This window comes from Mustela nivalis, assembly GCF_964662115.1.
Source record: "Mustela nivalis genome assembly, chromosome: 9".
Lineage (NCBI taxonomy): Eukaryota > Metazoa > Chordata > Mammalia > Carnivora > Mustelidae > Mustela > Mustela nivalis.
This window is the reverse complement of record NC_139028.1, coordinates 104,201,178-104,684,832: the sequence shown is the minus strand read 5'-3', so window position 1 is coordinate 104,684,832 and position 483,655 is coordinate 104,201,178. Positions and strand designations below refer to the sequence as shown.

The 483,655-nt window shown below is 36.7% G+C and overlaps 17 protein-coding genes and 14 pseudogenes across 32 annotated transcripts; 1 reads left to right on the top strand and 30 right to left on the bottom strand.

Moving 5' to 3' along the window:
* Positions 1 to 12,835: 12,835 nt before the first annotated feature.
* LOC309840357 (uncharacterized protein) lies at positions 12,836 to 46,245 on the bottom strand (the record flags this gene model as incomplete). The annotated part of the gene is made up of 2 exons (XM_082682412.1): positions 12,836 to 14,461; positions 45,339 to 46,245. The coding sequence occupies 2 exons, from the start codon at positions 46,243 to 46,245 to the stop codon at positions 13,527 to 13,529; spliced, it is 1,842 nt and encodes a 613-aa protein (XP_082538538.1). The 3' UTR covers positions 12,836 to 13,526.
* Positions 20,729 to 21,650, bottom strand: LOC309872962 (olfactory receptor 4C15-like; annotated as a pseudogene). The gene has a single exon. The product of its transcript is annotated as an olfactory receptor 4C15-like (transcript).
* LOC309872985 (olfactory receptor 4C6-like) lies at positions 29,351 to 30,256 on the bottom strand (the record flags this gene model as incomplete). The annotated part of the gene is made up of 1 exon (XM_082747955.1): positions 29,351 to 30,256. The coding sequence occupies one exon, from the start codon at positions 30,254 to 30,256 to the stop codon at positions 29,351 to 29,353; it is 906 nt and encodes a 301-aa protein (XP_082604081.1).
* Positions 46,246 to 65,126: 18,881 nt separating the features above from the next.
* LOC309872955 (olfactory receptor 4A47-like) lies at positions 65,127 to 66,052 on the bottom strand (annotated as a pseudogene). The gene has a single exon. The product of its transcript is annotated as an olfactory receptor 4A47-like (transcript).
* Positions 66,053 to 77,785: 11,733 nt separating this feature from the next.
* Positions 77,786 to 78,703, bottom strand: LOC309872967 (olfactory receptor 4A15-like; the record flags this gene model as incomplete). The annotated part of the gene is made up of 1 exon (XM_082747933.1): positions 77,786 to 78,703. The coding sequence occupies one exon, from the start codon at positions 78,701 to 78,703 to the stop codon at positions 77,786 to 77,788; it is 918 nt and encodes a 305-aa protein (XP_082604059.1).
* Positions 78,704 to 103,269: 24,566 nt separating this feature from the next.
* LOC309840356 (olfactory receptor 4A47-like) lies at positions 103,270 to 104,164 on the bottom strand (annotated as a pseudogene). Its single transcript has one exon. The product of its transcript is annotated as an olfactory receptor 4A47-like (transcript).
* Positions 104,165 to 117,626: 13,462 nt separating this feature from the next.
* LOC309872953 (olfactory receptor 4A47-like) lies at positions 117,627 to 118,553 on the bottom strand (the record flags this gene model as incomplete). The annotated part of the gene is made up of 1 exon (XM_082747922.1): positions 117,627 to 118,553. The coding sequence occupies one exon, from the start codon at positions 118,551 to 118,553 to the stop codon at positions 117,627 to 117,629; it is 927 nt and encodes a 308-aa protein (XP_082604048.1).
* Positions 118,554 to 125,090: 6,537 nt separating this feature from the next.
* On the bottom strand, positions 125,091 to 126,018 carry LOC309872943 (olfactory receptor 4A47-like; annotated as a pseudogene). Its single transcript has one exon. The product of its transcript is annotated as an olfactory receptor 4A47-like (transcript).
* A 19,970-nt stretch (positions 126,019 to 145,988) lies between these two features.
* LOC309872974 (olfactory receptor 4A15-like) lies at positions 145,989 to 167,266 on the bottom strand (the record flags this gene model as incomplete). Of its 2 annotated transcripts, XM_082747941.1 has the most annotated exons (2): positions 145,989 to 146,795; positions 167,159 to 167,266. In XM_082747941.1, 2 exons carry the CDS (start codon positions 167,264 to 167,266, stop codon positions 145,989 to 145,991), a joined length of 915 nt encoding a protein of 304 aa, XP_082604067.1. The 2 variants fall into 2 exon arrangements, with proteins under 2 accessions (XP_082604067.1, XP_082604066.1); XM_082747940.1 differs by lacking the exon at positions 167,159 to 167,266 and having other exon boundaries at positions 145,989 to 146,903.
* An 11,113-nt stretch (positions 167,267 to 178,379) lies between these two features.
* Positions 178,380 to 244,073, bottom strand: LOC309840355 (olfactory receptor 4C15-like; annotated as a pseudogene). The gene is made up of 2 exons: positions 242,966 to 244,073; positions 178,380 to 178,626 (listed from the first exon to the last, which is right to left on the bottom strand). The product of its transcript is annotated as an olfactory receptor 4C15-like (transcript).
* LOC309872951 (olfactory receptor 4A47-like) lies at positions 190,864 to 191,790 on the bottom strand (the record flags this gene model as incomplete). Its single annotated transcript, XM_082747920.1, has 1 exon — positions 190,864 to 191,790. One exon carries the CDS (start codon positions 191,788 to 191,790, stop codon positions 190,864 to 190,866), a length of 927 nt encoding a protein of 308 aa, XP_082604046.1.
* Positions 199,110 to 201,393, bottom strand: LOC309841281 (POU domain, class 5, transcription factor 1 pseudogene; annotated as a pseudogene). Its single transcript has 2 exons — positions 201,384 to 201,393; positions 199,110 to 199,799 (listed from the first exon to the last, which is right to left on the bottom strand). The product of its transcript is annotated as a POU domain, class 5, transcription factor 1 pseudogene (transcript).
* LOC309872928 (olfactory receptor 4A47-like) lies at positions 201,408 to 202,337 on the bottom strand (the record flags this gene model as incomplete). Its single annotated transcript, XM_082747896.1, has 1 exon — positions 201,408 to 202,337. The coding sequence occupies one exon, from the start codon at positions 202,335 to 202,337 to the stop codon at positions 201,408 to 201,410; it is 930 nt and encodes a 309-aa protein (XP_082604022.1).
* LOC309872975 (olfactory receptor 4C11-like) lies at positions 234,366 to 235,280 on the bottom strand (the record flags this gene model as incomplete). Its single annotated transcript, XM_082747942.1, has 1 exon — positions 234,366 to 235,280. The coding sequence occupies one exon, from the start codon at positions 235,278 to 235,280 to the stop codon at positions 234,366 to 234,368; it is 915 nt and encodes a 304-aa protein (XP_082604068.1).
* A 7,591-nt stretch (positions 244,074 to 251,664) lies between the features above and the next one.
* Positions 251,665 to 399,188, bottom strand: LOC309840354 (olfactory receptor 4C6-like; the record flags this gene model as incomplete). The annotated part of the gene is made up of 4 exons (XM_082682411.1): positions 251,665 to 252,333; positions 390,178 to 390,479; positions 397,272 to 397,581; positions 399,150 to 399,188. The coding sequence occupies 4 exons, from the start codon at positions 399,186 to 399,188 to the stop codon at positions 251,665 to 251,667; spliced, it is 1,320 nt and encodes a 439-aa protein (XP_082538537.1).
* On the bottom strand, positions 263,623 to 264,528 carry LOC309872984 (olfactory receptor 4C3D-like; annotated as a pseudogene). Its single transcript has one exon. The product of its transcript is annotated as an olfactory receptor 4C3D-like (transcript).
* On the bottom strand, positions 278,125 to 279,057 carry LOC309872907 (olfactory receptor 4C46-like; the record flags this gene model as incomplete). Its single annotated transcript, XM_082747878.1, has 1 exon — positions 278,125 to 279,057. The coding sequence occupies one exon, from the start codon at positions 279,055 to 279,057 to the stop codon at positions 278,125 to 278,127; it is 933 nt and encodes a 310-aa protein (XP_082604004.1).
* On the bottom strand, positions 288,394 to 289,392 carry LOC309841280 (olfactory receptor 4A15-like; the record flags this gene model as incomplete). Its single annotated transcript, XM_082684177.1, has 1 exon — positions 288,394 to 289,392. The coding sequence occupies one exon, from the start codon at positions 289,390 to 289,392 to the stop codon at positions 288,394 to 288,396; it is 999 nt and encodes a 332-aa protein (XP_082540303.1).
* LOC309841279 (olfactory receptor 4A16-like) lies at positions 306,360 to 307,302 on the bottom strand (annotated as a pseudogene). The gene has a single exon. The product of its transcript is annotated as an olfactory receptor 4A16-like (transcript).
* Positions 321,846 to 322,763, bottom strand: LOC309872965 (olfactory receptor 4A15-like; the record flags this gene model as incomplete). The annotated part of the gene is made up of 1 exon (XM_082747931.1): positions 321,846 to 322,763. One exon carries the CDS (start codon positions 322,761 to 322,763, stop codon positions 321,846 to 321,848), a length of 918 nt encoding a protein of 305 aa, XP_082604057.1.
* Positions 328,411 to 330,944, top strand: LOC309841278 (protein SET pseudogene; annotated as a pseudogene). The gene is made up of 2 exons: positions 328,411 to 328,498; positions 330,388 to 330,944. The product of its transcript is annotated as a protein SET pseudogene (transcript).
* On the bottom strand, positions 333,762 to 334,599 carry LOC309841277 (olfactory receptor 4A47-like; annotated as a pseudogene). Its single transcript has one exon. The product of its transcript is annotated as an olfactory receptor 4A47-like (transcript).
* LOC309873018 (olfactory receptor 4A15-like) lies at positions 341,363 to 342,264 on the bottom strand (annotated as a pseudogene). The gene has a single exon. The product of its transcript is annotated as an olfactory receptor 4A15-like (transcript).
* On the bottom strand, positions 348,174 to 374,715 carry LOC309841275 (olfactory receptor 4A47-like; annotated as a pseudogene). The gene is made up of 2 exons: positions 374,478 to 374,715; positions 348,174 to 348,887 (listed from the first exon to the last, which is right to left on the bottom strand). The product of its transcript is annotated as an olfactory receptor 4A47-like (transcript).
* Positions 399,189 to 408,450: 9,262 nt separating the features above from the next.
* Positions 408,451 to 413,408, bottom strand: LOC309872976 (olfactory receptor 4C11-like). Its single transcript, XM_082747943.1, has 2 exons — positions 412,973 to 413,408; positions 408,451 to 410,090 (listed from the first exon to the last, which is right to left on the bottom strand). The coding sequence occupies exon 2, from the start codon at positions 410,060 to 410,062 to the stop codon at positions 409,148 to 409,150; it is 915 nt and encodes a 304-aa protein (XP_082604069.1). The 5' UTR covers positions 410,063 to 410,090; positions 412,973 to 413,408; the 3' UTR covers positions 408,451 to 409,147.
* Positions 413,409 to 418,084: 4,676 nt separating this feature from the next.
* Positions 418,085 to 419,178, bottom strand: LOC309840353 (olfactory receptor 4C15-like; annotated as a pseudogene). Its single transcript has one exon. The product of its transcript is annotated as an olfactory receptor 4C15-like (transcript).
* An 8,210-nt stretch (positions 419,179 to 427,388) lies between these two features.
* On the bottom strand, positions 427,389 to 428,442 carry LOC309872833 (olfactory receptor 4C6-like; the record flags this gene model as incomplete). The annotated part of the gene is made up of 1 exon (XM_082747805.1): positions 427,389 to 428,442. The coding sequence occupies one exon, from the start codon at positions 428,440 to 428,442 to the stop codon at positions 427,480 to 427,482; it is 963 nt and encodes a 320-aa protein (XP_082603931.1). The 3' UTR covers positions 427,389 to 427,479.
* An 11,116-nt stretch (positions 428,443 to 439,558) lies between these two features.
* On the bottom strand, positions 439,559 to 440,368 carry LOC309872992 (olfactory receptor 4C46-like; the record flags this gene model as incomplete). The annotated part of the gene is made up of 1 exon (XM_082747962.1): positions 439,559 to 440,368. The coding sequence occupies one exon, from the start codon at positions 440,366 to 440,368 to the stop codon at positions 439,559 to 439,561; it is 810 nt and encodes a 269-aa protein (XP_082604088.1).
* Positions 440,369 to 453,958: 13,590 nt separating this feature from the next.
* Positions 453,959 to 454,891, bottom strand: LOC309872909 (olfactory receptor 4C46-like; the record flags this gene model as incomplete). The annotated part of the gene is made up of 1 exon (XM_082747879.1): positions 453,959 to 454,891. One exon carries the CDS (start codon positions 454,889 to 454,891, stop codon positions 453,959 to 453,961), a length of 933 nt encoding a protein of 310 aa, XP_082604005.1.
* Positions 454,892 to 464,256: 9,365 nt separating this feature from the next.
* On the bottom strand, positions 464,257 to 465,255 carry LOC309840352 (olfactory receptor 4A15-like; the record flags this gene model as incomplete). Its single annotated transcript, XM_082682410.1, has 1 exon — positions 464,257 to 465,255. The coding sequence occupies one exon, from the start codon at positions 465,253 to 465,255 to the stop codon at positions 464,257 to 464,259; it is 999 nt and encodes a 332-aa protein (XP_082538536.1).
* Positions 465,256 to 482,308: 17,053 nt separating this feature from the next.
* LOC309840351 (olfactory receptor 4A16-like) lies at positions 482,309 to 483,216 on the bottom strand (annotated as a pseudogene). Its single transcript has one exon. The product of its transcript is annotated as an olfactory receptor 4A16-like (transcript).
* Positions 483,217 to 483,655: the final 439 nt, after the last annotated feature.

Here is a 483,655-nt window from a genome sequence, read left to right as displayed (position 1 = left end):
ACCATCTGCTTTAGAAGAGTACAAATTCCCAAAGGATAGATTGGTAGTAAAAAATTCATAATTATGTAAACTTTAACTGAAGAAGACAGGTTCTAAACCAGATTCCCTGAGATGCAGGTATTGTAAAGAAGAGCAGAGAGGTAGGTGGGCTCCTCTGTTAGCACCTAGTGCATGATGACTGAAGCTAGACAGCCTAGATTCATACCCCACCCAACTGTCCACTATGGTGCAACGTTTAACAAGTCCCTTGATATCTCTGTGTTTCGCTTTCTTCACCTGCAAACATTAAGAGTGAAATAACCTACTCTGTAGGGTTTCTGTGGAGGCTAAATAATTCAGTGTGCACAAAGCATGGGAGATGCAGGTCTGTACTCCCTGCAACTGAAATGGTTACTTGAACTATGATTATTCATATCAATTCTCCATTATGATTATTGATATTGACTTGCAAAGTTGTTAATCTACCTTGTTCATTTACCTGCAATAGAGCTGCACAACAGTTTTACACACAAATTTCCTTTGCTGGCTGGCTGAAATAATATCGTTACTGTTGATCATGCCAATTGGCTTATGGTGATAAGAACCTCATAATGATGTCTCCAAATGCCTTGAAGAAATTAAAAAAAAAAAAAAAAAAAACAGAGAAAAGGCATATAACAGCTTCATTATGTGGGGTCCATGATGAGAAGTAAGTAGAAATAAAATAGGCCCTTAGTTGTAAAGAGTTTGTGATCCAAAGGTATGATATGAAAAACAGAGGGAGAGAGTATTTGAGATGAAAAAAATCAAATCTAAGTATTAGTAGAGATGATAAGCCAAAGAGGTCAATATAAACCTCTAGACATATTCTAAAGTCATTGTGGAAGAACTTGGAAAATCAGGTTTTCCTCCAGCCAAAGGCCATGAAAGCCAGGTTATGAAGTTTGAATATACTTTTGAGGTTAAATATAAAATTTGGAGACATACAAATATGGGAGCTGATTTTATTAAGATTTATTCAGTACCTAAGAACAAAATTACTCATATTTTTTTCAAATATTTGATTTATTTATTTGACACACAGAGAAAGAGAGAGAGAGCTCAAGTAGAAGGAGCAACAGGCAGAAAGGAGGAAGTCCCACACAGGGCTGGATTCCAGGAACCTGAGTTTAAAACCCGACCAAAAGCCAGCCACTTAACCTCTTGAGTCACTCAAGTCCCCTGTAAAATCATTAAGTTGTTTAATAAAATTTAGTCAAGGTGCCTGGGTGGCTCAGTGGGTTAAAGCTTCTGCCTTCAGCTCAGGTCATGATCTCAGGATCCTGGGCTCCAGCCCCACATCTGGCTCTCTGCTCAGCAGGGAGCCTGCTTCCCCTCTGTCTCTGCCTGCTGCTCTGCCTACTTGTGATCTCTCTCTCTCTGTGTCAAATAAATAAATAAAATATTTTAAAAAAATAAAAGAAAATTTAGTCATCTTTTTTTTTTTGTCCTAAATGTAGTCCCATTGGACTTTGAGCTTATCTGTAATGAAGTACCTACATCCTTCAAGATATATGAGTTGCACTGAAGACATCCATCTTTGTATCCCCTGAACTGAGAAACTCAGGGGAAACCATATAAGTGCATTTGCTATATTCCCAACAAAATGAATCTGTGGTGGCTTCAGAATTGTCACATCCCCTCATAGTGAAGGATCAGAAATGCTTACTCTCAGCTGTCGCTGGGGCCGGATGGGTAGCAAACACCCACAGGAGCCCTCAGTGTTAATAAGACCATTCTGTTGTTGCTTTTTTCTTTTTTTATTGTTATTGCTGTCAAAACTCTTCTTTTTAAAGCAGTGTTAGATTCACTGCAAAGCCTAAGAAGGTACAGAGTCCTTATATAGTCCCTGCCCCCACACAGATATCACCCCCTGCCATTATCAGCATCTCCCACCAAAATGGCACATTTGTCACAACTGATCATTTAACCATGACACATCACCACCACCCAGAGGCCAGTGTTTACCCCAGGGATCACTCTTGGTGTGGTACATTCTGTGGAATTGGAAAAATGTTAGTGACATACATCCATCATTATAATATCATACAGAGTGTTTTCGCTGCCCTAAAAGCAGGGTCATCTCAGATTCCCAAAACACAGAAAATAATAATTATTTTCACACAATGTCTAGTATTTGTTAAATTCTAAATAAAATGTCTTACATTGTTTTGTGTAAGAAAAAAAAAAAAGAACACACTGAGAAATCTATGCGAGTTTTCATTGTGAGCAACATTAGATCATAAACACCACAAAAGCAGGTTGGTATTTCATAAACGTGAGTATTATAAATGGCCAATTCTAGAATTCATGAAGTGGGTTTTCTAAGTTTCTAAACAGAAAGAAAAGACACAATGTTAGATATTCCCTTTTCTCCTCCTTCTCTCCTCTCTCTCTCTTTTTACCTCCTTCCTATAGCTTGAAAAGGAAAAGTAATCATTTATAAAATATGATGGATCAAAAATATGATAAATAGCTTCTGTGATTTTCAATTGCAATGGCTAAAACATTCACCATGACTTCCGAGGCCCTCAAACACTGTGCCACCATCTTCCTTATCACTTTTCCTCCCAGTGCCTCTGGGCATGTATACTCCAGCCACACCTGAAACTTGTTGTCCCCTGTAAATATGCCCACACCATTTCATTCACCAAATTTTCAATATTTCTTAGTGCTTAAATGATCTCCTCTGAAACAACCTCCACTCTCCTTCGTTACACTGCGCAGAGTACCAGCTTCTGATACAGTCTCTTCATAAAGCTTTCCGTGTTTTCCCAAACCACTTTCTTACTAAGGACCTTCCACTGGTAAAATGTATGTGTGTGTGTATGTGTGTAATGAATCATGCAGCCCTTAATTATAGCCTTATTTCCTTTTGCTTTCATATAATTGTTCATTTGACTTTATATCTCGTAAGACAAGTTGACACTGCTCTATTTTGTGCAATTGAGGCTAAGCTGACAGGCAGTTTAGCAGAGAGCAGTAAAAAAAAAAAAACAAAAACAAAAAACAAAAAAACAAGTATCATATCTGTAGCTTTTGTGCTCCATGGCAACTCCATGGCAACTTATCCCTCTTATACACTCCACCCTCCAATGCCCTGCAAATCATCAGACTAAAACCATAATGGAGGAGTCAGTATAAAGGCAGAAACCATAAATAGGTAAGGAAGAAAACCATTGGAATGTCAAGTACATGTCTTGACTATCAAATGGATGGAAAATTCGGGATATGTCAAAAAAATAGACCATAATTTATATTTATATTTATATTTATATTTATATTTAAATATAAAGCCCCAGTGCAAGGCTGGGCAAAGAATCTTGCTAAGGAGTGCTTCTTCTTAGGACTTTGCTAGAGAGTTTGCTTCTCATTTGTCCTCTCCATATATCATTCTTTACTCCAAAACCAGAAAGAATATAATTCGTAGGTGACAGTGGGTTTGGGCAGTCAACAGTATCATTGATATCAGAACAACCAAGATCATTGTATCATAGACTCATGGTATCAACAGTATCTCTGCATGCCAAATGCATGTGGTCAGTATACCTTCAACATTGCAAATAAGAAATCCACCAACAGAGGAGACTATACCTCTGGCCCTTCAATGGACTCAATTCAATAAGAATCACTCCAGAGACAGTGCTACATCAAGCAGAGGCCACTGGAAGCTGGGAACCCTGACACATCATAATCTTCTCATCACTGAGAGAAATGTATTTCTGGAACTTCATGCTTTTCAGGAGACAGGACAAAATAATGGCAATGGCCAGAAATACCCAGTCCCTAATGAAAGGCAAGAAAAAAAACATACTTTAGTTGGGCTTGAAAACTTACCTTATTTCTTATTTCTTATACAGAAAGAGATGAGGTCTGTTGGAGAGCTCATAGTTTTTGCTCTTGCAATTCTGATTTATTTTGAAGATGAATCATGTGCAGTGTGTTTACAACATGTAAACTGTACCTCAAGTACATCTACTCAGCTTTCCACTGCAGGATCTTTGGGGAGAGAAGATACTTCACAGTAGCCAGTCTTTCCTAGAAGGCTTGAGTCAAACTTCTCTGAAGGGTCTGTAATATCAGCAGAAAGTTTGCTACTGCTACTTTTAGAACTTTATAGCATAAAAAGGAAATATCCCCACTATTCTATGATAGAAACATCTCTAAAGCCAACTATATTACCCCAGAACAATTTCCTGGCAGAACACATGGATGAAACATTTCTTCTTCCTCCATCAGATAGTTATAGAGACTTCAGAGAGGTTCACAAATACCCAGTCTCTGGAGGGATAAGGACTCTGTCCCTCCCACCCAACCCTAAAGGATTTGCTCTATAAACTACTTAGCTCAAGCAGTGCAGAATCACAGCGAACCGTGGTGCCAAGGAATCCTGGACAAACCTGTCAACAGGGAGATTATGTCCTCAGAGTCCTTTTCTCCTCTTAGTCTCCCAAAGGGACCCTGCTCATTTCAGTTACCAACTGTTCCACTCACGTCCATGCTCTGAGGGAAAAGAACACCTTTAAAATCACTCTGAAGTATAGACTATTAAAAGGTCCCAAAGACCATGCTCTTTATGTGCAGTCTTTTCTAAATAAACACAAAGCTCTTAGCCCTAGTATGTTTCAATGAAGGGGACAACATTCAATTCTAGTTTCATGATTTATGTCTCTGTGACTTTAGGCAAGTTTCTTAACTTCTCTCTGCTTCCTATTCTAGAAAATATTGCTGTAGATGTAATAATTATTATCCATCTTAATAGTACTATAAATATAAATTATTACAGTGGAAACTATATTCTAAAATATTCTGAAGTCATTAAGTCAGTAAGTAAGGAAAGAAGGTAAAGAAAGTGGAAATGGAAATTCTTTTACATTTTATTCTATTTTAAAATGAAGTTGTTATAGTTTAAGTACAATAAAATGCACCTTATTTTTTTATTGAACAATTGTATAGATTACTCAGTGCTTGCCATGACTGGTGTATTCTCAAACCTTTCACCTGTTTCACCCATTATCCACTTTGATGCCCTGCACCAAGTCTTATCTCTCTTCTGATCAATGTTATCCAGCGGTACCCCACTGTTGTTTTCATCAAAAATGAAGTCATTAAATGTAACCGACAAGGATCTGCATGATCTGGACTCACCAACCCCTCTCTGACCTCATCTAATATTCTTTGTTTTCCCATCTCACTGGATTCAAACCCTCCAACACATTTCTGCCATATATATCCACATGGGTGACATACTCCCCTTTTTCAACTATCTATTCAAATGTTATGTCCTCCATGAAGACTACTCTGACCACGTCTATAAAGCTGCAGACTGGAGAAAGAGTTAAGATGGTGGAGGAGTAGGGGACCCTAATTTCATCTAGTCCCTGGAAATAAACTAGATAGCTACCAAATCATTCTGAACACCTGCAAAATCACCCAGACACCCGAGAAAAGAACTGTTACAATTCTACAAATGAAAAAGTGACAGCGTGTTTCAGGGTAGGAGCTGCAGAGACATAAATCCAAGGCAATCTATGGGAAGATAACCCTGGGAAGAGGGAGCCTCAGGAAGCTGGGTGCTAGACAATGGTAAAAGCAACAGAGCACAAAATTAAAACCTTTAGAATTTTTTCCTGAAAGGTGCTCAGGGGATGAAGTGGGGCAGAATTCCAGGTGGGACACTGTGGTCTCAGGATCACCAGGGTCACAAAAAGAATGGGGAAGCTTTACTGTTGCAAAGTTCCCAGGTAGTGGCAAACAATTAATCCAGGCCCCAGCTTTCTGCTCAGTGTTGCCATAAACTGCAAACTGCAGCACATTCTGGTGTCCAGTCTCCTGTCAGGGGCCCAGCAAGTGGGAGAACCATGGAGAGATTTCCCCTCCCCCCTCCCTGGTAGCAACAGCACTGGTGCCTCCTGCAAAAGTCCATAATCTTTGGACACTAGAAATGGTGTTGTGTGCCTGAGATAGAAATTCTTGGTCACAGACTAGGTGAACACAGAATGTGGACTGAAACCAGGAAGACCAGAATTACTGAGTCCTCTTCTCTGAGGGCTATCTAAAGGGCGAAAAGCAAGAATTTTCCTCTCCAGAGAAGGAGATCAGGCTGATGCCATTTTCATTCTCATCTTCCATAGCAGTGGGGAAAGCTTTCATGGAACAAAACCCACATAGAGCAATCTGGTGTCACTTAAACTGAGCCAAACCCCCTGGCAAAGTCGGTGCAATTCCACCCTAGACAAAGACACCTGAGACTCAGCATAACATGACCTCCCCCCAGAAGACCAGCAGGAATATCCAGCTAACATCAAGTTTATTGTTCAACAAGAACTTAAAAAACCCTGTGCTATGGGAAAATGTATATGAGATTTGTGGAATTTTCTCATGATTCTTTATTCTTTTGATTTTTTTTTTCCTTTTCAACTAATTTCTTGTTTTATCAGAACTTTTTTTTTAAAGTATTTTCCAATGTTCCTTTCCTTAGGTACACTTTATCATTTCCTTGTATTTAATTTTATTTTTGTATATATGTAAATTTTTCTTTCTAGACAATTTGGGGATATAGTTTCTTCTAACAAACAAATGAAAATACACCCAGGATCTAGTGTATTGCTTTGTTCTGTTCAACTATTTAATTCTATTTTTTTCTCTTTTCCTCCTCTTTCTGTTTCTCTCTCTCTCTTTCATTTCCAATTTCTGTCTCTTCTGATTAGTTTAGTGTACATTTTTTTCTGAGGTTATGCTATGTTATAGCATAGGTTATGTTAGTAACCTATGGTTATTTAGTATTTTAGTATCTAGGTTATGTTAGTATTTTGTTCTTTGATTCAACAATTCTTCTCTGGACAGAATGACAAAATGGAAGAACTCACCCAAGAGAACAAGAGGGAATAATGACACAGTAACCAGATCAGTATGGACATAAGTAGGATGTTGGAAGTAGGGTTCAGAATAATGATTACAAATATACTAGCTGGGGGATTCCTGGGTGGCCCAGTCATTAAGTGTCTGCTTTTGGCTCAGGTCATGATCCTAGGGCCCTGGAATTGAGCCCCACATTGGGCTCCCTTCTCAGCAGGAAGCCTGCTTCTCCCTTTCCCACTCCCTCTGCTTGTATTCCCTCTCTCATTGCCTTTGTCTCTGTCAAATAAAAATAAAATCTTAAAAAAAGATATTAGCTGAGCTTAAAAAAAAAGAGAGAAGACACTAGATTATCCCTTTATGGAGAAAAAAAGAACTAAAGTCTAGTCAGGTCAAAATAAAAAAAGTCTATTAATGAGATGCAATTAAAAAATGGCATCTCTAGCTGCCAGTATAAATGAAGCAGAAGAGAGAATCAGTGATATAAAAGACAAAGTGATAATAAGAAACTGAGAAAAAGAGGGATAAACAACTACTGAATCATAAGGGAAATTTTCTAGAGAAAAGTGATGCCATAAAGCAAAACAATATTAGAATAGTTGGGATCCCAGAAGAAGAGGAAAGTAAAAGAGGGGCACTAGGTATTTAGGAGCATGGTATATGTTAGGACGTTCCTAATATGGGGAAGGAAACAAACATTCAAGTCCAGAAGAGAAAGAGAACCCCCTCAAAATCAATAAAAATAGGTCAACACCTCGCTATATAGAAGTAAAGTTTGCAAATTTCAGAGACAAATCAAAAGTCCTGAAATCAGCTCAGGACAGGAGTTCTTTACATGGGTAGAAACTTAATAGACTGGCAGCAGACCTATCCACAGATACCTGGCAGGCCAGAAAGGACTGGCATGATATATTCAGGGTGCTAAATGAAAATCTATGCAACAAATAATATTTTGTCCAACAAGGCTGTCATAGAAGGAGAAGAAAATAGAAGGAGAGATAAAGAGCTTTCAAGACAAACAGAAACTAAAAGAATTTGTGACACTAAACCAGCCCTTCAAGAAATATTAAAGGGGATCCTTTGTGTGAAGAAAGAGCCCAGAAGTAACATAGACTGGAAAGGAATAGAGACAATATACAGAAACAACAAGGGGCATGGAGCCTACTTAAGATTTTTCTCTATCTCTCTCCCTTTGCCCAACCCCACTACCTCTCTGAAAGGAAAAAAGAAGAAAAAACTTAAAAAAAAAAAAAAGTCAAGAAAGAATACAAAGATCAGGCATGCTAATAAGAATTTAATATTAAATAAGCATAAGGAAGGCCTCAATGAGGAGAGATTAGAATAATGTCATAAGTAGATGACACTATTGGACACACACCCATATATTAAGTAGGGGAAGTCTGCCTGATGTCCAAGAAATTGCAAGAAATGAAGCCAGTATGTCTGCAGCTAAGGGAACAAGTATGAAGTGCCAGAAGAAGCCAAAGGGGCAATAGAAGTTCAAATCATTGTAAGAATTTGGTCCTTTTTTCTGAGCAAAATTGAATCACTCAAGGATTTCAAGCAGATAAGTGAGCTGTGCTGAAAATAGACTTAACGGAGCAAGAGTGGAGGGAAGAACAATTCTGAGTTTGTGACTATGATTTAAGTGAATTAAGTGAGAGATTATGGCAGATCATAACAAGATAGAAGGAGACTTGGTGGTAAAAGTGATCATATTCTGATATATTTTGAAGGTAAACAAATGTTTTTCTAACATTTTTGGAGTGGACTGACATATTATCAATTTTTCTGGACTTCCATGTTTTTGGCCTGGGAAGCTAGAACGATGGAATTTTCTGGGGAAGGCCACAGGTGTTTGATTGCAACAACAATCAGTCACTGCTGGTCTCCCAGGCTGGGATGAGGCCAGTGGGGGTGCTCAGCCTGGTGGTGGTTCCTGAGGAGGGGTCCTGGAGACACCGGGAGTTTAGGACCTGGAAGGGAAATAAGGGGCCATCCCTGCACCTCTTCCCCTGTAACACCATGCCTACTACAAGTTTAGTACTATTCACAGATGGCATGGGCCTTATTTCCCAGTGAACTCCACTGTTGCTGGGATTCTGGCAGACATGATTTTTACCATTGTGATACCTCTAACAGACTGATTGTACAGAATATGCTGGAACCATCTCACAGCTCTTACATCCTCTGTGCTTCAAGCCCTGCTCAGGGAGGAGTCTACCTACCCCCTTTCTCTGCCCTTCCCCCTCTGCTTGTGCTCACTCTCCACCTCTCTCCCACATAAATAAATAAAACCTTAAAAAAAAAAGAAAAGAAAGAAAGAAAGAAAGAAAGAAAGAAAGAAAGAAAGAAAGAAAGAAAGGAAGGAAGGAAGGAGTGGGGGCACATGGATAGCTTAGTTAGTTAAGCATTTGCCTTTCATTCTGGTCATGAGTCCTGGGATTGAGCCCTGATTTAAGCTTCCTGATCAGCAGGGAGACTGCTTCTCCTTATTCCACTTCCCCTTTTTATGTGCTCTCTCTCCCTCAAATAAATAAATAAAATCTTAAAAAAAAAAAGAAAGAAAGAAGAGAAAAGAAAGGGAAAAAAGAAAAGAAAGCAAAAAGAAAAGAAAAGAAAGAAAAGAAAAGAAGTGGACTGATGAAGGCATGCTACAGCCATACGCAGATGTTGCCTATATTGCCTATGTTGGACACACATGGAGTGATGAGAGGATACTGTTGTCTGCTGCTCTTCAAAATTTAAAGAATCAACAATACACCACCTCTGAGCTCAAACTGATGTTCCTATGAACACCTGCTCCCAGGAAAGCTTTCCCAACATGACTGTCTCGTGAAGGAATTTCAACAGATTTGATAGCAAAACCCAGCAGTAATGAAATGTGAATTTTCACCATGAATGTAAATATGTAATTCACACAACACTAAAGAAAGGTAATTGCCCAGAGTGCCTGGGTGGCTCAGTCATTAAGCACCTGATTTCAGCTCAGATCATGATCCCAGGGTCCAGAATCGAGCCCCACATCAGGCTCCCTGCTCCACGGGAAGCCCATTTCTCCCTCTTCCACTCCCTCTTCTTGTGTTCCCTCACTTGCTGTGTCTCCCTCTGTCAAATAAATAAATAAAGTCTTGAAAGAAAAAAGAAAGAAAGAAAGAAAGAAAGAAAGAAAGAAAGAAAGAAAGAAAGAAACAAAGAAGAAAGAAAGAAAGAGAAAGAAAGATAGATAATTGCCCTGACACCTCAAAGCAACAAATAGTTGAAGTGGCTGAGTGGATACCACATCATGAGCCCAGCCAAGGGTCACAGCTTGCACTAAACCGCATCAGCCTAGTTTTCCTCAATTTGACCCAAGACGACTCAGTACAGTTACTCTGGAATTCATCATCTTTGCTGTCTTCTGAGTACACACACTACAGTATCAATTATGCCTTATAAGAAACTAAATGAAAATAATTAACATTTAAAAATTATCACTATTCTAGCATAACCACACTTCTTTATGTAAATGTGAAACAGCCTAGGCTCAGATGTTTCAGGAATCTTGTGTTTCAGGATTTTTTTTATTTTTTTTATTTTTTTACCAAGACTGCTTAATTATGCCCCAAAAGATCTTCCAGTTGAAGTCATGTACAGTTTAAGTGGACTGAATACTATGTCTTTATTTTAAAAAAATATTTATTTGAGAGAGATATAGTGAGAGAGATCATGAGAGGGGAGAAGGTCCAAGAGAGAAGTACACTCTCCATGGACTTGGGAGCCCGATGCGGAATTTAATTCCGGGACTCCAGGATCATGTCCGGAGCTGAAGGCAGTCACCCAACTAACTATTCAGGTACCTGAATACTAAGTGTTTTCAAACTGTTTTACAAGCCTATTCTGAGAATAAATTATTTAGTAAAGTTGCCTAGAAAGAATCAAAAAGAACATTTAACATGTATCAAAAAGAAAATTGTAATCTGACAGAAATACTTTAGGCTAATCATCTCTACTAGATTAAAAAAAAAATTAGATTTTAAACAGATCCACCTGGAGGGACTATATGTCTAGTTTATATAACTGTCCTTTCGAACAGTGCCTAATTATAAATTTAAAAAATATCTTATATTAAGTTGTGAATTTATACACACACAGGTTTCCAGTATATTAAACTTATTTTTAAATTTCTTTTCATTATTCCAGAGTTCATTCTTTATGCACAATAACTTATTATTTTTTAATTTTTATTTTTTTAATTTCTTTTCAGTGTTCCAGAATTCATTGTTTATGCACCACACCCAGTACTCCATGCATTATGTGCCCTCCATAATATCCACCACCTTTTGAAAGGGAAAAAAAGTCATTTATTAAATATAAAGATATCTTTAGATATATAAAGGAAAGTATCAAGCAAGTACTTGAGTGTACAAATCTGCCAATCAAGGATGAGGTCTGTAGTGTAAATGCAAATTAGTGAATCATCAGCATAGAGATAGTATTTAAAGTCACAAAACCCTGGATTTTATTTTACTTTTAATCTAACTTAGGAAATGAAATTTTTCCCCTGAGCTTTAGATTCCTAAATACATGCACTTTCAGAGAAATCTCAGCCAAACAGAACTTATAGAAAAAGAAAAAAAAAAAAAAAAAAAAACAAAAAAACAAAAGACAAAACAAAAAAACTTCCTGATCATCAATGATCTTCCACAAATACACACCTAATGGAAGTTCCTAAAACTAAAAATTGAAAAGCCTTCACTCCTTCATAATCTCACTTTCAAACTACTTCTCTTTTCTCCTCTTTTCTCCTCTTCCCATCTGTTTCTATAGCAATATCAAAATATAGCAATTAAGGGAAATAAGGGAAAGCTAAATTTGTGGCAAATGTGGTAAGGCAAGTAGCTTATTGATGCCTTATGTTACCAACCAAGAAATTCCTGCCTCATCATCTACAGGATTTGTACTTTTCTAAGATTTATTTATTTATTTGAGAGAAAGAGAGAGAGCGAGAGAGAGAGATCATGAGAGTAGGGGGAAGGGCAGAAGGAGAAAATCTTCAATCATGGAGCCCTGCAAGGGGCTAGCTCTCACAACCCCTGAGAAAATGACCTGAGCAGAAACCAAGAGTCAGATGCTTAACTAACTCAGGTATCTGGGTACCCCTATAGGATTTATACTTGGAGAGATTTTTCCAGTACAGGAGATGAACTGTAAATAAATCTTCCAAACCTTCATTGTCAGAGTTTGAAATCTGACCTTTATCCTCAAGGAGGCATACTCAACCAAAGCCTCTTAGAATGGATTTAGATGGGTTCATCTGCCACACTTCAAGCTCTAGTTACCAGATTTGTAGGAAAGTAGTCTTGATTATATTTATTCCCAGAGACAGAACCATTGCCCTGCCCACTCACACAGGGGATGACCATGGTTGTCCCGACTCATTCATTAACAGTACTTGAACTAGAATGTAAGTCTAATGACATACCTGAAAAATATGAATCAAAACACTAAAGTGCTTATTCTAGCCACTAGTCAGTATTTTTTTTTCTCCAGAGAGGAAAATCTCTATAGGAAGCCAAATTACCATGCAAAGTTTGCTTAGTAAAGGTAGAATTCAAGAAACCATGACCTGAAACATTTCTCTCATCCCAGAAATGTACACGCCATGGATAAGCAATCTTATCAACTAGTCATGAAACAACCCCTTGTATATTCCTTTTTTGGATGAAATATTGTAACATTAGTTCTATTTTCTCTGTCAGCCATTGCTTTTCTAATATGTATGATCTTATCAAGGAAGCATTGGTTTTTATAATATAACTCTCAGATTGGATACAGTTGTCCCCAATTCATGAACCAACAATTAGGGAAATGCCCATGGGCTTTTATGACAAATTAATATGACACTAAGAATATGAATAAATAATAGTAAACATGATGAACAAAGAAGAAAGATATTAAAGTACATAGAAACTTTGGATCAACACAATGAATTTATTTGATATAGCTAGAATTATACTATTTGAATAGGTCATGAGTTATATTCTTGGACATGCTCAAGAGACCAAAAAAAAAAAAAAAGGCCTGTTTTTACAGATGTTACAAAGGGAAGATAACCACCAAATAGAGGCTTAATTAGTTGATATTTATAGTCCTGTGGGATCATCAACTTCTTGTACTCACTTGGAGATATTCATCATTGAACCAGAAAGGATAAGATCCAGATCTAGTAGTGTCAAAACTGATTTGCCAACAAAGTAGGTCAGTCAAAATTAGGGACCAGTCTTTCAACCCAGGTCAGAACAATGGAAAAAAGAAACACAAACCAAATAATGTACAAAGTAGGGAGCTAAAGCGATAGATGCAATGAAAGCTGACTTGCAATCTGCTTTGCAGACAGCAGAAGAGTGAAGGGGACTTATCTCTCACAAATACTACTGTGTTTGATAGTGTGTCACTCTATGGTGCTGACTCAAAATGAAGTGGATCTGTGCTCTGTGGTCATTCTGCCTATGTCTACAAAAATCCTACTGGGGGAAGATTCAGATGTCCATTTTGGGATGATTTTTTTTTTCTTTTCCATCAGTCCAATTTTATTTAAGTTATTACAGAGTTAGAAATTGGAGTCCTCTGTTTCGTTTTGTTTTGTTCGTTTGTTTTTCTATTTCAAGTCAGAGTTTGTTGCACCATAACTTCCTCATGGCATTTTTCACTTCTGCATTTCTCAGAGTGTAAATCAGAGGGTTGAGCAAGGGTGTCCCAATAGTGTAAAATACAGCCACCATCTTGTCCACTGGAAATGTAGTTACAGGACGATTATAAGTGAATATACATGGGACAAAGAATAAGATGACAACGATAATGTGGGAGGTGCAGGTAGAGAGGGCTTTCTTTCTTCCTTCTGCACTCTGGTTACTCAGAGAATGTAAGATAAAAATATAAGAGGTAAGCAGGACTATGAAACTTACCATGCAGATAGCCCCACTATTAAAAACTACAAGTAAATTAATTAAATGAGTGTCCATGCATGCAAGTTTCAACAAAGGTGTCATATCACAGAAATAATTATCGATAACATTGGGTCCACAGAATGGTAGTTTCAAAGCCAAGAAAATCTGTGCAGAAGAATGGATAAAAGATACCACCCAGGCCAGATTCACCATTGTACCACAGACACGGTGGCTCATGATAGTTGTGTACCGCAGGGGTTTACAAATGGCCACATAGCGATCTAAGGACATGAGGACTAGCACCAAGATCTCCATGCACCCAAAGAAGTGAACTGAAAAAATCTGGGTCATGCACTCATTGTAGGAGATGACTTTCTTCTCAGATACAGAGTCTACTATCAACCTAGGAGCAGTGGTTGTTGAGAAACAGGCATCAGCAAAGGATAAGTAGAAAAGGAAGAAGTACATGGGGCTCCCAAGTGTCCGGCTGTATCTTATGGTCATCATAATCAGTAAATTTGCCATCAGAGTTGCAAGGTATAGAAACAAGAAGACCACAAACACGACTTTCTCCTTCAGAACATTCTGTGTTAGCCCAAACAGAATGAACTCATTCACACTGTTATTCAACTCCATGGTTACAGTGAAGGCAGAAACTGTTCATCTGCAGAGAAAATTGGGGAAATAGTGACCTGGCAATAGTGATGAAATTGGACTCAGAACTGCACTTTTACATTTCTAATTCCATCAACACATAAACGAATGGCTTTCAGTTTTTCATATATTGAAATCACTTGGGAAACTTGTTTTTTTGTTTTTGTTTTTCTTTATGTTTTAAAGCTGATGTCCATGCTTCACCCATGATCATTAACTGAAGGTCTTCTTATGTGGACCAAGAATTTCAGGGGTAACAAAGTTCTCACGTAATTGTTAGCTCTGCCAAGTTGCCAAGAACTAATGACTTTGCTGTATGATCTTGATCAGATTACTTTAATGTCTTGCAGTTTTTTCTTCATTTGACAATTAGACACCCTAATAGATACTTTATTAAGTATATACTTATGTGTATGATGTACATATAATGTATATGCACCTCAATTACTGAAAAAGAATAACCCTTATAGTTTTAAAATCTATACACTTGGAGACTCTCTCTTAAAAGACACATTTCTTGATTTGGGCACAAGTTTGCATCTATTATTCCTGACCTCTTGAGTATCTTGTTTGGATTATGCTTTAAGAAGAAATTACTTCTTAAATCAACTTCAGGGTGGCCATAATTTTACCTTCTATTACTTCAATTTAGGAAATTAGCACAATTTATTTTTATTCTGTCCACAATATTTCTGTACATTTAATATTGATGTCAAATAATCTAGAATTTATTTTAGTATGAGTTTCGAGAAATGCTTTCTGATAAATCAATAATCCTTCAATTAATCAATAACAAATCAAATCAGTTACTTATATATACTATATGCATACTTATATCTTCAATGTATATAATGGGGCATATAAATATGTCCTCACCCTCTTTACAACCAAGTCAGAAGGATAACACACCTTTAGATAAGATCATTAATTACATAAGAATTACTATAAAACTATATGTGATAATAGCAAGTGAAGTTCAGTTCCAAAAGAATTAAAGTACCTTGATTATCAATTGGCTGGGCAGTGAAGTTTCAAAAATGATAAAGAAGTGAAGTATTATCCTTAAGTATGCAAACTGGAGTTCCCAACACAGTTCTCTGAAATTCAAGTAAGCCATAAGTTTATTCTCACTTTCCCAAAATAAAATACAAATTTTAAGATTACTGAATTAAATTGCCCATTAACCCTTAATAAAATTACATACCTAAATAAAACTTAAAATTAATCTGTCATCTAGCTGAAATAATACTAGTGCAGTATGATGAACTAGAGATGTTATAACTATAGGCTGTGATTGGCAGGTCCAATGGTCTCTGGCATCATTAGAAAAGAAAAAAAAATGATTACATTGTTTTGAAACCTTAGATTCTTGGGGCACCTGGGTGACTCAGTTAGGTAAGTTCCTGACTCTTAGTTTTGGCTTAGGTCCTGACCTCACAGGTCTTGGGATCAAGCCCCACCTCTCAGGCTCCATGCTTAGCAGAAATCTGCTCATATATTCTCTCCCCCTGCCCCAGCCCCCATTCATTCTCTCTCTCACTCTCTGTCTCTCTCTCTCAGAAACAATAAATAAATAAATAATAAAATCTTAACATAAAATTTTTTTTTATTCCTAAAATGTGTTGGAACTGATGATAGGGAGGGCTTGGCTGTGAAGAGAGGAGGAATTAGGTGAGAGAATCAGTAAAATATCATAGAGGGAGAAACATGCATAGCTTCAGGTTAACATAGAGAAGATCTCCATAGAAACTATACTCTTGCTAAATTAAAAGGTTGTAATAGAGAAATTTAGGGGTAGATAATGGACAATCATAAAAGCCAAGTGAAATAGCTTTATCTTGTTTTATTTTAAATAAGTAAAAAGAAGGGATACCTGGATGCCTCAGTGGGTTAAAGCCTCTGCCTTCAGTTCAGGTCATCATCCAGGATTCTGGGATCCAGCCCTGCATCAGGATTTTTGCTTGTCTCCCCCCACTCTCTCTCTGCTGGCCTCTCTGCCTACTTGTGATCTCTATCAAATAAATAAATAAAATCTCTTAAAAAAAAGAAAAAAAAGATGATTTGGGGCATTAAGACAAGAAAGTAGCATTTATAAGATATGCACATTTTATGAGATCAACACAACCACTCATAGTTCTATCACTGAATTCAATCATCAGTTTTTCATAGTTACAGACTGCCTTATCTCTCAGATTTGGGGGGACTTCACAGTACTAGAGCATGGTTCTTCTTTTCCTTAATCTTAATTTTTACTTTTTACCTGTTGAAATTTTACATTTCAAATTGTATTGGTACCAATAGCAAACCTATGCTTTTCCAGGCTCATAGGCATCTGCCTCTATCTCTACTATTAATAAGTGCTTTATTAAATACATACATATATTTAATATACAGATTTAATAAATATATATTATACACACAATTGGAGAAGGCAATCCTAGATGATATATGGTTCTTGTTCTGTAATTTTCAAACATCATTGAAACAATATTCCTTTTTTATTAGTTATTTTGAACTACACATTTTCTTGCAAGATAGGTGTGGCCCCTTGCTTTATGTACAGTAAATTCTGTATGCAGAGTTTCACCTGTGATCCAGAAAGTGTCAGTGAGTATAGTACAGTCAGGCTAAAATAGGAATGTGATGCTACTAGATAGCTTTTTCTCTCTCTAACATTCACCCTCCACAGCATATAAAACATCAGATCCCTATCATCGTGCAGATTGCATGCAAGAGGAGGCAAATCCTGAAAGATCAGAAAAGGATGCCATCTGCCTTAACTTCCAGTTCTGTAAAAATCTGGTTCTGTAAACTGCATGGTGAGGAAAATGGAAAACTAGATATCCAAATGAATAATGGTGAAGAGGAAGATAAGGCAACGAGAGCATATAGTCAGAGCAGGAGAGAGGAGAATGAGAGTGAGGAGACACCAGGAAGAGAAGGGTTAGGGGAGAAGACAGAAAAGACATACAAAAGAGGGAAGTGAGCAAAAATATTGGAGAGTGTCATTTGACCCAAATTTTCATTGGAGAGTTTGGCTTCTTTCTTCCTGACCCACCACACAATCCTTCACCCCAAAGCCAGACAGAAGTTGCAGTTGTGAGTCATAAGCAGAGGATTAACAAGATCTTAAAAACCCAAATGCATAGAATGTGTACTCTTATCTTATACCCCAGCCCAGAAGCATCACCACTGACCTAAAACTTTTCAAATCAGGGGACTCCCCAAGATAGAAACTTTTCCCAAGATGGCCTCAATGCCATGCTGAAATTTCTTGCTCTACCCACCCCACATTAAACAAAGATGATTTGAAAGTAGGAAAGCCCTGCACTGAGGCCAGGATAGGTCTGGGAAGCCTTAACTGCCTCAGCCCCTCATGGGTGGAAATGGTGTCCAGGAACTAATTTGTTAGAAGACACTCTGAGTATAGATTCAATCAGATCAGTCTTGACAAAGCAATGTGAAGAAATGATCTCAGGCAAATTGAAAAACTTACCTCTTTGCTTATGAGGAAATAGATGACTTCCAATAGAGTAAATATTTTCGTATCTTCAACTTCAATTTACTTAGACGGTGAATCATATGAAGCTTGAGTAAAACATGCAAACTGTACTTCACTGATATTTGTCAATGTTTTTATGAGGTGATGGGATATAGAGAGTTTATACAGAAAAGGGACTCTGCCTGTGACCCTACATCACATTGTTCCTCCCCCAAAACACTAATTTAGACAGAAACAAGAAGGTTTAGATTGGAGTATGGGAGAGGTTCATGAAAAAGAGAAATTTCTTAATTCAGTTTCTCAAATCTTTGTGAAGGAACCTTATCCCTGCACTCTGAGAGATAAATTCCTCTGAAGCCACCTCTTTTCCCAGAGTTGCTCTTTTGGAAATCACATGAGGTAACTGATTCCTTCCACAGCACTGCATATTTATGGCAACTCTCACCCAAGTTTACAAATGCCTAAGGCAGGCGTCCAGCCTCAGGAACTCCAGGAAAACCATTACTTCCAACCCAGTCCCAAAGGATGGCCAATGTGTTACCTCGTTCAGATGGTCTGGTCCATGGGCAAACACATGCTTTGGGGCCAATTAGTTAGCTTCAACTCACTGTGAACTGCAGGAGAGGAAAGTCTGTTTACTTCTCCATAAGCTTTGCTTAAGCCCATGTCTTCTAGAAGTGTGAAAGTTGTTGAAGCAAGTTAAAGGCTTACATACATGAACTATCTCGGGTAAACAGACATGAGCCCTAGCCTCACCATTATCTCATTATCTCCTATGTGATGTTAAACAAGTTTCTCACCTTCTTTAATTTCCAATTTTCTCTTAGGAAAAGTCAACTGGTAACAAAAATTTCCCTTTCTTTCTTTCTATCTTTTTTCAATATATATTATATATATTTTATATATATATATGTGTGTGTATTAGAGAGAGAGAGAGAGCATAGGAGTTGTGGGAGGGAGGGCAAAGGGAGAGAAAGAATTTCAAGCAGGCTCCACAACAAGTGAAGAACCCTACATAGGGTTCAGTCTCATGACCATGAGATCATAACCTGACCTGAAATGAAGAATCAGACACTCAAATGACTGAGCCACCCATGAGCCCCAAATATATTTAATTTTTTTTAATTTTTTATTTTTTATAAACATGTAATATATTTTTATCCCCAGGGGTACAGGTCTGTGAATCGCCAGGTTTACATACTTCACAGCACTCACCATAGCACATACTCTCCCCGATGTCCATAACCCCACCCCCCTTCTCCCAACCCCCCACCCCCAGCAACCCTCAATTTGTTTTGTGAGATTAAGAGTTACTTATGGTTTGTCTCCCTCCCAATCCCATTTGTTTCATTTATTCTTCTCCTCCCCCCTTAACCCCCCATGTTGCATCACCACTTCCTTATATCAGGGAGATCATATGATAGTTGTCTTTCTCCACTTGACTTATTTTGCTAAGCATGATAACCTCTAATTCCATCCACATTGTGGCAAATAGCAAGTTGGAATACTATGCAGCCATCAAAAGAAATGAAATCTTGCCATTTAAATTTTTAATATTAATGTTCAAGTCTCTCTTTCCTAATCTTATCTATGTTTCTAAGTCAATGTAGAGAGGAAGACAGGAAAGAAGGAAAGGGTAGAATTTTTTAATACATGTCTTCTGTATTTTCTTTTTCTATTTATATATACATGCCATCTGTATAGGGTAATGGATGGCTCAATAAGTTAAGTCTCTGACTCTTGATTTGGGCTCAAGTCGTATATACATATAATTATATTTTATATAAAAGTATATAAAATATAATTATATATATATTATATAAAATTTTATATGTAGAAAGAGATATCATTGCCAAGATCTAATATCAGCAATAACTACATTCCTTTGCCAAACTTTACTTTGGTGTGTTAATGTTACAGATATACTTAAAGGTGCAATATGGGAAGATACCTCATTTATGCACTTATTAAACAGTTATTCACCAAACTCCTACATAAGGATGTCCTAGACTATTCTGATACATAATGAACCAAAAAAAAAGAAAAAAAAAATTCCCTGCCTCAACTAGAGCATACAGTCCATGAGAGGAAATGGACAAAAAAGTTAAAAATAAAATAAAATTATAGCAACATATCAGAAAGCAATAGCTTTTCTTGAAACATAAAAAAATTAAAATAAATAAGAGTAGATGAGAAATGGGGTCATGAAGTCCAAGGTATGAATTTTGCTTTTTCAGAACAAATCATATGATATAGGAACTCCTACTGTTCAGTTTCTGAGAATTCTTGATCTTTTCCACCCTAGAGTCCTGACTGTGTCTTCATGGATCACAGAGATCAATATCTTACATGTAACTTTCTTTTCACTTGAAATAGTTTAAGTTTTTGTTTCTATTGTCTCAGATGTATTTGTCATTCCTCCACAAAGATTTACCAAAGCATGATTTGAGTGGCAAGAGTTTTGATGGGTAATTTCTCTTCATAATCTTTCATTGAAACTTACATATTCAGTAAACATAACCCTCAATACTTTTTAATTTACTATGAATACTGAATTACCAAATCAGAATTGGTAAGTGATCTAAGTGTGAAAATATTTTTCCTGGCACCATATTACTGGCTTTTTGTCTTTTCATTTTTCTTGTTCTCTTTCTTTTCTTTTATTTTTTCAATATATAAGCTCCTATTAAAGAGGACAAAACACACAAAACTTTTGTCTCAAATATCTGACATTTATTCTTCAAAAATTTTTTTAAACTTCAATGTTTCATTTGCCACTACAAACCACCATCAGTCTATTCCATACTTTCTTTATGGCATTTTTCATTTCCCTATTCCTGAAAGTGTAAATCAAAGGATTGAGCAAAGGAGTTAGGATGGTGTAAAAGACAGCCACCATTTAGTCAAAGTTGAAAGCAGATGGAGGTCATACATACACAAATATTCAGGGGACAAAGAAGAAAACCGTAATAGCAACATGAGATATGCAGGTGGAAAGAGCTTTCCACTGCCTTTCAGAACTATGGGTTCTCAGAGAGAGCAAGATGACAACATAGGAGAAAAGCAACAAAGAGAATGTTATGATGCAGATAGACCCACTGTTGGCCAAAGATGTGTGTGTCAGTGTAGGGAAGCTCCAATAATGGGTACAAATCACACATGAAATGATGAATGACATTGGGACCACAGAAGGGCAGCTGGAAAGTAGAAAATTTGTACCATGAATACAGAAAAATCCCTGTTCAGCCTATACCTATCAGAATGCCACAGAGCCGCCAGTTCATGATGGTTGTGTAGTGTAGGGGCTTACAGATGGCCACATAGTGGTCATAGGCCATGGCTGTGAGAACAATTACCTCCACCCCAGCAAACAAGTGTTCGGAAAAGAGCTGGGTCAAGCAACCTCCAAAGGATTTGGTTTTCCTCTCATAGAGGGAGTCCACAATCATCTTGGGGACAATGACAATGGAGAAGCAGGCATCCAGGAAGGAGAGGAAAGTCAAGAAGAAGTACATGGGGAGCCGAGGAGTGCTGAGCTGCTACTGCTGCTGGTCACCACAATTAGCAAGTTGTCCCCGACAGTTGCAATGTATCCAAACAAAAATATAAATAATACTATTTTCTGAACATTAGGATTCTGTGAAAGCCCCAGGAGGCCAAACTCAAGTTATAAAGCTTTGGTTTTGCATGATTTCCAAGGGAAAGCTTAAAGCTGCCAGAAGAAACATGTAGAGACTACAATTATGATAAAGAAAAATGTGTTTCAGACCAGTTTTAAAAGATATATTAGTCATTAAGAAGTTGGTGTGTCCACATGAAAAGTTATCTTCTGTGTTTCTAGCTTCACTTCACCACAATATTCAAAATTTGTGGAAGGTGTAAGTGGGAGTTCAGGAAGAGTTGAGGAGGAGAAAAAGTATTATAAATACTTTCAAAATGCCAGATCTCCTGTAAGGGAGAAAGGAGGTATCCACCTATGGAGAAATAGTTTATCTCAATTACCAACTCTAGTTAGCAGTGGCTTCCTGGAGTGAACTGTTGAGAAAGATTCTAAGGAAAGGGGTATGACACTGGAGTTATCATATCCACCCATGTGCACAGAATAGGAGCAGAGGGCATTTGCATGCTATCCCTGTTTGCCTGATCTGCAAACAGAAGAATAACATTCATGTTAAGAGTCACTTGCAAATTATGGCTACTCTCCAAATATTTCATTAAACTTCTGAAATAAACTTGGCCTTTAAGATAAGTTCATTCATTCTTTACAAAAGAGAAAGATACATGGGAAAGCTCCATACAAACACAGAACAAGTATCCATGTGTTTAATTTTTTATTTTATTATTTGAAAATAGGAACAGAAGTTTAGAAGAAATAACCTATATCAGAGTGTTGTCATGTTAACTAAGTTAAATAATACAAAAAAAAAAAAATTGTTCTGGGACTAGTACCTAGGAAATGGTCCATGTTAGGTCTTGTCCTTATTACACTGGTAGGAAATTCGTGCATATAAAGATAAAGTTCAGAACAGATGGTAGGTCTGGGATGTTAACAGATGTTAACACCCAAGTCCTTCCCACATTGTCAACAGGAAAGAACAAGAAATTTCCATTCTTTTCAAGAATGTGGAGCAGATTCACCTTTCAATTCTCCATCCACCTGTAGAGGTTCAAGCCTTCTGATTCTCTTGTTCACGTGAGGCCCTTCAATGAAGGACACAAAACAAATAAATGTAGAATCAGAAGATAATGCCCAATTACTTACAGACACAATCTATCAACAATTTGGCATTATTTTTAAGCACTGTGTACACACACAGAGTGAGCTGAAAATTTTAATCCACCATAAGGTAAAATATGTGTTCTTTCAAATCATGTTTTTAAAAATATACTAATTCTAAAATTGTAGTGAAAGTGCTTCACTCATGCAATCATTTGGAAAATACCTTTGCATTATTTCCAGAATGACAAACATGTTCGTGTTCCTTATAGTAGCAACTCCCATCCTAAAGGTTATTTGAAAAGTGAAATAGGGTGGTAACTTTTATAATGGAAGATGATGTCATGTAATTTATGATAGTGAAAATTTAGAAATATCTAATGTGGTGAATAGGAGGATGCTTCTGTAATTCAGACTATGACAGATTGATAGCACCTGATGCTGACAGTGAAACACTAATTAATAGTGTGAGGACATGAATAGTGAAGCATTTTTATGACATATGAAAAGAGAAAAACAACAAATGTATAACTCTGCCCATTTACACAGATGTGTTAATATAATGTTAAAACCAAGATGTGAACATACAAAAGTAATCGACTTTTATTTTCAGTAAGTAACTGGACAGAACGGTATGAAATTTAAAATTAAAAATCAAGTTTACTTTTTTAAAGATGATTTATTTATTCTCAAGAGAGAGTATGAGCAGGAGGGGCAGAAGGAGTGGGAGAGAGAATTGGAAGCAGACTCCATGCTGAATGCAAAGTCGAAGGCAGAGCATGATCTCAAGACACTAGATCAACCACCTGAGTTGAAAGCAACAGTCAGATGCTTAAGCCAATGGACCACCCAAACACCCCTAAAAGTCTTCAAATCCACAACACCATCATTTTCCATAAACTTAGCAGTTCAAAAAAAAGGAGAGGGGGCTTGAGAATCATTTTATCAAGTGTCCAGTATAATTAGTGTAGGTGGAACTAGCATGATAACATAACATAGCTTCTTAAACTAAAAATGTTAAACAATTATAATCTTTTCATAAATAGGTGTATCATGTCCCAGACACTCCCAAATATTCAAAGGTCTATCCTTTCTCAATAGCGGTACTCTTTAATACACTGGAGGTGCACCAGAGATTGCTCAGGGACCCTCGTGGCTGTAAACGGAACTGTGAACCATCTCCTGGGCTGTGACCTGGGAAATTTCCCTCCCCATTCACCGCTTTGCCCACTATTTCCTTCCCATTCATTTTGGCACACAACTAATTCTAGCATCAATCATTCTGAAAATAATAGAAATTCCTGTTTTAACTTTCAAGTATATTTTTAAAATTATATGAGAATCCCAAGAATTCTGATTTTGGAACATTTAATGTCTTCATTAATCTCTCCAACCCTTTCTTCATGTGTTTCTAGATGCCTATTGCTTATTTCTGTTTTACTCAACTTACTTCCTTTCCATTAGTTTATCTTCTAGATCACTGATTCTCTTTCTGTTTCATTTACCCAAGCTGTTAGGTATCCAGTTTAGAATGCAACTAATTTTTTTTTTTGTTAAAGATTTTGTTTATTTATTTGACAGAGTGAGATCACAAGTAGAATGAGAGGCAGGCAGAGAGATGGGGGGGAAGCAGGCTCCCTGCTGAGCAGAGGGCACCCTGCTGAGCAGAGAGCCCCATACAGGGCTCGATCCCAGAACCCTGAGATCATGACCTGAGCCAAAGGCAGTGGCTTAACCCAGTGAGCCACCCACATGCCCTAGACTGCAACTCATTCATAGCATTTTATAATCCGTTTGGATCTCATTTCTGCCCTTAGAGATTCTATTGTCACTAATACTTTATTCAAGTCTAGCTCTTGACTTTATTATTTCTCTCCTGAATTATTTCTCTGACATCTTGCTTATATCCATATCCATTAGCTCTGTGGCAGAGACATTAAGGAAAACAAACAAACATTAAGGAAAAAAGAAACAAACAAGAAAAACTATATGAGGAATTAATAACATGGTCACCATTGTAAGTAATATTCTATAATCATATTTCAGGCTAAATTTAAGATTTTATGCACTTATTAGTACATATTAGCCACATATGAATGTCTTTTAAATATATATATATATATGTATATAGTTATTACTAATCAAAAGAATAGATTAAAACTCCATTCTTAATTATTCTCCCTAAAATCTACTGTATTTTTTATCATGATCATAATTTACTTTAACAATAAAAAGATTTATTCTTTGTCTAACTAAGCGTATTCTATTTGCTACAATCGGGAAAATACATGCTTCTTAGTTCACCTTTCTCTTTTTTCAATATTTCTCTGCTGATTCCCATAAATGTTTTATACTCTTACTAGTTCTGGAATTGAAAGAAAAACTAAAATAAAAAACTTTCTCTCTTTCCACCTGTGTCTTCCCTAAGCGATGCCTGAGCTTTCCTTTTTCCCTATTGTCTTAGTGATTTAGTTCACTTTAAGAGAGACAAACGCCAACAACCAGCACCAAATCAGTGCAAAGATTCAGCCATTTAAATATTCCTGAAATATTCTGAGACAGAAATCTAATTTTACTTTTGGCCTCAAATGAACTTAAAGAAGATTAAGTGGATATATTTAAAATCAGAAGCCTCTGCTTTGTGGCTTGAATAAGAAACTTGTTTACTCTTAAGGTCCTTTTCTGTCCCATTTTTTAGGCATTTGTTGTGGGACTATAGAATTATGTATTATATATAGTAACACTGTAAATAGCAAACAGCACTGAAATTGCCTTCTTGTACATCAGTATTCTTTTTTTTTTTAATATAATTTTTTATTTTTTATAAACATATATTTTTATCCCCAGGGGTACATGTCTGTGAATCACCAGGTTTACACACTTCACAGCACTCACCAAAACACATACCCTCCCCAATGTCCATAATCCCACCCCCTTCTCCCAAACCCCCTCCCCCCAGCAACCCTCAGTTTGTTTTGTGAGATTAAGAGTCACTTATGGTTTGTCTCCCTCCCAATCCCATCTTCTTTCATTTATTCTTCTCGTACCCACTTAAGCCCCCATGTTGCATCACCACTTCCTCATATCAGGGAGATCATATGATAGTTGTCTTTCTCCGCTTGACTTATTTCGCTAAGCATGATACGCTCTAGTTCCATCCATGTTGTCGCAAATGGCAAGATTTCATTTCTTTTGATGGCTGCATAGTATTCCATTGTGTATATATACCACATCTTCTTGATCCATTCATCTGTTGATGGACATCTAGGTTCTTTCCATAGTTTGGCTATTGTGGACATTGCTGCTATAAACATTCGAGTACACGTGCCCCTTTGGATCACTACGTTTGTATCTTTAGGGTAAATACCCAATAGTGCAATTGCTGGTAATGCATTCTACAAATAATGTGCAAAGAAGTATAGATTAAAGGAATTTTTCTCTTTTCTTTTCTTTTCTTTTTTTTTTAAGAGAAGGAATGGCAGGTCTGCTAACTCTGAATTTAGGTAGCCCTGGGATTGAAGCTTGAGGGAAACATAGACTTAGCTCAATGTCCCTTCAGAGAGGGTCCATACCCAGGGATCTCTTGTTCTACACACTTTTGTATCCTACCTATTTCTATGTCTATTCACATCTGACAAAAAGAAGCAGAATTGAAGTGATTGATCAGAAAAAATGAACTTGCAGAAGCACCTTCACCTGTGGAATTTTGGGACAAGTGTTATTCACCTGTGATATTAATGGACAAGTATTATTATCTTTTCACTGACATTTTAGAGAGATTTCATGAACAGAAGAACCATCTGACCAGGACCTTATTCCTAGAGAAGATGATCTTCTAAACACATAACTCAACAGCAGGACTCCAGCAATTAATCCTGGAACTCTGGACCCTACTTCAAACCACACTTGACATCTTCTACTTTATTTAACACCCTATTTTCTTCATCACTAATTATTTGATTTTGTTAGAGGAAATGAGAGCTGTAACACTGAAATAATAGTGTGAAGGTGGGAGAGACAGATAATATAACAACATGTTATTTGTGCAAATATTAGGTGAAGTTTCAAAAAACAGCCTTACAAATCAAAAATGAGAGAGGACAGAGACAGAAACAGGCACAAAGAAATGTATGAAATGGGGGTATCAAATAGAGGGAGATAAATAGCAATTTGCCTTTCTAGAATTGATCTAATAAACCATTCTACCCTCAGATTTAAAATCCCTCCTTCATCATTTATTAATTTACAAAATCTATACCAAGTTTCCAAAGATAGATGGCTTAATCCCGGGCCATTTCTTCCACTCTTTAAAGCTCTTTTTTAACAGGCCTATAACAAAATGTTTACAAAGCAAAGCTTTATGGTATATTCTGGTTTGTAGAAGATCCTGTCCCCTATCTCTATGGCCCTCACACTGGTTTTATTGCCAAGGATGTTCAAACATAGCTACATACACATACAAATTTTAGAATAAGTTTATCAGTTTTAATGAAAATACACTTTGTCATTCTGGTAGAGGAGTGTTATTAATTCATTATAGAAAATGGTGTCTCAAAATTAGGAATTACTGGGAAGAGCCAGCCAAATTTCCCAAAGGTCCACTGCCTAGGTAAATACCCAGGGTGAGATAGAGTAAATTATTGATGGAGTTCTAGAATTTCAGGGAAAGAGGAGGTACTTTTGTATTTGCTTATTGTCTGATTAGAACACAGAAAGATACTTCATTCTTCTGACTGGGATTAAAGATAGAGTCCATACAATAAAAAATGAGGAAAGACTACTCAATTTAGGGACGCAGATGTCACTGGTGACCTCGAAAAGAGCATTTTCAGTGTTACGTACTGACGTATCCCAGGAAAAGTTTAAAGAAGAATAGAAAGAATTCGGAAACAGGCATTTAAGAACCTCTTAAATTAAGCTACAATGAGGAGGCAATGGAATGGAGTAGTGGCTGATAAAGGAAATAAGACCAAGGGAAGATTTCATTTTAAAAATAAAAGAAATGACAGACTGCTTCTTTGCTGAAGCAAATGATCCATTAGTGAGGAAAATATAGGTGAAATAAAAGATGCCTTTATGTAAGTGATAAGGAGGTGAGGCTCAGAACACAGATTGTAAAGAGGTTGGTTGCCTTTGGATAGGAGCAAGGTTAACGTGTTTATTGGAGAAGGTAGAAAGGTGATATATATTTGAACAGATGCTGGTAGATTGATAGTCATGACTCTGTGGAAATGTTCTTCCGATGGCTTAAGTTTTCTCAGTGAAATAAGAAGCAAATTCATCTAATGTTTCTCCATTAATCTGATGCTTGCAAATGCTTTGTAAGAAGATATTCTTCTCCATGGGGCACCTGGGTGGCTCAGTGGGTTAAAACCTCTGCTCAGGTCGTAATCCCAGGATTGTGACCCCAGGGTCCTGGGATTGAGCCCCACATCAGGCTATCTGCTCAGCGGCGAGCCTGCTTTGCCTCACCCGTCTCTGCCTGTCTCTCTGCCTACTTGTGATCTCTGTCTGTCAAATAAACAAATAAATATTTTTAAAAAATATATTCTTTTCCAAACTAAGGCACTATTTTGATTTATTTTGCTCTGCCTTTGTATCATAGAATTGAATTGAATCATGTATTGAATTTTTCAGTACTAATATAGAGAAAATCATATGACTTATGAGCTAACATTAGTAAAAGCAAGTTCCTTTAAAAAGAGAGTAAGAATAAAATTTGTTTCAGATGTTACTGTTAAGAAGTCAGGCACTGAACTCTGAAATAATATGTTTAATGAGTAAAGATATGTAGTGTGAATTAATTTGGGGAACTGTACAAGAGATAAGAGAAGAAATTTGTATTCAAACTGACAGGAAGTAATTTCAACACAAATGATAAGAACAGGTCTTACCTATGTTATAGAAGATGGAGCTTTTGGACCTACTTTTGACTCTAGGAAAATTCTTAAATGGGGCACAAATATTTGAGGCTAAGACTATCATTAAGATCCTTCCAGTTCTATAATTCTATAATTAAAACAGAAACATTATAATCCTATTTTTTTAATAACAACAGTTATTTATGCTGCCATGGGCTTTTTCTTCTCTTTTGACATGAGTCAAGATGAGGACATGTAGAATGGATCCAGGAATGAAGAGGCAGAGAGTACGTAAGGGGAATGCCCAAGGAAAGACATCAGGAGACACTCGTTTAAAAAGATGGAAACTTTACCTTAAGGTGGTAAAAATTGAAAGAAAAAAAAATGAGATGGAGGCAACCAAGCAATTGCTCTGGGAAAGAGAAGTTTAGCAGCAAGCAGAGTAAGAACAAACAAAAGCTCTGAACCAGGACTGGAATTATTGAAAACCAGAATTGAATTATTTATTAAAAAAAAAAAAAAGAAAGAAAGAAAGAAAAGAAAAAGAAAGAAAGAAAAAAAAAAAAGAAAAGTAATAAAAAGAAAAAATAAAAATGGGTGCCCAGAGTCTTATAAGAAAAGGGATGGAGCAATTGTACTAGAGAGGTAGGAAACAACTTCATTATAGTATCTTAATCTGATTTACACACTTAAAGGATGTCATTGGCTGCAGGGTGCCCAATGATTTGGAATGAATGGGACTGGCAGGATCTCATTGTCTTTGTAAAAAAGATCTGTCCTTAGCCTGTAAGCCAATGACACCCAGTGTACCTCATTTCACTAGTTTCCTCATGACATTTTTTACCTCTGTGTTCCTCAGGGTGTAGATCAATGGATTTAACATGGGCGCAACAATGGTAAAGGACACAGCCATTGCCTTGTCTATGGGGTAAGTGGCCACACGCCGCACATACGGGAAAATGCATGGCACAAAGAACAAGATGACCACAGTGAGGTGGGAGCCACAGGTGGAGAGGGCTTTGCGCCACCCTTCAGAGCTGCAAGACCTCAGGGAGCAGAGGATGACCACATAGGAGGTGATGAGGATAAGGAAGATGGTCACACACATCACCCCACTGTTGAGGATGACTAAGAGACCCAGGGTGTGGGTGTCCATGCAGGCCAGTTTCAACAAGGGAAACAAATCACACATAAAGTGATCAATGACATTGGGACCACAGAAGGGTATTTGATACATGAAGAGAAGCTGTATTGCTGCGTGGAAAACTACCCCCAACCCGGCCCCTCCCAGCAGCAGACAGCACATGCGAGTGCTCATGATGGTTGTATAGTGCAGGGGCTTACAGATGGCCACATAGCGGTCATAGGCCATCACGATGAGAAGGATGATCCCCACACCACCAAGGAAATGCTCTGCAAAGAGCTGAGTCAGGCAGCCTTCTAATGAGATGATAGTGGTCTTGGAGAGAGAGTCCACAATTAACTTGGGGGCAATGACAGAAGAGTAGGTGGCATCCATGAAGGACAAGGAAGTAAGGAAGAAATACATAGGTGATCTCAGACTCTGACTTGTGATCACAGTTACCACAATGAGTAGGTTTCCCAACACTGTGGACACATACATGATTAGAAACACAGCAGAGAGTATTTTCCGCAGCTCCGGGTTCTCTGTAATGCCCAAAAGAATGAACTCAGTCACGTTGTTTGGATTCTTCATTTACTATGGGCTGATATAAGCACACCACTCTGAGATAGAAAAGCTACAAAAGAATATTGCTTTAAATTAGTAATCACTATGTGCTTGGACAATTTTACACTCTGTCTCATACCCTCTTGACCTGCTTTTTTCTTTAGCCTCTAATATGGTAACCAGCTGCTAACAGTATAATCTCATAACGGCTCCCTCTTAATTGATCCCAAATGATACAGTGAAAATACCGCTCAGTAGAAAACTTGCCTCTGGATACTTGAGCAAAGGTTGTCTGCCCTTTGGTGGGAACGCATAAGAGATCACTGCTTTAAATGGGAAAATAAAATAAGATCCTCTTAGGTTCCTCTAAAACCCAAAGACACGCTCTTCATATTATCCCTTTCATTAAACAAAGTGCACAACTTCCGGGACACTGTTTACAGTGTACAATATGGGCTAACCCCAATCTATAGCCCAAGAACTTCAATAATGCTTTCGTAGCTCTAATAAAGTAGAAGGAACATAGTCTCAGAATCAGGAGAGCTGTTTTTTGTTTTTGTTTTTGTTTTTGTTTTGTTTTTCTTTGTTTGTTTGTTTCTTTTCAAATTATTCCTCTAACTTCTAGAATGTTTTGTGACATTGTTCACCACTCTGGGCCTCCATTTCCTCATCTGGAGAAGAGGCATTTATGGTAGATTACTGGTATGTTAGCGGTTAAACAAAGCCAGCTAAGCGACTCTGTCCCTCTCAAAGACAGCAGTTCAGAGCTACCTGCATGAAATGCTCCCACTTCCAAATAAGATGTTCTTTGAGCCATCTTAGGACTTAAGATATTTTAAAGCATAATACACTAGAATAAATAGTAATGCTCATTGTCTTAAAATCTATAAATCCATCACAGTTCTTTTTTGGCCACTAATACATACCTCAGCCAGACATTCAAGACTTTGTCCATAGATATCAACCTCATTATTTTTGTATGCCTCCTCCCACAACCGTCAAGTCCATTTCTTACTACCAGGACACACACCTTGTTCTGTCTAGTACAGTGAGAGGCCATGGGTTCAGAGCAAGCAGACTTTGCACTCTGTCTCACTTACGATATTTACTGACTTAATATAAACTTCAATCCTTCAAAAATAAAACAGTGTAATAGTGGTTTAAGTTAGTAGGTATTGTGGAGTTATTATTTGTGGGTACCGTGCTAAGAGCTTCACGATTTCCTCTTTTAAGTCCCACAAAAGACTTATGAGACGTGGAATGGTATTATCTTGATTCTGTGATGTGATAGATAATGCTTGGAGAGCCTGTGCACTTTGGGTGAGTCTTTGAGCAAATTCATAACACAAGCTACTAACCATCATCTTCTGCAGCCTCTCTAAGAATTATTCACCCTGCCTCTTAATACTTTCATGAGCAGTACGAGCATGAGAATATTTGGGAAACACAAACCAAATTTTCATAATTATTTTCTATTCCTCTAAACTCCTGACTTCCTCCTCCCTCTGCCTATGCCACCTGTTGTCAAGAAATCCATTCTTCTCTCCTGCCTTACTTCCTCCCCACCACCATCCTGGATATGTGTTCCAATAAACATATGGGGTGCATATCAGCAATAATTCAATTGTCTTCCTAGGCTTTTTTTTTTATTTAATTGCTGGTTGTTTCTATATTCTTATATGGATGCTTAAGGATAGCTAATTTATTTTATTTTCACAAATTTCTAATGTTGTGCTGTGCATACATAGGTCATTTAATTTAATTTAATTTAAGTAAACCCACAAAACTGAATCATCCAAGGAAAGCAGAACTGAATCTTGGGTCCCAGGCAATGGTGGTACCAGTCCTGCCTTCAGAAATGAGAGATCACCATTGTCAGAGCCTGGCTGCTATTCCTCCAACACCCAGGCTCACATATCCACATATCCCATTTCTTGTCTTTCAGCTCTCTCTTTTCTACTAGACAGGCTTTAACCAAACCCAAAAGCAGAGCCACACCTTGGACTTCCAGTTCAGTGATGAATCACAGCCTTCAGATCATTCGGATATTATAAAAATGCCTCCTTTTTCCAGTGATCCTGTGAAATACCACTGCTAAAACAAACTGTTCACATAAAGTAAAGAATTACATTTGTTCAGTCTCTAATTATTACTTAGTGCATATTTCCATTCTATAGCATGTCCTAGAGAGTGGGAAATACAGAAAGTACCCTATCGTAAAGATGGAAGCAGAATAAGAACTCCTGAAACAATAAGTGTACAATTATCCATGTGGTCCATAGATCCAAAGAAGATGAAATGAGCTAAGCCTTGACATGAGAATAGAACAAATTCTAAAAGTATGATGTAGAAAGTAAACAAGAAGGGGAACAGCATGAGCAAGGCATGAAGAAAGTGAAAACATAATGTTCATAGCCAAAATATGTGGACTTTGACAACACACAAGCCTGCATTTCACACAAATCTCCTGTCAGGAAATACATTCTACATTTGTCTTCCAGGGATGTAATTAACTGGAAGTTACATATTCTCTTTAAATCTCAGTTGCTTTTTTCAGAATTGTTGTATTAAACATCATAAGCTCCTAGCGTTACAGTTTAGGTTTTGATATTTACATTTATAAACATTAAAATGTGACAATATATTAACATAAACTATAGTTCAAATGTGTATTGAATGTTTTATTTGTGGTATCTCCTAAAACTAAGTCACATATACCCCTACTCATCCTCGTTAAATGTGCTTTGAGTAAGTAAACCTAGCTGTCTGCAGTTCAACTGGGAACAGATAGTAAGGCTACAATCATAAAGATCTATACAAAACTCCTGATTTTCCACACTACACTCACTTCTCACTTCTGAGAACACAGAATAGGCCAGATAATCTGTCTGTGCCTCAGTTTCATTTTCTAAAAAATGGGAAGGTAACGTAAGGATTAAGTGATTTTATAAATGTAAAAGTCTTAGATCAGTATCTCTCCATCTCTTTTCCTAGAATGAGATTAAGGCTACTGACCACAAACTAGTTTTAAAACAGATCCTTTGCCTTGGCCTCATGTTTTTACATATGTTGTCTAGTAAATGCTTTTAGATTTTATTGTATGTATACATACGCTTCTCCTAAATGCTCACTTTAATTTTTATAAAATACAAGCAGGAGACCATATTCCCTTGGGAAATATTTTGTGTGGTAGATAGAGTGGTAGAAAATTTAAAGGGAAAGGACCACTCCCAACCATAAGCCCTATTGACCCTATACTGACAGTTTAGGGCATGCTCTTCAGATGTGCCTCTGGAAGTTTAGGTATACACTTTTTAAAGATTTTATTTATTTATTTGACAGACAGAGATCACAAGTAGGCAGAGAGGCAGGCAGAGAGAGAGGAAGGGAAGCAGGCTCCCCACTGAACAGAGAGCCCAACGCAGGGCTTGATCCCAGGACCTGGGATCATGACCTGAGCCGATAGCAGAGGCTTTAACCCACTGAGCCACCCAGGAACTCCAAGGAAGTTTAGGTATATTGAATGTATGCAATCACTTATGTGTTTTACTCTATATACAAGCACATAAAATATAGTAACATTCATGGAACTTCAAAAGTTTGTATGGAGATTATTTATCAGCAGTTACAGATTTTCCTACACCTTTAATTTCTACAGATTATTCTCCTTTATGGTTATACCACGATTCATTAAACCGGTACATTTTTGCTTGACATTTAAGCTATTTCTAGTATTCTCTCTTACATACAATGATACAATGCACATCACTTCACAGAAATTCTTACTGACTGGTTTGAATATTTCTGCCCTAGAAAATTCCTAGAAATAGCAACATCAAATCTAAAATATGTATATGTTGAACTTCCATGGGTTGTGTAACTTTGCTCTCCCCAAATCCTAAAACATCTTTCATTCTCAATAGTGTTTTAAAGTGTAGTTTTCCCCACAGCCATACTCACACTGGATAGTATCGATCTTGATTACAGTAACCAAGTAATAAGATAAAAAATCATATCTCATGCATTTAATCATTTATACATAGAATTTCATTAAGGACCTACACAATAAATATATTATTGGTTTCCAGATGAAGCTAAAGTAAACTGACTACATAAATTTATGCAATGTAATATTGATGTCGAGAGAATCTATACACAGATATCCTGTCAAAATAATAATCAAATTATTTAGTATGTGCTATGTCCTAGACATTTTGCTAGTACTTGTTCCACATTTTCTCATTTAATTCTCATGTCTGGCTACATTTAGACATATATGATGGCTGAGCAAAAGCAGAATAATTAACTTGCTTAAGAGTATACAGTTCATAAGTGATAGAACATGGATTTGAATCTAAGAAGCTGACTTTACAGCTAATTCATGTTCCTAATTTTCTTGTAGTGCCTAATAATTTCTTCAGTAAAATCCTGGACTGGAAGAAGTGTTAGCATTGTATTTCAGGATGCCCCTGGATGTCATTTTTACTGAGCAATCAATAGCTCTGTGTTTCTCAGAATATCTATATCCATATGCATCATTAATACAATGTGCCTCTAATTAATGGCTTTAAAAAGATTGTTTTTGTCAGTAAGTCTTCTTAATTCATTTTGTTTGTTTTTTTAACATACTGATTTTATTTTGTTTTTATCAGTGTTCCAAGGTTCATTGATTATGCACAACACCTGTTGCCTTCCTTGAGCAATGAGTGGAGCTGGAATTATTTTCAATAACACCTTTCTGGGTTGGAGATTCCTGTAACACTAAAGATACAAAACTTTATGTTCTCCTGGAATGTTTTGTGAGGAGGGGGTTGAATCACTGAACAACCTTTCCTGATTTCACGACCCCATCCCAGAGCAAATCATCACCATCACCTTCTGCACCAACAACAACACCCCCCTGTAGACAGAGATGCTCATAAATAAATATGTGTTTATATGAAGAAAACTATTTTTAAATCTAATTCAACTTTACATTACAAATGAAAGCCAAACATTTGAAATATCATTAATTAAAATAGAAATAAAGGCACATTTTTCAAAGTGATTAGTAGAAAAATCAAAGTTAAAGGAATGTGACACCAGAAGAAAGAAGAAATATATGTAATATATATCCATATACATATGTACACATGTGTGTGCATGGTATATACACACACACAAACAGAGTTGTACAAAAGAAAGAAAACATCAAAATTGCTCTAAAACCATCTTAGACATACCAGCTAGTTTTCAACTTCCTCTGCCTAAGAGACCATCCCTAAAATACAAACACACATTTATAGTTGTAAAGCTCATGACCTGCATTAGGCAGACACTTAAATTTTGATAATTTGCAAAGAGCGATTAAAGTAAATCCAGCCCATAAGTGTTCATAGCTTAAGCCTTTCCATCCTGAAGTCACAGTTTGTGAGTATAGATAAAACAGATGAACTACTTTTTGTGTGTGGTGTAAAGAAATGGTCCAATTTCATTTTTCTGCATGTGGCTGTCCAATTTTCCCAGCACCATTTATTGAAGACGCTGTCTTTTTTCCATTGGACATTCTTTCCTGCTTTGTCGAAGATTAGTTGACCATAGAGTTGAGGGTCTATTTCTGGGCTCTCTATTCTGTTCCATTGATCTATGTGTCTGTTTTTGTGCCAGTACCATGCTGTCTTGATGATGACAGCTTTGTAATAGAGCTTGAAGTCCGGAATTGTGATGCCACCAACGTTGGCTTTCTTTTTCAATATCCCTTTGGCTATTCGAGGTCTTTTCTGGTTCCATATAAATTTGAGCATTATTTGTTCCATTTCTTTGAAAAAGATGGATGGTACTTTGATAGGAATTGCATTAAATGTGTAGATTGCTTTAGGTAGCATAGACATTTTCACAATATTTATTCTTCCAATCCAGGAGCATGGAACATTTTTCCATTTCTTTGTGTCTTCCTCAATTTCTTTCATGAGTACTTTATAGTTTTCTGAGTATAGATTCTGTGTCTCTTTGGTTAGGTTTATTCCTAGGTACCTTATGGTTTTGGATGCAATTGTAAATGGGATTGACTCCTTAATATCTCTTTCTTCTGTCTTGCTGTTGGTGTAGAGAAATGCAACTGATTTCTGTGCATTGATTTTATATCCTGACACTTTACTGAATTACTGTACAAGTTCTAGCAGTTTTGGAGTGGAGTCTTTTGGGTTTTCCACATATAGTATCATATCATCTGCGAAGAGTGATAATTTGACTTCTTCTTTGCCGATTTGGATGCCTTTAATTTCCTTTTGTTGTCTGATTGCTGGGGCTAGGACCTCTAGTACTATGTTGAATAGCAGTGGTGATAATGGACATCCCTGCCGTGTTACTGACCTTAGCGGAAAAGCTTTTATTTTTTCTCCATTGAGAATGATATTTGCGGTGGGTTTTTCGTAGATGGCTTTGATGATATTGAGGTATGTGCCCTCTATCCCTACACTTTGAAGAGTTTTGATCAGGAAGGGATGCTGTACTTTGTCAAATGCTTTTTCAGCATCTATTGAGAGGATCATATGGTTCTTGTTCTTTCTTTTATTGATGTGTTGTATCACATTGACTGATTTGCGGATGTTGAACCAACCTTGCAGCCCTGGAATAAATCCCACTTGGTCGTGGTGAATAATCTTTTTAATGTACTGTTGAATCCTATTGGCTAGTATTTTGTTGAGTATTTTCGCATCTGTGTTTATCAAGGATATCGGACTATAGCTCTCTTTTTTGGTGGGATCCTTGTCTGGTTTTGGGATCAAGGTGATGCTGGCCTCATAAAATGAGTTTGGAAGTTTTCCTTCCATTTCTATTTTTTTGGAACAGTTTCAGGAGAAGAGGAATTAGTTCTTTTTTAAATGTTTGGTAGAATTCCCCTGGGAAGCCGTCTGCCCTGGGCTTTTATTTGTTTGGAGATTTTTGATGACTGTTTCAATCTCCTTATTTGATATGGGTCTGTTCAGGTTTTCTATTTCTTCCTGGTTCAGTTGTGGTAGTTTATATGCCTCTTGGAATGCATCCATTTCTTCCAGATTGTCAAACTTTTTAGCCTAGAGTTGCTCATAGTATGTTCTTATAAATGTTTGTATTTATTTGGTGTTAGTTGTGATCTCTCCTCTTTCATTCATGATTTTATTTAATTGGGTCCTTTCTCTTTTCTTTTTGATAAGTCTGGCCAGGGGTTTATCAATCTTATTAATTCTTTCAAAGAATCAGCTCCTATTTTCGTTGATTTGTTCTATTGTTTTTTTGTTTTCTATTTCATTGATTTCTGCTCTGATCTTTATGATTTCTCTTCTCCTGCTGGGTTTAGGGTTTCTTTCTTGTTCTTTCTCCAGCTCCTTTAGGTGTAGGGTTAGATTGTGTACCTGAGACCTTTCTTGTTTCTTGAGAAAGGCTTGTACCGCTATATATTTTCCTCTCAGGACTGCCTTTGTTGTGTCCCACAGATTTTGAACCATTGTATTTTCATTATCATTTGTTTCCATGATTTTTTTCAATTCTTCTTTAATTTCCCAGTTGACCCATTCATTCTTTAGAAGGATACTGTTTAGTCTCCATGTATTTGGGTTCTTGCCAAACTTCCTTTTGTGTTTGAGTTCTAGCTTTAGAGAATTGTGGTCTGAAAATATGCAGGGAATGATCCCAATCTTTTGATACTGGTTGAGTCCTGATTTAGGTCCAAGGATGTGATCTATTCTGGAGAATGTTCCATGTGCACTAGAGAAGAATGTATATTCTGTTGTTTTGGGATGAAATATTCTGAATATATCTGTGATGTCCATCTGGTCCAGTGTGTCGTTTAAGGCCTTTATTTCCTTGCTGATCTTTTGCTTGGATGACCTGTCCATTTCAGTGAGGGGAGTGTTAAAGTCCCCTACTATTATTGTATTATTGTTGATGTGTTTCTTTGATTTTGTTATTAATTGGTTTATATAGTTGGCTGCTCCCATGTTGGGGGCATAGATATTTAAAATTGTTAAATCTTCTTGTTGGACAGACCCTTTGAGTATGATATAGTGTCCTTCCTCATCTCTTATTATAGTCTTTGGCTTAAAATCTAATTGATCTGATATAAGGATTGCCACTCCTGCTTTCTTCTGATGTCCATTAGCATGGTAAATTCTTTTCCACCCCCTCACTTTAAATCTGGAGGTGTCTTCGGGCTTAAAATGAGTTTCTTGGAGGCAACATATAGATGGGTTTTGTTTTTTTATCCATTCTGATACCCTGTGTCTTTTGACAGGGGCATTTAAGCCATTCACATTCAGGGTAACTATTGAGAGATATGAATTTAGTGCCATTGTATTGCCTGTAAGGTGACTGTTACTGTATATGGTCTCTGTTCCTTTCTGATCTACCACTTGCAGGCTCTCTCTTTGCTTAGAGGACCCCTTTCAATATTTCCTGTAGAGCTGGTTTGGTATTTGCAAATTCTTTCAGTTTTTGTTTGTCCTGGAAGCTTTTAATCTCTCCTTCTATTTTCAATGATAGCCTAGCTGGATATAGTATTCTTGGCTGCATGATTTTCTCGTTTAGTGCTCTGAAAATATCATGCCAGCTCTTTCTGGCCTGCCAGGTCTCTGTGGAAAATCAGCTGCCAATCTAATATTTTCCGAGATCAGACGAGATCGGGCACGTTCACGGTGGTATGGCCGTAGACTCTAATATTTTTACCATTGTATGTTACAGACTTCTTTTCCCGGGCTGCTTTCAGGATTTTCTCTTTGTCACTGAGACTTGTAAATTTTGCTATTAGGTGACGGGGTGTGGGCCTATTCTTATTGATTTTGAGGGGCGCTCTCTGAACCTCCTGAATTTTGATGCTCGTTCCCTTTGCCATATTGGGGAAATTCTCCCCAATAATTCTCTCCAGTATACCTTCTGCTCCCCTCTCTCTTTCTTCTTCTTCTGGAATCCCAATTATTCTAATGTTTCGTCTTATGGTGTCACTTATCTCTCGAATTCTCCCCTTGTGGTCCAGTAGCTGTTTGTCCCTCTTTTGCTCAGCTTCTTTATTGTCTGTCATTTGGTCTTCTATATCACTAATTCTTTCTTCTGCCTCATTTATCTATCCTAGCAGTGAGAGCCTCCATTTTTGATTGCACCTCATTAATAGCTTTTTTGATTTCAACTTGGTTAGATTTTAGTTCTTTTATTTCTCCAGAAAGGGCTTTTATATCTCTCAAGAAGGTTTCTCTAATATCTTCCATGCCTTTTTCGAGCCCGGCTCGAACCTTGAGAATTGTCATTCTGCACTCTAGATCTGACATATTACCGATGTCTGTATTGATTAGGTCCCTAGCCTTCGGTACTGCCTCTTGTTCTTTTTTTTGTGTTGAATTTTTACGTCTTGTAATTTTGTCCAGATAAGAGTATATGAAGGGGCAAGTAAAATACTAAAAGGGTGGCAACAACCCCAGGAAAATATGCTTTAACCAAATTAGAAGAGATCCAAAATCATGAGTGGGGAGAAAGGGGATAAAAAGAGGTTCAAAGAGGAAGAAAGAAAAAAAGAAGAAAAAAGAAAAAAAAAGAAAAGAAAAGAAAAGAATTTTTAAAAAAAGAAAACACCTAAGAAAAATGTAAAAAAGTAAAAATATATATATTAGATAAACTAGTAAAAAATCGTTAAAAAAGAAAAAGGTAACAGTTAAAAAAAAAAATTTTACCCGAAGGCGAGAAGAAAAAAAACAAAAAACAAAAAATGAAAAAGAAAAAATTAAATTAACTGCAAGACTAAAAAAAAATCACAGGAAAAAAGCCATGAGTTCCGTGCTTGGCTTTCTCCTCTGGAATTCTGCTGCTCTCCTTGGTATTGAAACCGCACTCCTTGGTAGGTGAACTTGGTCTTGGCTGGATTTCTTGTTGATCTTCTGGGGGAGGGGCCTGTTGTAGTGATTCTCAAGTGTCTTTGCCCCAGGCGGAATTACACCGCCCTTACCCGGGGCTGGGGTGAGTAATCTGCTCGGGTTTGCTTTCAGGAGCTTTTGTTCCCTGAGCTCTTTCCGTAGAGTTCTGGAGGACGGGAATACAAATGGCGGCCTCCTGGTCTCTGGCCCGGAGGAGCCAAGAGCCCAGGGCCCCACTCCTCAGTGTGCCCTCAGAGAACAGCACCCAGTTACTCCCATCTGCCTGACCTCCGGCCGTGCTCCAAACTCACCGAGCCTGCGACCGGTTCAAGGTAACACCGAGCTGTGAGCTTACTGTTGGCTCTGTCTCTGTAGCCGGCTTTCCCGTTCCAATACCCGCAAGCTCTGCGACACTCAGACACCCCCGATCCTTCTGTGACCCTGCGGGACCTGAGGCCATGCTGACCCCGCGTGGGCTTCGCCCCGGTTTAGCCTCTGGAGCGATGTCCCTCAGCGGAACAGACTTTTAAAAGTCCTGATTTTCTGCGCGGTTGCTCCGCTGCTTGCCAGGAGCCTGCCCCTCCCCCGGGGGTCTATCTTCCCATAGCTTTGGATTCACTTCTCCGCCGGTCCTACCTTTCAGAAAGTGGTTGTTTTTCTGTTTCCAGAATTGCTGTTCTTCTTCTCTTCAATCTGCCGATGGATTTTCAGGTGTTTGCAATCTTTAGATAAGCTATCTAGCTGATCTCTTGCTAGCTGAAGTAGTCTCAGCTTGCTACTTCTCCGCCATCTTTGAATACATACCCTAAATATATATTTTTTTAATTCCACAAATTGTCTTTCCTTTTGGTGCAGAAGCAGTCTGGATTTAGAATTTGAGATCCTGAACTTCAAGACCATGTCAGGATGGGGTGAGACCTTACCTGGCCTAATCCCGTCTGTGTTCCCTCCAGAAACCCTGAACTTCCATTTTACAAGTCTCACATACTTACTGGAGAGATAGACTATATGGGGAAAGAGAAGAAGCCAAAATATCCCAACTTTCTCACCATTCCTGCAAAGGCACAGCTCACATGAGTAAAGTCATCTTAAACACTACCAAAAACCCCTTATCAGCTAAATACCAGAGAAGAACCTCAGTCCATGCTACAAGGAACAGAAGAATTGTTCAATCAAATGCTCAATAAATTCATATCACTCAGATACAGACCTGTGTATAAAAAAGCCCTGTGTGTAGATAAATACAGGCTTGTGTATGATCATATCAAATATACACATATATATATACACATATATAAGATATGTATTCCTATGGGTAGTCAAATACTCTCCCTTGGTTGTCAGATAAAGACCTCTGTATGTTCACATATACACACATATATGAAGTGGGATACAGACCTACAGATCATTGACTATGTACCTACATGTGGTTATACAGAGCTACATGAGGTCAGATACAGATCTCTGTGGTTGGGTACATACTTGTGTATTGTCGAGTGTAGGCTTATGAACATTTGTCTACAAACATATACCAATGCCTATGAAAAATGTGCTCTAACTCATGCCAGCAAAAGACTTGGAGCCCTTTCTAATTAGCTCATTGAAAATGTGAATCAAATGTAAATAAGACAAGCTTCTTCTTAAATAAGGAAACCAATAGGCAAGAGTTATACACTCTCTGGAAATGATTGCAATTTTTATTGAGACACTGATCAAGCCCTCACAATTTATGTCTCACTCTGGATGGGAAAACAAGATATGAAAACATGCCAGTTTCCCAAAAAATCAATGCGGAGTGTCATACAAAACTAAATATAGTTTTATGGGAGGATTTCAACATCACAAAATAATCCTAATGTTTCTCAGGAAAAAATAATATTTAGAAATTGCAAGAAACTTCAAAAGGCTGAATAATTAAAAGAGATTGTCCCTACCCGGTATAATACAGGTTAAAATCCTTGGCAACTGACATAGAATGTTAGTCATAGGGAAATACACCAAGAAAAAGAAAGAGGAGGAGGAGGTGAGGGAGAGACAGCAGAAGAGGAGAGGAAATGGCCCCATATCAAACATACTAATTGAATAAAATTTGACATGTTAAATAGAAAAATTTTAAATTATTACTGAAATTAATAACTTTGGCTGATTATTTTTCCTGTTAGGGGAAAACAAGCTTAGATATATCCTCATCACAAACAAAAAAAAAAAAATCCTAGATCATTTAAAAAGAAAACTTTGGGGGGCACCTGGGTGGCCCAGTGGGTTAAAGCCTCTGCCTTCAGTTCAGGTCATGATCTCAGGGTCCTGGGATCGAGCCCCACATTGGGCTCTCTGCTCAGTGGGGAGCCTGCTTCCCCCTCTCTCTGCCTGCCTCTCTGTCTACTTGTGATTTCTGTCTGTCAAATAAATAAATAAAATCTTAAAAAAAAAAAAGAAAACTTTGGGGGGAGTTATTTTTTAAAAAGATATTAAAATTTATAAGTTCACTGAATGACAGTAAATGACATTTTACAAGTGATGTTCTAGAAGAAATCAAAGTAAAAGAAATTAAAGTAAAAGAATATTAAAAATATTTTAAAAATAAAAATAAAAGAATATTAAAAGATGACATCTTTATATAAAACATCCATAATTATAGTAAAACAACATATTGTAGCAAATATCAAAGAAATATTTGTTGCAAATATATATAATGAAGATAAAACTCAAAATTCTCACTCCAGTAGTTCAAGAATTTGAGAATGCAATTAACTGACAAAGTTCATGGAATGGATTCTATGTGCCAGACATTGTGCAAATACAGATTACAAAGACAATTAAGTAACATTCTCTAGCTTAAAATAATTTACAGACTGATGAACATAGATAATTGACCAGGATTTTGTCTCAATACTTGAAATAACTATAAATTTGGAAATTAATAAATGTCTATCTAAGTCCATTTGGGTTGCTATTAGAAAATACCATAGACTGGCTTTAGCATCATTTATTTTTCATAGTTCTGTGGTCTGGGAAGTCCAAGATCAAGACACTTGCAGATACTACCATCTGGTGAGAGCCTGCTTCCTAGGTCATAGATTACTATCTTTTTTCTGTTTCCACATATGCCAAAAAAAAAAAAAAAAAAGCAAGTGAGGTCTGTGGTGTCTGTTTTTACTTATTTTTTAAAGATTTTACTTATTTGTTTGACAGAGAGAAAGAGAGAGAATAAGCAAAGACAACAGCAGGTAGACAGAGAAGGAGGCTCCCCTGCTGAGCTGGGAGCGGATGTGGGGCTCAAACCCAGCCTGGGATCATGGCCTTGGAACACAGTTGTTACACAGGTAACTTCTTTACGACTTTTATAGAGTTAATTGTTGTCAAATAAATGTAATTGACCTGGAAATCTTAAATTCATGTACATTGTTTTCCCTTTTTGAGTCTACTTAAATGTACGTTTTGAAGAATGAAATAATGCCTAGCAGTTTTTTGGGGGCTTGGGGGGGATTTAAAAAATATTGGTTATTTTAAATACACATGGCACTAAGAAAAAGACTCAGAATCCCCCTGAGCCATCCAGGCACCCCGGGTTATCTCTTTTTATCTTTTTTTTTTTTTTAAGATTTTATTTATTTATTAATGAGAGACAAAGAAAGGGGCAGAGAGAGAAGAGAAGTGAGTTCCATGAAGGACTCAGTCCCAGGACCCTGCAGTCAGGATCTGAGCTGAAGGCAGACCCTTAACAGACTGAACCACCCAGGCATTCCTGTGGTACCTCTTTTTAAAGACACACTAGACCCATTCATGAGAGCTCTGCCTTCATAACCTAATCACCTCCCAAACTCTCCACCTCTAAATACCATGTACTATATAGGATTTAACTCCTGAATTTTAGGGGGAATACATATATTGAGTCTACAGCAACAACCAAAAGATGATTTCATTATACAACTTCTGATAAAATAAAATGTTTACTATCATTTAAGGAATAATGTCATGTTTGGGAAGACTTTGACATGACATAAAGTATCTCTAGGTAATACTAACTGGGATTAAAAACTGGGATACAGAGTTTTTCATACACTGACTTACCAGTGAAAGACTCCATTCCCCATAGCCTGCATATCTCATGAATCCAGACTAAACAAGGGAGCCAAAGCCTGGAGTTTCATTGACTGAATGCTTCCTACACTTTTAGAGGCCTATAATATTTTCTTTCAAACCTCATTCAGAGAGAAGGATGCTTATGAAAGAGGTCTCCATTAAGGAAATCAATATATATTATGGCCTCTTTGTTGCCAAACAATCTGTATTCCATCCACAGCAGAGTTAAGAATGGCTTGCCAAGTGGTCAGAATCTTTCTTACCGATGATGTCATCCAAAATATCTGGTCACGTTCCATATTGCATATTTGAAGGTCATGAGTTATGCATTATGGTAATTCCACATATGAAAGGAAGGGCCTATATCCCTAAAAAATACTATGAATCACTATAAGAAAAGAAGAAATGGGGATACTAAAAAAATGACTGAGATATTATCAGATATTCTAAATGCTCAGGGAATGTTAACGGGCCAGCTCAATGAAAATATAGCCCAAACAATGCTTCTCCACATGAGGAGATAATAGGATTTCCTACTCAGAAGAATAAGTGAATTTAACTTATTATATCTATGTCTTTCATTTAGGTTTTTTTCTTCACGTAACTTCTTTATGATTAATATGATAACTTGGAAGCAGCATTCCTTTTCAATCTTATGTGCTATGCAATGAACAAAATTATACAATTAAATATCTTGCAAATAAAAAAATAAGACATATACCTCAAGTATTAATAGGAGTTGACTTTGTAAGGCAGGAGTGAAACAAGGGTTTATGTCCCATTTCTTAAAATGATTCTCAGAAATATGTAATGAGCACTATTAATTCTGAAAAAGAACGATTGGGCAAAAGACAAGCAAGTGAAAATTGTCCAGTAATGAAAATAAAGGTACAGTATTAACTATAGAATAACTAATCACATAGAACTGAAACCCATAGTTTCAAGAAAAACATCTTATGCCCAAAAGCTACAGAACTGTTTTCCTACCAATTTTTGAAAATCTTTGAAATCTATTTTGATCATTGAAAAGTATACACCTTAAATGATTTTGTCATATACAAGTTCATTAAACCTGAGGAGAAATTCATTACAAATAAATAATCCTTTCCTGGATGGAACAAGTCTTCATTGAAAAAAGGTGACAATTTCTCTTCAGCATCATTTTCTTCTTCTGGTCCACAGCTTTTTCATGGCATTTTTCATCTCTCCATTTCTCAGAGTATAGATCAGAGGATTCAACATAGGGGTGATGACTGTGTAAAACACAGTTAAGAACTTATCAATAGGCAAGGTGAAAGGACGTCTCACATACATAAAAATGCAAGGGACAAAGAAGAGGACCACCACGGTAATGTGAGAGCCACAAGTGGATAAGGCTTTGTGCCTCCCTTCCCGACTAAGAGTCTTCAGGGAGTACAGAATGACCCCATAGGAAATTAGTAAGATTGTAAATATGCCCACACTGATTGTCCCATCATTGGCAACTACAGTGAGGCCAATAATGTAGGTGTCAGTGCAGGCAAGTTTTAATAAGGGATACATGTCACAGATGAAGTGGTCGATGACATTGGGACCACAGAAGGGAAGGTTGTAAACCGAGAGAAGTTTAACAACAGCATGCAGAAAACCTCCAACCCAGGCCAACAGCAGCAATAGAACACACACCCTTTGATTCATGATTGTCAAATAATGCAAAGGTTTGCAGATGGCCACATAGCGGTCATAGGCCATGACCACCAGGAGCAAAATCTCAGCACCACCAAATAAGTGCCCTATAAAGAGCTGGGACATGCAAGCTTGGAAGGAAATGGTTTTCTTCTCATAGAGTAAGTCTATAATCATATTTGGTGTAATTGTAGTAGAATAAACAGCATCCATAAAAGATAAGTAACCAAGGAAGAAGTACATAGGGGCATCGAGGGATGGGCTGACCACCACAGTCACCGCAATGAGTAGGTTGCCCACCATCGTCCCTATGTAGGTGATCAAGAACACAACAAATAGTATTTTCTGACCTTGGAGGTTCTGGGTGAGCCCCAAGAGGACAAACTCAGTCACATTGTTCCTGTTTTCCATATGTTCTTTTGTATCTCCTTATTTCACAGTTCAAGACAAAATTAGCTATAAATGTAATGATTACTCATGACTTCCTGAAAATCTAACACAATCTGTTTATTCATTTGCATAAAAGGCATTATAGTTCCTTATATCCCAGTACTTTCAGAAATTACAAGAACACAAGGTGGATGAAAACATTCTCCCTAACCTCACCAGTCTTGCTGACTTGGGCAGAGATAAGTCACTAAAGACGTTGTGGGGAAAGGACACAGTAATAAATAAATGGAGGAGCACAATTAACTTTCTAACTGGAAGCTAGTAAAATTGTACATGTAGTGAATTTTTCATATAAAAATTTTTAAATGTGTTGTTTTAATGAAAAACTACAGCAGGATTTGTATCTACTTCCCAGCTAACACAAGAGATGACTTTCTAATTCTAGAATCCTCTTTACTCATAAATGAAATTGATACATTTTATGATATCAAAACATCTCAAGGACTTTGAAAAGATACCATGACATCAATAGATAAAAGTAGATGGGGGAAAAGACTTGAATTTTAGAGGACATACACAGAGTTATTATCAAAATAGACACAGACCTCTAAGCAAATAAAATATAGAAGACAAAGAAACCAATGGCAAATGGGTAAATCATATAAAGAAGCATTTATAGGAATAACCAACAGACATATGTTATGAGGGTGAAACTCAACGGTAAACAGAAACATGAGAACTGAGGTAAGGGCTTGATTATGAAAGTGTGACCTTAGATTCTTCAAGAGCCAAAAAGAGTATTACAGAACTGAGCTCATTCCCATATATTCTAATAACCATAAAGAATCCCTAATATAGCTGATTATCAGATTCACACAGAAGAACTTTTAAAAGACTAAATCCCAGCACCAAGATGTAAAATATAAAGTCTACTTTGGAAACTTACATCTAATTACACTTCCTGGGTTACCTGCATGCTGAAACATCTTTCAGTTCAAGGTTGCAGTCCCTTCTCCCTTCTCTTTTGTGCACTGATACCTTCTCTGTGCACACAGATCAAGAAAACACATGCATCATCACAGCACCTTGAACTCTTTCCATGTGAACAATGTTTTCTATGTTTGCAGAAAGTCTTACTCATTTCAGTCTTTCAGAAAAAGGTTACCTCTTAACTTTCTCGGATTTTCAAATGAGTATGCAGGCTCTATAATCTTAACAGGTCTGAACATTAGCTTGAACAAAGAGAACCAAAATTTTCATTATTAGCATAATTTGCTGTAATAACAATTGTTAAACCAACCTCTTGAGGCCCCTCAAAAACACGCAAAACAAACAAACAACAACAAAAAAAAAAAAACAGCAAAAAAAAAAACCCAAAAACACCTTTTCAGAGAGAAAGTTGTGGATTGTTTAAATAAAGATTGTGTGGCTTATTTGTCATGGCAATATAAGCAAAATAGGTAAATAGTCTTTATGACTGTCACTTCTCAATAATTTATACTGGTCTGTCTGCACAAAGCATAGTTAATGTTTGGATTCCCTGAATGATGGAGAATAATTTCACCTAGACACTTCACTAAGTTCTGAGTCCATCATTTGATTCCTGAAAAAGCCAGTCATATGAACATGGATCCAAATAATCTCTGAGTTCAAGATAAAGGTCTGTAAACACTTGATCTTCATTTCAACCACAACAAGTGCTATTGAGTCATTCCATTGGTGCATCTCCACAAGTCGTTCTTCACTAATTAAATTCATTGGGACTTTCATCATAATTTTGAGGGTAGACCTGCATCTCCAGAGATGCCACTAGGATAATTACCATGTACAACAGGACTTGAAGGAACATGTCTTCTGGGGACTGGAGGAGAAGGATGTAGAATCCACAAAGAACAACTTAAGATTGAATCACCAAAAGAGAAATGTCCAGTGCAGACAGAAATAAAATATGTAAAAGTTTTCTTTTTTCTAGCATGACTTTCAAAATAGGCAAAGCTATTAAGCTATGTCCTTGCAAATGGACACCTAGAACTGACTTCCAGAACATCATGAGAGCAAATTTCATACAACCCCTTCAAATATTATCTCAAATGAAGTAAAGCAAGTTTCTTCCCCAAAGGGAAGTATCTTGAGTTTGTCACATAGAGGCACACAGGCAAGTAGATAGAACCTCTGTTAGTATGGGAGTAGAGAAGGTGAAAACGCTGTGCGAAGGTTCCACTTACCTCAGAATGCTGACAGACACCACTTAGCTAAAAAAACGAAAACAAAAACAAAACAGAACAAAACAAAACAACAACAAAAAAAACACGTTGCAATGCATTTCAAAGGACTTAAATCATACAGAACATATATAATGGAATCCAACCCAAATATAACAGTGTTTCCCAATTATTTAAAGGAGTGTGTAGAATGGAATTAGTAGCTTTAACGGTAAGTATTAGGAAATGAGAGATATTATAAGAAATGAATTAACATTTCATCTCAAGAAGTTGAAAACAGGAAAGATCTTCCTTAGACCTAAGCCAGTGTCCTGTCTTGTGAGGCAGAACCTGCCCAGGTTGTCCGGCTGAAAGTCAGCCCACTGTGACTGACCCAGGGAGCACTGGGCAATCCTCCCTATGCAACCAGATAAATCACCACCCAGCCCCAAGCAGTTTCCTCAAATGCACATGCAAACACTGATCCCTACTCTGATAAACAATCTAGGAGAATCCTTGCATCTCTCCAGCATTGATCCTTTCCTTTTCCATCTCTCTCATTGTCTCTTACATAGTCTCACTAATATCCCATACTTTCTTTCAAGTTCCCTATCATATTCTATCTCTCTTATTCTCTCCCGTTTCTCCCTCCCCTTTCCTCTCTCTCTCTATCCCCCCTCTCCTCCCATTCCCTCCTTCTTCTTTCCTCTAACTCTCCCTTATTTCCCCTTCTCTCTCACTTCCTCCCTCTCCTTCCCACTCACTCTTTTCCATTCTCTGTCTCTGTCTCTGTCTCTGTCTCTGTCTATCTCTCTCTCGCACTCTGCCTTGGTAGCTCTATCCTCTCCAGAATGTCACCCTCTGAATTCTAGCTCCCTTGGTGCCTTGCTGTAGGACTCTCAGTTCCTTGTCCTCAACTCAAAGGGTCTGCAGGATTTCCTATCTGTGCCATAGTATGAAACCTTTTAAATGCAAACCTGGGGCAACCCTAGGACTCAACTTGTTTTTTTTTCATCTCTCAGTGATCACTCCTTCTCGTTCTGATGTCTAGCCTTGAAAACCGGTATTTTGTTATTTTCCAGCTTGTTTGATGTTTTAGGCAGAAGGGTAAATTTAGACCCTGTTACCCCTTATTATGCTGAATGAACCTTCCCAGTACAAAGATAATTATATATTTTTATATTTACCTATATCAGATGAAAATAGGTCAAGAAAAAAAAATGGTTGTATTTATAAGTTCTTCAACATAGTTAATTAATTCTATCTCACTTTCTAAAAATATGGTAGTTCATAGTATCTGCTAGATAATATTTAAAAAACCCATGCATCCCTGGATCAGACTAGTAGAAAAGCAAAGAATGTCCAGAGAAATGGGCCCGTTTTCAAGGGTTTTTGGGTTCTAAACACCCAGATCCTCATTGTGGCTCAATGCACTCATCCAGATTCATGCAGAGAGAAAATGCTTGACTTAGGAGAAGCACTTATCTTTGGAAGTCACATGCTCCAGGCACTCCCTACATGCATGTCCATCAGGAGCAAAGCTTGTTCTATTCACAAGATACTCCTAATAGCACTGGCTGGAGTATTACAGCTTCCCATTCCTTCCTTCCTTTCTTATTCCATAGTGGCATTGATAACAATCACAATAAAACTGAAAGCAGAGCTTGGCTTGGGACCTTTCACTACTGAACTGTCTGGTGACCAGGCCCTCTCCTTTCTCCTACTGAGGTGTCTGAAGCAATCTTATTTGCTGCTTCAGGGTTTGCTGGCCAAACCAGACAAAATGTATTGTTATATTATGAGCATAGATGGATTTTTCCTAATATATAATAAAAGTGTAAGTCTTAAATCCAAAATCAGTATCATGCTGAATAAAAAATCCTAAACCACCTTACTTATTTCAGGGTGATTTTAAAAGCAAAATTTTCCTCTTTATGTGATGCTTTAAGTCATAATAGAAATACAAACTACAGTGATAATATTCAAGGCTACCTCTGACCCTTGCCACCCACCCCCAAGACAGGTAGTGAAGAAGAGGCATGAATCCTAGACCAAAAAGCAGAAACAGGGGCACCATAATGTCTCAGTTGGTAGGGTGTTTGACTCTTGATTTCATCTCAGATAATGATCTCAAGGTCATGGGGTCAAGCATTGTCTCAAGTTCTGTGCTCAGTGTGGGATCTGCTTGGGATTCTCTCTCTCCCCCTCTCCTTCTGCCCCTCCCCACTCTTGCCATAATAAATATATTAATAAATAAAAATCTTTAAGTCAAAAAATCAAAATTATAAGGTGAATTCTTGCAACTGTCAGTATCACGTGACTGCTTTCACGGTGGTAGGTGAGGAAGAGGGTCATTATGAATTCTCACAGGACTCCTGTCTTTTCTCTGGCCAACATCTCTGCCAGATTTTCTAACACTTACAAGGTGCATGATAAACACACTGCCCATCCTGTTATTTTATTGTGATCAGGAGTGTATTTGAATTTTGGGGGGCAAATGTCAGTTGAAACTAGAGAAAGATAAAACCTTGGCTGTCCAAATATGAAAATCCCTTGACCCTTTACAAACTTCTCTTTCTGATTTTGGAATAATCAGGGGTGCATAAGTTTGAAATTATGCCAAATTTACTGATTTTAAATTTTTAAAATTATATATAATTTATAACTACAAGCACATTAAAATAAAGAAAGAAAAAGAAAAAAAAAAAAGAATCACCAGATACTATTTACTCAATTTATGCCAATAATGTCAAAAACCTGAATGAAATGGTAAGGAAACCTAATTTACCTGAACTAACAATGGCATAGAAAGAAATATCAATGGATTGATGTCTGTGAGAGAAATCTGTAAAGTGGTTAAAAAACTAAACATCTGTGGTGTTTCTAGGAAGAAGTTGCTACGGCTAAGTTTAAAGAGGTTGCTGCCTGTGTTCCCCTCAAGGACTTTGATGGATTCCAGTCTCACATTGAGGTCTTTCATCCATTTTGAGTCTATTTTTGTATGTGGTGCAAGGAAATGGTCCAGTTTCATTCTTCTGCATGTGACTGTCCAATTTTCTCAACACCATTTGTTGAAGAGACGGTCGTTTTTTTATTGGACATTCTTTCCTGCTTTGTTGAAGATAAGTTGACCATAGATTTGAGGGTCCATTTCTGGGCTCTCTATTCTATTCTATTGATATATGTGTCTGTTTTTTATGCCACTACCATACTGTGTTGATGATTACAGCTTTATAATACAGCTTGAAGTCTGGAATTTTGATGCCACCAATGTTGATTTTCTTTTGCAACATTCCTCTGGCTATTCAGGGTCTTTTCTGGTTCCATATAAATTTTAGGATTATTTGTTCCATTTCTATGAAAAAAAAATTGATGGCATTTACATAGAGATTGCATTAAATGTGTAGATTGCTTTAGGTAGCATAGACATCTTCACAATATTTGTTCTTCCAATCCATGAGCATGGAACATTTTTCCATTTCTTTGTGTGTTCCTCAATTTCTTTCATGACTATTTTATACTTTTCTGAGTACAGACTCTTTGCCCCTTTGGTTAGATTTTTCCTAGGTAACTTACGTTTTGGGTGAAATTGTAAACGGAATCAAATTCTTATTTCTCTTTCTTCTGTCCTACTGTTGGTGTATAGAAACACAACTAATTTCTGTGCATTAATTTTATATCCTGACATTTTACTGAATTCTTGTATGAGGTCTGGCAGTTTTGGAGTGGAGCCCTTTGGGTGTACTGCATAATGTATCATAACATCTGCAAAAAGTAAGAATTTGACTTCTTTTTTGCTGACTTGGATGCCTTTTATCACTTTTTTGTTGTCTGATTGCTGAAGCTAAGACTCCTAATACTATCTTGAATAGCAGTGGTGATAGTGGACAGCCCTGCCATGTTCCTGACCTTAGGGGAAACACTCTCCATTTTTCTCCATTGAGAATGATATTTGCCGTGGGTTTTTCATAGATGGCTTTGATGATACTGAGGTATGTACCCTCTATCCCTATACTGGGAAGAGTTTTGATTAAAAAAGGATGCTGCACTTTGTCAAATGCTTTTTCAGCATCTAATAAGAGTATCATATGGTTCTTCTTCTTTCTTTTATTAATGGATTGCATCACATTGATTGATTTGCAGATGCTGAACTAAAGGCAAGAGTAGTAAGGGCAAAATTGAGCTATTGGGACTTCATCAAGAGCAAAAGCTTTTGCACAGCAAAGGAAACAGTCAACAAAACTCAAAGACAACTGACAGAATGGGAGAAGATATTTGCAAATGACATATCAGATAAAGGGCTACTATACAAACTCTATAATGAATTTGTCAAACTCAACACCCAAAGAACAAATAATCTAATTAAGAAATGGGCAGAAGATATAAAAAGTCATTTGCTCAAAGAAGACATCCAAAAGGCCAACAGACACATGAAAAACATCTCAACATCACTTGGCATCAGGGAAATACAAATCAAAACCACAGTGAGATACCACCTCACCATTCAGGTTGGCTGAAATTAACAAGTCAGGAAATGACAGCTGTTGGTGAGGATGTGGAGAAAGGGGAGCCCTCCTATAATGTTGGTGGGAATGCAAGCTGGTGCAGCCACTCTGGAAAACAGCTGAAAACAAGCTCAAAAAGTTGAAAATAGAGCTACCCTACTACCCAGCAATCACATTACTGGGTATTTACCCTAAAGATATAAATGTAGTGGGGCGCCTGGGTGGCTCAGTGGGTTAAAGCCTCTGCCTTCAGCTCAGGTCAAGATCTCAAGGTCCTGGGATCAGGCCCCACATCAGGCTCTCTGCTCAGCGTGGAGCCTGCTTTCTCCTCTATCTCTCTGCCTGCCTCTCTGCCTACTTGTGATCTCTGTCAAATGAATAGATAAATTTTGGGGGAAAAAAAAAGATACAAATATAGTGATCTGAAGCGCATGTGCACCCAAATGTTAATAGTGGCAATGCCCACAATAGCCAAGCTATGGAAAGAACCTAGATGTCCATCAACAGATGAATGAATAAAGAAGATGTGGTATATATATATATATATATATATATATATATATATATACACAATGGAACACTATGGAGACATCAGAAAAAAATGAAATCTTGCCATTTGCAATGATGTGGATGTAACTAGAGAATATTACGCTAAGTGAAATAAGTCGATCAGAGAAAGACAATTATCATATGATCTCTCTGATATGAGGAATTTCAGAAGCAGGGCGAGGGTTCATGGTGGTAGGGAGGGAAAAATGAAACAAGATAAGATCAAGAGGGAGACAAACCAAAAGAGACTCAATCTCAGGAAATAAACTGAGGGTTTCTGGGATGGGGAGGTGGATAGAATGGTTGGGTTATGGATGTTGGGAAGGGCATTGCTATGGTGAGTGCTGTGAACTGTGTAAGACTGATGAAAGACCTGGACCCCTGAAGCAGATAATACATTACATGTTAATAAATAAATAATTAAAATCAGATAAGAAAAACTAACCATCAAGGAAACACCAACCTGAGATGCCTTTGTGGGAGAATTTCACCCAAAATGCTGCTGTACAGATGTGAGTAACACAGGCTTAAGTGTGGGAATTGATTTTGGCATTGACACTCTCTCAGGGTGGCGACCATGGGAAAGCTACTTAATCTCCACGAACCTCCACTGTACAACCATAAACTGGGTCCAACTATAGTATCAACCTCATAGTGTCTATGAGGAACAAAAGAATAAACATACATAATGTGTTAACAAAAATTCCAATAAAATAAAATAAACAATAAATGCTAGGGTAATTTTAGTCACAAATTTTCAAATAAAATATCACCCCAATGCTACTTAAACTAATTAAGAAAATGCATTATTTTTAAAAAAACAGATTCCTAATTCTCTCCATAAAGCATTTATTCAATTATTTACATTGTCAGGTCTAACATAACTGCTAAGGATCTAGCAATGAATGTACATTTTAGTGGGACATTAGGTAATGAAACAAAATTTCAAAAGTGAATTGGACAGCATATTAGCTGGTCAAAGTGCTACCTTAGGTGTAAAAGAAAACACTAAATCTAACAGAGAGATGAGAAATGGCTGGGGGTAGGGGTTGTTAAAGGGTGGTTTCATAAGTCTCCACTTACAAACTGATATCAAAACCTAGGCAGTTTTGCACAAAACCAGAACCCATAGGCTATTTTAATTTATGAATATCAAAGCATAAATTCTACAATAATCCCATGCAATAAAATCTTTCAATGTAGATAATCTCATCAATATATTTAAGAAAATAGAGGGGGGACAAGATGGCATGGTAGTAGGAGAAGGCTCCTTTACAACCTGTACCCCAAAGTGAGCTTATTACCTACCAAAGAACTCCGATCACCCATGAAATCAGCCTGAGATCAGAATTATACACATCTGGATCTCTACAGGGGCAGAAGACACCAGTGGGCAGGTAAACCGGGTTGGGAATGGCAGACTGATATTGGAAGATAAACAAAAGGGGGAGGGAGCCACCAGAGGCGATTGGTTGGTTGGAAAGTAATACCCCAATACTAGCAAGAGTGCCCTGCATCTGGGGACCAGCATTAACTTGGAGACTGGTTGAAATCACTTCAAAAAAGCAAAGGATATCGGGGGGAAATTGTGGGAATTGGGGCGGCTAGGGACAGGGGCTTAAGTCCCTGGTCCCAGGACAGCCTCCCTGGTGCTGAGGCAGAGAGAGTGCAGAGGAGAAACCAGCTCTTGGTCCCTAAGCCGCCAGCGTGCCCAAGAATATGTGGGTTCTAGTTCCTCTGAAGGGATGGGAGCCATGCAGGACCGCAGAACCCAGGAGCCCTACCACAAAGCTTGAGATATATGCACATGTCCCTCATGCTCCCCTGAGTTACAAAGGCCTGGCCGGTGCTCTTTGACCCATGCCATTGTTTCAAAGCCTAAGCTGTGGGCCCCAAACTCCCCTGACAGAGGTGCGCAAAAGCCAAGCCTGGTACTTAAGGATGAGCGCCCCATTCTCAGTGCCTGAGATGCCCACCACCTCTGAAAGAGGTGCCCACAAGCCGGGCAGTCCCAGACCAGGCCAGTTGCAAAATCTCAGTGTGTGATCTCTGGTGGTCAGGAGCTCCTGGAGAGCTGCCACTGCCTTGGCTTTGGGAAGAAGCAAAAGATCCTGCGCCCCCAGGGTCTGCAACTTGGAACCTGCTCTGCCAGCAGCCAAGGGGGAACTTATTTAGGATCTGCAGCCAGACTGAGGTTTCTCTCTGAGAGGGAGATCAGGGTGCGGTTTATTTTCCTCTAAAACTACAAAAATCATCAAAGGCGGTCAAGGTGAGAGAAAAAAAAAAGTGAACAAGCATAAAAACCGCCAGAGAACAAAAGCCTGAAAAAAAAAAACCAGTTTCCTGAGAGCCCACCCCCTTGAGGGGGGGCAGGAGGACTTAACTCAGGAAACATCATTGACTGACAACTCACGTGGCAGGCCCCTCCCCAAGAAAACAAACCAAGAAGGAAAAAAAAAAAAAAGAGAGAAAAAAAAGGACTACAAGAGAACAACCACTACTTCATAGGAAAACTTGTATTGTTCACTCGTTCCCACTATTCCGGTTCATTTTTTTTTTCATGGTATTTTCACCAAATTATTTATTTATTATTTATTATTTTTTAATTTTAATTTTTATTTTTTTTAATTTTTTATTTTTTATAAATATATATTTTTATCCCCAGGGGTACAGGTCTCTGAATCACCAGGTTTACACACTTCACAGCACTCACCAAAGCACATACCCTCCCTAATGTCCATAATCCCACCCCCTTCTCCCAAAACCCCTCCCCCCAGCAACCCTCAGTTTGTTTTGTGAGATTAAGAGTCACTTATGGTTTGTCTCCCTCCCAATCCCATCTTGTTTCATTTATTCTTCTCCTACCCACTTAAGCCCCCATGTTGCATCACCACTTCCTCATATCAGGGAGATCATATGATAGTTGTCTTTCTCTGCTTGACTTATTTCGCTAAGCATGATAAGGCGGTTCATTTTTTATTTTATTTTTTTTTTTTACACATAGGTAATTTTTTAAACTATTTACCATCACAGCGTGTTGTACAGTACACCAAATTCCATATACCTTTCTAACCTGAACTTCTTGATACATTCACCTCTGTTTTTCTTTTGCATTTTTATTTTTTGAATTCCTTTTTTAAATTTTAATTTAGTTTAGTCTAGTTCATTCATTTTTATTTTTTCCTCTAATATTCATATAGAGTTAAACTTCAAAGTAATTCCCTTTCCCCCAATCAATACTACCCCTATAGGTAAACCAATTTTTAATCCCCTTTATCTTAGGAAAGTAGAGTCCTTTAACAAAGATATCAAGATACATCAAGGAAGAATCAAAACAACCTTCCTCGCACACACTGAGAATTTATAAGAACTCTCCCATCTTCTCCCACCAGTGTTTCTGTGTTTCTTGTGTTTGTCCTGACAGCATATAAATTTTACACTTGAAGTTCTTTTTGATGAGGTTCTTTCTTTATTTGCATATATATATTTTTTTCTCTTGTCCTATACTTGTATCAGTCTTTTTATTTCTTTTTGTTTGTCTACTTCATAAATCTTACCTTGAGGCCAATCTGGGCTGAACCTTCTTTTTCATCTTCCCTTTCTTTCCTGTCTCTCTCTCTCATTTTTTCTTCTTTTCTTTTTTTCTTTTTCTTTCCTTTTGTCTCTTGTTTGGGTGGGGAATCCTGATTGTCAGAAGTGTTCCAGGGTGCACCTTGACTGCACCACAGTTGATACATCCAGCTACATCTGTTCAGTCATCTCCCACCAATATGAATAGGAGGAGGAATGCCCAACAGAAGAAAAATACAGAGGATGGATCTTCTGCAAGAGAGCTAACGGCTATCAACATAGACAATATGTCGGAAAGAGAATTCAGGCTAACAATTATCCAGGCAATAGCTAGGTTGGAGAAAGCCATGGATGACCAAAGAGATGTGATGAGGGCTGAACTGAAAGCGACAAGACAGGATGTTCACAATGCTAAGGCTGAGCTTAAAGCTACCAGGGAGGAGGTTCACAATTAGTTCCAATCTAATCTAAATTCTCTCAAAGCTAGGGTAACTGAGACAGAAGATAGAATTAGTGATCTGGAAGACAAACAGATAGAGAGAAAGGATCAGGAGGAAGCCTGGAAAAAACAGCTTAGAAACCACGAAAACAGAATCAGGGAAATAAATGATGCCATGAAGCGTTCCAACGACAGAATTCTTGGAATCCCTGAAGGGGCGGAGAAAGAAATAAGTCTAGAAGATAAAGTGGAACAAGTCCTTCATGAAAATTTTCCGTATCTCACGAATGGAACCAGCATTCATGTAGTAGAGGCTGAAAGGTCTCCACACAAGATTATACATTCCAAAAAAACATCACGACACCTGATAGATAAATTGAGGAATTATAATTGTAGGTATAATCTCTTGAAAGCTGCCAGGGCAAAGAGGCAGTTACTAACAGAGGGAAGCCCATCAGAATAACGTCAGACCTGTCCACAGAGACTGGCAAGCCAGAAGAGGCTGGAAAAATATATTCAGGGAACTAAATGAGAAGAACATGCAGCCAAGGATACTTTATCCAGCAAGACTGACATTCAAAATGGATGGAGAGATAAAGAGTTTTCAAGACCGGCGAGGCTTAAAAGACTATGCAACCACCAAGCTGACAATTTGGAAATAATAAGGGGGGTTCTATACAAGAGAAAAAATCCCAAGATAGCATTGAACAGAAATATAGAGACAGTCTACAGAAAGAAAGACTTCAAAGCTAACTCGACATCAATAAAAACGTATCTATCAACACTCACTCTCAATGTGAATGGCCTAAATGCACCCATAAAACGGCACAGGGTTGCAGATTGGATGAAACGACAGGACCCATCCATATGTTGTCTACAAGACACCCATTTTGAACCTAAAGATACAACCAGACTGAAAGTGAAGGGATGGAGAAGCATCTTTCATACCAATGGGCCTCAAAAGAAGGCTGGGGTAGCGATTCTCATATCAGATAAATTAGACTTCAAACTAAAGACTGTAGTCAGAGATACAGACAGACACTACATAATCCTTAAAGGGACTATCCACCAAGATGATCTAACAATTGTCAATATCTATGCTCCCAATATGGGAGCAGCCAATTACTTAAGAAAACCGTTAATCAAGGTAAAGAGTCATATTGATATGAATACACTAATCGTAGGAGTTCTTAACACGCCTCTCTCAGAATTAGACAGATCATCAAAGCAGAAAATCAATAAAGAAACAAGAGCATTGAATGACACATTGGACCAGATGGACCTCATAGATATATATAGAACAGTCCACCCTAAAACAATAGAATACTCAGTCTTCTCAAATGCACAGGGAACCTTCTCCAGAATAGACCACATACTGTGTCACAAATCAGGACTCAACCCATACCAAAAGACTGAGATTATTCCCTGCATATTCTCAGATCACAATGCTTTGAAACTGGAGCTCAATCAAGGAAAAAGTTCAGAAGGAACTCAAACACCTGGAATCTGAAGACCACCTTGCTTAAGAATGCTTGGATCAACCAGGAGATCAAAGAAGAACTGAAACAATTCATGGAAACCAATGAGAATGAAGACACTTCGGTCCAAAACCTATGGGATACAGCAAAGGCGGTCCTAAGGGGAAAATACATAGCCATCCAAGCCTCCCCCAAAGAAATTTGAAAAATCCAGAACACACCAGCTGTCTCTACACCTTAAAGAACTGGAGAATCAAAAATAAATCAAACCAACTGCACACATAAGAAGGGAAATCATTAAAAAAAAAAAAAAAGAAGGGAAATCATCAGGATTAGAGCTGACATCAATGAGGTAGAAACCAGAGATACAGTAGAACGTATCAATGAAACTAGAAGCTGGATTTTTGAAAGAATCAATAAGACCAATAAACCATTGGCCACACTAATCCAAAAGAAAAGAGAGGAAGCCCAAATTCATAAAATTATGAATGAAATGGGAGAGATTACAACTAACACCAAAGAAGTAGAAACAATCATCAAAAGTTATTATCAACAGTTATATGCCACTAAGCTTAGCAGCATAGATGAAATGGATTCATTCCTGGAAAAATACAAACTACCAAAATTGAACGAGGAAGAAATCGACGACCTGAATAGACCAATATCTAATAACGATATTGAAGCAGTGATCAAAAACCTCCCAAAAAACAAGAGCCCAGGACCTGATGGATTCCCTGGGGAATTCTACCAAACCTTCAAGGAAGAAATAACACCTATTTTCATGAAGCTGTTTCAAAAAATTGAAGCAGAAGGATAACTTCCAGACCCTTAGTATGAAGCCAGCATTACCCTGATCCCCAAACCAGGCAAAGACCCTACGAAAAAGGAGAATTTTAGACCAATATCACTGATGAATATGGATGCTAAGATTCTCAACAAGATCCTAGCCAACAGGATCCAACAGCACATTAAAAAGATTATCCACCATGTTCAGGTGGGATTCATCCCTGGGCTACAAGGATGGTTCAACATTCCAAATCAATCAATGTGATACAACAAATTAATGTGAGAAGAGAGAAGAACCACATGGTCCTCTCAATTGATGCAGAAAAAGCATTTGACAAAATCCATCATCCGTTCCTGATTAAAAAGCTTCAAAGTATAGGGAGAGAAGAAACATTCCTGAACCTCATCAAATCTATCTATGAAAGACCCACAGCAAATATCATTCTCAATGGGGAAAAGCTTGCAGCCTTCCCGTTGAGATCAGGAACAAGGATGCCCACTCTCACCACTCTTGTTCAACATAGTATTAGAAGTCCTAGCAACAGCAATCAGACAACAAAGAGAAATAAAAGGTATCCAAATTGGCAATGAAGAAGTCAACTCTCTTCGCAGATGACATGATTCTTTATATGGAAAACCCAAAAGACTCCACCCCCAAACTACTAGAACTTATACAGCAATTCAGCAATGTGGCAGGATACAAAGTCAATGTGCCCAAATCAGCGGCTTTCTTATACACTAACAATGAAAATAGAGAAAGGGAAATTAGAGAATCGATTCCATTTCCTACAGCACCAAGAACCATAAGATACCTGGGAATAAACCTAAACAAAGAGGTAAAGGATCTGTACTCAAGGAACTACACAACACTCATGAAATGAATTGAAGAAGACACAAATAGATGGAAGACCATTCCATGCTCTTGGATTGGAAGAATAAACATTGTTAAAATGTCTATACAGCCTAGAGCAATCTATACTTTTAATGCCATTCTGATCAAAACTCCACCAGTATTCTTCAAAGAGCTGGAGCAAATAATCCTAAAATTTGTATGGAATCAGAGGAGACCCCAAATCCCTAAGGAAATGTTGAAAAACAAAAATAAAGCTGGGGGCATCACGTTACCTGATTTCAAGATTTATTACAAAGCTGTGATCACCAAGACAGCATGGTACTGGCATGAAAACAGACACATAGACCAGTGGAACAGAATAGAGAGCCCAGATATGGACCCGCAACTCTATGGTCAACTAATCTTTGACAAAACAAGAAAAAATATACAGTGGAAAAAAGACAGTCTCTTCAATAAATTGTGCTGGGATAACTGGACAGCTATATGTAGAAGAATGAAACTCAACCATTCTCTTACACCATACACAAAGATAAACTCAAAATGGATAAGGGACCTCAACGTGAGACAGGAATCCATCAGAATCCTAGAGGAGAACATAGGCAGTAATCTCCCCGATATCAGCCACAGCAACTTCTTTCAAGATATGTCTCCAAAGGCAAAGGAAACAAAAACGAAAATAAACTTTTGGGACTTCATCAAAATCAAACGCTTCTGCACAGCAAAGGAAACAGTCAAAAACACAATGAGGCAACCCACGGAATGGCAGAAGATATTTGCAAATGACACTACAGACAAAAGGTTGATATCCAGGATCTATAATGAACTCCTCAAACTCAACACACAAGTAACAGGCAAACATATCAAAAAATGGGCAGAAGATATGAACAGACACTTCTCCAATCAAGACATACAAATGGCCATCAGACACATGAAAAAATGTTCATCATCATTAGCCCTCAGGGAGATTCAAATTAAAACCACATTGAGATATCACCATACACCAGTTAGAATGGCCAAAATCAACAAAACAGGAAACAACATGTGCTGGAGAGGATGTGGAGAAAGGGGAACCCTCTTACACTGTTGGTGGAAATACAAGTTGGTGCAGTCTCTTTGGAGAACAGTGTGGAGATTCCTCAAGAAATTAAAAATAGAGCATCCCTATGACCCTGAAATTGCACTCCTGGGTATTTACCACAAGGATACAGATGTCGTGAAAACAAGGGCCATCTGTACCCCAATGTTTATAGCAGCAATGGCCATGGTCAGCAAACTATGGAAAGAACCAAGATGCCCTCCAAGGGACGAATGGATAAGGAAGATGTGGTCCATATACACTATGGAGTATTATGCCTCCATCAGAAAGGACAAATACCCAACTTTTGTAGCAACATGGACGGTACTGGAAGAGATTATGCTGAGTGAATTAAGTCAAGCAGAGAGAGTCAATTATCATCTGGTTTCACTTATTTGTGGAGCATAACAAATATCATGGAGGACAAGGGGTATTGGAGAGTAGAAGGGAGTTGGGGTAAATTGAAAGGGGAGGTAAATCACGAGAGACTATGGACTCTGAAAAACAATCTGAGGGGTTTGAAGTGGTGGGAGGGTGGGAGGTTGGGGTACCAGGTGGTGGGTATTATGGAGGGCATGGATTGCATGGAGCACTGGGTGTGGTGAAAAAATAATGAATACTGGTTTTCTGAAAATAAATAAATTGAAAAAATTTAAATATATATATATATATATATTTTTTTTTTTTTAAATATAGTGTCAACAGCTCAATAACTGTTGGAAAAAGCACCATTCTTGGCTTTTTGAAATAGCACCAATAACTACAAACATCAACATTTAAATACATTTGATCCAAATATTTTACTTTTAAAAACTCATGCTTTAACAATTTCAAAAGAACTTTATTGTAGTTATTGGCCTTAACAAAGTAAAATTGGGGAAAATATGACAAGGACTAGAAACATGAATTTTGCTGTATCTTCAGAAAGAAGATTTAAGCACTTTGAGTAAGCTGAGAATGTTTTACATCTATATAGACTAGTATGGAAAGATCTTCTGGAGACTGAGTCGTAAATGCAAAAGTTATACATGTAGACAAAAACACACATATATTTTATTACCAAAGATTACTAACTGAATAATCTTAGAACAGAGACTCTGGTGTGGGATGGGTAAAAGTTTATTCTACAATGTTTCTCACTTTGTATGGATTCAATTTTTAATATTTACTACAACCTATTATAATTTCTTTATTTAAAAGCAAAATACACTAAGAATTCCATATATCATGCAAACAAAATAGAATAAAGAGAGTAGTCTACAACACATTCAGGATGTTAAGTAGTGCTGTAAATAGAACAAAAATAAAACAGGAGTCTAAAGGGCTAGTATCCAAAATATCTAAAGGACTTATAAAACCTAACACCCCACAAAACACAAAAGCCCAGTTTTAAAATAGGCAAACTACAGGAATGAACATTGATCTAAAAAAAATACAGATGTCCAGCATGAAAAGATGTTCATTATCACTTACCTTCAGGGCAATGCAAGTCAAAACTACACAACAAACTACACCTCACACCTGTTGGAGTGGCTAAAATAAAAAACACAATACACTGTGGAGATTGCTCAAGAAATCAAAAATAGAACTTCCCTATGACCCTGCAATTGCACTCCTGGGTATTTACCCCAAGATATAGATAGAGTGAAAAGAAGGGCCATCTGTACTTCAATGTTTATAGCAGCAATGGCCACAGTCGCCAAACTGTGGAAGGAACCAAGATGCCCTTCAAAGGACAAATGGATAAGGCAGATGTGGTCCATATACACTATGGAGTATTATGCCTCCATCAGAAAGGATGAATATCCAACTTTTATAGCAACATGGACGAGACTGGAAGAGATTATGCTAAGTGAAATCAGTCAAGCAGAGAGAGTCAATTATCATATGGTTTCACTTATTTGTGGAGCATAACAAATAGCATGGAGGACATGGGGAGTTAGAGAGGAGAAGGGAATTTGGGGAAATTGGAAAGGGAGATAAACCATGAGAGACTATGGACTCTGAAAAACAATCTGAGGGGTTTGAATTGGCGGTGGGTGAGAGGTTGGGGTACCAGGTGGTGGGTATTATAGAGGGCACGGATTACATGGAGCACTGGGTATGGTGCAAAAATAATGAATATTGTTAAGCTGAAAATAAATAAAAATTAAATTAAAAAAAACCAGACTTTAGGAGAGCCAGAAAAGAAATAATTCTAATAAAATGGAATATGATGGCAAAAGCCTGAGGCTGCCAAAAGCCAAGAACAAGGCAGTTAACTTGAGATTCTTTCAGAACAAGAAGCAGGGACCAGATTGCGTGGGCCTGGTTGGTAGGAAAGAGGTTTTAATTTCTTTCCTCATAAACCTTAGAAAGCGAAAATTAACCCTCAATAAATATTTGTGTGATAAAAAAAAAAAAAAAAACAAGAAACACACGTTGGCAAGGATGTGGAGAAATAGGAATACTCATGTACTGTTGCTGAGAAAGCAAACTGCTACAGCCTTTTAGGAAAGAGTATGGCAGTCCCTCAAAACAACCTAAAAATAGAATTAGGCAACAATCTAACAATAGCACTAGAAGGCATTTACCCAAAGAACACACACTAATTTAAAAAGGTAAATCTATCCCAACATTTGTACCAGCTTTTTTAAAAATAGCTAGATTATAGAAGCTTCCAAGTGTGTGTGTCTCTGTGTGTGTGTGTGTATTACTCGAATATAAAAAAAAAAAAAAGAAAAAAGTGAAATCTTGAAATTTGCAACAACATGGATGGAACTACTAAGTATAATTCCAAACAAAATAAGTCAGTCAGAGAAAGACAAATACCATATGACTTCACTCCTATGCAATTCAAGAAACTAAATGATGAGAAAAGGGAGGAGAGAAAGACATCAAGAAAAAGACTTTTAATTATTGAGAAGAAACTGATGGTTACCAGGGAATAAGGGGCGTGGGTTAAATAGATGATGGAGATAAAGAAGTGCACTTGTTGTTAGCACTTGGTGATGAATGGAACTGCTGAATTACAATATTGCACACATGAAGCTAATAAAGCACTCTATGTAAAAAAAAAAAAGGAACCCAAAGAAATATAAAAAATAATAATGAGTTTAATAATAATAATAAATATAATAATAATAAGTAAAAAATTAAATATAACAATTAATTAAAATTAAGGTAACTATAAAAATTCATCAATATCCAACACATAGGGAGAGTAAGAGTTTACTCATGATGACCACTATGTATAGAACTGTTAAAACATGCTATTCTGTATGTGACAATAGCAAAACACTGTATATTAATTTTACCAGAATGAAAAAATTAAAAATAACAATTCATGTAACTATAAAATTGCATTTCAAATTATTCAGTCAGACTATAAAGGCATTTAAAGCAAAATGGATCTTAACATTTGAGGTGATTGGCTCTAATGATAAACTACGATCTTGATGATGCATTTATTTGCGATTTGATATGACATTTCTCTTCCAGACTTCTTCATGGAATTTATCATCTCAGAATTTCTCAGAGTGTAGATCAGTGAGTTCAACATGGGGGTTATGACTGTATAAAACACAGTCAATGATTTGTCAGTAGGGAAGGTCTTAGCAGGGTTTGCATACATGAAAATACATGGGATGAAGAAGACCACAGTGATGTGGGAACCACAATGATGTGGGAGGGCTTTCCACCTCCCTTCTGAACTAAAGTTCTTTAGAGGGTGCAGGATGACACCATAGGAGATGAGCAAGAGCACAAACACAATACTGCAGATCAGTCCACCATTGGCCACCACTAACAGGCCAGCTGCACACATATCAGTATAGACCAGTTTCAATAAGGGGTACATGTCACAGAAAAAATGATCAATGACATTGGGGCCACAGAATGGGAGCCCATAAATAGTGCTAACATGAATTACTGAATGCAGAAAACCTCCCACCCAGGACACTGCCAGCAGCATAACACACACCCACTGCCTCGTGATCACCAGATAATGTAAGGGCTTGCAGATGGCCACGTAGTGGTCATAGGCCATCACTAGCAGAAGAAAGATGTCTGAGCCACCAAAAAGATGATCTATAAAGAGCTGGGTCATACAAGATTGAAAGGATATGGTTCTTTTCCCAAAGAAAATCTCTGAAATCAATCTGCGGGAAATACAAGAGGAATAACTGACATCCATAAAACTTAAGTTAGCAAGAAAAAAGTACATAGGTGAGTCCAGGGTCTTACTGACACTTACAGTTACCACAATGAGCAAATTGCCCATCACTGTGAAAATATAAAAGACTAAGAACATAACAAAAAGGATCTTCTGTTCCTTTGGATCCTGGGTAAGGTCCAAGAGGACAAAGTAAGTTACATTGTTTGGTGGTTCCATCTAGTCTGCATAGGAGCTGACTTCTCATGTTAGAAGCAGGCTGATCTACAAAACAAGAAAGAAAACTTTTTTTTTTTAATTTTTTATTTTTTTATAAACATGTATTTGTATCCCCAGGGGTACAGGTCTGTGAATTGCCAGGTTTACACACTTCACAGCACTCACCAAAGCACATACCCTCCCCAATGTCCATAACCCCACCCCCCCTTCTTCCAACCCCCCTCTCCCCAGCAACCCTCAGTTCGTTTTGTAAGATTAAGAGTCACTTATGGTTTGTCTCCCTCCCAATCCCATCTTGTTTCATTGATTCTTCTCCTACCCACTTAAGTCCCCATGTTGCATCACCACTTCCTCATATCAGAGAGATCATAGGATAGTTGTCTTTCTCTACTTGACTTATTTCGCTAAGAGAGAAAACTTTTAAATGTATTTTAAGATTAACACTGGGTGTTATATGAAATGATGAACCACTGAACTCTATCTCAGAAACTAAGAATGCACTATATGTTAATTAATTGAGTTCAAATAAGTAACAAAAATAAAAATTAAATTAAATAGAAAACATATCCCCAAGGCCTCTTCCTACCCAATTGAAGGGATGTTCTACTTTTCCCCAGCATCATCCCAGAAAATCGGACCATTTGACATGTTTGTGCAAGCAATGAGGGATGTCTATACACAGGAAAACTATCAAGGAAACATCTAGGGGATGAACAGAGCCTCCAACCTGGGCAGACATTTAAATTCTCAGCAATCTCTCAGGCCATTCTATCAGGAAAATAAACCTTCCAGTTATATGTGCAGACACAGGCTATGGCTTTCCACATCACTACTGATTTCACTGAAAGAGAATGTAAGGCCATTATAGATTAGCTTATTAGAATATTTGGAACAAATTCAAAAATTAAACTGTTCTGAACAGTATTCTCCCCTAGAACAAAGACTAGAGAAAAAAAGACTATGTTCTTGCCAAGAAAGAGTGGCAGACACCCAAATATGTGTCTTAGAACTCTTAGACCAAGTCACATTATTAAGGTCTAAAGGATGTAATATGAAGGGACAAATAGGTTTGGATCAATTATGAATTATTGCCAGTCAAGAATGAAATACCACCCAAAGCATTTTAGTTAAGTGACGATTGAATCATCATGTATTTCCCCACTTGCCATAACAAATTTTCCTTTTGTTTCATTTAACATTCATTTTATTATCGACCTTGAATTGTGAATAGATATATTAAATAATTATTTACCAATATAGATGTAATAATTATTCAATTATTAATTATTGTTTTATATTAGAGAACATATTTAATGCTAAGAACCATACAATGACTAAGGACACAACAGCTAAGAAAATGGGGGGGAAATCGCATGAGAGATCCTTCCCATATGGACCTTATTTTTCATAGAGTTACACAATAAATATAAGGACAATTGTACAAAGTAAGAATAGTTTCTTCAGATGACTATGTAAAAACGAGACTAATTCATAGAAATTAACTTGGCCAAGCCTATTATTTGCCCTACTTTTTTTTTTTTAATCTCAAATTAGTTATTTCAATGTATCTCTCCTTGGTCCATACAATTAGGCACCCAAAAACTCTTTTACTTATATCATTAGGATAGCATTCATGTCCCTGGACATTGTCCTAATTAGATAATTGCTGGAATTTAACTTCTGGGAAAATCAATGACTGAACAATCTCTCAAATAGTAGGAGAAATTTTTACCTGTTCAGTCATTCAAAAGTATCCCTAAGGCCACTTCTTCTCTAATAGAAGGCATGTTTCTACCTTTCCCCAGCTTCACTTCAGTGAATTGGGTCCCTACAGATGTTTGCACAAGCAATGAGGGATGTCTATACACAAGATAATATATGAAGGAAACATTTAGAGGGTTAAAAGAACTCCAGCCTGGGCAGACATTTGAATTTTCAGACATATCTTGGACCATTGAATCAGGAAAATAATCCTTTCATTTATATGTGCAGACACAGCCTATGGCTTTCTACATCATAACTGCTTTTCAATGAAAGAAATTACAAGACCATTCCAGATTAGATTAGAATATTTGGAATAGATTCAAATAAAGTATCCTTCTCTGTACAGTGTTCTCCCCTAGAACAATGACTAAAGAAAAAAAGACTAGTCTTTTGCCAAGAAAGAGTGGCAGAAACCCAAATATGTGAGAAATCTCTAATTTGAACAGAAAAAAAAAAGTTAAATTCTAAACTGGGTTTCTTATGGCAAAACAATTTAATTAAGGCGAATGACATTGAAGCCACCGTAAAAGGAAAACCAGTCTGTTTCACTTATCAATCATGTCCTCAGCCAAGGAAGTCCCATCTCTAGCTGTTAGCATTACTATAAAGAGTCCCTGAAGTTCAGAGGCAGAAGGTTTTAGGATGAGGGAAGTTACTGAGGTTGAATTTGCAATTCACAAAAAGATACATAGTCACAGTTCTGTAGTTCTGTGTTGGAATGGATGCAGTTGAAGGTAGGATATGCGGAGAGGTGAATCCAAGGTGATATTTAGGAAGATAGACTGCATTGGGGGAAGGAGCCTCTGTGAGCCAGCTGCCAGCAAGAGATGAAGCAATGGAGCACAAAATTGGAACTTTTACAAGTCTGCACCACTGATGTATGCCATTCTAGTGGCTAAGCATGGGATGGAATCCTCTCTGGGACAGTGTGGTCTCACAACCCTCAGGGTCACAGAACAACTGGGGGTTCCTGAGAGCGGCAGAGCTTCCAAGTTTTTGGAGCGCAGAAGCTGACTGCAAAGATGGAGCCTAGGAGTGGGTTCTCAGCTTGGGGCTGCCATACACCATGATGTACAGCACAGTTGGACCACTACTCTTTGAGCAGAGACCCAAACACCAGGCAACCCAGGGAGTCCCCCTTCCTCCCCCAGAGGAATGGCACAGAAGTGCACTGCAGGAATCTGCTGGGTTTGGAGACTCCAAATGGGATCATGTGCCAGAGATAGAAATGCTTGGTTATAGGCTATACAAGCACAGATTGCAGCTGGAGACCAGAGAGAAAGGAGGGATTAATTGCTTTTCTCTGCAGGCTAACTGAGGAGTAATGCACCCCAGATCTTGGTGCCTTCAGTGCCAGAGATTGGGAGGATGCCATTTTCATTTCTGTTACCCAAAGCTGTACAGAAAGCTTGCAGGGAACAATAGATACAGAGAGCAAATCTGAGGAGAAGAGAATACTTAGTGTGGTCCCTGGAAAGACTTGAGAATCACTGCAACAGGATGCTCATCCATAAGATTAGCAAGAACATCCAGCCAAGACCAACTTTACTGATCAATGAGAACTGCTAAACTCCAGCAATATGCTGTAAGGGAATACAGCACATGGAATTCATGACTTTTTTCTTATAATTTTTAAGCCTTTCAAAGTAGATTTTCTTAACTTTATTTTTTTGTTTCTTTTTTTTTTCTTTAATTTTCTTCTTTCCTATTTTAACCAACATCTTATCTTATCAATTCCTTTTTTAAAATCTTTTTTTAATTTTCATTTTTATACTCATATTCTATCCCTTCATTGTATTTAAACTTATGTTTTATATATAACTATATAAGCATAGATTTAGACTTATATTTATACAAAAACATAAATATAGAAGTATATATTTTTATATAAAAGTTTCTTTTTTTCTTTCTTTAAAATACAGTTTCTTCTAACAGACCAAAGTATACCCCAAATCTAGTGTACGGTTTTCTTCTAGTCTCCAACCTGATCATATTCTCTATTTTTTTTCTTTTTTCATTTGTTTTCCTTCTTTTTCAACAAACTTAACTCATCCATTCCTTCTTTAAAATCTTTTGTAAATTTTCATCTTTATAGTCATATTTGATCCCTTTATCATATTTACCCTTATTTTTGTACATACATACAAGGTTTATATCTTTAAAATTTTGGGAGGCAGTTATTTCTAGCAGACCCAGATACATCCAAAATCTAGTGTGTGGCTCTGTTCTATTCACCAGTCTGATCATATTTATTTTTTTCCTTTCTTTTTCCCACAATTACAGGGCTCTTCTGATTGGTGTACTGTATATTTTTGGGGGGGTCATTCTTACTCCTAGCATTTTTTTCTCTCACTCATCTATTCTTCTCTGGACAAAATGATGAAATGGAAAACTTCACCTAAAAAAAAAAAAAAAAAAAAAAAAAAAAAAACAAACAAACAAAAGAAAACAAGAGGCTGAGAAAAAGAGAGATAAACAACTACTGGTTCACTACAGGAGAATTCAAGAGAGAAGAAATACCATAAGACAAAACAATAATGGAATCATTGGGATCCCAGAATAAGAGAGACTGAGGCAGAAGGTATAATGGAGCAAATTACAACAGAGGACTTCCTTAATTTCAGGAAGAAAGTGGGCATCAAAATCCAGGAGGCACAGAGGACATTCCTCAAAATCAATAAAAATAGGTCAGCACATCTTCTAATAGTAAAACTTACAACTTTCAGTGACAAAGAGAAAATCCTGAAAACAGCTCAGGACAAGAGGTCTGTAAAATACAACAGTAGTAATACTAGATTGGCAGCAGATCCATCCACAGAGACCTGGCAGATCAGAAAGGACTGGTATGATATATTTAGAGCACCAAATAAGAAAAATTTGCAGCTGTCATTGAAATTAGATGGAGAGATAAAAAGCTTCCAAGACAAAAAATTAATAAAATAATTTGTAAACACCAAACCAGCCATACAGGAAATATAAAAGGGGTTCTCTAAGCAAAGGGACAGCCTAAAAGTAACATAGATCAGAAAGAACAGAGACAATATACAGTAACAGTCACCTTACTGGAAACACAATGACACTAAATTCATAAATTCATATCTTTCAATAGTTACTCTGTATGTAAAGGGACTAAACACCTCAATCAAAACCAAGATGCCCTTCAACAGATGAATGGATAAGGAAGATGTGGTCCATATACACTATGGAGTATTATGCCTCCATCAGAAAGGACGAATACCCAACTTTTGTAGCAACATGGATGGGACTGGAAGAGATTATGCTGAGTGAAATAAGTCAAGCAGAGAGAGTCAATTATCATATGGTTTCACTTATTTGTGGAGCATAACAAATAGCATGGAGGACATGGGGAGTTAGAGAGGAGACGGGAGTTGGGGGAAATTGGAAGGGGAGGTGAACCATGAGAGACTATGGACTCTGAAAAACAATCTGAGGGTTTTGAAGGAGCGGGGGTTGGGAGGTCGGGGTACCAGGTGGTGGGTATTATAGAGGGCACGGATTGCATGGAGCACTGGGTGTGGTGCAAAAATAATGAATACTGTTATGCTGAAAATAAATAAAAAATAAATTAAAAAAAAAGACACAGGGTATCAGAATGGATAAAAAAAAACAAAACAAACAAAAAAACAAACAAAATAAAACAAAACAAGCAAGACCTATTGATATGCTATCTGCAAGAAACTCATTTCAGACCCAAAGATACCTCCAGATTTTAAGTGAGGCAGTGGAAAACAATTTACCATGCTAATGGACATCAAAAGAAAGCTGAGGTGACAATCCTCATATCAGCTAAATTAGATTTTAAAGTAAAGACTACAATAAAATATGAGGAAGGACACTATATCATACTTAAAGCATCTGTACAACAAGAATACCTAAGAATTTTAAATATCTATGCTCCAATATGGGATCAGCCAATTATATAAACCAGCTAACAACCAAATCAAAGAAACAGATCAACAATAATACAATAAGAGTTGGGGACTTTAAAACACCCCTCACTGAAATGGACAGATCATCTAAAAAAAAAAAAAATCAACAAGGAAATAAAGGTTTTAAATGACACACTGGACCAGATAAACATATATATTCAGAACATCCCATCCCAAAGCAACAGAATACACATTCTTCTCTAGTGCACATTCTTTAGAATAGATCACATCCTGGGTCACAAATAAGGTTTTAACCAGTACCAAAGGATTGGAATCATTCCCTGCATATTTTCAGACCACAATGTTTTGAAACTAGTATTCAATCACAAGAGGAATGTTGGAAAAATCTCAAATATATGGAAGCTAAAGAGCATCCTATTAAGGAATGGGTTAACCAGGAAATTAAAGAAGAATTAAAAAAAATTCATGGAAACAAATGAAAATGAAAAACAACTGTTCAAAATCTTTGGGATGCAGCAAAGTTGGTCCTCAGAGAAAAATATATAGCAATACAAACCTTTCTCAAGAAACAAGAAAGGTCTCAAGTACACAACCTAGCCTTATACCTAAAGAGCTGGAGAAAGAACAGAAAAGAAAGCCTAAACCTAGCAGTAGAAGAGAAATAGGAAAGATCACAGCAGATCTCTGATCTCTGCGCATAATATGTTCTTACAACTGTATTTCTTAGGTGTTGGTTGTGATTACTCCTCTTTCATTTGTGGTTTTATTTATCAATCTTATTAATTCTTTCAAAGAACCAGCTCCTACTTCTGTTGATCTGTTCTACTGTTCTTTTGGTTTCTATTTCCCAGAAGGTTGCCCCAGAGCAGAAGGTTAGAGGGTTACCCTTTCTCCACATCCTTGTCAACATGTACTGGTCCCTGTCTAGTTAATTTTAGCCATTTTGACTGATGTTAGATGGTATCTCATTGTGGTTTTAATTTGCATTTCCCTTATGATTAGTAATGTTGTGCAACTTTCCATGATCTTCTTGGCCACTTGTATGTCTTCTTTGGAAAATGTCTATTTAGGCCCATTGCTCATTTTTTAATCAACTTTTGTTTTCATTTGCTATTTAGTTGTATAAATTTCTCATACATTTTGAATATTAACCCCTTATGAGGTATATGATTTGCAAATATTTTATCTCATTCCACAGGTTGCCTTTTCCTTTGGTGCCAAAGTAGTCTGGATTTAGAACTTGAAATCCTGAACTTCAAGATCATGTCATGATGGGATGAGATCTTCACTGGCCTAATTTCTTTTGTGTCATCCTTCTGGGAGCCCTGAACTGCCATTTTAAAAGTCTGAATTACTCATTGGAGAGATAGGTTACATGGAGAAGGAGCCAGAAGATTCCAACCTTCTAGCCATCTCTGCCAAGGCACAGCTCACATTAGTAAAGTCATCCTAAACACTCCCTAAAAGCCCCTAATCAGCTGAATAATAGAGTGGAACCTCAGTCCACGTCACATGGAACAGAATAACAGAATGGTTCAGTCAAGCCCTCCCAAAATTCGTATGTAGTTAGACAAAGATTTGTGTATGGCAAGATATAGTGCTGTATATAATCAGATACGCTGTGTGTGATCATATCAAATACTTATATATACACATAAGCATTCATATGGGGAGTCAGATACTTATCCATATGTTGTTGGTAACAGACTTCTCTATGTTCACATATAGACACATATATGACATTGGTTATATACCTACAGATCATTGAACAATGTACCTATATATAACTGTGATTATACAGAGCTACATGAGGTCAGATAGAGATCTCTGTGGTTGAATACCTACTTGTGTATTGTCAAATGTAAGCCTATGAAGTTTTACATGCAAACATACAAAGATGCCTTTGAGTATTGTGCTATAATTCATGCCAGCAAAAGACACTGAGCCCTTTCTGATCAGCTAATTGGAAATGTGGACAAGCTGAGGGTTATGGAAGGGAAGTTCAGTGGGGGGATGTGATAACTGGGTGATGGGTATTAAGGAGGGCATGTGATGTGAAGAGCACTGGGTATTATATGCAACTGATAAATACATCTGAAACTAATGATGTACAATATTTTCACTAATTAAATTTAAATTAAAAAAAGAAAATGTGAATCAAATGCAAATAATACATACTACTTTTTAATTAATAAAACCAAAATTCAAGATTTATGTACATTCTATGGAAATGATTACAAAATTTACTGAGACATTGATCAAGCCTTCACAATATATGTCTCATTCTGTATGGGAAAACAAGATATGAAACATGCCATTTTCCTCAAAATCAATGTGGAAGGTCATGAAATTCTAAGTATAGATTTACGAGAAGGTTTCAAACTTCACAAAATAATCTTAAGGTTTATCAGGAAAAATAAATATTTAGAAATTGCAAGAGACTTGAAAAGGCTGAGTAGTTAAGAGAGATTAGTCCTACAAGGTATAATACACCTTAAAATCCTTGACTACTGACATAGAATGTTAGTGGTAGGGTAGAATGTTAGTGGTAGGGAAATACACCAAAGGAAAAGAAGGAGGAGAAGGAGGAGGGAGCAGCACAGGAGGAGGGGAAATGGACCACAAATCCAATACACTAATTGTATAAAATTTAACATATTAAATAGAAAATTTTAAATTATTGCTAAAATTAATAACCTTGGAAGATTATTTTTTCCTATTTAAGGAAAACAGGCTTAGATTTGTCTTTATTACAAACAAAAGTAAATCCTTGATCATGTAAAAGGAAAACTTTTTTGAGAGTTATTTTTATTTTTTAAAAAGATGATGAAATTTATAAATTCACAAAAAAAAAAGTAAATGAAATTTTCCAAGAGTGATGGGATAGAAGAAATCAAAAGAATATGGGAAAAAAAAAAGAATATGGGAACATCATTATAGAAAAACACCCATAATTAAAATATAAATAAGTTAAATGTTTTGAGCAGATATCAAAGAAGACTATTGTAGCAAATGTACATATTTAATGTAGAAAGAGTTCATAAAAATTCATCAGTAAAAACTCTTCAAGAGATCAAGATTTCAAGAATGCAAGTAACTGACAAAGTTGATGGAGTGGATTCTATGTCACACATTATGCAAATACAGAGTATAAGGAAGGTTAAGTAACTTTTCATGGCTTAAAGGAACTTATAGAATAATTAACGCAAACAATTAATCAAGATTTTTATCTCATCACTTGAAATAATGGTACAGATTTGGAATTAACTAAATGTCTAAGTCCATTTGGGCCACTTTAACAGCATACCACAGACTGATTGGCTTCAACAAAAGTCATTTATTTCTCAGTTATGGGGTCTGGGAAGTCCAACATCAAGACACTTGCAGATTCCATATCTGGTGAGAGCTTGCATCCTAGTTCATAGATAACTGTCTTTGCTGTGTCCTTGTACTGCAGAAAAAGTAAATGGGGTCTGTGGTCTCCCTCTTTCTCTCTCTCTCTTTTAGGTAATTTATGTTGCTTTTGTTTAGAATAAGAATGTTTCATACAGTTCTTTAACAGTGAATTTGTTTATCATTCATAGTATATGCTTATGTTGAAATTACTATAGATTTTCTCTCTCCTTTTTTAAATTTTATTTCTTTTTAGTGTTCCAGAATTCATTGTTTATGCATTACACCCAGTGCTTCATGCAATATGTGTTCTCCATGGTACCCACCAGCAGGTTCACCTAACTCCCCATCCCCCTCCCCTCCAAAACCCTCAGTTTGTTTCACAGAGTCCACAGTCTCTCATTTTCGTCTCCCCCTCCAATTTCCCCCAACTCCCTTCTCCTCTCCTCCCAATGTTCTCCATCTTATTCCTTATGTTCCACAAGTAAGTGAAACCATATGATAATTGATTCTCTCTGCTCGATTTATTTCACTTGGCATAATCTCTTCCAGTCCTGTCCACGTTGATACAAAAGTTAGGTATTCATCCTTTCTGATGGAGGCATAATACTTCATTGTATATATGGACCATATCTTCTTTATCCATTCATCTGATGTCACAGTTTGGTGATTGTGACCATTAATACCTATGAACACTGGAGTACAGATGGCCCTTCTTTTCACTACATTTGTATCCTTGGGGTAAATATCCAGTAGTGCAATTGCAGAGTCAGAGGGTAGCTCTATTTTTAGTTTTTTTGAGGAATCTCCACACTGTTTTCCAAAGTGCTGTACCAACTTTCATTCCAACCAACAATGTAAGAAGGTTCCCCTTTCTCCACATCCTCTCCAACACTTGTTGTTTACTGCCTTGTAAACAACACATGCCTTGTTGCTTTGCTTTGTTGACTAGTGTCTCTTTTTTAAAGAGAGAGTAGTCACATTCAGAAGAGCTCTACCTTTATGACCAAATCAGCTCCCAAACACCCGACCTCCAAATATCATGTATTATAAAGAATTTAATGCATTTTGGAGGGAACACAAATATTCAGTCTATAGTAACATCCAAAAGTAGTTGACCTAATGATATAACTTCTGTTTACTATTATTTAATGATAATGTCTTATTTGGGAAGACTTTGAGATGACATAAGAAATTTCCATAATTATTTTCACAATAATTGATATAAGTTGGGATATAAAGTTTTTCATACACTGAGACTTACCAGTAAAAAGTCTCTATTCCCCATAGCCAGAGCACCCCATGAATCCAGACTAAATAAGGGAGACAGAAACATGAGTTTCTTTGATCACATCTTCCTATACTATTGGAGTCAAATAACATTTTCTTTCAAATTACATTCAGAGAGAAGGAGACTTATGAAAGAGATCTCTGTTGAAGAAATCAATATATATCGGGGCACCTGGGTGGCTCAGTGGGTTAAGCCTCTGCCTTCGGCTCAGGTCATGATCCCAGGGTCCTGGGTTCGAGCCCCACATTGGGCTCTTTGCTCCCCAGAGAGTGTTCTTTCTCCTCTCTCTCTGCCTGCCTCTCTGCCTACTTGTCTCTATCAGCTCTACAGAGCTCTATCTGTCAAATAAATAAATAAAGTCTTTAAACAAACAAACAAAGAAATCAATACATATCATGACCTCTTTATTAATATAATCTACATTCCTTTAAGAGGAGAGGTAAAAGTGGAATACCATATTGTCAACATCTTTCTTACAAATGATATCACCCAAAATATCTGGTGTCAGGTTGTGTATTGCATATTTGAAGCTCATGAAGTATGGATTATGTTAATTCCATATGCGAAATTAAGGTCTAAGGTCCCTAAAGAAGGCTATGAAACACTATAAACAACATAAGAGATGGAGATACTGAAAAATGGCAGATATATTATCAAATATCCTAAACTATAAGGGAAGATTAATGGACCATCTCAATAAAAATATAACACAAAATAAAGGTGCTCCCCATGAGGAAATAATAGAATTCCCCAATTAGAAAAATAAGTAAATCTTACTTATCATATCCAGTCTTTTGTTCAGATATTTTTCTTGCCTTAAATTCTTTATCATTAATATTATAACTTGGAAGTAGAATTCTTTTTCAATCCTATTAGCTAAGCAATATGAACAAAATTAAATACTTAAAATTATTGCAGTTACAAAAATAAGATATATTCAAGTATTAAGTATGAGTTGTCTTTGTATGGGAGAAGTGAACCAAGTGTTTATGCCCCATTTCTGAAAATCTTTTTCTGAAATATATAATGAGCACTATTAATTCTGAAAAAGAAAAATTGGGCAAAAGAGAAGCATGTGAAAATTTTCCAGTAATGAAAATAAAGGTAGAATATCTATTATAGCAAAACTCATCACATAGAACACAAACCTATAGTTTCAATAGAAACATTTTATGCCCAAAAGCTACAGACCTACTTTCCTAACAAATTATGAAAATCTTAGAAATCTTTTTTGATCATTATAATATTTACGATTTAAATGCTTTGATCATACCCAAGTTCATTAAACCTAAAGAGAAATTCATTACAAATAAATAATCCTTTCCTAAATGGAGTAACTCTTCATTGAAAAAAGGTGATAATTTCTCTTCAGCATCATTTTCTTCTTTGGGTCCACAGCTTTTTCATAGCATTTTTCATCTCTCCGTTTCTCAGAGTATAGATCAGAGGGTTTAACATAGGGGTGATAACTGTGTAAAATACAGCCAAGGATTTATCAATGGGTAAAGTAGAAGGAGGTCTCACATATGTAAAAATGCAAGGGACAAAGAAGAGGACCACCACTGTAATGTGAGAACCACAAGTGGATAAGGCTTTGCGCCTCCCTTCCTGACTAAGAGTTTTCAGAGAGTGCAGAATGACCCCATAGGAAATGACTAAGATTGTGAAGATGACCACACAGATTGCCCCATTATTGGCAACTACAGTGAGACCAATAAGATATGTGTCAGTGCAGGCAAGTTTTAATAATGGATACATGTCACAGATAAAGTGGTCGATGACATTGGGACCACAGAAGGGAAGGTTGTAAGCAAAGAGAAGTTGAACAATAGCATGCAGAAAACCTCCAACCCAGGCCAACAGCAGCAACAGAAAACACACTCGTTGATTCATGATTGTCAAATAATGCAAAGGTTTGCAGATGGCCACATAGCGATCGTAGGCCATGGCCACCAGGAGCAAAATCTCAGCACCACCAAATAAGTGCTCTATAAAAAGCTGGGACATGCAAGCTTGTAAGGAAATAGTTTTCTTCTCATAGAGTAAGTCTATAATCATATTTGGAGTAATTGTAGTAGAATAAACAGCATCCATAAAAGATAAGTAACCAAGGAAGAAGTACATAGGGGTATCCAGAGATGGGCTGACCACCACAGTCACCACAATGAGTAGGTTGTCCACCATCGTCACAATGTAGATGATCAAGAACACAACAAATAGTATTTTCTGACCTTGGAGGCTCTGGGTGAGCCCCAAGAGAACAAACTCAGTCACATTGTTCCTGTGTTCCATATGTTCTTTTGAATCTCCTTTTCTTACAGTTCAAGAGAAAATTAGCTATAAATATAATGATTATGGTGAATTCCTGAAATCTAACACAATCTGTTTATTCATTTACCTACTAGGCATTATAGTTTCTTATGTTCAGTACTTTCAGAAATTACAAGAATACAAGATGAATGAAAACATTCTCCCTAACCTCACTCAGACAGATATAAGTCACTAAAAACATAGTGGAGAAAGGACACAGTATAAATAAATGGAGGAGCACAACCAATTTTCCAACTGGAAGCTAGTAAAATTGTACATGTAGTGAATTCTTCATATACAAATTTTTTAAAGCATTGTTTTAATCAAAAACTACAGCAAGATTTGTATTTACTTCCCAGTTAACACAAGAGATGACTTTCTAACTTCTAGAATCCTCTTAACTCATAAATGAAATTGATACATTTTATGATATCAAAACATCTCAAGGACTTTGAAAAGATACCATGACATCAATGGATAAAAATAGATGGGGGGAAAAACTTGTATTTCAAAGGACATACACAATGTTAATATCAAAATACACAGAGCTTTAAGTAAAAAAAATACAGAAGAAAAAGAAACCAATGGCAAGTGGCTAAATCACATAGAGAAGCACTGATATGAATAGCTAACAGTCATATGGTATTATGATGAAACTCATCTGTAAACAGAAACATAGGAACTGAAGTAAGAGCTTGATTATGAAAGTGTGACCTTGGATTCTTCAAAATCACTCGTTCAAGTTTCTGGATGCTACAGCATCCTCTAAACTTCCACAGATCAGCAAACAATGCTCAGAAAACATATCAATTGAAACCATCTGTAGAATTAGAAATATCTTGCCCATTAAAATATCCCTAAGCGTGAAACTAGTTTCTAAAAATACTGTTAGAAAAGTACATTTATTCTGTATCTTTATAAATAAAAATCACCAAAAAGAGTATTACAGAACTGAGTCAATTCCCATATATTCTAATAGCTGTAAAGAATCCCTAATATAGCTGATTATCAGATTCACACAGCAGATCTTCTAAAAGACTGAATCCCAGAACCACCAAGATGTAAAATATAAAGTCTACTTTGGAATCCCACGTCTAACTACACATCCCAGGTGAAACAATTTTCAATTCAAGGTTGCATCCCTTCTCCCTTCTCTTTTGTGCACTGATACCATCTCTGTGCACACAGACCAAGAAAACACATGCATCATCACAGGATCTTGAACTGTTTCCATGTGAACAATGCTTTCTGTTTTTGCAGAAAGTCTTATTCATTTCAGTCTTCCAGAAAATGGTTACCTCAAATTTCTGTGATTTTCAAATGAACAGAAAGGCTCTATAACCTAAACAAGTCTAAATACTGGCAGTGAACATAGGTACCCAACATCTTCATTGATAGCAGATTTGTCTCAATAACAAAAGAATGTTAAACTAACATTTTGAGGTTAAAAAAAAAAAGAAGAAAAAGGTCGAATGGGCACCTGGGCAGCTCAGTCAGTTCTGTGTCTTCCTTCTGCTCAAGTCATTATCCCAAGGTCCTAGGATGAAGTCCCAAGTAGGGCTCCTGGTTCAGAGGAGAGGTTTTTTGTTTTTTGGTTTATTTTTTGTTTGTTTGTTTGTTTGTGTGTGTGTGTGTGTGTGTGTGTTTTCCTCCCTCTGCCTCTGCACCCCTCCTTGTGAGTTCTCTGTCTCACTCACCCACTAGCTCTCTCTCAAACAAATTTTTTTTAAAGATTTTATTTATTTATTTATTTGACTGATAGAGATCACATGTAGGCAAGGAGGCAGGCAGAGAGAAGAGGGGGAAAGCAGGATCTCTATTGAGCAGAAAGCCCAATGTGCGGCTCAATCAGAGGACCCTGGGATCATGACCTGAGCTGAAGGCAGAGGCTTTAACCCACTGAGCCACACAGTTGCCCCATCTCAAACAATTTTTTTTTAAAAATATATATATTAAAAAATAAAAAGTTTAACTTCACAGGGGAGAAAGTTGTGAATTGTTAGAAAAGTTTATGTGGTCATGTGGTCAGTTATACTGGTCTGTCTTCACAAAGCATAGTTAAACCTTGGATTCCCTGTATGGAGAATAATTTCATATACATACTTCATTATGCTTTGAGTCCTTCCTTTCAATTCCTGATAAAGCCGGTCATTGAACACTAATCCAAATACTCCTAGGTCGAGACAATGGTGTGTAAACAGTTTATCTGCATTTGAACTACAACACAGATTGTTGAGTCATTGGACTGGTACATTTCCAAGACTGATTCTTCCCTAATTAAATTCATTGGGATCTTCATCATAATTGTGAGGGTAGACCTGCATCTCCAGAGATGCCACGAGGATAATAACCATGTACAACAGAACTTAAACTTTTCCTCTTGGGGAGAAATCACAAAAGAACTTGAGATTGAATCACCAAAAGAGAAATGTCCAGTGTGGACAGAAATGAAATATGTAAAAACTCTATTCTTTCAAGCATGACTTTCAAAATAGGCATAGCTGTTCTGGTTACACTTAAGCTATGTCTTTTTACACAGACACCTAAACTGACTTCCAGGGCATCACAAAAGTAAATTGTGTATGACCCATTTTAAAGTTGTCTCAAATGTGGATAAAGCAAGATTCTCTTCAAAGGGAATAGTCTTGAATTTGTCACATAGGGCACACAAACAATTTGATAGAGCCTGTGTTAGTATGGGAGTGGGGAGGGAGAAAATACTGTGGGAGGTTTTCACTCAGAGTGCTCAGAGAATGTTCACCAAAATACACACTACACTTGGCCAAAAAACAAACTGCAATGCATTTTAAAGGGCTTAAATCATACAGGATATATATAATGAAATTCAACAGAAATATAACACTGTTTCCCAATTATTTACAAATTAAACAACATAAATTTAAATTACCATAAATTAAAGAAGAAATATCAGTGAATAGTTTTTATTTATTTTTATTTTTTAAGATTTTATTTATTTATTTGCCAGAGAGAGAGAGAGAGCATGCACAAGCAGAGGGAGCAGCAGGTAGAGGTCGAAGCAGAATCTCCACTGAACAAGGAGCCCAGTGAAGGACTAGATCCCAGGACCCTGAGATCATGACCTGAACCAAAGGCAGATGCTTAACTGACTGAGGCACCCTGACATCTCAGTGAATAGTTTTTAAAATAAAGTTTTAACAGAAAGATAATGAAAAGGGTGTGTGTGTATGTGTGTGTGTGTGTGTGTGTGTGTGTGTGTGTGTGTGTCTATAGGGTACAGTTAAAGAAGTGCTTAGAAAGAAATGGATAGCTGTAAATAGAAGTATTAGGAACCAAGAGACATTACATGAAATGAATTCAAGCCTCCATCTTAAGAATCTGAGCAAGGAAACCAAAATAGACCCAAAGAACATTGGGTAGAATGGAAATACTAAATAAAAGATAAAAACCATGGAGTGAGAAATTAATTGAATAAAAACTGGAATGCAACATAGAATAGAGAAAATATATAAATCCAGGAAATTGTTCTTTCGAAGATTCATAAAACTGATACATTCCTAGCAAAATGGATTAAAAAAAAACTAAGAGAAAGAACAAAGGATAAGAATCAAGAATGAAGAGAGCTATATCCGTCCATTCTATTGATCTGAAAAGGATAACAAAAGAGCATCATAAATGAATTTATGCCACCTAAGAAAGTTGAGCTCCATTATGAAAGTTACAACTTTCTAAAGAGACACAGAAAAATAATTAAAAACTGAAATAATCTGGGGTGCCTAGCTGGCTCATCAGTGGAGCATGTGACTCTTGATCTTGAACTCTTGAGTTCAAGCCTCATGTTGGGTATAGAGATTACTTAAAAAAAAATAATATTTTTTAAACTGAATAATCTAACACTGTTAAATTAATTAATCAATCAATTAATAAATTCTTTAAAATCCTTCCCCTCCTAAAACAAAAAATTTCACTCCCATACAAATTTATCAATTATCCTATATAAAAATTAATCAAACCATAGTACCAATCTTAAATAAATATGTTCAAGAATAAGGAGAAATTAAAATACTCCCTGACTCATCTTATTCATCCAACATAACCCTTACACTTGGAAACAAGAACATCACAAGAATAATAATCAGACCAATCGTCTAAAATTTCCCTATTCAAAGACAAAATAGTTTCATACCTAGAAAATCTCAAAGGATCTATAAAAAGAGTTACTAGAATTAATTAGTGAGTTTAGTAAGGCCATAAGATACACACATGATCCAAAAAAAATTAATCATGTATCTATAAACGAACAAAAAAACAACTTGAAATTGAAACTTTAAAATGTGCCATTTAAACTAACAATAAAAATCATGACCTCCTTAGGCATAAAATGCATAAATATATGCTGTAGAATACTTAAACTACAAAATATTAATGAAAAATGTCAAAGGAAAAGTAAGTACTTGGAGAGATATAACACAGTCAGGAATTGGAAGGCTCATTACTGCTAAAATCTCAGATCTCCTCAAAATGATATATTGATTCAATGCAACGCTCAAAAAAATCCCACTAATCTTTTATGTGTTATAAAAATAAGTTCATTCAAAAATTTATCTATAAAGGTAAAAATAAAAGGATTCTCATTTGGCTGGTTGGCTAAGCATCTGCTTTCAGCTCAGGTCATGATCCCAAGGTCCTAGAATCAAGTCCAGTTTCAGGTCCCTTCCTCAGGGAGGAAACTGCTTCTCCCTTTGCCTGATTCAGTTCCAAGGAAGATAAAATTGACATAGTGGTTAATTATGGCTAACTCTTAAGTCAAGGGAGTAATTAAAAACGATAACTCCAAAGAGACAAAAAGGTGGAAATACCATTCCATGCTCATGTATTGGAAAAATAAACATTGTTAAAATGTCTATACTGCCTAGAGCAATCTATATTTTCAATGCCATTCCAATCAAAATTCCACTGGCATTTTCAAAGAGTTAGAGCAAACAATCCTAACATTTGTATGGAATCAGAAGAGACCCTGAATTGCTAAGGAAATGTTAATAAAGAGAAACAGAACTGGGGGCATCACGTTGCCTGATTTCAAGCTTTACTACAAAGCTGTGATCACCAAGACATCATTTTACTGACAATTAACAGACACATAGACCAGTGGAACAGAGTAGAGAGCCCAGATATGGACCCTCAACTCTAGGCTCAAATGAATTTCGACAAAGTAGGGAAAAATATACAGTTGAAAAAAGATAGTCTCTTCAATAAATGGTGCTGGGAAAATTGGACAGCTATATGTAGAAGAATGAAACTCGACCATTCTCTTACACCATATACAAAGATAAACTCTAAATGAATAAAAGACCTCAACATGAGACAGGAATTCATCAGAATCCTAGAGGAGAACATAGCCAGTAACCTATTCAATATCAGCCACAACAACTTCTTTCAAGATATGTCTTGAAAGGCAAAGGAAACAAAAGAAAAAATGAATTTTGGGGACTTCATCAAGATCAAAAGCTTCTGCACAGCACAGGAAACAGTCAACAAAACAAAAAGGCAACCTACGGAATGGGAGAAGATATTCGCAAATGACAGTACAGACAAAAGGCTGATATCTAGGATCTATAAAGAACTTCTCAAACTCAACATGCACAAAACAGATACTCATGTCAAAAAATGGGCAGAAGACACGAACAGACACTTCTCTAATGAAGACATACAAATGGCTAACAGACACATGAAAAATGTTCATCATTCCTAGCCATTAGGGAGATTCAAATCAAAACCACATTGAGATACCACCTTACACCAGTTAGAATGGCCAAAATTAACAAGACAGTAAATAATGTGTGTTGGAGAAGATGTGGAAAAAGGGGAACCCTCTTTCACTGTTGGTGGGAATGCAAGTTGGTATAGCCACTTTGGAAAACAGTGCAGAGGTTCCTTAAGAAATTAAAAATAGAGCTTTCCTATGACCCTGCGATTGCAATACTGGGTATTTACCCCAAAGATAGAAATGTGGTGAAAAGAAGGGCCATCTGTACCCCAGTGCTCATAGCAGCAATGGCCACAGTCACCAAACTTGGAAAGAATCAAAATGCTCTTCAACAGACTAATGGATAAGGATGATGTGATCCATATACACTATGAAGTATTATGCCTCCATCAGAAAAGATGAATCCCCAACTTTTGTATCAACATGGACAGGACTGGATGAGATTATGCTGAGTGAAATAAATCTGGGAGAGAGAGTTAATTCTCATATGGATTCACTTATTTGTGAAGCATAAGAAATAACATGGAGGACATGAGCAGATGGAGAGGAGAAGGGAGTTGGGGGAAATTGGAGGAGGGGAAGAACCATGAGAGGCTGTGGATTGAAAAACAATCTGTTGGTTTTGATGGGTCAGGGGATAGGTATTATGGAAGGCATGTATTGCATGGAATGCTGGTGGTGTATATTATGGAGAGCACGTATTACATGGAACACTAGGTGTGATACATAAACAATGAATTCTGGTACAATTAAAAGAAATTTTAAAAAATTTAAAAAAATTTAAAAAGCAAACTTAGAAGTTATATTAAGTACATTAAGTTATATTTAGGTATATTTAAAAATGAAACCTAGAAACATTAAGTGATTTGCATAGAACCAAGACTTGAGCCTAGTATAAATGAAAATATTTTTAGAAAGAAGGGTAAAATAATAGATTAGCCAAATTTAATTTTGAAAAGAACAAGTTCAAGGCGTTAGACTATCTGATATGTATACTTAATATATAGTATTGGAGAAAAAGTACATATGTAGTTCAATGAACTCAAATAGCCTAGAGATAGACCTTCATATTTGATGACTTATGATAAATGCATGGAGGCAATTCAATAGAGAAATGATAGCCTTTTCAACAAATGGTGCTGCAGCAAAAAGATAACTTTCGCAAAGAGTGAACCTTGATCAACACCTCAAGACATAAATAAAAGTTAATCCAAAATGGCTCATAGAGCTAAATGTAAACCTAAAACTATAAAACATCTTGATGAGAACATCAGAGAATATCTTTGTGACCTTGAATTAGGCAAAGATTGTCTAGGTATAACAATAAAGGCATAGTCAATTTAAGAAGTGATATCTTGAAATCCATTACTCAAAAATTATTCTCTTTGAGGGATATTTTTAATAAGGAAAATGAAAGATAAGACACTGATGGTGAGAAAATATTTGCAAATTATATATCTGATAAAGGACTTGCTTTCAGAATACATAAAGAACTCTCAATTTTCAATAATGATAAACAACTCAGCATACAATGGTCGAAGAAACTAAACAGATATTTCACCAAAGCAGATACATCAATTGGCAAAAAAGCACATGAAAATTGTTCAAAATCATTAGCTATTTGGTAAATGCAAATTAAAACGATAAGAAGATAACACTACTGACTATTCAAAAGGCAAAATTGAAAACTTGATAATGCCACTTTCTGACAGAGAGAAAACCTAGAAATGTCATTTGCTGCTAATAATTTGCTACACTTTAGAAAACAGTTTAAAGATGTTTTAGGAAACTATACACCTACCATAAAACCCAGCTCTTCTTTTTTTTTTTTTTTTAAAGATTTTATTTATTTATTTGACAGAGAGAAATTACAAGTACACTGCGAGGCAGGCAGAGAGAGAGAGAGAAGGAAGCAGGCTCCCTGCTGAGCAGAAAGCCCGACGCGGGACTCGATCCCAGGACCCTGAGATCATGACCTGAGCCGAAGGCAGCAGCTTAACCCACTGAGCCACCCAGGCGCCCCAAAACCCAGCTCTTCTACTCCTAGGAATTTATCCAATTGTAATGGGAACTTATGTTCATGAAAACAAAAACAATAAAAAAAAATACCAAAAAAAAACGCTAAAAACAAAAGTGAATGTTTATAGTGGTTTTGCTCATTATTTCAAATATCTGGAAACAACTAAAATATCTATTAGTTGTAAAAGGGATAAATAAACCTCTCATATAGCCATAGGATAGAATAATATTCAGCAATAAAAATGAATGAACTATTGATAAACACATTATGCATAAGTCTCCAATGCATTATGGAAAAGAAAGAAGCCAGATTTAAAATACTACATACTGGACATGATCTTATATATAAATAACCATAAAGTCTCCATTAAAATTGCAAGAATTAATTTTTTTAAAAAACTCAGCAAACTTACAAAATACAAAATCAACATACAAAAACCAGTTGTATTTATACCTAATAACAGCAAACTATCCCAAAGAGAGGTTGAGAAAATAATTCTATTACAATTTCATCAAAAAGAATAAAATACTTAGGAATAAATTTAACCAAGGCAATAAAAGATTTTCATTCTTAAAATTATATGACATTGATGAAACATTTTAAAGATATGAATAAAGGGAAAGATATCCTGTGTTCATGCACTGAAAGAATAAAGTTGTTAAAATTTTCCATACTATCCAAAGTATCTACAGATTCAATACAACCCCTGTCAAAACTTTAATGACACTGAAAAAAAGTTCATATGGAAGCACAAAAGACCCCAAATAGCCAAAACAATCTTGAAAAAGAAAAAAAAAAAGCAACATCACAAAAATACATTTCAAAAGTAGAGTAATTAAATGGTTATAATTCTGACATAAAAATAGGTATGTAGATGAATGGAAGAGACTAGAAATCTCAGAACTAATCCCATGCATATGCAGTCAACTAATATCTGAAAAGGGCACCAAGAATACACTATGGAGAAAGTCACTTTGTTGTGCTGGGAAAACTGGATATCAATAAGCAAAAGAATGAAATTGGACTTGAGCTATTGTTTGAATGTTTGCATACTCCAAAATTCATATTTTCATATATAATATCTTATGTAATTGTATTAACAGATGTGTCTTTGGGAGGTGATTAGATCATGAGGGCATGAAATAAATGCCCTTATAAAAGAAGTGTGTTGGTGAAGACATAGAGAAGTTAAAAACCATGCATGCTGTTGGTGAGAATGTAAGCTGGTGTGACCACTAGGAAAAATAGTATGGAAATTCCTAAAATAGTTAAAAGTAGAACTATCCTATGATACAGCAATCCTACACCTAGGCGTATATCCAAAGGAAATTATATCAGTATTTTGAAGAGATATCTGCACCCAATGTTTATTGAAGTATTATTCACAATAGGGGTGCCTCAGAGGTTCTGTGGGTTAAGCCTCTGCCTCTGGCTCAGGTCACAGTCTCTCAAGGTCCTGGGATCGAGCTCCACATTGGGCAATAGACAAGATACAAAAAACAAAAAACAAAACAAACAAACAAACAAAACCCTCTCTTGATGGATGAATGGACAAAAAACATGGGGCCTGTATAAATAATGGAATATTATTTCTCTATAAAAAAAGAAAATTCTGCTTTTTTAAGATATGGTCGAAGGAGATGTTAAATGAAATATGCCAGATATAGAAAGATGAATACTACATGATCTCAGTTATATGTGGTAGTTTAAAAAAGAAAAAAAAAATTCAGGGAGAGGCAAGATGGTGGGGAAGTAGAAGGAGGTGCCATTTCAACCTGTACCCTAAAGTGAGCTAATTACCTACGAAAGAACTCCAATCACCCATGAAATCAGCCTGAGATTAGAATTATACATGTCTGGATCTCTATGGGGCCATAATATGCCAGTGGGCAGGTAACACAGAGTGGGAACATGGGACTGATATTGGAAGATAAACAAAAAGGGGAGGGAGCCACCAGAAGCGACCCACTGGAAAGTAATAGCCCAATACGAGAGTGCCCTGCGACTGGGGACCAGCATTAACTTGGAGTCTGGTTGAAAGCACTCCAAAAGAGCAAAGGATCACAGGGGGATATTATGGAAATCTGGGTGGTTAGGGACAGGGGTTAAAGTCCCTCGACCCAGGACAGCCACCCCTGGAGCTGAGCCAGAGAGAGTGTGGCAAAAAATTCAGGTCTTGGTCCCTGAGCCATGAGCACGTCTGAGAGCATGTGGGATATGGCTTCCGTGAGGGGCTGGAAGCCTCGCCAGCTGGCAGAAACACAGCCTTTTTGCAGTCCCATGTGTGCGCCATGCTGCGTTACTAGAGCCTGAGTTGAGCCCCACAATCTCCCCCTGATAGAGACACATACAGGCGCCAGCCCGGCGCTCTGGGACCCAGAAAGTCTAGGCACTCTCAGCCAGGGCCACCGGGAAAATCTTGTGATTTTCGAGTGTGCAATCACTGCTTGGAAGCTCTCTGGTTGTCTAGAGCTGCCCAGACAGCCACCGCTGCCGTGCTTTTGGGTACAAACATGAGTTCCTGTGTCCCCAGGGACCACAATTCACAACGTGCTATGCCAGTGGCCGAGGGGGTACTTATGTGTGCTGCAACACCCAGAGGGGAACAGACTGAGGCTTCTCTCTGAGAGGGAGGTCTGGATAGAGTTTGCTTCCCTCTAAACCTCTAAAAAACATCAAAAGCTGTCAAGGCGAGAGAAAACAAACAAACAAACATAAAAACATCCAGAGAACAAAAGCCTGAAAAAATGGCTTCCTCAGGGTCCACCCCCTTGAGGGGGGCTGGAGGACTTATCTCAGGAAACATTGCCTGAAAACACACATGGCAGGCCCCTTCCACAGAAAGACAACCCAGAAAAAGAAAAAAAGAAGAAGAAGAAGAAGAAGGAGGAGGAGGAGGAGGAGGAGAAGAAGAAGAAGGAGAAAAGAGAACAACAACCACTACTCCACAGATACAACTTTTATTTTTGATTCGTTCCCACAATTCTGGTGCGTTTTTTTTTTTCCTTATAGTATGTTTTTTATTATTTATTTATTTATTTTAATTTTATAATTTTTTAAATAAACATATAATGTATTTTTATCCCCAGGGGTACAGGTCTGTGAATCGCCAGGTTTACACACTTCACAGCACTAACCATAACACATACCCTCCCCAATGTCCATAACCCCACCACCCTCTCCCAAACCACCTCCCCCAGCAATCCTCAGTTTGTTTTGTGAGATTAAGAGTCACATATGGTTTGTTTCCCTCCCAATCTCATCTTGTTTCATTTATTCTTCTCCTACCCCCTTCATACCCCATGTTGCATCTCCACTTCCTCATATCAGGGAGATCATATGATAGTTGTCTTTCTCTGATTGACTTATTTCGCTAAGCATGATACCCTCTAGTTCCATCCACATCATCAAAAATGGCAAGATTTGATTTCTTTTGATGGCTGCATAGTATTCCATTGTGTATATATACCACCTCCTCTTTATCCATTCATCTGTTGATGGACATCTAGGTTCTTTCCATAGTTTGGCTATTGTAGGCATTGCTACTATAAACATTCTGGTGCATGTGCTCCTTCAGATCACTACGGTTGTATCTTTCGGGTAAAAACCCAGTAGTGCTATTGCTGGTTCATAGGATAGTTCTATATTCAACATTTTGAGGAACCTCCATGTTGTTTTCCCGAGTGGGTGCACCAGCTTGCATTCCCACCAACAGTGTAGGAAGGTTCCCGTTTCTCAACATCCTCACCAGCATCTGTCATTTCCTGACTTGTTAATTTTAGCCATTCTGACTGGTGTGAGGTGGATTGTGCTTTTAATTTGTATTTCCCTGATGCCAAGTAATGAGCATTTTTCATGTGTCTGTTGGCCATTTGGATGTCTCCTTTGCAGAAATGTCTGTTCATGTCTTCTGCCCATTTCTTGATTGGATTATTTATTCTTTGCGTGTTGAGTTTGCTAAGTTCTTTTTAGATTCTGGACACTAGCCCTTTATCTGATATGTCATTTTCAAATATCTTCTCCCATTCTGTCAGTTGTCTTTTGGTTTTGTTAATTGTTTCCCTTGCTGTGCAAAAGCTTTTGATCCTGATCAAAGCCAAAAGTTTATTTTTGCCCTTGCTTCCCTTGTCTTTGGCGATGTTCCTAGGAAGAAGTTGCTGCGGCTGAGGTCAAAGAGGTTGCTGCCTGTGTTCTCCTCAAGGATTTTGATGGAATCCTTTCTCACATTGAGGTCCTTCATCCGTTTTGAGTCTATTTCCATGTGTGGTGTAAGGAAATGGTCCAATTTTAATTTCCTGCATGTGGCTGTCCAATTTTCCCAACAACATTTATTGAAGAGGCTGTCTTTTTTCCATTCGACATTCTTTCCTGCTTTGTCGAAGATTAGTTCACCACAGAGTTGAGGGTCTATTTCTGGGCTCTCTATTCTTTTCCATTGATCTATGTGTCTGTTTTTGTGCCAGTACCATGCTGTCTTGATGATGACAGCTTTGTAATAGAGCTTGAAGTCCAGAATTGTAATGCCACCAACACTGGCTTTCTTTTTCAATATTCCTTTGGCTATTCGAGGTCTTTTCTGGTTCCATATAAATTTTAGGATTATTTGAAAAAATGGATGGTATTTTGATAGGAATTGCATTAAATGTGTAGATTGCTTTAGGTAGCATAGACATCTTCACAATATTTGTTCTTCCAATCCAGAAGCATGGAACATTTTTCCATTTTTTTGTGTCTTCCTCAATTTCTTTCATGAGTACTTTATAGTTTTCTGAGTATAGATTCTTAGCCTCTTTGGTTAGGCAAATTCTTAGCCTCTTATGGTTTTGGGTGCAATTGTAAATGGGATCAACTCCTTAATTTCTCTTTCTTCTGTCTTGTTGTTGTTGTAGAGAAATGCAACTGATTTCTGTGCATTGATTTTATATCCTGACACTTTACTGAATTCCTGTACAAGTTCTAGCAGTTTTGAAGTGGGGTCTTTTGGGTTTTCCACATATATTATCAAATCATCTGTGAAGAGTGATAGTTTCACTTCTTCTTCACTGATTTGGATGCTTTTAATTTCCTTTTGTTGTCTGTTTGCTGAGGCTATGATTTCTAGTATTATGTTGAATAGCAGTGGTGATAATGGACATCCTTGCCATGTTCCTGACCTTAGCGGAAAACTTTTAGTTTTTCTCCATTGAGAATGATATTTGTGGTGGGGTTTTCATAGGTGGCTTTGATAATATTGAGGTAAGTGCCCTCTATCCCTACATTTTGAAGAGTTTTGATCAGGAAGAGGTGCTGTACATTGTCAAATGCTTTTTCAGCATATATTGAGAGTATCATATGGTTCTTGTTCTTTCTTTTATTAATGTGTTGTATCACATTGATTGATTTGCGGATGTTGAACCAACCTTGCAGCCTCGGAATAAATCCCTCTTAGTCGTGGTGAGTAATCATTTTAATGTACTGTTGAATCCTATTGGCTAGTATTTTGGTGAGAATCTTCGCATCTGGGTTCATCAAGGATATTGGTCTGTAACTCTTTTTTGATGGGATCCTTGTCTGGTTTGGGGATCAAGGTGATGCTGGCCTCATAAGATGAGTTTGGAAGTTTTCCCCCATTTCTATTTTTTGGAACTGTTTCAGGACAATAGGAATTATATCTTCTTTAAATGTTTGGTATAATTTCCCTGGGGAGCCGTCTGGCCCTGGGCTTTTGTTTGTTTGCAGATTTTTGATGACTGTTTCAATCTCCTTATTTGTTATGGGTCTGTTAAGGTTTTTTATTTCTTCCTGGTTCAGTTTTGATAGTTTATATGTCTCTAGGAATGCATCCATTTCTTCCAGATTGTCAAATTTGTTGGCGTAGAGTCGCTCATTGTATATTCTTATAAGTGTCTGTATTTCTTTGGTGTTAGTTGTGATCTCTCCTCTTTCATTCATGGTTTTATTTACTTGGGTTCTTTCTCTTTTCTTTTTGATAAGTCTGGCCAGGGGGTTATCAATCTTATTAATTCTTTCAAAGAACTTGCTCTTAGTTTTGTTGATTTGTTCTTTTTTTTTTTTCTATTTCATTGATTTCTGCTCTGATCTTTATGATTTCTCTTCTCCTGCTGGGTTTAGGGTTTCTTTCTTGTTCTTTGTCCAGCTCCTTTAGGTGTAGGGTTAGGTTGTGTATTTGAGACCTTTCTTGTTTCTTGAGAAAGGCTTGTACTGCTATGTATTTACCTCTCAGGATTGCCTTGGTTGTGTCCCACAGATTTTGAACCATTGTGTTTTCATTATCATTTGTTTCCATGACTTTTTTCAATTGTTCTTTAATTTCCTGGTTAACCCATTCATTCTTTAGAAAGATGCTGTTTAGTCTCCATGTATTTGGGTTCTTTCCAAATTTCCTCTTGTGATTGAGTTCTAACTTCAGAACTTTGTGGTCTGAAAATATGGAGGGTTGACCCCAATCTTTTGATATTAGTTGAGACCTGATTTAGGACCCAGGATGTGATCTATTCTGGAGAATGTTCCTGTACACTAGAGGAGAATGTGTATTCTGTTGCTGTGAAATGAAATGTTCTGAATGTATATGTGATGTCCATCTGGTCCAGTGTGTCATTTAAGGCCTTTATCTCCTTGTTGATCTTTTGCTTGGATGATCTGTCCATTTCAGTGAGGGCAGTGTTAAAGTTCCCTACTATTATTGTATTATTGTTGATGTGTTTCTTTGATTTTGTTATTAATTGGTTTATATAGTTGGCTGCTCCCACATTAGGGGCATAGATATTTAAAAGTGTTAGATCTTCTTGTTGGAGAGATCCTTTGAGTATTATATAGTGTCCTTCCTCATCTCTTTATATAGTTTTTGGCTTAAAATCTATTTGATCTGATATAAGGATTCCCACCCCTGCTTTCTTCTGATGTCCATTAGCATGGTAAATTGTTTTCCACCCCCTCACGTTAAATCTGGATGTGTCTTTGGGTCTAAAATGAGTTTGTTGTAGGCAACAGATAGATTTTTTTTTTTTAATCTATTCTGATACTCTATGTCTTTTGATTGGGGCATTTAGCCCATTAACATTCAGGGTAACTATTTAGAGATGTGAATTTAGTGCCATTCGTTGTATTGCCTTTCAGGTGACTGTTACTGTATATTGCCTCTGTTCCTTTCTGATCTACTTATTTTAGGCTCTCTCTTTGCTTAGAGGACCCCTTTCAATATTTCCTGTATAGTTGGTTTGGTGTTTGCAAATTCTTTCAGTTTTTGTTTGTCCTGGAAGCTTTTTATCTCTCCTTCTATTTTCAATGATAGCCTAGCTGGATATAGTATTCTTAGCTGCATGTTTTTCTCGTTTAGTGCTCTGAATATATCATGCCAGCTCTTTCTGGCCTGCCAGGTCTCTATGGATAAGTCCGCTGCCAATCTAATATTTTTACCATTGTATGTTACAGACTTCTTTTCCCGGGCTGCTTTCAGGATTTTCTCGTTGTCACTAAGACTTGTAAATTTTACTGTTAGGTGATGTGGTGTGGACCTATTCTTGTTGATTTTCAGGGAGGGTTCTCTGCACTTCCTGGATTTTGATGCTTGTTCCCTTTGCCATATTAGGGAAATTCCCTCAAATAATTCTCTCCAATATAACTTCTGCTCCCCTCTCTCTTTCTTCTTCTTCTGGAATTCCAATTATTCTAATGTTGTTTCATCTTATGGTGTCACTTGTCTCTCGAATTTTCCCTTCATGGTCCAGTAGCTGTATGTCCAGCTTTTGTTCAGCTTCTTTATTCTTTGTCATTTGGTCTTTTATATCACTAATTCTTTCTTCTGCCTCACTTATCCTAGCAGTGAGAGCCTCTATTTTTTATTGCTCCTCATTAACAGCTTTTTTTATTTCAACTTGGTTAGATTTTAGTTCTTTTATTTCTCCAGAAAGGGCTTTTATATCTCCCGAACGGGTTTCTCTAATATCTTCCATGCCTTTTTCGAGCCCGGCTAGAACCTTGAGAATCGTCATTCGGAACTCTAAATCTGACATATTACCAGTGTCTGTATTGTTTGGGTCCCTAGCCTTTGGTACTGCCTCTTGTTCTTTTTGTGTGTGTGTGTGTGTGTGGTAAATTTTTCCACCTTGTCATTTTGTCCAGATAAGAGTATATGAAGGAGCAAGTAAAATACTAAAAGGGTGGCAAAGACCCCAGGAAAATAGGCTTTTACCAGATCAGAAGAGATCCCAAATGGTGGGGGGGGGGGATAAAAAGAGGTTCAGGAAAAAAAAAAGAAACAATTAAAAAAGAAAATGAATAAATAAAAAATATAAAAAAGAAAATATATATATATATATTAGATAAACTAGTTAAAAAACATTAAAAAATAAGGGTAAAAGTTAAAAAAAATTAGCAGAAGAAGAAAAAAATTGAAAAAAAACTATTAAATTAACTGCAAACTAAAGAATCATGGGGAGAAAACCATGAGTTCTGTTCTTTGCTTTCTCCTCCTGTGGAATTTTGCTGCTCTCCTTGGTATTGAACCTGCACTCCTTGATAGGTGAACTTGGTCCTGGCTGGATTTTTTGTTGATCTTCTGGGGGAGGGGCCTGGTGTAGTTATTCTCAAGTGTATGAGACAAAAATTTGATGTTAGGGTGGGAGAAGGTCTAAAGAAACTGTGTCTAGTGTTGGAAGTCCATGGACTTAGGTTAAGAGATGGGTCTGCAGAGCTGAATGGCTCATGGACATTACTTAAGGTAGGAGCATGGCGTCAAGAAGATTTTCAGGTTTCTAAGTTCTAGGCATACTTTTAAGAAAAACAGTTTCTATTGACTCCCAGTCCCCTTCCTGCAAGCTCTGTGAGTTCCCACGAGACTTTTTTTTTAATATATAGATAATTTTTTAATCTATTTACCTTCACAGTGAGATGTCCAGTACATCAAATTCCATAATAACCTTTTAACCTGAACTTTTTGATACATATGCCTATGTTTTACTTTTGCTTTTCTATTTTTTTATTTTAGTTTAGTTTATTGTTTTTTTATTTATATATTTTAATATTCATATAGAGTTAAACTTCAAGGTAATCCTCTTTCCCCAATCAATGCTACCTCTATAAGTAAACCAATTTTTAATCCCCCTTTATCTTAGGTTACTTGAGTATTTTAACAAATATATCAAGATACATCCAGGAAGAATCAAAATAAACTTCCTTGCCCACACTGAGAATTTATAACCACTCTCCCATCTTTTTTCTTCCACTAGTGTTTCTATGTATTTGTGTTTGTCCTGATAGTATATAAATCTTATACTTGGGATTCTATTTTTTTTCTTTTGCTTCCTTTTTTTTGCATATATATATATTCTTCCTTTTTTCCTTATATATATATATTTTTTTCTTTTGTCATATAATTTTATCAGTCTTTTTATTTGTCTTTTTTTGTTTGTATACTTCATAAATCTTACCTTGGGGCCCATTAAGCTAAGCTTTCTCATTTATCTTTCTTTTTTTTTCCCTATCTCTCTCTCTCTTTTTTTTTCTTTTTGCTCTCTTTCTTTTTTCTTTCATTTGTGTGAGGACTCTTGGTTGTTCAGAAGTGTCCCAGGGTGCACCTTGACTGCAGCATGGTCAATACATCCAACTACATCCATGCAGCCATCTCTCACAAAAATGACTAGAAGGCGGAATGCCCAACAGAAGAAAAATTGAGAGGATGGATCTTCTGCAACAGAGCTAATGGCTATCAACATAGACAAATATGTCCCAAAGGGAATTCAGGCTAACAATTATCCAGGCAGTAGCTAGGTTGGAAAAAGCCATGGATGACAAAATGGAATTGATTACGGCAGAACCAAAAGCTACCAGGGATGATGTTCACAATGTTAGGGCAGAACTAAAGGCCACCAGGGATGATGTTCACAATGTTCTTAATGAGTTCCAATCTAATCTAAATTCCCTCAAAGCTAGGGTAACTAAGACAGAAGATAGAATTAGTATCTGGAGGACAAACAGATACAGAGAAAGGAATGGGAGGAAGCCTGGAACAAACAGCTTAGAAGCCATAAAAACAGAATTAGTGAAATAAATGATGCCATGAAACATTCCAAAGTCAGAACTGTTGGAATCCCTGAAGGGGAGGAGAAAGGAAAAAAAGTGTAGAACATATAGTGGAACAAGTTCTCCATGAAACCTTTCCCAATATCATGGATGGAACCAGCATTCATGTACTAGAGTCAGAAAGGTCTTCCCCAAGATTATAGATTCTCAAAAGTCCTCAAGACACCTGATGGTAAGAATAAAGAATTATATTGTAAACAGGCTCTCTTGAAGGCAACTAGGACAAAGAAGCTCATTATGTACAGAGGAAAGCCCATCAGAATAATGTCAGACCTGTCCACAGAAACCTGGTAATCCAGAGAGGGCTGGAAAGATATATTCAGGGCAGTAAATGAGAAGAACATGCAGCCAATAATACTTTATCCAGCAAGACTGCATTCAAAATGGATGGAGGGATGAAGAATTTCCAAGACCGGCAAGGCGTAAAAGACTATGCAACCACCAAGCCAACACTGCAAGAAATATTAAGGGGGGTTCTATAAATGAGGAAAAATCCTAAGAATAGCATTGAACAGAAATATAGAGACAATCTACAGAAAGAAAGACGTAACACGATGGTAACAAAGGTAACATGATGTCAATAAAAACGTATCTCTCAAAAATCACTCTCAATGTGAATGTCTTAATGTGCCCATAAAATGACACAGGGTTGCAGATTGGATAAAACGACAGGAACCATCCATATGTTGTCTACAAGTGACCCATTTTGAACCTAAAGATACACCCAGACTGAAAGTGAAGGGATGGAGAAGCACCCTTCATGCCTATGGGCCTCAAAAGAAACTATAAACTCCCAAAATTGAACTAGGAAGAAATTGACAACCTGAATAGACCAATATCTAGTAATGAGATTGAAGCAGTGATCAAAAACCTCCCAAAAAACAAGAGCCCAGGACCTGACGGATTCCCTGGGGAATTCTACTAAACTTTCAAAAAAGAAATAACACCTCTTCTCTTGAAGCTGTTTCAAAAAATTGAAGCAGAAAGAAAACTTTCAGACTCTTTCTATGAAGCCAGCATTACCCTGATCCCCAAACCAGGCAAAGACCCTAACAAAAAGGAGAATTTCAGACCAATATCACTGATGAATATGGATGCTAAGATTCTCAACAAGATCCTAGAAAAGAGGATCCAACGGCACTTTAAAAAGATTATCCACCATGACCAGGTGGAATTCATCCCTGGTCTACAAGGATGGTTTAAGATTCGCAAATCAATCAATGTGATACAACAAATTAATATGAGAAGAGAGAAGAACCACATGGTCCTCTCAATTGATGCAGAAAAAGCATTTGACAAAATCCATCATCCATTCCTGATTAAAACGCTTCAAAGTACAGGGAGAGAAGGAACATTCCTGAGCTTCATCAAATGTATCTATGAAAACCCCACAGCAAATATTCTCAAATGGAAAAAGCTCACAGCCTTCCCATTGAGATCAGGAACACGACAAGGATGCCCACTCTCACCACTCTTGTTCAACATAGTATTAGAAGTTCTAGCAACAGCAATCAGACAACAAAGAGAAATAAAAGTATCCAAATTGTCAGTGAAGAAATCAAACTCTCTCTTCACAGATGACATGATTCTATATATGGAAAACCCAAAAGACTCCACCCCCAAACTACTAGAACTCATACAGCAAATCAGCAACGTGGCAGGATACAAAGTCAATGTGCAGAAATAAGTGGCTCTCTTATAAACTAAAAATGAAAATACAGAAAGGGAAATTAGAGAATCGATTCCATTTACTATAGCACCAAGAACCATAAGATACCTGGGAATAAACCTAACCAAAGAGGTAAAGAATCTGTATTCAAGGAACCACAGAACACTCATGAAAGAAATTGAAGAAGATACAAAAAGATGGAAGACCATTCCATGCTCTTGGATAAGAAGAAAAAACATTGTTAAAATGTCTATACTGCCTAGAGCCATCTATACTTTTAATGCCATTCTGATAAAAATTCCACTGGTATTTTTCAAAGAGCTGGAGCAAATAATCCAAAAATTTTTATGGAATCAGAAGAGACCCCGAATTGCTAAGGAAATGTTGAAAAACAGAAATAAAACAGGAGGCATCATGCTACCTGATTTCAAGCTTTACTACAAAGCTGTGATAACCAAGACAGCATGGTACTGGCATAGACCAGTGGAACAGAGTAGAGACCCCATATATGGACCCTCAACTCTATGCTCAAATAATCTTTGACAAAATGGGAAAAAATATACAGTAGAAAAAAGACAGTCTCTTCAATAAATGGTGCTGGGAAAACTGGACAGCTATATGTAGAAAAATGAAACTCGGCCATTCTCATACACCATACACAAATATAAACTCAAAATGTATAAAAGACCTCAATGTGAGACAGGAATCCATCAGAATCCTAGAGGTGAACATAGGCAGTAATCTCTTCAATATCAGTCACAGCAAATTCTTTCAAGATACGTCTCCAAGGGCAAAGGAAACAAAAGCAAAAATAAACTTTTGGGACTTCAGCAAAATCATAAGCATCTGCACAGCAAAGGAAACAGGCAAGAAAACAAAGAGGCAACCCATGAAATGGCAGAAGATATTTGCAAATGACAGTACAGACAAAAGGTTGATATCCAGGATCTATAATGAACTCCTCAAACTCAAAACACACAAAACAGACAAACATATCAAAAAATGGGCAGAAGATATGAACAGACACTTCTCCAATCAAGACATACAAATGGCCATCAGACACATGAAAAAATGTTCATTATCACTAGCCACCAGGGAGATTCAAATTAAAACCACATTGAGATATCACCTTACACCAGTTAAAATGGCCAAAATTAGCAAGACAGGAAACAACATGTGTTGAAGAGGATGTGGAGAAAGGGGAACCCTCTTTCACTGTTGGTGGAATGCAAGTTGGTGCAGCCTCTTTGGAGAACAGTGTGAAAATTCCTTAAGAAATTAAAAATAGAGCTTCCCTATGATCCTGCAATTGCACTATTGGATATTTACCCCAAAGATACAGATGTAGTGAAAAGAATGGCCATCGGTACCCCAATGTTTATAGCAGCAATGGCCACGGTTGCCAAACTGTGGAAAGAACCAAGATGTCCTTCAACGGAATAATGGATAAGGAAGGTGTGGTCCATACACACTATGGAGTATTATGTCTCCATCAGAATGGATGAATACCCAACTTTTGTATCAACATGGACGGGACTGGAAGAGATTTTGCTGAGTAAAATAAGTCAAGCAGAGAGAGTCAATTATCATATGGTTTCACTTATTTGTTCAGCATAACAAATAACATGGAGGACATAGGGAGATGAAGAGGAGTAGTGAGTTGAGGGAAATTGGAGGAGGAAGTGAACCATGAAAGACTGTGTACTCTGAAAAACAACCTGAGGGTTTTGAAGGATCGCTGGGTGGGAGGTTGGGGGAGCCAGGTGGTGGGTATTAAGGAGGGCACATATTGCATGAGGCACTGGGTGTGGTGCAAAAACGATGAAATCTGTTAACACTGAAAAGAAATAATTAAAAAAAAAAGTCAAATTCATAGAAGCATGGAAGAGAATGATGATTACCAGGTACTGGAGGTTGGGGAAACGTTCAAAATCTATAAACATTTGTTTAAGAGATGAATGAGTTCTGGGGCACCTGGATGGCTCAGTCAGTTTAGCCTCTGCCTTTGGCTCAGGTCATAATCCCAGGATCCTGGGATCAAGCCCCTCATCAGGCTCCTTGCTTAGTGTGAAGACTGCATCACCCTCTCACTCGGCCCCTACCTGCCCCCTGCTCCTGCTCTCTATCTCTCTCTTCTGTTAACTATTTCAAATATATAATTTTTTTTCAAAAGATGAGTAAGTTCTAAGGCTCTAATATACAGCATGGTGGCTCTACTTCATAATACTGTATTATTTACTTGAAATGTGCTAAGAGTAAAATTTACGTGGCCTTCATGAAGTGAAAAAAAATTATGTGAGGTAATAGATGTCCTCATTAGCTTCGTAATGATAACCACTTCACAATGAATAGATATATCAAATCATCACACATTGCATCTTAAATATATACAATTTCGATTAGTCAATTATACCTCAAAAAGCTAGAATAAAAAAAGAATTTTATACTGTAGATTCAATTTATATAACATTCTGGAAAAGATAGAATGATAGGAATAGAAAGGGATCAGCATTTGTCAGCATAGGGTTAGAGGCTAGGGTAGAAGGGGAGTACAATGATGCATGGGGAATTATTTGGGGTGGTGAAACATTTATACATTGGTTGTGATGTGGTTACATAACTGTATGTGTCAAAATGTGCAGAACTTAGACTAAAAAGGATGAATGATGTACTATGAAGATTACATCTTATATAAGACTGGGAAAAAGCAGATTTTCTACATTGAAACAACAGACACTTGGAAAGTACAAGATAAGATTCTATTTGCAAAACAACTTAAAATAAGTTTACTCAAGAAAACTAAATTTACAAAGAAATATACTGGGTCTATATAAAAACCAAAAAAAGCTTCTTAGGTGAAAAGAACTACCCAGCTTTTGGATGAGAATTCTTAATTCTCTAAAGCTATTAACTATTTCTAAATCAAATCATACTGAAAACACAAAATAAATATAACTTTTACTAGAGTGGCCTATTAAAATTTTATTTTCAAACATAAATATGTTTAAAGAATAAATACAGCTCTGATAAGGAATGGTAAGGAGTACTAAGCTTTTCACATATTTAAGTGTCTTACAAATTAAGTGTAATTTCATTATGTCTTAAATGGTAGGAAAAAATAAGTATATACCTCAACAAATGCCCACCTAGAAAAATAAATAAAATTTAATCCCTAATTAAATGGTTACATCAAAGTGTAGATGGATCAAAAACTTACCATAAAATATTAAACCATGGGACAATTAAACAATTAAATGTTGAAAATCATGTGGAAGAATATTTTTAACATTGAAATAGGGAAGTCTTTCTGAGAAAGATACAAAGGTCAAAGAAATAATAGATTTGATTATGGGGGCACCTGGGTGGCTCAGTGGGTTAAAGTCTCTGCCTTTGGCTCCGTCATGATCCCAGGGTCATGGGATTGAGCCCCTCATTGGGCTTTCTGCCCAGGGGGAGCCTGCTTCTCCCTCTCCCCTCTCTCTTCCTGCCTCTCTGCCTACTTGTGATCTCTTTCTCTCTGTCAAATAAATAAATAAAATCTTTAAATAAATAGATTTGATTATGTATATGTAAAATATTTCTACATGACGAAATATATTCAACACAAAATAAGAACATCCAAACTAAATCTTAGGCTAGAAAAATACATACACATGGTGAAAGGGATAATGTCTTTAATGCATGATTAAGTCATAAAAATTCATATGGAAAAGAGCAACAATCAAACAAAACATGGAAAAGTCAATAATAGATAATTTACAAAAGATGAATACAAATAATTTTAAGCATGTGAATCAAATTCAATTATATTTTCTGAATTTCAATTACAGTAAAAAATGAAATACAATGTTTTTAACAATCAGAATCTCAAATACTATAAATATTCATCGAGAACTTGTTGAGAATGTGCACAAACTCTAAACTGAGGGATGTAGCGTAGTTTGGTACTCGCTTATGGATGGCAATTTGGCAATAACTGTGAACGTCAATGATTTTAAATATACCTACCAATTGGTCAAACAATTGCACTGCTAAAAACTCATAATTAGAGAATCTCTAAAAGACTTCACTACAAAGCTATTTATCATAGAAAAAGAATCAGGAAGATGTGACAAATACTGGAAACACTAATTTAACTATATCTTTATTAAGAAGTTTTAGGCAGGGGCGCCTGGGTGGCTGGCTCAGTGGGTTAAGCCTCTGCCTTCAGCTCAGGTCATGGACTCAGGGTCCTGGGATCAAGGCCCACATCGGGCTCTATGCTCAGCTGGGAACCTGCTTCCCCTCTCTCTCTGCCTGCCTCTCTGCCTAATTGTGATCCCTCTCTCTGTCAAATAAAAGAATAAAATCTTTAAAAAAATAAAAAAAGAAGAAGAAGAAGAAGTAGTTTTAGGCAGTAGGAGTAACGTAAGTATGAGTTACATCTATATACCGGTATGGAAAGATTTTCAGGAAGCGAAGTAGTAAATTCAGAAGTTAGGCAGAAAGGAATACACATACATGAAAATGTGATTTTTGTAAGCAAAGATTATTAATTGAACAATCTTAGGAACGATAGCAATCTCAGTACAATGATGCATATGGAAGAACAGGGAGACTCCAGTGAAGGACAGATAGGATGTTCATGCCACACCATTTCCTTTTGGTAAGGATTCTATTTTTAAGATTTATTTTATCTATTTTTTGCCTAGGTATATCTTAAAAAGTAAAATGTTACGCAAAAAAAACTTCATATGAAAAGAAATTAAATAGAGAAGATAGACTATATAAAAGAAATATTTTAAAAATGAAAAGAATAAAGATAAAAGACAAGAAACTGACCAAAAATAGAATTATGAATGAGATGAAAAGTAACAAAAGTAAACGTAGCAATTAATTATGAATTAGTATAACTCTATAAATATTTGACTCTTTCACTGCACATTAGTTGTTGACTATGACTGCAAATGCATTTACAGTAAAATGGACTTTAACATTTGAGGAGATTGACACTAATGTTAAATTGCTTCATTCATAATAGATGATGCACTTACTTATTTCATAGCATTTGTCATCTCAGAATTTCTCAGAGCATAGATCAGTGGGTTCAGCATGGAGGTTACAACTGTATAAAACACACTCTATGATTTGTTAATGGGGAAGGTCTTAGCATGTATTACATACATGAAAATACATGGAACAAGGAAAAAGACCACCACAGTGATGTGGGAACAACAGGTCTGGAGGGCTTTCTGCATCCCTTCTAAACTAAAGTTCTTTAGAGAGTGCAAGATGACACCCTAAAAGATGAGCAAGAGCACAAACACAATAGTGCAGATCATCCCTCCATTAGCCACCACTAATAGGCTAATGACATATGTGTCAGTACAAACCAATTTCATTAAGGGGTACATGTCACAGGAAAAATAGTCAATGATATTGGGACTACAAAATGGGAGCCCATTAATAGTACTAACTTGAATTACTGAATGCAGAAAACCTCCAATCCAGGACACTACCAGTAGCACAACACATACCCACTGCCTCATGATCACCAAATAATGCAAGGGCTTACCAGATGGCCACATAACGGTCATAGGCCATCACTAGCAGAAGGAAGACCTCTGAGCCACCAAAAAGGTATTCAGTAAATAGCTGAGTCATACAAGATTAGAAGGATATGGTATTTTCTGCAAGCAACAAATCTGAAATCAATCTGGGGCAAATGCAAGAGGAATAAGTGACATCCATAAAATACAAGTTAGCAAGAAACAAGTACATAGGTGACCCAAGGGTCTTACTGACAGCTATAGTCACCACAATGAGCACGTTGCCCACCACAGTCAAAATACAGAAGAGCAAAAACATAACAAAAAGGACCTTCTGTTCCTTTGAATCCCGGGTGAGGCCCAAGAGGTCAAAGTAAGTTACACTGTTTCTTAGGTCCATCTAGTGTGGTTGGGAGTGACTTCTATTAGAACCAGGTGATCTACAAAACAGGAGAGAAACCATTAAAATGCATTATAAGGTTAATCTTTTATTGATTCATTCAATTAAGAGATTGTGTAAAAGATTGTGGCAGGAGTACCTATTTGTGTCACAGACATTGTGATTTCCAAGTTGAACAAGTTGTGGGTTCCTACTGAAAGACCCTGGATCTGCACCCAAGAATCAAACAGCACGCCTCCACTGGATGCAAATTGCAAGAGATTTATTGGTTACACAGGCGCCTGCAGACGCATCAGCCTTTGTGGGCTGAGCGCGCTGGGCTAAGTTGGGGAGCAAATTATATAGGGCAAGGTTGGGGTGGCGGGAAGCGAGTTTACAGAAGCAGATGCTTGGTTACAGGGATCTGATTGGTTAACTTAAATCAAGCATTGTCAGGCACTGGGTTTAAGGCAAGGACACAAAGGTTTGTTCTGGTGGGCCTTGGCTCAGCACTCTGGAAAGTCCCAGGTACACTCTATTCCTCATTTGTCTTTTCTTTGACAGACCGGGTGATCACAAACAATAGACATCCTGGTATGTGTTGCCATCCGGCTATGGGGACAATCAAGCCTTCAGCAAGGGGAGAGGGGGTGCTGTGGGGACATCAGGTTGCTAAAGCAAGCCTTTAGCAAGGGGAGAGGGGTCTTTCACTACACTCAACGATAGCATATATAATAATATTCAATAAAATAAGTGCCAATATAAAGGTAGTCACACAATGCAAAGGTCAAGGGTAAGAATATATCAACCAAACAGCAATCAAAGAAGGTTTTACAGAGGAAGCACTCCTTCCTGAAATTTAAAGGAGAAGTGGAAGGACAAGAGGGCAAGGGAATTGCATCTAAGTGTGCACAGTTTATACTTGAGACCCATTTAGGGTAACTGATGTATTCAAAGTGAGTGGGATAAATAGGAATGGAAAGTCACTGACCTGGATTGTCTTTTCCCTCTCTGAGACCTCTTTCTTAGGGTTTTTGGTTGGATATGCCCCCTTTTCCTAACCAATAAATGCATCCAGAGTACTTCAGAGTTTCTTTCTCCTTTAATTTTTAAGCTTTATATAGGAAACATCACCAACTATAGATATTTCCAATTGGATACCAACTCAGTACGTACAAAAGTATTTTTTTAAATCTCACCATAATTATAGGGTTCTACATTTTATTAAATGGTACTACCTTCCATGTCATTGCTCAGACAGGAAATATCACTGTGCCTTCCATACCTTTCTTGTTCTCATATCACATATTGATACCTTTAATAAATCTTATTATCCCCCCTGAAAATAGATCACAAACTTGGTCATTTCCCTTCTCTCCACACTTCTTCTGGCCTACTGCACAAGCCATCTCCAATGTCCTTTCCCTTTCATTCTATCCTCCACCAGTTTGTTTGGATGCAGCCCAAATAATCCTTTTTGAATCTGATTCTGATCTGATCATTCCCTGATCACAACATCTAGAGTGGATTCCAATCTCTCAATCATAACTTAATAAATCACATTTCATATTTCCAGTAACAGGAACTATAATTCCCATTCTGTAGTTGAACAAACTGAGAATCTGAACATCTAAATAATTTTCCCAAGTTCACCCTAAGTGACAAAACTAGAATTTGAAATGGTGCTCACATTATCTCTGCCTTTGGCTAACATCATGATCCCAGGATCCTGGGATCAAGCCCTGCATCAAGCTTTCTTCTCAGCAGAGAGCATGCTTCCCTCTCTTGCTCTCTCTGCCTGCCTCTCTGCCTACTTGTGATCTCTGCCTGTCAAATAAAATCTTAAAAAAAAAAAAAAAAAGATAGACAATTGCAAAGCCTGGCTTCCACTATTTACTGTTAGTTTTACCTTGTGTAGGCATATCCACAATCTGAAGGAACATGTTTTACTCATTCACAGGGACCTGGAATTCTTCTGTCATCCAGGTTGATAAGAGAGGACAAAAAGCTGCATTATTACTTAAGGATATATTTTATTTCATTTGTCTATCCATTTTATCCATGGAGTTTTCCAATTATTTAGATTTCACTTTTATTTGCACTGTAGATTACTTCATAGGAATTCCATATTCCACACAGCAAAACAAAGATTATAACATTAGGAAAGGTATCAAAAACAAACACAAAAACAAAAACCACAACAATGACAAAACAACAACAACAACAACAACAAAAACAAAAAAACAAAAAAAGAAACAAGGAAATCCTATCCTTACATAAAGAGAAAGCCACCAGCAATTTCTCAAAGAGACTTTTCTCAAGCAACTACTTTGTTACTAATTTCTAAATAAAAAATACCATTCAAGCAGAAAGAGTCAATTATCATATGGTTTCATTTATTTGTGGAGCATAACAAATAGCATGGAGGACATGGGGAGATAGAGAGGAGAAGGGAGTTGGGAGAAATTGGAAGGGGAGATGAACCATGAGAGACTATGGACTCTGAAAAACAATCTGAGGGTTTTGAAGGGGTGGGGGTGGGAGGTCAGAGTACCAGGTGGTGGGTATTATAGAGGGCATGGATTGCATGGAACACTGGGTGCGGTGCAAAAATAATGAATACTGTTATGCCGAAAATAAATAATGAATAAATAAATAAAAATAAAATACCATTCAGTTGGTTAGTCTTTCTCATTCTATGGTATCAGTTTGACCAGAAGAGTTGACTTGAAATTTCGAGTGGCTTCTCATTTTTCATAGGTAATGCTTTAAGCTTATGAAGGACCTTCTGAAAATTTTATCAGTTCTTTAGAGCATAGTGTCTTCTTCCCTATAGGGTCAAAGATCAGTAGACTTTTCTTCCTTTCTAATCCCATTTATCATTAAGTCCTAGAGTTAGAAAGTGTCCAAGACTGATTCTTGTTTAATTGCATTTACTGGAATTTTCACAAAAATCTGAAAGTACATTTAAATGTAAAGATAATACTAGACTAAATCATATAATGAAGGTCTGAAAGACATGATATGGAGAAAAAAAAAATAGTCTTCAAACCATTATCAGACCTTTGCCAGTCAAGAATAAAATTTCAGCCAGTCATTTTTTCTGGTAGAGATAATATTATCATTTATTTCCCCACTTATCAGAGTAAGTTTTTATTTATTTATTTATTTATTTATTTTATTTATTTGACAGAGATCACAAGTAGGTAAGTAGGCAGAGAGGCAGGCAAGGGGAGGGAGGAGTGGGCAGTCTCCCTGCTGAGCAGAGATCCCATTGCGGGTTTTGATCTCAAGATTCTGGGATCATGACCTGAGTCAAAGGCAGAGGCTTTAAGCCACTGAGCTACCCAGGTGACCCCATAGTTAGTTTTCCTTCATTTTATTTAATACTGAATCTATTCTGTCTAAAAGTGTGGTTACATATATTAAATATTCACAAATTTAAATGTAATGTCTATGCAAAGTTTTGTTTTTGTTTTTCAGTTTTTTTAATTATTTTTTTTTAGTATTTTTTTAATGGAATATCTATGTTAACAAGAAATGTGTTATGAGTGAGGATACAGCAATTAATGAACAGGGAAAAATCACAAACAAGGTCTTTTCTGCAGGAACCTTATATTCTCATAATAAAGTCAGTAAATAAAGGAACAATTTGATAAACTAATTACAGTCACCATCTAATAAGAGAGAAAAGAAAGTACTCAGGGAGAATTCTTCTATGGAGAAAGTGATCAGAGAAGGCCTTTCTTCAAATGTCATGTTAAAGCTGAGTTGTAAAGGATAGAGAGTGGCTACCACAGAATCACTGTTATAGGTAGTAAAATTAGGTAAACATTCTAATTAACTTGTAATCGTAACTTTGTGATATCGGCATAAAGGCAGACACAACAATGGAATAAAATATAGATCCTAGAAATAAACCTTTGCCTGCATGTTCAAATGATTTTCAACAGATGACAAAGCATCCTGATTAAAAAAGAGCAAAGGACTTCAACAGGCATTTCTCCAAAGAAGATATGTGATGCCAAATAAGCACATGAAATGATGCTCAATGTCACTATTCATTAGGGAAACACATTTCAAAACCATAATGCAATACTACTTTACACACAACAGGAGAGCTATGACCACAAAATGTTAAAATTGTGACACATGTAAGACAGTGTAGAGATCACCATTGCTGGTGGGAATGCACAATAATGTAGCTGCTATGGAAAATGCTATGATACTTCCTAAAAAAATAAGCAGAAAAATATTATATGAGCCACAATTCCACTTTGTGGTATATACACAAAATAATGGACATCACAGTCTCAAATAGGTACTTCTATACCCATTTTCATGGCAGTATTATTCACAGTAGCCAGAAAGTGGAAGCAACCAAAGTGCGTTCAAAGTGTTGTAAATGTATGAACAGAATGAGGTATATTCACAGAATGGATTATTATTCACTCTTTAAAAATGAAGGAAATCCTGACATGCGTTAAAACATACATATCCTGTAATTCACTCTGCCAAGTGAAATGAGACAGTCACAAAAAAACAGATATTGTATGATTCCATACACATAGGTACTTAAAGTAGCCAAATTCACAAGCAATAAGAAAACAGAACAGTGGCTGCCTAAAGCCCAGAGAGAAGGAATGGGGAATTAATGTTTAATGAGTGTAGAATTTCAGTATGGGAAAATGAAAAATCTCTGGAGATGGATGGTGCTGGTGCCCACATTACAAAAGTCAATTAATTTAATTAACCATCATGACATCACTGAATTGACATCATCATTGAATTGACTCAATACCACTGGACTGTACATTTACAAATGTAATTTTACTTTAAAATTTAATTAAAATTTAATTTAAAAAGTAAACATTTAATTAAAAAATTTTAAAATGTGATTTTTGTTATTTGTATTTTACTACAAGTTAAAAACTACATTTAAAAAATAAGTTGCCTTTATTAACAGGTGAATGATGTCAACAAAACTACAGCTCAATGGCTAGAGTATATATATACACATCATTGGCTTTACATTCACCTGTTGATGGTACATATAAAACCCAACAACTAAACAAGTAAATTCAAATATCCAGACCTATGTGTCCTGACAATCTGCTTTGTGCAAGAACTCTAACTAATCCTCACAGGACATTGAACTTTGACCATGAACTAGACAAGGAACTAAACAGGGTATTTTTATAATGATAAATAATCCCCCTCTGGATCTGTCTTCCCAGTGCCTATATGTCAAAATAAACATACTTTGGACAAATACTATTCATGTGCTTCTGTACAAATTATCTTCTTTTCTCATTCCATTTAATAGACAAATTTATTTTAGGAAGTGGTAGATATCTCTCAAAGTTACATCTTCTACTTCAGAACTTCCTCATGGCATTTTTCACCTCCAAATTTCTGAGTGCAGGTTTAAGTTTAACAAGGGAATCACTATGCTATACAACCCAGTCAGAGCTTGATCAGTGGACAAGGTGGTGAATGGGTGCAAATACATAAATATGCAGGACACAATACTAAGACCACAATAGTGAAATGAGAGACACATGCATGGATTTGTGTCTCCCCTCCAAGTTACAGGTCCTCAGTGAGCATATGATGAGCAACTAGGAGGCCATCAAGAGGAATATTTGCACAAGCAGATGAACCCACTTTTGACAGAAACAGAGATACCACAGGTATGAGTCCCCATGCAGATGAGTTTCAACCAAAGGTTTATGTCATGCACAAATGGTCTATGACAATGGAGCCACACACAGGCAGGCACACTGTGAAGAAAACCGAAATGGTTGCAAGGACAAAGCCTCTAGCACATGCCAACTGAAAGAGGAAGCCATATCCCTGTTACTTGTGATGATTTCATAGTACAGAGCTTTACAGATGGCTGCACAGATGCTCAGCAAAGACTTAAGTCACACACTTCCTGAAAGAGATGGTTTTTCTTACAGCAATGTGCCAAGTAGCATTTCGTGGTAGGTGGGGTGGGGGCAATGTCATGGATGAATAATAGCATATATTTAGAAGGGATAAGTCACATAGGAAGAAAATGGAAGCAGTGCCCAAGGTCATGAAAGATGTCCTGTTGAAAGAAAACCCCTTTCATGGATAAGAGTTCTTAGTAGGCAAAAGGTGTAAACTCTTCCTAAATTAATCTTCCTAAAATAAATCTTCTTAAAAATAGTAATTGTTTTTTTCTTTTAACAACTAAACCATGATAAACGTATTGAAATTCACTGTAAGCTTATTTTAAATGTTAAATTTATTTATCTTAGTTAAATGCAAACTAACTATACCATTTTACACTTTATTTGGAAATGTAAATATGCAAGACTATGCATAATTCTGAAAAAGGAGAGTAATGAAGGACTATTAGTCTTATCACATATCAAAATGTGTTATATATCAAAGCAATTATATTACATATCAGTTGGAACATGAATAAAGAGACCAATTGAACAGAATTGAGTCCTGAATCAGATCCAAATATATATGGGTAGTTAAAATATAATAGTCAAGATTTTAAGTTAATGATACAAAGATTATATAACTATTAAAAAAAAACCTAAATTTTAGAATAGCAATTAAAATTCTATCCCTCTTTAGCTCCTATATCAAATAAAATGCTTATTATGCAAAAGTTCTAATGTATGATATACAACATCAAAAATGTTTTATTTTTTAAAGAGTTTATTTATTTACTTGACAGAGAAAGAGACAGAGAGAGGGATCACAGCAAGTGGAGTGGGAGCGGAAGAAGCAGCCTCCCTGCTGGGCAAGGAGCCCCATGCAGGGCTCAATCTCAGGACCCTGGAGATCATGACCTGAGTCAAAGGCAGATGATTAATGACTGAGCCAGCCAGATGCCCCAACCTCAAAAATGTGTTGTTGTTGTGGTTGTTTTTTAAGGTTTTACTTATTTGACAGAAAAAGAGTTCACAAGTAGGCAGAGAGGCAGGCAGAGAGAGAGGAAGGGAAGTAGGATTCTTGCTAAGCAGAGAACCCAGTGCAGGGTTCTATCCCAGTACCCTGGGATCATGACCTGAGCCAAAGACAGAAGCTTTGACCCACTGAGCCACCCAGGCACCCCTCAAAAATGTTTTAAAAATTAAGTAATTAGGTACTAAAATACAGTTGAAGAATATTTTGGTATGACTGAAAAGCCCTTAAAAGCAAAAAAAAAAAAAGTTAAATGAATGAGAAATATTTTTCTATGCCCGAAGCATTCTACATACTCTTCAAAAATTAAAAACATACCACTAGCCAGAAAAGATCAATGATTGAATTAAAAATACATAAGTATTAATAGATGATCCATAGAAAAAGAAATACAAATCATAGATAAGCTCAATAATATGAAAAAGATTATAATTTAATCATTGTCTTAAGCTATAAATATTTATCAGGTATGGTTTGTTAAGAATGTGGAACAAAATCTCTGACAGACTTCGAGAGGCAGTTTAGCTACTCCTACAATCCAAGGTTGACAGTTTGACAGTAACTATGAATACTGACATTTAACTATCTGACCATTGTTTCAAATACATATATCAACAATTCCACTCCTTGGAACTCATACTTGCACATGTTCACAAACATAATTACTGCAAAAATTTTTTTGTGGAAAAACATTAGCAATAACATGAACAGAAATTAATACATTTAATTTAGTAAATGTTTATAAGTGAGTAATATGGAGTAGAAAAAAAACTTAATGATCTGTATGGACTGGTATGGAACATTTTCAAAATGCGGCAAAAGATTTCAGTTATATGTGAAAATTTTAAAAACAAGCAAACAGAAACCAGAAATGGGTTCATACATACAGAGAACAAATTGGTGTTTGCAAGAGTGGAGGTGGATGGAGGGATAGGCAAAATAGGTGAAGGGAATGAAAGACTCACAATTTCAATGACAAAATAATATGTCACAAGAATGAAAAGAACAGGGACACCTGGGTGGCTGTCAGTTAAGCATCTGCCCTCATCTCAGGTCATGATCCCAGGTTACTGGGATCAAGCCCTGCATTGGGATCCCTCCTCAGCAGGAAACCTGCTTCCCCCCGCCTCTGCCCCTTCCCCCTGCTTGCTCTCTCTCTCTCTTTCTCTCTCCCTCTCTCTCTCAAAGAAATAAGTAAGTAGGGGAGAAAAAACATGAGAGACTTTGGACTCTGAGAAACAAACTGAGGATATTGGAGAGGAAGGGGGGGAGGGATGTGTGAGCCTGGTGGTGGGTATTATGGAGGGCACGTATTGCATGGAGCACTTGGTGTGGTGCATAAACAATGAATTTAGGAACACTGAAAAATTAAATTTAATTTAATATTTAAAAAAAGAATGAATCAGTCAAAAGCAATGTATCAACATTGTATGGTAACACATCAAAATTGGATTTATCCACATCACACTGGATAAAAAAGGAAGAGTTATAGATATGTTGTCTGCAAGAGACTCATTTTAGACCTATCACAATGAGCATCTCTTATTGTATGTGATTGTTGACTCCCTATGTTGTATACCTGAAACTACTCTAATGCTGTATGACAATCATACTTCAATTAAAAAAATTAAAAATAAATAAAACTATCTTAATTTAAAAGTTTAGTTTTTTTAAAAAGAAGTAGTATAATAAAGGCAAACATTTATATACCCAGAGAAAAATTCACATATATATACTTAAATCCAAATGCATTTGTAAAGTTGTTACTTTAGGAGTCTTAAACAGATTAAGTGGCTAATTCAGGAAAGGGACTAGAGACCATGCTGAGAGAGAAGTATGCAATTTATGGCAAAGGAATAGGAGACTTTAGTTTCATCTGGTTCCAGGAATTCAACTAGATAGCTATGAAATCATCCTGAAAACCTGTGAACTCAACCAGAGATCTAAGAAAAGAATGGCTCCAACTCTGCAAATAGAAGAGTGACAACTGTCTGCAAGGTTTAAGAGGTGCAGAGAAATAATGCTAAGGTGATGTATGGGGCAATAGGCCGCAAGGGGATGGACCCTCTGTCAGCCAGCTATCAGGAGGTGATATAGCAGCAGAGTGCAAAATCAGAACTTCTAGAATTCTGCTCCAATAAGGGATGTTGCTCAGGTGGCTAACCTGGGGTGAAACCCTTGCTGGGACAATGTGGTCTCAAGACCCTCAGGGTCACAGGAAGACCAGGGGTGCCTGAGCATGGCAGAGTTCCAAGGAATAGGAGTGGGCTCTCATCTCAGAGTTGCTATAAACCATTAACCATGGCACAGTCAGGCAAATTCTCTCCAAACAGGGGCCCAACAAAGAACAGAAATGGCAAGACTCCCCTTCCTCCTCCAGAAGGAGTGGTGCAGGAGACACTGCAGGAGTCTGCAGAGTTTCAGACTCAAAACAAGGCCATGTGCCTATGATAAAACCCTGGTCACAGGCTGGGGAGTTCAGAGGGTAGCCGGAGACCAGAAAGACAGGAGTGATTGACTGTTTTTCTCTGAGGGTGCACTGAGGAGTGAGGTCCCAAGCTCTCAACTCCAGGGCAACACATAGGGAGACCCATTTTCATACTCATCTTCCAAAGCAGCATGGAAAGGCTTCAAGGAACAAAAGCCACATAGAGCAAACTGGAACAGGTTACTTATCTGGCCCCCTGGCAAGGGCAGTGCAATTCCTCTGGGGGCAAATACACTTGACAATCAAAGCAACAGACCCCTCCCACAGAAGATCCTCAAGAATATCCAGCCAAGACCAAGTTTACTGATCAATGAGAAAGGCAAAACTTCAAGGCAGGGGGAAAACAGCACCTAGAATTCAGGGCTTTTTCACACTAATTCTTCACCCTTTCAACTATATATATATATGTTTAATTGTATTCTCTTTCCTTTTTCAACCATTTTTTAATTTTATCAACTCATTTACCTTTTTTAATTTTCATTTTTATACATATAGTCTATCCCTTCATTGTATTTAATTTTATTTTTGTATATATGTTCTTATTTCTTTACACTTTTGATATGTACTTTCTTCTAACAAATTAACTGAAACGCACTCAGGATATAGTGTATTGCTCTGTTGTATTTACCTGTCTGTTTATATCCTTTCCTTTTTTCCTTTTTTTTCCCTTGTCTTTTAATTTTCTTTTCTACAATTATATTCTATTGTTTTGTCACATTTAATCTTATTTGTGTGTGTGTGTGTGTATATACATTTTTCTTTCTTTATAATTTTGGGAGTTTTCTAACAGACCAAAGTACACACAGGATTCAGTATATTGTTCTATTCTGTTCATCTGTCTGATTATATTCTCTTTTTTCTTTCTTTTTTTTTTATTTTGGTTCGATTTGGGGTCTTTTCAGAATTGTTTAATGCATATTTCTCTGGGGTTGTTGTTTCCATTTTAATACTTTTTTCTCTCATTTATGTATTCTTCTCTGGAGAGAATGACAAGATAGAAATCTCAACTCAAAAAAGAACAAGAGGAAGAACTGACTGCCAGGGTCCATATCAGTATGTACCTAAGTAAGATATCAAAACTAGAATTCAAAATACCAATTATAAAGATACTAGCTGGGATTGGGAAAAAAAAAAAAATAGAAGACACTAGAGCATCCCCTTCTGGAGAAATTAAATAACTAAAACCTAACCAAGTTGAAATAAAAAAGGCTATTAATGAGATGTAATTAAAAAATGGAGACTCTAATTGCTAGGATGAATGAGGCAGAACAAGGAATTAGCGATACAGAAGACAAAACGATGGAGAATAAAGAAGTTCAGAAAAAAGAGACATAAATAACTACTAGATCATGAAAGGAAAATTCTAGGAAAAGGGACACCACAAAAGAAACCATATTAGAATAATTGGGATCTAAGAAAACGAGATAAGGGGGGGGCAGAAGGTACATTGCAGCAAATTATAGTGGAGAACTGCCCTAACCTGGGGACAGAAACAGGTATCCAAGTCCAGGAGGCATAGAGGAGCCTGCTTAAAATCTATAAAAACAGATCAACACCCTGACAAATAATAGTGAAACTTGCAAATCGCAGAGACAAGGAGAAAATCCTTCAAGTAGCTCAGGACAAGAGGTCTGTAATATACAAGGGTAGAAATATTAGATTGGCAGCAGAAATCTCCAGAATCCTCGCAGGCCACAAATGATGGGCATGATATATCCAGGGTGCTAAACAAGAAAAATATGCAACCAAGAATACTTTATCCAGCTAGGATGTCATTCAAAAGAGAGGTGATAAAAACTTCCAGGACAAACAAAAACTGAAAGAAAAAAAAAAAAAAAAAGCAGCCCTACAGGAAATATTAAAAGGGACCCTCTGAGCAAAGAGAGAGCCCAATAGTAACCAGAAAGGCAGAGACAATATACAGAAATGGTCATGTTACAGTTAATACAATGGCACTAAATTCCTATCATTCAACAGTTACTCTGAATGTAAATAGGCTAAATGCCACAATCAAAGGACATAGGGTATGATATCAGTTGGATAAAAAAGCAAGACTCACAGATATGCTGTCTGTAAGAGACTCATTTTTGGCCCAAAGACACCTTTGGATTTAAGGTGAGGGGGTGGAAAAATATTTACCATGCTAATGGACATCAAAAGAAAGCTGAAGTGACAATCCTAACATCAGAAAAATTACATTTTAAACAAAAGAACGTAATTAGAGATGAGGAAGAATACTATCATAATTATAGACCCTTTGGTCTATCCAACAAGATGGTCTAACATCTGTAAATATTTATGCCCCTAACAAAGTCAGTTAATAACAAAAGTAAAGAAAAACATTAATACTAATACAATAATAGTATTACATTATTATAATAACAATAATAGTAATACTAATACAATAATAACATCCCCCTCATTATAATGGACAGATCATCTAAAGAGAAGATCTACAAGGAAACAAGATTTTGAATGACACACTGGACCAGATGGACTTCACAGATATATTCAGAATGTTCCAACCAAAAAAAAAAAAAAAAAAAATCCACATACTTCTCAAGTGCACATGGAGCATTCTCCAGAATACATCACATCCTGGATCACAATTCAGGTCTCAACCAGTACCACAAGACCATGAACATTCCCTGCATATTTTCAGACCCAGTGCTTTGAAACTAGAACTCAATCACAAGAAGAAAGTTGGGAAAAAACTCAAATACATTTAAGCTAAAGAGCATCCTACTAAAAAATGAATGGGTAAACCAGGAAATTAAAGAAACATTAAAAGAAAAGTCATGGTAACAAATGAAAATGAAAACACAACTGTTCAAAACCTTGGGATTCAGCAAAGACAGTCCTAAGAGGAAAGTATGGAAGAATACATACCTTTCTCAAGAAACAAGAACAGTCTCAAATGCGAAACCTAACCTTACATCTAAAGAACTGGAGAAAGAACAGAAAAGAAAGCCTAAACCCAGCAGGAAAAGAGAAATAGAAAGATTAGAGCAGGAATCAATGAAATAGAAACCAAAAGAACAGTAGAACAGATAACAAAACTAGGAAATGGTTCTCTGAAAGAATTGATAAGATTGATAAATCCTAGGCCAGATTTATCAAAAAGAAGAGAGAAAAAACTCAAATAAATAAAATCATGAATGAAAGAGGAGAGATTACACAACACAAAAGAAATCCAAACAATTATAAGATCACATTACGAACAATTATATGCCAAAAAACTAGGTAATCTGGAAGAAAATGATGTATTTCTAGAGACATTAAACCACCAAAACTATTTGAGCATTTTATCCCACTATTTAAGGTTTGCTTTTTTATTAACTTTTATCTATTACACATCAATCTTCCTTATAAAAACAGAAGTGTTACACTTTTTATTTTATATCTAAGGCAAGAGAAATTTAATGAGCAAAACATTCCATGAATCATTAAATATCACAATATAATAAATATAATTACTTTATTATTTTAAGTTTTTTTAATTCTTTATTTGAGAAAATCAGAGGGAAAGCAGGGTAAGGAGCAGAGGGAGAGAGACAAGCAGACTCCACATTGAGCAGGGAGCCTGACCCATGGATCATGACCCTGAGATCATAACCTGAATCCAAACCAAGAGGCAAATGATTTAACCAACTGAACCACCTTGGTGCCCCAAAAAGAATTACCTCAAATGACAAGAATATAATGAAAATAATGCTAGTTATCAGAAGAAACTTGAAAATACAGACTTATTAAAGCTTAGTAAAATCATATAAAAATTTCTCCACTGATTTTTATCTATTTTTGAATCCTTGCTATAAAGGCATTACAATGCCTTTAAATGAAGTCTTATAGGTATTATGAACCTTACATTCTGGCAGGAAGGGAAACTGTTATTATAACACAATCATCTACGTCATCTTCAGTTATAATTAACTTAAATTCTTTAGAAAAAAATGGAACTCACAATCATTTTAGGAATACTTCTGCACTCTCAGAAAATGGGTCCAATGTAAAGGAATTTTCCTGTGGTAGATAATACACTTATCAACTAAAAGATATAATATTTCTATTCCAGAGATTCTTCATAGCATTTGTCATCTCAGAATTTCTCAGAGTGTAGATCAGTGGGTTCAGCATGGGGGTTATGACTGTAAAAAACACACCCAATGACTTGTCAATGGGGAAGGTTTTAACAGGTCTTACATACATGAAAATACATGGAACAAAGAATAAAATCACCACAAGGATGTGGGAACCACAGGTCTGGAGGGCTTTCCGTCTCCCTTCTGAACTAAAGTTCTTTAGAGAGTACAAGATGACAACATAAGAAATGAGCAAGAACACAAACACAATAGTGCACATCATCCCTCCATTGGCCACCACTAACAGGCCAATGACATATGTGTCAGTACAAACCAATTTCATTAAGGGGTACATATCACAGGAAAAATGGTCAATGATATTGGGACCACAGAATGGGAGTCCATAAATAGTGCTAACTTGAATTACTGAATGCAGAAAACCTCCCAACCAGGACACGACCAGCAGCACAACACACACCCACTGCCTCATGATTACCAAATAATGCAAGGGCTTACAGATGGCCACATAACGGTCATAGGCCATCACTAGTAGAAGAAACACCTCTGAGCCACCAAAAAAGTGCTCTGTAAATAGCTGAATCATACAAGATTGGAAGGATATGGTATTTTCTGCAAACAACAAATCTGAAATCAACCTGGGGCAAATGCAAGAGGAATAAGTGACATCCATAAAGGACAAGTTAGCAAGAAACAAGTACATAGGCGAGCCCAAGGACTTACTGACTGCTATAGTCACCACAATGAGCACGTTGCCCACCACAGTCAAAATATAGAAGAGCAAGAACATAACAAGAAGGACCTTCTGTTCCTTTGGATCTTGGGTGAGGCCCAAGAGGACAAAGTAAGTTACATTGTTTCTTGGGTCCATCTAGTCCGGATGAGAGTGACTTCTCCTATTAGAGCCAGGTGATCTACAAAACAGGAGAGAAAGCCTTTAAATGCATTATAAGGTTAATCTTTTATTGATTCATTCAATTAAAAGATTGCGTAAAAGATTGTGGCAGGAGTACCTATTTGTGTCACAGACATTGTGATTTCCAAGTTGAACAAGTCAAGGTTTTCTATACTTTCTACACTACACTCAGTTTTCTACACTACACTCAAGGTTTTCTACATAACAGTATTCAGTGAAATAAGTGCCAATATAAAGAGAGTCACACAATGCAAGTTCAGTGGTAGGAATATATTAATCAAATGGCAAATAAAGAAAGCTTCCCAGAGGAAGCACTCCTTCCTGGGATTTAAAGAAGTGGAAGGATAAGAAGGCAAGGGATTCCATGCAAAGGTGCAGAGTTTATAAAGTCACAAAAGTGAAATACTCAAGATCCCTTTAAAGTAACTGATACACTTCAATTGAGTGGAGCAAATTAGGAATAGAAAGTCACTGCCCTGGATTGTCTCTTCCCTCACTGAGATTTCTTTCTTAGGGACCTTGGTTGAATATGCCCTCTTTCCTTGACCAGTAAACATGGAACCTTTCCAATGTTGGGTCTCTCCTTTAATTTTTAAACTTCATATATGCAGCATCTCCAACTCTGAACATCTCCAATTGGATACTAATTCAGAAATTATAAAACTAAATTTTTAATTTTCAGCCACAAATGTAGGTGTTTGCCATCTGACTAAATGGTCCCACCTTCCAAATCACTTCCCAGACAAGAAATATCACTGTGCCTTTCATGCCTTTCTTACTCTCATATCTCATATTGATACCTTTAACAAATCCTATTAGCCCCATTTGAAATAGATCACAAGGTGGTTATTTCACTTCCCTCCCCACTTCTGGCCCACCACAGTAGACATCTGCATTGTCTCTTCCCTTTCATTCTGGCCTCCACCAATTTTTTTTCTCCTAACACAGCCCAAGAGGCCCTTTTTAAATCTGATAGTGATATGATCAGTCCACTGCTCACAATATCTACAGTGGCTTCTACTCACTCACTCACAATTTAATGAATCACATTTCATATTTACAGTAATAGAGAATATAATCCCCATTCCACGGTTGAACAAACTGAGACTCTGAACATCTATTTTTCCTAAGTTCACCTATTTTGAAGTGACAAAACTAGAATTGGAAACCAATTTTGTTTTATCTCAAAGTGATCTAACTTTTATATAATAAAGATACTCACACAATAGCAAAGCCTGGTTTCTGCTATTTACTGTGAATCTTACCTTTGGAAGACAAGTCCACACCCAAGGAACACTTTTTACTCATTCACAGGAACCTAGTCTTTCTGTCATCCAGTTTGACAAGAGTGGACAAAAAGCTGCATTGTTATTTGAGGACATATTTTATTTCATTCAATTTTCTGTCCATTCTCTCTGTGGAGTCCCCTGGTTATTCAGAAGGTTGTTTTTATTTATATTGTAGATTACTTCCTAAGAATTCCAGGTTCCACAGAGAAAAACAAAAATTTAGCACATTAGGATAATTTATCTAAAAGAAAAGGAAATCCTATCCTTACATAAAATGAGAGCAACCAGACATTTCCGAGGGAGATTTTTCTCAAGTAATTTCTTTCCTGTTAATTTCTGAATAGAAAATATCATTCCATTCTTTATTCATCTTCATTCTGTCTTTTGCTTAACTCAAATTGGCTTACCTGGTATTTTTAAGAAAGATTCTTGTGTTTTTCATTAGCTAATGCTTTAAACCTAACAGAAACCACCTCAAAAATGTGTATCAGTTTTTAGGAGCAAGGAACACTGGACATATTATCCCTTCTGGCCACATTCCTCATTAAGTCCTAGAATTGGAAAGTGTCCAAGAGTGATCCTTCCTTAATTAAATTCACTGGGAATTTCCACACACACACACACACACACACACACACACACACACAAAAAAAAAAAAAAAAAAAAAAAAAAAACTTTTAAAAATGTCTCTGTAAAGATACTAGGAGGCCAAGTTACATAATTAGGGTCAGAAAGATATAACATAAAATAATAGCTTTAGAACCATTGTAAGACTACTGCCAGTCAAGAATAAAATTTTAGCCCATTCAGGCTGCATTAGGGAAAAACAATTTCATGTATTTCCCCACTTGTCATAGCAAGTTTTTCTTTCCTTTCATTTAATAGTAAATTTATCCTGCCTTAAAATGTGGTTAGATGTTCTAGATATATGTTTATATATAAAATAACTATTAAACTGTTAATTTATTTAATTTGAAGCACCAATCTACTGCCAGAAACCATGCTATGAATGGGGACACAGTAATTAAAGGAATAGTGGGGGAAATTATGCAAAAATTCCTTCCCGCATTGACCTTATATTCTTATAATAGAGTTAGACAGCAAATATGGGGACAATTTACTAAACTAAATATAATCTTCACCATGGCTAATAATACAGCAAACAAGGTAGCAGCAAAAGCAGAAAAAGGTGACCAGGGAAGGCCTTTCTTCAAAGGTAATGTTTAAGCTGAGATATAAAGCTAGTAGCTACCAACAGAAACACTATTTTAGGTAGCAAAATTAAGTAAACGTTCTAAGTAATGTGTTCTCACTTCATTGATGCCATGATCTATATGTAGAAAGGTTAAAATTTTCACAGGGATTTTTATTCCAGTGCTATTGTGAAATAGAGTGGTGAGCATGGACACGCTGATCTTTTTCCTGACTATGGTGGGAAAGTTCTCAACCTTTCCATGCTGAGTTTGATGTTAGTTGTGGCTTGGTAATATATGGCCATTATTATATTGAAGTACATTCCTTCTATACCAAATTTGTTGAGAAGTTTTGTTTTGCTTTTTTTTTTTACATGAAAACATATTAAATTTCTTTGCCACCATTTAATAATCCATAGAGGATTAAAAAAACAATTTATTTTACTAGAACATTGAAAAGAACAAAATACTTAAGAATAAGCTTAAACAAGGACCCACAAGTCTTCTATGCTGAAAAACTGCACAGTGTTATTGAAAGATATTCTAGAAGACACAAATAAAAGGGAGGAAAGACATTCATGAATTTATATGGTTCATGCTACTAGGTTTTTAGTGTTAGCTAAAGTGATCTATACATTCAAAGCAATTCCTACGAGGAATTTGAGAGGCAGGGCAAGGGTTCATGGGGGTAGGGAGGAAAAAAATGAAACAAGATAGGATCAGGAGGGAGACAAACCATAAGAGACTCTTAATCTCAGGAAATAAACTGAAAGTTTCTGGGGCCAGGGGGATAGGGTGGCTGGGTTACAGCCATTGGGGTGGGAATGTTCTATGGTGAGTGCTGTGAATTGTGTAGACTGATGAATCACAGACCTGTACCCCTGAAGCAAATAATACATTACATGTTAATAAATAAATAAATAAAATCAGATAAGAGAAAAGAAAAACAAACCATCAAGGAAACACCAACCTGAGATGCCTTTGTGGAAGAATTCCACCCAAGTTGCTGCTGTACAGATGTGATTAGTAACACATGTTTAAGTCTGGGGACTGATTTTGGCATTGACACTCTCTCAGGGTGGCGGCCATGTGAAAGCTACTTAATCCCCATGAATCTCCATCTGTACAACCATAAACTGGGTCCAAGTATAGTATCAACCTCATAGTGTCTATGAGGAACAAAATAAAAACTAAATGTTAGTGTAATTTTAGTCACAAATTTTCAAATAAAATATCACCCAATGCTACTTAAGCTGATTAAGAAAATGCATTATTTTAAAAAATCAGATTCCTAATTCTCTCCATAAAGCATTTATTCAATTATTTACAGTGTCTGTCTAACATAACTGCTAAGGATCTAGCAATGAATGTACATTCTAGTGGGACAATAGATAATGAAACAAAATTTTATAAGTGAATTGGACAGTGTATTAGCTGGTCAAAGGGCTACCTTAGGTATAAAAGGAAACAGTAAGTCTAACAGAGAGATGAGAAATGGTTAGGGGTAGGGATTGCTAAAGGGTGGTTTCATAAGTCTCCATTTATAAACTGATATCAAAACCTAAGAAGTTTTTCTCTGCTTGACTTAAGTGACTCTTAATCTTACAAAACAAACTGAGGGTTGCTGGGGGGAGGGGGTTTGGGAGAAGGGGGTGGGATTATGGACATTGGGGAGGGTATGTGCTTTGGTGAGTGCTGTGAAGTGTGTAAACCTGGTGATTCACAGACCTGTACCCCTGGGGATAAAAATATATGTTTATAAAAAATAAAAAATTAAAAAAAAAAACCTAAGAAGTTTTGCCCATAACCAGAACCCATAGGTTATTTTAATTTATGAATATCAAAGCATAAATTCTACAATAATCCCATGCAATAGAATCCTGCAATATAAATAATCACATTAATATATTTAAGAAAAAATAGTGTCAACAGCTCAATAACTGTTCAAAAAAGCACCATTCTTGACTTTTTGAAATATCACCAATAACTACAAACATCAACCTTTAAATACATTTGATCCAAGAATTCCACTTCTAAAAACTCATGCTTTAACAATTTCAAAATAACTCTATTGTACTTATTGGCTATAACAAAATAAAATTAGGGAAAACATGGAAAGGACTAGAAACATGAATTTTGCTGTATCTTCAGAAAGAAGATTTATGGACTTTGAGTAAGTTGAGAATGATTTACATCTATATAGACGAGTATGGAAAGATCTTCAGGAGACTGAGTCGTAAATGCAAAAGTTATACATGTAGACAAAAACACACATATATTTTATTACCAAAGATTACTAACTGAGCAATCTTAGAACAGAGACGCTGGTGAGGGATGGGTAAAAGTTTATTCTACAATGTTTCTCACTTTGTATGGGTTCAATTTTTAATATTTACTACAACCTATTATAATTCCTTTATTTAAAAGCAAAATACACTAAGAATTCCATATATCATGCAAACAAAATAGAATAAAGAAAATAGTCTACAAAACATTCAGGATGCTAACTAGTGCCGTAAATAGAACAAAGATAAAACAGGAGTCTAAAGGGCTAGTTTCCAAAATATATAAAGAACTTATAAAACCTAACACCCCTCAAAACACAAATGCCCAGTTTTAAGATGGGCAAACTACATAAATGAACATTTCTCTAAAAAAAATACAGATGTCCAGCATGAAAAGATGTTCACCATCACTTACCTTCAGGGAAATGCAAGTCAAAACTACAAATTAGATATCACCTCACACCTGTTGGAGTGGCTAAAATCAAAAACACAAGAAACACACGTTGGCAAGAATGTAGAGAAATAGGAATACTTGTGTACTGTTGCTGGGAAGGCAAACTGCCACAGCCTTTTGGGAAACAGTATGGTGGTCCCTCAAAAACATATAAATAGAATTAGCCAACAATCTAACAATGGCACTAGTAGGCATTTACCCAAAGAATACACACTAATTTAAAAGGATAAATCCACCCAGACATTTGTACCAGCTTTCTTTAAAATAGCTAGATTATGAAAGCTTCCAAGTGTGTGTGTGTGTGTGTGTGTGTGTGTGTGTTACTCCAACATTAAAAAAACAAAACAAAAAAAAAAAAAAAGGGAAATTGGAAGGGGAGGTGAACCATGAGAGATTATGAACTCTGAAAAACAATCTGAGGGTTTTGAAGGGGCGGGGGGTGGGAGGTCGGGGTTCCAGGTGGTGGTATTATAGAGGGCACGGATTGCATGGAACACTGGGTGTGGTGAAAAAATAATGAATACTGTTATGCTGGAAATAAATAAAAAATAAATTAAAAAAAAAGGGAAATCTTGCCATTTGCAACATGGTTGGAACTACTGAGTATAATTCCAAGCAAAATAAGTCAGTCAGAGAAAGACAAATACCATATGACTTCACTCCTATGAAATTTAAGAAACAAAATGTCTGAGAAAAGGGAGAAGAGAGAGAAAGACATCAAGAAACAAACTCTTAATTATTGAGAACAAACTGATGGTTACCAAGGGAAGAAGCAGGGTTGGGTTAAATAGGTGATGGAGATAAAGGAGTGCACTTGTTGTTGTGAGCACTTGGTGATGAATGGAACTGATGAATTACAATATTGCACACATGAAGCTAATAAAGCATTCTATGTTTAAAAGAAAAGGAACCCAAAGAAATATAAAAAATAATAAGAAGAAGATAAGTAAAAAAGTAAATATAACAATTAATTAAAATTAAGGTAACTATAAAAATTCATCAATATCCAGCACTAATGGAGAGTAAGCATTTACTCATGATGACCACTATGTATAGAACTGTTAAAACATGCTACTGTGTATATGACAATAGCAAAACACTGTATATTAATTTTACCAGAATGAAAAAATTAAAAATAAATAAACTATAACATTGCATTGACCACTTCATTACAAATTATTCACTCAGACTATAAAGGCATTTAAAGTAAAATGGATCTGAACATTTGAGGTGATTGGCTCTAATGATAAACTATAATCTTGATGATGCATTCATTTGCTATTTGATATGACATTTCTCTTACAGAGCTTCTTCATGGCATTTGTCATCTCAGAATTTCTCAGAGTGTAGATCAGTGGGTTTAACATGGGGGTATGACTATATAAAACACAGTCCATGATTTGTCAACAGGGAAGGTCTTAGCAGGTCCTGCATAAATGGAAATGCATGGAACAAAGAAGAAGACCACCATAGTGATGTGGGAAACAGAGGTCTCGAGGGCTTTCCACTTCCCTTCTGAATTAATGTTCTTAAGAGAGTACAGGATGACACCATAGGAGATAAGCAAGTGCACAAACGCAATACGGCAGATCACTCCACCATTGTCCACCACTAACAGGCCGGCCACATATGTATCAGTACAGACCAGTTTCAGTAAGGGGTACATGTCACAGAAAAAATGATCAATGGCATTGGGGCCACAGAATGGGAGCCCATAAACAGTGCTAACCTGAATTACTGAATGCAGAAAACCTCCCACCCTGGACACTACCAGCAGCACAGCACACACCCATTGCCTCACACTCACCAGATAATGCAAGGGCTTACAGATGGCCACATAGCGGCCATAGGCCATCACTAGCAGAAGAATGACCTCTGAGCCACCAAAAAGGTGATCTATAAAGAGCTGGGTCATACAAGATTGAAAGGATATGGTACTTTTCCCAAAGAAAACCTCTGAAATCAATTTGGGGGAAATACAATAGGAATAAATGACATCCATAAAGGTAAGTTAGCAAGAAAGAAGTACATAGGTGAGCCCAGGATCTTACTGACTCTTAAAGTTACCACAATGAGCAAATTGACCACAACTGTGAAAATATAAAAGACTAAGAACATAATAAAAAGGATTTTCTGTTCCTTTGGATCCTGGGTGAGGCCCAAGGGGGCAAAGTAAGTTACAATTTTTGGTGGTTCCATCTAGTCTGCATAGGAGATGACTTCTCATGTTAGAAGCAGGCTGGTCTACAAAACAAGGGAGAAAACTTTTAAATACATTTAAGCCTAATTTTATATTGATTCATTCAATTAAAGAATGTGGGAGGAGTACCTGTGTTTTGTTTTTTGTTTTTTTTTTAATTTTATTTTGTTTTTCATTTTATTTTATCTTATTTCTTTTCAGTGTTCCTGAATTCATTATTTATGCACCACACCCAGTGCTCCATGCAATATGTGCCTTCCCTAATATCCACCAATAGAAGTACCTGTTTTTGTCCGATGTTTCATAGAGGGGATTCCCAAATTGAATAAGCCATGGTTTCCTACTTTCAGTGATAGCATACATAGTAATACCAATAGCATACATAGTAATCACCAATGTTACACGTGTCATTACAAAAACAATTAAAAATGTAAAGTTCAGAGGTAGGAATATGCCAAACAAAAGCATCAGAGAAGTCTCCCCAGAGGAAGAAATGCTCCCACTGAGTTTTAAAAGAAAAAGTGGAAAGACAAGAAAAAAGTACAAGGGAATGCCATGAAAAGGTCCACAGTTTATAAAGTCACAAAAAGGAAATACTTGAGACTGATTAAAGGTAACTGCCAGGTTTCAAACTGAGTGGCTCAAATTAGGAATGAAAGATCACCCCCCTGGATTGTCTTCCTTCACTGAGACTTCTTTCTTGGGATCTCTGGCTGAATATGCCTCCTTTTTCTGACCAAAAATGTGGAACCTTTCCAATGTTGGGCCTTTCCCTTAATTTTTAAATTTCACATATGCAACATCTCTAACTCTGAACATCTCCAATTCAATATTCCATCAATTTATTCTCATAAAGCAGCTCAAATGATCTGTTTATAAGGATGATTTGAATCACTCCACTGCTTACAATGCCTAGAGTGGATTCTAATCACACACTCACACCTTAATGAATCACATTTCATATTTATAGTAAGAAGAACTGTAATCTTCATTTCATAGTTGAACAAACTGAGGCTCAGAGCATCTAATTCTTTTTCCCAGGTCACTAATTTTTAAGTGATTAAACTGGAATAGAAATCTAAGTTTCTCTTATTTCAAAGTAATTTAACTTTTATATGATTAAAAAAAAATGCACACATGTAGTAGCCTAATTCTCAAGATTTACTGTTAGTCTTACCTTGTGACAGTATGTCCACAAGCTGAAGGAAGATTTTTACTCATTCCTGGGACTGGAATTTTTCCTTTATCCAGTATGATAAGAGAAAGCAAAAAGCTGCATTACTATCTCACAGTATATTTTATTTCATTTGGTTATTAATTCATTTTCCTCTTGGGGTACATTTTATTACATTTGGTTATCAGCCCATTTCCCCCCGATTATTCAGGACATTGCTTTTATTTGCACTGTAGATTATGTAAAAATAATCCCATAGTCCACACAGAAAAGAAGACTTTACTACCTTAGGATAATTTATCAAAAAGACAAGTAATCTAATTATACATAAGAAAATAGCAACCAGCCATTTCCAAGGAGATTGTTCTCAGGTAACTTCTTTCCTACTAACTTCAAAATAGAAAAATGATTTTCAATTGGTTCATTTCTTATTCTATCCTATTGGTATGACCACATCAGTTGAGTTGAAAATTTGAGAAGAGATATTCTTGTGCTTTTTTGGGAGGTGTGCTTTCGGCCTAGAAAAAGCCTCCTAAAAATTTATCAGCTTACCCTTTAAGAGGGTAACATCTTCTTCCCAATAGGGAAAGAGATCATGAGACGTTTCATCCCATCTGACCACATATGTCATTAAGTCAGAGTTGGAAAGTGTCCCAAGGCTGAATCTTGCTTAATTAAACTCACTGAAAATTTCTACAGATATTTTTTTAAAATATCTATATAATAGTACTACCAGACCAAATCACATAATTAAGGTCTAATGGATGTGGCATGAAAAAAAAAGTAGGTTTGGAGCAATTATGATACAATTGCCAGGCATGAATAAAATACCAGCCAAAGCATTTTATTCCAATGAAGATTAATTCATCATGCATTTCCCCACTTGCCATAGCAAGGTCTCCTTTCATTTTACTTAACACTCATTTTATTATCAACATTAAGGTGTAAATAGATATCTTAAATATTTATTTACCAATATAGATGTAATAAGTATTAAATTATTAATTATTGTTTTTATATTAAAGCACATATTTAATGTCAGGAACCTTGCTATGAGTGAGGGCACAACAATTAATAAACAGGGGATAAAACTCATGTAAAGTTCTTTCTTCATGGACTTTATTTCTCATATAGTCACAGAAAAAATAAGAGAACAATTTAGTAAAATAAGTATAGTCATCTTCAGATGACTGTTAAGAACTAACCTAATTAGTAGAAATTAGGTTAGTAGAATTATTAGAAATACATGGACTAATATATTATTTGTCTTAAGTATATTATAAATAAAACTCAGTAAAGTTAGGAAACTACAATGTCCTTTCCTTAGAGTATTAGGATACCATTCATGTCCTGGACATTAACCTTCTCATTGCCTATTAAGATAATTGCTGGAATTTAATTTCCTGAAAGACCATGACCAAGTTATCTCTCAGGTAGTACAAATATTTACCTGGTCAGTCATTCAATATGTATCCCTAGTAGTGCAACTTCTGAGTCATAGAGTTTTAACTTTTTGAGGAAACTCCATACTGTTTTCCAGAGTGCCTGTACCAGCTTGCATTCCCACCAGCTTGGTAAGCGGATTCCCTTTTCTCCATATCCTCACTAATGTTTGTTTTTTCTGACATGTGCTACTAGGTATTTACCCAAAAGATAAAAACATAGTGATCCAAAGGGGCACACGGACCCCAACGTTTATAGCAGCAATGTCCACCATAGCCAAAGCATGGGAAAAACCCAGATTTCCATTGATAGATGAATAGGTACAGGAGATGTGGTATATAAATAAATGGAATATTATGCAGCCATCAAAAAATGAAATCTTGCCATTTGCCATGATGTAGATGGAACTAGAGGGTATTATGCTAAGCAAAATGAGTAAGTCAGAGAAAGATAATTACCATATAATTTCACTCATATTGAATCTAAGAAACAAAATAGAGGATTATAGGGGAAAGGAGGGAAAATAAGATAAGATGAAATCAGAGGGAGGAGGAGTCAAGATGGCGGAGAAGTAGCAGGCTGAGACTACTTCAGCTAGCAGGAGATCAGCTAGATAGCTTATCTAAAGATTGCAAACACCTGCAAATCCATCGGCAGATCAAAGAGAAGAACAGCAATTCTAGAAACAGAAAAACAACCATTTTCTGAAAGGTAGGACTGGCAGAGAAGTAAATCCAAAGCGACGGGAAGATAGACCCCGAGGGGAGGGGCCGGCTCCCTACAAGTGGCAGAGAAATGAACACAAAATCAGGACTTTTAAAAGTCTGTTCTGCTAAGGGACACCGCTCCAGAGGCTAAACGGGGGTGAAGGCAACGCGGGGTCAGCGTGGCCTCAGGTCCCGCAGGGTCACAGAAGGATTGCGGGTATCTGAGTGTCGCAGAGCATGGGAAAGCCGGCTACAGAGACAGAGCCAACAGTAAGGGGTTACCTTGGCAAGCCACAGGCTCGGTGAGCTCGGAGCGCGGCTGGAGCTCAGGGAGACAGAGGTTACTGGGCGCTGTTCTCTGAGGGCGCACTGAGGAGTGGGGCCTTGGGCTCTCGGATCCTCCAGGCCAGAGACCAGGAGGACCCCATTTGTATTCCCTTCGTCCGGAACTCTACGGAAGGTGCTCAGGGAACAAAAGCTCCTGAAAGCAAACCCGAGCAGATTACTCAGCCCGGCCCCTGAAGGGCGGTGCGATGCCGCCTGGGGCAAAGACACTTGAGAATCCCTACACCAGGCCCCTCACCCAGAAGATCAACAAGAAATCCAGCCAAGACCAAGTTCACCTAACAAGGAGTGCAGTTTCAATACCAAGGAGAGCAGCAGAATTCCAGAGTTGGAGAAAGCAAAGCACGGAATACATGGCTTTCTCCCTGTGATTTTTTAGTCTTGCAGTTAATTTAATTTTTTTCTTTTTCATTTTTTTCTCTTTTTCTGCTAAATTTTTTTTAACTTTTACCCTTTCCTTTTTTAACATTTTTAACTAGTTTATCTAATATATATATATTTTCTTTTTTACACTTTTCTTTATTCATTTTCTTTTTTAATTCTTTTCTTTTTTTCTTTTTTTCTTTTTTTTCATTCTTTCTTTCTTTTTGAACCTCTTTTAAAACCCCTTTCTCCCCCCTCACAATTTGGGATCTCTTCTGATTTGGTTAAAGCATATTTTCCTGGGGTTGTTGCCACCCTTTTAGTATTTTACTTGCTCCTTCATATACTCTTATCTGGACAAAATGACAAGGCAGAAAAATTCACCACAAAACAAAAAAAGAACAAGAGGCAGTACCAAAGGCTAGGGACCTAATCAATACAGACATTGGTAATATGTCAGATCTAGAGTTCAGAATGACAATTCTCAAGGTTCTAGCCAGGCTTGAAAAGGCATGAAAGATATTAGAGAAACCCTCTCGGGAGATATAAAACCCTTTCTGGAGAAATACAAGAACTAAAATCGAACAAAGTTGAAATAAAAAAAAGCTATTAATGGGGTGCAATAAAAAATGTAGGCTCTCAGTGCTAGGATAAATGAGGCAGAAGAAAGAATTACTGATATAGAAGACCAAATGACAGAGAATAAAGAAGCTGAGCAAAAGAGGGACAAACAGCAACTGGACCACGAGGGGAGAATTCGAGAGATAAGTGACACCATAAGATGAAACAACATTAGAATAATTGGGATTCCAGAAGAAGAAGAAAGAGAGAGGGGAGCAGAAGGGAAACGGGAGAGAAATATTGGGGAGAATTTCCCCAATATGGCAAAGGGAACGAGATTCAAAATTCAGGAGGTTCAGAGAATGCCCCTCAAAATCAATCAGAATAGGCCCACACCCTGTCACCTAATAGTAAAATTTACAAGTCTTAGTGACAAAGAGAAAATCCTGAAAGCAGCCTGGGATAAGAAGTCTATAACATACAATGGTAAAAATATTAGATTGGCAGCTGACTTATCCACAGAGACCTGGAAGGCAAGAAAGAGCTGGCATGATATTTTCAGAGCACTAAATGAGAAAAACATGCATCCAAGAATACTATATCCAGCTAGGCTATCATTGAAAATAGAAGGAGAGATTAAAAGCTTCCAAGACAAAAAAAACTGAAAGAATTTGTAAACACCAAATCAACTCTACAGGAAATATTGAAAGGGGTCCTCTAAGCAAAGAGAGATCCTACAAGTGGTAGATCAGAAAGAAACAGAGACCATATACAGTAACAGTCACCTTACAGGCAATACAATGGCACTAAATTCATATCTCTCAATAGTTACCCTGAATGTTAATGGGCTAAATGCCCCAATCAAAAGACACAGGATATCAGAATGGATAAAAAAACAAAACCTGTCTAAATGTTGCCTGCAAGAAACTCATTTTAAGCCCGAAGACACCTCCAGATTTAAAATGAGGGGGTGGAAAAAAATTTACCATGCTAATGGACATCAGAATAAAGCAGGAGTGGCAATCCTTATATCAGATCATTAGATTTTAAGCCAAAGACATAATAAGAGATGAGGAAGGACACTATATCATACTCAAAGGATCTGTCCAACAAGAAGATCTAACAATTTTAAATATCTATGCGCCCAACGTGGGAGCAGCCAACTATATAAACCAATTAATAACAAAATCAAAGAAACACATCAACAATAATACAATAATAGTAGGGGACTTTAACACTCCCCTCACTGAAATGGACATATCATCCAAGCAAAGATCAAAAAGGAAATAAAGGCCTTAAACGGCACACTGGACCAGATGGACATCACAGATATATTCAGAACATTTCATCCCAAAGCAACAGAATACACATTCTTCTCTAGTGCACATGGAACATTCTCCAGAATAGATCACATCCTCAGTCCTAAATCAGGACTCAGCCGGTATCAAAAGATTGGGATCATTCCATGCATATTTTCAGACCACAATGCTCTGAAGCTAGAACTCAACCACAAGAGGAAGTTTGGAAAGAACCCAAATACATGGAGACTACACAGCATCCTTCTAAAGAATGAATGGGTCAACCAGTAAATTAAAGAAGAATTGAAAAAAATCATGGAAACAAATGATAATGAAAATACAACGGTTCAAAATCTGTGGGACACAACAAAGGCAGTCCTGAGAGGAAAATATATAGCAGTACAAGCCTTTCTCAAGAAAAAAGAAAGGTCTCAGGTACACAACCTAACCCTACACCTAAAGGAGCTGGAGAAAGAACAATGAAGGAACCCTAAGCCCAGCAGGCAAAGAGAAATCATAAAGATCAGAGCAGAAATCAATGAAATAGAAACCAAAAAAACAATAGAGCAAATCAATGAAACTAGGAGCTGGTTCTTTGAAAGAATTAATAAAATTGATAAACCCCTGGCCAGACTTATCAAAAAGAAAAGAGAAAGGACCCAAATAAATAAAATCATGAATGAAAGAGGAGAGATCACAACTAACACCAAAGAAATACAAACTATTATAAGAACATACTATGAGCAACTCTACGCCAACAAATTTGACAATCTGGAAGAAATGGATGCATTCCAAGAGGCATATAAACTACCACGACTGAACCAGGAAGAAATAGAAAGCCTGAACAGACCCATAACCAGTAAGGAGATTGAAACAGTCATTAAAAATCTCCAAACAAATAAAAGCTCAGGGCCAAACGGCTTCCCAAGGGAATTTTACCAAACATTTAAAGAAGAAATAATTCCCATTCTCCTGAAACTGTTCCAAAAAATAGAAATGGAGGAAAACTTCCAAACTCATTTTATGAGGCCAGCATCACCTTGATCCCCAAACCAGACAAGGATCCCATCAAAAAAGAGAGCTATAGACCAATATCCTTGATGAACACAGATGTGAAAATTCTCACCAAAATACTTGCCAATAGGATTCAACAGTACATTAAAAGGACTATTCACCACGACCAAGTGGAATTTATTCCAGGGCTGCAAGGTTGGTTCAATATCCACAAATCAGTCAATGTGATACAACACATCAATAAAAGAAAGAACAAGAACCATATGATACTCTCAATACATGCTGAAAATGCATTTGACACAGTACAGCATCCCTTCCTGATCAAAATTCTTCAAAGTGGGGACGCCTGGGTGGCTCAGTTGGTTAAGCAGCTGCCTTCGGCTCGGGTCATGATCCTAGCATCGTGGGATCGAGTCCCATATTGGGCTCCTTGCTTGGCAGGGAGCCTGCTTCTCCCTCTGCCTCTGCCTGCCTCTCTGTCTGCCTGTGCTCACTCTTTCTCTCTCCCTCTATCTCTGACAAATAAATAAAATCTTTAAAAAAAAAATCTTCAAAGTGTAGGGATAGAGGGCACATACCTCAATATCATCAAAGCCATCTATGAAAAACCCACCGCAAATATCATTCTCAATGGAGAAAAACTGAAAGCTTTTCCGCTAAGGTCAGGAACACGGCAAGGATGTCCATTATCACCACTGCTATTCAACATAGTACTAGAAGCCCTAGCCTCAGCAATCAGACAACAAAAAAAAATTAAAGGCATTCAAATCGGCAAAGAAGAAGTCAAATTATCATTCTTCACAGATGATATGATACTATATGTGGAAAACCCAAAAGACTCCACTCCAAAACTGCTAGAACTTATACAGGAATTCAGTAAAGTGTCAGGATATAAAATCAATGCACAGAAATCAGTTGCATTTCTCTACACCAACAACAAGACAGAAGAAAGAGAAATTAAGGAGTCAATCCCATTTACACCCCAAACCATAAGATACCTAGGAATAAACCTAACTAAAGAGGCTAAAAATCTATACTCAGAAAACTATAAAGTACTCATGAAAGAAATTGAGGAAGACACAAAGAAACGGAAAAATGTTCCATGCTCCTGGATTGGAAGAATAAACATTGTGAAAATGTCTATGCTACCTAAAGCAATCTACACATTTAATGCAATTCCTATCAAAGTACCATCCATCTTTTTCAAAGAAATGGAACAAATAATTCTAAAATTTATATGTAACCAGAAAAGACCTCATGTAGCCAAAGGGATATTGAAAAAGAAAGCCAAAGTTGGTGGCATCACAATTCTAGACTTCAAGCTCTATTACAAAGCTGTCATCATCAAGACAGCATGGTACTGGCACAAAAACAGACACATAGATCAATGGAATAGAATAGAGAGCCCAGAAATAGACCCTCAACTCTATGGTCAACTGATCTTCGACAAAGCAGGAAAGAATGTCTAATGGAAAAAAGACAGCCTCTTCAATAAATGGTGCTGGGAAAATTGGACAGCCACATGCAGAAAAATAAAATTTGACCATTTCCTTACACCACACACAAAAATAGACTCCAAATGGATTAAGGACCTCAATGTGAGAAAGGATTCCATCAAAATCCTTGAGGAGAATGCAGGCAGCAACCTCTTCGACCTCAGCCACAGCAACATCTTCCTAGGAACATCGCCAAAGGCAAGGGCAGCAAGGGAAAAAATGAAGTATTGGGATTTCATCAAGATCAAAAGCTTTTGCACATCAAAGGAAACAGTTAACAAAATCAAAAGACAACTGACAGAATAGGAGAAGATATTTGCAAATGACACATCAGATAAAGGACTAGTGTCCAAATCTATAAACAACTTAGCAAACTTAACACCCAAAGAACAAATAATCCAATCAAGAAATGGGCAGAGGACATGAACAGACATTTCTGCAAAGAAGACATCCAGATGGCCAACAGACACATGAAAAAGTGCTCCATATCACTCGGCATCAGGGAAATACAAATCAAACCACAATTAGATATCACCTCACACCAGTCAGAATGGCTAAAATCAACAAGTCAGGAAACGACAGATGCTGGCGAGGATGCAGAGAAAGGGGAACCCTCCTACACTGTTGGTGGGAATGCAAGCTTGTGTAACCACTCTGGAAAACAGCATGGAGGTTCCTCAAAATGTTGAAAATAGAACTGCCCTATGACCCAGCAATTGCACTGCTGGGTATTTACCCTAAAGAGACAAACGTAGTGATCCGAAGGGACACGTGCACCCGAATGTTTATAGCAACAATCTACACAATAGCCAAACTATGGAAAGAACCTAGATGTCCACCAACAGATGAATGGATAAAGAAGAGGTGGTATATATACACAATGGAATACTATGCAGCCATCAAAAGAAATGAAATCCTGCCATTTGCGACAACATGGATGGATCTAGAGCATATCAAGCTTAGCGAAATAAGTCAACTGGAGAAAGACAACTATCCTATGATCTCTCTGATATGAGGAAGTGTTGATGCAACATGGGGGCTTAAGTGGGTAGGAGAAGAATAAATGAAACAAGATTGGATTGGGAGGGAGACAAACCATAAGTGACTCTTAATCTCACAAAACAAACTGAGGGTTGCTGGGAGGAGGGGGATTGAGAAAAGGGGGGAGGGGTTATGGACATTGGCGGGTGTGTTATTTGGTGAGTGCTGTGGGTTGTGTGGACCGGGCGATTCACGAACCTGTACCCCTGGGGATAAAAATATATGTTTATAAAAAATTAAAAATAAATAAATAAATAAATAAAATCTTTTAAAAAATCAGTGGAAAAAAAAAGATGAAATCAGAGACAGAGACAAACCATAAGAGACTGTTAACTATAAAAAACAAACTGAAGGTTGCTGGAGGGGAAATGGTGGGGGGATGGGGTAACTGGGTCATGGGCATTAAGGAGGGCACCTGATGTAATGAGCACTGGGTGTTATATGCAATGATGAATCACTGAACTCTACCTCGGAAACCATAAATGCACTCTATGTTAATTAATTGAGCTCAAATAAGTAATAAAAATAAAAATTAAATTAAATAGAAAATATATCCCCAAGGCCTCTTCCTACCCAATTGAAGGGATGTTCTACTTTTCCCCAGCATCATCCCAGAAAATTGGACCCTTCAACATGTTTGCACAGGCAATGAGGATGTCTATACACAGGAAAATTATCAAGGAAACATCTAGGGGATGAACAGAACCTCCAACCTGGGCAGACATTTGAATTCTCAGAAATCTCTTGAGCCATTGTATCAGAAAAATAAAACTTCCAGTTATATGTGCAGACACTGCCTATGGCTTTCCACATCATTACTGGTTTCACTAAAACAGAATGTAAGGCCATTACAGATTAGCTTAATAGACTATTTAGAACAAATTCAAATAAATTAAACTGCTCTGGACAGTATTCTCCCCTAGAACAATGAATAGAGAAAAAACAAAAACACTATGTTCTTGATGAAAAAGAGTGGAAGACACCCAAATATGTGTCCTAGCACTCCTAGAACAAATAACATTATTAAGGTCTAAAGGATGTAACATGAAGGGAAAAAATAGGTTTGGATCAATTATGAGACTATTGCCAGTCAAAAATAAAACACCACCAAAGCATTTTAGTCAAGTGATGATTGGATCATCATGTATTTCCCCACTTGCCATAACAAGTTTTCCTTTTGTTTCATTTAACATTCATTTTATTATCAACCTTGAAGTGTGAATAGATATATTAAATAATTATTTACCAATATAGATGTAATAACTGTTCAATTATTAATTATTGTTTTATATTAGAGCACCTATTTAATGCCAAGTTAATATGAGTAAGAACACAACAGTTAAGAACATGGGGAGTCAAATCATATGAAAGACCTTCCTATATGGACCTTATTTCTCATAGAGTCACACAATAAACATAAAGACAATTGTACAAAGTTAGTATAGTTTCTTCAGATGACTATATAAAAACTAGCCTAATTCATAGAAATTAACATGGCCAAGTCTGTTATTTGTCCTACTTTTTTTTTTTTTTTAATCTCAAATTAGCTATTTCAATGTATCTCTCCTTGGTCAGTACAATTAGGCAACCAAAAGGTCTTTTACTTATATCACTAGGATAGCATTCATGTCCCTGGACATTGTTCCTGATAAGACAATTGCTATAATTTAACTTCTGGGAAAATCAATGACTGAGCAATCTCTCAGATAGTAGAAGAACTTTTCACCTGTTCAGTCATTCAAAATGTATCCCTAAGACCACTTCTTCTCTAATAGAAGGCATGTTTCTACTTTTCCCCAGATTCTTCTCAGTGAAATAGGCCCCTGAAGATGTTTGCATAAGCAATGAGGGATGTCTATACACAAGAAAATATATGAAGGAAACATTTAGGGGGTGAAGAGAAACTCCAGACTGGGCAGACATTTGAATTCTCAGGAATCTCTTGGGCCATTGGATGAGGAAAATAATCCTTCCATTTATATGTGCAGACACAGCCTATGGCTTTCCACACCACTACTGTTTTTCAATGAAAGAAATTGTAAGGCCATTACAGACTAGATTAGAATATTTTGAACAGATTCAAATAAAGTATCCTCCTCTGCACAGTGTTCTCCCCTAGAACAATGATGAAAGAAAAAAAGACTAGGCTCTTGCCAAGAAAGAGTGGCAGAAACCCAAATATGTGAGAAACCTCTAATTTGAACAGAAAAAATATGTTAAATGATAAACTGTGAGTTTCTTATGGCAAAACAATTTAAGTAAAGGAAATCATATTTAAGCCAAAGTGAAAGGATAACCAGTTTCAGTTTCACTTATCAATCATGTCCTCAGCCAAGGAAGTCCTATCTCTAGCTGTTAGCATCTCTGCTGAGAGGTCCTGGAGTTCAGAGGCAGAGGCCTTAGGATGAGGGAAGTTAATGAGGTTGAAGTTGCAATTCATAAAATGATACATAGTCACAGTTCTGCAGTTCTGTGTTGGAATAGATGCAGTTGAAGGTAGGATGTGCGGAGAAGTGAATCCAAGGCAATATTTGGGAAGATAGACTGCAACGGGGGAGGGAGCCTCTGTGAGTCAGCTACCAGCAAGTGATGAAGCTGTAGAACACAAATTTGGAACAGTTTCTTCTAATAGACCAAAGTATACCCCAAATCTAGTGTATAGTTTTCTTCTAGTCTCCACCCTGATCACATTCTCTCTTTATTTTATTTTTAATTTTTTTCCTTCTTTTTCAACAAACTTCTTAACTCATCCATTTCTTCTTTAAAATCTTTTGCAAATTTTCATCTTTATAGTCATATTTGATCCCTTTATTATATTTAACCTTATTATTGTATATACACACAAGGTTTCTATCTTTAAAATTTTGGGAGGCGGTTATTTCTAGCAGATCAAGATACACCCAAAATCTAGTGTGTGGCTCTGTTCTATTCACCAGTCTGATCATATTCATTTTTTCCTTCCTTTTCCCCACAGTTGCAGGGCTCTTCTGATTGGTGTACTGTATATTTTTCTTGGGTCATTCTTACTCTTTAAGCATTTTCTTCTCTCACTCATCTATTCTTCTCTGGACAAAATGATGAAATGGAAAACTTCACCTCAAAAAGGAAAAAAAAAAAATAAGAGGCTGAGAAAAAGAGAGATAAACAACTACTGGGTCACTACAGGAGAATTCAAGAGAGAAGAAATACCATAAGACAAAGCAATATTAGAATCATTGGGATCCCAGAAGAAGAAGAGAGACAGAGGAAGAAGGCATAATGGAGCAAATTATAACAGAGGACTTCCTTAATTTCAGGAAGAAAGTGGGCATCAAAATCCAGGAGGCTCAGAGAACCTTCCTCAAAATCAGTAAAAATAGATCAGAACATCTTCTAAGAGTAAAACTTACAACTCTCAATGACAAAGAGAAAATCCTGAAAACATCTCAGGACAAGGGGTCTGTAATATACAACAGTAGTAATATTAGATTGACAGAAGATCCATCCACAGAGACCTGGCAAGTCAGAAAGGACTGGTATGATATATTTAGAGCACTAAATAAGAAAAATATGCAGCTGTCATTGAAATTACATGAAGCGATAAAAAGCTTCCAAGACAAACAAATAATAAAATGATTTGTAAACACAAAAGCAGCTCTACATGAAATATTGAGAGGGAGACAGACTAAAAGTAACATGGACCAGAAAGAACAGAGACAGTATACAGTAACAGTCACCTTACTGGAAGTACAATGGCATTAAATTCATATCTTTCAATAGTTACTCTGTATGTATGTATGTATGTAAATGGGCTAAATGCCCCAATCAAATGACACAGGATATCAGAATGGATTTAAATAAATAAATAAATAAATAAGACCTACTGATATGTTGTCTGTAAGAAACTGATTTCAGACCCAAAGACACCTCTAGATTTTAAGTGAGGCATTGGAAAATAATTTACCATGCTAATGGACATCCAAAAATATGCTGAGGCAACAATCCCTATATCAGCTAAATTAGATTTTAATATAAAGACAATAATAAGAGATGAGGAAGGACACTATATCATACTTAAGGGGTCTGTACAACAAGAAGACCTAACAATTTTAAATATCTATGCCCCTAATATGGGATCAGCCAATTATGTAAACCAACTGATAACCAAATCAAAGAAACACATCAACAATAATACAATAAGAGTTGGGGACTTTAAAACACCCCTCACTGAAACGGACAGATCATCTAAAAAAAAAAAAAAAAAAAAGAACAAGAAAATAAAGGTTTTGAATGACACACTGGACCAGAGGGACATATATATTTAGAACATCCCATCCCAAAGAACAGAATATGCATTCTTCTCTAGTGCACATGGAACATTCTCCAGAGTAGATCACATCCTGGGTCACAAATCCAGTTTCAACCAGTACCAAAGGACTGGGATCATCCCCTGCATATTTTCAGACCACAATTCTTTGAAACTAGAATTCAATCACAAGAGGATAGTTGGAAAGAACTCAGATACGTGAAAGCTAAAGAGCATCCTATTAAGGAATGGGTCAAACAGGATATTAATAAATAATTTAAAAATTTTGTGGAAACAAATGAAAATGAAAACACAATTGTTAAAATCTTTGGGATACACCAAAGGTAATCCTCAGAAGAAAGTATATAGCAATACAAACCTTTCTCAAGAAACAAGAAAGATCTCAAATACACAACCTAAACTTACACTTAAAGAGATGGAGAATGAACAAAAAAGAAAGCCTAAACCTAGCAGAAGAGAAACAGGGAAAATCACAGCAGATCTCTGAGCTCTACTCATAAGATGTTCTTATACCTGTTTGTATTTCTTTGGTGTTGGTTGTGATTGCTCCTCTTTCATTCATGATTTTATTTATTTGGGTCCTTTTTTGTTGATCTGTTATGCTATTTTTTTTTGTTTGTTTCTATTTCCCAGAAGGTTGTGCCCCAGAGCAGAAGGTCAGAGGGTTGCCCTTTCTCCACATCCTTGTCAACAATTTTTGTTCCCTGTCTAGTTAATTTTAGAAATTTTGACTGATGTAATATGGTATCTCATTGTGGTTTTAATTTGCATTTCCCTTATGATTAGTAATGTTGAGCAACCTTCCATGTTCTTGGCCATTTGTAAGTCTTCTTTGGAAAATGTCTATTTTTTATTTTATTTGTTTATTATTTGTTTATTTTTTAATCAACTTTTGTTTTGATTTGCATTTGCTACTGAGTTGTATAAATTCCTCATAAATTTTGAATATTAACCTATTTGAGGTATATGACTTGCAAATATTTTATCTCATTCCATAGGTTGCTTTTTTTTTGGTGCCGAAGTAGCCTGGATTTACAACTTGAAATCCAGAACTTCAAGATCATGTCAGGATGGGATGAGATCTTCACTGGCCTAATCCCTTCTGTTTCATCCTTCTGGGAGCCCTGAACTGCCATTTTACAAGTCTGATATACTCACTGGAGTGACAGGCTACATGGAGAAGGAGAGTGACCCAGAATATTCCAACCTTTTAGCCATCTCTGCCAAGGCACAGCTCACATGAGGAATGTCATCCTAAACACACCCTAAAAGCCCCTAATCAGCTGAATACCAGAGAGGAACTTCAGTCCATGCCACCAGGAACAGAATGGTTCAGTCAAGCCCTCCCAAATATCACATGTAGTTAGACAAAGACCTGTGTATGGCAAGATATAGTCCTGTATATAGTCAGATACACTGTGTGTGATCATATCAAATACTTATATATACACATAAGCATTCATATGGGTGGTCAGATACTTATCTGTATGTTGTTGGTAACAGACTTCTCCGTGTTCATGTATAGACACATATATGAAATTAGTTATAGAACTACAGATCATTGAACAATGTACTTATATATAACCTGTGATTATACAGAGCTACATGAGGTCAGATAGAGATCTCTGTGGTTGAATACCTACTTGTGTCTTTTCAAATGTAGGCCTATGAACTTTTTCATGCAAAGATACACACATGCCTTTGAATATTGTGCTATAATTCATGCCAGCAAAAGACACTGATCCCTTCCTGAACAACTCATTGGAAATGTGAACAAACTGAGAGTTATGGAAGGGAAGGTCAGTGGGGGGGGGGGGTGTGGTAAATGTGTGATGGGCATTAAGGAGGGCATGTGATGTGAAAAGCACTGGGTGTTACATGCAACTGATAAATATATCTGAAACTAATGATGCACTTCTTGTTGACTAATTGAATTTAAATTTAAAAAAAAAGAAAATGTGAATCAAATGCAAATAAGAAAAGCTACTATTTAATTAATAAAACCAAAACTCAAGATTTATGTACATTCTATGGAAACGTTTACAAATGTTTAAAAATTTACTGAGACATTGATCAAGACTTCACAGTACATGTCTCATTCTGGATGGGAAAACAAGATATGAAAAATGCCATTTTCCTCAAAATCAATGTGGAGGGTCATGAAATTCTAAATATAGATTTATGGGAAGGTTTCAAACTTCACAAAATAATCCTAAGGTTTATCAGGAAAAATAAATATTTAGAAATTGCAAGAGACTTGAAAAGGCTGAGTAATTAAGGGAGATTAGTCCTTCAAAATAAAATATACCTTAAAATCCTTGACTACTGACATAGAATGATAGTGGTAGGGAAATACACCAAAGGAAAAGGAGGAAGGGGAAGAGGAGCAGGAGGAGGAGGAGGGGGAGGGAGCAGCATAGGAGGAGGGGAAATTGACAACAAATCCAAAACACTAATTGTATAAAATTTAACATATTAAATAGAAAATTTTAAATTATCACTAAAATTAATAATAACCTTGAAAGATTATTTTTCCTGTTTAAGGAAAACAGGCTTAGATTTGTCCTTATTGCAAACAAAAATAAATCCTAGGTCACATAAAAGAAAAAAATTTTTGAGAGTTATATTTATTTTTTAAAAAGATGATGAAATTTATAAATTCACCAAATGAAAGTCAATGAAATTTTCCAAGAGTGATGGGATAGAAGAAATCAGAAGTTAAAGAATATGGGAACATTGGGGCACCTGGGTGGCTCAGTGGGGTAAGCCGCTGCCTTCGGCTCAGGTCATGATCTCAGGGTCCTGGGATCGAGTCCCGCATCAGGCTCTCTGCTCAGCAGGGAGCCTGCTTCCTCCTCTCTCTCTCTCTGCCTGCCTCTCTGCCTACTTGTGATCTATCTCTGTCAAATAAATAAATAAAATCTTTAAAAAAAAAAGAATATGGGAACATCATTATAGAAAAACACCCATAATTACAACATAAATAAGATAAATGTTTTGAGCAAATATCAAAGAAGACTATTGTAGCAAATGCACATATTTAATGTAGAAATAGTTCTTGAAAATTCATCAGTAAAAACTCTTCAGAGATCAAGAATACAAGAATGCAAGTAACTGATCAAAGTTCATGGAGTGGATTCTATGTCACACATTGTGCAAATACAGAGTATAAGACAGTTGAGTAACTTTTCATGGCTTAAAGGAACTTATAGAATAATTAACATAAATAATTAATCAAGATTTTTATCTCATCACTTGAAATAATGGCACAAATTTGGAAATTAACTAAATGTCTAAGTCCATTTGGGTCACTTTAACAGAATACCACAGACTGACTGGCTTCTACAAAAGTCATTTCTCACAGTTCTGGGGTCTGGGAAGTCCAAGATTAGGACACTTGCAGATTACATATCTGGTGAGAGCTTGTATCCTAGTTCATAGATAACTGTCTTCACTGTGTCCTTGCATTGGAGAAAAAGTAAGTGGGGTCCCTGCTCTCTCTCTCTCTCTCTCTTAGGTAATTCATGTTGCTCTTATTTAGAATAAGAATGAATCATACAGTTCCTTAACAGTGAATTTGTTTTATCATTCATAGTATATGCTTAAATTGAAATTACTATAAATTTTTCTCTTTTTTTTTTCATTTTGCTTAATTTCTTTTCAGTGTTCCAGAAGTTATTGTTTATGCACCACACCCAGAGCTCCATGCAATATGTGCTCTCCATAGTACCCACCACCAGGCTCACCCAACTCCCCATCCTTCTCCCCTCCAAAACCTTCAGTTTGTTTCTCAGAGTCCACGGTCTCTTATTTTTGCCTCCCTCCACCCCGATTTCCCCCAACGCCCTTCTCTCCTCCTGATGTCTTCCATCTTATTCCTTATGCTCCGTAAGTAAGTGAAACCATATGATAATTGACTCTTTCTGCTTGACTTATTTCACTTGGTATAATTTCTTCCAGTCCTGTCCATGTTGATACAAAAGTTGAGTATTCATCCTTTCTGATGGAGGCATAATACTCCATTGTATATATGGACCATATCTTGTTTATCCATTCATCTGTTGAAGGGTTTCTTGGCTCTTTCCACAGTTTAGTGACTATGACCATTACTCCTATGAACACTGGGGTACAGATGGCCCTTCTATTCACTACATCTGTATCTTTGGGGTAAATATCCAATAGTGCAATTGCAGGGTCATAGGGTAGTTCTATTTTTATTTTTTTGAGGAATCTCCACACTGTTTTCCAAAGTGGCTGCACCAAGTTGCATTCCCACCAACAATGTAAGAGGGTTCCCTTTCTCCACATCCTCTCCAACACTTGCTGTTTACTGCTTTGTAATTTTTGGCCATTCTAACTGGTATAAGGTGGTATCTCAATGTGGTTTTGACTTGAATCTCCCTGATGGCTAATGATGAACATTTTTTCATGTGTCTGTTAGCCATTTGTATGTCTTCTTTGGAGAAGTGTCTATTTATATTTTCTGCCCATTTTTGGACAGGGCATCAGACCCATCTTGGATCTTAGATATCAGCCCGTTGTATGTAGTGTCATTTGTGAATATCTTCTCCCAGTCCATGGGTTGCCTCTTTGTTTTGTTAACTGGTTTCTCTTTTTAAAGACAGTAGTTACATTTATGAGCACTCAACCTTCATGACCTAATCAGCTCCCAAACACCCCACCTCCAAATATCATGTATTATAAAGAATTTAATGAATTTTGGAGGGAACACAAATATTCAGTCTATAGCGAAATCCAAAAGTAGATGACCTAATGATATAACTTCTGTTTACTATTAATGATAGTGTCCTATTTGGTAAGACTTTGAGGTGACAAAAGAAATCTCCATGTAGTAATAATTGATATAAATTGGGCTATAAAGTTTTTCATACACTGTGACTTACCAGTGAAAACGCTCTATTCCCCATAGCCAGGACACCCCATGAATCCAGACTATATAAGGGAGGCAGAAACATGAGTTTCTTTGATCACACGCTTCCTACACTATTAGAGCCATATTACATTTTCTTTCAAATCTCATTCAGAGAGAGGGAGACTTATGAAAGAGATATCTGTTAAAGAAATCAATATATATATTATGACCTCTTTATTACTCAATAATCTGCATTCCATTAAGAGAAGAGGTAAAAGTGGCATGCCATATTGTCAACATTTTTTAAAGATTTTTATTTATTTATTTGACAGATCACAAATAGGCAGAGGCGGGCAGAGAGAGAGAGGAGGAAGAAGGTCCTCTACTGGGTGTAGAGCCCGATGCCAGGCACCCCTGTCAACATCTTTCTTACAAATGATATCACCTAAAATATCTGGTGTCAGGTTCCATATTGCATACTTGAATCTCATGAAGTATGGATTATGTTAATTCCACATATAAAAGGAAGGGTCAAGGTCCCTAAAGAAAGTGATGAAGCACTATAAGCAAAAGTAGAGATGAAGATACTTTAAAATGGCAGAGATATTATCAAATGTTTTAAACTATAAGGGAAGATTAATGGATCATCTCAATGAAAATACAACACAAAACAAAGCTTCTCCACATGAAGAAATAAAAGGATTCCCTAATTAGAAAAATAAATAAATCTTACTTATCATATCTAAGCCTTTTGTTTGGATATTTTTCTTGCCTTAACTTCTTTAACATTAATATTACAATTTGGAAGCAGAATTCCTTTTCAATCCTATTAGCTAAGTGATATAAACTAAATTATATACTTAAACATCTTGCAGTTATAAAAATAAGTTATATACTTCGAGTATTAAGAATGAGTTGTCTTTGTATTGGAGGAATGAACCAAGTGTTTATGTTCCATTTCTTAAAATGTTTCCCTGAAATATATAATGATCACTATTAATTCTGAAAAAGAACAATTGGAAAAAAGAGGCCATGAAAATTGTCCAGTAATGAAAATAAAGATACAAAACAAATTTTAGCATAACTCATCACATGGAACACAAACCTATAGTTTCAAAAAAAAAAAACAAAAACAAAAAACGTTTTATGCCCAAAAGCCACAAACCTACTTAACTAACAATTTATGAAAATCTTAGAAATCATTTTTGATCATTATAATATTTACACCTTAAGTGCTTTCATCATACCCAAGTTCATTAAATCTGAGGAGAAATTCATTACAAATTAATAATCCTTTCCTGGGTGGAGTTACTCTTCATTGAAAAAAGGTGATAATTTCTCTTCAGCATCATTTTCTTCTCTTCCACAGCTTTTTCATAGCATTTTTCATCTCTCCATTTCTCAGAGTATAGATCGGAGGGTTTAACATAGGGGTGATAACTGTGTAAAATACAGTCAAGGATTTATCAATGGGTAAAGGAGAAGGAGGTCTCACATATGTAAAAATGCAAGGGACAAAGAAGAGAACCACCACTGTAATGTGAGAGCCACAAGTGGATAAGGCTTTGCGCCTTCCTTCCTGACTGTGGGTCTTCAGAGATTGCAGAATGACCCCATAGGAAATGAGTAAGACCGTAAAGATGACCACACAGATTGCCCCATCATTGGCAACTATAATGAAGCCAATAACATAGGTGTCAGTGCAGGCAAGTTTTAATAAGGGATACATGTCACACATAAAATGGTCAATGACATTGGGACCACAGAAGGGAAGGTTATAAGCAAAGAGAAGTTGAACAACAGCATGCAGAAATCCTCCAACCCAGGCCAACAGCAACAACAGAACACACACCCGTTGATTCATGATTGTCAAATAATGCAAAGGTTTGCAGATGGCCACATAGCGGTCATAGGCCATGACCACCAGGAGCAAAATCTCAGCACCACCAAATAAGTGCTCTATAAAGAGCTGAGACATGCAAGCTTGTAAGGAAATGGTTTTTTTCTCATAGAGTAAGTCTATAATCATATTTGGAGTAATTGTAGTAGAATAAACAGCATCCATAAATGATAAGTAACCAAGGAAGAAGTACATAGGGGTATCCAGGGATGGGCTGACCACCACAGTCACCACAATGAGTAAGTTGCCCACCATTGTCAGGATGTAGATGATCAAGAACACAACAAACAGTATTTTCTGACCTTGGAGGCTCTGGGTGAGCCCCAAGAGGACAAACTCAGTCACATTGTTCCTGTGTTCCATATGTTCTTTTGTATCTCCTTATTTCACAGTTCAAGAAAAAATTAGCTATAAATGTAATGATTACTGATGACTTCCTGAAATCTAACACAATATATTTATTCATTTACCTAATAGGCATTATAGTTCCTTATGTTCCAGCACTTTCAGAAATTACAAGAATACAAGGTGGATGAAAATATTTTCCCTAACCTCACCAGTATTGCTTACTCAGGCAGAAATAAGTCACTAAAAACATTGTGGGAAAAGGACACAGTAATATATAAATGGAAGGCCACAACCAACTTTCCAACTGGAAGCTAGTAAAATTGTACTTGTAGTGAATTCTTCATATAAAAATTTTCAAATGCATTTATTTAATGAAATACTATAGAAATATTTGTATTTACTTCCCAGCTAACACAAGAGATGTTTTCTAACTTCCAGAATCCTCTTAATTCATAAATAAAATTGATACATTTTATGGTATCAAAACATCTCAAGGACTTTAAAAAGATACCATGACATCAATAGATAAAAGTAGATGGGGAGAAAGACTTCCATTTCGGAGGCCATACACAGAGTTAATATCAAAATACACAGAGCTTTAGGCAAGTAAAATATAGAAGAGAAAGAAACCAATGGCAAGTTGGTAAGTCATATAGAGAAGCATTTATAGGAATAGCCAACAGTAATATGCGATGATGTTGAAACTCATCTGTAAACAGAAACATAGGAACTGAAGTAAGAGCTTGATTATAGAAGTATGACCTTGGATTCTTCAAAATCATTCACTCAAGTTTGTGGATGCTACAGCATCCTCTAAACTTCCACAGATCAGCAAACAATGCTCAGAAAACATATCAATTGAAACCATCTGTAGAATTAGAAATATCTTGCCCATTAAAATATCCTTAAGCCTGAAACTAGTTTCTAAAAATACTGTTAGGAAAATATATTTAGTCTGTATCTTGATACATAAAATTAGCCAAAAGGAGTATTTCAGAACTGAGCTAATTCCCATATTTTCTAATAGCTATATTAGAATATAGGTGATACCTAATATAATTATCAGATTCACACAGCAGAAGTTTTAAAAGACTGAATCCCAACACCACCAAGATGTAAAATATAAAATCTACTTTAGAATCTCACTTCTAGTTACAATTTCTGGGTTACCTGCATGATGAAACACCTTTCAATTCAAGGTTGCAGTCCTTTCTCCCATCTCTTTTGTGCACTGATACCATCTCTGTGCACAGATCAAGAAAACACATGCATCATCACAGGATCTTGAACTGTTTCCATGTGAACAATGCTTTCTATGTTTGCAGAAAGTCTTATTCATTTCAGTCTTTCAGAAAAGGGTTACCTCAAATTTCTGGGATTTTCAAATGAAAACAAAGTTCCTATAACTTAAACAAGTCTGAATAATGGCTGTGAACAAAGAGACCCAAAATCTTCATTGATAGCAGATTTGTCTCAATAACAAAAGAATGTTAACCAACATTTTGAGGTTAAAGAAAGAAGAAGAAGAAGGAGGAGGAGGAGGAGGAGGAGGAGAAGGTTGTCAAGTGGGCACCTGGGCGGCTCAATCAGTTATGTGTCTTCCTTTTGCTCAAGTCATTATCCCATTGTCCTCGGATGAAGTTCTATGTAGGGCTCCTGGTTCAGAGGGGAGTTTTGTGTGTGTGTGTGTGTGTGTGTGTGTGTGTGTGTGTGTTTTCCTCCCTCTGCCTATGCCCTCTCTCCCTTCCTTGTGAACTCTCTGTCTCACTCACTCACTAGCTCTCTTTCAAACAATTTTTTTAAGATTTTATTTATTTATTTATTTGACAGCTAGAGATCACATGTAGGCAGAGAGGCAGGCAGAGAGAGTGGTGGGGGAAGCAGGCTCTCTGCTGATCAGAGAGCCTGATGTGGGGCTCATTCTAAGGATCTTGGGATCATGACCTGAGCTGAAGGCAGAGGCTTTAACCCACTGAGCCACCCAGTTGCCCCATCTCAAACAAATTTGTTTAAAAAAATATATTAAAAAATAAAAAGTTTAACTTTCCAGGTTAAAAAAAGAGAGAAAGTTGTGAATTGTTAGGAAAGATTACGTGGTTATGTGGTCAGTTATACTGTTCTGTCTTCACAAAGTATAGTTAAACCTTGGATTCCCTGTATGGAAAATAATTTCATATACATACATCATTATGTTTTGAGTCCTTTCTTTCAATTTTTGATAAAGCTGGTCATTGAACACTGATCCAAACACTCCTAGATCAAGACAATGGTGTGTAAACACTTCCTCTGCATTTGAACTGCAACACAGATTGTTGAGTCATTGAACTGGTACATTTCCAAGACTGATTCTTCCCTAATTAAATTCATTGGGACCTTCAACATAATTGTGAGGGTAAGCCTACATCTCCAGAGATGCCACAAGGATAATAGTCATGTACAACAGAACTTAAACTTTTCCCCTTGGGGAGAAATCACAAAAGAACAACTTGAGATTGAATCACCAAAAGAGAAATGTCCAGTGTGGACAGAAATAAAATATGTAAAGACTCTCTTCTTTCAAGCATGACTTTCAAAATAGGCATAGCTGTTCTGGTTACACTTAAGCTATGTTTTTGCACACAGACACCTAAACTGACTTCCAGGGCATCACAAAAGTAAATTGTGTATGACCTATTTAAAAGTTGTCTCAAATGTGGATGAAGCAAGATTCTCCCCTAAGGGGAAGAGTCTTGAGTTTGTCACATACGGGCACACAGACAAGTTGATAGAACCTGTGTTACTATGGTAGTGGGGAGGGAGAAAACACTGTGGGAGGTTTCCACTTATCTCAGAGTGCTCAGAGAATGTTCACCAAAATACACACTACACTTGGCCGAAAAACAAATTGCAATGCATTTTAAAGGATTTAAATCATACAGAATATATATAATGAAATTCAACAGAAATATAACACTGTTTCCCAATTATTTACAATTTAAGCAACATAAATTTAAGTTACCATGAATTAAAGAAGAAATATCAGTAAATATTTTTTATTTATTTTTATTTTTGTAAGATTTTATTTGTTTATTTGCCAGAGAGAGAGAGAGCATGCACAGAGGGAGCAGCAGGTAGAAGTAGAAGCAGAATCCCCAGTGAACAAGGAGCCCAGTGAGGGAGTAGATCCCAGCACCCTGAGATCATGACCTGAACCAAAGGCAGGTGCTTAACTGACTGAGGAACCCTGACATCTCAGTGAATAGTTTTTAAAATGAAGTTTCAACAGAATGATAATGAAAGGGGTGTGTGTGTGTGTGTGTGTGTGTGTGTGTGTATACTGGGTGAAGTTAAAGGAGTGCTTAGAAAGAAATGGATAGCTGTAAATAGAAGTATTAGGAACCAAGAGACATGAAATAAAGTCAAGCCTCTATCTTAAGAACCTGAGCAAAGGAAAACCAAAATAAACCCAGAGAACATGGGGTAGAATGGAAATACTAAATAAAATATAGAAACCATAGAAAGAGAAAGTAGTTGAATAGAAACTGGAATACAACATAGAATAGATAAAATATGTAAATCCAGGAAGTTGTTCTTTCAAAGATTCATAAAACTGATACGTTCCTAGCAAAATGGATAGACCCATATTGCTAGGATAGAACCATAACCAAAGGGTAAGAATCAAGAATTAAGAAAGCTCCATCCCTCCATTCTGCTGATCTGAAAATGACAACAACAGAGCATCATAAATGAATTTCTGCCACCTAAGAAAGTGGAGCTCTGTTATGAAAGATACAACTTTCTAAAGAGACACAGAAAAATAATTAAAAACTAAAATAAACTGGGGTGCCTGCTCGCTCATCATTAGAGCATGTGACTCTTGATCTTAGTGTCATGAGTTCAAGCCTCATGTTGGTTCTAGAGATTACTTAAATAATAATAATAATAATTATTATTATTATTATTATTATTGAACTGGAATAATCTAATACTGTTAAATAAATTAATACCTTTATTAATTATGTAAAATGTTTCCCTTTCCAAAGTAAAAATTTCACTCCCATACAAATTTATCAATTATCTTATATAAAAATTAATCAAAGCATAATATCAATCTCACATAAATATGTTCAAGCATAAGGAGAAATTAAAATACTCCCTCTCTCACAATTAGATAAGTAAATAAAATAACTTTTCTTTTGAATATTTTTGCCAATTTATTTGATATTTTGTGCCCTTTATTAAGCATACACTTGTATTGACCATTTTTTTACACACTGGGATGGCATCTTTAAGTATCAAAGCTAGCCCAACTAACAATGAAGAACAACTGGTTGGGAACTGCTCACACAAACTCTATTAATTTCTGTCTCTATGGTGTAGATGGCATGAAAAGACTAGTCTGGTTTCCTCTGAGACAGAGTTTATTCAATCACCTTTTCTAACCCAGTTTACCCATTATTAGCACTTAGGCTTACCCACTGCCTCCAATTCCAAGGCTCCCTGCTGTGAAAGGGGGACAAAACTGGTTACGCATGCTTCTGAAGAACAAACTATGATTCAGTTCCAAGGAAGATAAAATTGACATAATGGTTAATGATGACTAACTCTTAAGTCAAGGGAGTAATTAAAGAAGATAGCTCCAAAAAGACAAAAAGATGGGACTACCATTCCATGCTCATGGATCAGAAAAATAAACATTCTTGAAAAGTCTATACTGCCTAGAGCAATCTATACCTTCAATGTCATTCCAATCAATATTCAACCAAAAATTTTCAGAGATGGAGCAAACAATCCTAAAATTTGTATGGAATTAGAAGAGACTCTGAATCGCTAAGGAAATGTTGAAAAACAAAAATAAAACTGGGGATATCACATTACCTGATTTCAAGCTTTACTACAAAGCTGTGATCACCAAGACAGCATGGTACCAGCATGACACATAGACCAGTGGATCAGAGTAGAGAGCCCAGATCTTCAACAAAGTAGGAAAAAATATACATTGGAAAAAAGACAGTCTCTTCAATAAATGGTGCTGGGAAAACTGGACAGCTATATGTAGAAGAATGAAACTCGACCATTCCCTTACATGATATAAAAAGATAAACTTGAAATGAATAAAAGACCTCAATGTGAGGAAGGAATCCATCAGAATTCTAGAGGACAACCTCTTTGATATCAGCCACAGCAACTTCTTTCAAGATATGTCTCCAAAGGCAAAGGAAATAAAAGTGAAAATGAACTTTTGGGACTTCACCAAGATCAAAAGCTTCTGCAAAGCACAGGAAATAGTCAACAAAACAAAATAGAAACAATAGAGGCAACACACAGAATTGGAGAAGATATTTGCAAATGACAGGACAGACAAAAGGCTGATATCCAGGACCTATAAAGAACTCCTCAAATTTAACATGCACAAAATAGATAATCATATAAAAAAATGGGCAGAAGGCATGAACAGACACTTCTCCAACGAAGACATCCAAATGGCTAACAGACACATGAAAAAATGTTCATCATCACTAGCCATCAGGGAGATTCAAATGAAAACCACATTGAGAAACCACCTTAAACCAGTTAGAATGGCCAAAATTAATGAAACAGTAAATAATATGTGTTGGAGGTGATGTGGAGAAAGAGGAACCCTCTTACACTGTTGGTGGGAATGCAAGTTGGTGCAGCCACTTTGGAGAACAGTGTGGAGATTCCTCAGGAAATTACAAATAGAGCTTCCCTGTGACCCTGCAATTACACTACTGGGTATTTACCCCAAAGCTAGAAATGTGGTGAAAAGAAGGGCCATCTGTATCCCAGTGTTCATAGCACCATTGGCCAAGGTTGTCAAACTTGGAAAGAACCAAAATGCCCTTCAACGGATGAATGGAGAAGGACAATGTAGTCCATATACACTATGGAGTATTATGCCTCGATCAGAAAGGATGAATACCCAACTTTTGTATTAACATGGACAGGGCTGGAAGAGATTATGTTGAGTGAAATAAGTTAAGCAGAGAGAGTCAATTATCATATGGATTAACTGATTTGTGGAGCATAAGAAATAATATGGAGGACATGGGGATATGGAGAGGAGAAGGGAGTTGAGGGAAATTGGAGGGGGAGAAAAACCATGAGAGACTATGGAATGAAAAAAATTCGAGGATTTTGAAGGGGTGGGGGATGGGTATTATGGAGAGCACATATTGCATGGAATACTAGGTGTGGTACATAAACAATGAATTCTGGTACACTGAAAAGAAATTTTAAAAAATTTTAAAAAATTTAAAAAGCAACCTTAGAAGTTACATTAAGTACATTGTTATATTTAAGTATATTTAGAAACTGAAGCCTAGAAAGATTAAGTTATTTGCATAAGAGCTGAGAATAGAGCCCAGTGTAAATAAAATATTTTTAAAAAGAAAAGTAAAATAATAGCATAGCCAGATTTAATTTTGAAAAGAACAAGTTCAAGGAGTTAGACTACCTGATATCTAGACTTAATATATAGTATTGGAGAAAGGGTACATATGTAGGTCAATGAAATCAAATAGCCTAGAGACAGACCCTCATATCTGATGACTTATGATAAATGCATGGAGGTAATTCAATAAAGAAATGATAACCTTTTCAACAAATGATGTTGCAATGAAAGGATATCTTTTGCAAAGAGTGAAACTTGATCAGCACCTCAAGCCATAAATAAAAGTTAATCCAAATGGCTCATAGATCTTTGTGACCTTGAATTAGGCAAAGATTGTCTAGGTATAACAATAAATGCATAGTCAATTTAAAAAGTGATATCTTGAACTCTGTAACACAAAAATTATTCTCTTTGAAGGATTTTTTTTAAAGAAAATGAAAGATAAGAAACTGACTGTGAGATGGCTGCATAGTATTCCATTGTGTATATATACCACATCTTCTTGATCCATTCATCTGTTGATGGACATCTAGGTTCTTTCCATAGTTTGGCTATTGTGGACAAAAAAAAAGAAACTGACTGTGAGAAAATATTTGCAAATTATATATCTGATAAAGGACTTGTTTCAGAACACATAAAGAACTCTCAACTTTCAATAATAATAAACAACTCAGTATATGATGGTCGAAGGAATTGAACAGACATTTCACCAGAACAGATACATCAATTGGCAAAAAAAGCACATGAAAATTGTTCAACATCATTAGCTATTTGGGAAATGCAAATTAAAACCACAAGAAGATAACACTACTGACTATTCAAAGGCAAAATTAAAAACTTGATAATGCCACTTTCTGACAGAGAGAAAACCTAGAAATGGCATTTGCTCTTAGTAATATGCTACACTTTAGAAAGCAGTTTAAAGATGTTTTAGGAAATCATACACCTACCATAAAATCCATCTTTTCCACTCCTAGGAATTTATTCAATTGTAATTGGAACTTATGTTCATGCAACCCCCCCAAAAAAACAAACAAACAAAAAAACAAACCTTTAAGTGAATGTTTATAGTAGTTTTTCTCATTATTTCAAATATCTGGAAACAGCCAGAATACCTACTAATTGAAAAAGGGATAAATAAACCTCTCACACAGCCATAGGATGGAATAATATTGATAAACACATTATGCATAAGTCTCCAATGCATTATGGAAAAGAAAGAAGCCAGATTTAAAATACTACATACTAGACATGATTATATATATATATATATATATATATATATATATATATATCCCTAAAGTCTCCACTAAAATTGCTATAATTAATTTTTTAAAAACTTAGCAAACTTACAAAATACAAAATGAACATACAAAAACCAGTTGCATTTATACATAATAACAACAAACTATCCAAAAAACAGGTTAAGAAAATAATTTCATTTATAATTCCATCAATAGGAATAAAATACTTAGGAATAAATTTAACCAAGGAAGTAAGAGATTTTCACCCTTAAAATTACATGATATTGATGAAAGATATTAAAGATATGAATAAAGGGAAAGATATCCTGTGTTCATGGATTGAAAGAATAAAGTTGCTAAAGTTTCCATACTCTCCAATGTATCTACAGATTCAATACGACCCCTGTCAAAACTTTAATGGCACTGAAAAAAACAAAATTCATATGGAACTACAAAAGACCCCAAATAGCCAAAACAATCTTGAAAAAGAACAAAACTAGCAACATCACAAAAATACATTTCAAAAGTAGAGTAATCAAAAGGTTATGATTCTGACATAAAAACAGGTATGTAGACAAATGGAAGAGACTAGAAATCTCAGAAATAATCCCATGCATATGCAGTCAACTAATATCTGAAAAGGGCACCAAGAATACACTATAGAGAAAGGAAAGCCACTTTGTTGTGCTAGGAACCCGGATATCAATTAGCAAAAGAATGAAATTGGACCTGAGCTATTGTTTGAATGTTTGCATACCCCCAAATTCATATTTTCATATCCTAATGTCTGATGTAATGGTATAAAGAGATGTGCCTCTGGGAGGTGATTAGATCATGAGGGCATGAAATAAATGCCCTTATAAAAGAAGTGTGTTGGTGAAGACGTAAGAATTTAAAACCCTTGTATGCTGTTGGTGGGAACATAAACTGGTGTGACCACTAGGTAAAACAGTATGGAAATTCCTAAAATAGTTAAAAGTAAAACTATCCTACTTCTATGCATATATCCAAAGGAAATAATATCAGTATTTTGAAGAAATATCTGCACCCAGTGTTCATTCAATAATCTGCACCCAGTTATTCACAATAGGGGTGCCTCGGTGGTTCAGTGGGTTAAGACTCTGCCTTCGGCTCAGGTCACATTCTCAGGGTCCTGGTATCAAGGATCCTGGAGAATAGACAAGATAAAAAAAAAAAAAAAAACACTCTATTGATGGATGGATGTGCAAAAAATGGGGCATGTATAAATAATGAAATAGTATTTGCCTATAAAAAAAAGAAAATTCTGCTTTTTAAGACATGGTTGAAGGAGAATGTTATGTGAAATAAGCCAGATACAGAAAGGCAAATACTACATGATCTCAGTTATATGTGGTAGTTTAAAAAAAAAAAAAAGTCAAATTCATAGAAGCAGGGAAGAGAATGATGATTATCAGGTACTGGAGGTTGGGGAAATTTTTAAAAACTACAAACATTCAGTTATAAGAAAAATAAGTTCTGGGGCACCTGGGTGACTCAGTCAGTTAAGCCTCTGCCTTTGCCTCAGGTCAGAATCCCAGGGTCCTGGTATCAAGCCCCTCATCAAGCTCCCTGCTTAGGGTAAAGCCTGCATCTCCCTCTCATTCTGCCCTTACTCTCCCCTATCCCCCCTTTTGTGTCCACTCTCTCAAATAAATAAAATATTTTTTAAAAGATGAAAAAGTTCTAAGGCTCTAATATACAGCATGGTGGCTCCACTTAATAATGCTGTATTGTTTACTTGAAATTTGCTAAGAGTACATTTTAAGTGTACTTCATGAAGAAAAAAAAAATATGTGAAGTAATAGATGTTCTCATTAGCTGGTAATGGTAACCATTTCACAATGAATACATATATCAAATCATCACACATTGCATCTTAAATATATACAATTTCGATTAGTCAATTATACCTCAAAAAGCTAGAATAAAAAAGAACTTTATACTGTAGATTCAATTTATATAACATTCTGGAAAAGATAGAATGATAGGAATAGAAAGGGATCAGCATTTGTCAGCATAGGGTTAGAGGCTAGGGTAGAAGGGGAGTACAATGGTGCATGGGGGATTACTTGGGGTGACGAAATGCTTGTACATTGGTTGTGATGTGGTTACATAACTGTATGTGTCAAAATGTGCAGAACTTAGACTAAAAAGGATGAATGATGTACTATGAAGATTACATCTTATATAAGACTGGGAAAAAGCAGATTTTCTACATTGAAACAACAGACACTTGGAAAGTACAAGATAAGATTCTATTTGCAAAACAACTTAAAATAAGTTTACTCAAGAAAACTAAATTTACAAAGAAATATACTGGGTCTATATAAAAACCAAAAAAAGCTTCTTAGGTGAAAAGAACTACCCAGCTTTTGGATGAGAATTCTTAATTCTCTAAAGCTATTAACTATTTCTAAATCAAATCATACTGAAAACACAAACTAAACATAACTTTTACTAGAGTGGCCTATTAAAATTTTATTTTCAAACATAAATATGTTTACAGAATAAATATGGCTCTGATAAGGAATGGTAAGAAGGAGAACTAAGCTTATCAGACATCTAAGTGTCTTACAAATTAAGTGTAATTCCATTATGTCTTAAATGGCAGGGAAAGATAAGTATATATCTCTACAAATGACCACGTAGAAAAATAAATAATATTTAATCCCTAATTAAGTACTTACATCAAAGTGTAGATGGATCAAAAATTTAGCATAAGGGACGCCTGGGTGGCTCAGTTTGTTTGACGACTGCCTTCAGCTCAGATCATGATCGCGGACTCCCGGGATAGAGTCCCACATTGGGCTCCCAGCTCCGTGGTGAGTCTGCTTCTCCCTCTGACCTTCTCCTTGATCATGCTCTCTCTCACTGTCTCTCTCCAAATAAATAAATAAAATTAAAAAAAAATTATTTAGCATAAAACCACAAAACAAACAATTAAATGTTGAAAATCATGTGGAAGAGTATTTTTTTAATGGTGTTTTATTATTTTTTTAAGATTTTATTTATTTATTTATTTGACAGACAAAGATCACAAGTAGTCAGAGGAGGCAGGGACAGAGAGGAGGAAGCAGGCTCCCCGCTGAGCAGAGAGCCTGATGTGGGGCTCGATCCCAGGACCCTGGAATCATGACCCAAGCCGAAGGCAGAGGCTTTAACCCACTGAGCCACCCAGGTGCCCCTGGAAGAGTATTTTTAACATCAAAATAGGAAAGTCTTTCTGAGAAAGATACAAAGGTCAAAGAATGTATTAATAGATTAATTAATAAATTAATTAATAGAAGGTATTAATAGATTATGTATATGTAAAATTTTACTAAAGATATTCTGCACAAAGCAAGAACATCCAAACTAAATCATAGGCTAGAAAAATACTTACAGAATGGTGAAAAGGCTAATGTCTTTAGTGCATGCTTAAGTCATAAAAATTCATATGGAAAAGAGCAGCAATCAAACAAAACATGTAAAACTCAATAATAATTCATAAAAGATGAACACAAATAATTTTAAACATGAGAATAAAATTCAATTATATTTACTGAATTTCAATTACAGTAAACAAATGAAATACAATGTTTTTAATAATCTGAATCTCGAGGTGCCTGGGTGGCTCAGTGGGTTAAAGCCTCTGCCTTCAGCTCAGGTCATGATCCCAGGGTCCTGGGATCAACCGCACATTGAGCTCTCTGCTAGGCAAGGATCCTGCTTCCCTTCCACTCTCTCTACCTCTCTCTCTGCCTACTTGTGATCTCTCTATCTATCTATCAAATAAATAAAATCTTAAAAAAACCCAGAATTACAAATATTATAAATATTCATCAAGAACTTCTTGTTGAGGGGCGCCTGGGTGGCTCAGTGGTTAGGCCGCTGCCTTTGGCTCAGGTCATGATCTCAGGGTCCTGGGATCGAGTCCTGCATCAGGCTCTCGGCTCAGCAGGGAGCCTGCTTCCTCCTCTCTCTCTCTGCCTGCCTCTCTGCCTACTTGTGGTCTCTCTCTGTCAAATAAATAAATAAAATCTTAAAAAAAAAAAAAAAGAACTTCTTGTTGAGAATGTGTGCAAACTCTAAACTGAGGGAAGTAACATGGGTTGGTACAAGCTTATGGATGGCACTTGGGCAATAACTATGAACATCAACAATTTTAAATACATCTACCAACTGATCAAACAATTGCACTGCTAAAAACTCATATTAGAAAATCTCTAAAACTTCACTGCAAAGCTATTTACCGTAGAAAAAGACTCAGGAAAACAGGACAAGTACTGGAAACACTAAATAGCTATATATATATATATATTTTTTTTTTATTTAAATCTTTGCATTTTTCCTTTCTTTTTTTTTTTCTTTTTTTTTCTTATTTCTTTTCAGCGTAACAATATTCAATGTTTTTTGCACCACACCCAGAGCTCCATGCAATATGTGCTCTCCCTAATACCCACCACCTGGTTCCCCCAACCTCCCCCCCCCGCCCCTTCAAAACCCTCAGGTTGTATTTTAAAGATCATAGTCTCTCATTGTTCACCTCCCCTTCCAATTTCCATCAACTCCCTTCTCCTCTCCATCTCCCCATGTCCTCCCTGTTATTTCTTATGCTCCACAAATAAGTGAAACTATATGATAATTGACTGTCTCTGCTTGACTTATTTCACTCAGCATAATCTCTTCCAGTCCCGTCCATGTTGCCACAAAAGTTGGGTATTCATCCTTTCTGATGGAGGCATAATACTCCATAGTGTATATGGACCACATCTTCCTTATCCATTCGTCCATTGAAGGGCATCTTGGTTCTTTCCACAGTTTGGCAACTGTGGCCATTGCTCCTATAAACATTGGGGTACAGATGGCCCTTCTTTTCACTACATCTGTATATTTAGGGTAAATACCCAGTAGTGCAATGACAGCGTCATAGGGAAGTTCTATTTTTAATTTCTTGAGGAATCTCCACACTGTTCTCCAAAGTGGCTGCACCAACTTGCATTCCCACCAATAGTGAAAGAGGGTTCCCTTTCTCCACATCCTCTCCAACACATGTTGTTTCCTGTCTTGCTAATTTTGGCCATTCTAAGCGGTGTAAGGTGGTATCTCAATGTGGTTTTCATTTGAATCTCCCTGATGACTAGTGATGATGAACATTTTTTCATGTGTCTGTTAGCCATTTGGATGTCTTCATTGGAGAAGTGTCTGTTCATATCTTCTTCCCATTTTTTGACATGATTATCTGTTTTGTGTGTGTTGAGTTTGTGAAGTTCTTTATAGATCCTGGATATCAACCTTTTGTCTGTAGTGTCATTTGCAAATATCTTCTCCCATTCCGTGGGGAGAATGTTTTCTTGACTCTTTGTTTTCTTGACTCTTTCCATTGCTGTGCAGAAGCTTTTGATCTTGATAAAGTCCCAAAAGTTCATTTTAGCTTTTGTTTCCTTTGCCTTTGGAGATATATCTTAAAAGATGTTGCTGTGGCTGATATCAAAGAGGTTACTGCCTATGTTCTCCTCTAGGATTCTGATGGGTTCCTGTCTCATATTGAGGTCTTTTATCCATTTTGAGTTTATCTTTGTGTATGGTGTAAGAGAATGGTAGAGTTTCATTCTTCTACATATAGTTGTCTAATTTTCTCAGCACCATTTACTGAAGACACTGTCTTTTTTCCACTGTATATTTTTTCCTGCTTTGTCAAAGATTATTTGAGCATAGAGTTGAGGGTCCATATCTGAGCTGTCTACTCTGTTCCACTGGTCTATGTGTCTGTTTTTATGCCAGTACCATGCTGTCTTGGTGATCACAGCTTTGTAGTAAAGCTTTAAATCAGATAATGTGATGCCCCAGTTTTATTTTTGTTTTTCAACATTTCTTTAGAAATTTAGGGTCTCTTCTGATTCCATAATACTTTGAAGCATTTTAATCAGGAACGGATGCTGGAGTTTGTCAAATGCTTTTTTCTGCATCATTTGAGAGGACCATGTGGTTCTTCTCTCTTCTCTTATTGATTTCTTCTATCACATTGATTGATTTGCAAATGTTGAACCATCCTTGTAACCCAGGGATGAATCCCCCTGGTCATGGTGGATAATCTTTTTAATGTGCTGTTGGATCCTGTTTGCTAGTATCTGGTGAGAATATTTGCATCCATATTCATCTGTGATATTGGTCTGAAATCCTCCTTTTTGGTGGGATTTTTGCCTGGTTTGGGGATCAGGGTAATGTTGGCTTCATAAAAATAGTCTTGAAGTTTTCTTTCTGCTTCAATTTTCTAAAGCAGCTTCAGGAGAATGGGTGTTATTTCTTCTTTGAAAGTTTGGTAGAATTCCTCAGGGAATCTGTCAGGTCCTAGGCTCTTGTTTTTTGAGAGGTTTTTGATCACTGCTTCAATCTAATTACTAGATATAAGTCTATTCAGGTTGTCAATTTTTTCCTGGTTCAATTTTGTCAGTTATAGTTTTCCAGGAATGCATCCATTTCATCTAGGTTGCTTATCTTATTGGCATATAACTGTTGATAATAACTTCTGATGATTGTTTCTACTTCCTTGGTGTTAGTGGTGATCTCTCCCTTTTCATTCATAATTTCATTAATTTGGGCTTTCTCTCTTTTCTTTTGGATTAGTTTGGCCAATGGTTTTTCAATCTTATTGATTCTTTCAAAAACCAGCTTCTATTTTCATTGATATGTTATACTGTATCTCTAGTTTTTACCTCATTGATCTCTCTCTAATCTTGATTATTTCCCTTCTTATGTGTGGAGTTGGTTTAATTTGTTGTTGGTTCTCCAGCTCTTTCAGGTGTAGATACAGCTGGTGTATTCTAGATTTTACAGTTTTTTTGAGGGAGGTTTGGATGGTTATGTATTTCCCCTTAGGACCGCCTTTGCTGTATCCCATAGGTTTTGGACCGAAGTGTCTTCATTCTCATTGGTTTCCATGAATTGTTTCAGTTCTTCTTTGATATTCTGGTTGATCCAAGCATTCTTAAGCAAGGTGGTCTTTAGCTTCCAGGTGTTTGGTTTCTTCTGAACTTTTTCTTGTGATTGTGCTCTAGTTTCAAAGCATTGTGGTCTGAGAATATGCAGGGAATAATCTCAGTCTTTTGGTATGGGTGGAGTCCTGATTTGTGACCCAGTATGTGGTCTATTCTGGAGAAGGTTCCATGTGCACTTGAGAAGAATGAGTATTCTGTTGTTTTAGGGTAGAAGGTTCTGTATATATCTATGAGGTCCATCTGGCCCAATGTGTTATTCAATGCTCTTATTTCTTTATTGATTTTCTGCTTGGATGATCTGTCTATTACTGAGAGGCATGTTAAGATCTCCTACTTTTAATGTATTCATATCAATATGACTCTTTAGATTGATTAATAGTTTTCTTATGTAATTGGCTGCTCCCGTATTGGGGGTGTAGATACTTACAATTGTTAGATCATCTTTAAGAATTATGTAGTGTTCTTCTGTATCTCTGACTACAGTCTCTAGTTTAAAATCTAATTTATCTGATATTTTGAGGCCCATTGGCATGAAAGATGCTTCTCCATCCCTTCACTTTCAGTCTGGATGTATCTTCAGGTTCAAAATAGGTCTCTTGTAGACAACATATGGAAGGGTCCTGTTGTTTTACCCAATCTGCAACCTTGTGTCATTTTCTGGATGCTTTTAGGCCATTTACATTGAGAATGATTATTGATAGATACGTTTTTATTGACATTATGTTACCTTTGAAGTCTTTATTCCTATAGATTATCTCTATATTTCTGTTCAAAGATATTTTTAGGATTTTTTTCTCTTTTAAAGAACCCCCCTTAATATTTCCTGCAGTGTCGGCTTGTTGGTCATATAGTCTTTTAAGCCTTGCCAGTCTTGGAAACTCTTTATCTCTCCAGCCATTTTGAATGTCAGTCTTGCTGGATAAAGTATTCTTGGCTGCATGTTCTTCTCATTTAGTGCCCTGAATATATCTTGACAGCCCTTTCTGGCTTGCCGGGTCTCTGTGGACAAGGTCTGACATTATTCTGATGGGCTTTCCTTTGTACATAAGGAGCTTCTTTGTCCTAGCTGCTTTCAAGAGGGTCTGCATACAATTGTATTTATTGATTCTTACTATTAGGTGTCTCGAGGACTTTTGAAAATCTATAATCTTGGGGGGAAACCATTCTGCCTCTAGTACATGAACGCTGGTTCCATTCATGAGATTGGGAAAATTTTCATGGAGAACTTGTATCAGTATCTCTTCTATACATCTTTCTTTCTCCTACTCTTCAGGGATTCCAATAATTCTGACGTTAAAATGTTTCATGGCATCATTTATTTCCCTGAATCTGTTTTCGTGGCTTCTAAGCTGTTTGTTCCAGGCTTCCTCCTGATCCTTTCTCTCTATCTGTTTGTCCTCCAGATCACTAATTCTATCTTCTGTCTCAGTTACCCTAGCTTTTAGAGAATTTAGATTAGATTGGAACTCATTGAGAGCATTTTGAACATCATCCCTGGTGGCTTTCAGTTCTGCCCTAATCAATTCCATTTGGTCATCCATGGCTTTCTCCAACTTAGCTATTGCCTGGATAATTGTTAGCCTGAATTCCCTTTCTGACATATTGTCTATGTTGATAGCCATTAGCTCTGTTGCATAAGGTCCATCCTCTGACTTTTTCTTTTTTTGGGCAGTCCTCCTCCTAGTCATTTTGGTGAGAGATGACTGAACGGATGTAGCTGGATGTATTGACCGTGGTGCAGTCAAGGTGCATCCTGGAACACTTCTGAGAAATCACAATTCCCACCCAAATGAGAGGAAAAAAGAAAATAATAAGAAAAAAAAGAGAGAGAGAAACAGAGAAGGAAAAAAAAAGGGAAATAAAAGAGAAGGCTCAGCCCAAATGGGCTCCAAGGTAAGATTTATGAAGTATACAAACAAAAACAGACAAATAAAAAGACTGATAAAAGTATATGACAAGAGAAAAATATATATATATATATCTGTAAAAGCCAAAAAAGGAAGATCCTCATCAAAAAGAACCCCAAGTATAAGATTTATATACTATCAGGACAAACACAAATACACAAAAACACTGGCAGAAGAAAAAGATGGGAGAGTGGTTATAAATTCTCAGTGTGGGTGAGGAAGGTTGTTTTGATTCTTCCTGGATGTATCTTGATATCTTTGTTAAAGGACTGAACTTTCCTAAAATAAAGGGGGATTAAAAATTGGTTTACCTAAAGGGGTAGCATTAATTGGAGAAAGGGGATTACCTTGAAGTTTAACTCTATATGAATATTAGAAAATAAAAATTAAAAAGAATAATCTAGACTAAACTAAACTAAAATTTAAAAAAAAATTTAAAAAATAGAAAAGCAAAAGAAAAACATGGGTATATGTATCAAAAAGTTCAGGTTAAAAGGTTATTATAGAATTTGATGTACTGGACATCTCAAAGTGATGGTAAATAAGTTAAAAAATTATCTATATAAAAAATGTGGAAAGAACCAAGATGCCCTTCAACGGGCAAATGGATAAGGAAAATGTGGTCCATATACACTATGGAATATTATGCCTCCATCAGAAAGGACAAATACCCAACTTTTGTAGCAACATGGACGGGACTGGAAGAGATCATGCTGAGTGAAATAAATCAAGCAGAAAGAGTCAATTATCATATGGTTTCACTTATTTGTGGAACATAACAAATAGCATGGAGGACATGGGGAGTTAGAGAAGAGAAGGTTGTTGAGGGAAATTGGAAGGGGAGGTGAACCATGAGAGACTATGGACTCTGAAAAACAATCTGAGGGGTTTGAAGTGGCAGGGGGGTGGGAGGTTGTGGTACCAGGTGGTGGGTATTATAGAGGGTACGTATTGCATGGAGCACTGGGTGTGGTGCAAAAATAATGAATACTGTTATGCTAAAAATAAATAAAAAATAAAAAAAAATTTTAAAAAACGAACCAGAATAGTGGGAATGAGTTAAAAATAAAAGTTGTATCTATGAAGTAGTGGTGGTTGTTCTCTTGTCATCTGTCCCCACCCCCACCCCCGTTGGTTTTCTGTCAATGATGTTCCCTGAGTTAAGTCCTCCTGCCCCCCTCAAGGGGCGGGCTCTGAGGAAACCAGTTTTTCAGGGTTTTGTTCTCTTAAGGTTTTTATATTTGTTCATTTGTTTTCTCTAGCTTTGACAGCTTTTGATGGTTTTTGGATGTTTAGAAGAAAGCAAAGTGCCCCCCAAAATGAAGCCTCAGTCTGCTCCCCTGTGGGTGCTTCAGAGCACATAAGTTCCCCCTCGGCTGCTGGCAGAGCAGGTTCTGAGTCATGGTTCCTGGGGACCCAGGAACTCTTGCTTGTACCCAAAACCACAGCAGCGGAGGCTGTCAGGGCAGCTTCAGACCTCCAGAGAGATTCCAAGCAGCGATCACACACTGAGATTTTCCCGCTGGCCCAGGTTGTGAGTGCCTGGCTTTTCCAGGTCCAAGAGTGCCAGGCTGGTGCCATCGTGCACCTCTTTCAGGGGAGGGTGTGGGGTATACACATCTCAGGCTCTGATAGCACGACACGGCATTCTGCCAACTGGCGATGCTCCCAGCCCCTCACGGGATCTGGACCCCACGTGTTTTCAGGCACACTGGTGGCTCAGGGAACAAGACCTGGTTTCTCCACCACACTCTCTCTAGTTCAGCATCAGGGTGGCTGTCCTAGGTCCGGGGATTTAAGCCCCTGTCCCTACCGCCCTGATTCCCACAATTTCCCCCCTGTGATCCTTTGCTCTTTTTGAGTGCTTTCAACCAGACTCCAAGTTAATGCTGGTCTCCAGATGCAGGGCACTCTCATATTGGAGTATTACTTTCCAATTGGTCGTTTCTGGTGGCTCCCTCCCCCTTTTGTTTATCTTCTGATATCAGTCTGATGTTCCCACTCCACTTTACCTGCCTACTATTGTCTTCTGCCCCTGTAGAGATCCAGATGTGTATAATTGTGATCTCAGGATGATTTCATGGGTGATCAGAGTTCTTGGTAGGTAATTAGCTCACTTTAGGGTACAGGTTGAAACGGCACCTCCTCCTACTTCCCCGCCATCTTGTGTCCCCCCCATAAAGGTCTCCTTTAGCTATATCTTTATTAAGAAGCTTTAGGCAGTAGGAGGAACCTAAGAATGAGTTCTATCTGTATACTGGTATGGAGAGATCTTCAGCAGGCCAAGTAGTAAATACAAAACCTAGACACAAAGACAAAGACATACATGTAAATAAGATTTTTTGTTAGCAAAGATTATTAATTGAACAATCTTAGGAACAATAACAATCTTAGTACAATAATGCATATGGAAGAATAGGGAGACTCTGGTGAGGGACAAATAGGATGTTCATTGCACACCATTTCCTCTTTGTAAGGATTTCATTTTTAATATTTATTTTATCTTTTTTTGCTCAGGTATATCTTAAAAAGTAAAATGTTACACAAAAAAACTTCCTATGAAAATAAATTAAATTGAGAAGATAGTCTATATAATAGAATTATTTTAACAATGTAAAGAATGAAGATAAAAGACATGAAACTGACCAGAAATAGAATTATGAATGAGATGAAAAGTAATAAAAGTAAACATATCAATTAATTATGAATTAGTATAACTCTACAAGTATTTTACTCTTTCACTACACATTATTTGTTGACTATGACTACAAATGCATTTACAGTAAAATGAACTTTAACATTTGAGAAGATTGACACTAATGTTAAAATGCTTTATTCATGATAGATGATAAACTAACTTATTTCACAGCATTTTTCATCTCAGAATTTCTCAGAGTGTAGATTGGTGGGTTCAGCATGGGGGGTTATGACTGTATAAAACACACTCAATGATTTGTCAATGGGGAACATCTTAGCAGGTCTTATGTACATGAAAATACATGGAACAAGAAAGAATACCACCACAATGATGTGGGAACCACAGGTCTGGAGGGCTTTCTGCATCCCTTCTGAACTAAAGTTCTTTAGAGAGTGCAAGATGACTTGTGCCTGTTTTCAGGCACACTGGTGGCTCAGGGAAAATAGATTTTGAAATAATGAAAATAGATCACAAACTTGGTCATTTCCCTTCCCTTCACACTTCTTCTGGCCCATAAGAGATGAGCAAGAACACAAACACAATAGTGCACATTGGCCACCACTAACAGGTCACTGACATATGTGTCAGTACAAACCAATTTCATTAAGGGGTACATGTCACAGGAAAAATTATCAATGATATTAAGACCACAAAATGGGAGCCCATAAATAGTACTAACTTGAATAACTGAATGCAGAAAACCTCCAGCCCAGGATGCTACCAGCAGCACAACACACACCCATTGAAGATAATGCAAGGGCTTACAGATGGCCACATAATGGTCATAGGCCATCACTAGCAGAAGAAAGACCTCTGAGCCACCAAAAAAGTGCTCTGTAAATAGCTGAGTTATACAAAATTGGAAGGATATGGTATTTTCTACAAACAACAAACCTGAAATCAATCCAGGGCAAATGCAAGAGAATAAGTGACATCCATAAAAGACAAGTTAGCAAGAAACAAGTATATACGTGACCCAAGGGTCTTACTGACAGCTATAGTCACCACCATGAGCACATTTTCCACCACAGTCAAAATACAGAAGAGTAAGAACATAACAAAAAGGACCTTCTGTTCCTTTGAATCCCAGGTGAGGCCCAAGAGGACAAAGTAAGTTACATTGTTTCTTGGGTTCATCTAGTCTGGATGGGAGTGACTTCTCATATTAGAATGAGGTGATCTACCAAACAGAAGAGAAAGCCTTTAAATGCATTATAAGATACATCTTTTATTGATTCATTCCATTAAAGATTGTTGTAAAAGATTGTGGCAGGAGTACCTATTTGTGTCACATTGTGATTTCCAAGGTGAACAAGTCATGGTTTCCTACACTCAGTGACAGGGTACATAATAATATTCAATGAAATAAGTGTCAATATAAAGGTAGTCAAACAATGCAAAGATGAGGGGTAAGAATATATCAACCAAACAGCAATCAAAGAAGGTTTCACAGAGGAAGCTCTCCATCCTGAAATTTAAAGAAGTGGAAGTACACGAGGTCAAGGGAATTCCATGTAAGTGTGCACAGTTTATACTTGAGACTCATTTAGGGTAACTGACATATTCAAAGTGAGTGAGACAAATAGGAATGGAAAGCTACTGTCCTGAATTGTCTCTTCCTTCACTGAGACCTACTTCTTATGATCTTTGGTTGTATATGCCCCCTTTTCCTAACCAATAAATGCATCCAAAGTAGTTCAGAGTTTCTCTCTCCTTTAATTTTTAAGCTTCATATATGGAACATCTCCAACTCTAGATATCTCCAGTTGGATACCAACTCAGTACTTATAAAAGCAATTTTCTTAAAATTTTCATTATAATTATAATTTTCCACAATTCATTAAGTTACCACCTTCCATGTCATTGCTCAGACAGGAAATATCGCTGTGCTTTCCATACCTTTCTTGTTCTCATATCACATACTGTTACCTTTAACAAATCTTATTATCCCCCTGAAAATAGATCACAAACTTGGTCATTTCCCTTCCCTCCACACTTCTTCTGGCCCACTGCACTACCTCCTAAGTCCTTTCCCTTTCATTCTATCTTCCACCAGTTTGTTTGAATGCAGCCCAAATAATCCTTTTTAAATCTGATTCTGACCTGATCATTCCACTGTTCCCAACATCTACAGTGGATTCCAATCACTCAATCATAATTTAATGAGTCACATTTCATATTTCCAGTAATAGGAACTGTAATTCCCATTCTGTAGTTGAACAAACTGAGAATCTGAACATCTAATTAATTTCCTTAAATTCACCCTAAGTGATAAAACTAGAATTTGAAATGGAGTTCACATTATCTCAAAGTGATCTAATAAAGCCTCTGCCTTTGGCTCAGGTCAGGATCCCAGGTTCCTGGTATTGAGCCCCACATTGGGCTCTCTGCTCAGTGGGGAACCTGCTTCCCTCTCTCTCTCTTTCTCTGCCTGCCTTTCTGTCTACTTGTGATCTCTGCCTCTCAAATAAATAAATAAAATCTTAAAAAAAAAATAGTCACACAATTGCAAAGCCTGGCTTCTACTATTTACTGTTAGTTTTACCTTGTGTAGGCATATCCACAATCTAAAGGAACATGATTTACTCATTCACAGGAACATTGAATTCTTCTGTCATCCAGGTTGATAAGAGAGGACAAAAAGCTGCATTATTACTTATGGATATATTTTATTTCATCTGACTGTCTATCCATTTTCTCCATGGAGTTTTCTGATTATTTAGATTTCATTTTTATTTGCACTGTAGATTACTTCATAGAAATCCCATACTTCACATAGCAAAACAAAGGTTATCACAGTAGGAAAGTTACAAAAACAAACAAACAAACAAGGAAATCCTATCCTTACATAAGGAGAGCCACCAGCAATTTCTCAGGGAGATTTTTCTCAAGCAACTACTTTGCTCATAATTTCTAAATAGAAAATACTGTTCATCTGGTTAGTCCTTCTCATTCTATGGTATCAGTTTGACCAGAACAGTTGAAGTGAAATTTTGAGAGAAGCTCCTCTTTTTTCATAGGTAATGTTTTAAGCTTATGGAGGACTTTCTAAAAATTTTATCAGTTCTTTAGAGCATAGCATCTTCTTCCCTACAGGGTCAAAGATCAGTAGACATTTCATCCTTCCTAATCACATTTATCATTAAGTCCTAGAGTTAGAAAGTGTCCAAGACTGATTCTTGTTTAATTGCATTCACTGGAATTTTCACAAAAATCTGAAAGTACATTTAAATGTAAAGATAATAGTAGACTAAATCATATAATAAAGGTCTAAAAGACATGACATGGAGAAAATAAATAGTCTTCAAGCCATGATCAGACCTTTGCCAGTCAAGAATAAAATTTTAGCCAGTCATTTTTTTTTTCTGGTAGAAATAATATTATCATTTATTTCCCCACTTTTCAGAGTAAGTTTTTTTTTTTTTAGATTTGATTTATTTATTTGACTGACAGAGATCACAAGTAGGCAGAGAGGGAGGCAAGGGGAGGTGGGGAGCCAGCAGTCTCCCTGCTGAGCAGAGATCCCAATGTGGGTCTCGATCTCAGGATTCTGGGGCCATGACCTGAGCCAAAGGCAGAGGCATTAATCCACCAAGCCACCCAGGTGACCCCAAAATTAGTTTTCCTTCATTTTATTTAATAGGGGGAATCTATTCTGCCTAGAAGTGTGGTTACATATATTAAATATTCACAAATTTAAATGTAATGTCTATGCAAGGTTTTGTTTTTATGTTTTTTTTTTAAGAATTTTTTTTTAATGGAGTACCTATGTTAGCAAGAAATGTGTTATGAGTGAGAATACAGCAATTAATGAAAGGGAAAAAAAAATCACAAACAAGGTCTTTCCTGAAGGAACCCCATATTCTCATAATAAAGTCAGTAAATAAAGGAACAATTTGATAAACTCATTACAGTTATCACCACTGCTAATAAGAGAACAAAGAAAGTACTCAGGGAAAATTCTTCTACGGAGAAGGTGATCAGAGAAGGCCTTTCTTCAAAGATGATGTTAAAACTGAGTTGTAAAGGACAGAGAGAGGCTACCATAGGAACATTGTTATAGGTAGTAAAATTAGGTAAACATTCTAATTAATTTGTTCTCATTTCACTGACGGTATGACCTATATGTAAAAAAGGCTAAAAAATTTACAGGAATTTTTATTCCAATGGTATTGTGAAATACATTGGTGAGCATGGACACTCTGATCTTTTTCTTGATTAAACTGGAAAAGCTTTCAATGTTTCCTGCTGAGTATGGTGTTAGTTGTGGATCTGTCATATATGACCATTATTATATTGAGTTACATTCCTTCTATGAAAGTTTTTTTTTTTTAATCATGAAAACATATTGGAACTTCTGTGCTACCAATTAATAATTCATAGAGGATTAAGAAAACAATTTCTTGGGGCACTTGGGTGGCTTAGTGGGTTAAAGCCTCTACCTTCAGCTCAGGTCATGATCTCAGGGTCCTGGGATTGAGGCTCTTGTTGGGCTCTCTGCTCAGCGGGGAGCCTGCTTTCTCCTCTCTCTGCCTGCCACTCTGCCTACTTGTAACCTCTGTCTGTCAAATAAATAAATAAAATATTTAAAAAAAAAGAAAAGAAAACAATTTCTTTTACTAGAACATAGAAAAAACACAATACTAAAGAATAATCTTAAACAAAGACCCAAAAGTCTTCTACACTGAAAAACTGTACAGTGCAGTTGAAAGGTACTCTAGAAGAAACAGATAAAAGGGAGGAAAGACATTCATGAATTTTTATGGTTCATGCTATTAAGTTGCCAGTGTTATCTAAAGTGATCTACAGATTCAAAGCAATTCCTACTAAAATTAAAAAAAAAAAAGTTTTCTTCCAGAAATAGAAAAATCCATCCTAAAATTCAGATGGGAAATCAAGGCATGCCCAGCAGCCAAATAACCCTGGGGTAACAAACAAACAATTGGAGGACTTCCTGGTTCTAAAAAATAACTACAAAGTACAGTAATCAAAACTTTGTGATATCAGCATAAAGACAGAAACAACAATGGAATAAAATACAGATCCTAGAAATAAACCTTTGCCTGCATGTTCAAATGATTTTCAACAGATGACAGAGCATTCATTGGGAAAGGACAGATGCTTCAAAAAATAGTACTGTGAAACTGGATATCCACATGCAAAAGAATGAAGTTCAATCCTTAATCACATGCACCATACACAAAAATTGAATCAAAATGGATCGGAGACCTAAACTACCACCGAGAACTATGAACCTCTTAGAAGAAAACTTCATAATTTTGGATTTGGTAACGATTTCTTGGATAGGACATCAAAACCACACACAAGAAAAGAAAAAACCTCATGAATTACACTTTATCAAATTTAAGAACTTTTCTACATCAAAACACACTATCAACAGAGAGAAAAATCAAGACACAAATGAGAGAAGATAGCTGAAATTGATTTATTTGATTATCTGCTGGTATCCAGAATACATAACAAATTTACACATCTCAAAAATACACATACCAAAATAAAAAAAGAAAGAAAGAAAGAAAGAAAGAAAAAACTGATTAAAAATGAGCAAAAAACTTCAATAGGCATTTCTCCAAAGAAGGTATGTGATGCCATATAAGCACATGAAAAGCTGCTCAATGTCAGTAATCATTAGGGAAACACATTTCAAAACTATAATGCAATACTACTTCACACCCAACAGGAGAGTTATGACCACAAAATGTTAAAATTGTAACACATGTAAGACAGTGTAGAGATCAGAACAACTCTCCATTGCTGGTGGGAATGCACAATGATGTAGCTGCTATGGAAAATGCTATGGTACTTCCCAAAAAAATAAGCAGAAATATATTATATGATCCACAATTCCACTTTGTGATATATACACAAAATAATGAACATTACAGTCTCAAATAGATATTTTTATATCCATTTTCATGGCAGTATTATTCACAATAGCCAGAAAGTAGAAGCAGACAAAGTGTGTTCAAAGTGTGATAAATGTATGAATAGAATGAGGTATAGTCACAGAATGGATTATTATTCATTCTTAAAAACAAAGGAAATTCTGACATGTGTTGAAACATACATATCCTACAATTCACTCTGCCAAGTGAAATGAGACACAAAAAGTCAGATATTATATGATTCCATACACACAGGTACTTAAAGTAGCCAAATTCATAAGCAATAAGAAAACAGAATGGTGGCTGCCTAAGGCCCAGAGAGAGGAAATGGGGGATTAATGTTTAACGTGTGTTGAATTTCAGTTTGGGAAAATGAAAAAGCTCTGGAGATGGATGGTGCTGGTACCCACATTACAAATGTCAATTAACTTAATTAACCATCATGACATCACTGAACTGACATCATCATTGAATTGACTCAATGCCACTGGATTGTACATTTACAAATGGTTAAAAATATAATTTTTGTTATTTGTATTTTACTACAAGTTAAAAACTACATTTAAAAAATAAGTTGCCTTTATTAACAGGTGAATGATGTCAACATAAACTATAGCACAATGGCTAAAGTATATATATACATCATTGGCTTTACATTCACCTGTTTAGATGGTACATATAAAACCCAACAACTAAACAAGTAAATTCAAATCTCCAGAGCTATGTGTCCTGACAATCTGCTTTGTGCAAGAACTCTAACTAATCCTCACAGGACATTGACCTTTGACCATGAACTGGACATTAGGTAAATCTAAATAGGATATTTTTATAATGACAAATAAGATCCCCCTCTGGATCTGTCTTCCCAGTGCTGTATGTCAAAATAAAAATACTTTGAACAAATACTATTCATGTGCTTCTGTACAAATTATCTTCTTTTCTGATTCCATTTAATAGACAAATTTATTTTAGGAACTGGTAGATATCTCTCAAAGTTACATCTTCTACCTCAAAACTTCCTCATGGCATTTTTCACCTCCAAATTTCTGAGTGCAGGTTTAAGTTTAACAAGGGAATCACCATGCTATACAACACAGTCAGAGCTTGATCAATGGAGAAGGTGGTGAATGGGTGCAAATACATAAATATGCAAGACACAATACTAAGACCACAACAGTGACATGAGAGACACATGCATGGATTTGTGTCTCCCCTCCAAGCTACAGGTCCTCAGTGAGCATATGATGACCAACTAGGAGACCATCAGGAGAAATATTTTCACAGGCAGATAAACCCACTTTTGACAGAAACAGAGATACCACAGGTATGAGTGCCCATGCAGATGAGTTTCAGCCAAAGGTTTATATCATGCACAAATGGTCTATGACAATGGAGCCACACACAGACAGGCACACTGTGAAGACGACCGAAATGTTGCAAGGACAAAGCCTCTAGTACATGCCAACTGAAAGAAGAAGCCATATCCCTGTTACTTGTGATGATTTCATAGTACAGAGCTTTACAGATGGCTGCACAGATGCTCAGCAAAGACTTAAGTCACATACTCCCTGAAAGAGATGGTTTTTCATACAGCAAAGTGCCAAGTAGCATTTCATGGTGGGTGGGGTGGGGGCAATGTCATGGATGAATAACAGCAGATATATAGAAGGGATGAGTCACACAGGTAGAAAATGGAAGCAGTGTCCAAGGTCATGAAAGATGTCCTGTTGAATGAAAACACCTTTCATGGATAAAAGTTCTTAGTAGGCAAAAGTTGTAAGGTCTTCCTAAATTAATCTTCCTAAGTTGAATCTTCTTAAAAATAGTAATTGTTTTTCTTTTAACAACTAAACCATGATAAACTTATTGAAATTAATTTTAAGCTTATTTTAAATGTTAAATTTACATTTCTTATTTAAATGTAAACTAACAATTTTGTTTTATACTTGATTTGGAAATGTAAACATGCAAGACCATGCATAATTCTGAAAAAGGAGAGTGATGAGGAACTATTAGTCTTTTATATATCAAGGCAATTATATTACATATCAGTTGTAACATGAATAAAGAGACCAATTAAACAGAATTAAGTCCTGAATCAGATCCAAATATATATTGGTAGTTAAAATATAATAGTCAGGATTTTAAGTTAATGGTACAAAGAAAATTATACAAGTATTAAAAAAAAACTAAATTTTAGAAGAGTAATTAAAATTTTATCCCTCTTTTGCTCCATTATCAAATAAAATGCTTATGAAACAAAAGTTTTAATGTATGATATCCAACCTCAAAAATGTTTTATTTTTTAAAGAGTTTATTTACTTGACAGAGAATGAGGCAAAGAAAGAGAGAACACAGCAGGGGGAGTGGGAAAGGAAGAAGCAGGCTCCCCACTGGGCAAGGAGCCCCATGCAGGGCTCAATACAAAGACCCTGGAGATCATGACCTGAGCCAAAGGCAGATGATTAAGGGACTGAGCCAGCCAGATGCCCCAACCTCAAGAATGTGTTGTTGTTGTTTTAAATATTTTATTTATTTGACAGAAAGAGAGTTCACAAGTAGGCAGAGAGGCAGGCAGACAGGGAGGAAGGGAAGCAGACTTCTTCCTGAGCAGAGAGCTCAATTCAGGGCTCTATCTCAGGACCCTGGGATCATGACCTGAGTCAAAGACAGAGGCTTTAACCCACTGAGCCACCCCGGAACCCTTCAAAAATATTTTAAGAATTAAGTACTAAAATAAACTTGAAGAATATTTTGGTATGAATGAAAAGCCCTTAAAAGGATTCAGGACGCAGGATTCAGTCTATTGTTCTGTTCATCTATCTGATTATATTCTCTTTTTTCTTTTTTTTTCTTTCTTTTTGGGTTTGATTTTGGGTCTCTTCAGATTTGTTTAATGCATATTTCTCTGGGGTTGTTGTTTCCTTTTTAATACTTTCTTCTCTCATTTATCTATTCTTCTCTGGACAGAATGACAAGACAGAAAATCTCACCTCAAAAAAGAACAAGAGGAAGAACTGACTGCCAGGGTCCATATCAGTATGTACCTAAGTAAGATATCAGAACTAGAATTCAGAATAACAATTATAAAGATACTAGCTAGGATTGGGAGAAAAAAAAATAGAAGACACTAGAGCATCCCCTTCTGGAGAAATTAAAGAACTAAAATCTAACCAAGTTGAAATAAAAAAGGCTATTAATGAGATGTAATAAAACATGGAGGCTCTAATTGCTAGGATAAATGAGGCAGAATAAAGAATTAGCAATACAGAAGACAAAACGATGGAGAATAAAGAGTTCAGAAAAAAGAGACATAAATAACTACTAGATCACAAAGGGAGAATTCTAGGAAAAGGGACACCACAAAAGAAACAATATTTAAATAATTGGAATCTGAGATTAAAAAGATAAGAGAGAGGGAGGCAGAAGGTACATTGCAGCAAATTATATTGGAGAACTGCCCTAACCTGGGAACAGAAACAGGCATCCAAGTCCAGGAGGCATAGAGGAAGCTGCTTAAAATCTAAAAAAACAGGTCAACACCCTGACATATAATAATGAAACTTGCAAATCTCAGAGACAAGGAGAAAATCTTTCAAGTAGCTCAGGACAAGAGGTCTATAACATACAAGGGTAGAAATATTAGATTGACAGCTAACTCTCCAGAATCCTCACAGGCCACAAAGGACAGGCATGATATATCCAGGGTGCTAACCAAGAAAAATATGCAACCAAGAATACTTTATCCAGCTAGGGTGTCATTCAAAAGAGGAGTGATAAAAAGCTTCCAGGACAAACAAAAGCTGTAAGAATTTGTGATTACCAAATCAGCCCTACAGGAAATATTAAAAGGGACTTTCTGAGCAAAGGGAGAGCCCAAAAGTAACCAGAAAGGAATAGAGACAATATACAGAAATGGTGATGTTACAGGTAATACAATGGCACTAAATTCCTATCATTCAACAGTTACTATGAATGTAAATGGGCTAAATGCCACAATCAAAGGACATAGGATATGATATCAGTTGGATAAAAAAGCAAGACCCACAGATATGCTGTCTGTAAGAGAGTCATTTTTGGCCCAAAGACACCTTTGGATTTAAGATGAGGGGGTGGAAAAACATTTACCATGCTAATGGATATCAAAAGAAAGCTGAGGTGACAATCCTAACATCAGAAAAATTACATTTTAAACCAAAGAATGTAATTAGAGATGAGGAAGAACACTATCATAATTATAGACCCTTTGGTCTATCCAACAAGATGGTCTAACATCTGTAAATATTTATGCCCCTAACAAAGGAGCAGTCAATTATATAAGTAAAGAATTACAAAAGTAAAGAAACACATTGATACTAATACAATAATAGTGGGAGACTTTAATATCCCCCTCATTGAAATGGACAGATCATCTCAATGGAAGATCTACAAGGAAACAAGGTTTTGAATGACACAATGGACCAGATGGACTTCACAGATATATTCAGAATGTTCCATCCTAAAGCAACAAAATCCACATACTCCTCAAGTGCACATGGAGCATTCTCCAGAATACATTACATCCTGGGCCACAAATCAGGTCTCAACCAGTACCACAAGACCATGAACCTTCCCTGCATATTTTCAGACAACAGTGCTTTGAAACTAGAACTAAATCACAAGAGGAAATGTCAAAAGAACTCAAATACAAGAAATCTAAAGAGCATCCTACTAAAAAATGATTTGGTTAACCATGAAATTAAAGAAACATTAAAGGAAAAGTCATGGAAACAAATGAAAATGAAAACACAACTGTTCAAAACCTTGGTATTCAGCAAAGACAGTCCTAGGAGGGAGGTATGTCAGAACACATACCTTTCTCAAGAAACAAGAACAGTCTCAAACATACAACCTAACCTTAACACCTAAGGAGCTGGAGAAAGAACAGAAAAGAAAGCCTAAACCCAGCAGGAAAAGAGAAATAAGAAAGATTAGAGCAGGAATCAATGAAATAGAATCCAAAAGAACAGTAGTACAGATAACAAAACTAGGAGATGGTTCTCTGAAAGAATTGACAAGATTGATAAATCCTAGGTAAGATTTATCAAAAAGAAAAGAGAAAGGACTTAAATAAAATCATGAATGAAAGAGGAAAGATCACACCACACTGAAAAAATCCAAACAATTATAAGATCATATTATGAGCAATTATATGCCAAAAACCTAGGTAATCTGGAAGAAATGGATGCATTTCTAGAGACATATAAACTACCAAAACTTTTTGAGCATTTTATCCCATTGTGTAAGGCTAGCTTTTTAATTTAATTTCTATTACACATCAATCTTCCTTATAAAAACAGAAGTGTTACACGTTTTATTTTATATGTAAGGCAACAAAAATTTAATGAGCAAAACATTCCATGCATCATTAAATATCACAAATAATATAATAAAAAGAATTACTTTATTATTTTAAGATTTTTTTAATTCTTTATTTGAGAAAATCAGAGAGAAAGCAGGGTAAAGAGCAGAGGGAGAGAGACAAGCAGACTCCACACTGAGCAGGGAGCCTGACCCAGGGATCATGACCCTGAGATCACAACCTGAATCCAAACCAAGAGGAAGATGATTTAACCAACTGAGCCACCTTGGTGCCCAAAAGGAATTACCTTAAATGACATGAAAATAATGCTAGCTATCAGAAAAAAAAAAAAAAACTTGAAAATACAGACTTATTAAAGCTTAGTAAAACCATATAAAAATTTCCTCATTAATTTTTTTTATTTATTTATTTGACAGAGATCACAAGTAGACAGAGAGAGAGAGAGGGGGAAGCAGGTTCCCTTCTGAGCAGAGAGCCCGATGTGGGGCTCGATCCCAGGACCCTGAGATCATGACCTGAGCCGAAGGCAGAGGCTTTAACCACTGAGCCACCCAGGCACCCATCCTCACTAATTTTTATCTATTGTTGAATCCCTGCTCTAAAGGCATCACATCTTTAAATGAAGTCTTACAGGTATTATGAGCCTTACATTCTAGCAGGAATGGAAAGTGTTATTATAACATGATCATCTAGTTCATCTTTAATTATCATTAACTTAATTTCTTGGGAAAAAAATGGGAACTCAGAATTATTTTTTTAAATTTATTTTTTATTTATTTTCAGCATAACAGTATTCATTATTTTTGCACCACACCTAGTGCTCCATGCAATCCATGCCCTCTATAATCCCTACCACCTGGTACCCCAACCTCCCACCCCCCTGCCCCTTCAAAACCCTCAGATTCATTTTAAGAATACTTCTGCATTCTCAGAAAATGGGTCCAATTTAAAGGAATTCTCCTTGTGGTAGATAAAACACTTATCAACTAAAAGATATAACATTTCCACTCCAGAGATTCTTCATAGCATTTGTCATCTCAGAATTTCTCAGAGTGTAGATCAGTGGGTTCAGCATGGGGGTTATGACTGTAAAAAACACACCCAATGACTTATCAATGGGGAAGGTTTTAACAGGTCTTACATACATGAAAATACATGGAACAAAGAATAAGACCACCACAGTGATGTGGGAACCACAGGTCTGGAGAGCTTTCCACCTCCCTTCTGAACTAAAGTTCTTCAGAGAGTACAAGATGACACCATAAGAAATGAGCAAGAACACAAGCACAATAGTGCACATCATCCCTCCATTGGCCACCACTAACAGGCCAATGACATATGTGTCAGTACAAACCAATTTCATTAAGTGGTACATATCACAGGAAAAGTGGTCAATGATATTGGGACCACAGAATGGGAGCCCATAAATAGTGATAACTTGAATAACTGAATGCAGAAATTCTCCCACTCAGGACACTATCAGCAGCACAACACACCCACTGCCTCATGATCACCAAATAATGCAAGGGCTTACAGATGGCCACATAAGGTCATAGGCCATCGCCAACAGAAGACCTCTGAGCCACCAAAAAAGTGCTCTGTAAATAGCTGAATCATACAAAATTGGAAGGATATAGTATTTACTGCAAACAACAAATCTGAAATCAACCTGGGGCAAATGCAAGTGGAATAAGTGACATCCATAAAATACAAGTTAGCAAGAAACAAGTACATAGGTGACCCAAGGGTCTTACTGACAGCTATAGTCACCACAATGAGCACATTGCCCACCACAGTCAAAATATAGAAGAGCAAGAACATAACAAGAAGGACCTTCTGTTCCTTTGGATCTCGGCTGAGGCCCAAGAGGACAAAGTAAGTTACATTGTTTCGTGGGTCCATCTAGTCTGGATGGGAGTGACTTCTATTAGAGCCAGATGATCTACAAAACCCGAAAGAAAGCCTTTAAATGCATTATAAGGTAAATTTTTTATTGATTCATTCCATTAAAAGATTGTGTAAAATATTGTGGCAGGAGTACCTATTTGTGTCACAGACATTGTGATTTCCAAGTTGAACAAGTCATGATTTTCTACACTCAATGATAACATACATAATAATATTCAATGAAATAAGTGCCAATATAAAGATAGTCACACAATGCAAAGGTCAGTGGTTATGAATATATTAATCAAATAGCAAACAAAGAAGGCTTCCCAGAGGAAGAAGTCCTTCCTGGGATTTAAAGGAGAAGTGGAAGGACAAGAAGGCAAGGGATTCCATGAAAAGGTGCAGAGTTTATAAAGTCACAAAAGTGAAATACTCAAGATCCCTGGTAACTGGTACACTTCAATTGAGTGGAGCAAATTAGGAATGGAAAGTCACTGCCCTGGATTGTTTCTTCTCTCACTGAGACTTCTTTCTTAGAGTCTTTGGTTGGATATGCCCTCTTTCCTTGACCAGTAAACATGGAACCTTTCCAATGTTGGGTCTCTCCTTTAATTTTTAAACTTCATATATGTAGCATATCCAACTCTGAACATCTCCAACTGGATATTAATTCAGAAATTATAAAACTAAATTTTTAATTTTCAGCCACAAATGTAGGTATTTGCCATCTGACTAAATGCTTCCACCTTCCAAATCACTTCCCAGACAAGAAAGATCACTGTGCCTTTCTTGCTCTCATATCCCATATTGATACCTTTAACAAATCTTATTAGCCCCATTTGAAATAGATCACAAAGTCGGTTATTTCCCATCCCTCCCCACTTCTGGCCCACCACAGTAGACATCTGCATTGTCTCTTCCCTTTCATTCTGGCCTCCACTATTTTTTTTTTCTTCTAACATAGCCCAAATGATCCTGTTTAAATCTTATACTGATTTGATCAGTCCACTGCTCACAATATGTACAGTGGCTTCTACTCACTCACTCTCAATTTAATGAATCACATTTCATATTTAAAGTAATAGAAACTATAATCCCCATTCCATGTTTGAACAAAATGAGACTCTGAACATCTATTTTTCCCATGTTCACCAATTTTGAAGTGACAAAACTAGAATTGGAAACCAATTTTGCTTTATCTCAAAGTGATCTAACTTTTACATAATAAAGATACTCACACAATGGCAAAGCCTGGTTTCCAGTATTTACTTTTAGTCTTACCTTAGGAAGACAAGTCCATGCTCAAGGAACACTTTTTACTCACTCACTAGAACCTAGAATTCTTCTGTCATCCAGTTTGACAAGAGTAGACAGAAAGCTGCATTGTTATTTGAGGACATATTTTATTTCATTCAATTCTCTGCCCGTTCTCTCCGTGGAGTCTTCTGGTTATTCAGAAGGTTGTTTTTATTTATATTGTAGATTACTTCCTAAGAATTCCAGGTTCCACAGAGAAAAACAAAAATTTAGCACATTAGGATAATTTATATAAAAGAAAAGGAAATCCTATCCTTACATAAAATGAGAGCAACCAGACATTTCCAATGGAGATTTTTCTCAAGTAATTTCTTTCCTGCTAATTTCTGAAGAGGAAAATATCATTCAACTCTTTACTCATCTTCATTCTGTCTTTTGCTTAGCTCAGATTGGCTGACCTGGTATTTTTAAGAAACATTCTTGTGTTTTTCATTAGCTAATGCTTTAAACCTAACAGAAACCTCCTCAAAAATTTGTACCAGTTTTTAGGAACATGACATATTCTTCCCAATATGAGCAAGGAACACTGGACATATTATCCCTTCTAGCCACATTCCTCATTAAGTCTTAGAATAGGAAAGTGTCCAAGACTGATCCTTTCTTAATTAAATTCCTTAGGAATTTCCACAAAAAAAAAAAAAAAAAAAAACCTTAAAAAAAATATTTCTGTAAAGATACTAGGAGGCCAAATCACATATTTAGGGTCAGAAAGATGTAACATAAAAAAATAGCTTTAGAACCATTGTAAGACTACTGCCAGTCAGGAATAAAATTTTAGCCTAGTCATGCTGCGTTAGGGAAAAAAAAATTTCATGTATTTCCCCACTTGTCATAGCAAGTTTTTCTTTCCTTTCATTTATTACTAAATTTATCCTGCCTTAAAGATGATTAGATGTTCTAGATGTATGTTTATATATAAAATAACTATTAAACTATTAATTTCTTTAATTCAGAGCTCCAATATACTGCCAGAAACCATGCTATGAATGGGGACACAGTAATTAAGAAATAGTGGGGAAAATTATGCAAAAGTTCCTTCCTACCTGGACCTTATATTATTATAATGAGTTAGACAGCAAATATGATGACAATTTACTAAACTAAATATAAGCTTCACCAAGGCTTATACAGCAAGCAAGGTAGCAGAAAAAGCAGAAAAAGATGACAGGGAGAGCCTTTCTTCAAAGGTAATGTTTAAGCTGAGATATAAAGCTAGTAGCTACCATCAGAAACACTATTTTAGGTAGCAAAATTAAGTAAATATTCGAAGTAATGTGTTCTCACTTCATTGATACAATCACCTATATGTAGAAAGGTTAAAAATTTCACAGGGATTTTTATTCCAGTGCTATTGTGAAATGGAGTGGTGAGCATGGATACTGATCTTTTTCCTGACTATGGTGGGAAAGTTCTCAACCTTTCCATGCTGAGTTTGATGTTAGCTGTGGCTTGGTAATATATGGCCATTATTATATTAAAGTACATTCCTTCTATACCAAATTTGTTGAGAAGTTTTGTTTTGTTTTTGTTTTTTAACATGAAAGCATATTAAATTTCTGTCCTACAATTTAAAAATCCATAGGGGATTAAGAAAACAATTTATTTTACTAGAACATTGAAAAGAACAAAATACTTAAGAATAAGCTTAAACAAGGACCCAAAAGTCTTCTATGCTGAAAAACTGCACAGTGTTGTTGAAAGATATTCTAGAAGACACAAATAAAAGGAAGGAAAGACATTCGTGAATTTATATGGTTCATTCTACTAGGTTTTCAGTGTTAGCTAAAGTGATCTACAGATTCAAAACACTTCCTACTAAAATTAAAAAAAAAATAAAAAAAAGTTTTTTCCAGAAATAAAAAAATCCATCCTAAAATTCACGTGGAAACTCAAGGCATGCTAAGAAGCCAAAATAACCCTGGGGTAACAAACAAACAATTGGAGGACTTCCTGGTTCTAAAATTAACTACAAAAGTATGGTAATCAAAACACTACTTCACACCCAACAGGAGAGCAATGACCACAAAATGTAAAAATTGTAACACATGTAAGACAGCAAGACAGAGGAGAGATCAAAAACAACTCTCCATTGTTGCTGGGAATGCACAATGATGTAGCTGCTATGGAAAATGCATGGTACTTCCTAAAAAAATTAACAAAAAAAAATATATGAGCCACAATTCCACTTTGGGGTATATACACAAAATAATGGATATCACAGTCTCAAATAGGTATTTCTATACCCATTTTCATGTAGTAATGCAGAGGGGAGGGATTGCTGATTGCACAGAATAGTGAGAGGGAGTGGAACACACAGGAATACACACAAGAAGTAGACTTCCTCAAAGCCATTGGAATGGAAAATTAGAGTGGCTGATTTTGTTAAGTTTTTGAAACCAATGGGCGTCAAACACTGGAGTTTCAGAGGTCCCTGGGCTTGGCTAGGACAGAGATCTGAGGATGTTGCCCTACTCCTGTAGAAGAGGCAGGCAGGTAACCTGGCCAGACAGCACACTCTGAGGATCATGTAGAGGACATGGGAAGAGATTATTTTTACCTTTTAGTGCATATCTCTGAGAGGTTGAATTGCCTCTCTGGGGACAAAGACTCTGTGATGGGTCCGTGATCAAAGGAGCAAGACTGATACAAAGCGAAGATCAAGCAAAGCTTTATTTCATGCCAAGCATCGAGAATCAAACCAACTGGTCGGGGCCACCTCTTATGGAGAGGGCGAACACCCCCAGCCTCACAGACTAACTTTTATAGAGCAAAGGCCATGTGGTTGAGCCAGGCCATACACAGGTGGCCAATGAGATTGCAACACACAAAGAAAGCTGCACAGTCATGTTAGGTCACACATGGGTGGCCAATTGAATTATAATTCAATCCATAGAAGCTATTTGAACAAGCCTATCACCTTGGTCAGAATTGGCACCCAAAAGGCACCCAAAAGGTGGGGCCCACACTTGTTGGTAGCTAGGGAGACAGTATGTGTGCTCTAATGATTGGATGTCTCCACCTGGCCCGACTCATCCCTGCATTTGGGCTCTGTTATCTCCACCTGACTTCACCCACCCTTGTATTTGGGCTCTGTTATCTCTACTTGACCTGACCTTCCTTTTGTATTTGAGCTCTGTTATGTGGGACTGGTCGACCATATTTTACTACATAAACAACAAAAGAGCTGTTCAACCGAGATGGAGTCGCTCTGGCTAAACAGGCCTTTATACTCCGCAGGCTACATTTCCTTTCTCCACCCATAAGCAAAGGCACAGAGACACCTGCTAGATGTGGCTAAACTGGACACTGGCCCATTAGCCTGCATTTCTCCAAATCCCATGCCCATGCATTATATCATAATTGCCCTCCCGAATTAAACCTGCAAGAGTCTCAGCACAGTGAGACCATCCTCCAGAAGACAAATGAAGGTTCCCACCACTCCAGGTCCTAAAAGTGTAGAACTTTAAAAGACAGAAAGCTTGGCCGGGTTAGAGCAAAGATGAAATGTGCTGCTTAAGGCAGGCAAGCAACCCAGAGACGGTGTGAAATGAGAGAGATAGAAAACACTGGGACACATGAAGGAAAATAGTTACTCCTCTTAATGTGCTTTTGTGAGAGCAGCAAGCATGGACTCCCCTTCTTGGGGAAAAGAGCTTGCTAGTGCCATTTCCCTCCCTCACCCTTCAGCATTGACCAGCTTCAGTAAACAGCACATTGCCAGAACTGGCTGCCTAAACTGCTTATACCAAGTCTCCTCCTCTGTACTCTGCCAGTAATACTTTTCCTGGGTAAGTGTAACTAAGGACTAGTGCAGCAGGTCCCTTCCCCAGAAGACCCCCAGAAACCCCTGCATTCACCATGTCTATTGACCACAGAGTTCTTCAAAGTTTCACTTATAGTGGAAATATGTTCAGGTCTCCTTTAACAAGCAGACCAGATCTTATCTAGTTAAAACTCACCACACTCTGACCAAGGACCAAACAGTCCCCTCTGTAAGCAAATAGAACCTTTACATACAATTGACCTGAGAAACAGAGCAGCCAAAACACAGTAGCAGAGTACATGCAACACACTTCAAAAACACTTCTTGAAGCACTAGACCCTGGCCATTATTTGACCTCTTCTACTTAAAGGCATTACTCTCAGGAGCAGGAAACATAACAGACTTTCCTAACACAGAGAAGAAGCAGAGACCTAGTCAAAATGCCAAGATGGGGAAATTCATCTCAAAAGAAAGAACAAGAAAATGTCATAGCCAGGGATCTAATTGAAACAGATATAAGTAACAGGCCTGATGCAAACTTTAAAACAATGATCATAAGGATATTAGCTGGGCTTGGAGAAAAGCAGAGAAGACATGAGGGAGACCCTTACCACAGAGATTAAAGAGCTAATTAACCATCAAGCTGAAATGGAAAATGCAGTAACTGAGATTCACAACTGGCTGCATGTAATGGCCACAAGAATGGAAGAAGCAGAGACATGAATAAGTGATATAGAAGACAGAATTATGGAAGATAATGAAAGAATAAAAGAAAGAAAAAGAAAAATGTTTGGATGAATGGGACTCATAAGAGTCCCAGAAGAAGAAGAGAAAGAAATGTAACAGAAGGTTTATTTGAGAAAATTATAGCTGAAAAGTTCCCTAATCTAGGGACAGAAACAGACAGCCAAAGTCAGAAGACACAGAGAACCTCCATCTAAACAAAAGCAGGCCAACGCTGAGATATTGCAGTTATATTTGTAAAATATTGAGATAAAGAATAATCCTAAAAGCAATGAGACAAAAGAAGTCCCTAACTGACAATTGGAGGGGCAATAAGGTTAACAGCAGTGCTCTCCACAGAAGTTTGACAAGACAGAAGAGAGGGAAATGTTATATTCACCATGATGAATGGGGAAAATCTGCAGCCATGAATACTCTATCCAGCAAGGTAATCATTCAAAACAGAAGAAGAGATAAAGACTTTCCCAGACAAACACCAAAGCAGTTAATGACCACTAAACCAGCATGTGAGAAATATTAAAGGAGACACTTTGACTGGGAAAGAAAGACCAAAAGAGACAAAAACTAAACAAAACTAAAGAAACAGAAGAAATTTTCATAAACAATGACAAAATAAGAAATAAAATAGCATAATACATACCTATCAATAATTACTCTGAATGTAAATGGAGTAAATGTTCCAAACAAAAGACATAAGGTGTCACATGGATTAACAACAGAACAAAACTAAACAAACAAAAATACCCATAAGACCCATATATATACTGTTTACAAGAGACTCCTCTTAAACCAAAAGACACCTCCAGATTCAAAGTAAAAAGACAGAGAAGTATTTACATGCTAATGGACATCGAAAGAAAGCTAAATTAGCTATCCTTATATCAGATAAATAGATTTTAAATCAAAGACTGTAACAAGACAACAAAGTCACTACACCATACTAAAGGGGTATATCCAACAAGAAGATGTAATGACTCTAAATATTTATGCCTCCAACTTAGGAACAGTCAAATATGTAAACCAATCAATAGCAAAATTAAAGAAACTCATTGATGATGATATGGTAGTAGTAGAGGACTTTAACACCCCATTCACAGCAAAGGAAGGATCATCTAAGCAGAAAATCAACAAGGAAACAAAGGGGCCTTGAATGACACACTGGACCAGAAGGATATCACAGATATATTCAGAGCATTCCATCTTAAAGCAGAAGAATACACGTTCTTCTTGAGTGCATAAGGATCATTCTCCAGAATAAATCACATACTGGGTCACAAATCAGGCCTCAACTGATACAATAGGACTGAGGTCATACAGTGCATATTTTCAGACCACAATGCTAGGAAAACAGAAGTCAACCACAAGAACAAATTTGGAAAGACCACAAATACATGGAGGTTAAAGAACATCCTACTGAAGAACAAATAGAACAACTAGGAAATTAAAGAAGAATTCAACAAATACATGGAAGCAAATGAAACTGAAAACACAACAGTTCAAAACCTTTGGGATGCAGCAAAGGTGATCCTAACAGAGAAGTATGTAGCAATACAGGCCTTCTACAAGGAGCAAGAAAAGTCTCAAATACACAATATAACCATATAGCTAAAAGAGCTAGAAACAACAGCAAATAAAGCTTAAATCGAGCAAGAGAAGAATAAAAATAAAGATTAGAGTAGAAATCAATGATACAGAAATAAAACAAAACAAAATAAAACAATAACACCAAAACGGCACTTGCCTAAGGCCCAAAGAGAAGGTATGTGAAATTAATGTTTAATGAATGTGGAATTTCACTTTGGGAAAATGAAAAAGCTCTGGTGGTGGATGGTGCTGGTGCCTGCATTACAAATGTCAATTAATTTATTTAATCATCCTAACAATGTGAATTGACTCAATACCACTGAAACTATGCACATACAAATGATTAAAACTTCAGTTTTGGTTATTTGGATTTTACTACGTTAGAAACTACACCTAAAAACTAAGTTGAGGGGAGCCTGGGTGGCTCAGTGGGTTAAAGCCTCTGCCTTTGGCTCAAGTCATGATTCCTAGGATCAAGCCCCACATCAGGCTCTCTGCTTTGCAGGGGGTCTGCTTTTCCCTCACTCTCTGCCTACTTGCATTCTCTGTCTGTCAAATAAATAAATAAGTAAAATCTTAAAAAATGAAAAATAAGAAATAAAAAAAAATAAAAATAAAAACTTAGTTGACTGCATTAAGAGGTGCAAGCTGTCATCATAAACTACATCACAATGACTAGAGTATATGCACAAATCATTGGCTTTAAACATACACCTGTATAAAAAGTAGTTTTGCCATCTAACAGCAAAACTGTTAAATTAAAATCTCCAAATCTTTACCCTGACAATCTGCTTTGGTTGTAAGGACAAAGTTTTTAGTACATGTCACCTGAAATAGAAAGCCATATCCCTGTCACTCATAATGATTTCATTGTACGGGGGTTTGCAAATGGCAACATGGATGCTCAACAAAGACTTCAGTCCCACGCTTCCTGAAAGAGGTGTTTTTTCTTACAACAAAAGGGCCAAACAGCATTTTAAGTGGATGAAGATGGATGAAGAACAGCAGATATCTAGATGGGATGAGTTTCAAAGTCAGAAAATGGAAGCAATACCCAAGGTCATGAAATATGACTTGTTGAATGAAAAGACCCACTCATGGATAACAGTTCTTATTACTAGAAAGCTTCCTAAATTAGGGATGTCTGGGTAGCTCAGTCGGTTAAGCATCTGCCTTCAGTTCAGGTCATGATTCCAGGGTCCTGGAACTGAGCCCTACATCAGGTTCCCTGCTCAGTGGAGAGTCGACTTCTCCCTCTCTGTCTGCCCCTTCCCCCATTTGTGCTCCCTGAAACTCTCTCCCTCTCAAAATAAATAAACTTTAAAAAAAACTCTTCTTAAATTAATCCTAAAGTCAATCTCCTAAAAATAATACATGACTTGTTTTGTGACTAAACTATTCTAAACTTCTTTTAACTTATCAAGTTATTTTAATGTTAAACTTATTTATCATATTTCAATGTAAATTTATTATTTTATTTTAAACTTGTTTTTGAAAGGTAATATGGAAGAATAGACATTAATCTGAAAAAGAATAGTAATGGGAGACTGCTCATCTCATGATGTATGTGATAATGTATATAAAACAAATGGGTTATATATAAGTTAAAATAAATTTAAAATAGTTTAGATATAAAACAAAAGTCAGTTATTATTTTTAACAAGATTCAATTTAAGAAGATTAATTTAGGAAGACTTAGTTTTCCAGTACTGAGAACTGTTATCCATGAGCAGGTCTTTTCATTCAACAAGTCATCTTTTATGACCTTGGGAATTGCTTCCATTTTCTGCCTGTGTGAGTTATGCCTTCGAGATATCTGCTGTTCTTCATCTAAGACCTCTGAAATAATGCTTGGCATTTTTCTGTAAGAAAAACCATCTCTTTCAGGAAGTGCATGACTTAAGTCGTCACTGAGAATCCATGTGGTCCATCTACAAACCTATGTGTAACACAAATATGTTATATATGAAAGCAATAATATTGTGTATCAGTAGGGACATGAGCAAAGAGATGAATGAAACAGGAGTCCTGATCTGGATCCAAATAAAAATATGACTTTAGAATATAATACTCAGGATTCAGGTCAATGGCAAAATGAAAAGTATGCAAATATTAAAAAAAAGACTGAAATTTAGAAAACTGACTATTCCTCCATACATCTTCAACTCCTATATCAAAAAGTTTCAGATGGATCTAAAATTTTAATGTAAATTATACAACCTCAAAAATGCTTTAAAAATTAGCTGCTGAATTGTGGAACACTGAAAAGAAATTTTTTAAAAAGAAAATTAAAAATAATAATTCCTGAAAAACGGTTTAAGAATAGCTTGGTATAAGTGAAGTGGGAAAATCTTTTAAAGATAACAACCTAAAACAACATTAAATAGTAAATCTTAAGAACATTTTTTGCATGCCAAAAGGATTCTACAAACTATACAAAAGCTAAAAACACATCACAAGCCAGAAAGATAATTGCTGCATACCCAACAATAAAGGGATCCTTCCCTCAGAATGTAATCAATCATAAAAATCACTATGGAAAATATCAATGATTGAATGAAATATGTAAAAGAGCATTAATAGGTGATTCACAGAAAAAGGAATATAAGTCATATTAAAAATAAACTCGACAATATGAAAAAGATTTCATATTAATGAGATTATTTTCTACCATAATATTTATCAGGTATGGTTTATTGAGAATGTGGACACAAATACCCTCACAGACTATGAGAAGCAGTTTAGCTACTAATACAATCTCAAGCATGATAGTTTGACGAAAACTATGAATACTCATATTTAACTATCTTATCATTGTTTCAAATACATAGATCAACAATTTCACTCCTAAGAACTCATACTTGCACATGTTCACAAACACATACTTATTGTAAAAAAAAAAATTGTAGGAAAAGGTTAGTAAAAACATGAACAGAAATGAATACATTTATTATTTTAGTAAATGTTTATAAATCAGTAATATGGAGTACATGAAAAACTAAGAGATCTTATGGACTAGTGTGGAGTATCTTCAAAATGTTGCAAGAGATTTCACTTATATGTGGAATTCAAAAAAAGAAAAGAAAAAGAAAAAAAAAAAACAGTGAAACAAACAAAACCCAGAAATGTACTCATACATACAGAGAACAAACTGGTCATTGCCAGAACAGAAGGGGATGAAGGGATAAGCAAAAATAGGTGAAGGGGATGAAAAGCACAAAGTTTCAGTGATTAAATATGTCACAAGAATGAAAAAGACAGCACAGGAAACACAGTCAAAAACAATGTAGCAACTTTGTATGGTAACACATTAAAACGACACTTATCATTAAAAGCATCTCTTAATGTACAGGATTGTTGACTCACTATGCTATATTCCTGAAACTACTGTAATGTTGAATGATAACTATACTTCAGTTAAAAACATAGAAATAAGCAAAACTATGCCAACTTAAAGGTGTATTTTTTAAAAAAGAAGTTGCATAATAAAGGCAAACATTTAAATACACAGAGAAAAAAATACATACATGTATTTAAATCAAAATGCATTTGGGAAGTTTTTACCTCATGAGTCTTTAACAGATCAAGACTAACTCGGCAAGAGGAATAGAGACCACACTGAGAGAGAAGTAGGTAATTTATTCAACATTGTTTCCAGTTGTACAGGATCTGCTCTTGTACTGCTTACTATTGTCCATCACACTTCAATTTTTCTTATGAAAACACTTATTTTATATCTAAGGCAGCAGAAATTTAATATACAAGACAGTCTATACATCATTAAATAATATAAAGACTATAATAAAAAGATTACCTTAAATAACAAGAATCGAATTAAAAATAATACACATCTCAGAAAACAAATTTTAAAACATAACTTAATTAAAAATTATTGTAATCATATAAAAATCTCCTCACTAATTCATTACCCATTATTAACTCCTTGAGATAAAAGCATTACACCTTTCTAATAAAGTGATCAACAAGACACTGTAGACCTTACATAGCAAGAAGGAAAATGTTATTGTAGCACAATCATCCTGTTAATTCTTTAATTAACAATTAATTTTAAACAAAGAGACTCTGGATCATTTTAAGAAGAATTCTGCCTATTTAGAAAATGGGATCCAATGTAAAATAATGCTCCTCATGATGGATAATACTCTTATCAACTAAAAGACATGGTATTTCTTCTCCAGAGCTTCTTTATAGCATTTGTCATCTCAGAATTTCTCAGAGTGTAGATCAGTGGGTTCATCATTGGGGTTATGACTGTATAAAACACACTCAATGATTTGTCAATGGGGAAGGTCTTAGCAGGTCTTGCATACATGAAAATACAAGGAACAAAGAAGAAGACCACCACAGTGATGTGGGAACCACAGGTCTGGAGGGCTTTCCGCCTCCCTTCCGGACTAAGGTTCTTTAGAGAGTGCAAGATGACACCATAAGAGATGAGCAAGAACGCAAACACAATAGTGCAGATCATCCCTCCATTGGCCACCACTAACAGGCCAATGACATACGTGTCAGTACAGATGAGCTTCAATAAGGGGTACATGTCACAGAAAAAATGATCAATGACATTGGGGCCACAGAATGGAAGCCCATAAATAGTGATAACTTGAATTACTGAATGCAGAAAACCTCCCACCCAGGACACTACCAGCAGCACAATACATACCCACTGCCTCATGATCACCAAATAATGCAAGGGCTTGCAGATGGCCACATAGCGGTCATAGGCCATCACCAGCAGAAGAAAGACCTCTGATGCAGCAAAAAAGTGCTCTGTAAATAGCTGAGTCATACAAGATTGGAAGGATATTGTATTTTCTCCAGACGATAAGTCTGAAATCAATCTGGGGCAAATGGAAGATGAATAAATGACATCCATAAATGATAAGTTAGCAAGAAATAAATACATAGGTGAGCCCAAGGTCTTACTGACAATTACAGTCACCACAATGAGCAGGTTTCCTACCACAGAAAAAATATAGAAGAGCAAGAACATAACAAAAAGGACCTTCTGTTCCTTTGGATCCTGGGTGAGGCCCAAGAGGACAAAATAAGTTACATTGTTTCTTGGTTCCATGTAGCCTTCGTATGAGCTGACGTCTCCTAATAGAAAGAAGTGTTCTGCAAAACAAGGGGGAAAACTTTTGAATGCATTACAAGGTTAATATTCTATTGACTCATTTAATTAAAAGAATGTGGAAGGCATATCTGTTTCTGTCAAATGTGTAATGGATGTTATAATTTCCAGTCGAACAAGCCACGGTTTCCTCCCCTCACTGATAGCATACATAATAATCACCAATGAAATAAGTGCCATTACAAAAATAGTCACACAATGCAAAGATCAGGGGTAGGAATATATTACCAAACATCAGTCAAGGAAGGCTTCCAAGAGAACCAATGCTTTAGCTGAGTTTCAACAGAAAAGAGGAAAAACAAGAAAAGAAGGCAAGGGAATTCCACACAAAGGTGCACAGTTTATAAGTCACAAAAATGAAGTACTTGAGAACTATTTAGGGTAATTGACATACTCAAAGTGAGTTGATCAAACTAGGAATGGGAGATCACTGCCTTTGACTGTCTCTTCCCTCACTGAGATCTCTTGCTTATGGTCTTTGGTTGGATATGCCTCCTTTTCCTGGCCAATAAATGGGAAAGCATGCCAGTGTTGTGCCTCTCCCTTAATTTTTGAACTTCATATATATGATATCTCTACCTACGAATATCTCCAAACGGATATCATTCCAGGACTTATGAAATTAAATTTTAATTTTCCACGATAAACATAGGCGTTTTCAGCTCACTAAATGGTATCACTTTCCACATCATTGCTTAGACAAGAAATATCACAGTGTCCTTCATGTATTTCTTGATCTCATATCACATGCTGATACCTTTAACAAATCCTTTCAACCCCCTTTAAAATATATCACAAGCATAATCATTTCCCTTCTCCCCTCACTGCACTCTGGGTCTTGCCACATCTCTCACCTTGCATTGTCTTCCCTCAGTTTGTTGTCCTGATGCAGCCAAATGGTCCTTTTAAAATCTGATTCTGATGTATCGCTCCACTGCTCACAATACTATAGTGGATTCCAAACACTCACTCACAATTTAATGAATCACATCTTATATTACAGTAATAGAAATTGTAGTCCCCATTAATTTCTCCAATGTCACACATTTTTGAGTGATAAAACTAGAATTAGAATCCAAGTTTGCTTTATCTCAAAGTAATCTGAATTTACATAATAAAGATAAGTCATACAATTGCAAAAACTGTCTCTGCTATTATTGTTCCTCTTACCTTATATAGGCATATCCACAATCTGAAGGAACACACTTTATACATTCACGGGGACCTGGAATTTTTTTGTCATCCAGTTTGACAAGAGAGGGCAAAAAAACTGCATTATTACTTGAGGATATATTAATTTCATTTGACTATTTCCTCCGTGGAACCTTCTGGTTATTCAGAAGGTTGCTTTTATTTACATTGTAGATTACTTCCTAGGAATTCCAGGGTCTACAAAGAAAAACAAAAATTTGGCACAGTAAGATAATTTCTCAAAAAGACAAGTAAACCCCATACTTACATAAGGGGAACAGCTAGTCATTTCCCAGGGAGATTTCTCTCAAGTAATTTCTTTCTTACTAATGTATAAATAGGAAAATATCATTCAACTCTTTAGTCATCTTTATTCTGTCCTGTTGGCTTGCTCAGATTAGCTGATTTGAGATTTTTAAGAGTCTTTCTTCTGCTTTTCATTAAGCCTAACAGAGACCTCCTAAAAAATGAGTATCAGTTGTTAGGAGCATAGTATCTTCTTCCCAACACAATCAAAGACCACTGGGCATTTTATCCCTTCCAACCACATTCCTCATTAAGTCCTAGAATTGGAAAGTGTCCAAGACTGATTCTTGCTTAATTAAATTCACTGGAAATTTCCACAAAAAACTTTTAAATATATCCCTATAAAGATACTGTTAGGTCAGGCGCGTGGGTGGCTCAGTTGGTTAAGTGTCTGCCTTGGGCTCAGATCATGATCTCAGGGTCCTGGGGAGCTGGCATCACGCTCCCTGCTCAGCGAGAAGCCTGCTTTTCCCACTCCCACTCTCCCTGCTTGTGTTCCCTCTCTCTCGCTGTGTCTATCTCTGCCAAAAAAATAAGTAAAATCTTTTAAAAAAATGATACTATTAGGCCAAATCACATGATTAGGGTCAGAAAGAGGTAACATAAACAAAAAAACAAAAAACATACATTTACAACCATTGTAAAACTACTACCAAGTCAAGAACAAAATTTCAGCCCAGCCATTTTGTGTTAGGGAAGATTAATTCATCATATTTTCCCTCTTGTCATAGCAACTTTTTCTTTCCTTTTATTTAATAGTCAATTTTAGTGTGGTTAGACATTTTATTTACTCACATATTTAGGCATAATAACTATTTGTTAAATTAATAATTTCTTTAATTTGGAGTTCCTATTTACTGCCAGGAAACCTGCTGTAAGGACATAGCAATTAAGGAAAAAGAGGAAAAAATTATGCAAAATGTCCTTCCTACATGGACCTTATATTCTCATAAGAGAGTCAGACAGTAAATAAGGGGACAATTTAGTAAACTAAACATAGTCTTCTCAAGGCTAATAATAAGTGAACAGGGTACTCATGGATATTTCTACATGGAGAAGTCAATCAGGAAAGGCCTTCCTTCAAAGGTAAGGTTAAAGCTGCAATGCAAGGATAGATAGCGACTCTGATAAGAAACACTGTTATAGGTAGTAAAATTAAGAAAACATTCTAAGTAATATGTTCTCACTTCACTGATGGCATGACCTATATGTACAAAAGGCTCAGTTTTCACAGGGATTTTTAGTCCATTTTTATGTGAAAAGGAGGTGGGAGCTGGGCTCACTCATCTTGTGCCCAATTACAGTGGGAAAGATTTCAACCTTTCCCTGTTGAGTATGATGTTAGCTACGGATATGCCATATATGGCCTTTATATGTTGAGGTAAATTCCTTCTATACCCAATTTGTTAAGATGGGTTTTTTTCTTATTTCACTCTCTAAATGATTTTTATTTTACATTTTAGTATGTTTACAGAGCATCTAATTTCTTGTACTACTGGAAAAATTATATAGAGTTTAAATTATTTTTGAAATTTCTTTCAAAGTTTAAATTTATTCTTAAGATAAATAAAATCTTTTATTTTGCCTTAATTTGACTCTTCATGGACTCTATTTCTTTATGCAAATTGAAATTTCCTTTTTCTTTATTATTTTATTTCCTTCTTTAAGTTTTTTTATTTAAATTCTAGTTAGTTAAGATATAGTGTAGTATTAGTTTCAAGAGAAGAAATCAGTGATTTATCACTTACATATAACAGCCAGTGCTCATGACAAGAAATGCCCACCTTAATACTCATCCTAATACTTAATACTCATCTCATCTAACCCATCCTCCACCCTCCTCCCCTCCCCAACCCTTTGTTCTCAGTAGTTAAGAGTCTCTTGTGGTTTGCCTCCCTCTCTTACTTTTCCCCTTCCCCTATGTTCACCTGCTTTGTTTCTTAAAATCCACATTTGAGTGGAATCATATGGTATTTATCTTTCTCTGACTGACTTATTTCCCTTAGAATAATGCACTCTAAATCTAACCACCTCACTTCAAATGGCAAGATTTCATTCTTTTTGGTGGCTGTGTAATATTTCAGGGTGTGTGTGTGTGTGTGTGTGTGTGTCTGTGTCTGTGTATGTGTGTGTACACACACCATATCTATTTTATCCACTCATTAATCAATGAATAGTTGTGCTTATTCCATAATTTCGCTATTGTTGATAATGCTTCTATAAACATCAGGATGGATGTGTGCCTTCAAGTCAGTATTTTTGTGTCCTTTGGGTAAATACCTAGTAGAGCAATTGCTGTATCATAAGATAGTTCCATTTTAAGTTTCTGAGAAGACTTCATACTGTTTTCCAGAGTGACTGCACCACTTTGCATTCCACCAACACTGTAACAGAGTTCCTTTTCTCCCATCCTCACAAACACCTGTTGTTCATTTTAGCCATTCTGACAGGTGTGAGGTGGTTTCTCATCATGGTTTTCATTTGTATTTCCCTAACGATGAGGGATGTTGAACATCTTTTCATATGTCTGTTAGCCATCTGGATGTCTTCTCACCATTTCTTGACTGGAGTATTTTCTGTGTGCTCAATTTGATAACTTCTTTATAGATTTTCAACATTAACCCTTTATCAGATATGTCACATATAAATATCATCTCCCATTCCAGAGGTTACCTTTTCAATTTTTTCCTTAGCTTACAGATGCTTTTGATGAAGTCCTAATAGTTCATTTTTGCTTTTGTTTCCTTTGCCTCTTGAGACATGTCTAGTAAGAAGTTGCTGTATCAGAGGCCAAGGATGATGAACAATGGTCATTGCTGCTCAGTGGGATTTTGATGGATTCCTGCCTCACGTTTAGGTCTTTCATCCATTTTGAGTTTATTTTTGTGTATGGTATAAGAAAGTTTCATTCTTTTGCACGTGGCTGTCTAATTTCCCCAACAGCATTTGTTGAAGAGACTGTCTATTTTCACTTGGATATTCTTCTGTGCTTTGCCCAAGATTAGTTGACCAAAGCATTGAGCTCCATTTCTGGGTTCTCTATTCTGTTCCATTGATCTGTTTGTTTTTATGCAGGCACCAAACTGATCTGATGATTACAGCTTTGTAATGAAGCTTAAAGTCTGGAATTGTGATGCCTCCAGTTTTGGTTTTCTTTTTCAACATTCTTTTGGCTATTTGGGGTATGAACCTACTGTTGACACCAACAAAGAGACCAAGAGAATGAGTGTCTATGCAGATAAGTTTCAGCCAAAGGTTTATGTCATGCAGGAGTGGTCTATGACAGTGGAAGCACACACAGGCAGCCACACTGTGAAGAGGACCTGAAAAGTTGCAAGGACAAAGGCTCTAGCACATGCCAACTGAAAGAGGAACCCTTATCCCCATCAGTTGTGATGATTTCATAGTACAGATGTTTGCACATGAACACATGGATGCTCAGCAAAGACTTCAGACACACTTCCTGAAAGAGATGGTTTTCCTTAAAGCAAAAGTTCAAAGCAGGGCCCCTGGGTGGCTCAGTGGGTTAAGCCGCTGCCTTCGGCTCAGGTCATGATCTCAGGGTCCTGGGATCGAGTCCCGCATCGGGCTCTCTGCTCAGGGAGCCTGTTTCCTCCTCTCTCTCTCTCTGCCTGCCTCTCTGCCTACTTGTGATTTCTCTCTGTCAAATAAATAAATAAAATCTTAAAAAAAAAAAAGTGCAAAGCAGCATTCAGGGGCCATAGATGGAGAACAGCAGATAGCTAGAAGTGTTAACTCACATGGACAGAAAATGGAAGCGGTACCCAAGGTCATGAAAGATGACTTGTTGAATGAAAAGACCTACTCATGGATAACAATTCTCAGTACTAGAAAGCTGTAAACTCTTCCTAAATTAATCTTCTTAAATGGGATCTTCTTAAAAATAATACTGTCTTGTATCTAAACTATTTTAAACTTATTTTAAAATTATTTTATTTAAACTTACTTTAATCTGTCAATTTATTATTTCCCATTATTTTTTTTTTAATTTCTTTTCAGTGTTCCAGAATTTATTGTTTACACACCACTCCTGGTGCTCCATGCAATACATGCCCTCCATTAATGTTAAACTTATTTATTTTATTTCAGTGTAAAACCATTTTTTATTTTAAAATCTTCTTTGAAATGTAAATATATAAGCATAGACATAAATCTGAATAAAAAATGAGGTATATACAAAATGTTTTACATATGAAAGCAATTTTATTGTGTACCAACTGGGACAGGAATAGAGATCAATGAAACAGAATTAAATCTTAGATGGGATCCTAGTGTATATGGAGCTTTAGATATAATAGGACTTCAAGTCAATGACAAAAAGAAAATTATGAAACTTTAAAAACACTGCAATTTAGAAAACCAACTAAAAATCCATACCTCTTTAATGCCTATAAAAAATAAATTCTAGATGGATCAAAAGTTTTAATGTAAGTTATATGAGCTCAACAAAGCTTTAAAATTAAGAGCTATAAAAGCAATTGAAGAATATTTTGGTATGAATGAAATGGGGAAAGTCTTTTTAAGGAAGATATATAAGCCAAAAATAATTTAATATTAAATTAGTAAGGACATTACTCACATGCCAAAAGCATTCTATAATGTATACAAGTATTAAAACACATCACAAGTTCAATAACAGAAAAATATCAAATACTTATACAACAGTGGAGGAGATAATTTCTTCAGTAAAGGACAGTACTCACTAATAACAGTATAGAAAAGATCAACAATTACACAAAGTAGACAAAAAAAAAAAATAGATGATTCATTAAACACATGAAAAGATACCCAAACTCAATAATATGAGAAAGATTGCAATTTTTCTGGTTGCCTTATACCATGAATATGTATCTGTGAGTGGTTGTGGAGAATATGGACAGAAGTACTTTCACAGACTGAGCAGCAGGGTAGCTACTAGTACAATCTCAAGGACAACAGTTTGGCAATAACTATGAAATTCAACATTTAGCTATCTGACCATTGACTCAAATACATTCCTAACAAGTCCTCTCCTATCAACTCATACCTGCACATATTCACAAACACACAATTATAAATTTCTTCATTACAGAAAAAAGTAATAACATGAAGAGGAATGGAGATATTTATTTTAGTATATATTTAAGTGAGTACATGGAGTATAAGAAAAACAAAGAGATTTATATGGACTAGTTCAAGACATTGCAAAAGATTTCACTTTTATGTGGAATTTAATCAACACACTGAAACAAACAAAAAACAAAAACAGACTCATAAATACAGAGAATAAATACCTGCTTCCAGGGGGAAGGGAGTGGAGGGATCAGGGAAGTAGGTGAAGGGGCTGAAAGGTACAATATCTGGCGAATAAAATAAATAGCTCACAAGAATGAAAAGTACAGCCTAGGGGGAATAATCAATAATATTGTGGGGACTTTGGCTGGTCATGGATGGTAACAGATGGAAGCTACACTTTTCATGACCAGCATTCTGTAATGGACTTTTTGGTTTATTGTGTCCCAGGCTTCTTTAAGAACAAAGTGATGAGTAATTCAGGGATTTAAAAAAAAGGATCCTTGAACTTTGAATTGCCTCCAACTAATCCCCCCAAACTCCCAGCCCCTACATCTTTTGTGTTCCCAAATCCTTTCTCAGTGAATGAAGAACTTGATCCCAAAGCCCTGGGACAAACCCCAGATACTGTTCCCTAGCTCTCCCCTCTCCTCTGTCCCCCACCCCTATTCCTGGGAAGGGCCAACATCTCAGTTTGAAAGCATGGGAGAGCCTAGAGTGGTGACAGACCCTGAGGGAAAGGCTCCACCCTCAGGGAAATGAATCAAGGAGTATAGGGTAGTGAAGTGGGAGTCCCATAGGCAGGGGTACCTAGCTGGGCCCTGGTCCTCGAAGAAAGGATACTGGTACCCTTGAAAAAAGAGACCCAGCAGCCTCAAAATCCTCTCCTGGCCAGTAGTCCCTGCTGATGACCATTGCATAAGTCCAGTCAGACCACATTCTTCTCATGCCCCAGCTGCTGGGCAATGGGGCTGATCTGCACGTGGGTGAGTTTCAGGCACTACAGGAGCATGTTCTCCAGGTTACTTCACAGGGTTCTCCAGACTTGTTCACTTGCTCTTTCGGGCCCGCACAAGGATCCCTGCTTTGTATATCTCCTGCAGATTTTCGTTGTTGTCAGCTTCCACCATCCACTTTTGTAGCAGGGGCCGAAGCTTACATGTGTTGTAGAAACTGAGGTACTGAGGCTCAAAGGGTCAGATAAGGCTATTTGGTGAAACACCTTCCCAAAAGAATCTTCAGGGTGAGCCCCACGTGGGCCTGGGTATATCCTAGAGTGATCCTCTTCTGCCTCAGGGGCTTGGCAAATCATTCCAGATCTTTTTGCAGAACTTTGATGTTCTGGGACTCTGCAGAGTTAAGCTCCAGCTTTTCCTCCGCTCAAGAAAAGCATCCTTGGAGCTGGCTTTCCACTTCAGTTCCTAGCTTGCCCTCCCATTGAGAGGTCTTGAGGCTGCCTAGGAGCACCCGCTCCACCCTAACCTGATGTCTACAGTATGCTGTCCCTCTGCAGAACTCATATGGCAGGGAGACATAGGGAAATCCCCCAAAATTCCACATCTGGCCACAGCTCTGATTCTATTCCTGACCCACCAGGAGGATAAAGGATGGTCAGCCAGGTGAGAGGCTTAACCCAGTAGTGCTCTAGACCTCCCACCCATCCCTTCCACCCCCATCCCCTTGTGGATACAAGAATGCCAAGTCAGAGACCAGGCTTCCTGCCATGAAAAACAGAGGGAGCCCAAGTCAAGGGGTCTGGAAAAATGAGGGCTCTCCAAGGGATTGCTCAAGACCTCTCTCCCTCCCTAATCCCACCCACTATCATGTGTACTTAACTGTTGAATCACGAAGATATAAACCTGAAACTAGTGTAATATTTTATGTCAACTATATTTCAATTAAAAATAAATCAATACTGGTGCCTGGGTGGCTCAGGGGTTTAAGCCTCTGCTTTATGCTTAGGTCATGATCCCAGGGTCCTGGGATGGAGTCCTGCATCAGTCTCTTTGCTCAGCGGGGAGCCTGCTTCATCCTCTCTCTCTCTGCCTGCCTCTCTGACTGCTTGTGATCTCTGCCAAATAAATAAATAAAATCTTTTAATAAAAGTTCTATAGTAAGGCATTTGCATACACATAGAAGACTCACACATAGATATTTACTCTTGAATTTGTACAGATTATTCCCTGGGGAGCTTAAAGATACAGATCAAGCAACTGCCTCTGGGTAAGAGAATTGGAAACAATGCTGAGAGTTAAACAGAACTTTATTCTACACTTTATCTCTTTCTGTAAGGTTTTCAATATTTTTATCTATTACACTTCAATTTTTCTTATGTAAGCTAAAAGTATTAGTCTAAATATGATTATCTAAAGCAACCAAAAATTAATAAGGAAAAGTCTACATAGCATTATTACAAATAATATAACAAAAAGGATAAATTTAACTGATAGACTCTAAAAAATAATACTGTCTCAGAAAAAATGTTTTTAAAAAATTTTTAAATAACTAAAAATTAATGTAATCATAAAAAAAAATGTCCTCAGTGATTCATTACATAGCATGGATTCTTTGCTATAGAGGCATTACACATTTCTAAGTGAAGAGATTAACAAGGTATTATGGACCTTACATTCTAGCCACAAGGGAAACTCTTCATACTTTAATTATAATTTACTTAAATTCTTACAAATAAAGGAAGTCCGATCAAACTTAAGAGGACTTCTGAAGGGCGCCTGGGTGGCTCAGTGGGTTAAGCCTCTGCCTTCGGCTCAGGTCATGATCCCAGGGTCCTGGATCAAGGCCCCATCAGGCTCTCTTCTCAGTGGGGAGTCTGCTTCTCCCTCTCTCTGCCTGCCTCTCTGCCTACTTGTGATCTCTATTTCAAATAAATAAATAAAATATTTAAAAAAATAAAAAAAAGAGGACTTCTGCAATCCAAAGATATGGACCCTAATGTCAAATACTTCTCTTCATGGTGAATGATACATTTATCTACTCAAAGATATAAAATTTCTTCCCCAAAGCTTCTTCATAGCATTTAACATCTCAGAATTTCTCAGGGTGTAGATCAATGGGTTCAGCATGGGAGTTATGACTGTATAAAACACACTCAATGATTTGTCTATGGCAAAGGTCTTAGCAGGTCTTACATACATGAAAATACATGGAACAAAGAAGAAGACCACCACAGTAATGTGGGAACCACAGGTCTGGAGGGCTTTCCACCTCCTTTCTGGACTAAGGTGTTTTAGAGAGTTCAAGATGACACCATAAGATATGAGCAAGAGCATAAACACAATACTGCAGATCAGCCCTCCATTGGCTAACACTAACAGGCCAATGACATACGTGTCAGTACAGACCAGCTTCAATAAGGGGTACATGTCACACAAAAAATGATCCATGACATTGGGACCACAAAATGGGAGCCTATAAATAGTGATAACTTGAGTTATTGAATGCAAAAAACCTCCCACCCAGGACACTACCAGCAGCACAACACACACCCACTGCCTCATGATCACCAAATAATGCAAGGGCTTGCAAATGGCCACATAGCGGTCATAGGCCATTGCCAGCAGAAGGAAGACCTCTGAGCCACCAAAAAAATGTCCTGTTAATAGCTGAGTCATACAAGATTGGAAGGATATGGTATTTTCTGCAAACAACAAGTCTGAAATCAATCTGGGAGAAATAGAAGATGAATAAATGACATCCATAAATGATAAGCTAGCAAGAAAAAAGTACATAGGTGAGTCCAGGGACTTACTGACAGTTACAGTCACCACAATGAGCAGGTTTCCCACCACAGTCAAAATATAAAAGACTAAGAACATAACAAAAAGGATCTTTTGTTCCTTTGGATCCTGGGTGAGGCCCAAGAGGACAAAGTAAGTTACATTGTTTCTTGGTTCCATGTAGCCTTCTTAGGAGCTGACGTCTCCTAATAGAAGGAAGTGGTCTACAAAACAAGGGGGAAAACTTTTAAATGCATTATAAGATTAATCTTTTATTGACTCATTCAGTGAAAAGATTGTGGCAGGAGTACCTGTTTATGTCACATGTATCACAGACATTCTGATTTCCAAGTTGAATAAGCCATGGTTTTCAACACTCAGTGATAACATACGTAATAACCACCAATGTAATAAGTGATACTATAAAAATAGTTGCACAGTATGAAGGTCACAAGCAAACAGCAGTCAGAGAAGGCTTCCCAGAGGAAGCAATGCTTTAACTGAGTAGCAAAGGAAAACTGAAAGGACAAGAAAAGAAGGCAAGGGAATTCCATGCAAAGATACACAGTTTATAAAGTCATACAACTAAATACTTAAGGCCCCTTTAAGGTAATTGACATATTTGAAGTGAGTGGATCAAACAAGGAATGGAAGTTTGCGGCCCTGGATTGCATCTTCCTTGAGACTTTTTTCCTAGAATCTTTGGATGGATATGCCCTCTTTCCCTGACCAGTAAATGGGAAAGCTCTCCAGTGTTGTACTTCATATATATTCATTCATATATATTCATATATACATATATCATATATATATATATGATCTCCAGCTGTGAACTTTTCCAGTTGGATATTAATTCAGTACTTTTGAAACGAAATTTTTAATGTTCATCAAGAAACAGGTTTCCCATCTAATTAAATAGTACCACCTTCCATACCATTGCTCAGACAAGAAATATCACCATGTCCTTAATGCCATTCTTGCTCTTGTATAGTTTACTGATACCTTTAATAAATCTTATTAACCCCCTCTAAAATAGAACACTATCTTGATCATTCCCCTCTCCGAACCACTTCTGGTCCACTGCACTAGCCTCCCACAACATCCCTCCCCTTTCATTCTGGCTTCCATCACTTTGTGGTCCTGATGCAGTCTAAATGATCCTTTTTAGATTTGATTCTGATCTGATCATTCCACTGCTCACAACAACTACAGGGGATTCCATTCACAGGCTCACAACTTAAAGAATCACATTTCTATTACAGTAACAGGAACTATAATCCTCATTTCATAGTTGAAAAATGGAGACTCAGAGCATCCAGTTAATTTTTCCAAAGTCATTCATTTTTAAGATAAATCTTTATGATAAATCTAGAACTGCAATCCAAATTTGCTTTATCTAAAGTAATCTTTAACATAATAAAGATACACAATTGCAAAGCCTGGTATCCACTATTTACTGTTGTTCTTACCTTATGAAAATATGTCCACAATCTGAAGGAACACTTTTTACTCATTCACAGGAATATGGAATTCTTCTATCATCCAGTCTGACAAGAGAGGGTAAAAAGCTGCATTATTACTTGAGGACATATTTTATTTCACTCAACTGCCTGTCCATTCTCTCTGTGGAGTCTTCTGGTTATTCATAAAGTTGCTTTTATTTGTACTGTAAATTACTTCCTAGGACATCCAGGGTCCACACAGAAATCAAAAATTTAGCAAATTAGGAGATTTCATCAAAAAGACAAGGAATTCCTATCCTTACACAAGGTGATAGCAACCAGACATTCCCGAGGAAGACTTCTCTCAAGTAACTTCTTTCCTACTAATGTCTAAATAGAAAAATACCATTCAACTCATTAGTCAACTTCATTCTGTCCTGTCGGTTTGCTCAGATTAGCTGACTTGATATTTTAAGAGACATTCTTGTGCTTTTCTTTAGGTAATGCTGTAAGCCTAACAGAACTCCCCTAAAAAATATATATCAGTTGTTAGGAGCATAGTATCTTCTTCCCAACACAAGCAAAGATCGCTGAGCGTATTATGCCTTCTAACCAAACACCTCATTAAGTTCTAGAATTGGGAAGTGTCCAGGACTAATTCTTGCTTAATTAAATTCAATGGGAATTTCCACAAAAACTTTAAAAGTATCTATAGGAAGAAGTATTAGGTCAGATCACATAGTTAGGGTCAGCAAGATATTACATAAAAAGAAATATATCATGAGAACGATTGTAAGACTACCACCAGTCAAGAATAAAATTTCAGCTCTGCCATGTTGTGTTAAGGAAGATTAATTTATCATGTATTTCCCCACTTGTCATAGCAAGTTTTTCTTCCTTTCTTTTAATAGTCAATTTATGTTACCTTGCAGTGTGGTTAAATGTTCTGCATATTTATTCACTTATTTAGACATAATTGTTACCCAATTTTTTTTTATTTTTAAATTTAAAATTTTACATTTGGAGTGCTTATTTACTGCCAAGAACCCTGCTATGAGTGAGGACACAGCAATTAATGAAATAGGCAAAAAATACGCAAAAGTGTCTTCCTCTAAGGACCTTATATTCTCATAATAGAATCAGACAATAAATAAAGGGACAATTCAATATATGAATCATAATCTTTTCAGTGTTAATAAGAAGACAAACAAGGTACTCAGGGAGAATTCTACTAGGAAGAATATGATCAGTGAAGGTCTTTCTTCAAAGATGATGCTTAAACTGAGATAGTTGCTACCATCAGAAACACTGTCATAGCTAATAACTTTAAGTAAAATTTAAGTAAGTCAGTAAAATGATCTCACTTCACTGATGGCCTAATCTATAGTAGAAATTGCTAAAAAATATCACAGGGATTTTTTTTTTCAATGCTTTTGGGAGAAGGAGGGGTGAGACTGGGCACTCTCATCTTATTCCTGATTGTGATGGGAAGGCTTTCAACCTTTGCCTGCTGAGTGTGATGTTACATGTGGATCTGTCATATATGACCCTTTATGTTGAGGTACATTCCTTCTCTACCCAATTTTTGAAAGGTAACTTTTTTCATGAAAATACATAGAATTTCTCTCTTACCAGTGAACAAACCAGAGAGGATTAGGAAAATGATTCCTTTTACAACAATATTAAAAGAAATAAATATTTAAGAATAAACATAAGTAAGGAGACAAAAGTCTTCTATAGTGCAAAACTATAAAATGTTGCTGAAAGATAATCTGAAAGACACAAAGAAATGGAAAGACTATCATGAACTGATATAGTTCATGTCATTAAGATGTTAATGCTACCTAATCTGATCTATAGATTCAGTGTAAACCCTATAAAAATACAAAAAAAAAATAAATTTTTTGAGAAATAGAAAAATCCATCCAAAAATTCACATGGAATGTCAAGGAACCCAAACAGAGAAAATAATATTGGCAAGAAAACAACAATAACAACAACAACAACAATGGAAAACTTCCTGGTTCTGAAACTTATTACAAAGTTATGATAATCAAAAGAGTGTGATATTGACAAAAAGACAGACATCATAATGAAATAAAATTCAAGCCTAGAAATAAATCTTTGCATATATACTCAATGATTTTCAACAAAGATATCAAGAGTAGTCATGGGGTAGAGACAGGTGGTTCAAAAAATGGTGCTGTGAAATTGGATATCCATATAGGAGGAATGAAATTGAACCCCTAATGCATACCATATGCAAAAATTAACTCAATATGGATCAAGACCTAAAATCTAACTAAAAGTATAAACTCTTACAAGAACACATAGAAGAAAAACCATGACCTCGGATTTGGCAATGATTTCAAAAACACTGGCAAAAAGAAATAGATAATTTGTACTCTATCAATATTAAGAACTTTTGTGCATCAAGCAACACCACCAATAATGTGAAACAACAATGCACACAAGTGGAGAAAATATTTGCAAGTATTATATTTGATAAGGTATCGATAGCCAGAGTACATAAAGAATTTCTGCATCTTCCAACACAATGAAAGGCATCTAGGAGTTGAGTCAGTTGTTTGAGCATCTGCCTTAGGTTTGGCTCGTATCCTGGTCCCAGGCTCCTGGGATTGAGCCTTGCCTCAGGCTCCCTGCTCAGTGGAGAGTCTGCTTCTTGCTCTGCCTCTTCCCCTAGCTTGTGTGCTTGCTCTCTCTCTCAAATAAATAAAAAGACTTTAAGGAAAAAGAAATAAATAAAAATATAAATACAATAAAATAAACAGCCAGATTAAAATGAAGGACTCGCATAGACATTTCTCAGAAGAAAATGTATAAATGGCTTGTGGGCACATGAAAAGATCTCAATATCACTGATCATTAGAAAATGGATTTTAAAAACCATAATGAAACACCACTTACACAGGTAACTATTAAAGAACATACACACACACACATAAATGTAGGAGAGAATGTGGAAAACCTGGAATAACTGTGCATTACTGTTGGGAATGTCAAATGATATCGCTCTATGGAAAATGTTATGGTAGTTCTCAAACACTTAAAGAATTATTACATGACCTAGCAATTTCACTTCTGGGTATATACCCAAGGTGATGGAAGTCAGGAATTCAAACAAATATTGCTACACTCATTTTCATGGCAGTATTCACAATAGCCAGTAAGAAGAAGCAACCAAAGCACTTACTGGCAGGTAACTGTATAAACAAAATGATGTGTATACACATAGTGGAATACTATTCAGCCCTGAAATATAAAGGATATTCTGACACATGCCAAAACATACTAACCTATAATAGATTCTGCTAAGTGAAATAAGGCAGTCACAAAAGGACAAGCAGTGTCTGTTCCCACTTACAAGATGTACTTAGCATATCAAATTCACAGATCATATGTAGAACGGTGGTTGCCTAGGCCTCAGGGATAGGGAATGGCAATTAGTATTTAATGGGTGTCTGGTTTCAGTTTGGGAAAATGAAAAAGTACCAGAAACACATGGTGGTGATGTTATTATAACATAGTGAAGAAATTTAATGCCCCTGAACTGTGATCTTACAAATGGCTAAAATTTTACATTTGCCACATATAGTTTACCACAATTTAAAAGCTAAACTTGAAAACTAAGATAACTTCCATAAGCAATAAATTAAGTATCTATAAAAATCAGTCAAGGGATTTGCAAAATAAAAGTACATAAAGTCTGATACCATATACCTAAAACATGCTTGGAGGAGAGTAAAAATGTAATGATTCTAGAGGGGGTCCTAGCTTAAGCAACCATTGCTTTAATATAGGTTGCTACAGGCATAAGATATTACATATAAACCTAATGATTTATATATAACACAAAACTAAAGCCAGTAATAAGTATGGAAAAAATAAAGAGAAGGGAACCCACATATATCACTAAAGAAAGCCAACAAACCATGAGAGAAGAGAGCAAGAGAAGAAAGGAATAGAAAAGAACCACTAAAGCAACCACAAAACAAGTAACAAAATGACAATAAGTACATCCTCTCAGTAATCACTTTGAACATAAATGAACTAAATGCTCCAATCAAAAGACATAGAGTGAAAGAACAGACAAAAAAAAGTGAGACCCATCTATATGCTGCCTACATGAGTCTAATCTCAGACCTAAAGACACAAGCAGACTGAAAGTGAAGGGATAGAAAAACATTTACCGTGCAAATGAAAGTGAAAAGAAAGCCAGGCAGCAATACTTCTAACAGAAAAAATTGACTTTTAAACAAAGACTGTTGACAGAAACAGAAAGAACTCTACATACTCAAAGGGACCAATCCAACAAGAACACATAACAGTTGTAAATATTTATGCACCAAACATAGGAGCGTCCAGATGCAAAAAGCAACTATTAACAAACATAAAGGAAGTAATAAATAATGCAACAATTAGAGTTGGGACTTTAACACGACAATATACCAATGGACAGATCGTCCAAAGAGAAAGTCAACAAGAAAACAGTGGCTTTAAATGACACATTGAACCAGATGGATCTAACAGACATATTCAGAACATTCCATCCTAAAACAGCAGAATATACATTTTTTTCAAGTGCACATGGAACATTCTCCAGAAGAGATTGCTTATTAGGCCACAAAACAAGTCAACAAATTCAGAAAGACTGAAATCATATTATACATTTTTTCTGAGAAAAATTTGAACAAATATCCATCAATAAAATTGAATCAGTAATCAAAAAACCTAGCAAACAAAAGTCCAGAACCAGATGACTTTACAGGTGAATCATACCAAATATTTAAAGAAAAGTTAATATTTATTCCTCTCAAACTATTCAAAACAAAACAAAACAAAACAAAAACAAAAAACAAACAAACAAAGAAAAGAGGAAGGAGAACTTCCAAATTCATTTGTTGAGGCCAGCAGTATCCTGATACCAAAAACAGATAAAGACACTACAAAAGAGAGAGAGGGAGAGAGAGAGATCAATCCACAGGTCAACATCTCTGATAAACATAGATGAAAAAATCCTTAACAAACTGTTAGCAATCCTAATCCAACAATAATTAAATAATTATTTAAAAAATTCACCATGATCAAATGGGATTAATTCTTTGGTTGAAAGAGTTGTTCAATATTCATAAGTCTATCAACATGATAAATAGCAACAATAGGAGAACAGATAAAAACCACATAATCCTTTCAGTAGATGTAGACAAAGCATTTGACAAAGTGCAACATTCATTCATGATAAAAACCTTCAACAAAGTAGGTTTAAAGGGTCCATACCTTAACATAATAAAGGTCATATATAAAAAACCCACAGCAAACATCATACTCAATGGTAAAAAACTGAGATCTTTTCCCCTAAGATAATGAACAAGACCATGCTGCCCACTCTCCCCATTTTTATTCAACATAGTACTGAGAGTCTTAGCTACAGAAGTCAAAGCTCAAAAAGAAATAAAAATATTCAAATTTGTAAGGAAAAAGTAAAAGTTTCACTATTTCTAGATGCCATCATTCTATATATATAAAATGCCCTAAAGACTCTACAAAAAAAACTACTAGAACTAATAAATGAATTCACTAAAGTCACAGGATACAAAATCAATATACAGTAATCTGTTGCATTTTTTACACAAATAATGAAGTAGCAGAAAGAGAAAATAACAGTCCCATTTACAATTGCACCAAAAATAATAAAATACCTAGGAATAAACTTAACCAAGGAGCTGAAAGTTCTATACACTGTAAAACACTGATGAAAGAAATTCAAAATGACAAAAACAATGGAAAGATATTTGATGCTTGTGGATGGGAAGAATACATATTGCTAAAAAGTCCATTCTAACCCTAAAAACTCTACAGATTGAAAGCAATCCCTATCAAAATACCAACAGCATTTTAACAGAACTAGACGAAGTAACCTAAAATGTGCATGGTACCACAAGAGACCCAGATTACAAAAGCAATGATGAAAAAGAGGAGCAAAACTGGAGGTATCACAATCCCAGCTATGAAGATATACTACAAAGCTGTAGCAATGAGAACAGTATGTTCCTGGCACAAAAATAAACACATAGATCAATAGAACAGAACAGAGAACCCAGAAATAAACTCATGATTATTGGAAGTTAATCTACAAGAAAGGAGGTAAGAATATGTTGTGAGGAAAAATCAGTCTCCTCAGTAAATGGTGCTGGGAAAACTGGACAGCAGATACATGCAAAAGAATGAAACTGGACTACTTTCTTACACTATACACAAGAATAAACTAAAAATAGATTAAAGAACTAACTGTGAAACCTGAAAATGTAAAAACCTTAAAACAGAGTAATGGCAGTAATGTCTCTGGCATTAGCCACAGTTACATTTTTCTAGATATGTCTCCTTGATGAGGGAGCAGAAGACTCACTGAGGACAGGCAGAAGCTGACAGTCCACAGTCCACCCTTCCATGGGATATATGTGACAGTCCTCAAGCATTCCTGGCTGCCCTAAAGGAAAAACAAATTAATTTACAGAGATTACAATCCTATAAGACATGAGTCTCCCTAAATTTACAAAAATCTTAGTTATTTACAACAACAAAACATTTCTATCAATGGCCTATCTTCAAGAAGGAAATGTAAATACAGTTAAAGGTCCTTAAAATCTGCAGCCCATTGACAGAAAACAAATGAAGCAGGCACAGTGAAATTTTTGTTCCTCCAGGAAGCTCCCAACACTTTTAATGTTAATGACTTACTAGAAGGAAAAACAACTTTAATTTCACAATGGTAAGGTCTCTGGTATCCTGTGAGTCTTCTTTAACATATAAAAATCCTTTGAAACCACCTTTTTCCTTACCTCCCCCAATTCCCAAATACATAATCAGCCACACCTCACAAACCTTGGGCAGATTTTTCTCCAGATGGGTCCTGTCCACATGCTTTAATAAAACCACCTTTTTGCACCAGAGACATCTCAAGATTTCTTTCTTGGCTGACAGCTCCAGAACTCCCCACCAAATTTCACCTATATTCTGAAACCCCAGCATGCTGAAGCAAGAGAAAGAAAAGCATAAACTGTTGGTAACTACATTGAAATAAAAATCTGCACAGTGAAAAAAATAATGAACAAAACTAAAAGACAACCTAGGAATGAGAAAAGATATTTGCAAATAACATATCTATTAATGGGTTAATATTGAAAATATGTAAAGAACTTATACAACTTAATGCCAGAAAAGCACAAATAATCCAAAAAAATAAGCAAAAGACATGAACAGATATTACTCCAAAGAACACATAAAGATGGCCAACAGACACATGGAAAGATGCTTAACGTCGTTCATCATCAGAGAAATGCAAATCAAAAATACAGTGATATATTAACTCATACCTGTCAGAATGGCTAACATCAAAACATAAGAAATAACAAGTGTTAGCAAGGATGTGAAGAAAAGGGAACTGTTGGTGAGAATGCAAACTGGTGTGGCCATAGTGGAAAATAGCATGGAAGTTCTTTAAACAAATAAAAATAGAATTGTCATGTGATCTAGTACTCCTACTCCTGAGTATTCACCCAAATAATATGAAAACACAATTTTTTAAAGATTTATTTATTTATTTATTTGAGAGATGGAGAGATAACAAAAGAGCATGAGCTGGGAGAGAGAGAGAAGCAGGCTCCCAGCTGAGCAAGGAACCTGACCCAAGGCTAGATACCAGGCCCCTGGCATCATGACCTGAGCCAAAGTTAGATGGGTAACTTGGCTGAGCCACCCAGGCATCTCAACAAAAACACTAGTTTGAAAAGATAAATGCACCCCTAAGTTTTTTGCAACATTATTTACAATACCCAAATTATGGAACTGTCCATTTATTGATGAATGGATAAAGAAGTGGTATGTATATACAATGGGATATTATTCAGCCATAAAAAAATGAAATCTTGCCATTTGAAACAACACAGATGGATCTAGAGGTTATAATGCTAAGTGAAATAAGGCAGTCAGAGAAAGACAAGGACCATATGATTTCACCCATGTGGAATTTATGAAAGAAAACAAATGAGCAATGGGGAAAAAAGAGATAAACAGAACAGACTCTTAAATATAGAGAATTGGTGGTTACCAAAGGGGAGGTGTGTGGTGTGAAGGGTGAAATAGATGAAGGAGATCCAGAGTACACTTATTGTGATGAGCCCTGAGTATTGTATAGAATTGTTGAACCACTACAGTGTACACCTGAAACTAATATGACACTAAATGTTATTTATACTGGAAATTCAAAAATACAGAAAAAATAGGGGAAAAAATTAGAGTAGCAGAAAAAAAAGAACTAAGTCGATATCACTGACAGGTTCATGTTGTGAACATTAATTATAGCATAACAGCTAGAGTATATGCAAAGATACTGGCTACAGAGATACCCAAGTAATTTTTCTAAAAGTAAAAACTGGTAAATTAAAATCTCCAGAGCTGTGTCCTGACAATCTGGATTTTATAAGAAATATAATTCTGTCAGTATATTGAACTTTTACAGTCAATTGGACATGTATATCGAAATAGGATATTTTTACATTAAGAAATAAATTGTTCCTGGCGTCCATAGGTCAAAATAAATATACTTTGGATAAATAGTGCTCATGTGCCTCTGTAACATAGAAATTATCTTTTCTCTGTTCCATTTAAGAAACAAATTTATCTTATAAAGTTATGGATAACTCTTACACTTACCATTTTTACCCTAGAACTCCTAATTCCATTTTTCACCTCCAAATTTCTGAGTCTGCAAGTTTAAGTGTAACAAAGCAGTTACCATGCTATACAACACAGCCACAGCTTTATCAGTGGAGAAGGTGGTGACTGGTTGCAAATATATTTCTTTCTTCAGGACACAGTACTAAGACCACCACAGTGATGTGAAAGACACAGGTGGACACAGCTTTGTGTCTCTACTCCAAGCTACAGGTCCTCGGTGAGCATATCATGTCCAACTTGGAGACCATCAAGAGGAAAATTTTCCCAAGCAGATGAACCCACTTTTGACAGCAACAGAGACACCAAGGTTGTGAGCGTCCATGTAGATGAGTTTCAGCCAAAGGTTTATGCCATGCACGAGTGTTCTATGACAGTGAAGCCACACACAGGCAGCCACACTGTGAGAAGGACCTGAATGGTAGCAAGGACAAAGCCTCTAGTACATATCACCTGAAAGAAGAAGCCCTATCCCTGTCACTTGTAATGATTACATAGTACAGGCGTTTGCAGATGACCACATGGATAGTCAGCAAAGACATCAGTCACACACTTCCTGAAAAAGATGGTTTTTCTTAAAGCTAAATTGCCAAAAAGCATTTCAGGGTCATGGATGAAAGACAGGAGATATCTAGAAGGCATAAGTCACACAGGAAGAAAATGAAAGCAATACCCAAAGTCATGAAAGATGACTTGTTGAATGAAGAAAGCTGCTCATGGATAATAGTTCTCAGTACTGGAAAGCTGTAAACTCATCCTAAATTGATCTTAAGCTGAATCATCCTGAAAATAATAATTGTCTTTGTTTTGTAACTAAACCATGTTCAACTTATTTTAACTTAATTATCAATATTTTTAATGTTAAACATTTATCTTATTTACATGTAAACTTATTATTTTAAACTTGAATTTGACACATAAATGTGCAAGACTAATTATAAATGTAAAAAAGAGCAGAAATGAGAGACTGCTAGGCTCATCACATATCAATATGTGTTATATATATGAAACATATATTGTATCTCAATTGGGACTTGAATAAAGACATCAATAAAACAGAATAGTTCTAAATTGGATCCAAATACCAATGGGACATTAGAATATAATAGTCATGATTTCAGGTCAAGGGTAAAAAGATAATTATACAACTATTAAAAAGAAACAACTAAAATTTAGAAAAACAAAAAATTCAATCCCCAAATAATCCTTATATCAAAATAAATTCCCAATGAATCAACAATTTTAATATAAGACCAAAAGAAGTACTTAAAAATTAAGTGCTAATAATAGCTGAAGAATATTTTGGCATGAATGAAGTAAGGAAAGTCTTTTTAAGCAAGATACAAAGCAAAAAAAAAAAAAAAAAACATTAAATGTAAAATGTAAGACGAAATATAGACTCTGGACTCTGGGAAACAAACTGATGGTTACAGAAAAGGGGCAGGTAGGATGAGGTAGCCCAGTGATGGGTATTAAGGAGGGCATATGTTGTGATGAGCACTAGTGTTTTATACAACTCATGAATCACTGAGCAGTACATCAAAAATAATAATGTACTACATGTTGGCTAACTGAATATAATAAAAAAGAAGTAGTATACAAAAGTCAAAAATACCACATATACCTAGCATTAAAAAGTTAAAAATACCAAAAGTCAGAAAAATAACAATTATATATACAATAGTAGAAAGGATCATAAAAATCAGCATGGGAGACATCAACAATTGAATGAAATAGACTTTATTTTTTTTTTAATTTTTATTTATTTATTTGACAGACAGAGATCACAAGCAGGCAGGGAGGCAGACAGAGGAGGTGGGGGAAGAAGGCTCCCTGCTGAGCAGAGAGCCCTCTGTGGGGCTCTATCACAGGACCCTGAAATCATGATCTGAGCCGAAGGCTGAGGCTCAAGCCACTAAGCCACCCAGGTGCCCCTGAAATAGACCTTAATGGATGATTTACAGAAAAAAGAAATACAAATCAAGTTAAATATATGACAAGATGCTGAAACTCAATTATACAAAAAGGATTTTTAAAAAAAGGATTTTGATTAAAGTGTAAAAAATAAAATAATGTTACTCAGATTATTCAACCTCAGTTATATGTAAAGGATTTTGAAGAAGAGGATTTTGATTAGAGGATAAAAATAAAATAAAATAATTCTAATCAGATTGTTCTATGCCTGAAATATGTATAGGTACACGTTCTTAAGAATGTGGATAGAAGGCCTCTCAGATGCAGCAGTGTAGCTGTAAGTACCACCTCAATGATGGCAGTTTGGCAATAACTGTGAACAATGAGATTTAGCAGTCTGACCATTGATTGACTCAAATACATATAGCAACAACTCTACTGCTAGGAACTCATCTTTGCACTTATTCAAAAACATATATGTATTGCAAAATTCTTTGTCATACTGAAAGTTTACCAACAATCCAAAGAGAAATGCATACATTAATTTCAGTATATTTTTATAAGGCAGTATTACCTAGTACAAGAAAAACTAGGAGTTAGATCTGTATAGAATGGTATGGAATGTGTCTTCATTGTTGCAGATGATTTCACGTCTACATAAAATCAAAAAAAAAAAAAAAAAAAAAGAAAAGAAAAAAGAAAAGAGAAAAGAAACAAAAACGAAAAAGATTTCCATGTACCCAAAGAAGTGGGCTGCAAAGACCTGAGTCATGCACTCATTGTAGGAAATGATCTTCTTCTGAGAAAGGGCATCCACAATCAATCTGGGGGCTGTGGTTGTAGAGAAGCAGGCATCAGCAAAGGACAGATAGAATAAGAAGAAGTACATGGGACTCCCAAGGGTCCTGCTTATTTTAATGGTCACTACAATGAGAAAGTTCCCCAACAGTGTGGCAAGGTAAAACATCAAGAAGACAGCAAATATTGCTTTCCACTTTCCTGAATCCTGTGTCAACCCAAACAGAATGAATTCAGTCAGACTGTTCTTCATCAGCGTACTAGTGGCTGCAGGTAAGGTTCACTTGACAAGGGTTTAATCTGCAAAGAGAAGAAAAGACTTGACATCATGGGAAGACTAGTGGACTGACCTCAGAATTCCTTCTTTTTGTTCCGTGTTATGATACCTCCAGCTGCCTTTTTTTGTTGTTGTTTTTTAAAGATTTTTATTTATTTATTTGGCAGACAGAGATCACAAGTAGGCAGAGAAGCAGGCAGAGAGAGAGGAGGAAGCAGGTTCCCCGCTGAGCAGAGAGCATGATGCAGAGCTCAATCCCAAGACCCTGAGATCATGACCAGAGCCGAAGGCAGAGCCTTTGACCCACTGAGCCACCCGGGCGCCCCACCTCAGCTGCCTTTAATCCTCTGTGAATTTCTGTAAATCTGCAGAAGTCCAAGCCTTTCCCAGATCCATCTGTAGATTCAGAAACTAACTACATTTGAAAAACCTTTGCATTTGAAGAATAAAAATTAAATATCCTTTAAAATTTTGATTCCTACCAAGATTGAACATGGCAGAACTTGTACCATACTTGGCCAAGTGACTTGAATGCCGTGAAATTTATCTTCCGTATGAAAAATGGAGTCAAATACCTGCCTAACCTTACCCTAAGTTTCTCTATGGTTTAAAAAAAAAAAATTATGCGACATATACAGACATATAGTTCATGTACTATGTTTTTTATCTATGTGCTTTAAAATTTGAAAAACACCATTCCAATATAATTAAGCACTAGGTATTATTGTTGATATTGATATTGATATTGTTAGAGAATCCTTCCTGAAGAAAATATTCTCACTTCAGTTCACTCATGTGTGGGTTCTTGATCCTTTATCTGTGACCTCTCAGTATCTTGGTTGAAACATACTTTTTTTTTTAATCACTAAAATGCTCTTTATTTATTTTTTACTGTTTTCATTTTATTTTCTTCTTCTTTTTTTTTTTTCAGCATAACAGAATTCATTGTTTATGCACCACACCCAGTGCTCCATGCAATAGGTGCTCTCCATAATACCCACCACCTGGTTCCCCTAACCTCCCACCCCCAACCCCTTCAAAACCCTCAGATTGTTTTTCAGTCCATAGTTTCTCATGGTTTATCTCCCCCTCCAATTTCCCCCAACTCCCTTCTCCTCTCCATCTCCCCATGTCTTCCATGTTATTTCTTCTGCTCCGCAAATAAGTGAAACCATATGATAATTGACTCTCTCTGCTTGATTTATTTCACTCAGCATAATCTCTTCCAGTCCCGTCCATGTTGCTACAAAAGGTGGGTATTCATCCTTTCTGATGGAGGCATAATACTCCATAGTGTATATGGACCACATCTTCCTTATCCATTCGTCCATTGAAGGGCACCTTGGTTCTTTCCACAGTTTGGTGACCATGGCCATTGCTGCTATAAACATTGGGGTACATATGACCCTTCTTTTCACTACATCTGTATCTTTAGAGTAAATACCCAGGAGTGCAATTGCAGGGTCATAGGGAAGCTCTATTTTTAAATTCTTGAGGAATCTCCACACTGTTCTCCAAAGTAGCTGCACCAACTGGCATTCCCACCAACAGTGTAAGAGGGTTCCCCTTTCTCTACATCCTCTCCAACACATGTTGTTTCCTGTCTTGCTAATTTTGGCCATTCTAACTGGTGTAAAGTGGTATTTCACTGTGGCTTTAATTTGAATCCCCCTGATGGCTGGTGATGATGAACATTTTTTCATGTGTCTGATAGCCATTTGGATGTCTTCATTGGAGAAGTGTCTTGTTCATGTCTTCTTCCCATTTTTTGACATGATTATCTGTTTTGTGTGTGTTGAGTTTGTGAAGTTCTTTATAGATCCTGGATATCAACCTTTTATCTGTACTGGCATGCAAATATCTTCTCCCATTTCCTGGGTTGCCTCTTTGTTTTGTTGTCTGTTTCCTTTGCTGTGCAGAAGCTTTTGATCTTGATGAAGTTTCAAAAGTTCATTTTTGCTTTTGTTTCCTTTGCCTTTGGAGACATATCTTGAAAGAATTTGCTGTGGCTGATATCAAAGAGGTTACAGCCTATGTTCTCCTCTAGGATTCTGATGGATTCCTGTCTCACGTTGAGGTCTCTTATCCATTTTGAGTTTATCTTTGTGTATGGTGTAAGAAAATGGTCGTTTCATTCTTCTACATATAGCTGTCTAATTTTCCCAGCACCCTTTATTGAAGAGATTGTCTTTTTTCCACTGTATATTTTTTCCTGCTTTGTTGAAGATTATTTGACCATAAAGTTGAGGGTCCATATCTGGGCTCTCTACTCTGTTTCATTGGTCTATATGTCTGAAACATACTTTAAAAAATAACATTTTGACAATCTTTTACTTACATCTCTTGTGTTCAATGTCAACTTCATTGATGGTCATTATGTAACAAATATCTGGAGAATTTTGAGGTTGGCAAAACTGAGGAAAACTCCTGTTTACCTTCTTTACTATACTATTAATCTGAAATCGAGAACATGGAGAATCTTTGCATACGAATTCAATGTGGTATAAAATTTTAACAATGCCTATAGTCTAATATAGTCTATAATCTAATCTAGTGTTTTGACTTCTATATCTTTCTTTTTACCCTGAATTCCCCAGAATAATTCTTCTAGAAATATCATTTGAAAAATATTTCATAATTTTAATATAGTATGTCATGATTTTTCAATTTCATGTTCTTGCTCTTAGCATATGTAGTTTCATTGAAATTGTATATCATTTTCTGTTCTGATATAATTTGAAATTATTATACAGTTCTTTTCATACTACTACACTTCCCATCGTTTGTTTATTTATGTGAAATTGTATAAATTTTTCTAAATGATATTTAATTGACTCTCTGTCCATTGAGATATTGATATTGCTTCTAATTTATACTCTCACAAGTAACGATTTTGAATAATTGATATATGACAACATGATATTGCCCCCCACACTAGAGATTATCAAGCTATTAATAATTACTAAAACGGGGCCCCCTAGGTGGCTCAGTGGGTTAATGCCTCTGCCTTCGGCTCAGTTCATGATCCCAGGGTCCTGGGACTGAGCCCCTGTTGGACTTTCTGCTCAGAAGGGAGCCTTCATCCTTTCCTTTCTCTCTCTGCCTGCCTCTCTGACTATTTGTAATCTCTGCCTGTCAAATAAATAAGTAAAACCTTTAAAAAAATTACTAAAAATGTTTTTCAATATTTTGTGTCCATTTATTAGCTATTTTTATTGCAGAATAATTCACTTATCATTAATTCTTCCAAGTACACAGAAGAATAAGAGAAGAAAATTAAATTCTGTCTCCATATTATTTAATCTATCATCCTACTCTCCAGATATAACCCCTTTTGTTTTTTTGATATGTCCTTTTAGAAATAGTCTATCAGTATCCTTGCACCTGGATCTCTGCAACTGTTTTCTACATATAAGTATGGCCAATATTTCAATGTTGATAATATTGTAGAAAAGCTGATGAACATGCAGACAAACAGAAAAATTGTTTTGTGACATTGTCTTACTTTCTCACTTGGTAAGCTTTTGAAAAGAATGTATTTTATTAAGTGCACATACTTCTTATCACAAACCACGTTTTACATTTTTACTCTATTTTTTATGAAAATACTGCTCTTCTGAGAATTTTTCATCTCTTGTCAGTTTATATTTTAAAGTCTTGATATTTTATCTGGAATAGGTATTAATCTAGCAAAATAATTACATTCTTGGCCAAGAACACAGTTGCTAGACTCAAATGCCCTGAGTTCAAATGCCATTTCCAATATTAACTGGCCTGGGAAAGCAATTTTAAACATAATCATGGTACCTTTCCAGATATAATGAGAAAACAATCTGGCTCATAAGAAGTAAGTAAAAAGTAAGATATTTGGAGTCGTGCATAGTAAGAACTTAATTACATAATATTTACATAATATTGCATAATAGTTGCATATTAAGTATGTACTATGTGAGTCCCAGGTTCTGCCTCTTTTACTATTAAAATTTTACCTTTTCTCTTTTTCTGTGACATTTTTCTTGTCATATGGTCCAAGTGGTCAATTTCCCCATTTTAATTTATTCTCTTCTCAACACTTTTTTTTTTTTTTTTCAATCACACGTGGATTTATTCAACAAGCTTAAGTTCGGGCCCAACTATACCCAATGCAGTGGTGTAGGGACTTGGACCCTGAGCTTAGTTAGGGCAGGGGTATTTATGGGTTCTTGTTACTAAAGCAAGGTGGGGATTCCTGGAACCAAAGCAGGGTGGGGCTTGTTGGAACCAAAACAGGGTGGGGCTTACTAAGGCAGGGTGAGAGAAAGTTCAGCCCTTGGGCACAGGGGTCTGAGATGGCTGCTGGAGTTAAGATAGCTTCTTTTCAACACATTTTAAAATTGTACTATCTATGCTCTTCTCTCATAATTTTATAATTACATTTTATTTAAATATTGAATCACAATTATCTGGAGTTATTGTAAAAAGTGGACAAAATGCTCTCCTATTTGAAATTATGTAATATGAGTTTTAAGACCAAGGTAGATGAAATTATTCATTATGTAAGGGACTTTGTGATTGGTATTAGAAGAATACAAACCATCTGCCTGGGAACAGTGCAAATTCCCAAAGGATAGATTGACAGTAAAAAATTCATAATTATGTTAACTAGACAGGTTCTAAACCAGATTTTCTGAGATGCAGCTATTATAAAGAAGAGCAGAGAGGTAGGTGAGCTCCTCTGTTAGCACCTAGTGCATAGAGGCTGAAGCCAGACAGCCTAGATTCATACCTCATCCAACGGCCCACTATGGTTCTATGTTGAACAAGTCCCTTGATATCTCTGTTTCATTTTCTTCACCTGTAAACACTAAAAGTAAAATAACCTATTCTTTAGGGTTTTTAATGGAGGCTAAATCAGTATGCATAAAGCATGGGAGATGCAGGTCTATACTCCCTGCAATTGAAATGGTTACTTGTATTATGATTATTAGTATCAATTTTCCACTATGATTATTAATATTTACTCTCAAAATTGTTAATCTACCTTGCTCATTTACCTGTAATAGAGCTTCACAATGGTTTTACACACAAATTTCCTTTGCTTGATGGCTGAAATCATATCGTTATTGTGGATCATGCCAATTGGCTCATGGTGGTCAGAGCCTGGGAATGATGTCTCCAAATGTCTTGAATAAAAACAAACAAACAAACAAACAAAAAACATAGAAAAGGGATATAACAGCTTCATTATGTGGGGTCCATGATGAGAAGAAAGTAGAAATAAAATAGGCCCTTACTTGTAAAGAGTTTGTGATGCAAAGATATGATATGAAAAACAGAGGGGAGAGTATTTGAGATGAAAGAAATCAAATCAAAGTATTAGTAGAGATAATAGGGAAAAGAGTCAATATAGACCTCAAAATTCTACACATTTTCTAAAGTCATAGTGGAAGAACTTGGAAAATCAAGTTTTCCTCAGCCAAAGGCCATGTAAACCAGGATATGAAGTTTTAATATATTCTTGTGGTCAAGTATACAATTTGGAGACACAGAGAATATGAGAGCTGATTTTATTATGATTTATTCAGCACCTAAGAACAAAATTACTCAGTTTGTTTTTAAAAAACAAACAAAAAAACAAACTATTTATTTATTTGACACACAGAGAAAAAGAGAGAGAGAAAGACCTCAAGTAAGGGGAACAGCCGGCAGAGAAGTAGAAGCCCAACACAGGGCTGGATTCCAGGAACCTGAGTTTAAAACCTGACCAAAAGGCAGCCACTTAAACCGCTGAGTCACTCAAGTGCCCCGTAAAAACCATTTAGTTGTTCAACAAAATTTAATCATCTTTTTTTTTTTTTTTTCCAAATGTAGTCCCATTGGACTTTGAGCTTATCTGTAATGCAGTGCTTATGTCCTTTAAGATGTTTGAGTTGCACTAAAGACATCCATCTTTGTATCCCCTGAACTAAGAAACTCAGGGAAAACCAAACAGGTGCATTTGCTGTACCCCAATAAAATGAATCTGTGGTGACTTCAGAATTGTCACATCCCCTCATAGTGAAGGACCAGAAGTGCTCACTCTCAGCTGTCTCTGGGGCAGGATGGGTGCCAAGCATAGACAGCAGCCTTCAGTGTTATTAACAATCATTCTGGTTTTTTTGGCTTGTTTTGTTGTTGCTGTCAAGCCTCTTTTTTTAGAGCAGTGTTAGATTCACTGCAAAGCCTAAGAAAGTACAGAGTCCCCATATAGTCCTGCCTCCACACAGATATCACTCCTGGCCATTATCAGCATCTCCCACCAAAATGGCACATTTGTCACAACTGATCATTTAACCATGACACATCACCATCACCCAGAGGCCAGAGTTTACCCCAGGGTTCACTCTTGGTGTGGTACATTCTATGGAATTGGAATAATATTAATGGCCTGCATCCATCATTATATATCATACAGAGTATTTTCGCTGCCCTAAAAGCAGGGTCATCTCAGATTCCCAAAACATAGAAGATAAAAATTTTCACACAATTTCTAGTATTTGTTAAATTCTAAATAAAATGTCTTGCATTATTTTGTGTAAGAAAAAAAGAACACACTGAGTAAGAAATCTATGTGAGATTTCATTGTGAGCATTATCAATTCATAGACACCATAAAAGCAGGTTGATATTTCATAGACATGAGTATTATAAATGGCCAATTCTAGTCCATTAAGTGGACTTTCTAAGTTTCTAAACAGAATGAAAAAACGTCAGATATTCCCTCTTCTTCTCCTTTCTACCCTCTCCCTGTTTTTAGCTCCTTGATATAACATGGAAAAGTAATCATTTTAAAAATATGATGAATCATAAAAATGATAAAATAGTTACTATTATTTTTCAAATGCAATGGCTGAAATACTCACCATGACTTTCACAGACCTCAAATGCCATGTCGGAATTTTTCTTACCACCTTTCCTCTCACGGCCTCTGGACATGCATGCTCCAGCCACGCCTGACACTTGATATCCCTCATAAATATGCCCATACCATCTCATTCGATGAGAATTCAAACTCATCAAATTTTCATTATTCCTTAGTGCATAAATGACCTGCCTCTGAAACAATCTCCAGTCTCCATCATTACTTGTGCCCAGAGTACCAGCTGCAGATACAGTGTCCTCAGCAAAGCCTTCCAAGATTTCCCAAACCACTTTCTTGCTAAAGAACTTAAACTGGTAAAATGTATGTGTGTATATGTTTAATAAATCATGCAACCCTTAATTATAGCCTTCTTTCTTTTGTTTTCATATCTTTGTTCACTTGAATTTATATCTCCTAAGGCAAGTTCACACTAATCTATTTTGTGCAATATAGGCTAGGCTGGAAGGCAGTTTAGCAGAGAGCAGTCAAAAAGAAACCAGTACCAGATCTGTAGCTTTTGTGCTTCATGGCAACTTCTCCTTCTTGTACACTCCACCCTCCAACACCATACAAAACATCAGACTACAACCATAACAGTGTAGCTAGTATAAAGTCAGAAACCATAAACAGGTAAGGAGGAAAGCCATTGGTGTGTCCAGTACATGACCTGACTATCAAATGGATGGAAATTTTAAGATGTGTCCAAAAAAGAGACCAGCACTTACATTTATACTTAAATATAAACCCCAGTCCAAGGCTAAGTAAAGAACCTTGCTAGAGATGAAGAATGCTTCCTCCTAGGACTTTCCTAGAGACTTTGCTTCTCATTCATCCTCTCCATATATCATTCCTTACTCCAAAACCAGCAAGAGAATGTAATTCATAGGTGCCAGTGGGTTTGGACATTCAACAGTATCATTAATATCAGAACAACAAGGATCATAGTGTCATAGAATCATAGTATCAACAATATTAGTGCAGGGACGCCTGGGTGGCTCAGTTGGTTGGACGGCTGCCTTCGGCTCAGGTCATGATCCTGGATTCCCGGGATCGAGTCCCTCATCGGGCTCCCAGCTCCATGGGGAGTCTGCTTCTCTCTCTGACCTTCTCCTCACTCATGCTCTCTCTCACTGTCTCTCTCTCAAATAAATAAATAAAATATATTAAAAAAAAAAAACAGTATTAGTGCATACCGATTGCATGTGGTTAGTACACATCCTTTCTTTCTCCTGACCTTCAACTTTGCAAATAAGAAATCCACCAGCAGAGGAGACTATATCTGCCACTTCAATGGACCCTGTTTTCCATAAGAATTACTCCTGAGGCAGTGCTACATCAAGCAGAGGCCAGTGAAAGCCGGGAACCCTGACACATCAGAATCTTCTCATCAATGAGAGAAATATGTTTCTGGAACTTCATGCTTCTCAGGAGACAGAACTACAAAATGGCAACTGCCCGAAATACCCAGTCCCTAATGAGACTAAAGGACAAGATAAGGGACATTCTCTAGTTGGGCTTGAAAACATACCTTATTTCTTAGACAGAAGGAGATGAGGTCCAATAGAGAGCTCATAGTTTTTGCTCTCACAATTCTGATTTATTTTGAAGATGAATCATGTGCAGTGTGTTTGCAACATGTAAACTGTACCTCAAATACATCTACTTGGCTTTCCATTGCAGGATCTATGGGGAGAGAAGATACTCCACAGCAACCAGTCTTTTCTAGAAGGCTTGAGTTACACTCTTCTGAAGGGTCTGTAATACCAGCAGAAAGTTTATTACTGCTACTCTTAGAACTTTCTAGCATAAAAAGTAAATATCCTCACTGCTCTGTGACAGAAACATCTCTAAAGCCAGCTGTATTACCCCAGAACAATTCCCTGGCAGAACACATGGATGAAACATTTCTTCCTCAATCAGATAGTTATAGGGACTTTAAAGAGGTTCACAAATACCCAGTCTTTTTTTTTAAAATTTTTTTCTATTAACATATAATGTATTATTAGCCCCAGGGTTACAGGTCTGTGAATCACCAGGTTTACACACTTCACAGTACTCACCATAGCACATACCTTCTCCAATGTCCATAACCCAACCATCCTCTCCCTACCCCCTCCCCTAATGACCATTAGTTTGTTTTGTGAAATTGAGAGTTTCTTATGGTTTGTATCCCTCCTGATCCCATTTTGTTTCATTTTTTTCTTCCCTAACCCCCAACCCTCCCACCTTGCCTCTCAGCTTCCTCATATCAGGGAGATCCTATGACAAATACCCAGTCTTTGGAGGGATAAGGACTCTGTCCCTCCCAACCAAACCTAAATGATATGCTCTATAAACTACTTAGCTCAGGCAATGCTGAATCACAGCAAACCAAGGTGCCAAGGAATCTGGACAAACCTGTCAACAGGCTGATTCTGTCCCCAGAGCTCTTCTCCTCTCCTAGTCCCGGGAAGGGAACCCGCTCATTTCAGTTACTAACTGCTCCACTCATGTCCCTGCTCTAAGGAAAAAGGGCACCTTTAAAGTCATTCTGAGGGATAGACTACTAAAATTTCCTAAAGACCCTGCTCTTTTCTAAATAAACTGTCCAGACTTTTCTAAATAAACACAAATCTCTTAGCCCTAGTATATTTCAATGAAGGTGACAACATTCAATTCTAGTTTCATGATTTATGTCTCTGTGACTTTAGGGAAGTTTCTTAACTTCTCCCAGGTTCCTATTCTAGAAAATCTTACTACAGATATAATAATTATTATCCATTTTAATGATGCTAATAAAACATAGATTATTACAATGGAAACTACTAATTAAAATTTCTGTATGTTCTAAAATATTTTGAAGTCATTAAGTCAGTAAGTAAAAAAAGAAGGTAAAGAAAGGGGAAATAAAAATTCTTTTACATTTTTTCTATTTTAAAATGAAGTTGTTAAATGTAGTGATCCGAAGGGACACGAGCACTCATATGTTTATAGCAGCAACGTCCACAATAGCCAAACTATGGGAAGAACATAGATGTCCATCAACAGATGAATGGATAAAGAAGAGGTGGTATATATATGCAATGGAATACTATGCAGCTATCAAAAGTAATGAAATATTGCCATTTGCAATGACATGGATGGAACTAGAGGGTATTGTGCTTAGCAAAATAAGTCAGTTGGAGAAAGACAACTATCATATGATCTCTATTGATGATAAATATAAACTATAATGTGATCTGATGTGAGGAAGTAGAGATGCAATGGGTGGGGTGAGGTGGGGGTTAGGAAAAGAATAAATGAAACAAAATGGGATCGGGAGGGAGACAAACCAAAAGAGACTCTTAATGTCACAAAAGAAACTGAGGGGGCCAGGGGAGGGGTGCAGGGGGAGGGTGGTGGGGTTATGGACATCAGGAAGTATATGTGCTATGGTGAGTGCTATGAAGTATGTAAACCTGGTGATTCACAGACCTGTATCCCTGGAGCTAATAATACATTATATGTTTATTTTTAAAAAAATGAAGTTGTAATAGTTTAAATACAATAAAATGCACCTTTTTTTTTTTTTTTGATTGAACAATTATATAGATTGCTCAGTGCTTGCCATGACTGGTTTATTCTCAAACCTTTCAATGTTTCACCCATTATCCACCTTGATGTCCTACACCAAGTCTTATCTCTTCTCTGATCAGTGCTCTCCAGCGGTACTCCATTGTTGCTCTCATCACAAATGAAGTCATTAAATGTAACCTACAAGACTCTGCATGATCTGGACTCACCAATTCTTCTCTGACCTCATCTAATACTCTCTGTGTTCCCATCTCACTGGATTCAAACCTTCCAACACATTTCTGCTGTGTATATCCACATGGGTGACATCCTCCCCTTCTTCAACTATCTATTCAAATGTGATGTCTTCCATGAAGACTACTCTGACCACGTCTGTAAAGCTGCAGACTGGGGGTAGAGTTAAGATGGTGGAGGAGTAGGGGACCCTAATTTCATCTGGTCCCAGGAAATCAGCTAAATAGATATCAAATCATTCTGAACACCTTCAAAATCACCTGGAGACCTGAGAAAAGAAATGTTACAATTCTACAAGTGGAAAAGTGACAGTGTTTTGCAGGGTAGGAGCTGCAGAGACATGAATCGAAGGTAATCTCTGGGAAGATAAACCCTGGGAGGAGGAAGCCTCTGTAAGCTGGGTGCTGGAAAATGGTATAAGCAACAGAGCACAAAATTAAAACCTTTAGAAGTTTGCCTGAAAGGCGCTCAAGGGGTGAAGTGGGGCAAAATCCCTGGTGGGACAATGTGGTCTCAGGATCCCCAGGGTCACAAAAAGAATGGGGATGCCTTACTGCACCTGAGTTCCCAGGTAGTTGCAAACAATGAGCCCAGGCACCAGCTTTCTGCTCAGTATTGCCATAAACTGCAAACTGCAGCACATTCTGGTGACCAGTCTCTTGTCAGGGGTCCAGGAAGTGGGAGAACCATGGAGAGATTTCCCCTCTCCCCTCCCTGGTAGAAACAGCAGTGGTGGCTCCTGCCGCTGTCCCTAATGTTTGGACACTAGAAATGGAGTTTGGTGCCTGAGATAGAAATTCTTGGTCACAGACTAGATGAACACAGTATGTGGACTGAAACCAGGCAGACAGGAGTGATTGAGTGTTCTTCTCTGAGGACTCACTAAAGGGTGAAAAGCATGAACTTTTCTCTCCACGACTGGCAATCAGGCTTCTGCCATTTCATTCTCATCTTCTAAAGCCATGGGAAAGTCTTCATGGAACAAAACCCACATAGAGCAATCTGGTGCCACTTAAACTGAGCCTAAACCCCTGGCAAACTCGGTGCAATTCCACCCTGGACAAAGACATCTGAGAGTCAGAATAACTTGACTTTCCCCAGAAGACCAGCAGGATTATCCAACTAACATCAAGTTTCTTGATCAACCAGAACTGCAAAAACCCAGTGTTAGAGGAAAAAAATATATAGGATTTGTGGTATTTTCTCATGATTCTTTAGACCTTTGATTTATTTTTTTTCTTTTCAACTAATTTCTTGTTTTATCCACACTTTTTAAAAGTATTTTTAATCTTTATTTCCATATGTATAGTTTATCTTTTCATTGTATTTTATTTTATTTTTGTATATATATACATAAGTTTATATATATATATATATATATAAGTTTATATATATATAAACTTATGTATATATAAGTTTTCCCTTCCTGAAAATATGAGGATCTAGTTTCTTCTAACATACAGACCAAAATACACCCAGAATGCAGTGTATTGATTTGTTCTGTTCAACCATCTCATTCTCTTTTCTTTCTCTCTCTTTCTCTCTCTCTGTTTTTCTCTCTCTCTTTTTCCAGTTTCTGTCTCTTCTGAACAGGTGAATAGTTTAGTGTACATTGCTCTTTTAGTATGCTGTTCTTTCATTAATCTATCCTACTCTGGACAGACTGATAAAATGGAAGAACTAACCCCAGAAAGGAGAACAAGAGGCATACTGACAGCCAGGAACCAGATCAGAGTCTACATAAGTAGGATGCTGGAAGTAGGGTTCAGAACAATGAATATAAAGATACTAGCTGGGGGATTCCAGGAGGCTTAGTCATTAAGTGTCTGCCTTCCACTCAGATCATGATCCCAAGGTCCTGAGATTGATTCCTGCATTGGCTCAGCAGGAAGCCAGTTTCTGTCTCTCCCACTCCCTCTGCTTGTATTCTCTCTCTTGCTGTCTCTGTCTCTGTCAAATAAAAGTAAATAAAATCTTAAAAAGAAAAGATACTATCTGGGCTTGAAAAAAGCATAGAAGATACAAGATTATCCCTTTCTGGTGAAATAAAAGAACAAAAATCTAACCAGGTATAAATTAAAAAGGCTATTCATGAGATGAAATAAAAAAATGGAGACTCTAGCTGCCAGGGTAAATGAGGCAGAAGACAGAATCAGTGATATAAAAAACTAAATGATAAAAAATAAAGAAACTGAGAAAAAGAGGGATAAACTACTACTGAATCACAAGGAAAAAAATCGAGAGAAAAGTGATATCATAGAGTAAAGCCATATTAGAAGAATGGGGTCCCAGAAGAAGAGGAAAGAAAAAGAGGGGAAGTAGGTATTTAGGAGCAAAGTATATGAGATATCATTCCTACTCTGGGGAAGGAACAGACTTTCAAGTCCAGGAGAGAAAGAGAACCCCCCTCAAAATCAATAAAATAGGTCAACACACCACGCTATATGTAATAGTGAAATTTGCAAATTTCAGAGACAAAGCAAAAGTCCTGAAACCAGCTCAGAACAAGACTTCCTTAACCTACATGGATAGAAACTTCAGAGACAGGCAACAGACCTATCCACAGACACCTGGCAGGCCAGAAAAGGTCTGGCATGATATATTCAGGGTGCTACATGAAAAACTATGCAGCCGAGACTATCCAGCAAGGCTGTCATAGAAGCAGAATAAGATAGGAGAGATAAAGAGAAGGAGAGATAAAGGGCTTTCAAGACAAACAGAAACTAAAAGAATTTGTGACACTAGACCAGCCCTTCAAGAAACATTAAAGGAGATACTTTGTGTGAAGAGAGAGCCCAAGAGTAACGTAGACTGGAAAGAAATAGAGACAATATACAGAAACAACAAGGGGCATGGAACCTGCTTAACATTTTCTCTCTCCCTCTGCCCCAAATCACTACCACTCTGAAAGGGGGGGGGGGGGAAGGAAAGGTAAAAAAGAATAAAAAGATCATGGGGTTATGGACAGTGGGGAGGGTATGTTCTATGGTGAGTGCTGTGAAGTGTGTAAACCTGGCGATTCACAGATCTGTATTCCTGGGAATAAAAACACATTATATATTTATAAAAAAATAAAAAATTTAAAAAAGAATAAAAAGATCAGGCATGCTAATAAGAATTTGGTATTAAATAACCATAAGGAAGACCTCACTGAGGAGAAATTAGAATAATGTCATAAGTAGATGAAGCTATTGGGCAATCTCCCATATCTTAAGTAAGGAAAGTCTGCTTGATGTCCACGAAATTGCAAGAAAGCCAACCAGTATGTCTGTAGCTAAGGGAGCAAGTATCGAAACACCAGAAGGTTCAAAGGGGCAATAGAAGGAAGGAGGGACAATTCTGAGTTCATGACTATGATGGAAGTGAGAGATGATGGCAGCTCACAATAGGATGGAAGGAGACGTGGTGGTAAAAGAGATCATATTCTGCAAATATTTTGAAGGCAAACAAATGTTTTTCTAACAGGTTAGGTGTGAGCTGTGATATTATCAATTGTTTGGACTTCCATGAGTTTGGCCTGAGAAACTAGAAGGATGGAATTGTCTGGGGAAGGCCACAGGTGTTTGACTGCAACAACAATCAGTCACTGTTGATCTCCCTGGCTGGGATGGGGCCAGTGGATGTGTTCAGCCTGGTGGTGGTTCCTGGGGAGGGGTCCTGGAGACACAGGGAGTCTAGGACCTGGAAGGGACACAGGGGCCATCACTGCACCTCTTCCCTTGCAACACCATGTCTACTAAAAGTTTAGTAACTATTCACAGATGACCTGGGCCTTATTTCCAAGTGGACTCCACCATGGCTGGACATCTGGCAGACATGATTTTCACCATTGTGATACCCCTAACAGACCTGATCAAAACCAGGGTAATCATGTAGAATGTGCTGGAACTATCTTACGGGGGGATCCTCTATGCTTTAAGCCCTTCTCAGAGAGGGGTCTACTTCTCCCCTTCCTCTACCCTTTACCCCCTGCTTTGCTCACTCTCCCTCTCTCCCCTACATAAATAAAAAAAATTTTTTTAAAGATTTTATTAAAAATAATTGTTACTTATTAATATTACTATTAATATAGAATGATAGATATTAATATAAAGTTAATTATTAATATTGGTATATTAATATAAACATTAATATAAATTAATATCAATAATATTTTTTTTAATTTAAAGAAAAGAAGTGGGGGACACCTGGGTGGCTTAGTCAGCTAGTCATCTGCCTTCCATTCTGGTCATGGTCCCAGGATCCTGGAAAAGAGTTCTGATTCAAGCTCCCTGCTCAGCGGGGAGCCTGGTACTCCTTATCCCACTCCCCCTTTTTGTGTGTTCTCTCTCCCTCAAATAAATAAATAAAATCTTAAAAAAAAGAAAAGGAACAGAAAAAAAAGGAAAGAACAAAAAGATGTGTACTGAAGGCATGCTACAGTCACAGGTAGATGTTGCATTATAGGACACACATGGAGTGATGAGAGGATACTGATTTCTCCTGCTCTTGGAAATGTAAAGATTCAGCAATACACCACCTAAGAGCAATACACCACCTCAGAGCAATACACTATCTCAGAGCTCAAACCACCTATGAACACCTGCTCTCCAGGAAGCTTTCCAACATGACTGTCTCATGAAATAATTTCACCAGATTTGATAGCAAAACCTCGCAGTAATGAAATGTGCATTTTCATTCTGAATGTAAATGTGCAATTTACACAACACTAAAGAAAGGTAATCACCCAGAGCACCAGGGTGGCTCAATCATAATTGCCTGCCTTTAGCTCAGATCATGATTTCAGGGTCCTGATTTCCAGCCACACCTCAGGCTCCCTGCTCCAAGGGAAGCCCAACTTCTCTCTCTCCCACTCCCTCTGCCTGTGTTCCCTCTCTTGCTGTGTCCCCCTCTGTCAAATAAATAAATAAAATCTTTAAAAAAAAAAAAAAAAGAAAGGTAATTGCCCTGATACCTCGAAGCAACAGTTGATGTGGCTGAGCAGATACCACATCATGAGCCCAGCCAAGGGTCACAGCTTGCACTAAACCACATCAGCCTAGTTTTGCTCAATTTGACCTAAGACACCTCAGTACAGTCACTCTGGAATTCATCATCTTTGCTGTCTTCTGAGTACACACAACACAGTATAAATTTTGCCTTAAAGAAACTAAATGAAAATAGTTAACATTTTAAAATTATCATTATTCGGGCGCCTGGGTGACTCAGTGGGTTAAGCCGCTGCCTTCGGCTCAGGTCATGATCTCAGGGTCCTGGGATTGAGTCCCCCATCGGGCTCTCTGCTCAGCAGGGAGCCTGCTTCCCTCTCTCTCTCTCTCTGCCTGCTTCTCCATCTACTTGTGATTTCTCTCTGTCAAATAAATAAATAAAAATCTTAAAAAAAAATAAATAAAATAAAATAAAATAAAAATTATCATTATTCTAGTAGAACCATGCTTCTTTATGTGAAAGTATAACAGCCCAGGCTCAGATGTTTCAGGAATCTTGTGTTTCAGGAAGGCAGTTTTTACCATGACTGTTTAATTATGCTTAAAAGACCTTCCAGGTGAAGTCATGTACAATTTAAGTGGACTAAATACTATGCCATTTAAAATATATATATATTTATTTGAGAAAGGGAAAATGAGAGAGAGCATGAGAGGGGAAAAGGTCCGAGGGAGAAGCACAATCCCCTTGGAGCTGGGAGCCTGATATGGGACTCAATCCTGGGACTCCAGGATCATGACCTGAGCTGAAGGCAGTCACCCAACCAACTAAGGCACACAGGCACCTGAATACTACGCCTTTTCAACATGCTTTACATGTCTACTCTAAAAATAAATTGTTTAGTCAAGTTGCTAGAAAGAATCAAATAGAACATTTAACACAAATCAGAAAGAAAAATGTAACCTGACAGAAATACTTTAGGCTAGTCATCTGTACTAGATTTTTTAAAAATTAGAGTTTAGATAGTTCCACCCAGAGGGACTGTATGTCAAGATTATATAACTGTCCTTTCAAAGAGTGCCTATCTGTGAATTTAAAAATATCTAATATTGAGTTGTTAATTTATACACACACAGGTTTCTAGCATATTAAACAGACTTTTGAAAGGGAAAAAATCAGTCATTAAATATAAAGATATCTATAAATATATGAAAGCAAGTATCAAGCAAGTGGTTGAGTGTACAAGTCTGGCATTTAAGGAGGCGGTCTGTAGTGGAAATGCAAATTTGTGAGTCATCAGCATAGAGACAGTATGTAAAGTCACAAAGACTCTTGATTTTATTTTACTTTTAATATAACATAAGGAAATGAAAATTTTCCTCTGAGCTTTAGTTTCCTAAATAAAGGTACTTTCAGAGAAATCTCAGATAAAGAGAACTGATTAAAAAAAGAAAAAGAAAAAAAATGCTTCCTGATTATCAGTGATCTTCCACAAACATTCACCTAATGAAGTTCCTAAAACTGAAGCTGAAAAGCCTTCTCTCCTTCAGAATCTCACTTTCATCACTACTTGTTCCTTCTCCTCTTTTCTGTTCTTCCTCTATGTTTCTATAGCAATACCAAAATATAGCAATTAATAGCAAAGCTAAATTTGTGGCAAATGTGGCGAGGCAAGTAGCTTATTGATGCCTTATGTTACCAACCAAGAAATTCCTGCCTCATCATCTACACGATTTGTACTTTTCTAAGATTTATTTATTTATTTGAGAGAGAGAGAGCAAGCATGAGAGCAGGGGAAAGGACAGAGCTAGAAAATCTTCAAGCAGACTCCCCACTGAGCATGGAGCCCTACAAGGGGCTAGGTCTCACAACCCATGAGAAAATGACCTGAGCAAAAACCAAGAGTCAGATGCTTAACTGACTCAGTTACCCAGGAACCTCTATAGAATTTGTACATTGAGAGATTTTCCAGTACAGGAGATGAACTTTAAGTAAGTCTTCCAAACTTTCATTGTCAGAGTAGGAGATTTGACCTTTCTCCTCAAGGAGGCTTACTCAACCAAAGCCTCTCAGAATGGATTTATACGAATTCATCTGCCACACGTCAAGCTCCAACTGTAGCTTCTTTGCTACAGATCTGTAGCAAAATAGTCTTGATTATATTTATTCTCAGAGAGATACTCATTGCCCACTCTCACAGGAAATGACTATAGTTGTCCCTACTCATTCATTAACAGTACCTGAAATAGAATGTAAGTCTAATGACATACATGAAAAATATAAATTAAAACACTAATGTTCTTATTCTAGTCATTAGTCAAGACTTTTATCTCCAAAGAGGGAAATCTCTATAGAAAGTCAAATTGCCATGCAAACTTTGCTTAATAAAGGTACAATTCAAGAAACCATAACCTGAAACATCTCTCTCAACCCAGAAATGTGCATGCCATGCCAGGCAACCAAGCAATCCTATCCACTAGTTATGAAACAATCCCTTGTATATTCCTTTTTTGGATGAAATATTGTAACATTAGCTCTATTTTCTCTGTCAGCTGTTGCTTTTCTCATATATGTGCTCGTTTGTTTTTATAATATAACACTCAGAATTGGATAAAATTGTCCCCAATTCACCAACCAACAATTAGGAAAATGCTTGTGGACTTATATGAGAAATGTATATGACATTAAAATTTGAATAAATAATGGTAAGCATGAAGAACAAAGAAAAAAGATATTAAAGTACATAGAAATTGTGGATCAACACAATGAATTTATTTGTTATAGCCAGAATTATACTATTTGAATAGAAGGCCATGAGTTATATCCTCAAACATGCTCAAGAGACAAGAAAAAGAAAAGGCCAATTTTACAGATGTTACAACAGGAAGACAAGGGCCAAATAGCTAAATTAGTACTGTGGCATCATTAGCTTCTAGTCCTGACTTGAGGATATTCATCATTGAGCCAGAAAAGAAAAGATCAAGATTTAGTAGTGTCAAAATAGATATCCAACAAAATAGGCCAGTCAAAATTAGGGACCAGTCTTTCAACCCAGCTCAGAACCATGGAAAAGAGAAACACAACCCAGAAAAATGTACAAAGGATGGAGCTAAGGTGATAGATGAAACAAGGGCTACCTCACAATCTGCTGTGCAGACAGCAGAAAGGTGAATTGGGCTTATCTCCCACAAATACTACTGTATTTGATAGTGTGGCAGTGTATGATGCTGACTCAAAATGAAATGGGTCTGTGCTCCGTGGTCATTCTACTATATCTACAAACAACCTACTGGGAGAAGATTCAATTGTCCACACTGGGATGAAAACATAGAAATGATTTCTATCAACCCAATCTTATTTAAGCTGTTACAGGATTAGAAATTGGAGTCTTCTGTTTTGCTTTGTTTTGTTTGTTTGTTTTTCCATTTCAAGTCAGAGTTTGTTGCACCATAACTTCCTCATGGCATTTTTCACTTCTGCATTTCTCAGAGTGTAAATCAGAGGGTTGAGCAAGGGTGTCCCAATAGTGTAGAACACAGCCACCATTTTGTCCATTGGAAATGTAGTTACAGGACGATCATATGTGAATATACATGGGACAAAGAATAAGATGACAACGATAATGTGGGAGGTGCAGGTAGAGAGGGCTTTCTTTCTTCCTTCTGCACTCTGGTTATTCAGAGAATGTAAGATAAAAATATAAGAGGTAAGCAGGACAATGAAACTTACCATGCAGATAGCCCCACTATTAAAAACTATGTGTAAATTAATTAAATGAGTGTCCATGCAGGCAAGTTTCAACAAAGTTGGCATATCACAGAAGTAATTATTGATAACATTGGGTCCACAGAATGGTAGTTCCAAAGCCAAGAAAATCTGTGAAGAAGAATGGATAAAAGATACCACCCAGGCCAGATTCACCATTGTACCACAGACACGGTGGCTCATGATAGTTGTGTACCGCAGGGGCTTACAAATAGCCACATAGCGATCTAAGGACATGAGGACGAGCACCAAGATCTCCATACATCCAAAGAAGTGAAATGCAAAAATCTGGGTCATGCACTCATTGTAGGAGATGACTTTCTTCTCAGATACAGAGTCTACTATCAACCTAGGAGCAGTGGTTGTTGAGAAACAGGCATCAGCAAAGGATAAGTAGAAAAGGAAGAAGTACATGGGGCTCCCAAGTGTCCGGCTGTATCTTATGGTCATCATAATCAGTAAATTTGCCATCAGAGTTGCAAGGTATAGAAAGAAGAAGACCACAAACACGACTTTCTCTTTCAGAACATTCTGGGTTAGCCCAAGCAGAATGAATTCACTCACATTGCTATTCAATTTCATGGTTACAGCGAATGTAGAAACTGTTCATCTGCAGAGAAAATTGGGGAAATAGTGACCTGGCTATGGTGATGAAATTGGACTCAAAATTGCACTTATATAGTTCTAATTCCATCAACACATAAATCAGTGGCTCTCAGTTTTTCATATATTGAAATGACTTGGGAAATTTGGTTTTTTTTTTTTTTTAATGCTTTGTCCATGCTTTAACCATGAGCATTAACTGAAGGTCTTCTTATGTGAACCAAGATTTTCAGGGGTAACAAAGCTCTCACGTAATGGTTAGTTCTGCCAAGTTCTGAGAACTAATGACTTTGCTGTATGATTTTGATCAGGTCACTTCAAGGTCTTGAAGCTTTATCTTCATTTGACAATTAGACACCCTAATAGATACTTTATTAAGTATATAACTATGTGTATGATGTGCTTACAATGTATATGCAGCTGAATTACTGAAAAAGATCATCCATTTTGATTTTAAAATATATACAATTGGAGACTCTCTCGTAAAATAAACATTTCTTGATTTGGTCACCAGTTTGCCTTTATTATTCCTTACCTCTTGAGTACCTTGCTTGGATTATGCTTTTAAGAAGAAATTACTTCCTAATTCAGCTTCATGGCAGCCATAATTATACCTTCTTTTATTGCTTCCATTTAGGAAATTAGTACAATTTATTTTTATTCTGTCTACAATGTTTCTGTACATTTTAATATTGGTGTCAAATAATGTAGTATTTATTTTAGTATAAATTTTGAGAAGCTCTTTCTGATAAATCAACAATCCTTCAATGAATCAATAACAAAACAAAGTAGTTACCAATATATACTAAGTACATTCTAATATCTTCAATCTATGTAAGGGGACATATAAATATTTCTTCAGCCTCTTTTCAACCAAGTCAGAAGGATAACACACCTTTAGATAAGACCATTACTGATATAAGAATTACATAAAACCATATGTGATAATATCAATTGAATTTTGGTTTCAAAAGAACAATGGTCACTTAATTATCAATTGGCTGGTCAGTGAAGTTTCAAAAATGATAAAGAAGTGAAGTATTGGCCTTAAATATGTAAACTGGATTTTCCAGCACATTTCTCTGAAGTTCAAGTATGCCATAAGTTTATTCTCAATTTCTCTAAGTAGAATATAAACTTCCCATTTACCCTAATAAAATTCCATATTTAAATAAAACTTAAAATTAATTTGCCATCTAGCTAAAATAATACTAGAGTTTTATGATAAACTAAAGATGTTTTAACTATATGCTGTGATCAATAGTTCCAATGGTCTCTGACAGCATCAGAAAAGAATGAAAATAATGATTGTTTTGTTTTAAAACATTAGATTCCTGGGGATCTGGGTGACTTTAAAAGGTTGTAATAGAGAGGATCAGGGGCAAATAATGGACAATCAGTAAATCCAAGTGATGTAGCTCTATTTGTTCTCGTTTAAATAAGCAAAAAGAAGATTTGGGGCATTAAGACAAGAAAGTAGCATTTATAAGATATGCACATTATATGAGATCAACACCAACACTCATAGTTCTATCACTGAATTCAATCACTATCCCTTCACACTCCCAGACTATCTTCTCTCTCAGATTTTGGGTGACTTCACAGTAATAGAGAATGCTTCTTATTCTCCTTAATCCTAATTTTAACTTTTTAACCTGTTTAAATTTTACATTTCAAATTATATTGCTACCCAAAGACATCCCTTGGTTTTCTCAGGTCAATAGACTTCTACCTCTATCTCTTCTATTAATAAATACTTCTTATTAAATACATACATATGTTTAATATATATACTTAATATTTAGATTATATACACAATTGAATTATGCAGTCCCAGATTATATATGTTTCTTGTTCTGTAATCTTCAAACATCACTGAAACAATATTCCTCTTTTATTAGTATTTTTGACATTCACATTTTCTTGCAATTTTGGTGTGGCCCCTTGCTTTATGTACCGAAAAATCTGTATGCAGAGTTTCACCTGTGATCCAGAAAGTTTCTGTGGTACAGCACAGTCAGGCTAAAGCAGGAATGGGATGCTACTAGGTAGCATTTTCTCTCCCTAGTATTCACCCTCCACAGCATATAAAACATCAAATCCCTATCATCATTGCATGCAAGAGAAGGTAAATCCTGAAAGATCAGAGAAGGGTGCCATCTGATACCTTAACTTCCAGTTCTGTAAAAATCGGGTTCTATAAACTGCATGGTGAGGAATAGGGAAAACTAGATACCCAAATGAATAATGGTGAAGAGGAAGATAGGGCAAGGAGAGCATAGAGTCAGAGCAGGGGAGAGGAGAATGAGAGTGAGGAGACACCAGAAAGAGAAGGGTTAGGGGAGAAGATAGAAAAGACATACAAAAGAGGGGAGGTGAGCAAACATATTGGAGAGGGTCGTTTGACTTAAGTTTTCATTGGAGACTTCAATTCTTTCTTTCTGACCCACCACATGGTCCCTCACCCCAAAACCACACAGAAGTTGCAGGGGTGAGTCATAAGCAGGGTCTTAAAAACCCAAGTGTGTAGAAAGTGCACTCCTAGTTATACCCAGCCCAGAAGCATCGCGACTGACCCAAAACTTTTCAAATCGAGGGCCTCCCCAAGAGAGAAATTTCTCCCAAGTTGGCCTCAATGCCATGCTGAAGTTTCTTGCTCTACCCCACCCCTACATTAAACAGAGATGATTTGAAAGTAGGAAATCCTTGCACTGAGGCCAGCAAAGATTTGGGAAGCCTTAACTACCTCAGCACCCCATGGGTAGAAATAGTGTCCAGGAACTTCACCATTTGTTAGAAGACCCTCTGAATATAGATTCCATCAGATCAGGCTTGACAAGGGAATGTAAGGAAATGATCTCAGACAGACTAAAAAGCTTACCTCTTTGCTTATGAGGAAATAGATGACTTCCAGTAGAGCAAATTTTTTCATATCTTCACCTTCAATTTACTTAGAGGGTGAATCATATGAACCTTGAATAAAACATGCAAACTATACTTCATTGAGATTTGTCAATGTTTTTATCACAAGAGGTGATGGAATATAGAGTTTATGCAGAACAGGGACTCTGCATGTGGCCCTACATTACACAGTTCCACCCCCAAAACACGAATTTAGACAAAAACAACAAGCTCTAGATTGGAGTAGGGGAGATGTTCATAAAAAAGAGAAATTTCTTAATTCAGTTCCTCAAAACGTTGTGAAGGAACCTTATCCCTGCACTCTGAGAGAGAAATTCCTTTGAGGCTGCCTCTCTTCCCAGAGTTGCTCCTTTGGAAAACATATGAGTAACTGGTTTCTTCCACAGCACTGCATATTTATGGCAACTCTCACACAAGTTTACAAATGCCTAAGGCAGGCATCCAGCCTCAGGAACTCCAGGAAAACCATTACTCCCAACCGTCCCAAAGGATGTCCAATGTGTCAACTTGTTCAGACAGTCCATGGGCAAACACATGCTTTGGGGCCAATTAGTTAGCTTCAACTCACTGTGAACTGCAGGAGAGGAAACTCTGTTCACTTCTCCATAAGCTTTGCTTCAGCCCATCTCTTCTAGAATCATGAAAGTTGTTGAAGCCACCTAAAGGCTTAGATACATGAACTATGCAGGATAGACAGACACGAGCCCTAGCATCACCATTATTTGCTATGTGATGTTAAGCAAGTTTCTTACTTTCTTTAATTTCCAATTTTCTCTTAGGAAAAGTCAACCAGTAATAAAAATTTCTCTTTTTCTTTTTCTTTCTTTCAACTTTCTTCTTTTGAATACTTTTTTTAGAGAGAGAGAGAGAGCACAGGAGTTGTTGGGGGGAAGGCAAAGGGAAAGAAAGAATTTTAAGCAGGCTCTACACCCAGTGAAGAACCCCACACAGGGCTCAATCTCTTAACTATGAGATCATGACCTGACCCCTGAAATCAAGAGTCAGACACTCAACTGACTGAGCCACCTAGGTGTCCCCAATATATATATATATATATATACATATATATATATAATTTTTAAAATTAATATTCAGTACTCCCTTTCCAAATCTTAACTACATTTCTAAGTCAATGTAGAGAGGAAGAAAGGAAAGAAGGAAAGGGAAGGAATTTTTGAATACGTGTCTTCTGTGTTTTCTTTTTCTTTTTAAATGTGTGTGCCATCCATGGGGTACTGGGTGGTTCAATCAGTTAAGTCTCTAACTCTTAATTTGGGCTCAGGTCATGGTCTTGGGGTCATGAGGTCTAGCCCTGTGTCAGACTCTGCATTCAGCACAGAGTCTGCTTGTCCTCCTACTGTCCCCTCACTCTGCTCCTCCCCCTACTTTTTTCTCTCTTCTCCCTCTGAAATACATACATACATTCATACATATATACATACATCCATACATAATGTATACACAAGTCTTTAAAAAAAGATGTGTGCTGTTCCACATAGCCACACAGAAGGATATGTGCCATTCTTCATATCCACACAGAAAGTTGTCTGAGAAAAGTTATAAGCTATCAAAGATGATATAGATTGCATTAAAAATTACTTTTCCCATGGAAAATCATGTTACTACCCAGCACTCTGGAGGATAGTTTGCAAGGAGATCCTGAAGTGGCCAAAGGCAAGAAGCTGAGTCAACAATCTCATGAAAATTCTTCAATCTCTGAGTAAAAAGGCCTTTAGTGATCATTAAATTTCTTGTACACCATAAGACTGGATGACATTGAGTTTCCAAATTCTGTCAAAACAATGTCAGAGGGGCGCCTGGGTGGCTCAGCGGGTTAAAACCTCTGACTTCGGCCCAGGTCATGGTCCCAGGGTCCTGGGATCGAGCCCCGAATCGGGCTCTCTGCTCAGTGCAGAGCCTGCTTCTCTCTCTCTCTCTCTGCCTGCCTCTCTGCCTACTTGTGTTCTCTGTCAAATAAATAAATAAATAAAATCTTAAAAAAAAAAAAAAAAAAAAAAAAAAAACAATGCCAGGATTTCCTGAAATCACTTGACTATGCTCATCCCATCAAGAAACTGTGTGGAAATAGAACAAATGCCAACTGAGGTTTGTCTTTTTTTTTTTTTTTTCAGCATAACAGTATTCATTATTTTTGCACCACTCCCAGTGCTCTATGCAATCTGTGCCGTCTCTAATACCCACCACTTGGTACCCCAACCTCCCACCCCCGGCCCCTTCAAAACCCTCAGATTGTTTTTCAGAGTCCATAGTCTCTCATGGTTCACCTCCCCTTCCAATTTCCCCCAACTCCCTTCTCCTCTCTAACTCCCCTTGTCCTCCATGCTATTTCTTATGCTCCACAAATAAGTGAAACCATATGATAATTGACTCTCTCTGCTTGACTTATTTCACTCAGCATAATCTCTTCCAGTCCCATCCATGTTGCTACAAAAGTTGGGTATTCATCCTTTCTGATGAAGGCATAATACTCCATAGTGTATATGCACCACATCTTCCTTATCTATTTGTCTGTTGAAAGGCATCTTGGTTTCTTCCACAGTTTGGCGACTGTGGCCATTGTTGCTATAAACATTGGGGTACAGATGGCCCTTCTTTTAACTACATCTATATCTTTGAGGTAAATACCCAGCAGTGCAATTGCAGGGTTCCCAACTGAGGTTTGTCTTAGTTTAAGCCCCCTCTGTCCTCATCTTAATATCAATCAGGGCACTGATTTAAACTCTGCTTATTTAAAGTTGTATCTTACAAAGGAAGGTTTCCATGAATAATTCAGAAATGCTGGCTATATAAACCCAACTGATACAATGAAAATTTGAGGAGATAAATTATTTTAATTGGATCAGTAATAGTTCAGGGGTGCCTGGGTGGCTCAGTGGGTTAAAGCCTCTGCCTTCGGCTCAGGTCATTATCCCAGAGTCCTTGGATCTAGCCCCACATCAGGCTCTCTACTCAGCAGGGAGCCTTCTTCCTCCTCTCTTTCTGCCTGCTTCTCTACCTACTTGTGATCTCTGTCAAATAAATAAAATCTTTTTTTTTAATAAAGAGATAGTTCACAATTAAAATTCAGATCACTGGGAGCAAGACTTATTTTTTTCAGAGAGTGGAAGAGGGAACAGAGTGTGAAAAATGAGAAAGTGCATAGACAGCAGTGGCTTTATTTTCTACTTGAATTTTGTATATACATTTAATTATATTTTATATAAAAGATTATAAAATATAATTATATATATTATAAAAAATTTATCTATATAAATATATAGTATAAATATATATAAAAATATATACATGTAGGGCACCTGGGTGGCTAAGTGGGTTAAGCCGCTGCCTTCAGCCCAGGTCATGATCTCAGGGTCCTGGGATCAAGTCCCGCATCAGCAGGGAGCCTGCTTCCTCCTCTCTCTCTGCCTGCCTCTCTGCCTACTTGTGAACTCTCTCTGTCAAATAAATAATAAATAAAATATTTAAAAAATATATATATATACATGTATGTATATATATACATATAATTGTATTTTATATAAAATTATATAAAATTTAATTTTATACATATTATATAAAATTTTATATATAGAGAGAGAGATACCATTACCAAGATCTAATATCAGCAATAACTACATTCCTTTGCCAAACTTTACTTTGATGTCTTAATGTTACAGATATACTTAAAGGGGCATATGGGAAGATACCTCATTTATGCACTTATTCAACAGTTATTCACTGAACTCCTACATAAGGATGTTCTAGGTTATTATGATACATAATGAACAAAAAAAAATTCCCTGCCTCAACTAGAGCATACAGTCCATGAGAGGAAACTGACAAAAAAAATAAGAAAATTAAATTATATCAGCATATCAGAAAGCAATAACTTTTCTTGAAACTTAAAAAAATAAAATAAAATAAATAAGAGTAGATGGGGAAGTGAGGTCATAAAATCCAAGGTATGAGTTCCTCTTTCAGAACATATTCATATGATGTACGAACTCCTAACTGCTCAGTTTATGAGAATTCTTGATCTCTTCCACCCTTGAGTCCTGACTATTGTCTTCATTGATCACAGAGATCAATATCCTACCGATAAGTTTCTTTTAACTTGAAATAGTTTAAGTTTGTTTCTAATCTCTCAGATGTTTTTTATCATTCCTCCACAAAGATTTACCAAACATGGGATGAGTGGCAAGAGTTTTGACGGGTAATTTCTCTTCCTAATCTTTTCACTGGATCTTACATATTAAGTAAACATAATCTCCAACACTTTTTAATTTACTATGAATACTGAATTACCAAATCAGAATTGGTAAGTGATCTAAGTGTGAAAATATTTTTCCTGGCACCATATTACTGGCTTTTTGTCTTTTTCTTTTTTTTTTTTTTTTCTCCCCAATATATAAGCTCCTATTAAAGAGGACAAAACACACAAAGATTTTGTTTGGAATATCTGACTTTTATTCTTCACAATTTTTTGAACTTCAATGTTTCATTTGTCTCTACAAACCACCATTAGTCTGTTTCATATTTTCTTTATGGCATTTTTCATTTCCCTATTCCTGAAAGTGTAAATAAAAGGATTGAGCAAAGAAGTTAGGATGGTGTAAAAGACAGTCACCATTTGGTCAAAGGAGAAAACAGGTGCAGACCATGCATATACAAATATGCAGAGGACAAAGAAGAAAACCACAATAGCGACATGGGATCCACAGCGGGAGAGAGCTTTCCACTACCCTTCATGGGTTCTCAGAGAGAGCAAGATGACAACATAGGAGACAAGCAACAAAGAGAGTATTATGATGCAGATAGACCCACTGTTAGCAACCACCAAAAGGCCAAAGATGTGTCAGTGCAGGCAAGCTCCAGTAATGGGTACAAATCACACATGAAGTGATCAATGGTATTGGGGCCACAGAAGGGCAGGTGGAGAGTGAAGAAAAATTTTATCATGGAATGCAGAAAACTCGCCATCCAGTCTATACCATCAGAATGCCACAGAGCCTATAGTTCATGATGGTTGTGTAGTGTAGGGGCTTACAGATGGCCACATAGTGGTCATAAGCAATGGCTCTGAGGACAATCACCTCCACCCCAGCAAAGAAGTGTTCAGCAAAGAGCTGGGTCAAGCAACCTCCAAAGGAGATGGTTTTCCTCTCATAGAGAGAGTCCACAATCATCTTGTGGGGCAATGACAGTGGAGAAGCAGGCATCCAGGAAGGACAGGAATGCCAAGAAGAAGTACGTGGGGGAGCCGAGGAGTGCTGGGCTGTTGCTGATGGTCACCACAATTAGCAAGTTGCCCCTGACAGTTGCAATGTATCCAAACAAAAATACAACAAATACTGTTTTCTGAACTAGGATTTTGTGAAAGCCCCAGGAAGACAAACTCAAGTTACAAAGTTTTGGTTTTGCATGATTTCCAAGGGAAAGCTCAAAGCTGCCAGAAGGACCATGTAGAGGCTACAATTATGAGAAAGAAAAATGTGTTTCAGTCCAGTGTAAAGTGATACGGTCGTCATTAAGAAGTTGGTGCATCTACATGAAAAATTATCTTCTGTGTTTCTAGCATCACTGTGAACACAGAATTCAAATTTGTTGAAGGTGGTAGTGGAAGCTCAGGAAGAACTGAGGAGGAGGAGGAGGATTCTAAGGAAAGGAGCATGACACTGGAGTTATCATGTCCACCCATGTGCACAGAATAGGAGCAGAGTACATTTGCATGCTATCCCTGCCAGAAGTTTGCCTGATCTGCAAACAGAACAATAACATTCAGGTTACGAAGCACTTGCAAATCATGGCTACTCTCAAATATTTCTTTAAACATCTGAAATGAACATGGCCTTTAAGGTGAGTTCATTCATTCCTTATAAAAGAGAAAGATACATGGGAAAGTTCCATACAAACACAGAGCAAGCATCCATGTGTTGAGTTGCTTGGTGGTTGTTTTTGTTTTTGTTTTTGTTTTCTTCATCATTTTAAAATAAGAACTGGAATTTAGAAGGGGGGGAAAAAACCTATACCAGAGTGTTGCCATGTTTACTAAGTTAAATAATACCAAAACAAAACAAACAAACAAAAAAAAGTTCTAGGCCTAGTGCCTTGGATACAGTCCATGTTAGGTCTTATCCTTATTGTACTGGTACGAAACTCATGCATACAAAGATAAATTTGAGAATAGATGTTAGATCTGGGATGTTAATAGAGAAAATTTAGTTCTAATACCCAAGTCTTTCCCACTGTGTCAACAGAAAGGAACAAGACCTTTCCTCTCCTTGCAAGAATGAAGAGCAGGTTGGCCTTTCAATTCTCCATCCAGCTGTAGAGGTTTAAGCCTTCTGATTCCCTTGTTCATGTTTGGATGAGGCCCTTTGATGAAGAACACAGAATAAATGAATTTAGAATCAGAAGATAGTGCCCAATTACTTAAAGATTTGATCTATCAACAATTTGGCATTATTTTTAAGCACTGTCTACACACACAGTAAGCTTCAAATATTAGATCATCATAAGGTAAAATATGTGGTTTTATTTTAAATCATGCGTTTTAAAAATGTACTAATTCTAAAGTTGCAGTGAAAATGCTTTATTCATGCAATCATTTGCAAAATTCCTTTCATTATTTCGAGAATGATAAACATGTTTGTGTTCCTTATAGTAGTAACTCCCACACTAAAGGTTATTCTAAAAGTGAAATAGGGTGTTAACTTTTATAACAGAAGATGATGTCATGTAATTTATAATAGTGAAAATTTAGAAATACCTAACGTGGTCAACAATAGGAGGATGCTTCTGCAATTCAGGCTATGACAGATTGATAGCACCTGATGCTGACAGTGAAACACTAATTAATAGTGTGAGGACGTGAATGGTGAAGCATTTTTATAATGTGAAAAGAGAAAAACAACAAATGCATAATAACTCTGCCCATTTATACAGATGTGTTAATATAATCAAAATCAAGATGTGAACATACAAAAATAATAAACTTTTATTTTCAGTAAGTATCTTTATGAAATTTAAAATCAAAAATCAAATTTATTTAAGATGATTTATTTATTCTCGAGACAGATTATGAGCGGGAGGGGCAGAAGGAGAGGGAGAGAGAATCTGAAGCAGACTCCAGGCTGAATGCAGAGTTGGAGGCAGAGCACAATCTCAAGACACTAGATCAGTCACCTGAGTTAAAAGCAATAATCAGATGCTTAAGCCCATGGATCACCCAGACATCCCTAAAAATCTTCAAATCCACAACACCATCATTTTCCATCAACTTAGCAGTTCGGGGAAAAAAAGGAGAGGGGGCTTGAGAAACATTTTATCAAGTGTCCAGTATAATTAATTTGTGCAGGTGGAACTCACATAACATAACATAGTTTCTTAAACTAAAATTGTTAAACTGTTATAAGCTTTTCACCAATAGAGGTATCATGGCCAAAACTTTCCCAAAGATTCAAAGCTCTATCCTTTCTCAATAGCCATACTCTTCAATACACTGGAGGTGCACCAGAGATTGCTCAAGGACCCTCCTGGCTGTAAACGGAACTGTGAACCATCTCCTGGGCTGTGACCTGGGAAATTTTGCCTCCCCACTCTCCCCTTTGCCCACTATTTCCTTCCCACTCATTTTGGCACAAAGCTAATTCTAGCATCAATCATTCTGAAAATAATAGAAATTCTTGTTTCAATTTTCAAGTATGTTTATAAAACTATATGAGAATCCTAAGAATTCTGACATTGGAACGTTTAATGTCTTCATTAATCTCTCCAACCCTTTCCTCATGTGCTTCTAGATGCCTCTCTCTGTTTTACTCAACTTCCTTCTTTTCCCTCAGCTTATCTTCTAGATCACTGATTCTCTTTCTGTTTCATTTACACAGACTGTTAGAGTATCCAGTTTAGAATGCAACTAATTTTTTTCTTTTGATTAAAGATTTCGTTTATTTATTTGACAGAGGGAGATCACAAGTACAAGGAGAGGCAGGCAGAGAGAGAGGGGGAAGCAGGCACCCTGCTGAGCAGAATTTCTCCCAGGATCCTGAGATCATGACCTGAGCCAAAGGCAGAGGCTTATCCCATTGAGCCACCCGGTGCCCCTAGACTGCAACTCATTCATAGCATTTTTTAATCTGACCTGATTGGATCTCATTTCTGTCCTTAGAGATTCTATTGTGACTAATACTTTATTAAAGCCTAGCTCTTGACTTTATGATTGCTCTCCTGAATTATTTCTCTGACATCTTGCTTATACCCATATCCATTAGTTCTGTGTCAGAGGACATTAAGGAAAAAAGAAACAAACAAGCAAAACTATATGAGGAATTAATAGTATGGTCACCATTGTAAGTAATATTCTATAATCCTATTTTAGGCTAAATTTAAGATTTTATGCACTTATTAGTATATGTTAGCCACATATGGATGTCTTTTTTTTTTTTAAGATTTTATTTATTTATTTGACATACAGAGATCACAGGCAGGCAAAAAAGCAGGCAGATAGAGAGAAGGGAGGAATCAGGCTCCCTGCAGAGCAGAGAGCACGATGAGGGGCTCGACCCCAGGACCCTGGGATCATGACCGGAGCCGAAGGCAGAGGCCTAACCCACTGAGCCACCCAGGCGCCCGGAAAGAATAAAAAATAGGATTACATGACTAGGACGTAAATAGGTATATGTTGCATTACATCAGCATTTGGATTTAACCTGAAGATGAAAAACTAAATAAGTTCTAATTTCATTAGCCTTGATGTATTAGGTACTCCTAAACCTCTGAAAAATGTTTGCATTCTAACAGCTGCTTATTTATTGATAACATATTATTGTGTCAAGTGCTGTCCTGTGAACACCAAGTGAATTATTTTGTTTCCAAATCCTTTGAGATGTTTTATATATGATCTACATTAAAAATGAAGATTTAGGGTGAAAAAAAGTTATACAGCTGGCCCAGCGGTCCACAGTTAAGTGATAGACTAATGCTTGCATTAAACTTGGTAGCTGGACAACAACACCATTCTTTTAACTACTATCTCACACTTTAAAGTCCTCTCTGAAAATGCAAAAATATGCATTATAAATCTCACCATTTTCAGTTTCTTGAAAATTCTGGTGATGGTAATCTCTTATACCGCACAGAGAAAAGCCCCTTCAATGGCTACCCAACATGTGAAGTGTGTCCCAAGTCTTACTTGTACATATAAGAGGGAGAGGAAGAGTAACTCTGGCTGACAAGGTAGAGAATGTTCCCCACTACTTATCAATCTTCAACATGGTCTCCAGGAAAAAAGTAAAGAAGCAAAAGTTTCCTTCTTGGGGCACCTGGGTAGCTCAGTGGGTTAAAGCCTCTGGTTAAATGACTCTGCCTTCTGCTTGGGTCATGATCCAAGGGTCCTGGGATCCAGCCCCACATTTGGCTCTATGCTCCGCAGGGAGACTACTTCCTCCTCCTCTATCTCTTTGAATGCCTCTTGCCTACTTGTGATCTCTGTCAAATAAATAAATAAAAATCTTAGAAAGAAAGAAAGAAAGAAAGAAAGAAAGAAAGAAAGAAAGAAAGAAAGAAAGAAAGAAAGAAAGAAAGAAGTTTTCTCCTTGGTTTCCAACTGCAATTTAAGGAAGTTTCCCTGAAAGGTCATGACCCTATGGAATTGCTTCTCTGTTCTCACCAGGGTTTGGCAATTTCACATCAGTATGATTTTTCAAGATGCAGTTTCCTGTGGTTTGATTTAATCAAGTATTTGCAAAACTTTAATGTCTCCAACAAATTAAAGTTTTTTCTTTTCTCCTTTTCCAAATTCTTCTGGGTTTCCATTTGAAGACGCTTTCCATTCCCTTCATATTCAGGAATACAAAACTGTGCACTGGGATAGAATACAAGATCTCTGTGCAGCATTAAGACAATGTGACCATGTGCTTACTAAATACAAGAGCTGAGTCCTGGGATGAAGTACAACATAATCCACAAGGACCTGTAATGTGTTGGAAGTAGAGTAGCAACAGGTGCTTGTTAAAGTTTAACACATTTTATGAATAATGTGCAAAGATGTATAGTCTAATCTGAAATCTACTTTTTATTCCTCAGTACTTAAGCTATATATGTCATCATTTTAAAACTAAAGGACACAATTTTTAAAGATTAAAGAACTTTTTCTCTTTTCCATTTTTTTGTTAAAAGAGAAGGAAAGGCAGGTCTGTATACTCTGAATCTAGGTAGCCCTGGGGTTGAAGCTTGAGGGAAACTTATACTTAGTTCATGATGTCCCTTCAGAGAGGGCACATACCCAGGAGTCTGTTGTTCTACACACTCCTGTATCCTACCTATTTTTATGTCTATTCACATCTGACAAAAAGAAGCAGCATTGAATTGATTCATCAGTAAAATGAACCTGCAGAAGCACTTTCACCTGTGGTATTGAGGGACAGGTGTTATTCCCCTGTGGTGTTAAGGAACAAGTATTATTATCTTTTCACTAACAGTTTAGAGAGATTCCCTGACCCGAAGAACCATCTGACCAGGACCACATTCCTAGAGAAGCTGATCCTCTAAACACATGACTCAACAGCAGGACTCCAGCAATTATTTCTGGAACTCTGGACCCTACTTCAAACCACACTTGGCATCTTCCGCTTTATTCCATGCCCTGTTTTCTCCATCACTAATTACTTGATTCTGTTAGAGGAAATGAGAGCTGTAACACTGAAATAATAGTGTGCAGTTGGGGGAGACAGATAATATAACAAACATGTTATTTGTGCAAATATTAGGTGAAATTTCAAAAAACAGACTTACAAATCAAAAATGAGAGAGGATAGAGATAGAGACAGGCACAAAGAAATGTATGAAATGAGGGGAATTGGTCCAATTGGTCCAAATGTATGAAATGAGGGGAATTGATCCAATAAACCATTCTACCCTCAGATTTAAAATCTTGCCTTCATCATTTATTAATATACAAAATCTATACCAAGTTTCCAAAGATAGATGGCTTAATCTCTGGGCCATTTCTTCCATTCGTTAAAGTTCTTTATTAACAGGCCTACAGCAAAATGTTTACAAAGCAGAGCTTTATGGTATGTTCTGGTTTGTAGAAGATCCTGTCCCCTATCTCTATGTCCCTCACACTGGTTTTATTGCCAAGGATGTTCAAACATAGCTACACATACATACAAATTTAAGAATCAAGTTTATCAATTTTAATGAAAATATACTTTGTCATTCTGGTGAAGGGGTGTTATTAATTCATTATAGAAAATGGTATCTCAAAATCAGGGCCTTACTGGGCAGAGCCAGTCAAATTTCCCAAAGGTCCACTGCCTAGGTGAATATCCAGGGTGAGATAGAGTGAGTTACTGCTGGAGTTCTAGAATTGCAGGGAAAGAGGAGGTACTTTTGTATTTGCTTATTGTCTGATTGGAACACAGAAAGATTCTTCAGTCTTCTGACTGGGATTAATGATGGAGTCCATAAGATAAGAAATGAGGAAAGATTACTCAAACATAGGACACAGATGTCACTGGTGACCTTGAAATGAACATTTTCAGTGTTAGGTACTGAAGTATTCCTGGAAAATGTTTAAAGAGAATATAAAGAATTGGATAACAGGCATCAAAGAGCCTCTTAGGTTTTGCTACAAAGAGGAGGAAATGAAATGGAGTAGTATGTGATAAAGGAAATAAGACCAAGGGAAGATTTCATTTTAAAAATAAAAGAATTGACAGACTGCTTCTTTGCTGAAGCAAATGATCCATCAGTAAGGGAAATACAGGTGAAATAAGAGATGCCTTTATGTAAGTGAAATGGAGGTGAGGCTCAGAACACAGATTGTAGAGATTGGTTGCCTTTGGATAGGAGGAAGGATTATGTGTTTATTGGAGATGGTAAGAAGGTGGTATATAATTGAACAGATTCTGGTAGATTGATAGTCATGACTGTGGAAATGTTCTTCTGATTTAATATTTCTCAGTGAAATAGGAAGCAAGTTCATCTAATGTTTTTCCATTAATTTCATGCTTGCAATAGTTTTTTAAGAAGATATTCTCTCCAAACTATGACACCATTTTACTCTATTTTGCTATGCAATTGTATCATGAATAGTACTGAAATGTTCATTTCTTATAGAGAGAGAATCATATGATTTATAAGCTAACATTAGTAACAGCAAGTTCCTATAAAAAGGGAGTAAGATCAAAACTTGTTTCAAATGTTACTGTTAAGAAGTCAATTGAGGGCTTTTAAGGGCAAGGGGTGGGAGGTTTGGGGAACCAGTTGGTGGGTATTAGAGAAGGCAGGGATTGCATGGAGTACTGGGTGTGGTGCAAAAACAATGAATACTGTTATGCTGAAAATAAATAAATAAATAGATAAATTTAAAAAAAGAAGAAGAAGAAGTCAGGCACTGGGGGTTCCTGGGTGGCTCAGTGAGTTAAAGCCTCTGCCTTAGACTCAGGTCATGATTCCAGGGTCCTGAGATTGAGCCCTACATTGGGTTCTCTGCTCCCCAGGGAACCTGATACCTCCTCTCTCTCTCTCTCTCTCTGCTTGCCTCTCTGCCTAATTGTGATATCTATCTATCTCTCTGTCAAATAAATAAATAAAAATCTTTTAAAAAATTGTTTAAAAAAAAAAAAAAGAATACAGGCCCTGAACTCCGAAGTAATATGATTAACAAGAAAGCTATTTAATGTGAATGAATTTATAAGAGTTAAGAGAAGAAATTTGCATTCAAACTGACAGGTACTAATTTCAACATAAATGGTAAAAACAGCTCTTACCTATTTAATAGAAGATGGAGCTTTTGGACCTACTTTTGACAGTAGAAAAATTCCCAAACAGAGTACAAACATTTGAGGCTAGGAATATCATTAAGATCCTTCCAGTTCTGTAATTCTAAAATTAAAACAGAAACATCATAATCCTAAATTTTTTACTTATAACCAGTTATTTATGCTGCCGTGGGCTTTTTGTTCTCTTTTGACATTAGGCAAAATGAAAACAAGTAAAATGAATCCAGGAATGAAGAGGCAGAGAATAACTAAGGGGAATGCCCAGGGAAAAACATCAGGAGAGACTTGTTTAAAGAGATGTGGAAACTTCACCTTAAGGAAGTAAAAATAGGAAAAAAAAAAAAAAAAATGAGATGGAGCCAGCCAAGCAATAGCTCTGGGAAAGAGAAGTTCAGCAGCAAGCAGAGTAAGAACAAACAAAAACATTGAACCAGGACTGGAATTATTGAAAATCAGACTTGAATTAATTAAAAAAAAAAAAAAAGGAAGAGGAAAAAGGGTTCCCAGAGTCTTCTAAAAACAAGGTTGGAGCAAATGTACTAGAGAATTAGGAAAAAACTTGATTATAGTATCTTAATCTGAATGGCACACATAAAAGATGCCATTGACCCTAGGGCGCCCAATGATTTAGAATGAATGGGACTTGCAGGAACTCATTATCCTTGTAGGAAAAATCTTTCCTTAGCACATAAGCCAATGACATCCAGGGTCACTCGTTTCATCAATATCCTCATGGCATTTTTTACCTCAGCATTCCTCAGGGTGTAGATCAATGGATTTAACATGGGCACAACAATGGTAAAGGACACAGCCATTGCCTTGTCTATGGGGTAAGAGGCCACAGGCCGCACATATAGGAAAATGCATGGCACAAAGAACAAGATGACCACAGTGAGGTGGGAGCCACAGGTGGAGAGGGCTTTGTGCCGCCCTTCAGAGCTACAAGACCTCAGGGAGCAGAGGATGACCACATAGGAGGTGATGAGGATAAGGAAGATGGTCACACACATCACCCCACTGTTGAGGATGACTAAGAGACCCAGGGTGTGCGTGTCCATGCAGGCCAGTTTCAACAAGGGAAACAAATCACACATAAAGTGATCAATGACATTGGGGCCACAGAAGGGTATCTGATACATGAAGAGAAGCTGTATTGCTGCGTGGAAAACTCCCCCCAGCCCGGCCCCTCCCAGCAGCAGATAGCACATGCGAGAGGTCATGATGGTCATGTAGTGCAGGGGCTTACAGATGGCCACATAGCGGTCATAGGCCATCACGATGAGAAGGATGATCCCCACACCACCAAAGAAATGTTCCGCAAAGAGCTGAGTCAGACAGCCTTCTAATGAGATGGTAGTGGTCTTGGAGAGAGAGTCCACAATCATCTTCGGGGCAATGACAGAAGAGTAGGTGGCATCCATGAGGGACAAGCAAGTAAGAAAGAAATACATAGGTGATCTCAGACTCTGATTTGTGATCACAGTTACCACAATGAGTAGGTTTCCCAACACTGTGGACACATACATGGTTAGAAACACAGCAGAGAGTATTTTCCGCAGCTCTGGGTTCTCTGTAATGCCCAAAAGAATGAATTCAGTCACATTGTTTGGATTCTTCATTTACTATGGGCTGATATAAGCACACCACTCTGAGATAGAAAATCTACAAAAGAATATTGTTTTTAATTAGTAATCACTAAGTGTGTTGGACAAGTTTTACACTGTGTCTCAGACCCTCTTGACCTGCTTTTTTTCTCCAGCCACTAATATGGCCACCAGTTGCTAACAGTATAATCTCATAACAGCTCCATTTTATTTGATCCCAAATGATACAGGGAAAGTACCCCTCCAGTAGTAAAGTTCTTCTGGCTCTGGATACTTAGCAGAGGCTGTCTGCCCTTGGGTGGAAACACATTGGAGACTACTTTAAATGGGAATATAAATAAGGTTCTCTTAGGCTCCTCTAAAACCCAAAGACACACTCTTCATATTATCCCTTTTACTAAACTAGGTACACAGCTTCCAAGACACTGTTTGCAGTCTACAATATAGGCTAACCCCAATCTATAGCCCAAGAACTTCGATACAATTTTAGTAGCTCTAATAAAGTAGAAGGAACATAGTCTCAGAATCAGGAGAGCTGGGTTTTATTTCAAATTATTCCTCTAAGTCCTACAGTGTGTTGTGACACTGTTCAGCATTCCAGGCCTCCATTTCCTCATCTAGAGAAGAGACATTTATGGTAGATGACTGGTAAGTTGGGGGTTCAAAGAAGCCAACTAACGGACTCTGTCCCTCTCAAAGACAACAGTTCAGAAATACCTGCATGAAATTTTCACACTTCCAAACAGATGTCCAGTGAGCCATCTTAGGACTTAAGGTATTAAAAATCACAATACATTATTATAGATAATAATGCTTGTTCTGTCTAAAGTCTATAAATTCATCACAGTTATTATTGGCCACTAATACATACCTCAATCAGACATTCAAGACTTTACCCATAGAAATCACCTCACTTTATATTGAAGCCGAATGAAAACTTCCAGACTATCTTTATGAAGCCAGCATTACCCTGAACCCCAAACCAGGCAAAGATCCTAACAAAAAGGAGACTTTCAGACCAGTATCACTGATGAATATGGATACTAAAATTCTCAACAAGATCCTAGCAAACAGGATCCAACAGCACATTAAAACTACATTAAAAAAAAAAAAAACTTCATTGAGATATCATCTTACACCAGTTAGAATGGCCAAAATTAGCAAGACAGGAAACAACATGTGTTGGAGAGGATGTGGAGAAAGGGGAACCCTCTTACACTGTTGGTGGGAATGCAAGTTGGTGCAGCCTCTTTGGATAACAATGTGGGGATTCCTCAAGAAATTAAAAATAGAACTTCCCTATGACGCTGTCATTGCACTCCTGGGTATTTACTCCAAAGATACAGATGTAGTGAAAAGAAGGCCCATCTGTACCCCAATGTTTATAGCAGCAATGGCCACGGTCACCAAACTGTGGAAAGAGCCAAGATGCCCTTCAACAGATGAATGGATAAGGAAGATGTGGTCCATATACACTATGGAGTATTATGCCTCCATCAGAAAGGACGAATACCCAACTTTTGTAGCAACATGGACGGGACTGGAAGAGATTATGCTGAGTGAAATCAGTTAAGCAGAGACAGTCAATTATCATATGGTTTCACTTATTTGTGGAGCATAACAAAAAGCATGGAGGACATGGGGAGTTAGAGAGAAGGTAATTGGGGTAAATTGGAAGGGGAGGTGAATCATGAGAGACAATGAATTCTGAAAAACAATCTGAGGGGTTTGAAGTCGTGGGAGGGTGGGAGGTCAGGGTACCAGGTGTTGGGCATTATAAAGGGCATGGATTGCATGGAGCACTGGGTGTGGTGAAAAAATAATGATACTGTTATGCTGAAAATAAATAAATAAATGAAAATGACCTAGAAAACTAAAAACAAACAAACAAACAAACAAACAAAAAAGATTACTCACTATGACCAGGTGGGATTCATACCTGGGTTACAAGGATGGTTCAATATTCACAAATCAATCAATATGATAGAACAAATTAATAAGAAGATAGAAAAACCACATGGTCCTCTCAATTGATGCAGAAAAAACTCAATTGATGCAGAAAAAAATCAAAATCCAGTATTCGTTCCTGATTAAAATGCTTCAAAGTATAGGGATATAGGAAACATTCCTGAACTTTATCAAATCTATCATGAAAGGCCCACAGAAAATATCATAGTCAATGGGAAAAAGCTTGCATCCTTCCGGTTGAGATCAGAAACATGACAAGGATGCCCACTCTCACAACTCTTGTTCAACATAGTATTAGAAGTCCTAGCAACAGCAATCAGACAACGAAGAGAAATAAAAGGTATCCAAATTGGCAATGAACAAGTCAAACTCTCTCTATTCGCAGACAACATGATTCTTTATATTGAAAATCCAAAAACTCCACCCCAAACTACTAGAACTCATACAGCAATTCAGCAACGTGGCAGGATACAAAGTCAATATACAGAAATCAGTGGCTTTCTTACACACTAACAATGAAAATACAAAAAGGGAAATTAGAGAATCGATTCCATTTCCTATAGCACCAAGAACCATAAGATACCTGGGAATAAACCTAACCAAAGAGGTAAGGGAACTGTACTCAAAGAGCTACAGAACACTCATGAAAGAAATTGAAGAAGACACAAAAAGATGGAAGACCATTCCATGCTCTTGGATCGCAGGAATAAACATTGTCAAAATGTCTATACTGCCTAGAGCAATCTATACTTTTAATGCCATTCCGATCAAAATTCCACCTGTATTTTTCAAAAGCTGGAGCAAATAATCCTAAAATTTGTATGGAATCAGAAGAGACCCTGAATCAGTAAGGAAATGTTGAAAAAGAAAAATAAAACTGGGGGCATCACGTTACCTGATTTCAAGCTTTACTACAAAGCTGTGATCACCAAGACAGCATGGTATTGGCATTAAAACAGACACATAGACCAGTGGAACAGAGTGGAGAGTCCAGATATGGACCCTCAACTTTATGGGCAAATAATCTTTGACAAAACAGGAAAAAATATACAGTGGATAAAAGACAGTCTCTTCAATAAATGGTGCTGGGAAAACTGGACAGCTATATGTAAAAGAATGAAACTCGACCATTCTCTTATACCATACACAAAGATAAACTCAAAATGGATAAAAGACCTCAACGTGAGACAGGAATCCATCAGAATCCTAGAGGAGAACATAGGCAGTAACCTCTTCGATTTCAGCCACAGCAACTTCTTTCAAGGTATGTCTCCAAAGGCAAAGGAAACAAAAGTGAAAATAAACTTTTGGGACTTCATCAAGATCAAAAGGTTCTGCACATCAAAGGAAACAGTCAAGAAAACAAAGAGGCAACCCACGGAATGGGAGAAGATATTTGCAAATGACAGTACAGACAAAAGGTTTATTATATCCAGGATCTATAAAGAACTCCTCAAACTCAACACACACAAAACAGACAATCATATAAAAAAAAATATGGGCAGAAGATTTGAACAGACACTTCTCCAATGAAGACATACTAATGGCTATCAGACACATGAAAAAATGTTCATCATCACTAGCCATCAGGGAGATTCAAATTAAAAGCACATTGAGATACACCAGTTAGAATGGTCAAAATTAACAAGACAGAAAACACCATGTATTGGAGAGGATGTGGAGAAGGGGAACCCTCTTACACTGTTGATGGGAATGCAAGCTGGTGAGCCACTTTGGAAAACAGTGTGGAGTTTCCTCAAGAAATTAAAAATAGAGCTTCCCTATGACCCTGCAATTGCACTCCTGGGTATTTACCCCAAAGATACAGATGTAGTGAAAAGAAGGGCCATCTGTACTCCAGTGTTCATAGCAGCAATGGCCATGGTCGCCAAACTGTGGAAAGAACCAAGATGCCCTTCAACGGACAAATGGATAAGGAAGATGTGGTGCATATACACTATGGTGTATTATGCCTCCATCAGAAAGGATGGATACCCAACTTTTGTATCAACATAAACGGGACTGGAAGAGATTATGCTGAGTGAAATAAGTCAAGCAGAGAGAGTCAATTATCATCTGGTTTCACTTATTTGTGGAGCATAACAAAAATGCATGGAGGACAATGGGAGATGGAGAGGAGAAGGGAGTTGAGGGAAATTGGAAGGGGAGGTAAACCATGAGAGAATATGGACTCTCGAGAACAATCATAGGGTTTTGAAGGTGCGGGGAGGTGGGAGGTTGGAGGGCCCAGGTGGTGGGTACTAGAGAGGGCAGGGATTGCATGGAGCACTGGGTGTGCAAAAACAATGAATACTGTTACTCTAAAAAGAAATTTTAAAAAATTAAAAAAAAAAAAGAAATCACCTCACTTCTTTTTATATGTTCCTTCACAGCCATCAAATCCACTTCTTACTACCAGAGCACACACCCTGTTCTCTCTAGTACAGTGAGAAGCCATGGGTTCAGAGCAAGTAGACTTCACTCTCTGTCCCACTTATGATACTTACTGATTTAATATAATCTTCAATCCTGCAAAAATTAAACAGTGTAATAGCGGTTAAAGTTAGTATGTGTTGTAAAGTTATTTTCAGATACTGTGCTAAGAGCTTCATGATTTCCTCTTTTATGTCCCACTAAAGACTTATGAGACGTGGAATGGTATTATCTTGATTCTCTGATGCGGTGGATAATGCTAGGAGAGCTTGTGAACTTTGGGTGAGTCTGTGAGCAAATCCATAGCACAAGCTACTAACCATCATCTTCTACAGCCTCTCTAAGAATTATATACCCTGCCTCACAATAGTTTCATGAGCATCAAAAGAAGTACCAGCATGAGAATATTTGGGAAAGACTAACAAAATTTTCATGATTATTTTCTATTCTTCTAAACTCCTGACTTCCTCCTGCCTCTGTGTATGCCATCTGTTGTCAAGAAATCCATTCTCCTCCCTCCGGCGTTACTTCCTCTCCAGTGTCCCTTTCACCATCACCATCCTAGATATTTGTAATGATAAACATAGGGTGCATATCAGCAATAATTCAATTGGCTTCCTAGCCATTTTTAAAATTTCAGGTTGGTTCTATCTCCTTATGGGGATGCTTAAGAATAGCTAATTTATATATTTTCACAAAGTCCTAATGCTGCACTGTGCACATACAGGTCATTTAATTAAATTTAATTGAACCAGGAAATGGAATTCATCCAAGGAAAGCAGTATTGAACCTTGGGCCCAGGCAATGGTGGTACCAATCCTGCATTCAGAAATGAGAGATTGCCATTGCCAGAGCCTGACTGCTATTCCTCCAACATCCAGGCTCACATATCCACATATTTATTGTCTTTCAGCTCTCTCTTTTCTACTCATAGACAGGCTTTAACCAAACCCAAGAGCCATATGGAAGAGCCATACCTTGGACTCCCAGTTCAATGTTGAATCACTGCCTTCAAACACACACTTATAGTTGTTAAGCTCATGACCTGCATTAGGAAGACATTTAAATTTTGATAATTTGCAAAGAGCGATTAAAGTAAATCCAGCCCAAAAGTGTTGATAGCTTAAGGCTTTCTATCCAAAGGCAGAGTTTGTGAGTACAGACAAAACAGATGAACTACTGATACATTTTAAGTATAATCATACTTAATAAAAGTACATATGTAATTATGTATATATGTAAAGTGATTTTATTGTTTCAATAATTTCAAAAATAGTAATTCAAATTAATAAGAAGATGTTTAATACTCAAGTAACTTGTTCAGGTTACCTCCAGAAGTCAACCTGATGTCATCCTTGCGACCTCCAAAAGGCAGTTAACTGACGGTCCCAGGAAGTAGAAGGCAGACAGAATACAATAAATATTCCAGGATAATGTCAAGGTAACCAAAGTTCTGGCCCCATCCAAGATCTACTTACATGAACTTTCATCAACAAAAGAGCTATACGTTTTTACTTATTAGAGTTTCAACTTAGCAGATCCAAGTAAATCAGGACCTGCTCTGGAAACAAATCACATAAACATGTAATGGGAATTTGTTTTGATAGGTTCAGAGTTTCTAATAATTTTTAAAGAAAGATTTAAAACAGTTGCTTTAAGTGTCCAAGAGCTTAAATAGGTAACAAACCTTGTTTGCAGAAGAATTCAAATTTCACCGAAATGGGAAAGGTTGTGGGGCGGGTGGGGGCAGATAATCTATTTACAAACAATTTATGGAACTGTGCCCACCATTTGGCTGTATTTTGAGCTTATTTTGTAAGCCGTTTCCAACTCACATCTTAGAAGAAACACCATTTAATAAGATGTTTTCCTTCACGTAATAAATTTGAGCTAAAAAGAGGGCAGGGTAACATTTTCAAATGGTACAGAATTTCAAAATGTGCAGACTTGCATCATTCCAAGTGCATGCCCTGGAGGCTTTGTCTCTACTGACAGGAGCTAATCACCATACCAGTGAATTCCTATCCCATCCCTGCAGTGATGCGTTTTTCCCAGGGGCAGAGCTTCACTGGATCCAGGCCAGGCTGATGCTCCACAAACGCACCACCAGATCCTGGCATTACCATTAACCATTCAATTATCTGCTCCACAAGTAAACTCTCTTCTTCAGTAACAGAATGGCCATACAACAATCCATCTGCCTAATGACACAGATAAAGAAAGGTCAATATACCAGGCAAGTCCTGGGACCAAATTGTTCCCACTTAGCCTGGTGTCGCCTTCATCTTTTAAGACTACAATTAAAAATGTGTCTTATCTTACTGCAGGAGTCATGCTGTTATTAAGGATTAAATAATGTACCTCAGCTAGAAAAAATAAGGACTCAGTTCTTTCTTGCTCCATAACAATTAGTATTCTAAAATAACATGTTTTCCATTTAGAAATATTTGGGGTTATAGACTTCATTCTTTTTTCACCTTCAATAGTGAAAAATATTGATATGCAACATTTACAGCATGGTTCACAGTGCCCACTGCAAATTCATGTGTTAGATAACCTATTTATAAGAAGAACAGGGTTGGGGGAAATAATGTGATTAAACTTGAGCTTAAGCAAAATTCTAGCTGGGCTTCAAACAACCACACACATCCATTTCCAATTTTTCTCTTCTGCAACGCCCCCTGAATAAAATGTTGTTCATCATACTTACTACTAACACAATTACATTTTTCACTCATGAGTTAACTTGCTTATTAACCATCTGTTCCTCATGGGAATTTAAGTTCCATATAAACACAGCCTCTGTTTGTATTATTCAACACCTTATACAAGCCCCCGGAAGCTCTCTGGCAAACTGCAGGCACTCAACAGAATTATTTGAATGAATGAAGTAAGAATTCCCTACACTTAATTGATCTTGGAGACACCATTTTCAAGTAATAAATATTAAGACTATGGACTAGCAATAAAAAAAGCCCTATAGAAATGACATTTAGCTCTTCATAGTGCGACCCTCATACCCAGACTGTCAGTCTCCTCCACAATTGAGTTATTTTTCCTGCAAATGTATCTCACCCATATGTCACTATCTTTCAAATGTGACCTTTTGAATTGCATTTCCTGAGCCCATGACATCCACTTTACATGACATCCATGAAGGGAATTACATCGGTAGAAATCAGATCATCAAGTGGCTTTCCTCTGACCCAAGAAGAATCAGGAAAGTACAAAAGCCTGGGAAGCAGAGCTCAGGGGAGAGCTGAACAGAAGAAAGTGAACCTTAAAATAAGGACAGAATACCTCAAGGACAATCTTCACATTGCAGCCAATGAATAGTTCTATGTTTGGGTGTTTCTACATTATGCTAGCAAAGATTATTGTGAAGTGGGATGAGGAAAGAAGGCAGAGTCTAAAAGACTTGCTATTGTGGCTTAACCCTTATTCATTCTTTTTTTTTTTTTTTTTTTTTTGTCAAAGGCATAGAGATCTATCTATTAAAACTTATTACATTAAGAGACTTAAAGATATGAAGCCCTATCAAAATGTATGCATCATAGACTTCAATAAGGGTTAGACCATTCCTTCACTTAATTCCTGAAATTTTCACAGAACTGGTGCCCATATAAGCTATTCCATGCTTGCTGTGCAGCCTGCTTAAGATTCTCTCTCTCTCCGTTGCTCCTTCCCCAAATCATGTATACACACACATGTGCACTCTCTCTCTCTAAAAAAAATTAATAAAAAAATTAAAACTTCAACGAATGAATGGATAAGGAATATGTGATCCATATACACTATGGAGTATTATGCCTCCATCAGAAAGGATGAACACCCAACTTTTGTAGCAACATGGACGGGACTGGAAGAGATTATGCTGAGTGAAATAAGTCAAGCAGATACAGTCAATTATCATATGGTTTCACTTATTGTGGAGCATAACAAATATCATGGAGGACAAGGGGTGTTAGAGAGGAGAAGGGAGTTGGGGTAAATTGGAAGGGGAGGTGAATCACGAGAGACTATGGACTCTGAAAAACAATCTGAGGTGTTTGAAGTGGCGGGGGTGTGGGAGGTTGGGGTACCAGGTGGTGGGTATTATAGAGGGCATGGATTGCATGGAGCACTGGGTGTGGTGAAAAAATAATGAATACTTTTTTCTGAAAATAAATAAATTGAAAAAAATTTAAAAAAAATTAAAGTCCTTATAAGGCAAAGTATCTTTGTACAATAGATCCAAATATTATTTATCTCATTAATTTCCCAGGGTAAATATACTTCCATTTTGTTTTAAATCTGAGAAATAATCAGATGGCATTTAACCTTCATGAGAGAATCTAGATGATGAGATCTTTTACAAAGGAATATCTTAACATTTCTTAAAATTATTTACAAATCAGCCAGACTCCATCTACTGAGAACATCAGACTGCCTTACATTTCTCCTTTTTCTTATGCCTTCCACGTTTGCTGTTGACAATTTATAATCTGTGTCCTTTTCATCTTCTCACATCAGTTACCCCTAAGGCACAATTGTTGGCCCTAGCTTCCCTCTTCAAATCCCCCCTTTGGTCTTAAACTAGAAATAATATTTGCTCAATACTTTTCCTATCCTTATCCCTGGCTTAGCCTTAGCTCCTATCCAACTGTCAAAATAAACCACCATTATTTCGTCTGGATTCTGTTGAAATGTTTAATTCTCACCAGCACATGCCAACTTGATCATCTTTGGTAAACTAAGTGTTGTTAAATCATCTTCCAGGCCTGGACATTGTGGGACAAGTTTCTCTGTCTTAGGATTTGAGATAGCCATGCATAAGCTAGGACACAGAGTTACCCCCAAGAACAGGTATACCATGCTCTGGCATTACTATATGGTCAGTTAAGAAATAGCTCCAGATGACAAGTGAGTTTGAGAAAGGGGTATTTGTGAGAAGTAACACGGGCTGGAATGTTATAGTCAGAGTCTCATAAAGTGTTGTATAGTCATGGAGAATGACCCGATCTTTCCCATGTGCAGAGAGGAGCATTGTTGCTTAAATATATCTCTACATGTGAGACAAGGTTTTAGCAAATTTGACACCATATTTCTTAAAAAACAGAGAGAATCATTAAGACTGAAGAAGAAGGGGCACCTGGGTGGCTCAGCTGGTTAAGTGATTGCCTTCAGCTCAGGTCATGATCCTGGAGTCACGGGATCAAGTCCCGCATCGGGGTCCCAGCTCCATGGGGAGTCTGCTTCTCCCTCTGACTTTCTCCCCTCTTATGTTCTCTCTCTCTATCTCTCACTCTCTCAAATAAATAAATAAAATCTTAAAAAAATAAAAGACTGAAGAAGAATTAATTATCTATAGACATAAATATATAATATAGACATAAATATATATATATATATACATATATATATATATATGTAAATATTCCAGGCAACTGTGTTTTATTTGAAAGAAAGTAGGACTGAGATCTGGAAGACCTGGACTTGATTTTTTTTCCCAAGTAAGATATTTTATTTATTTTTTTAATTTTTTTTTTTATAAACATATAATATATTTTTATCCCCAGGGGTACAGGTCTGTGAATCACCAGGTTTACACACTTTACAGCACTCACCGAAGCACATACCCTCCCCAATGCTGGACTTGAATTTTATACCTGTAAATCCTATACTTTTGACCTGAGGCAAGTGACTTAGTAAGCCTCTCTTGTTACCTATTTGTTTCTCTGTAAAATGAGGACAGTAATATTGGAATTATCAGCTTTCCACATGGATAAATCACCTGAGGTGTATATGCCTGACAAATAATAACATGTTCATGTAACATAAATGTAGGTGTCAAACCTCCAGAGCAAAACTTTTAAAACTGAACCATATGCCCTTTTGTTGAGGTTAAATAAAACAATGTTTACTGTTGCTGCTTCAAATGGTTCAAGTCTTGGTAAGGAAAAAGAAAAGGTTTCCTTTATAGTAAAAAAACAAACAAACAAAACAAAAACGATAAAAACTGTGACTTATAAGAACATTTAAAAATAAAAAGACCAAATTGAGAATAATTTCAAGATTTCTAGTTTATTTTTTTGTGCCAAAAAATAAAACAAAACAAACAGAAAGAGGTTGGTGTCCTCTTCGCTTTGGTACATTCATCAGGCTAAAAATAAAAAATCAGGAGTCATTCTTTTATTCCCCAACTGCTCCCTCTGATATATCTACTTAAGAATTTTTATTCTCTTGTTGACTTAACCATAGGTCAAGAAAAAAAGAAGTCGCATGGAATAAAAAATTTCAGTCAAGTAACCAATGGGAAAAATTTAGTAAAGTAACATAAGACCTTGGAGAAAAAAAATGCTCTAGAATAAACAAACTAGGGATTTATAGTTGTTCTTTCTATTCTTTTTTTGAATCTGTGAACACTGTGGCTTTGATAAAGTACATTAAAAGCTATCAAAAGCACCTATCAAAAGGCCTAGCCACTGTTAAGTGCTTCATCGGTGTTAGAATATGGGAATTTTTTCTTACACTATTGATCTGCAAAATCTTCCATTCTCTTTCACACTGTACAACAGATAGAATCCTCCCTATTAGATAAACCATCCCTTCCTTGGCATTAGGAACAGACTAAGTTATCCTCCTCTTCAACAGACTCCTCATGGCATTTTTCACTTCTGTGTTTCTCACTGTGTAAATGATAGGATTCAACATGGGAGTGAGGATTGCGAAGAACACAGTCACCACTTGTCCACAGGGTAGGTGACTACAGGACGCATGTAGGTGAATCTGCAAGGCACAAAAAAGAGCACAACTACAGTAAAGTGGGAGCCACACGCTGAGAGGGCTTTGTGCTGACCTTGGGAACCATGGGATTTCAAGGAGCTCAGGATGACTATGTAGGAGAGGAGTAGCATGGAAAAAATGAGCAAGCACATGGCCCCACTATTGGCTGCCACCACCATTCTCAGCATGTAGGTGTCACTGCAGGCAAGTTTCAGCAGAGGGAAGAGATCACACATGAAGTGGTCAATCACATTGGGACCACAGAAGAGCAATTTGACCATGAAAAGGATCTGCACAGTGGCATGCAGGATCCCCCCTATCCACACCACCAGGAGGTGGCAGAGCCCCGGTGTAGTGCAGGGGCTTGCAGATAGCTACATAGCGATCATAGGCCATGACAATGAGGAGGATGATCTCTGATCCTCCCAGAAAGTGTTCCATGAAGAGCTGAGTCAGGCAGCCACCCAAGGAGATGGTTCTCCTCTGGTACAGCAGGTCGATGATCATTTTGGGGGTGGTCACAGAGGTGTAGGATGCATCTATAAAGGACAAGTATATGAGAAAGAAATACATGGGAGCCGAAAGTGTGGGGCTGAGGGAGATGGTAATAACAATGAGAAGATTGGCCAGCACAGTAAATAGAAAAATGAACAAAAAGAGCACAAAGAGTATTTTCTGCAAGTGTGGATTCTGCGTGAGTCCCAAGAGAATAAATCCAGTCACATTGTTGGGAGGTGTGAGGTGATCCATTCAGGAAGAAACACCTTCCTGGGGCCTGAATTCCCTACAAAGGGATAAAGAGAGACACCTATTATCCCTGAAAGGATTGTAGTCAGATTTCATAGTACAAAAACAGTGACTAACTGTAGAGCATTCTCTGGGCACTCTTTGCATCAACATTTGTTTCAATTCTTTCTTACTTTCTCTACAATGCATTCTGTCTCCTCAGATACCTCATACTTGCGACCTGTAAACACCCATAGTACAACCTGGAATGAGTAAATTTACTGAAAAAACACTGGGCTATAAACATGACATTGGGATTTTCCTGGTTCCCACTCTCCATGACTTTGCTAAGTCATGTCAGTGTCCCATGCTTCTGAGCCCTCCTCTGTGTCTTGAGCTTACAAATTGTTAACTCTCACATGTATTTTGTAAAGTATGAATTATTCCCTCTTCTGAGGGAATTTACATTCCCTCACATGTGGAAAGAAAGACATGGTCATAAGTATTAATCATAAGCAGGTGATTTAAAATGGAAGATGTACAATCTAATGGTGACATGTCTTCCCTGGTACCTACCATAAAATATATAGTGTTCCTGTGTTTCTTCACTGTGCCTACCACAGTGTCAGGCCCAATGTCTACAGTGTCTGGTCCCTGTTAGGTAATGAATAAATGCTTGGTGAATTACCACATTCCTGTATCTCCACGGGTAAGAATGCACTCACTTTCCCATCACATAAACACAGATATCCAAGCTCTCTTGTCCTCCCACTCTGTTTTTACTCTTTATTTTATGACACATAAATAGACTTCTGAAGAAAAAAGTTGTATTCTAGCTTAATAGTTTCTGACAAAATTTATAAAGTGAGTATGAAGATACAACTTGCTTCTAAGAAAGAATATGTTCTTGGGTCATTTTACTTTCAAGATTATTACAGTGTTTGTTAGTTAATATTTTTTATTCTTCAACATGCTGTTCCACATACAATTTAACATAACCGCATTCAGTAAATGGGCAGCTTCAGTAGAACAGGATAAAAACTCCTAGATGGGTGTTCATTACATGATGCTCTATCAAGCAAAGGAAACCCTTATTTAAAAGTTTTGAAAATAGAAATTTAATCAGAGAACAGAAAGAAATGTTCTGTTAGGTAAGATAGATCACATACTATCTATACACATACATATATACAAACACACACACAAATATGTAATATCTACTATTTACTGTAAGTGCCCATTAAATGTTCACTCATTCAAAAAACATTTATTTGCACTTCCTATGTATATAAATGTATGTTTGTCCACAGAATGTCATAAAAAGTGTCCCAGGTTAAATGCCTTTGATAATTCCTCCCCAACATTTTATCACCAAATGGCAGCAGGGCTATCATTCATGAGATCCCTCCACTCCTTTACATATCTCCTATGTGCCTTCTCATGGCTTCTTTTCCCATCATCCTATAATGTCCATGATCCATCATTCCTGGTTGCAGGGTATTGCAATACTAATACAATGAGGAAATTTGGGAACATATAGTTCCCAAAGGAAACAGAGGAGAAAATATAATGAAATGTATTTTTTTAATTTATTTTCAGCATAACAGTATTCATTATTTTTGCACCACACCCAGTGCTCCACGCAATCCATGCCCTCTCTAATACCCACACCTAGTACCCCAAACTCCCCACCCCACCACCACTTCAAACCCATCAGATTGTTTCTCAGAGTCCATAGTCTCTCATGGTTTACCTCCCCTTCCAATTTCCCCCAACTCCCTTCTCCTCTCTAACTCACCATGTCCTCCTTGCTATTTGATATGCTCCACAAATAAGTGAAACCAGATGATAATTGACTCTCTCTGATTGACTTATTTCACTCAGCATAATCTCTTCCAGTCCCGACCATGTGGCTACAAAAGTTGGGTGTTCATCCTTTCTGATGAAGGCATAATACTCCATAGTGTATATGGACCATATCTTCCTTATCTATTCGTCCTTTGAAGGGCATCTTGGTTCTTTCCACAGTTTCGCAACCATGGCCATTGCTGCTATAAACATTGGGGTACTGGTGGCCCTTCTTTTCATTATAGCTGTATCTTTGGGGTAAATACCCAGTAGTGCAATGGCAGGGTCATAGGGAGGTTCTATTTTTAATTTCTTGAGGAATCTCCACACTGTTCTCCAAAGAGGCTGCACAAACTTGCATTCCCACCATCAGTGGAAGAGTGTTCACTTTCTCCACATCCCCTCCAACACATGTTGTTCCCTGTCTTGATAATTTTGGCCATTCTAACTAGTATAAAGTGATATCGCAATGTGGTTTTAATTTGAATCTCCCTGACGAACATTTTTTCATGTGTCTGATAGCCATTTGTATGTCTTCATTGAGAAGTGTCTGTCCCTATCTTCTGCCCATTTTTTTGATATGATTGTCTGTTTTGTGTGCGTTGGGTTTGAGGAGTTCTTTATGGATCCTGGGTATCAACCTTTTGTCTGTACTGTCATTTGCAAATATCTTCTCCCATTCTGTGGGTTGCCTCTTTTTTTTTCTTGACTCTTTCCTTTGCTGTGCAGAAGCTTTTGATCTTGATGAAGTCCCAAAAGTTTATTTTCGCTTTTGTTTCCGTTGCCTTTGGAGACATATCTTAAAAGAATTTGCTGTGGCTGATATCGAAGAGGTTACTGCATATGTTTTCCTCTATGATTCTGATCGATACCTGTCTCACATTGAGGTCTTTTATCCATTTCGAGTTTATCTTTGTGCATAGTATAAGAGAATGGTCGAGTTTCATTCTTTTACATATAGCTGTCCAGTTTTCCCAGCACCATTTATTGAAGAGACTGTGTTTTTTCCACTGTATATTTTTTCCTGTTTTGTCAAAGATTATTTGCCCATAGCGTTGAGGGTCCATATCTGGGCTCTCTACTCTGTTCCACTGGTCTATGTGTCTGTTTTTATGCCAGTACCATGCTGTCTTGGTGACCACAGCTTTGTAATAAAGCTTGAAATCAGGTAGCTTGATGCCCCAATTTTATTTTTGTTTTTCAACATTTCCTTAGGGATTCGGGGTCTTTTCTGGCTCCAGACACATTTTAGGATTATTTGCTCCAGCTCTTTGAAGAATACCAGTGGAATTTTGATCGGAATGACATTAAAAGTATATATTGCTCTAGGCAGTATAGACAATTTAACAATGTTTATTCTTCCGATCCAAGAGCATGGAATGGCCTTCCATCTTTTTGTGTCTTCTTCAATTTCTTTCATGAGTGTTTGTAGATCCTCAAGTACAGATCCTTTACCCCTTTTCTTAGGTTTATTCCCAGGTATATTATGGTTCTTGGTTCTATAATAAATGGAATCGATTTTCTAATTTCCCTTTCTGTATTTTCATTGTTAGTGTATAAGAAAGCCACTGATTTCTGTACATTGAGTTTGTATCCTGCCACATTACTGAATTGCTGTATAAGTTCTAGTAGTTTGGGGGTGGAGTCTTTAGGGTTTTCCACATAAAGAATCATGTCATCTGTGAATAGAGAGAGTTTGCCTTCTTCATTGCCATTTTGGATACCTTTTATAGCTCTTTGTTGTCTGATTGCTGTGCTAGGACTTCTAAGACTATGTTGAACAAGAGTGGTGAGAGTGGGTATCCTTGTCGTGTTCCTGATCTCAATAGGAAGGCTGTGAGCTTTTTCCAATTGAGGATGATATTTGTTGTGGGTTTTTCATAGATAGATTTGATGAAGTTCAGGAATCTTCACTCTATCCCTATACTTTGAGGTGTTCTAATCAGGAATGGATGCTGGATTTTTGTCAAATGTTTTTTCTGCATCGATTGAGAGGACCATGTGGTTCTTCTTTCTTCTCATATTAATTTGTTCTATCACATTGATTGATTTGCAAATGTCAAAACATCCTTGTAGCCCAGGGATGAATCCCACCTGGTCATGGTGGATAATCTTTTTAATGTGCTGTTGGATCCTGTTTGCTAGGATCTTGTGGAGAATCTTAGCAACCATATTCATCAGTGATATTGGTCTGAAATTTTCCTTTTTGGTAGGGTCTTTGCCTGGTTTGGGGATCAGGATAATGCTGGCTTCATAGAAAGAGTTTGGTTTTCCTTCTTCTTCAATTTTTTGAAACAGCTTCAGGAGAATAGGTGTTATTTCTTCTTTGAGAGTTTGGTAGAATTCCCCAGGGAATCTGTCACGTCCTGGGCTCTTGTTTTTTTGGGAGGTTTTTGATCACTGCTTCAATCCCATTACTAGATATTCATCTATTCAGGTTTTCGATTTCTTCCTGGTTCAATTTTGGGAGTTAATAGTTTTCTAGGAATGCATCCATTTCATCTAGGTTGCTTAGCTTATTGGCATATAACTGTTGATAATAACTTCTGATGATTATTTCTACTTCCTTGGTGTTAGTTGTGATCTCTCCCTTTTCATTCATAATTTTCTCTCTTTTCTATTGGATTAGTGTGGTCAATGGTTTATCAATCTTATTGATTCTTTCAAAAAAACAGCTTCTAGTTTCATTGATACGTTCTACTGTATCTCTAGTTTCTACCTCATTGATCTCAGCTCTAATCTTGATGATTTCCCTTCTTATGTGTGGACTTGGTTTGATTTGTTGTTGATTATCCAGTTTTTTAAGGTGTAGAGACAGCTTGTGTGTTCTAGATTTTTCAATTTTTTTGAGGGAGGCATGGATGGCTATGTATTTCCCCCTTAGAACCGCCTTTGCTGTATCCCATAGGTTTTGGACCAAAGTGTCTTCATTTTCGTTTGTCTCCATGAATTGTTTCAGTTCTTCTTTGATCTCCTGGTTAATCCAAGCCTTCTTAAGCAAGGTGGTCTTTAACTTCTGGGTGTTTGAGTTCCTTCTGAACTTTTCCTTGTGATTGAGCTCCAGTTTAAAGCATTGTGATCTGAGAATATGCAGGGAATAATCTCAGTCTTTGGTATTGGTTGAGTCCTGATTTGTGACCCAGTATGTTGTCTATTCTTGAGAAGGTTCCATGTGCACTTGAGAAGAATGAGTATTCTGCTGTTTTAGGGTGGAATGTTCTGTATATATCTATGAGGTCCATCTGGTCCAGTGTGTCATTCAATGCTCTTGTCTCTTTATTGATTTTCTGCTTTAATGATCTGTCTATTTCTGAGAGAGGCGTGTTAAGATCTCCTACTATTAATGTATTCATATCAATATGACTCTTTATCTTGATTATCAGTTTTCTTATGTAATTGGCTGCTCCCATATTGGTGGCATAGATATTTACAATTGTTAGATCATCTTGGTGGATATTCCCTTTTAGAATGATAGAATGATGTAGTGTCCTTCTGTATCTCTGACCATAGTGTTTAGTTTAAAATCTAATCTGTCTGATATGAGAATTGCTACCCCAGCCATCTTTTGAGGCCCATTGGCATGACAGATGCTTCTCCATCCCTTCACTTTCTGTCTGGGTGTATCTTTAGGTTCAAAATGGGTCTCTTGTAGACAACATATGGATGGGTCCTGTCGTTTTATCCAATCTGCAACCCTGTGCTGTTTTATGGGCACATTTTGGCCATTCACATTGAGAGTGATTATTGATAGATATGTTTCTATTGACATCGTGTTACCTTTGCAATCTCTCTTTCTGTAGATTGTCTCTATATTTGTGTTCAATGCTATTCTTAGGATTTTCCTCTTTTATAGAACCCCCCTTAATATTTCCTGCAGTATCGGCTTGGTGGTTGCATAGTCTTTTAAGCCTTGCTGGTCTTGGAAACTCTTTATCTCTCCATCCATTTTGAATGTCAGTCTTGCTGGACAAAGTATTCTTGACTGCATGTTTTTCTCATTTAATGCCCTGAATATATCTTGCCAGCCCTTTCTGGCTTGCCAGGTCTCTGAGGACAGGTCTCACATTATTCTGATGGGCTTTCCTCTGTAAGTACGGAGCCTCTTTGTCCTTGTGGCTTTCAAGAGATTATACCTACAATTATGATTCCTCAGTTTGACTATCAGGTGCCTTGATTTTGTTTTGGAATCTATAATCTTGGGTGGAGACCATTCGGCCTCTAGTACATGAATGCTGGTTCCATCTGCGAGATTGGGAAAATTTTCATGAAGAACTTGTTGCATTATATCTTCTAGACTTCTTTCTTTCTCTTCCCCTTCAGGGATTTCAATAATTTTGACCTTGGAACGTTTCATGGCATCATTTATTTCCCTGATTCTGTTTTTGTGGTTTCTAAGCTGTTTGTTCCAGGCTTCCTCCTTATCCTTTCTCTCTATCTGTTGTCCTCCAGATCACTAATTCTATCTTCTGTCTCAGTTACCCTAGCTTTGAGAGAGTTTAGATTAGATTGGAACTCATTGAGAGAATTGTGAGCCTCCTCCCTGGTAGCTTTAAGCTCTGCCCTAACATTGTGAACATCATCTCTCGTCGCTTTCAGCTCAGCCCTAATCAATTCCGTTTGGTCATCCATGGCTTTCTCCAACCTAGCTATTGCCTGGATAATTGTTAGCCTGAATTCTCTTTCCGACATATTGTCTATGTTGATAGCCATTAGCTCTGTTGCAGAAGGTCCATCCTCTGTATTTTTCTTCTGTCGGGCATTCCTCCTCCTAGTCATTTTGGTGAGAGATGACTGAACAGATGTTGCTGGATGTATTGACCATGGTGCAATCAAGGTGTACCCTGGAACACTTCTGAGCAATCAGGATTCCCTACCCAAACGAGAGACAAAAGAAAAGAAAAAGAAAAAGAAAAAAAGAGAGACAGGAATAAAAGGGAAGATGAAAGAGAAGGTTCAGCCCAAATGGGTCCCAAGGTATGATTTATGAAGTATGCAAACAAAAACAGACAAACAAAACGACTGATAAAAGTATATGACAAGAGAAAATATATATATATATGTGTGTGTATATATATATATATATATATATATATATATATATGTGTGTGTGTGTGTGTGTGTGTATGCAAATAAAAGAAGAACCTCATCAAAAAGGACCCCAAGTGTAAGATTTATATACTATCAGGACAAACACAAAAACAGAAACATTAGTGGAAGAAAAAGATGGGAGAGTGGTTTTAAATTCTCAGTGTGGGCTAGGAAGGTTGTTTTGATTCTTCCTGGATGTATCTTGATATCTTTGTTAAAGAACTCAACTTTCCTAAGATAAAGGGGGATTAAAAATTGGTTTACTCCCAGTACTACCTATAGGGGTAGTATTGATTGGGGGAAGGGGATTACTTTGAAGTTTAACTCTATATGAATATTAGAAAATAAAAATAAAAAGGAATAAACTAGACTAAACTAAACTAAAATTTAAAAAAAGAAATTCAAAAAATAGAAATGCAAAAGAAAAACACAGATGTATGTATCAAAAAGTTCAGGTTAGAAGGTTATTATGGAATTTGATGTACTGTACAGCTCACTGTGTTAGTAAATAGGTTAAAAAATTATCTATATATAAGAAAAAATGAACCAGAATAGTGGGAACGAGTTAAAAATAAAAGTTGTCCTATGAAGTAGTGGTGGTTGTTCTCTTGCAGTCTTTTTTTTTTTTTTTTTTTTTTTTTATTATTCTTTCTTGGTTTGTTTTCTGGGGGAGGAAACTGCCATGTGGGTTTTCAGTCAATGATGTTCCCTGACTTAAGTCCTCCCGCCCCCCTCAAGAGGGTGGGCTCTGAGGAAACTGATTTTTTTCAGGCTTTTGTTCTCTGGCCGTTTTTATGTTTGTTCACTTTTTTTTCTCTCACCTTGATTGCTTTTGATGCTTTTTGTAGTTTTAGAGGAAAACAAACTGCACCCTGACCTCCCTCTCAGAGAGAAGCCTCAGTCTGGCTGCATAGCCCAAATAAGTTCCCCCTTGGCCACTGGCAGAGCAGGTTCCAAGTTGCAGTCCCTGGGGATGCAGGATCTTTTGCTTGTACCCAAAACCATGGCAGCGGCAGCTGTCTGGGAGCTCCAGACCACCAGAGAGGTTCCAAGCAGCAATCGCACACTGAGATTTTTCGGCTGGCCCGGGCTGGGAGTGCCTGGTCTTTCTTGGTCTAAGATTGCACGGCTTGCACGGACCTCTTTCAGGGGAGGCTGTGGGTCACACATGCATTTCAGGCTCTGAGAATGGGGCTCAGGTCTGAAAGTGCCAGACTGGACCTTCACGCACCTCTCTCAGGGGAGAGTTTGGGGCATGTGTCTTAGGCTCTGAAACAATGGCCTGGGTCAAAGAGCACCAGCTTGGCCTTTGTACCTGTCTCAGGGGAGGATGAGGGGCGCACGTATCTCAGGCTCTGTAGCAGGGCTCGCACATTCTGCCATCCCGCGTGGCTTCCATCCCCTCACAGGAGCCAGAACCCACGCATTCTTGGGCTTGCTGGTGTCTTAGGGAACAAGACCTGGTTTCTCCGCCGCAATCTCTCTGGCTCAGCTCCAGGGGAGGCTGTCCTGGAACCAGGGTCTTAAGCCCCTGTCCCTAGCCGCCCCAATTCCCACAATTGCCCCCCCCACCATGATCCTTTGCTTTTTTTGAGTGCTTTCAACCAGACTCCAATTAATGCTGGTCCCCAGACACAGGGCATTCTCACTCGTACTGGGTTATTACTTTCCAACTGGTCACCTCTGGTGGCTCCCTCCCCCTTTTGTTTATCTTCTGATATCAGTCCGATGTTCCCACTCTGCTTTACCTGCCCACTGGTGTCTTCCACCCCTGTAGAGATCCAGACATGTATAGTTCTGATCTCAGGCTGATTTCATGGGTGATCGGAGCTCTTTGGTAGGTAATCAGCTCACTTTGGGGTACAGGTTGAAAAGGCGCCTCCTCCTACTTCCCTGCCATCTTATCCCATCCAAAATGTAATTTTTAAGAAAATATTTCCTTTCCTTGCAAAGGTAAGTGGACAAATAAAATTATTTTTTAATTATCCAAAATGAAAATTTTACTCATGTGTAAAAACCAAGTGCAGAAGCTTCATTGCATTCCCTTATTCTGAGGTGCACTCCCTCAACAGATCATAAAATAGTATAGTGGACATAAACTCAGAAAAATACAGTTAATGAGAGATTTAGAAATAGCTGTGAAAAAATAGAAATTATTTGGTCCTTTTGTTTGGATCCAAAATATTCTTTCTAAGAATGAAACCCAAAGAAAAATGCTTTTAAAAGAGAAAAATCATTATGTAGAAATGTGTTCAACAAAATTATTATGAGCTGTGAAAACTAGAAACTGCATACGATGTCCAACATTAGAGAAGCAGGTAAGTAAAATATAGTGCACCTCTTTGAATAATGTGTCATTTATAAGAAAGATGTTTTTAAAAATTGTACAATGCCTAAGGAAAAGTATTAAGTGTAAAAATAGGTGGGCGAAAGTTTGGAACAAATTTGAATATATAACATGATTCTAATTAATTGAAATATAAATATGTATATATTAGTAAGAATATATGTTTTCACTTCTAAACTGGTGGGATGTAGTTTTTTCTGTTGTGATGTCTGACCTCCAGAAGAGGTTTAATACTCAAATCCATGGAGTGTGAGACATGATTATATGATATGTTAGATGTATTTAAACCTGAGATTCTATAATTATATGAATTTCTGGGGAAAAAAATTATCTCACCTACAGACTTGTCTAGCACAGCTTCATGGCCAGGATCCCTGGCAGCTGTTAGTTCACCAAGAAATAAGTTAGGTTGTAAGATTGAAAATACCAACTCACTCAGCTCCATTAAGTGTCTTCGTTGATTTATGAACAGCACGTTTCTCTTGAACCTCACAGGCACAACCACATACCCTGTTTGTAGGTGCATTCTGTGAAGTTTATTAGCTATGGCTAATTGGACTTCAGGGATATGTCACCGTTACTACTCAATCTTACCAACAACCCAATTATTTCATGTAACTTAACTGAACATGAGATAAGTTTTATAGTATTCATCTTTAATTTTTAATTATTTTCCTTTAGTCGGTATGAAAACCATAACAAGAGCAAAAACTCCATAACAAGAGCAAAAAACAAAGTCGACCACTTACGAATTTATATGCTTGATATAAATGAGCTTAATACAGGGCTTTATATTTGGTATTGTATAAATTAAACACTTACAAGGATAAGAATCTTACCTTTTAAATTTTAATTATAATATTTTGTGTCTTTTGACTGATCTATCATTCCTGGTAATAATTTTTAAATATTATTTAAAGATGTACATTAAGTGATATTTATGAACCTCATTATAATATTGACCCTACAAACCAGCTAAAGCTTACTTCTTCAAAGCAGTTGTTACTTGGGCAGTTGTTACAAAGTTGTTCAAAGCAGTTGTTACAAGTAACAAGTTGTTACTTGTTAGATTAACATAATAATGAAAATAATCCCATTCTATGAATCAAGTCACAGATGATAAAATGCATTTATTTCAGCCACTTAAACTTAATCTCTGATATACCTATGAAAGGAAAAAGAAATATGCATCTGAATTCGCAGTTCATGACAAGGAATTATAAGGCAGGAACTGAGAATGCTATTCACTGAGGCAAAGAAAGAAGCCAGGCTCAGGATCCTAATTCCTAAATTATTGTTTTACAACTAAAGTGTCATGGCACGTTTATGCTGTCATCAACTGTGATTTATAATACAATTATATACTAAGAGAAATAAATATTAATTTTTGGAATGATTTTTAAACAAATTTAATTCAATTCAATTCAGAAATATTCCTATATAGAACCACATTCACCCTTGTTCAAATATGTTTCCTTTATTAAAAGAAAAAGAAATTGTACATAAATCTGAATTGGCTCAAGAGAATGTGGTCACTGTGAGCAACACGTATCATGAGGAGAACAGTTTACAATAACTGAGACCAACTAAACCCAGGTTTATTAGGCACTTGAGTATTACAATGCTATGATAATATTTGTGATGGCAGATGCCAAAGAAAGTTTGAATGAGGATGGAAACTTAAAAGCTATAAGGAATACACATTTTACTGAAGTATCATCTGAGAAGATGTCTTAAACTTGTCTTTCAACTCTTGACTGAAAGCCAGAGCCAGATCAGAGAATTAGCATGTATTTAAACAGACATCATACTCAACATCAGGAAAGATCGCAATCCATTCATATTGACCATTAAGTGGTCATCCAGTCTCTACCTAGCTACAGTGCTCGGCAATTGCATTAGAACCTCTACACCTGTCTAGTCTACCCCCTTCAAGGATGAAAGTAGCATGCAATGAAGGTAAATATAAATCAATGAGACTTAGCCATGAAGATAATTGTTCAAAAGATAAGTTATTGGAGCTATCCCAAAAAAGTCTATTTCCAGAATATAAATCCGAAGACAGACTAGGTTGGTAACCCTTGAGAGATAACAACACAGAGTTTCAATCTAGAATGGTAAACCAGAATGAAAAAGAAATTAAATATAGATCACATCATAGCTGGTGAGAAACTAGTTGAGGTAGGATGTGATGTTTGATGGGCTCAGGGACTAGTTTCATAAAAATCAGATACCTGCCAAAGTATTCTTCTTGTGGGCAGCTACATACATTTCAGTAGGGAGAAGGACATGTTGTCAAAGAGCAGGACTCATATTGTCTTAGACCAATCCACAGACCCTTTAGCCCAGAAGGACATCTTCTAAGTTGTTTATGAGTAATGGAAAAATTACATGAGATGAGATGTGTTCTCATAACCTTTCCAATTTTACTTCTTCTAACTGAAGTAGAAGCAAATTAACAGTATTTATAATAATAAAAATATTGGCATAAGCAGAATCACAGAACTTGGAAACAGCTTCTGAATTACCTAAGTAAACTACTGGTAGAAATAGGGAGAGCTGTTTTGTGTCACAGAAAAGGATGATGGCATAGTGAGAAATAAGATCATGTCTCCTCATCCTGAAGATAAGGTTTTTGCTCTACATTTTCTTAACCATAATACGCTTGTTAAATATTTTCACATCATGCAATCAACTGATGTTTTTAATAAAACATGTGGTATCCATGTGAGGTAGGAGTCTGGAATTTTCTGTCAAAAAAAAAAAAAATTACAGGGGCACCAGGGTGGCTCAGTCATTTGAAGTTCCAAATCTTGATTTGGGCTCAGGTCATGATCTTAGCATCATTAGACTGAGTCTGGCATTGGGCTCCATGCTCAGTGTGGACTCTCCTTGAGATTCTCTCTCGCCTCTGGCCCTCCCCCTGCTCACACTTTCTATCTCAATTCTAAAATAAATAAATAATGTTTCTTTTTTTTTTTTTTTTTTTTTAAGAGGAAGCTATTAGCACATTTATGACATGCATATACATTTGTATTTAGGTACAGACTTCTTTTAACAGACTTTATTTTTAAAAAGAGCCAAAATCGAGGTGCCTGGGTGGCTCAGTGGGTTAAAGCCTCTGCCTTCTACTCAGGTCATGATCTCAGGGTCCTGGGATTGAGCCTCGAATCAGGCTCTCTGTTCATCGAGGAGTCAGCTTCCCCCCTCTCTCTCTGCCTGTCTCTGCCTGCTTATGATCTCTCTCTCTCTGTTAAATAAATAACAAATCTTTAAAAAAAAAAAAAAAGAGCCAAAATTGATTCACAACAAAGTCATATAAGTTGTTTTGCTAAAAAATATTTTTTTCGTTCAATTGTAATGATTCCTGTTTTTTCGTATCCCTTATAAATGACCTTCCAAAGAGGATTCCAGTCTCAAGGAACTAAAAGTAAAGCCAGTTTTTTAATAGTAAAAGTTTTTTTTTAAATATATTTTATTGTATGTTTTGAGAAACACTTGCATTTGATTGTACTAATAATTATTACTCTGATAAAGTGTCATAACCTATAGCATATAATAACAAATATTTTTATAGAACAAATCATCAAATACCAGTCCAAGCTCCCTATATAATGAAAAGATCACAGGATGGGGAGTAAGAATATTTGGGCTCAAGGCTGACTTATATGTTCTAGGATCTACTTATTTAAACCTTTTGATTTTCCACTTTTTTTTGTAAAATAAAAACAATAGAAATTCAATTTTATAAGAGGTGACCATGTGAAAACACTTAAACATTTCCACATCGGTTTAAATACCATTAATTTTTATAATTCCTGACAACATTTACTCAACAGAACAAGAAACCCCAAAATAACTTTAAACTTTAGGTATATCAACTGTGGGCCAAAAGGGTCTTGGCAAGTATCCTCTTTCTAAATTATACTCCACACTGTCCTATATGCCAGTAGGCAGTACAGCTTTCTGAGTACCAACTGCTTATATACACAAGCCATTATACAACTCTGTAGCTAGAAAGGCATGTTTTAAATTTGTTACAAAACAAGAATGGTTCTGATGCATTACTGCTTTTCTTCCCCCTAATAGTCTTCGAATGCTTGAAAGATTATCAGATTTGGATTTAGAAAAAAAAGCAGATCCACACACTAGCTCTGTCTGACATTGGGCTACTTATTCAATGTTTTTGAATTTTCTTTTCCTTCATCTGTAAAACAACAATAATCATAATAATACCTATCTTACGGAAGTGTTGTCTCACATGGGAGGTATGGAAAGTGCTTTAAAGTAATATAAAAATGTAAAAATCATGATAGAAATAAAATCTTTGTGTTGGGTCACTTATCATCTGTAATTGTATTCTTGTTTAATAACATTCTAATGGCATTTTTTACCTCTGTATTTCTGACTGTGTAGATGACAGGGTTTAACATGGGAGTAACAAGAGTATAGAATACGGCTATGGCTTTATCCATGGGAAAAGTAGCTACTGGTCGCAGATACATAAAAATACAGGGCACAAAGAACAAGACAACTACTGTGATGTGGGAGCCACAGGTAGAGAGGGCCTTTTTCCTCCCTGCAGAGCTGTGAGTCTTCAAGGAGCACAGGATGACCACATAGGATACCAATAACATGATAAAAGTGATCACAGAGATTACCCCACCATTGGCAGCAACCAAGAGACCAACAAGGAAAGTGTCAGTGCAGGCAAGTTGTATCAGGGGGAAAATGTCACACATGAAGTGATCAATGATATTGGGACCACAGAATGGGATCCAGAGAGTAACCAAAATCTGTCCAATGGAGTGGAGAAAACCTACTGCCCAACACACACCCACCAGGAAGCAGCATGTGTGGTGGTTCATGATGGACACATAGTGCAGAGGTCTACAGATGGCCACATAGCGGTCATATGCCATGACCACAAGGAGGACAATCTCTGAAGCTCCTAAGAAATGTTCTATAAAGAGCTGTGTCATGCAGCCACTGAAGGAAACAGATTTTGAATCAAAGAGCAGATCGCCTAGCATTTTAGGGATGATGGAAGAGGAATAGCATGCATCTATCAAAGATAAGAAGGCCAGGAAGAAATACATTGGGGAGTCCAAAGCCTGACTGCCAATGATAGTAACCACAATGAGTAGGTTTCCTGTGACAGTGACTATGTAGGTGATAAGTAACACCAGAAATAGAATTCTCTGCATTGGACGATCCTGGGTAAGTCCCATTAGAATGAATTCGGTCACATTCATCCTGTCTTCTTTCATTTCAATCCTGATGATAGATTCTGGAGTGCAGAATTAACCTGCAAAGATAAGATCTCCAAATTCAAATGATGAGAACTTTATATTTTGGATTTTTAGACAAGACCAAAACATTTTAGTAGTATATGCTATTTTTTCATGGTGTACCAAGAAAAGAAACATCCTTTTTCTATTTTATAAAAAGAGTGAATTTTTGAACTAACTCAGCTTCTTACAAGGTTCATCACCTGATGAACCATCGCTGAGGCTGTGCTAGAGGACATCCAGATACAGGGAACTAACTCACCATATAATTAGCCTGATTGTTTCTCAGCTAATAAGAAATGTTAAGAACTGTTCATTAAATATTTTGTAAAGACTATTTGTACAATTGTTGATTTAATATACAGGTTAAGTGCAATTCACCTTTTTCTTTTCATTTAAAAACCCTTCAAGTAAGTGGAAGAGTAGATCTGTATCTGTCTTGTTCACCTCTTTATCCCCAGCACTTGGATCAGTCAGTGTCTGACCCATAGTGGTATTCAACAAGTATTATATAAATAAGTCAGTTGGAAGACTCCTTACTTATTTTTCCTGTGCTTTCTTTTTTCCTCCTAACTCCCCAGATCAAAGTGTTTATTCTCTTACATGGGAGAAAAAGTGGAATTCACAGAACAGGAACTAGATGTATTCTTGTATTCTTTCCACCCCTTCAGATCTATTCTCAGTGTGTACACCCTGGGCAGATGTTTTACCTGGTCCCCTTTAGCCAGAACTCTCTTAATTCTTACCAACAGGTGGTACCAACTGAATGTAAGACAGGTGGGAAGAAAAGGATTTCAGGGTATTTACTGTCCTGGTTCCCTCTTATAGTCTGTCAACCAATGGGTGACTAATGAGACAGAACTCTTTGGGACAGAACTTCTGGTTTCCTGTAATCACTCTCTCCCCTTGCTCTCTCAGGTCTAACTGTGATAATGGCTTTATCACCCCTTACTGGTTTCCCATAGTCCCACCTACACCCTGGTAAGTAAACATAATTAAGCTCTTCTAAATCTCTCATTTGAAGTATGTTGTTTCAGGGCTCCAATGGATGCAGAAAATATGTGTTTTTTTTTTTCCTTTGTATAAAAGAAAGAAAGAAAGAGTGTTCCTTTTATATAAGTTTATTTGATTTATAAAACATCTGTACTTCTTTTGATGTACAGAGACAAAGTAAGGTTAACTTTTGTCAGTAAAATATATTGTGTAAGAAAGAAATGTAACCTAAAGATTACTGGACATCTTCAGTTGAAGTCTATGTGTTATCTATGACACTCTCTTTGGGATTATATGATTCTATCGGATTTATGCCTTTTGATATCTCGAGCTATTCAACAACTCCTTAAATTTATAAAACTGATAATAACGCTAACAACTCTGGTCCATAGAAATACAAAGGCTACTGGGTGGAACGTTGATTGATTTCGCTGGCCATTACAGATCAAGCCAGTTTTGCATTTATTTGTAAATTATTTACACATCCCTGACTGAATAATGTAAGGGTGCTATTTTGGAATTTCCTTTAGGCTGAGTATAATCATACCAGTTTCCTCATTAATAAAAGAACTAAATAAAACCTTTGGTATGTGTTCATTTTATATTTCTTTGAGAGTCATGGTTTCACGTTTTTAAAAATTACCTTGCCTTTGGATAAGAGAAGAGCAACCACTATATTTAGGAGAGATAAAAAGACTTCTAGAGATCCAGATATTTTTGTCCTCTGTGTTCTTTCACCATGGGTTTTTCTGTTTTATTCTGTTGGAGATTTGTTTCTGCTTAATCAATTTGTAAAAATCTTCTTTAAAACTTGCTTTGAAGTAAAATAGAAACAAAATATGTTATTGAATTTTTTTTTGTTAGCTTCCCAATTCCAGTCCCAGCCAAACTTAGCTAATATGAGTATCCGTAGCAACCACATTGAAAGGACCCTGCTGAAAAAAATCCTATCAATCTGGCCCTGGTGTGTGTGTGTGTGTGTGTGTGTGTGTGCACGTGTGTGATATAGGGGAAGATTATATAATGCAATATAATTTTATGGTTTATTTAGTCATTCGCTTATAAGTTCACCTCAAAATACTCAAGGTCTACTATATGCCTAATACTGTAGGGAAAAAAGCAGATAATGTCTCTAATTTCCTGAAGCTTATATTCTAGTACGTAGAGACAGAAAATAGCAAATAGAAAAGGAATTATATATTATGTCAAAAATATAATACCTGCTAGGAGAAATATAAAGCAGGGTAAATGATACATGATCCCTGAGTAGGATTATTTTCTGTAAGCTAATCAGAGAGGGCTTCTTTGAGAAGGGATGGCATAAGCCAAACTTGAATGGCTGTGGAAGGACAAAGGTATCTGAGCATAGAAGCTTCCAGATAGAGAAACCAGCAAATGAAAAGTCCCTGAGGTGGGAGCATGGTTGGTACCACAGATCAAAGGAGGCTAGCTTAAGAGGAGTGGGATGAATAAAGAGTGGTTGATGACAGATCATGCAGACCACTGTAAGAGGATTATTCTGGCTTTTGTCTAGAGAATGGTTCATAAAGGAGCAAGAGTAGAAGCAGACTAGTTAGGAAGTTATTACAGCCATCTAGCCAAAAAGTGATGGTGGTTTGAACTGTGATGGTAGGAGTAGAGGTGGATGTATTATGAAGGTAGATACAATAGAATTTGCTGAGAGACTTGACAGAGACATAAAGAGAGAAAAGAGTAAAAATTACTCTAAAGTTTTTTGGACAACTTCACCTAAAGACAGTGTTGTCATATATGGAGACCATTTCATGTCTAGATGTGACCACTAACACAGCCAACATTTGACTGAGTGTTTACAAGTGCCAGACACATTTACTCTTTACATCAACACTGAAGTCAGACCCTGCTATCATCCTTATGTAACAGATGAAATAAGGAAGACTTACAAAAGGAAAGGAAGCTGTTCAGTGTAATTCAGTAGGTTGTGACCCTGGCCTTACACTGGAATAAACAGCAAAGATAATTCTATAAAATACATTTAACCTCTGGAACTCTTCACTATTTACTGTAAAATGAAGATACTTGGCTCAAAGGATATCTGTCAGAGCAGAACATTGGCTATTTCTGTAATTGGCACAAAGTAGGTACAAAGGTTGACATTTGACCATGACTATTATATAGTATTCTTTCTATGAAATTCACTGTGCAGTGAATTCCTAAAAAAAAAAAAAAGAGAGAGAGAGAGAGAGAGAATATTTATCTATCGTTTATCTTCATGGTTCTTAACTATGTAGCATGAATCTTTTCCTCTTCTTTACCAAAGTGGCTGATACTCTCCCGTTTAAACTCCTTTTTTCCCTTTTTTTGCTCAGCACCCTCCCTTCCCCACAAAACTGATCCCTGCTTGTTCACTCCTCTCCATGCTATTCTCATGTCATCAGATTTTGTTTCCCTAGAGTCACCTTTAACCTATAATGATGAATATTTAGGTAGTAAATAATATTACTCCCCTTAGAGTCTTAGAGGGTACTTCTTCAGTCCCTTCTGAAAAAGGACTAGTGAGAGTAATCTAGCAGAAGAATAGCTACCAAGAAGACTGGGGAATGGGAAGACAATTTATCTGTGTCTATCAACACTGCAGGTGATAATGTGGAAACTAGGAAGGCTATTCTGGGAGACTCTAACCAGCCCCCTTTTTCAGCCTCTAGGGTGAAAAATGGAGATCTATTAACATGTGTTATGAGTATAGATGAGATAAGTTAAGGAAGGATTTTTTTTTTTTTTTCTGTGTAAGTTGTGTAAGCCAGAGAGAATCCAGTCCTTAAAAAAATCCAATGCTTTATCTCTTGCAAACAGGGTTGTTTGGGTCTCTGGCTTACCCTTGCAATTATATCATCTAAACATTATGGTGAATTAATAGAGAATAAATAAATATTAAATAAAGTATAGTTGTGGTAATGTCACAACAAGATAAAATCCACTTGCCTTTATGAAAACCATTCCCTTATTTCTCTAAACCCATTACTCATTAATTCATCCTTTCATTCATTGCCTAGTGCCCAGAGTTTCACTGATTCACATGTTAATTCAGTAACCATTTATTACACCTTTAATATGTGTAAGTGGCAGGAAGGCAGTTTCCTGGGGGAATGCAAAGACAGGAGCCTAATTTGAAAGAGTTCCTCCTCTACCATAGGTACAACCAAAATTCTAATGAAAAAGAGAGAAAATGTTAAATGTGTCAGAGGCCAAATAACCACATGTGAATTACTGGAAGATGAAGCATGGATCAGGTCTTTGAGACTAGAACACTGAGTTAGACATTTCAACATTTTGTACTGAAGATTAAGTGAATGCCTAAAGTAGGAAATAGAATTCGAAACACCTAATCTTGAAAGAACTGCTTCAGTTTCCTATCATTTCAGGAAGCAATCTGTATAAAGATTAAAAATTTGGAAGCAATGAGGTTCCAGTCATTTCGTATATTTTATCAAAGAGCATCTTACTCTTAGAGAGAAAGAAATCCTTTGCTTCTATTGCTTTCAATTATCAGAAGCCACATCTTCAACCAATAACCATGATGTTTTCACCAGCCTCTCTCATAGAATAACACATATGGAACAACCAAGAGTACCTCTCCCAGCAGTGCTCTCCCTCATTAAGAACCAAAGGGCATAGGAGGAAGGAAAGGTCTACTACACTATCAAGGAATAAAAGCTAAAAATCATTTCAGTGCATGTAAATAAAGCACTCCTTTTGCCTTCAGGAATAGAAGAAATACAAATCCAAATCTTCCAACTCAAAGAAATATGCTGTTACCTTATTGTTAAATGTTAGAATTTCTTGGAAAAGTATAGGTACAAGTGTTTAAAATTATGCGTGAAAAAATGCAGAAAGTAAATAGAGCAAAACCAGTATTATTTTATAGGTTTATTGTAATGCTGAAACTATAACATTTTTACTTTTTGAACTTATCTATAATTTATATTTTTCTATCATGACTACATATTATTTTAATTTTAGAGAATATACCTTTTAAAGAAATTTTATTACCATTTCAAATGTCCCAATAGCTCTTTCTTATCTCTCTTCTTATTTCTTTTGGTGTCAGAAATATTAAAGTTCTGAGATGATTAAGGACTAAGGAAAGTAAGTTTACTCTCCTCTTAAGAGATAGGAATTATTTGGTAATTATAAAGTTCTGTGTGAGATTAGCCATTATTATTATAAGTAATAATCAAAAATTAGTATTGATTGTTTATATATGCTAGACATCATGCAAAATGTAAATTATCTCCTTTAATATTGTTTAGAGAGAGTTATATGTGGTTGAAAGGTTTTTCCTTCTATTATACAGATAGGAAAACTGAAACATGAAGAAGGAAAGCCTTGTATCCCAGGACATATAGTTAGTGAGAAACAGACCTAAAGGTATAATTCAAGTCCGTCTGGCCTCAAGTCTTGATCTTGACTTTGGCCCCATATTACTTCCTACAGGAACACTCACCGAGGCACATAGCAGGATCCTTAGTTAACATCCATTTTTCAACAAAGGCTTTAAGAAGACTGATTCTCATTCTAAGTTGTGGAGATATTAACAAATAAACTCAAGAAACACTTGGGAATTTGAAATGCATCAACTTCTTCCTCTCAGAACTTCCCATATTTTCTCTCTGGAGAATTTACTTTTTTCCCTCTGGAGAATTTAGAATTACTATTAATTATTTACTTTGTCAAGTCAGTTAATAACATATTACTGTCCCTGTCCACTTCTAATTTGCCCTAAATTCACCATCAAAAGGTAGTATCCTATATCAAGCACTTACTATTTGCAGTCCTTTCATAGTTAATTCAGTATAACCCTAGAAGATGAATACATTATTTCCAACTCATAGATAGAAAAACCGAGGCTTAGAATGATTTATTTCCACTTTTCCGGGATAGTATAACTAGTAAGGGATAGAACCCAAAGCCAATTTCTATTGTTTCAGTTCCACAATGTTATCTACCTAATTTAAGAAATCTCCAAAATAAAAAATCCCTGAAAAGTGTTGTATCATGTTTGACTATAAGAAGAATACTAGGGGCGCCTGGGCGGCTCAGTGGGTTAAATCCTCTGCCTTCGGCAAAAAGAAAAAAAAAGGAAGAAGAAGAAGAATACTAATCTTGGATTTCATATCATATTATGAGAGTTTTCTGAAAATTCAAGTACATGGAAGCCAGAACTTGATGAATCAATCAGTAATCTTAGGCAGTGGAAATTGAATGAGTTATTGAAGAATACCTAATTCACTTTTTAAAAAATTTTTCATATGAAGAATCTGAGACAAATTAAGAATACAAATTTAGGTTTCTTAAATCCTAACTTATTTATCTTTTTCCTGCATGGAATAGCTGATATTATCACTTTTAGCAGAGTAATTCAAACAAAAAACATTGTTTTGCTTGCCTAATTGGTCTATATAATTACTTCAGTGAGCCTCCTTGTTTTCCAAGGGAGACCTGTCTAAGGAAATGAGGATGTTGAGAGATCATAACCAAATACATCCTTTTGACTCTACAGGATTTTCTCATACAAAGGCAAATCACAAAATGTAAATATTAATGATATCATATTTTATTTTAAGCTTCCATTTTCCATACAGATTGAGCCTGTCTCTCCATTTTGTTCCCAAAGCAAGCAAGTAAATTAAGTGGGAAAGTGGTAAGACTCACTCTCTGCATTTATCAAATCTCTTTGGTAGCCAAAAATATGGTACTACTTTTTGCTTAATATTTTGGAATGAAAGATTAGTTTTAAATACTTCTATTGAGTCCTTCTTTCATTCCATGAAACTATACTCTGGCAACCAGGGACCCAAAACAGAAATGTATTCCTATAGAACACATGGAAGTCTAACAATGTATGTGGAACTGCCCCATTATGATAACTTTTGCTCCTTCTGTCACCTTTGGTCTGGTTTCAGACTACTGGACCACAGGAATGAGCACTAGTTTGCAACATATTTCCAGTCATTGCCAGAAATGTTTGACTATTTCTCTTTCCAGAGCACAGTTACCCTGGCAAAATGATCTCAGATACCGTAGAAAATGGTAAAGAGGAAGATATACATCCCTATTTGTGGTGCTATCACAGACTATTCGAGGATACCTATTGATTCCTTCATTCAAAAAATTCAAGCTTTAGGTATTATTCACATATGGTGATTTGATGAGGAGCCATGACCTTTATGAACTGAATTATGGTGATTCAACTCAGGCCTTTATTCACCAAATCTAGATAATTGATCATCATCATCATCAAAGTCTGCTTGGGCTGTCATAACAAAATACTACAGAGAGGGAGGATTAAACAGACATTGATTTTTCCCACAGTCTTGGAGGCTGGAAGTCCAAGATCAAGGTAGCAACAGGGCTGGTTTCTGATGAAGCCTCTTTTCCCAGCTTGTAGACTGTCCATCTTCTCACACTGTCCTCACATGGCCTCTCCTCTGTGCACACATTTCAGAAAGAGAATTCTCTCGTCCCTTCCTTTCCTTACAAGGACATCAGTTCTATAGGACCCCACCCTTATGATCTCAAGGAGTACCACTTGTTCTGTTTCCCACTGTTCAAGACTTGAAAGTCTAGGTACAAGTCACATGAGTAACTAAACTTTTCAGATGACCCCAGGCTCACCCACTTTCTGTCTGTAACCTCACAACAGACCCTGAACAAGAATTACCCCCTCAGAAATGCTCCCAAATTCCTGACCCACTGAAACCATCTGAAATGATGAAGTGATTGCTGGCATTTTCAGCTACTAAACATTGGGGGATTTTTTTATATCACAATGGTATCTGAAACATTGAAGCACTTTGGATACCATATTATTATTCATGGATCAACTAATTGAACTACATAGAAAGCTAAGAAATAGAAGACCAGATATACAGATATTTTATATATAAAAGTAGAGGTGTATCAGGGTAGTGGGAAATTCAATGGTTTTAAATAAGTGTGCTGGGAAATTTATTCTTATGATTAAAAGCAATGTATTTTTCTACCTCACACCATACCTGAACATTGATGTTCTATATGGGTTAAAGATGTAAATGTAAGAAGCAAAACTTGAAAACTTTTTTTAATTTTATTTTTAAAATAAACAGGACAGGGAAGGACTTTGAGAAGTATATGAACACAACTTTCAATCTGAGTCCAGCTTCCTCATTTCTGCATAATAACTTTGGTGGTAAATCCTTGATCCCAACTATATTCACAACAGTATCCAGGTAGTAGGTCCCCCAATTCTGGTCATTTTGAAGTACTTAATCCACTGTACTGGATTTCCTTATGATTAAAACATCTAGGTTAGTTTTTATTTCCTTCATTGAAGAATAAATAAAACTTCATGGCTGGCATTTACTCAATACATTTTTTAAAAAATGGAAGCATTAATATTGCTAAATACACCCACTGGATCCAATTACAAATTGAAAGAAAGATGAGGGCAAAAAATACCAATTTCATACCCAATCTGTGTTGTGAGTTGACCTCTCAGCAAGGTAATGTGTAATGTCAGGGCCTTCAAAAATGACCTTTGTAATACAATAATCAACCTCCAAAATTTCTATAGAGAAATTATAAAGAGAGAAGTCACTTTTGACTTTTTATGTAAGTCTAGGACATAAAGTTTACAGAGGAGAAAGGCATTCATATATAAAACAAAACATATTCCCAAAATTCTTAACATTTATTAAAATTTTTAAAAAGTGTACCCAGAGAATTTAATTAAATGTAGGTAGACTCTGACAGTCTACTATCTGAGAGACTAAATGTGCATTCATCTACCAGAAGAGTCATTTGATCTAGATGTACAGAATTCATTGAACAATTTAATTTCTCTGCCCAAAACTTCATTAGGATATAGAAACTCAGCCATATGCTACCATCCCAGTATAAAGTTATAAAGTTCACTTCTCATAGATCTATCCTCAGGTATGAACATGTGCTGTGAAATTTCTAATTATTTAATTTGACCCCTGTTAAATTTATTTCTACTGTTATATTAAAGTTTTTTTTTAACAATGTGAATTTTTAATTTTAAAATCTCACTCTCTTGGACTAAGAATGATTTCTATTAGGTCATATTTTTATGTACCAACAAAAACTTGAAGTAAAACCAAAATTTGTTGCTCACTGAAGAAGCTTAGCACAATATGATTATATAGATCAGAGATTAAACTTATACAATTCTCTTGCTCTCTAAGGGTTGTAACATACTCCATTTAAATAAAGATTAATTTATATAGCTATTTCAGAATAAAGAGTCTAACTAACCCAAAGGAGATCATTTTAAAGATGTCATCACTGATAATGGAAGCAGTCCTCGATTCTGTGAAAGAATGAATATCCTGTTCTGCATGAGCAGTACAGCCCTCTGTCAACTGAGGTCACATTTTTACTCCAAAGTTTCCGCATGGCATTTTTTATTTCTGCATTTCTCAGGGTATAGATTAAGGGGTTCAGCATGGGAGTTATGAAGGTCAAAATCACAGTCATGAATTTATCAATGGGAAAGGTAGAATTAGGCCTTGCATACAGGAAGATACAGGGAATAAAGAATAAAATGACCACAGTTATATGGGATGCACAGGTGTGGAAGGCTTTGTGTTTCCCATCCAAACCATGAGTCTTAAGGGAGTGTAATATGACCCCATAGGAAACTAGGAGAATGAAGAAGATGCCAGTGCAAATGGCTCCTCCATTAGCTATCATAGAAACTCCAATGAGGTAGGTATTGGTACAAGCAAGTTTCAGTAAGGGATACATATCACATATGAAGTTGTCAATGACATTGGGGCCACAGAAAGGGAGCTGATAAATAAAAAGAAACTGAACCATAGAGTGCAGAAAGCCTCCAGTCCAGGCCACCAGCAGCATAAGAACACATGTCCTCTGATTCATGATAATTAGATAATGAAGTGGTTTACAGATGGCTACATATCGGTCATAGGCCATCACCACCAGAAGAATGACTTCAGCACCAGCCAATAAGTGATCTAGAAAGACTTGAGTCATACAAGCGTGGAAGGAAATAGTTTTCTTCTCATAGAGCAAATCTACAATCATCTTGGGAGCAATGACAGTAGAATAGATGGCATCTATAAATGATAAATAAGCAAGAAAAAAGTACATGGGAGAATGCAGTGACCGGCTGGCCATAATGGTTACTATGATAAGCAGGTTGCCCACTATTGTCACAACGTAGATGAGTAAGAATGGGACAAAGAGCACTTTCTGCCCCTCAGGATCCTGTGTGAGCCCTAGAAGGACAAACTCTGTCACATTGTTTCTATTTCCCATATATTCTTTGGAAGGCATCGAACTCAGGCATCAGAGGCTGTAAATGAAACGGCCATAATGAATTTGAGAGGATCGCGTGCTTTGTGTCAAAAACCGTTGCCACACTCAACCACATTTGCCCCACAGGGCCTCACACAGGGTGACTTTCCAGAGAATGAAAGTTTAGAATCACCACCCACAGTTTCTGCTTTCATTTCCACAAATATCCTGCATCAACTACAGGGAGATGAGTTCTCTACCTGGGAGGTACATGGCAGTGGGCTTATCTGTGACATGACCTACCGAAAAACAAAGAAGCGGCTTTCTCCAGAATCCTGCCTACGAATACTTCATTTTTTATTTTGTATGTCATTTCTTTTTTTCTTCAATGCTTTCTGGGTTTCTGACATTGACTATGAAAACAAGATCATCCTTAATAGCCTTGTTTACATAATAATATCTAGTGCATGGAGCATAAAGTGATTACCTGACATTTAGATAACTGCCTTTCTGAGTGACTTCACTATGAACTCCAAATATCAAAAAGTATGTCACCTCCTACGGTGAAAGACCCAGACATACTATGAGTGCCCCTTAAATATTTATTAAACTTTATTTAACCCAGCTAAACTTTAAACATGTAAGAAACCATCTGAGAAGAGATCAATACATTAAATTCTTCCCTTGGACACTTGGGTGGTTCAGCTAGTTAAGGATCTGCCATCAGCCCAGGTCATGATCCCAGAGTCCTAGGATTGAGCCCCACAGCCAGCTCCTAGCTTAGCAGTGAATCTTTTCCCTCTCTGACTCCTGCTACTTGTGCTCTCCCCCTTCTCTCTCTCTCTCTTTCTTTCTAAAAAATAAATAGAATCTTAAAAAAATAAAAATAAAAATAAATTCTTCCCTCTTGTGAAAGAACACTTTGTTTGAAAATACAGACACACACACATACACACACAAATGGAAGAGGCATTTATTACAACAGAGGAGAAAAATGGATAGTACAAATTTAAGTAAATGGGTACTACCTAGACATTTTCCCTACTTTCCAAAATGGTTTAGAATTGGTTATTGCTAACTGTAACTCAATTCAGAATGCCAACATAAAGATTTTAGGCAGAATCATGGTATAGTAGCATGAATCCCACACTCAATATCTCAAAACATTAATTTTGTTCAGTCATCCTGGGAAAATCATGTCCCAACTCATGTTCTTATTGGAAAGGTTATAGCCTTCCCAGAGATATGAGTTTCTGAACTCTAGTCATGGAAAACCTTATCTTAAATGACATGTTAGCACTTAACTGCTGGACCATGTTTATACTAATCAGGGTGAATTAGCATGTGTTAAAGGTTATTTGATTATTAAAGTGATAAATAGATTACACCAGATATTCCGTTCATATTGTTAGCTCTTGATTTTCTGAGTCTATGTGGAATACAAGACATTCCTTCTCACTTGAGAAAAATAAATTATCCATGAGGCCTACCAGATACAACCCAGGACCAATTGTACATGCAATATGTGCAAATTTGTTTTGGCAAAATTATTTTAGATGTGCTCCATTATAATATCTACATTTGTAAACCATCATTTGTGAAGGAAAGCTTATTCTATTCTTTTTACTTCTAGACAAGCCAGAGGGAGAATAAAAATGTAGCAAAGAGATAATAAAAGAAAACAGAAAAGGCAGATAAGAACTAGCAAAGACCATAAACTGAATGAAATAGGCTCTGAATTGATTGAGTTTGGTTTGAGGAAACTGAATTGGAAGTAGAAGAATTTCAGATTTCCTGAGCTTTCAATCCGGAGTTAGACCAGAGGGTGACCTAGCATCAGTACCAGGACTCACTGCTCAGACTTTTTACATTTCCAGAAAACCAAATTCTGAACCTTAAGATATATCAGAAGAGACCAGCTGCTTAAAGGACTTCCATCTTTGGGACTTCCAGCAGGTTATTCACATACATACATAATTAAATATCTCCACTAACAGTTATGAAGCTATTTCTGCCTTTATAATGACAAATACTCACAATGCATAGGGGTCATCTGAGCATTCATGAGATAATTTCCAGTATGAGGGTCCAACACCTTGCCCTGTAGCACCCAATTGTTTATAGCTGTGTTTTCCCCAGTCCTCTGTTAGATCTGCCAGAAGAGTAAACACATCTTTTTAACAATGGTATCACCAGAATCTATATGTGTGCCATATAATATGATATAATATAAAATGCATTTTAGCCAATAAAAAGTTGACTATTAAAAATGTGCTTATGAACATAATTATTATGCTAGACTATTAAAAACTAGGGATTTGATTCAGAATGACACAAAATTCTATACTTTTATAGTATTTTATTAAAAATAAATATATCTGCTTCCAACATTCGTGAGATATTTCAAATTGCTTAATGCATTCTATGAGAACAAATAAATCACTAAGGAATGCTCCAAAAACTTTAATCTATAACTATCCCACAATAAGAATTAAAATAAGATAAATTAAGAGCTATACTACACCAAATTCAACAACATGAGACAGAAAAACAACCCAGGTATGTGATATGCAAGGTGTAAAACACGGGGAAAGACTTTCAGATCAGCAGGGTAATGGAAATTGTAGACTCTGAAACTGTAAATTTTAGTCCAGAACTTTTTGAAACAATGATCACAGTACATATCTGAATATGTTTCTACTTAATAGTCTGTATAGTAAAATCTGTTCCCCCCATAAACAAGTGCTTTTTTTTTATGGTTGAGCAGTGACCATAAAAATGAAGCAGCAAAAGTTTTGAGGTCCTAATAAACACCTAATCAGATCATCAGATAAAAAATGAAGATATATTGTATGGGGTGCCTGAGTGGATCAGTTAAGCATCTGCCTTCAGCTCAGCTGATCATCCCAGGAGGGACTCTCTGCTCAGTGAGTAGCCTGCTTCTCCCTCTCCCTCAATCCCTCTCCCTATGCCCCTCACCCACCCCTATCCCTACCCTCATGCTTGCCCTCTTGTGTTCATCCACAGGTGCTTGTGGGCTTATGCACTCTCTCTCAAATAAACAAATAAAATATTTTAAAAATTCTTTAAATTTTAAAAAGATACATCTTAAAAACCTATCACATTTTCCAAATGAGTTACTTTATAGTGAAGGAAAAATGCCGCCTCTAACACCTGAATGGGGTTGAACAGATTCTGGGGACAAGCACAGATAACAACAATCAGAGAGTGTAGATTGCCTAGCCCAAACATAGTCTTTGTGAGTTTGTTTTATCTGGCTTGGAATCTAAGCTGCAGAATCCATACTTACCAACAGTGTGACCTTGGGTAAGTTACCCACATCATCTGCATAAGGAAACATAATGGCATCTAACACATAGGATGGTTTTAAAGATTAAATATGATAATGCAAATAAAGCTCTCCAGAAACTATCTGAGAGGTATTGTCACTAAATTCATTCAAGATATTATTTACCCTTATTTGTTTCCCCATGTAACTTTAGTGCCACATTACAAGAGTTTCCCCAAAGTCCAATATCTTATTTCATAACACAAAGGAACATTGCCTGATGTATGGATGGATGGATAGACTGGGTCATTATACAATTACAGAAGATGTTCTTTCTTTACAATTCACATCACTGTATGCAAATGTCCTCTTTCTCCACAACTCATTCACCTCTTTGCACTGAATCATTAAATCTAAATTCAGCCAAAGGGGGTCTTCATTTTATAAATAAGAGGTCAACTGAGTACATAATACAATGTGTCCATTTTACTCAGAATATTTTAAGACCCTAAAAATAAGGAAATATCCATATAATTAACCCATAGGCAAAAACTGATACTGGCATTTTCTGTAGATTTCATATTTAGTAAAATTCACGAATTCCATTTTCACAGACACTAAAATTCACTTTCTAATAAGGTGTACATATTATAGGTCAATGAGTCTAACAAGTAACTAAATTTCTCTGACCCCAACTTTCCACATTGTAAGTTTTAAATTTCCCTTTGTAATAAAGGTTGCTAACTTAAATATCAAACTATAATCTTACATATACACACAAGAATAGAAAGCAGAGATTCAAACTGTCATTTGTACACCAATGTTCATAGCAGCATTATTCACAATAGCCAAAAGGTAGAAACAATCCAAATGTCCAAAAGCTAATGAATGCATGCAGTGTGGTATATATAGATGGTGGAATATTATTCAGCCTTGAAAAGGAAAGAAAGTCTGATACATGCTATAACATGGATAAAGCTTGAAGACACTATGCTAGGTGCAATAAGATCAACATAGTCATAAATAAATAGTCATATTCACAGTACAGCAATGAATACCAAGAGCCAGGGGAAGGAGTAAATGGGGTGTTATTGTTTAATGGGTACATAGTTTCAGTTTGGGATGATGATAAAAGTCCTGGAGATGGATGGTGGTGAGGAATACACAATTTATTGTGTGTATTTTACTTCAATAAAAAAATGCCAATGAAATGATATGTCTACATGGGCCAGAACATTTAAAGATACTAGACAGATGGTAACAATTTATAAAGGACTCTAATAATCCTTACTATTATCCAATATATTAAGACACAAAATAAATAATCATTGGAGTCTTTAAATTTTAAAAGCAATCTTAAAAAGTTATTTTGAAGACCATATATATGTCAACTTGTACTGTTTTGATGTGACTTCTTTCTCTTAATACATATTTAACTAATTCTAATATAAAATGTTGGAGAAAATTACTAACACTGTACTTATTCCAATAATATTTTATAAAACAGAGAAAATGCATATACTTACTATCTTTTTCTTGGAGCATCTGGCTGAAAATATTTTAAATCAAATGGTAAACCTGTTGCTTAAGAAAGACACATAATTTACTACAAGTAAGTCTATTTTGCCCTGTTCTCATGGCAGTGAAGAGTTTTTCTGAGCATGTCACCTGGGTTTTCTCTTTTTTCTTTGGTCGCTTGTTCCAAATCCACGCTTCTACAATGCTATCTTTGGTCCTAGGAAATAACGGCTTCTTTAGAAGAAGGTAAATCAGGATTGCCACCACATCAACCCTGGTGTGCTGCAGAAAAAAAATATCAGAACAAACTATGTCACTGCAGCCAGAAATGCTTTGTCACGTAAGGATTTCTCTCTCTCTGCCTGCACAAACCATGACCATCTTCAACTTTCAAAAACATTTAAGCTTGGATTATGGAATTATCCAGAGTTGACTTCAAGAATATGCAGTTGAGATGACTGATGAATCATTGAATTTGAAAGTCATCATTGACATTATGTACCAAAAATCAAATTCAAAACTTCATTGTTATGTGTAACTGACCACGTTAATTGAATAAGCCTTTAATAGTATTTTTTTGTCCATAATGCAGACATCTAGATAATCAAAGAAATGGATATTTTGGATTGCTTGGGATATTTCTGAAGCATTCCTATGACTGTTTTAATAGGGTCTATGACCACTAAAGTAATGGTTTCTTTTCCCTTCTTGACAGCAACATCAATCTCCAAGGAGAAACCTTCTCCCAGGTAAGGAAAGACATGATCGGGCACTAAATAAACAATGAACAACACATTACTTGGCTGAATTGTTAAAACAGTTTGTCCCCAAGGCTGTTTGTTCAAAATTAAATGCACCGGGGATTCATGCTCTTGAGAACTGAAACTTTCCACATAATCCATATTTTCAGAGGCTTCTCCTGGCCAGTCACTTCAGGAGAATTAAGTGGAAAAACAAAAAAAAAGAAAAAGCAAAAAAACCCCAGCAATCTAACAGCAAGGAGCACACCACTTATTAATGCAAAGATATAAGGTTGCATAAACAGGAATTCTTTATTTTCAATTATTCAGCACATATATGAAATTCTCAAGCAGAAGAGGCCACTGGAGTGAAGTAAAAAGCTTGAGTCTTTTGTATAAAAGACATACTTAATAAGAATGGCACAAGATTATTGGTAATCAATACACTGAAAGTTTCCATTTAACTCAGAGGCAGTAACACCCACAAGCAAAATTCCAGCTCAGAAGTTTTGCCCAAAATAAGAGAATTTTTCTTACAAAGAAATACAAAACTGGTGATTAGGATGTGTGATTTGCGAGTCACTACTGTAAATTAATATAAGAAAAAAAATAAAGACTAAAAATACAGAAATATTTGACACTTGCTCTTCAGTTGTTTTTTTATAAAATAATGTCAGGTCCTTAAACCTGAATCTCTCTACAAATGCTCTAGAAAACATACTGTTTCTTTACATCTTTATTATGTTATATTGGTCACCATACAATACATTATTAGTTTTTGATGTAATATTCCAAGATTCATTGTTTACATATAACATCCAGTGCTCCCTACAATATGTGCCCTCCTTTATACCCACCACAAGTTCACCCATCCCCCACCCCCTTCCCCTCTGAAAGCCTCAGACTGTTTTGCAGAGTCCATAGTCTTTCATGGTTTGTCTCCCCCTCTGAGTTCCCCCTCTTCAGGTTTTGTTTTGTTTTTGTTTTCTTTAGTTGGTTTTGGGTTTTTTTGTGTGTGTGTGGCTTTTTGTTTAGCTTTGTTTTATTTGTTGTTGTTGTTGTCGTTGTTGTTGTTGTTTTGACAAAGAGAGAGCAAAAGACCAAAAACAGGGAGAGAAATAGAGGGAGAGGGAGAAGCAGGCTCCCCGCTGAGGAGGGAGCCTTATCCAGAGCTGTATCCCAGGGTTCTGGGATTATGACGTGAGTGGAAGGCAGATGCCTAACCAACTGAGACATCCAGGTGCCCCCATAGTATTTCCTTATTGAGGTTTTTTGATATGGAAGTTTTCGGTCTCTTTATTGATATTTCCTTTTTTTTTTTTTTTTTTTGAAAGATTTTATTTATTTATTTGACAGAGAGAGATCACAAGTAGGCAGAGAGGCAGGCAGCAGCTTAACCCACTGAGCCACCCAGGCGCCTCTGATATTTCCATTTTATTCATGACCTTGACCTTTCCTTTATCTTCCTTTTCTTGGCCTTTGCCACTTTTTCCTTTACCTCTTTGAGCAGAAAATTATGTTAGTGTGTTCAAGTGCTTGTCCAGGCATCAGAGTTTTTAGGGGCAATTTTTGCTGGTTTATTTTTTTTCCTTTGAATGGGCCATACTTTCCTGGTTTTTTGTATGTTTCCAGGTATTATGCTGAAAACTAGACACTTGAATCTAATAATGTGGTAACTCTGTAAATTAGACTCTTCTCTTCCCCACATTTGCAGATTTGGGTTTTCTTTTGGGTTTGCTGACAGGGTATTTTTTTATTTTGTTTTGTTATTATATTGTTTTCTTGTTTGTTTTGTTTTATTTTTTCTTTATTGTTGTAGGCTATCTCTGTGTTAAGGATCAGCCAAAAGTGTAAACTCAAGGTTGTTTTACGTCTTTTCTAAGCCTGTTCCTTCCTCCTGGGCAGGCATGCTGAAGTCTCCAACTTCCCTAGCATATGTTGTTCTTTTTGAATGTCCTCTTCTTCAAAATTTGGTTCCTAAAAACAGAGAGAGAGAGGGAGAGAGAGAGAGAGAGAAATGAAGGGGGCAGCGAATCACCACCTCTCTTTAATGAAGATATTTTTAACCAGGAAATACCACAGGCATTCCCACTGAAGCTAAGAATAAGTCAAGGTGTCCTTTATTCATTTATTATCCCATGTTTTCCTATGTTAAGTATTACAATAATATAATAAGGGAAAATATAATACAAAATATTAGAAAGAAAATATTAGAAAAATCATCAAAATATTAGCATCATCTAGTTAGCAAAATCAGAAGAATTAACTGCAGTCTTTCAGTTTAAATGAGAAAGGTCAATAAAGTGACTGAATTTAAGATTTAACTGAAAAATATTTTAATAGATTTCTTAAATAGTAGCCATATTTAGAAAATACAATGTACAAAAGGTACCTTTCAGTAATGTAACCCAAATTACAAAATACATGGAAATCAACTAAAAAAGGTGAGACATTGAAGATTTACTGAAGACGTAAATAAAAACAGAGATTTTCATGTTCCCAGATAGATGATTCAATGTGATCAAGAAATCTGTTCTTTTCCAAATTAATTAGACATTAAATATATTGTCAGACAAAACCTTCATACATTTCTAAGACCTCTGACCTTGTCTAATACTCATGTGGGTAATAATTATTTGAAATGGAGAATGTTGTTTTTAATAAGAGTATTGGGTGGGGGGCTTCTTTATCATACATCAGAATCAACTCTCATGACCTAAAATAATGGGGTATTGGCTTAGGAAAAATCAGCCAATCAAAGGAAATAGATACACAGGTATTTGGATATAGAATAAACATACAATATCAAATTAGGGAAGTAGGTTGATTTTTTTAATGTGTTGACATTATTGGATTTAAAGCAATAAAAATCCATTAGAAAAGTACACTTAGAGGCACCTGGGTGGCTCAGTGGGTTAAGCCTCTGCCTTCAGCTCAGGTCATCATCTCAGGGTCCTGGGATAGAGACCCACGAGGGCTTTCTGCTCAGCGGGGAGCTTGCTTCTTCCTCTCTCTCTGTCTGCCTCTCTATTTGTGATCTGTCTGCCAAATAAATAAATAAAAATATATATTTTTTAAAAGTAGATTTAAATTCTTAACAAATGAGCATACATACACACACACACACTCTTTTTCTCTAAAAACTCTCACACACAAACATGCTTATTTATACTCAAAGCTTTAAATATAAACAAACAAAAAATACTTATGGATTTTTATATAAGCTGGAAGTAAAAATGCAGCAACTCTGATGAATGTGATTGGCAACTTTGAAAGAAAAAGTACATCACTTCACACTGCAAAAACACTATCTAGAAAAAACATTCAAGTTTTGCATTATAAAAAAAAAAACTCTTTTAGGTCATTAAAACACTGTGAGCATGTCAATTAAAGTACATGAAGAGGCACTTCATAAAAGAAATGCCAATGGTCAAATACAGCACTGCTAACAAAATGAACATAAATCATTGGCTTACAGTGAGTTATAACTTGGCTTATTGAATAGAAATTACAAATATGTTTAAAAATCTATTTTCATTAAGTATGTGGGAAAGAGCAATAAAAATATACAGAAAAATACTCATTAAAAGATATTTTAAAATTTTATAAAATTTTTCTAAGTTTTAAGAGTACTGAAGACCTAAATGAGTGCAGCATGATGTTATATTCAGAACAGGAGGATTCAGTTGTCATTAGCATCCGTGTAATTCCAACATAAAAATGCTAACATCTTTTTTTAAATTCCAGTAAAATTGACAAAGTATTCTATTGGTTTCAAGTGTACAGTAGAGTGATTTGGCTATTCTATACATTCCTCAGCTCATCACAGAAAGTGTAATCTTAATCCCCTTCACCGACTTCACTCATCCTCCTACCCCTTCCCTTCTTGTTACCACCAGTTTGGTCTCTACAGTGAAGAGGTTTTGTTTGTCTCTCTCTTTTTTTTTTTTCCTTTCTTCTTGTTTCCATCTTAAATTCCACATATCAGTGAAATCATATGGTATTTGTCTTTCTCTGACAGACTTTTTTCACTTGGCATTATACCCTCTAGTTCCATCCATGTCACTGCAAATGGCAAGAGCTCATTATTTTCTAAGGCTGAATGATATTCCTGTGTGTGTATGTGCGTGTGTCCACACAACTTTTTTACCCAGTTATTGCTTCCATAATTTATCTATTGCAAATAATGCTTCAATAAACATAAGGGTTCATGTATCCCTTTGAATTAGCATTTTTGTAATGGGGGTGGGGTGGGTTAAATACCCAGTAGAGTGATTTCTGGATAAAAGAGTAGTTCTACTTTTAATTTTTTTTTAAGATTTTATTTATTTATTTGACAGACAGAGATCAGAAGTAGGCAGAGAAGCAGGCAGAGACAGGAGGAAGCAGGCTTCTGCTGAACAGAGACCCTGATGCATGCAGGGCTTGATCCCAACCCCCTGGGATCATGACCAGAGTCAAAGGCAGAGGCTTGAACCCACTGAGCCACCCAGGAGCCCTACTTTGAACTTTTTGAGTAACTCTATACTGTTTTCCACAGCAGCTGCACCAATTTTTATTCCCAACAAATGTGCACAGAGGTCCCTTTTTCTCTACATCCAACATTTGTTGTTTCTTGTACTGCTGGTTTTAGCTGTCCTGACAGGTGTGAGGTGATATGTCATTGTGGCTTTAATTTGCATTTCCCTGATGATGAGTGAAGTTGAGCATCTTTTTGTGTGTGTTAGACTTCTCTATTTCTTCTTTGAATAAATGCTTGTTCATATCTCTTGCCCATTGTTATTTGGATTATTTGTTTTGGGGGTGTTATATCAGTTCTTTATATGTTTTGAACACTAAGTCTTTATTGGATATGTCACTTACAAATATATTCTCCCATTCAGTAGGGGTTGCCATTTAGTTTTGTTGATTATTTCCTTCACTGTGCAGAAGATTTTTTTTTATTATTATTTTGATGTAGTCCCAGTAGTTTATTTTTGCTTTTCCTTCCCTTGCCTCAGGAGACATATCTTGAAAAATGTTGCTGTAGACAATGTCAGAGAAATCATTGCCTTTGCTCTCTTCTAGGGTTTTCATGGTGTCATGCACTCATTTAGGTCTTTAATACATTTTGAGTTTATTTTTGCATACAGTGTAATAAAGTGGTCTAGTTTCATTCTTTTGAATGTAGCTGTCTATTTTCCCTTTTTGAAGATTCTGTCTTTCTTCCATTGCATATTCCTTCCTCCTTTGTCAAGAATTAGTTGACCATATAATTGTGGGTTCATTTCCAGGCTCTCTATTGCTTTCTATTGAAGTATGTGTCTATTTTGGGGTCGATATCATACTGTTTTCATTGCCACAACATTGTAGTATATCTTGAAGTCAAGGATTGTGATAGTTTCGTTTTTCTTTTTCAACATTGATTTGGCTCTATGAGGTGTTCTGTAGTTACACACAAATTTTAGGATTCTTCATTCTAACACTGTGAAAAATGTTGATATTTTGATAGGCATTGTATTAATTCTGTAAATTGATTTGGGTAGTATAGATATTTTAACAATATCTGTTTTTCCAATCCATGAACATAGAATGTCTTTCCATTTATTTGTGTTATTTTGAATGTCTTCATCAAAGTTTTATAGTTTTCAGAGTACAGGTCTTTCACCTTCTTCGTTAAGTTTTTTCCTAGGTGCCTTAATATTTTTGGTGTAATTGTAAATAGAAATGTTTTCTAATTTCTCTGTCTACTGCTTAATTATTGGTATATAAAATACAACATATTTCCTTTTTTAAAATTTCTTTTCAGCATAACAGTATTCATTGTTTTTGTAACACACCCAGTGCTCTAGGCAATCCATGTCCTCTCCAATACCCACCAATTGGTTCCCCCAACCTCCCACCCCCCATCCCTTTAAAACCATCAGGTTGTTTTTCAGTGTCCATAGACCCTCATGGTTCACCTCCCCTTCCAATTTCCCTCAACTCCCTTCTTCACTCCATCTCCCCCTGTCCTCCATGTTATTTCTTATGATCCACAAGTAAGTGAAGCCATATGATAATTAATTCTCTCTCTGCTTGACTTATTTCACTCAGCATAATCTCTTCCAATCCCGTCCATGTTGCTACAAAAGTTGGGTATTCATCCTTTCTGATGGAGGCATAATACTCCATAGGGTACATGGACCACATCTTCCTTATCCATTCATCCATTGAAGGGCACCTTGGTTCTTTCCACAGTTTGGCAACCATGGCCATTGTTGCTATAAACAATGGGGTACAGATAGCCCTTCTTTTCACAACATCTGTATCTTTGGGGTAAATGCCCAGGAGTGCATTTGCAGGGTCAGAGGGAAGCTCTATTTGTAATTTCTTGAGGAATCTCCACACTGTTCTCCAAAGTGGCTGCACCAACTTGCATTCCCTTCATCAGTGTAAGAGGGCTCCCCTTTCTCCACATCCTCTCCAAAACATGTTGTTTCTTATCTTGCTAATTTTGGCCATTCTAACTGGTGTTAGGTGGTATCTCAATGTGGTTTTAATTTGAATCTCCCTGATGGCTAGTGATGATGAGCATTTTTTCATGTGTCTGATAGCCATTTGTATGTCTTCATTGGAGAAGTGTCTGTTCATATCTTCTGCCCATTTTTTTGATGTGATTATCAGTTTTGTGTGTGTTGAGTTTGAGAAGTTCTTTATAGATCCTGGATAGCAAACTTTTGTCTGTACTGTCATTTGCAAATATCTTCTCCCATTCCGTGGGTTGCCTCTTTGTTTTCTTGACTATTTCCTTTGCTGTGCAGAAGCTTTTGATCTTGGTGAAGTCCCAAAAATTCATTTTCGCTTTTCTTTCCTTTGTTTCTTTTTGGAGACATATCTTGAAAGAAGTTGCTGTGGCTGATATCGAAGAGGTTACTGCCTATGTTCTTCTCTAGGATTCTGATGGGTTCTTGTCTCACATTGAGGTCTTTTATCCATTTTGTGTTTATCTTTGTATATGGTGTAAAAGAATGGTCGAGTTTCATTCTTCTACATATAGCTGTCCAGTTTTCCCAGCACCATTTTTTGAAGAGACTGTCCTTTTTCCACTGTCTATTTTTTCCTGTTTTGTTGAATATTATTTGCCCATAGAGTTGAGGGTCCATATCTTGGCTCTCTACTCTGTTCCACTGGTCTATGTGTCTGTTTTTGTGCCAATACCATGCTGTCTTGGTGATCACAGCTTTGTAATAAAACTTGAAATCAGGTAGCGTGATGCCCCCAGTTTTATTTTTGTTTTTCAACATTTCCTTAGCGATTTGGTGTCTCTTCTGATTCCATACAAATTTTAGGATTATTTGCTCCAGCTCTTTGAAGAATACTGGTGGAATTTAGATCGGAATGGCATTAAAAGTATAGATTGCTCTAGGCAGTATAGACATTTTAACAATGTTTATTCTTCCAATCCAAGAGCATGGAATGGTCTTCCATCTTTTTGTGTCTTCTTCAATTTCTTTCATGAGTGTTCTGTTGTTCCTCGACTACAGATCCTTTACCTCTTTGGTTAGGTTTATTCCCAGGTATCTTATGGTTCTTGATGCTATAGGAAATGGAATCAATTCCCTAATGTCCCTTTATGTATTTTCATTATTAGTGTATAAGAAAGCCACTGATTTCTGTACATTGACTTTGTATCCTGCCACGTTGCTGAATTGCTGTATGAGTTCTAGTAGTTTGGGGTGGAGTCTTTTGGGTTTTCTGTATAAAGAATCATGTCATCTGCGAAGAGAGAGAGTTTGATTTCTTCATTGCCAATTTGGATACCTTTTATTTCTCTTTGTTGTCTGATTGCTGTTGCTAGGACTTCTAGTACTATGTTGAACAAGTGGTGAGAGTGGGCATCCTTGTTATGTTCTTTATCTCAGTGGGAAAGCTGTGAGCTTTTTCCTACTGAGGATGATATTTGCTGGGGGTCTTTCATAGATAGATTTTATGAAGTTCAGGAATGTTCCCTCTATCCCTATACTTTGAAGCATTTTAATCAGGAACAGATGCTGGATTTTGTCAAATGCTTTTTCTGCATCAATTGAGAGGACCATGTGTTTCTTCTCTCTTCTCTTATTAATTTGTTCTATCACATTGATTGATTTGCGAATGTTGATCCATCCTTTCAACCCAGGGCTGAATCCCACCTGGTCATGGTGGATAATTTTTTTAATAAAAATACAACATATTTCTGCAGTGATTTTATCGGATTAGTTTATCAGCTCTGCAATGACCTTATTGGATTAGTTTATCAGCTCTAGTAGCTTTTTGGTGGAGCCTTGAGGGTTTTCTGTATATAGTATCATGTCATCTACAAATTCTGAAGGTTTTACTTCTTCCTTTCCAAATTAGATGACTTTTATTTCTTTTTTTGACCAATTGCCATGACTAGTATTTTATTTTACATAAAAGTGGTGAGAGTGGACATCCTTATTTTGTTCCTGATCTTAAGGGAAACGCTCTCAGTTTGAGTATTATGGTAACTATATGTTTTCCATATAAGGCCTCTATTTTGTTGAGGTATGTTCCCTCTAAACCTACCTTGTTGAGAATTTTTATCATGAATGGATACTGTACTTTGTACAAGGTTTTTATGCATCTATGGAAATGATTATGTGGTTTTTTATCTTTTCCCCTGGGGATGTGATGTATCTACATTAATTGATATGTAAATATCAAACCAATTTTGTAATCCAGGAGTAAATACCTCTTGATGCTTGTGAATGATTTTTTAAATGTATTGTTGGATTCAGTTTACTAATATTTTGTTAAGGATTTTTGCCATCTATGTTCATTAGTCATATTGGCCTATAGTTCCCTTTCTTATGGTATCTCCATCTGGTTTTGGTATGAGGGTAACACTAGCCTCAGAGAATGAACTGCGAAATTTTCCTTCATGTTCTATTTTTTTAAATAGTTTGAGAAGAATAGACATTAACTCTTCTTTAGATGTTTGGTAGAAAAAAAAGTAAATGTTTGGTAGAATTTACCTGTGAAGTCATCTGGTTCTGGACCTTTTTGTGCATTTTTTTTTTTAATTACAGATTCAATTTCATTGCTGATAGTGTGTCTGTTCAAATTTTCTATTTCTTTTTGATTCAACTTTGAGAGGTTATTTGTTCCCAGGAATTTATCCACTTTTTCTAAGTTGTCCAACGTATTGACTTGATTTTTCATAATATTCTCATATAATCTTCTGTATTTCTGTGGTGCTGGTTGTTATTATCCTCTTTCATTTCTGATTGTGTTTATATGAATCCTTCTCCCCCACCTCTCTGTCTCTGTCTCTCTTTCTCTTTATGAGTCTGGCTAATGGCTAATCAATTTTGTTGAACTTTTCAAAGAATGAGCTCCTGCTTTTACTGATCTGTTTTATTTTATTTTATTTTATTTTCTTTCTGTCTGTGTGTGTGTGTGTGTGCATGTTTATAATAGTTTTTGTTTTTATTAACTTTTTTATTTTAACTCCAGTAAAGTTAACACACACTGTTATATTAGTTCCAGATGTATTATATAGTGATTCAACAATTCTATACCTCATTAATCAGTGCTCATGATGACAAGTGTATTCTTAAACTCTTTCACCTACTTCAGCCATTCCCCCCAACCACCTTCCCTCTGACAAGCTTTATTTTAAGTGATTACCCAGTTACCTTTATTTTTTTTTCAACAAGAACATTTTGCTTGAAGCATACTTGAGAATACATGGTTCTAAAAGATATATCTATATATCTGCATATATAGATATATATATACACACATTATACTTAATATAATATATGTTATATAATTATAATTATACATATAATTCCTCCCAAGAAAAATTAGAATACACATTCCCTTCAAGTACCTACAGAAAAAGTCCCTGGTTAAAACACATAAAGAGAAGCATAATAAATATTCCAAATTTAAGAAGATTGAATCATACCATATTTCTGCTATAATTTTTATTATTTCCTTCCTTCTCCTGGTTTTGGGTTTTGTTTCTTCTTCTTTTTCTAACTCTTCTCAGAGATTATAAAATTTAAAAGTGAATTAAATATATTATTCTGCATGCATGAAAAAATATTTAATGAAAATTTAAAATAAGAAAAGTTCTAAAGTCTTTTTTTTTTAGTTAGAAAACTCTTACAAAGCATAGATAATGTTCCATATTACAATGAAAGAAATTCCATTTTATTCCTAGGTTGCAATGTTCCAGGGTAGACTGCAGATGGAAAAACCTGTTATTGGTATTTTTACATAACAGTGAAAAACAAAATCTTGTTTATATTAAAGCAAATCATTACTAAGTCTGTAAATACAAAGTATGTCAGTTCAATACAACTTTGGGGAAACAAACTATTATGCAAAATAATTTCTTTACCCAGATCTTTAGTATCATGCAGACAAAATAAGCAGTTCTATCTACTCTTTGAAGATAGAGTACAAAAAAGCTAATGAGGAAAAACATGAAAATATGTTTATAACTTGGATTAGTATGGTTTTCTGTGATCAAGTCAAGAATTAGAATGTTTTCATCATTAGCCGTTCCATACAGTTTCATCCCAACCTGTGAAAACATCCAACATCCCACTTAACAAAATTACTCACTGATAGTGTCTGAAACAAACACAATATCATCTTCCATATAAATGGTATTGAAGTGCAAAGCATAAGCATTAACCCGAGGAACAGATATAATCTTAAAGAAAGGATGTATAACACAGCTACAGAAAGTTGCCATGCTGATAGAACATGCTGATGGAATAATGAACATTATAATTTAGAAGCCATTCTTTTGGCCCTAGTAATTTGTTCTAAGTATTAGCCAAATTGCTTTCTCATTAATTTGGGTGATAGCAAATTTTCAAAGGCAGCTTGTTTTTCACATTTAATTTTTTTAATTTATTTTCAGCATAACAGTATTCATTATTTTTGCACCACACCCAGTGCTCCATGCAATCCGTGCCCTCTCCAATACCCACCACCTGGTACCACAACCTCCCACCCCCCGCCCCTTCAAAACCCTCAGATATTTTTTCAGAATCCATAGTCTCTCATGGTTCACCTCCCCTTCCAATTTCCCCCAACTCCCTTCTCTTCTCTAACTCCCCATAGCATGGAGGACATGGGGAGTTTTTCACATTTTAAATTTAAAAACTCCTGTTTCTGAATTCTCATTTCGGTATGTCAAGAAAAATATGAATACAGAGTGAAATTAATTTTATTTTTAATTATAATAGGACAAATACCTGTGCCTTTTTTATACCTGTGCCTTTTATTCATCCTCCAGAACTTACTGATTAGATTGATTCTTACCTCAGAAGACAGTTTATTCTACTTTTTGATGTCTTTGTGTAAAATTTTAAAAAATATATCTCTAGAGAACCCATCGAATTGCTTAAATGTATTGTTAGAATTTATTACCTATTTCTTGCTTTATAATTAACGTGGGTTCACTGTAAGTGACACATTCTTATTCTTTCTTTGGTTAAATTTTACACCAGAATTTTTTACTAGCATTTTTCATCTCTGAATATCTTAAAGCATATATTAAAGGATTTAACATGGGAGTGATCACTGTATAAACCAGAGTTACATATTTATCAATGGGAAAGTTGGAAATAGGTCTAACATACATGAAAATGCAGGGAACAAAAAAGAACACAACCACTGTGGTGTGGGAACTGCAAGTAGACAAGGCTTTGTGCCTCCCTTCCAGACTGTGGCTTTTAAGAGAATTGAGAATGACTCAATAGAAGATGAGTAGAAAGATAAAGATGACCATACAGATTGTTCCACCATTGGCAACCACAGTGAGGCCTATCACATAAGTGTCAGTGCATGCAAGTTCTGATAATGGGTACATGTCACAGATGAAGTGGTTGATGACACTGGGGCCACAAAATGGGAGGCTATACACAAAAAGAAGCTGAACCATAGAATGCATAAGACCTCCAATCCAGGCTGCCACTAACAGCAGGATGCAAACCTGTCGATTCATAACAGTCAAGTAATGCAGTGGCCTACAGATGGCCACATAGCGATCATAGGCCATGACCACCAGAAGGAAGATCTCCGAACCCCCAAAGAGGTGTTCTAGGAAGAGCTGGCCCATGCAAGCTGGGAAGGAAATGGTTTTTCTGTCCCAGAGTAAGTCTATAATCAGTTTGGGTGAGATGACAGTGGAATAAACAGCATCCACAAGTGACAGGCGAGGAAGAAGCACATGGGGTAGTCCAGAGAGGGGCTGCCAAAAACAGTCACCAAAATGAGTAGTTTGTCCACCATTGTCACAATGTAGATGAGGAAAATCATGACAAATAATGTTTTTTGTCCCTCAGGATCCTGGGTGAGGCCAAGAAGGACAAATTCTGTCACATTATTATTATTTCCCATGTGCTCTTTCTATAAGGACTGTTTCAGGAACGAGAGCTCAGGAGAACAGGACCTGTATTGAAATCATAAATCATAAATATGTCCATTGTTAAGAGAACATCTTCATCATTATGTCATTTTCTATAGCAGTTCACACACAATAAATATTTAATGGTATCTATTGAGTTCTTCCTCCAAAAAGCCCATTACACCTTCCCTTGACAACCCTATTTTTCTTCAGATGATATTTTTGGCTGGCAAGTAAGTTCTTTCTCTAAGTCTTAAAGGAGCATCTACAGAAAAGAATAATCAAAAGCCCAAATGTAGTAATAGATTTACATTATATATTTATATTAATTGAATTTATTTATATTATATTTTATTTATATTATTTTATGTATAATACATACTATTGAAACTATGTCAGTTTTTGGCACAGAAATCAGCAGTCACAACCAAGGACATGATTCCTGCTCTCCAGAAATTTACTTTTGGTAATGGCAATAAACTACACAAATTAGCATAGAGCCAGTCCTTTGAGGCAGTAGTATTTGCAGTAAGTACCTTTAGAATGTGATTTATCTAGCACCAAAAGTAGCATCTTCTCTGGGACAATTCACTTAATACTATGCTATCCTAATACTAGATGTTCAGACTAGACTTTGACATAACAACTAGACTGAAGAGTATCCAACAACTACAAAATTATTTAGTACATCATTCCCTTTCACAATGACTTGGTCTGATTCTCTATCAGCTTTTTAAGGAGTTGGAAGTTCTTTCCCTTTAATTTTTGCCTACCCCACAATTTTGAACACACATACACTATCTAGATTTCCAGCAAATATATTTGAACAAAGATGAACTGACCTGCAATTTTCACAAATTGGTACATCAGTTTCTGGTATTTTTTTTTTAATTCTTAGTGTAAGCAAGGTAGTGAGGGAGGAAAAATAGATCCTGAAAACAGAGGCAGGGGACAATGCGGCATTGTTTTATTTATAATGCTTCTTAGGTACTGACAGCACTCAAAACTAGAACTTCAGAGGTGCCTGGGTGGCTCAGTCGGTTAAGCATCTGACTTTGGCTCAGATAATGATCTCAGGGTTCTGGGATAGAGCCCCACCTGGAGACATACCTTGAAACCCACCTAAGGCCCTGTGCTCAGTGGGGAGTCTTCTTCTCCCTCTCCCCCTACCTGTCCCCAGCCCTCATGCGCTCTTCCTCTCATAAATAAATAAGTAAAATCTTAAGAAAAAAAAGAACCTCAATGCCCAGTTTGCAAAAAAACTGCACATTGAGGGGAGAAGTCTAAGCCCAGGGTAAGAAGGCATGTGTTTGAGTCATCTTCTAAATGTAATTACAAGCCTGTCTCAGTCTGCTCACTGGAAAATAAAGTGATTGAACATGGTAATCTCAGAATCCTTTCCAGTCCAACTATTTGTGATACATTTCATGCATCCCCACCACTTCAATTATATGACATTTTAAACAATTTTTATTTTGTTCAGTTCATCATTAGTTTTTGATGTAGTGTTCAACAATTCATTAGCTGCATAAAGCACCCAGTGCTCATCACAACACATGCCTTCCTTAATACCCATCACCCTGCTGGCATTTTTTCTCTTTTCATATTTTTATAATTAGATAAAAATTTCTGAGCTTATCACTGTTACTTCAAAAATGCTATTCAGTGGCAAATGGGATTTAATCATTGCAAAGACAAGATAATGATTATGAGTCTCTTATTCAGTGTACCTATTTAAGACCCAAAACAACCTTGTAGAAAGAACATAGCACAGTGGCGAATAATATGGTCTCTGGAGCTGCACTGCCTGTGTTGGAATCCCAACTCCACCACTTCCCATCTAAGTGAACTTGGGCAACCTAACCTCTCTGGGTCTCAGTTTCATGATTTTTAGAATGGGGATGACAACAGTTTCTACCTCCTAAGACTATTGTTTTATTACAAAGAAATCTCCTAGAACATGCCTGGCACCTGGTAAAAGCTCAGTAAATTATAGTATTATTAATGTTCTTGAATCTTTCACTATTAAATTGCATCAGAACAAATCATCTGGATTTTTGTCAGTTTGACAAGAATTATAGACAACATTGTCTCGATAAAAAGAGAATAGTGCAGCCATAGCTCATGAACCCCTTTTCTGTGCATAGGATAAGGTTTTATGCTGTAAGAATTACCTATTTTCTTGCATATGTGTAGTAATAATTATCTATGATGAAATGTATCTTGACTAGATGCAAACATAAATCTAGAGGGAAAAAAAGAGAAGTATCAAATCAGGAAGGAAAAATTATATTTAAGAAATGAATATCCAGAGGTAAAAAAAACTATTAATGTGATAATTATATAACCTTACTATTCTTTGAAAAATCTTAATCAGAAAGATCTCCTTTAGTGAGAGAATACTAGAAGCTAAAACACCTGAGGCTTACAGGGGTCACTCAGGAGGCATTTGGGGGAATCATAACAACTCAATGCACAGTACTTCTCAGTAAAGGGCAGGAGAAGGAAAATTCAAAAAGAATAAAAACACTCTTTTCCCAGAGACCCTACATCTGATAGTAAGGACAAAATTAAAAGAGAAAAGAATTGTACAGCTACAGATACACCTAAACTTTTGGGTTATTCAATGGTCAGGAAAATTGCAGAATTACTAAACCTCAAATATAGATAAGTTGATTCTATTCCCATGGCCATGTGCTGGAGAAGATTGAGCTTTCCTTACTAGTCACATATGACGAATAGTCCACATGCCTCATTCACATGGCTATTCCATTTGGTTTAAGAGCTCTACCACTGTTGAAGCTGTAGATTGACAAAGCCACACCTGTTGAAGAACATAAGGTTATAAGGCAGTCTATATCCAGTTATTATTTTTCAGTCCTTACTTTCTTCAGGAAATAGTGTTCTCTTGTTAATCACCGATGTTGGATTTCACCAGAATAAATCTTCTATTAGTCAGTTAAATTATTTACACGTACAAACTAGGTATTCAAACTATTCTCCACAGTTTATGTCATCGAAGATTTGATTATATAAAAACTGACAGATGGTGTTCCAGGACTTTAATAACTAAAACCACTGAGTTAACATAGCTCTATTTTAAAAGTATAATTTACATAGTTTCTTACAGATATGCCTTTAAAAAGATCAGTTAAAAGCCCATGGTACAAAAATAATATAGTACTTTCTAATTACAGCTTTATGTCTAAGTAGCCAAAACTTACTTCCCTGAACATGAGTTTCTTCATGAATATATACAAATATGGTTTCTGTAATAATTTTAAGATTCATATATATCAGCCCACATCAAACTTCCAGAAGAGAATATATTTTCCTTTATATCCCAACATACTTGATATGATATACGATTCTTAAATAATCTAAGAGTAATTATAAATATTGGCATATTATGTAAAATACATCCCATGAACCAAGATTATTTATAAATCCATTAGTTCACTTTAAACTAAAATAAAGTCTGTTTGAGGTTCTTTCCCTTCATCCCCCCACCAGTGTGCTCTCCCTTTCTCTCTCTCCCTTTGTCTCTCTCTCGAAATAAATAAAATATTTTTAAAAAATGTTTTACCTGGGACTCCTGGGTGGCTCAGTTGGTTGGGCAACTGCCTTCAGCTCAGGTCATGATCTTGGAGTCCTGGGATCAAGTCCCGCATTGGGCTCCCAGCTCCACAGGGAGTCTGCTTCTCCCTCTGACCTTCTCCTGGCTCATGTTCTCTCTCGCTGCCTGTCTCGCGATTAATAAATAAAAATCTTTAAAAAATAAAAACTAAAAAAAAGTTTTACCTTTTCCCCTTTGTTATTTGTCAAATGGACAATAAACATGTCAGGCTACAATACTAAAACCAAATACATTCATATACACTGGCTAATTTCAGTTTTGCTAGCTTAATTCAGAATTCCTCCAATGAAAATATATGGTATATAAGACACTACCTATAGTTAAGTAAATCAAATGAATTTTCATTGAGTATACCTTGGCTGTTTTAAGGACTAACTTCTTGGGTCTTTTCTTTGGTCTTTAAAATCAGTGCTTCTTTCAATGTGGATAACTGTAGATACTTTGCATATCTGTGTGTGACCATAGAACATATAATAATGCATGGTTAATCAGTACATCTAGAAATGGTCCCAAGTGGTCACATTTTTCACATTTCCATGCAGGCTTCCCATCATCTCAGTCTTTCAGATGAGTGCAAAACTACCCATGTGGATGTCTAGAATATAAACACACTTAAATATAAAATATATTTACTGTGCAAAGATAGTTGAACTACCCATTTTCTGGGAAAATGTCATCAGAGAAAGAAAAAGCTGCTATGTTTAAAAACTATGCAAAAAATTGGCCTAATTAGTAGAAGTAAACTTGGCCAAGCCCTTATCTGCCAATACAAAAACCCTCAATTTTTAAAATAACCTTAAACTAGTTACTTGAATGAATCTCTTATTAGGCAGTTATGGTGAGGTAACCAAAAAATTATTTCACTGATGTGTTTGGACATTAATATGTTTCTGTCAATCAAAATTCCACTGGTATTCTTCAAAGAGCTGGGGCAAATAATCCAAAAATTTGTATGGAATCAGAAGAGACCCAAAATAGCTAAGAAAATGTTGAAAAACAAAAATAAAACTGGGGGCATCACCTTACCTGATTTCAAGCTTTACTGCAAAGCTGTGATCACCAAGACAGCATGGTACTGGCATAAAAACAGACACTTAGACCAGTGGAACAGAGTAGAGAGCCCAGATATGGACCTTCAACTCTATGGTCAATTAATCTTCAATAAAACAGGAAAAAATATACAGTGGAAAAAAGACAGTCTCTTCAATAAATGGTGCTGGGAAAACTGGACAGCTATATGTAGAAGAATGAAACTCGACCATTCTCTTACACTGTACACAAAGATAAACTCAAAATGGATAAAAGACCTCAACGTGAGACAGGAATCCATCAAAACCCTAGAGGAAAACATAGGCAGTAATCTCTGTGCCTAACAAAACAAATTCTGGAATTTGCTTCCCAGAAGATCAATGACTGAGCAATGTCTCACATAGAAAGAGAACTCTTTATCTATTCAGTCATTCAAAACATATTCCTAAGGCTGCTTCCATAATGAAAATCATGTTTCTACCTTTCCCCAGCTTCATCCCAGAGAACCAGAATCTCCCATATGTTTGCACAAGCAATGAGGGATATCTATGCACAGGAAAATATATCAAAGAAACAACTAGGGAATGAAGAGAAACTCCAGCCTAGGCAATTATTTGAGTTGTCTGAAATCTCTTGGGCCATTATACCAGGAAAATAGTCCTTCCATTTATATGTGCAGACACAACCTAGAGCTTTACACATCACTACTGTTTTCAATGAAAGAGAATGTAAGACCATTATAGATTAGCTTATTAGAATATTGGGAACAAATTCAAATACAGTAAACTCCTCTGGACAGTTTTTTTCGCAGGGCAATCCCTAGAGAAAAAAAAGACTAAGTTTTTGCCAAGAACGATTAGTGAGGTAGTAGTGGTTAAGCAATGGCCTTTGGCTCAAGTCATGATCTTGGAGTCACAGAATGGAGTCCTGACTCCCTGCTTAGCAGGAGTCTGCTTTTCCCTCTGCCTCTCAACCCACATGTGCTCTCTCTCATTTTCTCTCTCAAATGAATAAAAATATTTTTATTTTTTTTAAAGTAGCAGGCAGTCAAATATGTGAAAAATCTCTAATTTGAATAGAAGAAAAAATTAAACAAATAATAAATTGTGAGTTTCATATAGCAAAACTAAGTAAGGCAAATCACATTTAAGCCAATGTGAAAGGATAACCAGTGTTGGGTTCACTAATCCAATCATGTCCTCAGCCAAGAAAGTCCTATCTCTAGCTGTTAGCATCTCTACTAAGAGGCCCTGGTGCTGAGGCAGAAGGCCTTAGGATGAGGGAATCTGCTGAGGTCGAAATTGAAACTCATTAAAAGGTAGTCACAGTTCTGTAGGTCTGTGTTGGAATGGATGCAGTTGACCAAGACCTGAATCTATGTCAACTAACACTGTAATGATTTTCAGTTCATTAATTCAATCCTTTAATTTTAGTCCAATATCCACTGAATGTTTATACAAGAAACAAATTATTTTCCAACAAGAGCCTGCCTCTACATCAAAACTCCGGGGGCTTCCATTCTAATTTGTTTTCCCAAAGCTTACAATGAGCTCCAATGAGCATCTTCATCTCCACATGTCTTGAGTTGTGAACTGTATTTTCTATTTCATAAGGATCACTGATAATCAGTGATTAAATACCTGTATGAATCAGTTGAAGATCTTCCTTACATGCTAAACCAAACAACAAGTTGCTTATTTCAGCTTACTTAAATTTATGGATAGCTTTATACTTATGTTAAAGATAAAACTTTAAAAGCAACTACACTTTTAATTTAAGAAGTTACAAAAAGAGGAATAAATTAAAGCTGGGGAGGGATGGGGATGTAATGAAATAAAGATCAAAAATTAATACAATAGAAAACATAAAATAAACAAAATAGTCGAAAGTTGATACTTTCATATTACAATGATAAATTTCTAGCAAAAGTGATCAAGAGAAAATTACCAATATCAACAATTAAAAAGCAGAAGAAATCATACATATGCTTTAGTGGTTTTTTTTAAATGTTTAGATAGATCTTTATTTATTGATTGATTGATTTTTTTGGTGGTGTGTATTATAGAGGGCACAGATTGCATGGAGCACTGGGTGTGGTGAAAAAATAATGAATACTGAATATTATGTTGAAAATAAATTTAAGAAAAAGTATATGCTTTAGTTTTTGAAATGGTAATAAATGGTTCTTATGTAAAACATAATTGTAATAAATTTGATACCTTAAGAAAATGGGTAAAATAAAGGAAAAACACAAACTTCTGAAAAAAGACTAAAAAATAAATCAAAAAGTTAAATACTCCTGTATCTTTCCAAAGATATATTTCTGAAGATTTTATTTATTTATTTGACAGACAGAGATCACAAGTAGGCAGAGAGGCAGGCAGAGAGAGAGGAGGAAGCAGGCTCCCTGCTGAGCAGAGAGCCTGATGTGGAGCTTGATCCCCAGGACCCTGGGATCATGACCTGAGCCAAAGGCAGAGGCTTTAACCCACTGAGCCACCGAGGTGCCTCTGTCTAATTTTTGTAAATGGGATTGTGTCATAGAAAACCCTAAGGAATCTACACAGATTACTAGAATTAATAAGTGAATTTAGTCAGTTTTAGGATACAAGATCCAAATAAAATATTAAATTACAAGAACTACTGGATTCAAGTATAAAACTGGCTCTCATTCCTAGCCTCTCCAAAAAACAAAAAGCTTTGAAAGTGAGAAATGGTACCAAAATAAATATAATCTCAAAGTTGTAGATATAAGACCCTAGTGAACACTTCAGAAAGATTTAAGGTATGTCTACTAAAGTCTCTTAACCAGTACAAAAAATATGTCTAAGATTTAAGGGTGTTAATCCACAGACTTCTTTCAGCCCAATCCTGAGAGGAACCAGTCTCAAAAGTATTTCTGGGTAAGGCACTTTTATAAACTTTAATGAAAACATATAGAAATTTTTAAGATGATTGCACAAAAGGAAGCACATGGCCTTTCCTTGTAAACCAATACCCTTGGTTATATTGTCCACCCTCAAATTGTATGTAGGGCATATGGAAGAAATAGCATGTTTCTAGTTTATAGAGTTTCTTTTTTCAAGCCATAAAATATAATTTTATTATTTATTTATCTTTTATGTGCTTATTTATTTATTTATTTATGTTTTCCCACCTTTATTAAAATAAAATTGATATATAACATTGTATAAGGATATGATGTACAACATAATGATCTGATATATGCATATATTGCGAAATGATTACCACAATGAGGTTAGTTGATACAACAGCACCTCACAGCTAGAATTTTTAGGTGGAATGAAAGCACTTAAGATTCACTCTCAGCAACTATGTTTATAAAAAATTGTTGTTCACTACTGAACCCTGCTATATGTTAGCTCCCCAGAACTTACTCATCTTATAGCTAGTACTCTTTAAGAAATATCTCCCATTACCCCCACCCTTCAGTTCTTGCCTTCTATATGTCAGATTTTTTAATTCCACACATAAATGAGATCATAGAGTGTTTGTCTTTCTCTGTCTGACAATTTCACTTCAAGAGAAAGCAAAGAAAAAGAAGTTGCTGTGGCTGATATCGAAGAGATTACTGCCTATGTTCTCCTCTAGGATTCTGATGGATTCCTGTCTCACGTTGAGGTCTTTTATCCATTTTGAGTTTATCTTTGTGTATGGTGTAAGAGAATGGTTGAGTTTCATTCTTCTACATATAGCTGTCCAGTTTTCCCAGTACCATTTATTGAAGAGACTGTCTTTTTTCCACTGTATATTTTTTCCTGTTTTGTCGAAGATTAGTTGACCATAATGTTGAGGGTCCATATCTGGGCTCTCTACTCTGTTCCACTGGTCTATGTGTCTGTTTTTATGCCAGTCTTGGTGATGCTGTCTTGGTGATCACAGCTTTGTAGTAAAGCTTGAAATCAGGTAAGGTGATGCCCTTAGTTTTATTTCTGTTTTTCAACATTTCCTTAGCTATTTTGGGTCTCTTCTGATTCCAGACAAATTTTTGGATTATTGGCCCCAGCTCTTTGAAGAATACCGATGGAATTTTGATCAGAATAACATTAAAAGTATAGATTGCTCTAGGCAGTATAGACATATTAACAATGTTTATTCTTCCGATCCAAGAGCATGGAATGGTCTTCCATCTTTTTGTGTCTTTTTCAATTTATTTCATGAGTGTTCTGTAGTTCCTCAAGTACACACCCTTTACCTCTTTGGTTAGGTTTTTGTTTTTTGTTTTTTGTTTTTTGTTTCATTTATTTATTTTCAGCATAACAGTATCATTATTTTTTACACCACACCCAGTGCTCCTTGCAATCCGTGTCCTCTATAATATCCACCACCTGGTACTCCGACCTCCCACCCCCCTGCCACTTCAAACCCCTCAGATTGTTTTTCAGAGTCCATAGACTCTCATGATTCACCTCCTCTTCCAATTTACCCCAACCCCTTTCTCTCTAACTCCCCATGTCCTCCATGCTTTTTGTTATGCTCCACAAATAAGTGAAACCATATGATAATTGACTCTCTCTGCTTGACTTATTTCACTCAGCATAATCTCTTCCAGTCCCGTCCATGTTGCTACAAAAGTTGGGTATTCATCCTTTCTGATGGAGGCATAATACTCCATAGTGTATATGGATCACATCTTCCTTATCCATTCATCCGTTGAAGGGCATCTTGACACTTTTGACAGTTTGGCAACCGTGGCCATTGCTGCTATAAGCATTGGGGTACAGATGGCCCTTCTTTTCACCACATCTGTATCTTTGGTTAGATTTATTCCCAGGTATCTTATGGTTCTTGGTGCTATAGTAAATGAAATAGATTCTCTAATTTCCCTTTCTGTATTTTCATTGTTAGTGTATAAGAAAGCCACATATTTCTGCACATTGACTTTGTATCCTGACATGTTGCTGAATTGCTGTATGGGTTTTAGTAGTTTGGGGGTGGAGTCTTTTGGGTTTTCCATATAAAGAATCATGTCATCTTCGAAGAGAGAGAGTTTGACTTCTTCATTGCCAATTTGGATACCTTTTATTTCTCTTTGTTGTATGATTGCTGTTGCTAGGACTTCTAATACTATGAAAAAATAATGAATACTGTTTTTCTGAAAATAAATTAATTGATAAAAAATATTTTTTAAAAAATTTAAAAAAAAGAAAGCAAAGAGAGAGAGAGAGATCTCAAAGTCTCTCGTGGTGTTGCAGTTGGTAGGATTGTCTTCTTTTTGAAGGCTGAATGACTTTCTCTTATATTCTCTTATATACACTTTTTCTTTTTCCATTCATCCATCATTGGATGGTTATGTTGTTCCAATATTGGCTATTGTGAGTAATACTACCATGAACTTAGGAGTGCAGATATCTCCTTGAGATGCTGATTTCATATTCTTGGATATACTCACAGAAGGGGCATTTCTGGACCATATTGTGGTTTTATTTCACTTTATTGAAGAATCTCCATGCCATTATGCACACTGGCTGAAAAACTTTACATACCCAACAACAGTGAACTAGGGTTCCCTTCTATCTACATCCTCTCCAGCACATTATCTTGTAATTGTTTGTAACATCCATCCTAACAGGTATATCTCATTGTGGTCTTGATTTGCATTTCTCTGATGATTAGTAACATTGAGCACCTTCTCATGTTCTGCTTGACTATTTGTATGTCTTCTTTAAAAAATATCTATTCAGACCCTTTGTCAATTTTTTGACCAGTTTCTTGTTTTTATTTGCTTTTTTCCTATTTAGTTTTATAAATTCTTCATACATTTTGGATATTAACTCCTTATAAAATAAATGATTTGAAAATACTTTCTTCCATTCCACAGATTGCCTTCCTTTTGGTGCAGAAGCAGTATAGATTTAGAACTTGAGATCCTGAACTTCAAGATCATGTCAGGATGGGATGAGTCCTTAACTGGCCTAATCCCTTCTGTGTCTTCCCTCTGGAAACCCTGAACTTTTACAAGTCTCACATACTTACTGGAAAGACAGACTACATGGGGAAGGAGAAGGAGCCAGAATATACCAGGCTTCTCACCATCCCTGCCAAGGCACAGCTCACATGAGTAAAGTCATCTTAAACACTCCCTAACACCCCCTAATCAGCTGAATACCAGAGAAAAACCTCAGTCCATGCTACATGGAACAGAATTGTTCTATGAAGTCCTCAACAAATTCATATCACTCAGATACAGACCTTTATATAAAAAAGCCCTGTGTGTAGATAAATACAGTCTCGTGTATGATCATATCAAACACACACACACACACACACACACACACACACAAACACATATAAGATATGTATTCCTATGGGTCATCAAATACTACCCCTAATGTTGTCAGATATACACCTCTGTATGTTCACATATAGACACATATATGAAGTTGGATACAGACCTACAGATCATTAACTATGTACCTACATATGGTTATACAGAGCTACATGAGGTCAGATACAGATCTCTGTGGTTGGATACATACTTGTGTATTGTCGAGTGTAGGCTTATGAACATTTGCATGCAAACAAACACCAGTGCCTACGAAAACTGTGCTCTAACTCATTCCAGCAAAGACATGGAGCCCTTTCTAATTATCTCATTGAAAATGTGAATCAAATGTAAATAATACAAGCTCCTTCTTAAATAAGGAATTCAACAGGCAAGATTTATATATTCTATGGAAATTATTGCAATTTTTATTGAGACATTGATCAAGCCTTCACAATTTATGTCCCATTCTGGATGGGGAAAACAAGATATGAAAACATGCCAGTTTCCTTAAAATCAATGTGGAGTGTCATATAAAACTAAATATAGCTTTATGGGAGGATTTCAAACTTCACAAAATATTCAAAAAGTTTATAAGGAAAAATTAATATTTAGAAATTGCAAAAGACTTAAAAAGGCTGAGTAATTTAGGGAGATTATCCCTACCCGGTATAATACACGTTAAAATCCTTGGCTATTGACATAGAATGTTAGTCGTAGGAAAATACACCAAAAGAAAGGAAGAGGAGGAGGAGGAGAGGGAGAGACAGCAGCAGAGGAGGAGAGGAAAAGGGCCCCAAATCAAACATACTATTGTATAAAATTTGACATATTAAATAGAAAAATTTTAAATTATTACTGAAATTAATAACTTTAGCAGATTATTTTTCCTCTTAGAGGAAAACAAGCTTAGATATATCCTCATCACAAACAAAAATAAATCCTAGATTATTTGAAAAGAAAACTTTTGGGGGAGTTATTTTTTTTTAAATATTCAAATTTATAAGTTCACTGAATGACAGTAAATGACATTTCCCAAGTGATGTGCTAGAAGAAATCAAAGTAAAAGAATGTTAAAAGATGACATCCTTATATAAAATACCCATAGTTATAACAAAACAACATACTGTAGCAAATATCAAAGAAGATGCGAATGTATATAATAAAAAAAAAGACTCAAAATTCTCACTCCAATAGTTTTAGAATTTGAGAATGCAAGTAACTGACAAAGTTCATGGAGTGGATTCTATGTCCCAGACATTCTGTAAATACAGAGTACAAAGACTGTTAAGTAACGTTCTCTGCCTTAAGGGAACTTACAGACTGATGATCAGAGACAACCAGGATTTTTTTATCTCAGTACTTGAAATAACAATAAAAATTTGGAAATTAACTAAATGTCTATCTAAGTCCATTATAGAATACCATTGACTAGCTTCAGTATCATTTATTTCTCATGGTTCTGGGGTCTGCAAGTGTCCTGAAGTCCAAGATCAAGATACTTGCAGATCCGACCATCTGGTGAGAGCCTGCTTCCTAGTTCATAGATTACTATCTTTTTTCTGTTTCCTCACATGGGAAAAAATAACAAAAGGCAAGTGAGGTCTGTGGTGTCCCTTTTTTACTCATTTTTTAAAGATATTACTTATTTGTTTGAGAGAGAAAAAGAGAGAGAATAAGCAGCGAGAACAGCAGGTAGACAGAAAAGGTGGCTCCCCTGCTGAGCAGGGAGCCAGATGTGGGGCTCAAACCCAGCCTGGGATCATGGCCTGGGCCAAAGGCAGAGACTTAACCCACTGAGCCACCCAGGTGCCCTGGGGTATCTCTTTTTATCTTTTTTTTTTTTTTTAAGATTTTATTTATTTATTCATGAGAGACAAAGAAAGGGGCAGAGAGAGAAGAAAAGAAGGGAGTGGAGTCCCATGAGGAATTCAGTCCCAGGGCCCTGAAGTCAGGATCTGAGCTGAAGGTAGACTCTTTTTTTTTTTTTTTTTTAATTTTTTTTTTTTTTTTTATAAACATGTATTTTTATCCCCAGGGGTACAGGTCTGTGAATCACCAGGTTTACACTGAACCACCCAGGTATTCCTGTGGTATCTCTTTTTAAGGAGACGTTAGACCCATTCATGAGAGCTCTGTCTTCATAACCTAATCACCTCCCAAACCCTCCACCTCTAAATACCATGTACTATATAGGATTTACCTCCTGAATTGGGGAGGGAACAAATATATTGAGTATATAGCAACATCCAAAACATGATGACTTCATTATGCAACTTCTGATAAAATCAAATGTTTACTATCATTTAATGAATAACATCATGTTTGGGAAGACTTTGAGATGACATGAAGTATCTCTAGGTAATACTAACTGGGATAAAAACTGGGATATAGAGTTTTTCATACACTGTGACTTAACAGTGAAAGGCTCAATTCCCCAAAGCCTGAGTACCTCATGAATCCAGACTAAATAAGGGAGGCAAAGCCAGGAGTTTCTTTGACTGCATGCTTCCTACATTTTTAGAGGCAAATAATATTGTCTCTCATACCTCATTCAGAGGGAGGGATGTTTAAGAAAGAGGTCTCCATTACGGAAATCAATATATATTATGGTGTCATTATTGCCGAATAATCTGCATTCCATCCACAACAGAGGTAATAATGGTTATCCATGTTGTCAGCATCTTTCTGACAATGATATCATCCAAAATATCTGTCAGGCTCCATATTGCATATTTGAAGGTCATGAATTATGCATTATGGTAATTTCTCATAGGAAAGGAAGGGCCTAGGTCCTTAAAAAATACTATGAAACACTGTAAGCAGAAGAGATGGGGATGCTAAAAAAATGACAGAGATATTATCAGATATTCCAAATGATCAGGGAGTGTTAATGGGTCATCTCAGTGAAAATATAACACCAAACAAAGTTTCTCCACATGAGGAGATAGTAGGATTCCGTACTCAGAAAAATAAGTGAATCTAACCTATTACATCCATGTATTTTTTTCAATTTTTTTTCTTCACTTACCTTTTTTATGATTAATATTATAACTTGGAAACAGCATTCCCTTTCAATCTTATATGCTAAGCAATGAACAAAATTACACAATTAAATATCTTGCAAATACAAAAATAAGACATATACCTTCAAGTATTAATAGGATTGTCTTTGTAAAGAAGGAGTAAACCAAATGCTAAGGTCCCATTCTTAAAATGCTTCTCAGAAATATGTAATGAGCAATTCTAATTCTGAAAAAGAACAATTGGGCAAAAGAGAAGCAAGATAAAACTGTCCAGTAATGAAAATAAAGGTAAAGTATTAACTATAGCATAACTTACCACATAGAACCAAAACCCATAGTTTCAACAAAGACATTTCATACCCAAAAGCTATAGACTTATTTTCCTAACAATATATGAAAGTCTTAGAAATCATTTTGACCACTGTAAATATTTACACCTTAAATGTTTTTATCATACACAAGTTCATTAAACCTGAAGAGAAATTCATTACAAATAAATAATCCTTTCCTGGATGGAGCAACTCTTCATTGAAAAAAGGTGACAATTTCTCTTCAGCATCATTTTCTTCTTCTGGTCCACAGCTTTTTCATGGCATTTTTCATTTCTCCATTTCTCAAAGTATAGATCAGAGGGTTTAACATAGGGGTGATAACTGTGTAAAACACAGTCAAGAATTTATCAATGGGTAAGGTGAAAGGAGGTCTCACATACATAAAAATGCAAGGGACAAAGAAGAGGACCACCACTGTAATGTGAGAGCCACAAGTGGATAAGGCTTTGTGCCTCCCTTCCTGACTAAGAGTCTTCAGGGAGTGCAGAATGACCCCATAGGAAATGAGTAAGACTGTAAAGATGCCCACACAGATTGCTCCATCATTGGCAACTACAGTGAGGCCAATAATGTAGGTGTCAGTGCAGGCAAGTTTTAATAATGGATACATGTCACAGCCAAAGTGGTCGATGACATTGGGACCACAGAAGGGAAGGTTGTAAACTGAGAGAAGTTTAACAACAGCATGGAGAAAACCTCCAACCCAGGCCAACAGCAACAACAGAACACAAGCCCTTTGATTCATGATTGTCAAATAATGCAAGGGTTTGCAGATGGCCACATAGCGGTCATAGGCCATGACCACCAGGAGCAAAATCTCAGCACCACCAAATAAGTGCTCTATAAAGAGCTGGGACATGCAACCTTGGAAGGAAATGGTTTTCTTCTCATAGAGTAAGTCTATAATCATATTTGGTGTAATTGTAGTAGAATAAACAGCATCCATAAATGATAAGTAACCAAGGAAGAAGTACATAGGGGTAGCCAGGGTTGGACTGACTGCCACAGTCACCACAATGAGTAGGTTGCCCACCATCGTCATGATGTAGATGATCAAGAACACAACAAACAGTATTTTCTGACCTTGGAGACTCTGGGTGAGCCCCAAGAGGACAAACTCAGTCACATTGTTCCTGTGTTCCATATGTTCTTTTGCATCTCTTTATTTCACAGTTCAAGAAAAAATTAGCTATAAATGTGATAATTAATTACTGGTGACTTCCTGAAATCTAACACAATCTGTTTATTCATTTACCTAATAGGCATTGTAGATTCTTATATTCCGGTACTTTCAGAAATTATAAGAATACAAGGTGGATGAAAACATTCTCCCTAACCTCACCAGTTTTGCTGACTTGGGCAGAGATAAGTCACTAAAAACATTGTGGGGAAAGGATACAGTAATAAATAAATGGAGGGGCACAACCAACTTTCCAACTGGAAGCTAGTAAAATTGTACATGTAATGAACTCTTCATATACAAATTTTTAAATTCATTGATTTAATGAAAAACTACAGCAAGATTTGTATTTACTTCCCAACTAATGCAAGAGATGACTTTCTAACTTCTGGAATCCTCTTAACTCATAAATGAAATAGGTACATTTTATGATATCAAAACATCTCAAGGTCTTTAAAAAGATACCAGGACATCAGTAGATAAAAGTAGATGGGGGGAAAGACTTGCATTACAGAGGACATACACAGAGTTAATATCAAAATACACTCAGAGTAAGAAACCAATGGCAAGTGGGTAAATCATATAAAGAAGCACGTATAGGAATATCCAACAGACATATGCCATGATACTAAACTTAAAAATAAAGAGAAACATAGGATCAGAAGTAAGAGCTTGATTATGAAAGTGTCACCTTGGATTCCTCAAAATCACTCATTCAAGTCTGAGGATGCTACACCATATTCTAAACTTCCATAGATCAGCAAACAATGCTCAGAGAACATATCAATTGGGATCACCTGTAGAGTTAGAAATATCTGTCCCATTAAAAATATCCTTAAGCCTGAAACTAGTTTCTAAAAATACTGATGTTAGAGATGTTAGAGAAAGTACAGTTATTCTGTATCTTTACATATGAAAATAACCAAAAGCAGTGTTACAGAACTGAGCTAATTCCCATATATTCTAATAACCATAAAGAATCGCTAATATGGCTGATTATGAGATTCACACAGCAGGAATTTTAAAAGACTGAATCCCAGCACCACCAAGATGTAAAATATAAAGTCTACTTTGGAATCTTACAACTAGTTACAATTCCTGGGTTACCTGTTCTGAAACTCCTTTCAATTCAAGGTTGCAGTCCCTTGTCTTTTGTGCACTGATACCATCTCTGAGCACATAGACCAAGAAAACACATGCATCATCACAGGATCTTTAACTATTTCCATGTGAACAACACTTTCTATGTTGCATAAATTCTTATTCATTTCAGTCTTTCAGAAAAAGTTTACCTCTTAAATTTCTGGGATTTTCAAAATGAATAAAAAGCCCCTGTAATCTAAAAAAGTCTGAACATTGGCTATGAACAAAGAGAACCAAAATCTTCATTGTTAGCCTAATTTGCCATAATACAAATGTTAAACCAACATCTTGATGACAAAAAAAAAAAAAAAAAAGCCACTTTGTCGGAGAAAAAATTGTGAATTTCTTAAATAAAGATTGAGTGGTTTATTTTTCATGTCAATATAAATAAAATAGTGAAATATCCTTTATGACTTTATGACAGTCACTTCTCAATAATTTATCCTGATCTGTCTGCACAAAGCATAGTTAAAGTTTGGATTCCCTGAATGATGGAAAATAAGTTCTAGGTGAACTTAGTGAAGTTCTGACTCCATCATTTGATTCCTGAAAAAGCTAGTCATACGAACATGGATCCAAATACACTTTGAGATCCAGATAAAGGTCTGTAAACACTTTATCTTCATTTGAACCACAACAAGCGCCATTGAGTCATTCCACTGCTGCATCTTCACGAGTCATTCTTCCCTAATTAAATTCATTGGGACTCTCATCATAATTTTGAGGGTAGACCTGCATCTCCAGAGATGCCACCAGGATAATTACCATGTACAACAGGACTTGAAGAAACATGTCCTCTGGGGGCTGGAGGGGGAGGATGTAGAATCCCCAAAGAACAACTTAAGATTGAATCACCAAAGGAGAAATGTCCAGTGTGGACAGAATTAAAATATGTAAAACTTCTGTTCTTTCAAGCATGACTTTCAAAATAGGCAAAGCTATTTCATTTAGGTTTAAGCTATGTCTTTGCACATGGACACCTAGAACTGACTTTCAGAACATCATGAGAGCAAATTTCATACTACCCATTTTAATGTTGTCTCAAATGTAGTAAAGCAAGTTTCTCATGCAAGGGGAAGAATCTTGATTTTGTCACATAGGGGCACACAGGCAAGTAGATAGAAACTGTGTTAGTATGGGAGAGGGGAGGATGAAAACACTGTGGGAGGAGTCCACTTACCTCAAAGAGCTGGAGACAACACTTAGCCAAAAAAAAAAAAAAAAAAAAAAAAGAAACAAAACAAAAAACAAAAAACAAGTTGCAATGCATTTCAAAGGACTTAAATCATACAGAATATATATATAGTGGAATACAAAGTGTGTAAAATGGAATTAGTGGCTTTAGTGACAAGTATTAGGAAATGAGAGATATTGTAAGAAATGAGTTAACATTTCATCTCAAGAAGCTGGAAACAGAAAAGCAAAATACACCGAGAGAACACTGTAGAAAGGAAGTAGTAAATAAAAGACAGAAATCATTGAAATTTAATTTTATTGAAAAAAAGAGAAAATATATAAAGCCAGGATTGACTCTTCGAAAGATTTACAAAATTAATGTTCCTAGCAGAACGGGTGAAGAAAAACTAAAAGAACAAATGATCAGAATCAAGAATGAAGACATTGTGTATTCTACATATCTGAAAAAGATATTAAAATAAAATCAACAATGAAATTTATGACAATATACTTGCCTGTTTAGAAAGTGGAGCTCTGTTATGAAAGACATAGATTTCTGAAGAGACAGAAAAATAATTAAAACCTGGAATTACCTAACACTTTTAAGTAAATAAATCATTTGATATGTTTCTTCTCTTTAAACAAAATTCTACTCCCATATAACATTATCAATGATACTACATAACAATTAATCAAAATGTAGTACCATACATAAATGGCTCAGGGCTGAGGAGAACTTAAAATTCTTCCTGACTCATTTTGGGCACCCAGCATAACCCTTAAACCAGAATGAAACAAGAGCATCACAGGAACAATAATCAGACCAATCTCTCATGTTAGCAGAAACATAAAATTCTAAACACATTAGTTTCTCTTGGATGTTTTCCTTGGAGATTTTTTCTTTATTCTTACTGTTATGGTTTATTCGACAGGTTTGGAACAGTGCTCAGTTTAGGGACAATTGTGTCCCATTACTGACGCAAGATCTTCCTTAGACCTCAGCCAGTGTCCCGCCCTGTGATCCAGAACCTGCCCAAGTTGTCCAGCTGAAAGACAGGCCACTGTGACTGATGCAGGGAGCACTGGACAATCCTCCCTATGCAGCCAGGTAAATCACCACCCAGCCCCAAGCAGTTTCCTCAAATGCACATGCACACACTGATCGCTACTCTGATGAACAATCTAGGAGGATCCTTGCAGCTCTCCAGCACTGATTCTTTCCTTTTCTTTTTCTCTCTCCTGTTGTTTCTCACATAGTTTCACTAATCTCTCATGCTCTCTCTCAAGTCCACTCTCATCTCTCTCAAGTTCCCTCTCATATTCTATCTCTCTTATTCTCTCTCCCCTTTCTCCCTCCTTTTTTCTCCCTCTCCTTTCCTTTCTCTCTCCATTCCCCCCTTCCTTCCCATTCCCTCCTCTTCCTTTCCTCTCGCTCTCCCTTTTCCCTCTTCTCCCTCACTTCCTCCCTCTCCTTCCCACTCATTCTTCCATTCTCTGTCTCTGTCTCTGTCTCTCTCTGTCTATCTCTCTCAATCTCTCTGCCTTGCTAGCTCTATCCTCTCCAGAATATCACCCTCTGCATTCTAGCTCCCTTGGTGCCTTGCTGTAGGACTCTCAGTTCCTTGCCCTCAACTCAAAGGCTGTGCAGGATTTCCTGAATATTCCTGTCTGTGCTGCAGCATGAAAGCTTTTCAATGCAAAGCTGGGACAATCCTAGGACTCAACTTGTTTTTTTCTCATCTCTCAGTGATCACTCCTTCTGATGTCTAGTCTTGAAAACCAGTATTTTGCATATTTTCCAACTTGTTTGATGTTTTAGGCAGAAGGGTAAATTTAGACACTTTTTCCCCTTCTTGTGTTGAATGAACCTTCCCAGTACAATGATAATTATATATTTTTAAATTTACCTAGATCATCCAAAATAGGTCAAGGAAAAAAAAATAAACACATGATTGTATTTATAAGCTCTTAAGCATAGTTAATTAATTCTATCTCACAGTTAATTAAATCTATCTCACTTTCTAAAAGAGTGGCAATTCATAGTGTCTGGCTAGATAATATTTAATAAACCCATGCCTCCCTGGATCAGACTAGTAGAAAATCAAAGAAAGAATGTCCAGACAACTGGGCCCTAGGTTTGGGGGCTTGGTTTTTTTTAAGGTTTTGGGGCTCTAACTAACCAGATCCTCATTGTGGCTCAATGCACTCATCCAGAGAGCAAATGCTTGACTTAGGAGAAGCACTTATCTTTGGAAGTCACATGCTCCAGGCACTCCCTATATGCATATCCATCAGGAGCACAGCTTGTTCTATTCACAAGATAAACTCCCAATAGCACTGGCTGGAGTATTACAGCTTCCCATTCCCTCCTTCCTTTCTTATTCCATTATTGTATTGATAACATTCACAATAAAAGTGGAAGAAGTCTGGCCTGGGAGCTTTTGCCCCTAAAGTGTCTGCTTCCAGGCCCTCTCCTTTCTCCTACTAAGGTATCTGGAGCAATCTTATTTGCTGCTTCAGAGTTTGCTGGCCAAACCCGACAAAATGTACTGTTATATTATGAGCATAGATGGGTATTTCCTAATATATAATAAAAGTGTAAGTCTTAAATCCAAAATCAGTATCATGCTGAATAAAGTAATCCTAAACCACCTCACTTACTTCATGGTGATTTTAAAAGCAGAATTTTCCTCCTCTTTATGTGATGCTTTATGGTATAATTGAAATACAACATACAGTGAGAATAAGAATGTTCAAGGCTAGGGGCGCCTGGGTGGCTCAGTGGGTTAAGCCGCTGCCTTCGGCTCAGGTCATGATCTCAGAGTCCTGGGATCGAGCCCTGCATTGGGCTTTCTGCTCAGCAGGGAGCCTGCTTCCTCCTCTCTCTCTGCTTGTGATCTCTGTCAAATAAATAAATAAAATCTCTAAAAAAAAAAAAAAAAAAAAAAAGAATGTTCAAGGCTACTTCTGACCCTTGCCGCAGGGACTAGCTGAAAATAGTGAAGAAAAGACATGAATCCTAGCCAAGAAGCAGAATCGGAGGCATCATGATGGCTCAACTCTTGATTTCATCCCAGATCACGATCTCAAAGTCATGGGGTCAAGCATTGTCTCAAGTTTGCTCAGTGTGGAATCTGCTTGGGATTCTCTCTTTCCCTCTCCCTCCACCTCTCCCCACACTTGCCCCAAATACATACATACATACATAAATCTTTAAGACCAAAAAAAGATTATCAGGTGAATTCTTGCGACTGTCGGCATGATGTTACTGCTTTCACTGTGGGAGGTGAGGATGGGGCTCATTCTTAATTCCTGCAGGGCTCCTGTCTCTTCTCTGGCCAACATCTCTGCCAGAATTTCTAGCACTCACAAAGTGCATGGTACACACAACTGCCCATCCTGTTATTTTACAGTGCTCAAGAGGACATTTGACTCTTTGGGGGAAAATGTCATTTGAAACTAGAGAAAGATAACACCTTGGCTGTCCAAATTTGAAAATCCCTTGACCCTTTACAAACTTTTCATTCATATTTTGGAATAATCAGGGCTGTATAAGTTTGAAATTATGCCTAACTTACTGTTTATAAATTTTAAAAATTATAAATATCACTACAGCACAGTAAAAAAATGAATCACCAGATATAAATTACTCAATTTATGCAAATAATGGCAAGATCCTGAATGAAATGGACAATTATCTAAAGAAACATAATTTACTGGAACTAACAATGGCAGAGAAAGAAATATCAATGGATTAATATCTTTGAGAGAAATCAGTAACGTGGATGAAAAACTAACGATCGGCGATGTTTCTAGGAAGAAGTTACTGTGGCTAAGGTTGAAGAGGTTGCTGCCTGTGTTCTCCTCAAGGATTTTGATGGATTCCCATCTCACAATGAGGTCTTTCATCCATTTTGAGACTATTTTTGTGTATGGTATAAAGAAATAGTCCAGTTTCATTCTTCTGCATGTGGCTGTCCAATTTTTCCAACACCATTTGTTGAAAAGACTGTCTTTTTCCATTGGACTTTCTTTGCTGTTTTGTCGAAGGCTAGTTGACCATAGAGTTGAAGGTCCATTTCTGGGCTCCCTATTCTGTTCTGCTTATCTATGTGTCTGTTTTTGTCCCAGTACCATACTGTCTTTATGATGACAGCTTTGTAATAGAGATTAAAGTCTGGAATTTTGATGCCACTTGTTGATTTTCTTTTTCAACATTCATCTGACTATTCAGGGTCTTTTCTGGTTCCATATAAATGGTAGGATGATTTGTTTCATTTCTTTGAAAACATGGATGGGATTTTGATAAGGATTGCATTAAATGTGTAGATTGCTTTAGGTAGCATAGACATTCTCAAAATATTCATTCTTCCAATCTATAAGTGTGGAACAGTTTTCCATTTCTTCGTATCTTCCTCAATTTTTTTCCATGAGCATTTTATAGTTTTCTGAGTACAGATTCTTTGCCTCTTTGGTTAGGTTTATTCCTAGGTATCTTATGGTTTTGTGTGCAATTGTAAATGGGATCAACTCCTTAATTTCTCTTTCTTCTGTCTTGCTACTGGTGTATAGAAATGCAACTGATTTCTGTGCATTGATTTTATATCCTGACACTTTACTGAATTCCTGTCTGAGTTCTAGCAGCTTTGGGGTGGAGTATTTTGGATGTTCCACATAACATATCATACAATCTACAAAGAGTGAGAATTTGACTTCTTCTTTGCTGATTTGGATGCCTTTTATCTCTTTTTGTTGTCTGATTGCTGAGGCTAGGACTCCTAATACTATGTTGAATTGCAGTGGTGATAATGGACAGTCCTGCCATGTTCCTGACCTTAGGGGAAACACTCAGTTTTTCCCCGTTGAGAATGATATTCACTGTGGGTTTTTCATAGATGGCTTTGATGATACTGAGATATGTACCCTCTATCCTTATACTGTGAAGAGGTTTGATTAAGAAAGGATGTTGTACTTTGTCAAATGTTCTTTCAGCACCTATTAAGAGTATCATATGGTTCATGTTCTTTCTTTTATTAATGTATTGTACCACAATGATTGATTTGCAGATGTCAAAACAAAGGCATGGGAAGCAAGGGCAAAAATGTAATATTGGGACTTCATCAAGATCAAAAGCTTTTGCACAGCAAAGGAAACAGTCAACAAAAGCAAAGACAACCAACAGAATGGGAGAAGATATTTGCAAATGACATATCAGATAAAGGGCTACTATCCAAAATCTATAAAAACCTTGTCAAACTCAATACCCAAGGAACAAATAATCCAATCAAGAAATGGGCAGAAAACCCTTACTTCAAAAATAAAGTTTTCTCCAAAGAATTTCATCTGAATGAGAGTGGTGATCCATCTTCAAATTCCACTGAAATCAAATGGAAATCTGGAAAGGATTTGATGAAACATTCAAGTCAAACACAGAATAAATCCAGCAGGAAGAGACAGCATGAGGAACCAGAGAACTTCCTCACCTGGTTTACTGACCATTCTGATGCAGGTGCAGATGAGTTAGGAGAGGTTATCAAAGATGATATTTGGCCAAATCCATTACAGTACTACTTGGTTCCCAATATGGATGATGAAGAAGGGGAAGGAGAAGAGGATGATGATGATGATGAAGAAGAAGAAGGATTGGAAGATATTGATGAAGAAGGAGATGAGGATGAAGGTGAAGAAGATGAAGATGATGAGGGGGAGGAAGGAAAGGAGGATGAAGAAGAAGATGACTAATGGAATACTGATGGATTCCAACCTTCCTTTTTTAATTTTCTTCAGTTCCTGGGAGCAAGTTGATGTCTTTTTTTTTTTTCTCCTTTTTCTTTTCTCCTCTCATGCTCATTTGCCCTGTTTTTTGAAGTCTCCTTTTTTTTTTTTTTAATCTACCTTTATACCATGGTTCTCAGCTTATTTTGGGGGGAAATACCTTTAGCAGAATACAGTGGGAAAAGAATCTCTACCCCTATTTGTTCCAAATTCATTTTTGTCCCTTCCTGTCTCAACAAAAACAAAAAATTTATGAAATCAACACCACCATGCTCTGTGGGAAAAAAGAAAAACCATCTTCCCCCCTAACTCTGCTGGAAGCTGGAGGGTGCTAGGCTCCTGTGTAGTAGTGCATAGAATTCTAGCTTTTTTCCTCCTTTCTCTGTATATTGGGCTCAGAGATTACACTGTGTCTCTATGTGAAGTTAGCATTTACCAACATGTACCTGTCTACTTTCTCTTATTTAAAAAAAAGAAAAAAAAATTTAAAAATGGGGTTATAGAAGGTCAGGAAAGGGTGGGTTTGAGATGTTTGGGTGTGTTAAGTGGGCATTTTGACAACATGGCTTCTCCTTTGGCATGTTTAATTGTGATGTTTAACAGACATCCTTGCAGTTTAAGATGACACTTTTTTTTTTTTTTTTTTAGATTTTATTTATTTGTCATAGAGAGAAAAGCGAGAGCAAGCACAGGCAGACAGAGTGCCAGGCAGAGGCAGAGGGAGAAGCAGGCTCCCTGCCATGCAAGGAGCCCGATGTGGGACTCGATCCCAGGACGCTGGGATCATGACCTGAGCCGAAGACAGCCGCCCAACCAACTGAGCCACCCAGGCGTCCCAAGATGACACTTTTAAAATAAAACTCTCTCCTAATGATGACTTGAGCCCTGCCACTCGATGGGAGAATCAGCAGAATTTGGAGGATCTTATTTGGAATTGACATTCTCTATTGTAATTTTGTTCCTGTTTATTTTTAAGATTTTCTTTTTGTTTCACTAGAAAGGAAAGATGATGCTCAGTTTTAAACGTTAAATTGTACAAGTTGCTTTGTTACAATAAAACTAAATGTGTACAAAGACTTGAACAGACATTTCTGCAAAGAAGCCATCCAAATGGCCAACAGATACATGAAAAATTGCTCAACATCACTCGACATCAGGGAAATACAAATAAAAACTGCAGTGAGATACCACCTCATACCAGTTAGAATGGGGTAAAATTAACAAGTGAGGAAATGACAGCTATTGGTGAGGATGTGGAGAAAGGGGAACCCTACTACACTGTCAGTGGGAATGTAAGCTGGTGCAGCCACTCTGGAAACAGTTGAAAGCAACCTCAAAAAGTTGAAAATAGAGCTGCCCTATGACCCAGCAATAGCACTACTGAGAATTTACACTAAAGATACAAATGTAGTGATTCAAAGGGGCATGTGCACCCGAATGTTTATAGTGGCAATGCCCACAATAGCCAAACTATGGAAAGAACCTAGGTGTCCAACAACAAATGAATGGATACAGAAGATGTAGTATATATATAATGGAATACTATTCAGCTGTCAAAAAATGAAATCTTGCAACTGGCAATGAGGTGGATGGAACTAGAGGATATTACACTAAGCGAAAGAAGTCAATCAGAGAAAGACAATTATAATATGATCTCTCTGATATGAGGAACTTGAGAGGCAGGGCGAGAGGTTTTCGGGGTAGGGAGGGGGAAAAATGAAACAGGGTGGGATCGGGAAGGAGACTCTTAATCTCAGGAAATAAACTTAGGGTTTCTGGGGCGGAGGGGACGGGTATGATGGTTGGGTTATGGACATTGGGGAGGGCATGTGTTATAGTGAGTGCTGTGAATTGTGTAAGACTGGTGAAAGACCTGTACCCCAAGCAAATAATACATTACATGTTAATAAATAAATAAAATCAGATAAGAAAAACTAACCATCAAGGAAACACCAAACCTGAGATGCCTTTGTGGGAGAATTCCACCAAAGAAGCAGCTGTAGAGATGTGATTAGTAACGTAGGCTTAAGTCTGGGGATTGACTTTGGCATTGACACTCTCACAGGATGGTGGCCATGAGGAAGCTACTTAACCCCAATGAACCTCCATCAGTACAATCAAAAAATGGGTCCAAGTATAGAATCAACCTCATAGTGTCTTTAAGGAACAGAAGAATGAACACACATAATGTGTTAACAAAAAATCCCCACAAAAAAGATAAAGAATAAATTCTAGGTGCAATTTTACTCACAAAATTTCAAATACAATATCAGAAAAGGTAGATGAGAAAGAGAGATATCAAGACACAGACTCTTAATCTTTGAGAACAATCTGATGGTTACCAGAGAAGGGGGGGGGTGAGTTAAATAGGTGATGGAGATAAAGGAGTGCACTTGTTGTGAGCACTTGGTGAGGAATAGAACTGTTGAATTATAATATTGCACACATGAAGCTACTAAAGCATTCTATGTTAAAAAAAAAAAAGGCAGGAACCCAACTAAACATGAAAATAATAGTGAGAAAATAAGTAATAATACTAAACATAGCAATTAATTAAAATTAATGTAACTACAAAAATTCATCAATATCCAGCCCATATGGAGATTAGGAGTTTACCCATGGTGACCACTATGTATAGAACTGTTTTAAATCATGCTATTGTGTATATGACAATAAGAAAACACTATATATTATTAATTTTACCAGAATGAAAAAATAAAAATTAAATAACATTTCATGTAACTATAAAACTGCATTCACTACTTCATTACAAATTATTGACTCAGACTGTAAAGGCATTTACACTAAAATGGACTTTAACATTGAGAAGATTGGCTCTAATGATAAACTATGATCTTGACAATATTTTTATTTGCTATTTGATATGACATTTCTCTTACAGAGCTTCTTCATGCATTTGTCATCTCAGAATTTCTCAGTGTGTAGATCAGTGGATTCAACATGGGGGTTATGACTGTATAAAACAGTGAATGATGTGTCAATAAGTAAGGTCTTAGCAGGTCTTGCATACATGAAAATACATGGAACAAAAAAGAAGACCAACACAGTGATGTGAAAACCACAGGTCTGGAGGGCTTTCTGCCTGCCTTCTGAACTTGAGCAAGAGCACAAACACAATACTGCAGATAAACCCTTCATTGGCCACCACTAACAGGCCAGCCACATACGTATCAGTACAGACCAGTTTCAATAGGGGGTACATGTCACAGAAAAAATGATCAATGACATTGGGGCCACAGAATGGGAGCCCATAAATAGTGCTAACCTGAATTACTGAATGCAGAAAACCTCCCACCCAGGACATTACCAGCAGCACAACAAACACCCATTGCCTCACAATCACCAGATAATGCAAGGGCTTGCAGATGGCCACATAGCGGTCATAGGCCATCACTAGCAGAAGAATGACCTCTGAGCCACCAAAAAGGTGATCTATAAAGAGCTGGGTCATACGAGATTGAAAGGATATGGTACTTCTCCCAAAGAAAACCTCTGAAATCAATCTGGGGGAAATACAAGAGGAATAAATGACATCCATGAAAGATAAGTTAGCAAGAAAAAAGTACATAGGTGATGCCAGGATCTTACTGACTCTTAAAGTTACCACAATGAGCAGGTTTCCCACCACAGTCAAAATATGTATGTATGAATATACATAATATGAAGGTATGTCAACTAACACCATAATAATTTTCAGTTCATTAATTCAATCCTTTAATTTCAGTAAGAACATAACAAAAAGGATCTTTTGTTCCTTTTAATCCTGGGTGAGCCCCAAGAGGACAAAGTAAGTTATATAGTTTGGTGGTTCCATCTAGTCTGCATAGGAGCTGACTTCTCATATTAGAACCAGGCTGATCTATAAAACAAGGGAGAAAACTTTTAAATATATTATAAAATTAATCTTTTATTGATTCATTCGATTTAAAAACGTGGCAGGAGTACCTGTTTTTGTCCAATGTTTCATAGCAGTGATTCCCAAATTGAATTTGGATTTCCTATATTCAGTGATAGCATACCTAATAATCACCAGAGTTAAAAGTGTCAGTATAAAAAGAGTTGCACAATGTAAAGTTCAGGGGTAGGAATATGTCAAACTAATAACAATAAGAGAAGACTTCCCAGAGGAAGAAATGCTTCCACTGAGTTTTAAAGAAAAAGTGGAGAGACAAGAAAAGTGGGCAAGAGAATTCATGAAAAGGTACACAGTTTATAAAGTCACAAAAGGAAAATACTTGAGACTTATTAAAGGTAACTGACATTTTCAAACTGAGTGGCTCAAATTAGGAATGAAAGATCACTACCCTGGATTGTCTTCCCTCACTAAGACTTCTTTCTTGAGATCTCTGGCTGGATATGCCTCCTTTTTCTGACCAAAAATGTGGAACCTTTCCAATGTTGGTTCTCTCCCTTAATTTTTGAACTTCACATATGTAATATCTCTGACTCTGAACATCTCTAATTCAATATTAATTCAGAACTAATAAGACTAAATTTTTAATTTTCAGCAACAAACACAGGTGTTTCCCATCTCACTAAATGGTACTACCTTCCAAGTCATTACTCAGACAAGAAATGTCATGATGTCTTTCATGCCTTTCTTGCTCTCATATCACATATTAATACTTTTAACAAATCGTATTAACCCCCATTTAAAACAGTTCACAAACTTGATCATTTTTCTCCAACTACCAATTCTCCAGCCCACTAAACTAACCTCCTGCCACATCTCTTCCCTTTCATTCTGGCCTCCATCAATTTATTCTCATAAGGAAGCTCAAATGATTTGTTTATAAGGATGATTGGAATCACTCCACTGTTCACAATGCCTACAGTGGATTCCAATCACACACTCACAACTAAATGAATCACATTTGGTATTTACAGTAAGAAGAGCCATAATCTTCATTACATAGTTGAACAAACTTCAGTTCTGTGTTGGAATGGATGCAGTTGACGGAGGCCTGAATGTATGTCAACTGACACCATAATAATTTTCAGTTCATTAATTCAGCCCTTTAATTTCAGTCCAGTATCAATTTAGTGACTACTTCTACAAGAAACAAATTATTTTCCAACAAGAGCCTGTTTCTAAATCAAGTCTCTGAAGGTTTCTACTCTTACTCATTTTCCCACAGATTATGATGAATTCCACTGAGCATCTTCATTTCCACATTTGGTTGTATATTGTATTTTCTAAGTCATAAGGTTCATAGATAATAAGTCATTAAGTACCTGTAGGAACCAGCTGAAGATCTATTTGATGTGCTAAACCACACAAAAAGTTACTTGTCTACAATTTACATAAATGCATGCATAGCTTATGCTTGTGTTAAAAATAAAGATCCTAAAGAGCTAACCTCTTATCTCAAGTTAAATATAGAGGACTAAATCAATGTCAAAATTAAAAAAAAAAAACAAGGATGTAATGGAAAGATTAAAAAAACACAATACAATATAAAATATTAAACAAAATAAACTACAACAACCAAAACTTAGTACTATTATTCTACAACTGGTGAATTTCTAGCAATGGTGATCAAGGTAAAATACCAATATAAGAAGTTGAAAAGGAAATAAACTCATACAGATGCTTCAGGCTTTAAAGGGATAATAAATGATTTTTCTGGAAAAAATTATTCTATTACAATTAATACCTTAGATAAAATGGTAAAGTTTCTTCACAAACTTCTGAAAAAGACTCAAAAATAACTTGAGGAGGAAAAGCAAGATGGTGGAGGAGTAGGAGACCTAAATTTCATCTGGTCCCAGGAATTCAGGTACATGGTTTTCAAACCATTCTGAACACCTACAAACTCAACAAGAGATAAAGAAAATAATAGCACGATTCTATGAACAGAAAAGTAACCACTAACTGGAAGGTAGGATGTGTGGAAAAGTGAATCCAAGGCAATATTTGGGAAGATAGACTGCAGTGGGGGAGGGTCCCAGAAGAAGAAAGACAAAGGCAGAAGATATATTGGAGCAAATTATAACAGAGAACTTCCTTAATTTGGGGAAGAAAACAGGCATCAAAATCCAGGAGGCACAGAGAACCTTCCTCAAAATCAATAAAAATAGGTCAACACATCATCTAATAGTAAAATTTACAACTCTCAATGACAAAGAGAAAATTCTGAAAAGAGCTCAGGAAAAGATGTCTGTAAAATACAACTGTAGTAATATTAGATTGACAACAGACCCAACCACAGAGAAAGAACTGGTATGATATATTTAGAGTACTAAATAAGAAAAATATGCAGCCAAGAATACTATACCCAGTGAGGCTGTCAATGAAAATAGACGGAGAGATAAAAAAAAAAAACTTTCAAGACAAACAAAAAATAAAATAATTTGTAAACACCAAACTAGCCCTCCAGAAAATATTGAAAGGAGTTCTCTAAGCAAAGAGACAGCCTAAAAGTAACATAGACCAGAAAGAACAGAGACAATATACAGTAACAGTCACCTTACTGGAAATACAATGGCCCTAAATTCATATCTTTCCATAGTTACTCTGTATGTAAATGGGATAAATGCCCCCAATCAAAAGACACAGGGTATCAGAATCGCATTAAAAAAACAAGACCTATTGATATGCTGTCTGCAAGAAACTCACTTCAGACCCAAAGACACCTCCAGATTTTAAGTGACACAGTGGAAAACAATTTAACATCTAGTGGACATAAAAAGAAAGCTGAGGTGGCAATCCTTATATCAGATAAACTATATTTTAAAATAAAGACTACAATAAGAGGTGAGGAAGGACACCATATCACACTTAAAGGGTCTGTACAACAATTAGACCTAACAATTTTAAATATCTATGCCCCTAATATGGGATCAGCCAATTATATATACCAACTAATAACCAAATCAAAGAAACACATCAACAATAATACAAAAAGAGTAGGGGACTTTAACACACCCCTCAGTGAAATGGACAGATCATCTAAACAAATGATCAACAAGGAAATAAAGGTTTTAAATAACACACTGGATAAGATGGACAGATATATTGAGAACATTCCATTCCAAAGCAACAGAATACACATTCTTCTCTAGTGCACATGTAACATTCTCCAGAATAGATCACATCTTGGGTCACAAATCAGATTTCAACCATTACCAAAGGATTGGGATCATTCCCTGCATATTTTCAGACCACGTGCTTTGAAACTAGAACTCAATCTAGAAACTAGAACGTTTGGAAAACGTTCCTCTTGTGATTGAGGAAAACCCAAATACATGGAAGCTAAAGAGCATCCTATTAAGGAATGAATGGGTCAACCTGGAAACTAAAGAATTTAAAAATATCATGGAAACAAATGAAAATGAAAACACAACTGCTCAAAATCTTTGGGATGCAGCAAAGGCAGCCCTCAGAGGAAAGTATATAGCAATACAAGTCTTTCTCAAAACACAAGAAAGGTCTCAAATACACAACCTAACCTTACACCTAAAGAGATGAAGAAAGAACAGAAAAGAAAGCCTAAACCCAGCAGGAGAAGACAAATAGGAAAGATCAGAGCAGATCTCTGATCTCTGCTCATAATATGTTCTTATAACTGTATTCCTTTGGTGTTGGTTGTTATTGCTCCTCTTTCATTCATGATTTTATTTATTTGGGTCCTTTCTCTTCTCTCTTTGATAAGTCTGGCCAGGAGCTTATCAATCTTATTAATTCTTTCAAAGAACTAGCTCCTAATTTTGTTGAACTGTTCTATTGTTCTTTTGGTTTCTTTTTCCCAGAAGGCTGCCCCCTGGGGGTTGCCCTTTCTCCACATTCTTGTCAACATTTTTTGTTCCCTGTCTTGATAATTTTAGCCATTCTGACTAACATAAGATGGTTTTGATTGTGGTTTTGATTGGCGTTTCCCTTATGATTAGTAAGGGAAACCTTACTAGAAGAACAAGAAGAACAATGTTCCATGTTCTTCTTGGCCATCTGTATGTCTTCTTAGGAAAATATCAATTTAGGCACATTGTTCAATTTTTAATCAATTTTTGTTTTTATTTCCATTTGCTATTTAGTTGTATAAATTCCTCATACATTTTGGATATTAAAAACTTATGAGGTATATGACTTGCAAATATTTTACCTCATTGTATAGGTTGCCTTTTCCTTTGGTGCATAAGCAGTCTGGATTTAGCTTGAAATCCTGAACTTCAAGATCATGTCAGGATGGAAGGAGATCTTAACTGGCCCAATCCCTTCTGTTTCATCCTTCTGAGAGCCCACAACTGCCATTTTACAAATCTGACATACTCACTAGAGAGATAGGCTACATGGAGAAGGAGAAGTAACTGGAAGATTCCAACCTTCTAGCCATCTCTGCCAAGGCACAGCTCACATGAGTAATGTCATCCTAAACACACCCTAAAAGCCCCTAATCAGCTGAATACCAGAGAGGAACCTCAGTCCGTGTCACATGAAACAGAATGATTCAGTCATGTCCTCCCCAAATTAACATAATTAGACAAAGACTTGTGTATGGCAAGATATATCCTTGTGTGTACTCAGAAACACTGTGTGTGATCATATCAAATAATTATGCATACACATATACATTCATATGGGTAGTCAGATACTTATCCATATGTTTTTGGAAACAGACTTCTTTGTGTTCACATATAGACACATATATGAAATTGGATATATACCTACAGATCACTGAAAAATGTACCTATATATAACCTGTAATTATACAGAGTCACATTAGGTCAGATAGAGATCTCTGTGGTTGAATACCTACTTGTGTATTGTCAAATATAGGCCTATAAAATTTTGCATGCAAACATACACACATGCTTTTGAGTATTGTGCTATAATTCATGCCAGCAAAAGACACTGAGCCCTTTTGATCAGCTCACTGGAAATGTTGAACAAACTGAGGGTTATGGAAGGGGAGGTCAGTGGGGGGGTGTGGTAACTGGGTGATGGGCATTAAGGAGGGCATGTAATGTGAAGAGCACTGGGTGTTATATGCAACTGATAAATACATCTGAAAATAATGATGTACTTTATGTTGACTAATTGAATTGAAATTTGAAAAAAGAAAATGTGAATCAAATGTAAATAAGCCGAGCTACTATTTAATTAATAAAACCAAAAGATTTATGTACATTCTATGGAAATGATTACAAATTTACTGAGACATTGACCAAGACTTCACAATATATGTATCATTCTGGATGGGAAAACAGGACAGGAAAACATGCCATTTTCCTCAAAATCAATGTGGAGGATCATGAAATTCTAAATATAGATTTATGGGAAGGTTTCAAACTTCACAAAATAATCCTAAGGTTTATCAAGAAATATAAATATTGAGAAATTTCAAGAGACTTGTAAAGGCTGAGTAATTAAAGGAGATTATTCCTACAAGGTATAATACACCTTAAAATCCTTGACTACTCACATAGAATGATACTGGTAGGGAAATAAACCAAAGTAAAAGGAGAAGGAGGAGCAGGAGGAGAAGGGGGAGGAGGAGGAGGAGGTAGCAGCACATGAGGAGGGGTAATGGGCCACAAATCAAACACATTAATTATATAAAATTTGATATATTAAATAAAAAATTCTAAATAATTACTAAAATTAATAGTAATCTTGGAAGATTATTTTTCCTATTTAAAGAAAGCAGGATTAGATTTGTCCTTATTATAAACAAAAATAAATCCTAGATCCTTAAATCCTTAAAAAGAAAACGTTTTTGGGAGTTATTTTTAATTTTTTAAGCAGATGATAAAATTTATAAATTCACCAAATGAAAGTAAATAAAATTTTCCAAGAGTGATGGGATAGAAGTTATCAAAATTAAGAGAATATGGGAACATCATTATAGAAAAACACCCATAATTACAACATAAATAAGAAAAATGTTTTGAGCAAATATCAAAGAAGACTACTGTAGCAAATGTATATATTTATTGTAGAAAGAGTTCATGAAAATTCATCAGTAAAAACTCTTCAAGAGATCAAGAATTCAAGAACAAGTAACTGACAAAGTTCATGGAGTGGACTCTATGTCACACATTGTTCAAATACAGAGTATAAAGACAGTAACTTTATGTCCCATTTCTTCTAATGTTTCTCTGAAATATATAATGAACACTATTAGTTCTGAAAAAGAACAATTGGGTAAAAGAGAAGCATGTGAAAATTGTCCAGTAATGAAAACAAAGATCAGGATTAATTATAGCAAAACTCATCACATAGAACACAAACCTATAGTTTCAATAAAAAACATTATGCCCAAAACCTAAGACATACTTTCCTAACAATTTATGAAAATCTTAGAAAACTTTTTTGATCATTATAATATTTACAACTTAAATGCTTTCACCACACACAAGTTCATTAAAATTCATTACAAAAAAAATAATAATCCTTTCCTAGGTGGAGTAACTCTTCATTGAAAAAAGGTGACAATTTCTCTTCAGCATCATTTTCTTCTTTGGGTCCACAGCTTTTTCATAGCATTTTTCATCTCTCTGTTTCTCAGAATATAGATCAGAGGGTTTAACATAGGGGTGATAACTGTGCAAAACACAGTCAAGAGTTTATCAATGGGTAAAGTAGAAGGAGGTCTCACATACATAAAAATGCAAGGGACAAAGAAGAGGACCACCACTGTAATGTGAGAGCCGCAAGTGGATATGGCTTTGCGCCTTCCTTCCTGAGAGTCTTCAGGGAGTGCAGAATGACCCCATACGAAATGAGTAAGACTGTAAAGATGACCACACAGATTGCCCCATAATTGGCAACTACAGTGAGATCAATAACATAGGTGTCAGTGCGTGCAAGTTTTAATATCGGGTACATGTCACAGATAAAGTGGTCGATAATATTGGGACCACAGAAGGGAAGGTTGTAAACAAAGAGAAGTTGAACAAAAGCATGTAGAAAACCCCCAACCCAGGCCAAAATCAACAGAATAAACACCCGTTGATTCATGATTTTCAAATAATGCAAGGGTTTGCAGATGGCCACATAGCGATCATTGGCCATGACCACCAGGAGCAAAATCTCAGCACCACCAAATAAGTGCTCCATAAAGAGTTGGGACATGCAAGATTGGAAGGAAATGGTTTTCTTCTCACAGAGTAAGTCTATAATCATATTTGGAGTAACTGTAGTAGAATAAACAGCATCCATAAATGATAAGTAACCAAGGAAAAAGTACATAGGGGCATCCAGGGTTGGGCTGACCACCACAGTCACCACAATGAGTAGGTTGCCCACCATCGTCATGATGTAGATAATCAAGAACACAACAAATAGTATTTTCTGACCTTGGAGGCTCTGGGTGAGCCCCAAGAGGACAAACTCAATCACATTGTTCTTGTGTTCTATATGTTCTTTTGCATCTCCTTATTTCACAGTTCAAGAAAAAAAAAATAGCTATAAATGTGATAATTACTGTTGACTTCCTGAAATCTAACAAAATCTGTTTATTCATTTACCTAATAAGCATTGTGATTTCTTATGTTCCAGTACTTTCAGAAATTATAAGAATACAAGGTGGATGAAAACATTCTCCCTAAACTCACCAGTCTTGCTGACTCAGGCAGAGATAAGTCACTAAAAACATTGTGGGGAAAGGATACAGTAATAAATAAATGGAGGGGTACAATCAACTTTCCAACTGAAAGCTAGTAAAATTGTACTTGTAGTGAATTCTTCATATACAAATTTTTAAAGGCATTATTTTAATGAAAAACCACAGTAAGACTTGTATTTGCTTCTCAGCTAATGCAAGAGATGACTTTCTAACTTCTGGAATCCTCTTAACTCATAAATGAAATTGATACATTTTATGATATCAGAACATCTCAAGGACTTTAAAGATACCATGACATCAATAAATAAAAGTAGACGGGGGTAAAGACTTGCATTTCAGAGGCCATACACAGAGTTAATATCAAAATAGTCACAGAGCTCTAAGCAAATAAAATATAGAAGACAAAGAAACCAATGGCAAGTGGGTAAATCATTTAAAGAAGTATTTATAGGAATAACCAACAAGTATATGCTATGATGCTGAAACATACCTATAAACAGAAACATAGGAACTGAAATAAGAGCTTGATTATGAAAGTGTGACTTGGGATTCTACAAAATCATTCATTCAAGTTTGTGGATGCTACACCACCCTCTAACTTGAACAGATCAGCAAACAATGCTCAGAGAACATATCAATTGAGACCATCTGTAGAGTTAAAGATACCTTGCCCATTAAAATATCCCTAGGCCTAAAAGTAGTTTGTATAAAAATACTGTTAGAGAAAATACATTTATTCAATATCTGGTAACAACCAAAATCCCTATTAATTGAAAAAGGATAAATAAACCTCTCAAATAGCCATAGGATGGAATAATATTCAGCAATAAAAATGAATGAACTATTGATAAACACATGATGCATAAGTCTCCAATGCATTATAGCAAAAGAAAGAAGCCAGATTTAAAATACTACATACTGGACATGATCTTATATATAAATAACCCTAAAGTCTCCACCAAAAATTGCTAGAATTAATTTTTTAAAAACTCAGCAAACTTACAAAATACAAAATCAACATACAAAACCATATTATACATACATACATACATACATACATTATACGTAATAACAACAAATTAACCAGAAAAGAGGTTAAGAAAATAATTTCATTTACAATGCCATCAAAAAGAATAAAATATGTAGGAATAAGTTTAACCAAGGAAATAAAAGATTTTCACCCTTAAAATCATATGACATTGATGAAAGATATTAAAGATATGAATAAAGGGAAAGATAATCTGTGTTCATGGATTGAAAGAATAAAGTTGTTAAAGTTTCCATACTATCCAAAGTATCTACAGATTCAATATCTATCAAAACATAAATGGCAGTGAAAAAAAAATTCTTATGGAACCAAAAAAGACCCCAAATAGCCAAAACAGTCTTGAAAAAGGACAAAGCTAGCAATATCGCAAAATACATTTCAAAAGCAGAGTAATCAAAAGGTTATGATTCTGACATAAAGACAGGTTTGTAAACCAATAGAAGAGACTAGAAATCTCAGAAATAATCCCATGTACATGCAGTCAACTAACCTCTGGAAAGGGCACCAAGAATACACTATGGAGAAAGAAAAGTCACTTTGTTGTGCTGGAAAACTGGATATCAATGAGCAAAAGAGTGAAATTGGACCTGAGCTATTGTTTGAATGTTTGCATACCCCAAAATTCATATTTTCATATCTAATCTGATGTAATGGTATTAAGAGGTGTGCCTTTGGGAGGTGATTAGATCATGAGGGCATGAAATAAATGCTCTTATAAAAGAAGTGTGTTGGTGAAGACATCGAGAAGTTAAAACCCTTGTATGCTGATGGTGGGAACGTAAACTGGTGTGACCACTAGAAAAAACAGTATTGAAATTCCTAAAATAGTTAAAAGTAAAACTACTCTATGATACAGCAATCCTTATTCTAAGCATATATCCAAAGGAAGTGATAGCAGTATTTTGAAGAGATATCTGCACCCAATGTTCTCTGAGTATTTTTCACAATAGGTGTGCTGGGTGGTTCAGTGGGTTAAGCCTCTGCCTTCTGCTCAGGTCACAGTCTCAGGGTCCTGATATCAAGGCCCACAGCTGAAAATAGACAAGATAAAAAAAAAAAAAAACACACACACACAATACCACCTCTCTGTTGATGGGTGAATGGACCAAAAAATGGGGCATTTATAAGTAATGGAATATTATTTGGCTAAAAAAAAGAGAAAAATATGCTTTCTGAGACATCAGTGAAGGAGAATGTTAAGTGAAATAAGCCAGATACAGAAAGGCAAATACTACATGATCTCAGTTATATGTGGTAGTTTTAAAAAAAATCAAATTCACTGAAGCAGGGAAGAGAATGATGATTATCAGAGAAATGGAGAAATGTTCAAAACCTATCAACATTCAGTTATAAGATAAATAAGTTCTGAGGCACCTGGGCGGCTCAGTCAGTTAAGCCTCTGCCTTTGGCTCAGATCATAATCCCAGGGTCCTGGGATCAAGCCCCTCATCAGGCTCCCTGCTCAGTGTGAAGTCTGCATCTCCCTCTCACTCTGCCCCTACCTACCCCCTGCTCATGCTCTCCCTCTCTCTCTCTCTCGTGTTCACTATCTCAAATAAATAATTTTTTTTAAAAAATGAAAAAGTTCATAAGCATGGTGGCTCTCCTTAATAATACTGTATTGCTTACTTGAAGTTTGCTAAGAGTACATTTTAAGTGGCCTTCATGTAGAAAAAAAAATTATGTGAGGTAATAGATATTCTCATTAGCTTGGTAATAGTAACCACTTCACAATGAATACATATATCAAATCATCACATAATGCATCTTAAATATATACAATTTCAATTAGTCAATTATACCTCAAAAAGCTAGAATTAAAAAAAGAATTTTATACTGTATGATTCAATTTATATAACATTCTGGAAAAGATAGAGTGATAGGAATAGAAAGGCATCAGCATTTGTCAGCATAGGGTTAGAGGCTAGGGTAGAAGGGGAGTACAATGATGCATGGGGAATTATTTGGGGTGATGAAATGTTTTTGCATTGGTTGTGATGTGGTTACATAACTGAATGTCTCAAAATGTACAGAACTTAGGCTAAAAAGGATAAATGTACTGTGAAGATTACAACTTATATAAGAGTGGGAAAAGGAAGATTTTCTACACTGAAACAACAGACACTTAGAAAGTAGAAGATAAGATTCTATTTGCAAAACAACATAAAATAAGTTTATTCAAAAAGACTAAATTCACAAAGAAACATGCTGGGTCTTTATGAACACCAAAGAAAGCTTCTTAGGTGAATAGAACTACCCAGTTTTTGGATGAGAATTATTAATTCTCTAAAGCTAGTAACTATTCCTAAATCAAATCATCCTGAAAACACAAACTAAACATAATTTTTACTACAGTGGCCTATTAAAATTTTATTTTCAAACATAAATATGTTTAAAGAATAAATATGGCTCTGATAAAGAATGGTAAGAAGGAGTACTAAGCTTGTCAGATATCTAAGTGTCTTCCAAATTAAGTGTAATTATATTACATCTTAAATGGCAGGACAAAATAAGATATATCTCTACAAATGCCCACCTAGAAAAATAAGTAAAATTTAATCCCTAATCGAGAACTTACATCAAAGTGTAGATGGATCAAAAATTTAGTATATAATATAAAACCACAAAACAATTGAACAATTAAATGTTTAAAATCATGTGGAAGAATATTTTTTAACATTGAAATAGAGAAGTCTTTCTGAGAAAGATACAAAGGTCAAAGAAAGTATTAATAGATTTGATTATGTATATGTAAAAATACTTCTACATGGCTAAAGATATTCTGCACAAAATAAGAACATCCAAACTAAATCATAGGCTAAAAATTACTTACACAATGGTGAAAAGGATAATGTCTTTTGTGCATGATTGTCATAAAAATTCATATGGAAAAAAGCAGCAATCAAACAAAACATGTAAGTCAATAATAATTCACAAAAGATGAATACAAATAATTTTAAATATGTGAAACAAGTTCAATTATATTTACTGAATTTCAATTACAGTAAACAAATGAAATACAATTTTTTTTAACAACCAGAATCTCAAATACTATAAATATTCATCAAGAACTTGTTGTTGATAATGTGCACAAACTCTAAATTGAGGGAAGTAGCATAGTTTGGTATAAGCTTATGGATGGCACTTGAGCAATAACTATGAACATCAACAATTTTAAATATACCTACCAATCGATCAAAAAATTGCACTGCTAAAAACTCATAATTAGAAAATCTCTAAAAGACTTCACTGCAGAGCTATTTATCATTGGAAAAGATTCAGGAAAACAGGACAAGTACTGGAAATACTAATGTAGCTATATCTTTATTAAGAATTTTTAGGCAGTATGAGGAACCTAAGAATGAGTTACATCTGTATACTGGTATAGAAAGATCTTCAGGAGGCCTAGTAGTAATTACAAAATTTAGACACAAAGACAAACACATACATTAAAATAAGATTTTTTTATTAACAAAGATTATTAATTGAGCAATCTTAGGAACAATAACAATCTTACTACAATGATGCATATGGAAAAACAGGGAGACTCTGGTGAGGGACAGATAGGATGTTCATTCCACATAATTTGCTTTTTGTAAGGATTCTATTTTTAATATTTATTTTATCTATTTTTTGCTTAGGTATATCTTAAAAGTAAATGTTACACAAAAACTTCAAATGAAAAGTAATTAGAGAAGATAGTCTATATAAAAGAAATATTTTAACAATGAAAAGAAAGAAGATAAAAGACAAGAAACTGACCAGAAATAGAATTATGAATGAGACTAAAAGTAACAAAAGTAAACATAGGTATTAATTATGAATTAGTATAACTCAATAAATATTTAACTCTTTCACTTAACATTATTTGTTGACTATGACTGTAAATGTGTTTACAGTAAAATGGACTTTAACATTTGAAGATATCGACACTAATGTTAAAATGCTTCATTCATGATAGATGATGCACTTACTTACTTCACAGCATTTGTCATCCCAGAATTTCTCAGAGTGTAGATCAGTGGGTTCATCATTGGGATTATGACTGTAAAAACACACTTGTCAATGGGGAAGTTCTTAGCAGGTCTTACGTACATGAAAATACATGAAACAAAGAAAACCACCACAATGATGTGGGAACCAAGGTCTGGAGAACTTTCTGCCTCCCTTCTGAACTAAAGTTCGTTAGAGAGTGCAAAACAACACCATAAGAGAAGAGCAAGAACACAAACACAATAGTGCAAATCATCCCTGCATTGGTCAACACTAATGGGTCAATGACATATGTGTCAGTACAATCCAATTTCATTAAGGGGTACATGTCACAGGCATATTGAAAATGCAGACTTATTAAAGCTTAAAATAACCATATAAAAATTTCCTCACTAATTCATTACCTATTGTTGAATCCTTGCTATAAAGGCATTACATCCTTAAATGAAGTCTTACAAGGTATCATGAACCTGACATTCTAGCAGGAAGGGAAACTGTTATTATAATACAATCATCCAGTTCAATCTTTAATTTATAAATAACTTAATTACTTTGGAAAAAAAGGGAACTCAGAATCATTTGAGGAATACTTCTGCATTCTCATAAAATGGACCCAATGTAAAGGGATTCTTCTTGTGGTAGATAATATACTTATCTACTAAAAGATATAACATTTCTACTCCAGAACTTCTGCATAGCATTTGTCATCTCAGAATTTCTCAGAGTGTAGATCAGTGGGTTCAGCATGGGGGTTATGACTATAAAAAACACACTCAGTGACTTGTCAATGGGGAAAGTCTTAGCGGGTCATACATACGTGAAAATGCATGGAACAAAGTTTAAGACCACCACAGTGATGTGAGAACCACAGTGATGCGAGAACCACAGGTCTGGAGGGCTTTCTGTCTCCCTTCTGAACTAAGATGCTTTATAGCGTACAAGATAAAACCACAAGAGAGGAGCAAGAATATAAACACAATAGTGCAGATCACCCCTCCATTGGCCACCACTAATAGGCCAATGATATATGTGTCAATACAGATGAGTTCCAGTAAGGGAAACATTTCACAGATGAAATGATCAATGACATTGGGACCACAGAATGGGAACCCATAAACAGTGCTAATCTGAATCAGTGAATGCAGAAAACCTTCAGCCCAGGACCCTACCAGCAGCACAACACACATCCATTGCCTCATGATCACCAAATAATGCAAGGGCTTACAAATGGCCACATAATAGTCATGGGCCATCACTAGCAGAAGAAAGACCTCTGAGCCACCCAAAAAGTGCTCTGTAAATATCTGAGTCATACAAGATTGGAAGGATATGGTATTTTCTGAAAACAACAAATCTGAAATCAATCTGGGGCAAATGCAGGAGGAATAAGTGACATCCATAAAAGACAACTTAGCAAGAAACAAGTACATAGGTGAGCCCAGGGTCTTACTGACTGCTATAGTCACCACAATGAGCATGTTGCCCACCACAGTCAAAATATAGAAGAGCAAGAACATAACAAAAAGGACCATCTGTTCCTTTGAATCCTGGGTGAGGCCCAAGAGGATAAAGTAAGTTACATTGTTTCTTGGGTCCATATAGTCTGGATGGGAGTGACTTCTTGTATTAGAACCAGGTGATCTACAAGACAGGCAAGAAAGCCTCTAAATGCATGATAAGGTTAATCTTTTATTGATTCATTCAATTAAAAGATTGGGTAAAGGATTGTGGCAGGAGTACCTATTTGTGTCACACACAATGTGATTTCCAAGTTGAACAAGTCATGTTTTTTTCACTCAGTGATAGTATACATAGTAATATTCAAAGAAATAAGTGCCAATATAAAGGTAGTCACACAATGCAAAGGTCAGTGGTAAGAATATATCAACCAAACAGCAATCAAAGAACGTTTCACAGAGGAAGCACTCCTTCCTGAGATTTAAAGGAGAAGTAGAAGGACAAGAGGGCAAGGGATTCCATGCAAGGGTTCACAGTTTATAAGTCACAAAAGTGAAATACTTGACACCCATTTAGGGTAACTGACACATTATAAGTGAGTGGAACAAATTAGGAATAGAAAGTTACTGCCCTGGATTGTTTCTTCCCTCACTGAGACTTCTTTCTTAGGGTCTTTCGTTGGATATGCCCTCTTTCTTTGACCAGTAAATGTGGAACCTTTCCAATGTTGGGTCTCTCCTTTAATTTTTAAACTTCATATAAGCAGCATCTCCAACTATGAACATCTCCAATTGGATATTAATTCAGAAATTATAAAACTAAATTTCTAATTTTCAGCAACCACTGTAGATGTTTACTGTCTGACTAAATGGTATGACCTTCCAAATCATTTCCCAGACAAGAAATATCACCGTGCCTTTCATGCCTTTCTTGCTCTCATATCCCATATTGATACCTTTAACAAATCTTATTAGCCCCATTTGAAATAGATCACAAAGTGGTTATTTCCCTTCCCTCCCCACTTCTGGCCCACTACACTAGACATCTACATTCTCTCTTCCCTTTCATTCTAGCCTCGACCAATTTTTTTTTTTTCCTAACATAGCCCAAGTGATCCTGTTTAAATGTGATAGTGATCTGATCAGCCCACTGCTCTCAACATCTGCAGTGGATTCTACTCACTCACTCACTCACAATTTAATGAATCACATTTCATATTTACAGTAACAGAAACTGTAATCCCCATTCCATAGTTGAACAGATTCTGAACATCTATTTTTCCCAAGTTCACCCATTTTGAAGTGGCAAAACTAGAATTAGAACCCAATTGTGCTTTATCTCAAAGTGATCTAACTTTTACATAATTAAGGTACTCACACAATGGCAAAGCCTTGTTTCCACTTTACTGTTAGTCTTACCTTAGGAAGACAAGTCCACAATCTGAAGGTACAGGAGCAAGCGAATCAGGCTGTGCACCTAAACGAACAACTTCGCTAGCAACCAATGCTGTTTACTTCCTCTTTGGGCGTTCCGCTTAGTCTTACGAGGCAATATTAACCTGGCAACTAGCCAGGCGCCATCATTTAATGGCCGAGGCCACCCTGGCCAGGGGCCTGCCTCCGACATCTCCCCCTTTTTTCTTTTATGACAGGGATCGTGCCTGTCTTAGGTTGTCAGTGGCGGGGAATATCCTTACCCGTCATCAGACAGCAGATATCAATGATCTGCGTCCTGTCTTAGGTTGGTATATTTCCCCCACCAATCTTACCCGTCATTGACTACCGATCCAGCATTCTTAGCCACACTTGGGGGGATGTTCCAGCCTCGATGGCTAACAAGGCCTGCACCATGGCTTGCTGTTGCCTATGTTGCTGTCGCCTCCAAATTTGCAGTTTCCTTACTAGCAGAATCAGGCCACTACGAGGATTGTCATCAGACCAATTATGATAGCCCATTGTTTCGTAAAGGTTAACACATCTTGCAATGTTTTGATTATCTCTGGGAGGGTTGCAAGCTCACCTCTGGTGTTATTTATCCTTGTTATGCCTAGTAGCAGGTGCTGAGTATAGTTTTGGAATTCTGCGGACTAATTCCCCTGCAAGTTTTGGGAGAGCTGTCGGAGACATTCTGTAAGTCACTCATATTAGTATAGGCTATGGGAGTTACACAAATTGTCGGGAAGGGTACTATACATCCCAGTCCCAATAGGGTCCCCCATATGTCCACTTGTTCTTGAACCAAATCCACTCTCTGGTTGACTATCAGGATTCCTGCTTGCAGATGTGCATTGATCTGAGTCTGTGTTTGAAGGGCAGCCGCCATTCCTTCTGCAAGGGTGTTCACAGCTTCCGCAGTGGGTATAGTTGCAGCAAGCGAGACTGCTGCTGCCGTGGCAGCTACTGTCACAACGGCGGCTGTGATACCCAAATCTCTCTTCTTTCTGGATAGCACCACCGGTAACTTGTCCTCTGGAATGGAAACTGGGATAGGAACATGGGTAGGGATATGCATAATCACAGCCAGCTTGAAGGCCATGACATTCCAGCACTGGGAAAGATAGCAATTCTTAGTGCAATTCAACATATCATTCAGCTCGCTAGCATTTGTTATGAGGGAAAGGAACGGTGGAGAGACCCATATGGGAGTGGGCTGATAAGTAATATTATTGGGACAAGACACATTAACTGTTGTCTCAAAGGTACTAGAGTCATTTTGCTTATAAGAACAGTTGAGGGATTTGCCACCATTTAACATGGACACTGCTGAGATATCAGTACATGCTCCTAGCAAGTTACAGACCTGCCATGCATCAAAGGGAGAGGAGGGAATATGAGAGAAGAGTTAGTCACAGGTAAAGGATATAGCCATGCTTTAACCACTGCTCACAGCTCTCTGGCTTGAGTCTGCCACAGGAGGTGTAGCATCCCCAGAGTTATCATCAGCATCTTCAGCATCATGACTGGTGTTCAGAGGCAAGGCTGCATGCACCAGCCGCTCTGGGATCCAAATTGGAGCCTCCTTTTCCTGTGGAAAAACACATACAGACCCCCTACTCCATACTAACACTGGATCTGGTCCATTCCACTTTCCTGTGAGGATGTCCCTCCAAAGTACTAAAGGCTTAGGGGAAGCAGCAGCATCACTTGCATGTCTGTCTGCAGCTGATTTACCCGTTTTGTGCAACGTTAAAAAATTCAAAATAAAGAGAATGGTGTTGAGCTTATCTTTAGGGGACCTGAAGGTGTCCCCTATTCCCCCTTTTTGTTTATGAAGCGCATTTTTTATTGTAAGATGCGCGCGCTCCACAACACCCTGTCTTTGTGGGTTATAGGGTATTCCATGTATCAAGTGAATGTCAAGTTTTTGTAGGAAGGATTTAAAGGGTTGTGAGGTGTAGCCTGGACCATTATCTGTCTTTAATTGGCGTGGCTTTCCCCATGCCGCGAAAGCCTGTAGGCATTGGGCGATAACATCTCTGGATTTTTCCCCCATATGCATTGAGGCGAAAATTATTCCAAAGCAGGTATCTACAGGGACATAAACATATCTTAACTTTCCAAATTCTGAAACATGTGTGACATCCATATGCCATATATGATTAGGTAACAAACCCTTAGGATTAACCCCCAAGGATGGCAGCGCAGGTAGTAAGATCATGCAATTTCTGCAGGAGACTATTATGTCCTGTGCCTGTGCTTTTGTTATGTTAAATTTGAGGCGAAGAGTTAAAGCATCCTGTTTCTTCAAATCCTCCCCTAAGTGGTCCCATTGAGATATGTTTAGCAAGCCTTCATCTAGGAACCATGGAGCCGCCTTTTCCACTGTATTCAAAAAGGCCCGAGCAGTTTTTGCTTTTAGTGGAGTTCCACTGGCTTTCAGCAGGTCTTCTAAAGACCCTTCCAACTGCACTTTAGATACTTCAGATCCCATTATGAACACACAGACAACAGACGCGGACATTAGACTCACTGCTAAATTCCGCTCTAAGGCCGCCCCGCTTCTTATTGCAGACTTGTAAAATCCCGGCTCTAAGGCCGCCCCGCTTCTTATTGCGGACTCGCTAAATCCCGGCTCTAAGGCCGCCCCGCTTCTTATTGCAGACTTGTACAAGATTCCCACCACTTTGATCGTGGTCCCTTCCCCGCTTACCTGCAGTTTCAATAAGAAAATCCTGGCTCTATGGCCGCCCCGCTTCTTGTTGCGGTCTTGTACAAGTTTCCCACCACCTTTGTCGTGGTTTTACCCCGCTTACCTGCGGAATTCTCCCTTGCAAGGTTTTTCTATTTTTATTCCCCGCTTTACCACGGAATTCCCACTTTTGAACGTGGCTAATGTCCCCGCTTACCTGCGGACCTTTACTCCCCACTTTCCTGCGGATTACCTTGCAAGATTCCTTTATTTAGTTCCCAGGTGCCGGCGCCATTTATCGCCCTTGCCCCACAAGGACGACAAGAACCCTGGTTCGGATGCATCTTCTCTCTCTTTATTTCTGCAAGTCTACATACTTATATACACTTACATGACCAATCAGCGAGCAGGTTACAGGAGCAAGCGAATCAGGCTGTGCACCTAAACAAACAACTTCACTAGCAATCAATGCTGTTTACTTCCTCTTTGGGCGTTCCGCTTAGTCTCACGAGGCAATCCTAACCTGGCAACTAGCCAGGCGCCATCTTTTAATGGCTGAGGCCGCCCTGGCCAGGGGCCTGCCTCCGACAAATAAGCTTAAACAAGGACCCAAAATTCTTCTACACTGAAAAACTGCACAGTGTTGTTGAAAGATCTTCTAGAAATCACAAATAAAAGGGAGGAAAGACATTCATGAATTTATATGGTTCATGGTGCTAAGTTGTAGTGTTAGCTAAAGCAATCTAAAGATTCAAAGAAATTCCTACTAAAATAAAAAAGAAGTGTTTTTGCAGAAATAGAAAAATCTATCCTAAAATTCAGGTGGAAACTCAAGGCATGCCAAGCAGCCAAATAACCCTGGGGTAACAAACAATTGGAGGACTTCCTGGTTCTAAAACTAACTACAAAGGTACAGGCATCAAAACTCAGTGATACTGGCATAAAGGTAGACACAACAATAGACTAAAATACAGATCCTAGGAATAAACCAATGCCTTTGCATCCAAATGATTTTCACAGGTGACAGAGCATTCATTGGGAAAGGACAGATGATTCCAAAAATAGTACTGTGAAACTGGATATCCACATGCAAAAGAATGAAGTTCAACCCTTAATCACATATACCATACACAAAAATTGAATCAAAATGGATCAGAAACCTAAACTACCACCTAGAACTATGAAACTCTTAGAAGAAAACTTCATAACTTTGGATTTGGTAATGATTTCTTGGGTAGAATACCAAAACCACAAACGAGAAAAGAAAAAAACACATGAATTACACTTTATCACATTTAAGAACTTTTGTACATCAAACACACTATCAACAGAAAGAAAAGCCATCTCACAAATGAGATAAGATATCTTAAATTTATTTATTTGATAATCTGATGGTATCCAAAACACATAACAAACACACCTCTCAAAAACACACATTAAAAAAAAAAAAAGCACTGATTAAAAATGAGCAAAGGACTTCAATAGGCATTTCTCCACAGATATGTGATACCATATAAGCACATGAAAAGATGCTCAAAGTCACTAATCATTAAGGAAATGCATTCAAAACCATAATGCAGTACTACTTCACAACCAGCAGGAGAGCTATGACCACAAAATGAAAAAATTATAACACATGTAAGAGACTGGAGAGATCAAAATGACTCTCCATTGCTGGTGGGAATGCACAATGATTAGGCTGCAATGGAAAATGCTATGGTACTTCCTAAAAAGATAAGAAAAAAAATATCATATGATCCACAATTCCACTTTGGGCTATATACACAAAATAATGGACATCACAGTCTCAAATAGGTATTTCAATACCCATTTTCATGGCAGTATTATTCATGATGACCAGAAAGAAGAAGAAGCCAAAGTGTGTACTAAGTGTGATAAATTTATGAACAGAATGAGGTGTATGCACACAGAGGATTATTATTCATTCTTAAAAATGAAGGAAATTCACGTTAAGACATTAATATCCTGCAATTCACTCTGCCAAGTGAAACAGACAGTCACAAAAAGACAAATATTGTATGATTCCATAAACACAGGTACTTAAAGTAGCCAAATTCATAAGAAATAAGAAAACAGAATGGTGGCTGCCTAAGGCCCAGAGAGAGGAAATGGAGAGTTAATGTTTAATGAATGTGGAATTTCAGTTTGGGAAAATGAAAAGCTCTGGAGGTGGGTGGTGCTGGTACTTTCACTACAAATGTCAATTTAATTAATTAACCATCATGATGGTGTAAATTGACTCAATGTCACAGAACTAAGTTCTTACAAATGATTAAGACCCTTAAGTTGGAGTACCTGGTATGGCAGAATAGTAGGAGGACACTAAATTCACTTCATCCATGGAACATAGCCATATAACCTTCAAATCATTCTGAATGCCCAAGAAATTGACCTGAGGACTGATAGAAGAAATTATACACAGCTGAAGGGAGAGAAGAAGCCTTTTAAAAAAGGCAGGAAGTGTGAAGACATGATTCATGCAGAAAAGGATTCCAGGTGCTGCGGAGGGGAGGGAGTGCTGGTTGCAGGGAATGGTGAGAGAAAGCAGAGCACACAGGAATACATACAAGAACTCTTCCCCAAAACCACTGGTAAGGAAAATGAGAGTGGCTGATTTTGGTAAGTTTTTGCAACCATTGGGCCTCAAACACTGGAGTTTCAGAGGTCCCTGGGCTTGGCTAGGACAGGGATCTGAGTATGTTGGCCAACTCCTAAAGAAGAGGCAGGTACGTAACCAGGCCGGACAGCACAATCTGAGGATCATATACAGGACATGGGGAGACACTATTTTTACTTTTTAGTGCACATCTCTGAGAGGTTGCATTGCTTTTCTGGGGACAAACGACTCTGTAGGCTCAATTTCCTTACTCCACCCATCAGCAAAGGCACAGAGACACCTGCTAGATGTGGCTACACTGGACACTGGCTATTTAGCCTGCATTTCTCCAAGTCCCATGCCCATGCATTCTGTCAGGATTGCCCTTCTGGATCAAACCTGCAAGAGTCCCAGCACACTGACACCATCCTCCAGAAGACAAGTGAAGTTTCCCACCACTCCAGGTTCTAAAAGTTTAGAGTTTCAAAAGATGGGAAAGCTTGGCTGAGCTAGAGACGAAGGTGAATTGTGCTCCCCAAGCAGGCAAGCAACCCAGAGACAGAGTGAAATTGGAGATCTAGAAAACACTGGGACACATGAGGGAAAATTTTTTGTTCTTCTTAATGTGCTTTTGTGAGATCAGCAAGTATGGACTACCCTCTCTGGGGACAAAGAGCTTGCTAGTGCCATTTCCCTCCCCCACCTCTCAGCATTGACCAGCTTCAGTAAACAGCACATTGCCAGCACTGACTGCCTAAACTGCTTACACCAAGTCTCCCTCTTCTGGACTTGCCACTAATACTTTTCCGGGATAAGTGTACCTAAGGACTAGTGCAGCGGGTCCCTTCCCCATAAGACCACCAAAAACCCCTGCATTCACCATGCCTACTGACCACAGAGTTATTCAAAGCTTCACTTATAGTGAAAATATAATCAGGTCTCCTTTAACAAGCAGACCAGATCTTATCTAGTTAAAACTCGCCACACTCTGAACAAGGACCAAAGAGTCTCCTTGGCAGGCAAATAGAACCTTTACATACAATTGACCTGGGAAACAGAGCAGCCAAAACACAGTAGCAGAGTACATGCAGCACACATCAAAAATACTTCCTGAAGCACTAGACCCTGGCCGTTATTTGACCTCTTCTACTTAAAGCCATTACTCTCAGGAACAGGAAACACAACAGACTTTCCTAACACAGAGAAGAAACAGAGACCTACTCAAAATGCCAAGATGGGGAAATTCATCCCAAAAGAATGAACAAGAAATGTCACAGCCAGAGATCTAATCAAAACAGATATAAGTAATAGGCCTGATGCAGACTTTAAAGCAATAATCATAAGGATACTAGCTGGGCTTGGAGAAAAGCATAGAAGACATCAGGGAGACCTTTACACCAAATATAAGAATGCTAATTAACCATCAGGCAGAAATGAAAAATGCAGTAACTGAGAATCACAACTGATTGCATATAATGGCCACAAGAATGGAAGAAACAGAGACATGAATAAATGATATAGAAGACAGAATTATGGAAGATAACAAAACAATAAAGGAAAGAAAAAGAAAAATGTTTGGATCATGAGCATGGTCAAGGAATTCAGACTCCATCAACCATAGCATTCATATCATATGAGTCCCAGAAGAAGAAGAGAAAGAAAGGTAACAGATTGTTTATTTGAGAAGATTGTAGCTGAAAATTTCTAGCGAAATTTCTAGCTGAAAATTTCTGAAAAATCTAGGGACAGAAACAGGCAGCCAAAGTCAGAAGACATAGAGAACCTCCATCTAAACAAAAGCAAGCCAATACCAAGATATTGCAGGTAAATTTGCAAAGTATTGAGATAAAGAATAATCCTAAAAGCAATAAGACAAAAGAAGGCCCTAACTGATAATTGGAGAGGCACTAAGTTAACAGCAGTGCTCTCCACAGAAACTTGGCAAGACAGAAGAGAGGAAAATACTATATTCACCATGCTGACTGGGGAAAATCTGCATCCATGAATACTCTATCCAGCAAGGTAATCATTCAAAACAGAAGAAGAGATAAAGAGTTTCCCAGACAAACACCAAAGCAGTTAATGACCACTAAACCAGCATGTGAGAAAGATTAAAGGAGACAATTTGACTGGGAGATAAAGAACAAAAGAGACAAAAACTAGAGAAAGGAAGAAATTCCATAAACAATGACAAAATAAGATATAAAATAGCATAATACATATCTATCAAAAATTACTCTGAATGTAAATGGATTAATGCTCCAAACAAAAGACATAGGCATCACCATACACAAAGATAAACTCAAAATGGATAAAAGACCTCAACGTGAGACAGGAATCCATCAGAATCCTAGAGGAGAATATAGGCAGTAACTTCTTCAATATCAGCCACAGCAACTTCTTTCAAGATATGTCTCCAAAGGCAAAGGAAACAAAAGCGAAAATGAACTTTTGGGACTTCATCAAAATCAAAAGCTTCTGCACAGCAAAGGAAACAGACAACAAAACAAAGAGGAAACTCATGGAATGGGAGAAGATATTTGCAAATGACAGTACAGACAAAAGGTTAATATCCAGGATCTATAAAAAACTCCTCAAACTCAACACACACAAAACAGACAATCATATCAAAAAATGGGCAGAAGATATGAACAGACACTTCTCCAATGAAGACATACAAATTGCTATCAGACACATGAAAAAATGTTCATCATCACTAGCCATAAGGGAGATTCAAATGAAAACCACATTGAGATACCACCTTACACCAGTTAGAATGGCCCAAATTAGCAAGACAGGAAGCAACATGTGTTGGAGGGGATGAGGAGAAAGGGGAACCCTCTTAAACTGTTGGTGGAAATGCAATTTGGTGCAGCCACTTTGGAAAACATCGTGGAGATTCCTCAAGAAATTAAAAATAGAGCTTCCCTATGACCCTGCAATTGCACTACTGGGTATTTACCCCAAAGATACAGATGTAGTGAAACGAAGGGCCAATTGTATCCCAATGTTTATAGCAGCAATGGCCATGGTCGCCAATCTGTGGAAAGAACTAAGATGCCTTTCAGCAGACGAATGGATAAGGAAAATGTCATCCATATACATTATGGAGTATTATGTCTCCATCATAAAGGATGAATACCCAACTTTTGTAGCAACATGGACGAGACTGGAAGACATTATGCTGAGAGAAATAAGTCAAGCAGAGGGAGTCAATTATCATCTGGTTTCATTTATTTGTGGAGCATAAAACATAGCATGGAGGACAAGGGGAGTTAGAGAGAAGGGAGTTGAGGGAAATTGGAAAGGGAGATGAATCATGAGAGACTATGGACTCTGAAAAACAATCTGAGAGTTTGGTAGGGGCGGGGGGTGGGAGGTTGGGGGAACCAGGTGGTAGGTATTGAAGAGGGCATGGATTGCATGGAGAACTGGGTGTGGTGCCAAAACAATGATACTGTTATGCTGAAAATAAATTTTAAAAAATTAAAAAAAACATAAGGTGTCAGATGGATTAAAAACAAAACAAAACTAAACAAACAAACAAACAAACAAACAAAAAACCCATAAGACCCATATATGTACTGTTTACAAGAGACTCATCTTAGACCTAAAGACACCTCTAGATTCAATGTAAAGAGGCAGAGAGTTCACACAAATACATGCGAATGGACATCAAAAGAAAGTTGTAGTAGCTATCTTTATATCAGACAAATAGATTTTAAACCAAAGACTGTAACAAGAAAACAATGACACTACACAATACTAAAGGGTTGTATTCAACAAGAAGATGTAATGATTCTAAGTATTTATGCCTCCAACTTAGGAACAGCCACATAGGTAAACCAATTAATAATAAAATTAAAGAAACCCATTGATGATAATACAGTAATAGCAGGGGACTTTAACATCCTATTCAAGGAAAGGACAGATCATCTAAGCAGAAGATCAACAACGAAACAAAGGGGCCTTGAATGACACACTGCACCAGATGGATATCACAGATATATTCAGATGGAATTGAAACAGATGGAATTCTTTTCAAGTGCATATGGATCATTCTCCGGAATAAATCACATACTGGGTCAAAAAGGGCCTCAACTGATACAATAAGACTGAGGTAATACAATGCGTATTTTCAGACCACAATGCTAGGAGACTAGATATCAACCACAAGAAGAAATTTGGAAAGACCACAAATACATGGAGGTCAAAGAGGATCCTACTGAAGAACAAATAGGACAACTAGGAAATTAAAGAAGAATTAAACAAATACATGGAAGCAAATGAAACTGAAAACACCACAATTCAAAACCTTTGGGATGCAGCAAAGATGGTCCTAACAGAAAAGTATGTAGCAATACAGGCCTTCTACAAGGAGCAAAAGAAGTCTCAAATACACAACATAACCTTACAGCTGAAAGAGATAGAAACAACAGCAAATAAAGCTTAAATCCAGCAGGAGAAGAGAAATAATAAAGATTAGAGGAGAAATCAATGAAACAGAAATTAAAAAACAAATAAACAAACAAAACAGAACAGTGTTTGCTAAAGCCCAAAGAGAAGGATTGTGAAATCAATGTCTAATGAATGTGTAATTTCACTTTGGGAAGATGAAAAAGCTCTGGTGACAGATAGCATTGGTGTCTGCATTACAAATGTCAAATAACTTACTTAATCATCATATCAATGTGAATTGACTCAATGCCACTGAAACTATGCAGACACAAATGATTAAAACTTCAATTTTTGTTATTTTTATTTTACTACAAGTTAAAATCTACATTTAAAAACTAAGTTGAGGGACACGTAGGTGACTCAGTGGGTTAAGCCTGAGCCTTTGGCTCAGGAAATGATCCTAGTGTCCTGGAATCGAGCCCCATATGGGGCTCTCTGCTCAGCGGGGGCCCTACTTCTCCCTCTCTCTCTACCTGCCTCTCTGCCTACTTGTGATCTCTGTCTGGTTTAATAAATAAATAAATAAAATATTTTTAAAAATAGGGTGCCTGGTTGGCTCAGTGGGTTAAGCCACCGCCTTTGGCTCAGGTCATGATCTCAGGGTCCTGAGATCGAGTCCCGCATTGGACTCTCTTCTCGGCAGGGAGCCTGCTTCCTCCTCTCTCTCTCTGCCTGCCTCTCTGCCTACTTGTGATCTCTCTCTGTCAAGTAAATAAATAAAATCTTTAAAAATATATATTTAAAAAAATAAAAAATAAAAAGAAATACTAAGTTGAGTTATTAATAGGTGCAAGCTGTCAGCATAAACTACAGCACAATGGCTACAGTATATCACATATCACTGACTTTAAACATACACCTGTATATAAAGTAGGTATGCCATCTAACAACAAAACTGGTAAATTAAAATCTCCAGATCTTTGTCTTGAAAATCTGCTTTATACAAAAACTCTAACTAATACTCCCAGCACACTGAACTTTGACCATCAACTGGATAATACATAAACTAAAATAGGATATTTGCATAATGGTAAATGATTTATTCCCTGTATCTTTCCTCAAAGTGTCCATATATCAAAATAAACATACTTTGGACAAATAGTGATCCTGGGCCTCTGTACCAATTATCTTCTTTTCTATATTCTATTTTATATACAAATTTATTTTATAGAGTGCTAGATATCTCTCAAAGTTACCTTTTCTACCCCAGAACTTCCTCATGGCATTTTCACCTACAAATTTCTGAGTGTGCAGGTTTAATTTTAATTAGGGAATTACAAAGCTATACAACACAGTCACACCTTGATCAGTGGAGAATGTGGTGATTGGGTGCAAATATACAAATATTCAGGATGCAATATTAGAGCCACCACACTGACATGAGAGACACAGGTGGACACAGCTTTGTGTTTCCCCTCCAAACTACAGGTCCTCCATGAGCATATGATAACCAACTAGGAAACAATCAAGAGGAAAATTTTCACAGGCAGATGAACCCACTTTTGACAGCAACAGAGACACCAAGGGTATGAATGCTCATGCAGATGAGTTTCAGCCAAAGATTGATGTCATGCACAAATGGTCTATGACAGTGGAGCCACACACAGGTAGCCACACTGTGAAGAGGACCTGAATGGTTGCAAGGACAAAGCCTCTAGTACATGTCATCTGAAAGAGGAAGCCATATCCCTGCCACTCTTTATGATTTCATTGTACAGGGGTTTGCAGATGCCTACATGGATGCTCAGCAAAGACTTCAGTCACACACTTCCTGAAAGAGATGGTTTTTCTTACAACAAAGGTGCCAAACAGCATTTTAAGGGTCATGGATGAGGAACAGCAGATATCTAGAAGGGATGAGTTACATAGGCAGAAAATGGAAGCAGTACTCAAGGTCATGAAAGATGACTTGTAGAATGAAAAGACCCACTCATGGATAACAGTTCTTATTACTAGAAAGCTTTCTAAATTAGGGGTGTTTGGGTAGCTCAGTCAGTTAAACATCTGTCTTTAGCTCAATCGTGAAGCCCACGTGAGGTCAGCATGGCCTCAGGTCCTGCAGGTTCACAGAAGGATCTGGGGTGTCTGAGTGTCACAGAGCTTGCAGGTTTTATAATGGGGAAGCTGGCTACAGAGACAGAGCCGAGGAGTGAGCTCTCATCTTGGGGTTACCTTGAACCAGTCACAGGCTCGGTGAGCTCAGAGCACGGCCGGAGGCCAGGGTGACGGGAGTAATTGGGTGCTATTCTCTGAGGGCACACTGATGAGTGGGGCACCGAACTCTGGGCCAGAGACTGGGAGGCTTCCATTTTCATTCTGATCCTCTCAACATCTACAGAAAGCATTCAGGGAACAAAAGCTCCTGAAAGCAAACCTGAGCAGATTACTCAGCCTGGCCCCTGGTAAGGGCAGTGCAATTCTGCCTGGGACAAAGACAAATACAAAGACTTGAGAATCACTACAACAGGACCCTCCCCTGGAAGATCAACAAGCCAGGACCAAGTTCACCTACCAAGGATTGCAGGTTCAATACCAATGAGAGCAGCAGAATTCCAGAGGAGGAGAAAGCAAAGCACGGAACTCATGGCTTTTAGGAACTCATGATTCTTTAGTCTTGCAAATAATTTAATGCTTTTTCTATTTTTTTTCGTCTGCTGCTAATTTTTTTTAACTTTACCCTTTTTTTTTAACGTTTTTTAACTAGTTATCTAATATGTATATATATGTGTGTGTGTGTGTATATATATATGTATTTTCTTTTTTATACTTTTTCTTTATTTGTTTTCTTTTTTTAATTGTTTCTTTTTTTTTTTTTTCTGAACCTCTTTTTATCCCCATTCTCCGCCCCACCCCCCACGATTTGGGATCTCTTCTGATTTGGTTAAAGTGTATTTTCCTGGGGTCTTTGCCACCCTTTTAGTATTTTACTTGCTTCTTCATATGCTCTTATCTAGACAAAATGACAAGGTGGAAAAATTCATCACAAAAAAAAGAACAAGAGACAGTACTGAAGGCTAGGGACCTAATCAGTACAGACATTGGTACTATGTCAGATCTAGAGTTCAGAATGACAATTCTCAAGGTTCTTGTCAGGCTCAAAAAAGGCATGGAAGATATTCTAGCAACCCTCTCGGGAGATATAAAAGCCCTTTCTGGAGAAATAAAAGAACTAAAATCTAACCAAGTTGAAATTTTAAAAGCTATTAATGAGGTGCAATAAAAAATGGAGGCTCTCACTGCTAGGATAAATGAAGCAGAAGAAAGAATGAGAGATATAGAAGACCAAATGACAGAGAATAAAGAAGTTATGCAAAAGAGGGACAAACAGCTACTGGACCACAAGGGTAGAATTCAAGAAATAAATGACACCATAAGATGAATCAACATTGGAATAATTGGGATTCCAGAAGAAGAAGAAAGAGAGAGAGGAGCAGAAGGTATATTGGAGAGAATTATTGGAGAGAATTTCCCTAATATGGCAAAGGGAACAGGCATCAAAATCCAGGAGGTGCAGAGAACCCCCCCTCAAAATCAACAAGAATAGGTCCACACCCCGTCACCTAATAGTAAAATTTACAAGTCTTAGCAACAAAGAGAAAATCCTGAAAGCAGCCTGGGAAAAGAACTTTGTAACATACAATGGTAAAAATATTAGATTGGCAGCAAACTTATCCACAGAGACTTGGCAGGCCGGAAAGAACTGGCATGATGTATTCAGAGCACTAAATGAGAAAAACATGCAGCCAAGAATACTATATCCAGCTAGGATATCATTGAAAATAGAAGGAGAGATAAAAAGCTTCCAGGACTAACAAAAACTGAAAGAATTTGCAGTCACCAAAAGAGCTCTACAGGAAATATTGAAAGAGGTCCTCTAAGCAAAGACAGAGCCTAAAAATAGATCAGAAAAGAACAGAAACATTATACAGTAATAGTCACCTTACAGGCAATACAATGGCACTAAATTCATATCTCTCAAGAGTTACCCTGATTGTTAATGGGCTAAATGCCCCAATCAAAAGACAAAGGGTATCAGAATGGATAAAAAAACAAAACCCATCTATATGTTGCCTACAAAAAACTCATTTCAGACGCGAAGACACCTCCAGATTTAAAGTGAGGGGGTGGAGGGGCGCGTCGGTGGCTCAGTAAGTTAAGCCTCTGTCTTCGGCTCAGGTCATGATCCCAGGGTCCTGGGATCAAGCACTGCCTTGTGCTCTCTGCTCAGCAGGAAGTCTGCTTCCCTTCCTCTCTCTCTGCCTTCCTCTCTCTCTCCCTGCCTCTTGGCCTACTTGTTATCTTTCTCTGTCAAATTAATAAATAAATAATTTAAAAAATATAAAATAAAAAAAAAATAAAGTGAGTGGGTGGAAAACAATTTACAACGCTAATGGACATCAGAAGAAAGCAGGGGTGACAATCCTTATATCAGATCAATTAGATTTTAAGCCAAAGACTATAGTAAGAGATGAGGGAGGACACTCTATCATACCCAAAGGATATGTCCAACAAGAAGATCTAACAATTTTAAATATCTATGCCCTAACATGAGAGCAGTCAACTATATAAACCAATTAATAACAATATCAAAGAAAAACATCAACAATAATACAATAATAGTAGGGGACTTTGCACTCCCCTCACTGAAATGGACAGATCATCCAAGCAAAAGATCAAGGAAATAAAGGCCTTCAATGGCAGACTGGACCAGATGCACATCACAAATATATTCAGAGCATTTCATCCCAAAGCAACAGAATACACAGTCTTCTCTAGTGCACATGGAACATTCTGCAGAATTGATCACATCCTCAGTCCTAAATCAGGTCTCAACTGGTATCAAAAGATTGGGATCATTCCCTTCATATTTTCAGACCACAATAATCTGAAGCTAGAACTCAATTACAAGAGGAAATTTGGAAAGAACCCAAACACATGGAGACTAAACGACATTCTTTTAAAGAATGAATAGGTCAACCTGGAAATTAAAGAATTGAAAAAATTCATGGAAGAAAAGGATAATGAAAACACAATGGTTCAAAATCTGTGGAACACAGCAAATATTGAAATATTTTCCTGAGAGGAAAATATATAGTGGTACAAGCCTTTCTCAAGAAACAAGAAAGGTCTCAAGTACACAACCTAACCCTACACCTAAGGAGCTGGAGAAAGAACAAGAAAGAAATCCTAAACCCAGCAGAAGAATAGAAATCACAAAGATTAGAGCAGAAATCAATGAAATAGAAACCCAAAAAACAATAGAACAAATCAACGAAAATAGGAGCTGATTCTTTGAAAGAATTAATAAGATTGATAAACCCCTGGCCAGACTTATCAAAAAGAAAAGAGAAAGGACCCAATTAAATAAAATCATGAATGAAAGAGGAGAGATCACAACTAACACCAAATAAATACAAACATTTATAAGAACATACTATGAGCAACTCTAGGCTAAAAAGTTTGACAATCTGGAAGAAATGGATGCATTCCAAGAGGCATATAAACTACCACAACTGAACCAGGAAGAAATAGAAAACCTGAACTGACCCATATCAAATAAGGAGATTGAAACAGTCATCAAAAATCTCCAAACAAATAAAAGCCCAGGGCAGACGGCTTCCCAGGGGAATTCTACCAAACATTTAAAAAAGAACTAATTCCTCTTCTCCTGAAACTGTTCCAAAAAATAGAAATGGAAGGAAAACTTTCAAACTCATTTTATGAGGCCAGCATCACCTTGATCCCCAAACCAGACAAGAATCCCATCAAAAAAGAGAGCTATATACGAATATCCTTGATGAACACCAATATGAAAATTCTCACCAAAATACTAACCAATAGGATTCAACAATACATTGAAAGGATTATTCACCACGACCAAGTGGGATTTATTCCAGGGCTGCAAGGTTGGTTCAACATCCACAAATCAAGCAATGTGATACAACACATTAATAAAAGAAAGAACAAGAACCATATGATACTCTCAATAGATGCTGAAAAAGCATTTAACAAAGTATAGCATCCCTTCCTGATCAAACTCTTCAAAGTGTAGGGATAGAGGGCACATACCTCAATATCATCAAAGCCATCTATGAAAAACCTACTGCAAATATCATTCTCAATGGAGAAAAACTGAAATCTTTTCCGCTAAGGTCAGGAACACGGTAGGGATGTCCATTATTATTACTGCTATTCAACATAGTACTAGAAGTCCTAGCCTCAGCAATCAGACAACAAAAGGAAATTAAAGGCATCCAAATCGGCAAAAAAGAAGTCAAACTATCACTCTTCACAGGTGATATGATACTATATATGGAAAACCCAAAAGACTCCACTCCAAAACTGCAAGAACTTGTACAGGAATTCAGTAAAGTGTCAGGATATAAAATCAATGCACATAAATCAGTTGCATTTCTCTACACCAACAAGACAGAAGAAAGAGAAATTAAGGAGTCAATCCCATTTACAATTGCACCCAAAACCATAAGATACCTAGGAATAAACCTAACCAAAGAGGCTACGAATCTGTACTCAGAAAACTATAAAGTACTCATGAAAGAAATTGAGGAAGACACAAAGAAATGGAAAAATGTTCCATGCTCTTGGATAAGAAGAACAAATATTGTGAAAATGTCTATGCTACCTAAAGCAATCTACACATCTAATGCAATTCCTATCAAAATACCATCCTTTTTTTTTTTTTCAAAGAAATGGAACAAATAATCCTAAAATTTATACGGAACCGGAAAAGACCTCGAATAGCCAAAGGAATATTGAAAAAGAAAACCAAAGTTGTTGGCATCACAATTCCGGATTTCAAGCTCTATTAGAAAGCTGTCATCATCAAGACAGCATGGTACTGGCACAAAAACAGACACATAGATCAATGGAACAGAATAGACCCTCAACTCTATGGTCAACTAATCTTCGACAAAGCAGGAAAGAATGTCCAATGGAAAAAAGACAGCCTCTTCAATAAACTGTGTTGGGAAAATTGGACAGCCACATGCAGAAAAATGAAGTTGGACCATTTCCTTACACCACACATGAAAATAGACACAAAATGGATGAAGGACCTCAGAGTGAGAAAGGAATCCATCTAAATCCTTGAGGAGAACACAGACAGCAACCTCTTCGACCTCAGCCGCAGCAACTTCTTCCTAGGAACATAGCCAAAGGCAAGGGAAGCAAGGGCAAAAAATGAACTATTGGGATTTCATCAAGATCAAAGCTTTTGCACAGCAAAGGAAACAGTTAACAAAAACCAAAAGACAACTGACAGAATGGGAAAAGATATTTGCAAACGACATATCAGAAAAAGGGCTAGTGTCCAAAATCTATAAAGAGCTTAGCAAACTCAACACCCAAAGAACAAATAATCCAATCAAGAAATGGGCAGAAGACATGAAAGACATTTCTGCAAAGAAGACATCCAGATGGCCAACAGACACATGAAAAAGTGCTCCACACCACTCGGCATCAGGGAAATACACGAAGGGAAAATCAGGGAAATGTGGTTTTGATAAACCACAATGAGATATCACCTCACACCAGCCAGAACAGCTAAAATTAACAAGTCAGGAAATGACAGATACTGGCGAGGATGCAGAGAAATGGGAACCCTCCTACACTGTTGGTGTAGGAGAACAGCATGGAGGTTCCTCAAAATGTTTAAATAGAGCTACCTTATGACCCAGCAATTGCACTACTGGGTATTTACCCTAAAGATATGGACGTAGTGATCCAAAGGGGCACATGCACCCGAATGTTTATAGCAGCAATGTCTACAATAGCCAAACTATGGAAAGAACCTATATGTCCATCAACAGATGAATGGATAAAGAAGGTGTGGTATATATACACAATGGAATACTATGCAGCCATCAAAGGAAATGTAATCTCACCTTTTGCGACGACGTGGATGGAACTAAAGGGTGTCATGCTTAGAGAAATAAGTCAAGCAGAGAAAGACAACTATTATATGATCTCCCTGATATGAAGAAGTGGAGATGCAGCATGGGGTTAAAGGGGGTAGGAGAAGAATAAATGAAACAAGATGGGATTGGGAGGGAGACAAACCATAAGTGACTCTTAATCTCACAAAACAAACTGAGGGTTGCTGGGGGGAAGGGGGTTGGTACAGGGGGTGAGGTTATGGACATTGGGGAGGGTATGTGCTATGGTGAGTGCTTTGAAGTGTGTATACCTGGCGATTCACAGACCTGTACCCCTGGGGATAAAAATATATTATATGTTTATAAAAAATAAAAAAATTTTAAAAAAGAATATTTTGGTATAAGTGAAGTGGGAAAATCTTTATTATCTTTATTTATCTCTATTATCTTTTTAAAATCTTTATTATATTGTTATCATTATAACAATCCAAAACAAAATTTAACATTAAATTTAAGAACACTTTTTGCATGCCAAAAGGATTCTACAAACTATACAAAAGTTACAAGTACATCACAAGCCAGAAAGACAATTGTTGCATACACAACAATAAAGGGATCCTTTCCTCAGAATCTAATCAATCATAAAAATCACTATGGAAAAGATCAATGACTGATGAAATATGTAAAAGCATTTATAGGTGATTCACAGAAAAACGAAAATAAATCCTATTAAAGATAAACTCAATAATCTGAAAAAGGTTACATATTAATCAGATTATTTACTGTCATGAATATTTATCAGGTATGGATTGTTGAGAATGTGGACACAAATACTCTCATAGACTATGAGAAGCAGTTTAGCTAGTAATACAATCTCAAGCATGATAGCTTGATAATAACTATGAATACTCACATTTAACTTTCTGATCATTGTTTCAAATACATACATCAACAATTCCACTCCTAAAAACTCATACTTGCACATGTTCACAAACATATACTTATTGCAAAAAAAATTTTGTAGGAAAAGGTTAGTAAAAACATGACCAGAAATGAATATATTTACTATAGTAAATGCTTATAAATGAGTAATATGGAGTACAAGAAAAACTAAAAGATCTTATGAACATGTATGGAATATCTTCAAAATGTTGTAAGAGATTTCACTTATATGTGGAATTAAAAAAAAAAAAAAACAATGAAAGAAGCAAAACCCAGAAATGTACTCATACATACAGAGAATAAACTGGTCATCGCCAGAACGGAGGGGAATGAAGGGACAGGCAAAAATAGGTGAAGGGGATGAAAGGCACAAAGTTTCAGTGATAAAATAAATATGTTGCAAGAATGAAAAGGACAGCATAGGAAACACAATCAAAAACAACACAGCAACTTTGTATGGTAACACATCAAAGCTACACTTATCACGATAAGCATCTCTTAATGTACAGGATTGCTGACTCACTATGCTATATTCCTGAAACTACTGTAATGTTGTATGATAACTATACTTCAGTTAAAAAATTGGAAATAAGCAAAACTATGCCAACTTAAAGGTTTATGTTTACAAAAGAAGCTGTTATAGGTAGTAAAATTAAGTAAACTTTCTAATTAATTTGTTCTCACTTCACTGATGGCATGACCTACATATATAAAGGGCTCAGTTTTCACAGGGATTTTTAGTCCATTGCTATGTGAAAAGGAGGTAGGTGCATGGGCTCACTCATCTTGTGCCCAATTATAGTGGAAAATATTTCAACCTTTCCCTGTTGAGTATGATGTTAGCTACTGATATGCCATATATGGCCTTTATATGTTGAGGTAAATTCTTTCTATACCCAATTTGCTAAGATTTTTTTTTTTTAAATTTCACTCTCTAAATTATTTTTATTTTACATTTTAGTATGTTTATAGAGCGTCTAATTTCTTGTGCTACTGGCAAAAGTATGTAGAGTTTAAATTATTTTTGAAGCTTCTTTCAAAGTTTAAATTTATTCTTAAGATTAATAAAACATTTTATTTTGCCTTAATTTGACTCCTCTGTGGACTCTATTTCTTTATGTAAATTGAGGTTTCCTTTTTATTTCTTCTTTTCTTTTATTTCCTTATTTAAGTTTTTTATTTAAATTCTAGTTAGTTAACATAAAGTGTAGTATTAGTTTCAGGAGTAGAATTTCATGATTTATCACTTACATATAATAGCCAGTGCTCATCACAAGAAATGCCCACCTTAACACGCATCCTAATACTTAACACTCATCACCCAACTAACCCATCCTCCACCCTCCTCCCCTCCCCAACTCTTTGTTCTCTGTAGTTAAGAGTTTCTTGTGGTTTGCCTGCCTCTCTTACTTTTCCCCTTCCCCTATGTTCACATGCTTTGTTTCTTAAAATCCACATATGAGTGGAATCATATGGTATTTATCTTTCTCTGACTGACTTATTTTTTTTTTTAGATTTTATTTATTTATTTGACAGAGAGAGATTACAAGTAGGCAGAGAGGCAGGCAGAGATAGAGAGGAGGAAGCAGGCTCCCTGCTGAGCAGAGAGCCCGATGCGGGACTCGATCCCAGGACCCTGAGATCATGACCTGAGCCACCCAGGCGCCCCTCTGACTGACTTATTTCCCTTAGAATAATGCACTCTAGATCTAACCACCTCACTGCAAATGGCAAGATTTCACTCTTTTGGGTGGTTGTGTAATATTTCATTGTGTGTGTGTGTGTGTGTGTGTGTGTGTGTGTGTGTGTGTCTGTGTATGTATATGTACACACACCATATCTATTTTACCCACTCATTAATCAATGAATGTTTGTGTTCTTTCCATAATTTGGCTATTGTTGATAATGCTGCTATAAACATCAGGATGGATGTGTGCCTTCAAGTCAATGTTTTTGTGTCCTTTGGGTAAACACTTAGTAGAGCAATTGCTGTATTGTAAGATAGTTCCATTTCAAGTTTCCAAGGAGACTTCGTACTGTTTCCCAGAGTGACTGCATCACTTTGCATTCCACCAACACTGTAAGAGGGTTCCTTTTCTCCCATCCTCACCAACACCTGTTGTTTCTTGTGTTGTTCATTTTAGCCATTTTGACAGGTGTGAGGTGCCTTCTCATCATGGTTTTGATTTGTATTTCCCTAATGATGAGTGATGTTGAGCACCTTTTCCTATGTCTATTCGCCATCTGGATGTCTTCTCACCATTTCTTCACTGGATTCTTTTGTATGTGCTCAATCTGATAACTTCTTATTGATTTTCAACACTAACACTTTATCAGATATGTCACATACAAATATCATTTCCCATTCCAGAGGTTACCTTTTAAATTGTTTCCTTAGCTTACAGATGTTTTTTGGTGAGGTCCTAAAAGTCCATTTTTGCTTTTGCTTCTTTTGCCTCTTGAGACATGTCTAGTAAGAAGTTACTATATCAGAGGCCAAGAATGATGAGCCATGGTCATTGCTGACCATGTTTCCCTCTGGGATCTTGATGGATTCCTGCCTTACATTTAGGTCTTTCATCCATTTTGAGTTTATTGTTGTGTATGGTATAAGAAAGTTTCATTCTTCTGCACGTAGCTGTCTAATTTTCCTAACAACATTTGTTGAAGAGACTGTCTTTTTTCCTTTGAATATACTTCCCTGTTTTGTCCAAGATTAGTTGACCATAGCATTGAGGTCCATTTCTGGGTTCTCTATTCTGTTTCATTGATCTTCTTGTCTGTTTTTATGCAGGCACCAAACTGTCTTGATGATTACAGCTTTGTAATGCAGCTTGAAGTCTGGAATTGTGATGCCTCTAGTTTTGGTTTTCTTTTTCAACATTACTTTGGCATTTTGGGGTATGAACCCACTGTTGACACCAACAAAGAGACCAAGAGAATGAGTGTCCATGCAGATAAGTTTCAGCCAAAGATTTATGTCATGCGCAAATGGTCTATGACAGTGGAGCCACACACAGACAGCCACCTGAATGGTTGCAAGGGCAAAGCCTCTAGCACATGCCAACTGAAAGAGGAAGCCTTATTGCCATCAATTGTGATGATTTCATAGTACAGAGGTTTGCACATAGCCACAAGGATGCTCAGCAAAGACTTCAGACACACTTGCTGAAAGAAATGGTTTTCCTTAAAGCAAAAGTGCAAAGCAATATTTCAGGGGCCATGGATGGAGAACAGCAGATACCTGGAATTCATTACTCACATGGGCAGAAAATGGAAGCAGTACCCAAGGTCAGGAAAGATGACTTGTTGAATGAAAAGTCCTACTCATGGATAGCAGTTCTCAATACTAGAAAGCGGTAAACTCTTCCTAAATTAATCTTCTTAAATGGAATCTTCTTAAAATAATACGGTCTTGTATCTGAACCATTTTAAACTTATTTTTAAGTTATTTTTACTTAAACTTACTTTAATTTGTCAATTTATTTTTTCCCATTTTTTTTTTTAATTTCTTTTCAGTGTTCCAGAATTCATTGTTTATGCACCACTCCTGGTGCTCCATGCAATACATGCCCTCCAATAATGTTAAACTTATTTATTTTATTTCAATCTAAAGTCGTTTTTTATCTTAAACTTCTCTTTGAAAATAAACATAAAAGCATAGACATAAATCTGAATAAAAAATAAGGTATATATAAATGTTTTACATATGAAAGAAATTTTATTGTGTACCAACTGGGACAGGAATAGAGATCAATGAAACAGAATTAAATCTTAAATGGGACCCAAGTGTATATGGAGATTTATATATAATAGGACTTCAAGTCAATAGCTAAAAGAAAATTATGAAACTTTAAAAAACACTGCAATTTAGAAAACCAACTTAAAAAATCCATACCTCTTTAATGCCTTTAAAAAAATAAATTCTAGATGGATCAAAAGTTTTAATGTAAGATATACAAGCTCAACAAAGCTTTAAAATTAAGAGCTAAAAAAGCAATTGAAGAATATTTTGGTATGAATGAAATGGGGAAGTCTTTTTAAGGAAGTTATATATAGTATCAATATGGAAAAGATCAACAATTACACAAAATAGAGAAAAAGAAATAGATGATTTATTAAACACATGAAAAGATACCCAAACTCAATAATATGAGAAAGATTGCAATTTTTCTGGTTGCCTTATACCATGAGCATGTATCTGCGAGTGGTTGTTGAGAATATGGACAGAAGTACTTTCACAGACTGAGCAGCAGGGTAGCTATTAGTACAATCTTAAGGACAACAGTTTGGCAATAACTATGAAATTCAACATTTAGCTATCTGACCATTGACTCAAATACATTCCTAACAAGTCCTCTTCTAAGAACTCATATTTGCACATATTCACAAACACACAATTATAAAATTCTTCATTACTGAAAAAAGTAATAACATGAACAGGAATGGAGATATTTATTTTATTTATAAGTGAGTAACATGGAGTATAAGAAAAATGAAGAGATGTATATGGACTAGTATGGCATATCTTCAAGACGTTACAAAAGATTTCACTTTTATGTGGCATTTGATCAACACACCAAAACAAACAAAAAACAAAAACAGACTCATAAATACAGAGAACAATCTGCCTGCTGCCAGGGGGAAGGGAGTGGAGGGATCAGGGAAATAGGTGAAGGGGCTGAAAGGTACAATAATGGGGAATAAAATAACTCACAAGAATGAAAAGTACAGCCTAGGGGCGCCTGGGTGGCTCAGTGGGTTAAGCCGCTGCCTTCGGCTCAGGTCATGATCTCAGAGTCCTGGGATCGAGTCCCGCATTGGGCTCTCTGCTCGGCGGCGGAGAGCCTGCTTCCCTCTCTCTCTCTCTCTGCCTGCCTCTCCATCTACTTGTGATTTCTCTGTCAAATAAATAAATAAAAAAAATCTTAAAAAAAAAAAAAAAAGTACAGCCTAAGGGGTATAACCAATAATATTGTAGGGACTTTGGCTGGTAACAGATGGTAACAGATAGAAGCTACACTTTTCATGATCAGCATTTTGTAATGTATTTTTTGGTTTATTGTGTCCCAGGCTTCTTTAAGAACAAAGTGATGAGTGATGCAGGTATTTAAAAAAGAGCATCCTTGAACTTTGACTTCCCTCCAAATAATCCCCCCAAATCCTTTTGTGTTCCCAAATCCTTTATCAGTGAATGAAGAACTTGATCCCAAAATCCTGGGACAAAACCCAGGTATCTGTTCCTTAGCAACCCCCTCTCCTCTGTCCCCCACCCCCATTCTGGGGAAGGACCAGCACCTCACCAAGTAATGCAAGGGCTTGCAGATGGCCACATAGTGGTCATAGGCCATTGCCAGCACAAGAAAAACCTTTGATCCACCAAAAAAGTGTCCTGTTAATAGCTGAGTCATACAAGATTGGAAGGATATTGTATTTTCTGCAAACAGCAAGTCTGACATCAATCTAGGAGAAATAGAAGATGAATAAATGACATCCATAAATGATAAGCTAGCAAGAAAAAAGTACATAGGTGAGTCGAGGGACTTACTGACAGTTACAGTCACCACAATGAGCAGGTTTCCCACCACAGTCAAAATATAGAAGACAAGAACATAACAAAAAGGATCTTCTGTTTCTTTGGATCCTGGGTGAGGCCCAAGAGCACAAAGTAAGTCATACTGCTATTTGGTGCCATCTAGTCTGCATTAGGAACTGACTTCTCATATTAGAAGCAAGTGATCTACAAAACAAGGGGGAAAACTTTTAAATGCATTATAAGATTACTCTTTTATTGACTCATTCAATGAAAAGATTGTGGCAGGAGTACCTGTTTATGTCACATGTGTCACAGACATTGTGATTTCCAAGTTGAATAAGCCATGGTTTCCAACACTCAGTGATAGCATACATAATAATCACCAATATAATATGTGATACTATACAAATAGTAGCACAGTGTGAAGGTCACTAGCAAACAGCAGTCAGAGAAGGCTTCCCAGAGGAAGCAATGCTTTAACTGAGTTGCAAAGGAAAACTGAAAAGACAAGAAAATAAGGCAAGGGAATTCCATGCAAAGATACGCAGTTTATAAAGTCATAAAAGTTAAATACTTAAGGCCCCTTTAAGATAATTGACATATTTGAAGTGAGTGCATCAAACAAGGAATGGAAGTTTGAGGCCCTGGATTGCATCTTCCTTGAGACTTTTTTCACAGAATCTTTGTATGGATATGCCCTCTTTCCCTGACCAGTAAATGGGAAAGCACTCCAGTGTTGTGTCTCTCCCTTAATTTTTAAACTTCATATATATATATATATATATATATATATATATATATATATATATATATGAAGCTAAAAATATATGTGTATATATATATATACATATATAATCTCCAACTGTGAACTTTTCCAGTTGGATATTAATTCAGTACTTTAGAAACTAAATTTTTAATTTTCATTAAGAAACAGTTTTCCCATCTAATTAAATAGTACCACCTTCCATATCATTGCTCAGACAAGAAATATCACCATGTCCTTCATGCCATTCTTGCTCTTGTATCGCTTACTGATACCTTTAATAAATCTTATTCACCCCCTCTAAAATAGATCACTTACTTGATCATTCCCCTCCCTGCACCACTTCTGGTCCATTCTGGTCCACTGCACTAGCCTCCCACAACATCCCTCCCCTTTCATTCTGGCTTCCATCAGTTTGTGGCTGTGAAGCAGTCCAAATGATTCTTTTAAAATCTGATTCTGATCTGATCATTCCACTGCTCACAACAACTACAGGGGATTCCATTCACAGGCTCACAACTTAAGGAATCACATTTCTATTACAGTAACAGGAACTATAATCCTCATTTCATAGTTGAAAAATGGAAGCTCAGAACATCTAGTTAATTTTTCCAAAGTCATTCATTTTTAAGTGATAAAGCTAGAACTGCAATCCAAGTTTGCTTTATCTAAAGTAATCTTTAACATAATAAAGATACACAATTGCAAAGCCTGGTATCCACTATGTACTGTTATTCTTACCTTAGGAAAATACGTCCACAATCTGAAGGAACACTTTTTATTCATTCACAGGAACGTGGACTTCTTCTATCATCCAGTCTGACAAGAGACGGTAAAAAGCTGCATTATTACTTGAGGACATATTTTATTTCACTCAACTGCCTGTCCATTCTCTCCGTGGAGTCTTCTGGTTATTCATAAAGTTGCTTTTATTTGTACTGTAAATTACTTCCTAGGACGTCCAGGGTCCACACAGAAATCAAAAATTTAGCATATTAGGAGAATTCATCAAAAAGACAAGGAATTCCTATCCTTACATAAGGTGATAGCAACCAGACATTCTCGAGGAAGACTTCTCTCAAGTAACTTCTTTCCTACTAATGTCTAAATAGAAAAATACCGTTCAACTCATTAGTCAACTTCATTCTGTCCTGTCGGTTTGCTCAGATTAGCTGACTTGATATTTTAAGAGACATTCTTGTGCTTTTCTTTAGGTAATGCTGTAAGCCTAACAGAATCTCCCTAAAATATATATATCACTTGTTAGGAGCATAGTATCTTCTTCCCAACACAAGCAAAGATCGCTGAACATTTTGCCTTCTAACCAAACACCTCATTAAGTTCTAGAATTGGGAAGTGTCCAGGACTAATTCTTGCTTAATTAAATTCGCTGGGAATTTCCACAAACACTTTTAAAAAAGTATCTATAGGAAGAAGTATTAGGTCAGATCACATAGTTAGGGTCAGCAAGATGTTACATAAAAAGAAATATATCATGAGAACCATTGTAAGACTACCACCAGTCAAGAATAAATTTCAGGGGCACCTGGGTGGCTCAGTGGGTTAAAGCCTCTGCCTTCCGCTTGGGTCATGATCCCAGGATCCTGGGATCAAGCCCCACACTGGGCTCTCTGCTCAGCAGGGAGCCTGCTTTCTCCTCTCTCTGCCTGCTTCTCTGCCTACTTGTGATCTCTGTCTATCAAATAAATAAATAAAATATTTTAAAAAAGAATAAATTTCAGCCCTGCCATATTGTATTAAGGAAGATTAATTTATCATGTATTTCCCCAATTGTCATAGCACGTTTTTCTTTCCTATCTTTTAATAGTCAATTTATGTTACCTTGCAGTGTGGTTAGATGTTCTGCATATTTATCACTGATTTAGACATAATAGTTACCCAATTTTTTTTTATTTTTAAATTTAAAGTTTTACTTTTGGAGCATTTATTTACTGCCAAGAACCCTGCTATGAGTGAGGACACAGCAATTAATGAAATAGGCAAAAAATATGCAAAAGTGCCTTCCTCCAAGGACCTTATATTTTCATAATAGAGTCAGACAATAAATAAAGGGACAATTCAACATACGAATCATAATCTTTTCAGTGTTAATAAGAAGACAAACAAGGTACTCAGGGAGAATTCTACTAGGAAGAATATGATCAGTGAAGGCCTTTCTTCAAAGATGATGCTTAAACTGAGATAGTTGCTACCATCAGAAACACTGTCACAGCTAGTAACTTTAAGTAAAATTTAAGTAAGTAAGTAAAATGATCTCACTTCACTGATGGCCTAATCTATAGTAGAAATTGCTAAAAATATCACGGGGATTTTTTTTCGAATGCTTCTGGGAGAAGGAGGGGTGAGACTGGGCACTCTCATCTTATTCCTGATTGTGGTGGGAAGGCTTTCAACATTTGCCTGCTGAGTGTGATGTTACATGTGGATCTGTCATATATGACCCTTTATGTTGAGGTACATTCCTTCTTTACCCAATTTTTGAAAGGTAACCTTTTCATGAAAATACATAGAACTTCTCTCTTACCAGTGAACAACCCAGAGAGGATTAGGAAAATGATTCCTTTTACAACAATATTAAAAGAAATAAATATTTAAGAATAAACATAAGTAAGGAGGCAAAAGTCTTCTATAGTGCAAAACTATAAAATGTTGCTGAAAGATAATCTGAAAGACACAAATAAATGGAAAGACTTTCATGAACTGATATAGTTCATGTCATTAAGATGTTAATGCTAATCTGATTTTTGATTCAGTGTAAACCCTATAAAAATCCAAATAAAATAAAAATAAATTTTTTGAGAAATAGAAAAATCCATCCAAAAATTTACATGGAATGTCAAGAAGTCCAAACAGTGAAAATAATATTGGCAAGAAAACAACAACAACAACAACAACAACATCAACAACAATGGAAAACTTCCTGGTTCTAAAACTTACTACAAAGTTATGATAATCAAAAGAGTGTGATATTGGGGCGCCTGGGTGGCTCAGTGGGTTAAGCCACTGCCTTCGGCTCAGGTCATGATCTCAGGGTCCTGGGATCGAGTCCCACATCGGGCTCTCTGCTCAGCAGGGAGCCTGCTTCCCTCTCTCTCTCTCTCTCTGGCTGCCTCTCTGTCTACTTGTGATTTCTCTCTGTCAAATTAATAAATAAAATCTTTAAAAAAAAAAAGAGTGTGATATTGACAAAAAAAAAAAAGACATCATAATGAAATAAAATTCAAGCCTAGAAATAAATCTTTGCATATATATTCAATGATTTTCAACAAAGATGTCAAGAGTAGTCATGGGGTAGAGACAGGTGGTTCAAAAAATGGTGCTGTGAAACTGGATAACCATAAAGGAGGAATGAAATTGAACCCTTAATGCATATCATATGCAAAAATTAACTCAATATGGATCAAAACCTACAATCTAGCTAAAAGTATAAAACTCTTACAAGAACACATAGAAGAAAAACCACGACCTTGGATTTGGCAATGATTCCAAAAACACAGGCAAAAAGAAATAGATAAATTGTACTCTATCAATATTAAGAACTTGTGTGCATCAAGCAACACCACCAACAATGTGAAACAACAATGTACAAATGTGGAGAAAATATTTGCAAATACTATATTGATAAGGTATCAATAGCCACAGTACATAAAGAATTTCTGCATCTTAAAACAAAATGAAGGGCATCTAGGAGTTGACTCAGTTGTTTGAGCATCTGCTTTAGGCTTGGCTCGGGTCCTGGTCCCAGGCTCCTGGGATTGAGCCCTGCCTCAGGCTCCCTGCTCAGTGGTGAGTCTGCTTCTTGCTCTGCCTCTTCCCCTAGCTTGTGTGTAGACTCTCTCTCTTTCTCTCTCTCTCTCCCTCTCAAATAAATAAAAAGACTTTAAGGAAAATTTTAAAAAATAAAAATACAGTAAAATAAACAGCCAGATTAAAATGAAGGACTTGCATAGACATTTCTCAGAAGAAAATGTATAAATGGCTTGTGGGCACATGAAAAGATCTCAATATCACTGATCATTAGAAAATGGATTTTAAAACCATAATGAAACACCACTTCAGACTTACACAGATAACTATTAAAGAACACACACACACACACACATAAATGTAGAAGAGAATGTGGAAAACCTGGAATAACTGTGCATTACTGTTGGGAATGTCAAATGATATCGCTCTATGGAAAATGTTATGGTAGTTCTCAAACACTTAAAAAATTATTACATGACCTAGCAATTTCACTTCTGGGTATATACCCAAGGTGATGGAAGTCAGGAATTCAAACAAATATTGCTACACTTGTTTTCATGGCAGTATTCACAATAGCCAGTAAGAAGAAGCAACCAAAGCACTTACTGGCAGGTAACTGTATAAACAAAATGATGTGTATACACATAGTGGAATACTATTCAGTCCTGAAATATAAAGGAAATTCTGACACACGCCAAAACATACTAACCTATAATAGATTCTGCTAAGTGAAATAAGGCAGTCACAAAAGGACAAGCACTGTTCCCACTTACAAGATGTACTTAGCATATCAAATTCACAGATCATATGTAGAACAGTGGTTGCCTAGGCCTCAGGGAGAGGGAATGGCAATTAGTATTTAATGGGTGTCTGGTTTCAGTTTGGGAAAATGAAAAAGTACCAGAAACACATGGTGGTGATGTTATTATAATGTAGTGAAGAAATATAATGCCCCTGAACTATGAACTTACAAATGGCTAACATTATACACTTGCCACATATAGTTTACCACAATTTAAAAGCTAAACTTAAAAACTAAGATAACTTCCATAAGCAATAAATTAAATATCTATAAAAATCAGTCAATGGATTTGTAAAATAAAAGTATATAAAGACTGACACCATATACCTAAAACATGGCTGGAGGAGAGTAAAAATGTAATGATTCTAGAGGGGGTTCTAGCTTAAGCAACTGTTGCCTTAATATAGGTTGCTACAGGCATAAGATATTACACAAAACTAAAGCCAGTAATAAGTATGGAAAAAATAAAGAGAAGGGAACCCACATATATCACTAAAGAAAGCCAACAAACCATGAGAGAAGAGAGCAAGAGAAGAAAGGAATAGAGAAGAACTACTAAAACAACCATAAAACAAGTAACAAAATGACAGTAAGTACATCCTCTCAGTAATCACTTTAAACATAAATGTACTAAATGCTCCAATCAAACGACATAGAGTGAAAGAACAAAAAAAAAGTGAGACCCATCTATACGCTGTCTATGAGTTTAATCTCAGACCTAAAGACACAGGCAGATTGAAAGTGAAGGGATAGAAAATATTTACCGTGCAAATGAAAGTGAAAAGAAAGCCAGGTAGCAATACTTATATCAGAAAAAAATTGATTTTTAAACAAAGACTGTTAACAGAAACAAAAAGAACTCTACATTCTCAAAAGGAACAATCCAACAAGAACACATAACAGTTGTAAATATTTATGCACCAAACATGGGAGCGTTTAGATGCATCAAGAAACTATTAACAAACATAAAGAAAGTAATAAATAATGCAACAATTAGAGTTGGGACTTTAACACCACAATCACACCATTGGACAGATCGTCCAAAGAGAAAGTCAACAAGAAAACAGTGGCTTTAAATGACACATTGGACCAGATGGATCTAACAGACGTATTCAGAACATTCCATCCTAAAACAGCAGAATATACATTATTTTCAAGTGCACATGGAACATTCTCCAGAAGATATTGCTTATTAGGCCACAAAACAAGTCAACAAAACAGATAAAAACCACATTATCCTTTCAGTAGATGTAGACAAAGAATTTGACAAAGTGCAACATCCATTCATGATAAAAACCTTCAACAAAGTAGGTTTAAAGGGTACATACCTTAACATAATAAAGGCCATATATGAAAAACCCACAGCAAACATCATACTCAATGATGAAAAACTTTTCCCCTAAGATCATGAACAAGACCACGCTGCCCACTCTCCCCAATTTTATTCAACATAGTACTGAGAGTCTTAGTTACAGAAGTCAAGCCTCAAAAAGAAATAAAAACATTCAAATTAGTAAGGAAAAAGTAAAAGTTTCACTATTTCCAGATGCCATCATTCTATATATATATATATATATATATATATATATATATATAATGCCCTAAAGACTCTACAAAAAAACTACTATATCTAATAAATGAATTCACTAAAGTCACAGGATACAAAATCAATATGCAGTAAAACTGTTGCATTTTTTTACACAAATAATAAAATAGCAGAAAGAGAAATTAACAGTCCCATTTACAATAGCACCAAAATAATAAAATACCTAGGAATAAACTTAACCAAGTAGGTGAAAGTTCTGTACACTGTAAAACACTGATGAAAGAAATTCAAAATGACACAAACAATGGAAAGATATTTGATGCTTGTGGATGAAAAAAACACATCTTGCTAAAAAGTCCATTCTAACCCTACGAACTCTATAGATTGAAAGCAATCCCTATCAAAATACCAACAGCATTTTCACAGAACTAGACTAAATAACCTAAAATGTGCATGGTACCACAAGAGACCCAGATTACAAAAGCAATGATGAAAAAGAGGAGCAAAACTGGAGGTATCACAATCCCAGCTATGAAGATATACTACAAAGCTGTAGCAATGAGAACAGTATGTTCCTGGCACAAAAATAAACACATAGATCAATAGAACAGAATAGAGAACCCAGAAATAAACTCATGATTATTGGAAGTTAATCTATAAGAAAGGAGGTAAGAATATGTTGTGAGGAAAAATCAGTCTCCTCAGTAAATGGTGCTGGGAAATCTGGACAGCAGCTACATGCAAAAGAATGAAACTGGACCACTTTCTTACACTATACACAAGAATAAACTAAAAATAGATTAAAGAACTAACTGTGAAACCTGAAAATGTAAAAACCTTAAAACAGAGTAATGGCAGTAATGTCTCTGGCATTAGCCACAGTTACATTTTTCTAGATATGTCTCCTTGATGAGGGAGCAGAAGACTCACTGAGGACAGGCAGAAGCTGACAGTCCACAGTCCACCCTTCCATGGGATATATGTGACAGTCCTCAAGCATTCCTGGCTGCCCTAAAGGAAAAACAAATTAATTTACAGAAATTGCAATCATATAAGACATGTCTCCCTAAATTTACAAAAATCTTAGCTATTTACAACAACAAAACATTTCTATCAATGGCCTATCTTCAAGAAGGAAATGTAAATACAATTAAAGGTCCTTTAAATCTGCAGCCCATTGACAGATACTTGAAGCAGGCATAGTGAAATTTTTGTTCCTCCAGGAAGCTCCCAACTCTTTTAATGTTAATGACTTACTAGAAGGAAAAACAACTTTAATTTCACAATGGTAAAGTCTCTGGTATCCTGTGAGTCTTCTTTAACATATAAAAATCCTTTGAAACCACCTTTTTCCTACCTTCCCCAACTCCCAAGTACATAATCAGCCACACTTCACAAACCCTGGGCAGCTTTTTCTCCCTATGGGTCCTGTCGACATGCATTAATAAAACCACCTTTTTGCACCAGAGACATCTCAAGATTTCTTTCTTGGCTGACAGCTCTGGAACTCGCCCCACCAAATTTCACCTATATTCTGAAACCCCAGCATGTTGAAGCAAGAGAAAGAAAAACATAAATAAACTATTGGTACTACATTGAAATAAAAATCTGCACAGTGAAAAAAAATAATGAACAAAACTAAAAGACAACCTAGGAATGAGAAAAGATACTTGCAAATGACTTATCTAATAATGGGTTAGTGTTGAAAATATGTAAAGAAATTATACAACTTAATGCCAGAAAAGCACAAATAATCCAACTAAAAATAAGCAAAAGACATGAACAGCTATTACTCCAAAGAACACGTAAAGATGGCCAACAGACACATGGAAAGATGCTTAATGTCATTCATCATCAGGGAAATGCAAATCAAAAATACAGTGATTAAAAAAAAATACAGTCATATATCAACTCATACATGTCAGAATGGCTAACATTGAAACATAAGAAATAACAAGTGTTGGCAAGGATGTGAAGAAAAGGGAACTGTTGGTGAGAATGCAAACTGGTGTGGCCAGGGTGGAAAATAGCATGGAAGCTCTTTAAACAAATAAAAATAGAATTGTCATGTGATCTAGTACTCCCACTCCTGAGTATTCACCCAAAGAATATGAAAACACAATTTTTTAAAGATTTATTTATTTATTTATTTATTTATTTGAGAGATGGAGAGATAACAAAAGAACATGAGCTGGGAGAGAGAGAGAAGCAGGTTCCCAGCTGACCAAGGAGCCTGACCCAAGGCTAGATACCAGGCCCTTGGCATTGATGAGGGAGCAGGAGGCTGGCTGAGGACAAAACAAAAGCTGGCGCCTTGCACCCCCTCTTCACCCTTTCCCCTCCATAAGTGTAGCATCCCTCAGGCAGCCCTGACTGCTATGAACAATAAGCAAATAGTTAACTTGCAGAGCTCACAATCCTGCTAGACAGGAGTCTCCCTTGGCTTACAAATGTTCTAAATCTCACTAACAAAGACGATTGATAGCAGGATTGTGACACTCCACCAAAAAGTCTCCCAAAGATCTTAATGTTAATGGCTGGTCTAAAGACAACATTGATCCAGCAGCAAGAGCAAGGCCTCTGGCAGGCCTGGAACATCCTGGCACCTTGTAGGCCCTCTTTAGCATATGAAAACTCCACTGAAACCTCCCTTCCCCTCCCCTTCCCCCAACAGCAGGGTACATAACCTGCCATCCCTCACAACCCGGGGCAGCAGCTCTTCCTGCCCACGGGTCCTGTCCCCGTGCTTTAATAAACCACCATTTTGCACCAAAGATGTCTCAAGAATTCTTTCTTGGTCATCGGCTCCGGACCTCAGCCCACCAAACCTCACCTAGCTTCTAGAACTTCATCAGCATCATGACTTGAGCCAAAGTTAGATGGGTAACTTGACTGAGCCACCCAGGCACCTCAACAAAAACACTAGTTTGAAAAGATGAGTGCACCCCTACGTTTTTTGCAACATTATTTACAATACCCAAATTATGGAACTGTCCATTGATTGATGAATGGATAAAGAATGGTATGTATATACAATGGAATATTATTCAGCCATAAAAAATGAAATCTTGCCATTTGAAACAACACAGATGGATCTAAAGGTTATAATGCTAAGTGAAATTCGTCAGTCCAAGAAAGACAAGTACCATATGATTTCACCCATGTGGAATTTATGAAAGAAAACATATGATCAATGGGGAAAAAAGAGATAAAACGGACTCTTAAATATAGAGAATTGATGATTATCAAAGGGGAGATGTGTGGTGTTTAGGGTGAAATAGATGAAGGAGATCCAGAGTGCACTTATTGTGAAGAGCACTGAGTATTGTATAGAATTGTTGAATCACTACAGTGTACACCTGAAACTAATGTGACACTGTGTTAATTATACTGGAAATTCAAAAATACATTAAAAAAATAGGGAAAAAAATTAGAGTAGCAGAAAAAAAGGAACTAAGTCGATTTCACTGACAGGTTCATGTTGTGAACATTAATTATAGCATAATAGCTAGAGTATATGCAAAGATATTGGCTTCAGAGATACCCAAGTAATTTTTCTGAAAGTAAGTATGTCCTCCAGCAACAAAGCTGATAAATTACAATCTCCAGAGCTGTGTCCTGACAATCTGGATTTTACAAGAAATCTAATTCTCTAAGTATATTGAACTTTTACAGTCAATTGGACAGTATGTATATCGAAATAGGATATTTTTACATTAAGAAATAAATTGTTCCTGGTGTCTATAGGTTAAAATAAATACACTTTGGACAAATAGTGCTCGTGTGCCTCTGTAATATAGAAATTATCTTTTCTCTGTTCCATTTAAGAGACAAATTTATCTTATAAAGTTATGGATATCTCTTACACTTACCATTTTTACCCTAGAACTTCTCCTAATGACATTTTTCACCTCCAAATTTCTGAGTCTGCAGGTTTAAGTCTAACAAAGCAGTTACCATGCTACACAACACAACCACAGCTTTATCAGTGGAGAAGGTGGTGACTGGTTGCAAATATATAAATATTCTGGACACTATACTAAGACCACCAAAGTGATGTGAGAGACACAGGTGGACACGGCTTTGTGTCTCTACTCCAAGCTACAGGTCCTCGGTGAGCATATCATGTCCAACTAGGAGAGCCACACACAGGAAGCCACACTGTGAGGAGGACCTGAATGGTAGCAAGGACAAAGCCTCTAGTACATATCACCTGAAAGAAGAAGCCCTATCCCTGTCACTTGTAATGATTACATAGTACAAGCATTTGCAGATGGCCATATGGATAGTCAGCAAAGAAGTCAGTCACACACATCCTGAAAGAGATGGTTTTTTTTATAGCTAAAGTGCCAAAAAGCATTTCAGGGTTATTGATGAAAGACAGGAGATATCTAGAAGGCGTAAGTCACAATGGAAGAAGTACCCAAAGTCATGAAAGATAACTTGTTGAATGAAGAAAGATGCTCATGGATAACAGTTCTCAGTACTGGAAAGCTGTAAACTCTTCCTAAATTGATCTTAAGCTGAATCATCCTGAACATAATAATTGCCTTTGTTTTGTAACTAAACCATGTTCAACTTATTTTTAACTTAATTATCAACATTTTTAATGTTAAACATTTATCATATTTACATGTAAACTTATTATCTTAAACTTGAATTTGTGCAAGACTAATTATAAATGTGAAAAAGAGCAGAAATGAGAGACTGCTAGGCTCATCATATATCAATATGTGTTATATATATGAAACATATATTGTATCTCAATTGGGACTTGAATAAAGACATCAATAAAACAGAATAGTCCTAAATTGGATCCAAACACCAATGGGACATTAGAATATAATAGTCATGATTTCAGGTCAAGGGTAAAAAGATAATTATACAACTATTAAAAAGAAACAACTAAAATTTAGAAAAACAAAAAATTCAATCCCCAAATAATCCCTATATCAAAATAAATTCCCAATGAATCAACAATTTTAATATAAGACCAAAAGAAGTACTTTAAAATTAAGTGCTAATAATAGCTGAAGAATATTTTGGCATGAATGAAGTAAGGAAAGTCTTTTTAAGCAAGATACAAAGCAAAAAAACATTAAATGTAAAATGTAAGACAAAATACAGACTCTGGACTCTGGGAAACAAACTGATGGTTACAGAAAGGTGGGAGGGGAGGATGAGGTAGCCCAGTGATGGGTATTAAGGAGGGCATATGTTGTGATGAGCACTAGTGTTATATACAACTCATGAATCACTGAGCACTACATCAAAAATAATAATGCACTACATGTTGGCTAACTGAACATAATAAAAAAGAAGTAGTATACAAGGGTCAAAAATACCACATATACCTAGCATAAAAAAGTTAAAAATATCACAAGTCAGAAAAATAATAATTATATATACAACAATAAAAAGGATCATTTCTTTAGTACACAAATGACTCATAAAAATCAGCATGGGAAACGTCAACAATTGAATGAAATAGACTTTATTTTTTTAAAGATTTTATTTATTTATTTGACAGACAGAGACCACAAGCAGGCAGCCAGGCAGACAGAGGAGGTGGGGGAAGAAGGCTTCCCGCTGAGCAGAGAGCCCTATGCGGGGCTCGATCCCAGGACCCTGAGATCATCACCTGAGCCGAAGGTCGAGGCTCAAACCACTAAGCCACCCAGGCGCCCCTGAAACAGACTTTAATGGGTAATGCAAAGAAGAAGAAATACAAATCATGTTAAATATATGACAAGATGCTGAAACTCAATTATACAAAAATGATTTTTTAAAATAAGATTTTGATTAAAGTGCAAAAAATAAAATAATGTTACTCAGATTATTCAAACTCAATTATATGTAAAAGATTTTGAAGAAAAAGATTTTGATTAAAGTATAAAAATGAAGCATTTTAATCAGGAACAGATGCTGGATTTTGTCAAATGCTTTTTCTGCATCAACTGAGAGGACGATGTTCTTCGCTCTTCTCATATTAATTTGCTCTATCACATTGATAGATTTGCGAATGTTGAACCATCCTTGTAGCCCAGGGATGAACCCCACCTGGTCATGGTGGATAATCTTTTTAATGTGCTGTTGGATCCTGTTTGCTAGGATCTTGTGGAGAATCTTAGCATCCATATTCATCAGTGATATTGGCCTGAAATTCTCCTTTTTGGTAGGTTCTTTGCCTGGTTTGGGGATTAGGGTAATGCTGGCTTCATAGAAAGAGTCAGGAAGTATTCCTTCTGCTTCAATTTTTTGAAACAACTTCAGGAGAATAAGTGTTATTTCTTCTTTGAAAGTTTGGTAGAATTCCCCAGGGAATCCATCAGGTCGTGGGCTCTTGTTTTGGGGGGAGGTTTTTGATTACCACTTCTTATACACTAATAATGAAAATACAGAAAGGGAAATTAGAGAATCGATTCCATTTACTATAGCACCAAGAACCATAAGATACCTGGGAATAAACCTAACCAAAGAGGTAAAGGATCTGTACTCGAGGAACTACAGAACACTCATGAAATAAATTGAAGAAGACACAAAAAGATGGAAGACAATTCCATGCTCTTGGATCGGAAGAATAAACATTGTTAAAATGTCTATACTGCCTAGAGCAATCCAAACTTTTAATGCTATTCTGATCAAAATTCCACCAGCATTCTTCAAAAAGCTGGAGCAAATAATCCTAAAATTTGTATGGAATCAGAAGAGACCCCGAATCGCTTAAGGAAATGTTGAAAAACAAAAATGAAATGGGGGGCACCACGTTACCTGATTTCAAGCTTTACTACAAAGCTGTGATCACCAAGACAGCATGGTACTGGCATAAAAACAGACATATAGACCAGTGGAATAGAGTAGAAAAACCAGATATGGACCCTCAACTCTATGGTCAATTAATCTTTGACAAAACAGGAAAAAATATACAGTGAAAAAAAGAGAGTCTCTTCAATAAATGGTGCTGGGAAAACCGGACAGCTATATGTATAAGAATGAAACTCGACCATTCTCTTACACTGTACACAAAGATAAACTCAAAATGGATAAAAGACCTCAATGTGAGACAGGAATCCATCAGAATCCTAGAGGAGAACATAGGCAGTAATCTTTTCGATATCAGCCACAGCATCTTCTTTCAAAATATGTCTCCAAAGGCAAAGGAAACAAAAGTGAAAATGAACTTTTGGGACTTCATCAAGATCAAAAGGTTCTGCACATCAAAGGAAACAGCCAAGAAAACAAAGAGGCAACCCAGAGAATGGGAGAAGATATTTGCAAATGACAGTACAGACAAAAGGTTGATATCCAGGATCTATAATGAACGCCTCAAACTCAACACACACAAAACAGACAATCATATCAAAAAATGGGCAGAAGATATGGACAGATACTTCTCCAATGAAGACATAAATGGCTATCAGACACATGAAAAAGTGTTCATCATCACTAACCATCAGGGAGATTCAAATTAAAACTACATTGAGATGTCACCTTACACCAGTTAGAATGGCCAAAATTAGCAAGACAGGAAACAACATGTGTTGGAGAGGATGTGGAGAAAGGGGAACCCTCTTACACTGTTGGTGAGAATGCAAGTTGGTGCAGACTCTTTGGAGAACAGTGTGGAGATTCCTCAAGAAATTAAAAATAGAACTTCCCTATGACTCTGTCGTGCACTACCGGGTATTGACCCCAAAGATACAGATGCTGTGAAAAGAAGGGCCATCTGTACCCCAATGTTTATAGCAGCAATGGCCACGGTCACCAAACTGTGGAAAGAACCAAGATGCCTTTAACGGATGAATGGATGAGGAAGTGGTGGTCCATATACACTCTGGAGTAATATACCTCCATCAGAAAGGACGAATACCCAACTTTTGTAGTAACATGGATGAAACTGGAAGAGATTATGCTGAGTGAAATAAGTCAATCAGAGAGAGTCAATTATCATATGGTTTCACTTATTTGTGGAGCATAACAAATAGCAGGGAGGACATGGAGAGATAAAGAGGAGAAGGGAGTTGGGGGAAATTGGAAGGGGAGGTGAACCATGAGAGACTATGGACTCTGAAAAACGATCTGAGGGGTTTGAAGGGGCGGGGGGTGGGGTGGGAGGTTGGGGTACCAGGTGGTGGGTATTATAGAGGGCACGGATTGCATAGAGCACTAGGTGTGGTGCAAAAATAATGAATACTCTTATGCTGAAAATAAAAAATAAATTTAAAAAAGTATAAAATGAAATAAAATAATTCTATTCAGGTTGTTCTATGCCTGAAATATTTATAGGTACACATTGAGAATGTGGATAGAAGGCCTCTCAGACACAGCGGTGTAGCTGTAAGTACCACCTCAAGGATGGCAGTTTGTCAATAACTGTGAACAATGAGATTTAGCAGTCTGACCATTGATTGACTCAAATACATATAGCAACAACTCTACTGCTAGGAACTCATCTTTTCACTTATTCAAAAACATATATGTATTGCAAAATTGTTGTCATACTTGAAGTTTGGCAACAATCCAAAGAGAAATGCATACATTAATTTCAGTATATATTTATAAGGCAGTATTACCTAGTACAAGAAAAACTAGGGGTTAGATCTGTATAGAATGGAATGGAATGTGTCTTCATTGTTGCAGATAATTTCATGTCTACATAAAATCTAAAAAAAGAAACCAAAGAAAAAGAAACAAAAATGAAAAAAAGATTTCCATGCACCCAAAGAAGTGGGCTGCAAAGACCTGAGTCATGCACTCATTGTAGGAAATGGTCTTCTTCTGAGAAAGGGCATCCACAATCAATCTGGGGGCTGTGGTTGTAGAGAAGCAGGCATCAGCAAAGGACAGATAGAATACGAAGAAGTACATGGGACTCCCAAGGATCCTGCTTGTTTTAATGGTCACTATAATAAGAAAGATCCCCAACAGTGTGATAAGGTAAAACATCAAGAAGACCGCAAATACTGCTTTCCGCTTTCCTGCATCCTGTGTCATCCCAAACAGAATGAATTCAGTCAGGCTGTTATTCATCACCTTACTAGTGGCTGCAGGTAAAGTTCACTTGACAAGGGTTTAATCTGCAAAGAGAAGAAAAGACGTGACATCATGGGAAGACTAGTGGGCTGACCTCAGAAATCCTTTTTGTTCCATGTTATGATACCTCCAGCTGCCTTTTTTTTTTTTTAAGATTTTTATTTATTTATTTAGCAGACAGAGATCACAAGGAGGCAGAAAAGCAGGCAGAGAGAGGAGGAAGCAGGCTCCCTGCTGAGCAGAGAGCCCGATGCTGGGCTCGATCCCAGGACCCTGAGATCATGACCTGAGCCGAAGGCAGAGGCTTTAACCTGCTGAGCCACCCAGGCACCCCCTGTTATGTTATCTCCAGCTGACTTTAATCCTCTGTGAATTTCTGTAAATCTGCAAAAGTCCAAGCCTTTCCCAGATCCATCTATAGATTCAGAAACTAACTGCATTTGAAAAACCTTTGCATTTGAAGAATAAAAATTAAGTATCTTTTAAAATTTTGATTCCTACCAAGATTGAACATGGCAGAACTTGTACCATCCTTGGCCAAGTGACTTGAATGCCTTGAAATTTATCCTTCATATGAAAGAATGGAGTCAAATAGCTGCCTTACATTACCTTAAGTGTCCCTATGGTTTAAAAAAAAAAATTATGTGACATATACACACATATAGTTCATGTACTATGTTTTTTATCTATGTGCTTTAAAATCTGAAAAACACCATTCCAATATAATCAAGCACTAACTATGGTTATTGTTATTGATATTGATGTTGATATTGTTAGAGAATCCTTCCTGAAGAAAATATTCTCACTTCAGTTCACTCACGTGTGGGTTCTTGACTCCTTCATCTGAGACCTGTCAGTATCTTGGTTGAAACATACTTTTTTTTTTTCATCACAAATATGCTCTTTATTTATTTCTTACTGTTTTCATTTTATTTTCCTCTTTTTTTTTAATGTTTTTCAGCGTAACAGAATTCATTGTTTATGCACCACACCCAGTGCTCCATGCAATATGTGCTCTCCATAATACCCACCACCTGGCTCGCCTAACCTCCCACCCCCAACCCCTTCAAAACCCTCAGATTGTTTTTCAGTCCGTAGTCTCTCATGGTTCACCTCCCCCTCCAATTTCCCCCAACTACCTTCTCTTTTCTATCTCCCCATGTCTTCCATGTTATTTATTCTGCTCCACAAATAAGTGAAACCATATGATAATTGACTCTCTCTGATTGATTTATTTCACTCAGCATAATCTCTTCTAGTCCCATTCATGTTGATACAAAAGTTGGGTATTCATCCTTTCTGATGGAGACATAATACTCCATAGTGTATATGGACCACATCTTCCTTATCCATTCATCCCTTGAAGGGCATCTTGGTTCTTTCCACAGTTTGGCAACCATGGCCATTGCTGCTATAAACATTGGGGTACAGATGGCCCTTCTTTTCACTACAACTGTATCTTTGGGGTCAATACCCAGTAGTGCAATTGCAGGGTCATAGAGAAGCTCTATTTATAATTTCTTGAGGAATCTTAACACTGTTCTCCAAAGTAGCTGCACGAACTTGCATTCCCACCAACAGTGTAAGAGGGTTCCCCTTTCTCCACATCCTCTCCAACACATGTTGTTTCCTGTCTTGCTAATTTGGGCCATTCTATCTAAGTGGTGTAATGTGGTATCTCAATTTGGTTTTCATTTGAATCTCTCTGAAGGCTAGTGATGACAAACATTTTTTCATGTATCTGTTAGCCATTTGTACATCCTCATTGGAGAAGTGTCTGTTCATGTTTTCTGCCCATTTTTTGACATGATTATCTGTTTTGTCTGTGTTGAGTTTGAGAAGTTCTTTATAGATCCTGGATACCAACCTTTTTTCTGTACTGTCATTTGCAAATATCTTCTCCCATTCTGTGGATTGCCTCTTTGTTTTCTTGACTGTTTCCATTGCTGTGCAGAAGCTTTTGATCTTGATGAAGTCCCAAAAGTTCATTTTCACTTTTGTTTCCTTTGCCTTTGGAGACATATTTTGAAAGAAGTTGTTGTGGTTGATATCAAAGAGGTAACTTCCTATGTTCTCCTCTAGGATTCTGATGGATTCCTGTCTTACATTGAAGTCTTTTATCCATTTCGAGTTTATCTTTGTGTATGGTGTAAGAGAATGGCCCAGTTTCATTCTTCTACATATAGCTGCCTAATTTTCTCAGCACCATTTATTGAAGAGATTGTCAATCTTTTACTTACATCTCTTGTGTTCAATGTCAACTTCATTGATGGTCATTATGTAACAAATATCTGGAGAATTTTGAGGTTGGCAAAACTGAGGAAAACTCCTGTTTACCCTCTTTACTATACTATTAATCTGAACTTGAGAACATGGAGAATCTCTGCATATGAATCCAATGTGATATAAAATTTTTAACAATGCCTATAGTCTAATGTAATCTATAATCTAATCTAGTGTTTTGACTTCTATATCTTTCTTTTTACCCTGAATTCCCCAGAATAATTCTTCTAGAAATATCATTTGAAAAATATTTCATAATTCTAATATAGTACATCATGATTTTTCTATTTCATGTTCTTGCTCTTAGCATATGTAGTTTCTCATTGAAATTGTATATCAATTTCTGTTCTGATTTTGATTTGAAATTATTACACAGTTCTTTTCATACTACTGTACTTCCCATCATTTGTTTATTTATGTGACATTGTATAAATTTTTCTAAATGATATTTAATTGACTCCTTATCCAGTGGGATATTGATGTTGCTTCTAATTTATATACTCATAAGTAACGATTTTGAATAATTGATATATGACAACATGGTTTTGCCCCACACACTAGAGATGATCATTGCTATTAATAATTACTAAAACGGGGCTGCCTGGGTGGCTCAGTGAGTTAATGCCTCTGCCTTCAGCTCAGGTCATGATCCCAGGGTCCTGGGACCAAGCCCCCATTGGACTCTGCTCAGAAGGGAGCCTGCCTCCCTTCCTTTCTCTCTCTGCCTGCCTCTCTGACTACTTGTGATCTCTGCCTGTCAAATAAATAAATAAAATCTTTAAAAAAATTACTAAAATGTCCTTCAGTATTTTGTGTCCATTTATTAGCTATTTTTATTGCAGAATAATTCACAACTTATCATTAATTCTTCCAAGTACACAGAAGAGTAAGAGAAGAAAATTAAAATCTGTCTCCATATTATTGAATCTATCATCCTACTCTCCAGGTATAACCCTTTTTGTTTTTTTGATATGTCCTTTTAGAAATAGTCTATCAGTATCCTTGCACCTGGAACTCTGCAACTGTTTTCTATATACAAGTATGGCCAATATTTCAATGTTGATGATATTGTAGAAAAGCTGATGAACATGCAGACAAACAGAACAATTATTTTGTGACAATGTCTTACATTCTCACTTAGTAAGCTTTTGAAAAGAATGTATTTTATTAAGTGCACATACTTCTTATCACAAAACAAGTTTTACATTTTTACTGTATTTTTTACTAAAATACTGCTCTTCTGAGAATTTTTCATCTCTTATCAGTTTATATTTTACAATCTTGATATTTTATCTGGAATAGGTATTAATCTAGCAAAATATTACATTTTTGGTCAAGAACACAGTTGCTAGAGTCAGATGCCTTGAGTTCAAATGCCATTTCCAATATGAACTGGCCTGGGAAAGCAATTTTAAACATAATCATGGTACCTCTCCAGGTAAAATGAGAAAACAATCTGGCTCATAAGAAGTAAGTAAGAAGTAAGATATTTCGAGAAGTGCATACGTAAGAACTTAATTACATAATATTGCATAATAGTTGCATAATAAGTTAAGTACTATGTGAGCCCCATGTTCTGCCTCTTTTACTATTAACATTTTACCTTATCTCTTTTTCTGTGATGTTTCTCTTGTCATATGGTCCAAGACGTCAATTTCCCCATTTAAATTTATTCTCTTTTCAACAATTTTTTTTTTTTTTCAATCACACAAGGGTTTATTCAACAAGCTTAAGCTTGGGCCCAAGTATACCGGTTGCAGCGGTGTAGGGACTTGGACCCTCAGCTTAGTTAGGGCAGGGGTATTTATGGGTTCTTGTTACTAAAACAGGGTGGGGATTCCTGGACCCAAAGCAGGGTGGTGGTCTCTGGAACTAAAGCAGGGTGGGGCTTGCTGGAACCAAAACAGGGTGGGGCTTACTAAGGCAGGGTGGGGGAAAGTTCAGCCCTTGGGCACAGGGGTCTGAGATGACTGCCAGAGCTAAGATGGCTTCTTTTCAACACATTTTAAAATTGTACTACCTATGCTGTTGTCTCATAATTTTATAATTACATTTTATTTAAATATTGAATCACAATTATCTGGAGTTATTGTAAAAAGTGGACAAAATGCTCTCCTATTTGAAATTAAGTAATATGAGTTTTAAGACCAAGGTAGATGAAATTATTCATTATGTAAGAAACTTTGTGATTGGTATTAGAAGAATACAAACCATCTGCCTGGGAAGAGTACAAATTCCCAAAGGATATATAGGCAGTAAAAAATTCATAATTACGTTAACTTTAACTGAAGAAACTTTCTAAACCAGATTTTCTGAGATACAGGTATTATAAGGAAGAGCAGAAAAGTAGGTGGGCTCCTCTGTTAGCACCTAGTGCATAGACTGACGCCAAACCGCCTAGATTCATACCCCATCCAACTGCCCACTATGGTGCAATGTTGAACAAGTCCCTTGATATCTCTGTGCTTCATTTTCTTCACCTGTAAACACTAAAAGTAAAATAACCTATTCTATAGGGTTTTTATGGAGGCTAAATCAGTATGCATAAAGCATGGGAGATGCAGGTCTATACTCCCTGAAATTGAAATGGTTACTTGTATTATGATTATTAGTATCAATTTTCCACTATGATTATTAATATTTACTTTCAAAATTGTTAATCTACCTTGCTCATTTACCTGTAATAGAGCTGCACAATGGTTTTACACACAAATTTCCTTTGCTGGCTGGCTGAAAAATCATATTATTACTGTGGATCATGCCAATTGGCTTATGGTAGTCAGACTCTCGGAATGATGTCTCCAAATGTCTAGAATAAAAAGCAAAAAAACAAACAAACAACAACAACAACAAAACTATAGAAAAGGTATATAACAGCTTTGTTATGTAGGGTCCATGATGAGAAGAAAGTAGAAATAAAATAGGCCCTTACTTGTAAAGAGTTTGTGATGCAAAGATATGATATGAAAAACAGAGGGGAGAGTATTTGAGATGAAAGAAATCAAATCAAAGTATTAGTAGAGATGATAGGGCAAAGAAGTCAATATAAACCTCAAAATTCTACCCATTTTCTAAAGTCATAGTGGAAGAACTTGGAAAATCAAGTTTTCCTCAGTCAAAGGCCATGAAAACCAGGATATGAAGTTTTAATATATTCTTGTGGTCAAGTATACAATTTCGAGACATAGAGAATATGAGAGCTGATTTTATTATGATTTATTCAGCACCTAAGAACAAAATTACTCAGTTTTAAAAAAATTATATTTAATTATTTGACACACAGAGAAAGAGAGAGAGAAAGACCTCAAGTAGGGGGAACAGCAGGCAGAGAAGTAGAAGCCCAACACAGGGCTGGATTCCAGGAACCTGAGGTTAAAACCTGACCAAAAGGCAGCCATTTAACCCGCTAAGTCACTCAAGTTCCCCGTAAAAATCATTTAGTTGTTTGACAAAATTTAGTCATCTTTTTTTTTTTTTAAATGTAGTCCCATTGGACTTTGAGCTTATCTGTAATGCAGTGCTTACATCCTTCAAGATGGATGAGTTACACTAAAGACATCCATCTTTGTATCCCCTGAACTGAGAAACTCAGGGGAAACCATACAAGTGCATTTGCTGTACTCCAACAAAATGAATCTGTGGCAGCTTCAGAATTGTCACATCCCCTCATAGTGAAGGACCAGAAGTGCTCACTCTCAGCTGTCTCTGGGGCAGGATGGGTACCAAACATAGACAGCAGCCTTCAGTGTTAATAACAATCATTCTGGTTTTTTTTGTCTTGTTTTGTTGTTGCTGTCAAGACTCTTTTTTTAGAGCAGTGTTAGATTCACTGCAAAGCCTAAGAAGGTACAGAGTCCCCATATAGTCCTGCCTCCACACAGATAACACTCCCTGCCATTATAAGCATCTCACACCAAAATGGCACATTTGTCACAACTGATCATTTAACCATGACACATCACCATCACCCAGAGGCCAGAGTTTACCCCAGGGTTCACTCTTGGTGTGGTACATTCTATGGAATTGGAATAATGTTAATGACCTCCATCCATCATTATAATATCATACAGAGTATTTTCGCTGCCCTAAAAGCAGGGTCATCTCAGATTCCCAAAACACAGAAGATGAAAATTCCTTTCACACAATGTCTAGTATTTCTTAAATTCTAAATAAAATGTCTTGCATTATTTTATGTAAGAAAAAAAGAACACACTGGGTGAGAAATCTATGTGAGATTTCATTATGAGAATTATCAGTTCATAGACACCATAGAAGCAGGTTGATATTTCATCGACGTGACTATTATAAATGGCCAATTCCAGTCCATTAAGTGGACTTCCTAAGTTTCTAAACAGAATGAAAAAACGTCAGATATTCCCTCTCCTTCTCCTTTCTACCCTCTCCCTGTTTTTAGCTCCTTGGTATAACTTGGAAAAGGAATCATTTTAAAAATATGATGAATCATAAAAATGATAAAATAGCTACTATTATTTTTCAAGTGCAATGGCTGAAATACTCACCATGACTTTCGCAGACCTCAAACACTGTGTCACAATTTTTCTTACCACCTTTCCTCTCACGGCCTCTGGACATGCATGCTCCAGCCACGCCTGACACTTGATATCCCTCATAAATATGCCCATACCATCTCATTCGATGAGAATTCAAACTCATCAAATTTTCAATATTTCTTAGCGCATAAATGACCTGCCTCTGAAACAATCTCCAGTCTCCATCATTACGTGTGCCCAGAGTACCAGCTGCAGATACAGTGTCCTCAGCAAAGCCTTCCAAGATTTCCCAAACCACTTTCTTGCTAAAGAACTTAAACTGGTAAAATGTATGTGTGTATATGTGTTTAATGAATCATGCCTTAATTAACCCTTAATAATATAATAATATAATGCCTTTTAACCCTTAATTGTAGCCTTCTTTCTTTTGCTTTCATATCTTTGTTCACTTGATTTTATATCTCCTAAGTCAAGTTCACACTAATCTATTTTGTGCAATATAGGCTAAGCTGGAAGGCAGTTTAGCAGAGAGCAGTCAAAAAGAAACCAGTACCAGATCTGTAGCTTTTGTGCTCCATGGCAACTTCTCCTTCTTGTACACTCCACCCTCCAACACCATACAAAACATCAGACTACAACTATAACAGTGTAGCCAGTATAAAGTCAGAAACAATAAACAGGTAAGGAAGAAAACCATTGGTGTGTCCAGTATATGTCCTGATTATCAAATGGATGGAAATTTCAAGATGTGTCCAAAAAAGAGACCAGCACTTATATTTATACTTAAATATAAACCCCAGTCCAAGGCTGAGTAAAGAACGTTACTAGAGATGAAGAATGCTTCCTCCTAGGACTTGCTTAGAGAGTTTGCTTCTCATTCATCCTCTCCATATATCATTCCTTACTCCAAAACCAGTAAGAGAATGTAATTCATAGGTGCCAGTGGGTTTTGGCAGTCAACAGTATCATTAATATCAGAACAACCAGGATCATAGTGTCATAGAATCATGGTATCAACAGTATCAGTGCATACCAATTGCATGTGGTCAGTACACATCCTTTCCTTCTCCTGACCTTCAACTTTGCAAATAAGAAGTCCACCAGCAGAGACTATATCTGCCCCTTCAATGGACCCTGCTTTCCATAAGAAATACTCCTGAGGCAGTGCTGCATCAAGCAGAGGCCAGTGAAAGCCAGGAACCCTGACACATCAGAATCCTCTCATGAATGAGAGAAATATGTTTCTGGAACTTCATGCTTCTCAGGAGACAGAACTACAAAATGGCAACTGCCTGAAATACCCAGTCCCTAATGAGAGGCAAGATAAAGGAATTTCTTTAGTTGGGCTTGAAAACATACTTTATTTCTTATACAGAAGGAGATGATGTCCAATAGAGAGCTCATATATTTTGCTCTCGCAATTCTGATTTATTTTGAAGATGAATCATGTGCAGTGTGTTTGCAACATGTAAACTGTACCTCAGGTACATCTACTCAGCTTTCCACTGCAGGATCTATGGGGAGAGAAGATACTCCACAGCAGCCAGTCTTTTCTAGAAGGCTTGAGTTAAACTCTTCTAAAGGGTCTGTAATACCAGCAGAAAGTTTGTTATGGCTACTCTTAGAACTTTCTAGCATAAAAAGTAAATATTCTCACTACTCTGTGACAGAAACATCTCTAAAACCAGCTGTATTACCCCAGAACAATTCCCTGGCAGAACACATGGATGAAACATTTCTTCCTCCATCAGATAGTTATAGGGACTTTAGAGAGGTTCACAAATACACAGTCTTTTTTATTTTTTTTTCTATTAACATATAATGTATTATTAGCCCCAGGGTTGGAGGTCTGTGAATCTCCAGGTTTACACACTTCACAGAACTCACCATAGCACATATCTTCTCCAAGGTCCATAACCGAACCATCCTCTCCCTACCCCCTCCCCTAATGACCATCAGTTTGTTTTGTGAAATTAAGAGTCTCTTATGGTTTGTATCCCTCCTGATCCCATCTTGTTTTGTTTTTTCCTTCCCTAACCCCCAACCCTCCCACCTTGCCTCTCAACTTCCTCATATCAGGGAGATCCTATGACAAATACCCAGTCTTTGGAGGGATAAGGACTCTGTCCCTCCCACCCAACCCTAAATGATATGCTCTATAAACTACTTAGCTCAGGCAATGCTGAATCACAGCAAACCATGGTGCCAAGGAATCCTAGACAAACCTGTCAACAGGCATATTCTGTCCCCAGAGCCCTTTTCCCCTCCTAGTCCCCCGAAGGGAACCCGCTCATTTCATTTACCAACTGCTCCACTCATGTCCCTGCTCTAAGAAAAAAGGACACCTTTAAAGTCATTCTGAGGCATAGGATACTAAAATTTTCCAAAGATCCTGCTCTTTATGTCCAGCCTTTTCTAAATAAACACAAATCTCTTAGCCCTAATATATTTCAACGAAGGTAACAACGTTCAATTCTAGTTTCATGATTTATTTCTCTGTGACTTTAGGCAAGTTTCTTAACTTCTTCCAGCTTCCTATTCTAGAAAATCTTACTACAGATATAATAATTATTATCCATTTTAATGATGCTAATAAAACATAGATTATTACAATGGAAACTACTAATTAAAATTTCTATATGTTCTAAAATATTTTGAAGTCATTAAGTTAGTAAGTAAGGAAAGAAGGTAAAGAAAGGGGAAATAAAAATTCTTTTACATTTTTTCTATTTTAAAATGAAGTTGTAAAATGTAGTGATCCGAAGGGGCATGTGCACCCATATGTTTATAGCAGCAATGTCCACAATAGCCAAACTATGGGAAGAACCTAGATGTCCATCAACAGATGAATGGATAAAGAGGTGGTATATATATATACAATGGAATAATATGCAGCCATGACAAGTAATGAATATTGCCATTTGAGATGACAGGGATAGACCTAGAGGGTATTGTGCTTAGCAAAATAAGTCAGTTGGAGAAAGGCAACTATCATATGATCTCTATTGATGATAAATATAAACTATCATATGATCTGATATGAGGAAGTAGAGATGCAATAGGTGGGGTGAGGTAGGGGTTAGGAAAAGAATAAATGAAAAAAGATGAGATAGGGAGGGATACAAACCAAAAGAGACTCTTAATATTACAAGAGAAAATGTGGGAGCCAGGGGAGGGGTGCAGGGGGAGGGTGGTGGGGTTATGGACATCGAGGAGTATATGTGCTATGGTGAGTGCTGTGAAGTGTGTAAGCCTGGTGATTCGCAGACCTGTATCCCTGGGGCTAATAATACATTATATGTTTATTAAAAAATTAAAAATTAAAAAAAAATGAAATTTTTATAGTTTAAATCCAATAAAATGCACCTTTTTTGGGGGGGATTGAACAATTATATAGATTACTCAGTGCTTGCCATGACTGGTTTATTCTCAAACCTTTCAATGTTTCACCCATTATCCACCTTGATGTCCTACACCAAGTCTTATCTCTTCTCTGATCAGTGCTCTCCAGTGGTACTCCATTGTTGCTCTCATCAAAAATGAAGTCATTAAATGTAACCTACAAGACTCTGCATGATCTGGACTCACCAATTCTTCTCTGACCTCATCTAATACTCTCTGTGTTCCCATCTCACTGGATTCAAACCTTCCAACACATTTCTGCTGTGTATATCCACATGGGTGACATCCTCCCCTTCTTCAACTATCTATTCAAATGTGATGTCTTCCATGAAGACTACTCTGACCACGTCTGTAAAGCTGCAGACTGGGGGTAGAGTTAAGATGGTGGAGGAGTAGGGGACCCTAATTTCATCTGGTCCCAGGAAATCAGCTAAATAGATATCAAATCATTCTGAACACCTTCAAAATCACCTGGAGACCTGAGAAAAGAAATGTTACAATTCTACAAGTGGAAAAGTGACAGTGTTTTGCAGGGTAGGAGCTGCAGAGACATGAATCGAAGGTAATCTCTGGGAAGATAAACCCTGGGAGGAGGAAGCCTCTGTAAGCTGGGTGCTGGAAAATGGTATAAGCAACAGAGCACAAAATTAAAACCTTTACAAGTTTGCCTGAAAGGCGCTCAAGGGGTGAAGTGGGGCAAAATCCCTGGTGGGACAATGTGGTCTCAGGATCCCCAGGGTCACAAAAAGAACAGGGATGCCTTACTGCACGAGGGTTCCCAGGTAGTAGCAAACAACGAGCCCAGGCACCAGCTTTCTGCTCAGTGTTGCCATAAACTGCAAACTGCAGCACATTCTGGTGACCAGTCTCTTGTCAGGGGTCCAGGAAGTGGGAGAACCATGGAGAGATTTCCCCTCTCCCCTCCCTGGTAGGAACAGCACTGGTGCCTCCTGCCGCTGTCCGTAATGTTTGGACACTAGAAATGGGGTTGTGTGCCTGAGATAGAAATTCTTGGTCACAGACTAGAGAAAACACAGACTGGAGTGATTGAGTGCTCTTCTCCAAGGGCTCACTAAAGGGTGAAAAGCATGAACTTTCCTCTCCACGACTGGCGATCAGGCTGCTGCCATTTCATTCTCATCTTCTAAAGCAGTGGGAAAGCCTTCATGGAACAAAACCCACATAGAGCAATCTGGTGCCACTTAAACTGAGCCCAAACCCCTGGCAAACTCGGTGCAATTCCACCCTGGACAAAGACATCTGAGAGTCAGAATAACATGACTTCCCCCAGAAGACCAGCAGGATTATCCAACTAACATCAAGTTTCTTGATCAACCAGAACTGCAAAAACCCAGTCAAAGAGGAAAAAAGTATACAGGATTTGTGCTTTTTCCCATGATTCTTTAGACCTTTGATTTATTTTTTTCCTTTTCAACTAATTTCTTGTTTTATCCACACTTTTTTAAAGTATTTTTTAATCTTTATTTCCATATGTATAGTTTATCTTTTCATTGTATTTTATTTTATTTTTGTATATATATAAGTTTTCCTTTCTTGAAAATATGAGGATCTAGTTTTTTCTTCTTTTTTTTTTAAAGATTTTATTTATTTATTTGACAGACACAGATCACAAGTAGGCAGAGAGGTGGGCAGAGAGAGAGAGGAGGAAGCAGGCTCTCTGCTGAGCAGCGAGCCCGATGCGGGACTCGATCCCAGGACCCTGAGATCATGACCTGAGCCGAAGGCAGCGGCTTAACCCACTGAGCCACCCAGGCGCCCCGAGGATCTAGTTTCTTCTAACAAACAGACCAAAATACACCCAGGATCTAGTGTATTGATTTGTTCTGTTCAACTATTTCATTCTCTTTCTCTCTCTCTCTCTCTCTTTTTCTCTATCTCTCTTTTTCCAGTTTCTGTCTCTTCTGAACAGGTGAATAGTTTGTGTACATTTCTCTGGGGTTATTGCTCTTTTAGTATGCTGTTCTTTCATTCATCTATCCCACTCTGGACAGACTGATAAAATGGAAGAACTAATCCCAGAAAAGAGAACAAGAGGCATACTGACAGCCAGGAACCAGATCAGAGTCTACATAAGTAGGATGCTGGAAGTAGGGTTCAGAACAATGAATATAAAGATACTAGCTGGGGGATTCCAGGAGGCTTAGTCATTAAGTGTCTGCCTTCCACTCAGATCATGATCCCAAGGTCCTGAGATTGATTCCTGCATTGGCTCCCTGCTCAGCAGGAAGCCATTTTCTCTCTCTCCCACTCCCTCTGCTTGTATTCTCTCTCTTGCTGTCTCTGTCTCTGTCAAATAAAAGTAAATAAAATCTTAAAAAAAATAAAATCTTGAAAAAAGCATAGAAGCTACAAGATTATCCCTTTCTGGTGAAATAAAAGAACAAAAATCTAACCAGGTTTAAATTAAAAAGGCTATTCATGAGATGAAATAAAAAATGGAGCCTCTAGCTGCCAGGGTAAATGAGGCAGAAGACAGAATCAGTGATATAAAAGACTAAATGATAAAAAATAAAGAAACTGAGAAAAAGAGGGATAAAGAACTACTGAATCACAAGGAAAAATTTGAGAGAAAATTGATATCATGGAGCAAAACAATATTAGAATAATTGGGGTCCCAGAAGAAGAGGAAAGAAAAAGAGGGGCAGTAAGTATTTAGAAGCAAATTATATGAGATATCATTCCTACTCTGGGGAAGGAATAGACTTTCAAGTCCAGGAGAGAGAGAACTTCCTTCAAAATCAATAAAATAGGTCAACACCTCGCTATATGTAATAGTGAAGTTTGCAAATTTCAGAGACAAAGCAAAAGTCCTGCAACCAGTTCAGAACAAGATTTCCTTAACCTACATGGATAGAAACTTCAGAGACGGGCAACAGACCTATCCACAGACACCTGGCAGGACAGAAAAGGTCTGGCATGATATATTCAGGGTGCTACATGAAAAACTATGCAACCAAGACTACTTTATCCAGCAAGGCTGTCATAGAAGCAGAATAAGATGGGAGAGATAAAGGGCTTTCAAGACAAACAGAAACAAAAAGAATTTGTGACACTAAACCAGCCCTTCAAGAAATATTATGGGGGATCCTTTGTGTGAAGAGAGAGCCCAAACGTAACATAAACTGGACAGGAAAAGAGATAATAACAGAAACAACAAGGGGCATGGAGCATTCTTAAGATTTTCTACCTCCCTCTGCCCCAAACCACTACCTCTCTAAACAGGGAAAAAAAAAAAAAAAAGGAAAGGCAAAAAAGAATAAAAAGATCATGGGGTTATGGACATTGGGGAGGTTATGTGCTATGGTGAGTGCTGTGAAGTGTGTAAACCTGGCGATTCATAGACCTGTATCCCTGGGAATAAAAACACATTATATGTTTATAAAAAAATAAAAATTTTAAAAAAGAATAAAAAGATCATGCATGCTAATAAGAATTTGGTATTAAATAACCATAAGGAAGACCTCACTGAGGAGAAATTAGAATAATGTCATAAGTAGATGAAGCTATTGGGCAATCTCCCATATCTTAAGTAAGGAAAGTCTGCCTGATGTCCACGAAATTGCAAGAAAGCCAACCAGTATGTCTGTAGCTAAGGGAGCAAGTATCGAAACACCCGAAGGTTCAAAGGGGCAATAGAAGGTCAAATCATTGTAAAACTTGGTCTTTTTCTATGAGCTAAATGGAATCACTGCAGGGTAGAAGGAGGGACAATTCTGAGTTCATGACTATGATGGAAGTGAGAGATGATGGCAGCTCACAATAGGATGGAAGGAGACGTGGTGTAAAAGAGATCATATTCTGCATATATTTTGAAGGCAAACAAATGTTTTTCTAACAGGTTAGGTGTGAGCTGTGATATTCTCAATTGTTTGGATTTCCATGATTTTGGCCTGAGAAACTAGAAGGATGGAATTGTATGGGGAAGGCCACAGGTGTTTGACTGTGACAACAATTAGTTACTGTTGATCTCCTTGGCTTGGATGGGGCCAGTAGATGTGCTCAGCCTGGGGGTGGTTCCTGGGGAGGGGTCCTGGAGACACAGGGAGTTTAGGACCTGGAAGGGACACAGGGGCCATCACTGCATCTCTTCCCCTGCAACACCATGTCTACTAAAAGTTTAGTAACTATTCACAGATGACCTGGGCCTTATTTCCAAGTGGACTCCACTATGGCTGGGAATCTGACAGACATGATTTTCACCGTTGTGATACCCATAACAGACCTGATCAAAACCAGGTTAATCATGTAGAATGTGCTGGAACTATATTACGGGAGGATCCTCTATGCTTCAAGCCCATCTCAGGGAGGGGTCTACTTCTCCCCTTCCTCTACCCTTTACCCGCTGCTTTGCTCACTGTCCCTCTCTCCACTACATAAATAAATAAAATCTTTTTAAAATATTTTATTAAAAATAATTATTACTTATTAATATTAATATAAAATGATAAAGATATTAATATAAAATTAATTATTAATATTGGTATGTTAATATAAATTAATATCAATAATAAAAAGATTTTTTTAATTTAAAAAAAAGAAGTAGGGGGCACCTGGGTGGCTTAGTCAGTTAGTCATCTGCCTTCTATTCTGGTCATGGTCCCAGGTTCCTGGAAAAGAGTTCTGATTCAAGCTTCCTGCTCAGCGGGGAGCCTGCTACTCCTTATCCCACTCCCCCATTTTGTGTGTTCTCTCTCCCTCAAATAAATAAATAAAATCTTAAGAAAAGAAATGGAACAGAAAGGAAAGGAAAGAACAAAAAGATGTGTACTGAGGTAGATTTTGCATTATATTGGACACACATGGAGTGATGAGAGGATACTGATTTCTCCTGCTCTTGGAAATGTAAAGATTCAGGCATACACCACCTCAGAGCTCAAACTGATGTTCCTATGAACACCTACTCCCCAGGAAGCTTTCCCAACATGACTGTCTAATGAAAGAATTTCACCAGATTTGATAGCAAAACCTAGCAGTAATGGAATGTGCATTTTCACTCTGAATGTAAATGTGCAGTTTGCACAACACTAAAAAAAGGTAATCACCCAGAGCACCAGGGTGGCTCAATCATTAAGCACCTGCCTTTAGCTCAGATCATGATTTCAGAGTCCTGATTTCCAGCCATACCTCAGGCTCCCTGCTCCAAGGGAAGCACAACTTCTCCCTCTCCCACTCCCTCTGCCTGTGTTCCTTCTCTTGCTGTGTCCCCCTCTGTCAAATAAATAAATAAAATCTTAAAAAAAAAAAAAAGAAAAAGAAAGGCAATTGCCCTGACACCTCGAAGCAACAGTTGATGTGCCTGAGCAGATACCACATCATGAGCCCAGCCAAGGGTCACAGCTTGCACTAAACCACATCAGCTTAGTTTTGCTCAATTTGACCTAAGACTCCTCAGTACAGTCACTCTGGAATTCATCATCTTTGCTGTCTTCTGAGTACACACACCACAGTATAAATTATGCCTTAAAGATACTAAAGGAAAACAGTTAACATTTTAAAATTATCATTATTCTAGTAGAACCATGGTTCTTTATGTGAAAGTGTAACAGCCCAGGCTCAGATGTTTCAGGAATCTTGTGTTTCAGGAAGGCAGTTTTTACCATGACTGTTTAATTATGCTAAAAAGATCTTCCAGGTGAAGTCATGTACAATTTAAGTGGACTAAATACTATGCCATTAAAAAAAATTTATTTGAGAAAGGGAAAATGAGAGAGAGCATGTGAGGGAGAAAGGTCTGAGGGAGAAGCACAATTCCCTTGGAGCTGGGAGCCTGATATGGGACTCAATCCTGGGACTCCAGGATCATGAACTGAGCTGAAGGCAGTCACCCAACCAACTAAGCCACCTAGGCACCTGAATACTATGCCTTTTTAACCTGCTTTACATGCCTACCCTGAAAATAAATTGTTTAGTTAAGTTGCTAGAAAGAATCAAATAGAACATTTAACACAAATCAAAAAGAAAAATGTAACCTGACAGAAATACTTTAGGCTAATCATCTTTACTAGATTTTTAAAAAATCAGAGTTTAGGTAGTTCCACCCAGAGGGACTGTATGTCAAGATTATATAACTGTCCTTTCAAAGAGTGCCTATCTGTGAATTTAAAAATATCTAATATTGAGTTGTTAATTTATACACACACAGGTTTCTAGCATATTAAACTGACTTTTGAAAGGGAAAAAATCAGTCATTAAATATAAAGATATCTATAAATATATGAAAGCAAGTATCAAGCAAGTGGTTGAGTGTACAAGTCAGGGATTCAAGGAGGAGGTCTGTAGTGGAAATGCAAATTTGTGAGTCATCAGCATAGAGACAGTATGTAAAGTCACAAAGACCCTTGATTTTATTTTACTTTTAATAAAACATAGGAAATGAATTTTTTCCTCTGAGCTTTCGTTTCCTAAATACATGTACTTTCAGAGAAATCTCAGATAAAGAGAACTGATTAAAAAAAGAAAAAACAAAATGCTTCCTGATTATCAGTGATCTTCCACAAACATTCACCTAATGAAGTTCCTAAAACTGAAGCTGAAAAGCCTTCTCTCCTTCATAATCTCACTTTCATCACTACTTGTTCCTTCTCCTCTTTTCTGTTCTTCCTCTATGTTTCTATAGCAATACCAAAATATAGATATTTATAGCAAAGCTAAATTTGTGGCAAATGTGGTAAGGCAAGTAGCTTATTGATGCCTTATGTTACCAACCAAGAAATTCCTGTCTCATCATCTACAGGATTTGTACTTTTCTAAGATTTATTTATTTATTTGAGAGAGAGAGAACAAGCATGAAAGTAGGGGGAAGGACAGAGCTAGAAAATCTTCAAGCAGACTCCCCACTGACCATGGAGCCCTACAAGGGGCTAGGTCTCACAACCCATGAGAAAATGACCTGAGCAGAAACCAAGAGTCAGATGCTTAACTGACTCAGTTACCCAGGAACCTCTATAGGATTTGTACATTGAGAGATTTTCCAGTACAGGAGATGAACTTTAAGTAAGTCTTCCAAACTTTCATTGTCAGAGTAGGAAATTTGACCTTTATCCTCAAGGAGGCTTATTCAACCAAAGCCTCTCAGAATGGATTTATGCGGATTCATCTGCCACACGTCAAGCTCCAACTGTAGCTTCTTTGCTACAGATCTGTAGCAAAATAGTCTTGATTATATTTATTCTCAGACAGAGACTCATTGCCCACTCTCACAGGAAATGACTATAGTTGCCCCTACTCATTCATTAACAGTACCTGAAATAGAATGTAAGTCTAATGACATACGTGAAAAATATAAATCAAAACACTAATGTGCTTATTCTAGTCATTAGTCAAGACTTTTCTCTTCAAAGAGGGAAATCTCTATAGAAAGTCAAATTACCATGCAAAGTTTGCTTACTAAAGGTAGAATTCAATAAACCATAACCTGAAACATCTCTCTCAACCCAGAAATGTGCATGCCATGCCAGGCAACCAAGCAATCTTATCCACTAGTTATGAAACAATCCCTTGTATATTCTTCTTTTGGATGAAATATTGTAACATTAACTCTATTTTCTCTGTCAGCTGTTGCTTTTCTCATATGTGTGCTCTTATCCAGGAGGCATTTGTTTTTATAATATAACACTCAGGATTGGATAAAATTGTCCCAAATTCACCAACCAACAATTAGGGAAATGCTTGTGGACTTATATGAGAAATGTATATGACATTAAAATTTGATTAAATAATGGTAAGCATGAAGAACAAAGAAAAAAGATATTAAAGTACATAGAAATTGTGGATCAACACAATGAATTTATTTATTATAGCTAGAATTATACTATTTGAATAGAAGGTCATGAGTTATATCCTTGAACATGCTCAAGAGACAAGAAAAAGAAAAGGCCAATTTTACAGAAGTTACAAAGGGAAGACAAGTGACAAATTAGCTTAATTAGTTGATATTTATGGTCCTGTGGGATCATTAGCTTCTTGTACTGACTTGAGGATATTCATCATTGAGCCAGAAAAGAAAAGATCAAGATTTAGTAGTGTCAAAACTGATTTTCCAACAAAATAGGCCAGTCAAAATTAGGGACCAGTCTTTCAACCCAGCTCAGAACCATGGAAAAGAGAAACACAACCCAGAATAATGTACAAAGGAGGGAGCTAAGGTGATAGATGAAACAAGGGCTACCTCACAATCTGCTGTGCAGACAGCAGAAAGGTGAATTGGGCTTATCTCCCACAAATACTACTGTATTTGATAGTGTGGCAGTGTATGATGCTGACTCAAAATGAAATGGGTCTGTGCTCCGTGGTCATTCTACTATATCTACAAACAACCTACTGGGAGAAGATTCAATTGTCCACACTGGGATGAAAACATAGAAATGATTTCTATCAACCCAATCTTATTTAAGCTATTACAGGATTAGAAATTGGAGTCTTCTGTTTTGCTTTGTTTTGTTTGTTTGTTTTTCCATTTCAAGTCAGAGTTTGTTGCACCATAACTTCCTCATGGCATTTTTCACTTCTGCATTTCTCAGAGTGTAAATCAGAGGGTTGAGCAAGGGTGTCCCAATAGTGTAGAACACAGCCACCATCTTGTCCATTGGAAATGTAGTTACAGGACGATCATATGTGAATATACATGGGACAAAGAATAAGATGACAACGATAATGTGGGAGGTGCAGGTAGAGAGGGCTTTCTTTCTTCCTTCTGCACTCTGGTTATTCAGAGAATGTAAGATAAAAATGTAAGAGGTAAGCAGGACAATGAAACTTACCATGCAGATAGCCCCACTATTAAAAACTATGAGTAAATTAATTAAATGAGTATCCATGCAAGCAAGTTTCAACAAAGTTGGCATATCACAGAAATAATTATCGATAACATTAGGTCCACAGAATGGTAGTTCCAAAGCCAAGAAAATCTGTGAAGAAGAATGGATAAAAGATACCACCCAGGCCAGATTCACCATTGTACCACAGACACGGTGGCTCATGATAGTTGTGTACCGCAGGGGCTTACAAATAGCCACATAGCGATCTAAGGACATGAGGACAAGCACCAAGATCTCCATGCAACCAAAGAAGTGAAATGCAAAAATCTGGGTCATGCACTCATTGTAGGAGATGACTTTCTTCTCAGATACAGAGTCTACTATCAACCTAGGAGCAGTGGTTGTTGAGAAGCAGGTATCAGCAAAGGATAAGTAGAAAAGGAAGAAGTACATGGGGCTCCCAAGTGTCCGGCTGTATCTTATGGTCATCATAATCAGTAAATTTGCCATCAGAGTTGCAAGGTATAGAAAGAAGAAGACCACAAACACGACTTTCTCTTTCAGAACATTCTGGGTTAGCCCAAGCAGAATGAATTCACTCACACTGCTATTCAATTCCATGGTTACAGGAAATGTAGAAGCTATTCATCTGCAGAGAAAATTGGGGAAATAGTGACCTGGCTATGGTGATGAAATTGGACTCAAAATTGCACTTATATAGTTCTAATTCCATCAACACATAAACCAATGGCTCTCAGTTTTTCATATATTCATATATCGAAATCACTTGGGAAACTTGGTTTTTGTTTTTTAATGTTATGCCCATGATTTAACAATGAACATTAATTGAAGGTCTTCTTATGTGGACTGAGATTTTCAGGGGTAACAAAGCTCTCACGTAATGGTTAGTTCTGCCAAGTTCTGAGAACTAATGACTTTGCTGTATGATTTTGATCAGGTCACTTCAAGGTCTTGAAGCTTTATCTTCATTTGACAATTAGACACCCTAATAGATACTTTATTAAGGATATACCTATGTGTATGATGTACTTACAATGTAAATGCAGCTGAATTACTGAAAAAGATTATCCCTTATTATTTTAAAATGTATACACTTGGAGACTCTCTCTCAAAATAAACATTTCTTGATTTGGTCACCAGTTTGCCTTTATTATTCCTGACCTCTTGAGTACCTTGCTTGGATTATGCTTTAAGAAGAAATTACTTCCTAATTCAGCTTCATGGCAGCCATAATTATACTTTCTTCTAATGCTTCCATTTAGGAAATTAGCACAATTTATTTTTATTCTGTCTACAATATTTCTGTACATTTTAATATTGATTTCAAATAATGTAGAATTTATTTTAATATGAGTTTTGAGAAGCTCTTTCTGATAAATCAACAATTCTTCAAAGAATCAATAACAAAGCAAAGTAGTTACCAATATATACTAAGTACATACTAATATCTTCAATCTATGTAAGGGGGCATATAAATATTTCCTCAGCCTCTTTTCATTCAAGTCAGAAGGATAACACACCTTTAGATAAGATTATTACTGATATAAGAATTACATAAAACCATATGTGATAATACCAAGTGAATTTTGATTTCAAAAGAACAATGGTCACTTAATTATCAATTGGCTGGTCAGTGAAGTTTCAAAAATAATAAAGAAGTGAAGTATTGGCCTTAAATATGTAAACTGGATTTTCCAGCACAGTTCTCTGAAATTCAAGTATGCCATAATTTACTCTCAATTTCTCTAAATAGAATATAAACTTCCCATTCACCCTAATAAAATTCCTTATCTAAATAAAACTTAAAATTCATTTGCCATTTAGCTAAAATAATACTAGTGTTGTATGATAAACTAGAGATGCTATAACTATACACTGTGATCAATAGTTCCAATGATCCTGACAGCATTAGAAAAGAATAAAAATAATGATTGTTTTGTTTTAAAACATTAGATTCCTGGGGCATCTGGGTGACTTTAAAAGGTTGTAATAGAGATGATTAGGGGCAAATAATGGACAATCAGTAAATCCAAGTGATGTAGCTCTCTCTTGTTCTATTTTAAATAAGCAAAAAGAAGATTTGGGGCATTAAGACAAAAAAATAGCATTTATGAGATATGCACATTATATGAGATCAACACCACCACTCATAGTTCTATCACTGAATTGAATCACTATCCCTTCACACTCCCAGACTGTCTTATCTTTCAGATTTTGGGTGACTTCACAGTAATAGAGCATGCTTCTTCTTCTCCTTAATCCTAATTTTAAATTTTTGCCTGTTTAAATTTTACATTTCAAATTATATTGCTACCAGAATATATCCGTTGGTTTTTTCAGGTCAATAGACTTCTACCTCTATCTCTTCTATTAATATGTGCTTTATTAAATACATACATATGTTTAATATATATACTTATTTAGATTATACACACAATTGAATTTTGCAATCCCAGATTATATATGTTTCTTGTTCTCTAATCTTCAAACATCACTGAAACAATATTCCTCTTTTATTAGTTTTTTTGACATTCACATTTTCTTGCAAGTTCAGTGTGGCCCTTTGCTTTATGTACAGAAAAATCTGTATACAAAGTTTCACCTGTGATCCAGAAAGTTTCTGTGGTACAGCACAGTCAAGCTAAAGCAGGAATGGGATACTACTAGGTAGCATTTTCTCTTCCTAGTATTCACCCTCCACAGCATATAAAACATCAAATCCCTATCATCATTGCATGCAAGAGAAGGTAAATCCTGAAAGATCAGAGAAGGGTGCCATCTGATACCTTAACTTCCAGTTCTGTAAAAATCGGGTTCTATAAACTGCATGGTGAAGAATAGGGAAAACTAGATACCCAATGAATAATGGTAAAGAGGAAGATAGGGCAAGGAGAGCATAGAGTCAGAGCAGGGGAGAGGAGAATGAGAGTGAGGAGACACCAGGAAGAGAAGGGTTAGGGGAGAAGATAGAAAAGACATACAAAAGAGGGGAGGTGAGCAAACATATTGGAGAGGGTCGTTTGACGTGAGGTTTCATTGGAGAGTTCAGCTTCTTTCTTTCTGACCCACCACATGATCCCTCACACCAAAACCAGACAGAAGTTGCAGGGTTGAATCATAAGCAGAGGATTAACAAGGTCTTAAAACCTAAGTGTATAGAAAGTGCACTCTTAGTTATACCCAGCCCAGAAGCATCACCACTGACCCAAAACTTTTCAAATCAGGGGCCTCCCCAAGAGAGAAATTTCTCCCAAGTTGGCCGCAATGCCATGCTGAAGTTTCTTGCTCTACCCCACCCCTATATTAAACAGAGATGATCTAAAAGTAGGAAATCCTTGCACTGAGGTCAGCAAAAGTTTGGGAAGCCTTAACTACCTCAGTACCCCATGGGTGGAAATAGTGTCCAGGAACTTCACCATTTGTTAGAAGACCCTCTGAATATAGATTCCATCAGATCAGGCTTGACAAGGGAATGTGAGGAAATGATCTCAGACAGACTAAAAAGCTTACCTCTTTGCTTATGAAAAAATAGATGACTTCCAGTAGAGCAAATTTTTTCGTATCTTCAACTTCAATTTACTTAGAGGCTGAATCATATGAAGCTTGAATAAAACATGCAAACTATACTTCATTGAGATTTATCAATGTTTTTATCACAAGAGGTGATGGGATGTAGAGAGTTTATGCAGAAAAGGGACTCTGCATGTGGTCTTACATCATATAGTTCCACCCCCAAAACACGAATTTAGACAAAAACAACAAGCTCTAGATTGGAATAGGGGAGATGTTCATAAAAAAGAGAATTTTCTTAAAAAAAAAAAAAGAGAATTTTCTTAATTCAGTTCCTCAAAACGTTGTGAAGGAACCTTATCCCTGCACTCTGAGAGAGAAATTCCTTTGAGGCTGCCTCTCTTCCCAGAGTTGCTCCTTTGGAAATCATATGAGTAACTGGTTTCTTCCACAGCACTGCATATTTATGGCAACTCTCACACAAGTTAACAAATGCCTAAGGCAGGCATCCAGCCTCAGGAATTCCAGGAAAACCATGACTCCCAACCGTCCCAAAGGATGTCCAATGTGTCAACTTGTTCAGACAGTCCATGGGCAAACACATGCTTTGGGGCCAATTAGTTAGCTTCAACTCACTGTGAACTGCAGGAGAGGAAAATCTGTTCACTTCTCCATAAACTTTGCTTCAGCCCATCTCTTCTAGAAGCGTGAAAGTTGTTGAAGCCACCTAAAGGCTTAGATACATGAACTATGCAGGATAGACAGACACGAGCCTAGCCTCACCATTATCTGCTATGTGATGTAAAGCAAGTTTCTTACCTTCTTTAATTTCCAATTTTCTCTTAGGAAAAGTCAACCAGTAATAAAAATTTCTCTTTCTTTTTTTCATTCTTTCAACTTTCTTTCTTCTTTTGAATACTTTTTTTAGAGAGAGAGAGAGCACAGGAGTTGTTGGGGGAAAGGCAAAGGGAAAGAAAGAATTTTAAGCAGGCTCTACACCCAGTGAAGAACCCCACACAGGGCTCAATCTCTTAACTATGAGATCATGACCTGACCCCTGAAATCAAGAGTCAGACACTCAACTGACTGAGCCACCTAGGTGTCCCCAATATAATATATATAATATATATATATATATATACACACACACACACACACACACACACACACACACACACTCACATATATATACATATATATACACATATATACATATATACACATATATATAATTTTACATATATATATACATATATATATATAATTTTTAACATTAATATTCAATACTCCCTTTCCAAATCTTAACTACGTTTCTAAGTCAATGTAGAGAGGAAGAAAGGAAAGAAGGAAAGGGAAGGAATTTTTGAATACGTGTCTTCTGTGTTTTCTTTTTCTTTTTAAATGTGTGTGCCATCCATGGGGTACTGGGTGGTTCAATCAGTTAAGTCTCTGACTCTTAATTTGGGCTCAGGTCATGGTCTTGGAGTCATGAGGTCGAGCCCTGTGTCAGACTCTGCATTCAGCACAGAGTCTGCTTGTCCCCCTACTGTCCCCCTCACTCTGCTCCTCCCCCTACTTTTTTCTCTCTCTCCCTCTCAAATACATACATACATTCATACATATATACATACATCCATACATAATGTATACATAAGTCTTTAAAAAAAGATGTGTGCCATTCCAAATAGCCACACAGAAAGATATATGCCATTCTTCATATCCACACAGAAAGTTGCCTGAGAATAGTTATAAGCTATCAAAGATGATATAGATTGCATCATAAATTACTTTTCCAATGGAAAATCATGTTACTACCCAGCACTCTGGTTCAAGAATCACCTGCCAGGTGTGTCACTGTCTGCTAGGCACCTTCAATGGGGATGAGATGAGCCATGCAGGGTACAGGGGAAGGGTACAAGGTGGAGGCAGGAATGGAAGTGAGAGGTCCTCACAAAAGATTGCACAATGCTTTACACTCTTGCTGAAGAGTCTAGTGGTAACCAGCAAGCCGCAAGCCCTGGTATCTCACATAAATGTCTGAGAGGAAATCATACCCCAACACTTGGCCTCTTTTATTATAAATGGACTGGAAGAATCCTAAGAATGGTGTTTGGTGTGTCACTTAAGATCTTAGAACCTCAGCTTCCCCATTAATTAAATGGGAATATGAATACCTACCTTTAAAAGGCTTCTGTAAATCTTAAAATATCTAACATAGAAAAAGAATGAATCTCTGGCTCAGAGAAAGCACAGAAGAAATAGTCATGTGTTATTATTAATCTTACTTAAACATGAGGAACTGAGAACCAGTGAAGTGAAATACCACACAAAGTTCCCACAGCTAATTGGTAACAGAACTGAGCCTAGAATCCACATCTCTTAAGTATAAGTCCAAATCTCTTTTATGTTCATATGATGTGTACAGTAAGGTCATAAGATTTCTTTGCCTGGAGAACAAGAACAGCCAATGAACGAGCCCCTGCATTAAACCTCCCTGTTCAAAGTCCTAAACAAACTCCTTACATTTTAAAGAATTATTAAGGTCTCCAGTTCTGGTGGGAAAATTTTGGAGGGTCGTTTGCAAGGAGATCCTGAAGTGGCCAAAGGCAAGAAGCTGAGTCAACAATCTCATGAAGATTCTTCAATCTCTGAGTCAAAAGACCTTTAGTGCTCATTAAATTTCTTGTACACCATAAGACCGGATGACATTGAGGTTCCAAATTCTGTCAAAACAATGCCAGGATTTCCTGAAATCACTTGACTATGCACATCCCATCATGAAACTGTGTGGAAATAGAACAAATGCCAACTGAGGTTTGTCTTTTTTTTTTTTTTTAAGCATAACAGTATTCATTATTTTTGCACCACTCCCAGTGCTCCATGCAATCCGTGCCCTCTCTAATACTCACCACCTGGTTCCCCAAACCTCCCACCCCCCACCCCTTCAAAACCCTATGATTGTTTTTCAGAGTCCATAGTCTCTCATGGTTCACCTCCCCTTCCAATTTCCCTCAACTCCCTTCTCCTCTCTAACTCCCTTCTCCTCTCTAACTCCCCTTGTCCTCCATGCTATTTGTTATGCTCCACAAATAAGTGAAACCAGATGATAATTGACTCTCTCTGCTTGACTTATTTCACCCAGCATAATCTCTTCCAGTCCCGTCCGTGTTGCTACAAAAGTTGGGTATTCATCCTTTCTGATGGAGGCATAATACTCCATAGTGTATATGGACCACATCTTCCTTATCCATTCGTCCATTGAAGGGCATCTTGGTTCCTTCCAGAGTTTGGCAACTGTGGCCATTGTTGCTATAAACATTGGGGTACAGATGGCCCTTCTGTAAAAAGATACATCTGTATCTTTGAGGTAAATACCCAGTAGTGCAGTTGCAGGGTTCCCAACTGAGGTTTGTCTTAGTTTAAGCCCCCTCTGTCCTCAACTTAAGATCAACCAAGGCACTGATTTAAACTCTGCTTATTTAAAGTTGTATCTTACAAAGGAAGGTTTCCAATGAATAATTTAGAAATTCTGGCTAGATAAACCCAACTAATACAATGAAAATTTGAGGAGAGAAATGATTTTAATTGGATCAGTAATAGTTCAGGGGTGCCTGGTTTGCTCAGTGGGTTAAAGCCTCTGCCTTTGGCTCAGGTCATGATCCCAGGGTCCTTGGATCGAGCCCCACATCAGGCTCTCTACTCAGCAGGAAGCCTTCTTCCTCCTGTCTTTCTGCCTGCTTCTCTACCTACTTGTGACCTCTGTCAAATAAATAAAATCTTTTTTTTTTTAATAAAGAAACAGTCACAATTAAAATTCAGATCACTGGGAGCAAGACTTATTATTTTCAGAGTGGAAGAGGGAACAGAGTGTGAAGAATGAGAAAATGCATAGACAGCAGTGGCTTTATTTTCTACTAGAATTTTGTATATATATTATATAGCTTTATATAATATATACAATTATATAAATATAATTATATTTTATATAAAAGATTATAAAATATAATTTTATATATAATATATGAAATTTTATCTATATAAATATATATGAAAATATATACATGTATGTACATATATACATATAATTGTATTTTATATAAAAGTATATAAAATATAATTTTATACATATTATATAAAATTTTATATATATAGAGAGAGATACCATTACCAAAATCTAATATCAGCAATAACTACATTCCTTTGCCAAACTTTACTTTGGTGTGTTAATATTACAGATATACTTAAAGGGGCATATGGGAAAATACCTCATTTATGCACTTATTCAATAGTTATTCACTGAACTCCTACATAAGGATGTTCTAGACTATTATGATACATAATGAAAAAAATATTCCCTGCCTCAACTAGAGCATACAGTCCATGAGAGGAAACTGACAAAAAAATAAGAAAATTAAATTATATCAGCATATCAGAAAGCAATAACTTTTCTTGAAACATAAAAAAATAAAATAAAATAAATAAGAATAGATGGGGAAGTGAGGTCATGAAATCCAAGGTATGAGTTCCTCTTTCAGAACATAGTCATATGATGTACGGTCTCCTATACTGCTCAGTTTATGAGAATTCTTGATCTTTTCCACCCTTGAGTCCTGACTGCTGTCTTCATTGATCAGAGAGATCAATATCCTACACATAAGTTTCTTTTAACTTGAAATAGTTTAAGTTTCTGTTTCTAATCTCTCAGATTTTTTTTTGTCATTCCTCCACAAAGATTTATCAAAACATGGGATGAGTGGCAAGAGTTTTGATGGGTAATTTCTCTTCCTAATCTTTTCACTGAATCTCACATATTAAGTAAACATAATCTCCAACACTTTTTAATTTACTATGAATACTGAATTACCAAATCAGAATTGGTAAGTGAACTAACTGTGAAAATATTTTTCCTGGCACCATATTACTGGCTTTTTGTCTTTTCATTTTTCTTTTTCTTTCTTTTCTTTTCTTTTTTTTTTTTTTCCAATATATAAGCTCCTATTAAAGAGGAAAAAAACACACAAAGATTTTGTCTCGAATATCTGACTTTTATTCTTCACAATTTTTTTGAACTTCAATGTTTCATTTGTCTCTACAAACCACCATTAGTCTGTTTCATATTTTCTTTATGGCATTTTTCATTTCCCTATTCCTGAAAGTGTAAATAAAAGGATTGAGCAAAAGAGTTAGGATCGTGTAAAAGACAGTCACCATTTGGTCAAAGGAGAAAACAGGTGCAGACCGTGCATACACAAATATGCAGAGGACAAAGAAGAAAACCACAATAGCGACATGAGATCCACAGGGGGAGAGAGCTTTCCACTACCCTTCATGGGTGCTCAGAGAGAGCAAGGTGACAACATAGGAGACAAGCAACAAAGAGAGTATTATGATGCAGATAGACCCACTGGTAGCAACCACCAAAAGGCCAAAGATGTGAGTGTCAGTGCAGGCAAGCTCCAGTAATGGGTACAAATCACACATGAAGTGATCAATGGTATTGGGGCCATAGAAGGGCAGGTGGAGAGTAAAGAAAAATTTTGTCAGGGAATGCAGAAAACTTGCCATCCAGTCTATACCCATCAGAATGCCACAGAGCCTATAGCTCATGATGGTTGTGTAGTGTAGGGGCTTACAGATGGCCACATAGTGATCATAACAAGCAATCACCTCCACCCCAGCAAAGAAGTGTTCAGCAAAGAGCTGGGTCAAAGAATCTCAATGGAGATGGCTTTCGTCTCATAGAGAGAGTCCACAATCATCTTGCGGGGCAATGACAGTGGAGAAGCAGGCATCCAGGAAGGACAGGAAAGCCAAGAAGTACGTCGGGGAGCCAAGGAGTACTGGGCTGTTGCTGATGGTCACCACAATTAGCAAGTTGCCCCTGACAGTTGCAATGTATCCAAACAAAAATACAAGTACTGTTTTCTGAACTTAGGATTTTGTGAAAGCCCCAGGAGAACAAACTCAAGTTACAAAATTTTGGTTTTGCATGATTTCCAAGGGAAAGCTCAAAGCTGCCAGAAGGACCATGTAGAGGCTACAATTATGAGAAAGAAAAATGTGTTTCAGTCCAGTGTAAAGTGATACGGTCGTCATTAAGAAGTTGGTGCATCTACATGAAAAATTATCTTCTGTGTTTCTAGCATCACTGTGAACACAGAATTCAAATTTGTTGAAGGTGGTAGTGGAAGCTCAGGAAGAACTGAGGAGGATTCTAAGGAAAGGAGCATGACACTGGAGTTATCATGTCCACCCCTGAGCACAGAATAGGAGCAGAGTACATTTGCATGCTATCCCTGCCAGAAGTTTGCCTGATCTGCAAACAGAAGAATAACATTCAGGTTAAGAAGCACTTGCAAATCATGGCTACTCTCAAATATTTCTTTAAACATCTGAAATGAACATGGCCTTTAAGGTGAGTTCATTCATTCCTTATAAAGGGGAGGTTGAGGGGCGCCTGGGTGGCTCAGTGGTTTGGGCTGCTGCCTTCGGCTCGGGTCATGATCTCAGGGTCCTGGGATCGAGCCCCGCATCGGGCTCTCTGCTCCGCAGGAAGCCTGCTTCCCTCTCTCTCTCTCTCTCTCTCGCTGCCTGCCTCTCTGCCTACTTGTGATCTCTGTCTGTCAAATAAATAAATAAAATCTTTAAATAAAAAAAAAAAAAAAAAGAGAAGATACATGGGAAAGTTCCATACAAACACAGAGCAAGCATCCATGTGTTGAGTTGCTTGGTTGTTGTTTTTGTTTTTGTTTTCGTTTTCTTCATCATTTTAAAATAAGAACTGGAATTTAGAAGGGAAGAAAAAAAAAAAAAAAACCTATACCAGAGTGTTGGCGTGTTTACTAAGTTAAATAATACAAAAACAAAACAAACAAACAAAAAATAGTTGTAGGCCTAGTGCCTTGGATACAGTCCATGTTAGGTCTTATCCTTATTGTACTGATATGATACTCATGCATACAAAGATAAATTTGAGAATAGAAGTTAGATCTGGGATATTAATAGAGAAAAGTTAGTTCTAATACCTAAGTCTTTCCCACTGTGTCAACAGAAAGGAACAAGACTTTTCCTCTCCTTGCAAGAATGAAGAGCAGGTTGGCCTTTCAACTCTCCACCCAGCTGTAGAGGTTTAAGCCTTCTGATTCCCTTGTTCATGTTTGGATGAGGCCTTTTGATGAAGAACACAGAATAAATGAATGTAGAATCAGAAGATAATGCCCAATTACTTAAAGATACAATCTATCAATGGCATTATTTTTAAGCACTGTCTACACACACAGTAAGCTTGAAATTTTAGATTATCATAAGGTAAAATATGTGGTTTTATTTTAAATCACGGGTTTTAATAATATACTAATTCTAAAGTTGCAGTAAAACTGCTTTATTCATGCACTCATTTGCAAAATTCCTTTGCATTATTTCCAGACTGACAAACATGTTTGTGTTCCTTATAGTAGTAACTCCCGCACTAAAGGTTATTCTAAAAGTGAAATAGGGTGGTATAACTTTTTTTTTAAGATTTTATTTATTTAACAGAGATAGATCACAAGTAGGCAGAGAGGCAAGCAGAGAGAGAGAGAGGGAAGCAGGCTCCCTGCTGAGCAGAGAGCCCGATGTGGGACTTGATCCCAGGACCCTGAGATCATGACCTGAGCCGAAGGCAGTGGCTTAACCCACTGAGCCACCTAGGTGCCCCAGGGTGGTATAACTTTTATAATGGAGGATGATGTCATGTAATTTATGATAGTTAAAATTTAGAAATATCTAACGTGGTCAACAATAGGAGGATGCTTCTGCAATTCAGGCTATGACAGATTGATAGCACCTGATACTGACAGTGAAACACTAATTAATAGTGTGAGGACATGAATGGTGAAGCATTTTTATAATGTGAAAAGAGAAAAACAACAATGCATAATAACTCTTCCCATTTATACAGACATGTTAATATAATCAAAATCAAGATGTGAACATACAAAAATAATAGACTTTTATTTTCAGTAAGTATCTAGAGAGAACTGTATGAAATTTAAAATTAAAAATCAAGTTTACTTTATTTAAGATGATTTATTTATTCTCGAGAGAGATTATGAGCAGGAGGGGCAGAAGGAGAGGGAGAGAGAATCTGAAGCAAACTCCATGCTGAATGCAGAGTTGCAGAGCAACTGCAACAGGTTTGCAGAGCAGTCGGAAGCAAACTCTGCAGAATGCAGAGGCAGAGCACTATCTCAAGACACTAGATCAACCACCTGAGTTGAAAGCAGCAGTCAGATGCGTAACCCAATGGATCACCCAGACACCCCTAAAAATCTTCAAATCCACAACACCATCATTTTCTATCAACTTAGCAGTTCAGAAAAAAAGGAGAGGGAGCTTGAAAATCATTTTATCAAGTGTCCAGTATAATTAATTTGTGTAGGTGGAACTCTCATGATAACATAACATAGCTTCTTAAACTAAAAGTGTTAAACTGTTATAAGCTTTTTACAAATAGATGTATCATGGCCCAAATTTTCCCGAAGATTCAAAGGTCTATTCTTCCTCAATAGCCATACTCTTCAATACACTGGAGGTGCACCAGAGATTGCCAAGGACCCTCGTGGCTGTAAACGGAACTGTGAACCATCTCCAGGGCTGTGACCTGGGAAATTTTGCCTCCCCACTCTCCCCTTTGCCCACTATTTCCTTCCCACTCATTTTGGCACAAAACTAATTCTATCATCAGTCATTCTGAAAATAATAGAAATTCCCATTTGAACATTCAAGTAAATTTTTAAAACTATATGAGAATCCCATGAATTCTGACATTGGAACGTTTAATGTCTTCATTAATCTCTCCAACCCTTTCTTCGTGTGCTTCTAGATGCCTCTCTCTGTTTTACTCAACTTCCTTCTTTCCCTCAGCTTATCTTCTAGATCACTGATTCCCTTTCTGTTTCATTTACCCAGACTGTTAGAGTATCCAGTTTAGAATGCAACGCATTTTTTTTTTCTAAAAGATTTTATTTATTTATTTGACAGAGGGAGATCACAAGTAGAAGGAGAGGCAGGCAGAGAGAGAGGGGGAAGCAGGCACCCTGCTGAGCAGAGTTCCTCTTAGGACCCTGAGATCATGACCTGAGCCAAAGGCAGAGGCTTAAACCACTAAGCCACCCCCGTGCCCCTAGACTGCAACTCATTCGTAGCATTGTTTAATCTGACCTAATTGGATCTCATTTCTGCCCTTAGAGATTCTATTGTGACTAATACTTTATTCAAGCCTAGCTCTTGACTTTATGATTGCTCTCCTGAATTATTTCTCTGACATCTTGCTTATACCCATATCCATTAGTTCTGTGTCAGAGGACATTAAAGAAAAAAGAAACAAGCAAAACTATATGAGGAATTAATAGTATGGTCACCATTGTATGTAATATTCTATAATCCTATTTCAGGCTGAATTTAAGATTTTATGCACTTATTAGTACATATTAGCCACATATGAATGTCTTTTAAAAAATTATTTATTTATTTGACAGACAGAGATCACAAGCAGGCAGAGAGGCAGGCAAAGAGAGAGAGGAGGAGGAAGCAGGCTCCCCGCAGAACAGAGAGCCCAATGTGGGGCTCAATCCCAGGAACCTGGGATCATGATCCCTAGCTGAAGGCAGAGGCCTAACCCACTGAGCCACCCAGGCCCGAACAAATAAAAAATAGGATAACATGACTAGGACCTAAATAGGTATATGTTGCATTACACCAGCATTTGGATTTAACCTGAAGATGAAAAACTAAATAAGTTCTAATTTCATTAGCCTTGATGTATTAAGTACTCCTAACCCTCTAAAAAATGTTTGCATTCTAACAGCTACTATTTATTGATAACATATTATTGTGTCAAGTGCTGTCCTGTGAACACCACGTGGATTATTTTGTTTCTAAATCCTTTGAGACTTTTTATATATGATCTACATTAAAAATGAAGATTTAGGGTGAAAAAAAGTTATACAGCTGGCCCAGTGGTACACAGCTAAGTGATAGACTAATGCTTGCATTATACTTGGTAGCTGGACAACAGCACCATTCTTTTAACTACTATCTCACACTTTAGGATACTCTCTGAAAATGCAAAAATGTGCATTATAAATCTCACCATTTGTCAGTCTCTTGAAAATTCTGGTGATGGCAATCTCCTATACTGCACAGAGAAAAGCCCCTTCAATGGCTACCCAACATGTGAAATGAGTCCCAAGTCTTACTTGTACATGTAAGAGGGAGAGGAAGAGTAACTCTGGCTGACAAGGTAGAGAATGTTCCCCACTACTTATCAATCTTCAGCATGGTCTCCAAGAAAAAAGTAAAGAAGCAAAAGTTTCCTTCTTGGGGCACCTGGGTAGCTCAGTGGGTTAAAGTCTCTGCCTTCTGCTTGGGTCATGATCCAAGGGTTCTGGGATCCAGCCCCACATTCGGCTCTGTGCTCTGCAGGGAGCCTGCTTCCTCCTCTCTCTCTCTCTCTGCCTGCCTCTCTGCCTACTTGTGATCTCTGTCAAATAAATAAATAAAAATCTTTAAAACAGAAAGAAAGAAAGAAGAAGAAAGAAAGAAAGAAAGAAAGAAAGAAAGAAAGAAAGAAAGAAAGAAAGAAAGAAAGAAAGAAAGAGAGAAAGGAAAGTTTCCTCCTTGGTTTCCAAATGCAATTTAAAGAAGTTTCCCTGAAAAGTCATGACTGTTGGATGGCTATGGAATTGCTTCTCTGTTCTCACCAGGGTTTGGCAATTTCACATCAGTATGATTTTTCAAGATGCAGTTTCCTGTGGTTTGATTTGATCAAGTATTTGCAAAACTTTAATGTCTCCAACAAATTAAAGTTTTTTCTTTTCTCCTTTTCCAAATTCTTCTGGGTTTCCATTTGAAGACGCTTTCCATTTCCTTCATATTCAGGAATACAAAACTGTGCACTGGGATAGAATACAAGATCTCTGTGCAGCATTAAGACAATGTGCCCATGTGCTTACTAAATACAAGAGCTGAGTCCTGGGATGAAGTACAACATCAATCCACAAGGACCTGTAATGTGTTGGAAGTAGAGTAGCAACAGGTGCTTGTTAAGAATAATGAATAATGTGAAAAGATGTATGTCTAATCTGAAATCTACTTTTTATTCCTCAGTACTTAAGCTATATATGTCATCATTTTAAAACTAAAGGACACAATTTTTAAAGATTAAAGGACTTTTTCTCTTTTCCATTTTTTTGTTAAAAGAGAAGGAATGGCAGGTCTGTATACTCTGAATCTAGGTAGCCCTGGGATTGAAGCTTGAGGGAAACTTAGACTTAGTTCATAATGTCCCTTCAGAGAGGGTGCATACCCAGGAGTCTGTTGTTCTACACACTCCTGTATCCTACCTATTTTTATATCTATTCACATCTGACATAAAGAAGCAACATTGAATTGATTCATCAGAAAAATGAACTTGCAGAAGCACTTTCACCTGTGGTATTGAGGGACAGGTGTTATTCCCCTGTGGTGTTAAGGAACAAGTATTATTATCTTTTCACTAACAGTTTAGAGAGATTCCCTGACCAGAAGAACCATCTGACCAGGACCACATTCCTAGAGAAGCTGATCCTCTAAACACATGACTCAACAGCAGGACTCCAGCAATTATTTCTGGAACTCTGGACCCTACTTCAAACCACACTTGGCATCTTCTACTTTATTCCATGCCCTGTTTTCTCCATCACTAATTACTTGATTCTGTTAGAGGAAATGAGAGCTGTAACACTGAAATAATAGTGTGCAGTTGGGGGAGACAGATAATATAACAAACATGTTATTTGTGAAAATATTAGGTGAAATTTCAAAAAACAGACTTACAAATCAAAAATGAGAGAGGATAGAGATAGAGACAGGCACAAAGAAATGTATGAAATGAGGGGAATTGGTCCAATTGGTCCAAATGTATGAAATGAGGGGAATTGATCCAATAAACCATTCTACCCTCAGATTTAAAATCTTGCCTTCATCATTTATTAATATACAAAATCTATACCAAGTTTCCAAAGATAGATGGCTTAATCTCTGGGCCATTTCTTCCATTCGTTAAAGTTCTTTATTAACAGGCCTACAGCAAAATGTTTACAAAGCAGAGCTTTATGGTATGTTCTGGTTTGTAGAAGATCCTGTCCCCTATCTTTATGTCCCTCACACTGGTTTTATTGCCAAGGATGTTCAAACATAGCTACACATACATACAAATTTAAGAATCAAGTTTATCAATTTTAATGAAAATATACTTTGTCATTCTGGTGAAGGGGTGTTATTAATTCATTATAGAAATTGGTATCTCAAAATCAGGGCCTTACTGGGCAGAGCCAGTCAAATTTCCCAAAGGTCCACTGCCTAGGTGAATATCCAGGGTGAGATAGAGTGAGTTACTGCTGGAGTTCTAGAATTGCAGGGAAAGAGGAGGTACTTTTGTATTTGCTTATTGTCTGATTGGAACACAGAAAGATTCTTCAGTCTTCTTACTGGGATTAATGATGGAGTCCATAAGATAAGAAATGAGGAAAGATTACTCAAACATAGGACACAGATGTCACTGGTGACCTTGAAATGAGCATTTTCAGTGTTAGGTACTGAAGTATCCCTGGAAAATGTTTAAAGAGAATATAAAGAATTGGATAACAGGCATCAAAGATCCTCTTAGGTTTTGCTACAAAGAGGAGGAAATGAAATGGAGTAGTATGTGATAAAGGAAATAAGACCAAGGGAAGAGTTCATTTTAAAAATAAAAGAATTGACAGACTGCTTCTTTGCTGGAGCAAATGATCCATCAGTAAGGGAAATACAGGTGAAATAAGACATGCCTTTATGTAAGTGAAATGGAGGTGAGGCTCAGAACACAGATTGTAAAGAGATTGGTTGTCTTTGGATAGGAGGAAGGATTATGTGTTTATTGGAGATGGTAAGAAGGTGGTATATAATTGAACAGATGCTGGTAGATTGATAGTCATGACTGTGGAAATGTTCTTCTGATTTAATATTTCTCAGTGAAATAGGAAGCAAGTTCATCTAATGTTTTTCCATTAATTTCATGCTTGTAATAGTTTTTTAAGAAGATATTCTCTCCAAACTATGACACCATTTTACTCTATTTTGCTATGCAATTGTATCATGAATAGTACTGAAATGTTCAGTTCTTATAGAGAGAGAATCATATGATTTATAAGCTAACATTAGTAACAGCAAGTTCCTATAAAAAGGGAGTAAGATCAAAACTTGTTTCAGATGTTACTGTTGAGAAGTCAATTGAGGGCTTTTAAGGGCAAGGGGTGGGAGGTTGGGGGAACCAGTTGGTGGGTATTAGAGAGGGCAGGGATTGCATGGAGTACTGGGTGTGGTGCAAAAACAATGAATACTGTTATGCTGAAAATAAATAGATAAATTAAAAAAAAGAAGAAGAAGAAGTCAGGCACTGGGGGTTCCTGGGTGGCTCAGTGAGTTAAAGCCTCTGCCTTAGACTCAGGTCATGATTCCAGGGTCCTGAGATTGAGCCTTACATTGGGTTCTCTGCTCCCCAGGGAACCTGATTCCTCCTCTCTTTCTCTCTCTCTCTCTCTCTCTGCTTGCCTCTCTGCCTAATTGTGATATCTATCTATCTCTCTGTCAAATAAATAAATAAAAATATTTTAAAAAATTGTATAAAAAAAAAAGAATACAGGCCCTGAACTCCGAAGTAATATGATTAACAAGAAAGCTATTTAATATGAATGAATTTATAAGAGTTAAGAGAAGAAATTTGCATTCAAACTGACAGGTACTAATTTCAACATAAATGGTAAAAACAGCTCTTACCTATTTAATAGAAGATGGAGCTTTTGGACCTACTTTTGACAATAGAAAAATTCCCAAACCGAGTACAAACATTTGAGGCTAGGAATATCATTAAGATCCTTCCACTTCTGTAATTCTAAAATTAAAACAGAAACATCATAATCCTAAATTTTTTACTTATAACCAGTTATTTATGCTGCCGTGGGCTTTTTGTTCTCTTTTGACATTAGACAAAATGAAAACAAGTACAATGAATCCAGGAATGAAGAGGCAGAGAATAACTAAGGGGAATGCCCAGGGAAAAACATCAGGAGAGACTTGTTTAAAGAGATGTGGAAACTTCACCTTAAGGAAGTAAAAATAGGAAAAAAAAAAAAAAATGAGATGAAGCCAGCCAAGCAATAGCTCTGGGAAAGAGAAGTTCAGCAGCAAGCAGAGTAAGAACAAACAAAAACATCGAACCAGGACTGGAATTATTGAAAATCAGACTTGAATTAATTAAAAAAAAAAAAAAAAAAAAGGAAGAGGAAAAAGGGTTCCCAGAGTCTTCTAAAAACAAGGTTGGAGCAAATGTACTAGAGAATTAGGAAAAAACTTGATTATAGTATCTTAATCTGAATGGCACACATAAAAGATGCCATTGACTCTAGGGCTCCCAATGATTTGGAATGAATGGGACTTGCAGGAACTCATTATCCTTGTAGGAAAAATCTTTCCTTAGCACATAAGCCAATGACATCCAGGGCCACTCGTTTCATCAATATCCTCATGGCATTTTTTACCTCAGCATTCCTCAGGGTGTAGATCAATGGATTTAACATGGGCACAACAATGGTAAAGGACACAGCCATTGCCTTGTCTATGGGGTAAGAGGCCACAGGCCGCACATATAGGAAAATGCATGGCACAAAGAACAAGATGACCACAGTGAGGTGGGAGCCACAGGTGGAGAGGGCTTTGTGCCGCCCTTCAGAGCTACAAGACCTCAGGGAGCAGAGGATGACCACATAGGAGGTGATGAGGATAAGGAAGATGGTCACACACATCACCCCACTGTTGAGGATGACTAAGAGACCCAGGGTGTGCGTGTCCATGCAGGCCAGTTTCAACAAGGGAAACAAATCACACATAAAGTGATCAATGACATTGGGGCCACAGAAGGGTATCTGATACATGAAGAGAAGCTGTATTGCTGCGTGGAAAACTCCCCCCAGCCCGGCCCCTCCCAGCAGCAGATAGCACATGCGAGAGGTCATGATGGTCATGTAGTGCAGGGGCTTACAGATGGCCACATAGCGGTCATAGGCCATCACGATGAGAAGGATGATCCCCACACCACCAAAGAAATGTTCCGCAAAAAGCTGAGTCAGACAGCCTTCTAATGAGATGGTAGTGGTCTTGGAGAGAGAGTCCACAATCATCTTCGGGGCAATGACAGAAGAGTAGGTGGCATCCATGAGGGACAAGCAAGTAAGAAAGAAATACATAGGTGATCTCAGACTCTGATTTGTGATCACAGTTACCACAATGAGTAGGTTTCCCAACACTGTGGACACATACATGGTTAGAAACACAGCAGAGAGTATTTTCCGCAGCTCTGGGTTCTCTGTAATGCCCAAAAGAATGAATTCAGTCACATTGTTTGGATTCTTCATTTACTATGGGCTGATATAAGCACACCACTCTGAGATAGAAAATCTACAAAAGAATATTGTTTTTAATTAGTAATCACTAAGTGTGTTGGAAAAGTTTTACACTGTGTCTCAGACCCTCTTGACCTGCTTTTTTTCTCCAGCCACTAATATGGCCACCAGTTGCTAACAGTATAATCTCATAACAGCTCCATTTTTTTTGATCCCAAATGATACAGGGAAAGTACCCCTCCAGTAGTAAAGTTCTTCTGGCTCTGGATACTTAGCAGAGGCTGTCTGCCCTTGGGTGGAAACACATTGGAGACTACTTTAAATGGGAATATAAATAAGGTTCTCTTAGGCTCCTCTAAAACCCAAAGACACACTCTTCGTATTATCCCTTTTACTAAACTAGGTACACAGCTTCCAGGACACTGTTTGCAGTCTACAATATAGGCTAACCCCAATCTATAGCCCAAGAACTTCGATACAATTTTAGTAGCTCTAATAAAGTAGAAGGAACATAGTCTCAGAATCAGGAGAGCTGGGTTTTATTTCAAATTATTCCTCTAAGTCCTACAGTGTGTTGTGACACTGTTCAGCATTCCAGGCCTCCATTTCCTCATCTAGAGAAGAGACATTTATGGTAGATGACTGGTAAGTTGGGGGTTCAAAGAAGCCAACTAACGGACTCTGTCCCTCTCAAAGACAACAGTTCAGAAATACCTGCATGAAATTTTCACACTTCCAAACAGATGTCCAGTGAGCCATCTTAGGACTTAAGGTATTAAAAATCACAATACATTATTATAGATAATAATGCTTGTTCTGTCTAAAGTCTATAAATTCATCACAGTTCTTATCGGCCACTAATACATACCTCAATCAGACATTCAAGACTTTACCCATAGAAATCACCTCACTTTATATTGAAGCCGAATGAAAACTTCCAGACTATCTTTATGAAGCCAGCATTACCCTGAACCCCAAACCAGGCAAAGATCCTAACAAAAAGGAGACTTTCAGACCAGTATCACTGATGAATATGGATACTAAAATTCTCAACAAGATCCTAGCAAACAGGATCCAACAGCACATTAAAACTACATTAAAAAAAAAATTCATTGAGATATCATCTTACACCAGTTAGAATGGCCAAAATTAGCAAGACAGGAAACAACATGTGTTGGAGAGGATGTGGAGAAAGGGGAACTCTCTTACACTGTTGGTGGGAATGCAAGTTGGTGCAGCCTCTTTGGATAACAATGTGGGGATTCCTCAAGAAATTAAAAATAGAACTTCCCTATGACGCTGTCATTGCACTCCTGGGTATTTACTCCAAAGATACAGATGTAGTGAAAAGAAGGCCCATCTGTACCCCAATGTTTATAGCAGCAATGGCCACGGTCACCAAACTGTGGAAAGAGCCAAGATGCCCTTCAACAGATGAATGGATAAGGAAGATGTGGTCCATATACACTATGGAGTATTATGCCTCCATCAGAAAGGACGAATACCCAACTTTTGTAGCAACATGGACGGGACTGGAAGAGATTATGCTGAGTGAAATCAGTTAAGCAGAGACAGTCAATTATCATATGGTTTCACTTATTTGTGGAGCATAACAAAAAGCATGGAGGACATGGGGAGTTAGAGAGAAGGTAATTGGGGTAAATTGGAAGGGGAGGTGAATCATGAGAGACAATGAATTCTGAAAAACAATCTGAGGGGTTTGAAGTCGTGGGAGGGTGGGAGGTCAGGGTACGAGGTGTTGGGCATTATAAAGGGCATGGATTGCATGGAGCACTGGGTGTGGTGAAAAAATAATGATACTGTTATGCTGAAAATAAATAAATAAATGAAAATGACCTAGAAAACTAAAAACAAACAAACAAACAAACAAAAAAGATTACTCACCATGACCAGGTGGGATTCATACCTGGGTTACAAGGATGGTTCAATATTCACAAATCAATCAATATGATAGAACAAATTAATAAGAAGATAGAAAAACCACATGGTCCTCTCAATTGATGCAGAAAAAACTCAATTGATGCAGAAAAAAATCAAAATCCAGTATTCGTTCCTGATTAAAATGCTTCAAAGTATAGGGATATAGGAAACATTCCTGAACTTTATCAAATCTATCATGAAAGGCCCACAGAAAATATCATAGTCAATGGGAAAAAGCTTGCATCCTTCCTGTTGAGATCAGAAACATGACAAGGATGCCCACTCTCACAACTCTTGTTCAACATAGTATTAGAAGTCCTAGCAACAGCAATCAGACAACGAAGAGAAATAAAAGGTATCCAAATTGGCAATGAACAAGTCAAACTCTCTCTATTCGCAGACAACATGATTCTTTATATTGAAAATCCAAAAACTCCACCCCCAAACTACTAGAACTCATAAAGCAATTCAGCAACGTGGCAGGATACAAAGTCAATATAAAGAAATCAGTGGCTTTCTTACACACTAACAATGAAAATACAAAAAGGGAAATTAGAGAATCGATTCCATTTACTATAGCACCAAGAACCATAAGATACCTGGGAATAAACCTAACCAAAGAGGTAAGGGAACTGTACTCAAAGAGCTACAGAACACTCATGAAAGAAATTGAAGAAGACACAAAAAGATGGAAGACCATTCCATGCTCTTGGATCGCAGGAATAAACATTGTCAAAATGTCTATACTGCCTAGAGCAATCTATACTTTTAATGCCATTCCGATCAAAATTCCACCTGTATTTTTCAAAAGCTGGAGCAAATAATCCTAAAATTTGTATGGAATCAGAAGAGACCCTGAATCACTAAGGAAATGTTGAAAAAGAAAAATAAAACTGGGGGCATCACGTTACCTGATTTCAAGCTTTACTACAAAGCTGTGATCACCAAGACAGCATGGTACTGGCATTAAAACAGACACATAGACCAGTGGAACAGAGTGGAGAGTCCAGATATGGACCCTCAACTTTATGGGCAAATAATCTTTGACAAAACAGGAAAAAATATACAGTGGATAAAAGACAGTCTCTTCAATAAATGGTGCTGGGAAAACTGGACAGCTATATGTAAAAGAATGAAACTCGACCATTCTCTTATACCATACACAAAGATAAACTCAAAATGGATAAAAGACCTCAACGTGAGACAGGAATCCATCAGAATCCCAGAGGAGAACATAGGCAGTAACCTCTTCGATTTCAGCCACAGCAACTTCTTTCAAGGTATGTCTCCAAAGGCAAAGGAAACAAAAGTGAAAATAAACTTTTGGGACTTCATCAAGATCAAAAGGTTCTGCACATCAAAGGAAACAGTCAAGAAAACAAAGAGGCAACCCACGGAATGGGAGAAGATATTTGCAAATGACAGTACAGACAAAAGGTTTATTATATCCAGGATCTATAAAGAACTCCTCAAACTCAACACACACAAAACAGACAATCATATAAAAAAAAAAATATGGGCAGAAGATTTGAACAGACACTTCTCCAATGAAGACATAAAAATGGCTATCAGACACATGAAAAAATGTTCATCATCACTAGCCATCAGGGAGATTCAAATTAAAAGCACATTGAGATACACCAGTTAGAATGGTCAAAATTAGCAAGACAGAAAACACCATGTATTGGAGAGGATGTGGAGAAGGGGAACCCTCTTACACTGTTGATGGGAATGCAAGCTGGTGAGCCACTTTGGAAAACAGTGTGGAGTTTCCTCAAGAAATTAAAAATAGAGCTTCCCTATGACCCTGCAATTGCACTCCTGGGTATTTACCCCAAAGATACAGATGTAGTGAAAAGAAGGGCCATCTGTACTCCAGTGTTCATAGCAGCAATGGCCATGGTCGCCAAACTGTGGAAAGAACCAAGATGCCCTTCAACGGACAAATGGATAAGGAAGATGTGGTGCATATACACTATGGTGTATTATGCCTCCATCAGAAAGGATGGATACCCAACTTTTGTATCAACATAAACGGGACTGGAAGAGATTATGCTGAGTGAAATAAGTCAAGCAGAGAGAGTCAATTATCATCTGGTTTCACTTATTTGTGGAGCATAACAAATGGCATGGAGGACAATGGGAGATGGAGAGGAGAAGGGAGTTGAGGGAAATTGGAAGGGGAGGTGAACCATGAGAGAATATGGACTCTCGAGTACAATCATAGGGTTTTGAAGGTGCGGGGAGGTGGGAGGTTGGAGGGACCAGGTGGTGGGTACTAGAGAGGGCAGGGATTGCATGGAGCACTGGGTGTGCAAAAACAATGAATACTGTTACTCTAAAAAGAAATTTTAAAAAATTTAAAAAAAAAAAGAAATCACCTCACTTTTTTTTATATGTTCCTTCACAGCCATCAAATCCACTTCTTACTACCAGAGCACACACCCTGTTCTCTCTAGTACAGTGAGAAGCCATGGGTTCAGAGCAAGTAGACTTCACTCTCTGTCCCACTTATGATACTTACTGATTTAATATAATCTTCAATCCTGCAAAAATTAAACAGTGTAATAGTCGTTAAAGTTAGTATGTGTTGTAAAGTTATTTTCAGATACTGTGCTAAGAGCTTCATGATTTCCTCTTTTATGTCCCACTAAAGACTTATGAGACGTGGAATGGTATTATCTTGATTCTCTGATGCGGTGGATAATGCTAGGAGAGGTTGTGAACTTTGGGTGAGTCTGTGAGCAAATCCATAGCACAAGCTACTAACCATCATCTTCTACAGCCTCTCTAAGAATTATATATCCTGCCTCACAATAGTTTCATGAGCATCAAAAGAAGTACCAGCATGAGAATATTTGGGAAAGACTAACAAAATTTTCATGATTATTTTCTATTCTTCTAAACTCCTGACTTCCTCCTGCCTCTGTGTATGCCATCTGTTGTCAAGAAATCCATTCTCCTCCCTCCGGCGTTACTTCCTCTCCAGTGTCCCTTTCACCATCACCATCCTAGATATTTGTAACGATAAACATAGGGTGCATATCAGCAATAATTCAATTGGCTTCCTAGCCATTTTTAAAATTTCAGGTTGGTTCTATCTCCTTATGGGGATGCTTAAGAATAGCTAATTTATATATTTTCACAAAGTCCTAATGCTGCACTGTGCACATACAGGTCATTTAATTAAATTTAATTGAACCAGGAAATGGAATTCATCCAAGGAAAGCAGTATTGAACCTTGGGCCCAGGCAATGGTGGTACCAATCCTGCATTCAGAAATGAGAGATTGCCATTGCCAGAGCCTGACTGCTATTCCTCCAACATCCAGGCTCACATATCCACATATTTATTGTCTTTCAGCTCTCTCTTTTCTACTCATAGACAGGCTTTAACCAAACCCAAGAGCCATATGGAAGAGCCATACCTTGGACTCCCAGTTCAATGTTGAATCACTGCCTTCAAACACACACTTATAGTTGTTAAGCTCATGACCTGCATTAGGAAGACATTTAAATTTTGATAATTTGCAAAGAGCGATTAAAGTAAATCCAGCCCAAAAGTGTTGATAGCTTAAGGCTTTCTATCCAAAGGCAGAGTTTGTGAGTACAGACAAAACAGATGAACTACTGATACATTTTAAGTATAATCATACTTAATAAAAGTACATATGTAATTATGTATATATGTAAAGTGATTTTATTGTTTCAATAATTTCAAAAATAGTAATTCAAATTAATAAGAAGATGTTTAATACTCAAGTAACTTGTTCAGGTTACCTCCAGAAGTCAACCTGATGTCATCCTTGCGACCTCCAAAAGGCAGTTAACTGACGGTCCCAGGAAGTAGAAGGCAGACAGAATACAATAAATATTCCAGGATAATGTCAAGGTAACCAAAGTTCTGGCCCCATCCAGGATCTACTTACATGAACTTTCATCAACAAAAGAGCTATACGTTTTTACTTATTAGAGTTTCAACTTAGCAGATCCAAGTAAATCAGGACCTGCTCTGGAAACAAATCACATAAACATGTAATGGGAATTTGTTTTGATAGGTTCAGAGTTTCTAATAATTTTTAAAGAAAGATTTAAAACAGTTGCTTTAAGTGTCCAAGAGCTTAAATAGGTAACAAACTTTGTTTGCAGAAGAATTCAAATTTCACCGAAATGGGAAAGGTTGTGGGGTGGGTGGGGGCAGATAATCTATTTACAAACAATTTATGGAACTGTGCCCACCATTTGGCTGTATTTTGAGCTTATTTTGTAAGCTGTTTCCAACTCACATCTTAGAAGAAACACCATATAAGAAACACCAATAAGATGTTTTCCTTCACGTAATAAATTTGAGCTAAAAAGAGGGCAGGGTGACATTTTCAAATGGCACAGAATTTCAAAATGTGCAGACTTGCATCATTCCAAGTGCATGCCCTGGAGGCTGTGTCTCTACTGACAGGAGCTAATCACCATACCACTGAATTCCTATCCCATCCCTGCAGTGATCTGTTTTTCCCAGGGCAGAGCTTCACTGGATCCAGGCCAGGCTGATGCTCCACAAACACACCACCAGATCCTGGCATTACCATTAACCATTCAATTATCTGCTCCACAAGTAAACTCTCTTCTTCAGTAACAGAATGGCCATACAACAATCCATCTGCCTAATGACACAGATAAAGAAAGGTCAATATACCAGGCAAGTCCTGGGACCAAATTGTTCCCACTTAGCCTGGTGTCGCCTTCATCTTTTAAGACTACAATTAAAAATGTGTCTTATCTTACTGCAGGAGTCATGCTGTTATTAAGGATTAAATAATGTACCTCAGCTAGAAAAAATAAGGACTCAGTTCTTTCTTGCTCCATAACAATTAGTATTCTAAAATAACATGTTTTCCATTTAGAAATATTTGGGGTTATAGACTTCATTCTTTTTTCACCTTCAATAGTGAAAAATATTGATATGCAACATTTACAGCATGGTTCACAGTGCCCACTGCAAATTCATGTGTTAGATAACCTATTTATAAGAAGAACAGGGTTGGGGGAAATAATGTGATTAAACTTGAGCTTAAGCAAAATTCTAGCTGGGCTTCAAACAACCACACACATCCATTTCCAATTTTTCTCTTCTGCAACGCCCCCTGAATAAAATGTTGTTCATCATACTTACTACTAACACAATTACATTTTTCACTCATGAGTTAACTTGCTTATTAACCATCTGTTCCTCATGGGAATTTAAGTTCCATATAAACACAGCCTCTGTTTGTATTATTCAACACCTTATACAAGCCCCCGGAAGCTCTCTGGCAAACTGCAGGCACTCAACAGAATTATTTGAATGAATGAAGTAAGAATTCCCTACACTTAATTGATCTTGGAGACACCATTTTCAAGTAATAAATATTAAGACTATGGACTAGCAATAAAAAAAGCCCTATAGAAATGACATTTAGCTCTTCATAGTGCGACCCTCATACCCAGACTGTCAGTCTCCTCCACAATTGAGTTATTTTTCCTGCAAATGTATCTCACCCATATGTCACTATCTTTCAAATGTGACCTTTTGAATTGCATTTCCTGAGCCCATGACATCCACTTTACATGACATCCATGAAGGGAATTACATCGGTAGAAATCAGATCATCAAGTGGCTTTCCTCTGACCCAAGAAGAATCAGGAAAGTACAAAAGCCTGGGAAGCAGAGCTCAGGGGAGAGCTGAACAGAAGAAAGTGAACCTTAAAATAAGGACAGAATACCTCAAGGACAATCTTCACATTGCAGCCAATGAATAGTTCTATGTTTGGGTGTTTCTACATTATGCTAGCAAAGATTATTGTGAAGTGGGATGAAGAAAGAAGGCAGAGTCTAAAAGACTTGCTATTGTGGCTTAACCCTTATTCATTCTTTTTTTTTTTTTTTTTGTCAAAGGCATAGAGATCTATCTATTAAAACTTATTACATTAAGAGACTTAAAGATATGAAGCCCTATCAAAATGTATGCATCATAGACTTCAATAAGGGTTAGACCATTCCTTCACTTAATTCCTGAAATTTTCACAGAACTGGTGCCCATATAAGCTATTCCATGCTTGCTGTGCAGCCTGCTTAAGATTCTCTCTCTCTCCGTTGCTCCTTACCCAAATCATGTATACACACACATGTGCACTCTCTCTCTCTAAAAAAAATTAATAAAAAAATTAAAACTTCAACGAATGAATGGATAAGGAATATGTGATCCATATACACTATGGAGTATTATGCCTCCATCAGAAAGGATGAACACCCTACTTTTGTAGCAACATGGACGGGACTGGAAGAGATTATGCTGAGTGAAATAAGTCAAGCAGATACAGTCAATTATCATATGGCTTCACTTATTGTGGAGCATAACAAATATCATGGAGGACAAGGGGTGTTAGAGAGGAGAAGGGAGTTGGGGTAAATTGGAAGGGGAGGTGAATCACGAGAGACTATGGACTCTGAAAAACAATCTGAGGTGTTTGAAGTGGCGGGGGTGTGGGAGGTTGGGGTACCAGGTGGTGGGTATTATAGAGGGCATGGATTGCATGGAGCACTGGGTGTGGTGAAAAAATAATGAATACTTTTTTCTGAAAATAAATAAATTGAAAAAAATTAAAAAAAAATTAAAGTCCTTATAAGGCAAAGTATCTTTGTACAATAGATCCAAATATTATTTATCTCATTAATTTCCCAGGGTAAATATACTTCCATTTTGTTTTAAGTCTGAGAAATAATCAGATGGCATTTAACCTTCATGAGAGAATCTAGATGATGAGATCTTTTACAAAGGAATATCTTAACATTTCTTAAAATTATTTACAAATCAGCCAGACTCCATCTACTGAAAACATCAGACTGCCTTACATTTCTCCTTTTTCTTATGCCTTCCACGTTTGCTGTTGACAATTTATAATCTGTGTCCTTTTCATCTTCTCACATCAGTTACCCCTAAGGCACAATTGTTGGCCCTAGCTTCCCTCTTCAAATCCCCCCTTTGGTCTTAAACTAGAAATAATATTTGCTCAATACTTTTCCTATCCTTATCCCTGGTTTAGCCTTAGCTCCTATCCAACTGTCAAAATAAACCACCATTATTTCGTCTGGATTCTGTTGAAATGTTTAATTCTCACCAGCACATGCCAACTTGATCATCTTTGGTAAACTAAGTGTTGTTAAATCATCTTCCAGGCCTGGACATTGTGGGACAAGTTTCTCTGTCTTAGGATTTGAGATAGCCATGCATAAGCTAGGACACAGAGTTACCCCCAAGAACAGGTATACCATGCTCTGGCATTACTATATGGTCAGTTAAGAAATAGCTCCAGATGACAAGTGAGTTTGAGAAAGGGGTATTTGTGAGAAGTAACACGGGCTGGAGTGTTATAGTCAGAGTCTCATAAAGTGTTGTATAGTCATGGAGAATGACCTGATCTTTCCCATGTGCAGAGAGGAGCATTGTTGCTTAAATATATCTCTACATGTGAGACAAGGTTTTAGCAAATTTGACACCATATTTCTTAAAAAACAGAGAGAATCATTAAGACTGAAGAAGAAGGGGCACCTGGGTGGCTCAGCTGGTTAAGTGATTGCCTTCAGCTCAGGTCATGATCCTGGAGTCACGGGATCAAGTCCCGCATCGGGGTCCCAGCTCCATGGGGAGTCTGCTTCTCCCTCTGACTTTCTCCCCTCTTATGTTCTCTCTCTCTATCTCTCACTCTCTCAAATAAATAAATAAAATCTTAAAAAAATAAAAGACTGAAGAAGAATTAATTATCTATAGACATAAATATATAATATAGACATAAATATATATATATATATATACATATATATATATGTATATATATATATATGTAAATATTCCAGGCAACTGTGTTTTATTTGAAAGAAAGTAGGACTGAGATCTGGAAGACCTGGACTTGATTTTTTTTCCCAAGTAAGATATTTTATTTATTTTTTTAATTTTTTTTTTTATAAACATATAATATATTTTTATCCCCAGGGGTACAGGTCTGTGAATCACCAGGTTTACACACTTTACAGCACTCACCGAAGCACATACCCTCCCCAATGCTGGACTTGAATTTTATACCTGTAAATCCTATACTTTTGACCTGAGGCAAGTGACTTAGTAAGCCTCTCTTGTTACCTATTTGTTTCTCTGTAAAATGAGGACAGTAATATTGGAATTATCAGCTTTCCACATGGATAAATCACCTGAGGTGTATATGCCTGACAAATAATAACATGTTCATGTAACATAAATGTAGGTGTCAAACCTCCAGAGCAAAACTTTTAAAACTGAACCATATGCCCTTTTGTTGAGGTTAAATAAAACAATGTTTACTGTTGCTGCTTCAAATGGTTCAAGTCTTGGTAAGGAAAAAGAAAAGGTTTCCTTTATAGTAAAAAAACAAACAACCAAAACAAAAACGATAAAAACTGTGACTTATAAGAACATTTAAAAATAAAAAGACCAAATTGAGAATAATTTCAAGATTTCTAGTTTATTTTTTTGTGCCAAAAAATAAAACAAAACAAACAGAAAGAGGTTGGTGTCCTCTTCGCTTTGGTACATTCATCAGGCTAAAAATAAAAAATCAGGAGTCATTCTTTTATTCCCCAACTGCTCCCTCTGATATATCTACTTAAGAATTTTTATTCTCTTGTTGACTTAACCATAGGTCAAGAAAAAAAGAAGTCGCATGGAATAAAAAATTTCAGTCAAGTAACCAATGGGAAAAATTTAGTAAAGTAACATAAGACCTTGGAGAAAAAAAATACTCTAGAATAAACAAACTAGGGATTTATAGTTGTTCTTTCTATTCTTTTTTTGAATCTGTGAACACTGTGGCTTTGATAAAGTACATTAAAAGCTATCAAAAGCACCTATCAAAAGGCCTAGCCACTGTTAAGTGCTTCATCGGTGTTAGAATATGGGAATTTTTTCTTACACTATTGATCTGCAAAATCTTCCATTCTCTTTCACACTGTACAACAGATAGAATCCTCCCTATTAGATAAACCATCCCTTCCTTGGCATTAGGAACAGACTAAGTTATCCTCCTCTTCAACAGACTCCTCATGGCATTTTTCACTTCTGTGTTTCTCACTGTGTAAATGATAGGATTCAACATGGGAGTGAGGATTGCGAAGAACACAGTCACCACTTGTCCACAGGGTAGGTGACTACAGGACGCATGTAGGTGAATCTGCAAGGCACAAAAAAGAGCACAACTACAGTAAAGTGGGAGCCACACGCTGAGAGGGCTTTGTGCTGACCTTGGGAACCATGGGATTTCAAGGAGCTCAGGATGACTATGTAGGAGAGGAGTAGCATGGAAAAAATGAGCAAGCACATGGCCCCACTATTGGCTGCCACCACCATTCTCAGCATGTAGGTGTCACTGCAGGCAAGTTTCAGCAGAGGGAAGAGATCACACATGAAGTGGTCAATCACATTGGGACCACAGAAGGGCAATTTGACCATGAAAAGGATCTGCACAGTGGCATGCAGGATCCCCCCTATCCACACCACCAGGAGGTGGCAGAGCCCCGGTCGCATGATGGTCATGTAGTGCAGGGGATTGCAGATAGCTACATAGCGATCATAGGCCATGACAATGAGGAGGATGATCTCTGATCCTCCCAGAAAGTGTTCCATGAAGAGCTGAGTCAGGCAGCCACCCAAGGAGATGGTTCTCCTCTGGTACAGCAGGTCGATGATCATTTTGGGGGTGGTCACAGGGGTGTAGGATGCATCTATAAAGGACCAGTATATGAGAAAGAAATACATGGGAGCCGAAAGTGTGGGGCTGAGGGAGATGGTAATAACAATGAGAAGATTGGCCAGCACAGTAAATAGAAAAATGAACAAAAAGAGCACAAAGAGTATTTTCTGCAAGTGTGGATTCTGCGTGAGTCCCAAGAGAATAAATCCAGTCATATTGTTGGGAGGTGTGAGGTGATCCATTCAGGAAGAAACACCTTCCTGGGGCCTGAATTCCCTACAAAGGGATAAAGAGAGACACCTATTATCCCTGAAAGGATTGTAGTCAGATTTCATAGTACAAAAACAGTGACTAACTGTAGAGCATTCTCTGGGCACTCTTTGCATCAACATTTGTTTCAATTCTTTCTTACTTTCTCTACAATGCATTCTGTCTCCTCAGATACCTCATACTTGCGACCTGTAAACACCCATAGTACAACCTGGAATTAGTAAATTTACTGAAAAAACACTGGGCTATAAACATGACATTGGGATTTTCCTGGTTCCCACTCTCCATGACTTTGCTAAGTCATGTCAGTGTCCCATGCTTCTGAGCCCTCCTCTGTGTCTGTGAGCTTACAAATTGTTAACTCTCACATGTATTTTGTAAAGTATGAATTATTCCCTCTTCTGAGGGAATTTACATTCCCTCACATGTGGAAAGAAAGACATGGTCATAAGTATCAATCATAAGCAGGTGATTTAAAATGGAAGATGTACAATCTGTTGGTGACATGTCTTCCCTGGTACCTACCATAAAATATATAGTGTTCCTGTGTTTCTTCACTGTGCCTACCACAGTGTCAGGCCCAATGTCTACAGTGTCTGGTCCCTGTTAGGTAATGAATAAATGCTTGGTGAATTACCACATTCCTGTATCTCTACGGGTAAGAATGCACTCACTTTCCCATCACATAAACATAGATATCCAAGCTCTCTTGTCCTCCCACTCTGTTTTTACTCTTTATTTTATGACACATAAATAGACTTCTGAAGAAAAAAGTTGTATTCTAGCTTAATAGTTTCTGACAAAATTTATAAAGTGAGTATGAAGATACAACTTGCTTCTAAGAAAGAATATGTTCTCGGGTCATTTTACTTTCAAGATTATTACAGTGTTTGTTAGTTAATATTTTTTATTCTTCAACATGCTGTTCCACATACAATTTAACATAACCGCATTCAGTAAATGGGCAGCTTCAGTAGAACAGGATAAAAACTCCTAGATGGGTGTTCATTACATGATGCTCTATCAAGCAAAGGAAACCCTTATTTAAAAGTTTTGAAAATAGAAATTTAATCAGAGAACAGAAAGAAATGTTCTGTTAGGTAAGATAGATCACATACTATCTATACACATACATATATACAAACACACACACAAATATGTAATATCTACTATTTACTGTAAGTGCCCATTAAATGTTCACTCATTCAAAAAACATTTATTTGCACTTCCTATGTATATAAATGTATGTTTGTCCACAGAATGTCATAAAAAGTGTCCCAGGTTAAATGCCTTTGATAATTCCTCCCCAACATTTTATCACCAAATGGCAGCAGGGCTATCATTCATGAGATCCCTCCACTCCTTTACATATCTCCTATGTGCCTTCTCATGGCTTCTTTTCCCATCCTCCTATAATGTCCATGATCCATCATTCCTGGTTGCAGGGTATTGCAATACTAATACAATGAGGAAATTTGGGAACATATAGTTCCCAAAGGAAACAGAGGAGAAAATGTAAATATAATGAAATGTATTTTTTTAATTTATTTTCAGCATAACAGTATTCATTATTTTTGCACCACACCCAGTGCTCCACGCAATCCATGCCCTCTCTAATACCCACACCTAGTACCCCAAACTCCCCACCCCACCACCACTTCAAACCCATCAGATTGTTTCTCAGAGTCCATAGTCTCTCATGGTTTACCTCCCCTTCCAATTTCCCCCAACTCCCTTCTCCTCTCTAACTCACCATGTCCTCCTTGCTATTTGATATGCTCCACAAATAAGTGAAACCAGATGATAATTGACTCTCTCTGATTGACTTATTTCACTCAGCATAATCTCTTCCAGTCCCGACCATGTGGCTACAAAAGTTGGGTGTTCATCCTTTCTGATGAAGGCATAATACTCCATAGTGTATATGGACCATATCTTCCTTATCTATTCGTCCTTTGAAGGGCATCTTGGTTCTTTCCACAGTTTCGCAACCATGGCCATTGCTGCTATAAACATTGGGGTACAGGTGGCCCTTCTTTTCATTATAGCTGTATCTTTGGGGTAAATACCCAGTAGCGCAATGGCAGGGTCATAGGGAGGTTCTATTTTTAATTTCTTGAGGAATCTCCACACTGTTCTCCAAAGAGGCTGCACAAACTTGCATTCCCACCATCAGTGGAAGAGTGTTCACTTTCTCCACATCCCCTCCAACACATGTTGTTCCCTGTCTTGATAATTTTGGCCATTCTAACTAGTATAAAGTGATATCGCAATGTGGTTTTAATTTGAATCTCCCTGATGAACATTTTTTCATGTGTCCGATAGGATTTGTATGTCTTCATTGAGAAGTGTCTGTCCCTATCTTCTGCCCATTTTTTTGATATGATTGTCTGTTTTGTGTGCGTTGGGTTTGAGGAGTTCTTTATGGATCCTGGGTATCAACCTTTTGTCTGTACTGTCATTTGCAAATAACTTCTCCCATTCTGTGGGTTGCCTCTTTTGTTTTCTTGACTCTTTCCTTTGCTGTGCAGAAGCTTTTGATCTTGATGAAGTCCCAAAAGTTTATTTTCGCTTTTGTTTCCGTTGCCTTTGGAGACATATCTTAAAAGAATTTGCTGTGGCTGATATCGAAGAGGTTACTGCATATGTTTTCCTCTATGATTCTGATGGATTCCTGTCTCACGTTGAAGTCTTTTATCCATTTCAAGTTTATCTTTGTGCATAGTATAAGAGAATGGTCGAGTTTCATTCTTTTACATATAGCTGTCCAGTTCCCAGCACCATTTATTGAAGAGACTGTGTTTTTTCCACTGTATATTTTTTCCTCTTTTGTCAAAGATTATTTGCCCATAGCGTTGAGGGTCCATATCTGGGCTCTCTACTCTGTTCCACTGGTCTATGTGTCTGTTTTTATGCCAGTACCATGCTGTCTTGGTGACCACAGCTTTGTAATAAAGCTTGAAATCAGGTAGCTTGATGCCCCAATTTTATTTTTGTTTTTCAACATTTCCTTAGGGATTCGGGGTCTTTTCTGGTTCCAGACACATTTTAGGATTATTTGCTCCAGCTCTTTGAAGAATACCAGTGGAATTTTGATCGGAATGACATTAAAAGTATAGATTGCTCTAGGCAATATAGACATTTTAACAATTTTTATTCTTCCCATCCAAGAGCATGGAATGGCCTTCCATCTTTTTGTGTCTTCTTCAATTTCTTTCATGAGTGTTTGTAGATCCTCAAGTACAGATCCTTTACCCCTTTTCTTAGGTTTATTCCCAGGTATATTATGGTTCTTGGTTCTATAATAAATGGAATCGATTTTCTAATTTCCCTTTCTGTATTTTCATTGTTAGTGTATAAGAAAGCCACTGATTTCTGTACATTGAGTTTGTATCCTGCCACATTACTGAATTGCTGTATAAGTTCTAGTAGTTTGGGGGTGGAGTCTTTAGGGTTTTCCACATAAAGAATCATGTCATCTGTGAATAGAGAGAGTTTGCCTTCTTCATTGCCAATTTGGATACCTTTTATAGCTCTTTGTTGTCTGATTGCTGTTGCTAGGACTTCTAAGACTATGTTGAACAAGAGTGGTGAGAGTGGGTATCCTTGTCGTGTTCCTGATCTCAATAGGAAGGCTGTGAGCTTTTTCCAATTGAGGATGATATTTGTTGTGGGTTTTTCATAGATTTATTTGATGAAGTTCAGGAATCTTCCCTCTATCCCTATACTTTGAGGTGTTCTAATCAGGAATGGATGCTGGATTTTTGTCAAATGTTTTTTCTGCATCGATTGAGAGGACCATGTGGTTCTTCTCTCTTCTCATATTAATTTGTTCTATCACATTGATTGATTTGCAAATGTCAAACCATCCTTGTAGCCCAGGGATGAATCCCACCTTGTCATGGTGGATAATCTTTTTAATGTGCTGTTGGATCCTGTTTGCTAGGATCTTGTGGAGAATCTTAGCAACCATATTCATCAGTGATATTGGTCTGAAATTTTCCTTTTTGGTAGGGTCTTTGCCTGGTTTGGGGATCAGGATAATGCTGGCTTCATAGAAAGAGTTTGGTTTTCCTTCTTCTTCAATTTTTTGAAACAGCTTCAGGAGAATAGGTGTTATTTCTTCTTTGAAAGTTTGGTAGAATTCCCCAGGGAATCTGTCACGTCCTGGGCTCTTGTTTTTTTGGGAGGTTTTTGATCACTGCTTCAATCCCGTTACTAGATATTCATCTATTCAGGTTTTCGATTTCTTCCTGGTTCAATTTTGGGAGTTAATAGTTTTCTAGGAATGCATCCATTTCATCTAGGTTGCTTAGCTTATTGGCATATAACTGTTGATAATAACTTCTGATGATTATTTCTACTTCCTTGGTGTTAGTTGTGATCTCTCCCTTTTCATTCATAATTTTCTCTCTTTTCTATTGGATTAGTGTGGTCAATGGTTTATCAATCTTATTGATTCTTTCAAAAAACCAGCTTCTAGTTTCATTGATACGTTCTACTGTATCTCTAGTTTCTACCTCATTGATCTCAGCTCTAATCTTGATGATTTCCCTTCTTATGTGTGGACTTGGTTTGATTTGTTGTTGATTATCCAGTTTTTTAAGGTGTAGAGACAGCTTGTGTGTTCTAGATTTTTCAATTTTTTTGAGGGAGGCATGGATGGCTATGTATTTCCCCCTTAGAACCGCCTTTGCTGTATCCCATAGGTTTTGGACCAAAGTGTCTTCATTCTCGTTTGTCTCCATGAATTGTTTCAGTTCTTCTTTGATCTCCTGGTTGATCCAAGCCTTCTTAAGCAAGGTGGTCTTTAACTTCTGGGTGTTTGAGTTCCTTCTGAACTTTTCCTTGGGATTGAGCTCCAGTTTAAAGCATTGTGATCTGAGAATATGCAGGGAATAATCTCAGTCTTTGGTATTGGTTGAGTCCTGATTTGTGACCCAGTATGTTGTCTATTCTTGAGAAGGTTCCATGTGCACTTGAGAAGAATGAGTATTCTGTTGTTTTAGGGTGGAATGTTCTGTATATATCTATGAGGTCCATCTGGTCCAGTGTATCATTCAATGCTCTTGTCTCTTTATTGATTTTCTGCTTTAATGATCTGTCTATTTCTGAGAGAGGCATGTTAAGATCTCCTACTATTAATGTATTCTTATCAATATGACTCTTTATCTTGATTATCAGTTTTCTTATGTAATTGGCTGCTCCCATATTGGGGGCATAGATATTTACAATTGTTAGATCATCTTGGTGGATATTCCCTTTTAGAATGATAGAATGATGTAGTGTCCTTCTGTATCTCTGACCATAGTGTTTAGTTTAAAATCTAATCTGTCTGATATGAGAATTGCTACCCCAGCCATCTTTTGAGGCCCATTGGCATGAAAAATGCTTCTCCATCCCTTCACTTTCTGTCTGGGTGTATCTTTAGGTTCAAAATGGGTCTCTTGTAGACAACATATGGATGGGCCCTGTCGTTTTATTCAATCTACAACCCTGTGCTGTTTTATGGGCACATTTTGGCCATTCACATTGAGAGTGATTATTGATAGATATGTTTCTATTGACATCGTGTTACCTTTGCAATCTCTCTTTCTGTAGATTGTCTCTATATTTGTGTTCAATGCTATTCTTAGGATTTTCCTCTTTTATAGAACCCCCCTTAATATTTCCTGCAGTATCGGCTTGGTGGTTGCATAGTCTTTTAAGCCTTGCTGGTCTTGGAAACTCTTTATCTCTCCATCCATTTTGAATGTCAGTCTTGCTTGACAAAGTATTCTTGACTGCATGTTTTTCTCATTTAATGCCCTGAATATATCTTGCCAGCCCTTTCTGGCTTGCCAGGTCTCTGAGGACAGGTCTCACGTTATTCTGATGGGCTTTCCTCTGTAAGTACGGAGCCTCTTTGTCCTTGTGGCTTTCAAGAGATTATACCTACAATTATGATTCCTCAGTTTGTCTATCAGGTGCCTTGATTTTTTTTTTGGAATCTACAATCTTGGGTGGAGACCATTCGGCCTCTAGTACATGAACGCTGGTTCCATCTGCGAGATTGGGAAAATTTTCATGAAGAACTTGTTGCATTATATCTTCTAGACTTCTTTCTTTCTCTTCCCCTTCAGGGATTTCAATAATTTTGACCTTGGAACGTTTCATGGCATCATTTATTTCCCTGATTCTGTTTTTGTGGTTTCTAAGCTGTTTGTTCCAGGCTTCCTCCTTATCCTTTCTCTCTATCTGTTGTCCTCCAGATCACTAATTCTATCTTCTGTCTCAGTTACCCTAGCTTTGAGAGAGTTTAGATTAGATTGGAACTCATTGAGAGCATTGTGAGCCTCCTCCCTGGTAGCTTTAAGCTCTGCCCTAACATTGTGAACATCATCTCTCGTCGCTTTCAGCTCAGCCCTAATCAATTCCGTTTGGTCATCCATGGCTTTCTCCAACCTAGCTATTGCCTGGATAATTGTTAGCCTGAATTCTCTTTCCGACATATTGTCTATGTTGATAGCCATTAGCTCTGTTGCAGAAGGTCCATCCTCTGTATTTTTCTTCTGTTGGGCATTCCTCCTCCTAGTCATTTTGGTGAGAGATGACTGAACAGATGTAGCTGGATGTATTGACCATGGTGCAATCAAGTTGTACCCTGGAACACTTCTGAGCAATCAGGATTCCCTACCCAAACGAGAGACAAAAGAAAAGAAAAAGAAAAAGAAAAAAAGAGAGACAGGAATAAAAGGGAAGATGAAAGAGAAGGTTCAGCCCAAATGGGTCCCAAGGTATGATTTATGAAGTATGCAAACAAAAACAGACAAACAAAACGACTGATAAAAGTATATGACAAGAGAAAATATATATATGTGTGTATAAATATATATATATGTGTGTGTGTGTGTGTGTGTGTGTGTGTGTGTATGCAAATAAAAGAAGAACCTCATCAAAAAGGACCCCAAGTGTAAGATTTATATACTATCAGGACAAACACAAAAACAGAAACATTAGTGGAAGAAAAAGATGGGAGAGTGGTTTTAAATTCTCAGTGTGGGCTAGGAAGGTTGTTTTGATTCTTCCTGGATGTATCTTGATATCTTTGTTAAAGAACTCAACTTTCCTAAGATAAAGGGGGATTAAAAATTGGTTTACTACCAGTACTACCTATAGGGTTAGTATTGATTGGGGGAAGGGGATTACTTTGAAGTTTAACTCTATATGAATATTAGAAAATAAAAATAAAAAGGAATAAACTAGACTAAACTAAACTGAAATTTAAAAAAAGAAATTCAAAAAATAGAAATGCAAAAGAAAAACAGATGTATGTATCAAAAAGTTCAGGTTAGAAGGTTATTATGGAATTTGATGTACTGTACAGCTCACTGTGATAGTAAATAGGTTAAAAAATTATCTATATATAAGAAAAAATGAACCAGAATAGTGGGAACGAGTTAAAAATAAAAGTTGTCCTGTGAAGTAGTGGTGGTTGTTCTCTTGCAGTCTTTTTTTTTTTTTTTTTTTTTTTATTCTTTCTTGGTTTGTTTTCTGGGGGAGGAAACTGCTATGTGGGTTTTCAGTCAATGATGTTCCCTGACTTAAGTCCTCCCGCCCCCCTCAAGAGGGTGGGCTCTGAGGAAACTGATTTTTTTCAGGCTTTTGTTCTCTGGCCGTTTTTATGTTTGTTCACTTTTTTTTCTCTCACCTTGATTGCTTTTGATGCTTTTTGTAGTTTTAGAGGAAAACAAACTGCACCCTGACCTCCCTCTCAGAGAGAAGCCTCAGTCTGGCTGCATAGCCCAAATAAGTTCCCCCTTGGCCGCTGGCAGAGCAGGTTCCAAGTCGCAGTCCCTGGGGATGCAGGATCTTTTGCTTGTACCCAAAACCATGGCAGCGGCAGCTGTCTGGGAGCTCCAGACCACCAGAGAGGTTCCAAGCAGCAATCGCACACTGAGATTTTTCCGCTGGCCTGGGCTGGGAGTGCCTGGTCTTTCTTGGTCTAAGATTGCACGGCTTGCGCGGACCTCTTTCAGGGGAGGCTGTGGGTCACGCACGCATTTCAGGCTCTGAGAATGGGGCGCAGGTCTGAAAGCACCAGACTGGACCTTCACGCACCTCTCTCAGGGGAGAGTTTGGGGCATGTGTCTTAGGCTCTGAAACAATGGCCCGGGTCAAAGAGCACCAGCTTGGCCTTTGTACCTGAATCAGGGGAGGATGAGGGGCGCGCGTATCTCAGGCTCTGTAGCAGGGCTCGCGCATTCTGCCATCCCGCGTGGCTCCCATCCCCTCACAGGAGCCAGAACCCACGCATTCTTGGGCTTGCTGGTGTCTTAGGGAACAAGACCTGGTTTCTCCGCGGCAATCTCTCTGGCTCAGCTCCAGGGGAGGCTGTCCTGGAACCAGGGTCTTAAGCCCCTGTCCCTAGCCGCCCCAATTCCCACAATTGCCCCCCCCCACCATGATCCTTTGCTTTTTTTGAGTGCTTTCAACCAGACTCCAATTAATGCTGGTCCCCAGACACAGGGCACTCTCACTCGTACTGGGTTATTACTTTCCAACTGGTCACCTCTGGTGGCTCCCTCCCCCTTTTGTTTATCTTCTGATATCAGTCCGATGTTCCCACTCTGCTTTACCTGCCCACTGGCGTCTTCCACCCCTGTAGAGATCCAGACATGTATAGTTCTGATCTCAGGCTGATTTCATGGGTGATCGGAGCTCTTTGGTAGGTAATCAGCTCACTTTGGGGTACAGGTTGAAAAGGCGCCTCCTCCTACTTCCCTGCCATCTTATCCCATCCAAAATGTAATTTTTAAGAAAATATTTCCTTTCCTTGCAAAGGTAAGTGGACAAATAAAATTATTTTTTAATTATCCAAAATGAAAATTTTACTCATGTGTAAAAACCAAGTGCAGAAGCTTCATTGCATTCCCTTATTCTGAGGTGCACTCCCTCAACAGATCATAAAATAGTATAGTGGACATAAACTCAGAAAAATACAGTTAATGAGAGATTTAGAAATAGCTGTGAAGAAATAGAAATTATTTGGTCCTTTTGTTTGGATCCAAAATATTCTTTCTAAGAATGAAACCCAAAGAAAAATGCTTTTAAAAGAGAAAAATCATTATGTAGAAATGTGTTCAACAAAATTATTATGAGCTGTGAAAACTAGAAACTGCATACGATGTCCAACATTAGAGAAACAGGTAAGTAAAATATAGTGCACCTCTTTGAATAATGTGTCATTTATAAGAAAGATGCTTTTAAAAATTGTACAATGCCTAAGGAAAAGTATTAAGTGTAAAAATAGGTGGGCGAAAGTTTGGAACAAATTTGAATATATAACATGATTCTAATTAATTGAAATATAAATATGTATATATTAGTAAGAATATATGTTTTCACTTCTAAACTGGTGGGATGTAGTTTTTTCTGTTGTGATTTCTGACCTCCAGAAGAGGTTTAATACTCAAATCCATGGAGTGTGAGACATGATTATATGATATGTTAGATGTATTTAAACCTGAGATTCTATAATTATATGAATTTCTGGGGAAAAAAATTATCTCACCTACAGACTTGTCTAGCACAGCTTCATGGCCAGGATCCCTGGCAGCTGTTAGTTCACCAAGAAATAAGTTAGGTTGTAAGATTGAAAATACCAACTCACTCAGCTCCATTAAGTGTCTTCGTTGATTTATGAACAGCACGTTTCTCTTGAGCCTCACAGGCACAACCACATACCCTGTTTGTAGGTGCATTCTGTGAAGTTTATTAGCTATGGCTAATTGGACTTCAGGGATATGTCACCGTTACTACTCAATCTTACCAACAACCCAATTATTTCATGTAACTTAACTGAACATGAGAGGAGAAGTTTTATAGTATTCATCTTTAATTTTTAATTATTTTCCTTTAGTCGGTATGAAAACCATAACAAGAGCAAAAACTCCATAACAAGAGCAAAAAACAAAGTCGACCACTTACGAATTTATATGCTTGATATAAATGAGCTTAATACAGGGCTTTATATTTGGTATTGTATAAATTAAACACTTACAAGGATAAGAATCTTACCTTTTAAATTTTAATTATAGTATTTTGTGTCTTTTGACTGATCTATCATTCCTGGTAATAATTTTTAAATATTATTTAAAGATGTACATTAAGTGATATTTATGAACCTCATTATAATATTGACCCTACAAACCAGCTAAAGCTTCTTCAAAGCAGTTGTTACTTGGGCAGTTGTTACAAAGTTGTTCAAAGCAGTTGTTACAAGTAACAAGTTGTTACTTATTAGATTAACATAATAATGAAAATAATCCCATTCTATGAATCAAGACACAGATGATAAAATACATTTATTTCAGCCACTTAAACTTAATCTCTGATATACCTATGAAAGGAAAAAGAAATATGCATCTGAATTCGCAGTTCATGACAAGGAATTATAAGGCAGGAACTGAGAATGCTATTCACTGAGGCAAAGAAAGATGCCAGGCCTGTAAATCTTGGCTCAGGATCCTAATTCCTAAATTATTGTTTTACAACTAAAGTGTCATGGCACGTTTATGCTGTCATCAACTGTGATTTATAATACAATTATATACTAAGAGAAATAAATATTAATTTTTGGAATGATTTTTAAACAAATTTAATTCAATTCAATTCAGAAATATTCCTATATAGAACCACATTCACCCTTGTTCAAATATGTTTCCTTTATTAAAAGAAAAAGAAATTGTACATAAATCTGAATTGGCTCAAGAGAATGTGGTCACTGTGAGCAACACGTATCATGAGGAGAACAGTTTACAATAACTGAGACCAACTAAACCCAGGTTTATTAGGCACTTGAGTATTACAATGCTATGATAATATTTGTGATGGCAGATGCCAAAGAAAGTTTGAATGAGGATGGAAACTTAAAAGCTATAAGGAATACACATTTTACTGAAGTATCATCTGAGAAGATGTCTTAAACTTGTCTTTCAACTCTTGACTGAAAGCCAGAGCCAGATCAGAGAATTAGCATGTATTTAAACAGACATCATACTCAACATCAGGAAAGATCGCAATCCATTCATATTGACCATTAAGTGGTCATCCAGTCTCTACCTAGCTACAGTGCTCGGCAATTGCATTAGAACCTCTACACCTGTCTAGTCTACCCCCCTCAAGGACGAAGGTAGCATGCAATGAAGGTAAATATAAATCAATGAGACTTAGCCATGAAGATAATTGTTCAAAAGATAAGTTATTGGAGCTATCCCAAAAAAGTCTATTTCCAGAATATAAATCCGAAGACAGACTAGGTTGGTAACCCTTGAGAGATAACAACACAGAGTTTCAATCTAGAATGGTAAACCAGAATGAAAAAGAAATTAAATATAGATCACATCATAGCTGGTGAGAAACTAGTTGAGGTAGGATGTGATGTTTGATGGGCTCGGGGACTAGTTTCATAAAAATCATATACCTGCCAAAATATTCTTCTTGTGTGCAGCTTCATACATTTCAGTAGGGAGAAGGACATGTTGTCAAAGAGCAGGACTCATATTGTCTTAGACCAATCCACAGACCCTTTAGCCCAGAAGGACATCTTCTAAGTTGTTTATGAGTAATGGAAAAATTACATGAGATGAGATGTGTTCTCATAACCTTTCCAATTTTACTTCTTCTAACTGAAGTAGAAGCAAATTAACAGTATTTATAATAATAAAAATATTGGCATAAGCAGAATCACAGAACTTGGAAACAGCTTCTGAATTACCTAAGTAAACTACTGGTAGAAATAGGGAGAGCTGTTTTGTGTCACAGAAAAGGATGATGGCATAGAGAGAAATAAGATCATGTCTCCTCATCCTGAAGATAAGGTTTTTGCTCTACATTTTCTTAACCATAATACGCTTGTTAAATATTTTCACATCATGCAATCAACTGATGTTTTTAATAAAACATGTGTATCCATGTGAAGTAGGAGTCTGGAACTTTCTGTCAAAAAAAAAAAAAATTACAGGGGCACCAGGGTGGCTCAGTCATTTGAAGTTCCAAATCTTGATTTGGGCTCAGGTCATGATCTTAGCATCATTAGACTGGGTCTGGCATTGGGCTCCGTGCTCTGTGTGGACTCTCCTTGAGATTCTCTCTCTGCCTCTGGCCCTCCCCCTGCTCACACTTTCTATCTCAATTCTAAAATAAATAAATAAAATGTTTCTTTTTTTTTTTTTTAAGAGGAAGCTATTAGCACATTTATGACATGCATATACATTTGTATTTAGGTACAGACTTCTTTTAACAGACTTTATTTTTAAAAAGAGCCAAAATCGAGGTGCCTGGGTGGCTCAGTGGGTTAAAGCCTCTGCCTTCTACTCAGGTCATGATCTCAGGGTCCTGGGATTGAGCCTCGCATCAGGCTCTCTGTTCATCGAGGAGTCAGCTTCCCCCCTCTCTCTCTGCCTGTCTCTGCCTGCTTATGATCTCTCTCTCTCTGTTAAATAAATAACAAATCTTTAAAAAAAAAAAAAAAGAGCCAAAATTGATTCACAACAAAGTCATATAAGTTGTTTTGCTAAAAAATATTTTTTTCGTTCAATTGTAATGATTCCTGTTTTTTCGTATCCCTTATAAATGACCTTCCAAAGAGGATTCCAGTCTCAAGGAACTAAAAGTAAAGCCAGTTTTTTAATAGTAAAAGTTTTTTTTTAAAATATATTTTATTGTATGTTTTGAGAAACACTTGCATTTGATTGTACTAATAATTATTACTCTGATAAAGTGTCATAACCTATAGCATATAATAACAAATATTTTTATAGAACAAATCATCAAATACCAGTCCAAGCCCCCTATATAATGAAAAGATCACAGGATGGGGAGTAAGAATATTTGGGCTCAAGGCTGACTTCTATGTTCTAGGATCTACTTATTTAAACCTTTTGATTTTCCACTTTTTTTTGTAAAATAAAAACAATAGAAATTCAATTTTATAAGAGGTGACCATGTGAAACACTTAAACATTTCCACATCGGTTTAAATACCATTAATTTTTATAATTCCTGACAACATTTACTCAACAGAACAAGAAACCCCAAAATAACTTTAAACTTTAGGTATATCAACTGTGGGCCAAAAGGGTCTTGGCAAGTATCCTCTTTCTAAATTATACTCCACACTGTCCTATATGCCAGTAGGCAGTACAGCTTTCTGAGTACCAACTGCTTATATACACAAGCCATTATACAACTCTGTAGCTAGAAAGGCATGTTTTAAATTTGTTACAAAACAAGAATGGTTCTGATGCATTACTGCTTTTCTTCCCCCTAATAGTCTTCGAATGCTTGAAAGATCACCAGATTTGGATTTAGAAAAAAAAGCAGATCCACACACTAGCTCTGTCTGACATTGCGCTACCTATTCAATGTTTTTGAATTTTCTTTTCCTTCATCTGTAAAACAACAATAATCATAATAATACCTATCTTACAGAGGCGTTGTCTCACATGGGAGGTATGGAAAGTGCTTTAAAGTAATATAAAAATGTAAAAATCATGATAGAAATAAAATCTTTGTGTTGGGTCACTTATCATCTGTAATTGTATTCTTGTTTAATAACATTCTAATGGCATTTTTTACCTCTGTATTTCTGACTGTGTAGATGACAGGGTTTAACATGGGAGTAACAAGAGTATAGAATACGGCTATGGCTTTATCCATGGGAAAAGTAGCTACTGGTCGCAGATACATAAAAATACAGGGCACAAAGAACAAGACAACTACTGTGATGTGGGAGCCACAGGTAGAGAGGGCCTTTTTCCTCCCTGCAGAGCTGTGAGTCTTCAAGGAGCACAGGATGACCACATAGGATACCAGTAACATCACAAAGGTGATCACAGAGATAACCCCACCATTGGCAGCAACCAAGAGACCAACAAGGAAAGTGTCAGTGCAGGCAAGTTGAATCAGGGGGAAAATGTCACACATGAAGTGATCCATGATATTGGGACCACAGAATGGGAGCCAGAGAGTAACCAAAATCTGTCCAATGGAGTGGAGAAAACCTACTGCCCAACACACACCCACCAGGAAGCAGCATGTGTGGTGGTTCATGATGGACACATAGTGCAGAGGTCTACAGATGGCCACATAGCGGTCATATGCCATGACCACAAGGAGGACAATCTCTGAAGCTCCTAAGAAATGTTCTATAAAGAGCTGTGTCATGCAGCCACTGAAGGAAACAGATTTTGAATCAAAGAGCAGATCGCCTAGCATTTTAGGGATGATGGAAGAGGAATAGCATGCATCTATCAAAGATAAGAAGGCCAGGAAGAAATACATTGGGGAGTCCAAAGCCTGGCTACCAATGATAGTAACCACAATGAGTAGGTTTCCTGTGACAGTGACTATGTAGGTGATAAGTAACACCAGAAATAGAATTCTCTGCATTGGACGATCCTGGGTAAGTCCCATTAGAATGAATTCGGTCACATTCATCCTGTCTTCTTTCATTTCAATCCTGATGATAGATTCTGGAGTGCAGAATTAACCTGCAAAGATAAGATCTCCAAATTCAAATGATGAGAACTTTATATTTTGGATTTTTAGACAAGACCAAAACATTTTAGTAGTATAAGCTATTTTTTCATGGTGTACCAAGAAAAGAAACATCCTTTTTCTATTTTATAAAAAGAGTGAATTTTTGAACTAACTCAGCTTCTTACAAGGTTCATCACCTAATGAACCATCACTGAGGCTGTGCTAGAGGACATCCAGATACAGGGAACTAACTCACCATATAATTAGCCTGATTGTTTCTCAGCTAATAAGAAATGTTAAGAACTGTTCATTAAATATTTTTTTAAAGACCATTTGTACAATTGTTGATTTAATATACAGGTTAAGTGCAATTCACCTTTTCCTTTTCATTTAAAAACTCTTCAAGTAAGTGGAAGAGTAGATCTGTATCTGTCTTGTTCACCTCTTTATCCCCAGCACTTGGTTCAGTCAGTGTCTGACCCATAGTGGTATTCAACAAGTGTTATGTAAATAAATCAGTTGGAAGACTCCTTACTTATTTTTCCTGTGATTTCTTTTTTCCTCCTAACTCCCCAGATCAAAGTGTTTATTCTCTTACATGGGAGAAAAAGTGGAATTCACAGAACAGGAACTAGATATATTCTTGTATTCTTTCCACCCCTTCAGATCTATTCTCAGTGTGTACACCCTGGGCAGCTGCTTTCCCTGGTCCCCTTCAGCCAGAACTCTCTTAATTCTTACCAACAGGCGGTACCAACTGAATGTAAGACAGCTGGGAAGAAAAGGATTTCAGGGTATTTACTGTCCTGGTTCCCTCTTATAGTCTGTCAACCAATGGGTGACTAATGAGACAGAACTCTTTGGGACAGAACTTCTGGTTTCCTGTAATCACTCTCTCCCCTTGCTCTCTCAGGTCTAACTGTAATAATGGCTTTATCACCCCTTACTGGTTTCCCATAGTCCTATCTACATCTTGGTAAGTAAACATAATTAAGCTCTTCTAAATCTCTCATTTGAAGTATGTTGTTTCAGGGCTCCAATGGATGCAGAGAATATGTGTTTTTTTTCCTTTGTGTAAAAAAAAGAAAGAGTGTTCCTTTTATATAAGTTTATTTTATTTAAAAAACATCTGTACTTCTTTTGATGTACAGAGACAAAGTAAGGTTAACTTTTGTCAGTAAAATATATTGTGTAAGAAAGAAATGTAACCTAAAGATTACTGGACATCTTCAGTTGAAGTCTATGTGTTATCTATGACACTCTCTTTGGGATTATATGATTCTATCGGATTTATGCCTTTTGATATCTCGAGCTATTCAACAACTCCTTAAATTTATAAAACTGATAATAACGCTAACAACTCTGGTCCATAGAAATACAAAGGCTACTGGGTGGAACGTTGATTGATTTTGCTGGCCATTACAGATCAAGCCAGTTTTGCATTTATTTGTAAATTATTTACACATTCCTGACTGAATAATGTAAGGGTGCTATTTTGGAATTTCCTTTAGGCTGAGTATAATCATACCAGTTTCCTCATTAATGAAAGAACTAAATAAAACCTTTGGTATGTGTTCATTTTATATTTCTTTGAGAGTCATGGTTTCACGTTTTTAAAAATTACCTTGCCTTTGGATAAGAGAAGAGCAACCACTATATTTAGGAGAGATAAAAAGACTTCTAGAGATCCAGATATTTTTGTCCTCTGTGTTCTTTCACCATGGGTTTTTCTGTTTTATTCTGTTGGAGATTTGTTTCTGCTTAATCAATTTGTAAAAATCTTCTTTAAAACTTGCTTTGAAGTAAAATAGAAACAAAATATGTTATTGAATTTTTTTTTTGTTAGCTTCCCAATTCCAGTCCCAGCCAAACTTAGCTAATATGAGTATCCGTAGCAACCACATTGAAAGGACCCTGCTGAAAAAAATCCTATCAATCTGTCCCTGGTGTGTGTGTGTGTGTGTGTGTGTGTGTGCACGTGTGTGATATAGGGGAAGATTATATAATGCAATATAATTTTATGGTTTATTTAGTCATTCGCTTATAAGTTCACCTCAAAATACTCAAGGTCTACTATATGCCTAATACTGTAGGGAAAAAAGCAGATAATGTCTCTACTTTCCTGAAGCGTATATTCTAGTACGTAGAGACAGAAAATAGCAAATAGAAAAGGAATTATATATTATGTCAAAAATATAATACCTGCTAGGAGAAATATAAAGCAGGGTAAATGATACATGATCCCTGAGTAGGATTATTTTCTGTAAGCTAATCAGAGAGGGCTTCTTTGAGAAGGGATGGCATAAGCCAAACTTGAATGGCTGTGGAAGGACAAAGGTATCTGAGCATAGAAGCTTCCAGATAGAGAAACCAGCAAATGAAAAGTCCCTGAGGTGGGAGCATGGTTGGTACCACAGATCAAAGGAGGCTAGCTTAAGAGGAGTGGGATGAATAAAGAGTGGTTGATGACAGATCATGCAGACCACTGTAAGAGGATTATTCTGGCTTTTGTCTAGAGAATGGTTCATAAAGGAGCAAGAGTAGAAGCAGACTAGTTAGGAAGTTATTGCAGCCATCTAGCCAAAAAGTGATGGTGGTTTGGACTGTGATGGTAGGAGTAGAGGTGGATGTATTATGAAGGTAGATACAATAGAATTTGCTGAGAGACTTGACAGAGACATAAAGAGAGAAAAGAGTAAAAATTACTCTAAAGTTTTTTGGACAACTTCACCTAAAGACAGTGTTGTCATATACGGAGACCATTTCATGTCTAGATGTGACCACTAACACAGCCAACATGTGCCTGAGTGTTTACAAGTGCCAGACACATTTACTCTTTACATCAACACTGAAGTCAGACCCTGCTATCATCCTTATGTAACAGATGAAATAAGGAAGACTTTACAAAAGGAAAGGAAGCTGTTCAGTGTAATTCAGTAGGTTGTGACCCTGGCCTTACACTGGAATAAACAGCAAAGATAATTCTATAAAATACATTTAACCTCTGGAACTCTTCACTATTTACTGTAAAATGAAGATACTTGGCTCAAAGGATATCTGTCAGAGCAGAACATTGGCTATTTCTGTAATTGGCACAAAGTAGGTACAAAGGTTGACATTTGACCATGACTATTATATAGTATTCTTTCTATGAAATTCACTGTGCAGTGAATTCCTAAAAAAAAAAAAAAAAAAAAAAAAAAAAAAAAAAGAGAGAGAGAGAGAGAGAGAGAATATTTATCTATCGTTTATCTTCATGGTTCTTAACTATGTAGCATGAATCTTCTCCTCTTCTTTACCAAAGTGGCTGATACTCTCCCGTTTAAACTCCTTTTTTCCCTTTTTTTGCTCAGCACCCTCCCTTCCCCACAAAAATGATCCCTGCTTGTTCACTCCTCTCCATGCTATTCTCATGTCATCAGATTTTGTTTCCCTAGAGTCACCTTTAACCTATAATGATGAATATTTAGGTAGTAAATAATATTACTCCCCTTAGAGTCTTAGAGGGTACTTCTTCAGTCCCTTCTGAAAAAGGACTAGTGAGAGTAATCTAGCAGAAGAATAGCTACCAAGAAGACTGGGGAATGGGAAGACAATTTATCTGTGTCTATCAACACTGCAGGTGATAATGTGGAAACTAGGAAGGCTATTCTGGGAGACTCTAACCAGCCCCCTTTTTCAGCCTCTAGGGTGAAAAATGGAGATCTATTAACATGTGTTATGAGTATAGATGAGATAAGTTAAGGAAGGATTTTTTTTTTTTTTTCTGTGTAAGTTGTGTAAGCCAGAGAGAATCCAGTCCTTAAAAAAATCCAATGCTTTATCTCTTGCAAACAGGGTTGTTTGGGTCTCTGGCTTACCCTTGCAATTATATCATCTAAACATTATGGTGAATTAATAGAGAATAAATAAATATTAAATAAAGTATAGTTGTGGTAATGTCACAACAAGATAAAATCCACTTGCCTTTATGAAAACCATTCCCTTATTTCTCTAAACCCATTACTCATTAATTCATCCTTTCATTCATTGCCTAGTGCCCAGAGTTTCACTGATTCACATGTTAATTCAGTAACCATTTATTACACCTTTAATATGTGTAAGTGGCAGGAAGGCAGTTTCCTGGGGGAATGCAAAGACAGGAGCCTAATTTGAAAGAGTTCCTCCTCTACCATAGGTACAACCAAAATTCTAATGAAAAAGAGAGAAAATGTTAAATGTGTCAGAGGCCAAATAACCACATGTGAATTACTGGAAGATGAAGCATGGATCAGGTCTTTGAGACTAGAACACTGAGTTAGACATTTCAACATTTTGTACTGAAGATTAAGTGAATGCCTAAAGTAGGAAATAGAATTCGAAACACCTAATCTTGAAAGAACTGCTTCAGTTTCCTATCATTTCAGGAAGCAATCTGTATAAAGATTAAAAATTTGGAAGCAATGAGGTTCCAGTCATTTCGTATATTTTATCAAAGAGCATCTTACTCTTAGAGAGAAAGAAATCCTTTGCTTCTATTGCTTTCAATTATCAGAAGCCACATCTTCAACCAATAACCATGATGTTTTCACCAGCCTCTCTCATAGAATAACACATATGGAACAACCAAGAGTACCTCTCCCAGCAGTGCTCTCCCTCATTAAGAATCAAAGGGCATAGGAGGAAGGAAAGGTCTACTACACCATCAAGGAATAAAAGCTAAAAATCATTTCAGTGCATCTAAATAAAGCACTCCTTTTGCCTTCAGGAATAGAAGAAATACAAATCCAAATCTTCCAACTCAAAGAAATATGCTGTTACCTTATTGTTAAATGTTAGAATTTCTTGGAAAAGTATAGGTACAAGTGTTTAAAATTATGCGTGAAAAAATGCAGAAAGTAAATAGAGCAAAACCAGTATTATTTTATAGGTTTATTGTAATGCTGAAACTATAACATTTTTACTTTTTGAACTTATCTATAATTTATATTTTTCTATCATGACTACATATTATTTTAATTTTAGAGAATATACCTTTTAAAGAAATTTTATTACCATTTCAAATGTCCCAATAGCTCTTTCTTATCTCTCTTCTTATTTCTTTTGGTGTCAGAAATATTAAAGTTCTGAGATGATTAAGGACTAAGGAAAGTAAGTTTACTCTCCTCTTAAGAGATAGGAATTATTTGGTAATTATAAAGTTCTGTGTGAGATTAGCCATTATTATTATAAGTAATAATCAAAAATTAGTATTGACTGTTTATATATGCTAGACATCATGCAAAATGTAAATTATCTCCTTTAATATTGTTTAGAGAGAGTTATATGTGGTTGAAAGGTTTTTCCTTCTATTATACAGATAGGAAAACTGAAACATGAAGAAGGAAAGCCTTGTATCCCAGGACATACAGTGAGTGAGAAACAGACCTAAAGGTATAATTCAAGTCCGTCTGGCCTCAAGTCTTGATCTTGACCTTGGCCCCATATTACTTCCTACAGGAACACTCACCGAGGCACATAGCAGGATCCTTAGTTAACATCCATTTTTCAACAAAGGCTTTAAGAAGACTGATTCTCATTCTAAGTTGTGGAGATATTAACAAATAAACTCAAGAAACACTTGGGAATTTGAAATGCATCAACTTCTTCCTCTCAGAACTTCCCATATTTTCTCTCTGGAGAATTTACTTTTTTCCCTCTGGAGAATTTAGAATTACTATTAATTATTTACTTTGTCAAGTCAGTTAATAACATATTACTGTCCCTGTCCACTTCTAATTTGCCCTAAATTCACCATCAAAAGGTAGTATCCTATATCAAGCACTTACTATTTGCAGTCCTTTCATAGTTAATTCAGTATAACCCTAGAAGATGAATACATTATTTCCAACTCATAGATAGAAAAACCGAGGCTTAGAATGATTTATTTCCACTTTTCCGGGATAGTATAACTAGTAAGGGATAGAACCCAAAGCCAATTTCTATTGTTTCAGTTCCACAATGTTATCTACCTAATTTAAGAAATCTCCAAAATAAAAAATCCCTGAAAAGTGTTGTATCATGTTTGACTATAAGAAGAATACTAGGGGCGCCTGGGCGGCTCAGTGGGTTAAAGCCTCTGCCTTCGGCAAAAAGAAAAAAAAAGGAAGAAGAATTAGAATACTAATCTTGGATTTCATATCATATTATGAGAGTTTTCTGAAAATTCAAGTACATGGAAGCCAGAACTTGATGAATCAATCAGTAATCTTAGGCAGTGGAAATTGAATGAGTTATTGAAGAATACCTAATTCACTTTTTAAAAAATTTTTCATATGAAGAATCTGAGACAAATTAAGAATACAAATTTAGGTTTCTTAAATCCTAACTTATTTATCTTTTTCCTGCATGGAATAGCTGATATTATCACTTTTAGCAGAGTAATTCAAACAAAAAACATTGTTTTGCTTGCCTAATTGGTCTATATAATTACTTCAGTGAGCCTCCTTGTTTTCCAAGGGAGACCTGTCTAAGGAAATGAGGATGTTGAGAGATCATAACCAAATACATCCTTTTGACTCTACAGGATTTTCTCATACAAAGGCAAATCACAAAATGTAAATATTAATGATATCATATTTTATTTTAAGCTTCCATTTTCCATACAGATTGAGCCTGTCTCTCCATTTTGTTCCCAAACCAAGCAAGTAAATTAAGTGGGAAAGTGGTAAGACTCACTCTCTGCATCTATCAAATCTCTTTGGTAGCCAAAAATATGGTACTACTTTTTGCTTAATATTTTGGAATGAAAGATTAGTTTTAAATACTTCTATTGAGTCCTTCTTTCATTCCATGAAACTATACTCTGGCAACCAGGGACCCAAAACAGAAATGTATTCCTATAGAACACATGGAAGTCTAACAATGTATGTGGAACTGCCCCATTATGATAACTTTTGCTCCTTCTGTCACCTTTGGTCTGGTTTCAGACTACTGGACCACAGAAATGAGCACTAGTTTGCAACATATTTCCAGTCATCGCCAGAAATGTTTGACTATTTCTCTTTCCAGAGCACAGTTACCCTGGCAAAATGATCTCTTAGAAAAAGGTAAAGAGGAAGATATACATCCCTATTTGTGATGCTATCACAGACTATTCGAGGATACCTATTGATTCCTTCATTCAAAAAATTCAAGCTTTAAGTATTATTCACATATGGTGATTTGATGAGGAGTCATGACCTTTATAACTGAATTGTGGTGATTCAACTCAGGCCTTTATTCACCAAATCTAAATTATTGATCATCATCATCAAAGTCTGCTTGGGCTGACATACCAAAATACTACAGAGAGGGAGGATTAAACAGACATTGATTTTTCCCACAGTCTTGGAGGCTGGAAGTCCAAGATCAAGGTAGCAACAGGGCTAGTTTCTGATGAGGCCTCTTTTCCCAGCTTTTAGACTGTCCATCTCTTCTCACACTGTCCTCACATGGCCTCTCCTCTGTGCACACATTTCAGAAAGAGAACTCTCTCGTCCCTTCCTCTCCTTACAAGGACATCAGTTCTATAGTACCCCACCCTTATGATCTCAAGGAGTACCACTTGTTCTATTTCCCACTGTTCAAGACTTGAAAGTCTAGGTACAAGTCACATGAGTAACTAAGCTTTTCAGATAACCTCAGGCTCACCCAGTTTCTGTCTGTAACCTCACAACAGTCCCTGAACAAGAATTACCCCCTCAGAAATGCTCCCAAATTCCTGGCCCACTGAAACCATCTGAAATGATGAAGTGATTGCTGGCATTTTCAGCTACTAAACATTGGGGGATTTTTTTATATCACAATGGTATCTGAAACATTGCAGCACTTTGGATACCATATTATTATTCATGGATCAACTAATTGAACTACATAGAAAGCTAAGAAATAGAAGAACAGATATACAGATATTTTATATATAAAAGTAGAGGTGTATCAGGGTAGTGGGAAATTCAATGGTTTTAAATAAGTGTGCTGGGAAATTTATTCTTATGATTAAAAGCAATGTATTTTTCTACCTCACACCATACCTGAACATTGATGTTCTATATGGGTTAAAGATGTAAATGTAAGAAGCAAAACTTGAAAACTTTTTTTAATTTTATTTTTAAAATAAACAGGACAGGGAAGGACTTTGAGAAGTATATGAACACAACTTTCAATCTGAGTCCAGCTTCCTCATTTCTGCATAATAACTTTGGTGGTAAATCCTTGATCCCAACTATATTCACAACAGTATCCAGGTAGTAGGTCCCCCAATTCTGGTCATTTTGAAGTACTTAATCCACTGTACTGGATTTCCTTATGATTAAAACATCTAGGTTAGTTTTTATTTCCTTCATTGAAGAATAAATAAAACTTGATGGCTGGCATTTACTCAATACATTTTTTTAAAAATGGAAGCATTAATATTGCTAAATACACTCACTGGATCCAATTACAAATTGAAAGAAAGATGAGGGCAAAAAATACCAATTTCATACCCAATCTGTGTTGTGAGTTGACCTCTCAGCAAGGTAATGTGTAATGTCAGGGCCTTCAAAAATGACCTTTGTAATACAATAATCAACCTCCAAAATTTCTATAGAGAAATTATAAAGAGAGAAGTCACTTTTGACTTTTTATGTAAGTCTAGAACATAAAGTTTACAGAGGAGAAAGGCATTCATATATAAAACAAAACATATTCCCAAAATTCTTAAATTTATTAAAATTTTAAAAAAGTATACCCAGAGAATTTAATTAAATGTAGGTAGACTCTGACAGTCTACTATCTGAGAGACTAAATGTGCATTCATCTACCAGAAGAGTCATTTGATCTAGATGTACAGAATTCATTGAACAATTTAATTTCTCTGCCCAAAACTTCATTAGGATATAGAAACTCAGCCATATGCTACCATCCCAGTATAAAGTTATAAAGTTCACTTCTCATAGATCTATCCTCAGGCATGAACATGTGCTGTGAAATTTCTAATTATTTAATTTGACCCCTGTTAAATTTATTTCTACTGTTATATTAAAGTTTCTTTTTAACAATGTGAATTTTTAATTTTAAAATCTCACTCTCTTGGACTAAGAATAATTTCTATTAGGTCATATTTTTATGTACCATGGAGGTGCCATACTCTACCAACAAAAACTTGAAGTAAAACCAAAATTTGTTGCTCACTGAAGAAGCTTAGCACAATATGATTATATAGATCAGAGATTAAACTTATACAATTCTCTTGCTCTCTAAGGGTTGTAACATACTCCATTTAAATAAAGATTAATTTATATAGCTATTTCAGAATAAAGAGTCTAACTAACCCAAAGGATATCATTTTTAAGATGTAATCACTGATAATGGAAGCAGTCCTCGATTCTGTGAAAGAATGAATATCCTGTTCTGCATGAGCAGTACAGCCCTCTGTCAACTGAGGTAACATTTTTACTCCAAAGTTTCCGCATGGCATTTTTTATTTCTGCATTTCTCAGGGTATAGATTAAGGGGTTCAGCATGGGAGTTATGAAGGTCAAAATCACAGTCATGAATTTATCAATGGGAAAGGTAGAATTAGGCCTTGCATACAGGAAGATACAGGGAATAAAGAATAAAATGACCACAGTTATATGGGATGCACAGGTGTGGAAGGCTTTGTGTTTCCCATCCAAACCATGAGTCTTAAGGGAGTGTAATATGACCCCATAGGAAACTAGGAGAATGAAGAAGATGCCAGTGCAAATGGCTCCTCCATTAGCTATCATAGAAACTCCAATGAGGTAGGTATTGGTACAAGCAAGTTTCAGTAAGGGATACATATCACATATGAAGTTGTCAATGACATTGGGGCCACAGAAAGGGAGCTGATAAATAAAAAGAAACTGAACCATTGAGTGCAGAAAGCCTCCAGTCCAGGCCACCAGCAGCATAAGAACACATGTCCTCTGATTCATGATAATTAGATAATGAAGTGGTTTACAGATGGCTACATATCGGTCATAGGCCATCACCACCAGAAGAATGACTTCAGCACCAGCCAATAAGTGATCTAGAAAGACTTGAGTCATACAAGCGTGGAAGGAAATAGTTTTCTTCTCATAGAGCAAATCTACAATCATCTTGGGAGCAATGACAGTAGAATAGATGGCATCTATAAATGATAAATAAGCAAGAAAAAAGTACATGGGAGAATGCAGTGACCGGCTGGCCATAATGGTTACTATGATAAGCAGGTTGCCCACTATTGTCACAACGTAGATGAGTAAGAATGGGACAAAGAGCACTTTCTGCCCCTCAGGATCCTGTGTGAGCCCTAGAAGGACAAACTCTGTCACATTGTTTCTATTTCCCATATATTCTTTGGAAGGCATCGAACTCAGGCATCAGAGGCTGTAAATGAAACGGCCATAATGAATTTGAGAGGATCGCGTGCTTTGTGTCAAAAACCGTTGCCACACTCAACCACATTTGCCCCACAGGGCCTCACACAGGGTGACTTTCCAGAGAATGAAAGTTTAGAATCACCACCCACAGTTTCTGCTTTCATTTCCACAAATATCCTGCATCAACTACAGGGAGATGAGTTCTCTACCTGGGAGGTACATGGCAGTGGGCTTATCTGTGACATGACCTACCGAAAAACAAAGAAGCGGCTTTCTCCAGAATCCTGCCTACGAATACTTCATTTTTTATTTTGTATGTCATTTCTTTTTTTCTTCAATGCTTTCTGGGTTTCTGACATTGACTATGAAAACAAGATCATCCTTAATAGCCTTGTTTACATAATAATATCTAGTGCATGGAGCATAAAGTGATTACCTGACATTTAGATAACTGCCTTTCTGAGTGACTTCACTATGAACTCCAAATATCAAAAAGTATGTCACCTCCTACGGAGAAAGACCCAGACATACTATGAGTGCCCCTTAAATATTTATTAAACTTTATTTAACCCAGCTAAATTTTAAACATGTAAGAAACCATCTGAGAAGAGATCAATACATTAAATTCTTCCCTTGGACACTTGGGTGGTTCAGCTAGTTAAGGATCTGCCATCAGCCCAGGTCATGATCCCAGAGTCCTAGGATTGAGCCCCACAGCCAGCTCCTAGCTTAGCAGTGAATCTTTTCCCTCTCTGACTCCTGCTACTTGTGCTCTCCCCCTTCTTTTCTCTCTCTCTTTCTTTCTAAAAAATAAATAGAATCTTAAAAAAATAAAAATAAAAATAAATTCTTCCCTCTTGTGAAAGTACACTTTGTTTGAAAATACAGACACACACACATACACACACAAATGGAATAGGCATTTATTACAACAGAGGAGAAAAATGGATAGTACAAATTTAAGTAAATGGGTACTACCTAGACATTTTCCCTACTTTCCAAAATGGTTTAGAATTGGTTATTGCTAACTGTAACTCAATTCAGAATGCCAACATAAAGATTTTAGGCAGAATCATGGTATAGTAGCATGAATCCCACACTCAATATCTCAAAACATTAATTTTGTTCAGTCATCCTGGGAAAATCATGTCCCAACTCATATTCTTATTGGAAAGGTTATAGCCTTCCAGAGATATGAGTTTCTGAACTCTAGTCATGGAAAACCTTATCTTAAATGACATGTTAGAACTTAACTGCTGGACCATGTTTATACTAATCAGGGTGAATTAGCATGTGTTAAAGGTTATTTGATTATTAAAGTGATAAATAGATTACACCAGATATTCCGTTCATATTGTTAGCTCTTGATTTTCTGAGTCTATGTGGAATACAAGACATTCCTTCTCACTTGAGAAAAATAAATTATCCATGAGGCCTACCAGATACAACCCAGGACCAATTGTACATGCAATATGTGCAAATTTGTTTTGGCAAAATTATTTTAGATGTGCTCCATTATAATATCTATATTTGTAAACCATCATTTGTGAAGGAAAGCTTATTCTATTCTTTTTACTTCTAGACAAGCCAGAGGGAGAATAAAAATGTAGCAAAGAGATAATAAAAGAAAACAGAAAAGGCAGATAAGAACTAGCAAAGACCATAAACTGAATGAAATAGGCTCTGAATGGATTGAGTTTGGTTTGAGGAAACTGAATTGGAAGTAGAAGAATTTCAGATTTCCTGAGCTTTCAATCCGGAGTTAGACCAGAGGGTGACCTAGCATCAGTACCAGGACTCACTGCTCAGACTTTTTACATTTCCAGAAAACCAAATTCTGAACCTTAAGATATATCAGAAGAGACCAGCTGCTTAAAGGACTTCCATCTTTGGGACTTCCAGCAGGTTATTCACATACATACATAATTAAATATCTCCACTCACAGTTATGAAGCTATTTCTGCCTTTATAATGACAAATACTCACAATGCATAGGGGTCATCTGAGCATTCATGAGATAATTTCCAGTATGAGGGTCCAACACCTTGCCCTGTAGCACCCAATTGTTTATAGCTGTGTTTTCCCCAGTCCTCTGTTAGATCTGCCAGAAGAGTAAACACATCTTTTTAACAATGGTATCACCAGAATCTATATGTGTGCCATATAATATGATATAATATAAAATGCATTTTAGCCAATAAAAAGTTGACTATTAAAATGTGCTTATGAACATAATTATTATGCTAGACTATTAAAAACTAGGGATTTGATTCAGAATGACACAAAATTCTATACTTTTATAGTATTTTATTAAAAATAAATATATCTGCTTCCAACATTCGTGAGATATTTCAAATTGCTTAATGCATTCTATGAGAACAAATAAATCACTAAGGAATGCTCCAAAAACTTTAATCTATAACTATCCCACAATAAGAATTAAAATAAGATAAATTAAGAGCTATACTACACCAAATTCAACAACATGAGACAGAAAAACAACCCAGGTGTGTGATATGCAAGGTGTAAAACACGGGGAAAGACTTTCAGATCAGCAGGGTAATGGAAATTGTAGACTCTGAAACTGTAAATTTTAGTCCAGAACTTTTTGAAACAATTATCACAGTACATATATGTTTCTACTTAATAGTCTGTATAGTAAAATCTGTTCCCCCCATAAACAAGTGCTTTTTTTTTATGGTTGAGCAGTGACCATAAAAATGAAGCAGCAAAAGTTTTGAGGTCCTAATAAACACCTAATCAGATCATCAGATAAAAAATGAAGATATATTGTATGGGGTGCCTGAGTGGATCAGTTAAGCATCTGCCTTCAGCTCAGCTGATCATCCCAGGAGGGACTCTCTGCTCAGTGAGTAGCCTGCTTCTCCCTCTCCCTCAATCCCTCTCCCTATGCCCCTCACCCACCCCTATCCCTACCCTCATGCTTGCCCTCTTGTGTTCATCCACAGGTGCTTGTGGGCTTATGCACTCTCTCTCAAATAAACAAATAAAATATTTTAAAAATTCTTTAAATTTTAAAAAGATACATCTTAAAAACCTATCACATTTTCCAAATGAGTTACTTTATAGTGAAGGAAAAATGCCGCCTCTAACACCTGAATGGGGTTGAACAGATTCTGGGGACAAGCACAGATAACAACAATCAGAGAGTGTAGATTGCCTAGCCCAAATATAGTCTTTGTGAGTTTGTTTTATCTGGCTTGGAATCTAAGCTGCAGAATCCATACTTACCAACAGTGTGACCTTGGGTAAGTTACCCACATCATCTGCATAAGGAAACATAATGGCATCTAACACATAGGATGGTTTTAAAGATTAAATATGATAATGCAAATAAAGCTCTCCAGAAACTATCTGAGAGGTATTGTCACTAAATTCATTCAAGATATTATTTACCCTTATTTGTTTCCCCATGTAACTTTAGTGCCACATTACAAGAGTTTCCCCAAAGTCCAATATCTTATTTCATAACACAAAGGAACATTGCCTGATGTATAGATGGATGGATAGACTGGGTCATTATACAATTACAGAAGATGTTCTTTCTTTACAATTCACATCACTGTATGCAAATGTCGTCTTTCTCCACAACTCATTCACCTCTTTGCACTGAATCATTAAATCTAAATTCAGCCAAAGGGGGTCTTCATTTTATAAATAAGAGGTCAACTGAGTACATAATACAATGTGTCCATTTTACTCAGAATATTTTAAGACCCTAAAAATAAGGAAATATCCATATAATTAACCCATAGGCAAAAACTGATACTGGCATTTTCTGTAGATTTCATATTTAGTAAAATTCACGAATTCCATTTTCACAGACACTAAAATTCACTTTCTAATAAGGTGTACATATTATAGGTCAATGAGTCTAACAAGTAACTAAATTTCTCTGACCCCAACTTTCCACATTGTAAGTTTTAAATTTCCCTTTGTAATAAAGGTTGCTAACTTAAATATCAAACTATAATCTTACATATACACACAAGAATAGAAAGCAGAGATTCAAACTGTCATTTGTACACCAATGTTCATAGCAGCATTATTCACAATAGCCAAAAGGTAGAAACAATCCAAATGTCCAAAAGCTAATGAATGCATGCAGTGTGGTATGTATAGATGGTGGAATATTATTCAGCCTTGAAAAGGAAAGAAAGTCTGATACATGCTATAACATGGATAAAGCTTGAAGACACTATGCTAGGTGCAATAAGATCAACATAGTCATAAATAAATAGTCATATTCACAGTACAGCATGAATACCAAGAGCCAGGGGAAGGAGTAAATGGGGTGTTATTGTTTAATGGGTACATAGTTTCAGTTTGGGATGATGATAAAAGTCCTGGGGATGGATGGTGGTGAGGAATACACAATTTATTGTGTGTATTTTACCTCAATAAAAAAATGCCAATGAAATAATATGTCTACATGGGCCAGAACATTTAAAGATACTAGACAGATGGTAACAATTTATAAAGGACTCTAATAATCCTTACTATTATCCAATATATTAAGACTTAAAAGCAATCTTAAAAAGTTATTTGAAGACCATATATATTTCAACTTGTACTGTTTTGATGTGACATCTTTCTCTTTAATACAATTGAAAATAACACTGTACTATTCCAATAATATTTTATAAAACAGAGAAAATGCATATACTTACTATCTTTTTCTTGGAGCATCTGGCTGAAAATATTTTAGATCAAATGGTAAACCTGTTGCTTAAGAAAGACACATAATTTACTACAAGTAAGTCTATTTTGCCCTGTTCTCACGGCAGTGAAGAGTTTTTCTGAGCATGTCACCTGGGTTTTCTCTTTTTTCTTTGGTCGCTTGTTCCAAATCCACGCTTCTACAATGCTATCTTTGGTCCTAGGAAATAGCGGCTTCTTTAGAAGAAGGTAAATCAGGATTGCCACCACATCAACCCTGGTGTGCTGCAGAAAAAAATATCAGAACAAACTTTGTCACTGCAGCCAGAAATGCTTTGTCACGTAAGGATTTCTCTCTCTCTGCCTGCACAAACCATGACCATCTTCAACTTTCAAAAACATTTAAGCTTGGATTATGGAATTATCCAGAGTTGACTTCAAGAATATGCAGTTGAGATGACTGATGAATCATTGAATTTGAAAGTCATCATTGACATTATGTACCAAAAATCAAATTCAAAACTTCATTGTTATGTGTAACTGACCACGTTAATTGAATAAGCCTTTAATAGTATTTTTTTGTCCATAATGCAGACATCTGGGTAATCAAAGAAATGGATATTTTGGATTGTTTGGGATATTTCTGAAGCATTCCTATGACTGTTTTAATAGGGTCTATGACCACTAAAGTAATTGTTTCTTTTCCCTTCTTGACAGCAACATCAATCTCCAAGGAAAAACCTTCTCCCAGGTAAGGAAAGACATGATTGGGCACTAAATCAACAATGAACAACACATTACTTGGCTGAATTGTTAAAACAGTTTGTTCCCAAGGCTGTTTGTTCAAAATTAAATGCACCGGGAATTCATGCTCTTGAGAACTGAAACTTTCCACATAATCCATATTTTCAGAGGCTTCTCCTGGCCAGTCACTTCAGGAGAATGAAGTGGAAAAACAAAAAAAAAAGAAAAAGAAAAAAAAACAGCAATCTAACAGCAAGGAGCACACCACTTATTAATGCAAAGATATAAGGTTGCATAAACAGGAATTCTTTATTTTCAATTATTCAGCACATATATGAAATTCTCAAGCAGAAGAGGCCACTGGAGTGAAGTAAAAACTTGAGTCTTTTGTATAAAAGACATACTTAATAAGAATGGCTCAAGATTATTGGTAATCAATACACTGAAAGTTTCCATTGAACTCAGAGGCAGTAACACCCACATGCAAAATTCCAGCTCAGAAGTTTTGCCCAAAATAAGAGAATTTTTCTTACAAAGAAATACAAAACTGGTGATTAGGATGTGTGATTTGCGAGTCACTACTGTAAATTAATATAAGAAAAAAAATAAAGACTAAAAATACAGAAATATTTGACACTTGCTCTTCAGTTGTTTTTTTATAAAATAATGTCAGGTCCTTAAATCTGAATCTCTCTACAAATGCTCTAGAAAACATACTGTTTCTTTACATTTTAATTATGTTATATTGGTCACCATACAATACATTATTAGTTTTTGATGTAATGTTCCAAGATTCATTGTTTACATATAACATCCAGTGCTCCATACAGTATGTGCCCTCCTTTATACCCACCACGAGTTCACCCAGCCCCCACCCCCTTCCCCTCTGAAAGCCTCAGACTGTTTTGTAGAGTCCATAGTCTTTCATGGTTTGTCTCCCCCTCTGAGTTCCCCTCTTCAGGATTGGTTTTGTTTTTGGTTTTGGTTTTGTTTGTTTTTGTTTTGTTTAGTTGGTTTGGGGTTTTTTTGTGTGTGTGGCTTTTTGTTTTGCTTTGTTTTATTTGTTGTTGTTGTTGTTGTTATTGTTGTTGTTTTGACAAAGAGAGAGCAAGAGACCAAAAACAGGAGGAGCAATAGAGGGAGAGGGAGAAGCAGGCTCCCCGCTGAGGAGGGAGCCTTATTCAGAGCTGTATCCCAGGGTTCTGGGATTATGACGTGAGTGGAAGGCAGATGCCTAACCAACTGAGACATCCAGGTGCCCCCATAGTATTTCCTTATTGAGGTTTTTTGATATGGAAGCTTTCGGTCTCTTTATTGATATTTCCTTTTTTTTTTTTTTTTGAAAGATTTTATTTATTTATTTGACAGAGAGATCACAAGCAGGCAGAGAGGCAGGCAGAGAGAGAGAGAGAGAGGAAGCAGGCTCCCCGCTGAGCAGAGAGCCCGATGCGGGAATCGATCCCAGGACCCTGAGATCATGACCTGAGTCGAAGGTAGCGGCTTACCCCACTGAGCCATTCCATTCCATTTTATTCATGACCTTGACCTTTCCTTTATCTTCCTTTTCATGGCCTTTGCCACTTTTTCCTTTACCTCTTTAAGCAGAAAATTATGTTAGTGTGTTCAAGTGCTTGTCCAGGCATCAGAGTTTTTTGGGGCAATTTTTGCTGGTTTATTTTTTTTCCTTTGAATGGGCTACACTTTCCTGGTTTTTTGTATGTTTCCAGGTATTAGGCTGAAAACTAGACACTTGAATCTAATAATTTGGTAACTCTGTAAATTAGACTCTTCTCTTCCCCACATTTGCAGATTTGGGTTTTCTTTTGGGTTTGTTGACAGGGTATTTTTTTGTTTTGTTATTATATTGTTTTCTTGTTTGTTTGTTTTGTTTTATTTTTTCTTTATTGTTGTAGGCTATCTCTGTGTTAAGGATCAGCCAAAGGTGTAAACTCAAGGTTCTTTTACGTCTTTTCTAAGCCTGTTCCTTCCTCCTGGGCAGGCATGCTGAAGTCTCCAACTTCCCTAGCATGTGTTGTTCTTTTTGAATGTCCTCTTCTTCAAATTTTGGTTCCTAAAAACAGAGAGAGAGAGGGAGAGAGAGTGAGAGAGAAATGAAGGGGGCAGCGAATCACCACCTCTCTTTAATGAAGATATTGTTAACCAGAAAATACCACAGGCATTCCCACTGAAGCTAAGAATAAGTCAAGGTGTCCTTTATTCATTTATTATCCCATGTTTTCCTACATTAAGTATTACAATAATATAATAAAGGAAAATATAATACAAAATATTAGAAAGAAAATATTAGAAAAATCATCAAAATATTAGCATCATCTAGTTAGCAAAATCAGAGGAATTAACTGCAGTCTTTAAGTTTAAATGAGAAAGGTCAATAAAGTGACTGAATTTAAGATTTAACTGAAAAATATTTTAATAGATTTCTTAAATAGTAGCCATATTTAGAAAATACAATGTACAAAAGGTACCTTTCAGTAATGTAACCCAAATTACAAAATACATGGAAATCAACTAAAAAAGGTGAGACATTGAAGATTTACTGAAGATGTAAATAAAAACAGAGATTTTCATGTTCCCAGATAGATGATTCAATGTGATCAAGAAATCTGTTCTTTTCCAAATTAATTAGACATTAAATATATTGTCAGACAAAACCTTCATACGTTTCTAAGACCTCTGACCTTGTCTAATACTCATGTGGGTAATAATGATTTGAAATGGAGAATGTTGTTTTTAATAAGAGTATTGGGTGGGGGGCTTCTTATCAGACATCAGAATAAACTCTCATGACCTAAAATAATGGGCTATTGGCTTAGGAAAAATCAGCCAATCAAAGGAAATAGATACACAGGTATTTGGATATATAATAAACATACAATATCAAATTAGAGAAGTAGGTTGATTTTTTTAATGTCTTGACATTATTGGATTTAAAGCAATAAAAATCCATTAGAAAAGTACACTTAGAGGCACTTGGGTGGCTCAGTGGGTTAAGCCTCTGCCTTCAGTTCAGGTCATGATCTCAGGGTACTGGGATAGAAACCCACGGGGGCTTTCTGCTCAGCGGGGAGCTTGCTTCTCCCTCTCTCTCTGTCTGCCTCTCTATTTGTGATCTCTCTGCGAAATAAATAAATAAAAATATATTTTTTTAAAAAGTAGATTTAAATTCTTAACACATGAGCATACATGCACACACACACACTCTCTTTTTCTCTAAAAACTCTCACACACAAACATGCTTATTTATACTCAAAGCTTTAAATATAAACAAACAAAAAATACTTATGGATTTTTATATAAGCTGAAAGTAAAAATGCAGCAACTCTGATGAATGTGATTGGCAACTTTGAAAGAAAAAGTACAACACTTCACACTGCAAAAACACTATCTAGAAAAAACATTCAAGTTTTGCATTATAAAAAAAAAAACTCTTTTAGGTCATTAAAACACTGTGAACATGTCAATTAAAGTACATGAAGAGGCACTTCATAAAAGAAATGCCAATGGTCAAATACAGCACTGATAACAAAATGAACATAAATCGTTGACTTACAGTGAGTTATAATTTGGCTTATTGAATAAAAATTATAAATATGTTTAAAAATCTATTTTCATTAAGTATGTGGGAAAGAGCAATAAAAATGTACAGAAAAATACTCATTAAAAGAGATTTTAAAATTCTATAAAATTTTTCTAAGTTTTAAGAGTACTGAAGACCTAAATGAGTGCAGCATGATGTTATATTCAGAACAGGAGGATTCAGTTGTCATTAGCATCCGTGTAATTCCAACATAAAAATGCTAACATCTTTTTTTAAATTCCAGTAAAATTGGTTTAAATTCCAGCATTCTATTGGTTTCAAGTGTACAGTAGAGTGATTTGGCTATTCTATACATTCCTCAGCTCATCACAGAAAGTGTAATCTTAATCCCCTTCACCGACTTCACTCATCCTCCCACCCCTTCCTTTCTTGTTACCACCAGTTTGGTCTCTACAGTGAAGAGGTTTTGTTTGTCTCTCTCTCTCTTTTTTTTTCCTTTCTTCCTGTTTCCATCTTAAATTCCACATATCAGTGAAATCATATGGTATTTGTCTTTCTCTGGCTGACTTTTTTCACTTGGCATTATACCCTCTAGTTCCATCCATGTCACTGCAAATGGCAAGAGCTCATTATTTTCTAAGGCTGAATGATATTCCTGTGTGTGTATGTGCGTGTGTCCACACAACTTTTTTACCCAGTTGTTGCTTCCATAATTTATCTATTGCAAATAATGCTTCAATAAACATAAGGGTTCATGTATCCCTTTGAATTAGTGTTTTTGTAATGGGGGTGGGGTGGGCTAAATACCCAGTAGAGTGATTTCTGGATCAAAGAGTAGTTCTACTTTTAATTTTTTTTTAAGATTTTATTTATTTATTTGACAGACAGAGATCAGAAGTAGGCAGAGAAGCAGGCAGAGACAGGAGGAAGCAGGCTTCTGCTGAACAGAAACCCCAATGCATGCAGGGCTTGATCCCAAGCCCCTGGGATCATGACCAGAGTCAAAGGCAGAGGCTTGAACCCACTGAGCCACCCAGGAGCCCTACTTTGAACTTTTTGAGTAACTCTATACTGTTTTTCACAGCAGCTGCACCAATTTTTATTCCCAAAAAATGTGCACAGAGGTCCTTTTTCTCTACATCCAACATTTGTTGTTTCTTGTACTGCTGGTTTTAGCTGTTCTGACAGGTGTGAGGTGATATGTCATTGTGGTTTTAATTTGCATTTCCCTGATGATGAGTGAAGTTGAGTATCTTTTTGTGTGTGTTAGACTTCTCTATTTCTTCTTTGAATAAATGTTTGTTCATATCTCTTGCCCATTGTTATTTGGATTATTTGTTTTGGGGGTGTTATATCAGTTCTTTATATGTTTTGAACACTAAGTCTTTATTGGATATGTCACTTAAAAATATATTCTCCTATTCAGTAGGGGTTGCCATTTAGTTTTGTTGATTATTTCCTTCACTGTGCAGAAGATTTTTTTTTTTATTATTATTTTGATGTAGTCCCAGTAGTTTATTTTTGCTTTTCCTTCCCTTGCCTCAGGAGACATATCTTGAAAAATGTTGCTGTAGACAATGTCAGAGAAATCATTGCCTTTGCTCTCCTCTAGGGTTTTCATGGTGTCATGCTCTCATTTAGGCCTTTAATACCTTTTGAGTTTATTTTTGCATACAGTGTAATAAAGTGGTCTAGTTTCATTCTTTTGAATGTAGCTGTCTAGTTTCCCTTTTTGAAGATTCTGTCTTTTTTCCATTGCATATTCCTTCCTCCTTTGTCAAGAATTAGTTGACCATATAATTGTGGGTTCATTTCCAGGCTCTCTATTGCTTTCTATTGAAGTATGTGTCTATTTTGGGGTCAATATCATACTGTTTTCATTGCCACAACATTGTAGTATATCTTGAAGTCAAGGATTGTGATAGTTTCGTTTTTCTTTTTCAACATTGATTTGGCTCTATGAGGTGTTCTGTAGTTCCACACAAATTTTAGGATTCTTCATTCTAACACTGTGAAAAATGTTGATATTTTGATAGGCATTGTATTAATTCTGTAAATTGATTTGGGTAGTATAGATATTTTAACAATATCTGTTTTTCCAATCCATGAACATAGAATGTCTTTCCATTTCTTTGTGTTATTTTGAATGTCTCCATCAAAGTTTTATAGTTTTCAGAGTACAGGTCTTTCACCTTCTTCGTTAAGTTTTTTCCTAGGTGCCTTAATATTTTTTGTGTAATTGTAAATAGAAATGTTTTCTTAATTTCTCTGTCTACTGCTTAATTATTAGGATATAAAATACAACATATATTTCCTTTTTTAAAATTTCTTTTCAGCATAACAGTATTCATTGTTTTTGCAACACACCCAGTGCTCTAGGCAATCCGTGTCCTCTCCAATACCCACCACCTCGTTCCCCCAACCTCCCACCCACCCCCCATCCCTTTAAAACCCTCAGGTTGTTTTTCAGTGTCCATAGACCCTCATGGTTCACCTCCCCTTCCAATTTCCCTCAACTCCCTTCTCCTCTCCATCTCCCCCTGTCCTCCATGTTATTTCTTATGATCCACAAGTAAGTGAAGCCATATAATTAATTCTCTCTCTGCTTGACTTATTTCACTCAGCATAATCTCTTCCAATCCCGTCCATGTTGCTACAAATGTTGGGTATTCATCCTTTCTGATAGAGGCATAATACTCCATAGTGTACATGGACCACATCTTCCTTATCCATTCATCCATTGAAGGGCACCTTGGTTCTTTCCACAGTTTGGCAACCATGGCCATTGTTGCTATAAACAATGGGGTACAGATAGCCCTTCTTTTCACAACATCTGTATCTTTGGGGTAAATGCCCAGTAGTGCATTTGCAGGGTCAGAGGGAAGCTCTATTTGTAATTTTTTGAGGAATCTCCACACTGTTCTCCAAAGTGGCTGCACCAACTTGCATTCCCTTCATCAGTGTAAGAGGGCTCCCCTTTCTCCACATCCTCTCCAACACATGTTGTTTCTTATCTTGCTAATTTTGGCCATTCTAACTGGTGTTAGGTGGTATCTCAATGTGGTTTTAATTTGAATCTCCCTGATGGCTAGTGATGATGAGCATTTTTTCATGTGTCTGATAGCCATTTGTATGTCTTCATTGGAGAAGTGTCTGTTCATATCTTCTGCCCATTTTTTTGATGTGATTATCAGTTTTGTGTGTGTTGAGTTTGAGAAGTTCTTTATAGATCCTGGATACCAAATTTTGTCTGTACTGTCATTTGCAAATATCTTCTCCCATTCCGTGGGTTGCCTCTTTGTTTTCTTGACTATTTCCTTTGCTGTGCAGAAGCTTTTGATCTTGGTGAAGTCCCAAAAATTCATTTTCGCTTTTGTTTCCTTTGTTTCTTTTTGGAGACATATCTTGAAAGAAGTTGCTGTGGCTGATATCGAAGAGGTTACTGCCTATGTTCTTCTCTAGGATTCTGATGGGTTCCTGTCTCACATTGAGGTCTTTTATCCATTTTGTGTTTATCTTTGTATATGGTGTAAAAGAATGGTCGAGTTTCATTCTTCTACATATAGCTGTCCAGTTTTCCCAGCACCATTTATTGAAGAGACTGTCCTTTTTCCACTATTTTTTCCTGTTTTGTTGAATATTATTTGCCCATAGAGTTGAGGGTCCATATCTTGGCTCTCTACTCTGTTCCACTGGTCTATGTGTCTGTTTTTGTGCCAGTACCATGCTGTCTTGGTGATCACAGCTTTGTAATAAAACTTGAAATCAGGTAGCGTGATGCCTCCAGTTTTATTTTTGTTTTTCAACATTTCCTTAGCGATTTGGTGTCTCTTCTGATTCCATACAAATTTTAGAATTATTTGCTCCAGCTCTTTGAAGAATACTGGTGGAATTTTGATCGGAATGGCATTAAAAGTATAGATTGCTCTAGGCAGTATAGACATTTTAACAATGTTTATTCTTCCAATCCAAGAGCATGGAATGGTCTTCCATCTTTTTGTGTCTTCTTCAATTTCTTTCATGAGTGTTCTGTTGTTCCTTGACTACAGATCCTTTACCTCTTTGGTTAGGTTTATTCCCAGGTATCTTATGGTTCTTGATGCTATAGGAAATGGAATCAATTCCCTAATTTCCCTTTATGTATTTTCATTATTAGTGTATAAGAAAGCCACTGATTTCTGTACATTGACTTTGTATCCTCCCACGTTGCTGAATTGCTGTATGAGTTCTAGTAGTTTGGGGTGGAGTCTTTTGGGTTTTCTGTATAAAGAATCATGTCATCTGCGAAGAGAGAGAGTTTGATTTCTTCATTGCCAATTTGGATACCTTTTATTTCTCTTTGTTGTCTGATTGCTGTTGCTAGGACTTCTAGTACTATGTTGAACAAGTGGTGAGAGTGGGCATCCTTGTTATGTTCTTTATCTCAGTGGGAAAGCTGTGAGCTTTTTCCCACTGAGGATGATATTTGCTGGGGGTATTTCATAGATAGATTTTATGAAGTTCAAGAATGTTCCCTCTATCCCGATACTTTGAAGCATTTTAATCAGGAACAGATGCTGGATTTTGTCAAATGCTTTTTCTGCATCAATTGAGAGGACCATGTGTTTCTTCTCTCTTCTCTTATTAATTTGTTCTATCACATTGATTGATTTGCGAATGTTGAACCATCCTTTCAACCCAGGGCTGAATCCCACCTGGTCATGGTGGATAATCTTTTTAATAAAAATACAACATATTTCTGCAGTGATTTTATTGGATTAGTTTATCAGCTCTGCAATGACCTTATTGGATTAGTTTATCAGCTCTAGTAGCTTTTTGGTGGAGCCTTGAGGGTTTTCTGTATATAGTATCATGTCATCTACAAATTCTGAAGGTTTTACTTCTTCCTTTCCAAATTAGATGACTTTTATTTCTTTTTTTGACCAATTGCCATGACTAGTATTTTATTTTACATAAAAGTGGTGAGAGTGGACATCCTTATTTTGTTCCTGATCTTAAGGGAAACGCTCTCAGTTTGAGTATTATGGTAACTATAGGTTTTCCATATAAGGCCTCTATTTTGTTGAGGTATGTTCCCTCTAAACCTACCTTGTTGAGAATTTTTATCATGAATGGATACTGTACTTTGTACAAGGTTTTTATGCATCTATGGAAATGATTATGTGGTTTTTTATCTTTCCCCCTGGGGATGTGATGTATCTACATTAATTGATATGTAAATATCAAACCAATTTTGTAATCCAGGAGTAAATACCTCTTGATGCTTGTGAATGATTTTTTAAATGTATTGTTGGATTCAGTTTACTAATATTTTGTTAAGGATTTTTGCCATCTATGTTCATTAGTCATATTGGCCTATAGTTCCCTTTCTTATGGTATCTCCATCTGGTTTTGGTATGAGGGTAACACTAGCCTCAGAGAATGAACTGAGAAATTTTCCTTCATGTTCTATTTTTTTAAATAGTTTGAGAAGAATAGACATTAACTCTTCTTTAGATGTTTGGTAGAAAAAAAAGTAAATGTTTGGTAGAATTTACCTGTGAAGTCATCTGGTTCTGGACCTTTTTGTGCATTTTTTTTTTTTAATTACAGATTCAATTTCATTGCTGATAGTGTGTCTGTTCAAATTTTCTATTTCTTTTTGATTCAACTTTGAGAGGTTATTTGTTCCCAGGAATTTATCCACTTTTTCTAAGTTGTTCAATGTATTGACTTGATTTTTCATAATATTCTCATATAATCTTCTGTATTTCTGTGGTGCTGGTTATTATCCTCTTTCATTTCTGATTGTGTTTATATGAATCCTTCTCCCCCACCTCTCTGTCTCTGTCTCTCTTTCTCTTTATGAGTCTGGCTAATGGCTAATCAATTTTGTTGAACTTTTAAAAGAATGAGCTCCTGCTTTTACTGATCTGTTTTATTTTATTTTATTTTATTTTATTTTATTTTATTTCTGTGTGTGTGTGTGTGCATGTTTATAATAGTTTTTGTTTTTATTAACTTTTTAATTTTAACTCCAGTAAAGTTAACGCACACTGTTATATTAGTTCCAGATGTATTATATAGTGATTCAACAATTCTATACCTCATTAATCAGTGCTCATGATGACAAGTGTATTCTTAAACTCTTTCACCTACTTCAGCCATTCCCCCCAACCACCTTCCCTCTGACAAGCTTTATTTTAAGTGATTACCCAGTTACCTTTATTTTTTTTCAACAAGAACATTTTGCTTGAAGCATACTTGAGAATACATGGTTCTAAAAGATATATCTATATATCTGTATATATAGATATATATATATACACACATTATACTTAATATAATATATGTTATATAATTATAATTATACATATAATTCCTCCCAAGAAAAATTAGAATACACATTTCCTTCAAGTACCTACAGAAAAACTCCCTGGTTAAAACACATAAAGAGAAGCATAATAAATATTCCAAATTTAAGAAGATTGAATCATACCATATTTCTGCTGTAATTTTTATTATTTCCTTCCTTCTCCTGGTTTTGGGTTTTGTTTCTTCTTCTTTTGCTAACTCTTCTCAGAGATTATAAAACTTAAAAGTGAATTAAATATATTATTCTGCATATATGAAAAAATATTTAATGAAAATTTAAAATAAGAAAAGTTCTAAAGTCTTTTTTTTTTAGTTAGAAAACTCTTACAAAGCATAGATAATGTTCCATATTACAATGAAAGAAATTCCATTTTATTCCTAGGTTGCAATGTTCCAGGGTAGACTGCAGATGGAAAAACCTGTTATTGGTATTTTTACATAACAGTGAAAAACAAAATCTTGTTTATATTAAAGCAAATCATTACTAAGTCTGTAAATGCAAAGTATGTCAGTTCAATACAACTTTGGGGAAACAAACTTATGCAAAATAATTTCTTTACCCAGATCTTTAGTATCATGCAGACAAAATAAGCAGTTCTATCTACTCTTTGAAGAATAGTAAAAAAGTACAAAAAAGCTAATGAGGAAAAACATGAAAATATGTTTATAACTTGGATTAGTATGGTTTTCTGTGATCAAGTCAAGAATTAGAATGTTTTCATCATTAGCCGTTCCATACAGTTTCATCCCAACCTGTGAAAACATCCAACATCCCACTTAACAAAATTACTCACTGATAGTGTCTGAAACAAACACAATATCATCTTCCATATAAATGGTATTGAAGTGCAAAGCATAAGCATTAACCCGAGGAACAGATATAATCTTAAAGAAAGGATGTATAACACAGCTACAGAAAGTTGACATGCTAATAGAACATGCTGATGGAATAATGAACATTATAATTTAGAAGCCATTCTTTTGGCCCTAGTAATTTGTTCTAAGTATTAGCCAAATTGCTTTCTCATTAATTTGGGTGATAGCAAATTTTCAAAGGCAGCTTGTTTTTCGCATTTAATTTTATTTATTTATTTTTTATTTATTTTCAGCATAACAGTATTCATTATTTTTGCACCACACCCAGTGCTCCATGCAATCTGTGCCCTCTCCAATACCCATCACCTGGTACCACAACCTCCCACCCCCCGCCCCTTCAAAACCCTCAGATTATTTTTTCAGAGTCCATAGTCTCTCATGGTTCACCTCCCCTTCCAATTTCCCCCAACTCCCTTCTCCTCTCTAACTCCCCATAGCATGGAGGACATGGGGAGTTTTTCACATTTTAAATTTAAAAACTCCTGTTTCTGAATTCTCATTTCGGTATGTCAAGAAAAATATGAATACAGAGTGAAATTAACTTTATTTTTAATTATAATAGGACAAATACCTGTGCCTTTTTTATACCTGTGCCTTTTATTCATCCTCCAGAACTTACTGATTAGATTGATTCTTACCTCAGAAGACAGTTTATTCTACTTTCTGATGTCTTTGTGTAAAATTTTAAAAAATATATCTCTAGAGAACCCATCGAATTGCTTAAATGTATTGTTAGAATTTATTACCTATTTCTTGCTTTATAATTAACGTGGGTTCACTGTAAGTGACACATTCTTATTCTTTCTTTGGTTAAATTTTACACCAGAATTTTTTACTAGCATTTTTCATCTCTGAATATCTTAAAGCGTATATTAAAGGATTTAACATGGGAGTGATCACTGTATAAACTAGAGTTACAGATTTATCAATGGGAAAGTTGGAAATAGGTCTAACATACATGAAAATGCAGGGAACAAAAAAGAGCACAACCACTGTGGTGTGGGAACTGCAAGTAGACAAGGCTTTGTGCCTCCCTTCCAAACTGTGGCTTTTAAGAGAATTGAGAATGACTCAATAGAAGATGAGTAGAAAGATAAAGATGACCATACAGATTGTTCCACCATTGACAACCACAGTGAGGCCTATCACATAAGTGTCAGTGCATGCAAGTTCTGATAATGGGTACATGTCACAGATGAAGTGATTGATGACACTGGGGCCACAAAATGGGAGGCTATACACAAAAAGAAGCTAAACCATAGAATGCACAAGACCTCCAATCCAGGCTGCCACTAACAGCAGGATGCAAACCTGTCGATTCATAACAGTCAAGTAATGCAGTGGCCTACAGATGGCCACATAGCGATCATAGGCCATGACCACCAGAAGGAAGACCTCCGAACCCCCAAAGAGGTGTTCTAGGAAGAGCTGGCCCATGCAAGCTGGGAAGGAAATGGTTTTTCTGTCCCAGAGTAAGTCTATAATCAGTTTGGGTGAGATGACAGTGGAATAAACAGCATCCACAAGTGACAGGCGAGGAAGAAGCACATGGGGTAGTCCAGAGAGGGGCTGCCGAAAACAGTCAACAAAATGAGTAGTTTGTCCACCATTGTCACAATGTAGATGAGGAAAATCATGACAAATAATGTTTTTTGTCCCTCAGGATCCTGGGTGAGGCCAAGAAGGACAAATTCTGTCACATTATTATTATTTCCCATGTGCTCTTTCTATAAGGACTGTTTCAGGAACGAGAGCTCAGGAGAACAGGACCTGTATTGAAATCATAAATCATAAATATGTCCATTGTTAAGAGAACATCTTCATCATTATGTCATTTTCTATAGCAGTTCACACACAATAAATATTTAATGGTATCTATTGAGTTCTTCCTCCAAAAAGCCCATTACACCTTCCCTTGACAACCCTATTTTTCTTCAGATGATATTTTTGGCTGGCAAGTAAGTTCTTTCTCTAAGTCTTAAAGGAGCATCTACAGAAAAGAATAATCAAAAGCCCAAATGTAGTAATAGATTTACATTATATATTTATATTAATTGAATTTATTTATATTATATTTTATTTATATTATTTTATGTATAATACATACTATTGAAACTATGTCAGTTTTTGGCACAGAAATCAGCAGTCACAACCAAG

Coding starts and splice junctions, on each gene's coding strand:
- LOC309872976 (XM_082747943.1), bottom strand. CDS start 410,062: ATGGAATTGAATAGCAGTGTGAGTGAATTCATTCTGCTTGGGCTAACC.